The sequence below is a fragment of the Ceratotherium simum genome, chromosome 24 (assembly GCF_057802395.1).
Source record: "Ceratotherium simum simum isolate JZ-2026a chromosome 24, ASM5780239v1, whole genome shotgun sequence".
In the NCBI taxonomy this organism is placed as follows: Eukaryota; Metazoa; Chordata; class Mammalia; order Perissodactyla; family Rhinocerotidae; genus Ceratotherium; species Ceratotherium simum.
Window position 1 is genome coordinate 41,036,004 of NC_141923.1, and position 576,716 is coordinate 41,612,719.

A 576,716-nucleotide genomic window follows, 5' to 3' on the forward strand; every position below is an offset into this window, starting at 1 on the left:
ACAACTATCTACTGGGGCTTTGGGGAGAAAAAAGGAAAAAAAAAGGAAGAGGATTGGCAATAGATGTTAGCTCAGGGCTAGTCTTCCTCAGCAAAAAGAGGAGGATTGGCATGGATGTTAGCTCAGGGCTGATCTTCCTCACAAAAAAAAAAAAAAGATATAGTGGATCTCTCCCCACTTTTTATATTCTACAAGGAGTGGGCATTGTCCTTGGGCTCTGGAAACCTCTGTGAATTTGGCCTAGTCTTGCCAGCACGCAAATGGAAATGCCTAGATGGAACCGAGGCCGAAGGAAGGGGTTTGGCCAAGCCCCAAAGAAAATAAAACGATTCCACCCCAAGGAGGCAGACAGTCCTGATTCCGGGCACACGAGGTAAATGCCGAATGGAAATCCAACTGTTGCAGAGAGTGATCGCTCAGATGGAGCAAATGTGCTGTGAAATCAGCCCCTGGAAAATCATCTGGAGTTCATCTTAGTGAAATCCAAAAACAATAACTGACTCCCAGCCGCTCCAGAGGGCGCCTCGGGAGCTCTTCTTGTCAGAAGCCCGGAAAGCACAGCAGGAGTCAGGCCCCAGGTCTCTGACTCTGCCCTTGTTTATTTACAAACCTGCTTTTCTTTCCCACCTCAGTTCATCCCTCAGTTTTGACCCCCGGGGAGCCCAGGGCATCCATCATGCCTCTCCCAGGACAGACGCAGAGACAAATAAAAAAGAGAGACAGTTAACTCCACAGCTGCCTGACGAGCCCAGAGCCCGGACAAAGAGATGCTGGCGCATGCCCCCAGAGTCCCCGCTCATGACGGGAGGCTGGCAGGCCTAAGACTCTCCTCTGGGCCACAGCAACACAAGTCAGAGCAGAGGAGAATCACAAGGGAGTTGCCGAGATTTTCTAGAAAAGAGAATGACCCTTTGGGTCAGGCTGTGCCTGTCACAGTGTACACTCTAAGTTGTCAGAGAAGCGGCTCTGGTCCCTGGTCCCTATTTCATTCTTGCAAAGTGGCCTGAGCTCATCTACATTCCCAGAGGCAGCAGGAGTCAGCCCAGGAAAGTCTGCACCCTCACCAGCCAGGATGGCCAGGAGGTCTCTCAATCTTGCTGCAGCGCAATGACTGTGATGCTCCTACAGATGAGGTCCGAGCTCGGAGGAATTCAGGGATTAGTTGCCTTGCGATGGGAAGCTTTTTGATATTACAAAAAAAAAGAATGAAATGGGGAACTTTCCCAAGGACTGATGGCTCCTGTCCCCAAACCTCACATCTGCCCCTGATACCCCCCTAGAGCCTGGAGCCAGCCCATTCTGGGTCTGTGATCTCGCTTGGAAAATTCAGATGGTTGGGTTGAAGCAAAGAAGCTGGAGGGAGTCATGGGAAGGAACGGGAGAATGTTTGTAAGCTGCTTAGCAGATGAAAGTGACAACGTGTCAAATTTTCCAAGCTGGTTTCCAAAGCATTCTGTTAATGGGTCTTCCAGAAGCCCATCTCTTAACAACCTGAAAGAGGTTTGGTTCCCAACTTTTTCTGCCACAACACACTAGATGATGACATTCATATGGGCAACATACTCACATGGACCAGCCCACGCTTGTGCCCAATTCCCAGGGTACTGGCTGTCCTCCACCCCTCCTCTCCCACCCACAAAAGCAAATCAGGATAAAAGTGAACGTGAAGGGCATTATTATGGGGTAATCTAGAAGCCACTCTAGTTAAAAAAAAAATTAGTGAACAAATCATTTACACACTTTGATACTTTACTAAAAGGGACAGATGGCTCTTGTCCACATGCGGTCTTGTTGGGACCATGACTGAGAAGGAGAGCTGGAGGCAGCATCAAGCTTCCTGAGGTTTGTGTTTGACCCCTGGGCAGCAGGCCTGGCTGCCCTAATTTCAGAGTCTGGTGCCGGGGGTAGCCATCATTCCAGATCAGCATCTCCAGCCTTTCAGAAGTGGTGGCTGGGGACTTGTGCTGCCCGCTGTGTGAGCATTTTTGCTTTCTGCACCCCATTGTTGTGGACTGAGAATTTCCATGTCTGGCAGGGGGTGGGGTAACTAAAGTATAATTACTTTGTCAAGATGATCATGCTTGTGATCTTGTGGCCCAAAAGAAGTCATGAGACCTGGCTCCCGGGCCACTGAAGAGAATAGATGAGGCTGAGGAAGGTGGGCTGGCAATGAGGGCTTTAGGACTTTGAGGGGAACACAGAGGAAAACATGGGGAATTAATGAATGACAAGAATTCCCAGGAAATAGGATAGAAGGATTCTCTCAATATCTAGAATCTGCTTTCTTTGTTTCACATCTTGGGCCTCCAGCAAGCTGGTAACTTCTTTCCCTTTCCTTCTTGCCTCCAACAGGGAACACAGCAAAAGTATGTATTTCGGGGCTGTAAATTGAACCAGCAGTTTGTCACACCACACCACACACCACCTGCCTTCACCACCGTACACCACTGGGCCCTGTTCCTCACACAATGGCCAGAGGTCCTTGGACAAACCATCACCTGGGAGGCCGCTGTTGGCCTACAGGCAGGCCCAGAGTTCTTTCGAGCTAATTGAATATGTAGATGTGACTGAAACCAAAATGGGCATTCCACAGAAAATCTAAATATTTGTCCCTCTCTTTTAGACATTGCTCAAGTCCTCTGAGCAGAAGTCATGGCCTCTGTACACCATAAAAAACTGGGAGTTAGGGGCATCAGTAAGGACTTGTAAAGTGGCCTGCTCCTCTTCATGGTGTAAGTCCCCTGTACCTTCGGTTTGAGAGAAAATATTGAGTTGACAATAGTCATCCCAAGACTTAGCTTATCTAATTTGCAGCATCTGGGTCCTGGCCCTCTCCCTTAATGACCTTGACCAAGGGACATCAACAGTTTAATCCTAGTTTTGTTCTCATTCATGCCACAGACTTCAGGTGAACACAACAGACAGCCCGGCTCTCATGGAGCTGCTCCTCTTCTGGTGGAGACAGACAGGAAACACACAGAAACGTCCAATGTCAGCTCCAGGACGGTGAGGAATTTAGTCTATTTTGTCTCCCCAAACCCTAGAAGAGCGCTTGGCACATGATAGGTGCTCAGTAAATGGACATGTTAATAGCCATGGAAAGTGTCAGAGCACTAAGTGTGACGGCCAGAGGTCAAGCGTGCTGGGATCAGAGGCACCCAGGAATCACTGCTCCCGTGGAGCTGCTGCAAGAACGGATCTGGTACTCCCTGTTCACGCACACATGACCCATGCGTGGTGCATGTATTAGTTTGCAAGAGCTGCTGAAGCAAAGTACTACAGACCGGGCGGCTTAAACAGCAGAAATGTACTATTTCACAGTTCAGGAGGCTGGAAGTCCAAGATCAAGCTGTTGGCAGGGTTAGTTTCTTCTGAGGGCTGTGAGGGACGATCTGTTCCAGGCCTCGCTCCTTGGCTTGGAGATGGCCTGTGTCTCTTCACATCATCTTCCCTCTACACATTCTTTGTGTCCAAATTTCTCCTTCTTATAAGGACACTAGTCATATAGGACTAGGGCCCACCCAAAAGACTTCATTTTAACTTGATTACCTTTGTAAAGATCCTCTTTCCAAATAAGATCACACTCTGAGGTACTGGGGGTTACAACTTCAACATATGAATTTTGGGGTGGACACGATTCTACCCATAACTAAGTGTTTAATAAATATTAGCTGTTATTATTGATGACAGTAAAATCAATAACTAGCAAAAAGTAGAAACAAAACCATTAATAATAAAGTCAAAACTTTTGCCTCACTAGCTCAAAACCTTCCAGTAGGTCCAAGCAGCCCAAGAGATGCAGGCCAAGTCCCTTGGCCTGGCAGTCAAGGACTTTCCAGGACAAGCGTTCGTCTTGTCTTCCCCCTCGGTGCCCTGTCTAGCCAACGCCTCCCAACCTTCACTCAGTCTCTCCCTGGCACCTCTGCTTGGGCACCTCTGCTACCCCTGAAAGCCCTTTTTCCTCTTCTCTGCTTACCCAACTTCAATTCATCCTCAGAAACCCAGCTCCCGGCTCTGCTCCTTCAGGGGGTATTTCCTAAGATGGTTTACCAGGTAGCGTCCCAGCATGCTCAAGGGAGCTCTGAAGAATAAAGGGACTATTTTCAGAGGAGTGGAGAGGCTAACGGAAACCAATAAGGGACCCGGGGACCAGGACAGCAGGAAGCCACACCATCCTGCATCCTACAAGAGCTGCGGCTTTAGAGGATCCAGCAAAACCAGAATCGCACAAGACAGGAAGGAAGCAGGGGGAATAAATCCCAGGCCTCATTTTCCTTCTGCCATCCCTTCTCCCGCCCGTGGCTCCACTGGCAAGCACAACCGGAAGCTGGGGGCAGGGGGCCAGTCGATGCATCCACAGCGGTCAGTCTCAGGGCGCCCAGCAGGGAAGCGAGTAGGGGCAGACAGAATAATCAGCACACACGCTGCCCCTATCTATCTTGTCCTCCTCTGAGCCCACACGGCGTTTTTTTTCTGGACCACTTATGTACCTGTAGCCAAACAGAGCTGCCCCAGCTGGTGACCTCACTTTCCAAGTGAGTGGCTGTCGCTATGTCTAGAGTATTAGCCCAAAGGAGACAGCGTGTCAGATGCTTCCTCTGTTCCCTCCCTGCTCCCGCCATTCCTCACCCAACCCCCCCATAGTACTGAGTACAGAGCTGGGCCTGTAGTACATGCTTAGTAAATCAGAGCTGAACACAAGCTGGGGTTTTGGAGATGAAGCGTGGGTGGGATCTGTACAAATACATATTGAAAAATCACCGGCTCTGGAGGAACAATCGTCAGGCCCATTTCCTGCTGCAAATGGAGCCAGGAGACGCTAGGGGCTTGGCAACCTGACAGCTGAGGAGCAGCCAGGGAATTTAGCAGGAGACAGAGAAAATGAGCCCTGCGGGTCTGGCCCAGCCCCATCAAAAGCAGACTCAGGGCAGAGTCTCTCTTCCCAGATTCAAGGGCCAAGGAGGGGTGGGGGCTGGCTCTGTTTGCTCAAGTCTGCTATGAGCCAGAGCGTGGGGGAGTCAGGGAGGAAGCTGCATGTTCCAGAAGTTTAGAAGTTGATGGCTCAGCCTGAGGCCAGGCAGAGCTTGAGGACACAGGAATTGTCACCTGCAGGGAGAGCACAGATGTGTCATTTATGGCACTGCCACACCTCAGCCCTCCTCTGATGGAAACTGTCTGCCCCTGACCTAGGTTAGTTTGGGGCCGGGGTAGCGACTGGATGGGCCAGCAGTGGGTACCTGCCTCAGTGACAACCTGTCCGTGGGCTAGTCATTGACGTGTGTGAGGGACATTGTGGTTGTCACCCAATATCCTGTCTCCCCCAGAGGGCTGTCCTGATCATTCCATTCCCTTTCCATGGACTGAGTCAGGAATGAGCACGTGACTCAATTCTAGCCAATGACATGTATAGAGATGTCCCCAGGGCCTTCTAGGAAAAGAGAAAATGACGAAGACGATCTTCCTTCTTCCTCTGAAGGTTGTGTCTCAATGTGGTGCTATGACTGCTGCTGCGATCTTGCTACCACACGAGATAAAACCAGCACTGAGGCTACCTGAGGGACCATCACTGAGGGACAGAGATGTGGGAAGAACTTCAGCCTTTGATGAGATAACTGAGTCCCTAAAACAACCAGTCTTCAAACCACACTATTCCAATATTCCAGCTGTGTCCTTCTTATTTAGTCAGCTCCAGTGGGGCAGCCAAGAGCACCCTACTTGATAGAACCTGAGAGACAATCAGCCAAGCCGGGGAGACTCTCTCCCCCGGATCTGAGCAGGACAGCTGGCCCACCAGTAGTTCAGGAGATGACTTTAACTGTTACACCAACATTTATTTTAATAGTTATGTGTTTGTTTTAACATCTATTAATTTAAACATATAAGTAGAATATCAAACCCATGACACAATGTTTCCTTTTAAAATAAATTTGTTCATGTAAAAATGTGAATTATTTTAAGGGAGAACATTGGGGGAATAATAATACAAGTGGCACAAAGTAGACTATGATATATGAATGTGACTCTCTGAAATGTGGGCAAATTGGATCAGAGGTGACTGAGGGATTTGGCCAGTAAGGAGTAAGAGGAGAAGGGAGCAGAAACACCAAGCACGAGAGACCATCAATTCAACAACGATGAGTAAGTACCTTTATGTGCCAAGCCCAGGCCATGTACTAGGGACGCAGCAAAGACAAGAAGCATTCACCCTGATGTCCTGGTGCTTCGCATCTCACATGGAGATGGACATTCACCACATCACTTTACAACGCAATATGTAATTACAGTGGTGGTAAATTCTACACGAGAGACAAAGGAGTGTTGGGAGTTTGTACTTCATCTGGAGGGAATGAAAAGGCCATGGAGAGAGAGACAGAAAGGAAAATCTCTCTGGAGCTGCCACTCACATTAGCCCAAGTCAGCTTTGGGCCATGAGTATTCTTAAAATAAACTTTTGCTCTAGGAGGCTATGATCGGCTGAGCTGTGTCCCCTCAAAAATTCATATACTGAAGTATTAAGTACTTCATAATGCAATTGTATTTGTAGATAAGGTCTTTAAAAGATAATTAAATTAAAACGGGGTCATTAGGGTGGACCCTAATCCAATAGGACTGGTGTCCTTATAAGAAGGAGAAATTTGGGCACAGAGACATGCATAGAGGGAAGATGATGTGATGACACAGGGGGAAGATGACCATCTGCAAGCCAAGGAGAGAGGCCTGGAACAGCTCCTTCCCTCATGGGCCTTAGAGGGAAGCCACCCTGCCGACACCTTGATTTTTGACTTCTAGCCTCCAGAACTGTGAGACAAGCAATTTCTGCTGTTTAAGCTGCCCAGTCTGTGGTACTTTGTTACAGCAGCCCTAGCAAATTAATACAGAGGCCTAAGTGAGCTTTTGTCCTTTACAGTCAAAAGCACCCAAGTGACCCTGGAAGCAAAGAGGCTTGAGTTTGGGAAGGAAGATCCTGGGGACCTCACAGGGCAGCCTCCTTTGTGCCTGGTTGGCCTTGTGGTCCGCCCCCATCCCTGTTCCCACTGGGAAATCTGCAGTAGAGACCCACCTGTCTTCCCTCCTGGGTGGGGAGTGAGCTGGTAAGGAGGACCCACCCCCCGCCACGTTATGGGCTCCCTGATGTTCTAACCTTGGATCAGTTATAACAGCCCTGCAGGGATGGCGGGGTTTACTGCCAGGAAGAAGAACCCCAGGAAGCTAGCTTTTCTGCTTCTGGGGACAGTGGGAGCAGTGGAGTAGGGTGAGATTCTTCAGCCATGACTCATGCAAGGTTTCACGGGGAAGGGAAGTTAAGAGAGTCATAATGACCATACGGAAAAACAGTTAAGCCCATTTTCACAGCAGCACTACACGGAATTAAAAACTGCACCATTTGATCCTATTTGCGACCACAGCTGCCATGAACTAACACACAAGCAAACCAGGCAGAGTGAGCTCAGTGCCCAGACTCAGGCTGGGCACACGTGAGCACGTGGGCCTGTATCCAGGGCAGAAGCCTTTGAGCTACAGCAGAAGAGGCCATTCCCTTCCCTTCCTATTCCTTGGACTCCTTAAAATCATGTGGGTGTCTGCCTCTTGGGCAGGGACACTGTCAGAGCTGGCCCATGCCAGTGGGAGAAGAGCAGGGGCCTCAGCTGGCCAGACTTCAGAGATTCCAAGAAAGACTCACTGTTGTCCTGGTAGGAAGAAACCACCAGGCTGTTGGGAAGGTGAAGAATTTGTAGCCATGCCTAGAGCTGACTAGTTTTCCATTCCCAGTGTTTCTGGGCCTGAGCAACACCTCCAGCAGCAGGACAGACAGTGTTGAGGAAATCCTGGAGAAGTGGGGGGCCCAGCAGGGAGAAAACCAGGCTCTTTCACGGAGGACAGGAGATTGACAGGTTCCAAGTGGGGGGGCGTGAGGCTTAGCCAGGGCTGTGCCACACACCAAGAGTCAGAAGCTGGGAGCACCTCTCCTTACCAGCAGCAGGGCTCTGGGGGCTGGGCACTCAGTACTTTCAGGCCAGCTGGTTGGTATCAGTGCTTCTGTCTGTCTGCTGGCATTTATTGAGTGCTGAGTGTTCACTAAGTGCAATACTAACAGCAGAGAAGAACTCAAAAAACAGGAGTAGATTATTCTTTGGTATCCCTGTCTTTGAACTTGATCTGGATGAGCAGAGGCATCTTACACCATCCTATCCCTTCTTTCAATGGAGTAAGCAAGAGGCAAGAATGATCACAAAAAAGGGAGTTATTTGTCTAGCCTCTCCAGCTGTCCCTGAGCTCATCCAAGTCCTATTTGCCTTGTGCTAATCCATCTTCCAAAGTCAACCAACCAGCACTTGCTGTGTGATCTGCTGGGGCCATAGAGCAGCCCAGGTTGGAGTACAAGGATTTTTTCAACCTAACTGAAAGAGACATGTGCACGGGAACCATCACTAATAGCAGAGGCACTGTGGGTGAGGGCCAAGTGAGGGCCCTGGACTTTTGAGAGCAAGGAGAAGCCATTCGCTTGCCCACTTCCTCAAGCCACCCTCAAATAACACTTGTCCTTGCCCCTCCGTGATGCCAGAAGGAGAAAACATTTTTAGAGGCAGGCACAATGAAAGGGACCACATTCTCCCAGCATCCTCCACCCCCCACCCCCACCCCGTCCCAGAGCAGGGAAGAAATGCCAAAAGGGCTTTCTTTCCCACGCTAGAAAATTCTTGATAATAATTACCAGAACTATTTACTGAGGGCCTGCTATGTGTCAGGCACTGTACAATCATTCTTTCCAATCTTCACAATAATTCTGCAATGCAAGTGGTGTCTCCCCATTTTAAAGATGTGAAAATACAGACAATGAAAAGATTAAGTCACCGCCAAAGGCCCACAGCTGGAGGCAGGATTTAATGCAGGAGGGTCTGACGACAAAGGTTTCCTCCCAGCCTGCCTTGAAACTACTCAGTGTTTCCATAATAAGCGATTACAACTAATTCGATTTCAAGAATAATAAATTTGGAATGTGTCTGAAAGGCAGTTGGGCAGCTATAAATAAATATTCATGTATATTTCTCTTGAGCAAGATCCAGCAAATTGTAAGAAGCCACAGTTCTACCTAGAGTCCGTTTTCCATTCAGAACGCAAGTCAGCAGTGGGCTGATCTTTCTCTGGGCATCACAAGGCAAGAAGAGTGAGGCCATCAGCACTGTTTCCTTGAATCCTGCTGTGCAGTGACAATTTATTCTAGGAACCACGCTGCAGAGCATGACCAAAAATAGAAATGTAGCTTTTGCATATTTCATTCCCTATTGCTAGCACTGTGACCCTGTCCATAGTGGGCTGGGATGGCTGCTGTGATTAATCAAACTTTATTGACACTTGATGTGTCCCAAGTTGGCTTGAAATGTCAGGTGCCTCAAAGGTGACAGTTACCTTCAGAAAAGCACTTATATGAAAGTCTAATATTTTAAGTACATTAACCTCAGTTGATACACTCAAAATTTCTAAACCTCAATAGGTGTTTAGGACTAATGTATTCTTCAAGGCTTGGGCCATGGTCAAGCACGGGTTTTGACCTAATGTTTTGAAACAGTGAGGATGACTAACTAAGGAGATCTGATACGGCCTTAACTAACAACAGGTCCATTAAGGTCAACTCCTAACCCTGATGGTCTGGACAGTTGATCCTAGAGACCAAGGCTCAGTTCCCCTAACAGTCACGTGCTGGAGGCTGATAAAGCTGAGCTACCAAGGCACGTAGAGATCCAACGGCGGAAATGAAAGGCAGAAGCAACAAAGAAAGCTGAGACTTGCTCTGTCTGTTCCCACTTGGCCCCTGCTGGTGTCCGACTTCCTACCATTAAGTATTCATCCCTTCAAATTAACATGATTTTCCTCAAATGACCATCACAGGCCAGCAGAAAAATAAAGGTAGTGGGTTTCTCATAAACCAGTTATATTCCATGTAAAGGACTAGCACTTATTCTGAAATTTGACCCTTTTCACTATTTGTTGTTGTTAAAATATGCTTTCTTTTAGGAAGTATTGGTGATATTAGGCAGGAATTTGTTTTCTTTTTAATGTTCTCACTTAGCAAAATGAAACGTTAGCACTTTGTCAGGGGTTGCCAAAATTTAGGCAAATTTGGCAGACTGGTCTAGGAACCTCTGCACTAAAACATTATTCTCAGAAAGCTTGCCTTTAGGATGCAGACAGTGCATAGTAAGTCCAGTACAGTCCCACGAGAATGAGTTGCTGGTTCCTTTTTCTCTGAAAGGTGGGAGCCAAGTTCAGCAAGCACAGGGAGAGCTGACCAGGGAAAGACTTCAGACCAGGAGATGAGTCAGGCAAAGGCACATTGTGTCTACTTCATAATTCTGCCGAGGCTCTTCCTAGCTGTCTCTCCACCAAACAAAGAGGAAAAAAAGATGGAAATAAATCCCCCGAGGAAAGAGAAAGGGACTTGGGCAGATTATGGTCAGGAAGGGAAATTTTATTATGGATGATTTACCATCCTTCAAAAAAGATGGGTTATATCAGGGCATCTCCTATCGGTGTTCTCTCTCTCTCCAAAGCCCTAAACAAGAGGAAATTGCCTCCAAGTGAAGCAAGAACAGGTCCAGTTAGTACTTGCTGTTCCCCCAGCCTGGAAAGCTCTTCCCCCACCTTCTCTATCTTTTGAAGCCCGAATTAAACTTCTTCCTGATACACGTCCCAGCTGCCCCAAGCAGACCCAATCCCTCTGTATTCTGGGCTCCCACAGCACTTTATGCACACTTCTCGTACAGCTCTTCTCATTAGGGATTTTTAAATAGGCCATTTCCTTCTGATCATCAGAATGTAAAAGTTAAAATGTTGAAACTTTGAAGTAATAAGAATAACAACAAACTTATGCAAAGCTCACTATGTGCCCGGCCCTCTTCTAAGCAGTGTACAGATATCAACCCCGTTAATCCTCTCAATCCAATGGCTCAGCAACCCAAGGTCACCTTGCTTTCAGAGCCAGAACCTGGTCCATTGATCCTTCTGCCTCTGGTGCCTGACACAGTGCTGGCCAGTCAATACCTAACAAATGAACTTGGAGTTTACAAGAAAGACAAATTTGCCAAATTTAAAAATATGAGGCTGGTCTAGATGATGTTTGGGAGCTTTCTCCAGCTGTTTGATTGTGGGAACCTATAATCAACTTGCACACTCTACAGTCATATTGAGTATTTGCATAAATGAACCAATACACTCATAATTTACTAATTTATTGATCACTGACTGGCAGCTATGAGTAGGTGCTTAATTCTGTCACCGTCTTGGGCATTCTGAAGTTCTGTGGGTGTGTACAAAATTAGTTATATATGTGTGTGTCCCAAAAGGATTAGCAAATTAGTACATTATGCCTGTGTCAACACTTCTATTTTTAAACTAAACTATTTACTTACTTAACTAACTTTTGGCTTTGCTAATGGCTGTTGGTACAGCAAACTAGTATTTAATGAAGCGAGAAAAATAACAAACCATGTTGATGTTATTCTCCAAATGACTGCTTTTTAAAAACATGTCTTTGCTGGGAAGGCAAAATGGAGCTGGAGAAGGTCCAGAGAAATGCAATAATATGGTCAAGAAATGGAATGGTTCCTATACAGCCAAAAAATAATAACAAATAAATCTCTTTTTCTTGGAAAGATGAAGGATGAAAGAAAATGTGATAAAAAGCTATAAATTGTGAAAGGTACAAAGAAGAAAAACATGGAGAGTTGGTTCCAAATTCCAAAATAACAGAATTACTTTTCCTTTCTACCTTGGAGATCATGGCAAATTTAGGAAGACAAGGTAAGGTAAAAGGAAATATGACTGTTTATACATTAGGTAGGAGGATAAAAAGAAGTACTGCTTTTTACACAGTGACAACTGGGAGCTAATAATTGGTTTAGAGGTGGATGGATTAAGGAATCATAGTAAGTTATGAAGAGAAAATAGGATACGGGAGGAAGGAGGTATCTCCTAAGCTGATGAAGCTAACATTGCACCCGATAACTATGCCATCTACCAGTCATGCCTCAAACCAAATATTATGCTGAATGGACCATGAATCAATGCATAAATATTTGTTTGAACTTACATTGCTATAGTTCTTATTGTGTTTGTGTATCAGTTAGATGGTGAATTTGATTTTCACTAGCATATATAACTTATCCCCCTGTGACCAGTTTCATAGCATCACTATTATATGAAAACAATTATCTTCTAATAAAAGGTCTTATTTTAGTGACGAATGATAGTCCTTCCTAACAGAACTACCAGCAGACACTAAGTAACGCAGAGGCTGTTTGGCTGGTCTCTTGAACACCAGCCCAAGTTCTGCCTTCAGCCATAACACATCTCGATCCCTCTTTCTAGTGATTCCAAATCACTTAATTGCCATGCGTTCCAGATTCAACAGCCACATAAATGATCCCTCTACTCATAAACTCTCCTTGGCCTTGGGCTGGGGACACTGAGTCCTGACACCCATGCCATGGAAGTGCCTAAGGGACATGTTCTAACACATGAAAGGGGATGATGAGAAAGGGTTGGGACCTCTTCATGGGTTTTGGGTTGCCATGCTGTTGCCATTCCTCTGGCTTCTCCTGACAGAGCCTTCACTTAGCAGATAATCACAGTTCACCCTCTAGAACATATGATTTATATTAATGGTGCAGCGTTGCCTAGCAGGGCGGCCAGCTTTCCCATGGCTGCTAGATGAGTGTGGTGTATATCCAGAGAGCAGGGTCAGCGCCAGCATCTTCAGCTCCAAGTAAAATCTTGGAAATCTTTGCCTTAAATGGTACTTATTCTGGCAAAGGTCCTTTATACCTTGCTCTAAATGTTATCCCTCCAAAAGCAGAAAATGATTTTGTGGAAAATCTTTCTTGTTTTAAAAAAATAGTTTAGTAAAGGGCATAGCTTCAGAAATGGAATACGTATATTTTTATAGGCCATTATGAAATGAACTTGCAGTAACTAATAATTATTTCACACACTCATTCTCCTTCCGAGACCTTCCAGGTTTCAAGATCCCAAACCAAATACAGTCATATGTGTTCCCAAACTATTTTTTTCTCAGGGCTAAAGAGAAATTCCCATGAAACCCCATTCTTCCAAGATGTTGCACCCTGTCCATGCCAAAGAAAAACCATTTTAAAAATTGTGTTTCTCAACATTAGGGTACATTACAGATATGAAATCTTAGTCCAAATCCCCTTAGTCATATAAAACATGTCACATAAGTGTATTTTTGGTCAGGGAGGAGTGTTACAAAATAAATATTTCCCCACTAGAGCACACTGGGAAACGTTTGCTGACACCTACACTCAAACCCAGCAGGTTCCCGTGGAAGAGTTTGGCAAAGAACAGGCCCCTCCTTAATGAGGTGCTGGAGTGGGTTGAAAATTAAATATTAATTTACAAGAAATTGTTGCATCTTAAAAATCAAAACTGAGGCCTGCCTGTGGCATCTGCCCCTTCTGCATTCCTCTGGCTTTTGGTCTGTGAAATGTCCTGGGTCAACCAAGGATCGTCATCTTTTATTGAATTGTATCACTCTTTCTCTTTCTAAAGCAGTCTGTGGAAAACATCAAGAAGTTTCTTTTCTTTCTCAGATTTTTTTTCTTTCTCTATTTCCCCTACTGGAAAATTCTTTCTGACACTATTGATGGTTTGTTTCATTTGATTCCAAGAGATTCATATTTGTGAGGGCCATGGGAGTACAAATCAATAGGTGTGATAATTACTGGTTCCTCTTGGGGAACTTTTTCCTCCACCACACACTCTAGTCTTGCTGCCTAGTCATGCCCAACTGCTCGGAGGAGTCTTGTCTGCCCCGGCTCTGGCTTTCCTCTGGCAGCCAGATTGAAGGGTAATGACCACAGAGGTGGCCGTGGGGCTTTTGCTCCCACCGCCCCTCTCCACAGGAGGTTTAGTATCCTCATTTTCGACCACTCAGGTGCTCCCAGTTCCAGACCCAGTAATTTCCCCTCCAGCTCCCATGTTCTTAATAGAATCCCTCTCCCCTCTTTACACACACATTCACTCACTCACTCAATTCAAACAAAACTTTGTCTAGTTCTGTGGCCTTAATTTGTAAGTGGAGTGATGGTTGCAAATTGGTTATTATACTGGTCCTTTCTAGGCAAACTGCATACATTTGAATTCTCTAAGATTATAGAAGTATTTCTCTTACGTCTAACGCAGGAATTTCAAGGCACCAGGGCAAATGGATAGGATTGAGAGGCAGGCTGGCCTTTGAGGATTCTTCCAATCACAACACCTGCTCTGGCTGCTATGTTCAGATCTTGGGGATGGGAGTTTCAACATTATCTGGGACCCAAATTAGTCTACATATTTTAACACCATTTCAATCCCCAAAGAATTTTTTTTGGAGAGGTTGTGAGATGAGGAGATTGACAAAATGATTCTAAAGTATTTAAAAGAATAAAAAAATGAGAATAGCCAAGAAAAAGTTTGAAAAGAAGAATAGGGAGGGTTACATGTTTGATTAGATATGAAAACGTACAAGTTCCACTCCTGCCTAGTATGTAGAAAGCTGAAAATAGTGCCTCTCCCTTCCTAACAACAACAAAAGAAAAGTCAGATAAACCACAAAACTATAAATTTTCTTGAATCCATCAGAAAGCTAAGGTCATATGGAATCAAAAAGCCTGAAGTCTAAGGAAAGACAGTGCCTCCAAGAAGAGATGGGACATAAACAAGGGCTTCTTTGTGGTTGAGTATAGGAATAACAGACACTGGGTACCATGCAAAGAAATCATAAAAAGAATTCAGATACAAATTGTAACAAATTTCTCAAGGCCAAAAGTGGACTAGCATGAGAGTATAGCACCTCTGGGAGCTGCAAATACAGGAGGAATTCACCTCCACTTGCAGGCTCTTCTCCATAGGCCTCCATCCATTTCTTGAGAAAGGATTGAAAGCAGGGCAGGAGACCAAAGAAGCCTCCCTCCATGGTGCAGGGCTGGGGAAGAGGGCAACACTACTGAGGGAAAAGCACAAAGTTACACCTAGACCCTTCTCCTTTTCAGCCACTGGGGGAGGGGAGAAAACTCAGCTGTTCTCGGGGCACAGGGGAAGACCCATTGCAGCTGGGGAAAGGTAGGAGACAAAAAGCCCTCTATTCCTGGGGAAGGAGCAGGAAACAGCCCTCGGCCCAGGATCCTATAAGAGGTCTATCAGTGGGAGAGGGGAAAGATGGTCTCTCTTGCACAAAACATAAGGTAGAATTCAACTCTTACTGGGAGGAGGGGCAGGATTTCTGAGAAAGCCCCACTCCTAAGACTCAGACACACAGGGCCTGCCTAAGCCTGAGACAGTACTAGGACCAAACATACCCCACACTCCCCAGGACCAAGTAGCAAGCAATTGCATTCCAACCTATGGGCTGGAGGCAAGAACATGGAGAAAGAACCTTTCCGAGGCATAGATAGAAAGTGAAGGCTGAAATACACAGGTGAAGAAAGAACATTGAGAAAAACCCTCTGACATCCCAATCATGACCATAAGGTAATGCTAAAGGAATTTGAATCTGGTAATGCACTGAATATAACCAGAGCAACAACAAACCCAAACCCAGCTCAAATCCTGCTATATTCACTCAGTCTAGCAGAAGATGCATGCCCATTTCCAGGCACAAATACTATTTAACTTAGTCTTCTCTATGCTACACACAACGTCTGGCATTCAACCAAAAATTAGGAGAAACACAAAAAAGTAATCCACTGTCAAGAGACAAAGCAATCAACAGAACCAGACTGAGAGATGACCCAGATGGTAGAACTATCAAATAGGGAATTTAAAATAACTATGGTTGGTGTATTCGAGGTCAAGTGAAAAAATGGATAATATGTATGAACAGATGAAGAATTTTATCAGTGAGATGAAAACCATATGAAAGAATCAAGTGGAAATGTTAGAAATAAAAAAACATAGTAACAAAGATGAAGAATGCCTTTGATGGGCTCATCAGTAGATTTGACACAGCTGAGGAAAGAATCAGTAAACTTGAAGATAGGTCAATAGAAATAACCAAACTAAACAAAATAACCAAAACAAACACAAAGAGAAAAAAAAATAACAGAGAATCCAAGAGCTGTAGGATAGTATCAAATACTCTAGTTGGAATTCTAGAAGGAGAAAAGAGAGAAAATGAGGCGGAAGGAATATTTGAAGAGATAGTGGTCAAAATTTTCCAAAAATAATGAAAGACATTATGCCACAGATCCAAGAATTTCAGAGACCCATAGGCAGGATAAATACAAAATAAATGAATCAAAAAGCAAGCACATCAAGATACATCATATTCAAACTGATGAAACTGAATTATACTTGCAAACATCTGAAAAATTCAACAATAAAGAAAAAACCTAAAAAAAGACCCAGATGATTCCAGTGGAAAATTCTATCAAACATTTAAAATAGAAATTATACACAATATATTCTAGAAAATAGAAGAGAGAGTAACACATCTCAACTCATTTTATGAGGCCAGCATTAAACTGATATCAAAATCAAACATAGTTTAAAAAACTATAGGTTAATATCCCACATGAACATTGATGCAGAAATTCTTAAAATAATATTATAAATATATGAAAAGAATAGTACAAGGAATATATACCAAGTAAGTGATAAGTGGATAATTAAAATTGCTTATGTCAATATTAAAAAAGAAAGAATAATACATTACAAATAAATGGAAATTATCCTGGGGAAGTAAGGCTGGTTCCATTTTTTAAAAAAAAAATCAATCAATAACTTCCATCATATTAACAGCCAGAAGAAAAACCATATGATCATATCAATTGATGCAGAAGAAGCATTTGTCAAATGTCAACTCCATTCATGATAAAAACTCTTAGCAAGATAGGAGAAGGGAATTTCCTCAAATTGGTAAAGGACATCTACAAAAACCTATAGCTAATGTCATATCTAATGGTAAAAGACCAAATGCTTTCTCCTAATACTGGGAACAAGACAAGGATATCCTCTCTCACCACTCATATTCAACATCTTATCAGAAGACATAGCTACCGCAATAAGGTAATAAAAAGAAATAAAGAGCATATAGATTGGAAATGAAGAAATGAAGCCAAAGCTGCAAAATTGATGGGCATGGGTAAAGTAGTTAAAAGCTGTTAGAGCACTCACCACCTAACTCTAAGACTCCTCTGCTAGGATAAGTTGGTCACAGGTTAGACCCACACTAGGTCACCCATCAACCTCAAGAAAATTTCCGTGCAACTACGTACACTGTAAAACACCACAAAATCTCTGACCCAGCAGCACATCTCTCTTAGTTATTCATTTGGCTGCAAAAGACCCAAGGCCTAGCTCAAGAAACAGGATCTTCAAGTTTCAAAGAATTAAGCACACCACCTTTTGGCACACCTGCTTATTTTATGTCTAAGAACTGTGGTCCTGGAAGCTATAGATCTCCACAAAATTGGCAAAAGCTTACTAACACAACCTAGAATTACAATGGCTCTTTTGGGGAACATTCCAATTAGACAAGATCGTTCATTTAAGAAGTGCTCTTGAAAGCAAACACTCTTAAATCAAACAAACAGAATGGGATACTTATTTTAATTGGCATGCAGAAGCTTCCAAAAGTCTTCAAAATTCAAAAATAGCTTCACTGAAAGATTCATTGCAAAACGTTAATGAAAAATTAAGACACAAGAGGTACCTAAAACAAAAGACTATAAGATTGATGTGACTCCTACTACTCCCCTCTATCCTCCTTCACCTGAGTGCTCAGTCTACTAATCCTCTATCTGAATTGCCTTTTGGCTCTGAAGAAACTACAAGACCATAAACAAAAGTCCACCAAGTTAGTGACCTTGCAGCTGCAACGGCTCCAAGGCGAAAAACCTAAAACAACACCTGGGCCTTCCCCACTGTACCGTCCTAGGGGTCCCTCATCAAAACACTGGCCCAGAAATTGATGTCTCATTCGCAAGCAACCAGGACACCAGAAAAAGATTATCCTCAACAATTTTGTCAAATCCTTCCACATTAATTGAACACCCCCCATCTACCCTCAAAGGAAGGCCCCCATATGGGCCCTTCCCCGGACAGACAGGACTGAGGAATTCTCCAGTAAGTTGCTACCAATTATTCCCTTAAACAGCCAAGGGAAAACTAAAATTAAAATTAGTGGAAAACCTTGCCAAATTCTGGAAGATACCAGGGCTACACTCTCTACTTTAAACCTCACTCATTCCAGAGCCTGCAAATGGGATCCTGGGAAAACTGGCAGAAGCTGGTGAAGGGCAAGAATTCTTACCAAAGTCAGCTCTCCCAGATCTCTGTAGTGCTGAGTGAAGAGAGGAAGGTAAAATTTCATGTTGTCCTTCCTTTCCAAATTCAGGCTATTGTGAATTAGTTTGGGGGCTATCCATTGATTATTGATCCTTTCTCTCCCAGGGACAGCTATTGCCTCTTGATTGTCTTGTTTTGTGTCCTGAGAACTTGACTTGGACTTCTGCCTGCTTGGGGCAAGTAGGTTGTCAGTTCTTGTGTTTGCAGGCAGTTCAACCATCAGAAATATGTGTTGCTCTCCATTTGTGGCTAGGATCCTACGGACTGCTGCCAGTTCTCAGGGGAATTGTTTAAGTCATTTTTTCCTTGGGCGTGGCTCTAGATCTTGGAAGGGTAGTATCTTTGCATGCTTTTTGCATTCAAGGTGTTGTTCAGTACTGTCAGGAATATTTACTATTTGTCTCAGCTGAAACTTGACAAGATATTTGAAAGGACTTGATTGTATGTAGCTCTATGGTCAGAAGTTGGCCAAATTAGAAGCTGATATTCAGAGGCTTATAGGAACTTTTCTTTTAGGCCTTCTCCCCTAAACTAAATGAAACTATATACACAGAGGGAAAGAAAAACTTTCCAAAGACAAACAGCTCTAAATCTAGAAAATACGAATCTTTTAATTTCCATCTTGGTTGAGGATCTTCCTAATAGAAAGACGCAAATTGAAGATAATGTAGTCGGATGGGTGGGTCAACCTCTTGATGTCATTCAGTTTGCAACCCAATTCTTTGAGGAATTAAAAACTGTCCGTTTATGAATTGAGTCTTTACAAGAACAGAAATGCACCTCTAGAAGCAATTCAAAGCCCTTTCCCCTTTTATCCTTTTTACCAACCCCCAAACCTCCCCTACTCATCTCAAAAGGCTTGTAAATTATAAAAGATCTGGACTTAGGGAACAAAAGTCCTTCTTGGTGGCACTTTCTTTCTCTGTGCCTTTTGAGATGTAAATGTTCTGCCTGGTCTTCTCTAGGAACTGAGATAATTCTTATCAGAAGGAAAAAAAAAAGGCTATTTGAAAACTAGGCTTATGAAAAATCTTCACCACAAATATTAGTGACCAGCTTCAGCCATCTGAGCAGGTAACCTTAACTTATCCCATCTGCCTAAAACATGTTGTAGATCCAACTGTTCTTTTATAAACAAGTGAGTTTTGCATTATTGTATCTGTCTCATGACTAAAATTTTAAAATGAAAGCTATAAGATCTCTGTTTCCATCTGTCTGTATGTTTTTTTTTGTGAGGAAGATTAGCCCTGAGCTAACATCCGTTGCCAATCCTCCTTTTTGCTGAGGAAGATTTGCCCTGGGCTAACATCCATCCCCAACTTCCTCTACTTTATATGGGATGCCACCACAGCATGGCTTCACAAGTGGTGTGTCAGTCCGCACCTGGGATCCGAACCTGTGAACCCTGGGCCACCAAAGCAGAGTGCACGAACTTAATCGCTACACCACTGGGCCGGCCACCCCAAAGTTGTTCTTGATAATAGGATAGCCCTTGATAATAGGATAGCCCTTGATTATCTTTTAGATGAACAGGGAGGTGTCTGTGCTATGGCCAGTACCACTTGCTGCACTTGGACTGAAACTTCTGGGGAAGTTGAGACTCAGCTACATAAGATCACTGAACAAGCCAGTTGGCTTAAGAAAATGACTCCTTCAACAGAGTCTGTTTTTGACTTATTTGATTCTAATAGGTTTGGATTTTGGGGATCATGGCTCCAAAGTGCATTCTAGACGTTGGAAATTATCCTGCTTATAATAATCACAGTAGTCTCTTTGGTACACTGTATTCTCTCCAAAGCTTCAAATGCGTGTTTGCAGCCACTAACCACCAAGAAAATGATCTCCCTAAGAATAGAACATAAGAAAAGGAACAAAGAGAATGACTAATTGAAGAACGTGAACCCAACATCATGACCTGTGAATACCACAGAAAGGCTCATCAAAAACTACGAGAACTCTACAACAGTAGTTAGGAGTAGTACTTATGTCTTAAATTTTTTATTACATCTCTCAGTAAGGCTGAGAGTCTGATCAAAAGGGAGGAATTGTTAAAAACAAAACAGTCCCAAAATGGAGTTGCTTATGCTAAGCCCCACATCACCAAATGGAGACTTAATCACAGTTGGGCTCTTACAAAAATGGAATCTTAAACCAGTCAATCAGGAATCGTCTGATCAGCACTAGTGAGGTCATCTGCCTGACAGACCCCTGCCGTCCCCTAAAAGAAAGCGACCTTGTGGGTTAATCTCCAAAATATATAAAGAACTCATACATCTCAACAAAAAAACTAACAACCCAATTAAAAAACGGGCAAAAGACCTGAACAGACATTTCTCCAAAGAAGATATACTGATGGCCAACAGGCACACGAAAAGATGTTCAACATCATTAACTACCAGGGAAATGCAAACCAAAACTACAATGAGATATCACCTCACGCCCGTCAGAATGGCTATAATTAACAAGACAGGAAACAACAAGTGTCGGAGAGGATGTGGAGAGAGGCGAACTCTCATACACCGCTGGTGGGAGTGCAAACTGGTACAGTCACTATGGAAAACAGTATGGAGATTCTTCAAAAAATTAAGGATAGAACTACCATACGATCCAGCTATTCCACTGCTGGGTATTTATCCAAAGAACATGAAAACACCAGTGCCTAAAGATACATGCACCCCTGTGTTTGTTGCAGCGTTATTCACAATAGCCAAGACTTGGAAGCAACCTAAGCGCTCATCAAGGGATGAATGGATAAAGAAGATGTGGTATACAATGGAGTACTACTCAGCCATAAGAAACAATGAAATCCAGCCATTTGTGACAACAAGGATGGACATCAAGGGTATTATGCTAAGTGAAATAAGTCAGAGGGAGAAGGTCAAATACCATATGATCTCCCTCATAAGTAGAAGATAAAAACAACAACAAACAAACACATAGAGACAGACACTGGATTGGTGGTTACCAGAGGGGAACGGGGGAGGGAGGAGGGCGAAAGGGACAATTAGGTACATGTGTGTGGTGATGGATTGTAATTAGTATTTGGGTGGTGAACATGATGTAATCTATGTAGAAATAGAAGTATAATGATGTACACCTGAAATTTATACAATGTTATAAACCAATATTACGGCAATAAAAAAAAAAAAAAAGAAAGTGACCTTGCAATAACCAATCTACTTGATTGCCTAGTCTAACTTCCTTGTTCCTGCTCCCTCCTGCCTAAAAAGTCTCTCATTTTGTACAGCTCCTCAGAGCTCCTTCCTATCTGCTAGACTGGATGCTGCCCAACTCATGAATCATTGAATAAAGCCAATAAGATCTCTAAAATTTGCTCAGTTGAATTTTGTTTGTTCACATGTGCAATGTAAGGACCTTACAATAGTATACTACGAATTCCTCCTTCCCAACATTTGTACTAATACTATACACTTTACCTTTACATATCCTAAACACTCATAATACATTGCTACTATTTTTACTCTTGACAGTCATTTATCTTTTAGAACAATTTAAGATTTTAAATGAATTTTACCTTCATTTATTCAATTTCCAGTCCTCTTCGAATCCTTGTTTAGATATATGTTTCTATCTTGCATCACATTCCCCCCACCTGAAGAACTTCTTGAACATTTCTTGTAGAGTACATCTGCTGGCAACATAGTCGTAGCTTTCATTTTCTGAATTCTTGCCCCTTCGTCAGGGTGAAGGGTTTTGGTCTTGCTTTTCTGTTTTCTTCCCTCAGTTTTGCCAGTGCTCCAAGGGAAATTGTTTTGCCCTTTCTCCTGCAGCTTAAGGCTTTTGGTCCAGAAGGGAGATGGGGGACGGGTCCAGGTGGGGTTTCAGGCCCCTCTGCAGTGGCTATTTTTTCCCTCCTCCAACCCCCAACCTGCACTGCAGAGGGATTCTTTCTCAAGACTGGCCAGTCTTTTCTGTGGAGTCTGATGGGCCTTATGGAGAAAAGCCTGCAAGCAGATGCAAACTCCCTCCACACATGTAGTCCCCAGGGGCTCCACACTCCCTCACAGCCACATTCATTCTCTAAGTCTCCACCTACTCCAGGTGAATTCTTCTATTGGCTGCATCTGCACTCAGGTAAGCAAGGGCTCATGTCCTGTGCTTTTCCACAGGCTCCCACTGATCCTTAGATTTCAGGCTAATTGACTGCCCTATGACAGCTTTCTGATGGGTCCAAAAAAAGTAGTAAACTCGCAGTTTGTATGGAGTTTTTTTTATACGAGTGGAGGTAACACTCCTAGATCTCTACATCTTGAGCTTTTTATTCTCTTTTCACCTGGCTAACCCACAAGGTCATTTCATTCCTCAATATGCTTTTCATACCTGCAGGAATGCCTTAGTGACAGCGACAGCCACAATTCTCCAATGAGAATTGGATTGAGATCATAATGTTACCGAACCAAAAGTGAGTTCGCCTACTGGCAGTTAAAATCAGACTCTCGACCAGAAGTAGTTGTCACACAAAGTAGAACTTATTTGCAGCAAATAGGAGGCCATGTGGAATCATTTCCAAAGTCATGGCGTCGCGGAACAAAGGGAAGCAGGGGCCTTTTATTTCGGATGGGGAATGAATATTCAAAAGGGAGAGGTGGGCATTCGCTTGTGCAGGCTCAGTTGGAAAACATGCTTCCACATACGCTGCGGGTTATGGTCATAAGGCCTAAGCTCCTCTCAGAGGAGATCTTAGCACTGAAAATGAGGCAAAGGTCATAGGCGTTGCTCTTGTGTGGGGCTTGGTCTGGTTCAGGGCTGTTGGTGATTGCATCTCTTAAACAGTTAAACGCTTCCGAAACCTCCCTTGAGCTCCTCGGGGCAATTAGTGGGTGACAATACACTAACAGGAAGGTGCTCCTGTCACCCTGGAGGTGCCGTCCTTCCAGGAACCAGCTCTACTTTGTGGACAGCCAGAGTCCAACTGAGGAGGAAGCTGGGTCTCCTGCCCCTGCTGGGAAGGGCCAGGAGAGAGCCCGGCTTACAGAGAGGGCAACAAGGATACAAAAAGCCACCTGGGCCCCTTCACTTTCCAGGCTCTGTTCCAGTCTCCAGCGCCTATCCGTCCTCTCACAGTTGCCATCTCGGATGGTGGGACCTGCCCCTGTTCTAGTAGCATCCCTGTGTGTAAAGTCAGGATCCCCCTACTTGTAGCTGTGGCGGGCAGTGAAGATTGTGTCTCAGCTTTTGCAGGTGAAGATAACAGTTGAGAAGCCTCATTTATGCGAAATAAAAAATAGGATCCAGACAACACCATCTGTTCCTACTCCACACCGTGTACCTTCTTAGGTGTCAGCTGCTCTGGCCTCCACTGGTTCATTTGCCTTCACTCTCAAACACAAGGAAGGACAAGGCAAAGAGAAGCTCACGTTCACCCTTTGGATGTATGGAGCCCGTATCTGTGTGAAATAAGAGTTGACTTCTTTTTTTCTCTTTAATGAAGAGCTAACAGGGAGCTGCTGAGTCAACAGCAAGCGCAGCCTCCCCCATGCTACTCTCAGGGCAGCCAGCCTTTCCTTCTCTAGCCCTCAAAGATTTCAATGCTTTGTGCATATTTATCAATGAAGTTGCTTACGGATATGCTACAGAAGGACACTTGGTTTCTTTGCAGGGTTTGCTCAGTTAATTCATATTTGCATCCAACGTCTACCTCAAAATACCCCCAAAGAGGTAGCTTTTTTGTTATCTATGCTTTACATCTAGGAAAATTGAAGCTCCTAGAGTATGACTAACTCAAAGGCACTCAGCACCTAAGGAGGGGAAATACCTCGCAACAACACCGGAGTACCCAGGTGGGCTCACATGATGGGGGAGGGGGCACCTTTACATGGGAGCTGCTTTCAGCGATGTACTTTCTTGCCTTTGTCACTAAGCCCTCTTGTTGGAGTCTAAGTCTGTATGTCAGTTAGTGTCCCAGCAAGAAACAGGTGACATGCCCAAAAGGAAAGTCTAATAAAGGGCTTTATACAGTGTAACTTCCTCAGACAGGTTTTAGGAAATCACCAAGGGGTAGTGAAGTGCCCTCAGGCCTAGTGTATTCATTTGCTAGGGATGCATAAGCAAACACCACAGACTGGGTGGCTTAAGCAACAAAAATTTATTTGCTCACAGTTCTGGAGGGTGAAAGAAGGCTATCCAAAGATCTCAATATTTTAATGTTTTAGGTAGGAAAATAGCATAGGTGATGGTGGAAGGGGGCTGGTATCCATTCATCATCTGAGCATCCCTGGGAGGAAAATAGCATAGGTGATGGTGGAAGGGGGCTGGTATCCATTCATCATCTGAGCATCCCTGGGGGGCACTGTGCTAGGAAGTCAGGGGGTACAGAAAAGCAGAAGTGATGGTCCCTGCCCTGCAGTTACTTACAGGCAGGCAGTAGAGACAGTGCGTATACACGTGATGCATTAGACAGCACTACCACATACTCCTCTGCGGCATTCCCTGGGGCGTGGACTTCTCTCCCCTGTGACTGTACTAAGTACTATAGGCAATGTAGCACTACTGCGCAGAATGTAGCCTACTCCAACAGTCCAGAACCCAGGCTTTGAAATCAGTCTTCCATGCTGACTCCGACCAGCTCTGACAGGGGACGCATTGTTTAATCTCTCTGAAGCTTTCATCCTCTGTACAAGGGAAACAATAGTGCCTTCCTCATAGGATTGTCATGAGGGCAAAATGAGCTAGCAGCACAGATTAAGTACTCACTAATTGTAGTTGTCTTATTTCATTGACAAAGGTACTCAGAGATTCAGGAGAGGAATCATCATGGGCTGGGTGGTCAGGAAAGGCTTCATGAACCTAAGAGACTTGAACTGGGCCTGGGAAGACGGTTTGGAATTTCTACGGATGGTAAGCAAAATGATGGGTCAAGTAATGACCGAAAACACTGGCCAAAGTACAATAATTTCCATGGCTTCTGTGTTTAGACTCTTGTCCAACTTACTTTGGTTTCTGTTCCTCGTTCAAGCCTCCTGCCTCAGACGACAACCCCTCCATGGCCCCTGCTTCCAGGTCTGGCTAATTCCCCTCCTGCTCAAAACCTCAGTGATTTGCTACATGCATGTGGCCCTCTAATTCCATCCCCAGGCTCCAGAGGTGCAGATCTGCAAACCAGCATGATTAGCCACCACTGCCGGCTTCCCATTCAGCATATAAATCTAGTGCCTGGGATTACCTCATGCCAGAAAATCGAAATCCAAGTCAGATGGTTAAGGCATTAATAGCAGTGAGTGTTGTAAAGACTCAACAATGCGAACCTTCCCAAAATGAACCATCCTGACCTCCCTTGCGCTGACAATGCGTGTGTGACATCATGTGTAAATGAGCCTTAAATTTGAACCAGGTGCCGAGAGCTGTCTGGCGTCTCTTGGCTGCTGTATTAACCACTAACATGCACAGGGGGATTCTAAGGCAGTAAAATGGAGCAAACCGATGGCAGGGACCAGTGCCGGGCGCAGCAGCTGTGGCAGTGAACATTCAAATCACGCCCACCCTGTTGGGCCCAGGCCCCCAAGCTCTGAGGCTTATTTCCGGAGGGCTGCGGAGCCCAGGAAATTTGGCTGGCTTCACTGGCGGCAACTAAAGCTCCTACATGCAAATCAAACCACTCCAACTTACTTTCCAGACTCGATTCTGAGCTCTGTTTTGATTTGCATCCATGAGGTGAGACTCAGCCTGAAGCAGCAGTTGGTGACAGTCAAAGCCGATGCATGCAGGAACAGGCAGCCTAAGATATATTTTTGGAGGCCACAATTTCCAAGGAAGAAAGCCAGCTCTAAAACCTCAGGTGCTATGATTTTCTCCAGGCTGGGACCTGGAGATAAAATATGCCTTGTCCATTTGGCATTGCAAACTCTCAGCTGGGCCTCTCCACACAGCAGGTCACATGACAAACAGGCCCCGGAGAACACTAAGTTTGGAGGGATGGGATTAGGTGTGTGTGAGGGTGGAGTGTTCCTACCATTGTTAGTCACAGGCATGAGAGAGTAGATGAAGAAGGGTAGAAGTGAGTTAGGGAGAAACGGTTCTTAAAAATTAAGCCTGGATAAAATTAAGAGGGTTGCTTTTCGTTTTGTTTTGTTTGAATGCTTACTGTTCATGGTGCCCAATCTCAGGTTACCAACTGCATGACCATGTTAATCGCCTATATTCCGATCGTCACTAGCAGACCCACAGAAACGAGACGCTGAGGATAGGGAGCAGGCATACTTGGTGGGGACTGTTCTAGAAGCTCTACACATGCTGCTGAAAATAAGCTGGAGCCAAAGAGAGGTGAAAACCCACACTCCACGAATCCCATAGGACTTCAGCTCCAAAGAAATCCTTTGTTGTTCAGGGCAAGCTGTGAAACCACCAACACTCACCAAGCGTACTGCACTGTACTGGGAAGTTGGGTAGGGCAGATGGGGATGGAAGGCAGGTCCTGGACGGAGGATATAAAGGGGCTGGTACACGTAGTATCTTTCCTAAAGGCTATTACAGCATGGTTAGACATGTAACTATACAAGAATTTGCATATTTTGTTATTTAAAGAAATTAAATGTAGCATCAAGATGTTGGGGGTGGGATTCCTGAATAATGGAGCAAACAGTGTTACACAAAGTCACAGTCTTAGATGTCTTTCCAGAGGAGATGAGTGTTGAGTCAGGTTTTGAGGGGGAGCCTTGGAGGGAAAAGAACACAGCATGAATGGCATGTGCACAAGTATGGAGGCAGGAACTCATGGGAATCCCTTAAAATACCAGAGATCTTAATAGGATCTAAGGGCATGAGGGATTTCCCAAAACTCCAGAAAAAGTTCCTCATGCCCCCTGGAGCTGTGACTTTGGAACAAATTAAGTATGGTTTTTTGAGATGACCAGCCCTTGAAGGCTGAAACTGCTTTTTGTCACACAGCTTTTGGAAGATGATGGTGAGAGTCAAACGCAGAGGCAATTAATGTTTCTTTGCCACCATTTTTGATCATGCCTTGCTCAAAGGCTTTCAGCCAAGACCCTACCTTTAGTTTGATGTAAAGTCCAAACTCGGCCTGGCATCCAGCATTCTCTACAACCAGGATCCTACCTGTTAGCTTTATTTCTCAAATAGTCATTACATGTTCTCTCCTGGCAAAATTTTTACTTGTCATTTCCAAAATATACCTTTCATTTTCTTTTATGTTTGTTAGTATTTTCTTTCTAAGCAGCAATGCCTTCCTCCCATTCTCATTTCTACTTTGGTTATCCTTCGATTTTACTTCAGCTGTTACTTCCTCCACAAAAACTTCCCCACTCACCCAGGAGGCAGCGAGCCCCCACCCTCGTGAACTTGTCCCGCAGAGCTTTCAATGTTCATATTACCGCACTATGTCATTCTTTCAACAAGCAGCCACTGAGGGTCTAGTGTGCACGTGGCATGCTCTGTGGCGAAACCCTGAGCTTCCGGATATTACAATATTAGTTATTGTGTACAGGTTGCCACTATAGGATTGTAAGCTCCAGGAATGGTTTATCAACTAAAGAACAAATACTATATATACTGAACAATGGTATACACTTACGTGACAGGCAGTCATCCATTCACAAGTGAGTTTGGAAATGGAGTTCAAGAATTTTCTCTCACCAAAATAAAGTTGTAAGTTGCTAGAGTGTGGCTCTCTGATTTACTGAAAGCAGGTTTCTTTTTGTTTTACTATAGAAGTGACAATATTGTGAAATGTTTAAGTAACTAAGTCTGGGAGTGATTAGACATATTTTGGGGGATTTGATTGAAAAGGAAAAAATCTGGGAAAACCATTTTTACATTGACATTAAAATGCATGAATGCAACTCTATATTTATTTAGTCTGGGTAGCTAACAAGTTGATAACTATTCTGGATGAGTGAAAGCAAAGAATTTATTTGAATGTGAATGAATGACAAATCTTTAGAAAGAGACATGGGGAGACTCCAAGTATCTTGCTTCCCTGTGAAATATAAATATTATCCTGGGATAATCACTACTGATTGAGTTTAGATATAACATATAAACCTATGAAGTTTTATAGTAGAAACGCTCTGCTTTTTTCTAAATCCTGAAATGTTGGCAAAATTTTGTACACCAGGAATCGATTATTTAGATGTTTTTCCCCTCCAAACTTTAGGATCAGCAATTATTGGGGAGAAAGCTAAGTCATTACTCTATTTTTTATAACCAAGATCTTTTTTTTATATATACTTGCTTCCAAACATAAGACAATTGAAGTCAATGAGCATTAGAGATACAGAAAACTTCACTGAATTTTTGAATGTAGACTCTGATAGTTCACACATGCTGGTCCATAAGAAAGTTTTCATTGGTCCTTGATGAGAAAAATAAGGATGATATAGCAAGTTTTTAACAGATCTTGACCTGGATTTAAAGGATTGTATATTATTATATTATGACCTTCCTTACTTTTTTATATTAAAGGATGGTGATGATGGGTGGCAAGTTTTTTTTTAATGTCCTCAATTTGCAAAATAAAAAGTTGGCAGTCTTATGAATATCCCCAACATTTATTTATTTTCTTTGCTGAGGAAGATTAGCCCTGAGCTAACATCTGTGCCAACTTTCCTCTACTTTATATGTAGGTTGCCGCCACAGTGTGGCTGACAAGTGGTGTAGGTCCATGCCTGGGATCTGAACCTGGGCTGCTGAAGTGGAACGTGCTGAACTTAACCACTGTGCCATGGGGCTGGTCCCCCCAACAAAATTTATTTTGAAGTTCTAAAAGATCCAAAAGAAATCCAAAGTCTGGGAAACACTGAGTTAGATTATTGATGGTCTGAGCTATATTTGGGTTTTTAAATTGTATTTGTGGAGACTCATAGAACACAGAAATGGATTTGTGACACTGTTTTTCAAGGGATCCAAGTTTTCTCCAAGTCTGATGGACAAATACTGGAACACATTCCTGCTCTACTTAACAGCCCATATACCTTTCCTTTGCCCAGAATTTCCTCTGAAATACTTACCAAAGGAGAAACAATAATGCTGTGGCAATAGACCATGACTCAGAGGACACAAAGCGTGCCCAAATGCTATTTGGCTGGTGTGACAGAACAGACTTAGACTTAGGTGCAACATTATAAATGAATAAAGTAGGCTTCGACACAGTCAGTATTGACTATGTATCAATACGAGCAGAACCTTTTGGTGGGAAAAACTCTAACAGTTGGATATACCTAACTATTAGCATGATAGTAAAGCACACAGCCTTTATAGTCAAACTCAAGTTTACATTCTGGAAGTGTGACTTTGGACAAGTCACTTAACTCTGTACCCTCTCTAAACTTCAATTTCTAACCTATTAAATGGAATATAACTCTACCTACCTCACATGAGATAATGTGGTTGGCACGGTGCCTGGTCCATACATACAAGGGCTTGCTCATCATTGTCATATTACTTTATGATATTGATGGCCTTCCATTCATTTAAAGTATCAAACTCTCTGGGGCCGGCCCGGTGGCGCAAGCGGTTAAGTGCACGCGCTCCGCTGCGGCGGCCTGGGGTTCGCTGGTTCGGATCCCGGGCGCGCACCGACGCACTACTTGGCAAGCCATGCTGTGGCGGCGTCCCATATAAAGTGGAGGAAGATGGGCACAGATGTTAGCCCAGGGCCGTCTTCCTCAGCAAAAAAAGAGGAGGATTGGCGGATGTTAGCACAGGGCTGATCTCCTCACAAAAAAAAAAAAAAAAAAAAAAGTATCAAACTCTCTCAGATTTGAACAGAGAACTGAGTAAGAGAACCAGGGAACTGCAGAAGTGGTCTTCACTCTTTCCCCACGGGAGTCCCCCTCCCTAGGGGCCCCAATCCCTTTGAATTCTTCTGTTACCATCCAACTAGAAGTGGGGTCAAGGAGTTCTGATCCCAAACTCAAAACACCTCAGGATGATATACGGCAAGTTCTAGGAGCCCAGTGTCTGAACTACCATGCTTGTTTCTAGAGAACCTCGGAAGATGACTCTAAGGGGAAGGGTTAGGAAGTGTAGAGCTGTCCCTAATCCCCAGGTCCACTTCTTTGAAAGTTTGGTCTTTTGTCTTTAAAAGAGAGGCATTTTCCTCCAAGCACAGTTGATGACTAATCAAGAAGGAACCCTTAGGCCAATGAAACGACAGTATGTTGGCCCTGAGATGTCACCTAAAGCTGCCTGCACTTGGAGAGTCAGGCTAACTTGGTCCAATCACATCCTCATACGAGGACAGTCTCACAACCCTTCTGATGTCCCCAAGGACTCTGGCAGGAAGCAGTGGCTTACTTTTTTTCTGGTCATCTCTGGCTTGGAAGTCCCCTTTTTCCGAGGTTTCTGGATCACCTGGCCAGCACACGGTCAACTCTGGTTCTGCCCCGGGTGGCTTCAGAGAAGGGTTTACACACACACGATCCTGCTCACACAAGGCACTTTTGTGTATAGCTGACTTTTATTGGTTTCAGGAGATGAAGGCAGGCAAATTAAAACTGAATATTAGACGTTTCTGTTCTTAAAATGCCCTTCAGCCACTTCACCTCACAGGCTCCAGACTCCCACCCCTAATTCAGCACACACCGCCCTTTCCCTCTGCTTCTCCTCAACTCCTAACTCCACATTCTTCTTTACGAAGAGCGCTTCAGCTATCTTTTCCACTTCCTCTTCTCCTGCCACCCATTCTCATGGGGTCTCACTTTTTTTTAATTGAGGTGAAATTCACATAACATAAAATTAGCCACTTTAAAATATACAATTCACAGGCATTTAATATATGCACATTGTTGTGAAACCGTATAGGCTCTCACCTTTCATCCCCAAATGATGTATCAAGATATTTTTCTAAACAGAGACATTAAAGATATTTCCCTTACTAAGAAATTCTGGTGGCAGCTGCTTTCCCCCCTTTAACTCTATTCTTCTATGGATACAGTCTTTTGGCATTTTAGGCAAAGATGCCATCAAACAGCTTCTTATCCTTTTGGAGAATGGATACAATTTGTAAAAAAAAGTTGTGAAACATTTAAAACAGATTTCCTCACAGAGGTGATACATACAAAACTAATTTTCAGCTTTATTTATTACTCAATGGAATATCAGCAACTTACTTGGCAAAGATTCAGCAAATACATATATATTTATATTATTTATTTATGTATATATAATTTATATGTGGGTGGCAAAACAAATATGAACAAATGTTAAATTTGAGTCATGAGTATATGGACATATTATTCCAACTTATATGTATGTTTGAAATTTTTCATAACAACAAATTGGGAAAAACTCATGGAGGAGAGCTTTTTTGTTGGGGTAATTTATAGTAAATGGTATAAAAATGTGTTATCCACTAAGTTTTAGGATATAAAGGGTACTGAGAACATGTTTGGTATAAGCTGCAGTCCTTATACTGAATTATCCAAACTAACCAAACCTGTTAGTAGACCTAAGGACTAGCTGACCTTTCTGAGACGACGACGATACAGAATCCTGCAAGAGCAATAGCAACGGGCAGCCTCTCTCCTAAGAGTATCACACACCGGTCAGCACCTCTCCTGTGAACTGCACACCTGTGAAGGAGAGAACTCTCACACGGCATTTATCAGAGCCATAAGAAAACTCCCCAAATACACAGTGAAGTAAGATTTAATCAATATTTACTGAGCACCAATTAAGTGAACCTATGGTGTTAGGTGTTGTGTACATGTTAAAATGTACAGGACATGGTTCTTGTCTTTGGGTTAATTACAACTGAATCAGGGAGAGAAGGTGTTTAAATGTAAAAAGCTAAATAACACCACAAAATTTAAAGAGCAATTACTACAATGCTGGTGGGAATGTAAGTTAGTAAAACCTTTAATGGAGGGCAATTTAGTAATGTCTATCAAAATTAGAAATGCATATACTGTTTGACTCAAATGGTTATTCAGGTTAAATGGGTAGGAATTTATCCTACAGATATATTCATATACATGCTAAATGATGTAAGTATAAAGATAATACCTGAAGCATTACATAAAACAAAATTTTTTTTTATTGATGTTTTAATGGTTTCTAACATTGTGAAATTTTGGGTTGTACATTTTTGTTTGTCCATCACCATATATATGACTCCCTTCACCCCTTGTGCCCCCCCCACCCCCAACCCCCACTGCCCCTGGTAACCACAGTCCAGTTTTCTCTGTCCATGTGTTGGTTTATATTCCACATATGAGTGAGATCATACAGTGTTTGTCTTTCTCTTTCTGGCTTATTTCACTTAACATAATATGCTCCAGGCCCATCCATGTTGTTGCAAATGGGACGATTTAAAACAAAATTTTTAAAAAGTAAAAAACCCTAAACATGCATTGATAGGAAACTGGTTAAATAAATTATGGTACATGTATTAATGGAATACTATGCAGTCATTAAATAGTTAGGCAGCTTTATATGTATTGACACAGAATATTCTCCAAAACATAATGTTAAAGCAAAAATAGACAAGTGAGACTACATCAAACTTAAAAGTTTCTGAACAGCAAAGGAAACGATCAAGAGAGTAAAAAGGCAACCTACAGAATGGAAGAAAAGATTTGCAAATCACATATCTGGTAAGGGGTAAATATCTAAAATATATAAGAACTCCTACAACTTAAAAAAACAAATAATCCTATTTAAAAATGGGCAAAGGACTTGAATATACATTTCTCCAGAGAAGACATACAAACGGCCAATGGGTATATAAAAAGATGCTCAACATCACTAATTATCAGGGAAATGCAAACCAAAACCCTGATGAGATATCACCTCAAAGCTATTATGACGATCATTAGCAAAAAACCAGAAAACAACAAATGCTGATGAGGATGTGGAGAAATTGGAACCCTCGTGCACTGTTGGTGGGAAGGTAAAATGGTGCAGCCCTTATGCAAAACAGTATGGAGGTTCCTCAAAATATTAAAAATAGAACTACCATATGATCCAGCAATCCCATTTCTGGGTATTTATCCAAAAGAACTGAAAGAGATATTTGTACTCCCATGTTCACTGCAGCATTTTCCACAATAGCCAAGAGGTGGAAACAATTTAAATGTCCATTGACAGATGAATGGATAAAGAAATTGTGGTACATACATACAATGGAGTATTATTCAGCCCTAAAAAAGAAGGAAATCCTGTCATATGCTACAACATAGAGAAAACTTGAAGACATCATGCTAAGTGAAACAAGCCAGTCACAAAAGGAAAAATACTGTAGAATTCCACTGTACGAGGCAGCTAAAGTAGTGAAACTTATGGAAGCAAAAAGTAAAATGGTGGTTGCCAGGGCTGGGAGGAGGGGAAAATGGGGAGTTTCTGTTCAATGGGCATAGAGTTTTAGTTTTAGCAAGATGAAAAAGTTCTAGAGATCTGCTATACAACAATGTACCTATATATTAACAATGGTAAATGGTATTGTACACTTAAAAGTTTGTTAAGAGGGCAGATTTCCTGTCAGATGTTTTTTTACCACAATTTAAATGTATATACATACAAATATGTATTATTTAATATATATTTATATATCTCTTTAAAAATATATATAAATTTATATATCTCTATTTCTCAGTGAAAATCTCTAAGGTGCAGAGGACTGCATGTTGTATGCCAACATTTGTGTGTGTGTGTATTCTATATGAATATGTGATTAACTAGGCTTGGAACATATTTGCAAGAATAGAGAAAGTTGTAAGAGTGGTTGCTTCCAAGGAGAAAAACTTCTGCTTTGGGCAGAAGTGGTAGGGAGGCAATTTTGTAAATTTTGAATATGTACCACATGCATATTACCTATTAAAAAATGAAACAGAGAAGCAATACATGAAAAAAATAGAAAATATATACTATTGATATACTAATATATATCAAAAGAATCATATAGATAATAGGAGTAGGTTGGAGAATAAAATATTTATAAGGTGGGGTTTGAGCTGGGTCTTGAAGAATGGGAAGTATGTGGATCCGTAGAGGAGAGCAATAAGGACATTCTGGGTGTGAACATGGAAGTCAGAGTGGGTGGAGAAGGACAGTGGAAGTAAAAATGCAGAAGCAGGGTAATGAAAGGCAAATCAAGTGCCAGACAGTGAAACAGTTTCAATAGATTGCAGAACGTAGGTAAGAAAAGGATGAAATACAGTTTAGTAGGTGAGGCACAGGAATGTGAAATTACTGTAGTGGGCAGTAGGGAGCCACTGAAGGTTCTTGAGCAGGGAAGTCATGTTATGAAAGCAAGATTCCAAGGAGATCAGTGGACAGCAACAGACAAAATGGATTGGAAGACAGACATCTATTAGAAGGCTGATGCAGCAATCCAGTGGCTGCCCATTACAATCATCTGGGAAACTTAAAAAATATATATCAATGCCTGGGTCCCACCCCCTAGATGTTCTGATTTAATTGGTTTGGGGTGCAGCCTGGACACTGTCATTTTTGAAAAGTGTGAAAGGCCCCCAGTGATCCTAAAGAGGGGCCTAAGTTGAGAATCACTGCAATAATCCAGGGACAAAGAGAGGAGGGCTAAGATTCACGTGGTGGCAGGAGGTTGGGGACGGGACAAAAGCAAATCTAGGAGACATTTCAAAGGAAGAACAGATAGGGTACCAGACTGGAGGTGGAGTGAAAAAACAGTCTGTTAGATTCCTTTATGCATTCATTCAACAAATATTTATTAAGCCACTCTCAAGTACCAGGTACCGTTCCAGGCTCTAAGGATTTGGTGATGAACAAGACAGACAAGTCCCAGTTCTTATGAAACTTGCAGTCTAGTGGACACAGACAACAAACAAACAAACAAGAGTTCCAGTAGCGACCTGTGTAACAGGGTCAAGTTATAAAGCATGACTGCATGTGGGGGTTGCCTGTCTACGTAAGAGGGTCAGGGGAGACCTCTCTGAGCAGCTGATGTTTGAGCTGAGGCTTGAATGAGGAGGAGCCAGGCTTGCAAGGGTCTTTGAAGAGAATGTTCTAACAAGGGAAAACAGTAAGCACAGGGGAACAAGCTTGGTGTGTTCAGGGGACGGAAAGGCCTGTGTGGCTGGAGAAGAGAGAAAGACAGATATGAGATGAGGTCAGAGAAATAAGTGGGTACAAAGTATAGTCTTGTAGGCCATGGCACAGACTTCATTCTAAGTGAGTTAGGAAGCCTTTGGAGGAAATTAAGCAGGGTAGTGACATGAACTGATTTACATTTTTAAACAACTACTTTGGCTGCAGTGTGAAAATGGATTGCAAGTGGCAGGAACAGAAGCAAGAATACCAGTTGGGAGGTTAGATTAAAACAGTGGGGCCATTGACAGACATGGGAAAACTGTGGGAAGGGAACAGATTTTAACGTGTTGAGTGAGGTAACAGTATGGTATCCACACAGAGATGTCCCAGAGCAACCTGAAATATGGAAAACAGGTGAGAATTGAGGCCATACCTACTGACTTGGGAGACACTTGCAGGGGGGCTGAGGAAATGCAGGTTAGATGACACCACAGGAACATGAACAACTTCACCCAAAGAGATGAATGACAGCTTGGAAGGACTGTTCCTGGTGGTGGGCTGCAGGGCTCTGGAGTTAGTCTCGTCTCATTTAGCATCTTATTGTGAGTGGGATGAAGAAATGGCAGGAGAATGAAGGATGTCAAAAAGCAGGGAACAATGACTGATGCACTAGAATCAAGAAATCAAAAAAGATCTCACCTGCTGGAAGGATGAGCTGAAGCTAAAAAGATGAAATTTAACAGATATATAGAAAGATAATATATATATATTTCTTCATACATAAAAAAATTAAAATCAATAGCACAAATCCTAGAAATCTGACAGTTCACTTGAAAAAGACCTGGAGCTTTTACTGAACACAACCTTTAGGAGCCTAAAGTGTAACATTATCGTGAAAAGCTGATGTCAAATCAGAGGATTTGATAACATTATAAAACTACAAAAATTATTTTTTTGAGGAAGAATACACCAGTGGTGAAAATAAACTGCACTGATCAGGATATTTCTAGAATACTGTTTTCTGATCAGGATGCTGAGTAGGTGGCTGAAACAGAGAAGGGAAAAGAGATACATGGTTTGGAAACTGTGATTTGAGGAACAGCCAAGTAATAAAATTGTACATATATGCAATTCAGTGCTTAACAGCTTACTCAAGCTTTTCCCAAATATCATGTAATCCATCTTGTAGAAACAAGGTGTATTTCCCCTGGTTGAGAGAAAACACAGTCTTCCAATATTGAAGATCATCAGAGAATTCAGAAAATTAAAGTAACTTGTCCAAAATTAGACAGGAAGAGGTAGAGCTGGGATTTGAACACAGGTAACTTGACTCCAAAAATCTTAAAATATACAATATATATGTGTATATATAATTTTAAATATATATTTTAAAATCTTAATGTATATAAAATTTTATATAAACTGTTAAGCAGTTTAACTTACCAAGTCTATCCGAAAAGGTTCAATCTGAAAAATCAAAGTTGTATCTGAACTCTTTTCAGGCAAACAATGCGCCTTATTTAACTTAACAACTCGAGGACTAGCAGGACTCCTAGTATAGAAGATGTGCTCAGTCAATATTTGCTCAGTGAATCAGCCAGCCCTTTGCTTGTGTTGTGCATCAGTCCACTGATCAACATAAGATAACACACACATACATTCAAACAAGTGAGAAACATTTCTCAGCAAGTCTTTTTCTCTTTACAGCATTGTGTATTACAAAGCCTTTTAATCCATGTCTTTTTTCTTTTTCCCAGCAACTCAATTTCCCTCTCCACCCATTTACTTTGTCCCATAGGTGAATAAACCTCTCATTCCCACCTGCCCACTTGGCCATCAGTCAAAACGAATCTTCCTGCTCCTCATAATTGCTCACCTTGATTGACAGCCTGACAAACTAGGACAGTAGATCATGATAGTAAAAACATACATCAGATTGTTTAGGAAGGGTGAGAAACAGAAAGAATTTTGATTGCAAAGAGGAAACCACATCCATGATATCTTTACTCATCCTTCACCAAAATTTTGTTTCCCTATCTTTCCTACTTCATTATGGAAAGACTATAGTAGTAGCATGGTAGGACAACGAATAAATTGTGTGTTTAAATTAGAAAAACAAATTTCTCAGTACTATAGAAGGTTCTGAGAAGTTCTAAGGCCTAAAACTAGGACAACTAAAATCTAGGCAGAGAAATTTGCAGGAAACAAAGTATGTTTCCAATAGGGGTAATTCTAACACAGCCACAAAGTACTATCAACACACCAAGAAGAAAAACAGGTTAAAACGAATTGTTAAGTCTCTGTCTCTAGCATCGATTTTCTATGTCTATATACTATAGTGGCAATGTCAGCCCTAGGGACAGCCCAAACGGAAACACTCTCCACACCCAGCTACCCACAAATTATCTAGTAACCTGATCCTGCAAATACACAGATCAGAGAACGGAGAAGAGAAAAATCTGTTTACCTTAAAGAGAGATCTTCCGAATTCATTAATATCTCATACAATGCTCACCATTTCATCTATGCTCACAAAACCTTATTCCTAGGCTCTAAAATGAATCCCTTCAGAGTCAAATGGCTGTAACACTTCTGTCAATGGTGGAATACACATTTCAAATATAAAAGACTACTGTGTAAAGGACACATTGAGACAGAAGCGAATCTTTCCCAGCTGATCTTTGCTCACTTCTCCACCCCAACCCCCAAAATATGGGGAAGAAGAAAAAAGTTCTTAAAGGTAGATGCTTTATATGTAGGCAAATAGAGAACACGAGATTTTGCAAAGATGAAAATGTTTTTGGGAGCACGTGAAGGCCAATGATTAGCTCATAACCCATTTAAAGGCATGTGTAAAGTTTACTTGAAAATGGATGATTTGTTTCTGCTTTTCCATTGGTGAATTCACCACGGTACTAAACTCAAATTTAAAAGGTGCCACAGTAGGAGGAAAGACTACAGTACAAGAGCAAACAAAGCCAGAGAGTTGGGCTGATCTAGCAACTTGCTACCCATAATGTCATTCAGGAATTACCAGATAGTAGAGAATCTATGGTACTTTCAAGACTTCAATTCCACACCTAGATTGTGCTGCAATTCAGATTGTACTTGTAGATGGAAAAGGAAAAAAAAAAAACAAAGATTTCCAGACCTTGGGTGTTTAAAGAGCCTTCACACAGTAAATCAACCTACTGCTGTCTTGTTTTCTCCGCAGCCAGACTGAAATAATACAGCACCAGCAGAGGTGTGAATTACCCCCATTCATCTTAATGGAGTGTTAACTTCAAAGGCTTGTTTTAACCATTTAAATGCTAAGCTCATGAGTAAACATTCTGTTAAAAAAAAGTACAATTTAAACATTCACCCTCCACATATGAAAGTAATTTATATTCTCAGCACTTCGTCTTTTAATTTAGCAAACAAGTCTCCAAGTGTTACAAAAGTATATATTTTGTGCTTTACTTAGTTTTATTTTAAATAGTTATTACCTAATAAATTATGAACATTAAGCCCATAATGAGTAGGTCTATATTTCCCATGGAAATGCTGAGGAGCACTTGAACAAGGTTTTCTGGTAATCCTGGTGAAGGGGGCACTGCTCTTACCAGCCATCTTACTAGCTTCCTCCAGACTCATACGGGAAGCTGTGACTCCAAACAGGCAACTGGATAAGGCAGAATATTAAAGTAAAATAAAAATGAACACCTCCACAAATGATTCCTCTTGATAATAACTAAGTTCTGCGCAGAGTGTTCAATAGGTTACTTGTCCCTTTGCCAAACCTCCCAGGATACTAACCCATGAGCAGGTGACGAATGGATTAATTGATGCCCAGCTGTCATCACACTTAACATTTGCCCCAGGGGGCATCCTTGCATCTGCTGCAGATTTAGGGTTATTTTGGTATTACGGGAGTTAGATTTATTTAAGCAGCTGAACACCTATTTGTATTTGGATCTGTAATTTCATAAATAGAAAAAGAGGGCACAAGAATTAGCTCATCAGATTGATGGGCTCTGGCTGGCCTGAAGCCACATGGGAGGCCATGCCTGGCTGTGCCCCTGGACCATGCTAAGTGCCCAGTTTCAGGAAGGCATTAGTAGGAGAGTACAGCTCGGGTAAAACTGTGGGAAAGCACTAAAAAGAGTGCGCATGGGGCCAGCTCCCCTGTGAGCGAAGGCTAGAGAGATTCTAAAGATATTACTTGTGCAAGATGGAAGATGAAAAAATTCCATGTCCCTGAGTGAAAGCAAATTCAAGTTACTGGTCTAGATGAAGAGATGGGAGAAAGGGGATAAATATTTAGTCTATTAAGAGAGCCTGTTTTGGTCTGCACCTAATTTATATAAGGTCATTTAATCCTCTCAACACAACCCTCTATAATTGGTATTAACTCCATTTAATACCTGTGTGAAAGTGGGGGCTTAGAGAGGTTAAGTAGTTTGCCTAAACTCACTGAGATTTGAATCTAAGTCTCTCTAACCCAAAACTTTGGACTTTTTCCATAAAACTGTGCTGATCTCAAGTTGCCAAAGAAGCATCTTAACTCAAAAGAGAAGCTGAGTTATCAATTTTTCAGCCCATTTGCTAAATGGGAAGCAAAGGGACACCTGCAAAAGTGTGTATTTCCGTACATGCAAATTGGCACTTTGCATGCAATTCCCTACTTTACATGTGCACAGGGGTAGGATTACGTTTTTACTGCTACACCCTGGCTTTGGTAGGCTGCTCACAAGGTGCCCTTTACATAGAACACTCATGGGGAGGAGAGATCTAGCTTCTGGTTTCCAACCAGCAATAAGCCACATCAATGGGAAGACTGGAATGATTTACAACCTCCAAACAAAATATGATATAAATCATCAATATCTGTCTCTGTTTGCCAAGTAGAAAGTCACATATTTTAGTGACAAACTAAGAAAGCTCAGAGAACTTTCAAATCCACAGCCAACCATCACAGCTCTATCTCATAATGAACAACAGAGGAAAATCACAAAACTTTCTTAGGATTTGGAGGCAGGGCAAAATACCAAGTGGAATAATTCCACAATTTTGTTATTAGTGATTGATGTTGACAACATTAACCCACAAGCTAAGATTTGATTTTGTATATAAACTTCATACACTGATTTCTTAAAAAACAAATGAACAAACAAAAGATTGACTCAATATATTTAATAACATTAAAAACTTGTGCTCTGTGAAAGGCACTGTTAAGAGAATGAAAATGCAAGCCACAGACTGGGAGAAAATCTTTGCAAAACACACATTTGATAAAGGACTGATATTTAAAATATACAAAGAATGCTTAAAATTCAACAATGAGATAACAACTCAATTAAAAAAATGGGCAAAAGATCTGAACCTTGCCAAAGAAAATATACAGATGGCAAATGAGCATATGAAGTGATGCTCAACATCATATGTCATTAGGGAAATGCAAGTTAAAACAAGATACAACTACATACCCATTAGAATGGCAAAAATCAAAAATACTGACAACACCAAATGCTGGCAAGGATGAGGAACAGGAACTCATTTGTTGCTGGTGGAAATGCAAAATGTAATAGCCACTTTGGAAGGCAGTCCAGCAGTTTCTTACAAGACTAAATGTATTCTTACTATACAATGCAGTAATTGTGCTCTTTGGTATTAACCCAAATAAGCTGAAAACTTATGTCCACACAAAAACTTGCACACAAATATTTATAGCAGCTTTATTCATAACTGCCAAAATCTGGAATCAACCAAGATGTCCTTCAACAGGTGAATGGAAAAACAAACTGTGGTACATCCATACAATGGAATATTATTCAGTGATAAAAAGAAATGAGCTAAAAAGCCATGAAAAGACATGAAAGAAACTTAATTGCACATTGCTAAGCAAAAGAAGCCAGTCTGAAAGGTCAGATACTGTATGATTCCAATGATATGACATTCTGGAAAAGGTTCCTAGGGAAAGGCTCATCATTTTTATGGAGACAGTAAAAAGATCAGTGGTTGCCAATGCCTGCATCAAGAGTAAACCCTAATATAAACTGTGGACTTAAGTTAATAATAATGTATCAACACTGGCTCATCAAGTATAACAAATGTACCACACCAATGAAAGATGTTAATAATATGGGAAACTCTAGGTGTGCTGGGGTGAGAGGATGTATGGGAACTTTCTGCTCAATATTTCTGTAAACATTAAAACTAGCCTAAAAAATAGTCTATTAATTTTTTAAAAAACAATAAACCCACAAACAAAAGACTGACCTAATATATTTAAGAGCATTTTGAGTTTTTTTCTCATTTTGATTAGAATTGCTAATAAGCCCACTTTCCTCTACTCACTCCTGATTTGTTCTATTTTTCTATTAACAATGTTTAAAAAATGTTAACCCATATAAAGAGAATTCATCCAAGGTACCTTCCAGAATTATTCCTTTTTGCATATGGAGGTAAATTTTCTTCAGAAGAAGTGGGAAAATATTTCTTTCATTTATTAATCCAATTAAAAATGATGAGTGCTAAACTAAAATTCCCCACCAAAATTCCAAAGATGAGCAAAAGAAAAGCCTGTGGAGATAAGGAAAAAGGTAAAGAACAATTAGAGTACTTTTTTAAACCTCCACTCTCCCCAATAATGTATGTTAATATAGTTCAAAATACATTAACTTTCTTGATGTAGATGAAATACTTAATTATAAAATGACAAATTATTTCTTAAAACAGGATTCTTAAAAGGAACAAACAAAAACCAACCTACCCCTAGCTTCTTCCCTGAGAGAAAGTCCTCTCTGCTAAGTTTAAGATAAAACAGTCCTGGGAATACAAAAATCAAACACGTCGATGTACTGGCACCTTTAAGAAAAAGAGGACACGCCAGAATCAGAAGGGAGGCTGGATGACAATTTTATCCACTTGATGATGTGGACTTTTTGAAACAGAAAACTTACCAACCACACCAAACACATTCCTAATGTCAGGAACATATATCGCAAGTAAAACAATGATAATATTGAGTGCTAGAGTGATCAAAGAATGGTGAATCCACGAGAATGGAAAATTGGAGAAAAACATCATCATTAAAGCTTTCCTTGCCTGTATAACAGAAAAAGAGACAGATTTAAGCAAAGACAAAGTGTCCAAGTCAAAATACTCGCTTAGGAAAACAAGATGTACAGTACAGCAACCATGGTGTTCTTGTCCCCTAAACAATTTAGATTCCAAAAATGTAGCATAAACTATTATCATAAAGTGCTCATTACATACAAAGAAATATAACTTTCTCTGTGAGCTTCATAAAAATTATTTTGCTTTAATTCTTTTTTTTTTTTTTTTTTAAAGATTTTATTTATTTATTTTTTTCCCCCTAAAGCCCCAGTAGATAGTTGTGTGTCATAGCTGCACATCCTTCTAGTTGCTGTGTGTGGGACGTGGCCTCAGCATGGCCGGAGAAGCAGCGCGTCGGTGCGCGCCCGGGATCCGAACCCGGGTCGCCAGCCGTGGAGCGCGCTCACTTAACCACCAAGCCACGGGGCCGGCCCTGCTTTAATTCTTGAAAAAATTTTCAGATGCAATTTCTTTAGGTTGCATAATTTTCAAAATTACCCATAATCACATTGTGTGATGAAACCTCAGAGAATCATTTTCATTAAATTCAGCAGATAGAAGAACAAAAGGTTTAAAACAGAAAAAGAAATCATGCCATAGGAACATCATCTATGATTTTATTTTATATTATCTATTTCACAGCACGTAAATACGAAAACTAGTTCATGACACTTCCCACTGCTAAGGCAGGCAGCAGGTGGTCACGTTCCACGAATGTTTATTCCCCTGCTGCACTCCTGGCACTGCAGGCACTCAGGGAGGAAGCAAAAAGTCTTGAAGACCTAGTTCTTAAGGAACTCACTGTTTAGGGATTCAAAAATCCATGCAGAAGCATTTATACCCAAAGCCTTTGTTTCCATTTTCTCAGAAATTCTTACGATTCTTACGTATGCCAGTTAAATGCAGAATGAAGATCTGTTCTGCCCCTTAAGTTATAATTCTAGAGCAAATAAAATATTTTGACTAAAATTAAACTAGAATGTCTATGTGAAAATAAATTTACAATAAACGAGAAAGAGCTTATTTTTGCTGACTTGACTTTTTCCTCTTCATGCACATTCTTTTGCAAACAGAATACAGAATTAAAGGGGGGGGAAAAAAAAACCCAAGACTTTAGAACTATAGTCTCTAAATTGGAAACAACGCTGTGGGAGAGCATAAATCTAAACTAAATCTCAAAAAACACAAATTAGCTTAGTGGTTCACTGTTATTTTCGTGCTTTCATGGGGCCAATATGTACGTATGAGGTCTTTGATCAATTACTTGACAAATGTATAAGATACCCAAGACTAGATGTGATTCAAACATTCTAGACGGCAAAGAATTAGTGTGGCCATATTAGGAAGCCACTACACTAAGCAACAAAACCTTTAAGAGTACTTACAGGGAAGTGGATTAGAGGGACTGTCAAAAGCACAGCAAATAGTATGCACAACTTCACAGTCGTAACAACAACATCATGCGGCAAGTATTTACTATAGCCTTGTAGTAACTCTGACGTCACTTTGTCTGTAAATAAAATAACAGTAATAAAGATCACATTATAAACTACTAAGATGTCAGTAACAGCAAAATTATTTTCCTTTGCACAAATGAATCTTAACGGATTTTAGCACCCAAGCACCAGATCTATCTCTGGCCTTTTTCCTATCTTATGAAACACAGAGACATTTCAGTATCTTCTTGAAACCTACCATCTCTTCTTTTAACAAAACTAGAAACCAGCACAGGCAACACTTTTAAAATTATGACAATGAATATATATAAAAACACCTCTTCTATAATCTGAAGGTTTAGAGCAACATTTATGTTGCTTGTTTTGCAAAGCGCTTTCACATGTACTACTGAATTTGGTCCTCGTGCAAACAATATAAGATGTATAGCTGGGCAAAAAATATTAAAAGACTTGCCTGAGATCACACAACACAAAGGGGCAGAGCTGGCAGAGTGTCACTCAAATTTTTTCAGTGCCAAAGCTGATAGCTTTTCTTCAATACTACAATGTTTTCTAGAATCTCATAGAGTTTTGTGCATGTTACCTGCTTCATCAACATTTCATCTGTAGATTCATCTTTCATAAAGGAAATGGCTTACTTAGCAAGCCAATGTAGTAGTCAGTGACAGAATTTGTACATGGTGACCATGCTTTGCTCCATGGTGTTCTTCCATTCTCACAATGTCTTCCCCACCCCAAGACAGACGACGGTATGAAGACTGAGGGTTCTCAAGAACACTCCATGTCACCGCCTTGTAAGGAAAGGTCAGTTTGTACTTAAAATAGAACGGTGCTTTTTTATTTGAGAGTGTATGTTTTGAAAAAGATGCTTTGGAGGAAATAAAAAACAAATCAAACACGCCTCTGTTTTCAAGGAACTCAAAATTTTAAGGGGACACAGGATGAATACACACACATATAATAGAAAGTGTATACACACAGATACACACAGCGGCAGAAGGTCCAAACGAAGAGCTACAGCGATTCTGAACAGGGAAACGTTAACTGTGGCTTTGGGATGAGCAAGGAGGAAATCCAGAGAGGCTCCACGATATAGTGAGCAGCAGGATGGTAGACGGGCTTGAATTCTGGGACCACACAGACTAATGTTCAAATCCTACTACTTATCAGCAACTTAACTTCTCTGAATCTCTCAGTTGTTACATCCATAAAATGAGGACAATAATATATTGACCTATAGTTACTGGGAGCATTAAATGAGTTAATGGATATATGCTGACATTCAAAGATGTGGGGGAAGAGATTCTCTCTAGGAGCAAGCACCACACAAGCAAAAGCCCTTAGGTAGCAAAGGGAATGTGCATCTGAGAAAAGGAGCAGTCAGTGGTACCACAGTGCTGAGATATGTGGGCCACAGAGCAGAGAGGAGTGGCTGATAAGGCTGGCAATGCATTTAAGAGCTAGTAACAGAGCTCTTCATAGGGTCTGGACTCCATCTGGTAGGCCATGGAGATGCAATGACTTATGAAGAATAGTGTATTATGATCTGAACTGAGCAGGAGGACAGATTGGAAGAAAAAGAGACCCAAAACAGGGATAATAGTTAGAAGGCTACTATCATAATCACTGAAATAGAACGAGAATCTGAACTAGACTAGTGATAATGGAAATGGGAGAGAAACTGTCTAAAGTATCAAAGACATACTTTATACAACGTGAGACTAATGGACTAAGCAGGAGATCCAGACGAGTCAGGAAAGCTGGATTCTATTTCCAAATCTGTGAGATACTTGTGAGTCTTTGGAGAAATATGGCAAACTATTTTATTTCTACTTTCTGAATCATAAAAATGAGCTATTAACACCACTTATTGCTTAACAACCTTGTGGACTTTTTAAATGGTCTGGTTATTATGCAACATTTGGGCATTGGCCTGGCTCACCAGAAGAACACTTTTTCTTCCTCACCTTATAATGCTTTAACATCTGTAATCGGAGACAATATTATTAATCTATGTATCCATACTTATAGGTCCCTTTAATCTGACAAAATTTATATTATTAACTAAGCCTCGGGAGCACTGGATAAAAGGATTCCAAGCAGCTCCAGAAGCCAGAAGAACTAGATTTATTACGAATTCAGAATACCTGTTACATGTCCACTTCCTACTTTCCCAGGATGAAAATTGAGCCAGTCAATTCTGTGTTCTTAGCTGAGCCTTAACATATGTAAGGGATAGAGCACAACACACTTCTCCAGGTTCAGACAAATCTCTACAAATCTCAGGAAGGACCTGATGGTGATCTCTGCAAGTTGTACATGCTATTGAAATCAGAAGACTGTCCTATTTAATACACACTGTCAAACAGGTTAGGAAGTTTATAAAGGTTACCACGGAGTAGCAGAAAGATCACTGGATTTGTATTCAGGAGACCTGCCACTAATTGTGTGACAGGCCACTTCACCTCTCTGGGCTTCAGTTACTCATCTACAAAATGAGTTGAAGGCCTTATTAACTCCTGACTAGCCCTTTTGATAAAGTGTCAGACTCAATTAGCAATTTCTTTCCATAAGACTGAGAGTTTCTGTTGTCCTGATAGAAATATACCATAAAAAATGTTCCTCTGGGGGCTAACCCGGTGGCATCGTGGTTAAGTTCGAGCACTCTGCTTCTGTGGCCTGGGGTTTGCAGGTTTGGATCCCAGGTGCAGACCTACGCACCACTCCTTAAGCCATGCTGTGGTGGCATCCCACATACAAAATAGAGGAGGATTGGCATAGATGTGAGCTCAGGGCCAATCTTCCTCAAGCAAAAAGAGGAAGATTGGTAACAAATGCTAGCTCAGGGCCACTATTCCTCACACACACACATATGTTCCTCTGTTGTGATTAACAACCCAAAAAAGAACCACTGTGAACAGTAAATCAATAGCTGAATCTTCTTCTGTCTTTGGAGAAGGAGTTACTTTTACATCGTTCTTTCTATCTATTTATCTGTCACCTACCTACCATGTGATTTTTCTTAGATGTGTATTTCTCCATTCTATAAAATGTAGATATTCTAAAGAATTCGCATTGATGGAGAAGGATTAAGACAGAGTCAAACTTTTTCTCAATGTTGAAGATTGAAAATATAATAGTATTTGTGCCAGCTTTACCTGATAACCAGGAAAATCTCTGTGTAGGAAACATTTCATTTACATAATGAAAATGTTTAGCTTCCGTGTTCAAACAATGATGATAGACTGATAGATAGATAGATAGATAGAGATATACAGATATGCCTGGAGCTTAAGTGAGCTTAAGTTTTTCAAAAGTTAACTTGGACAAAAACTTGGAATGGAGGAAATCTGGGTTCTATAGCATAATTCCTGAGGGGACAGCACAGTAATAAAGGCACTAACTTTGAAGAAAGTCAGAATTCGATTCAAGTCTCAATTCATTACTCATTAGCTGCAGGTATCTGGCCAAATTACTCAACCTATATGAACCTATACCTTGCAGAGTCCTCGTAAGGACTAAGTTAGGCAATGTATGTAAAATACCTGATACTTACATAACAAATGTTAGCTCAATAAATGTATTAGCATCCATCCTTCCTCCACTTCCCTTTCAATCTAAGCTTTCTTACAATTTAATACAGCTCTTACGCATATCTCATGGTAATTCATGTAACTATTTCTCAGTTATCCTGGAGATTGGTAGGCCATTTGGTTTCTTCCAGATAGCTCTATTTACCCATTAGGAGGAGAAGGAGGTCCATTTTCTGGACTCTTTCTCAATGTTGAAGATTCCTAAATATAAAAGTATTTGTGCCAGATGACAATTTTAATTTAGAAAAATATACAGCTATTCTGCTATACTAAGTTTTTGCTGAATCCCAACAGAGACCCTGCTATAATGTCTTATTAATATAGAAAAGGCTTATTGAGCTCAAGTCTGTACAAAAACTAACAAACCCAACAACCAAAAGTAGAGCTTATGTATTTGAAGAATTCTGTTTCATTAGCAATGATCAAAAAAGTTTAACAACCTGTTTTAACTTTCTTTGTAGTGCATCCAGCAGGGCACCACATGTTGGAAATGATGCTTTTCCTGATGGTGCACACAGGGCTGTACCACTTATCCTACGTCAGTATAAAAACGCAAGAGCAGGTTTAGATTAATGAATGGCCTTTATTACTGCTGAAATAAAAACACAGAGACAGCAAGAAAAGGACAATTATAGTTTTCTCACACACTGAAAACTCCAAGATAATTCTTACAGCGTATACTGAAAAGTAACCACATTTGAATTAAATTTCATTAAAGATAGTAAGGAAAGAAGTACAGTGCTGAAAAATAGAGCATCTGAAATTATGAAATAATTACAATAATAATAATAGTGACATTCCACCAGCAGCTCTCATTTGTGAAGACTGCTATGTGCCAGATACTATAATGGGCATTCGACATATAACTCATTTCCTCCTCAGTACAACTCTATGCAATTATCTCCATTTTACAGATTAGGAGAGGAAGATACTGCAAGGTGACGTATCCTTTTCAAGGTCACATAGCTAGAGTAGAGTAGTAATCTGAACCACATTTGCTGGATTTCAAAACCCACACTCTTCCCACCAGGCCTAGGAAAGGTAGCTGTGCAAGAAAAGGTTGTCTAAAACCTTGTTGGACTTGGAAAAACTGTGGGAGACAAGCAACGCGCCACTACAAGTCATCCTGGATGTCTAAAACCTGAAGCGCGCACAAGGCTGTCAACCATGAAATCAGAGTCATAACAGCTAAACATCACCAAAGTAACAACAGCCATGTACTTGCAAGTTGTTATAAAAGCATTCATAAATTGAAAAGTGTATTCAAGAATTTGACAAATTGAGTGTAATTTGTTATAATGTGTTTGTTTGCAAATTAAACAAGTATGTTTGCAAATTATAAGAGAGCTTACAATTTTTTTTTTCTTGTTTTAGACTTTAAGTTTCACATTTTCTTGAGTACTTATTAGAAGAGAAAAAAACACGTACCAAGCAGGCAATTTTTCAAAAGTAAATAAAATAAAATTTTACTCTTATTTTATGATAGAAGAATCCTCTAAAAAATTAAGGAGAAAGGTCCTGGTGCATCAGAGAATGCACATCTGCTGAGTCGTGTGAATTAAGTCTGAAGGCAGAAATTTCTGACATCTAAGTGTACAACTACAGGCCAGTGTAACCGAACTGCTGAACTAGAGTCTAATATACCAAATTCTCAATTAAAAAAATTAAAATCATTATTGCACATTTTTTCTTGTAGAAAGCCATCAATGTTCCTAAGCCTGAGGTTTTACTTAGGCAAGTGTTTAAGAAAATTTTCATATGAATTTCATCCACCTTTATAAGAGAAAGAAAATCAATTCTTTAAGGTCCATAGAGCCACCACAGTACGTACTGCATTGAATTCTGGCAGCCTGAACAAATTAACTTACTAACGCAAGGCAGAAACAAAGTCCATACTCAGGTGTGAGATCAACTATAGAACAATTTATTTTGTCATCTACAATTAAATAATATACTTACCATAAAAAGTAAGGTATCCAAAGAGTGCAGATATAAAATAAATGAGAAAACTTAAAGCAATCGCTGTATTGGTTACATTCTGCATTCTTTTCTTTGAAGGGCTAAAAGACACAAATGGCAAAAATAGAATCGGTGATCTGAATTATATCTAAAGAAAAAAATATCTTCCAAGCTAGTCAAGAGGATCCCTCAACCAATCAAGACCTAGTTCATTAACAACTATATCCTAGAATACCTTATGTGAAATTACTGTACAAAGGTTACACTTCCAGGAAATATTCTCAACTTGGACAGAACTAACTCTTGGTTGTTTTATTTCGTTTTAGACTAACACTTAGAATTCAGTGATAGGAGGAAAGAATTCATAAAGGAGAACGTCATTCAATCTGAAAGCCCTAGAAGTAAAAAAACATACTTAATACATTTAAAATATTCCAGAATTCTATAGTACCTTTGAAGTTCACAGTATATGGGCAATACTGAGGTATGGCAGAGAAATGAAAAAGCCATGGTTGGTATGGCATAAGCACTCTGAAAAAAATTTAAAAAGATGAAATTATTAAATGCTACTCTGTTGAAACCACTACTTCAAATGACAATAAACTCAGTTCTTCAACAATCAATTGGTTAATTTAGGGGCCGGCCCCATGGCGTAGCGGTTAAGTGCTCGTGCTCAGCTGCTGGCGGCCTGGGTTCGGATCCCGGGGGCACACCAATGCATGCACTGCTTGTCAAGCCATGCTGCGGTGGCGTCCCATATAAAGTGGAGGAAGATGGGCACAGATGTTAGCCCAGGGCCAGTCTTCCTCAGCAAAAAGAGGAGGATTGGCATGGATGTTAGCTCAGGGCTGATCTTCCTTACACACACACACACACACACACACACACACAAAAATTGGTTAATTTATTTCATCTTTCATGAATTATCTCTTTATAAAATGTGTTTGTTTTTTTCTTTAAAGAGAGACATAATTATGGTCACCAGCAAATGTTTTACTTGATAGTTTGATTGCTTGTACTAGCCAGGATATTTCTTGGCTGGTTTCCATACCATGTTGCTTTTACTACAATCAATGATTCGTCTATATTATTTGGGTAAGATAAAAATAATTTAAGATAAATAATATTTAGGTAAGATTAAAAATAATAACACTTTAGAAATGATCTTATTGTAATTCTCAGTCTTTCCTAATGTACGCAATAGGAAAATTAAATACATCATATTACCTTAAGCAGTAAGAATAGTTAATGCTTTTGAATCTGCTTTCACCAACTCATTCCAAGAGAATACTGAAAGTATTAATCTCATCTTAGTAGTGCCAGCGTCTTTGACTAGGATCTCTTTCAGTGGGAATGAACATGATTTATTCCAGACTGACAAATTCTTAGAGATCCATTGGAATACATAAGTGTTTTTTTTTTTTTTAATCTTATTATGATACTTAAGAGCCAAAGGAAATTACAAAGCAAACAAAAGTTACCATCTAAATGAAAATACTATCTTTACAAAATGGATGGTTATGATTTACTTTCTCTTTTCTACTCTAAAAAAAATTCCCCCTAACTAATTTTAGGCTCTTCAGCAAAAGAAGTTCCAGATGACTGAAGACCTATCTTGGGACATAATGCCTCCTAAAATATCTGAGGGGAGCAGGGAGGAAGGAAAGCTGTAGTGTTTCCTGAGACTGGATTAGGGGAATGAGAGTTTAATTCACAAACTCTCTTTCATATATTGCTCAATTTCCTGGCTTGTCAATTACCCTACCTAGATCTTTACAGCACATGGAGGCCTTTACCATGTCAAAGATGTGGTAACCTCCCTTGTGGGGCCAGAGAGACATTTCTCATTTAAAAACTGGGGATAAAAAGGAAAATTCTGCATGGAGGACTTACCACACTAACATGCTACACTAACAGAGCTGGACATGAGTGGAGGGGATTCTAGTATCTGGCACCTGCATTTCAGCAGAATCAAGTGTAGACCAAGAAACTCTCGCAGCAACAAGGAAGACTTTGAGCTCTTCTAGAACAGTAAAGGAGAGATCATCCAGATCAAGTTCCTGCTTCCTCCGCTGATGCCCAGGGGCTCTTGCAGGCACTTCCAGTATCACAGGGCTCTTAGAGAAGGCAAGGGGACTTGGTCTTCTAGTCCCCACTCCAGGCATCATAAATTTCAACTTCAGAATGTCGGCCAGAAGACATATTGGCAGTGCTCAATCGCTGGTCCAATGATGAAGCTGTTTAGCTACACACCAAGGTTCTACTCACAGGGGAGGAGTTTTTGATATAATTGGCTATTTAGCTTTACAAGTCCAGAGGGCAACAGGAAGTCTGTATCCACAGAGGACCTTATTGGCCAGACCAGACATTCAGTAAATCTGTTCTTTTAGGCTGTGGCCCACTTAAAACAGGCTCTATTTAAAGGCATGCCAAAAGAAAAAAAAAAAAGGTGGCTGTTTCATAATGGGCCACCCTGTGTTAAATAATATTATTCTTCTGGTAGGCAACCTTATACTTAGCACTTTCACAAAAATTAATTAGTTACAGGTACAAAGACCTAAGAGACCCTGTTACACAAATCTCTTAAAACTTGAAATGTGAAAAATCAACCAAAAGTATCTGTTAATAACTTACACACCTCTTTGGAGAAATGAAAGAGCTTTGGTTTACAATCATCTGTAGCATTTGAAACCTGTTTAAGAGGATTGAGGGGAAAAAGAGAAACCAAGAGCCATTAAAAGTCAGAATACACGAACAAAAATGATGAATTTATTATTACTAGGCTTTCAAATCAAAATATTTGAAAACAGAGTTCCAAAATGTAATATAGCCATTACTTTTTTATTAATTAGGAAAAAAAATCATTATTAGTCTGATTTTTTTTTCTTTTTAGCTTAAAATAAAAAGGAAGAAAATATAAACCATTACCTGGAAGTATTGCTCTACATAATTTAATGTCAGAGGACAAGGGATGGACCATTTTTTAATTATAATCTGTAAGAATAAGTAGAAACAGCACTCAGATTATTTCTTATACAATTCATGACAAGAAATTGATTTCAAATAGGTCAGCATTATTTCAATTAATCTAACCCCATACCAAAAAATATGCTAGCTAAAGGAAGATTCTTTGCTCATGTGATTTTCCCCAGTTAGAATGGGGTCATCATTTAATATGGTCACCTATGGCCAGGGGGGCAGGATGGGGGTGGGGAGAGTTGCTGCATATCTGTTTAGTGGGGATCTTCCCCATTAAACTCTGAGAGTATTCTCACGTCAACTTTCAAAACTCCAATAGCATCAAGGCCTTTACCAAAAAAAGGGCAACCTAAAATGGGAACACGATGTTTTTAGCGACAATAGTACAGAGTATGGTTATTTGTGGACCTGGCATCAGTAGCAGACAGAGAAACATTAATAGCAGTTTTGGAAATGGCCACAGGCAGAAATAGGTAGAGACCCTATGCAAAGGGGAAGCTCAGGGATTTCTGAAGTATAAGTACTGGCCCTCCTTGCTTTTCTCAGATGTATATTACTTTTGGTGAATATGGATAAAGCTGGCTAAGAATAAGAGCACACAGCTAGAGAACTCCAGTTGGCGAAACTAAATTTTAAAAAAATTAAAAGAAATCAAGAGGGATACTATTTCCCAGAAATAATCAATGAAAATGTTTCAGGGTTTTACCTTAACTGCACTCATCCTGTTCCTAGACCTACTGTTGTGGTTGTATCCACACTGCCATCTTTGCCATTGTTTCAGGGGACGTAATTACCCTGTAAACATGTGCTCCAAGCTAAAACCCAACACACAAAAGGGCAAGAAGAATAAAGAAAAGTAGTTGTCCTTTGCAGGAAACCCATAAGTAAATACTATTCCTATTCCTATTTGGTATTTATCTAGTTTTGGATTTTAACCAAGTCAATCAAAATTTTATATAGTGATAAAACAAATCTAAAGAAAACAGACTTTAGGATTAATTTAGCTAGCGAACTAAAGAACTACTCTTAATTAAAACCCTTATCAAGAAAAAAGAATTATAAGGATAAATGGGCAAGTTGCTTTGTCATTTCTAGATAAGTTTTCAATATGGAATAAAACTGAGTGGTCAACTTACCAAGAGGAAACAAAAAAATCAAAAGCAATAATCTCATCACCTTTTTTCTGATATGTTTTTAAAAAAGGATGAAGATGGGGGTAGAAGCTAGAGAAGTAAGGTTGTTACTGGTCTCTCTCTTCAGCCCTGCTCCAAATTCAGTGTCTCACGTTTCCCCTTAATAACAGTGGTGGTGGTGGCAGCGACAACCATTTACTGAGCACTTGTGTACCAGGTACTTCGAGAAGTTCTGTATGTGAGCTACCTCATTTGTTTTATCAGCTGTTATTACTACTACTACTACTACTACTTACAAACCAAAATATGTCAAAACAATGCTCCAAAATGCAATATAATCATTACTTTTTCACTAATTAGGAAATATTATTAACAACTTGATTTTATATTAATATAAAATTCAGTTACTACTGCTAATTTCTCTGCAGAGATCCATCCCAACCCCAAGCCTGCCTGGTGGAATGGGGTGGATAGAGATGATGTCCTATAAAGCGGAAGTACAGACCAGGAATGGAAAGATCCTCAACAACAGAGAGGAACAGGAGTCTTTGTTCACGCTGAAGACAGAACATGATAAGAAGGTAACTCCAGGGGTTAGAAAGACAAAGGGAAAAAGAAGATTAAATATTAAAATACGTGTTCACTTGCACAAAAGGCCCTTCCTTCTTCACTGCTCTAAGTCCTTCCCATCTTTCAAGGATCAGCTCGAGTTTTATTTCCTTCCACATCCTTCTCTACTTTAGCTCTCAGTGATCCTTCTCTCCTCTCAACTCTTGCTATTCTTAGTCTGAAGCAAATAAATCAACACTTAATTATGTACTGCCTATATCGTTCTCTATTTTTTCCTAATACATTTATCTTATCTCCTCTCTAAGACTGACAGATCCTAAAGAGCAGTGTCCAGGTTAAACTCCCACCACCGTACAATGCCTAACATAGTGCTCAGTAGAAGGAAAGCTCTGACCAATATCCATTCAAATAATTCTCTATTTGATTCCTGACTTATTAAAATCCTACTCAGAATACTAATCTGTACTCAAGACAGAACTTTTGGAAAGAATGGCAATATATCTGTGTTCTAAAATGGGCCAAAAAACATAAATCCATCTGGTTACTGTCATTCTGAGCCCCTGCTAAAACAAAATTTATTTTTAAAATTTTAGATATTTCAGATAGGACAAAAATTTATGTTAAAATTTTTTATGCAGAGTAAGGATCTGAGACAGATAAAAGTACAGGTTTTGATTTGCATTATTTGAAAAGTGTAATTTAAGAAAATAATAGTTTTCTGGACTTTTAAAAAATGTAATATAACTGTTATACAAATTTACAAAAACATATTGACAAAAATAATCAATGAAAAAATTGACATCCTTCAAAAAATCTGGGTTAATACATACATGTTTCCTTTCCCTAACCGCTATGCATTTCAAAACCTAATACTCAGAGAGTCTAAAATAAATATGCCAAGTAAAAACAGCATTAAAGAGAAAGTATACAGAGTGTTCTTCATTGTCCCATTGTAGACTGATTTTAATTTGTGCTCATGGGTAAAAATTTGAGCAGATAGTTTGTAAAGCATTACAATAAATGCAGAATAAGGGTATTATTTCCATATGACTGCTACAGTAGAAATCTGTATCAAATTAAAGAGTATCTGCCATGACAGAAATGAATACGGTGAAAACTACAATAGACATATCATATCAGTATATTTCACCTGCTTCAAATTATTGGCTATAAAACCAAATTGCTCCTACCTATGCAATGTGTGGATTGCCAATTGTCTGTGAGGAAAAAATTCAATGTTATCAATACTGATTCTCTTTAATATCCATTTGTTTATTTGCATAGGTGGGCCACTCCTACCCATGTAGATGCTTCTCGACAATCAGATTATAAAGAAAATATTTCTTGTTTCCCTCCTCTCTGTAGAGCCTAAAAAGTATATGTTCCTGGATATTAACTAAACTTATTGTGGTAATCATTTCGCAACATATGTAAGTCAAGCCATTATGCTGTACACCTTAAACTTATACAGTGCTGTATGCCAATTCTATCTCAAAAAAATTAGAAGAAAAAATCTAGAAAAAAAAGTGTATACTCAATTCACTTACTTGTAAAATACATGTCAGACAATTTGAGGAGGGGGAGGGCAATGATTTTAATTTTGATAAATTCAACAAATGACTAAATGTAAGCACTGTTAAGTATTTTTAGTTTTAAGAGCATTCATTAAAGTATAAATATTTCTGTACACTGAAACCAGAGTCACTTCCACTCCATTTACATAATCTAAACTTGTTTTACCCTTGTAGCCCAGAAGATAGTCTAGCCTAAGTTAAATGCATCCTCGATTGTTTAGACAGCTCAGACAGCTGGCCCGTTAATATGGTTAAATACTGATATGTTGTCTCACTCTTCTGGATGGCATTTTCCTTTCATTTATTTTTCATTAATAAGGAAGAATTTAATCAAGTTTATAATTTTAAGAGTTTAATCAAGCCATTAAAATATGTATCTTCTTGGCAAGTTTAAAATTTTTAATCCTATTTAAGGTTTGATATTTAGATACTGACTGTGGAATAAACTGCTATGCAAAGAGCAAAAGGATTTTTTTCAAAATTTCACACAAAGATACTATCTTTGGGATGTTAAAATCTGTTTTAGAAGAATTAAAAGAAACAAATTCAAATTCTCTTTTACCTTTATATTAAAATATTTTACCAATATGAGAATAAATGAAGTTTACCATCTGATAGATATTTTTCCTGTTATAATAAAAATGAGCTAATTTGAAAAAATAAGAAAAAACATATTCCACATGTGAAGAAAAATATTTCTTTGCAGTAGTCTTTTTATCAGAACTTATCTAGGCTGAATAAACGGGACCAGATAAGAATTCATGCACCCCAGTTCTTACTAGATGTCCCAGAAGCTCTGGTTTTATTAATGGAACAAAGATTCAAAGTTAAGATGAATAGTATCGAATTGATTTTACAGACTAAAACCAGCCTGATTCTCATGCTTGAATACCCCCCCCCCACAAAACATTGTACAGAAATAAACTGATACACACACCTACACAAAGAAGTATATTTCATTTAAGGTTTTAACAGAATTGGTGTGCTCTCCTCTCTAGCTAACCACAAGAGATACTGAATTTGAAATACTGCTCCAGCTAAGCCTCTTCAAAATACATACAATGAAGGAAATGATTTTGTGGAACAAAAGTGCTTTTAATCACACACTGAAATAAAATGGGATACCTTCCCAACACAAAACAGAGTTGAAAAAAGACATTAACACAATGAGTTCAATTTTTGTGAGGAGATAAGCAAAACACTATATTTTAAACTTACCACAAGAGCAAAGAACACCATAAAGAAAAATGATAAACTACTTGTGTAGCCAAGAAAGCCTGTAAAATAACAGTAAAATAAAAAGCAATTTATAAGGTAAGTGATCCTAACATACAGCTAAAGCTATACATCTTGGGCATGTTTTCTATTACGGTGCTTGGTATCTGGGGCTTAGGGCTGAGAATAACAACATTCCAACTATCTGTCACAGATCATTTATGTAGCTCTGTACAGCAGAATTGGAACTGGCTGACCACTAATGGTACACTGTAAGGAAAGGCTGCTCTTTAATGTTCCGCTGTAAAGATTTTATTTTAGTGGGGCAGACAAAATACTAGAGCAAACCAAGTAATAGGTTAACTAGGGAGGGCTGAAGGCTAAACAACCTAAAATAAGTCCAAGTTCAAAATTATTCACAACCACCACCCTTCTGCTAAAAATGCGGCACTGTGAAGTTTAAAAGCCCCTTAACATTATTTTCTTTCTTTCTTTCTTCTAAACAAATAATGTTCTCTTCTATAAAGACTTACCTATTTTAGGAAGAAGTGCAAGAGGGAACACAACGCCAACACAAATGATTATTAGTAGTGTTTGTCCATCAAGATACCAAGACCTATTAGGAAAAAAACAGTTCTATTTTAGGCATAGGACTGCAGTATTTGTGCTAAAACACACATGTGCACACACACACTGCTATAACCGTTACAACCACCCATTAGGAAAAGCCTACTTCCTTTTGTTCAAACATGTTCTTCTGGGATCCCATTATTCTTATTAGTTAATTTACATTTAAGGAATGTATCAAAACAATGAGATGCCACTTTTCAACTACCACCTTAGCAAATATTTAAAAACAAGACAATAGTCAATGTTGGTGAGGAGTGATGAGCTATGCACAAAACTGATGAAAGTGTAAACTGTGTATATTACCTTTTTGGAAAGCAATTTGGCAATAGATATTGAGAGCCTTCAAATATTTAACATTTACAAAAGACTATTAAAAATAAAGAAACAATCAGCAATAAGAATAAAAATTTTTGTAAAAAGGTATTTATTGAAAACATTTAAAATAAGGAACATTAGAAATAAACATCTAAGACCATGACATTTTAAAATAAATTATGGGACTATGGGACAATCATAAAAAAGAACATTTTACAGGATAATAATATATTATCCTGAATATTCAGTAAACATCATAAATATATATAGCATGATAGCAATGATAACAATTTTGAGGAAAAATATAGATTCATTAAAAATAGAAAGGAACTGCAATATATTAACAACCATTATCTCTGGGTGGTAGAATGATGGGTAATTTTTCTTCTTTATAGTTTTCTATATTTTTCAAATTTTCAGGAAAGGGCATGAATTACCAGGAAAAAAAGTATTAAATTTTTCATATAAAGGCATTAGACTATTGAATGAAAAAAGGTAGGTTAAAGTGTGATGGTGTATTTGATTACTGAAAAAAAAAACTGGATGTATATAGAAAAATGTCAGAAGAATATACTTAAAATACCAAAGTGGATATTTCTATGTAGTAGCAATATGACCAATTTTTATTTTCTCCTTGTTTGTGTATATATGGTTTCGATTTTTTAATGTAAACTACATGTGTAGAAGTTTTAAAAAGTTAGAGTTAATTTTCCAAGACTTTAATAGTAAAGACTTGACTTTAGTATGTAAAAGACAAACAATCTATGAAAGAAGTACAACTAGTAAATATACATGAAAAATCCAATCACCGGTGCTGATTAAAAAATAAATAGTGAGGCTGTTGAAACTAAACTAGTAAAATTATTTAGAAAATAATATTCAAAGATGTGGCATAACTAATCCTTGACATATTGCTAGTGATCTTGTCAATTAGTGCTATCTTCTTGAAAAACATTGATAATAGGTAACAAGAGCAATAAAAATGAGGTAATCTACTCTAAGAAAATAATTTAAAACATAAGGAGTTCTATGTGCATGAAGCTGTGAATACAACATTATTATAATATTAAGAAGCTGAGGAGAAATCCTACATATCCAACAACAGAAAATATTTAGGACAATTACAGTATACTCAATGGAATGTTATGCAGTTTTTTATAGAAGACAATTTAGTAAAATGGAAAATGCTAACGATAGAAATATAAAATATATGGTTATTAACTATGTTTTTAAAAGATTTTGGGGAAAAGTTCAAAGGAAATAAAATGATAGTGATTAGGTAAGAGATAGTATTATGTATAATTTTTGTTTGCTTTTTTTTTTCTAAATTTTCTGTAATGTGGCTGTCATATTTTTACAATGAAACATATACATATATATACATGCACAACAGTAACAACGTAAAATTCATGCTAATATGTAAGCCGGGAGCATCAAAGACAATAGGGATTACTTTTTCAAATCATTTGGTAGATGCCCTCAGAATTCCCAGTTTGCAATAATGCATCCTCTTTCTCTACCAGGTAGCCAAAGTCTCCCACTGTTATGTTAAATTAAGAAAATGGATAAATTCCTAGAAGCATGCAACATACCAAGACTGAATCATGAAGAAATGGAAAATATGAACAGACCAATAACAAGTAAGGAGATTGAATCAGTAATCAAAAACCTCCCAAAAAAGAAAAGGCCAGGACCAGACAGTTTTACTGGAGAATACTACCAAACATTTACAGAAGAATTAACACCAATCCTTCTCAAACTCTTCCATAAAACTGAAGAGAGAACACTCCCAAATTCATTTTATGAGGCCAGCATTACCCTAATACCAAAGCCATATAAGTCACTACAAAAAAAGAAAACTACAGACCAACATCCCTGATGAATATAGATGCAAAAATTCTCAACAAAATATTAGCAAACTGAATTCAACAGCACATTAAAAACATCATACACCATGATCAAGTGGAATTTATCCCTGGGATACAAGGATGGTTAAACATATGCAAATCAATAAATGTGATATAGCACATTAATAGAATGAAAGACAAAAATCATATGATCATCTCAATAGATGCCGAAAAAGCATTTGACAAAATTCAATATCCTTTCATGATAAAAACCTCTCAACAAATTGAGTATAGAAGGAACATACCTCAACATAATAAAGGCCATATACAACAAACCCACAGCTAACATCATACTCAACAGTGAAAGGTCAGAAGCTTTTTCTCTAAGATCAGGAACAAGACAACGGTGCCCACTCTTACCACTCTTATTCAACATAGTAGCAGAAGTCCTAGCTAGAACAATCAGGAAAGATAAAGAACTAAAAGGCATCCAAATTGGAAAGAAAAAAGTAAATCTGTCTTTATTTGCAGATCATATGATCTTACATATAGAAAATCCTAAAGACTCAACCAAGAAACTGTTGGAACTAATCAACAAATTCAGTCAAGTTGCAGGCTACAAAATCAACATACAGAAATCAGTTCTGTTTCTATACACTAACAACAAAATATCTGAAAAAGAAATAGCAACAAAAACAATAAAATACTTAGGAATAAATTTAACCAAGAAAGTGAAAGATCTGTACACTGAAAACTATAAGACTTTGATGAAAGAAACTGAAGAAGACACAAACAATGGAAAGATATCCCATCCGTGTTCATGGATCAGAAGAATTAATATTGTTAAAATGTCCATACTACCTAAAGCCATCTATAGATTCAATGCAATCCCTATCAAGACTCCAATATTTTTTAAAGAAATAGAACCAACAATCCTAAAATTTGTATGGAACCACAAAAGACCCTGAATAGCCAAAGTAATCCTGAGAAAGAAAACAAAGCTGGAGGTTATCACACTTCCTGATTTCAAACTATTCTACAAAGCTATGGTAATCAAAACAGTATAGTAATGGTATAAAAATAGACCAATGGAACAGAACAGAACAGAGAGCCCAGAAACAACCTCCCTCCAACCCCCCATATACAGTCAACTAATATTTGACAAAGGAGCCAAGAATACTCAATGGCAAAAGAAGACTCCTCAATAAATGGTGCTGGGAAAATTGGATAACCACATGCATAAAAATGAAATTGGGCCTCTATTTTACATTACTCACAAAAACTAACTTGAAATAGATGAAAGACTTAAATGTAAGACCTGAAACCATAAAACTCCTAAAAAGAAAACATAGGGAAAAATATCCTTGACATTGGTCTTGGCAACAATTTTTTAGATATGACACCAAAAACACAAGCAAAAAAAGCAAAAATAAGTGGGACTACATCACACTAAAAAGCTTCTGAGCAGCAAAAGAAACAACAAAATGAAAGGGCAATCTACAGAATGGGAGAAAATATTTGCAAACTATATATCTGATAAGGGGTTAATACCCAAAATATATAAAGAACTCATACAACTCAATAACAAAAAATCAAACAATCCAATTTAAAAATGGGCAGAGGAAATGAACAGACATTTTTCCAAAGATGACATATGAATGGACAACAGATACATGAAAAGATGCTCAATGATCAGGGAAACACAAGTCAAAACCACAATGAGATATCACCTCACACATGTTAGTATGGCTATTATCAAAAAGACAAGAGATAAGCATTGGCAAGGATGTGGAGAAAAGGGAACCCTTGCGCACTGCTGGTTGGAATGTGAATTGGTTCAGTCACTATGGAAAACAATATGGAGGTTCCCCAAAAAATTAAAAATAGAACTACCATATGATCCAGCAATCCCACTCTAGGCATATATCCTAAGGAAATGAAAATGAAGGTATCGAAAAGATATCTGCACTCCATGTTTTTTGCAGCATTATTCACAATAGCCAAGATATGAAAACAACGTGTCTGTCAATGGATGAATGGATAAAGAAGAGGCGGGGAATATTATGCAGCCATGAGAAAAAAGGAAATCCTGCCATTTGTGACAACATGTATGGACCTTGAGAGCATGACGCTAAGTGAGATAAGTCAGACAGAGAAAGACAAATACTGTATATCACTCATATGTGGAATCTAAAAAAGCTAAACTCGTAGAATTTAGTAGAATGGTGGTTACCAGGGGCTGGGGGTAGGGGAACTGAGGAGATGTTGGTCAAATAGTACAAACTTGTAGATAGAGGATGAATAAGTTCTGAGGATCTAATGCACAGCATTGTGATTATAGTTAACAATACTGTATTATATATTTGAAAGTTGCTAAGAGACTAGATCTTAAATGTTCTCAAGACAAAAAAGAAATGATGATTATGTGACATGATGGAAGTGTTAGCTAACACTATAGTAGTAATCCTATTGCAATATATGTGTATCAAATCAACACATTATACACCTTAAACTTACACAATGTTACGTCAATTATATCTCAATTAAAAACAAAAAACAAAAGACAAGGTTTTCCTCTACATGGGTTTCAACTCCTGGCTTCTAACATGGACTTCGTGATTCACTGTGTCTCTTTTACACCTGGTTTATGAGGAAGTCCTTTCTAATGTATCTTTAATGGGTACTATTGGGTGCGACAACTGACAACTTCCTCTTTAACAGAACAAGGGAAGGAGCAGCAGCAGAAATAGGACTATGATCACACCTTTCCCTTCTCCACCCTAATTCATGTCTTTAGGAAATGCATGTGCCAGAAACTAAAACCTATGCACAAGTATTTCTAGCTCTACTGGACCTGAAGCTGTACTCTCTGCATTTGCATATGCCCCTCAATTCCCAGTATGCAAGAGGTCCCAAGAGAGTACACATATTCAAAACACAAAATGATACATGGCATGTTCACCTTCTAGTCATTCTTGAATAAGTATCAAAATAGGAACTTCAAAATACTTCTCATTGAGGAACACCTGGCAACTGAATTTCTGAAGCTGGCAAAAAGCCCAGGGCTCTATGCCTGAAATCTCCTTCCTTCTGGGACGCAATAGCAGACCCAGACGGTTGCAGCGCTGGGAGGAAAAAGACCCAAAGGAGCACCAAAGCAGATTCCATCTGTTAGTTCTGCTGTCCCTGCTGTCATGAAGGTAGACATGTGCAAAGGGAGCACGTCAATCCTGAGGACCAGAGACTCTTTTCTCTTGCATAAGAACAAAGGAACACTTTGAAATCCTTAACTTAATAACTTAGACTATTATACTTTATAACTTGATACTATTTCAGGTCATAATTCATTCATGTCCAAAGAAGCCACTTGACTGCCCAAAGCACTGAACTGTAGGACTGAAGATAACTCCACCTCCTCCCAGCAGTAACTCCGAATCAGGTATGGAGCGTTAGAGCTAGAAGGGACCTCAGAGACCATCTGGTTCAACAACTTCATTTTATATGTCTGGAAAATCAGCAAAAGGATAATGATGATCTTAGTGATAGAAGCAATGGAAATTCTCTCTACTCTTGAATAGTAACTGTGAGTTTATGGTATTTTTCAGATACCACCTCATTTATTTCAAGATTGTGCTTTCTTTACACTTTCCTCTTCATAGGATTGAAATCTAAATTCCTAATATAAAAAGAACATTATTGCAAAATATAATTTCTCTATCCCTGGCTTGGCTGCTGGTTATTATTAATAATTTCCTATCCTTATTTAGTTATGTTAACAAAGCTGACTGTAAATATGATTCTTTTCTTTACCATTCATCAACAATAAAGACAATACAGTAACGCACAGTAAAGTTAGTTTAGATTTAGGTGCACGTCACAGTCAACTGAACTGTTTGGTAATGGATATTTTCCAAAGAACAGAAATGATTAAATTCACAAAATAAAACCTCAGCCTGAGAAATACAAACCAGTAAAAATAAATTTCAAAAAGCACATACTAAATAAATATATTTTATAAATCAAGATTTTATAAGAATGTACTAACCTTAAATTTTTTCCCAAGGTGGGGGGGGGGGACAATTACCTAACAGAACCCCTGTTTTCCTACTGTGATCTAAATATACATTCTCTTTAAGCCAAAAGAATTAGAGTAAAAAGTTTTATATTTCCTAGAAAACTTGTTTGATCTGTGGATTTAATCCTATATGATAAAAATGTTCCAAGTATGAAATATAGAGTATAAATCCTTAGCTGTATTGTAAATGCTTTGGCATGCAGATGTTTTTTTCCATATTTTAATGAAAACCAGATTTATTTATAAGTTGGCTTAATTTCATTCTCGAATGGACTAGAACAAGAGTATCATATGTTCTGAATTAGGATCTCACTCACATCCCATATCAATTATGTAACTCAAATGCAAGACAACTTAATTGTGTCAATCATATTCCCCTGACAAGATCATTAAATGTTAACAGAGAGCTTCCAACTTTTAACAGCCATAGATTTTTAAAATATAAGTTATTCTATGAAAAATATAGATGCCTCATAAAAGTTTGGTATAAGTATTAGAGCTTCTGACTTCTAATAGTAATTTTTTAAATTAGAATATTATGAATGTAAAGTTTCTTTTTGGTATCACTTTAATAAAGGTTTATATTTCACAAAGGTGCATAAAATCTCACAGATAACCCAGAAAATAAGCACACCTGAAAGATCTTAACTGCAAGTCACTGTAAATCAAATCCTAAAATAAAAGCATATCAATACCATATTGATCTCACAGAAGAAATACTGCTGTGTAACTCTGTCTAGAAATAAACTGCCCTAGATAGTTAAGTCACTCACCATAATATTTGTTTCTTAATTATTTTACAGCCTTAAGCTTTAAAGATTAATGATTTATCTGCATTCTAACCAATTAATATAATTAGTTACTTATTAATGTTTTTGAAAACTTCAAAATTCAAAATAAGAGAATATATATTATATTTAAAACAAGATAAGGCTATTAAAAAGATGTGCAATTTTAAAACATCATAGAAGAGATGATACAAACCGGCTACAGTATTTTGAAGTATACAGTTTTAAAAATCCATTTCTGACATGTAAAAATAACATTTTTATCAATTTTTTACTAATACAAGTAAGATGGGAGTTAATTTTTATTTTCTTTTAAAGAAACCAGGAAAAAAACCCCAACAAAGGAAACGACAATTGATTTAAAATGAAGCTATGATAAAAGTACCCCTTTTAGAGAAAGAAGACCTAAGTTTTAATAGCAGTTCTGTCACATACTACCTTAATTATTTCTAAAATTTTATACGTATATGTAACCCTCTTCTTTCCATAAAGACATATGACAATAAAAAGACTATAAATAGAAGTCACCAAATTCAGGACCAAGAAAAAGGAAAACATAAATGACAACTATTAGTATTAACACAGTTTATGCAATACATTCAAATTTGACTCCGAACTTCCTGGCAAAGCAAATAGGGAAAACCCACCTTTAATATAGTTATTATTATTGGAATTTCTTAATTCTCCATATTTACACTATGCTATCCACTTACAAAAGCATGTGTATGTATAATATCTTATTTGATCATCCCAACAACTTTGTTAAGAAGGCAATACTGGTACCCCCACTAGGCCAAGTGAAGAAACCCAAGGCTCAGAATTAAGTTATATGGCCAAAAGAAGTTCATTTCCCGAAGTTAGTGAATATGAAATGGATAGAAAACACATCTCCTTACTCTTAGTCTAACATTCTTTATTCTACCTCATATTGCCTTGACTTCTTAGCCTTAAATTATAAAAGAAATTTATCACATAGAATTTTTTGAGTAATGAAGTTGTCCTCAATATTTTTACAACAAATGCAAAAGTGAATTTCATATAACTATTTCTTATAGCAACTGTTTATCAAACTAACAGCACAAAACTTAAAACTAGATAAAGTTATAGATAAAACAAGGTAGTTGTGAGCATCAAATGTGATCATGAATGCAGAAACCTTATAAACTGTAAATTGTTATACAAAGGCACAATATCTTCTGATGATGAAAAATCATTAAGGACTTCTACCTAACTTTTTCAATAACATTTTCTTGATGGTTCCTATTCAGATCTCAAGTATATCATACTTTCCTTACAAATATGTATTTGTAGTTGTGTAAGTAGAATTCTTTCAAGGAAGTCAAGTTGTAAAAGCTAAAAACTAAATTTTGAAAACTTGCCCTGCAATCCAGAACAAGTTCAAATATTGCAGCAAAACAACCAAATATTTAAATCTAAAAGTCTGACAGGTTTTTGTGTTGTGGTTTAGAAATTATTGTGAAATAACTTGAAGACAATTAAAAGAATTTATTATGTCTTTTCAAGTTTATTCTTCTTAAAATTTCTTGTTCTATGTAACGAAAGGAAAAGTATAATTAATTTTGTTTTTTTCCCATAAAGAGTCAATAGTCTTTAGAACCTAGTATTATTTATTTATTTTTTTGGTGAGGAAGATTGGCCCTGAGCTAACATCTGTTGCCAATCCTGCTCTTTTTGCTTGAGGAAGATTGGCCCTGAGGTAACATCTGTGCCCATCTTCCTCTATTTTGTACGTGGGACGCTGCCACAGCACGGCTTGATGAGCAGTGTGTAGGTCCACGCCTGGGTTCCAAACCCGTGAACCCTGGCCCGCCAAAGCCAAGCAAGCAAACTTAACCACTACGCCACCGGGCCGGTCCCAGAACCTAGTATTTTTAAAATAAGAAAGGAGAAAGGAGGTATAATGTGGTTTAATATTATTTACAATTTTGTTAAGAAACAGGAAATGAAACAATTAAGTCCCTGCAAATAATTTATTTTTTTAAATCATGCTTCCTAACAGGAATCGCACACGAGTATGGTTCTAACTTTATCACTATGATTTATCTTTATCACTATGGTTTGCTGAGAAGTGACAGCAGTATTATCCACTCCCCTCCGTAGTTAAGACTGTCACTGTCAGTACTCTCAGCCTCCCCCCATTCCCCACACCAATCCTTCGTTTCCCCAGAAATTTCTCCTTTACTCTCCTCCAAGAGCTAGCTCATACCTGTCCTGCCCTATCACAGCACCATGGAACACAAAGGTTACACTTGGCACTTCAGAGGCGTCACAGCACAGTACTGTGTACATGATGGATCATCAACAAACGGCTGCTGAGTGTTGCCTTCTCTATTACTACTCGGTCCTGCCTAATTTGTAAGTCTCTTGAAGGCAAGGACTACGTTTGTTTTACTTCTCATGAGAGTTTAATAAGTATTCACTGAATTAATAAATGAACAGATACAATGTGAAATATTTTTTCTTACCCACTATAGTCTCCAGACAAAAATTCTGAAATAGCAGCAGGAAGCTCTGTTTTAATAATTAAAAGATAAGATGACATAGCTGCAAAAAGAATAAAAGGAGTTCCTGTTAGAATCCTATAATTTTTATCCATTTAAAGAATAATCTATCCAAAAACACAGATGTCTGTTAGGGATATGACAACACGTGGAGGATTAATTCTTACTGCACCATCCTCAAAGATATACATACACCAGAAATGGAGATAAGTAACTTTGCAGAGAAGAATTATTGGTAAGTTCATTACCCTTTGTTTACATTTCAAATCCAAGGCAAACTATTTAAGTAAGAGAAAGGGGTTTGATTATGGGCCATTTACAAATGAAATCTTGCAAAAACTCTTATATGTTATCACCGTTGTCCAAGGTATTAGAGTTCAGTTTATCAACAACTGATATAGAAATAGAAGGTTAATAAGTATAGCTAATAATTTTGATTACTTTTTCTTTCTTACTAGAGAGAGACCTCACCCTAGAAGTCTCACTGCCTGTCTCTGCCAGCCCCCCATCTCCGCCTAACACACACACATTATGGACACATATTAGTACAAAACAAAAAAAACGAAATGCATAATGAGTTATATTTTAAATTGTCCTCTAAAACAGGTTAGAAAAGAGTCAATGGAAACCATTAAGCATATTAAAGGGATAAAAATTACAACTTTTATTCCATTTTATTAACAAGGCTCATCTGTATTATGCAATCAAAATCTGAAGCTAGCATTATTTCTCACATTTTACCTGACAGGATCCAAGAAATAACTAGCTTTTATAGCATTTTAATATAATGATCCTATTTCTGATGTAGCTATAAAAAAAAAACAAATTCTATAAACTTTTTATCACATACTAAGAAATGTTTTAATATGATTACAGAATACACAATTCATTTATATGTAAATACTTGAGTTTAAGCTTAAATGCTTAAGTACATAGAAACCCAGATGATTTAGAGTCAGAACTTCAGTTTAACAGAGTAATAATCTTCTTTTCCCCCAGAGATTAAGTATATATTTAAAAAGAGCCAACAAGAATATGCCCATGAAGAGTGTAGTCTGTATGCACGTTAATTTTTATTACTTATTTATATTTCAAGAAACATTTCACTTTCTCCTTGGACCTACAAAAACTAAGAACATAAATGAATGCCAACCCTGAATGGCAAAAATCTGGGGAAAAACTGATTAAAAGGCTCAAATAGTTTAAGAAGAATATGTATTTCTCAATCAATATATTTAAAAGTAGCTGAGGGCTGGCCCCGTGGCTTAGCGGTTAAGTGCACGCGCTCCGCTGCTGGCGGCCCAGGTTCGGATCCCGGGCGCGCACCAACGCACCGCTTGTCCGGCCATGCTGAGGCCGTGTCCCACATACAGCAACTAGAAGGATGTGCAGCTATGACATACAACTATCTACTGGGGCTTTGGGGGAAAAAAAAAAGAAAATAATAAAAAAAAAATGAAGAGAAGGAAGGTCAGCTTTAAAAAAAAAAAAAGTAGCTGAACTTCTCCACAATTAGTACAGTGCTATGTGACCACGTAACCCTGGAGAAAAAAAAGGGTATATACTAATTTGTGTATAAATTTATATGAAGACAGACACTACTTATACACACAAACATATACTCTCAATTTTTTAGTAAAATAACATGTACCTATGGCAAAGTAAAATTTAGAACAGTTAAGTAAACAACCAATTCTCTGTAATGAAAATATACATATACACACTTTCCAGTTTATGACTACTTCTTTTTCCTCAGCAGAAGTACAGTACATTTCTTCAAACTCTCTTTTAGTTATGGGGCATTACAACTGATTGTATGGGAAAAGGTGTACTGTTCATACTCTCATAAGGAAAAATGCTATCAATTTGGCACAGAACAGAAGGAAGGTTTAGATTAACCTCCTCCACTCAAGGATTTGGGGTCTTTGTTTATAATACTTTATCTATTCCAAAGAATCATACACATACAGTGTGATGATGAAAATCATGAACTGAATTTTCTAAGACTGGCCTAGAGCTACTTAAATATATCTTGCAAGGAAAAAAAAAGACAAAATACCTTGAAAACAAGGAATGCAGACTTCCTATACAATGTTATCTGCTCAATCAGTCTTTCTTGCTTGGATTAATCCAACACCACATGCATTTCTAAAGTTTCAGATATTCATCTCTTTCAGTAATTTTCTATTATTTCTTTTAGATCTTTAGTTGTAAAAAGCTTCAATGAATATGAGATCATATTTCTTTCTAATATACAATCTGTCATTCTTCTCAGAATTTCTATTAGCCTCTGGCTAATCATCTGACCACTTTTCTCCTCTATTATAGCCTTAATTCTTTGGTTTTCATATGGGAGTCCTATTTCATTAGATTCCAGTCAGAAGAATCATGTATATTTCAAGAAATACGAACTCACTAAACATATGTGTCTCTCCTAAAAAAAGATCTCAGCATACAAGATATAAATATAATAAAACATGCAAAATACTGCTTCTTAGAGAATGCTGGTGTTTGTTTTAAGAGCTACAAAACCACAGAGCTCATGATGGGGAAAACCCCCACTGATTAAGCAAGTAAAACAAAGGAAGACACTGTCCTTTTCATTGTCTAAATTATTTTTCCTTAACCACAAGTAAACTTGCATGCAAGGACTAGTACTTTAACCTATTATGTATAACACAGAGAGGAAACAAAAACGATTAACAAATAGATACTAAGTTAGGAAATACATCTTAATTAGAGTCACATAAAAAGAACAATCAGCTCAATAAAATAAGCTAGAAAAGTTTTAAAGATATAATATCAATAGGAGAGCACATATATCCACTGTTTTTAACCAAAAGGTTCACTAGATCAAATAGCTGCCTGTCACACCTTTTGTCTCATGTCTTCTATTAATGGCATAAGGAAGTAGTTAAAGACTTATCTTAGAGACAGGTCATAAGCAAGAATTTGTAAATGATTTTTGCTGACATCAAAACATAGCATAGACTCCTAATACAAGACACACCACGTTGTACTCTAAATTAATAGCTGTAACAGGGTCATCCATACGAGCCATGGTTGTAGTTAAGTGGTTCTGGCCTCCACACCACCAAAGCCAGAATGAGTACTAGAAGACATACCTTGATGACAGGTATTCAGCCATTACAAATCATTTAGTTTCACCACATTAACTAAATAGGTATTCTTTTCTCCTTCATTTTAAACATAACTAATAGAACTCATTTAATAGAAACTGCCCTGGGAAGGAAATAAAAAAATCTGTCAACCTAATCAAAACACAGAAGTTGAAAGTATTCTTTAAAAACCATGTGGATAAGCAACTGTTTTATTAAGAAATGACTAAAATAGGGTAAAATTTGATTAGGTAGTAGCAAGTAGTAAGGGATCAATATTGGTTGATCTAATCGTAAAGAGAAACACATGAGGTGGGAGCATGGCGGTTGAGGGGAGAAATGTCAGCAACAGAAAAGAAGAAAGGGCTCTGAGGGAGAAGAACTACGAAGACAGCGAACATTTGGGGGTTTTGGATGCCTGTTATATGTGAACAGTATTCTAAGTGTTTTGCAAGTTATTTCCTCATTTAACCTTCACCACAAGCCTGTGAGGTAGATATTATTTAGTTCACAGATGAAGAAACGGAGGCATAAACTAGTAACTTGCCCGAGTGACGGTGAAAACAGCCAGTCAGGCTCGAGAAACGTGCACTAGTGACTACTATGCTATGGGAAAGTGCAAGAGCACAGTGAAAAAGAAATCCACCACAGCAAAGGAAAATAAGGAAAGTCTATCAAAAGGACCACTCTCCAGAATTACTCCTTTTTCCTCAGCATTTAAACAACAAATTGCTTCTGAATGCTGAGTTTAACAGTTGGGTTCAAAGTAAATAATTTCTACAACACAGAACATTAGTTAGAAGCTTTGAAAACACTTATAATGTTCATTTCACTTTGAGTTGTACTTTCAATGTAATTCATTTCAGGTTTGTAGCTGGTTTGGCGAAGTGATCCGTCCAAGATTCCTCAGACAAGCTGAGGAGTTTCATGAAAGGACTCTACTGCATCTACAGCTATGACTGTAGTTCAGAAGAGAAAGTTTTCTATTCTCACATATTTCAGATATTAACACTACACTGAAACTAAAAAAACTAAAACAAAAACCAATCCGTCTTCCCACAAAACTCTGTACTCTTATGGACTATTTTTCTCAGAACTCCTTAAAAAAACAAAAAAAGACAAAGCCTCAATTGGAGTCTGGGCCTAAGAAATCATCAGTTTACAAAAATAATTATCCTTTTTGTTAAACACTTAAAATACACATATGAAGATAAGATTACATACAGCTATTTTAAAAATAGAATTAGGTTTTCAGCACTTGGAGGAAGTTCAGCAACTTCTTAAAAGATTAGTCAGCCAGTCCTAAACAGATGTACTATGGTAGGAAATAGTAAGTTGGCACTTCTGTCTAAGAGAGACTCAATTTTACTTCAAATATGTTTTTAGTCACAGATAGCAACTGGTTTATTCTGTTCAATGCGCCTTACTAACCTGGTGTTCCTACTAACTGTCCAAATACCACTGAAAGTCTATTCCAACTCAAAACAGTACACAGCACAATCTCTCTCTTTTTAAAAAAGGATTTTTTTTTTTAAAACTCTGAAAACAATGTCATTTCCCTAATTTGTGCACAAATGGAAATTAAAATATATGGAGAAACTTCCCCCTGATAACCCTCATAAAATATATATCTTTGTTTTATCATTTATCAAGATGTTAAATTTGAATAAAAAGTGACCAGAATATTTACTATTCTAAAAATTCTATAATTAAACTTTAATAAAAATTATTACTAAGAAATACATTATATTCAAAATCTTTAAGTGACATTTTGCCAGTAAATTTTGTCAAAGGAAGTACTTGTGAAAAAAACTCTCCCTCCAAATTTCCTATTATCTCTCCTCCTCTAAGGCAGTGCTTTCTAGAATTTCTGGACAGTATCGTTCAGGCTCAAAAAAATTGCAGTATAACTACAGAGAAGCTGACCAGCAGATGGCGCTGTAACAGCACGCCCAATCCGTTTCTCAGGAGACAATATAAACTAGAATGCACATCTAAAAGACTTCACTACCCCATAAAAAAAGGAAGAATTAAACCAAATAGTTTCTTTTTTTTTTTTTTTTTAAAGATTTTATTTATTTATTTTTCCCCCCAAAGCCCCAGTAGATAGTTGTGTGTCATAGCTGCACATCCTTCTAGTTGCTGTGTGTGGGACGCGGCCTCAGCATGGCCGGAGGAGCAGCGCGTCGGTGCGCGCCCGGGATCCGAACCCGGGTCGCCAGCAGTGGAGCGCGCGCACCCAACCACCAAGCCACGGGGCCGGCCCTAAACCAAATAGTTTCTAACTTATCTAAAATTAAATTGTGAATTTGAAAAACACTGAGAATTTGAAATTTCTATAGTTCTCAATTGAAAATGATCTTATTTATACCTTTGTGTTTACGGATTTAGAAACTGTGTTGCTTGAGTACCTAAGATGGCTACTGAGTTGCACTTAAAACTTAGATTCCCAAACTGAGGTGTGGATCAGGGCGGATAGAGCAAACTTTGTGGGCTCTGTGTCAGACTAGAAAATCTGGGTCATTCTAGCAATTGCAGGAGGTTTCAGTAAGACTACTACTTACAATTCTCCTGTAACAATATGTAGCAGCGATTCAATCGTCAATCTCCTTTTAAAGGAGCTTTAATTGGAGCTTTAAAGAACTAAGGAAAGAATATGCTATCCATAGTGGCCCTTCATATTTTATAAGAGCAAAATAAGAAGCTAACATACTCCTAGGAGCCACTCACCTTTCCACATTTTGAGTTGGGCAAGATATGAAACCAGAAATGTCAATGAACTTAACTTTTATCATGTACTTCTAAGAGTTAATAGGACTTTCTCTAGCTTGACTAAAGATGTGGGGTTTACTGCTTGATTTCTAGGGATATTTTAGCCTACTGAGTGGTCAATCTCAGGAGTTCAAATGAATGTGAAACTAACTACTTACCTTAGTTTTTAGGAAAAAAATCTCGTAATGCAACACAGTTAGAGGAACTGTGTAGAAACTATCTATACTTATTTGCTATTACAGTTCTTAATCCTTTTACTAGTAGTCCACTAAATTCAAACTCTCTAAATCAGAGGTCTCTTGCCTATAACTGCATTAAATATTACAACTTCCAGATACCTCTTTTCTCACTTTGTGTCCCAGCAACAATGACTTGCAGCAAATGAGAAAATGGGGAAATGGGCATCTCTGCTCCTGAGGAAATGGGCAGCTGGGGTCTCTTTCTGGCTCTGGCCTGTTTCAGGCCCCTAAATCGTTGGTGCTGGGAGGAGATCTGGAATTGCTTTTATTATTATTATTATTATTATTATTTATTTATTTTTGGCAAGAAAGATTGGCCATGAGCTAACCTCTGTGCCAATCTTCCTCTATTTTGTATGTGGATCACTGCCACAGCATGGCTTGATGAGTGCTGGAGGTCTGTGCCCGGAATCCGAACCTGTGAACCCTGGGCCGCCAAAGCAGAGCATCCCGAACTTAACCACTGCGCCACCAGGCCGGCCCAGGAATTGCTTTTAAGTAGTATTTTACTATATGGCTCTCCATTTTCCAAAGACAAAGGTTTCTATAACCTTACAATAAGAGCACTGAATTTAGTGAGTCATATTTTTTTCTATTATAAAGTTTAGAGATTATTCAAAAACAGTAAATTTTTCCAATCAATTTGTTAGATTACATTAGTGCCTTGTGACTAATACTTGGTACCCGATTTTGGGAAAAAAACATTTTCTGTGAAGTTCTAATAGTAGATTCTTTCCTAAATAAACTATATGCTCACATATATTCTGTGGTCTTCTCTTCCCAGTTGATCAACTCTTTTTCCTCCTAAGCGAGCACTAAGCCAGGTCACTGGCTTTTCCTTCTTTCCCTCCTTCTCTTATTCCTTCCTTTCTTCCTATAATAAATACTACTCACTAAATGCCTACTATGTCCTGGTACTAAGGACATAAATGAATGAGCACATTAGATTTATGGAATATGGAGATGTAGAGGATAAACTAGATCTTCACTGAAAGATCCATGTAACAAATTTTGATCAAGAGCAACTCATGGGGGCCGGCCTGGTGGCATAGCAGGTAAGTGCGCGCGCTCCGCTTTGGCAGCCCAGGGTTTGCAGGTTCAGATCCTGGGTGCGCACTGATGCACCGCTTGTCAAGCCATGCTGTGGCGGCGTCCCATATAAAGTAGAGGAAGATGGGCATGGATGTTAGCCCAGGGCCAATCTTCCTCAGCAAAAAAAGAGGAAGATTGACATCGGATGTTAGCTCAGAGCTGATCTTCCTCACACACCCAAAAAAGCAAAAAACAAAACCAAAAAAAAAAAAAAGAAAAAGAGCAACTCATGATCATTTTGCTTTTAAAGGTTTTTCTTCCATTTTTCTCATAGATTCATCAGGGGCATAGAATCCCAAGAAAATTGAGAAATGTTTAAATGTTACAAGGAATAAAAGAGTTAGGAAGCATTAATCTAAAACCTAACTACCTAACTGAAAACAGTAGATTTCAAAATATTTTATTATCTATTTTACATAAATAAGATCTAACTCTCTCCAATACTTTCAACCTTTTAATTTTTATATCATTCTAAATTATAAATCATCCTATGGGCTTTCAAGTTTCTTTCTATCATTTACATGGTATATAAAATTGTCTCTTTGAGGCAAAATCTTAGGCTTTAAGTAGAACTTTTTAAATTATCTCGTTAATTCAACAAGTATTATTTATTGAGTTCCTCCACCAGAAACTAGATCAAGTTATGAAAACACATAGTTCTTGTCCCCAAGGAGTTTTAAAAATCCTCAACATTTGGGGCTGGCCCGGTGGCGGAGTAAGTTCGAGTGCCCCGCTTCAGCAGCTCAGGGTTCACAGGTTCGGATCCTCGGCGTGGACCTACACACTGCTTATCAAGCCATGCTGTGGCGGTGTCCCACATATATAGTAGAGGAAGATAGGCACAGATGTTAGCCCAGGGCCAATCTTCTTCAGCAAAAAGAGGAGGATTGGCAACAGACGTTAGCTCAGGGCTAATCTTCCTCACCAAAAAAAAAAAAAAAAAAACCTCGACATTTAATCTTTTCACAGCTTTTCAAACATTTACTATATCATAGCAAAAAGAATAAAGGCTTCAGAAGCAGAGAGGCAGAGCGAGATTTGAGTCCCGGCTTTATTGAGGGGTAAAGGTAAGTAAGTTACTTATCCTTTCTGAGCACTGATCTATTCCTCTGTAAAATGAGGATAATATCTACCTTGAAGAGTTGTTGTAAGTATAATTAAAGTGTCTCGTAGAACACGTGACCTAAATAGACTCTATTATACTATTTTTCAGTTCTAAACCATTACTGCAAAAACGCAGACCATTTACAATAATAATGAATATCCTATCTTTCAAAAAATACTATCTGATAGACAGATAGGCAGGTAAAAAGTGAGGAAATTTAATCAGATGCTATATACTTTATATCATATAAATATCTAATATATTTCCAATTAATAAAGAAAAAAGTCAAAATCCATTTTGCAGAAGTAACACTAAGTCAGTCATATGCACAACATATTAAAGATCCTCCAAAATAAGTGTGCTGTTTCTTCTCAAGCATACACGGTCTAGTAACTGTTTAGGACTTCCACAAACCCAATTTCTATCCATCAAGAAACTACCTCTTCAGGCTGGAGTTCCTAGACTTTAACCTCAGAGGCTCAGCAGTTGCCCTAAAGGGTAGTTCCAAGAACTGAGATTCCCCTTTTCTGACAGAGAACTGCATCTATGAAAGCTTTCAGAGCAATAGTTGTTGACTTGTTAAAAAGACACCTAAGAAAAGATGAAATCGTCTTTTGAAACAAGCATAATTCTCCCACTGAACCTTCCTGTAATAAAATATTTTAATGCTCTGAAAAAATTAACATGCCTTCGAAAGTGCTAAAATAGAATTCAAATTTTTGGATAGGAAGGGACCTTAAGTTCCCTCCTTCTCATCCTACCCCCAGTAATTTAACAAAGAGGAAACTGAAGCCAAGAGAGTGAGAGAGGGAATTCCCCTAAGACATGGCTGCCCAGCGACAGAGACTGGAGTGGACAGGATTCAAGGTACCTGACTTCCAACCCAGTGCTCTGCTCACAAGAGCAAGCTTCTCATTCTATTATAATCAAGGAATGATTTACGCACATATAGCTAGGACAAAAGAAAAAAACCTCTTAAAATATGTTTCAGCGATTGGGCTCTCAATAAATAAAGTTTTAACCAATGTGAAGAAGGTCACATTATTCTAAAAACTAAATAAGCATTACCAGCTTTTCTGAATTTCAGGGACATTAAAAATTGCTGTGACTGCTTCTAAGTCACTTTTTTAAAAAAAAAGCTTCTAAAAGAAAGCAAGTAGGCAAATCAACAAACTTTTAGAGTTGGGAGAACTGATGATTTATCCACCACCAGATGCAGGAATCCTTTCTAGAACATGCTGACAACTGATTAACCAACTCTGAATGCTTTTCAGGGATAAGGAACATTTTCAAAGGAGTGTAGGCCCTCTTCATTATCACACAGCTTAGTTACCAAGGTAGTCCAAATGAACTCAAACCAGCTTCACTGCAGACTTCTACTCTACATTAGAACCAGTTCTGCCCTCTGTAACAATACTGAATTAATCTAATATCTTTTTTTATATTTCATGTCCAGCTTTTCAAATATTTAAAGCTAATGATCAGCCTAGCAGTCCCCTTTTCTCTTCTTCTTGATAAATATATCTAGTATATTTAAAAGTACTTAGAAATAGCTCATACAAATCACATTCAGCTCCATTCGGTTCAACAAAGGTTTATCAAGTCCCAGGTACTGTGCTAGGTTCTAGGAGTACAAAGAGAAATGAGACACAATCCTTGCCTTGGAGGAGCTTACAATATAGTGGGGGAAAAAAGCATATACAGAGATAACTTCAATCTACTAAAAGCCAAGTGCTAAAATAGAGTCATGTACAATAATAGTTACATACAAGATTCGAGAACAAGAAAGGGATCCAGGGGGAGGATATACAAAATACAATAGGGGGCATTTTGCCAGTGTCACAAATTTGAATCAAAATTCCTGGACTGAAAATTCTACATAAAACACTAAACAATAGTTCAACCTAATCTAAACAAAATGTGATGGTTCTTAGTAATCGTATAGAGAGGATAATCAGAGATTGAAAATATCAAAATATACACTCATATGAGACATTACGAGTGCACATTTAAGCAATATATATTTGCTAAAATAAAATAAATGATTCTAAAGCAGATCTTAAAATCAATGGCATTACATAGCTTCATAAAGGAACAGACTGGTTACTGACTTCTAGAGTGCAGAGTGAAGCAGCGCATGTTAGAAGGAAATTATTTGGTGTGGCATCCAAGAAAGCATTCTTCTCATTCAATAACATTTTTTTTCCCATGAAAATTCAAGGAATTAAAACATGAATGTTCGGGATTTCCAAAACAATAGCAAGTACAATTTACAGTTGGAATGTTAATTTTTTCCTTGACCAAGAAACCCTTTAAAGATGGAATTTGGTTGAACAAGACTTAAAGTGAAATAGCTCAGATCTCTTGAGAATCAGAGTTGAACTTTATTAAAGCTGTCATCTTTAAATCATTTTGAACTGTTACATGTAAGAAATAAGATTAAAATTTCCCCTGACCATACAATCCTGTGTAAGATCCAAAGTGCATGTCAACCTTCTCTGTGAATTTTCCTTCAGATTAATAGCATTTATTTAGCACTCCAGTCAATGGTAAAAGAAAATTAGACATTGTTCAGCATTATGTAACTTCTTTACAACACATACAAACATGATTCCCATATTTTGGATTTAAATGTTTATTACATTCAGTCAATAACTGTCTATAATTAACAGTGATTTGTGTTTTTACATGGTTCTCGATATTGGAACCACTTTTTAATGGGAACAAGATAAAAGATAAATGTGAGAATATTTCTTATTTGTCTCAGGTTTGTTTATTTTTTAAACCACTTGGTCAATTTTAATTTTTTGGTTACAAGAGGACATTGCTTGTCCACAGCTGACTGTTCACAGACCATGGGGTGTGAACAATCCCTCTAAAGCAGTATCCGCCAATGGGGATGATTAGGACAAAAGTAGAGAGGAAATATTTTAGAATCACCTGGAGAGTTTTTCCAAACTGTACCTCACCACTATCACAAGCACAGAAAGCCAATGCTTTAGAAGTGTGTTGCAGACCTAATAACAAGATTGAAATCACGGGCTTAGCTGGAACAGAATTTACAAGCTATTGTCCTACAAAGGCTGCTAAAAAGGATCTGAAAAAAAAAAGAGTAATGAGGACAACACACAGGGTTTCTGAAGATACCTATGTATACAGAGGTTCAGGTTCCCAGCTAGACTCGTAGTGGGGCAAGAAGCCAAAGGAGGAGGTCATTTCCCCATCACATCTACGTGTAAGCAGCACACTTTCAATGCTTACCTCCAATATTCTGAATTATTACAGTGCCTGCCACCACCACCTATAAAAGAACAAATGTATTCAGAAGATGAAAGGGGAAATAATATAAAAGGATAAGTATTTTGTTAAAATCCAATAACTATTACTAACAAACAGATGCAGAAGTTGAGTGAAGAGAAAGTGGAAAGAAAAAATTTTGCCAGCCATTTGTAACACATAAAACTAATAATCATCACATAAAAAGCCTTTCTTTAATAGTTCCATGGTTACTATAAAGAATACTTCTGAAAGTTTTCTTGGCAGTCTTTTTTAGACAGTTAAAAGTGTTAAAAAGCTGGTAATTGGTGATTATCAAAGTATCAAAAAATTGAAATTGAATCTATCTGGTTTCATTCTCCTTTTTTTACTGGTTTTACCACATTGCTTTAGTAGGTAGACTGAGGCAGCTTGAGGTGGGCTGTCCCAATGCTGTATTACATAAAAAGAAATGATAGAGTCTTCTGAGTTTATCAGCTTGGCTTACACCAAGCCTTTGAAGAAGGTAGTGAAGACTCTAGTATACTGGAGAACTCTTCCCCTTTCAAAATGGGGCAGCTGCTACTCAGTTCTGGCCAGTTACCGGCATGTGAGACTGTGGATCCAATATAGCTAGATCTTCTGATTTTTGAAGGAAAGTCAGAAATTGAATTCTTTCAAAATTTCATGACTCTTAGTTGGCAATCAGTTAAAAATAAAAAAGATTTGAGCCAAACAAAATATTCCTGAGGACTAAGTTCAGCCTGCAAGCTTACTAGCTTGTAATCTTTGATGAGAGTCCGGGGAAACTCAAGACAGCACTTTATCCATTCTTGGTAATCAGATGTACTCAGAGGAAATGAATAAACATTCTGCTTCTTCTTGGGCCTTTAGATCACTCAAATCCTGGTGGATCTGCACCACCAATGTATGTCTGGAGCTGACGAGCTATCTAGGATCATTCAATCCTACAGAGATTGGGAAGAGAGCTCCCTTCAGGCCCACCTCTACCAGGAACAAAAACCACAAACAACAGACTCACAAATGCAAAGAAAAAGTCCTGTTTGGAACCAACATGAAAATGGGTTTTAGAGGTATGATAGGTCTTCAGAAATAAAAAAGTACCACAGCACACTAACAATAACATAAACTCCTGATTATCTGTGGAAGAAGACAGTGTTTCCCCTACCTCTTAAATTAGTTTAGTATGCCTATCACAAATGAATGCTCAATAAATACTGTTGTTATTTCTCTTATTCTGAGGAGGAAAAAGCAGTAGATTTAGAGTCTGGAGTCCTACAATATAATACTGGCGATATGTAACCATGGTCAAATAGGCCCCTTCATTTCTCCAGGCCTTAATTTCCTCACCTAGAAATGAGAGGATAGCTAGATAATCTTTCAGCACTGTTCAGTTCTTAAATGATATGATCCTCTAATTATCAGTTTTGTAAACAGTCATGCTATAATTTTAATTCTATGCTGCTTTCTTCTCATGTCTTTAAGAGGATTTACTCAGAATATAATTAAAATTAAGAAGGAAAACTTAAAACAGGCCATTGTTACTGTTTTAAAATTAGTCAAGTCATTGCTCTCCTTCATTAGGGTGAAAAATATCAAAAGATTTAAGTGGTGAATTAAATTTATTGATGCAATTTTAGGAAGGTTGTTTAGAGAGATTTCTTCTCTTTCTCTTCCTGTTCCCATCAGTCTGTCTTTCTTCACTTTGGTTTCCTTTTATTCCCCCTAATTTTTTTCTCTTATATGTTTGTCTCTTTTAACTGGACACAGAAGGAAAAAATGCTCCTCTGGATTTTGGGCACAGTGAGGAGAAAAAAAAAAAAAAAATTACCTTTCCAGGTAATCCAAATGCAAAAAGTCCAAGATCTTCATAAGATGTCACAGCTGTTAAGAGAAATTATAATTTTCACTTTTACACAAAACTATTTGTGTGTCAAGTCTTAAAAGAAAGAAAGCAATTCCATTACCACCTCACAGCTACTGGATGATCACACTAAATTCAAAGCAGAAGTAACCACTTTGGGGGGAAACTTGTGAAGACTTTGGTCTGTAAGGATAGAATAAGTAGAACAGAGAGCTTAGAATAAGCAGTGCTTAGCAAATCCCAAGGCTGTCTAACAACCACCCAAGCTGCATTAATTCAAATGGAATAATTACTCAAGAACAACCCCACTTCTCACTAAACAGTACTTGCATACTACACTGTACAAATATAAGTTTTCATTGGCAATAGCTTCTGAAAACTGTACAAAGTTAGATAAAGTATGCAAGTTGGATCATCCTTTCAGAGACATTTACTTTTCTAGGCTACCTAGGATGATGATAACGTGTTCACGATAGAAACAATACCCTTATCCTCCAATTAGCAGGGCATACACTTTCTTTTTTCATCATAAAAGAGTATAAAATTACATTTTCATTCTACATGTTTAAGAAACGTGGTCACAGAAAAGATGAAAATTAAACGGCTCATAAAAGAACCAAATTTGTCCTCAACCCATATAGCTTCATGTTCTAACTAGTGATGCCACTGGTAAAATAAGAGAAGTAAAAACATTCATATAATCCTGTAGTTTGAAAGTGCTTAACCTTATAGTGCTTACACTAAGAAGCCAACTAGCAGATACTAAGGCTTGCTATAGCAACACACACCTCCTATTGAGTCAAAACTCATCATTTCTTAAACCAAGTTTAATATATCCTCAAGATATACATGGGTTTTCTTTAAACTGCCACTAAATTAACAAAAAATTCCAAATTTTTAAAACTATATATTATCTTTACATGTTATAACTACAAAGTCAGAAAGAAAACAGTGAAATGCTGAAAAAATGTTTTACTAATTAAGAACAAAAAATTTAACTTTTTTTTTGCCAAGTATACATTTAAAATTTTAACTCTAATCTATTAATAGAGTTGATCAAAGAATTTAGAAACTTTTTGGATGCTACAGCTACCTTTTAAAATGTATTTACATACTGCTAAACACAGTGGACAAGGAAAATTCAGTTTTTTGAATTTGGGATATATGATTATAAGTAGGAACATTTATGCTTTAACAATGAAAGACGTCAATAATAATCTTACAGGGATAGATTTTGGATATATTTTAGAACATAAAATTAAAAAGCAGAGTTACAGGGGCCAGCCCGGTGGCGTAGCGGTTAAGTTCGTGCACTCTGCTTTGGCAGCCCGGGGTTTGCAGGTTTAGATCCTGGGCACGGACCTATGCACGGCTTATCAAGCCACGCTGTGGCAGTGTCCCATATAAAGTGGAGGAAGATGGGCCCAGATGTTAGCCCAGGGCCGGCCTTCCTCAGCAAAAAGAGGAGGATTGGCAGCAGATGTTAGCTCAGGGCTAATCTTCAAAAAAAAAAAGCAGAGTTACAAAACTAAGAACTGGAATTTTTTCCTCCTATGTGAAATGCTGAAATTTTTTTTTTCATATACACATATTCTAAAGTGAATGCCATCACAAAAATTAATAATTATTTTAATCAGTAAATCTTTACTAGTGTGTTTTAATATTCCTAAACATAATTAAGTGATAATGTTATAGAGGGGCACAATTCTTTATATTTAGCATTCCAAAGCTTTGGTATATATATTAAACCAGAAAATTCTCCAAATGTTAGCTTCTATCTAATTTGACATTGAGAAGGTAATTTTGTTATATACTATGTGTATATGAACCAAGTCTCCAGAAAGTCTCTGTCACTATGAGGCATGAGATTAAAGGAACATCAGTGTTCATTTTTAGCATCCTTCTTTTATATTATAGTTAAATGTGTCTGTTTTTTCTTAAGAAAAACTTCCCTCCCAAGGATTTAAAGCAAGGAGGCTTTTCAGTGTTACATATGGGAACATATCAAATAACTTGCCTTTAAAATGACCTATTTTGCATCAGTTTTGCAGTCAGTGAGCAAGTTATCAAGATAATACTTGTCAAAAAGTTTAACTGGGGCCGGCCTCATGGCCAAGTGGTTCAAGTTCCACGTGCTCCGCTTCCACGGCCCGGGTTCGCACGTTCGGATCCCACATGTGGACCTACTCCACTCATCAGCCGTGCTGTGGCGGCATCCCACATACAGAGTGGAGGAAGACTGGCACAAATCTTAGCTCAGGGCTAATTTTCCTCAGCAGGAAAAAAAAAGTTTAACAATTTTTAAACAGCAGAAAACAAGTATAGATTGTATATTTAGTAAACATTTGCTTTTCATGTTTGCCCATAAGCAAAAGTCATAATATTGAAAGATTCCAAAAAGAGTTGATATTTCAAGTATCTAAATTTAAATAAGTTAAACATTTAGTCTTAATTTTTTAATTAGAACACAACTTTTATTATTACAGAAAGTATAATCAAATAGCTTAATGAAGATAGTTGTAATTGCAACTTCTGAAAATAGTGGCATACATTTTAGCAATCTCAAACTTGTTCTCCATTATTTTTTAGTTTTATAAAAATACCTTTAAATACAGCAAACTCCCAAATTCAGAGTGAAAAAGGTTTAGACTTTTAAGTGGAGACTGAGTACAATGTTCAAACGCTGACTCTATCTTTCAAGTCAGCATGTCTGGCTGGTCATTCAGTTCTGTCACTGTCATCACACTTCTTTTATGTTGCAAAAATTAGAAGCACTTTTCCATGTCTGAGACCATCAAGAATATGAATAAGGGCATCCGGCTTAACATGGAGGCTTTACTAAAATATGTACACAGTCAGCCAAATGCTTTATCTTCACATGTTCACTTTTTAATGGTTTTCTGCATCGTCTCAACATACAAACCAAAAACAACACTAGGGAAATACTTTTAAAGTTCTATTCTGTCATTTGGGCAATTAAGATGCTGGTAACAGTACAAATTGGTACTGACTTTTGGAATGCAATTTGAACAATGAAACTTTAAAATATTTATAACATTTGACCCCTAGGAGCTTGCATCTTAGGAAATAAAACTAAATCAGAGAAATTATTATATGCAAAGATACTCGCCATGCATTATTTACATTGGAAAAAAACCTACCTAAATGTTCAACAATGGTTGAGGAAAGTAAAGCAAAATTATGGTAGGTATACCTGATAGAATAATATGTAGCAATTAAAAACTATGTTTATAATCACATAAAAAATGTCAATATTAAATGAAAAAAATAGGATTCAAATATAATCTATAAAGCAGAACACATAAAAAGAATGGAATGAATTAAAAACCACTAGTAACAATGATTGTGTAGCCTTCTCTCTTTTTCTTTCTTTTTTTGGGAAGGAGGGGTTCAAACATTCTATAATGACTATAATGGGGTAATGGAACTTTACTTTTAAAAACCTTATCACTTGAGGGGTCAGCCTGGTGGCGTAGCAGTTAAGTTCGTGCGCTCAGCTTCGGCGGCCTGGGGTTTGCAGGCCTGGATCCTGGGGCATGGACCTACGCATCGCTCCTTAAGCCATGCTGTGGCGGTGTCCCATACAAAGTGGAGGAAGGTGGGCATGGATGTTAGCCCAAGGCCAACCTTCCCCAGCAAAAAGAGGAGGATTGGCGACAGATGTTAGCCCAGGGCCAATCTTCCTCTCACACACGCACAGAAAAAACCTTTATCACTTGAATAGTTCTGTTTCCTCCACCAAATATCTGATAGGATTTATTTAAGCTACAATTTTTATTTTTCTAGTGTTTAGTAATTTAAGTATCACTTGGTCTACTAATAAAGGATATTTTTTCTATTTTTTCATATGATCAACGTTTTAATATCTTATTTATAAAGTGAAAGATGTTCTGAGAGATATCAAAATAAGATGTGGTGATGACCAGTCACGTTAATAGCATATTCCTACAGACCAGGAAAAACATTAATTATGAAATTAATTCAGCCTTTTACAGGAATTCATACAAGCAGTACTCAGCACAATCCTCCTTAAATAAATAACTGAAAGCAGTCATTAGCAATCTATTTTAGGAAATTATTTTTTGATATTAAATCAATCCTCTGTTTTTGAGGGAGCAAAAAACCTGTAAATCTTAATCAAGTAAACTGGGGAAAATTTCTCCTTTAATGTACCATCAAGGCACAGTTTAATGCTATTTTGGCTAGACTAGGAGTTTGGCCTCCACAGGAATCGTTTGGCAAGCTGCTTCCCATGAAGAGGTGGAATATTTTCAGCTAGTTACTCCAGTGTTCTGTCTGCTTCGCATTTTTCCCTCAATGAAATAGGACAATTAATGAACTCTGGTTATAGTACAAAGCCCAAGTTCCACCAGCAGCAATATTATCTTTGGATCTGAATTGAAGGACATGAGTTATTCAAATACAGTTCAACTCTCAGAAAGTTGGCCATTTGGAATGCACCCTTATTATTGTGAAATTCTTTTCTTTCTTGTGTTTTCCATCATCTTCCTCTCACCTTTTTTCTCCCTAATAGTGCCATGCAGGTCATTTATTTATTGAATGTCTACTATGCAATTGTATTGCCACTTATGATCTTTCTTAACATGTATTTAAATGTCAGTTTACCAACTAAATCTGGCATGATTTTAGAGCACTCAATGCAGTAAAAGAAAATAGAATGCTAGAATACTAGGAACATCCTCCATTCAAATGACACAGAGGCTGTGATATTACATGCATAGAGAAGGTTCTAGGACTCCAATATACTGCTTGGCTCTGCAGTGAACAATATTTACATAGTCATATCCTATAAATGTTACTCATTAGTTTTCAACTTTTAGACTCAATTTATAGATAAAACATGAACGACTTACACATGATTACAAAACAGAAAGTAAATATTGTCAACCTTGACAACCTTAGGGTACAGCAGAAACACTATGGCAAACAGGAAGAGGACAGGGGAAAGAAAGGATAGGAGCACCAATATTATATAACGTAGCAGAGAGTCAAGAGACACTGTCTAAAGTCCATGGAACAAAAATAAAGGTTTACATGTACTATTTAGCGTTCCAAAATAATCAATGAAAGAACTATTGAATACAAACTTATGAAAATTAGAAGGCAGAAGGGAGGATCAGTGTACTTGAGCTAAATCCTCACCCCTCATAATGAAGTGTCAACAGATAATCTCTTAAATCAATAAATAACACGAAGAATATTATTTAGATTTAGGAAGATAACTACCAAAAGAATTAAAAACAAAAACTCTAAATGTTGCTAACTCTGGGAAATGAAACTAGAAGTGGAGAGCAATGGGCGGGGAACTGCTCCAAGTCCTCTTGCATAAGTCACACACACACGCGCATGTGTGTGACCATATATTACTTTTGATAAAAACAAAAGAGTAGATTAATTTAAAGATATGTTTAACCCTGCAGAGACTCACACCCATCCAACCCTGTAGCCCGATAGCCAACAGTTCAGCTTCTGCTACAGGAAGCACTTACTCTAACGCCAAGGCAAACAACAGGAAGGAATCACTACAAGAATGGAGCACACACATTCTAGCCCAAGGCTTCTCAGCCTTGCCACCTCTGACATTTTTGGTCTGGATAATTCTTTGCAGTGGGAGGCTGTCCTGTGCACTGGAGGAGGTTTAGCAGCATCCCTGGCCTTTACCCACTAGATGCCGGTACTACCTCACACCCCCACATTCTCAGCTGCGAAAACCAGAAATGTCTCTAGACATTGCCAAATGCCCCTGGGGGAGAAAAAGCAAGCCCAGTTGAGAGCTACTCATTAGCATAAAGGATGAGACAAGAACACCAATCCCCTGAGAATGAAGTCACATAATCATCCCACTTAATTAACAGTGGGTCTATTGAACTATGCTCACTAATCAAAAGAAGAAAAAGAGATGAAAATATAAATAGTTTAGACAGCTATCACTCCGAACAATAAGCAAACGCTCATAGTGAGTACTGAGATGGGAAACAGGAATCTGCTGTCTGTCAGTCAGCTTCAGTTCTTGTGTGCTCTCACAGTGAGAACATCTCACAGTGCTGAATGGGATTCACCACGACCCTGAAGCAAACCCTACCCTTCATATGGTGCTCACACCAGTGCTGGGCAAAAAAAAAAATAAGCCTCTCAGCTTTATTAAGAAATGAAATGTTAGTGTCCAACATGTCACGTAAATGTTGAACACTCTATTTTATAAACTATATAAGAAGTTTTCAAAGGTAATTTTGACTACATGTAACTTTCTTGTTGGTGAGGAAGACTGGCCCTGAGCTAACATCTGTGCCAATCTTCCTCTATTTTGTATATGGGAGGCCACCACAGCATGGCTTGATGAGCAGTGTGTAGGTCTGCACCCGGGGTTCCAAACCCGAGTCCTGGGCCGGCGAAGCAGAGGGCATGAACTTAGCCACTATGCCACCAAGCCGGCCCCTGACTATATGTAGTTTTTGCTTGCATGCTGACTTTAGAACTTTTAAAATAGAATCCCTCTGCAGTTCTAATGCATACATCCATTCATCACCCATGTATCCAGCTTTTATTAAATACCCTCTGTGTGTCAAGCACAGTTTGGTAGATACTGAGAAAACAACAGTTAATGGTTTGAATATACACTAAATTTTCCAGGAATACAATTTTCCAGGAATACAATTACCACGTAAAAGCATGTTTTGTTTTGTTTGGAACTTTGCCAAAAGTTGTCTGCCATTTAGGAAAATCATATCACTAACAGCATTTGTCTTTGTTTCTCTTTCTTTTACTGTATGACATTATATTTTGTATAAGTACAGTCATGTGTCACTTAACGACAGGGATACATTCTGAGAAATGCATTGTCAGGCGATTTTGCCATTGTGTGAACATCATAAATTGTACTTAACACAAACCTAAATGGCATAGCCTACTACACACTTAGGCTAGATGGTATAGCCTATTGCTCCTAGGCTATAAACATGAACAGCATGTTATTGTACTATATACTGTAGGCAACTGTAGTATTTGTGTATCTAAACATATCCAAACATAGAAAAGATACAGTAAAAATATGGTATAAAAGATAAAAATGGTACCTCTGTATAAGGCACATATCATGAATGGAGCTTGAAGGACTGGAAGTTGCTCTGGGTGATTCAGTGAGTGAGTGGTGAGTGAATGTGAAGGCCTAGGACATTACTGTACACTACTGAAGACTTCTAAACTCTGTACACTTAGGCTACACTGAATTTATAAAAAAAATATTTTATTTCCTGAATAATAAATTAACCTTAGCTTACTGTAACTTTTTTACTTTATAAACTTTTTAATTTTTTTAACTTGCTGACTCTTGTAATAACAGCCTAAAACACAAACATATGCTGTACAAAAACATTTTCTTTCTTTATATCCTTATTCTATAAGCTTTTTCTATTTTTGAAATTTTTTATTTTCTTTTCTTTTACTTTTGAAACTTTTTGTTAAACACTAAGACACAAACACACACATTAGCCTAGGTCTACACAGGGTCAGGACCATCAATATCACTGTCTTGTACCTCTATATCTTGTCCCACTGGAGGGTCTTCAGGGGCAATGACACGCATGGAGCTGTCATTTCCTGTGAAAACAACGCCTTCTGGAATACCTCCTGAATGAGCCTGAAGGTTTATTTGCGCCAGCATCACCACGAACACGTGAGTAATGCATTGCGCTACAACGTTACAACATCACTAGGTGATAGGAATTTTTCAGCTCCATTATAATCTTATGCGACCACTGCTGTATATGCGGCCTGTTGTTGACCAAAATGTCATTATGTGGCGCATGACTGTAGTATATTAGCTTCATATGGCTGCTATAACAAATTATCACAAACTTGGTACCTTAAAACAACAGAGATTTATCCTCTAACAGTTCTGGAGGCTGGAAATCCAAAATCAGTTTAAGTGGGTCAAAATCAAGGTGTTAGCAGGGCCATACTCCCTCCAGAGGCTCTCGAGATAATCTGTTCCTTGACGCCTCCGGCTTCTGGTGACTGCTGGTATACCTCGATTTGTGGCCAGGTCCCTCCTCTCTCTGCCTCTGGAGTCACACTGCCTTCTCCTCTTCTGTCTGTGATCTCCCTCAGTGATACATGTGACTGCATTTAGAGTCCACCAGAACAATCTCCCCATCTCAACATCCTTAACTTAATCACACCTGCAAAGTCCTTTTTTGCCATAATAAGGTAACATTCACAGGTTACAGGGATTAGGATACGGATATGTTTTGGGTGGCCATTATTCAGTCCACTATAGGTAGGTTATAATACTTACAGGAATTTCATTTCAGATAGGAAAGGGAACATTTAAAAAATTTTTCTTTGTATAGAAGTAAGGTGTTGCGATAGTGCTGAGAATCACTGCTCTAGAGGGTTTAAGTAAAAAGCAAAATGGGGAGTACAAGGGGGCCATTTTACTCTTTATTTCTTCATCATTGCTAAAAATTAAAAACCTCATAAAACGATTATAATCCTGCTTTACGAAGAAAAAGAAAAGGGACTATGTTCGCTTTCTCAGTGGGCTCTAGTAAGGACCAAAATTCTCTTTGGAAGTAACAAGTGGTGAATCCCAGTATCTACCTTGACTCTTTTCAACCACCTCAGTGGCTTCTCACTGCCTCAGTAAAAAACTCCAAATTGCTTAGGATCTGACACTTCAGTCTATCTCTTCAGTTTCATTTTTTCCTTTGTACCTTATGCACTAATAATGGTAAACTATTTTTGGTACCTTGAATAAAATACGCAGTATATGCCTTTGTATCTTTGTATATGCTGGAATATTCTCTCTTGCTTTCTCTGCTAGTTAGATTGCTTCTCAGCTCAGTCCTCCAGGAATATTTCTGACTCTCACTCCCTACCCCAGACAAGGCAAATCACTCCCACCTCTGAGCTATCACTGTACCTGACACATATTTAAACCGTCACACTATCACACTACATTATAAATCATTTGCTTACATATTTGTCTCCCCTATTAGACTATAAGCTTTTTCAGGGAAGAAAGTGAGTCATATTTATCTCTGTATTCTTAAGAGATAAAAGAGTACTGAATGAATGAATGAACCTCTAACCTGGGCTTCAGTTCTAGGACCTGTCCATCTTGAAATTTTACACTTTCAAGTCCACATATCCAAAACTGAACTATTTTATTTTGAACCAAGACCTCCTGCTGTGTTCTTATCTCCACTAATGACACTATCATTAACCCAGTGGCCCATGCCAGAAATCTGGGAGATATCCTTAGATATCCCTTACTCTCCACATTCAGTCAGACATCAGCCCCCCTCAATTCTAACTCCCCCACATTACTTAACCTGTTTCTTTCTTTTATTCCACTTGTTAATACCTTGTTTCAGTTTCCCACTGTTTGATTCTTAGACTTCTGTAATAGCCAGAAGAAAAAGAAAAGGGTTTCCATTCTGAACATAATCCTGAGGGCAAGCATGGCCTGGAGAGCCGACTATGCCTTTGTAAAAAGAACTACCGCAATCTGGAGGTGGCTCTTAGATCTGCTACTCAGTTGCTGTCCTGGGAATTCCCTTTATTTCTCTCCCATACTAAATTCCCTGTTTCTTTGTTCATCCCTATCTTTGGTAAATGGCATCCTCCATTGCTCACTAAGTAAGGATGCATGCGACATAATTTTTTTGAGTCCTTGCATGTATGAAAATGTCATTATTCTATCTTTAAATTTAAATGACAGTTGGGCTGGGTAAAGAATTATATATTGAAATCATTTTCCCCAAGAATTTTGAAGGTATTGTTTTATAGCCTTCTAATTTATAGTATTGCTCCTGGCAAGTCTTTTGCCATTATAGTTCTTTATTCTTTGTATGATAATTTTTTGTATGTTTGTTTCTCCTCTCTGAAAGTTTTTAGGATAGTCTCTTTATAACTGGGTTTCTGATTTTTCACAATGAGCTGTCTTGGTATGAATTCTTTTACAATTATTATATTGGATACTAAGAAGAATGTTTTCAATCTGGAAACTAATTTCCTCCAGTTACATAAACTTTTCTTGTATTAGTCTGTTGATAATCTTCTACCATCTCATTTTTTCTCTTCTCTCTTTGTGGAATTCCTATTATTTGCACATTGAACCCCCTGGACTGCTCCTCTAATTTTCTTATCTTTTCTCTCCCATTTTCAAGCTCCTTGTCTTGTTTTTCCCCTAGGAAATGCCCTTAACTCTTTGAACCCAACTACTAAATTAATTTAAAATTTTATTTTTAGCTTCTAGGACTCTTTCGTTCTCTGAATATACCCTTTTAATAATTTCTTATTCTTGTTTCAAGAATGCAATATCTTCATTTAGTTCTCTGAAGCTATTAAATATAGTATTTTTTTTAAGTTTTCATCTGGCTTCTGCATTATCTGTTTCCTCTAAGTTTGTTTATTTCTTTTTTTAATAGATTATTTTTAGAGCATTTTTAGGTTCACAGCAAAATTGAGCAGAAAGTATGGAGAGTTCCCATATCCCCCCTTACCCAACACATGCACAGCCTCCCCCACCAGCAATATCTCATACCAGAGTAGTACATTTGTTACAATCAATAAACCTGCACTGACACATCATTATCACCCACAGTCCACAGTTTACATTAGAGTTCACTCTTGATACTGTACATTCTATAGATTTTGACAAACGAATAATGACGTGTCCACCAATACAGTATTACGCAGAATAGTTTCACTGCCCTAAACATCCTCTGTGCTCTGCCTATTCCTTCCTTCTTCCCCTCTAACTGTGGCAACTACTGATCTTTTTACTGTCTCCATACTTTTGTCTTTTCCAGAAAGTCACATTGTTGGAATCATACAGGATGTAGCCTTTTCAGATTGGCTTCTTTCACTTCATAATATGCATTTGTAAGGTTCCTCCATGTCTTTTCATGGCTTGATAGCTCATTTCTTTGTAGTGTTGAATAATATTCCATTGTCTGGATAGACCAGTTTATCCATCACCTACTGCAGGACATCTTGGTTGCTTCTAAGTTCTGGCAATTTTGGATAAACCTGCTATAAACATCCATGTGCAGGTTTTTGTGTCAAAATAAACTTTCAGTTCATTGAGGTAAATATCAAGTAGCACAACTGCTGAATCAAATGGGTAGCCTCTGTTACTTTTCATCACAGTCTTCACAATTGTTGTATCAACATTTTACCTTACAAATTACAGAACAGATACTTTCTCACATTTGGAACTTGCATTTGGAGTATGAGAAAAAAGAAAAGAGTCCGGAATAACTCCAAAACTTTTGACCTCAGCAACTAGAAGGAAGATATTACCATATACTTACATGAGTAAAGAGTGGAAGCTATAGATTGGCAATGCAAAGATGGAGAGCTTGGTAAATTTGAGATATATATTAGATATCCAAGTGGAGATGTCATGGAAGTAGTTGGATATGAGACTGAAATTCAGAGGAGAGTTACAGGCTGAGGTATAAATTTTATGATCATCATGAGCCCAAAAGTGAGTGTAAAAGAAAAGAGATCAGAGGAATATTCCCAAGGGTACTCCACTGTTGAGAGGATGGGGAGATAAAGAGGATTCAGCAAAAGAAAAGAGGAGGAGTATTCAGTGAGACAGGAAGAAAAGCAGGAGAGTGTGAATAAAGTGCTTCACAGAGGAAGGAGTGATCCAATGCGTCAAATGCTGCTGACTAGTCAACTAAGATGAAGACTGAGAACTGACCACTGGATTTATCAATGTGGAAGTCAGTGGTACAATAATTTTAGTGGAATGATGGGAAAAGCCTAACTGGGGTGGGTTCAAGAGAGAATAGGAGGAAGGAGAAATATCTCGTATAGACAACTCTTTTGAGGAGTTCTGCTATGAAGGTCTGGAGCACATTGAAGGAATGTGGAGTAATTTTTTTTTTAACTAATTAATTAATTTTTCCCCCAAAGCCCCAGTAGATAGTTATATGTCATAGCTGCACATCCTTCTAGCTGCTGTATGTGGGACGCAGCCTCAGCATGGCGAGAGAAGCAGTGTGTCGGTGCGCGCCCGGGACCCAAACCGGGGGCCACCAGCAGCGGAGCGCACGCACTTAACCGCTAAGCCACGAGGCCGGCCCTGGAGTCATTTTTAAAATGAAAGAAATTATAGACTATTTGTAAACTGATAAGAAGAAAACAGTAGAGATGAAAAAGAAGAGAGAAGGGAAAGAGTGGCTGGAGTGATGTAGGTGAGAGCAGATGGATCAGTGGAGGGGAGGGGCTTAGACAGGAACACAAAGAGTTCACCCAAAGTAACAGAGCATATGGCACAGATGAAGATGGGTAGGTAGAAGTGGTGGCAAGAGCTTATAAAGTTCTTTTATCATTGTTTCTATTTTCTCAGTGAAATAGAAAGTGAGGATATCAGCTAAGAATGAAATCAAGGAGAATGTGTTGAAGGTTTGAGAGAAAGAAGAAGATATGAAAAAGTCATCTCCTAGACAGCAGAGTAAACAAGTGAATGAAATAAAGAAGTTAATAAGGATTGTGTGATAGGATCATAGATCTACTAGGCATTGAATTATAGTGATATCAATCTGCATAGTTGTGTGTTTTTCTTTGGGAACATTCAACTGCAGACGTGCATGTGGGAAGTAGGCAGAGTTATATTTAACCAAGGTCAGAGTTTTGCCAGAGGAGTACAATGATGAAAGAGAGGGGCAAGGGAGTGATTGTAATAACATACTATGAAACTTCAACTGGATAAAGAGGGGAAATAGGAACAAGAGAGTGAGGGATGGTGCAAAGGAGGTAGGATCAATGAACTGAAGTCCTGGTGAGGATGAAGAGTTGTCAGAGTGGGAGTACTTGAGAGAATGAATTAGGAAGATAAGAGATGGGTGGTGGTGGTTGGAGGGCAGGACTCCTGCAAATGAGATTCTGGAGGGGGTGCAATTTTGGTAATGGCAAGATTAATGGTATGACCAAGGAAGAAAGTAGCCAAGGTAGGTAGGCAATATGATCATTAGAAGACAAGAGGTTAAGGAAATGAAAGGATTAGAAGGATTATCTACATGAATATTGAAATATCCAGAATTATAACAGGGGTAATACTGAAGAAACTGAAAGTATCGTAGGAGCTAAAATTTTCACAAAATGACAGAAAGTGGCTGAAGAGTCTACAGATGATAATAGTAAGGAGAGGAGTAGGGGATATGCAGTTATGAGATTCAAAGCTGGGGCTGAGGGAGAGGGAGAGGGATGAGAAGTGGAAATGAGGTGTGAATAGAACATCTATCCCATCTTCAGATTAGTAAGAGGGACGTGGAAGAGAAGACCACAGGGAAAGCAACGTCCTCAGAGAAGACTTCGGTTCTCTTAGAGCAAGAAAGTGAAGGAAATATTCAGAAAAGAGTTGAGGACACATGGTTTTGCTGATGATTGACCATGAGTTCCAGAAAGCACAGTGCAAGGGTTTCAGGAGGTGGAAAGGAGTGGGAGATGAGGTCAGAAAATGGATGACAGAGCCACATGAGATAAGCCTGGGAAATGAAGGATAACCTAGGATTCTTGAAGTAACTGACATAAATTAAGATAAACAGTATAATGTCATTAATCCAAATACTCTCAAGGCAAATAATGGTGACAATGCAGTGAGTAGTAGGAATCAAGGACTAGGGAGTAGGGACTTGACCAGAAGCATGCTGAGTTCTAGAACTCTCATTCCCTGCTACTGATAGTGATGTGGAGGCCAGAGGAAGAGGGCTATGGGTTTATTTTTTTTCCCCAAAGAACTGCAATGAGCCAACTGTTTCTGAGACAGCAGTGTATGTACCACCTTGCAACCCTTAATGGTTTTGCCCCAGTGAAAACTCATAATAATAAAAGCTAGCACTTACCAAGGCCCTGCCACTTTAATAAAGTAAATACATTACTTTATTTCATTCTCACAATAATCCCAAGAGGAAAGTCTTATCATTGCCATTTTATAGATGACAAAGTAAGGCTAGAGAGATTAAGGTACCTTATACGTCACCTCAGCTCCCAAGAAAAGTCCTGATAGACCCTAAACCCTATATAAAATCTAAAATACCAGAACTTCATGTAAAGAAATCTTTACTTTTATAAAGACAAAAATTTCTCTTCATCTTTTACCTCCAGGCAAATCAATGAAGTATTTTGTAAAGACTTAGCCCTTTCTCTGACCAATGAATCTGATCTCAGTATGACACTCCTTTATGACAGTCCAATAAACTGAAGAGAAAACTTATTTACATGCTATTCTTTAGTTTTTATATATATATGCATATATGTATTTAAAAAAAAAGGCCTACCTCCACAGAGAATTTTACACTGACAAGGAATTCAGTCAACAGAAGACAGGTGCATCACTGCATATGAAGAACCATGAAGAAGTTAGTTCATGGACCAAGTAAGCTATAAAAATCAAAGAAAAAGAAAAAAGAAAGAAATACAGAGGTTTTCACTTTACATGCCCCAAAGCTACAGAAAAGAACAACAGACAGTGTCAGAATTTTAAAGTTAAATATAGAAGACCTGAGAGAGAGCAAAAAAATTAGCATTATTTGGAAAGCTTCATAAACTGAATATTACTTCCAAATAATTGAAATAAAGCAAAACATTTTAGTCAATGAAGACATAATTGCCACATAGTTGAATAAAGTATTAACCTTTTAGTAGAATCTATAATAAAACAACCCATTCATATGTTAAACTATCACAAGTAAAAATAATTTTTTCACACAAAGCAGCAAAATTTCAAAACATGTCATTAAAATTCCAGTCAAGTTTCAGCAGGATTTAGATATACTTATTTAATACTATTATTCCTGAATTTGGGATGCTGTTATGAACAACTTGTTACTTTGAGATTAATATCACTGCATCATTTCTTAGTATTTCTATCTGTCTGCACTTTCACCCAAGCCCCTGGAAAGCAGAGGCATACATTGGTAGGCTGAATGGCCAAAGGTGTTGGTGCAAGTTACAGCTATGAACTATGGATCCTAAACTGGCTCTGCATAAGAATAACCTAGAGGACTTGTTAAAAACATATTCCTAAATCCTACCCCAGATTCTTGGAATTAGAATCCTTGAGGCTCAGAAATCTCTGTTTATAAAAAGATCTGCAGGTGTGTTTGATGCACAGGCAGATTAAACAGACTAGAGCTGTGGATCTAGAACTATGTTCTGAGAAGACTTAAAAGTCTCAAGTGGGGCCGGCCTGGTGGCACAGTGGTTAAGTTCATGCACTCTGCTTCAGCGGCCTGGGGTTCGCAGGTTCAGATCCTGGGTGTGGACATACACACCGCTCGTCAAGCCATTTTTTTGTATGTGGTGCCACATACAAAAAAATAGAGGAAGATTGGCACAGATGTTAGCTCAGGGATAGTCTTCCTCAAGCAAAAAGAGGAAGACTGGCAACAGATGTTAGCTTAGGGCTAATCCTCCGCATCAAAAAAAAAAAAAAAAAAAACTCAAGAAATACCTTTGGGCTTCTCTCACCTGTTTCAGCCAGAATAATCCTGTTTTTATCTATTTTATGCATCTATTCTGTTTCTTAAAGTCTGAAAACTTCACATTCACAAGACTATATAGATAGAGCAAAGTGAACTCACCCACACAGGAATTAAACTCACGGTTCTGGCATCATAACTGACCTAATCCAAAGACAGAAGAGGCTAGACAGATAAAAAGACCAGGACTGATGGACATGGAATATTTGTTAACACCAAAAGGAAAACCTTATAAAAGCAGTTCTGTAATTCATATACTTTCATTTAATACAACTTAAAAGAATTTATTCAATACATGACTGAATTGCATAATAAAGTTCCAAAGGGAAAAAAACGTGTAAACATATATATTGTAGTAACTGCATATACTTCTGTCACTTACAAAAAACTACCTTATTCTTGACTTGCATGTAAAAATACAAAACTATCTAAATAAATCCAAAGCTTAGTGATCTTGCCTTCTACAATCCTAATTATGCCACCCCTACTTCTGTCTGGCAGACAGGGGACAGGGAAGGCAGTAGTAGATCTGGGACTGTGTTCTCCTTGAAGAAGTGATCACCCTAGGAGAAATATGACCAGAATGAACACCTGTCTACTGCTTCCCCACAACATAAGGTTTGGATGCTTTGAACACCTTTCAGGTGCTTCACCTAATCAACTCTAACCAGAAAACTATGTTGTGTGTTGAGAAGAAAGGCAGGTAAGAATGCTAGTTTCCCCCTCCCATCCTGTCCTTGGATATTCCCCAATAGGACTGGATCTATATATCCTGGCCTTTTGAAATTATCCATTTCAACCACCATACTTAATAATAATGTGTCCCCACTGGAAAAGAGATTTAAGATATCTAATTCTGTATATGCATATAACCTCAAGGAGCTGCTTCATCAAATGAATCAGCATAATATTTTTACTCACCTGTCTGAATACACATACTAAGCAGGAGATGAACTGAGTAAGAAGCCAGGAGAGCAACTATCAGCAGCAGGAAACTAAAATATAAGAGTACACGGTCAAAACTCCCCCAAAAGATTCTTTTTTATGGTATCTCATTACAAAACAAAATTTTTTCACATTCAAATGTTCACAGGGGCTGTCGTTAAGTAGTTGGATTATGGTCAGTAAAGAAAGTAAGAAGACACTTTTCTGTATTTACCAAATTTTATTTAAATGAAATATACTGCTTTTAAAATCAAAAAAAGAAGTCAGAAAGAAACAAACTTTATTTAAAACAAAAACAGTTTTCCCCTTTAGCAGTCTTGTCTGCTGACGGCTGGTTCAGCCATTCAATGATCTTGCAATGTTTCCCTCTTATGACTCTTTTTTTCCTATTCTTAGTGTAAACAGAAGTTTTAGGTGTGAAATCTCCTTGTCTTCTCCTTTTTCCTTCGCTCTATCCCTCCTCTTCCAATGATGTGCACTTCCCTAAAATACCTTCATCCATAGTACTAAAGTAAGACTGCATTTCCTAGCATCTATTAAACACACATGCTCACCAAACCAAACCGAAAAAATGCAGTTAACACACTTCTTATGACACAATTTGAAAAATGTGAAAACAATGTAATAATTGGGGTCCTCTCACCAACAGTGTGAAAAGAAACAACATGCATAACCCTCTACCTATTTTCAGGAAAATATTGGCGGGACAAGCTTTGAGAGACCCGGCCCCTGCAGAGTGCCCCAATAGTTGATGAAATTCTATCTTTGTGGTTCACTTAATACTTGTTAATACGTAGCAAAACTGAAAGGGAAAGGCCTGCCCCGTGGCTTAGCAGTTAAGCGCGCGCGCTCCGCTACTGGCGGCCCAAGTTCGGATCCCGGGCGTGCACCGGCGCACCGCTTCTCCGGCCATGCTGAGGCTGCGTCCCACACACAGCAACTAGAAGGATGTGCAGCTATGACATACAACTATCTACTGGGGCTTTGGGGGTGGGGGGAAGCTGAAAGGGAAAGTAGACTTGTCAGGAAACTGACATCAGAGACCTCACAAAATAACAGTTTAGTATCTCAAAATGGGAAGAGTGATATGATTCAGTGAGCACACATTCAGTGGTATGTGTCTGCACATAAGACCCTCAAGTATAAAACATGATTTTTCAAAGGGAACCAAAAAATAAGTCCTATGATTATGTCTTGCCTAAGGTGTCACATATAGTTTTGAAGTTTTTAAAATCATGAAAGTTTGTGAACACCTCTCATAATAAAAGCAATTTGGGTTACTTAAAAGTTGGTTTACTTATCAAGAAGTTCAAAATAAAGGCCAAACAACCCACAAATGAGACTTTCTATATATTTTATTTTATTTTTTTGTGAGGGAGGTCAGACCTGAGCTAACATCCGTGCTAATCCTCCTCTTTTTGCTGAGAAAGACTGGCTCTGAGCTGACATCTATTGCCAATCCTCCTTTTTTTCTTCCCCAAAGTCCCAGTAGATGGTTGTATGTCATAGTTGCACATCCTTCTAGTTGCTGTATGTGGGACGCAGCCTCAGCACGGCCAGAGAAGCAGTGTGTCGGTGCGCACCCGGGATCCGAACCCGGGTCGCCAGCAGCGGAGCGCGTGCACTTAACCGCTAAGCCACCAGGCGGGCCCTCTATATATTTTAAATTTCCTAGTAAAACAGGCCTGCTTCTACCGACAAAATAAACTTGTCTACTCATTCTATTAACCATAGTGCTAGATGCTAAGGACAAGGTCCAGTTCTAAAGGATTTCAGTTTAGTGGGGGAACTAGCTTGCACACAATCATTATAACACATTGTAATAACAACATGAATATACAAAGTACTATGGGAATACAGAAAAGCCAGGAACATCTATTTTGGGCAAACTGGCATCTGAGGCACGTCTTGAAAGATGAAAAGGAATAGGCACAGAACACATGTCTAGCCTCAGAAAGGGAACCAAGACTACTTAACAATAAGAGGAGTGGAGGAGATGAAGATGAATGAAAAGATTATGTGCTTTATTTACATCCACGAAATTGCTATTTATAAGTAATCTTCATGACTGATAAACTTTGATTCACTTTGGCCAACCTGACACAACAAATAAGTCACTTCTTTAGGTTATAAACAAATGTGGATCAAGTTTCCATTTTTTAATATTAGCCACACTTTTGGATAAAAAAGACAAACTATATAATATCCCTCCAAGCTGCAGACTAGAAACAATATAAGAGTAGCAGGAAAATGTTAAAACCCCATAAATAATTTAAATAGAAATTGTATAACACCAGCTTCTGCAGCCTATCTCTTTGTTTCTCAGTTTCGTTTTTCAAAACGAAAAAAAAAAAAAGTAATGGTAGGACAAGAAAAAAACTCACCTAAATCCAAGGATACCAGTATGAGCCATAACATAAGCTAAGCCAAGGATGCCACTTCCCATGATGGCATTCATCAGATTAAATACTGAGAGGCCAAATGAAACACCCCGGGAGCTCTGCCTGTGAAGTTCCTGTAAGCACACAAATTTAATAGCGTCAAATGTTTGGATGGTGAAGTTCAAACTTCATCAGGAAATGAGTGACAGGTTATGGAGAAAGTCTCCTGCAAAGCAACAGGCATTGTGTGACACACTAGCTGCTCAACCAGCACTGGTTTCCTCTCTTCCCTTTCCACCTCCCACTAGTGCAGCTCCAGGAATCTAGTTTCCTAGGAAAATCATCTCCACCAGTACAGAGGCCAGGTCGGCTTCAGGAACAGCCATGACTAACCTTGTGATCGCAAACGATGAAGACAGGAAAGGGATGGGGTGGTGACAGAGAGGAGGGAGATGGCCTCAGCTCACGTGATTACTGAAGAATTCCTGAGTCAGCTTGGGGCTGCTGGAGACAAGAGTTGCTCCCCAACTACTAGGACCGTAAAACTAATCTCTACTTATTTAATGAATTAAGTCCGCCCAACTGGAAGGATGGTCAGGAATACCTTGCAATGACATATAACAAATAGAAGCAATTCACTTTGCTCTGGCGAGGATACCCCTGATAACACCCCACCCCCACCCCAAAATAGTATTTGGGAGTAAAATCCTAAAAACTGTTACAGTCCAGTGACTTGGGTTAAAAAGCCGAGTGCCCAACGAATTGGCTTTAGGGTCAGGGAAGTGCTACGAATTTGTCACCCGGCCACCTCCACTCCTTCACCGCTAAGGATCTCTGTATTGTTTATAGGCCCCAAGGACTAAGTCGACAAAAGAAAAAAATCTCGTGACTCTTGGAAAAACCGCACAAGACTGGTGGAGGAAACAGGAAGCTGACAAAGATACTAACAAACAGCAGAGAGTGACATGACCCTAGGGCTGCTCATCCAGTCGGGTCCCCAGCCTCCACTCGGAGTTGCCTCTCTACTACCTGCGCCTGAACCTTTAATTCAGCTTTTCTTTCTAGGACACGTTAGGCAGCTATCACATTCAAGCACTCCGCCAGATCTCATCTGAATCTCAGCTGCTGCCCCATCCCCCAAGAGTCAGGCTCAGCTGCTCCCCTCTCCCGGTGCCGTCGCCCTTCCTTTCCCGGTCTTATTTGGCGGGCACTTCAGGGCAGCCCAGCGGCCGTCGGCGCCGGGAAGCGCTGAGCCCACTTACGTTGCTTAGCAACGGGCACAACTCTTCCGCCTCTGCCTCCGCCTCCGCCTCTTCGGGCTGCTGGGCAGACACGTAACAGCCCCGCTCGGCACTGAGGGTCCCCCAGGGCGCCTGCATGCTGCTCGCTGGCCGACTACCAGCTCCATCTGCGAGCTATCCCAGCCCTCCCGTCGTGAGTCGCGCCAGAGGCGGAGCTGTAGGCGCCGCCCTTCCCAGGTCCCGTACCACGCCGGGGCGGGGAAGGACGGAGGGGATCGACGCGATTTGATAACGCTCGCCGCTCGGCGGCGAACAGTGATGATGTCATTGAGGGCCCGCCTCTCTACCAGCGACCCATTTCCGAGCTGCGCCGGAGCATGAGGTGAGCGGTCTGGGCTTGGAGCCCGCTTCGGGCCGGCACCGGGAATTGAGATGGTGACCTTGGTGAGGTGGCGGCCGCGGTGCCCTTGATAGCTCGAAGGGGCAGAGAGTCGGTGGCGGTATCCGCCCCCCGGGCTGCTCTCCGCCTCGCCCTGCCTGGGCGCGGAACCGTCGCGAGGTCACCCCCGCGCCGGGCTGCTGAGCCTCGGTCCCAGCACTGGGTGGTGAGGAGTCTGCTTAGTCTGTCCAAAAGCTTTCTGATAGAGCTGTTAGCCGCATTTTACACGTGGGAAACCGAGACTCAGATTACGTAGTCTACCCGAGATCACGTAGCTGGTTAACTGCTAGACCCATTTTGAACCCTAACTGTGAAGTTTGATAGTTGCTTTTCAGGCTTCCGGGGCGGGGCCGTTTCCTCTCACATTACTTCTTTGCTATTCTAGAAGGCAAACAATGACTGCTACTATTAATGGGAAGCGCAAATAACACTCAGCAAAGTCCTCGTCCTCAAAATACTGAGACCTCTAGTTAGAAGCAGGACTTGTGGCAGTCAAGACAAACAACGTAGCAATATATTAAGAACCCAAGCACCGAAGACAGACCTGGGTTTTAATCCTTGCTTAGCCACTTACTAGCAACGAGACGTTGGGTGAATTAACTTATTTCTGTGCTTTAGTTTGCTCATTTACAAAATGAGGATGCGATATCGTACATTCCCCAAGATTGATAGTCCGTGAAAAGCATTTAGCACAGCATCTGACACCATAAGCACCCATAAGAATATACTAGTAAATACTGCTATTGGTAATAAAGTCATAAATATAGTGACCATTTCACTTAGAGATGATGCTTTAACTCAAGTCTCAGCCTTCCAATCCCAAATGATTCGCTAGAAAATTGTGGGTGGAGAAGTTCATTGAGTATAGGAAGGCTGATGGATCACTAAGCCTTTGGCCTGGCAGCAGGTGGGTTGAAGGTGCAAATTTATTATTTACCACTAATAAAAGTCATCCTATCCTGGAAAAGATAGTATACTTCACACACTCTACTAAAAGTTTTAATTATCAGCATTTAGCAGGTTATTTAAAACAGTAGAATTTAGATTTTTATTCTCAAAACCTATTGTGAACATGTAAGTTGGTTTGTAGCTTTATGGTACTTTTTTAAATGAATACTTTTTTTAGGATCTTATGGAGGCCATTTGGATTCTCAAGAAGACTTCTCAAAGTGGAAAACTGTAGAATAACTGAATCAGAATCGTTGATTCCACTAACTTGGACATCACTGATACAAAGGCTTAGCAGAGCACCTCGTATTTTCTTGTTGGGTCAAAGAAAAAGATTCTCAACCATGCCTGAAACAGAAACAAATCAGAGAGACTCTGAATTGTTTTCACCACCCTCTGATGTTAGAGGAATGACAAAACTTGATAGAACAGCTTTTAAAAAGACAGTCACCATCCCGGTGCTTAAAGCGAGGAAAGAAATTGTCAGTAAATTGATGCGATCCCTTAAAAGGGCAGCACTGCAGCGCCCAGGAATAAAACGTGTGATTGAAGATCCAGAAGATGAAGAAAGTAGACTAATTATGTTGGATCCCTATAAAATGTTTACTGATGATTCCTTTGAGAAAGCAGAACTCAGTATTTTAAGGCAGCTTAATGTCAACCCACAGATATCTAACTATAATTTGGAACTAACTTATGAAAACTTTAAGTCAGAAGAAATCTTGAGAGCTGTGCTTCCTGAAGGTCAAGATGTGACTTCAGGGTTTAGCAGAGTTGGACATATTGCTCACCTGAACCTTCGAGATCATCAACTACCTTTCAAGCATTTAATTGGTAGGTGTGTTGTAGTCATGTTTGCATGCTAGAAAGCAATTAGGAAGTTCTAATTTTAGTTGTTAAAATTATTTTTTAAAATGCTAAATTACAGAAGCAGGACATTGTATCATTTTAATTTTAAGCTGGATCTTGAGCTACATACCCTCTCTTTTGAGGGTCATTTTGGAACACCCTTTCCAGAGTCAGTACGCTCCAAACATCAGGAAAGCTTTTGTGTACACAATACATAAGCATAGATTAGACTTGAATCAGTTGCTTTGGCAGCTCGTCGTTTTGGTACACAGGACTTATTAGGCCTTCAGGACTGTGTTGAATGCTAGGTTTCATACATTCGAGTGTTTTATAGTCAGAAGTGCAGGATAATGTTTACTCATGCTTTCATCGATTCAGCTAATTGAGCTTTTTCTATATGCCAGGCACCGTGCTTTGTTTTTTAGTGTGCCTAGCCTTTTAGAAATGATGCTTGTGTATGTCATACTTCTGTAGCCCTAAATTTGAGCCTGGGTCCTTTATTTGGGATAAGAAAAAAGTAGGAGACTAATCAGAATTGCTCCTGTCTTTATATAAATATTTGATGGCCATGCATTCTCTAGATTAATTTTTTTTAATGTAGAGTAATTGTCAGAACTTCTGGGAATGATTTTCAACTTTAAAATGTAGTGCTCAATATTTTCCATGGGTAGGATTTCAGAAATATGCTATTATGCATTTCCTTTGTTTTTATTGATGAAAGGGGCTGATAATGCATACTGATAACATAATAAATACTTAAGCAGATCCTTATAATTATGACTGGGTGCAAATATCAGCTCTAGGCTTTCCCTTGAGCCATTGCCTATCCTAACTCAGACATTCCTTTTGCATTCCTATTTTATAACATCTCTTTCATAAAGGGGCACTCATAGATTAAAAGTAAAATATTTTCATACAATGGTAATTTTAAAGCTTTTACTATAGACCTTCAGAATAGGTTTCTATTTTTTATTTCATTTCTCATTTCAAACTAACTTTTGTACCTTAAAAATTGAGTTCTGATACCTGAAGCAGAACAGGATAAGAGCAATGATTAGCTAGAGTTTACTGATATTATCCTATTTAAAATCAGGTATCTAATTATCAGAGAGAAATTGGACAAATTCTGGTTGTATTTCAGCATATTTGTATTATTGAGTACTTTTTACTAACTTAAATTATCTTTCTTATGCAATGAGATAGCATATAGATTCTTATAAATTTTTAAGTGCTGACAAAAAAAGTAGACTTTGATTAAAGGGTGTCAATATATCATTTTTGGCATATTTTATTATCTTTGTAGCTTTTTCTGCTCTGGCAAATATTTGACAAAAAGAACAACTTAAGTAAATGAACATTTTAAATAAGATTCTAAAGAATCTATATTGCTTTTATTTGAAAACATTACTTTGCTGGTATATATTTCCAAAGTGGGGGCATCTGTTTCAAGTACACAGTAAAGCAGACATTTGGTTTGAGGCCAATGGGGACAGGCTGGTGTTTTCTAAGACCATTTGTTGCCACAGTTCTTACATCTCTTCTTTTCATTCTTTACCAATTCCCTGTGGTCTCCCTTTTTGCTTATTGTTGTATTGGTACATTGAGAAGATATAGTAGAAAACATGGAAAAATATTAGGTAGACCCAAACTCAAAATTTTTTCTTTAAAAATGTGCCCATACATTTTTTTGTATTGTATTGGAGGCCGTCAGACATTAACTTTAGTAATCTGTTGAATTTTTAGAATTGTATGCTACTTTATACACGCTAGATGCAGTTTTTGTCCATAAACCAAGAGAAAATACAGTTCATTTCCATTTCATATTTGCAGTTTTAGCTTTTATTTTACAACCAATAAGCAATATTTATTATGAATTCTCATCTTTTGTTTTAGGCCAAGTTATGATTGACAAAAATCCAGGAATCACTTCAGCAGTAAATAAAATCAATATTATTGATAATACATACCGAAATTTCCAAATGGAAGTGCTATCTGGAGAGGAGAACATGACGACAAAGGTATAGAGTATTTTATTGTGTCCTAGTGTAGTGTTTATCAAGATTAATATTTAGCATCAGAATAGATGACAAAGATTAAATATATTTATAATATCCAGTATTGATGAGTATGTGAGAATGGGAGCATTTGTATCTTCTACTGATGGGACTAGAAATAAACATTGAAGAAAAGTGTACGGTAATATATTGCAATTTTGAACAGGTATATCCTTTGACCTAACATTCCATTTATAAGAAATTATCCCAAGGATATAACTGGACAAAATTTGTAGTGATGTATGTACTAGGTTCTTCATCATCATTTTTATAATAACAAAATAAATAAACAAACAAATAGAGGAATGGAAACAACCTAAATGTTCATCAGTAGAGAACTGATTAAATTCTGATATGACAATACAGTGGAATACTCCATCATTAAAGATTTTAGTTTCATACTTATTAAATTGCCCATTGACAGGTTAAGTGACAGAAAAGCAAGTTGTAGAACAGTATATATAACACAGTTCCATTTTAACTTATCTGTGTAAATAGGCACATACATCAAATGTTAACAATAGGTATATTTTTATTTGGTGTAGTTACTGGTGACCTTTGTTATCATCTTTATACTTTTCTACTGAGCACATATTTCTTTTATAAGAAAAACAAATCTATTTAAAAGAAAAAATAATTTAAAATATGTAGGAACAGATTCCTGGTGTAAACCACTTTCTCCTCCACCCCCACAGTCCTCTGGAGTACTGAATATAATAAACTTTTTTTAAGCCAAAAATCTTAGATAATTATATGTTAACATTATGTGAAATTTTGTACCCAGGCTAGGAAAGAGGTTAAACACTCTGCATAACTTGACAAAAATTTTAATAACAGAGGCCAGTCTTAAAATTCTAGACATACCTTTTAAACAAGACTTTATAAAACTCAGAAGAGAGCTTATGCAAAATAATTATTTTTTAAGATTCTGGGCCACATAGACTTAGGTGAATATTTTTAGTACAATATTATTTCTCCATAATTTAATAGTAGCAGAATATTAAAATACCCTTTACTACACACTTACTGTTAGGCCCTGAGCTATATGCTTCAAATATAACAAATCCTTAAGAAACCCACAAGATAATGGTTGTAGATGAAGTAACAAAGAATAACTGAGCAGGGTGTTTGGAGCCAGGCTTCTCACTCTAGAGCCCACGCATGGTCTTTCCCTGTATACCAAACCCCCACTGCCTGCTGCTTCTGTGTAATGTATGAGGTCTGTTATGGCAAGTAAGATCTGAATGTGAATCCTTTGGTAGTAAGTGCTTATCTCAGCTAACAGTAAGGCATATCCTTTAGGTATACCCTGATTGTCCATTGTGCATGTTCTTCACTTGGTACTGACCCTTAGAGTAACAGGTAGTATCCTTCTTCTCAGAGAGAGGATCTAAAAGTTCTGAGAAACTTCTGTAGTTTTATAAATGCCTTGTGATTGATTTCCTGTCAACTAACGTTTCTTCTTAGGACATATTTTAGACCTAATATTTATACCATAAAATCAATGTAAAAACTCACTCAGTATAATTTCTTTGCTCCAGAGTCACATTTAAGTTTGGGAGCTCATGCAACATTTAAGTTCTATGTGTGTATATTGTAAGTAAAAAGATTCCTGACAGTGAATCTGGCTGAAAGGAATGCTAACTAAGGGAGTGAAATGTCAAAGACAGTGTGAGTAAAACCAGAAGGATTCTTAAGATCTATAATTTTTTTTTAACCAGAACTGTGCTTCAAATTAAGAAGCTTAAAAAGGGGAGTAGAAAGGAGATTTCAGGAAAAGCATCCCAAGACATATTTAAACCTTCCAGGTTATGTACCTAGAAAGACTTTTAGTTGGCAGAATCCTGAAGAAACATTTCCAACTCTGGGACCTTAATAATATGGCCAGAGCATCTGATGTAGTTGGGAGGAAAAAAATATGTACAAATTTGGAATTAAGGTCTATGAAGGCAGAATATAGAGGATCTATGTCTATCAGATTTATAAAATTTAGGAACCTTCTGGCCTTTGATTCCTCATTCGTTAAAATAAGGGTCTCAAGATGATGGCTGAGGTCACATTCCATGACTGTAATTTTAGTTTGGTTTCTATTTTCCATCATGTTTATGATAGTTCCAAAAGAAGTGGTACAAAGTTGTAATTTTATTCCAGACTTAGCTTCTTTTATCCATGAAAACTCAAATTTGGGAAAGGAGAAAAGGGGGGAATGATTTGTTCTATACACTGGCTCTAATTGATAGACATGAAACTTGCAAAGTCCAAGTAACTGTCTAAAAACATAGCAAAATACCTCAGAATTCAATGACACATCTATCATGCCTCCCTCTTACAAACTGAAAACTAAATAAGGAGAGAAGCTTGTTTGCTGTGTGGAAGTGCTGTCTACAATTTAGCTACCCATCATGAAGATACTTGTAGTGTGTTGTTTCAAATTATAGGTTTTTTTCTCTCCACGTGACATAAGAGTATAACTAAGCCAGTCAATTGGCCTATCTGAAAAATTCCTCATGTGATTTGGGAACCACTTCGTAGCCCTTTATGATGAGGTTGAGCCATTTGGCTTTGAAGAGATGACTTTTCTCATGAAAAAGTCTAATGCAAAATAAAAGAAAAAAAAAGTCTAATGCACGATATTAACTGGCCTCAAATAGAGCATAAACACCAGAATTCTAGTTAAAATGTCTTTAAATGCACTGTTATTTGCTGTTAATAGTCATAAATTTAAATGTGTGAATGTGCATGGGTGCACCCATCCAATACCAGTGGCTGGAATTTTAAGACTAAGCAGATTAACCAAAAGCATAATACCTTTTTCAGGTTCGAGAAAACAACTACACCTATGAATTTGATTTTTCAAAAGTCTATTGGAATCCTCGTCTCTCTACAGAACACAGCCGTATCACCGAACTTCTCAAACCTGGGGATGTCCTATTTGATGTTTTTGCCGGGGTTGGGCCCTTTGCCATTCCAGTAGCAAAGAAAAACTGCACTGTATTTGCCAATGATCTCAATCCTGAATCCCATAAGTGGCTATTGCACAATTGTAAATTAAATAAAGTGGACCAAAAGGTGAAAGTCTTTAACCTGGATGGGAAAGACTTCCTCCAAGGACCAGTCAGAGAAGAGTTAATGCAGCAGCTGGGACCACTGTCAAAAGAAAGAAAACACTCTGTGCACATTGTCATGAACTTGCCAGCAAAGGCTATCGAGTTTCTCAGTGCTTTCAAATCGCTTTTAGATGGGCAGCCATGCAGCCATGAACTCCTTCCCACAGTGCACTGTTACAGCTTTTCCAAAGATGCTAACCCTGCTAAGGATGTTCAGCGACGAGCTGGAGCTGTGTTAGGCATTTCCTTGGAGGCATGCAGTTCAGTTCACCTAGTGAGAAATGTGGCCCCGAACAAGGAAATGTTATGCATCACCTTTCAGATTCCTGCTGCTATACTATACAAGAACCAGACCCTAAATCTAGGTGAGAAATTTCTGGGAAATTAAATGTAAACTATAATACCTTTCATGTACCTTTCTTGGGCTACATATGTATTTTATATTATTTATTAGATTTGGAAATAGGTTGAACTAATTCTAGTTAGATATTTCAGTTCAAGACCCCCTGCCATTCGGTTGACTAGTTTGTACCAGTTTTACAGATTTTAGTGTGACACACTGTTCAGTCTTAGTAGAAGGCTATTTCATTAAAATAATATATCCACAGGAATGTTACTATTTTATGTATAAATTGAGTAGATTAAAAATCTTTAAAATACCTATATTATGTGCTTTTTAAAAGCATTTTCAAATGTTAAATATCTAATACAGGTTTTCTGGATTTGTTACAGAGAATTATGAAGAACCACCTCTTAAACGCCAGAGGACAGATGAATCCCTTTCAGAAGAAAAAACACAAATTGCTTCAATCACTTAATTGAAAATGTTTTCTCCAAAAGAACAAAACTTTTATGTATTGAAATATAATTTGTATGATTTCAGCATTCAGTTACTTTAGTATTGAACTCATATTTTGCCCTTGCTGTCTTATAAATTGAGGATTATCAAAATTTAAATGAAATAAGTCTACTAAATATATTTTTATTATGTAAGTTATATAATTATGATTTTATAATATAAATTGTATCTAATTTTTATTAGATAAATATATTTAAATATTGTCGATCTATCTTTTGGGAAAATAGTTTTTGAAGGTATGATAATTTTGTGCTAACTAGGAAGGCACAAATATCACTTTGCAGTTATCCTTAGTTGAAGAGTGTAGTTAAGTTTTATATAAGTACCCCTACACTATCACAGTAAAGTAACAAAAAATGAGATTATTTAGATCAAGGATAGGCAAACTCTGGCAGGCCAAATCTGGTCTACCACCTGTTTTGTATGGTAAGTGACCTAAGAATGGTTCTTACATTTTTAAATGGTTGAAAAAGAATCAAAAGAATAACATTTTGTGACATGAAAATTATATGAAATTTGAATTTCCATGTCCATAAATAAAGTTTTACTGGAATACACCACATTCATTTGTTTACATATTGTCTATGGCTGCTTTCTTGGTATAATGGCAGAATTGAGTAGTTGCAACACAAACTGGGTGTGATTCTCATTACTTCATACTGCTGCTCAGCACACTACAAATCACAGTGACATGGTTATAACTCAACAGCATTTTGAGTTCCATGTGTATCACCAAGCTGTAACAACATTTTATTATTCCCAGTGTATAGCCATCATTTCAAAACAAGAAAAGTGGACTTCTAAAGTTGTGCTTTTAAGGCACAGTAGAATGTGAATTATTTTGATATTGAATTAGATGACAAAGTGTCTATACCTGAGCTAAAATACAATATATGTTGACATTACCAAAAGAAACATTCATCCCAGTACTTCCAACTCACAAGCAACTGTCAGAAAAATTAGAAAATTTAAACTGGAAATATCTCAGCAGAATTTCTTCACAAAATAAAAAATAAATGAAAATGAGGCTGCAACCAAAGTAAGTCTCTGATGAAAGTCAGTCTTTTGTAAGCCAAGCACGGAAAGCCATTTACTGACAGTGAGGTGTGTTTGAATGCAGCAGCTGAAGAAATATGTCCAGAGAAAGTAAACTTGCTTAAGACTCTGGCATTTTGGCAAGAACAGTTAGTTGCTCAAAGAGCTGAGGACACTGGGAGCAACATCAGTAATCAATTAAAAAGGTAAATGAGTCCAAGTGGTTCTTTGACTCCTGATGAGTTGACAGATGTTATGAAAACTGCTCAGTTCTTGTTTATTTAAGCATCAGTGCTGGGTTTGAAGTTACTGAAGAATTAGCCTCTGAATTCTCTGCATGGAACAACTATAGGTGAATATTTTCAAAGAAGTTGAGAAAACACTAATTCTATACAACCTGAAGTGGAATCTGCTAAGATGTGTTATAAATGATGGTGGCAAAAAAACGTGTGAGGTAGAAAAAGATCTAGTTAGACAAATTTACAAAGCTTGTGAAAAATGTAAGGTGTTTAACACCTATGGTTATTCACTGTATTATTCACTAGCAAGTACCTCGCAGAAAATATTTGACTATCATGTTACTGAACCAGTAGTGTCAATGGTAAACAAACTTCATTTGCTTTCATGAACTTGAACCATTTTCAATTTCTTGAATTTTGTTAGAAATTGAAGCTGAATTTCCTGACTTGCTTGATCTAAGTTTCATTTGCTTAACAATTGTAAAGTTTGATTGCAATTTTTTGAGTTCAGGGTCAAGACTGAAATTTTTCTTAAGAAGAACCACCCTTGGGCCGGCCCGGTAGCACAGTGGTTAAGTGCGAGCGCTCCGCTGCTGGTGGCCCGCAGTTTGGATCCCAGGCGTGCACCGACGCACCGCTTCTCCGGCCATGCTGAGGCCGCGTCCCACATACAGCAACTAGAAGGATGTGCAGCTATGACATACAACTATCTACTGGGGCTTTGGGGGGAAAATAAATAAATAAATAAAATCTTTTTAAAAAAAAAAAAACCCACCCTTAAATACTATTCTAGAACTCTGAATGGCTTTGGAAATTAGCTTTTGCTAAAGACTTGATAATATTTCTTACAGATTTCAACCTACCATTACAAGGCAAACATAACTTTAATGGGAAACATACTACAGTAAAGTCATTTCAACAACTGATGTTTGAATCACAATATCCTGTGTTAGACATTTCTCATGCTATCAAAAATCAAAATGAGACGATTTCCATTCTCACATAAATTAGCAGGGGATATATTTTCTGAGTTCAGCATTTTTGGGACTTTTGTGCAAATGCAAAGGAAATTTTCATATTTCAAAATCCATTTCACTACAATAGAGCTTCCACCTAACCTTTAACTGGAAGTGATTAATGTGCTATGTAATAATATGCTATAAGGCAAATATCAAGAGAAGAATCTAATAGAGTTCTACAAATGCCTTCCAAATGATGAATATGCTCAGTTAAAACCATATGCTCCTGGACTGATAGCAGTATTTGGCAATATCCATCTGTTGAAAAGACATTTTTAAAGATATGTGTAAAATTTCATTGCAGATACTCATTAACAAGTTACCATTTGCAATTGATTTTGATGCTAGGAAACACTTAGAATCCCAATTAAAGGAAATGTTATTTCCCAAAAAAAGGCATTACAAAAGATATACTCAATTATATTTTGAATTTTAATTATAAAAGTTGTTGCCAATTTATCTCATTACATAAGTACTACATAATATCCTCAATTTCGCCTCTTAGCCCACAAAGTCTAAAATATTTATTGTCTGGCCCTATGTAAAAAGTTTGAGGACCCCTGATCTAAATCATTTATTACAAATTCAAATGACTTCAGAAGCCAGGGAGGTAACATAAGTAGATGAAGGCAATAAATGGTAAGAACTGTAGGGAAGTAATGAACTGAAGCCCTCATTCCTTTTTTAAAGGCACTTAAAATTGTTTTGAAACTCAACCCAACCTATGTTCTGGAAGGCCTTGGGTCTAATTTGGCCAGGGATTGCTAGTTTAAGACTTCAACTTTTCTTCCTCTCCCTCCCCTCCAAGTGAGGAGTAGATAGCTCAGGGGTCAGCAAACTCTCTCTAAAGGGCCAGAGAGTATTTTATGCTTTGTGAGCCAGAAGGTCTCTGTTGCTTCTCAACTCAGCTGTAGTAGCCCCAAAGCAGCCATAGACAATACATAAACACTGTGTTCCAAAAAAACTTTATTTATGGACACTGAAATTTGAATTTCATATGTTTTCATGTGTTAAAAAGTGTATTCTTTTGGCTTTTTTCAACCTTAAAAAAATGTATACACCAATCAGCTCATGGAGCACTAAGAAACAGGCAACAGCTGGGTTTGGCCAGGGGTCCATAGTTTGCCTTCGCCTGATCTAGGTAAACAGAATTAATTTGCAAGTACGAATAAGAATTTTTTCCTCGTACTGTACACTGATGTGCTAGGTTATGAATATTAAGTGGGGTACAAATGATGTTCTTATTCATACAAAGTGGTAAGAGTCTTGCCTCCATTTAGTCACCCCTTAATTAGACAAAATATGTAGTATATAAATGTAAAGAAAACAGAATCCTTAAATGCTTCTATTAACATTTTAACCCCTCTCCCCTTTCCCCTCAGAGTAGTTAAGTGAACATGTGATTATTTCAGTACAGATGGTCCCAGACTTACAATGGTTCCACTTATGATTTTTCGACTTGATGATGGTGCGAAAGTGATACACATTCAGTAGAAACCATACTTGGAATTTGAATTGTGCTCTTTTCCAGGGCTAGCAATATGTGGTCCCATCCTCTCTCGTGATGCTAGGCAGCGGCAGCGAGCGCAGCTCCCAGTCAGCCACGCGGACCCGAGGGTGAACAACCGATACATGAACAACCATCCGTACCCAGACAACCATTCTGTTTCTCACTTTCAGTACAGTATTCAATAAATTACATGAGATATTCCATAATTTATTATAAAATAGTGTTAGATGATTTTGCCCAACTGTAAGCTAATGTAAGTGTCCTGAGCACATTTACGGTTGGCGACGCTAAGCCATGACGTTCTGTCCGTTAGGTGTATTAAATGCATTTCGCACTTATGATATTTTCAATTTACGATGGGTTTATTGGGATGTAACCCATTGTAAGTCGAGGAAGATATGTATTTAAATCTAGGCCCACTCTAAACTTTTTGATGTGATACCTGGTAATTGAATTCTTGATGAATCTACTAGAAAAAAACAGCTAGAAAGATCATCAGATACAATTTTTTAGTTTTAACTTTTTGTCAAGTTTTCTGCCACCTTAATTGGATTTTGAAATGATAATCTGACCACCTGTTGACAGTCTAAAGGTAACTTAGATCAAATATTTATTGAATGAAATTAAAGACTAATAACATATCCTAATTATGATGTAAATGGATTCAATACCATTAATATCTGCTTAAAAGGGAGTGTAGTTAATAGTCAAATCATGTTCTACATGATGAATTTCTCAGAACTTCTCTCAAGGATATCAACAAGGTTATTTAGTTGATGTCATTTATATCCCTAAAAGAACTAGATACTTGATCTGTAAAATTTCCTGGAAATCTTAAGAAGTTTGACTACTCAGAGTTGGTTTCCACAGCGGTTGCGTCTGTGTGTGACAGTTTGACAGTCATTTCTAGAGCATGGACTCTGGAGTCTGAACACTTGGGTTCAAATCTCAACTGCTATTTTTAAGTTGTATTGACCTTTGCCAAGTTACTTACCTCTTTCTGCCTCAGCTTCTCCATCTGTTACAGTGGGGAAAATAATACGAGCACTGGTGTAGGGATTAGATAATACACAAAGCAGGAAGCACAGTGCCTGGCACATAGGTAATGCTCAGGAGTTGTCAGCTATTATTTCTGTGCTAGTGTAAACTGTTAAAACAATTCATGTGATGAAGGACTTGTACAGCCTTTTGTCTCTGAGAGAAGAAATCACTTGGGTAGACAGGGGATAACCTCATCAATTAACAATATTTCTGTTATTAGTGAATTGCTGTCATTAGGTTATCTTGCACCATTCCCTGTGATCTAATAGGGTCAGTTAACGTCTAAATTCAGCCTATTGAACAAAGTATGGCAATAGTAAGGGCAAAATATTTCCAAATGTATAAAGGTTTTGGAATTTGTTTGCCAAATCAGGTGTGGGCAATTTCCACAATAATTAGGTAGGCTCAAACAAGTTTTGAAAGCCTTTGAAATGTTCTATTAATTAGTTCATTCCATTTAAATACATTATATAAGGTACTGAGAACAAGTAATAGTGTTTCTTTTTTAAAGACTAAATACCTTACTTTGGCAGTTGAGTACAGCAAAGCCTTAACCATAAATTCAATGTTCTCACTATTCTTTGAACAGGTTTATAGTGTACTTAAAATGCTAAACCTCAACTGGGAAATACTAATAGACAGGAGAAATAGGATGCAGCCTGGTACAGATAGAACTAGACTTAGATAAAAAACCTGTGTTCTAATTCTGGCTTTTTACTAACTTGGTATATGATCTTGGCCTACTCAATTATTTGATGCCTTGGTTTTCTCAGTTATTAAATATGGTTAGAAGTATTGTAAAGATGAAGATGTACTCCTGAAATTAATACCTCCTTAGGCAAATAAGATGGAGTTGTTACATATGAATATTCCACCCTAATGTAACCACAAATCTTGTTTCACATAACTTTCCACCCATAAAACTAACATCTGTTATAACAGGGATAGGAAATCCCTCAATTTCCTTGAGAAACTGTGTCCCATATCCAGTGGTCTTTAACAGACTCATACAAGGTTGAGATGGTACAAATATCCAGCCTATCCGCATCCAAACTCTTTAAGCAAAATCCTGGATATACTAAAAGCCTTTGAAGTTTCAACAGAAACTACATCTTAGTCTGCAATTTACTCATAGGGAAATTTCATTTAAAATGTATCCATTCCAGTCTCCAAGGTTTCATCATAAAATGAGCTCATATTTGAGGTGAAAGGTGCCATTTAAGTATTAAATTTTATTAACTTACTTCTTTGAATTTGTCATTAAAGCAAGTTAATACTCAGCTGCGGTTTATCCTGAGTGTGGCTCACAGCTGGAACTATAACACCTTGATCAAGGTTTGTCTCACTTTCCACTGCTCAAAATAGGCAGTGAGTCCTTAATATTGAGAGAGTGACATTATCACAGGTCAGGTTTTACTTGCCACAACCTGCTGGTTTAAGGAAATATATCCACTTGTCCAGACTAGTATTAAGAAGACCCTGGGAAAAAAAGGAACATTTTATGAGAAGAAAGAATAGACTTGGATATTAATACTAAATGTCGTATTCAAAATGGCATTTTAAAATGTGTTCAAGTAAAACGCTGTAATAAAAGAAAAACCACAAAACTTAATATAAAGTCTAGCTTTATTTTTAAAAAGATTTTACAAGTCTTTCAACCTCATACATAGGTGAATTACTCATATCTTCCATCAGATGAGGCTTACAGCTTCAATCCCTCTCAGAAAAATATAAGTAAAAAATAAATCTTTTTCACAAATATTTATCCACTATATTACTCAGCTTAGTTCTGAAATCTTCTCTTTATAAATACTTTAACACAGCTGCTAGTGGTAGTACTGTTGTTGTGCAGCTGCATATGGCTATAATTTTACAAGTCTGCTTTACTTTTGCTAGCTCCCTGGTTCAGCTCCAAGGTCCAAATCTTATAAAGGAGAAATAAAGGTTAACTGGGCTGCCAGAAAAGCCCACTGAATGCATCCTGTAGTGCTCGGTGACAAGCAAGAGAAGAAGTATAGCCTCCAGCAAGGTCCTGTGGAGAGGCAGCTCTGACATGGTTTAAATACCTAAAACAAAACAAAAGCGCAGCATTGATATAGAAAGCACAAATTGGTAACATTTTAAAAAGCAATAGTAAAACTGATTCAAATTTTAAAGAGGAATTCTGAGACTGAAATGTTCAGACTTTATAAATGGATTATTACCTTTTAGAAGAAAACATACCAACTGTACACAGAGTGCCTAAACTAGTATTAAATTATAAAGCAAATGACATTAAGATCTACAAACAGCTCTGAAGGAGGTTTCAAAATAATACTTGCTATTAAAATGTTCACTGTTCCCAATTTTCAGAACTAATTTGTTTTGTTGGCTGTTGTCTAGGTACCTAACAGCCGCTCTCCTTCCTGGCATACTCTTAATAAATAAATACACGATATCATAAGACTATTGTATTACTAATATTTTACATCAATACTGAATATTTTACATAAATATGTTTTGAAACAAATACCTAAACAAATGGAGGAGGGGAGAGAACATACTAGTTACTTCACAATTACTTCGATATTACAAAAATGTATTGTCTCCTTCCTTATAGGAAAGGAAACCTTAGAAAATTACATGTCCAAAAAATCTGAGACTGGGCCTGAGTTCAAAGAATGTCCCAATTAGTAAATACAGAAGAGTCTTTTGAATTGATCTCAAAAGACAGCATAACAGACACTATTTTTCTTCAATCACACACATATTATTTAGCAATTAAAACTTTCTACCTTGACAAGGGTAGACAAACAGGCCTAAAAAGTGGAACAATTCTAGCCAAAGAGGAGCAACTTGTTAGCATGACTGCCAGCACTGCTGGAAAACAAATAACCAGCTTTGCTTTAATGCCTACTTTAAGAAACCACATTGTTTCTTCAGGCCTCAGGAAGTAAAGGAGCTTCACCTGCCTTAGAATTACGGGTATGGCAAATGAATAAATCAGGTACCAGAACATTTTAATAACTTGGAAACTTTTCTACTCATTCATTCAAACTTCCTGTGTGTCAAAGTCTTGATGCATGAGCAACTTATTATTTCTAACATAATAACAAGTCTGTTTTTCATTTGTATCCATGTTTAATAAGCTTGTGTGATTAAAAAATATATGGCAATATAAGAGGCCAAATAGAAAAAATGGTCAGAGTAAGACACAGCATAAGCTCCTGGAATTGGCTATAATTTATTCACATTGCCACAAATCAAGGTGTTAACTCAATTCTTTGCTTCTCTGCCAAAGGTGAAAGGGGAAAGTGGAAGGAGAAAGGAAATTAATATTTATTGAGCAACGATCTCCAAACTTTTTTGATAGTATATTTATAGCAGTAAAAAATATTTGAGCATGCATCTCCAAAATTTGTATACTTATTTGTAAGTTCTATACATATAGTATTACTATATTATATACTACTGTATAATATATAATTATATGTAATATAATAATATAGTAAGAATATTATAAAATATATATAAATAGTAATATTTAAAGGATGAGATAAAAATATTTAAATAAAAGTTCTAATATTTTCTCCCTACATCCCCTCTTACATACTTTGGTGGGCTGCATCTGACTTTGGAGACTACTGTTATTCAACGGTCACTGTCAAACTCTTGATAGAACCGTAGGTCCCATAGGATTTAAATAGGGATTCACCCAACCTACCGCATGACCATAAAGGTATCAGCTTATTACCTCCCAGGACACAATAAAATGTCCACTGTTAGGACTGTGATGCTTGATAAATGAGTTAAATGTTAAATCACCTCAGAAAGTCTAAAAATCAACCTGGAACAGCATAAAACCAATTTCTTTTCACTGGGAACTCAATAACTATCACACAAATAATAAGTGAATAATATTTTTACCAGATATCTTGGAAATTAAATGTTCCATTCCTGATACAAGTTTCTAGCTGATTTTTATCTATACACCAGATAATATTCTATCACCCTTTTTCCTTTTCTCAGACCCTCAAAAGAAAAGCATATTATTCTTAGCTCCAATGGCTGTTCACTCACGGCAAAATTCAAGTACCGCAGGAGAATGTCTGTCAACTTTAAGCAGCCAACTATCATAAATGAGAATTGGCTTTCATAGCTGTAATACAAACCACTGTGCAACTAGCTGTTTTGATTCATCACATTTCAGTACAACTTGCTTCTGGGAAAGTTGAGTCATACCATCTCTGGTTTGGCATTCAAGCATAAACTTGCAATGTACATACAGCTTTTTTTATATGTTATCCTGAGAAACCTGAAACAGCTGCACTGCTGGCAGGAAAACACAGGACCACCAGTAAAATATCCAAAACAGTTGCATCTTTTAATTTATGACTTTGCACTATTTCCATAAAGAGTATATAAAACAGTTCAACTTTTTATAGGCAAAATGTAATAAACAGTCATACTCGTTGAATGCCATAAATGTGTAAAAAAAAGTTTACTGAAAATGATTAATTAGTGTTTGAAAATAGTATTTCTTGAACACAGTCATAATCCAGAGCAACGAGCAAATATTTTAAAATTTGAGTTATTAATGTTAAGTTGTAGATTCTCACTGCCAAAATCAAGTCAATTAAAATTTCTTTGCATAGCATTGAAGAAAATGCATTTCCCTTCTAGCAATTATTTACATCCAACATGTCTGTGAGTATGATTCTTTAAAGAGTCCTGCTTATTTACGTTGCTGTTTTTGATCTCTAGGGCTGTACAAAAAACATTTACTGTTAAATATTTCAACCTATTTTCACCATGGCAACCCACATTAATTCCAATTTTAAAAAATAAAACATAGTTCATTCTTGTTATTTAACTGTGGGCTTTTATTTTCTAGGTATCTTAACTTAATGTTCTTAAACCCTTTAATTATTGTGGTACACCAAAGTATTTTAAAGGATCTGCGACACTGAAACCACACAATGAGAATTTAGTGTTTTGCCTACTTTTTCACATTAATCCACATCTGTGTTGTTTTAATTCTTTCATGACCGTTACAAGTACATTACTGAATAGGATTCCTGGGGTTTCTGGCAGAGGTCAGTATCATTTCATGTACACCTTTATACAACAGAATGAGGAAGAAGTCTTAGCCAAATTTATTTCCAAAAGTCAAGCTCTGTTGGATTTTGGAGCCCCAAGGTAATTGCTCTATTTAGCCAATCCCAAGACAGTATTTCTGTTTTTCATGGGTTTATTTTAAATACCTGTAAATCTTATAAGCAGAAACCAGGAAAGAAAAAAAGAGGTTTGCTTATTTTGGTAACTATACCTTATTTTTACTAAAAGCAGACTAAACTCAAAGATTTAAAAATCATACCTTTGATTTTTAAAAAATCATACTTTTAAAAACATACTTTTAAAAAAAAGTATGTTTTCAAAAGCGTGTCTAAGATAATTCCTGTACAAAGGGCATCTTATGCCCTAATTTAAACTCTGTCTAAAGTTGCCTTCCTTTGTCATTACCCATCAAAATCTCTTTCAAATAGACTTTGGAGAAGGGGGAGGGAAAGGAGGCAACAGATCCTGAGAGGGGAATAAGAGACGGTTAAGCATTAGAAAACCACACTTGAAAGTTTGTTCCTGAACTTTGATTTCCTACACTGTCATTTTCTTCTGTTACATTTAGCAGCTTTTGCTCCCAAAGAAGGTGGTATAATTTACACTTAGCTTCAGAAAGACTTCATTTTCTCAGTTCTTTAACATAAGAGAGTTCCTCTGAGATTACTCTTTTACTATTTCCCTTCCTTTAAAAGCCCTATATTGACCATCTGGCTGAAGTCTTGGACTCAGCTCTCTTTAGTGCTATTCAACAATGCTTTGAGTTCTCAGCTAGGGGCAGAGGGCAGGGGTTGTCACTCAAGACCAAGGGGCAGCAGCACTCTTCCCCTCCAGTCATAACCTCCTCATGATAACCCTGGAAACATTTTTGGTTCCAGAAAATCAAAGAATCTTGGAATGTAAGTTGAAATGAAAATGTGAAGTTCATATTGGTTTCCTCTACCTCAAATTACCAGGCCCTATGGAGAGCTAAAAAAAAAAAAAAAAAAAAATCAGTCCAGGTTCATAACTCCAGTTTTAAACCAAGACTGATTCAAACTAAGAAAGGGAATGAACTCTAGAGACTAAGCCTTTCTTTTTACAAGGTGGCCCATTTTTTAAAGTCTGCATTTAAAGCCATCATGCATTAAACAGACCAGTTGCACGTAGTTCTGCCTCCTAGCCTACAAAATTCAAATCTAAGTGCCATTAAAGAGAGATCAGCCAGCTGATCTCAGCTCTCAAGACCAAAAGCTCTTGTAAGCAATTCAGCCAAAGCTATAAAAGATTTACATTAACAACCTGAAGTCTATCTCAATGAGATTTAAAAACAATCAGAGCAATAGTGTGCTCAGACAATTATCACTAAAAAGCAGAAACATTCTGAAAACTGAGGTTAGTGCTCAGGTAGGTGTCCTAATCTAATCATGATGTCAGACTAACAAACAAATTGTCTACAGAAGGGAACTGATGATCAAATATTCTAAGATAAATGGGGAAAGCACTGCAATTCAGAACTACTGTCCATAATTTGGAGGGCAGTTTGGTTATAAAAATACATGGCTTCATGAACTCCACACAAAAATAGAACAAACTCCCACACATAGTCATGATGTTACTCTTCATTTTATTATCTCGCCAGCAAGTGAGAACACAACTTGAATAAACTAATTACTAAAGCTGATTTCAGATTTATACTAACACACTTGGGAATCAAGTGAGCAATTATTCCAGACATTTAGACCATTCGAACACCAAAGCTCAGATTTGGAAATTAAAAGCCACATGATGCCCAAGTGTACAGCTGAATCAAGACTGTTCAGATAAGCCTTTCTGAATTATAACTGAAGTAAACTATGCAATTTATTGCTATCAAAGAACACTAAGGCATTTTAGGACAGGGTAGCTATTACTGAAAGTTAATGTAACTACATAGTGGAAAGAATACTTCCTTGATTTGAGTATGAACTATTGAACACAGAAGATATAGCTACTTGAGTGTAACATATCAATTATTGGTATTCTGTATATCTCAACTGATAGACCTCTAAGGATAGATTTCACCTATATAATACAGACAAATAAGGAATATCTCAGGAATCAGGTGCTATGAGATAAACTTGAATAGAGCCATGAAAACAGATAATAAACAGTTGCCAGTAGATCAGATGAGTTTTTATAAAGCTTAAATACACTTCTCAAAATTAGACAATGTTTATATTAGTAACAATTATTATAATATGTTTGGCTAATTTCAGTATTGTTCTTATATGCTTAAATGAGATTAAGCAGGAAAATGGAATAAATAATGTTTTTACTTATCAAGTCTTAAAACATTATGATAATCATTCCTATGAATGTATTCAAGATAATAACCGGCAAAAGAGAAGACAAAGCTTCATGAAAAATCAATAACAAATCATATCAGAGTCATATAAAAATAAATCACATATAGATTTTGTATATCCCAGTGAGGGACAAGTGTCACTTCTGTGGTGAAAATACAATAGATGTTATAAAAATAAATATCCTAGTTTCTGAATTTCTTAAAGTTCCTAAAAAGTCTACAACTTGATTCTGGTTTGTCTAATATAATTTTTTACTATGAATTCCATGCTAGTAACAGATGTGTGCCAGAAGTGTCATCACATCTTTATAAAGGCAGGATGAGTAATGACAGGCAAAATGCAGAAGTTCATATGTATGCAGCTCATTCACTTCTCAAAAAATAAAATAAAATTACTGAGTGCCTACTACGTGCCAGGTATTGAAGCATGAATAAAACAGAAAACAAAGACTCCATGTTCTCATGGACCTTATAATTCAGCAGAGAAGAAAGATGTTAAATAATGAATGTTAGGAATGAGAAAGTCAGTGCTCTATGGGTGTGGATGAAAAAGGAAGCCAACACAAACAAGTTCAGAAAAGGTCTCCCTACGGAAATGACAGTTAAGCTTAGACCCAAAGGATGAGGAAGAGTTAGCTATTAGCAAGGCAAGGGAAGCAGAACAGCGAGCCAGCAGAGGGAACAGCATATGTGAAACAGCAAGGAGTCACAGCACATAATGAGAATATAAGGAAAGGGTGGCTCTAGCTCAGAATGAGGCTAGAGATGTAGGCAGAAAGTATCCAAAAGATACTTATATCTTATAAGGCAATGTTAAGAACTGTGAATTTTATTCAAAGGGCAATGAGAAGCCACTGAAAAGTTATTGTTAGGAATCTGATAATTTAAATAGGACACTTTGGCTTCACAATGGATTGGAGAAAAGCAGGAATTGATTATAGAGAGACTCCTTATGAGAATGTTCTCTATTCCAGGCTTGAGACAATGGTACCTTGATTACGGTGGTGGCAATGGAAAAAAAGAAAAGTACTGGTTGTAGAGATATTTAAGGACCAACTGAGTGGATATGGGGACAAGGGAAGGGAAGAAGAAAGTAGTGTCAAGGTCAACTTCTGGCTATCTAGTCATGTGGAACAGGGAAAATGCCCTCACAGAGATAATGGAAAACTGGAGGAGGAGCAGATTGGGGTGGGACAGAAGAGAAGGGAAAGATCATGAGTTTAATTTTGGCCTTGAGTCTGAAGTGATTATAAAAGAGACACAAGAGTGGAGATGCAGAGTGGCAGCTGGATATATGGTGTTTCTGGAAGAGATTATTAGCATTTGAAATGGTGAACTGAGTAAAATAGGTGGCCCTCCCCAATGTGGGTGGGTATTATCCAATCTGTTGAGGGCCTGAGAATAACAGAAAGGTGGAGGAAGGTTGAATTCACTCTGCCTGACTGAGCTGGAACATTAATCTCCTTCTGTTCCTGGTGCTCCAGACTGGCAGCTAGACTTGGACTGGCATCTACAGCACTGGTTCTCTCTTAGGCCTTCGAACTATACCACTGGCTTTCCTGGGTTTCCAGCTTGCAGACAGCAGATCATGGGAATTCTCAGCCTCCATAAGTGCATGAACCAATACCTTATAATAAATCTCTATCTATCTATCTATCTATCTATCTATCTATCTATCTATCTATCCATCCTTCTATTGGTTCTGTTTCTCTGGACAACCCAGACTAATATAGAAGCTAAGATATTTTGAAGTGAAGGGTGTGTTCAGGTGTGGTAAATGCTGCCATCCCCTGCCGATACCTCATATACTCTCTTCCCCTAGACTTGCAAGGGAGGTATAAGCCACTTGGAAAGGAGTTAGAACCTGCTACTTGTGCCTGACTCCTTTTTGTAATTTTACGGAGACAGTAATAGCAGAGTCAGGGACAGGAAACCTATTAGATTTCTCCATCTAAGGGCTCCAAGGGGCCTACTTATGGTATTTATAGCAGTAGTGTTTCTTACAGCAAAAGAGCAAGAGAAACAACCGAAATGTCCATTGACAGGATAATGGACAAATAAACTGTTATCACTGATATAGTAGAATACCATACAGTGGGGAAAACAAAGGAAACTAAAGCTACAGCTACATGCATCAATACTGCTAAATCTGACCAACAGTGCTGAGTAAAAAACAACAAAAAAACAAGTTAGAGAAAATATGTAGAGCACAGTCCATTTATATATAAAAGTTCTAAACATGCAAAACTAAACATGGAATGTATAGATATGACCAAACAGTAAAGAAAAGCAAGGGAATGATAATCACCATATTCAGGGTGAGTGAATCTCTGATGTGAGGTGGGATCACAGTAGGGGGAAGAGGAATGCACACAAAGGGCTTCAACAGCATTGGTTATGCTCCGTTCTCCTAAGTTAATGAGTAGAATTCAAAATACAAGACTTGAAGGAGTAGAGGAGGGAGAAGCAATGAGAATGGAAACAATTCACTAATTGTTTTATTATCCTTTGTAAAATATATATTCTATATATATTTTCTATGTAGAAAATACTTCATAAAAAAAAAAAAATTAGTGCATAGCCACAGCTAAAGCTGCCATTATCCAGTCAACAATCTGCATGGAAACACTGTTTGAACCATTCTTAGTTGGCTTTGGTTTCACCAAATATTACGACTTACAGCTACTTTGATTCCATTTGCAATATTCATTAATTATAATAATTCATCTTATATATTTAATACTAAAATACGAATCATTCATACTGTTCTTTCTACTGTTTTAGTGGGCTCCCTGGTTTCCATGTAGGGTCAACACAGTAATTTAAGATGGGAAAAGTTAGTAAAATCAGATTTATTTGCAAAGAACCCTTTGAAGATTACACTATTAAATAGCAAGACTAAGTACTGATTGGTGGCTGAAAAGCTGATCTACCAAAGTAGCAAAACAAAGTGGCAGATGCAATCAGTGAAACGGTCAATGAGACCTCAGCCAAAGCCCTGATAATGTGGAATTTTTTCCCCATGATAATGCCGCAAATTTCTATTTATTTACCAAAATGAAACATATTGAGCTCTCTGTGGCTAATATTAAGGTAACAGCCTAGATAGAGAAACCAAATCAATTCCTCTCTCCATCCAAGGGCAGTTAGTTAAGCACCATCCTAAGTTTGCAGCAGGAAAACTCAATCCATTGGTGTGATTTTCCGCTGTCTGCAGACTCTCTAAATTAAATATAAACAACCTCAGTTTTCTCCTCTGTACCATTTCCCTTTTGTTCCCTGTACCACATAAATACACAAAGACATCATGATTTAACAGAAAGGACAAAGAATTTGAAAACATACATTTGGGTTTGAATCCCTCCTTAGACAATTACTAACATTACGATTTGGAAAGTGCTTTTATTTTTCAAGCATCAGTTTTTTTTCACTTGTAAAAGGGAGACAGTAATACCGCATAGCATTTTTTTAGATTAAATGAGAAAATGTATGTAAAGTATCTGGCACAGAACAGACATTTGATGAAGTGTAGTGTCCCTGTCCACCCTATACATTCTCTTTGATACTATTAACACAAAGTCTGCTTTCACAAGGGCTAGGCCTTTCATAGCCCAAACTTCCAAAGTGCTTTATCTTCTGCTAATTACTATGTACCTCTCCTTTCCCAACTCTGTGACCTTCCTGTCTATTCCCACATTTATCCCAACAATAAGAATGTTGCCCTCTCTCTTCCCCCTTTCACTATATCCCAATTATGAAGATCCAAGTGAAGGTTTTGTTTTGTTTTTTTAAATCAGGTAAAAGATAAGGAGTAGTCCTGCTTGTTAATCTTTTATCACAAGGTAATAGAGTAAACCAAGGGTGCCAATACCTACACATATTAAAAACAAACGGGAAAAATTTACATACATACATAGATATATATAATACATTTACACATACACAAACACATATATATAGATCTGTACTGCACAAAAACTATGCACACCCTAGTAAGTTTTATTTCAAAAGTTGAACTGCTACATTTTTCCACTCTGTTCTTCCTTCCTCTCATTCCTCATATGCTGTATTTTGACTACTATCACCATTAAATGGCCATTTCTCTGTCCTTGTCCTCCTCAACGTCACCCCCACACCTCTCTAAATCTGGAGACAGCCTCTGGCTTCCATAACAATGCCTATAATTTGGGCCACACTCCTACTGCTTTGACACATCATTCCCCAAATTTCTCTTTTTCCACCTGTTTCCTAATTACTACTGGTTTTTTTCATGGCTTAGCTCCTCTCCTCTTCTTGACTCGATCTCTGCAATGTATGGCTTTATTTATCACCTCTGTTCTACTAAATCCTATAGTTCTATCTTTTGCCCTTCTTTATTAGTTATAGCCCAGCATTTGTATCTGCTTGTGTGGCCCTTTGCACTTGGGTGTCCCACTGGCACTACAAATTGGTATTTTCATAACTGAATTCATCTTCCTTTACAAACCTACCCCTTTGTCTATGTCTCCTAATTTCTCTTATTAGTTTCAACGTCATCTTGGAATCCTCTTTCTCCTGCATACCAATGAGAAATCTACATCATACTATCTCTCTACAAACATCTGTTTACCTCTCACATAATCTTCATTGCCACCGCTGTTACCTAATTTCAGCTCTTTATTACCTCATTCATGGACTACTGTTAATAGTCTTAACTGGTTTCCCTACTTACAGTATATTCTTTCCATTCCAACCTGTTCATGGTTACCAAATTAATCTTCCTAGGGCAAAGCTTTGCATCACTCTTATACATACATATTCATTGGCTCCATGCTGTATGTAGAATAAAGTCCAAATTCCTTAGGCTACCATTCAAGTACCTACTGTACTAGCTTCTAACCCACCTTTCCAAACATACTTCCCATTAATCATCTCCATGTACCCTGAACTTAAGCCAAGTCAACCATGAGGTTTTCAGTTATTCCCTACGAAAGCCTCATAACTACTCACTCCATACCTTTGCTCATGCTGTTTCATTATCTTGGAATGTCCTCACCATTGCCTGCCTTCCAAAACCACGGTTCAAATGTCAACCCTTCAATTCTAAACAGAGATATGAGAAGCTTCCCTATGCAACACAGAAATATTATATACACTCTAACACACAAAACTAATAAAATAAACAACTAAGCTTAAAAGCAAGAAAAGAAAACTCTCGGGTGCCAGAAATTATACAGGAACTCAAAATCAGAGGATGAGCACAGGCTGAAATTCAGGAAGGTGTTGGGTACCTCTGATTCAAAACCCATATAGGGACAGGAGACAGGCCTCAGGCCTATCTGAGGTAGGAAGCTGGAACTGGGCTTGTATATCTGCATGTGACCTGGATCTACAAAATGCTGCCCCATCTGTAAAACAACTTATAGGAAAATTCTGCTCACCTTCCTGGGGACCGTCATAAGAAAGTCACAAGAAAATCTAGGGACATGGGTAGAAAAGGAATCATACATAAGAAATCACAATACCCAAGCCTGTTCTACCCTAAGAAATTAAGAATAACAATTGGTTCAGATTCAGTAAAGCCAACAGGAGTTTGGCAGAAGCATACCTGAATGTCTGTATTAGTATGCCTTCATAATCCAAGGCTCATGGGAAAACAACTCCCACTAAAAAGGGGTTCATAGCTAAGAAAAAAAAAAAGAAATGAGCCTCACTTATAAAATTTATGAGTCAGAAGACACAACCAATGGTAGGCCTAACACACTCAAACCTAAGAGAATCTGAAAGATACATTAAAAGAATTATTTTTCATGTTAAAAGAGATGAAGAAAGAAATAGATGCCATAAAGCAAGAAAAACACAATATGAAAAAAAAAAAAACAGGCATTTTCTTAAAAAAAAATCAAACAGCAATTCTTGCAACAAAAATCTCAATGGACAGAGTAAGCAGTTGATTATCCACAGATGGAGAGAAAATTAGTGAATTGGAAGATACATGTGAGGAAAATGCAAAGAATTTAGCAGAGCTAAAGAGACAAAAAATGTGAAAGAATCACTAAAGGAGATAATACAGTAACAAGGAAATTAAACCCCAATGGGAAGAACAGGATACAAGGAGCAAAGACGAACCAAAAACATCACCACCAGCACTACCACAAACTATTCTGGTAACAAAAATAGCAAGGAAAATAAAAGCAGAAGTCTAAGATTAAGCATTCTAAGGCTTTTGATTTGCTCAGAAAGGGGAGAGATATTACCTTTAGACTTCCGAAAATAACACTTGTTAATTCTGGGTGGCAGAATTATAATATTTCTTTAGTATTTTACTCTCTGTACTTCTCTATGTTTGAAATACTTAACAAATTTTTTCTTCTTCTTTTTTTTTTTGTGAAGAAGATCAGCCCTGAGCTAACATCTATTGCCAATCCTCCTCCTTTTTTTTTTTTCCTTTTTCTCCCCAAAGCCCCAGTAGATATTTGTATGTCATAGTTGCACATCCTTCTAGTTGCTGTATGTGGGACATGGCCTCAGCATGGCCGGACAAGCGGTGCATCAGTGAGCGCCCGGGATCCGAACCCGGGCCACCAGTAGTGGAGCGCGTGCACTTAACCGGTAAGCCATGGGGCCAGCCAATGAAATATTTAACAAATTTTTTAGATGCCACCTCCTCTGGATTGCCCAGGTAAAATTACTTCTTTCCTCCTTTGAAATTGCACAGCACTTTATCTTTCTCTCTCTCAAGTACCATGGCTATTTATAAATGTTATACATTCCCTGTTATATAACTTTCTTGATAGCAAGATAAATATCTACTCACTAAACAGTTTAGCCATCACTTTAAAATAAAAATCATCCTAACTTGTTAGCACAGAGTATAAAATTTTTTAAATTAAATCAAGATTCTGGCTAGTTAAGATAGAGATCTAAAGAATGGCCATAATAATAGATGGCAAATAAAAATACAGAGGATATGAAAAGAGTTATCACTACAAATTTCGAAGCTGTGGAGGAAGATGGCAGAGGACTGAACGAAAGACAGGCTGTACATCAGTCATTGAGGAGGTCGAGAAGGTTTCCTGAAAATTAGAAGATGCCTATAATAATGACAGAGAGATGGGGTATACTGTATGGTGTAAAGTGACTTTATTTAAAATATAAATATTTATTTTTTCTTAAATAGGTATATTTAAAAATTGCTTTAAGATTTTATCATCCTCTGTCTCATAAATAAACTCTCAGTGTGTTAACCAATTTTATACTCAAAGATACATACTATAATGGAATATAGCTATGAATGCAAAGAAAAACAAAAAAATTCAAACAGAACTGGACACACCCAAAGCTAGGTATTTATTTTTCTATTCAAAGTTCCTTCTCAAAAGCTCTATTTTATACAATGGAATCTGAATCATGTCAATAACTTAGATAAATCTCTAAAGCAAACAATAACAAGCAAAGACAAAGTGAAGTGGATAAAATAACTGATGTTTTTCTCTTAATTATGGAAAATTCTGTTTTCCAGCAAGTAAAAACAGGTTCATAAAATATCTACTCAAGGGACTAGTGACTATAAGCAGTAAAATCTGAAAAAGCTCTAAGAGTTCTGGTTTAATGTATAACAATTTCAAGTTTTCAAGAAGCATTTTTAATACTTAAGCTCACAGAAAACTTGCACTCTCTTCCAAAAGCCACCACAGCATCACTTTGGGAAAAAAATAATCTATGCCCATTATCATAAGTAATGTGCTAATGAAATCAATTTTACCCAAAATGAAGCTTTTCTGGAATTGAATGCTTTAATAGACTAGTCCGTTAGTTGGTTACATACCATTTGCACCAAAAACTTCATGTGTAAAGAAAATATTTTCCTCTTATTTAAAAAATTATATTATATTCAGTATTATATATTATTTTCAGTATTCTGTTTTGCTTCCAGACTACATTTTTTGGCAATGCGTTATGACTCTGCACATGCTGGTATAATATTTTAAATAAAAACACATTCTAATCAGTTACATATGACTTGTGAAAATCATAAGTTTTAAAAGTTTAATTTTACAGAAACTGCTTCAATACATTATAAAAATTCTTTATAGTTAAACACCTAGATTTCTTATTTCATTACTTTAAAAGGTTAAAAAAAAGAAAAAAGCCCCACTGTTTTCTTGAATTCTACCTTTTGGGAAAAAATTATTTCCACCTGTCATTCCAAAGTTCATAAAATAAGCCACACAGTTTTCTTATCTCTAGAACATGCTTTGGGGTGGACCTGCCACAATGAGTCAATAGAAAATAAAAAAGAAGCAAAATCCAACCTAAGATTTTGTTCCTAATTGGCCTCCATTTGTAAAAGCTAATGTTTTACGGAACTAAAAATAGAATAATTTTATTTGAAAAGATATAAAATAAATACCAAGGTAAAATCCCATTTAAAGATACATTTAAGATTAATCCTACATGTGGTTACTGAAAATAAATTTTAAATGTTTTATAAAATAAATGAGAAGAATAGTAACTATAGATAGTACAGTAAGGGAAGTAACACAGAATCCTAAAAGTGGAAGGGAACATTAGAAATCATCTTATCCCACTGCCTCATTAACGGAGAAAGCAGCTGACACCTAGATAGATTAAAAATCTTTATCTTCTTGGGGCCGGCCCAGTGGCATAGTGGTTAAGTTCGTGCACTCCGCTTTGCTGGCCCAGGGTTTGCAGGTTTGGATCCCGGGCGCGGACCTACACACCACTTATCAAGCCATGCTGTGGCAGGCATCCCATATATAAAGTAGAGGAAGAGGGGGTACAGATGTTAGCCCACGGCCACTCTTCCTCAGCAAAAAGAGGAGGATTGGCAACAGATTTTAGCTCAGGGCTAATCTTCCTTAACAAAAAAAATCTTTTTCTTCTTGGAAATAATCCATTTATTCAATGAACATATCTTGAACGTTTACTATGGACCAGTACTGTGCTAGGTGCTAGATGAGAAGACAGTCCCTGTTCACAAGGATCTTAAAGTCTAGTGTGAAGAAAAACATGAAAATAAACAATTTTAAAATATAACAGAACTGGAAGCCTGGAGAAGTCAGAAGAATGTTTGCAGAAGACATGATGCATAAATTAATACATGAAGGGAGAATGATAATTTGCCAGGTGGATAAAGAGGCAAGGGAGGGTATTCTAGAAAGAAGAGTATACAATGGCTGGAGGCCTGAGAGAACACAGTGTATTCTGAGTGTCAAATTTGAAGGGCCTGGTATGCCTTGAATAGTTTTTAAAATAGATAATAGGGACCTATGAAAAATGTTAGTGAGTAAGTAATGTAATCTGACCTGAATTTTAGAAATCTTCATATGAAAGACAGATTGGGAAAAGAGGGTGAAAAAGGAGGCAAAGTAAATGATTAGGAGCGCCTCAAGAGGCTATGACCCCAAGGACCTTAGTTGTCTGATTATATGTAAGACAGAAGCAAGAAATCTTTAATAACTCACAAGTCTTAGGCTTAGAAGATTGGCTGGGCTAGAAAGTTTCCCCATAACAAGATGTACAATAGTTAGAATAGGCTTCACAAAGAAGATTAAGTTCCATTTGGGACATAAGGAACTGAGGTAGCTGTCAGACATACAGGTAGAAAGATAGAAATGTCCAGGATTCAGTTGGAAATCTGAGTTTAAAACAAAGAAAATAAATACAGGCTTGTGATTTAATATAAATCACTGTACCTTTTTAACTGACTTTCCCAGAGATTTTGGGTTCTGAGGAAGTGCCTTTAGGACATCATGAGGTCAGAATGGGAAGGAAGGCCAAGCTAGACCTGTCACCCTCACTGTAATGGAGCAGTTCTGCTATCATCTGTTTTATATGTTGGGGTCCTAGTAAGATTTTTTTTAAAAACTATTCGGTTTCTTTAAAAATTTTGAAAACTATAGCTTTAGAATCAAACAGATTTGGTATTAAATCCTGACTACCTCCTTAGTACTGAATTCATGAAGTTACCTGGCTGTCCAGAGTTGGAACAATGTACAAGAAGTGCCTAGGACAGAGCCTAGCATGTAGTAGGTACTCAATAGTAAATTAGACCAAAAGATCAAGGAAGGGCCTTGCACAAAAACAACTTTAGCAGAGGAAGAAGAGTTGGCCAAAAAAGATTTAGAAGGGAAATCAGAGAGAATGAGAGAAAACTAAAAGGAAGTAGTGTCGCAAAGGAAATACACAGTTTGAGAAATAAGACAGTGATTTAGCAGAGAAGTAAAATAAGATAAGGACTACAAAATAACCCACCAAATTTTGTAACTGGGAAGTCAATGGTGAATTAGCAAAATTAGATTCTAAGTAAAAGCCAAATTGCACTAGGTTTGGGGAATGAATCAGAAATAAGCAAGGAGAGATAGTAACCATAAAACTTCTTTCAATAGTTTGTTGTTGAATATGGGAGCGGGCAGTAGTGAGACAAAGATTCAGGATTGATGAAGTGAGAATGTTGTTTCAAGATGGAAATTTGAATACATATGTTCATGTGGTAAATTAAAGTTCCAACGGAGAAGAGAAGATCTGAAAGAGGGGTGGAAACCACCTTGATGGTGTGATATCCCTGAGCTGAAGGACAAAGTAGGCCACAGAACACAAGTGGCAGGATTCGCCTCAGATGCAGGCTAGGCTCCTCTGCCTCTAAGGATGGAAAGGAGTTAACAATGGGTGCAAACACAGACAAGCTTATAGTTAGGGTGTGGCTTCTGAGGAAATAACTTCAGACCCATATTTTCTCTGTGTAGTGAGTTGAAAGGTTAGCTGCTGAGTGTGAAAGAGGGAAGGTCAGAGTGAGAGACTGGGAAGAGTGGCAATCTGGGAAAGCCATTGTGGGAAAAGAGGGAAGCCAACGATGGGTATGTGGAAAATGATTGCTGAATGGCACCAATCTGCTCAGTTGTATGATTTTTCTCCAGCTATACTCAGCAGAACTAATTTAACAATAATTCAGGGCCGGCTCCGTGGCTTAGCGGTTAAGTGCGCGCGCTCTGATGCTGGCGGCCCGGGTTCGGATCCCGGGCAAGCCCCAAGGCGCCGCTTCTCCGTCCAACGCGAGGCCGAGTCCCACGTGCAGCAACTAGAAGGATGTGAACCTATGGCATACAACTATCTACTGGGGCTTTGGGGGGAAAAAATGAATAAATAAAATCTTTAAAAAAAAACAATAATTCATATATTTAAAAAAATACTTCCAATTACTCATTGTATATAAATGTCATATACTGTCACAACATAATTAAAACACTAAAAATACTCATGTAATCTTGATTCATAAAGAATAAAATATGTGCTCATAAAGGACTTTTAGAAAGTACCCCCAATGGCCTAGGCTCTTCTTGTAAATGTTTCTTATAAGAAATCCATTTTGTATTCAGATTTATTCCAAATAAAAACAAGGAATGTACATATTGTTAGAATCCCTTTGGGGCCAGCCCAGTGGCGCAAGCAGTTAAGTGAGTGCGCTCCGCTGCGGTGGCCCGGGGTTCCCCGGTTCGGATCCTGGGCGCACACCGACGCAACACTTGGCAAGCCATGCCCTGGCGGCATCCCATATAAAGTGGAGGAAGATGGGCATGGATGTTAGCCCACGGCCAGTCTTCCTCAGCAAAAAGAGGAGGATTCGCAGATGTTAGCTCAGGGCCGATCATCCTCACGGAAAAAAAAAAAAAAAGAATTCCTTCATATAAAGATCCTCTGTCTTCTTCCTGGCAAAGAGCTCTAGACAGAGGTCAAATTACCTGACTCCTCTCTTACATAATAGGTTTCTCATGACACATTATAGCCTCAGAAGATGGATTTAAAAAAAATGAAAATACTACCTGTGTCTCAAGAAAACATTTCTGAGCATAGTAGGAGGCTACAGTTTTAGAAATATCCTTACTCCTAAAGAAGTTTACCCTGAACAAGAGAGTACACTGCTGAGACCTGATGAGTGAAAAGCACTTGAGCCTACATGATGATAGTAAGTGGTACTTAGTAGCTTTGAAACTCTGATTCATGTCTTCATATTAGCTGCTTAATTGCACTAACTGAATTTTTCATTAGCTGACCAAATACTTATTTTATTGGCTTTGGGAAAGTGTTATAATCATATTTACAGTAAGAATTTTCTAAACACTTATTTCCTCACAGTGAACAAAGACTTAACACTCCTTAATAGCTGTTTGCATGGAAACTCCTTGAGCCCTCCTTATTTATTTTTTCTATGAATAGTTAAGCCAATAAAATGGTCCTCAGTACTAGCCAGAAAACCAGAAATAATTTCTCATAGAAAACTATTAGTTCTAGAAACTAAAATTGAAGTGCCTGGCTTACGAGAACTTGAACAATTTGTAGTTTTGTAATTCTCATCGAAGTTTTTAATTCTTAAGGAATCAAGAGAAAATCTGCTCTTATGCTAGCATAAACCAATATATCCTGCAAACTTAAAAAATGGTCACATGTTGGCTAATTTAGGCAAACATTTTAGATACTACCTAAATATGAAACTAAAGTTCTCACATTTAATGTTTTAAAAATAGCATAGCATGATCAAATCAACATTTCCCATATAATGAAGTATACTGAAATGTGTTAATGTGTTATAAGTAAATACATATGAAACTCAAATATTTAATTAGCTATAATACATTAATGCATGGGTGAGGGGAATCCTGCAAGAGGATGGCAAATCACTTAACATACATTAGAAATATTCAGAGACTGAATATGGTAAAGTATGTCTATGAAACAATTCTGTATTTCTACAGAAAATAACATTATATAAAACAATCAAGACCATAAAGTATTAAATATTAAAGTACTGCAATATTTATGTAACAGGGATGTTTTAACATTGCCGAATAGTAACAGATAGTACATTAAGTAGAACTTACAAGGAATGAGGGTATATATTTTTTTCCATAAAGTACATCATACCTTTAATTTGCATATAAGAAATCTTTTAAATAACAAAAAGCAATAATATACTATAATAGACAGCAAAGTTGATTTTATACAAATATGACTACAGCCTATCTCCTCATTCCTATTGTGTGTTTTTCTCTACGAGGATAATACTTGCAAATGGTTGACAGAGTATCTTTGGGTGTTGGGTCAAGAAAATGGAAATTTATACAAGTATAAAGAAAACAGAAGATTAAGAATGATCTCTAAGATGCAGAAAACTGAATACAGCTTGTTAATCAATTTATGCTTTAATACTCCAGGTGATTGGCAATGTCTAAAACTCGAATTTGATTACAAAAGACTGAAAGAAGTTTGATGATGTGAGTTTTCCCCTAGTTTGCTTCCTTTTCTTTCTTTGCTCAATGGCAAGCATTTTAGTCTGTGGTGATCCAAAAAATATGCATGTTCTGCTGTAACCATGATTTGCTGACAAAATATGTGGAACAGAGAACAGATTCACAGAGTTCCCAGTTTAACTCATTTCTTCTTAATGGTCCTTGATGACTCATATTTCAATGACAAAAGAAAATAAGCTATTGATAAGGTTCTATATCAACAGATTATATAATTAGATTAACTTTATACAAAAATATTTTCATATTCATTTTCTTCTTTGGTCTTCATAAGAACCCAGTGAGGGAGGAAAGAGAGGAGGAAAGAAAAGTATCCTCAATTTATAAAGAGCAATTCAAGGCTCAGAGAAGTTCAATTTGCCCAAGGTAACAGATACTGTCACCTCTGTCTACCAGGAGAGAGTAATAGAAACATGAATAAGACTATCCAGAAAGTGATTACATAACGGTGGTCAAGAAGACATAAATGAATTATAAAAGTGAATGAGGAGCCAGGACATTAGGAAAATGGCGTAAAAGGCAGCTCTGAGCCCCCATCTCTCCACAGAGACACTGAAAACAAGCAAAAACTATCAGAAACAACTTTGTCAGAACTTTGGAAAAAAGCTAAAGGTTTGCAGCAACTACAGGAATACTTAATAAGAAAAAGGCAACGGACCTAGCAGGAAAGATCTCACTAAACTGGCTTGGGTTTTGGATCATGTAACAGTTAGGATTCCAACTAAAACAGATGGCGCAGTCTACTCAGAATAACCTGAGGAAGGTTGATTTACAAAAGGACTATTTACAGAAGCGAAGATGTAGAGAAATACAAGGGATAGATAGTTCAGTAATCCAGGGAAGCAGCAGAGACACTGCCACTCTAGGCAAGAGAAACAAGTGTAGTTCTACGAACCCAAAAAAGAGAGAATGGTTTAGAAAGGATTGTCTTGAAAAGACTGGTGACTTTTTGTTGAAGGACACAGCCAGCATATGACAACCTGGTAAGGAATAAGCATCTCTGTCTCACTCTCCTCCCTCTGATTTCCTGCTGAGGCTGCCCATTGCCCCCATTCCCCTCCAACCCCCGCTCCAACCTGGAAACCAAAAGGCACAGGAGCCACTGATATAGTCCATACAAGTCAGTATCCCGGGGTATAGAGCAGGGTAGAGACGGGAGAAGAGTGGATCTAAAGGCGCTAACAATCCATCATGAAAAGTATTTCCAAGTCCTATGTCCCATTCCCAGATCTCCAATCAAGAATCCCAAGCTATTAACCCAGTTTCAGAAGGACTAAGATAGTAATTCTGTATACTTTGGGTAGCGAGTGAATATTAATCTTAGGAGAAGAAGTAAATTGAAACTACAGTAGGGATGCTTCTGTGTAAACTGTGATTACATGGATACATACAGAGGTTCTGTATTTAATAAGCTGCATTGTATATGCTGATTTTCTTTTTAAAATGTTTGAATCACTTAAGATAATTTGATTTACTTAAGTCAGATTTATTCCATATACAGGAGTTGTTTGACTTCTTGGAAGATTTTGTTAGATTTGGAAATCAGCTTCATTAGGAGTTTGATGTGCTTTAAAGAATCAGACTTTTAAAATTTGTAATTAGAGTTTGAATTAAACTTCAGTTAATTGAACATTTAAACAAATGATTTTTTTATATAAAAGTCACTTGATTCAGAAGTAAAATCTGTAAGTTAAGATTAAAAGCTTAAGAACAGTTAGAATATTTATCATTTTAATAAACTGTATACTAATTTACACATAAGTAATTGTGTAAAATCCTTCTAATGCACAACAAAGGCAATGCATATTGTATTTATAAGTGACATAAAATAAAACCACACAGAAAAGATGAAAATAAAAAGATTTTTTAAATCTCACATACATGGAAATACTAACAAGAAAGCAAGCTAGTTTAATATATTGCTAATAGTCTGTTTATAAATTTAAAACACAAGCCATTATTAATAGGAATAGAGAGGGAACCTGCACAGTAATAAAAGGAGCAATCCTCTAAGAAGATTTAATAAATTTGTATGCACCTAAAAGTAGTCCCAAAGTATATAAAGAAAAATACCTGTAATATCTCTATATGTATATTAGTTCTTTTACAGTAAGTCAGACAACTTGTTTTGGATAACCAGTCACTTATAAAATGTGACTTTTTATGAAAACTATAAAATACTGAGGTTATAAATTTTTTAATTTACTTTTAAAGTAGAAAAAAAGATAGACAATCTCTTTTTCTTATACCTCACGATATTACCTCCTAAACATATTTGAAGATAAACTTTCCATAAATGTTCATGATCAGTAAACTAGTCTCCCTTGCCTTCAGTTTTGCCACTCCAGGCAAGAGAAACAAATGTAGTTCTACGAACCCAAAAAAGAGAGAATGGTTTAGAAAGCGTTGGCTTGAAAAGACTGGTGACTTTTTGTTGAAGGACACAGCTAGTATATGACAACCTACACCACCCTGGTCCCTGACATCGACACAGTGCTGTACTCTTTATCTTTCTACAAGAGTATTTCATCGTGTCACTTCTCTGCTTACCACCTTTTAATTAGTTTCCCATCACCTATATAATAAAATCCTAACTCTTCAGCAGGACACAGATCTGGCTGGATCTTCATCTGGCTTGTCTATTTCTTCAATCTCATCTCCCAACGTCTCTCCTCCCTGCCACCCTCTCTCCCAATATTTTCTATTATAGCAATAAGAAAGAACTTGTAATTCCTGAAACACAATCTTGTGGGTCAGGCTTCTGAGCCTTCACATATGCTTTTCTTTCTACTACAACAGCTTTCTCCTTGTAACAGTCTGGCAGATATCTAGTCATATTTTACACCCTACTTAAGCATCACTTCTTGCAAAAGTTTTCCCAGCTCTGATTTCTACTCTTTCTCCAAAACAAACATTAACAATTGCCTCTTATATGCTGTTTGTGAATTTTATCCCACTTTTAACATAAATCTATCTCTGCATCTGTCATTTTTTAAAGGGTTTGTAAAATAAGCTTTTGATTTGAAAACCCTTATGTCAGCTTATATTTTCTATTTCAATTCCAATATAAAACGCTTAAGACTTGCTTTAGCTATGAAACAAATGAACAAAAAAAAGGAAAAGAAATAAAGGGGTCACAAAAACAAATAGTTTTAAGACTGGATATGATGAAAACAATCCCAGTGTGGCATACTTATTAAATAATGACAAAACATATTTTGATAGAAATGAGAAATAGAAAGGAGGGCTTTATTTACTGAGTGACCAAAAAAGTAAAGCTGAATACTTCTTACATAAATGACTTATGACACTTTTTTTAATGACTAAACATGTTTTCTAATATATTCTACTTTTTACGTCTATCCATTTTAGAAAAGAACATTTAAAACATACTCTTTCTGATAAACAGAAACCCCCTTACTAATCAATTTCAAGTGAAGTCAAGCATAATTAGAAGATAACATGGATACTTTATTAAATTTATTATCTTTTTCTAAGCAACTTATTTTTAAAGTATGTTAAAGTTGAAATATAAAAATATAATCTTCCTGTAATATGGAATAAGAAAATAGCCTTCAATGTTTTTTTAAATATCAGAAGCAGAAGGTGCTTTTCATAATCTATATGGCAACAGATTTCTCATACAACATAATTAGTAATGTAAAATTAATCCTTAAAATTTCTAAAATTCTAATTTCTAAGAAATCTAGGGCCGGCCCCGTGGCTTAGCGGTTAAGTGCACGCACTCCGATGCTGGCAGCCTGGGTTCGGATCCCAGGCGCACACCGACGCGCCGCTTCTCCAGCCATGCTGAGGCCACGTCCCACATACAGCAACTAGAAGGATGTGCAACTATGACATACAACTATCTACTGGGGCTTTGGGGAGAAAATAAATAAATAAATAAAATTACTAAAAAAAAAAAAAAAAGAAAAGAAATCTATGTCACAGTAAATCCTTTTTTTACCTACAAATCACTTCCATACTACAGGACTGTATAAATGGAAAGTCTTTGATGAGCAAGGGCACCTGGCTGACCACTTGTCATTTTCTTTAGGATAAGAGCCAGTTAACTGTCTACTTTCTCAACACTACAATACAGAAAACATTCTGCCTCCTTCAGTAGTTAATACATTCTGCTTCACTCAAATTTCTAGGACCAAATTGCCAGATGTACTAAATCATGAGCTAATCATAGAAATGCCAGGAACAACTGTAAGAAAGCATTTTAACACCCTTGCATAGCTTCACGAAGAGCAAGGACACTGCAGTCCTAGCTGGAGATCAGTAAGAGCTCGTTCTATGTGCACAGCCTGTATGGATAACATTTAGAATTCGATGATACTGCAGCTACATTTAGTCCATGACTAAGTCATGCTTAGTTTATAATTAACCCTGGAAAATTCACTGTTTGAAAAGCTTCACATAAATTTAACCTTGTTTTAAAACATATAACAGTCTTCCTTCCCCTCCCCACCCAGCATAAATTTAGAAATTTAGGAAGCTACTAAATTAGGTGTAGGTACCCCAGCAACCAGCAACATGTAGGGTAGAATGTAATGCATTTATCTGCTTTGGATAATTTTATATCTCTGGTAGAAATGTTTAGGAATAAAAGGATAAAGTAAACCAAAAACAATTCTTTCCTCCTCTCCCCATCCCTCACCACCCAATGGTTGGACCTATAATTGATCCTAATGAGAAGATAGGAAAAACAAAAACAAACAGTTGAATGATCAGCCCAAAGGTGACATCCTAATTCTGCTGCCCATAAGCCATATGGCCTTAAGCAAATGACTTTGCTGCAGTTTCTCCACCTGTAAAATGGATGTGATAATAACTAAACTTGCCCTGCTTATCTCCCAGGATTGTAGTTAAGAATCAAATGAGATGATGTGCTTTGAATTGTGAAGTGCTCTGAAATTATATAACAGTGTTAGTGAAGGCACATTTACTCAGATAATTTACAATTATTATTTCCCGTAGCAATTGATAAAGTGGCTCACAGATCTACAGGAGTTAAACTTGAAAGGTGAATAATATATTCAACATGCATCAGGAGAATCACGTTTTAAAAACACACATGATTCTAATTCAATTAATACAAATTTATGGAAAGTCAAATGACAAAATAACTAAGAGATTACCGGCAGATTAAAAATACATCTGTAAATAAAGTGAGTCATGACTTAATTCTACTGAAAAAAACACCGTGTCAATCAAGATAGGCTCAGTTTTGCAGTAGTCATGAATAATCCCAAAATTTGAATGGCTTAATCTAACAGAGGTTTATTTCTTGCTCACGTGTCTGTCTAATGTAGGTCAGGAAGGGAACTACCATTCATCGTAATCCTTCAGGGACCCAGGCTGATGGAGACTCCACCTCAACAGCTTCCATGATCACTGAGCCAGGAGGAAGAGAATGTAGAGTATCTTACACAGCCATGAAAGCTTTTGCTCTGAAAAGCTCATATTTCATTGCCTAAAGCAAGTCATGTGGCTAACTTCAAAGTGGACAAGGAAAAGAAATTCTATATGTGTCCAAACAGGATATTATACGTTGCCCTATGGATACCACAGATATCAAATAATAATTCATTAAAAAAAAACCACATAGTTTTGATATATTTTCTTTTCTCCTTTTGGTCCGTATAGTAAGATTATAATAAGAATAATATGCCCTTCTGAATTATAATTTCAATTTAAAACATAAGCTACTTACTTGCCATTTAGTATTTCTATTGCCATTTTTATTTTTCCAGGAAATGAATTTTTACTACCACCTACATTAAAGGCTTAAAACATATTAATAACACAAAATCACCTTTGACTTCTTTGCAGATAGTACTTGAAGAGTACATCTGGAGAAAGCATTTCCCAATCTCATCAAATTTTATTATTTTGAACTTTTATAATATTCAAGATAGGGTAGAGAGAAAGTATATTTAAATGGAGTTCACTGTCCTTATAAAAGTGTCAGATTTGTCATTTGGAACAGTAGGAACCAAAAGAGTCAACAAGCACAATTCTTGGAATTAATTTTTCTTTGAAATCAGAGGCTTCTCATCTAGCGCACCCTGGGATAATCAGGCTATTAAATTTCTGGTTAAAAATCACTAACAAAAACCTACTCCTAGCATCTCATTTATAACCACAATATATGTCTGGTATTAAGATCCTGAAAACTTAACTATCTTTAATGTAAATAATTTAAAGTAGAAAGATAAATGTTGAATACTGATAATGAGGATTATAAATTTCAGGAACAAGTGAAAATTGGAATATTTGGGATTATGAAAAACTAATGAATATTCAGACCTCTAAAACAGCAATGACAGAATTTCAGTTGGGATTATTTTGTGAGGAAAAACACCAATATTTACCCCTGTCCCTGACTCCTATACATATGGAAGATGTGCTGATAAAGAAGGTGGAGAAAGATGCCTTGCTGCTGCTGTGGTCCCTGCTGAGACCCTCCTCCCCTGACCCTATAGGCTTAGTCACTGGCTCTATAAAAAGAACAGAGGTTTGGGGCCGGCTCCGTGGCTTGGCAGTTAAGTGCGCGCGCTCCGCTACTGGCGGCCCGGGTTCGGATCCCGGGCACGCACCGACGCACCGATTGTCCGGCCATGCTGAGGCCGCGTCCCACATACAGCAACTAGCAGGATGTGCAACTATGACATACAGCTATCTACTGGGGCTGTGGGGAAAAACAGGAGGAGGATTGGCAATAGATGTTAGCTCAGGGCCGGCCTTCCTCAGCAAAAAGAGGAGGATTGGCATGGATGTTAGCTCAGGGCTGATCTTCCTCACCAAAAAAAAAAAAGAACCGAGGTTTTCTTCTCTCTGTTCCTGTAATGATTTGACAAAAACCTTCCAATATTAACATTAGGAGAATAAACAGATCATAATTATTTGGCTTATTGTTTTTCTCTATATTTAAGGAGACTGAAAGATAGCAAGTGCTTATTTATGTTTTATGATGCTGTGGACAGTGAAATTTTATCTGCTTCAAAAAGCTCATTTCAATTATGACTTTGATATATTTTTCCCCTTGATATAACATATGTTTTTAAAAGCACGTTTTTAATTTAACTGATTTTTTAAAATTCCATTTAATATAAACATCACTACAACAAAATAGCCCCAGATCAGAGACTTTTAAGCATCCAAAGTCAAGCAAAGAAAACCTTATTATTTTGATAGTTGTCACGACTGTCTTAGGCAGTACTGGTGGAAAAACAAACGTCAGTACTGCAGGACTACTATTTGAACATCACTTATTTTAAATAAGACTAAAACAGTCCAAGTTAAAAAAAAAAAAAAAAAAGAGGGGTGAGGAATAACATCAGGACCCTGTTTCCTAAGACTGTGCAACTGAAAAGGTCAACATCTGATTTCGGCACTGAAGATAAAGCTTACAGATCTTCAGCAAGTTAGCATTTTGCTTCCAGGCACTGCTTGAGAACAAGATAGAAAAAGTCCAGAAAAACAAGTTTTTGTATACTATGACTAATGGAGTAAGAATAAGAAACAACTGTTGAATGAATACAGATGTACCGATTTGGTTGAACTCTTTAAGAAAGACAACTTAATGATAATCATTTCAATCACAGAAACCACTCCATTTATGAGTCTGTTCCTCTAAAAGTGCTTTCATCAGCTTAAAAACTTTTTAGTAGCATGTAGAAAGACAATTTGAACTAATCACGCCCTACCTTTGAATGTAGGAGCAGTTTTCATTTATTGACTTTTAACAACATTATGCCTGTTCTTCAAACTCAACTAAGTGAGCAATTAAATAATAAGCATAATGTGTTTATACCTTATCAGAATCTATTTTTTAACAATGGAAATCTTTAAGGGGAACAAAGTTTTGTTTCCTCATTAGCTACCAAATTGTAACCTTACATTTTATTTTATTTATTTTTTGAGGAAGATTGGCCCTTAGCTAACATCTGTTGCCAATCTTCCTCCTTTTTTCCTTTTTTTTCCCCTCCCCAATGCCCCAGTAGATGGTTGTATGTCATAGTGGTACATCCTTCTAGTTGTTCTATGTGGGACGCCGTCTCAGCATGGCTTGATGAGCAGTGCGTAGGTCCACACCCAGGATCCAAACCAGCGAACCCTGGGCTGCCCAAGCAGAGCCCACGAACTTAACTGCTATGCTACCAGGCTGGCCCCTAACCTTACATTTTCAACTGTTTTACTGAGACCATCCTAGTCAGTTGTATTGCCCATTCATTAACCCAATTTCCTACATCACAGGGACTAAAAGATCAAGGTAAAAATGGCCTAGACGGAGAAATGTTCTCAGCTGAGATGTAAAGCAGTTAGACAACTGAGCAAATTTTTGATTTGTTAAATTCATCATTGTTTATTAAACATCACATAAAATAATCACACTCAGAACTACATTCACACTAAGAACTACATCTATAAAAATGAGAAATAAAACAAAGCTTCTATATACTATAAAACTAACTGGAATACTGTAAAATTACCAGTACTTAACAAAGGCATTTCCTGGAAACTTTTAAATAAATAATTCAAATATTAACACTAGGTGGCAGAAGGTTATGTTATGTTCTTAACAACACATAATTTAAATTTTTCCATAAATTACAAGTCCAAAACTCACATTAAAAATGTTTTGAAAAATTGAGCTTCTCAGACCATCTGTTCTAATTTTAACTCTTTTTAAGTTTTTGTAATGTTAAAGAGACTTATGAGAAAAAATAAGGAAGAACTGAATTTAAAGGGCATTCTTTTAGAGATCTCATCATAAGTCTATCTAGTCACTGAATTCAGATAACTAAGAAAGCTGATGGTAAACTTACTCCTTTACAGTGACTTTCAAATACAATACTGCATCCTATATAGTTTGAACAGAGCAGCATCTGTGAGGGCGAAAAATCCATGTATATAGAATATATTGCTTTATCACATCTCCTCCTACCCTGCTTTTGTACTCTTATTCCTGGCATTTTTTCATCATATGTCATTTTCTCTTTTCATCCTATTCTATTTTGATATCTATTTTTGACCACCTAATACATCTGTTGGGTTAAAAAAAGAAAATAAATAAAAAAGTAATCCAAATGGACAGAGTTGTAACATAAAAAATAGCATTCAGTTTTTTGTGTGTTTGCTTTGTTTTGTTTTTGCTTTGCTTCTCCTCCTCCATGCTATAACATATGTTCAGAGAGGGAAGTTGTGAATTATCAAAGGGGTGGTGTTAATACAAAATTGAATTAAACAAATTTACGTCTTCTTCCTAGATTCCTTTCTGAGAAAAATCAGTGAATGAAACCTCCTATCAAACTATTCATATATTAACTTTTCAGTTTAGCAAGTCAAGCAGATTATAGCATGCCTACTTTAATCTGATTTACCTTTTTCTTGAAATACCATTTTCTTAACCTTTCTCACTTGTTTTTAAAATTCTTTTTTTATCCTAATCAAAGAATTTTAAATTATTCTTCATATTTTTGTTCTTACCTTTGAACACAACTCTAATTCATTACACTATATGACTTCAACAAATCATAATCCTTTGAGACTTCGATTTCTTCATCTCTAAAATAAGGATGATTGATGATGATGTCTAAAGGACAAGGCAGATGATGTCTAAAGTCCCTTTTTTCTTTAAAATTCTATGATTCATTCCTTGTCTCACTGTACTCTCTAAATCTTCCCCTAAGCAGTATGACATAAATAAGGATGTCTTACCTCCAAATTATAAAAGAGTGCTAGTCAAAAATGAAAGGACTTCACAAGATTGTGAGTACTCCAATGACGACTGAAGAAAGTTCAAATTCCTCAACTTGATACAATCTAATTCCAACCTTTTTCTACCTTATCTTCCACTATTCCCCTTTCTGCAACCAATTCTGCACCCAAGCTTCAACACTCATTATTTGCCATATATGTTCTATTGCTTTCTCCTAAATCTTTGCCTGCTCATGTTCTGTAACAGGAAGGTCGTTCTTCATTTTTGCATGCCAAAATCCTACCTATCCCCAGCTGAAATTCCTGACAAACTTCTAAGCTCACCTGGATCTCTTCCAACAAGTAGAAAGAATATACACTTTGGAGTCAGACAGTTCTAGGTTTAAATCTTATTTCCAAAGCTCCATGACTTTGAAAAGTTAGTTAGCCTCTTTAAGCTCAGTCTCCTTATCCATAAAATGGTGATAATTTAGCTACACATCATAGGGTTGCTGTGAAATGAATTACTGTAATATAAGTGCTTAATACACTGTCTCGCAAAGAGTGGCGTGTTCAGTACCCAAGTCAGGAACAAGGACTGTATTTGCTCAAAATTAATTCCCCTTCTTTATTCTCTCCTCTGAACCCCAACAGTAGTCTATATCTTTCTTACGCTTCTCCTCACTTTCTACTCTGTCTTGTAGTTACTTATTTATATGACTAGTCTGTAAGCTCTGAGAGCAGAAGCCATGTCTAATACATCTTTGAATTTTTCAGTGTCAAATACATCATGTACATAATGCACTCACAGTATTTGTTAAATGAATTAAAAATACTGGAAAATAAGAGAAGATACTACTTCATGATTAAAGGGAATAACAGCAACACATCTGGAAGTTAATACAAAATAGTTCCCATTTCCTTAAACTAATGGAAAATGAGTATCAGTAAGAATCAGAATGCCAATTTTTCATCAATGCCACATCTAAGGACATTCCTGTATTTTAATAAAGTAATTCACTATCAATTATGTTTAAAAAAAGGCAATTGCCTGTTAAGTAGCCACTATCTACGTAGCATAACACAAATGATCCTTCCTCTTCAGAATACTTTTTACTAGATACAGTGGCTCTAATTGACAAAAAAAAAATAAAGAAGAAAAAAAGGAAAACAACATTTACCTAGATGATTTCTGAGGTTCATTTAAAACTCAATTAAATTTTCTGCAATACACATGACAAACTATAAGACTATAATAAACATCCAAGTGACAAACCAGAAAAACATTATACAATTTGGTTTTTCCAGATCAATACTATCCATTCTCATTATATCATAATCTAAGATTATTTGGCACATATATATTTTGTTGGTATCAATGATTAGATTGTTAAAGCATTTACCAGACATGTCTCCTTTTAAATAAGATGACTAATTGCAGGAGGTGTAGCAGTAGTACTCTGTGGTGGTGGTGGTGATAACAGCAAGAGAAGCTACCATTTATTAAGGGCTTACTATATGCCCAGTATTGTGCTAAGCCCCTTTACACTTTATCTCATTTGTTCCACACAACAGCCCGACAAAGTAGGTATTACATTTCTCATTTTAGATGTGAGGAAACTAAGGCCTAGAGAGGTTAAGCCACTTGTGAAATGTTATACAACTAATAGGTGATGGAATGAGGTTTAGAACCTACTAAGCATGTCAACTCCACTGCCTCCCTCAAATTTATGCCTTAATTTTCTTACCATCTAAAATACAAAAAAGAAGAAATAACTAATAAACATAAATACAAAAGTACTAAGATAACAGAAAATTTTACTTTACCAAAATTCCTTTCAGGAACTCTTTATTTGTTTCGAAGAAAACCCTTAACAAACTGGGGAAGAAGGTGAAACACTCTGACCCTCCCAAGAGCTCTTACATGGGGGAGAAACTACCCTCCATGAGGTAAGGGAAGGAATTTCTTTATGTTAAAGAGAGGAAAGAAAAAGGGAGAGAGAAGAGGTGAACCCAACAAAGTGACCCAAGATTATAGTTGCAGGTAGGTAACATGATCCCTCCTTCAGTAACCCTTAAATCTTCAGGAAAATGTGAGTAGATGTTTGGGGACATTCACAAAAGTGACAAAGTTCTGTGTCCAAGGTACCATGGGGTGGGACAGTGCCTCTTAAAGGAATACCACAGCCCAGAACTAGAGCAGGGAGGTAAACAAGGGACAGCAACACAATTACAGTTCTGAGGAGGGTTCAGACTGTCAATAGCTATGGAAGTGTTGAGATCCACGTTTTACATGTGATTATGTTTTTTATTTAAATAACAAACGGGGGGGGCTGGCCTGGTGGCATAGCAGTTAAGTTCGCTCACTCCACTTTGGTGGCCCTGGGGCCTGGGGTTCGCAGGTTCGGATCACAGGCATAGAAACAAACGGGGGCTGGCCTGGTAGCATAGCAGTTAAGTTCGCTCACTCCACTTTGGTGGCCCCAGGGCCTGGGGTTCGCAGGTTCGGATCACAGGCATAGACCAACACACTGCTTGTTAAACCATGCTGTGGTGGCGTCCCATATAAAGTAGAGGAAGATGGGCACAGATGTTAGCCCAGGGCCAATATTCCTCACCAAAAAGAGGAGGATTGGCAACGGATGTTAGCTCAGGGCTAATCTTCCTCAATCAATCAATCAATGAATAAATAAATAAATAACAAAGATAGGCATATCATTTCCTCCCTTGACAACTAGAACTGTCTTTAAGTCAATAAGTAGGGAATTAGTCAATCAGGCCCCTCCCCCTTTTTTCTTCACATTGTTCCTTAAATTCTTACCTGTGATTTTCCCAAGGTTTTGTTAAGAGCACAAATGAAATCACTGGGACAAAACTTCTTACCTGTTACTTTGTCTATTTCAAAACATAGAAAACCATTACAGTTTTCCTCAAAGATAAACTAAATTTTTATTTCAATAATTAGAAAACAAACGCTCATACTTAACTAAATGCCACAACTATAAGGAAGAATGGCAATACAACCATTTATCATTGAGTTGATACTCGGATCAAATTGGGGGGGGGGGGAAGGACAGAAAGGTAAGAAAACTCAATAGATCTAAAAACAGTATAATACAAATAGATTCTAAGAAACTAGACTTTCCATATTGTACCAGTCAGTATTCTAAGGCCTTACTGATATTATCTCATTTAGTACTCAAACAACCCTATAAGATAGGTGTTATCATTAACTCTATTTTATAAAGGAGGAAACAAAGACACAGAATGATTAAGTAATTTGCTCAGGGTTACAAACCAAGTAAGGACACAGTCAGGATTTAAACCCAAGCAATGTAACCCCAAAAATCCTTCACACAACTTCTGTACTGTACTGCATCTTATTATTTACAAAGTGATTTATATGTCTTCAAACATTTGTTTTTAAGATTACTATTATATTTAACAAATCAAATTTTCTGAAAATAGATTATAACAGTGCATGAAATTATGGTGCAAAATCACTAATATGCAGCTATTCAGAAATGAGCATGACGTCTGACACATGGCTTTAAAAATGATAAATGCTAGAGCACAGGATAAGAAACAGTTAAACAACAACTGTATGGTTTGCTTAACTGTCTTGGGAATTAATGTCAATAGTGCAGACTAAGATTCTTATGTAAATGACATTCAATACAGGTATGATATATACATATAATAGATAACTCCTTAAAAGTAAGGTTCTAAAGGGGTAAACTAAAACGTATTTAACGTTTAAAGAAGAATAAAAACTAAAAAACAAATAACTGAAATACCTGCACACTCTACCTGTGGTATTTCCTTGAACCATATTAACCATTATTCAACCATATCTCTAAGTGAGGGGGAAAAAACTCCAAATTATCCAAAAATGGTAACCTCTTCTTAAAAATGAAATGAGGGCCGGCCCCGTGGCTTAGCAGTTGGGTGCGCGCGCTCCGCTACTGGCGGCCCGGGTTCGGATCCCGGGCGCGCACCAACGCACCGCTTCTCCAGCCATGCTGAGGCCGCGTCCCCCATGCAGCAACTAGAAGGATGTGCAACTATGACATGCAACTATCTACTGGGGCTTTGGGGGAAAAAATAAATAAATAAATAAAAATTAAAAAAAAAAATGAAATGAAACACTATACTAAGTGGAATTACAGTTCTGGGATGCAAGTCAATTTATAATGAACCAGCATTGAACACCTATAGCATAATTTAAGACTGCTGTAGTTCTGTAAGGAAAAAGAAAAACTAAATGATATTTTCTTAAAAAGTGCTGTTTTACAAAAAATGAAACACACTTTAAGAAATATGAATAAGAAACTAATTTGTCAGTCTAATTTCAGATTGCACTTAAGAAAAAAGGTAACAGGACTTTAATAAAACTTGCTTAAGAGAAATCATTTCCCAAAAGTTAAGTACATAATAATAAATTCCTGATGTCGTTGGGTGTCAAAGTATTAGTACTAAAAGAAAGTGCCTGCATGCTTTTGGTAAGAAAACCTCATTTTTCCCATCTGCAGCTAGAACCAATGTTATGCCAATTTGAAAGTATCTGTCTTTTATAACACTACAAAGCAGGAAGCAGAAATGAAAAATGCAGTTGAGTCCATAAAATGAAAAAGATTCTCTATCATTTTCTTCTATTTCATATTTTCTATCAAATCAGTTATGGAAAATAAAACAGTAAAATAAAAAGCAAATGGCAATTAATCAATCTACTGATCATCAGAAAAGTAACGTTGACATAATGGTAACTAATACCGAGAGGTTCAACTTGTTTTTAAAAAGCAAAGCTGTGGGGCCAGCTCAATGGTGTAGTGGTAAGTTCACGCGCTCCACTTCGGTGGCCCGGGGTTCGGGGTTTCAGGTCCCGGCGCAGAGCTACTCACTGCTCATCAAGCCATGCTGCGGTGTCCCCATATATAAAGTAGAGGAAGAGTGGCAGAGACGTAAGTTCAGTGACAATCTTCCTCAAGCAAAAAGAGGAGGATTGGCAACAGATGTTAGCTCAGGGCCAATTTTCCTCACAAAAACAAACAAATACAAAAAAAATGAAGCTGTGATTTTTAAACACTAAAGCTAGCTTACAGAGGTAGAAATATGTCATATGATTGAAAGAGCATATATAAGCATGATGGGGACTGGCTCTAGTCACCCAATAAGGATGGTACTGTTCTCCACAAATTAAGAAAGCAGCAGAAGGGTACAGGGCAGGTGTAGAATGTCAACCTGATAACAATAAGATATTTTGCGCCACTGACTGTATATTTTACAAAAATGACACTTTTGTGTTTTAGATCACCAACAAGCATAACCAAATAGAATGATAAACTCAAAGACAGTCTTTGAAAAAGCTTTTGCTCTCCTCAGACAGATCACCAGCTGAAGAATAAAGAACAAAATAAAGAGAAAAAACAAAAATTAGAATTAAAAAAAAAAGACTACCTTTCTAGACCAGAAAGCCCAACGGGCTTGTACAAAGCAAAAATAAAGACATATACTACAAGGGGAAAAAAATGATAATTAAATACAAAATGGATGAAAACTAATATCCTTACAATATAAAGTTTAGACTAGAGAAAAATTAGTGAAAAAAAAGAAGTTTGAACATTCTAGAAATGGCAAATATTTAAGTATAAACCATCATATGGACAAACAGCATGTTCAATTCCCAAAATCACTGAATAAAAAATTTAAATAGCTGTGTATCTGAAGGGAGTACATTATTAATTCACTACTATTTTAAAAAACTTACTTTGGGAGTGTTTAAAAATCTTTTACCCTGACAAATAAGCAATTCTTCTCAAACTCCAACAGTCACTCCACAGCTATAATATATATATATTTTTTAATTATATTTTTTATATAAAAATATATTTATATATATATGTATGTTTGGACTTTAAAGGAGATAGTACTATTTACTCACACTGACTAAATCATGAATATTAAGGGTTACAGCATATTTAGTAAACAATTCAGGTCAAAGATACATATCTACAGAAAGATTTTTTTAAATAAAAGACATTAAGAAAAAGTTGAAGAAAATATCATGAATACAAAATTTTAAGTTACACCCAATGCTGCAATGGGCTTTGTTAGGACAGAAGTTTTTACAGTCTACCCACTTTGGTCCAGCCCAGCAGCTGTGGCAAGTGGTGGTAGTGAATCAGAAGGAAGTGGCAGCTGTATATACTCTCTGGCAGCAGAATAAATGCAGTCCTTGTCCCCCACGGACTACTCTCCCTGGGCCTCTCTTGACACAGTAGGCAATAAGAGTGAGCAGTGAGAAAGAAAGCCTGGAGCAGCTGCCTTAATCATTCAGATGCTTGTAGCTCTCACACACCAAGACTTGTGTCCAAGTGTTATATTCTGTAAGCCATGCAAAACTCTGAAGGAGGCCTTCTCTCCACGAAAGTCATCACAGAGCCATCCAGACACTCAAGCCAAAAACTGTGGCACTTTCCTAGACTATTCCTTACTCTCCACATGAAGTCAGTTGCCAAATCCTACTAATTCTATCTCTTAAATCTCTCTTGAATTCATTCTTTTAACTCCATCCTCACTTTTTAGACCTCTCCATTTTTGGCTATGTTTTAATTTCAGCCTACTCAAATACATCCTCCACACTGCTGCCTTCAGAAGTATTTTTCTAAAGTATAAATCTAAATATGTCACCTATTACAAGTTCTTCAACAGCTCCCTATTACTAAAAGTGTATGGTCCAGAGCCTGGCTATGGAGATAACAGCAGTTTTTCAACCTTGATTTAAGATACACAGAAATGTAAAGGAGAAAACATATCATCCAAAATACTTAATATGGCAAATAAGACTCTTAATGATCTGGATCCCAGCTAGTTTCTTGTCACTCTCTGTTACAAAACTGGTGCTCTAGTCAGACTGAACTACTTATATTTCTATCAGAGGCACCATGCTCTTTCAAATCTCTCTCCTTCTCCTCTAACAGAATGGTCTATGCATGCTACTAGCGGACTCAAATTTATCCTTTAAAATGGAGCTGAAATTTCACCATCTCTCTGAAGGCTTCCTTGACCCTCTCCCATATAATGGTATGCTTGTTTACATGACAGTCTCTATCTTCAGATGGCAGCTCTTGAGGGAGGAACCACGGATGAGTGGTGTTCATAATTACAGCACCCCGCATGATTACACTTAATATATTTCAGAAGGAAGAAGAATTTTGGCACTATCATATCTTTCTCTTCCATACCTTTTAAATTCTCTTCAGTTTAAAAACTCATTTCAGAAACATCTGTGCCTTCAAGGCACCATGGGAGGAGATGGGGTGGGGTGCAGTGAGGTGCAGAAACAAAAATGAGTAAGAGATGTTCCCAGATTTGGAAGAATTTACAATCTAGAGAGGAAAGCAGACTCAAAAAGATAATGAAGGAAGATGAATCTTCAGTAATAAGGATTTTGAAGGAGGATGTCTTCTCAAGCAAATACTCTAGAATTAACTGATGATAGTGTTTGTAACAGTCAAAACTAAGCACTGCCTCAATGACCTCTAATTTTTTGACCTGGGAAAGTAATTAAGGAAGTCAGTTTTGCTTTCCCAAGGTATGTTATATTTTTCTGACTTCCGAATGCAAATATTTTGAATTTGAAGACTGAAACAAAATTTAGACCTTTTGGCATTAGAAGGTTAGGTGTTTGTTTGAGGTTGAAAGAGGATGGTTCCTGTCAAAATGTTTCCTGGCTTAGCAATCAGAGACCCTCTTGGATCTAAAAGAGTAATAATATTTATTTCAAGATTTAATTATAAATTGACAGGCAAGATGTGAAATGTTTCCTTAGAGTTCACATTTAAAATAAAACATTCCTCAAACTTAATACACACCTCTGTCTAACACTACTACTACTCCAGATATTCTCAAAGCTAAAACTGTAATTCAGAAAAAGAAAAGACAATATTCCTCAAGCCAAGAAAAAGTTCAGAACTCAATCATCACATAGCTTTGCTTATAGTAAGAATTATTGAGGATGATATGCAAAACACATGGCTTTAAAGCAAATTCAACAAGGAAAAAATATTCTTAACAAATGGTATTGGGACACGTGGCTATCTATGTACAAAAAGATGAACTTGCACCTGTATCTCACACTCATACACAACAATTAACTTGACATAGATCAGAGATCTAAATATAAGAGCTAAAACTATAAAACTTTTAGAGGAAAACAGGAGGAAATCTTCATGGCCTCTGGTTAGGCAAAGGTGTCTTAGATACGACACCAAAAGCACTAGCCGTGGAAAAAATTGGTAAGCTCTAACTCATCAAAATTCAATATTTATGCTTCAAAAGACACCATTAAAAAGTGAAAAGAGGGGCCGGCCCTGTGGCACAGTGGTTAAGTGCGCACGCTCTGCTGCTGGTGGCCCGGGTTCGGATCCCGGGCTCACACTGAGACACCACTTGTCAGGCCATGCTATGGCGGCGTCCCATATCAAGTAGAGAAAGATGGGCACAGATGTTAGCCTAGGGCCAGTCTTCCTCAGCAAAAAAAAAAAAAAAAAAAAAAAACCAGGAGGATTGGCATGGATGTTAGCTCAGAGCTGATCTTCCTCACAAAAAAAAAAAAAAAAGAAAAAAAGTGAAAAGATAAACCACAGTGTGGGAGAAAAAACTGACAAGTTATATACCGAATAAAGAATTGGTATCCAAAATATATGAACAACTCTTATAACTTAGACAAATGACCAAATTTCAAAATAGGCAAAAGATATGAATAGACATTTCAACAAAGAAGCTATCTGAATGGTTAATAAGAATACAAGAAGATGCTCAACATCATTAGTCATTAGGGAAATGCAAATTAAATCCACAATGAAATACCACTTTTCACCCACCATTACAATCAAAATGATAGGGACCACACACATACCTAGACAAAAGGGCAACAGTTTCTCAGAAATTTATTCTATTTTGGGGATTGGAAAAGTTTTGCATCTTTTCAAAAGCTAAACAGAAGCTCACACACCTTTTCCTGACTCCTACCCCTACCCTCTACACACATTAAAAAAAAAAATGACAAGTAATAAATATTGCCAAGGATGTGAAAAAACGGGAACCTTCATGCTGGTGGTGAGTATGTTAAATGGTATACCCACTTTGGAAAAAGAGTTCCCACACCTATTCCCAGGTACGCACCCAAAAGAAATGAAAACATATGTCCTCACAAGGACTTACATGTGAATGTTCATAGCGGCATTATTCATAATGCCCAAAATGTGGAAATAATCCAAAAGTCCATCAACTGATGAATAAGTTATATAATAGATAAAATGTAGTATATCCTTACAATGGAATGTTATTCAGCAACAAAAAGAAATGAAATACTGATATATGCTACAATATGAACCTCAAAAACATGAAAGAAGCCAGACACAAAAGACCACATATTATATGATTACATTTATTTGAAAGGTATAAATTTCAAATAAATTACATTTATTTGAAAGGAGATAAAAACGGCTGCCCAGGTCTAGAGATGAGAAATGGGAATTAATTGTAAATTGGCACGATGGATCTTTTGGGGGTGATGGGAAGGTTCCAAAAACTGGATTATAGTCAGGCTCAGTACAAAATAAAAATGTCCAAAAAGCAGGAATTTTTTTTCCTTTCTTCTGTGATTTCTCTAGACCTGTCAGAGTACTTTTTATTTGCTATTTAATGCTGTACTTCTTCAGGCATGAGAATACTCACTCGGTAAGTGCAGACTCTCACAGGCACGCAGGCACATACATCTGGTCCTGACCTCCCCTGTGTCCACAGCCCTGCTGGAGGTGACAGCAGCAGCAATGACTGAGCAGAGACAGAGAGTTGACGGCCAAGAACTTGTCGTAGATACACAGGTTCATATGGCCCCAAGCCCCTAAAATATGCTCCACTGTCCCATCAGACTTTACTTACAAAACACGAATTCAAAGATAAAATTATTAAGAATCTCAAGATGATGACCACAGAGCATTCAACTCCAAGCAGAGAGCCCTCTTCTGAGCATGGAGCCCTGTGAGACTGCACTGGTCATACACACATGAAACAGGACTTAATTGTGGTGACGGCCACACAACTTCGTAAACTGACCAAATTCACTGAATCCTACACTTAAAATGGATGAACTCTATGATATGTAAATTCTACCTCAATAAAGTGTTGTGGGTTTTTTTAATGGCTTTGAATCTTTGGTGGCAGCATACTAAAATTTACCAAATGAGTAAAGCATCACAGAGAGTGCATGTGTCTGTACTTTATGTCTAGGCCTGAGTATCCCAGCCTGAGGGCCTTTTCCAGAGCCAAATAAGCAAAGCTCCCCTCTGATAAAGGAATTCTATCTCAGAAGGCCCCACAACAGGTCAGAAGACATAGTTCTCCTTTTGAATGTGTAAATCGACAACTCTGTAGATGGAATAAGGGTGATTCCTGAGGTAATGAGTTCATCGCATAACTGGAGATCTTTTAAATGCTAGAGGTTTGTAACCAGAGAGTAGGGCCAAATGAAGAGCATTATGGTTAAAGTCCACAATAAAGACTTAATCTGGGCCTGCCCCGTGGCTTGGTGGTTGAGTGCGCGCGCTCCGATGCTGGCGGCCCGGGTTCGGATCCCGGGCGCGCAGCGAGGCACCACTTCTCCGTCCATCCTGAGGCTGAGTCCCACATACAGCAACTAGAAGGATGTGCAGCTATGACATACGACTATCTACTGGGGCTTTGGGGGAAAAAAATAAATAAATAAAATCTTTAAAAAAAAAAAAAAAGACTTAATCTCCATCAAAAGATCTCCTGTTACACATCTCCTCTGACCCCTCTGTGAATAATTCCAAGTGCTGAATTGTTTCTGACTGAGCCTACTCTGACTCAATGAACCAGAGGCCTATACGTCTATACTGGCATTTCTGTGATAACATGATATAAGTGTTCTTGAAAAACCTCACATTCTGCCAAAAAGAATACTTAAAAATTATAGGTAAAATAGGATTGAGGCAGCCCACACAAAACTTATGTAAACGTCATAATCAGAGCACTAACAAAAACATTAACAATCCTCCCAAAAGTACTAGCACAGTTTACTTTAAAAGGTTGGTTAAATTCCAAATAAATAGATAATACAGTAAACATAAGTTTTATGATAAAGGAAGAAAAAAACGTACGTAATTTGATGAGAAGGAGTTGTAAGGAAGAGGTAAGGTTGCCAAGTTATGAAAACAAGGGCAAAATGCACAAAAATTGAGGACAACTCCAAAAGGAGCATTTCCAAGAGATAGTGCATGGCAAAACTAAGCCAAAAGGAAGAACATGGTGAGAATGGACATTCTGTAAGGACTCGATTCATTCTTCTGCAGCTTGCTGCCTTCAGCTGTGTTAACGTATCTGTATATCTGAGTTCAGCTGCTATTACTCAGTAATGCAACACATTTACCTACTGGGGAAAATCATATGCGAACCAAAATGGCTTTCACATAATATAGATATCATTCCCCTATTTACAATTCACATGTGAGCTAATTCGGGTTACAAATATGTGCTCTAGAAACAGGCAATGTAACAGGTCAGACTATATTTGACCTACTGCCTGCTTCAATGTGTGTCCCAGTTGTCAATTCTTTCCCTCACCCATTCCCAGGCTTGCTGCACCCAAGATCCCCAACGCTGGACACCTTTCAATGACCACATTTGCAGAACTCTCTTTCAGATTATTTTTCTCTGTATGGGTTTAGTATTTTATTTTGAGTCAGGGAGGGAAAGATGGTGTTTGTCAGGATGGTTTTATATTACAGCAGAAAGATTTAATATATATTCCCTATTTCTTAATTCTCAAAGTAAATGAATACATATTTCATTTTTTTCTCAAATTCAAAAACAATGTCTCAATTTAATTTTTCTTACTATAGCCCTAGATAGATAAAAATATTTCCCCACATTAATCTATACCATAGTTTTGCCATTTTCAAGGCATAGAGTACAATTTTTTAAAAAAACAGTCACTGAATTTGAATAGCTCTTTAATGCTGGCATAAATTTACTAATATAAATTTTTCTCCAAGTTGTAAACTCTATGTGTATGTGACATACCAATAGTGGAACATGGCAAATATCTCTGAAAATTAAAAAAAAAAAAAAAGCTATTACTCCCCTGAAATTTCATTGTGGTCACAAAGATTGAAATAAATGTTTTTAATTTAGAAAAATCTACTGGTCAAATTTTCATCATTAAAAAGAAGCAAACTATTGAACCAATGAGAGGTGAAACACATGTTTCCTGAAACAAGTTTTTTTGTTTTACTTTTAAAACTTCTTCTGTGTCTTTTAAAGTGGTAGTCATTATATTTATTAGTGTTCAAGTGCCAGATGTTAAAAGTCATTTAGCCTCAAATGGGCCTTGGAAACATGTCTATCCTTCAATCCAGGGATTTTGCTAAAGAAATAATGGAAAGATTGTGCAAAAATTTAGCAACAATCAATTTATAAAAACAACACATGTAAAACAACCTAAATGTCTAATAGAGAACTGGTTAAATAAATTATAATATGGAATACTTTAAATGATGCTATAGATAAATATGGAAAGACAGTCAAAATATAGTAAGTTAAAAGAGGTAACAAAATAATATAGCATGAACGTTTTTGTAAAAAATACATTATACGTGAAAATAGGAAAAGGTCTAGGAGGCTACTTACCAAAGCTAAACCAGTGGTTCTGAGTATAGCCCTCAATCAACAGCATCAGCATCACTTGGGAACTTGTTAAAAATGAACATTCTGGGGCCCCACTCCAGTCCTACTGAACCAGAAACCCTGGAGGCAGGACCCAGCAATCTGTGTTTTAGTAAACCCTCCAAGTGATTCTGACGTATACCAAAGTTTGAGAACTACTACTCCAGATCCTTTACTGGGATCAAGATGCCTTTGAGACTGATGAAAATTATGAACTTTCTCCCAGAAAAATGCACATTTGGACAAATGCTCAATTTTGCATATATTTCAAAAACAAATATAAGGCAGAGGGTATCTGCAGTAGTACAATACTATTCCCAAATGAAATACATCTACTGAGACAGAGGACTCTTTACCTACAACAAATAACGCATACTTATTGCATATAAGTTGCCAAAATTAAATTGAGAAAAATGAAAAAACCAGAAAACTGTAAACCAACCCCGTAAGTCTAGCATATCAGTATTTCTTCTGGTTTGTCTTCACTTACTCAGATTCCAAAGCTGACACAAAATCTCTCGGGTTTAACTTTCCAAACTTCTGAACTTTATTGAGTTTATAGGTTGAACTTGTAGCCTTTGCAATGGAGAATTCTCACATGATCACTATTCCATTTGACTATCAATCTGCACTTCTTGGCCTTAAGAGAAAAACCTTCTAGAGAAGTTTAAAAAATTTTTTTTTTAATTTTTGAACAATGTGAATGTTTTAGAAACAATGGGGCATAGAACTCACATGTCCTATGATTTAAGCAGATCCCTGATTTCCTTTTATCTTATAGTAAGAACTAAGATCAAACTACACAGACTTCAAGTTACAGCTTCATAGGAAAACAAAAGCTAAAAATTAAAAGATTTAATTAGGCAATCGGTAATCATCTCCTAATTTTATTTTTCCAAATCAGTTGCAGGTTTCTGTGGTAACATATGCATCTCCTCTGATAATGAATTTTAACCATATAAAAACATTAATGCTATTTTAAGAAAAATATTCCAACTCTTTTTTAAAAACACTATATGCACACCTGCTATTCTCCTATCAATTCAAGCAGGAAACCATTTCTCCTCTACATCATGAGCAATAGAAAAGTACTTATTAAAACATTAATCACAGTCCATTATATTCTGACTCACTGCCAAAAGTTCCCATTACATCACTGAAAATATCTATTAACCAAAACCTGCTTCTGACAAGTTACAGGAGTGTAGTGTTTAGAATTTAGTAATGTAAAAGTCAGTTTAAAAAGAACAGTTACACAATTGATTTTGCAGTGGCAGCAAAAATAATTAATTTTTTTCCAACATTTATTACCAGAAGGTTGATTTAACTGGTGTTTCTACTGTAAAATTATTTTAAAATTACTTCAAATTTCACCTAGCATTATTAAACACATTTACTATGAAAGTATTAAATATAGACGACTGTTAAAGAATTTCAAAATGTGCTGAATACATACACCACTGTATGTAAAACTATATTGTCTTGTGTAAATATGGGCCTTGTTTAGAGTCATGTCTCACAGGAAATTGTAGCAAATGAAAACCATCCCCGTTTTTTCACTCCCACTCTTTAAGATTTATGTTTTTACATTTAAAACCAGTCATAGAGAGAAACAAAAAAACACGGCAACGTTACCTTCGAATCAGAATAATGACTACTTTGGGCATTCTTATCATATTAAAAGAATTGAATATTACCAGAAGCAAAGCTTAAGTATATTTTGATTTTGTACCAGCAGAACCAACTATCTAGTTTTCACTTATTGGATGTTTGTTTGAGGAGTGGTGACGGCTGGCTTCTTCCAATCCAGGAGGAAGGACCTTGACATTTAGGTGATAAAGTGCTAAGAAAAAAGCATAGGGGATATGGGAGAATAGAGACCACGTACGGCTTATTATGATTTTGCATATTGAAAAAAACAATAACTCAATAGTAGAAATGTAGATAATTTTTCTTCTGTTTACTTATATTTTCAAAGTTTTTCTATAATAAACATATATTACCTTTATAATGGGGAAAACTCAATGAACTTATTTAAGAGAAGATCTTAACAAAGCTACACATGACTCCAAGATGATTGGGGGAGACGTAGAGAAGAAAAAGCTACCTGTCTTAATGCATTATATTTTATGTATTTTCTTTCAAATTTAAATTTTCATAATCTCCATTCTTTCTGAAAATAGGAGTGAATGACAATTTCTAATAACTTGTATAAAATCTAATGTTTCTTACACTTGATGATTTATTTGGAAAAATTCATGGTAGAAGGATTTAGAGAAATAAAAAGTATGAATTACATCTTAGTTAATAAGAAGATAGAAAAAGAAAACAAACCTAGGTTACAATCACAGAACATGATAACTATAAATCAGCAGGGTTCTTTAACCTGAGACAACATGTTTTACATGTGAAAGGTTAAAAGAGTCACCAAGCTACACATGTCTAAAAATTTCCTAACAACTCAATCTCCAGATTATTTTTCCTTTTTTTAAACTTTAGTCTCTTTAAATGGAAATATAATTTACACATACCTAAAGAAAATATAGGTATCTTTACTTAAAAGTGGTTTTTAAGAGAATATGAATCTTTCAGGGCACATCTCAAAATAGTGACCTGAACCCTAGTTCTCACCAAGGAAATGAAGAATTAATAAGTGATTGTATACTTTACAGTACCTTCAATTAACAGGTTAACCAACAATTAAAAGAGAGACTCTTTTTTTGCTGATGCTTTTAAAGACTCTCACTTCATACAAGCACAGACATATTATCCCCAATGTGAATATAAATCTTTAAGTGATTAATTTTTGTTCTACATTTTATTACTAAAATCATTATTTACAAAACTCAAAACTGCCTCTAAAAACACTTAACGTTTTCCATTAAGTCTTCTTTAGAACAACTACAAGAAAAAGACAAATGACAAAGACCTACTAGCATACTCATTTCACTTACTTCTTCCTCATCTGTTTAAGCTTTAACAAGCATTCCTTGATTATTACTTCTGTTATACAACACTGACTAGGAAATAATTCTTCCTAGTATGATATGTGTAAATTATATATTTTGATATTTGTCTATACATCTGGATAGAAAACAAACTATATGGTACAGTTATTCTTAATAGGTCTTTAAAAATCATAACATTTAATAAAAAGTAGAAATTATAGAAGTAGAAACAGTACTTAGATTAAAAATAAAACAATTCTGAAAAAGAATCAAATTCATATAAATCATGCAGGACAATTAAATGACCCAGGCTACATAATTTGATGTTGTTTTTATATTAAAGTAACTTTGGCCCGAAAATGCAATTTGATAATCATAATGAGAAAACAAATAAAATAAATCAACAAAGTTAAGCTGAACTTAAACTTTAAAAATGAGTTTAAGTTCAATATTTATAGAGCTCACTACGTATTAGCAATATTCCCTGTAATGAATGTTAACTCCAATGGTAGCCTTTGTCACTCAAATAGCTAATGTTTATATAGCACTCACTATGAGTCAGATATTATTCTAAGGGGTTATATCATTTATTAACTCATTTAATCCTTACAACTCTATGAGATGGGATAGCACTAATATTATCCACAGTTTGAAAATAGGGAAACTGAGACACAGAGAAATTAGTAAAGTACCCAGGGTGTTAAAACTAGGTAATGAAAAACTCATATTCAAACCTAAGCAGTCTAGCTCCAGAGTATGTTCTCTTAATCCCTACACTAAAAGGTTAATGTGATAATAAACCTTAAATAGTTTGGTATTGTTACCATCTTATATTTGCTAAACTGACAGAGGAATAGATGACATTAATCCTACAGGTAATTTATCATCCTGGTGATATTCATTAATCACACTGATTTTTCATCAGATGGAGGCAGTATGTAATCTCAACTATTACAGGGCATTCCTTTTGTCTAGGTTAACTAGTCCCCAGTCTTGGCCAATCAAAATTAGACTGATTCAACAAGTGTCAGCAAGTGTTAGCAATTCTCAAGTTTTTTGGCCTTGGGACCTTTTTACACTCTTAAAAATTACTGAGGACTTCCAAAGAGCTTTTGTTTAGGTGGGTTATATCTACCAATATTTTCCATATTAAAAATTAAAACTAGGGGCCGGCCCCATGGCATAGCAGTTAAAGTGCGCACTCTGCTGCTGGCAGCCCGGGTTCAGATCCTGGGCGCGCACCAACACACCTCTTGTCAGGCCATGCTGTGGCAGCGTCCCATATAAAGTGAAGGAAGATGGGCACAGATGTTAGCCCAGGTCCAGTCTTCATCAGCAAAAAAAAGAGGAGGATTGGCATGGATGTTAGCTCAGGGCTGATCTTCCTCACCAAAAAAAAATATATATATATTAAAACTAAAAAGTTGGAAAATATTTATTAATTCATTTAAAAATAACAATTAAAGCCCATTACATGTTAACATAAATAACATACCATGTTAACACTAGTCAAAAGGACACTGGAGTGGCTATTTTAATATCAAACTAATTAGATTTCATAGCAAAGAATATTACCAGAAATAAAGAGGATCATTTCATAATGATAAAGAGGTCAATAAATGAAAAGGCTACAACAATCCTAAATGTTTATGTTCCTAATAAAAGAGCATTTGCAGGCGAAACGATTATTTACACAAAAAATCCAAGGGACTCTACAAAAAACTACCAGAACTAATAAATGAGTTTTTCAAGGTTGCAGGCTATAAGATCAATATACAAAATTTTATAACTACATCTCATCATTCCAGCAATAAGCAATCATCAGTTGAAAATTTTTTTAAATTCCATTTATAATAAGATTAAAATGTGAAATACTTAGGGATAAATCTGACAAAATATATGCAAGACCTATACACTAAAACCGTACATTACTGAGAGAAATTCAAGAAGACCTTAAGTAAATGGAAAAATATACCTTGTTCATGAATCAGAAAACTCTATACTTTTAAGACAGAGCCAATTCACTCCAAATTCATCTACTGATTAAATATAATCCCAACAAAAATTTTGGCACATCTTAGGAGCAATAATACCCCTAGCAACAAGCATATCTACAGTACAGAAATTGGTTTCTAATACTATTCTCCAATAAAAGAAACCAGGGCTTCTTAAGAGAAATGGCCAATTCTAGAATTGGGTCAGGAAATATTATGATGAACTTGGAGCATCTTGTTGTGCCAAAAAGTAAAGAAGCACTTAAAAAAAAAAAAAGCACAACAATGGGGAATGGCAAACGGGCACTGGAGCCAACTAAAACACCTCAAACGGCCGAAACTGGATTATAACCCAGTGTAAAATAAACATTCATGATGAGTCTTTAGTGACAGAAAAAAAAATGATTGAATAAATAAATAGACGAGGTAGAAGAGACAAATCTCCCATGAAGAAGAATTCCAAATAATTTATGTAAATACCACACCCTCAAGAAAGTTGAGCATAACTCTCCACTCCTTAAGTGTGGTCTGTGCATAGTGACTTTCTTCCAAAGAGTACAACAAAGAAAGGGAGGATAAGAGCAACTTTACAGTGGAGAAACCTGACAAACACTACCTCAAGCCAGGTGATCAAGGTTAACATCAACAGTGATAAGACATGTTGATAGTATGTACCTTTGATATGAAGTGAAAAAATGGCACTTTATGTCCGTGGTCTTCCTCAAAAGAAGATACAATCCCCGTCTAATCATGAGAAAAACATGAGACAAATTATAATAGAATGACATTCTACAAAATATCTGACCACTACTCAAAACTGTCAAGGTCATCAAAAACAAGGAACGTCTGAGAAACTGCCACAGCCAAGAGGAACCTAAGGAGACGCAACTGCTAAATGTAATGTGGTATCCTGGATGGGATCCTGGAACATAGAAAGGACATTAGGTAAAAACTAAGGAAACCAGAATGAAGTATGGACTTTAGTTAATAAAAATATATCAATATCAGGTCATAATTATAACAAATATATCATATTAATGTCAGGTGTTAATAATAGGAGAAATCATGTGGTGTATATATAAACTCTCTATACCATCTTTGCAATTTTTCTGTAAATCCAAAGCTATTCTAAAATAATTTATTTAAAAAAAAATCTCAGCAAGCTTTTTTGTAGAAATGGACAAACTGACCCTAAAATTTACATGGAAATGCGAAGAACCTAGAACAGGCAAAACTTCGTAAAAAAAAGAATAAATTGGAGGGCTGATGTTCAGACTTATTATACAGCTGAAGTAATCAAGACGATATAGTTTTGGTGATTTGACTGATGATACCAAGTATTGGCCAGGATGTGAAGCAACCTGAACCTTCATACACTGCTGGTGTGGCACATCCTCTTTGAAAAACATTTTTGTCAGTTTCTTAAAAACTTAAACATACATCTACATCTGATACAGCCATTCCACTCTTAGGTATGTACCCAAGAATAAAAGAAAGTATATGCCCATACGAAGACCTGTACATGAATTCATATCAGCTTTATTTTAATAGCTCAAAACTAGAAAAAACTGGAAACAAACCAAATATCCAACAACAGAAAAATGGATAGGAAATTGTGGTATATACATACAATGGAACACTACTCAGTAATAAAAAGGAACGAACCATCCAATGAACATGGATGAATCTCAAAATAATTACTGTGAGTGAAAGACGCCAGACAAAAAAGAATACATCTCATTTGATTCCATTTTTGAACTCTGGAAAATGCAAGCTAATCTATAGTTACAGAAAGCATATAAGCAGTTTCTTGGTCGGGGGCTGAGATATGTAAGGGAGAAATTACAAAGTGACACCAGCAAACTTTTGGGGATGATGGCTATGTTCATTATCTTGATTGTGGAGATGACTTCATGACTGTATACATATATCAAAGTTTGTCAAACCGTGCATTTTAATTAAGTGCTGTTTATTGTATGTCAATTATAGCTCAGTAAAGCTGTTTAAAAATAGAATAAAATTAATTCTAAATTGCCATAATTAAATTACCATATAGGTCCAGTGGACCCTTTCATTAATGTAAGGTATATTATGGGAGCTTAGTGACCTTATTTTTAGTATAGCTTGAAACATGTTATTGTTTTATTTTTTATTTATTTTTTAATTTTTATTTATTTATTTTTTTCCCCCAAAGTCCCAGTAGATAGTTGTATGTCATAGCTGCACTTCCTTCTAGTTGCTGTTTGTGGGACGCAGCCTCAGCATGGCTGGAGAAGCAGTGTGTCGGTGCGCGCCCGGAATCCGAACCCGGTCCGCCAGCAGCGGAGCGCACGCACTTAACCGCTAAGCCACCGGGCAGGCCCAAAACATGTTATTGTTTTATCATCCTAGGAATTATTTCAATTATTCCCTACAATGCTAAGAAAAAAAACTAAAATCATAAGCAAAAGAATGATGGAATCACCTGAAGAATGATGCAATAGTTAAATAAATCACAACTATTATACCAACCCTCAGTTTTCTTACTGCATTGCCCAAATTATTGCATCTTTTTTTAACATCATCTCTTAAGAAAACATGACAATATCTTAGATGACTTTTCTCAAATTCAAAAATCACTGAGCTACCAATGTATTCTTAAGTGTACAATTCAATGATATTTAGTAAATTTACAGAGTTGTGCAACCATCAACACAATCCAGTATTAGAACATTTTCATCACCCCAAAACAGATCTGTGATGCTCATTTGCAATCACTCAATCGTATATTTTTAAGGACAAAAAGGAAATATATTCTCATCCAGTCAGTCATTAAACAGGATGGACTTCATTCCACAATAATATAGGACTTTGACCATCCATTTTGCTAAAAGAATGTGTCAAAATTTTTTTATTTTTTTATGATGTTTGTGTATCATAATTTACCTGCTACAGTTTTTAAGTGTATAAATGCTATAGGCAGGTGCATATACAAAGGTATTTGGAAGGAAGGAGAGGATGTAGAAATGAATAATTAATTGGATTGGTCATTCTAACTGGTGTTTATAAATCTAAAAATAAGAACTTTTGTAATTATATAGCAAAAGAGATGGTGGTCCTCTCTTCAACCAAATTACAAGGCATCGAAGTTTTCACAAATATTTAATTTTAACGATGCAAATGCAAAAAAAAATAAGAGATAATAATAAGCTTATTATTGGTGTATTTGCATTTTGATGATACAAATCTAAGTGGAACCAGAAGTAGTGATAAGCTAGAATCTATTAGAGATGTATTTGAAATCTGGGCTTAATATTTACAAGATGGATATGTTCCATGTTCATGCATGACCACTGATTAGTGGTTAGCTGCACTCAAACGATGTTGTCAATTTGGGGTATATATACTGCCTAAGCCAAGAACGTATGGAATAAAAAATTGATTGTGCTATGTTTAAATCTCTACTAAATTTTCCAATAACGTTGTGTTCCACTATTCGTTTATTCTTACATCTGCAAATTATTCATAAAATAACTTAAAATTATAAAAAAATAGAGTCCATTAGACCTAGATGATAAATGGGGATGACTATTTTCTCTGATAAAAAGAGGGTTAGAAACATGAAATTCCATAAAGCATTACAATAAAAGAAAATCAGAGGCTATGCCCACCTATGCCCACATACAATTTCCCCTAGACCTCAAAAGTATGTTTCCTAGACTTCAGAAACAATTTGAGTCGTGACTTTAACTACTGTGTGCTCTGTGTTTAAAGCAGCATTTCTCAAACTTTTCTTACCATAATTAGTGAATATACTTTATGTGAAAACCCACTACAAACATGTAAACACACGCACATATAACTGAAATGGGAGTTGCACAAAACAACACTTACGTTTACCAAGTATCATGCCCTTGGCTAGTTTTCTATTTTATTCCATTTTTTTTAAATACTGGACGTAATCTGCAATCTGAAAACACTAATGGTATACTCCTTCAATATCATTTTTAAATTTTAAGGATTTTGAGAGTTAAGATAGTACTGAATAAATTATCTGTAATAAATAAATAAAAAACACCTAGACCAGTAGGCAAGGTCAAGAAACAGATGGAAGTGGTAGAACCCCTATCAGGTTACACACGTTAACTTCAACCAAATGACAGGATAAAGCTAACACCAAAGCTTTCCCAAGAAAGAATGGCAGCTTCATGGAAAAGTTACCAGAGTTCCAGGAAATACCCTCCTGCTGCTGACACTGGGAGTCAGAGCTGTCCAAACATGTCTTACAACTGGGAAGACTCCTGTCTCTCACTAGCAAGTCCAACCCATTGAATCTTTCTTCCTTTTCTTCTCTAGGATGGAGGGAGGGAATGGGAAAACAAAGTAAATATTACTGCTTCTGCCTCTCTAACTTTCAACTCTTTCTAAATTAAGTTTGAGGTACAACTCAAGACAAGAGACCTAAAGGTTGAAGAAATTTTCTCTAAATCTAAAGACAGCTAATCACTCCTTAGCAGAATATTTTTAAAAGACTTAGAAAGTAGCAATCTCACAATCCCTGATATTATCCATCACAAATTAGCAGAGCAGATAAACTGCATACCCATAACACAAGGCAAACACAAAGACAGGAGAGACTAAGCTATTAACAAAAACAGCACTAAGTGCCATCTACACTGGATAAGGAGGTTAAAAGAAAGCAAAAGGTGACAAATGGTAAGATCCTATTTTGTTTTCATATCCATCAGCCCCAGAAAGGGTAACATGATTTTAGGGCTTGATGAGGTAGGCAAGATGCTGACAGATGGTGAGATTCTATTTTGTTTTCATATCCATTAGCCCCAGAAAGGGTAAGATGATTTTAGGATTTGATGAGGTAAGCAAGACGCTGATTAAATCTAAAGGAAAAATTTGAAGACAAAAAAAAGCAAGGCAATCATTATGAAAAATCTAAAGAAATGTAATCACTGTACAACATGACTCAGCTGAAAATAATATTTACATAGTCACCATGGAAATAGTGAATATTGATTCAATTTAAAAAGTGTCATACAACAGTTTTGGGAGATAATAGGGGAAGGAACATAAAGATAGGGAAGGAATTTCAGAGGGCTAAATCCTGATCTCTCACATTAAGATGTCAATAGACACGTCTAAAATTGGAAATCAAGAAACTGCAGTATAATTGTGTTATTTAGAAATATACAGATAAAGAGTACAACAAAAAGCTGAGATTTAGAAGCTGAGCCAAGTCAAAAAAGTTATGTTGAGGCATGCAGAATGCAAGAATGGCAATAGGCTTTGAAAAATTACCTGAAATAGCATCTTGCTCTCAAATAAATATAAAAACTACATAGAACCAATCAGCCAGCATCTTCTTCCACACTGAAATTTCAGCATGAAGAGCCAATCCTAAATAGGATAAGTCATCTTACCTACCTTTTACTATCTTATTGGCAATTTTCCTATCAAAAACAGTATTCCCTTCAAAAATCTTTCATAAACTAAAAAATGATTAACCATGTTAATTCTGCTTTCCCAAAGCATAGTCACTTGTTTTCCAGATTCGACAATCACAATTCTTTTAACCGAAGTAAGATCTAATTCCTGACCATTACTTATTTTTATTGCTCTTTTTTTCTTCAAATCTAAGTCTCCACATTCTTCTGAAAGCAATATGACCAAATATGGTGGAGAATTTACTTTTATGATTAAATTGACAAAACGTTTTGGTGTTATAGAAACCTATGACACAGGATCCCATACTTAGGGCCAACTCTTATCCAGCAGTTGCACACGTAGCTTATCGGACAGCCAAAGCAGATTATTTTTTACCACACCTGCTCCTCTACACAACAAAATTATTTTCTATAATAATCATGAAATGAAAAACAATAACAATGCAGAAAAGACACACAGATAGTAAGATTTTTCTTTTATTGGACTTTGTACACATAATTATGCCAGCAAAAAATTTTTAATTTAGGAGCTGGTCCAGTGGCATAGCAGTTAAGTTCGTGTGTTCTGCTTTGGCGGCCCGGGCTTCACCAGTTCAGATCCTGGGTGTGGACCTACACACTGCCATCAAGCCATGCTGAGGTGGCATCACACATAGAAGAGCTACAACTCTACAACTATGCTACACAACTATGTACTGGGGCTTTGGGGAGAAAAAAACAGAAAGAGGAACATTGGCAACAGATGTTAGCGCAGGGCCAATCTTCCTCAAAGAAAAATTTTTTAATTTAAAATTTAAAATAAAATTTACATCACAAAAGAAGGAAAAAGTAACAGATTAAAATATCCATTAACTATATTAAGTTTTGAAAACAGGAAAATATAAGTACATAAGAGACAGCTACATTATAATTTCTGTTTTGAGCTTTGACTTCTGCAACTTTGTCAATGAATTCATTAAAACTGATCTTCTTTGTATATTCATGTTCCATAGGTAATAAATCTAAATTTGTCGATTTATCTTTGCTCATAATCAACTGAAGTATATTTTTTGTTAATTTTAATTTCAAGTTTCTCTCCTGAAGCAACAGATACCCAAATAGCTAGGCAATAACTTAATGATAAGGATGAGTTTGACAGTTACATAAAATACCTATTTCACAATAAATTTTAGAAATTGCAATACTCTTCAAGTCTTTGTTTCTTTAGGATTAATTCCAGCAACTTTCACATGTTCCCCAGTTGAAAAGCTTTAAACACAAGTAAATGCTCCAAGAACTTAAGTTCTGTTCTTTATCTTTACAATCACTGGGCTATCACTGTTTACTTCAAATCTACTACTTACACTCAGGAATATACAGTACCACAGGAGAGATGGAAATAGAAATTTGCCAGAAAGGAGAGAGAAGGATTCCAAAAACTTACACACTTACTCTTGAGTGAGGCTAAATGTAGCTGATGTCATAGGTGTGGGGGGGGGGGATAGGCGGAGCTTGCGGCTGACTATAAAACTGGCAGTTCTCTGAATTAACTTCTATATACAATATAGTGTTATGAAAGAACAGAAAATAAAGATGTGCTAATTGGAAACTTACATATATACTATTAAATTCAAAAGTAACAACAGCAATTGTTTAGAACTTGGACCAACAAAAGATTTTTTCAGGAAGGAGTATCTGAAAACCAACATTGTTTAGAACTGCTAGTACATGGTGATAAAAAACAGACTGACTTCTAATTGGTTTTATTATTTTTTCTAATTCTCTACAGACAGTGCAACCCCTTATGGCCTGCATCTGGGATTAACCATTCCTACAAGCCCGCCCTTGCAACACTTCTGCTTTCAGGTCACCTTTATTTATGCTCCAACCCAAAAGCTTGTGAGTCATTGTGCCCAACTCAGTCCTGTTTTCCTCACCAAAAACACACAGAACGGAGACTGAGAACTCGGCTCATGCTAAGAGTAGAATAATTTTATTTACATTTTTTTGAGAATATAAAGAAGGAAAGTTGCTACATAATTTGAATTCACTGCCCTTAAATATACTATCTGAAACTATAATAATCTAAAAACATAATAAAAATAAAGCTCATTCAGATTTTGAAAGCCCTATATATGGCAAGACCATATGGTACAGCAAAGAAAAATTATCCTGAGAGACTAAGAATCCAGTCCTGGCTTTGCAATAACTAGCGTGACTATGGACAAAAGAGTTTTCCTCTCTGGCCTCTCGTATAGGGAACTCACGACAGTTCACTCTCCTATAAAAGAGGAGAGTTGCATGGAGTATCTCTAAGGTTTTTTCCCAGCTCTTGCAGTCTCTTTAGAAATATATTTTTTAACAATAATGCTTGATAAATAACATAACTTAAAGCAACTGGCACAACAATGCTGCCTCAAAGAACCCCTCCCCCTAGTCTCCCTTATCACAGTGAACAGCAGCTTTGTTGCTCAGATATAACCCTGGGAGCAACTTTTTCATACACCCCCCATCTAATCCATCAAAAATTCTCTACTCTCTGCTATCAAAATGAAATCCCTAATCTGACGAGTTTCTCAGCAACTACACTGCTACCATCTTAGTATAAGCCACCAGCAGCTTAACCAGGACTGCAGCAAGTTTTCTTTTTTCACCCCACCATAGATTCTCCTATAACAGACCTTTCTAAATACAAGTCATATGACCCACCTCTGTTCAAAATTATCCTAAGACGTCCACTCTTCTTCAAAGTAAAAGCCCAAGTCTTGACCATCATCTAAAAAAACCCCACCTGATCTAAGTGGGCCCAGCCTGCCTCCTTACCTACAAACCTGCTACCACTCTGACCTCATCTTCTACCATTCCCCAGTGCACTCTGCTCCAGACACTGATTTCTTTTCTCTTCCTCATTCATACTCCCACCTCAGGGCCTCTACACTTACAGTTCCTTCTGACTCTCCCCGTTATATCATATAATTAGCTTCTTTGCTTAATTCATGTCTGTTCAAATATCATCCTACAAAAGATTCCATCACTACCTATGTAAAAATAGCACTTTACATCAATCACTATATATCCCTTTATCCTGCTGTATTTGTCTTCAAAGTACTAATTATCATCCAACAGATTCATTAGTGTATTTTTATTGTTGGTTTCACCCAGTAGAACGCAAGCTTCATGACAGCAGGTGTTTTCTCTGTTTTGCTCACTGCTGTTTTCTCAGCACCTAGAAGAGTAACTGGCACACAGGAGGTGCTTCATAATGGAATGAATAACAAAAGTAAAGGAACTGCTAAACAATCAATTGCTTTCGTTCTCAATTAACATGAGCTAATTACTATGAGGTTTTATTTCCCAATGGAGACAATTATATATAGATATACAGGGTCTATTAAGTTTTATAGTGATTTGGGAAGAATTGACCAAATTCCAATAATAAATTAAACTTGCTTTTTTAGGGTCCTGTATAAATGTGAATTAAAACTATATTTCATTGTAACAATTTATAATTATAATTTTATTATTAAACTAAATAATTCAGTTTATTTAGGGCTGTTTTTCTTTTGGAGATTAATTTTGGAATATATATATATTTTTTAAATTAATATTATGATTTAAGACTCTTAAAGTCCTTACTACAAAAGACTATTCTGGAATCAACTGCATAATTACATTTCCTCAGTGACCTTGTAATCTCATGAGCATTTTCTCTAGACTAAACAGCCTCATTCAGCTGCCTTGTGTCTGACTGTCGATGAAAGAAGCTTGTTTGACAACTGCTTCAAGCAGAAACATATTTTTTTCCATGATTGCATAAAAAAGATTTAAAACTTACCAGACTAGAGCCAGACTAGAACTTTAAGCACAAAGGTTCATGTTAGATGTGTGAGCTGATTTCTAATTCAAATGCCAACAAAAACAGATACTAAAGACATTTTGCCATCAAGGCCAACAAAAAAAGTTAATTTAGTAATACTTTCATAACTACAACAAAGTATAACATACATTATATACACACACATACTGTAATCTTTTTTGTGACTTTTGTATTTTTCCATATTCTTTGATTTTCTGGTGCCCCTGAGGCTCTTTCTGAAACTAACATATAAACTTGAGCAGACAGTATCAAAAACAAAACAAACACCTTTTCTCCATTCTTAGGCAATCCATGTATAATAAGTTAATAGGTAAAGACCTTGACCAAAAAACAGAAATTTTTTCAAGGTGATTTAAAAAAATACTTAATTCAACATGTTAAGAAAAATCACTAAACAGCAAACATGATAATGATGAAAGACTGGAAGCATTCACAAACAAAATCAGCAACAAGAAACTGCAGTTATCAGAATTGTTTAACACCAGATCAAGAAGTTCTAGCCAAATGCAATACAATATAAAACTAAAGTCAGAGATCAACCATTTAAAAGAAAAAATTCATTTTTTCAGATGACTGACTTCCAAATAAAACCCCAGATAGTCACCTAATAGAATAATGAAAATTATTAGAGTTCAATAAAGCAGCTGGATACAAACTAAAAATACATTTAAGCAAAAACCAGTTAGAAAACATAATGAAAACAATTTTATAACAGTATCACAAGTATGATACAACAAAAATTAATTTCCAAGGAATGTGTGAGATATTTGAAAACTCAATAAATTTTAAATGCACATTCTTTTCTAATCAGTTTATAGTTTAAAGCAATTCCAAATAAAATCCCAAAGGGAGTGGTGCTCGGTTGTTATCTGGCGGGGACAGGGATAGCTCTCTCTTAGTTAAGTTGTCGGCGGGTTTTGGTTTGTTTTGTTTGATTACTTGTTTTACAATATTTTATTATGAAAATTTTCAAATGTACAGAAAACTTGAAAGAATTACAGAGTGCTTAGTTGTTCTTTGGCCAAGAAAGTTTAGTTGGAAGAATAAATGTATAAAAATGCTAAGAATACTCTGAAAAAGATAAATAGCAAAGGAAGACCTGTCCCACCTGTGGTACGTAGAATTCTGATGGCCCCCAAGATTCCAACCCCCTTGTGTGCATTCTTGCATAGTTCCTTCCTTGTGGATATGATGGATTTCACTCCTGAAATTATATTACATGGCAAAAGGAATTTTCCAGATGTAATTAAGATCTCAAATTAGTTGATTGTGAGTAAATAAAAAGGGCGAGGCTTAATCAGGTAGGAGATCTTAAAAAGGAAGAGATTCAAAGAGATTTTCTCCTGTTAGCATTGAAGAAGATGGAAGCCACTGTGAGTTCTACATCTGCAAGGAAACCAATTGTGCCAATAATATGAATGAGCTTGGATGAGGACCCCCAAACCTCGCCTACATGGAACCACAGCACGTGCTGACACTTTAAGTGCAGCCATGTGCAACCTGAGTAGAGGATCCAAGAAACCCACGCCCAGACTGCTGATTCACAGATACTGATAATAAATGAGATACAAATGGATGTTGTTGTAAGCTGCTTAAATTTGTGGTAATTTTATACACAGCAACAGAAAATAAATACACGATATTATCAAAACACATCATGAATTTAAATTAACAATAATGTGATACTGTGAAAAAAACTGAAACAGATTAATGGAAAAGAAAGGACAGCGGAGAAAAAGTCTTAGTATATCACATATCAATGGAGAAAAGGATTATTGAATAAATTATTCTAGGCCAATTGATTTACTATGTTGAAAAAATCGAGTAAAGATTTTTTTATAGCTCCTTACAACAAAATAAATTCCAGATGCATTAAGTAATTAAATGTAAAAATTGAAGCTACATAAAAATTAGAATATAAATAAATACAAAGTTTTGTGTTAGTTTAGGACTTCCTAAGCAGAAGAACAACGGAAATTAACAGTACGTCATCAATATATCTTACCGCTCAGAGGTTAAAACTACTTCACATCATAAACAATAGAAGAATAAAAAAATAAAATTTATTAATTTCAAGAGTTAATAATCTTACTATACGGCTGACTCATATAAATAAATAAGGAAAACAATACTACCCCAATAGCAAAGAGGACAAGGAGAATAAACAGATAATTCATGTATAGAGAGGAAGAAAGGGAAAGAAATTACTGGGAGGACTGTGCCACAAATATAAAGGCAAAGAGCCTCTAAGGAAATGAAACAGCACATGCAAGGGACAAAACGTGTGACACCATGAGGTTCTTAAGAAACACAAAGTATGAGAAGGACAGGATATATGCCTATGAAGGTAGACAGGGGTCAGATTATGTAGCTGATGATGAGCCATCAAAGGATATTCATAGAGAGACATGACCATATTGAGAAATTAGAAAGTATTCTATGGCAACAGTGAGGAAGAGCTTAAGAAGGGAGACAGAGTGTTATAACAAAAAATTTGTTAGAGTATGTTCAACATCTCCTCTCAAATTCTTGACATATAAAGTTCCAATTTATCAATTTTTTAAGAACAAAAAAAAAGGGTCATGAAAAGTATCTCCAAGGTTACTGTGAAGGTGGATCTTCTATTTTGGGGGGACTATACTCTACCCTATTCCCTCAAGAATGAACACGTTTAATTGCTTTGTCACAGGTCAGTTACTTTTGCTGTAACTAGTCAGTTACTTCTGCTCAGCAGGTTGGTTTTTATCAACGTAGTCTGTGGCCACACAAGAAAACAAAACTGATAGGTGCTGATGGAGATCAAACAAGAAACTTGCATCTAATTATCATCAGGTTCTAGTTAACTCAGTTAATTCAATACTATCATTACTACCACAATTTTTTTCACTACTGACTGTAAAAATAGCTAAATAATCTTATTACCTGGTTAGGAAGGACTCAAGATATTAAACCATCATAGTTTAAATCTATTTTTTAAAGCTATTATAATTAATAGCACAAAACTTATATCAGTTACGTTAACAGAAGAGACAGAAATGAAGTGTCAATTTGGATATAACACTCTACCACAAACAAACATACAGAAATGTTCTACAGGAAATGAAGATTAAAATTTTATTCTACAGAATTTTCGTAGCAAATGGCTTGGTTTAAATTCATAAATAAGGATAACTGAAAAATATACATCTTACTTAAAGATCGTATTTTATCTTACAAAACAACAGTCTTTCCTTATTTCTATAATAGGCTCATGAATGAACAGCTCATATAAATAAATCACTCATATCTATTTAAAACAGTAGTAATATCTAATTAAATAATTTGAGATTGATGAATAAAATTGATAAATGCTTATAATTTATATCAGTTAAAGGAATAACTCTCCTTTAGGTGGAAGGTAGTAAAATATTAACTAGAAAGTCAGTTTATTAAGAAGACAGTGTCACAGTGCCAATCAATGAGACTTTACTACATTAACCACTAAAGCCATAGTCTGGGGAATTTCAATTAGCAGTTAAGTTTTCCCAATGCTTGCTCCTCCACTGGCACAGAATTAATAAAACATGTTTACATATTGCCTTGAGCAAGCCAGGGAGGAGTACTGCCAGTGCCATTTGAACTAAAATAATATATTCATAATTACCCTCCTGAATGAGAAATTCTCATTTATTCTTCATCTACTTCTCAACTTTAACTAACTTTAGAAAAGATTTTTAGTAAAAACCACCTAAAATCTCATGGCAATGTACTTTTGATTTCATCCTTTATCAAAACACATAAGGACAGAATGTAGTTCTCTGGAGACACGATGCCTCCAAAACCTTATGTCACCCACTCCCAAAAATATCTAATTAAAATTATTTTGAAAGTGCCTGCATCCACAGTTTTACACCAACTAACGTGAAGCTAAAAAGTGTACTGTTCTTAACCTCATCATATACAGACTTCAAAGCATAAACAAGAAAATGGAAATAAGGTAGTTGATTTAGTCTCTATTTGACTCTAGAGAAACTGAACTTGTTTCTCTGTAGGATAACATAACATAAGATGGAACTTTTATTGTAATGGAAAAAGAAAACAGAGACGACTAGAAGCTAGAGGATTGGGAGATGGGGGATAGCCCATTGTAAAGGGATAACTGGGGCTTATTAGATGCAATCTTCTAGACAGATGTGGAGAACTCTTAGGACAGATGTGTAAATCTATAACTTCAGTCAACTGAAGTTTATATTCCTTGTACTTCAAGAACAGCACCCTTGAGAATATCAAATCATTCTCTGAAAAGTCACTTCACAGAGCAACTTCTTCAGTTCATCTCTAAACATTTCTGAGAATTAGATTAGGTAAAAATATATTCTTAGATCTAGAGTAACAAGAAAAAAAATAGGAAAGCATATAGCTTCAAATAATAATTCTAGAAAAGAAAATGAACTAGTAGCATAAGAAATCAATTTAGGATTTATTTTGGTAAATGTTTACATATGAGGTCATAACATATCACCAAAGAGACCACTTGGAGCTAAACCCAGCTCCAAAAACAAAAACTGTATAGAATTCAATCCCTTCCTCAAGGTAGAGGCTGAAGAGAAGGAAAGTGTGAGGTGCATTCTATTTCGGTAGATATATAGTTCTACATCAAGAAAAAGTTGATGTTTCTTTAGCAATTCTGATATCACCATTGATGATGCAGAAATTCCTCCATTACTTAGCCACAGATGGCTAAAAGAAACTGCTACAGTCAAGGTCTATTGCTTGAAATACATATATGTTTATTTGTAATCAGAACAACTTGCCTTCTTAACTGCTGTGGATATAGAATATATGTACAATCTTTGCTGAGAGAGACAAAAGTCTACTTCTAGAATTCTGGAACTAACTGTATTCTAAATAGTCAAGGATTAATGAAAGCCCTCCAACCACTGCCCACCTGCACCCTAATGTAGGAGACAGAAGGTGTCTGCCTCTGGGAAAGACAGGTACACTGAGAAAGCGTCACCCTGAGGCTCCAGCACACAGGACCTCCTAAGACTAAAGCGGGAACAGGAGAACTAAGACGCCCCTTGCTGCCACCACAAGACTGAGTCCAAATAAAAAGCAAGAGCAGTCTATTGCTGGCAAGGCACGCTGCAAGAGAACTCCTCTGTGCAACCTCCTTGCGGAGCCTGCTGAAACCTGAGGGTAGAGCAAGAAGACTAAGAAAATCCCTCTAGCACTTCAGGCCTCATACTAGGCACAAGTTGCAATAGACTATGACTGGAAGAATTTGAAGCCTGTGATACACTGATGGTAACTAGAGCAACCACAAAAACCAAACCGAGATCAAACCACATGCTTAATACTAAACACCCTACACTAATGGCCTGCCAGAAAAGGGACATAAATTTTTCTGCACATAAATATTATTTATCTCAGTATCTAATGTTCTATTACACAGAATGTCCAATATTCAAACAATAATTACAATCAACACAAGAAAGCAAAAAAACCAAAAAACAAATTTATCATGAAGATATAAAATAGTCAACAAAACCAGACCCAGAGATGTTGGAACTATCAAAGAGGCACTTTAAAAGAACATGATTAATAAGTTAAAGGATCTAGTGGAAAAGGTGGATAACATGTATAAACAGGGAATTTCAGCAGAGATGAAAATTACAAAAAGGAGCAAAATGGAAATGCTAGATATGAAGATTGCAATATGTGAAAGAATTCCTTTGATGGGCGTAGCAGCAGAAGGGACACAGAAGAAGAATAAGTGAACTTGACGACAGAACAAGAGGAATTATCCAAACTTTTGAAACACAAATTTAAGAAAAGATTCAAAAACACAAAACAGAGCATTGAAGAACTGTAAAACAATATCAAAAGGTCTAACATGTGAAATCAGTCTCAGAATGAAAAGAGAGAGAAAAAGGGCCCGAATAAATCTGTGAAGAGATAATGGTTTAAATATTTACAGAATAAAAGCAACAAATTATAGATCTAAGAAGTTCAGAGAAACTTTTAAAGCTCAGAGAAATTCTATCTTGATATATAATGCCAAATCCTTGTAGAAAACATAGTATAAATCTTGCTTTTTAAATCCAATCTGGCAATCTCTGCCTATTATCTAGAGTATTGAGAGCTGTGCTATCCAATATGGTAGCTACTAGCCATATGTGGTTATTTAAACTGAATAAAATTTAAATTTAAATTCTTCAATTGCACGAGGCACATTTAAGTGCTCAGTAGAAACATGTAACTGGTAGCTACTATATTGGACAGCACAGACATAGACTATTTCCATCATTTCAGAAAGTTGCATTGGATAATGCTGGTTTAGAACATTTACATGTAGTGTAATTACCGATATAGTTAAGATTAAACCTACCATCACGCTATTTGTTTCCTAATTGTCCCATTTCTTTATTTTTTTATTTTATTTTTTTTGTGTGAGGAGATCAGCCCTGTGCTAACATCTGCCAATCCTCCTCTTTTTTTGCTGAGGAAGACTGGCCCTGGGCTAACATCCATGCCCATCTTCCTCCACTTTATATGGGATGCCACCACAGCATGGCTTGACAAGCAGCATGTCGGTGCACGCCCGGGATCCAAACCGGCGAACCCTGGGCCGCCACAGCAGAGCATGCGCACTTAACCACTTGCACCAGTGGGCCGGCCCCTCATTTCTTTACTTTTTGCCATCCACTTTACCTGTCCTCCTTTTTGCTAATGGATTATTTTCTATATCTCGTTATTTTCTCTGCTATTGACTTCTTGACTATCTCTCTGTCTTACGGTTTTAGTACTTGCTCTAAGGTTTATACTAAACATCTTTAACTTATCACAGTCTATCTCCAGATACTATTATACCACTTCATGTATAGCGTAAGAACATTATAACAGCACAGTGTTTTCCCTCTCCCTATCCTTTGCACTAATTGTTGTCTTACATTTCACTTGTGTATTGTTATTCTGCATGGCCATTTCCATGATCTTTCAAATGACGACAAAATTATTGGGAAATGCAAAACTTTGTAACAGAGGAGTACTATTTTAAATACTTTGCCTTCACTGACATTATAAGTAAAGATTTTAAGAAAATGTATTTTTGAGATACAGAATTCTGGCTCTTGCCACCCAGTAAGTGAGGATAAATCAATGTCTATATCATTCATAACTTATTATGTCATAAAGCCTAATATTATCTTTCTTCTCAAGCTTTAATTTTAGCATTTAGGCCAATTATTTGATAAATTGGTCTCTCAAACTCAAAAGGGGTTTTAGGTTTTGTTTCACATCCCCTCAGCTTCATGCTTGGAGGTCAGAGGACTTGAAGAGAATACAGAACTAAAGAAAATCTGAAGATCCACCAAATAGCAGACAAGTAAAGTATTTATCATTTTAACAGCAATTTGACTTTAGAGCCTTCATGTTCATATGTAAAGTACTATGCAACATGTTCAAGATTTTGGTTTTGAAGATGCATGTAAGTTTTATTATCTGTTTTATCTATCTTATTTTTGCTGTTGCGGTCTTTTTTTAAATTACTTTTTAATTACTCGGTCTCACTGTACCCATTATTTCCTTTTCACGTTACATTCTTCACACTATCTTATTGTGTTAAGAAACAATGGTTTCTGAATCATCTTCTCATTCAATAGTTTAGATTAAGACACCAGACCAAGCTATGATTTGCTCCATTCAACAAAGTCGTTGCCCATACTTTTCAAGTATACAAATACTCACTTGTGCCCCTGAGACAGTGATCATCTCCATCACTCACAAAAGCCACGATGCCTGATTCATTTCCAAAATGGATGCATATAACATGGCTTTTGAGCCACTGGGCTAGCCCTACATTATACCTTTGGACAAAACATATTTCATGGCTCATTTCTCATATATAGTTTCACTGTAGACAGCAGACAGTGATTAAATCTACTCTTTTCACAGCAAAGAGCTCAACTCTCATATCTTTTATTGGCTTGCTACTGACTAAATTAAGTCCCTATTTCTAAAAATATACACAGAGAACTGAAAATGAACAGCTACTTCAGTATAGCTGCCACAGACAGCCTTAGAAGGGAACTAATACAATCTAATCTCAGTCTCAAAAGACCTAACCAAGACCATAGAAAAATAATGTATTAACTTAGTATTTAACACCATTCTTTTTTTTTTTTTTTTTTGCTGAGGAAGATTTTCCCTGAGCTAACATCTGTTGCCAATCTTCCTTTTTTTTTCTTTGACGTGAAGAAGATTAGCCCTGAGCTAACAACTGTGCCAATCTTCCTCTATCTTGTACGTGGGTCGCCGACACAGCATGGCTGATGAGTGGTGTAGTCTGTGGCTGGAAACCAAACCTGGGCTGCCGAAGCAGAGCGTGCCAAACTTTACCACTACGCCACCACGCCGGCCACAAACACCATTCATTTGTTACAAAAGAAGAAAGTTCTCTAAACTCAAAATCGAAGAATGTTAAAGTGTCACCTAAAAACAGTACCAACAAAGCCCTAAACATCAGGTCCTCAATGAGAAGTTCTTTTGGGCACTTACCCAAGTCTTCCTAGCATCTCAAGCTCAGGAACTTGTGGTCCACATGTCTCTATTTGGAGTGGTTGGTATTCATACAGAGCTTCTTCAAGCTTTTGAATAGGTGCTAATGAAATATGTTGACCCTGTTAGAAAAATGAAGGAAAGCAATAATGTTTAATATTACTTTCATATTACTACTTATCTGTAGTCATTTTAAAGACAAACTAAATTCCTCACATTAAAAATATTATCCAAATCCCTGACTTCAAAATATACTACCAACCTATAATAATCAAAACAGCATGGTACTAGTACAAAAATAGACACACAGATCAATGGAACAGAATTGAAAGCCCAGAAAAAAACCCACACATATACAGACAGTTAATCTTCAACAAAGGAGCTAAGAACATACAATGGAGAAAGGAAAGTCTCTTCAATAAATGGTGCTGGGAAAACTGGACAGCCACACGCAAAAGAATGAAAGTAGACCATCTTCTTTCACCACACACAAAAATTAACACAAAATGGATGAAAGACTTAAAAGTAAGACCTGAAACCATAAAACTCCTTGAAGGAAATACAGGCAGTACACTCTCTGACATCAGTCTTAGAGGCACCTTTTCAAATTTCATGTCTACTCAGACAAGGGAAGCAAAAGAAAAAAATAAACAAGTGGGACTTCATCAGACTAAAGAGCTTCTAGGCATCAGACTAAAGGCAAAGGAAACCAGGATAAAAATGAAAAGACAACCCACCAGCTGGGAGAAAATATTTGCAAATCATATATCCGACAAGGGGTTAATCTCCATAATATATAAAGAACTCACACAACTGAACAACAAAAAAACAAACAAACTGATCAAAAAATGGGTAGAGGATATGAACAGACATTTTTCCAAAGAAAATATACAGATGGCCAATAGGCACATGAAAAGATGCTCAACATCACTAATCATCAGGGAAACGCAAATCAAAACTACACTAAGATATCACCTTACACCCGTTAGAATGGCTATAATCACCAAGACAAAAAATAACAAATGTTGGAGAGGATGTGGAGAAAAGGGAACCCTCATACACTGCTGGTGGGAATGCAAACAGGTGCAGCCACTATGGAAAACAGTATGGAGACTTCTCAAAAAATTAAAAATAGAAATACCACATGGGGGCCGGCCCGCTGGCATAGTGGTTAATTTCGCACACTCCACTTCAGCCACCCAGGGTTCGCAGGTTCAGATCCCCAGCGTGGACCTACAAACCATTTATCAAGCCATGCTGTGGCAGGAGTCCCACATATAAAAAGTAGGAGAAGATGGGCACAGATGTTAGTCCAGGGCTAATCTTCCTCAGAAAAAAGAGGAAGAATGGCAACAGATGTTAGTTCAGGGCTAATCTTCCTCACCAGAAGAAAAAAAAAAACATAGCACCCAGCTATGCCACTACTGGGTATTTATCCAAAGAACTTGAAATCAACAATCTGAAGAGACTTATGCACCCCTATGTTCATTGTAGCATTATTCACTATAGCCAAGACGTGGAAGCAACCCAAGTATCCACTGACTGATGACTGGATAAAGAAGATGTGGTATATACAACGGAACACTACTCAGCCATAAAAAAAAAAGACAAAATCGTCCCATTCGCAACAACATGGATGGACCTTGAGGGTATTATGTTAAGCAAAATAAGCCAGACAGAGAAAGACAAACACCGTATGATTTCACTCATATGTGGAAGATAAACTAACACACGGACAGAGAGAACAGTTTGGTGGTTACCAGGGGGAAGGTGGTGGGGGTTGGGCACAAGGCGTGAAGGGGTGCATTTATATGGTGACTAACAAATAATAATGTACAACCGAAATTTCACAATGTTATAAACTATTATGACTGCAATAAAAAATATATGTATATTATCCATTATGTCTGCTATTCCCTGAGCACAATTCATTTTATCACTGAAACTCACATTATATAATCAACATATAGTCAGTGACACATTCAAATCAAAAGGAGGAAAACCAAATCGATCATTAAATTCAAATTTAGCCTTAAGAAGTATAGCTGTTCAATGTCAACGGGAGAATTCAGAAAATACATAAGCACAGTCCATCCTCACATTTTCCTATTTATTTTTTGTGAGGAAGATTAGCCCTGAACTAACATCTGACACCAATCCCCCTCTCTTTGCTGAGGAAGATTGGCCCTGGGCTAACATCTGTGCCCATCTCCTACTTTATATGGGATGCCGCCACAGCATGGCTTGACGAGTGGTGCATTGGTGTGCGCCCAGGATCCGAACCTGCAAACCCTGAGCCAGGGAAGCAGAGCGCGTGCACCTAACCGCTACGCCACCAGGCCGGCCCCACATTTTCCTATTTTTATTATACAGCTTTGACACTTTTGATATTCAGTGTTCTGTTGAAAGCCTAATTAGGGAAGAACGCTAATGAAATTATTCTCTGCGAAGTTTTGCCACATAAATGTCTTCTCAGTTTTGCCACATAAATGTCTTCTCTTAAGTCTTTACAATTGAATCAAACTTACCAAAAGTATGTATATGATGTCTATTTACACACACAGACAAAATGAGAAAATTTTATGCTAGAAACTAAGTTGAATGAAATATCTAGGTATTTTTCTGAAAAGAAAGAACTACTGGATAACTAAATAATAGAACCATATTTGATCACCAGTATACCAAATAAAATGCCACTCAGCCATATAGCATTGTTACATTGAGATTTACATATTTATCACACATCTGAGCACAGACTTCTCATTTTAAAAATCCCTAGTTTTTACATAGTCCATGTTTTCTGATGCTAACTCTAGTTCTGTTTTTTTTTTTTTTTTTTGGTATAGTTCTCATCAATTTCTCTATTTCCTAACTTTTAGTAAAAACTAGTTCTTGCAATTATTATTTCCACTATTTTCTAGTTTATAAATTATTTCTGTTGTTACCTCCCTTAGTTTCCTTTACTTTTTCCCCTAACTCACTAAGCTAGATACATAGTACATTTGTTATCTCATTTATTTAAAATAAAAAAAAACAAGGGGGCTGGCTCCGAGGCTTAGCGGTTAAGTGCGCATGCTCTGCTACTGGTGGCCCAGGTTCGGATCCTGGGTGCGCACCGATGCACCACTTCTCTGGCCATGCTGAGGCTGTGTCCCACATACAGCAACTAGAAGGATGTGCAACTATGACTTACAACTATCTGCTGGAGCTTTGGGGGAAAGAAAAAAAAAAAGGAGGAGGATTGGCAATAGATGTTAGCTCAGAGCTGGTCTTTCTCAGCAAAAAGAGGAGGATTAGCAGGGATGTTAGCTCAGGGCTGATGTTCCTCACAAAAAAAAAAGAAAGAAAGAAATACTTGGGGGGGGGGAGTAAGAACCCCGACTTAGAAGTGACAAAGTGCAATTGAGGCAGTGAGGGACAACCATTGAAGATGTTTGCATCCAACTTGTGGTTTTTCTCTTCAACAAGTTTAATCCCATGTAGCATCATCCTAGCTAGTTTGCCATCACATTAACAGCTTATCTGACACCGTGAACTCAAAAGTTCTTCACCAAGCAGGGGCAAAGGACTTGAACAGATATTTCTCCAAAGATATACAAATGGCCAATAAGCACATGAAAAGATGCTTAACATCGCTAGTCATTAGGGAAATGCAAGTCAAAACCACAAGGTACCACTTAACACTTGTGGCTATGTAGGATGGCTATTATCCAAATTAAAAAAAAAAAACACAGAAAATAGCAAGTGTTGGCAAGGATGTGGAGAAATTAAAACTCTTGTGCATTGTTGGTGGGAATGTAAAACAGCACAGCCACTATGAAAAATAGGATGGCAATTCTTCAAAAAATTAAACATAGAATTACCATATGAGCCAATAATTCCACTTCTGGGTACATACCCAAAAGCAGTGAAAGCAGGAACTCGAACAGATATTTGTATAACCATGTTCATAGCGGCATTATCCACAATAGTTAAAAGGCAGAAGCGACCCATGTGTTCAGCAATGGATGAATGAATAAAACAAAATATGGTACACAAACAGAATGAAATATTATTTAGCCTTAAAAAAGAAGGAAATTCTGACATACGCCAAAATACAGATGAACCTTGAAAACATGATGCTAAGTGAAATAAGCCAGTCACGAAAGGATGAATATTGTATCACTCCAATTACACGAAGTTCCTAGTGTGAAAAAAGAAAAAACAGGCCCAAAATGGAGTCACTTGTGCTAAGCCCCACATCAGCAAACCAAGACTTAATACCTAACCTAACTGCAGTTTTAGCCTCTCCCAGGAACATGACCTTTAACCAGTCAATCTGGAATTACCTGGTCAGCACTAGTGAGGTAATCTGCCTGATAGACCCCAGGCTTCCCCTAAAGGAAGGTGACCTTGCCTCAAACAATCCACTCTGAACTTCCTTGCCCCACCTGCCTCTGCCTATAAAAGTCTTCCATTTTGTACAGCTCCTTGGAGCTCTTTTCTATTTGCTAGAAGGGGTGCTGCTCGATTCATGAATCATTGAATAAAGCCAATTTTATCTTCAAATTTACTCAGCTGAATTTTGTTTTTCAAAAGATCTGGTGGCAGCAGCAGAACCGAAAAAGACTTCTGACAGCTTTGGGGACAACAAGAAACAGAGGCATGGTACCCATGAGCCCTTTGAGTTCTCTGTCTTTCTCGCCGTTTCCAAAGGCTGTAGGTAAGTTCCTCTCAGTTCCAAGCACCGCTCTCTTTGTGTCAAGCTCCTGATCTAACTGGCTTTCCAGTAAATTCCATGTTGGGAACTCCTGGTAGTTCAGACTCCAACTCCCCCATTTAAGTGGAAAACCCCAACTCTTGGTTCTGTCCCCAGATTCCACATTGGGAACTGCTGGTGTTTCACTCCGCGGTTCCTCACTGTGGGGAACCCTAGTCCGCAGTCCCCATTTGTTGACATCTGCTGGTTCAATCCTTTACCCGGTCCCAGGTTCCATGTTGGGAATTGTCGGTGATACACACAGGGCCTTCTCTTAGCCAGGCCACAGTAACATCTCTTAGTTACTACTGGTGTGTTAAGGTGCACATGTTTGTTTGCCTTGTTTTGCGTAGATAAAGGCTATTGCTAATGGGAATCTCAGAAGCCAAAAAGCCATAAAAAATTGGTGGGCACAAATCGACCATTTTAAAAGCTGTTCAAGCACTCACCACCTAACCCAAAGACTCCTGTGTCGTGGAATGACACAGGAATAAGTTGGTCATGGAATGAGTTAGACTGACACTAGGTCACCTACCAACCTCAAGAAAATTTCCATACAATGAGGTAAACCGGAAAACATTACACAATTCCCAAACCAGTGGTACATCCCTTTTAGATATTAGTTTGGCTCTGAGAGACCAAAAGGTTTAGCTAAAAGATAAATAAATAAAACTTTAAAAAATTATAAATAAATCCTTAAATTCCAAAGAGTTGAGCACACTACCTTCCGGCACACTTGCTTATTTTATGTCTAAGAACTGCGGTCCCAGAAGCTATACAGATCTACAAAAATGGCAAGATCTTACTAAAAACAACCCAGAATTACAATGGCTATTATAGGGAATGGTCCAATTAGACAAGATCATTTATTTAAGAAGTGTACTTAAAAGCAAGAGTTCCCAAATCAAACAAACAGAATGGGATACCTATTTTAATTGGTATGTAGAAGCTTCTAAAAGGCTTCAAGATTCCATAATAACTTCATCAAAAGTTCTGTTACAAAAGGCTGATGGAAAATTAAAGACACAAAAGGTATTGAGAAGAACACCTACGCCTCCCCTATTACACCCTAGTGCTAGGGATCCATCTTCAAAACGCTGGCCCATGGATCAATGTCTCCATTGTAATCAACCGGGACACTGGAAAACAGATTATCCTCAAAGGCCTTATGTAAATTCTTCAACATCAGCTCGAATGCCCTCATTTGTACCCTGGAAGGAGGGCTCCCATATGGGCCCCTCCCAGAGTTGACAAGATTCTGAAGGATTTTCTCATAAACCACTACATTATTCCTTTCAACAGCCAAGGGAACTAAAGTTAAAATTAATGAAAAACCTTGCCAAATTCTGGCAGACACCAGAGCCTACAGAGGGGATACTGGGAAGACTGGCAAAGGCTACTGAAGGATGAGAATTCTTACCACAGTCAGCTCTCCAGAATTTCTGTCTGTAGTGCCCAGTCGAGAGAGGAAAACAAAATTTCACATTGTCCTTTCCTTTCCAAATCCAGACCCATTAGTTATGGCTCCACTCTCTCTCAGGGATAGCTATTGCCTTCTTGATTATCTTTTTTGTGTTCTATGAACTTGGCTTGGTTCTCTGCCTCCCTGGGACATGCAGGTTGTCGGTTCTTTCTTTTGGCTATCTTTGGGAGTGACGCTGGATCTTGGGAAGGTAGTATCCTTTGTACACTCTTTGGAGACCTCTCTTACATCCAATGGGCGTTGTTCAATACTGCCAGAAATACTTGCTGTTTGTCCCAGCTGAAAACTGCACAGCCTGATAGGAATTTTTTAAGGCCTTCTCCCCCAAGGTAAAATAAAACTATGTACCCAGAAGGGAAGAAATACCTTCTAAAATCTTTGTGGAAGGATGTACTAAAACATTCCAAAGACAAACAGCTCTAAATTCGGAACATAAAAATCTTTTGATTTGCAACTTAGGTGGAAATCTTCTCCCTGATACAAAAAAGCAAACTGAGGATAATGTGGTTTGATGGGTGGATCACCCTATGATGTCATTTAGTTTACAATCCAATTCTTTGAGGAATTAAAAGCAACTGTCCTTATCTTACAAATCTTTGCAAAACCAGAAATGCAGCTCTAGAAACAACTCAATCCTTTTCACCAATCCCAAAACCTCCCCTATTAATCTCAGAAGGCTTGTGTAGGTATTGTAAAAATTCTGGCCTTAGGAAACAATTCAAAGTCTTTCTTGGAGGAACTTGCATTCTTTCCCTGTAAATGTTCTACTTGGTCTTCTCCAGAAACTCTTATCTAGGCCATCTCTTTGAAATGCAAACTTCAGGGAGGTAATGCTTGCCAGAAGGAAAACAAAAGGGGAAAGGTTATTTGAAACTTAGGCAAATGACAAAAACATCAATAGACTTCTCCACAAATTTTAGTAAAAAGCTTTAGCAATCTGAGCTGGTTACCTTATTTCATCTGCCAGAAACACAATTTAGACCTAACTTCTTTTATAACTAGTGAGTTTTGTATTGCTGTACCTGATTCATGGCTAAAATTTTAGAACAGAAGCTACAAGGTCTCGGGCCAGTCCCATGGCTTAGCGGTTAAGTGCGCACGCTCTGCTGCTGGTGGCCCGGGTTCGGATCCCCGCGCCCCGACGCACCACTTCTCCAGCCATGCTGAGGCCAGGTCCCACATACAGCAACTAGAAGGATGTGCAACTATGACATACAACTATCTACTGGGGCTTTGGGGGAAAAAATAAACAAATAAAAAAAAAAACTTTAAAAAAAAAAAAAAAGAAGCTACAAGGTCTCTGTTTGCATCTGTCTGTGTGTTTATGTGTGTGTATACGTGTGTGTGTGTGTGTGTGTGTGTGTGTGTACTGTAGGTGTGGTATTTTTCTACCTCTGGATGGTACTGCCAAAATTAATTTGTAAAGAGCTCTATTTAATTGGCTTAAAGAAAATTAAGTACTTATATGAATTAAGGATTCCTAAAATTCTTAGAAATTTAAAAATTTAAATTTAAATGTTTTTCAAGTTCACATGCTCTAAGATTAATCTTCAGTTAATAAAAGCTAGTGTAAAGTAGCAGGTTTAATTAAAACAGGCATGTCTTTAAAGTAATCAGCATTAAATATAATACTTTTATTCTACCTGAGTTCACTAATCAAGTAAGTTCATATTATTTCTGTTACAAAATTTGTCAGCCAGAAAAATAACTTAGGATGATGACTGACTTTGTTTAATGTCTAATGAGGTTTTTGTAGGTAATCTAAACATAATTGTTAAGAACAAATGATTTAAATAGATGTAAATAGGAGAGTTTTCAGGTGAACTTTCTAGCAAATAATTTCCAAAATCTTTTGGTTACTTGAAGCCTTAAAGTTTTACTAAGTTAAATAATGAGTTAAGTCAAATTCATTGACTATATAGATCATCTCCAAATAAAATAAAATATTGAAACATTACTAAAAATAGGTTTATCCACTTTTGGCTTCCTTTACAGAGGAACTAAAGATATTTGGGTCTATTGGTAAACGTGTTTTGTGCCACACTGGAAATTTTACTATGATGAAAATATACTTTTAGGAATTATGAAATGTATTCATAAATTTGCCAGTAACAGACCATTCACAATTGTTTAAAGCTACTAGAAATAATAAGGGAAACATCTCTGTATGCAAGGAAAGTAGGATGTGTGTTTTTGGTAAGAAAAAGTATGAGGAATAGAGATGTATTTAGTTGAGGGAAAAGAAAGTAATTTTGTCCTAAAGTGAGGCTGGTTATTTCAGAATGGGAAACATGAAAAACATAGGACAAAATCGGAAAGAAAAAAGAGAATTGTAGAAGGTTTGTGAAAAAGGAATCTTGGGGAAGGAATTTTAGGTGTGATCAAGCTGGCTAAGATTAAAATAAATTTATATGAGTAAAAAAATGAGCTTTAATATCAAAAGTAAGCTGGTGCAAAACTAGAATTTGAGTTTTCTCTCTGTAAAAAGCACAAAGTTTTCTTGGACCATTGGTCTGCTCTTGAAAAGATATTGTGAAAAGTTTTCTTTACCTTTTAAGTAATCCACCTGGATAGCAAAGATCTTGTGTCTTACCAAAATGATTTGTTGTGTTTCATGTTATCTTTATCAACAGTGTTTGTTCACTTAAGAAAACTTAGTCTTCTCTATTAAAAAAGCTAAGGTTTCTTTCTTTTTTCGTTACAACTACTTAACTTTCATTTCCCTGCAAAGTCTCTAACTGTCACCACGGTTAAATAGATAAATAAGTTTTGTTTCACAGTGACCTATGATCCTATTTGACTAAATGTTTTTAAAACCTTTTGATATCTTTGACAAACTTCCCTCTCTTCTCCCCAAAAAATCAAATTCTAAATGAAGTCTTTTTGACCTGGAAGTAACTGTGGGATTTTCCAGAGAGCTCCTGGAAAATCGCAAAAGAATTATTCTCTCTCCTTATAAAAAGAGAGATGTTAAACTCATTAAGTTTATTCGGTATGTTAAATTACATGGGAAGCATTGTCAAATAAGAAATAATACTAAGCCTTCTGTATGTTGTATTTGTATAGATGTACGTTTTAAGTGTTCCAGAAATTGTGTGAAATTCCTGGAAATCTCATATCCCCTGGTATAATGTTATCAGTCATAATTCCAGTTATCTTTAAATGTTCTGTCACAGAAATAACCAAATTTGCTTGTCAATTCCACTATAATGAACTCTCACCAGACACTTAACCATGGCCATTTTTAAGTCTTTGTCATTCACAGAGAGTTATTGTTTTACTCTGATGCTTTTCCAAAAGTGTTCCTGCAAAAATGCTTCATCTTCAAAGGAAATTCATGGAAAGGACTTTGACAAGTACAGGTTTCTGATAACTGTAAGATCATAAAACTGAACTGGGTAAGAACTTCCAGAACTAATGGAAAAATTGGATTCAAGCAGAACAAGTATTAACTACACAGGACGAAATGAACTGAAGGGGATCATTATAATTTGCATAACTTTTTGTCTGAAACATTGCTGGTTCCTTAACATTTTGTTTAAGAAAACCTTTTCTCTTAAGCTATCCATAACTTACAACAATTTGGTAAAGTATACCTTTGTAAACAAAGATGAAACATTTACTTTCTCTCCCTACTCGATCTTCTAGAATTCGGAAATGCTTTAAGTATTCTTTTCATGACAGTTATTTGCATAAGTTCAATGGGAATCTGTTCTCGTAATAGGACAAAATTGGAAACACTGGTTATATTACCAAGGCTTTGGCTGATAGGAATTCACCTAAACTATGGGTATCGCAGGCAAAATCTGATGGCGAGTTCTTGGCTTGGTTTCCTGGCCTCGAGAAGCTTTTAAAAGTTCAATCTGAGATTCCTTATGAAAAGTTGCAACAAAGCAGTCTTAAAAAGAGCTTATATGGTCAATCACTATTCTTATTGAACTTAGGTAATTAATCAGGCCAAGTTTAATGCAAACAAAATAGTTTTACTGTGATTATCTTTGGTAAAAAATGGGGGTAATTGTAGAGAGAAAAATTATGTTTGTACCTTTGTAGATATTAAATGTGACTTGAACCTTGGGTACACATCTACAGCTAAAGAAGGATCCACCTGACATTGGGTCCTGTGCAGACACTGGAGACCTCCGAATCAAACTGTCAAGGAACAGAAGTAACTGACATCAATGTAGACTGCTTCCACCCAAGATGCTGGATCAAGACTTCCTACTTTAACTAAACGTGAAAGCTTTTCTTCTTTTCTTTCTTTCCTTTAGTCTGGCATTGGCCTGGAAAGATAATGCCATCATCTGTAACTCCCAGGCTATTACTGAGGGGGGTAACTTTGCAAACTGCTGGATTTGTCATCAAAAACTCTGATCTGGGGGCCAGCCCGGTGGCGCAAGCGGTTAAGTGCGCGCGCTCCGCTGCGGCGGCCTGGGGTTCGCCGGTTCGGATCCTGGCGTGCACCGACTCACTGCTTGGCAAGCCATGCTGTGGCGGTGTCCCATATAAAGTGGAGGAAGATGGGCATAGATATTCGCGCAGGGCCAGTCTTCCTCAGCCAAAAGAGGAGGATTGGCAGATGTTAGCTCAGGGCCGATCTTCCTCACAAAAAAAAAAAAGAAAACAAAACAACTCTGATCTGTCAATCAACAGTGCCACCTTAGCAGGAGTGGTTTGTGCCTCAACAGGATTTATCTTTGTCTGTGGTGGTATCATTCTCCTTGGGCCTATGAATGCCTAGATGGCTGGCACATAACCAGGCAATGCCTCTTAGGTTATATAACTGTGCCCCTAACTATTCACAAATGAACTGAGACACCTCATTGGTCAGCTCCCCTGAATTTACATCATCAGGTTAGAAAGGACCTACTAGGAGGCATTCATGATTCAGGATTCGCTTCCTTTGGCTGGGTCCTACTTCCCTGGTTAGGAGGAAATGTAAATGAGGCTATGATCAGGAATCTCTCGTTAACTCTTGAAAGTACTGCTAAAACAATAGCAGCCTTAAAAAATCCTTAGACTCTCTGACCAACTTGTTCTTGATAATAGGATAACCCTTGATTATCTTTTAGCTGAACAAGAAAGAAAGAAAAGAAAAACTGTAAGAATTACAGAAGGACACCTATTATAGCCCCACTAACACAGCAATGGAGATTACTTTGTTCGATTACTCCATTTTCATTTTACAAATTAGAGAGCAAGGCCCAGGAAAGATGATACAGAATGGGTATTTTCAAGAGCTGGAACAGTTTCCAGGGAAGATAATATTCAAAAAAGACAGGCTCTCTTAAGTCATTACAGTGGGAAACAACATACTAAAAGTAATCACTCCCTAAATATCAGCAACGACACTTCAGTTACTGAAGTTATGATGTCATATAATCCAGTCTTCTCTGCAAGTCTGTGGGTACATAAAAGATCATCCAATAATAATAAGTTAACATTATTTACTCAGTGCCAGGCACTCGTGTAAGGGCTTTTTATGCCCTTATATTATGCCTTTATTTCATTAGTATTCACAATAGTTTTATGAGAATAAATACTACTTTATGGATGAGAAACAAGGGCTTAGATATGCAACTTAGCAAGGTCAGACTGTAACTAAAGGCAAGCTGAGGATTAGAAGCCAAGTCTGTCAGATGCTAAAGCCTGTCTTCTCTTCCCCTAACTTCCTTATTTTATGGATAAAGAAACAAAGACCCCCAAAATGTAAATTTTCCTAAGGTCACATAGTTAGAGTTAAATCTCCTAAGTTCTGCTCAGTGTGGGTTCTACCATACCACACTGCCTTTTAATGTCCTATTTTTAGACAATATAATCATGGTTCCCCAATTTAAAAGTCTGATGTTAATAAGTAAATTCTAGATGGTTTAAAATGAATTTTTATACAAATTCTAGTAACTTAGATATGATCAAAATACCATAGGCTCAAAAAGGAATACATTTTTTTAAATTATGGCTTTTAGAGCAAAATAAATATTACTCAGTGGTAATTCTGTTCACCATGATAATAATAAAACAAAGCTCATAAATGATGCATAACCTGGACTTGTAATGTTCAATCAATCTTTCTCAAAAAAACTGGTGTGAGATAGATGCCAAATTTCTCAAATCAAAAGCTAGGGAAGAACTCACAAGACAAATCACTGACATGATTAAGATTAAAAAAAAAAACCAGAAGACCAGATGTCTTAACAAGTCCTATGAGGAAAGCGTTGGGAGTTTTAAGCGACTGGAGGCAAAAGGGTGTTTAAAAGTTTCTGGATGCAAAATGGTAATTAAATGTGATATTTCCACCAAAACAGTAAGTATGATTTTATTCTAAATTATCAGAAAAATGAGGATTCAGTTTAAGGAAGTCAAACCGTATGACACACTAGTGATATACCACATCTGAATTAGATTGGACTTGGTGCCAAATAATACGGTATAGACTGAACGGCTATAGGAAATCAAAAGAGAGGAAGAATAATACAAGGTGGAAGAATGAAACAGTACAATTTGTGCTAGACCTCAGAGGGTAGACAAAGTCTATGAAAGCAAGGCAATGAAGAGGACAGCAATATCACCAGAGCAGTATGTTGTGTATTGAGACAACAGGAAATAAACATGAGCAGTGAATGGGTATATGGGGTGGTGGGTGTGGGCAGAGACTGAATCAGTATAGTATAGCTTAAATTACAGCCAGAAAACACTTCAAGATTAATTTGAACTAATATGGTAAAAAATCAGACCCTTCAAAACAATGTTGAAATATCTTATCTCCATCAAATTACCAAATGAATGATAAAACAAATGAATAATGTACAATATGACAAGAGAGTGTAGAGAAAGATGTTCTCATACACTGCTGATGGGAGAACAAATTATGGAATTGCTTTCTTTATGAAAAGCAATTTAGTAAACCTTTAAAATATTCATATATCTTGACCTAGTAATTCCACTTGTAACAATTTATAAGAAAAAAATCAGAAATATAATCAAAGCTTTATTCAAAAGACTGCTCATCACAGTTTAATTTATAATTGAGAAAGACCAATAGAAACATAAATGTTCAGCAATATTGGGAAATTTAAGTAAACATGAGTTCAACTGCAACAGTATGTATGCCATTTAAAATTATGTTCAAAGAACAGACAACCCTCCGGCTGGGAGAAAATATTTGCAAAACATATACCTGACAAGGGGTTAATCTCCATAATATATAAAGAACTCACACAACTGAACAACAAAAAAACAAACAACCCGATCAAAAAATGGGCAGAAGAAATGAACAGACACTTCTCCAAAGAAGATATCCAGATGGCCAAGAGGCACATGAAAAGATGTTCAACATCACTAATCATCAGGGAAATGCAAATCAAAACAACACTAAGATACCACCTCACGCCTGTTAGAATGGCTATAATCACCAAGACAAAAAACAACAAATGTTGGAGAGGATGTGGAGAAACAGGAACCCTCATACACAGCTGGTGGGAATGCAAACTGGTGCAGCCTCTATGGAAAACGGTATGGAGATTCCTCAAAGAATTAAAAATAGAAATACCCTATGATCCAGCTATCCCATTACTGGAAATCTATCTAACGAACCTGAAATCAACAATCCAAAGAGGCTTATGCACCCCTATGTTCACTGCAGCATTATTCACTATAGCCAAGAAGCGGAAGCAACCTAAATGTTCCTCGACTAATGATTGGACCAAGAAGATGTGGTGTATATATATATACAATGGAATACTACTCAGCCATAAAAAAGACAAAATTGTCCCATTTGCAACAACATGGATGGGCCTGGAGGGTATTATGTTAAGTGAAATAAGCCAGAAAGAGAAAGACAAACACTGTATGATCTCACTCATATGTGGAATATAAACCAAAACATGGACAGAGAAAACTGTATTGTGGTTACCAGGGACAATGGGGGTAGGGGGTGGGCACAAGGGGTGAAGGGAGACATATATATGGTGATGGACAAACAAAAATGTACAGCCCAAAATTTCACAATGTTATAAACTATTAAAACATCAATTAAAAAATTATGTTCAAAGAGAAATTAATAAAACACTAAGTCCATAATTAGGATAATCTAAACTATTTTTTAAATCTTTATAAGAAAAAAACTATAATGAAAAACACTAAAATGTTAACTGTAGTTATCTCTAGGTGATGAGATTATGAACGATTTATATTTTTATCTTTATGCAGTATTTTCTAAATTGGCCAAAATGGATATATTTTACATTTAAAATCATGAAAAAGGTAATACAAATATATTAGGGACCATACTGAACAACACCATAGGGGAAAAATCAGAAAAATCATATTACAAAACAATTGACCTGGTCTGAAACAACAACAAAAAGTGTAGGGTGCGATGGAAACTGTTCTAGATCAAAAGAGAATTAAGAGGTTTAATAAATAGAACAAGATTCATTAGCTCGGTACTGATTTGAGAAGGAAAAAAATAGTCATAAGACATTTTGGGGACAATGGAGAAAACGAACATGAACTGGATATCAGGTTACCTTAGAAAATTTTTATTAATTTTATTAGGTGTGATTATGGCATTATGGTTACGTATAAGAATGTCCTATGCCAGGGCAGGGCAGAGGGAGATGCAGGCTGAAGGATTTAAAGGTAAAATTTCACGACAACTGCAATTTACTTTAGAATGATTCAGAAAAAAATACATATATATGAAGCAAATTAAAGATTACTGAATCTAGGTATTAAGCATTTGAGTATTCATTGTATTATTTTTCCACTTTGCTATTTTTGAAATTTTTCATTATAAAAAGTTTAAAAATATGTCATGGAATCTTAGTTTCAAAAGAAAAACAGCTACGCATTTATAGCAAAGAAAAATATAATAGTGCCAAAGAAAAAAAAGCCTACAATTGAGTAGGTCAAGTTTGTAGCTATTTTAGTAATTAGAGTTGAAGTAACATGGTCTAGATTTGAGTGGTAACTGAGAGGAAGAGAAAAAAAAGAATAATTATAATTAAAATTGCAAGACTTGGTAGCAATCTGGTATAACTGAGTTGAATACCAAAATGTGAAAACCAGAGAGAGCTGAAGACTAACAGAAACAGAAAAATTGGGAAAGGAAAGGACTGAGAAAGAAAATTTAAAAAGATAAAACACACAGACTGGGAGAAAATATTTGCAAATCACATGCCTTAGAAAGAATTTGTATCCAGAATATATACAAAGACTACCCTACCCAAGTACACAAACACTTATACAAGATTGTTGTTCATAGCAGCGATATTCACAGCAGTCAATAGTGGAAACAATCTAAATGTCCATCAGTTGGTGAATGGATAAACAAAATGAGGTATGCTCGTACAATAAGAATATGAATTCACTTATTTAATATTCATAAAATATGCTGAATACCATTCATCAACAAAAAGGAAATACTGATACTTGCTGCAACATAGATGAACTTCAAAAACATTATGCTAAGTAAAAGAAGTCAGGCAAAGGACTACATATTGTATGATTCCATTTATACAAATGTCCAGAAAAGGTAAAACTACAGAGACAGAAAGTAGATGGATTGCTAGGGGCTAGGAGTGTGAATGGGGAGTGACCGAAAATGAGTACAAAAATCAATGAATTGTCCATTTAAAATGAGCAATTTTTTATAGTAAGTAAATTATACCTCAATAAAGCTGTTTACAAAATAAAAAGAGTTTAAGATAGTGGTTCAAATGAATTCAACATTGCTGACTATGAAATATCCAAGTAAAAATTTTCAATAAAGGCAGCTAAAAATATAAAATAAACCCAAGAGAAATTTTGCTATCATTACCATCAAAATGATGGGCAAAGTCATGAGAATAAATAAGATTTTGGGTAGGCAAATTTATAAAGAATGATATCCTAGCCATGAGTCTTAAAAAACACCCACATTGGGGCCAGCCCAGTGGCGCAAGCAGTTAAGTGTGCGCTCTCCACTGTGGCAGCCCGGGGTTTGCCGGTTCGGATCCCGGGCGTGCACCGATGCACTGCTTGGCAAGCCATGCTGTGGCAGCGTCCCATATAAAGTGGAGGAAGATGGGCACGGATGTTAGCCCAGGGCCAGTCTTCCTCAGCAAAAAAAAGAGGCGGATTGGCAGATGTTAGCAGAGGGCTGATCTCCTCACAAAAAAAAAATATATATATATATATAGAAATGATTTTGGGGGCTGGCCCCATGGTGTAGTGGTTAAGTGCGCGCAGTCTGCTGCTGGAGGCCCGGGTTCGGATCTCGGGCGCACACCGAGGCACAGCTTGTCAGGTCATGCTGTGGCGGCATCCCATATAAAGTGGAGGAAGATGGGCACAGATGCTAGCCCAGGGCCAGTCTTCCTCAGCAAAAAGAGGAGGAGTGGCATGGATGTTAGCTCAGGGCTGATCTTCCTCACAAAAAAAACCCACCCACATTGAGTAATTCAAGTACATGTTGCTGACTTTCAAATGTATAACACAAAACTGAGGCCCTTTCAATTTTTGTCGTTGTTGCCATATAAATATATAAATATTTATATTAATGAGGCTTTGAGGGTAAAAACGTAGCAAGAAGAGCCACAGCAAATCATGCAACCTTAAGTAATATCCACACCCCAGGGGGTAAAAAAATGCATGCAAACTCTACATTCAATAGTATAATTAATGTTATTACTCTCCTAGAATACAACAAAATGGAGCCCCTGCTTTCTCTTCTAAGAACACCTTACAGCCCTAGATTATATTTCAATCATTTGCCAGTCAAAAATATAAGCATTGTGGAAAGATTTTCTAAAATTCAGCTCATTTCCATATAGAAAAACATGTAAACATCTGAAAAACAACGCATACGCTGACAGAGGTAGTTATAAATGGCTGTAATTTTAAGTAATAATCTGAAATGTACTCTTTAACTTTTCTTACTCAGCAACTTTCAAGTCCACTATATAAAATAGTTTACAATTTACTGAGACTTAGCTGTTAGATAATCTATATATACAAATATTATCACTATTCTTTCTCTTCAAATAAAGGAAAAGCATAGACTAACCTTAAAACGCAGGATTTAATTCCAAATGAAAAATTATATGATTTAGATTTCTCGAAGCCATTCAATAAGAGATAAAATTAACTCTGAAAACAATTTTTACTTTACAAAACTTCTGGTCACTACGTTAAAACACACACACGCATACACATTAAGAACGCAGGAAACCATTTAGAATAACATTACTAAAGAAAATATACTTTTTGTAATAAAAATAACAGCAACAGAAATAGTCAATTAGTAATTAATAGTATATAGGTTGGTGAAATAAGCAATAAAAACACTAAAAAAAAAAAACACTCTTCCATATCTATTAGTATATGATTTTCTGTTAAGTACCATAGAAGAGATGATAATTCATAAAGTATTAGCAATTTAGGGTGACAAGTTAAATGATTCTTTAACATAATTTTAAGATTCAGAACTCAATTTTTCTGTCTTGCTTAAATGACTTACTTGCCAGACTAGTCTCATCTTCAACATAATTGCTAATAAGCCTTATAAGCTTGTTAAACTTTCTGTGTATAATTATCTGTTTAACATCTGTCTCCCCCATTAGACGGTAAGGCTCTGTGCTCACTGCCATGCCTTACAGCACAGTGCCTGGCACAAAAGAGTTGCTCAGTATTTTGTTGAATGAATAAACAATACAAAAGGGCATGTGAACAGTCATCTGGTATAGTAGTATGAACACCAGGAAAACCGTAAGATGGAGAGTCAGGTTTCTAAATTCTATAAATTTAAGAACGCTCTTACAAAGCATAAACAATTGGAATTTTGTTCATCACACGTACGGTGAGAGCACATAAGGAATACATCTCCACCTTCTCCACTCTTGAATACTATTGTCTTTCACTTGCTTGTTACACTAAGTGGATGGTTTTTAGCCCTAGGCTGGAAATGTGCTCTCCAGCCACTTAAAAACATTTTAACAAAATTTCAGATAACAAAGTATTGTGGTTATCCCATTGCAATCATTACTCATTCACACAACAAATATTAAACACTGACTATATACCAAGAACTAAAAAAGTACAGCAGTGAACAAAACTAATACAAGCCTCTGCCCCGAGGGAGGTTATCTTCTAAAAGAAATCACTTTTCAATGAGATTGTGCCTTCTACCTTTACTTCTTAGAATCATCTAAATGCAAAACAAACAAACAAAAAAGAAAACAAGGATGGTGGCTGTTTTCATAAATTGGATCCTCTTACATGTTAAAACTTTCAAATTCTATAGAATGTGTCACAATACTAAAGGGAACTGGAAACCAGACTATTTCACAGTTCTCAGAGCATTAAACCACAATTCTAGTGACTACTTCCAGAGAAAACCTCTACAGGAGACTTTTTAGAAAATCAATTAAATTATTCTGAAATACTGTTTCTATGTTAATAAATGTCCTTATTATTTAAATGTGTGTGCACATATGTACATGTGTTTTCTATCTGTGCATATGTATGCATCTGTATGTGTGTGTACTCACACAATTTTTTAATGGGACAGAGAACATCTGAATATATCTGGCACTGCCTTCAAGCTGCTCATTCTAAGTAACATATTTTTTTTGTAATTTAATTGTTTTCAATTTATTTTAGGAGCAAGCAGAGCAATTTTTATACTATGCTGTTCTGGTCACTCTAGGGTGATATCAGCCTGTCATCACTGCAACAGCTGCACAGTAACAACTTCCTGGCAGCACATAATTTCATGGTTAGTACAATTCATTTTCCCCCATAGAAATGGCTTTCTCTAATTTCTTTCAAAATTTATAGTAAACAGCATAAGACAAATGAGGGACAAGACCCTGTAGGGTAACAGGTAACTATACACTTGCACTGGCACTGCCTCTAAAGTAAAACGAACAGAGGTGATACAATTTCTCTAAGCTTCATTTTCATCATTTACAATGGGGGAGTGGGGGCGAAATGGGAGACTGACTAAATGTTCTTTCAGGTCTAACCTACTATGATTTCAGGACCACTAAGTGGAAACAAGCCACTACCTCATAATGTATCATAAAAATGAAAAGAATTTTCCCCAAATTTAATGTAAAATAATTTGATTCTATATATACTAGAGAAACAGCCAGTGGAAAAAACAAGCACTAATCCCCAGATTCCCAGCTCTCTATCAGAATCATCAGACTACATTCCCTTTCTGAATGCTTGTTTTATTTTTTGTGTGTGTGAGGAAGATCAGCCCTGAGCTAACATCCATGCCAATCCTCCTTTTTGCTGAGGAAGACTGGCCCTGAACTAACATCCGTGCCAATCTTCCTAAGCTTTATATGGGACGCCACCACAGCATGGCCTGAAAAGCAGTGCATCAGTGCGCGCCCGGGATCCGAACCCGGGCCGCAAGCAGCGGAGCGCGTGCACTTAACCGCTACGCCAAGGGGGCCAGCCCCCGCTGAGTGCTTGTTTTAGAATGAGGAGACTATAATTGTTTTTAAAAGTTATTATGGTTGGCTCTTTTAAGCATTCTAATTGACTTATTCCCACAAATTAGCTTTTATGAACATTCTTTGTCCTTTAAAATATGGCACCTAATAGTTAGATTACCAATATTTCCCCAAATTTTTTCTTCTCGAAAAAAAAAAAAAAGCAGGTTTTTCCAGAATATGAAAAGGGTTTCATCCTGAATACACTAGGAATAGCACCATATTTTTCTAGCTCTTTAGTGATGATCAGTTCCATTCAAATATGTAAGATATGCTTTAAAACATCAAAGAAGATTTTCTGTAACTATCTAGCTGGGCTTAAGTTTCTTGTTTATTAGAAATCAAACCATCCTCATTTGGCCAAGCCAAGTCTCCAAAACCATTTCCATCAAATTGTCCCTGAAAACTTCATCTAAATCTGTTCACAATGGGCTTACTTTAAGGCTTTGTTAACTAAATTCATTTGTGATCCCCTCCCGGCAACACACACCATTTAGTGTTCAAATTACCACACAGAAAAACATTCTTTAATAAAATATCGACTCTATTTTAGAACTCTTATTGTTACACCAATATAAACTATTCCTTGAGAAAGAACTTCAAAAACAAAATATAACATATTTAGAAATTTAAAATGTTGGGAAAAATTAGGAAATAATATCTATAAAAAAAGATTAATATCATTAAAGCATCTCAAATATAATTACAATCAAATCCTGTATATTTAAAAAAGGCATTTCTATAAATTCCTTTGTGTTGGTGTAGAACTACTATGGCTCATATAAAAACTAAATTCAACAATATATTTGTGGACACATGCAATTAGTTTTCAGAAAGCCAAGGATCTCAAACTATAGGTAAACATGAAATATAAAAGGAAATAGTATTTTCTCCCTCTGCTTTAACCTGTTTTGACTAAAACTGCATTCATACAAACTTATCTCCCACAAAACGCAAAAATAAAGACAGGAAAGGAACTCAGCTACTCATCTCTGCCTCAGACAGTTCTATACCTAAAACATCCAAGAGAGATCCAAATGTTATCTAGTGATGTGACTAACGTAAGTTCATCATAGCTATAGCAGTGATGTTACACCTTGCACAGGAGTTAGGTTCTAAAGTCAGAGGAAGGCAAACACTGGTCAAAATAACCCCTCAAAAATCCCTTAAATAGCCCTTAAAGTATACTATACATTGTTCTGTGCATATTGTAATCTCTTTACTTAAATCCAACTCTTCTAGTTTTTCTTCCAGCACTGGAATAGATTACTGTTTGTTCTATGGAAAACCAGGTAGTTGGCTTGCTTTTGTCAACCACATTGTTTCAAAGACATTTTTTACTGGGCGAAGAGAGGAATTCTTTGCTATTTTTCTCTCTAGTTTGGTGTTGTTTTCAACTTTAGTTGAACTTAAATAAGTTAAATATACATATGATATGACTCTGCTGAACATGACAGGTATCTGAATGTTCATTCAATTGAATTCATGGGAAAAATGACAAGTGAGATGGGCTACAACAACTGAATGGGGTTGAAACGGAGGGGAAGAAAGAGCATTTCTAATGAAGGGAATTTCAATACCAAGAGTAACTTCAGTATAGTAGTGAAAATAGGAGCCAGAATATAAACGAGAGAAGAAAGAATGGGAGTTGAGGAAGTAGAAACACTGAGCAAACTTGATTATTATCTTCATCAAATTATAAGATAAAAACGAAAACAGGGAGATACGGCAGTAGCTTAAAGAAAAAGTAGAATCCAACGAAGAGATTGTGTTTGTTTTGTTTCTGTTGTTCTAGGTTTTACTTTTCCTTGAGCAGTGATAAATGAAGCAGTGTTGAAAAGTATTATTTTTACATTCTTTCTCTGATGCTTGTCTTGCTACTGAACTACCACTTGTTGCCAACAGGACAGAGCGTCCAGCAAATCATATCTGTTTCTATAAAAAGATCAGAAAAGAAAAACATCAAGGAGACTATTTAGTGAGACAAAATCGGTCTCCTTAAAAGAGTCTGCGTTAATTTTAAGAAAACCAGTATTTGCCAGAAATTTTAAAAACAAACTTTTCAGGCATATAGCATTTTATTTAACTTACTTTCAGTAATTACAAAAATAGTTTCCAAGCAAGAACTATCTTGGCACTTTAAGTGAAACTTTAGTAAACCAACAATAATGACAACTTAGACGTAAGTCTAAATTTCTGAATGTGATAAAATATGAAAATTGCTTTATATAAAGTTCTCTCTATATATTACTATTATTATATAAGCAAAACAAAAAATATCACATAAGATTAGTAGTCTTTTGAAGCAGAAATATTTTTCAGTGAAAAAGTAGCGGAAAGTTTCTCTACACCATAATAGAGACTGAATAATTCGAGAGATCATATTTTATTTAGATCTAAATCCTCTGTGCCTAGTATACAGTGCTTGGTACATATTAGGAATGTTTGCTTCATGAATGAACAAGTATTTTGTAATGATCCACAGTGTTCCATTCTCTTCAATCCTCTACTCCAAGCTATCCCCTCCCAAAACTACATGACAAATCTTTTGGTCCTATTTGAGGTCATATAACGACAGAATGAACACTTATTGTGCCATTCCCATTGTAGAAAATAAGTAAACAGCTAAGCCAAGCTGTAAATGACTTTATTCTCTGTCCTAAAAGGAAACAACAAATACTATTAATACCCTAACTATCCCAATCTGCCCTCCAAACACACATCATCACCACCACCACAACTACCTTCACAAAAACCACCATGCAATTAGACCTAGATTTTAAATGCAGAATTAAAGAGAATATTTAGGATTCTCTGATTTCCTTTTCACTTGCAATTTCAAATAAACTGTCTTTTACTAAAGTCATGCAGATATGGAATGTGATTACTAACAACGGGGTTCCACATAAAGGACACAGAACTATTTACTGAACATCTACTATATGACATGTACTGTGCTAGGCACTGTATGTACATTTGAGGTAAGTATTATTTTGGCTACTTTACGGGAAAAGAAACTAAAGTTCTCCAAGGCCAAATAACCTACCTATGCTTAAACTTCATACTGCCAAAATTCACCAAGCACTCTTCTTTTTTTTTTTTTAAGGAAGATCAGCCCTGAGCTAACATCCATGCTAATCCTCCTCTTTTTGCTGAGGAAGACCGGCTCTGAGCTAACATCTATTGCCAATCCTCCTCCTTCTTTTTTTTCCCCCAAAGCCCCAGTAGATAGCTGTATGTCATAGTTGCACATCCTTCTAGTTGCTGTATATGGGACGTGGCCTCAGCATGGCCGGAGAAGCCGTGCGTCAGTGCACGCCCAGGATCCGAACCCGGGCCGCCAGCAGCAGAGCGTGCCCACTTAACTGCTAAGCCACAGGGCCAGCCCCACCAAGCACTTTTCTATCATAGCACTACATATGAAAATTCATTTGTCTAAACATTTAGCGGATGTTAGGCACTGTGAAGGTATGATAGAAAGGATATACCACCAGAACTGATTCTATTTTCAAGCACTTAAAATAATATATATGTATATTTATTAAACATAAATTAGAAAGTACTCATTTGTTTTAAAAATATTAGTACGTGCTTTTTAAACGAAAGTTACCCTCGTTCATTTAAACATATAACTCAATTTATTTTTTGAAAATTCACATTCAACTTTTCCATAGTATATTATGATTTATGTAAATTTCACCTGTACCAAGATATGTGCTTCATCCTTTTTAGACACTCTCTTAGAAGTTCAGTCTTCTTTTCATAAGAAGAAAAAATATTATCCTCCCTCAAACAATATACAAATTGATAGCTTGTCTATGAATCCATGTAAATTGAATATATTTTGAAATGAAAGACCAATATATTTTGAAATGAAAGAACCAGAAAGACGATTTCAACTAGAAAGAATAACTTCTAGAAATGCAGAAGTAAATTCCCTTCCTAGAAAGTTAACTATAATAACAAATCCTTTAAATCACGTTTTACTATACTCTTAACAAATCATTTGTCATAAGTGACAAATATGTTTTATGTTTATAATATGAATTACAAAAGCAATGGAGAGAAGTCACAACATTGGTATATTTTTCATCTGGGAACACTACGTGTTCACTGAGCATAAATGGTGGTTCCACAAATACAGGAGTACACGCACTATCACATAATTCATTTTAGTTTTTTTAAATTAAAAAAACTAACTTTATTTTCTAACCTTCACAAATAAATACATACATAAATAACTAAAAACAGAGAGGTACATTTAGTAAAACAGTGCCCAGGAGAACAAAGAAAGTAATTAGTATGGGAGACTTTAATGAACACAGCTTTGAAGCCCTTCTGGAAATTATAGGCTTGATGGAAGCACTAGCATTCTTCCAGTTGCTAAAACAGGTGCTACTGCCAATCAGCCGCATTTGCTGAAGCATATACTAAAGATTACTAATTAATCTCTATATTGAAATGAATGGCTGCCTGCCATTTGGATCACCACATTAAAGAAAAAGAAAAAGAAACAGTCACTCTATGACCAAATACAATTCTAGGTAAAACACAACTCTTGGTAAGCTCTGCATCCACTTAATTACTTAGTTATATCATTTTCTGGTGTTCTTTATACTAACCACAAAGCTTCTACTGGCTGGAGTCATGGGTCTTAGAGTCTCTACACCTGCTATTTCTGAGTTATTTCTATTTACCACAAATATATGAAAGTATTTGTGAGATACTTGGGGGAAGAGAGTCATATTACATAAATAAAAGAGCATTTTCTTTGTTGTTAATTTTGAACCTTGGACCATAAGCTCAGGAGAAACAGGACTCTTGCAGGCATTCTCCTTTAGATCACATCTGCCTTTTCGGTAGAACTTACCCACACTCCCGTCTCCCCACCGCTACAGACACCATACCCCTCTATACTTTGTTCGACCACCCTCATATCCTACCTTTATTATACGAACTTTACTCAGAGCACTGCTCAGATTTTAACAAACCTTAAAACAGTCAATGTTTCCAAGTCTGGGAAATTATAATAAAAGTGATTCTGAAGTTCTTTTAAAATATGCTGGCCAAAGAAATCATTTTAAATCCACTTGAAAACACATATACACAGTTAAAGTGAAAAATGTATGAGAATTCTTTTTATGGTTTTCAACCCCTTTAATGTTTTAAGCTAACAATCTTAAGTAACACTATCTGTTCTACTATGTTTTTAAAGTTGCTTTCATTCCGCTGTACATGCCTGTGACCTCCACAATGACCTCTACAAAAACAGTTGTGCACTTTACTGTGGTGCAAATCCTCACAGACAAGTTGAACCTGTTCTTTTTGGCACTGAGCCCTTGTGCTGAACACACAGCTGAGATTTATTATAAAAGGGGCACTATGGGACATTATTGCACAACATTTATCCTTCACATATAGCCAAGTATAATCTTTTACAACTTTTGAGAGCTCTTAAATAAACAAATCTTCTCTTAATTGTACAAAGAGTTTCTTATTTGTCACCAATCATATGGCATAGAGATTCATTTTACATTAGGAAAAAGCTAGCAGACAAAGCATATGTACTAAGAATTGTTAAAATCAGTCTCTTAATATTTATTCCAAAATAATAATACTTTTAATACTCAAACCTAAGAATAATCACCTGCCTTGCTGTCTAGCAAGGTCAATGCAATGAAGTAATTAATAAACACCTGTCTTCAAGGATCTATATTTTAATAGGTTTAAAAAATCTTCCTACAGCACTCTTTTAGGTCTTTTAAAAACATTCCAGAGAAAACATTAACCTTTATTTTTATACTATTTTGTGTTTTCTTTTTAATTTCAAAGTTCAATTTTAATTAGTTTTCCCATAACGTTTTAAAAACACTTTCCATTCTAAACAATTTTGAACTGGGCTCTGATACCCAAGACTGCTGCCAGGCTACTTCCTCAATTCAACAGCAGATCTGATACCCTGGGGAAAGGAGGAATTTCATAAGTTCTAAGAAGTATCTCTTATAACAGGAATTACCACACAATTTACATTAATTCTTCAGGATTTGCTAATTGATCTGTCATCAAGACTTGCCTTGTCGAAAACAAAGAAACTAATATAACCTCAAAAGTATTCTATCCTGAAAGTCAGGTCCAAACTAGCTTATGAGCTAATTGCTCAACATAAAGGAAACTAAAATATGTTGATTCAGGTGAATATTTCCTTCCTCTAAATTCTTCTAAATTTTTTTCATTACTATTAAGTGTACAAACAACTGAAAAAAATGCCTGTAGATCTATGGGGAGTTTTGTTTAATGGGTATAGAGTTTCAGTTTTACAAGATGAAAAGAGTTATAGAGATTGATGGGGTAATGGTTATACAACAATATGAATGTATTTAATACTATTGAACAGTACACTTAAAAATGGTTAAGATGGTAAATTTTATGTGTATTTTGCCAGAATAAAAAAATTTTTAATTTAAAAAAATTTTTAAAGATTGACTATTGAACTGATTTTTTTAATGGTGAAAAAAATCTAATGATACATTTTTAGGAATTAGGGCTTCAAGAATAAGCAAAACTGACACGTTCACACACAGCACCAAACATATTTTGTGAAGATAAAATAACTATAGAGTTAAATAAGAAATTTCTTTCATTAAAGTTTATCATTTTAAGCCACATATTCATACTGTTCCAGTTCTAAGAAAAGATGTTTTAAACAATTTATATCCCTAATACTTTCTCCCTTTGCCTAGGGAATACAAGTAGAAGTTTATGAGTTTGGATTTTTTTTATTCATCACTAAAACAGAAAACATTTTTTCTTGAAAGAAATATATAGTATTTTAGAAAAAACTAATCATTAAAGTGTTTTTTCAGACATTACATGTTTAACTAGATATAACTAACATCTAAGAAAATTACTAACCAGTTTTATTCACAATTAATATTCACAAAATTAATTCACATAAGGCAACATAAAAACTGATGAAAATAACTATAAAACACGGATCGAATATGTAAAAAGATGCCTCAAAACCTGATCTTACACTATATTCTAACACTATGTCAACATTGGTGGTATTTTTTAAATGCCTAAGCCCTCTAACTCATTTTGAAATGCATGTGCTTCAAGATGGCCATAATATGCAAAACTTGATGACTCTTGATGAAGTCATAACCATAATTTAAAATAACATCCAAAGAACCCATAGCTGCAATGTCAAGCAGGTTAACCTCCAAATAACTTAAAGCAGCTGTAAGAACAACCCCAGTCTCCATTTATTTTGGTTCTTCACACCGCAACAGCTTTCCATCTATATCTCTTCTTTCCAGCAAGAATGCAAACATATGCTCTATCTGCCTATAACTCCCTCTTCTTTTAAATTCTCCATATTATATGTCTCCTTAGAATAATACAATGTTAAAAACACAAGCTTTGGAGTCCAAAGAGTCAAATCCCAGTTCTACCTTGAGCAACTTTTAACAAGCCTCAGTTTCACCTGTAAAATTATTTTAAAGGATCAAATAAAATAAAATATATTTAAAGGACATAGCAGAGTCGAGTGCCTACAAAATGCTACCAATAATTATTATTACTGTATCATCATCTTCATCAGGAGGAAGGAGGAATATTTTGCACCATCTCCACAGACCTCTCTTAGTCACTACCAGATAAAATCACCACAGGCAATCATCAACATATGAATGATAACCTTTAAAAGTTTGCTTGTAAGTAAGTTAGAACTCAAAACATCTTCCAGCAGAAACAAAGTTTTCAATGATGGTACATTCCTGGTCTAACAATATATAAAACACATTAATTATCTTAAATTTAGTCTAGAGCCTCGGGAACAATACAAGAGAGAAAACAAAGAAAAGTTTACTTTCTCTTTCCTGGGTACAACCCTGGCCTTAGATGAAAATTTTAAGTAACTGAAATTTTAGGTTTCTCTCATTTTGCCTTTTGCATCCCTATCCAGCACCTAATGCCTTTCCCAGGCATTATATGTCCCCACAACACTATAATACTATGCTTCTAATTGGCAACACTCCATTCAAACCTACCAACCAACACTCTGCTCCCTGAGTCACCAACCTGCATCTCACCACAATCAAAACTTCCTGATATCACTAAGGTGTCAGGAGGAAAGAAACTGCATTGCATGATTTTACTTAGTGGACCTCTAGTTATTATTAGATTATTATTGCTTTTAAAAAGAAGACTTGTAAAACATTTTTTCTGGAACAAAATACAACGCAGTAGTTGCCTTTTAAAGACAAGGGCTAAGATATATTCACTGATCATTTTATATCTTGCTTAATGTTTTTGTATTTTTAATAAGTATCAACAAATTATCTGAGCCAAATTTTTTCATTTCACATTATTCTCCAAAAGTATTAACATTTTTCACAATGACTCAGAGTAACATCAGGAATTTCATGATGAGGACTAGGGAGGGTACAGAAGCCCTGGGTAAAATTTGAGTATCTATAAGAAATGAAATTCAGAGAATCTCAGAAGTAGACAGGATATTAAAGATCATCTCCAGTCTCATTGGCCAATGGATTTTTTTTTTTTGGGTGAGGAAGATCAGCCCTGAGCTAACATCCATGCTAATCCTCCTCTTTTTGCTGAGGAAGACCGGCTCTGAGCTAACATCCATCGCCAATCCTCCTCCTTTTTTTTTTCCCCCCAAAGCCTCAGTAGATAGTTGTATGTCATAGTTGCACATCCTTCTAGTTGCTGTATGTGGGACGCTGCCTCAGCGTGGCCGGAGAAGCGGTGCGTCGGTGCACGCCCGGGATCCGAACCCGGGCCGCCAATAGCAGAGCGCGTGCACTTAACCGCTAAGCCACGGGGCCGGCCCCGGCCAATGGATTTTTGAATCCCTTCTTCAATATCCCTGTCTATGGCTAAATGCCTCACAACTCACCAAGATAGGCCAAAGCACCAAAATAGTTTGTAGAGATATGCCTCAGTATACAAATACCTGCATAAAAGTACACACCTAACTGAACAAAGGAGAAATGAAATCTATATGACACAGACAGAATTCTACATATCTATTAATGTACACAAACCACAATATTTATCTTACAAAAGTTGAACTAGAACTTTTCTTCTTTTCAGTTTGTCTCATAAGCTTTCTAGGATACGTAATTCTTACTAAAGAGAGATGCGTTCTTTTTTTTTTTTTTTTAATTTTTTTTCCCCCCCCAAAGCCCCAGTAGATAGTTGTATGTCATAGTTGCACAGCCTTCTAGTTGCTGTATGTGGGACGCGGCCTCAGCATGGCCGGAGAAGTGGTGCGTCAGTGTGCGCCCGGGATCCGAACCCAGGCCGCCAGCAGCGGAGCGTGCGCACTTAACCGCTAAGCCATGGGGCCAGCCCGAGAGATGCGTTCTTGCTGAGAAAAATACAATGACGTCAATCACCCTTGTAATACAAAACACCAATTCATAAATACTTAGGAAGCTCCTTTAACTACAGTATTTTAACCAAGAAAGCACCAGATTGTTTCTTAACTAAGTTCATCCAAGGCTTTGATTTACTTTGCATTCTTGGTTTCTGCTTCCAATAATTGAATTGATGGCCCAACCAATGCTTGTTTTTTTGCATATTCACCAGACAATAGCTGCTCAATAGAAATTCCCAAAAAATGTGAACCCAATAAAGAATGGAGTTACTTTTAGGGTTCCTATTGTCTGCAAAATGGAATTACCCTTTAAGTCATCCTTTAATGACTTAAAAAGTCAGTAACACTTTTTAATGAACTATATCATTATGTCCTATTATTTCCTATAAGCCTATTTATAATATAACTTAAAACATCAGTTCTCCCTTTGTCTTTAGATCACTTAAGATTTTGGGAAATTCTACATCCAGTTCTAAAATTTATCTTATGTCTGGAATTAGTCACTTAGTTACTCTCTTCTTTTTACTTTACTTTCTTTACTTTTTAAAAAATGTATCTACTGTGTTATTTATGGAGAAATTAATGTTAAATCTGGAAAACAGTTTATCTTTGTAATTACATTATCTAAGAAAAACCATTCAGAGAATCTTCTCTGAGCTTATTTTCACTTCATTTCATTTCATTTTATTCTCAAAAATACCACATTGCAAGATATATTCCAATGAATAAGGTTTATATTATTCCAAATGAATAAGGTTATTTGCCCAAGTCCCGTAAGTATTAACTCAAAGAGCCAGAATTTGAACCCACTCAGTCTGATATTAAAGCCCTTATCTACCCCTAATCACACTGCTATGTTATCTTCTGTAAAAAGGCAAGAAAAACTGTCTCTTGGTTGTGCCATTAAACAGAATGACAGAAGGCTACAACTACCCCCCATTACTTCTCATTCTCAACTCAAATGCTCCCCTTGGAAAAATGCAAGTTGCTACTATATAGAACACAGGGAGAATAGCTTGATAACCTTTGATAAAACATAGCAGAACTTTGCTAGAACTAGTGACAGCAACGAAAAAGTATGCAACATTATTTATCATTTCAAAGATAAGAGGCCTTGCACCAGATATAGGTAACTACATTTATGGATCTAATTTCTGAAACTAAAATCAATAATACAGAAATAAAAAGACTATTTTACAGAGCTATATCATTATCAATAATCTTCATTGAAGAAACTAAGTATACACAAGGGCAATGTAGGAGCTCCTACCATTGATAATATGGTTGGTTCAAGGTCTAACATTACTTCCTATATCTGATTCTTTTTCCTCCTTTCATTTCTGTCTTTACCCATCTCTCTCTTACTTTGCATGTTTAACTCAAGAGACGCTCTGGTATAATGGAAAAAGAACTGAACTAAGAATCTGAAGACTTATACTCTCACTCTGACTTCCATTTTCCTGCTGCACTTAAAGAACATATCACTAAAAAAAAGGGGGGGGAGCTAGGATTAATAATATCCACTCCGCATATTTACATGCAAGTGCGTCCAATAGTATAAAAATACTCTTCAATCACAAGCTCGTATTAATATGATTACAGACACAGAAATCTAGCACCACAGGCATTTCAAAACAACTCACTAGAATGACTTTATGTATATCCTGAAAAGTCCATTCCCATTAATAACATTCATTTTCAGAGCAGAATATAACTTAACAAGACTATAAATATTCAGGAAGTTTTGAATGAATGTTTGTCATTTATTTGCATTAGCACCATTCAATTTAAATTTACGTTTACGATCCTCCAAATATATTGTCAAAATAAGATTTGAGAGAAGGCACTGTTATTTATCTTATGAAAAAGTAAGCCCCAGAAATCACAAGTTTCAGCAAAATGATCTATAATTGTGTTCATATTACATGAATGATTTGCTATTTCTCAAAAATAGCATGTAGGAAGTCAGTAATTCTCAAACGTGCAAAGTATTTCCATGTGCTTCACAAGAAAACTAACCAAAACAAACAATGCTTAAAAAAATGTTTTATTATTTTTATTTTCCTGCCATCTGTTTTAGTCTTTTTTTTGCTTAGTCTCACTCACCTTCTTTCTTTCTGTTCCCTGCCTATTGCTCATAGTAACACTTCTAAAAGAATAAGGCAGCAAAATCAGATACCCAGTTGGGAACTCTAGTGCCAGGTGTTACTTGATGCTCACACAGTCCAGAGCTAAATATTTATGGACATAAACTCCTAAAGAGACTAATACATGCCTCAATGCAAATACTAAATACACTATGGTATCTTTTACCTACTCTTAAAGATTATCACTCAATATTCAACAAAAGGAAAATATATTAAACTAAGATCATATATTCCTTAAGAAAACTCAGTACCCTTGATTACTATAAGGCTTATTTTTATACATGTGTTTTTATCTGACAAATACATAGAAAATACGTATATACAAGGGTTTGTGTATAAAATCTCACAAGGCAGGAGAAAAATCTAAAAGCAACAGTACATAATGCCACAACATGAAATAAAACTAAAATACTATTACCATTCCTCACTAGCAAAGACACTCAAGTAGCCCTTCCTCAAACAGGTATTATTGAATTGCAGGGCTATGAAAACTTGAGGAAAAAAAAGCAAACATATAAAAAATAAGTTTAGGCTATAAGTATTTTCAATGAAAATCTATGGAATTTTCCTGTATTTTTTTTCTTTTTTGTTTGTTTTTTTTGTGAGGAAGATCAGCCCTGAACTAACATCGATGCCAATCCTCCTCTTTTTGCTGAGGAAGACTGGCCCTGGGCTAACATCTGTGCCCATCTTCCTCCACTTTATATGGGACGCCGCCACAGCATGGCTTGTCAAGCGGTGCCTCCGCGCACGCCCAGGATCCAAACCCAGGCTGCCAGTAGTGGAGCGCACGCACTTAACCGCTATGCCATGGGGCCAGCCACCTGGAATTTTCCTTTAAAACTTACCTCTTTGTACCAACCCCCAAAAAAGTTACCAAAATTAGGGAAGTTGAAGCCCTAATCAGTCCTAAAAAGGCAGAAAGACAAAGACAGAGAGAGAATCTTCAAAGTAGCAAAAGAAAAATGGCTCCTCACACACAAGGGAAACTCAATAAGATTAACAACTGACTTCTCATCAAAAACTACGGAAGTCAGAATGTAGTGAGATGGTCTATTCAAAGTGGTCAAAGAAAAACACTGTCAACCAAGAATTCTTTACCCAACTAAACTATCCAGCAAAAGAGAGGCAAAATAAAGATATTCTCAGATAAACAAAGACTGAGTAATCTCTTGCTAGCAGACATGCATTACAAAAATAAAAAAACTAAAGAAGTCCTTCAGGTTAAAAAGAAATGACAGCAGGCAGTAACTCAATTCTCACAAAGAAATAAAGAACACTAAAACAGTAATTACACAGGTAAATATAAAAGTCTCAACGAAAACATTTCTTCCTCTTTTCCTCTCAACTGATTTTTAAAATAACTGCAAAAAAATAGTAAAACTGTTTGGTTGGGCTTATAATATAATACAATATATATAATAATAATAGCATGCAAGAGGAAAAGGAAATGGAGCTAATCTGGATCAAAAATTCTATATTACTGGTATTAAATTAGTATTAATATTAAGTAGTTTATAATAAATTAAGATATTGTAACCACTAAAAAAAAAAAAAACCTCAAAAAATATACATAAAGAAAAAAGCAATTAAAATGTGCACCAGAAAAATGTCTATTCAACACAAGGAAGGCAATAAACAAGGAAGAGAGGAACAAAAAGGACCACGAGACATACAGAAAACAAATATCAAAATGGCTGATATAAATCAAACCATATCAAATAATTACATTAAGTGTAAATGGGTTAAACGTACCAATCAAAAGGCAAAGACTGTCAGACTGGAAAAACAAGATCCAACTATATGCTGTCTACAAAAGACACACACTAGAATCAAAGACATAAAATAGATTGAAAGCAAAAGTGCAAAATAAGATAAACTATGCAAACAATAACTATGAGAGAGCTAGAGTAGCTATACTAAAGACAAAATAGAGACAAAAACTGTTACAAGAGCCAAAGAAAAACATTTCATAATGATAAAAAGGGTCAATTCATCAGGAAGCTATAACAATTATAAACATATACACACCTAACAAAAGAGCCCCAAAGTACATGAAGCAAAAATGGATGTAACTGAAAAGGGAAATAGACAATTTGACAATAACAGAGATTTCAATACTCCATTCTCAATAACTGATAGACAAACTAGACAGAAAGTCAGTAAGGATAGAAAAGATTTAAACAACACTATCAACCAATCAACATGATGTAACTAACATCTAACATTCTACCCAACAACAGCAGAATACATATTAGTTTCAAGTGCACATGGAACATTCTCCACAATAGAGAATATATTGGGCCATAAAATAAGTATCATTAAATTTAAAAGGATTGGACTCATACAATGCATGTTCTCTAACCACAAAAGACTTAAATTAGAAATCAACAACAGAAAAAAAATTTGGAAAAATCCACAAATATCTGGAAATTAAACAGTAAACTTCTAAATAACCCAAGGTCAAAGAAAAAAATCACAAGGAAAATTAGAAAATACTTTCATATGTAAAAAATGAAAATACAACATATTAGTGCAACTAAAGCAGTACAAAGAGAGATTTACAGCTTTCAACGCCCACAGTATGAACAGACATTTTTCCAAAGAAGATATACAGATGGCCAATAGGCATATGAAAAGATGTTCAATATTACTAATCATTAGGGAAATGCAAATCAAAACTACAATGAGATATCACCTTACACTCATCAGAATGGCTCTAATTACCAAGACAAAAAGTAACAAATGTTGGAGAGGTTGTGGATAAAAGGGAACCCTCATACACTGCTGGTGGGAATACAAACTGGTGCAGCCGCTATGGAAAACAGTATGGAGATTTCTCAAAAAATTAAAAATAGAAATACCACACGATCCAGCTATCCCACCACTGGGTATTTACACAAAGAACCTGAAATCAAAAATTCAAAGAGACTTATGCACCCCTATGTTCCCTGCTGCATTATTCACAATAGCCAAGAAGTGGAAGCAACCCAAGTGCCCATCAACTGATGAATGGATAAAGAAGATGTGGTATATATATACAATGGAATACTACTCAGCCATAAAAAAGACAAAATTGTCCCATGTGCAACAACATAGATGGACCTTGAGGGTCTTATGTTAAGCAAAATAAGCCAGACAGAGAAAGACAAACACCACACGATTTCACTCACGTGGAAGATAAACAAACAAATGGACAAAGAGAACAGATTAGTGGTTACCAGAGGGGAAGGGGGTTGGGGGTTGTGTGAAAGGGGTAAAGGGGCACATATATATATGGTGACGGATAAAAATTAGAGTGTTGGTGGTGAGCAAGATGCAGTCTATATAGAAACAAATAAATAATAATGTACACCTGAAATTACAGTTATAAACCATTATGACCTCAACAAAATAATTAAAAAAAAAAAATACATAAATAAATAAATGCCCATATTAGAAAAGAAGATCTCAAATAAATAATCCACGTTTTCACCCTAAGAAACTACAGAAAAAGACCAAAGTAAACCCAAAGTACACAGAACGAAGGATATGATAAATATTAGAACAGAAATCTATAAAATAGAAATTAGAAAAACAATGAAAAAAATATACAATAAAACCAAGGTTGGTTCTTTGAAAAGATCAACAAAATTGCCACACCATTAGCTTGAATGATCACAGGAAATAGAAAGAAGACACAAATTATCAAAATAAGAAATGAAAGAGGAGACATCCTTCCTGACCCTATAGAAATTCAACTTAGATGAAACTGACCAGTTCCTAGGAAGGCTCAAATTAATGTAGAGAGGGAGGGAGGGAGGCAGAGAGAGACAGACAGGAAAAAGAAAAGACAAGGTCTGAATAGACCTATACCAAATAAAGAAATTGAAACAGTATTTGGAAATCCTCCCATTGAGAAAAGCCGAAGTCAAGGGCCGGCCTTGTGGCTTAGCGGTTAAGTGCGCGCGCTCCACTGCTGGCGGCCCAGAGTTCGGATCCCAGGCGCGCACCGAGGAACCGCTTCTCTGGCCGTGCTGAGGCCGTGTCCCACATACAGCAACTAGAAGGATGTGCAACCATGTCATACAACTATCTACTGGGGCTTTGGGGTAAAAATAAATAATTTTTTTCAAAAATTAAAAAAAAAAAAAAAAAGAAAAGCCGAAGTCAGATGGCTTCATTGGTGAAATCTACCAAACATTTAATAAAGAAATAATACCAATACTTTACAAACTCTTCCAGAAAACAGAGAAGAAGGGAATATTTTCCAACTCATTCTGTGAGGTCAATATAACCCTGCTACTAAAGCTAGACGAAACCATGCTATAACACTGATGAAGCATAAAAACATTATTCTAAGTTAAGGAAGCTACACTCAAAAGATTACATATTGTATAATTCCATTTACAGAAAATGTGCAACAAAGGCAAATTTATAGAGACAGAAAGTAGATGAGGGTTGCCTGGAGCTGGGAGAGGGAGCAGGAATTAACCGCAAACTGTCACAGGAATACTTTTCAGGGTGATGAAATATTCTAAAATTAGACTATAGTTGCATATCTCTTTAATATTACTAAAAATCATTAAATTGCATACTTAATATAGGTGAATTTTATTGTATGTAAATTATACTTCAATAATCCTGTTTACAAAAAATTGGCTCATTGACTAAATCAACAACCTTTAGCAAACTGATCAAAATAAAATACTGGAACTTGAAAAGGATTATCACTATAACTCTTACAGGCACTAAAAGAATTTTTAGGGAATATTATAAACAACTTTACATCAAAAAATATGATAACTTAGATGAAATGTTCAAATTCCTTGAAAAATATAATCTGCAAGAAAAATATAGAGAGAAAATCTAAATAGCTTCTATCTATTTTAAAAATTGATTTACCAAAAACCTACATATGAATGAAACTAGAGTCCCAGATGGTTTCACCAGTGAATTCTATAAACATTTCAGGAAGAAATAACAACATTTTCATACAAGCTCTTTCAAAAAATAGGGTAAGAGACCCCACTTCCAAATGAGGCCAAATACCCTGACAAAACCATGTGGACATTACTGGTAAAAACATTACGAGTATTACCCTGATACTCCAAATAAAGACATCTAAAGGCAAAGAAAACTGTAGACCAATATCCCTCATGAATAGAGACACAAAACTTCTTAATAAAAATATTAGCAAATTGAGCAACATGGATGGACCTGGAAGGTATTATGTTAAACAAAATAAGCCAGAGAGAGAAAGACAAACACCGCATGATTTCATTCATAAGTGGAAGATAAACTAACACACGGACAGAGAGAACTATTTGATGGTTACCAGGGACAGAGGAGTTGGGAGGTAAGCACAAGGGGGGGAAGGGATGCATTTATATGGTGACTGACAAACAATAATGTACAACTAAAATTTCACAATGTTATAAACTATTATGACATCAAAATAAAAAAAAGATTCAACCAAAAAAAAAATTAGCAAATTGAATACATACATATCATGACCATGTAGGATTTTTCACAGGAGTGCAAAGTTAATTTAACATTTGAAAATGAATCAGTTTAATTCACCACATTAGCAATGTAAAAAAGAAAAATCATATTGAAGAGATGCAGTAAAAGGCACTCAACAAAATTCAATATTTTTAAAATTTCAGTACACTAAAAATAGGACTGCCTAAGTCTAATTGAAGGCATCCATGAAAATTCTACAGCTAATATGATATATAGTGTTGAAAGACTAAATAATTTCCCCCTTAGATGGAAACAAGGCATTGCAATATGGCAAGAAAAAAAAATAAAAGGCAGAAAGGAAGAAGTAAAACTGTTTCTAAATGCAGATGATATAATTGCCAAAAAAAAAAATAAAATCTGAAAGCAACTACAAAAAATAATAAGTAAGCGAGTGCACAAGATATAAGGCCAATAAAAAAAAGATATACCAGAAGTAAATAATGGGAAAATGAAATTTGAAATAACTATTTCCTTAAAAAGCCAAAAACATCAAATGCTCAGAGGCAAATTTGACAATAAGTGCAAGATCAAACACTAAAAACTACAAAACACTGCTGGGATAAATTAAAGAGGCCCTAAATAAATGAAGAGGTATACCATGTTCATGGATTGGAAGACTCAATATTGTTAAGATCTCCATTCTCCCCAAATTGATCTACAGATCCAACAGAATCTCAATCATAATCTCATCAAGCCTTTATTAAAAATTAACAAATCAATTCTAAAGTTTTGAAGAATCTGCAGAAAAAAATCTTGAAAAAAACACAACTAGAAGATTTACACTACCTGACTTCAAGAACTGCTATTAAGCTACAGTAATCAAGACAGTGAGTTACTGGAATTGAGTAGAGAGAACAGAAATAGATCTACACTTATATACAGTCAATTAATTTTAAACAAAGGCACTAAATGTGTGCAGGCAAAGTAATGGAGAAAAGAAAGTCTTTTCAACAAATAGTGTTGGAACAATTGGATGTCCATATGCAAGAAATGAACCCCCACAGGTACTTCACACCATACACAAAAATTAATCCAAGATGGATCAGGGACCTCTCTGTAAAAGCAAAACCTATAAAGCTTCTAAACAGGAGAATATCATTGTGACTTTCGGGAAGTAAAAGGTTCCTTATAGAGGACACAAAAAGAAATAACCTTAAAAGAAAAGAAAATTCATAAATTAGACTTCATCAAAATCAAAAACTTCAGTTCATCAAAAGATACCACCAAGAAAATGAAAAAGTGAGCTATAGACTAGGAGAAATTATTCATAAAACAGATATCACAAAGGACATGTATGCAATATATTTTAAAATCTTTTACAAATCACTAATAAAAGGACAAACACCCCCATGTTTTAAATGGACAAAAGATTTGAAGAGACATCACAAAGAAAGAGATAAAAAAGGCAAATGAACAAACGGAAAAATGTTCAAAATCATTAGTTCTCAAGGAAATACAAATTAAAATTACAATGAAATACCACTAATAACCCACCAAAATAGCTAAAATTAAAAATTTTGACAGCACTAAAAGATGACAAAAAGTGAAGCTATCAAAACTCCCATATTATCAGTGGGAGTATAAAACTATGCAACCACTATGTGAAAAAGGATTGACATTTTCTTCTAAAATTAAACAAATAACTACCCTATAAACAAGCAATTCCACTCATATATTTACCTAAGAGAATTTAAAAATTAAAACATGGGTTCACAAAATAACTTACAGAAGAAAGCTCATAGCAGCTTTATATAGCAGTCCAAAACTAGAAACAGCTCAGGTGTTCGTCAACAAGAGAATCGCTAAACAAACTGATATACTCAAACAAATACAATACTACATAGCAATAAAATATAACTAATTCCTGATACACAAAGCAACAAAAATTAATCTCAAAATATTATGCTGCTTCTCATGCATATGACCACTAACAAGGTTTGGATAGACCATTCCCCACCTGAAGCAACTGTTCCAGAAAACTGAAAAAAAATATAAGAACTAATGGTCTTCAGAAATTTCGTATCAGCCAATACAGGACTGTGATCCCCAAAGGAAGGGAAACAAATGAGGTAAGCCCTACATTGCCCCAGCTTACAGCACAGAGGCCATTTCCAGGCCATGCTATGTGGAAGGGGAATCCAAACAAAGCCTGGGAGTCAAGGAGACTGAGATCAGACTTCAGGGCTGTCAGGATGGCTATAATTTGTAGGGCAGATTATCAGAGAGGAAAATGCTGCACAGACAGAAAACTCTAAAGCAGGAGTCAGCAAACGTTTTCTGCAAAGCGCAGATAAACATTTTAGGCTTTGCAGGCCATATGATCCCTGTCATAACTACTCAACCTTGCCACTAAAACAGGAAAGCAGAGAAAGACAATAGGTAAATGAACAAGCATGGCTTTGTTTCAATAAAACTTTAGTTACAATAACAGGTGGTAGGTGGGACTTGGCCTGCAAGCTGTAATTTGCTCACCTCTGCTCTAGAGATCTGCAGAGTGATGTCCTTAACTTTTGCCTGGGTACCGATCTGCACATGAGAGAGTGTTAACTACTCAAAGCCAAGAAAATAACTCAGAGAGCAATAGGTCAAACAATTCCCAAAGCTCACACAGGACTAGAACAGTTCGTATTCTCAATAAACAAGGTAAAAAGGCCTCTCAATACGTGGGGCATCAGGTAGAGTCCTCAAAATGGTATCACCTTGAAAGTGGAGCTAAATGAGCCTAACATTAAAGTCTGCTCTTATATGCCCTAACAATGCTTAAAGGCGATCCTTGCAAGGATCTAACAGATTACAGGTAACTGTACCCCAAACAAAGTATGAAAACATTTAATGGAATACCATAAATTCCCAGGTGTTCAAAAACAAAGCAGAAATATATGACCCACATCAGGAGAAAAAAAAAACCAGTCAATAGAAGCAGACACAGAAATGAACAGAGGTGATAAAATTAGCAGACGAGGATGTTAACAAACTACGCTATTATAAATATGCTCCACATGTTCAAGGTAGAGAAAAAAATATAAACACGATGAGAAGAGAAAAGGAAGATGTGAAAAAGACCCAAATATGTAGAAATTTAAAACTCATACTACCTGTAATGAAAAATATAACAAGTGGGATAAACAGCAGATTAAACACTAGCAAAGTGAAGATCAGTGAACCTGAAGGCATAGCAATAGTAGCTACACAAACCACAAAGAAAATAAGACTAGAAAAATAATAAAGCATTGATGAACTGTGTAACAATATCAAAGAGTAACACCTATATGTTTCAGTTACAATTGGAAGCACTCACTCATTTTATTTCTTATTTTTAGTAGTTGCTTTCAGATTTTTTTGGGCAATCATATCATCTGCATGTAGAGAGAGTTTTATTTCTTCCTTCTTTACTTCTTTTCCTAGTTTTTACTTATATCTATACCCATTTATACTCAGAATAATCTTTATGCTAGGCCATTAATTAAATAATGAGGTATAACAGAAAGAGAATGAATTTCAGTGTCATCTTTTGTATTTGATCTAACCCTCTGAGACTCAGTTTTCACATCTGCAAAACAGGAATACCATCTATTTCATGGAAATATAAAAACAAAAAAGAGAGCTTTTATTAAAAACAACTATCACAGGTCACAAAGTCTTCAGTAATGTTGGCATCCTAACCAACATCTGTTCAATGAAATCAACCCCTGAGATAAATAGGTGCTCCATAAATGTTACTCTTCATCCTGCATTTTAGGATTGATTTTTCCAGAGTATAAAGACACTTAACTTTATAAACATTTAGATTTTCATCTATATTATTTATCAGTCTCCACATTCAGTAATATTAATAAATCACATAAAAAACTGTGTCATTTTATGTATACACACAATTGTATGAAAATATTTACAGTAGCTTTACTCATAACCATAAAAAAAAAAGGGGAAACAACCCAAACGTCCTCCAACTGATGAATGGATAAAGAAACTGGGATATCCATACAATGGTATATTACTCAACAAAAAGGAACAACTATTGATACATGCAATAACACAGATGATCTCAAGCTCGTGTTGCTAAGTTAAAGCTAGACCTAAAAGACTACACACTGTATGATTCCACTTACATGACATTCTGGAAAAGCCAAAACAACAGGAACAAAGAAGAGATAGATCACTAGCTGCCAGGGGGGTTTCAGGTGCAGAGCTGACTATAACAGGGTAGCACAAGGGAATTTTGAGGCATGACAGAACTGCTCTATGATTGTGGTAGTAGACATGCCACTCTGCATTTGTCAAGACCCTGTACATTACAAAGAATGACCTTTACTATATGTGAATTAAAAAATAAAATTGAAAAAACTTTAAAATAAAGCACTATGGTCACAGCATACCACAGATTTACAGAAGTATCAAAACGACAAATTTTTCATGAAATTTCCGCAAATTCAAGAATCCTAAAAATATGTATTCCTAATTACACCATGTAAAGAAATCATAATGTAATTCATTTATTTAACTATAATAATAACAATAAACATTACTGGTAACATACAGTCGCACTTTGTTTAGCATTTTTATATACAATTTAATCCTCCAAACAACCATATAAAGCTAAAATTATTATCTCAAATTTCCTCAACTCTCCAATGAGAAAACAAACTCAGAAAGAGCAAAGTCATATCTTACCCGTGGATACACATCTACTAAATGGTGAAGTTAGGGTTTAATCCCATTGTATCTGAGTCTTTCCATGACCATTTTCTTTCCTCTATACTATCTTAAATAGTATAGCCTCTTAATTCAAAAGCTTTGGTAATTCCTTAATGAGTAGTGTTTTTCTTTACATTATTTGAAATGGTAATACTTCCTACATTTGCAAGTTTAAAACTGATCATCAATATTTTATATTATTCAGATATCCACATACCCATAATCATACAAAATGAAGTTAAAATATGCAGCCTCTGCCCTCAAGATGTTTATAATCTAGTAGCCAGCACACATATGACAAACAAGGTAGGCAATCTTAAAACTCAAAAAAAGATAGCAGAATGGGCAGTTGGGGAGAGAAACATGGGTAGCGTGAGTATCTTATAATAACAAAATAATTCTAATTTCTTCCTCCCGTCCCTTGTATTATCATTGTCATTCTTTTCATTTATATATAAACATACACGTGTGTGTGTGTATACACACACACAAAGTCGAATACAGTGTTGCTATTATTCTAAACAAACTGTTATCTGTTAGATCAATTGAGAACTTCTTCAAAAAGAAAAATAAAAGTTTTTATTTTATCTTTACTTATTTCTTCTCTGATGCTCTTCCTTTACGTAGATCTGAGTTTCTGAACTATATCATTTTCCTTGTCTCTAGAGAACTTCTTTTAACAATTCTTACAGGGAAGATCTACTGCAAAAAATTCCCTCAATTTTTGTGTGTCTGATAATTTTTATTTCTCCACTTTTAAAGGATAATTTTGCAGGGTACATTATTCTAGGCTGGTGGCTTTTTTCTCTCAACACCTTAAATATTTCATCCACTCTCTTCTTGCTTGCCTGATTTCTGAGAAGAAGCCAGATATAATTCTTATCTTTGCTCCTCTATAGGTATGGTGTTTTCTTCCCTCTGGCTTCTTTAGGATTTTTTCTTTATCTTCAATTTTCTGTAATTTGAAAATGAGATGCCCAGGTGTAGTCTTTTTTGGCATTTATCCTACTTGGTGTTCTCTGAGCTTCCTGGATCTTTGGTTTGGTGTCTGATGTTAATTTGGGGAAAATTCTCTGTTGTTATTGTTTCAAATATTTCTTCTGTTCCTTTCTCTCTTTCTTTTCCTTCTGGTATTCCCATTGCACACATATTACACCTTTTGTAGTTGTCCCATAGTCCTTGGATATTCTGTTCTGTTTCTTTTTACCCCTAGTTTCTCTTTGGTTTTCAGCTTTCAAGAATTCTGTTGATATATCCTCTTGCTCAAAGATTCTTTTCTCAGCCATGTCCAGTCTACTTATGAGCCCATCAAAGGCATTCTTCATTTCTGTTACAGTGGGTTTTTTCTCTAGTATTTCTTTTTGGTTCTTTCTTAGAATTTCCATCTCTCTGCTTACATTGCCCATCTGTTCTTGCATGTTGTCTACTGTATCCATTTGCACCCTTCGCATATTAATCATAGTTGTCTTAAATCCCCAGTTTGATAATTCTAACAACCCTGCCACATCTGAGCCTGGCTCTGATGCTTGCTCTGTCTCTTCCAACTGTGTTTTATGTCTTTTAGTAATTCTTGTAATTTTTTCTTGGTAGCCAGGCGTGATGCACTGGATAAATGAACTGCTATAAATAGGTCTTGAGTAATGTGGTGGCAAGGTGTGGGGGGCAAGGGAGTGGAGCATTTTACAGTCTTATGATTAGGTCTCAGTCTTTTAGAGAGCCTGTGCTTCTAGACTGTGAACTTCACACATGCTTCTCAGTCCATCTCCCTCCCCTTAAGTGGGGCAGGATGGCTAGAGTGGGCCGAAGTTGTCTATTTCCCTTTTCCCACATGGAAGGCTTGAGTGGCTGGAGTTGGGTATTTCCCTTCCCTCACCTCAGTTAGGCTCTGATAAAACTCCAGCAAGTTAGGGTCTGGTAAAACAGTTTCTCCTGAGGGCAGGCCTTGTTAAGAAGAACAGAATGCTATGGCATATTTCAAAATGGTTCCTTTTCCCCTGCCGCTGTCAGAAGCACAAGGAGATTTTTCTCTGATATTCACTGAGAGAACCCGGTAGAGATGCAAAAGGTAAAACTCACAAAAATGTGGGGGCCCTCCAATGACTGGTTCCCTCTGGAGATTTTAATTCTCAGAGTTGTCCACACTGAGCCTCCAGCAATCTGTCAATTACAATTCAGGCTTCCCTACACTGGTTCCTGGCAAGGTTGCTGCTCTGGTAAGTTGTGATTCTCCATATTCTCTGTCAGTCTCTCCACCTTCAAGGGCAGTGGTTTGCCTTGTGACCTCGCTTCACTTATGGATCTAAGAAAAGTTGTTGATTTTTCAGTGTGTTCAGCTTTTTACTTGTTGTTAGGATGGAGTAGCAAATTCCAACCTTCTTACATGCCATACCAGAAACTGGAGGTCTGCATTTTCTTTTAAGCAACATTTTTTTCCTATACTACAAGCTTAAAAATTTATGTAGAATAAGAAAACACATACCAACTCAATATCATATACAACAAAATTGTGTTGTGTATTTTGGAAATTATTTATTACTCTTCACTTTCCTCTTACCGTATGCAAAGTCATATTTCTAGACATCTAGCCTAGATCAGACACTGTTCTTAAACATCCAAACCTTTCAGTTCCTCTCTAGAAATCAATATAAAAATAAGAAACATAATCCTTGAAATATATCTTTCAAACAAGTAATTAAAATACAGCTTACCATTTTGATACCTGTGGAAAACGTCACTGGTTTTACAGGTTTAGTTTTCTCAAGTGGCATTTCCAATTGGGTAGATCTGTCTTTATGCTGGGCCAAAAGGAGAGCAACAGGGAGATCAGAACTCTCCTATAAGAAAAGTTAAAGTGCAAAATGAAAGTTAAAAAGGAAAAATTAAAGAGCAACAAGGCTTTTATTTTAAATTATGCATTTCCATAGGCATTTGATGTCAACTTAAATATTCACTTTATGGAGAACACGTTACAAAAAATTTTAACATTCCATAATAAGAAAAGGCTGTTTTTGACTCATAAATCAAAATAACTTGCAAAAAAGTATTTTTATAAAATCCACAATAAAGACAATATAATAAGGTCTTATTTCATCTAGTAAAGCCAACCACATTTATTAAAATAAAAAAATAAGAAGCTAATCACAAAAAGAGTAGTACAAAGTACTATAACTTAGATCAGATGTTTATCTAAGACACATTCTTTTTACCAGTTTCAGAACAGTTTGAAATTGTTTCCCATTAGATTTCACCTGAGGCCGTTTGGAAATGATTCTTGTTCTGTTTTGCACAATGGAATGATTGTTAAGTACAACTAAAAGTATATTTATTTTCTCCTTTACTTATCTTTAGAAATTAAGTCTAAATTTTTTTAATTAACAAAATGATAGTAAACATTTTTAATGTCTTATACTAATACTAAATCAGGGCCACTATTTACCCAAATCTGCACACACACATATTAATAACACAAACAAATTACTAGTTCTTATATGTAGACAATTGTTATTTAATCCTATTTAATATGAAGTCTTCTTACATGTTTCAAGTGCAGTGAAGCTAAGGTCTAAACTAAATGATAACCAGACTTCTTCCTTTCTGAGTTGTCAGTTAAATAAGAACATAGAAACATATGCAGAGGGAGGCCAGGAGAGAAGGAGTTCATACACACATACACACACACACACACAAACACACACACACACACACAGTACTTTCTATATCTAGAAACAAATACTAAGGTACACATTTCTATCTCCTATACCAAGGTTATCTATGAAAACAAACATATTCTTCAAATGGCCTACTGATTTTTAAAATAGTAACTACCCAGAATTTAATCCTGAAAAGACTATATTAACATTTCTTTTTTTTTTTTGGTGAGGAAGACCAGCCCTGAGCTAACATCCAATGCCAATCCCCCTCTTTTTGCTGAGGAAGATTGGCCCTGGGCTAACATCTATGCCCATGTTCCTCTACTTTATGTGGGACGCCGCCACAGCATGGCTTGACAAGCAGCGCGTCAGTGTGCGCCCTGGATCTGAACTTTCAAACCCTGGGCTGCCGAAGCAGAGTGCACGCACTTAACCACTGCACCACCAGGCCGGCCCCTATATTAACATTTCACAATATGAAAGTAAACATATAGCAGAATCTAATTTTCTTTCCAAATCTAATAACTTATTAATATTTTTTAGGCACAAAAGTGGCTAATTAATATATTTAAAGGAATTGTTTTAAGGTTATAGTATAGAAGTCATTCAAATAACAAGCAATTTATTTCAACAGAACTGTCCTAGAACAAATCTGTACTTCAAAACTTTGTAATAGAAGTGCATTGCAAGAGCAATGTTAGAAAGATTAAAACTTTTAAGAGTAAATGGAAGAACACAAACTTTATTTAAAAAAATACAACCTTATTAAGGAGCAAAATTCTTGTGACTTGGCTTTAGCAATAATGAAGGAGAATGAACAAAATATACTATAAGAATATACTTGAATACCTTTCATATTCTACACAAAGCTTTACTAATGCATTAGCAACAGAATTTCTGTGAATTCCTGCAGCTATTCTAGATTGCCATTAAGAATTTTATAATAAAATATAAAATTAAAGGATATTTTAAATGGGCTATGGCCCAAAATATCTTTTAAAAGCTATTACTATCTTTGCATATGTAAAGACTAACAGAAAAATAAATTTCCTTGGCTAAAAAGTTAAAGCATTGCTTCCCAATTTATACTCTAAGTGAATTCACACGCTCTTCCATACCTCGTATTTATTCTAAAAAGTAAAAGGTCTTATATAAAAGCGAGACAATGTGTTCACTTCAAAAAAGGTTGCTAATCAATACTTTGGGTTGTTTTAATCCTGGTTTCACTTTCACATAAAAGGACCTGAATATTAAAATGTCTTGGTAAAACAGCTGAAATTTAATAAAAACAAACATTGTAGGAATCTAAAACTAATTGTGATACTAAATCATACAATTTATTTCAAATCTGCGTTATTCCACTTTAGCACTCAAAACTTTGGAGCCTGAAAATCTTTGTAAATGTTAAACTAGAACTAAGCAGGAGCTCTAACAACAATAAAAAATCTAGAGAGTAAAATAAACCATGGGAAACATACATGCTCTCGGGAATACATAAAATGCAGATTCAGCCTTTCAAGTTATTTCAGTCTTCTTAGCTTTCCATTTAACCTTGAAAGGCTAACTAACCTACATTAATTGCCTGAAGGTACACTGTTTAATATTTAAAGAAATTTTAATAAGAGTGCCTGTAATACTCATTAAAATCTTTATAATGACCATTTTTAAAAGATTATTTTAAGTGATTTTAAGCAAGCCATCTGGCAAACAATATTTCTAATAAAAATCAGCTACTGCGTTTGACAACAATATTAGCCCATACAAAATTTAAGACATAAGCTGAAGAGAATTTTCAAACGGGAATATAAAAAGATTTAATAAGTCAAGACCTGTTTAAAAATCTTTTTCCAAACTTCTAAAAAATTAATTTACAGTTAGGATTAAATAAATAGACGTTTTAGGCAACATTAGGGTAAATTCTAAGTCATAAACATTAAGACCATAACATTAAAATCCTGTCTCATACAGTATAATGTAATGCCAATACTTTTTAAAAGGTTAAAAAGTGACTTTTAGCACAAGGACCAAACCCAAAAACAGGAGAAAAAAATTCTAATAAGAAGTACTTGTTGCCTAAATTAGATCCAGAAAATAATTCTAAGATTTAAGCTTCTAAACATATTTACAAATGCCAATGCTATCTTTTTTATAAAATCAAACACATGAACATACATAGAAAAAGAAATACAATGTATTCTTTTACCTACTTAATAAGTATTCTAGAGAATAAAAGGAAATTTACGAATTTTTTCAATTAGTCAAGAAGGACTAAATGTTTATGTTAACATTTTAACAAAAAAAATTTTTAACAAATATTCAAAAACTAAAGCAACAAAGAATTTTTAAAAATAAATTTTAAAATGGAGACCATAAATTGAAACTGCATTGGTATTCTAAACCAATCTGCTATAATTAATTGTTCTAATGAATACAGTAAATTGCTAAGGATTATTTAACCACCATGTTACGATCTAAACAGTGACCAAAGTATGTGCAGTAATGACTTGCAGGTGAAGAAAACAGGAAGGGGGGGCAGTCTCACAAAAACCAATACTAACTCCAGGTTATACACGATGTACAACACTGGCAGTTTCACATCTTACTTCATGCCCCACTGAATTAAAGGGGAGCTTCATGCCAAGAGCAGCTCAATGAGGCAGCAAAACTTAGTATTTTGAGGACTAAAAGAATATGCAAGAATAATTACTATGCAAAGCTAGCTAACCGCAAAATAAAATCTAAAAATTCTTTGTATTATATGGAACATTTTTAAAATGTTTTCATCTTAAGTTAAAAAGTTTCATCATAAATGTTTCATTTTATATCTAAGTTCTATATTTGGAATTAATTAATTGTATGGAGGAGAAGCATTACTAAAGAAAAATGTGTTCCTCTTTGTATAAAATGATAAGAAAAAGAACATTTAATAAAATAATTATAACATCAATATTTACTAATTCATCCTTTAAGGTTTTTAATTTCTCACAAAATATATGCCTACAAAAAATATAAAACACAACACGTGTCATTTCAACTGTTAAAGTCATAACTGCCACTGAACAGTTTCAAGAAAAATTAATGGAAGTTGCTAAGGAAAACACGATGTTCTATTTTATATGCCGCTGTCCTCATTTTTAGAACCAAATTTACTTTTCACTCATACAAAGCAGACAGGGTGTATGATAAGCATTTTCTATCTAAACCTCATTAATGCCCTTACCCTTACTTTTCCTTTACTTTGTCACCTACTTCTTTTTCACCTACTTCTAATTTAAGTAATCTTGCTTTCTCTTTTTCTTCCTGGTTAGCTGGCTTTTGGGCAAAAGCACAGTAGAAAAATAGAGACATATTTACCTGATCATAGAATAATATATTACAGCATACCAACTAGATCAAGAAGTAGTGTGTTAACACCACATGGAAATCAGTTATGTGATCAGGAAGGGAAAGGGAAGAATGCAAAAAGACTTTCCTGAAGAGGACAATTTTCTAGTTGTGAGTTCATCAATATCACACCGGGTTATGAGCATCAAATAATATACTGTCAAATCTATGAAACATTTCATAAACCTTAGTTATTATTACTGCTGTTTTCTAACAGTGTTGACTGCTTGGGGAGCTAATTGCTGGAAAACACCAATAACTTGCAAAACACTGCCATTTCTTTCAGATATATTCTTTTTCATGCAAAAATATGGAACACAGTTCTCACAGAGTAACCAGAGTCACTATAAACTTCAGCATGGAGCTGAAACACTTGAAAATGAGCTAGTTATTAGAAAATCAGTATTAATCAGGAGAAAAATGCTTTGAAAACAATGTGTTTTCAATAAGCCTAGAAACATATAAACAATCTATTAATAGTACACTGGCTTATGTCAGTTATAATATTACTCTCTCGTCTGAAAAGAAAATGTATATTGACATGAGTTCTTTAAAAAATAAAGGAATAGAAGTTGAATACACCAGCACAAACTATAGAAATGCCATTTAAATGTTACTATCCAGCATAATAAATAGGAAAGGTAAACCCTGAAAACTAACGATTTTTTAATCACAATTAGCATTAATACGTACCAGTTCATCTAAAAAAGCCTGCTTATTCTTCCTTTTCAGAATCTGCTGCAGTTGTTCTTCTTTTTGTATAAATAGTCTTCTTTGTTCACTTTCCTGTCTTTCTATCTCCAAAGCTTCTTCCAATTCCTCCTGTTCCCGAGTCTAAAATGGAAACATTTATATATGGCATGGAATAAACTTAGTAAACAAAATCAACCCTATCTCACATTCCGATACTTTCTTTTTGGAAGCATAAAACACACTAGTCACTTACTGTTTAATAGTGCAGCAATTCCACTTTGAAGGAACTAGAATCCATATTATACCATGTGGACATGCTACTATTGAAGAGAAAGACATCTAGCACTAAATAGCTAAAGAAAGTACACTGAGCCCAGCTGTAGAGCTGTAGAAACTGTGCTCAATAATGGGTTTATTTATTTATAATTACTACAGAAAGTTTCTAGTCATTCCTTTTAGGCGGTTTAATAAGGAAAACAGAATTAAAAACCCAACAATAACAACAAACAGACAATCTCTACACAGAACTATTGATTGAAATACTCCATTTAAAAGACTGCCTTATTTAACAGAAACAATTTCCAGAACATATAAGATGATGAGAAGTTATCACAGTACTTAGCTTCTTTTTCCCAAGCTAAAATAAGTTTGATGACGTTAGAGTTCCAAATAGCATTTATTTAAGGTAAGTTTTGAAAAACTGAAGTTATTTTCTAACACAAGCATTTAAATTTCAAGAGTCCTCTTTGTGGACTGAAAAATTTAAAATTCAAAGCTAATAACAGATACAATGAACTACAGGTCTACTCATTCCCCTTTTATGAAGTTCCTCAGAAATATTAAATGCTTTCAGGCTCTGAAATTTATTCCAACTCTAACTCATACGTAAAAGCAATATTATATCTAATCTTTGCTCTTTAAGTCTTACGAATGAGTAATAGAGTAAAACCTGAATGGCTTTATTTTAAAATCTTGACTCTTGCCCTTGAAAATGTTGTAGTACTTTTTTTTTTTAATTCAACAGAACATTGAGAATTTATGGCACTTCAAGGTGAATACAGAATGGGGGAGAGAGTATAATAGGTTTGAGGATCACTAGCATAATGTATGAATGAACAGATACCTCAGAGAAAAGTATATTTTTTCCATAAAATAATATTTAAAACCCTCTGTTAGATTTTTTTCAACTCACACATTAGATAAACCCCCCAAAAACCCAAGTTCTCATACAAAAATGTTTCACTTACAATTCAAACTCAGTATATCCAAATTAAGTTTAGCATCTCGTCTCCCAAAGCTGATCATCCTTTTATATTCCTTATTTCTGCTAACCTATACCTACATCTCAATTAACTCAAGCTGAAACCTCAAAGTCATCCTTGTTTACTCCCTCTCCCCTCCTCATTCCCCTTAAATTAAATTAGTTGCTAAGTCCTATTAGCATCTCTACCTATAAGTTTACAAACTTTTCCTCTTCTATTACTGAGGTTGATACTCCGACTCAGGCCCCCAGTGGAGAAGAGAATTCAAACTTGATCCAAAATGATTAGTAAGAATAAATGTCAAAACTTATGGGCTGAGATATGAGGGTGGAAAAGTGAACTACTTGATTGGAGGCCCATAAGCAGAAAAGGATGAGCCTAAAACAGTGACATATAAGCAATTAAGTATGACAAGTGTGAGAGAGGTATACAGAGAGTACAGCGGAGACAGAACTGATAGAGTGGTAAATTCTCCTTGCAATGATGGAGGGCAGGTAGAGTCAGAAAAGACTTCATACAGAGTGTTGCAGGGTTGAATGTATACCCCAAAAATATACGTTGAAGTCTTAATCCCTGGTACGTGTAAATGTGACCTTATCTGGAAATAGGGTCTTTGCAGATGTAATCAAGTTAAGATGAGGTCATACTGGAAATTTAGACACAGACACACAGGGGAGAAGGCCATGTGAAGACAGAGGCAGAAATCGGAGTGGTGCCAAAGGTTGCCGGCAACCATCAGAAAACAGAAAAAGCAAGGAAAGATTCTTCCCTAGAGCTTTCACAGACAGCATGGCCCTGAGGACACCTTGATTTCAGATTTCCGACTTCTAGCCTCCAGAACTGTAAGAGAATAAATTTCTGTTGTTATAAGCCAGCCCTAGGAAACTACAAGATGGAGTTGAGCTAAGACTTCAAACAGTAGGTATTTATCCCCTTTGGAGAGTGTAACAGCCATTTAAGCAGAGAAAACAAAGGTACAAAGACATGAATCAAGCTGGAATGCTTGGTATGACCAAGTCATGATGTATTGGGGGGGGAGCTCTAGATAAAACTGAACAGGCAAGCAGAGGGCAGATCATGGAGGGTCTATCATAACATACTAAGGGAATCTGTGCCACACTAAGGCAACTGGGAAGACATTAAGAAAATTTGAGGGATGAGTTTAGAAAGATGACTAGACGCAGTGAAGTATACAGATCATGTGGTTTAAGACTGAAAACAAGACGACTAGTTAGAAGAATATTTCAACAACCCAGATAAGAAATGATGAGAGCCCTAAATAAGGTAATAATAGAATTAGAGGAGGAACCAAGTTTGAAAAATGATAAGGAGAGGCTATCAACAGTACATCAAGACTGTCCAGATAAGGCTTGAACACTTAGAGAAAGAACATAGGAGAAACAGGTGTGACAGTGAAGATTTAAAAGTTAGTCCTGGAATGCTGAATTACAAGTGCCTATAATACATCCAGAAAAAATGTATTAATAGATATATAATATATCTACCTTATAGATATATGGATATATTGTATAATATAATTCTAGGAGCTCAGGAGAAAAACAATGGGCTGTAGAAATATTTGAAAGTAATCAGCGTAAAGAGGTAAGTCATAAAGAGAAGCACTGAGAGGAACCTGTACTTAAAAGACAGGAAAGAAAGATATACCTCTTAAGAGGATGAAAGAGGAAGGAGAGAGCAGCAGGATGAGGAGGAGAATGGAGTGGCCCCACAAAAGTTAAGGAAGTTTCAACATCAAGAGAGAAACCTGCACTAAACACTCCTACAAGCCAAATGAGATTCAGACAATAAAGAGTCTATTGGCTTTGGCAGTGAGGAACTGGTAGCCTCAACGTTCTCAATGAAATAGAATATAGGAGTATTTTGTACACAGCAGGCCTCAGTAAATATTGATTGGCTAGCTAGCTGACTGAATAACTGGGAAAATAACCATCATTAAAAATCAAACATTGAGGGAACAATGAAGAAGGTACTGGACTGAGAGAAGAGAAGCTGGTTAAAAGACTAAATGTCTCTGTGTTCTTCCTAACAGCATTACCTGACCCAATCAACTTCCCTTGCCTTCGAATCCCATTTCTTTTTCGTGTGTGTGTGAGGAAGACCAGCCCTGAGCTAACATTCAACGCCAATCCTCCTCTTCTTGCCGAGGAAGTTTGGCCCTGGGCTAACATCCATGCCCATTTTCCTCCACTTTATATGGGATGCTGCCAGCATGGCTTGACAAGTGGTGCATCTGTGCGCGCCCAGGATCCGAACCTAAGAACCGGGGGCCACCACAGCGGAGTGCGCGCACTTAACCGCTGCGCCACCAGGCCGGCCCTATCAATTCCCATTTCTAATCCATCAGCAGGACTTGCTATTTTAAACTCAAAATATTTCCCTAATTCATCCCTACAGCTCCATTCCTTGTTTAAGTCACCTCTGAACTCACCTACATGACTGCAATAACCTCCCATTAGTCTAATAAGCATAATACCTTATTATCACCTTGCTTAAAACCCTTCAATGACAATCATCAACAGCCAGGTTTTTATAACATTATTCTAAGGAATCCTGAGAATTCCTAATAAGATGCCTTAAGGTACACTACAGAAGAGACTGATCAGGTGAGAATCCAGCCTATCTCTCCTCCCATTATCACTTCAACCAAAGTATTATGAGCAAGCTTTCACTTGAAGGTAGAATTTACCTGCTAAAACATAAAAACAGCTGGTCTAAAATACCATATGATTTCACTCATACGTGGAAGATAAACAAACACATACATACAGAGAACAGATTGGTGGTTGCCAGAGGGGAAGGAGGGTGGGGTGAGGACAAAAGTGGTAAAGGGGCACATGTGTATGGTGATGGATGGCAACTAGACTTTTGAAGGTGAACACAGTGTAGTCCACACCGAAGTAAAAATATAATGATATACACCTGAAATTTACATAATGTTTTAAACCAATGTTACCTCAATTGAAAAGAAAAAAAAAACTGGTCTATATAAGCCCAAACTACTTTTCACAATACATAAGGTCACCCTAGGCCTTTTCTACTTCTCCAATTTTTCAACTCTCTCTATTGAACTTTGGCAATATAGAACTACTTACAACTCTCACAACCTTCCATGACTATCCATGCCTTCTTGTCTTTGCTCATGATTTTCTTCTGCCTAGAATGTTCGTGTGCAGCCTCCCAACCCCCATCTCTGTCCAGTCTTCACCTTGGTAACTTCTACTTGTCCTTCAAGGCTCCATTTAGGCATTATCTTGCCTAAAATGCCTTTCCCAATCTTCCTAGGATGGATTAGGTATCTCTCCTCTGTACTCCCATAGTAATAAGCACATAGTACTTTCCATGTGTTTATGACATTGTACTGAAATTATCTGGTCCCTAGAGAAACAGGGTTCTTATTCATCTTTGTATATCATATGCTTATGTAGCAGATGTTCAACCAATGTTTATTGGACTGAATTTTTTTTTCTAAATTGAGAGACATTCTACACAGCAATCTGCTGCTCATGAGAATCCAGAAAACTGAAAACAAAAATTAAGCTAATCTTCACTGAGACTCTTTTTCAAGATTAGATCACCTTTATTCAGTTTCTCCATGACTTACTGATAGATGTTAGGTGCCAACTCCATGAAACAAATAAGATCTCCTCAGTAGACACCTCAGTAACAGTTTCTCTATGTCAGAAATGGGTCATTTGATGTGTGATAATCATCTAAAAGATTGCTTTTCTCTTTTTTTCTTTGATACAATTCTGATGTTTTTTGGAACAGTGAGACTTCAACATTCACAGAGACATTAAAGGCAAGTTGCTAACTCAGGTTAGTAAAAAGACATCAGCCATGTAAGTTAATCCATTCTCCATGGACCATTTGAGGGCTGTACCCAATACCACAGTTACTGATATATGTTAACTAGCACCATCTTAAAAATGTGTCCTATGTCTGTATGTTTATGCCAACACCAAATATGCAGGTAAGTATCACCAACAGGTATAATGCTCTGCACAGAATGATCAATTAATAAATGATAATGAATTAGTGACCAAAATACTTAGTTATAACATATCCAGGTGTTCAACATTAATATAAAGAATAAAAGCAGTCCAAATCATCTCATTGTAACAGGAATGAAATAAAGTATTTGTTTTATTCAGTAATCTATCATTATAAAGTTTTCAGATAATCAGAAATTCCTACTTTAAAATAATATAACCAGCCTAAAATTAGATTATTCTTTCATTGCAGCTCAGTATTATTTCCTAGCTTAAAACTATGAATGAAAAACGCACTCACTTGAAAGGAACAACCTTCCCTTATTGAGTTTAATAGGGCTAATGCAACAAGTTACCTAGGCATACCTATTTTGCATGTATTTTCTGATGTACTCAGGGAAGGCTACTGGGCAAAGAGAGTAATTTATGGCACACTGATGCTCTCAGAAATGAGACACTTTTCTAAGGAAGCCAGGCGGGGTATGAATAGAATGAGAATGTAGTGTCAATTCCTTGACAGCTTTATGGCAGGAAAGAAGTGCCTAAATGAAACACTCTAAGACTATAAGGAGGAAGTCCTTCTAAACACAAGATGAAAATACAAGCTATGTGATCCAAATATACTTGTATGATTTTTACCAATGATTACAAATTCCTGGTAAAGTACCTCAAAAATGGTTACGTCTGCTTTCCCCCAAAACTAGAAAGCCATGTTGTACTAAAGAAATGATAGCTGGGGGCCAGCCCCGTGGCATAGTGGTTAAGTGCGTGCACCCCGTTGCTGGCGGCCCTGGTTCAGATCCCGGGCGCGGACCAATGCACCGCTTGTCAGGCCATGCTGTGGCAGTGTCCCATATAAAGTAGAGGAAGATGGGCACAGATGTTAGCCCAGGGCCAGTCTTCCTCAGCAAAAAGAGGAGGATTAGCATGGATGTCAGCTCAGTGCTGATCTTCCTCACAAAACAAAAAAGAAATTAAAAAAAAAAAGAAATGATAGCTAAATTGTGTAAGTTAGACAATTAAATCTCTGCATGCATACAATTCTTTTTCCTCTATAGAGCACATTTTAATAATGCCAACAAAGTTGATTTTGCTACAGTAACATGTGCCTCCTACCTATATGCCTATATACATATATTAGTATTTCTGGCCTAAATTTCAGCAAAATTCTTTGCAAATATTACCAGTTTTAGAAGACAGCTTTTTAAAAGATCATGTGGAAGCATTTGTTTCTAATACAAAAGAAGAAAATACTTAGCAACCAACCAGCTTTAACTTATTTTTCTGAATGACATCTTTGTTTTCCTTTTGGTATATCTCCATCTTCTTTTTGGTGTTGTCCAAATCCACATTGTTGGTCAAGTTGAAAACTGCATCAGAAAGGAAACAATGACATGAAATACAGTTTTAACATAAATCTTGCATAAATAATAAAAACCAAATATTCATCACAGTGACTTCTTAATTCATCAGGTTGTCATTCCTTACAGCTCTATTTGTGTCCTTTTACCTACTACCTATTTAGAGACTAACTCTAGTTCAGCAGCTGTTTTCTGAGACAAATATAAGGAAAGACTATCAGACCATCACACCGAATATCTATATCTGAATCACCCCAGAAAACCTAAGAAACGTGCTTGCCATAATCACGTTCGATTTTATATTTACAGCCCTCACTCTAACTTTAAAAGCATATAAAATATTGCTTAAATTTTTTAAAGAAAAAGAGTAAGTCTGGGATCTACTAAACTGGTCAGAATCAATACTGAAAAGAATCTGTGCTCCAGAAACATTAAAATTATCCAAAAGAATAAAAAATATCATATACTTGTATAATTTATATCAAACAAAAACAGGTTTTATTCACATTCCAATGGTCTCCATCATGGCTAGATATAAGCTTGAATTATTTCCCACATAGTCTACATTTGGAAAAGTATGAAACAGATAAGAGTTGAAACTTAACACAGAAGATAAAGGATAAACCGGCACCTAAACTTAGGACTGAAATAATTTCATAAGAGAAGCCACTGAGACATGTTCAGATAGGTGATAAATTTTCAGTGAGTCAGCACTGTCTTTTTATAATTCCAACTCAAAATAATTTGAATTATAAATGCCTTACTCCCTTCTAAGTTTACATTTACAAATCAAAAGGTTGGTATAATACTCCAGGAAAAAAAAAAAAACTTTTGGTATATATAAATTCTTATTATAAAGTACCGCCCCTCTACCCCACCCCTTACAGTGTTTGCATCAGCCTGTCTAAAGAAGGATCCATATCATTAAGACTCTCCTGTTGCCTATCAATTCAGATGTCCCTTGGTTTCCCATGTAATCTTTCTCCATCCATTATGAGCCCTTCCACCCCTTCTCCGATTATTTATCACTGCTTCCTGCTGCTTGTCCTATAAACAAGTTTGATCCACCCTAAATAACCTGGCTCTACTCCATGTTTCTACAGATTGCTTCCCCATCTCACTCCTTCCTTTAACTAACAACCCTCTCAAATAGTTCCTAGACTTTCAGATAATAGAGGCCTATAGAGTTGAAAAGTAATATTGGAGGCCCAACATACGGTTACCTGTTTTGTTAAGTAAGGCCTTCAAACATACTCAAAAGACCAATCTGATCCATAATTTCATTTTTATCTCCTCAAAAGGCCAAGTTACTTCAGAACATCAATTTACCATAATCATTGTTAAAAATCCAGGCTCATAAAGATATTTAGAAAAAATGGAAGTAATCCTCAATTCTATTACATGCAATTTTAAAACTCTGGGAGAAATGAGAGAAAATGAGAAACAATAGCCCTCTAGCTACTTCTCCAGATTTTTTACCACAAAGTAGAAAAGAAAATAGTAGTGATCATAAATCAGGGAATCTGGCTAGGATGCAACACAGGGCATTCTCCATAAATCAAACTCTGGCCCCGACACAAAACAGTCAGAGAAGGAGGCGCCAAACTAGCAATGGCCCTCAGAAAGGCAAACTGTGATCCACTAGTTAATATGGTCTGATTCCACTATCTTTGCCAATCATTCACAGCTTACTCCTTATACTTAACAGGCCATCGGCTGAGCCACCAAATCCAATAATCTTTCACAACCTCCACCATCCTCAACATCTATGCCCACTTAACAATGCTGATCACTTTTTCTTCCTCAAATACTTCCTTCTCTTGACCAATTTATTAATATATTCTCCTGATCTTTCTCCTACTACTTCAACTACTCATTCTTGTTTCCATCTCGGACTCTTCTTGGTCTCTAAGTAATCTGTATGATTCTGGCTTTTGCCCTTTTTTCTCCCCCTGTGTTCCTTGATCAATCTCATCACTTCCCATACTTTCAACCAAATAAATGCCAGGAAAAGCTGATACTATCTCAAAGCGCATTTTAGAAATTATCTCCATATTTGGTACATATGAATATCTACCACATAATCATCTCCTAATTTGCTCCTTCTTGTAAATTCTTTATCTGTTAATGATATGACTATCATGCTAAGACACCAAGATTTAACACCTCATTTCATCTGGCCCACTCTCCTTTGCATTCCTACTCTACTACCAAAATCTCTTTAAAACTGCCCTTATTCTCAATGTACCCTGCCAACACGCCAAGCTGGGATTTTATTTCTCCCTGGATAATTTATAATAATCTCTGACTAAACTTCCTATCTCCAGAATTTCTGCATCTTACCCTACACCCTAACCCCATCCATAATATACAATGCTGCCAGACTAATATTTCTGAAGCATACCTCAAATCACCTTCCACCTTCACCATCCTATAGTCCTCTCTCAGCCCCTCTGGCTTCTTCCCTTTTACTAGAAAAAAATCAAACACTTGTAGAATTTAGAACCCTACACAATCTGGCTATAACTACTTTTATCTCCCCTGAATATAGACATCTCCTGAAACTAGACAGCTCTGCATTTTCTAAATGTCCCCCAAACTTCCTGCTCCAGTTCCTTTGATCATACCATTCTGTCAAGAAGCAAGAGAAAGAGATTGAGCAATTCCAACCAGAGTGGATTTCCCTCATTTGTTTCCTTGAAGTGATCTTCTCAAAATTTTGATTGAAGAATACACTCCACAGAGAGAGCGAGCGAGAGTGCGTGTGCGTGTGCGCGTGTGTGTGTGTGTATGTAATATACATATACATCAAACATCTATGAAATACAAATGATGGGCACTATGTCCAGCATTTGACCTAATTACATCACTTAATCCTCCTAATAACCTTATGAGCTAGGTACTACTATTATTCACACTGTACAGATAAGGTTTAAAGATATTACATAACTATGTCCAAGGCATACAGCTAGTAAATTATAACTAGGATTTTAACCTAAGCTATCTGATTGCAAAGCCTGAACTTTCAACTACAATGCTAGTTGTATTGCTTCTCTCAATGCCTAAAAACCACTGCTAGCCCAGACTGGCTATTCCTCTGCATCTGTACAGGCCCCACACTTTCCTATCTCCATACCTGTGATCAAAGTACTCCCAGGGGGCCCATCCTAGTACCAACTTCAACCCAGAACACTGTGGCTATCCATACATGGCCCACCTTTCTATACCCAGCTTAATTACCAGCTCTTCCTTATAACTCACTTTGCAAGTACAATCTCTCCATCCCTGAATGCCCACAATACATTACCTAATATGATTCTGGTGGCACTTATCTACTTTCTACCCTGTATAATTATTTTCAATGTACATATCTATTTGACCTAATAGAGTGTTCCCTGAGGGCAGATTCTAGGTCTGATTCATCTTTATAACTCCCAGCACTTAAACAAAAAATTGCCACTATACACCCATTAGAACAGCCAAAATCCAATACACTGACAACACCAAATGCTGACAAGGATGTAGAACAACAGGAACTCTCATTCAGTTTGAGTTTCTTACAAAACTAAACTTACCAGACAATCCAGCAACTGCACTCCTTGGTATTTATCCAAAGGAGTTGAAAACTATGTCCACACAAAAACCTGCATACAGAGGTTTATAGCAGCTTTATTCATAATTGCCAAAACACGGAAGCAACCAAGATGTCCTTCTGTAGGTGAATGGATAAACAAACTGTGGTACATCCAGACAACAGAATATTATTCAGCACTAAAAGAAATGAGCTATCAAACCATGAAAAGATATGGAGGAACCTTAAATGCATTTACAAAGTGAAAGAAACCAATCTGAGAAGGTTACATGCTGTATGATTCCAACTATATGACACTCTGGAAAAGGCAAAACTATGGAGACAGTAAAAAGATCAGTGGTTGCCAGGGGTTAGGAGAGAAGGAGGGACAAACAGGCAGAATACAAAGGATTTTTAGGGCGGTGAAACTATTCTGTATGATACTATAATGGTGGATACATGCCATTATACATTTGTCCAAACCTATAGAACATAAAACACCGAAAGTAGACCCTAATGCAAGCTATGAAATTTGGGCAATAATGACAATGTAGATTCATCAATTACAACAAATTTACCACTCTGGCGGGGTATGTTGATAGTGGGGGAGTCTGTGCACGTGTGGTGCAAGGGGTATATGGAAACTCTCTGTACTTACCACTTAATTTTGCTGTGAATCTAAAACTGCCTTAAAAAATAAAGTCTATTAAAAAAAAAAAAAGGAACTTCTCATCTGGTAAGAGCTCAAGAAATACTTGTTGAATTTTTGGGAGAGAAAAATAAATAAACAAACGCTAACATTCATAATTATCTTTATAATTATAGATTAATTAAAATGACCTTTATAATTACAGAATTGAATTATACAGAATGGCAAAGTAAGCAGACACAAAACTACAGGAAAAATTAATCTTTGTTTCTTATGGTACAAATCTACTGAGAAGAAAAGGTAATCAAATTGATATCCTATGGTGCACTCTACTAGAATGTTTAGAGCAGTTTAAGGAAAAAAATCACAGTTTATCAGCAAGCTAGACAATGCACTACTGATTTAAACTTTCCATTAAATAGAACTCAGAAATAGGTAAAGTTAAGTTCTAAGTGAAATTTATTGGTTTATATACAATTTCTTTCTTTTAAGCTTGCTAAAAACTTTATGATAAATTCCAATGAAACTAAAATAACCAACTTTTATTTCATTTTTTAATTTAGAAAGCAAAGGTAATAGTAATATAATAGATACAAATCTTAATACAAATCTCTTCCTTTTTTTTTTAAATTACTATTTTAAAAACTTTTTAGATAAAGTAAATCTCATTCATGCCACAATGAATCAGGTTGGTATAATAGCCTTGGAGAAAAAGGAATAGAAGATAATTTTCTATAACAATCATTTGGCCCTTTATCCAGTTACTGGTTTAGCTCTGATGTTGACCTGCCTTTAGTCAAGTATTAAAAGTCAACAAAAAACCAATTGTATTTTCTGAAAGATTTAATGTTATTTAATGTACAATTTTGAAGTCTTTTAGACATCCAGAATTTATAATTAAAGCCCTTAGGACTTTCTCACCCTTTTAAAATAAGCACACCCTGAACCAAAAGAATAATCTGTTTATTATGAAACTAAGAACAAACCTTTGAGATAATCCCTGGGGCCAAAAGGAACAAGAATTTTTATGTTTAGATTATTATAACCACAGAAAAGAGCCTATTGTTAATGCTATAAGAAAGTCCATCTTCATGTGTGCCCCTCCTAGTGTAATTTTTTATGCCCATTATTCAAAATTCTAATATTTTTAAATTTTTATATTTGTCATGTTCAAAGGATTCATAATGAAATCTATATAACAAAATGACCAATCCTCAATTTATAAATCCTCAAACACTGACTCCTTAGCACCCTACCAACTCTATTCCTCTCACTCTAGGCCGAAGCATCTCTAAAATATAAGATTGAGTTCAAACTTCTTTAAAATCCTTCAAAATATGGCCCCAGCCTACTTTTTTTCTCTCATCTCCCACTGTTTCTCCAATCAGCACCCCATGACTAGACTCACACTACTAACTAGTCTTTGAGACTATAGAGCACTTTCATGGGCTCTGAAAGTCAGAAAAACTTATATTCAAAATCTGACTCCATTATTTACTAGCAAAGTTACCTTGAGGACAATATTTAAGCTCTCTGTGCCTCTTCTCCATATGGAAAATAGGGATAAAAATGCCTCTCTCTAAGAGAGTTGTGAAAAGTATATGAGATAATGTGAGTACAGCTCAGTCTGGCACTTAGCGGGTACCCACTAAATTAACATTTTATACTTTTGATTAACAATTGGCAGAGATAGCCAATATAGATATCACAAATATCTAACTAATCATCTTTAAAAGCATAAATAAAACACAAAGTAAATAGCTACTGAAACAAGATTTTAAAAAGAAGTTTTATTTATACCATAATAATCAGAACGACACACAACTGAGTGGAGGAGCCACACCCTAACAAAACTTAAAAGGGCTAAAAAGTGTCTTGCCCTCATTTTTACACTCTCTACCCCAAAAAATGAAACAACAAAAAATACTGCCTGTTCTCCAACTTTTATTTTCTTGATTAACACCACATAACTGCTCAAGGTCAGAATATTTTAATTCATCCTTGCCTGCTCTTTCTACCTCACTTCCTACATCAAATTACTCACTTGAATATTCTATCTCTAAAATATCCCCTTTACCTATGCCCCTACCCGTACCCTCCCCCACCCCGCCAACTATCTACTCCAAACCCTTGTTATTTCTCATCCAAATTGCTGTAACGGCCCCTTAAAATGGTTTTCCAGCCTCAATTATCTCCTGTCAATATTCCACATTGCTACCACAGTTTCCCGTTGCCTCACTATTGGCCATAGAATAAAATCTTATCTCTTGACAGCCTAGCTTACAAAGCCCTCATTAACTCAGGTCCCGTCTGTTTTTCAAGCCTCATTTCTAGTCACTCCCCATGTTCCATCTACCTCTAACAGATTACTTGCTAATTCTCCAACATGTTCAACACGCTTGTATCTCTGTGACTTCGTCTTTTGCTACCAATGTTCTTCCATTCTCTTTCTACCTGGTAAACTCCTATCCACCTGTTAAGATCAACGTGATCTCTTCTCTGAACTTCAGCAAACTATACCTCTATTTTCTAATGCTGAATTAATTGTTTTGTTATATCTGTATTCTCATAACACTTTATAAATAAATGCCTATACTACTCTCACATTATACTTATTAGTTTACATAAATATCTCCCCCTTTAGAGTCTGAACTGATTGAAGGCAAAGATCATATATCACCAGCAAGTAAAGCAGTTCACTTAGAACAATTAATATTTGCTGAATTGAGCTGAAGTTTAGAAAATAAACTCTAAGTCTGTGAGGCTAGGTCCCAAACTTCATCAATATTTTCAAATAGCATAGAACTGCTCTTTATCCAACATGATCAGGATTAGTGGCTGATTACTCAGAAGAGTCTGTTAAAGAAGGAAAACACACATACACACTCCTTAAACACTTTATTTTAACTTAAAACATATACAGTAAATGTACAGTCATTCTCTAATGTAATGACCTACAGCCAAGGTCTAATCTTTAATTGGAGTTCTGCTTCTTTCTTGTATAAACCATACCTGCCATCTATGTTTTTAGTTTCTGCTCTTTTAAAGTAGACCAAGAACTTGAGAAGCAGAATACTTCTAGAGTTTTGCAATTTTTTCCCAACCTTATAGACTACTTCAATTACATGATAACAATAACAAGCACAACTGACATAAGAAGGTTGGTTACCAATGCAACCAAGTCTTGGTATATAACTGAACTAAGAAGTACAGTGGTGTACTTGAGGACATCTAACTGACAGGATTCATCACGCATTCATTATGCTTTAGGCATCAGTTAGTACATTTTACGGAAGGACTGGGAAATGTCAGTTACTCCAATGAGTCAATTAAGTGGAGGCTGATTAAGAGGGTATCAACATACTACAACTTAAGATAGTCCTTCATGAATATACATAACAGCAGAATCACTTTCAAATTAAATGCTCTGAGCCACAGTTTCCTTACCTGGTAAAGAAAGGATTATATATTGTATAGACCTAATATCCAGACCTGCTCTTACCTGTCAATCCCAGCTCTCAATTCGGGACATGAACTTGGTCTTACCTACGGGTCCCCAGTTGTTCATATCTTCAAATTAATTCATCTCATAGCAAAAAATATATATTTTTAAAAATCATGGCTCAACCAGAACTTTGTTCCAGAATCAACAACCCCACTTCCCCACCTTCTTTGTCCATCAGTTTCTTTTAATTATCCTGCCTGCCTGCTTGGACTTGTGACCATGTATTCAACTTGCTCTGTTGATATCACTGATCTCCTTTCCTTTTATTGCCTAAAGAGATTTTTGACTAATCATATTGCCTTTAGAATAAATGTAAGCTGGGTTTCCTCCTGCTTGCTATCCAACTGCTTGTCCTATACTTAATACCTATGTATAACCAGATTTCTACATACTTCATACCCGCCCAGTTCTTATAGATTTCTTTTTGGCTTACCTTCTCAGTCTATATTCCTAACATTTCTACTTTGCCTTGGCATTTCCAATTCTACCATCTTTTCAGCTAAAGTTCACAGCCATTTGTGGTTGCTAAGATTATATACAAAATGCAATGAACACAATTAGAATGTAAAAGCAATGGCTCCAAGGCACTAAAAGACCCCAGAAAAAGCCTAAATTACATTCTGTATGTGCTATTTGCTATGACAGAGAGGGAGTAGAAGAAATGAACTTAGGTATTTCAGAAGAGTTTCAATAAGAGTTGAAATAAAAAGACTTTCTGGATTTTTCTCAGCTAAGAAAGAAATTAAAGGAATCAGAATACTCCATTCCTCAGGAATTCGAATTTTCTAAAAGTTTACCATATATAAACCTTCTAAAAAATGATCAATTTTATTATAATCATACTTTAAATAAGAAATAATGTGAGTATAGCTTGGCTATCAGGTTTGAGAGAAGAATAAAAAGATGATTGTTTAATTCCCTTAGTCTCATTCTAATTTTCACAGTCTAATTTTTGTATCATTTCCAAACCCGTATTGAGTAAGAATAATTACGGCAACTCCGAAAAACAACAATTTTTTAATTGATGTATAACAACTTCTAGACTTTAAAATCTTATTTAAGAAAACAGAAACTAATACTTTCTTTTGATGACAGCATCCTTTTTGACTAATCACAATAGAAAGAAAAAGCACTAAGATTATTCTAACCTCTGAGGCTACAACAACACTGAGTAATAGAATGCCACTTCAATGGTCAACTGCTTCAAAGTGTTTTCAAACTACTGTATGCACAGAAGCATAAATGATGATAAATGACATATGGTTTTAGTCATCATGGAAATTTTCCAGTTAATGGAAATCCTATATTTAAAAAATCTGGATATTCTTTCCTTTTTTTTACTCAAATACATTATCAACATACAGATGATATATACAGGTACCGCTTTCCTTCCCAGCTATAAAGTGGTAGTACCTCTATTCATCATATTTTTCCTAAAACAATATGTTTATTATTTAAGTATGTCCTTTACTTAAGTATGCCTTTCATTTAACAAACATGATTCAAGTGCAACAGAAAGTAATGAGGTAAACATCAGCCATCACAATAAAACTTGCTAGAGATTTTTATGTGAGATGCTCTTCTAGGCATCTAAAAGATAAAAGCACACAAGCTAGCACACCAAAAGTACAAGTAGTAAAAACATACCAATTTCTTCCACTTCTTCCAGGAAATCATTATATTCTCTTAGACTAGGAAAGTCTTCTTCTCTTTTATTGTATCTTCAAGAGAAGAAAAAAGTCAACATATTATGTATCACTTGCTTTCAATATTATCTAACTGGTTTGTTTGTTCTTACCTAATTCATTACATGATACATAGAAACGGACTGCTTACTGCTTAAAACACTGTTTTCTTGACACCAGGTTTGTACTAGACCGAGAATGTTGTTCTTAAATTCTTATGACTACAGAGAAGAAGTAGAATCAGGAGAAAATGGTACAATATGTAAAATCCTTCTAAGACTTAAGGAAAAGAAAAAGAAATTAGGACCCTGAAGGAACGGGAAATGAGCTAAATAAGGTCTATCTGACATTGTTTAATTCTTATAAATACATTCACTAATTTCCAGAAAGCTAAAAATTAATTCAAAAGAGATTTTCTTATTTTTCATGACAGTTATAGTCTAAAGAAAGCTAGATTAGGAAAATCTGTAAATATTGTAATGTACCTGTGAAGAATTAGAAAACCAGAGAGGTTAATAATAAAAGAGAAAAATCTAAGAAAGACTATCTCCCAGAAGTAATCCAAATAATAAAAAAGCAGCTTGGGACATTGACAAAGTAACACCGGTTAAGTACCTAGAAAGATGCTGCTAACAGCAAAGTTGCAATGACCAAGGTTGAAATTTATACTACCAAATAATAATAACAAATAAAACATATATATTAATTCTTTAAACTTCAAAAACAATAAAGTGGCTTATAACAAAAGGACAGATAAAATGAAACCCAAAACTATTAATAAAGAGTAAAAACTAAATTATAAATGAAAAAGATAGAATATTAACAATAAATATACATGTACACACACACATAGAGATAATTATCAAAATAAATTATAGCTAACACATGATTTTCTCTAATAGCCTTCAAATCTCAACCTAAATGTTACCTCCTCAGGCCTGACCTGACTGACATCATTGATGCACACCAACACTCAGTCACTAGCTTCATAGCATTTTTCTCAATTTATAATCACATATTTACCTTATTTGCCTGTTTCATTGTCTATCTCTATGCTATTCTACTGTGAGCCTTATGAGGGCAAGTTCATGGCTGTTTCACTCATTTCATATCTAGTACCTAATATGGATAACAGTGTTTGTACATAGAAGGTACTCAATATACATTTGTTAATTAAACAATAAATAGCAAACAGTTGTGAAGCCATCAATCAAGAAGTTCTACTCTCCTCTAACAAATGTTAGATAACTAATATTACTGAGTTCTCTAAGAAATTGATAAATTTTTGTTGAACAAATACATAGATGAATTTATACTTATACACTTGCCAAACTGTCCACATTTCTATCAGCAAATAATGATACCAATCATTAAAATAACTGTCAAAGTCCTCTTTGTGGACTGAATCATTCAAGCAATGATACTTACATCTTGAGCACTTTTTTCCGAATCTCAACCTCCTTGTCAACAGTAGGATCTTCAAAGAGTTGTACCCTGAAGTTGCTCTTTCTAAGTGGAGTGGCACACTCAGGACAGTTTCCAGCTCCCCTCACAAACAGTAAATCCACACAACTTTCACACCTGTAAGGAGAAAAATACAACATAACTTTTAGCTAGTCTTCAAATCTGAAACAAGTCTTGTACAGTTTGCCATTTTTTTGTTTTCGGTGGTTTTTTGTTTGGGTGGGGTTTTTTTTGTGGGGGCAGGAAAATTAGTCACTCTTACTTAAAATCTTACAAAAAACCTTTTGGAAAAAAATGTTCATTTTCATTTGGAGCTTACTTTTCAAACATAGGTATCCCAAGGGATACCAGTTTAGTTTTACAAATTAAACAAATTTACAAATTAAAACAAATTGAGTTGGGGACTAAGAGGACTCAGAGGTAGGGAGAAGTCAAAGAACCATTTTAAAGAGTGGTCTACGGTCACCTCCATTCTCAGTCCAGTATCACCCGTAGACCTGGACAAGAAAAGCCTCTGCCAGGGGCCGAGGCTTTAGAGAGCCCTGCATAACACAATCACTAAAACAAAGACTTTTTTTTCCCTTTCAGCCTTGTAAGGAAGTTTTTTGAAAGTTCAGTAATCGAGCAAATGGGAATTACAAGGGAAAAGTGCTAGCTGAAGGAGGCCCCCCAGGCCAGAGGATAAACAACTGAGAGTGTCCCAGAATGTGTGGAGAAACAAGAAAATTACACAGCTTTTGCCTTGAGAAATCCTAGGAGTAGCTACCTATAAAATCTTTATCAGTTAAAGTTGGCTACCCTCAAATCCACCAAAGTGACTGCCTAGGCAAGCCAGGTTTCCCAGATATCTGTATTCCCTCTTTTTTCTCTTCTTGGGTAGTATGATTTGGGAAAGAGCTTAGAACTTCCTGGAAGTCTTGAGTTGGAAAAGCAAGGAGCTGGAGAGGTTAACCTCTCTGTACTAGATTCCTGGGGACTTGACAGGATCAGTTCGTATATTGTTTTAGATGGGTTCAGGCATCACCCAATCATCCCTGCTCTGCCCCAAAAGATCCACGCTACTAATCAGACAAGCAACTGAAAAGGTCAGCCAGGAGAAGAGAGCAGCTCCTTTTAGTCTCTGGGTCTTGAGGATGCAGGCTGCTGGGAACTCAGGACGCAGAGTGGGAACTAAGGCTGAGCCAAAGATGTAGCCTGATTCCTAACTTTTAAATATTTAAACATTTTGGTCGATAGTCCTCCAGTTGTAATCTGACCCAACTCCACATATGTGAGGGCCACACCACCCTTAATCACCCCTTTCTTAGCATTATCTGAAATTATTTATTGCTTTATGTGTTTATGTCCTGTAACCTCCACTAGGATGTATAAACTTCATGAGGGCAGAAATTTGGCCTATCTTCTTCTCTCTTCCCAGTGCCTGACAGTTAATAAGTACTCAATAAACCATACATAACAAAAAAATGAATATAAGACAGCAGGGGGAAAAAGAGAAATTCTAACGAATAAAGGAAAAGTTGATTTATTCTAAGTGTGTAATTGACTTTCATAAGTGTGTAACTGACTTATGAAATAAGCTAAATGAGAATGATAGAGGGAAATAAGAATTTTTACGGTTGGTTATTAGTAAAATACTAACATTGACCTTTACATATTCCTATCTTACTAGTGCCATCAAAAAATCAAGGAGGGGCCAGCCCGGTGGCGCAGCAGTTAAGTGCACGCACTTGCCTTCGGTGGCCCGGGGGTTCGCAGGTTTGGATCCCAGGCGTGCACCGATGTACTGCCTGTCAAGTCATGCTGTGGCGGCATCCCATATCAAGTAGAGGAAGATGGGCATGTATGTTAGCCCAGGGCCAATCTTCCTCAGCAAAAGAAGAGGAAGATTGGCATCGGATGTTAGCTCAGGGCTGATCTTCCTCAAAAAAAAAAAAAAAAATCAAGGAAAAAAATTCCTAAGAGGGAGAACAGAGATCATAGTTCTCATTATCAAGATCAACAAAACCCCAGAAAATTCACTTTAGGATTGAGAAGACTGGGAGTGGTACCTTTCCCCTAATCCTTGTGGTTAGAGGAAATTAAATCCAACTACAGAAGTTGAAAATTAGCATGCTTTATAACTACACTAACTAAAGATATTTATAGGCAAGGAGCCATCTGAAATACTCGAAAGTATCAAGCCATAAATAATACTCTATATTTCAAGGTCTTGGAGTCTACTTGGACAGTAGACTCAGTCAATAATTCAGTTAAGGTAATACAGAACCTTTTAATATTTCTAAAAGTCATATTGTATATATATTAGACATAATATTTGTTTCCACAATCAGTTCTGCATCTCCACTTTTTAAAAATCTGCCTTAAATCATAAGGATTTCAACAACATTAAAGAATTTTTTAAATAATTTATTTTCCTAAAGCTTCTTCCCTCTCTGATTTTAACTGCTAAAAGAACAACTCCTTTTTTAAAGCTCAAATATAGACGCACATAGAGAAAAAACTGAAGGTTCTACTTCATTCTGTTCTATATCTCACTTTCCACATGTAACATACTCTTGTTTAGTTTATGTGGCCAGATATTTTTCTATATATTTACAAAATATATATTTACAAATTATATACATGAAAACTAGTCATATAAAAAGAACAGAAGAAAAAGTTGATAATTGCTAGTTCACTTCGTCTGGCAACAGAGCAAACAAAACAGCAGCATGTGGGCAATCTTTTGCCTCCAAGAGTGCTAGGAATTTTTTCAAACAAAATCTTATATTCTGCAGAAAATACGAAAATTTGCTAAAAAAGCCCAAATTCTCAGTCATTACCCATTCCCAAAGATATTTTTATGGTTTTCTTGTGTTTATGGTTTTGTTTTGTTTCTTTTCTCTCTGAACAACTTGTTTTTAGCTTTTATTTTCTTCAATCAAAAATATTTAACTGCTTATGTTCCTTTGTCAAGATTTTTCATCGACTTATTTGCTTTACTTTTCCAAGAGCAAACAAGGTGATGAAAAATCTTGACAAAGACTAGATACAAAAAACCGACAGCTAACACATACTTAATGGTGAGAATCTAGAAGTTTTCCCACTAAAATCAGGTATGAAGCAAGAATGCCCGCTCTCACTACTCTTTTTCAACATGATACTGGAAGTTTATGCCAATGCAGTAAGGCCAAATCAGGAAATAAAAGATATGCAGATTGGGAAGGAAGACAGAGAACTGTCTTTGTTCGCAGAAGACAGGATCATCTATGCAGAAAATCTGAAAGAATCAACCAAAAAACTCCTAGAAGTAATAAATGATTATAGCAACGATTATTGCAGGATACAAGGTAATACAGAAAAGTCTACTGCTTTCTTATATACCAGCAATGGACAAGTGCAATTTGAAATCAAAAACACAATACCATTTATGTTAGTACCAAAAAAATGAATGCTTAGTTATAAATCTAACAAAATACATACAAAATCTATATGAGGAAAACTACAAAACTCCTATGAACAAAATTTTTAAAAAACTAAATAAATGGAGAGATATTCCACGTTCAAGGATAGAAAGAGTTCAAGGATAGGAAGACTCAATATTTTGAGTTGTCAGTTTTTTCCATCTTTATCTGTAGATTCAACGTAATCCCAACCAAATTCCCAGCAAGTTATTGTATGATTATCAACAAACTGATTCTAAAATTTATATGGAGAGGCAAAAGGCCCAGCATAGCCACCATAATATTGAAGAAGAACAAAGGTGGAGGACTGATGCTACCTGACTTTAAGATTTACTATAAAGCTACAAGTAATCAAGACAGTTGCGGTACTGGTAAAAGAAAAGACAAATAGATTAATGGGACAGAATAGAGAGCCCAGAAATAGATCCACATAAATATAGTCAAGTGATCTGTGACAAAAGAGCAAAGGCAACACAATGGAGCAGAGACAGTCTCCTCAACAAACAACTGGACATCCACGTGGGAAAAAATGAATCCACACATGGACCTTACACTTTCAAAAAAATTAACTAAAAATGGATCATAGATCTAAATGTAAAATACAAAACTATAAAACTCCTAGAGTATACCATGGGAGCAAACCTATATGATCTGGGGTATGGCAATGACTTTTTCGATACAACACCAAAGGCACGATCCATGAAAGAAATAACTGATGAGCTAGACTTCTTTAAAATTAAAAATTTCTGCTCTGCTAAAGACAATGTCAAGAGAATGAGAAGACAAGCCACAGAAAGGGAGAAAATATTTGCAAAAGACACGTCTTATAAAAGACTGTTATCTAAAATATACAAAAAAACTTAAAACTCAACAGTAAGAAAACAAACATTCCGGGGCCAGCCCCGTGGCGTAGCGGTTAAGTGCTCTCGCTTCGCTGCTGGCGACCCAGCTTCGCATCCCAGGCGCGCACCGACGCACCGCTTCTCAGGTCATGCTCAAGTGAAGGAAGATGGGCACGGATGTTAGCTCAGGGCCAGTCTTCCTCAGCAAAAAGAGGAGGATTGGCATGGATGTTGGCTGAGGGCTGATCTTCCTCACAAAAAAAAAAAAAGACGAAGAAAAAGAAAACAAACTTTCCGATTAAAAAATGGGCCAAAGACCTTAACAGACACCTTATCAAATAAGATACAGATCTTCCTCGACTTACAACTGGGTTACATCCCAATAAACATATAGTCCCAATAAACATATAGTAAGTTGAAAATATCGTCAGTCAAAAATGCATTTAATACACCTAACCTACTGAACATCATAGTTTAGCCCAGCCTACCTTAAATGTGCTCAGGACACTTACATTAGCCTATAGATAGGCAAAACCATCTATCACAAAGCCTATTTAAAAGTGTTGAATATCTCATGTAATTAATTGAAATACTATACTGAAAGTGAAAAACAGAATGGTTCTATGGGTAGAGAACGGTTGTACCTGTATCGGTTGTTCACCCTCATGATGGCATGGCTGACTGGGAGCTGTGGCTTACTGCTGCTGCCCAGCATCAGGAGAGAGTATTGTACGGAATATCGCTAGCCCAGGAAAAGATCAAAAGTCAAAATCTGAAGTACGGTTTCTACTGGATGCATATCACTTTCACACCATCGTAAGTCAGGACAGTCTGCATGCAGATTGCAAATAAGCATATGAAAGATGCTCCATATCACAGGTCATCAGGGAAATGAAAATTAAAATAACGAGATACATTATACACCTTTTAGAATGGCCAAAATCCAATACACTGACAACACCAAATGCTGACAAAGATGTGGAGCAACAGGAACTCTCATACATTGCTGGTGGGAATGCAAAATGGTACAGCCACTTTGGAAGACAGTTTGGTGGTTATTTATGAAATAAAGCATACTCCTACCATATGACCCAGCAATTACACTCCTTGTTATTTACCCAAAGGAGGTAAAAACTTATGTCCACACAAAAACCTGCACATGGATATTTATAGCAGCCTTATTCATAATTGCCAAAACTTGGAAGCAACAAAATGTCCTTCAGTAGGTGAATGGATACACAAAACTGTGTTATATCCAGACCATGGAATATCATTCAGTGCTAAAAAGAAATGAGCTATCAAGCCATAAAAAGATATGGAGGAAACTTAAATGCATAATACTAAATGAAAGAAACCAATCTGAAAAGCCTACATAGTATAAGATTCCAACTATATGGCATTTTGGAAAAGGCAAAACTATGGAGACAATAAAAAGATCATGGGCTGCGGTGGGTAGAGGGAGGTACAGGCTGAGCGCAGAGGATTTTTAGAGCAGTGAAAATACTCTATATGATATTATAATGATGGATATATATCATTATACTTTTGTCAAACCCAAAGAATGTACAAAATCAACAGTGAACCCTAAGGCAAACTACTGACTTTGGGTGATGATGATGTGTCAATGTAGGTTCACCCTTGGTAAAAAATGTACCATTCTGGTGGTGATAATGGGTATACGAGAAATCTCTGTACCGCCCTCTGAATTTTGTTGTAAATCTAAAACCGCTCTCAAAAAATAAAATCATAAAAAAATAATAATGTTCTCATTTTTGTTTCTTGAAAACAAAGTATATCAATGTTTGCTCAATATTTATTAACATTTTCAGCTAATCATTTTAAATATCCCATAAACACTAGGGAAAATCAATTACTAAAATAATAGACAAGCTTGAAACCTGTTCCCCCAGACTGTTTTAAAACCTAAGTTATATTTTAAATTTTTTTAATTTTTTGAATGGTAGGGACAATTATTTTTGAATTTCACTAATAAAGACAGAAAACTCCAACCTTTCAACAAATTAAATGGCCAACCAATAATCAATCAAATGAGCTATTACATATGAAAGAAATTAAACCAGTCTGGCACATAGTAAGTGTTCAATAACTGTTAGCTGGATCTCTACAATTATCAAGTCCTTTCCACCTGACCAAGTAATTCTTAAATTGTCTGGAGACTATAAGAAAGAATATTTTCCACTTATCATTTAAATATTCAGCAACCTCTAACATCCTGAATTCTGGTATTTTTACAGAATTAATGCATATTTTTTCCATTTTTATTAACACCAATGGCATATTCTAAGAAAAGTATTTATTCTCAAAAACCATTAAAAGTAAAGTTAAAAACAATTATCTCTAGAAAAAAAATTTTAAATCTTAAATGCTAATAAACATTACTTGTGATAAAGAGTTCTTGACTTGTTAGAATATGAGAAGGTAAGTTTACTAACTCCATTAATAATAAGCCAGCTTAGTGATTTGGTTAATTATTCAAACATACATAGAGAACAGAATTTTAGGAAAAAAAATTTTTTAAGGCCTAGACTAAGGATGGAAATATCTAAGTAGTTAGAACGCAGCATGAAGAAGAAAATCTCAGTAAGGTTATAGCTGATACCTGGTTTATATTATCAAAATTTTGAAGAAAGATTTGTTTCTTTCAAAAGGACATCATAGTTAAGCAAAACTATTGTTTATCTTCAAGAATGTAAGATAAAATGAACAATTTCTTGAGACTCACTCATTGCTGTTTTGAAATTAATTCCAAAGATAATCTGTATATTTACGACAGTTATCTTCAAATATCAAGCATTATTTTTACAACAAAGCACAAAATAGCTTTGTGAAAGATGTTCTATATACTTTCTTAAGCTGAAGCAAAACTTACTACTTGTTCTACATAAAATACCAGTTAATAACATGCTATCATATGCAATGTTCTTATCATTGAATCCTCCACTAATAATCTATTACATCTAATTTTACAGACAAAAAAATTATAGTGGCGAACATGATGCAGTCTATACAGAAACTGAAATATAATAATGTACCTCTGAAATTTACACAATGTTATAAGCCAATATGACCTCCGTAAAATTAAAAAATTATAAATTTTATAAATTGTAATTGTACATTTATAAAAAGTATATAGCAGACATGTTTGTAGAAAATTTACAACCATAAAAATATTATTAACTCATTATTTTAAAAATCAAAGTTATATCCACATGCAAAAGAATGAAGCTGGACCCCTACCTCGCACCATATACAAAAATTAACTCAAAAATGGATCAATGACCTAACGTAAGAGCTAAACCCATAAAACTCTTAGAAGAAAACTTAGGGGTAAATCTTCATAACTTCGGATTTGGCAATGGTTTCTTAGATATAACACGAAAAGCACAAGCAACAAAAGAAAAAATAGATATATTGGACTTCATTAAAATTAAAAAATTTAGGGCCAGCCCTGCTGGCCTAGTGGTTAAGTTTGGCACACTCTGCTTCAGAGGCCCAAGTTCAGTTCCCAGGCACAGACCTACACCACTCATCAGCAGCCTTGCTGTGACAGCAGCTCATATATAAAATAGAGGAAGACTGGCAACAGATGTTAGTCAGGGTGAATCTTCCTCAGCAAAAAAAAAAAAAAAAAAAAATTAGCACATCAAACACATTATCAAAAAAGTAAACAGACAATATACAAAATGAGAAAAATATTTATAAATCATATATCTGATAAGTGTCTACTATCCAGAATATGTAGAGAACTCTTACAACTCAACAACAAAAAAAACCCCAAAAAAACCAATTAAAAAACAAGCAAAAGACATGAATAGAAATTTCTCCAGCAAAGATATACAAACAGCCAACAAATACATGAAAAGATGCTCAGTGTCATCAGTCATTAGGGAATGCAGATTAAACTACATTGCAACATCACACCACACCCACTAGAATGGCTATAATAAAAAAATGAACAATAACAAGTGTTGATGAAGATGTGAAGAAATTGCAAGCCTCGTACATTGCTGGTAGGAATGAAAAATGTTCAGCTGCTATGGAAAACATTTTGATGGTTCCCCAAAAAGTTAAACATATAATTGCCATATGACCCAGCAATTCCACTCCTAGTTATATACTAAAAAGATCTGAAAACAGGTACTCAAACAAATATACGTACAAGTATGTTTAAAGCAGCACTATTTACAATAAACAACAGGAGGAAAGAATTCAGATGTCCACCAACATATGAATGGAAGAACAAGTTGTGGTATATACATATAATGGAATTATTCACCCATAAAAAGAAATGAAGTATTGATACATGCTATAACATGGATGAATCTTGAAAACATTATGCTAAGTGAAAGGAGCCAGACACCAAAGGTCACATATTGTATGATTCCATTTATATGAAATATTCAGAATAGGTAAATCCATAAAGTAGATTGGCAGTTGCCAGGGGTGCTGGCGGGAGGGGAAAATGGGGAGTAACTGCTTAATGGGTATAGGATTTCCTTTTGTGGTGATGAAAATGTTTTGAAACTAGACAGAGGCGGTGGTTGTGCAACACTGTAAATGTACAAAATGCCCCTGAATTGTTCACTTTAAAATGGTTAATTTTATGTAATATGAATTTCACATCAACAAAACATTTTAAAAAGCAAAGTTATGTGATACACCACATCAACAAAACAAAGAATAAAAACCACATGGTCATCTCAATAGATGCAGAGAAGGCATTTGACAAGATACAACATCCATTTATGATAAAAACTCTCACCAAATGGAAGAGAAGGAAAGTATCTCAACATAATAAAGGCTATTTATGACAAACCCACAGCCAATATCATACTCAACAGGGAAAGACTGAAAGCCATTCCTCTAAGAACAGGAACGAGGCAGGGCTGCCCACTCTCACCACTCCTATTCAACATAGTACTGGAAGTTTTGGCCAGAGCAATTAGGCAAGAAAAAGGAATAAAAGGAATCCAAATAGGTAACGAAGAAGTGAAACTCGCACTGTTTGCAGATGACATGATTTTATATATAGAAAACCCTAAAGAATCCGTTGGAAAACTATTAGAAATAATCAACAACTACAGCAAAGTTGCAGGGTACAAAATCAATCCACAAAAATCAGCTGCATTTCTGTATGCTAATAACGAACTAACAGAAAGAGAGCTCAAAAAGATAACACCACTTACAATTGCATCAAAAAGAATAAAATATCTAGGAATAAATCTTACCAAGGAGGTGAAGGACCTATACAATGAAAACTACAAGACATTATTGAAAGAAATCCACGATGACATAAAGAAATGGAAAGATATCCCATGCACATGGATTGGAAGAATAAACATAGTTAAAATGTCTATATTACCTAAAGCAATCTACAGATTCAATGCAATCCCAATCAGAATCCCAATGACATTCTTCACGGAAATAGAAAAAAGCATACTAAAATTCATATGGGGCAACAAAAGACCCCGAATAGCTAAAGCAATCCTAAGAAAAAAGAACAAAGCAGGAGGTATCACAATCCCTGACTTCAAAACATACTATGAAGCAATAGTAATCAAAACAGCATGGTACTAGTACAAAAACAGACACACAGATCAATGGAACAGAATTGAAAGCCCAGAGATAAAACCACACATATACGGACAGCTAATTTTCGACAAAGGAGCTAAGAACATACAATGGAGAAAGGAAAGTCTCTTTAATAAATGGTGCTGGGAAAACTGGACAGCCACATGCAAAAGAATGAAAGTGGATCATCTGCTATCGCCATTCACAAAAATTAACTCAAAATGGATCAAAGACCTGAAGGGGAGACCTGAAACTATAAAACTCATAGAAGAAAATATAGGCAACACACTATTTGACATTGCTCATAAAGGAATCTTTTCGGATGACATGCCTACCCAGACTAGGGAAACTAAAGAAAAAATAAACAAGTGGGACTTTATCAGATTAAAGAGCTTCTACAAGACAAACGAAACCAGAATCAAGATGAACAGACAACCCACCAGCTGGGAGAGAATATCTGCAAAACATATATCTGACAAGGGGTTGATCTCCATAATATATAAAGAACTCACACAACTGAACAACAAAAAAACAAACAACCCGATCAAAAAGTGGGCAGAGGAAATGAACAGACACTTCTCCGAAGAAGATATACAGATGGTCAATAGGCACATGAAAAGATGCTCAACATCACGAATCATCAGGGAAATGCAAATCAAAACAACACTAAGATACCCCCTCACGCCTGTTAGAATGGCTATAATCACCAAGACAAAAAACAACAAATGTTGGAGAGGATGTGGAGAAACAGGAACCCTCATACACAGCTGGTGGGAATGCAAACTGGTGCAGCCTCTATGGAAAACGGTATGGAGATTCCTCAAAAAATTAAAAATAGAGATGCCCTATGATCCAGCTATCCCACTACTAGGAATCTATCCAATGAACCTGAAATCAACAATCCAAAGAGGCTTATGCACCCCTATGTTCATTGCAGCATTATTCACTATAGCCAAGAAGTGAAAGCAACCTAAGTGTCCCTCGACTGACGATTAGATCAAGAAAATGTGGTGTATATATATACAATGGAATACTACTCAGCCATAAAAAAGACAAAATCGTCCCATTTGCAACAACATGGATGGACCTGGAGGGTATTATGTTAAGTGAAGTAAGCCAGAAAGAGAAAGACAAACACTATATGATCTCACTCATATATGGAATATAAACCAACACATGGACAGAGAAAACTGTATTGTGGTTACCAGGGGTAATGGGGGTGGGGAGAGGGCACAAGGGCTGAAGGGAGACATATATATGGTGATGGACAAACAAAAATGTACAACCCAAAATTTCACAATGTTAAAAACTATTAAAACCTCAATAAAAAATAAATAAATAAATAAAAAGCAAAGTTATATATTCTTAGTATAAGTTCAAGTTTTATGTATTCATTTATGATTTCAACAAAGAATGAAAAACCTGGATTCTTACTCTAATGTTAGCTTGCTGCAGGGGATATCTTTTGTTTGCCTCTTCAGTTATCCAGGCAACCCTTCTCCTATTATAAACTAAAAGGACTGTGTGAATTTACCAGTCATACAAGTTGGGTGAGTTTGATCCCACTTCCAAATTAAGAGGTGGTGACTGATCGGCTTAAAGCAATCAGTGAATGCCATCCTCCTTAACACCATGGTTGGTTCAAAGATAAGCAAGCAACCCAATATGCCCAATGAGATACGAGGAGGTATTTGCTGGGAAAAAAGCTTCCTGTCATTCGCTTTATGCCTGTAAGAGAAAGCAGCCATTTTGTTTATCTAGAAGCACCTCTAGCACCTCAAATTTAGAAAGAAGACAGCACTATGAGAAGAAAACAGAAGCCAAAAAATAGAAAACCAAACAATGGTAATATTATTGAGCTACTGGATTAAGCCTCACCTAAAGATCACCCTATCTATGGCTGTACTTTTCAGTAATGGGTCAATAAATTCTTTAAGATAGTTTGAGTTGAGTTTCCTATTATTTACAAACAAAAGCATCCAAAATTATACGCTACCCTAAATGACCTTTAGAAAACAACAAACTCTCTGTCTTCAATTGCCTGACCCATAAAAACAATAATAATCTCTAAACTGTCTTCTGGGAATTTTATTCAAACGAGAGGAAAAATGTGAAAAACTACCTACATGTCCTAAGATCATGCCATGCAAGTTTTTTATTCTAGAATGCACTTCCTTAAATGATAACTCCAGCATTTACCATGTAAAAGTTAGTTTTCTTACCAAAGACAACTCTTTTACTCTAGAATACATTTGTTTAAAAAGATAAAGCTATCGGGCTGGCCCCGTGGCTTAGCGGTTAAGCGCTCGCGCTCCGCTGCTGGCGGCCCGGGTTCGGATCCCGGGCACGCCCCGACGCACCGTTTCTCCGGCCATGCTGAGGCCACGTCCCACATACAGCAACTAGAAGGATGTGCAGCTATGACATACAACTATCTACTGGGGCTTTGGAGGGAAAAATAAATAAATAAATAAAATTATAAAAAATAATAATAATAAAAAATAAAAAAAATAAAAAGATAAAGCTATCACTGACCACATAGAAGTTACTTACTAAAGTCACTTACTAAAGACATGATGATATAATTAGACTCTACACTGGAAATCAGAAGACCTAGGTTGCCACTCCAGCTGTCTCTAGCCATATGGGGCACTTGGAGGAAGTCAAATTCTCATTTATAAAATATCTAAGGTTTCTTCCAAGTTTGACAATTCTAGATACCTTGAGTTGTTACACAAGTTGTTAGTTTTTCTTTTTCCAATTAGGAATAAATAAACATATTTTCTTTCAATATAATTGATGTTTATCAGTTTACCTTTTCCATATTGCCTATAATTACAAACTTCACATATGGTGCAGACTTTTCCTTAACACTTTAATTCCATCACGAGTATTATAAAATATGATATTATATTATAGGGATATGACATAGAAGGCTCTGTGACAGATGGAGTTAGTATACAAAGAGTAACAAGACATGGTCTGCCAGGATCTCCTCAAAAGTTTATATAATACAGTAATTTTTCCCAGTGAAAACATATTATTTTCAGCATTTTAAAAAATTGGTACAATGCTTTTAAAACCATATATTTAAAAATATATATATTTAAACATATACACATACAAACACATATATGTATGCACACAGGTACACAGTTATACAGGAGAGGTTCCTTTAGAAGAAAAAATATATTTTGCTAAGAACTTTGTTTCTTAATCTTAAATTTCTCATACTAAAAATCACAAAGAGCATAGCTATGCCGATGATAATACACTCATCTGAATTTGTACCAACATAATGGCATGCAAGTTATTATAACAAAGTATGAGAATATGATACTACTTGGAAGGCATACAACTTTTCTTCTAAAAAGCTTAAAAGTCTACACAAAGACCATGATTAAAAAATAAAGTCTGAGTTCTATGGAAAACAGTATGGAAATACCTCAAAAAATTAAAAATAGAAATACCTTATGATCCAGCTATCCCACTGTTGGGTATTTATCCAAAGAACTTGAAACCAACAATCCAAAGAGGCTTACGCACCCCTATGTTCACTGCAGCATTATTCAGTATAGCCAAAAGCAACCCAAGTTTCCATCAACAGATGATCGGATAAAAAAGATATGGTATATATATATATATACAATGGAATACTACTGAGCCATAAAAAAGACAAAATCGTCCCATTTGCAACAACATGGAAAGACCTGGAGGTTATTATGCTAAGTGAAATAAGCCACACAGAGAAAGACAAACACTGTATGACCTCTCTCATACGTGGAATATAAACTAACACACTAACAGTTTGGTGGTTACCAGGGGAAGGGAGTTGGGGGGTGGGCACAAGGGGTGAAGGGGCGCATTTATATGGTGACTGACAAATAATAATGTACAACTGGAATCTCACAATGTTATAAACTATTATGACATCAATAAAAAAAAAAAGGAACAAAGCACCTCGAATATCAATACCAGAAATAACCAGTGTTACTGAGTGAACATCACATTGATAGGAGAAATCATAGAAGTTATTTAGAAAGAGAGAGACGGAAAGAAATAGGTTGATAAAATGGGATAAGCTATGCATGGTGTTTCACAAATGAGAAGTGACTAATTTTCCTTGATTTAACAGAATAAAAAGAAAATAAAGTGAAAAAAAAATAAAGGCTGAGTTATATATTGTTTCCCCCTTTCTACAAGTACTAAAACAAAATGACCTGTCAAAGGTCATAGTTTAAGTTCAGGCCAGAAATCTATCTCACCTAATTTCTAGGCATCTTTCTATCAACTGAATGCTCCAGATCTAGCCAAACCCCATAGCTTCAGAACCAGAGAATCTCACAGCGTTATCAGTGGTGCTGGAGTACCCAAACCATCAGACAAGTACTTAGTATGAGAAGGCTTACATCCATTTGACAATGAATTATAAAGTTTAAGTTACTCTATCGCAAGTCTAAGGGTAAAACTGAATTCACTATATTTATCTACAAAAATCTATTGGGCACTTACTATGTGCAGCGGATCTACCTAAAGAAGTACAAAATATAAAGCCACACTATAAAGAAGTATAAGATTTTTTCCCTATCTTCAGGGATGTACTATGTAGTCAGGCAAGAGGACACACTCATAAAACAAGAAGACAAGGCTGTGTCTGCTAAGTATCAAAATAGTAGCAGATTCATTCCTTGAGCAATTATTTATTGAGCAATTGAGAGGGAGGAGAACATGGTGGTTAAGGGCACAGATTCTGGAGCCATTTTGCCTCCTTTTCATTAGTTATTTGCTAGGCCTACAACCCTAGACAAATTATTAACCCTCACTGTGCCTCAATTTCCTTATGAAAAAGAAAAATAATACCTTCCAGAGGTTGGGGGCAGGGTGGGGCGTGGCGATCTGCCTGACAGAGTTTATGAGATTTATATCAGTTAATACAGGTACAGGTTTACAAATATACCAGGCACACAGTATACTCTCAATAAATAGTACTTAATGCAAGTAATAACCAATAAGAACCAGAGTTCAAAGGAGCCAGTATCAAGGATTACTCTTGGGGAAGGACTCAGGAAATAGGCTGAATAGATTTGGGCCTTGAAGAATTTGATGGCTTTGAAGTACAAAAGAAGGATGACATTCCAGTCAGAAACCACAGCAAGAACAAAGGTATCAATATTCACAATTTATACGTGGAACAGTAAACAAAACACTCTGGCAAAAAAGAAAAGTTCATTTAAGGATGTAAAGTAGTCCTCACCTTTTCCCACCAAAGTACTCTTAAATGGAGAGAAAAATGTACCTCCTGGAAGATTCGGGACATAGTTTCAAACCGTCTTCCATAAAGTCAACATTTCTTCGAATTATCATGTTTTATCTTAAAAATTCATGAAAGTTCAATCTGACTCCAAAATACAATCCTATTTATTTTCACTGAAAAACGTTTTCAAATAATTACTAGTTATTCAATTACTCAAATTTTTTTTTCATATTCTTTAGGTAAAATTGAGATTCCAGAAAGATGTCTATGGATTCTTGTACCACCAACATATCAGCACACTTCAAGGACCAAATACACTTCAGTTAAAGAAGCATACAGGATACCAAAAAAAAAAAATCCATACCTACATGGGAATCCAGCATAGGAAAGAAGTTTAATTACAAATCAATGTGGAAAGGAATGACTACCCAATAATTGGTTGGGACACAACTGGCTTTTTAGATGAGGGGGAAAAAAACTAGATCCCTATTTCTCACACTACACACAAAAAGAAATTCTATATGAATAAATGATCTAAACATAAAAGAGAATACTTTAAACTTAAGAAATTATATAAGAATATAATTATGACATCAGGACAAGGATTTCCTAAAGGTGATTAAAATACTTTAAATCATGTAAAGGAGACTGATAAACTTCATTTTATCAAAATTAAAAACTTCTGGGGCCGATCCCGTGGCATAGCAGTTAACTGTGGCACTCCACTGCTGGCAGCCCGGGTTCAGATCCCGGGCGTGCACCGACCCACCGCTTGTCAGGCCATGCTGTGGCGGCGTCCCATATAAAGTGGAGAAAGATGGGCACAGATGTTAGCCCAGGGCCAGTCTTCCTCAGCAAAATGAGGAGGACTGGCATGGATATTAGCTCAGGGCTGATCTTCTTCACACACACACAAAAAAAAATTAAAAACTTCTACACATGGAGGAGACACACAATACTACTAACAAGCTCACCACAGACTAGAAAATTACTTTTTCATCATACATAAAAGATAATATCTGGGACTGGCCCCGTGGCTTAGTGGTTAAGTACGCGCACTCCACTGCTGACGACCCAGGTTCGGATCCTGGGCACGCACAGACACACCGCTTCTCCGGCCAATGCTGAGGTGGCGTCCCACATACAGCAATTAGAAGGATGTGCAACTATGACATACAACTATCTGCTGGGGCTTGGGGAAAAAAAAGAGCAGGATTGGCAATAGATGTTAGCTCAGAGCCCGTCTTCCTCAGCAAAAAGAGGAGGATTGGCATGGATGTTAGCTCAGGGCTGATCCTCTTCACAAAAAACAAATAAATAAAGATAATATCTAGACTATATAAAGAAGTTCTACAAATCAATAAAACAAACAATGCTACAGAAAAATTGGTGGATGACATGAACAGGCAAATTACACCACGCAAATCCACTTGCTTCTTAAAAGTAAGTTCACTCTAGCTGGGAATAGCTTCTTAAGGATTCTACTTATCTTCTTTCCATGGGAAACCTTCAAGAAAAGGGAACAAACTACAGCCCCAATGCTGCCATTGATTTCCTGGCCATAACTGATCCTCATCATCGCACTCTACTTTCCCCTCACCCTCCACTAGCACCTCTGCTAGGTCTAGGCAGCTTGCTAGTAGAGTGACCCAGACCCTTATCTCTAAGAGGTCTGAACCCCTGGTTACCATTCTCTTTTTTAGGTTGCAACTGCTGTACTTATACATTTACTGTAATAATGAGCTTGGGAGCTCCAAGAGATGTCCTAGTGGATCCCTTGAATGCCAGATATATTCTTCCCTGCCTCCACTGTGATGATGATCAGAGTCAATTACTCTTGCCAGTATGGTGACTCCTTTTCTTCTCTGGTGACCTTTTGGCACAAGGAACCCAAAGTGACCAGGCAGCAGGCATGATTTAAAGTTTAATGGAGCTCTCACTGTGTCCCCTAGGGGGACATTTTCATCTCTGGAAACAAGGACCTCTAAGCCCTCGGAACCTAAAGTTACATGGATGGAAAGTACAAATTCCCCAGGTAATGACTGGGTGTAACAGTAACTAAAGCCACTCCTACTTCCATCCCTTGGCTCTAGGACCCATATATTTTACTTATTGGGGATAACCAATATAATGGTCATATCCATATAACGGCTGAATATTTAGGGTACAGAAAGCATCCTGGGGGATAGTGTCCATTATTGTAGAGTTTCACCTCCAATCTGGCACCTCAACTGCATCTTTATGAGCCCGCTACTACTGCTCTATCAACCCAGAGGAGTATAGGTGGAGCACTATGAGCTAGGACCAATAGATTCATGAACTTGGGCTCACTGTCACATATCCTTTCCTGTAAAGTGGGACTCTTGGTAAGAGATGATGCTACTCAAGATACCATATTGGTACATTAAACACGGTGTTAAGTCCTCAGATAGTGGTGCTTGATGCAGCCATATGAGCAGGAAAAGCAAACTTGTATTCAGAATATGTGTTAATTCCAGACTAGATGAATTGCTGTCCCTTCCAGGATGGGGAAAGGTACAGTTTTAGAAGCATCCATTTAACCTTCCCCACTACAACAGCTCTTACCCCACTGGTCAAGGAACCAGTCTGCGAGTTCTGCCAAATACTATTTATGTCCATTACAATTACACATCTGGGAGCCAAGAAAATGACTACTAGGTGAGAATGCAGACCCACTGTGAGCTAGGTCTGGGCCAAGACTCTATTTATTAATCCCTGACTCTCATACACCCCCATTCTAAGAAGGGGGAGGCAGGAGCACTTTGGATCCCTAGGTTTCAATGTCAATTCACACTCTATGGCCAATAATTCTTCACACGTTTGCAGGCAAAACTCAATCACAACTCAAGTTGTCTAGGCAGAACAAGCATGAAGTAATAACTAGGATGAATAGTGACTCAGGATCTTACAAAGAATCAAAACAAACCCAGTATCACCAGATTAGCCCCAGCAAAGACCTCGAGGCCTATATGGCAATCCTCGGGCTGCTGCCAATAGAATGAATTCTCCGACTTCTCTGCTCTGGTCCTGAACTCAGCCCATTAAGTTCAGCAGACTAAGCACAACCATCTAACCATCTGTATGGATGCTACACTTATAAGTTTCTCATCCTAATCTTCCCTTTAGAATACACTTCTATAGATAACATGCATTCTTTTTTTTTTGTTTTGGTGAGGAAGATTGGCCCTGAGCTAACATCTGTTGCCAATCTTCCTCTTTTTGCTTGAAGAAGATTGTCCCTGAGCTAACATCTGTGCCAATCTTCCTCTATTTTGTATGTGGGACACCGCCACAGCATGGCTTGACAAGCGGTGTGCAGGTCCACGCCTAGGATCTGAACCCGCAAACCTCGGGCCACCGAAGTGGAGCGTGTGAACGTTAACCACTACACCACCAAGCCAGCCCCGATAACATGCATTCTTAATGCAATGTTTTATCTTCAGATGGGCACTGTGATGGCACAAGAACAGACTGTACAGTCAACCACATGTAAACATAAAAGCTGTTGGTATAGAGGTAACCATAATCTTTTCCCAATATTTATTATGGAAATGGGAATGGGGTAAAAAACAAAAAGAGGACCTCATCAGGTGAACCATACAAGCAATAAAAAATTCCTTCATAAAAGGTAAAGAATAACAGTCATAAATAAGTTTTTAAAGTATGCAGAAAATACATGACATTAAATCAAATACCTTTATTTGGATCACTTGGACTCCATCAAAATATAAAATATCTCCAAGCAACTGGCATATCTACCCCTAAAAATATAATCTTCTATGTAATTGAGTGTCAAAAATGGGATTATACAGAGAAAGAACACATACCTTACCTAGAGAGCTAATTTCCTAAAGCTATATAAGCACATTCCCATTTCCTCAACTTCCCAAATTAATTTCTTGAAAACACTATACAACTCCTAAATTGTCTCAAATGTAGTACACCTTTTTTTTTCCCCATCACTATCACACACACTCTGTTCTCATGCCCTCCACATCACCCTCTGTACCTACTTATGGTGAATATGATCTGCAGTATTTCCAATATGTATTCATATTGTCCAGACATTTCAACTAATGCCATACTAGTTGTGAACCCCGCCATCTTTACCCTCAGTTATGGACTCCCCTAGCAGTATCCATCCACTTCTCTCTCCCTAATACAGTTTTCCGTACATGGCTTACGGTCTTCCTTTTCATCACTATTCCTATCATCATTTTTAGCAACTTGAACATCCTCATAAATGAGCCAGGCATTATCCTAGGCACTTAATTCCTTGACTTTCTTAACCCCAATGATCTCTCGCCCCATCCCACCATACCTTCAACCCTCAACCTGGTCATTATCAGTCGATACATCTCCTCTGGATTCTCTATTTCTAGCATCCCACTCTTTGAACCCCTCTTCCTCTCCTTTCAGATGACTTGCACTAAGTACCATTACTCTATCCTTTGACTCCACAGGGACTTCCCATCCACTGACTCCACTACTCTTCCCCATTCATCACTCACCTCAAGGTCCTAACTTATACAAGCTTAGATTTCAGCATTTAGTATTCTAACCAATCCTTTGCAAATACATAACTCACTTGCCCCTCTCTCCACTATTACACCCCCTGATCCATCTGTGATCGAACTCATCTATCCACCAGTCCATGCCTGTATCTGAGCTGCTGAATACTGCTGGAGAAAGCATCTCATAACCTTACAGACTGAATTCACTTTAAAATTATCACCACAGATCTCAGATAGCACTCAACACAGCCAGACATTCCTTCTACACTTTCTAAGTAAATTCATTTTCCCAGTCTCTGAGAGAACAATTTCATATTTGCTCCTCTCTAATGAGACTTCCAACAATTCCTGTTCTCACCTCAATCATAGCTGGTGACCTAGCCTCATACTATATTAATATGGGATGTGGTCAGACAAAAATCATCTCATTTCTGAACACCAATTCCATCAACCTATCTGCTTCTATAACCATATTAACTGCATAGCTTTATGTTAAAATGAAAAAAGTCTCCCTGCTCTTATCCAGGAATTCAGTCTTACAAAAAGAAGGAAATCCTGCCATATACAACAAAATAGGTGAATCTTGAGGCCATCATGCTAAGTGAAATAAGTCAGTCATGAAAGGACAAATACTGTATGATTCCACTTAATGAAGTACCTGAAGCAGTCAAAATCAGAGAAACAGAAAATAGAAAAGTGGTTGCCAAGGACTGGGGAGTAGGGGTAGGGTGAGTCAGTGTTATGGGTATAGAGTTTCAGTTTTGCAAGCTGAAAAAGTTCTAGAGATCTCTTGCACAACAATGTGAATATACTCAACACTATTGAATTGGACACTTAAAAATTAATGGTTAAGACAGTAAATTTAATGTTTTTTTTTTTAACACAATAAAAAAAATCTTTAAAAAAAAGAACACATGGGGCTGGCCTGGTGGTGTAGTGGTTAAGTTCCTGTGCCCCACTTTGGTGGCCCAGGGTTCGCAGGTTCAGATCCTGGGTGCGGACCTACACACCACTTATCAAGCCATGCTGTGGCAGGTGTCCCACATATAAAGTAAAGGAAGATAGGCACAGATGTTAGCCCAGGGCCAAACTTCCTCAGCAAAAAGAGGAGGGTTGGCAGCAGATGTTAGCTCATGCCTAATTTTCCTCACACACACACAAAAAAAATATATATAAGACATATACATACATAAAATTCAAAACTAAACAATATACTGCTTAGAGATCCATCAATGTGACAAATCTATAAAGAAAAAAATGATTAACACAAAGTTCAGGGTAGTCATGTCTATGGGAAAAGAAGGAAGTATGACAGAGAAAGGATAGAGGCTTCAAAGTTACTGATAATATCCTATTTCTTAATCTAGGTGGTAAGTACACAGGTGTTTGATTTACTATTATTATTTATTAAGCAAAACATACTTTTTGTACGCAAAAAAAGAATTTAAAAATGTAAACTCAACATTATAACCTTGGGGACTAGGGTAACTTTTTGAAAATGCACATGGCCTTGCCATCACTCCCATTCTGATATAGAGGAGCAAGACAAAAAGGGTGGGAAGTGAATTATAGCACACTGATTTAGAAGCAGAAGTTTGTCATCAATTAGACCTAGCTGAATCCAGGCTGGGCCATTTACTACTTTTGTTACCTTAGGCAAGTTACTTAAAGTCTCTAAGCCTCAATTCCCACATCCATAAAAAGAGGATATTAACAATACCTACCAATTAGAGTTATTATAAAGATTAAATAAAATAATGAATAAAGAGCATTCAGTATTACGCCTAGGACACATTCAGCATTTCTGTAGGAGTAGCAGTACTTTTTAAAGCCTTCCTAGGTTATTCGAATCCTCCTGTTGCCCTACCTCCATTTGAAAGATTTTGCTGTTATACCGAAAGAAAGGTTAGAAAAATCCTGTACAGACATATAACTCTAAAACCCATTAGAATTTTTCCTTGTGTTTCTGTGGGCCATACCATTTACAAAGACCAAAAAAAATTTTTTAAGGTCAACCAAGACTTTTTTTTAAAAGTCAACCAAGAACAAAGTTATTAAACATGCAACTCTTCAAAATTACAAGTACCATTAAGGACAACCATCCTATTTTTAGACGGATATATTCTGGAGCTCTTATTAAATGAGTAATATAATAATACTATATACTGAACCTCAAGCAGGAATAAAGTTAGCCATAATTCAAAACTGAATTGTTCTTGTCTCCCAGGTTATTAGAAAACCCAGAAGGGTCTGATAGATATAATTACGACTTGATTTTTTTTTTTGCTTCCTCCAATCATCCTCTTTGTCTTACGTATCTTAAGTCCCTTAGAATAAGGCCCCCAAACTGGCCTCAATTCTCCCAAAAGTAAGGGTATCCAAGAAAGATCCCAGAGGGATGAACTGTAGTAAAAAGGGCCAGACTAAGCTGTAAGCTGGCCAGACAGAGCAAGGTGTGTTAGACTCCAGGTTTGTGGGGGAGTAATTTGCATGTACCAGAAACTCACAAAACCATAAGTCACAAATCCACAAAGCACAACAGTTTCTTGTACATATTACCGCTGACATGCTCCTCCATTCACCTTCCAGAATGTAGTTTAAATTTATATTGCATTCCCAATCCAAAAGTGCATTGTTAACACCTCAAGAAGCATATGGAAACCATTTCCCTGATCTGTTCCTATATTAAAAATGTTTACTATAAGAGAAACAGATCTCTGAACCCAAACCTTAACAACTTACTAAAACAGAAACTCTCAAACTTGATTTACCTACAAACATTAGTTTTTATTATTGAACTGTATTTCCCCACACTTTCCCCTTATTATCTGAAAACATTCCCTATTTCTTAAAGAACATTATTCTCTCGTTTTTTATTGTTTCAAATTTTAACTGTAATATATTTCAAGTTCTAACAAGTATCTACCCATTACATTTTTGTGTGTGTGTGTGTGAGGAGATCAGCCCTGTGCTAACATCTGCCAATCCTCCTCTTTTTGCTGAGGAAGACTGGCCCTGGGCTAACATCCGTGCCCATCTTCCTCCACTTTATATGGGACACTGCCACAGCACAGCTTGCCAAGTGGTGTGTCGGCGCGTGCCCGGGATCTGAACTGGCGAACCCCGGGCCGCTGCAGCGGAGCGGCGCACTTAACCGCTTGCGCCACGGGGACGGCCCCTACGTTTTGTTTTTAATAATTAAATTATTAAACTATATTAATAAGCCTCCCCAAAATGAGATCTAAGTAGTCATATAACAAATGATATTAACTATTCAGCAACTTCTTGTTTGTCCTATATCTGAAAGTTTCTTAAAAAGAACTGAAAACAAGATGAGTAACCAAAAAGGGAGGGAGGGATTAGTCTGTATTAATTTAACAGATGCATTAATTTAACAGATGCAATCCTTTTACATTATCTGAATCACCATCTTAGGACATCGCCAAAAACAAATACTGGAAAGTTAAGAGAGTCATTAAAAAAAAAAGAGTCATTTTCAAGTTATATTTCTACTTTTGTATGTGAAGATTTAAAATATATATTTCTAGGGCTGGCCCGGTGGCGCACGCGGTTAAGTGCGCGTGCTCCGCTGCAGCTGCCCAGGGTTCGCAGGTTCGGATCCCAGGCGCTCACCGACACACTGCTTGTCAGGCCATGCTGTGGCGGCGTCCCATATAAAGTGGAGGAAGATGGGCATGGATGTTAGCCCAGGGCCAGTCTTCCTCAGCAAAAAGAGGAGGATTGGCAGATGTTAGCTCAGGGCCAATCTTCCTCACAAAACAAAAATAAAAGACAAAATAAATAAAGTTGAATGTTTAAAAAAAAGATATATATATATATATATATTTCTAAGATTACCAGTTTTAAATTGTATAGAAGCAGAAAAGGTTTTTACATTTAAGAGAAAGTTACGTCGAACTTGTGCTAAAATCACATATTAATCACACAATTAATAATAATTAATTAATAAAATCACATATTACAAATAAAGTTCAAAATTTAACACAACACAGTATGTTTTAGGTTAGCTAGAGAATAAGATTTTTATATTCAGTTTAACTGTAAATAGAAGCCATCAGCAATAAACTACTCTGGTTATGCCTCTGTTTTCCAATGAACATCTTAATTTTAAGAATGTTCTATTTTTTCAATCATTTTTTTTTAATTATTATATATTTTTGCGTGTGTTTGAGGAAGATTAGCCCTGAGTTAACATCTGTTGCCAATCCTCCTCTTTTTGCTGAGGAAGATTGGCCCTGGGCTAACACCCGTACCCATCTTCCTCTACTTTATATGGGACACTGCCACAGCATGGCTTGACAAGCGGTATGTCGGTCCAAACCCGAGATCCAAACCTGCGAACCCCAGGCCGCCGAAGCAGAGCGAGCAAACTTAACTGCTAGACCACCGGGCCTGCCCCCATATATTTTTAATCTTTTAAACATTTTTTGTCTGCTGTTTAGCTTTCTTGCCACTAGCTTCTCCAGCACTGGACACAGTATCAGCCTGTTTAGTTATATTCCAAACTCTGGCCACAAGCTTATGAATTACCAGCTCTCAACCCCTCATTATTCACACTGCCCGCCTTGATCTCATCCAGACTTCCAATCCTTTGATACTTTCTTTTTCTCCTAATTACAGCTTACTCCTAGTTACACTATCTTTCATAATCAATAAATGGTGGCTCTGAGACCCACCATTTCAGCTATTACAATTTGCTAATTTATTCACCTGTTTATTTACTGATACATTCCCTGCCTTCTTCCAGAAATAATTTCACTGAATCTTCAAAATTCCATTCTTCACCTAATCATCAAAATTCCAGATGTGAGAATTATCTCAGACTATTCCTTCTTAGCCTCATAGCCAAGAGAATCACCAAATCCTTTCAATTTACCTCCTAAATCTATCTCAAATCTTGCCTACTTGCTTCAATTCAACTCTAATGCCTCAGTTAATGCCTCTTCACACTCCTTAATTCAACAGAAAACAAGAGGCTAAAAGTATGGGTTCTAAAACCAAATAGCCCATTAAGTTGTAAGCATCTGTGATAAGCTTTATCTATTTATTAGACTATTTAACAGCTAGTAAGCAGTACAAAGTCAAAAGACAATTAGCTTCATTATCTGATAAATAGAAAAGAGAGGCTTCCTTAGCAATCAGTCACTGTTATTGCAGACATAAATACAGTCATAAACAAAGAAAAAGTAAGAATGTACTAAACACAAACAGATCCTCCAGAAAAAGAGGGCTAGAACAGTACTGTAAAATTTAAGTGTATAAATGCATAATGTTGTATGTCTATTTTCTATTTTTGAACTTTACTGCAGTAAGTAGCATATCCACATAAACTTTCATCTTACATATATACAGTAGTTTACATATATACAGTAGTTTAACAGATATATCATACCACTAACAACTCTTTCATACACTATAAAGACAGAATAATTAAGTCAGGTTTAACTGCATTAAAAAGTGAACATTAAAAGACAGTACTGTGTACAGCTAGCAAAACCAAGCATTTTACATGCTGGGCAATGAGTCAAGAATGTCAAACTGTCACCAGCACCTGCACTAAACGTAAACCCAGACAATAAACAATTGTCATTGAAAGATAAATCCATGTGACTATATCTCTGGAGCTTAAGCAAAACTAGTTTACATGAAGCAAAACAGCTTTATTAAATGACCATGTCTAAAGCAGTTCTTTGTTTTGACAATAAGCAATTTAATCATTTTTTCCATCACTAGGGATCTAAAAGCTATGTTAAAATGTTATATTCTGCCAGGTAGATTACTATGGATGTATTAAACTATGCTTTTACTAACACTGCTTCCTGGTCATTACAATCCTAAATTATGGATAATGACAGGTTCAGAGAAATTATTCTGCTCACTTACTACTCACCATAAATTCTGAGTTCTCACCACTTGATAACTTACACTAAGGCGGAAAGCAGATGATACAACACATTCGTAAATTGGAATTTAACCAAGTGAAAGTTGAAGTCAGATAGCATTAAAGTCTCTAACCTTACTAACAGTGGAGGCAAGCATACAAAACACTTTACAGTCATGGAAGATTAGACAAATCATTCAACAAATTTTACCCTAGTTTATTCATCTATAAAATAACATCATGGACTAAATGCTCTCTGAGATCTCTTCCAACATAGTCTATGATTCTAATAAATTAATATATATGTACATGCTGGAAAATAAGAAACCATTCCTCTTCAATTATTCATTTAAAATGATACAGGTTGCTTAAATTGGAGCTGATCCCCTAGTGTCCAGGTCTTGCCTTTAACCCTGAAGAAAAGCACTAGGTTTGCTATTCAACCCCAGCTTGTTGTGACCTGATGCAAACCTGATATGTCAAACGTCAGGGCACTGTTCTATGTCATAAAATAAAAGAGTATTTTTTGTGGGTAAAAAAAAAAGAGGGAGAGAGATAGAAAGAATGGTACAGGCTATAGCTGTTGCAGTCCCCAAAAAGTAAAGTTCTAACCAGCAATGCAGCAATGGCCATTTCACCCAGAAATTAAAAATTAAAGATGAGTGACACACAAAGGTTAAGTGTGCCCATTTGAACCTCAGTAAGAAATTTTCATTAGCACCAATAAGAATTGTATTAATTAACTCTTTAGATATTATTTTTTTTAACTTCGCTAATTTAGTTTAACTGAGGAAAAGGCCAATCTGAATTGCAAAGTTTCAATGCTGGAACAGCTTTAAAAGAAATATCTATATCTATTCTCCCGTCCATTTAAATCAAGAAATTGTACTAGATGATTTATAAGGTTCTCTTTGGCTTTAAAAAGTCTATACATATCAACAACAACACAATAATAGTAGGGGACCTTAACACCCCACTTACATCAATGGATAGATCATCCAGACAAAGTCAATAAGGAAATAATGGACTTAAACGAAAAACTAAAAAGTCTATACATGAAAATAAGCTATCTCTACACAGCAATTGATAAACTGAACTGCAAACTGGGCTAGAAGAAACATGTTTTCTTTTTTTATTTTGCTTATATACAACACCACGGCTCAGTGAAAATTTCTAACCAAGTGGCAGTCATAATTTTTTTTTGGTGAAGCATACATAAAACTCAGAAAAACCACTTAAAGAATACCATTATCTAGAACTATTTTACCATAGAATGTCTTAAAATACTTTCCAACATGCACTCTCTCTATAATCTATTTGAAACCAACTACAATCCATTGTAAAGTACTGGAGTAAAGAACTAAAAATTTTCAGGGCTGGCCCCGTGGCGTAGAGGTTAAGTTCGCATGCTCTGCTTCGGCAGCCCACTTTCGCAAGTTCGAATCCCGGGCACAGACCTACATTACTCGTCAGCCACGCTGTGGCAGCATCCCACACACAAAATAGAAGAAGACTGGTGCAGATGTCAGCTCAGGGCTCATCCTCCTCAAGCAAAAAAAGAGGAAACTTGGCAACAGATGTTCGCTCAGGGCGAATCTTCCTCAGCAAAAAAAGAAAAAGAAACAACTTGCAAACCTGAAAAAAAGGTAATTGTAAACTTTAAAGTAGCAGGTACTTGCTTTCCCTCAATTATTAAGGGCTCTTGGGTGGATTTTAGTTTTTACTCAGAAATCTGTTCAAAGAGTTCTTACACTAACATTACTCTGAAATGTTTGCCTTAGTTAAAACTCAAAATGTATTTTAGTATTGTGACTTAAAGGCCAAGTGAATATCAAATAATTGTTAACCCCAGATGACTATCTGAACTTGACCCTTCCTAGAATCTTTGACATGGATAACCTTCTGTAACAGGGAATCCCTCTCACCCTAAACTAACCCAGTTTATGGGCCGGAAAAAGAACTGTAAGTCAATATACTTTGCTTCATGTTCTAAATTAAATAAATAGAGCATGACACACAATCCACTCTAGGAAAAAAAAAAAGTTATCTACATTACATACATTTTTCAAAGGAGTCAGAGCTCACAAGCATCTAGCAAGAAGAAGTACAAAGGCCAAAAGAGTTGAGGAAATTCATTTTCTTGCACTCAAAACGCAAAAATTTCTGGTTATTTTCCTTGTGCTCTTTTGGAGAATTTGTTAAAGCTGCTGTTGAATGAGAGCACCTAGACTGCCATCATGAAAATCAATAATGCACCTGGTAAGAACACAAAAGACTGACTCACCTGTGTGGAATCCATTATCGTTTGAAAAAAGCCCAAGTCTGGTACTAGAGGGCACAATGTACTTTCTACCAGACAAGAGGAGAATGATTTCTCCTTCTCCTGCTTTCCAGCTGCCCAAAGAATAGATCTCATACTAATTGTAATATGACTCTTTTACAGAAATATGAGGTAATGTGCTTACTAACAAGAGCTATTTCATCAATTGTATTTCTAAATGTTCTTTCAGACTTTATTACTCAGAAAGTTAAATGATTTTAAACTAAAACTTCAACCTAAGTATTTGCTTAAAGCACAAACATCAAGGAAAAAAATGCCTCAGGTCGGTATTCTTACAACCATGACTTGATGCTAAATACAAACATGGAACGCAATAGTACTGCCTGAAAGAGGGAAAAAAAATCTAAAACCCAGGGAATGTATCAACAGCTTGTCCTATTTCATATTCTCTGTTCCTAACTTTTTTCTCTATATATTCTGGGGGTGAGGATAGAAAGAGAACCTCTGAGACTCATTACCAAAATTTCTAAGACAGATAACAAGGGTGTAAAAGTTTGGAAAATATTAAATAAAACCAAACTGCAGTTTGTCTCCTATATTCTGAAGTGACAAACCATCACTTCTGCTGTATTCTATTGGTCACACAAGCAACTCTGATGGAATTTGGGAAGAAATTACACAAGGGCGTGAATACCAGGAGCCAAGGATCATTGGGAGCCCTCTTGGATTTGGGCTGTAACAGTGATGGTCATACAGATATACAGTTGATGTGGTCTTAAATATGCCCACGAATTCTTTGATACCTCTCCCATCAACAGGTGAAACCTAATTCCCCTCCACCCTGAATGTGGGCTGTACTCAGGACTCTAACAAATACGATGTGGCAGACATGACAGTGTTGGACTTCCAAAGCTAGTTCATAAGACACTGTGGCTTCTGCCTCTCTCTCTTGAATCTTTCACTCTAGGGAAAGAAAGCTACCATGTTGTGACGATACTGAAGAAACCCTTAGGAGAGGCTCACGTAGCAAAGGACTGAGGCGTCTAGCCAAAAAACAGTAAGAAATTGAGGACTCCTCACAAAAGCCACATGAGCAAGCTTGGAAGTGTGTATCCTCCAGCCCGACTCGAGCCTTCAGATGACTCCAGCTCATGCAAGTAAGTCTGGAAGCTTATCCATCCCCAGTAGACTCTAAAGATGACTGCAGCACCAGCCCATACCTTGATTGCAGCCTTGTGAGAGACCTTGAGCCAGAACCCCCCAGCTAAGCCACTACCGAATTCCTGACTCACAGAAACCATGAGATAATGTTTGTGCTTTCATTACTAAATTTTGAAATAATTTGTTACAAAGAAATAGGTAGCTAATACACAGTACAACTGATTTTATGAGGCCAGAGTAATTCTAATACTAAAACCTAACAGTCATTTAAAAAAAAAAATTACAGGATATCCAAGCAAAGATCCTTAACATAATATTAGCAAACCAAATCTAATAGCATATAAAAATAATAATACATCATGACATGTTAGGGTTAAGGCCAGAAACCCAGTACTGATTTAACATTCAAAGATCAATCGATGTAATTCATCATATTATCAGAATAAAGAAGAAAAACCATATGGTCATTTCAACAGATTCAGAAAGGGCGTTGAGAGAATTAAAAACCAATTTGTGACTTAAAAAGAAAAAAGGAAACTCTCAGAAAACTAGGAATAGTTAAGGAACTTCCTCAAACTGATAAAGGGCATCTTTGAAAAACCTACAACTAATATCATATTTAATGGAGAAAAGACTGAATTTCATCCTTCCAAGACCAAGAACTAGGCAAGAATGCCCATTTTCACCACTTCTGTTCAGCATTACTACAGAGGCTCCAGCATTGCATTAAGCTAAATAAATGAATAAATAAATAAAGATTGGAATAAAGAAGTAAAACGGCCCTATTTACAGATGATATGATTGCTTACATAGAAAATCCCAAAGAATCTACAAACAAACTACTAGAATAAATGAATTTAGCAAAATTGCGGGATATAAAGTTAATATGTAAAATCAATTGTATTTTTACATACTAGTAGCAAATGACTGGAAAGTGAAATTATTTTAAAAACACTATATATAGTAGAACCAAAAAATTCGCATTACTAAGAATAAACATAATTAACATTGTCCGAGACCTCTACAGTGAAAACTACAAAAACACTACTGAGTGAAATTCAGACTTAAATAAATGAAAAGATATATCATGTTCATTGACTGGAATACTCAATATCGTCAAGATGGCAATTCTCCCCAAATTTAAAGCAATCCCAATCAGTATTCCAGCAGGCATTTTTACAGAAGTTGACAAACTTCTAAAATTTAAACAGAAATGCAAAAGACCTAGAATAACCAAAGCAATTTTTAAAATAAAAAACAAAGTTGGAGGACTTAACACTACCTGATTTTAAGACTTACTATAGAGGCCGGCCCCATGGCTTAGCGGTTAAGTGCGTGCGATCCACTGCTGGCGGCCCAGGTTCGGATCCCGGGTGCGCACCGACGCACCGCTTCTCTGGCCATGCTGAGGCTGCGTCCCACATACAGCAACTAGGAGGATGTGCAGCTATGACATACAACTATCTACTGGGGCTTTGGGGGAAAAAATAAATAAAATAAAATTATAAAAAAAAAAAAAAGACTTACTATAAAGAGGCAGTAATTGAAACAGTTTGGTTGCACTGGCAAAGATATGTAAAAATCAATGAAACAGCAGGTTCACAAACAGATCCACACTCGTTTAGTCAACTGATTTTTGACAAAAATGCTAAGGTAGAAAAAACGAAAGGCATTTCAACAAATGGGGCTAGATTAACTAGATATCCTTGTAGGGGGAAAAAATAAACCTCTTACCTCACACCATACACAAAAATTAACTCAAAATGTTAAGTTAAACATACATCTATCATATAACTCAGCCATGCCACTCCCAGGTATTTATCCAAGAGAAACAAAAACATATGTTTACACAAAGACTTACATTAAAGTTCACAGCAGCTCTTTTGTAATACTGACGACCAGGAAACAAGCCAATAGTCCATTAACTAGTTAATGGATAAACAAATTACCATATCTATACAACAAAACAGTACTCAATAATAAAGAGGAATGAACCACTGATACACACAAAACAACATGGATGAATCTCAAAATAATTAAGTTGAGTGAAAGAAGCCAGGCAAAAAAAGAATACAGACTATATGATTCTATGCAAAATTATGGCAAAAGCAAACTACTCTACAATAAGAAAAAGCACATCAGTTGTTGCCTGGGGATGGGGGTAGAGGGAAGAATGGATTACAAAAGGCATAAGGAAATTTTGGGGGTGATAGAAATATCTGTTATCTTAATTGTGGTGATGGTTTCATGGGTGTATAAATATGTTATACATATTTATATACATACAATTATAAAACTGATTAAATTATACACTTCAAATATGTGCAGTTTGGTGAACGTCAATTCTACCCCAATAAAGTTGAAAAAAGCAAAACAAATAAAAAGGAAAAAAAACTGATAATATCTACCAAAATTATAAATGCAACACTCTGCTGTTAGAAATTTATCCTACAAATATACTCGCATATACACAAAGATAAGAATGTGCACTGAAAAATTATAATATTAAACATCTGGAAACAACCAAAACTTCCATTAATATATGACACGCTAAACAAATTAATGCATTTTCAAAAGATGGAATACTCTGCAACCATTAAAAGAAACTACATACATCTATATACTCAAACATGGTACATTGTCCAAGATATAATGATAAATGAATGAACTAAGTTGCAGAGAAATTCATATAGCACAATCCCATTTGTGTTTAATTTTTTAAAAAAGAAATGCACATGCATGGAAATTGCTAGCTGTGATTACATCTGGTTAACCAGTACCCTTAGTGCACTTAAAATTCTCTATTATTGCAAATACTTTATAATTTTTCACAAAAAAATACTACATAACAGTTAAGACTGACACTAACACTTTTGGTAACAATAATAGTAAGTGCCCAACAAATATTAGCTGCAATGTGCCAAGCACTTCGTACAAACTGCCATTTATTTAATCTTCACAACAAACCTGTAAACTAGGTAGTATTATTTGTATCACCATTTTAGAGATTTAGGAATCTAGGGGTCAAAAAAGCCTTTGCTGAAGGTCACACAACTAGTAGTGGTAGCACAAGGATTTAACTCAAGTTTCTTTGATTCCAAAGTTGATGCTTTTAACCACTGCACCAAAATGTCTCTTTGTAAACACACCTAGAAACCAAAAACCATAAATGAATATAGCAACTGGGAACACAGTGTTAGTAAAGAAAATATAATCAAAAAGCACAGGTTTAATTTATGGTTCTACCTTTTGATAGGAAAAAAAAACTTGGTATTTACATATGTATGTAATTGCCTCTGTGAAGCATTTTATTAGTCAATTCACTTTGGCCACATTTTCAATAATTTCTAGTTTGTTACAGTCTAACTTCTACATATAATATATAAATGTTAGTTTCTACGCTAATTCCAAATAATATAAACCCAAAACACATAAAGCAAACAGGAGACACAAATAATGTATTTCCCAAGGGGGAATTACAAGCACTAAACTTACACTATTTCAGTGTATGTTTTATTATTATTGACACCATTCCTACAATAAATTGTATGTTTTTGCATTTAGTTGCAGCACATTACATAGACTGCATTTTGCAACTACCTTCCAAAAGGAATTAAACATTAATGAACGTGCCAGATACGATTATGAGAAATAAGACATTCATAATCTGAATAATGCAGAAAAAAACATCTATTGCAACATATTACATTTTAGATCTCAGAAAGAATGTTTTATCTTTAAATTTTGCTGATTAACCTCAACTTTCTACAGAAACTCACTCCCTCTACTATCAACTGATTGGGCATATAGCAAATATGGATAAAAAATTTTAATTTGCTAACACTTTATTAAATTTTAAGATATCAATTACATATTCATTTGACTGGCAATATTAGCATTTTTAGAAAATAAAGTAATATGTAGCTCAGCAAATTCCTGTTCCATAAAAATCACACATAATACAAAACTGATTTCTATCTAATTCTTCATTTGTGTGTGTGCACACAATAATCAGAAGGTAAAAATTAAAATAAATGCTCTGTAAAAGTACTATGTCCAATTTTTTCTGTTGCCAAAAGTTTTTTAATATTATCTTTTCAATAAAACTAACAAAATAGACATCTTAAAATAAAGGTATTTTAAAATAAAACTAAACGTAAATATTAAAAATTATATTCCTAATGCCAAAGAATATAGAAATATACTCTTAAATGGTCCTCACATATGTTCTAATAGATCTCAAAAATAAATATTTGCCATGTCACACTACACAATTCTATTACTTTCTAAAGTTTTTTTCCCCTCATATTTTCTACTCTGACTCCACAGAGCAGTAGCAAGAAATAAGATCAAATAAAATATGTTTTGGTGACATTATCTGAAAAAGTACTAAAAACTGTTGCCCTGTTTAGAGACAAGTTAGTTATAGCCAGAAAGTAAACACTGTGGAATTATTTATGAAGAAATTATATTTAACATTGGTAAATTTCAAGACATTCCCACTTTAATGGAATGAATTCTTTGTAACTAAATCAGAGTTAGTGCTAGATGCAGCTTGCTTCAGTTACCAAAAATCAGAATAGCAGGCTCATTAAATATATATAAATCAGTGATGCAGAGGCACTGCACCATATTGATGGAGCCCTCATTAATTTTCAATGATATAGCCACTATCACATTTGTGTTCTAAAAAAAATTAAGTGACAACCATTTCTCTTCATCTCAAAATTGTTTTTTACATATTCTAACTTAGTAAATGAAAGGAAACCTAATACTCCAAAACATTTGAAATAAGTCCATTAAATTTTACATTTTCTTGTTTTTTTGGTAGGGAATACAGATATTTGTTTATACATGTATATAATAAAATATTTTTGATACTGATATACAATATCAAAAAATGAAATATGCAAAATAAAAATACTATAAACTAAGTTATCCTTACGAGGTCGAGGTGGTTGGTATAATCTTTCTAGAATATAACAAAATAAAGTCTAAATTATGGATTTTTCAGAGATATTGTGAAATCTTTTGCTCTCCAAAGAAACTAAATAATAACAGAAAAAAAGGAAATAAAATCTGCTTCTGATAAAAAAAAAGCTATCCTCCAAATCATTTCATCACATAAACAATACCAGACATTCACGCTTCCTAATTTGCATATGACTATACCTCAAAAAATAAATACTATGACATTGTTTATATACTATCAACCAAAGAAAAAGATACAGCAAAATACAGGATTGGTGGAAAAATCATTATTGGATGTTTAAAGTATTTTTTTTTAATTTTAAGCTAGCATCATAGAAACTAAAATATAAAGAGAAAATTGTTCTGAGCATATCAAATTGATTTTGATAATATTGCAGTATTTTCATTTTTTACATAAAATGGGTTTGACTTGCAATCTGCCTGCATTACATTAATAAAAATTTTATTTAGCAAATGTGATCAAAATTTAATTGAATAATTCTTAATTGGGATTTTCACAGAAATAAATAAATGAAGTTGGCCTGGCCAGGTGGGCAATACAACCATACAACCCTTCTTAGGCTTCAGGTTCCCCATCTGCTAAAAAAAGGGGGACAGGTGTAGAATAGCATCTAAAAAGATGATTGCTAAGCTCCTTCCAATTTTAAATTAACTGAGTCTGCCAACTTCCTATCAAGACTTTTAACAAAACAAATAGCACTTTGTAGCATGTACTTCTGCACAGGCTTCCATCCTCTGCCTGACAGCCAACTCAGACATCACATTCCACTTTCCTAAAAGGACTAATCTTTAAATCTCTCCTTTTCGGTGGCTGCTCGACAAAAATATTTATGCCTTTGGAAGCACCTAAACGTTTTTGTTTTCTTGATGTTAATCTTGCAAAAATTCATAAGTTTAGGATATACCCACCAAAATTATTTGCTTCCCCAAAGGCCCTTTTCCTATATCAGCAGGTTTAGATTTCAGGATTTCAGATTTCTGTTTAACAGTACTTTTTTAACAAATAGTTTGGTCAACAAATAGCATAAAGCCCACTTTCACACCTTAATTACAAAGAATATTTTTATAACTTTAAACTTTCCTTTTCTTCCTTGTAATTTCCTTTTAATGACTCAAAAGAAGAGCTGAAACACTCTAAAACTAATAGAGGCAGTAACCACGTCTGCCACATTCACTGCTGTATACCCATCACAGTGTTCTCCAACTGCTTGAACACAACTCTCCAAATAGCTAGTATAAAATACAAGGTCCCTCCCTCCCAAGATCTATGGAAGGGCCCAGAAATGTGTATTTTAAATAAGCACCCAAGATTCTTAGGATGAGGCAAGTTTGGGAATCAGTGGCCTGGAGAATTCATTGAGTTTAAGAAAACGACTGCAAATTTGTTTTTATTAGTAAACACCAACAACTAATAAATTACTGTTGAATCTTGTTTTCTTTGAAAATAGGCTTAACGCATTTGAAACTTGAAGAAAATCATTAAAATCTCTAGGTTAAATTTTCATTCATTTATTCTCATTCTATTTACTGTCTCAGGGACTAGATGCTAAGTAAACAGAAAGTAAATTGCCAAAAAGATTCCTGAAACTTAACCTAAAAACTGTTATGTTTTTGCACGTAGAATACTGAAAATAACTCTTTATAGTTAACTACAGAGTAAGTTTACTCTTAAATTTACTTGAATTCTTAAACTTACTTGAACTGTGACTCATCTAATTCTCACAGTAACCCTGTGAGGTATATGCTACTGGTAAACCTACTGTACAGATGAGAAAATAAAGGCTTAAAGAAAATGACTAATTTTCCCTTAACAGCTAACAATAAGCAGCAAACCTAGGATTCAAACTCAGACAGACTATCGATATCTAACATATTTGTTAGATATCACATTTTATGCCCAGAGGAGAAAAACAGCAATGAGAAAACAAATTAATTCTGTCTTTGTTTATACTTATATCCCTAAATTTAGGAAACTAATGTGCTACTGTTTCAGGTTCTTGCAGAATAAAACAAATTGCATTTTAACAAATAAGTTTGAACATCTAATAGATAGCTTCATATTATCTGTTTGAATCTCAGAACACAAATTTGATAATATAACTTCCAGGGAAAGAGATCCTAAAGGATGAAGCCAAAGTTCCTATGAAACTTTCTGATACTTGCAGGCAAAACCTCACAAAAGGTTTCCTCCAAGACAGAAAAAAAAAATATATATATATATATAAATAAAATAAACTAGTCAGCAGATAAAAAGAATCTTAAAAAAGGACTCCCAGTATAGAAGAAAAGAATTAGAGAAGAGCTGTATGGGGACAGGGCCATGTATACACATACAAAGAGAAACATTACAAATAACGTAATTACTAAATACTTAGTAACCATTGTTTTAAAGAACTATAACATTAACTTACACTCGATAAGAAAAGAAACTGAAATGAGTATATTAGCACACATTGCATCTTAAAGACTAAAGGGTACTAATAATACTTATTTTTGGTGAAACCGAAAAATATATATTATAGCCATAAAATAACCAATTCACAGTGAAGTATTCACATTCTGTAAATAGAGTAATCAGCACTCTCCTCATATTGGAAAAGAATAATTACAGCTAACAGAAATAACCAAAATTTTAATATCTTATGAAAAAGTTTTGTTAATGGTATAGGTCAAAGAAAGACTAAAGCTACTGACTACAAAGATTTTCTAATTAACCATTAACTAAATCACCAAATTTTAAGAGATTGAAGGGGGCTAAAAATTATCTATTCTAAGCAAATGAACAAATCAAAGTCAAATGGCTGGTCTAAAACTGGCCAGTCTATGACAAAACTAGAACCCAGATTTTCTAACTTGTGATTCTGTGTTCTTTCTACTTCTCAGTGGATTTGGATTATTAAAATACATGAGATACCAACTCTTATAAATGTAGGGAAAGCAAAAACCACCCCTTTCAGGAGAATGATCTTGAAATCTTCATTGCAATTCCCATTCAGAAGATATGAGATGTTAATTCTCTAGAGCTATTTTGCAGCATTGTATGCTAATCAACTTCAGAATACTCACTCCACTAAAAAAAAAAAAAAAGAATGCTAGAAAAGTATTAGGGAAGAAGTTGAAGTGGTAAAAAAAATAATCAGAAACTACAAAAGAAATGTTAAAGGGGCACAAGCAATTGCCAATTTTGAGGTAAAGAAAATACACATGCACACACAGAACTGAGACTACAGGAAGTAAATGCCTCAATAATAATAAGGTCAGCTTTTCCTAACAAACATGATGGACCTACTGATGCCAGACTAGCATTCCCACCAAGAGCAACCAAAACACAAACAAAATATATGAGACAATTGTTTACAGGCATTAGACAACAGGCAGCAAAAAGACTTTAATTCCACAGAGAAGGGAAACTCACAAGGTGAGCCCTACAATCACCTCAGCTTTCTATCTGGGGACAATTTCCATGACCATGGCCCAGCAAGCAACAGTTTAAGAATGGCACAGTGGCTGTGCTATGCTGAACAGGTAGAGATCAGAGTTCAGTGCAATTGATATGGTTGAAATTTGCAAGTCAGAGGGTCCAGAAGTCTCTGTGTGGAACCCCATAAGTCCTTGGCCAAGGAACAGCCTGCACATGTGCAGGGCAAAACCAATCAAGACTTAAAAGTGAGCGGCTGAGAGAGGAATAGAGGGAAGTTAAGGAGTGCTGGGTATACTTTGGAGTTCCCTCCTGCCAGAGTAGAGAAACAACATTAACACCTTATTAACACCTCAGACATCCAGCTGAGATACCAAAAAGGTCTCAATTAAGAGTAAGGGCCAGGGGCCGGGCCAGGGGCCAGCCCCGTGTAGTAGCAGTTAAGTGTGCACGCTCCGCTGCTGGTGGCCTGGGTTCGGATCCCGGGCACGAACCGACCCACCACTTGTCAGGCCATGCTGTGGCTGCGTCCCGCATCAAGTGGAGGAAGATAGGCACAGATGTTAGCCCAGGGCCAGTCTTCCTCAGCAAAAAGAGGAGGATTGGCATGGACGTTAGCTCAGGGCTGATCTTCCTCACAAAAAAAAAAAAAAAAGAGTAAGGGCCAAATCCTAGAATTAGACTTATTTTAGACTCACCCTAACAAAGCCTAAAATCAAGCCCCAACAAGTTTTGCACCAGATTAAAAGTTTGGAGGTTGAGTTGTACTAAAGTAAGGAAACACATCAGACTCTCCACAGATCCATCCTAGCAAAGGTTAAAATCAAGCCTACAAAGTTCAAGGTGATCGGCCGGTAACTGAATTACCTACAAGAATAAAAATTAAAAAAACAAAAATAAACCATTCTTCACAGAAAGATAACAAAATCGAAACTCTCTAAAATGTACCATCTACATTACCCAGTATACAACTGAAAAAAGTACTAAACACGGAAGAAAAAAAGAAAGAAAAATGTGACCTATAGTCAGAAAAAGGGCAGTCAATAGAAACCAACCCTGAAACAGTCAAGATCTTGGATCCAACAGACAGAAACTTTAAGATCAGCTATTATAGTCATGTGCAACATAACGATGTTTTGGTCAACGACTGACTGCATATATGACAGTGATCCCATAAGATTAGTACCATGTAGCTTAAGTGTGTAGAAGGCTACATACACACTTTTGTATAAGTACACTCTATGATGTTCGCACAAGGACAAAATTGCCTAATGACGCATTTCTCAGAACAAATCCCATAGTTAAGCAACACATGACTGTATAAATATTTTTAAAGAATTAACACAAAATATGTTCAAAGAATTAAAGGAAAATACACTCAAAGAACTAAAGGAAAATACAGTCTTAATGAGTAAACAGACAGGAAATCTAATCAGAGAAATGAAAACTAAAAAAAGAACAAGATGGGGTCAGCCCCCGTGGCCTAGTGGTTAAGTTCAGTGCACTCCGCTTTGGCGGTCCAGGTTTGGTTCCCAGGTGCAGACCTACACCACTCGTCTGCCAGTGGCCATGCTGTGGCAGTGGCTCACATACAAAAAGAGGAAGATTGGCAACAGATGTTAGCTCAGGGCGAATCTTCCTCAGCAAAAAACAAACAAAAAAAAGAACAAAACGAAAACTCTAGAACAAAAAGTACAATAACATGAAAAATCTACTGAATGGGCTTAATAAAAGATTGGAAATGGAAGATGGCGAGTCAGTGAACTTGAAGATAGATCAATAGAAAGTATCTAATCTGAAGAACACAGAAAAAAAAGACTGAAGAAAAATGAATAGTACTTCAGGGACTTATAGAACAATATCCAAGAGTCTAATATACATATAACTGGAGTTCCAAAATGAGAAGAGTAAAACTAGTGCAGAAAGAATCACTGAAACTTTCCAAATATGGTGAAAAACATTGATCCAAGCTCATTACAGATCCAAGCTCAGCAAACCTCAACTAGGATGAATATACAAAGAAAACCAGACCTGGATGTATCATACTCAAACTGTTAAACCAAAGACGAAGAGAAAATCTTGAAAGCAGCCCCAAAAGATTTTTATATAAAGGGGACCAAAGATATAAGTAACAATTAACTTCTCACCAAAAACAATGGAGATCAGAAAACAATGAAATGATATCTTTCAAGTGGTGAAACGCCAACCCATAATTTCATATTCAGCAAAAATATCCTTCAAACAGTGAGGTGAAATAAAAACACTTTCACATAAACAAAATCCGGGAGAATTCTTCACCAGCAGACATGCACTACAAGAAATGCTAAAGAGTGTTCTTCAGGCAGAAGAAAATCAACACAATTGTAAAATCAGATAGAAAGGAAGGAAGAAGGACACCAAAGATGGTAAATAAGTAAGTGAATAGAAAAGACTGCATTTCACCACTTTACACCCAATAGGATGCCTATAATCAAAAAGACAGATAATAACAAGTGTTAGCAAAAGATATCGAGAAACTGGAACCTTCATGCATTGCTGATGGGAATGTAAAATGGTGCAGCCACTTTGGAAAACAGTCTTACGGTTCCTCAAATGGTTCCCCAAACGGTTAAACATAGAGTTATCATATGATCCAACAATTATACTCCCAAGCACATATCCAAAAGAAACAAAATTATTTGTCCAGGGGGCTGGCCCCACAGCTTGGCAGTTAAGTGTGAGAGCTCCACTACTGGCGGCCTGGGGTTTGGATCCCGGGCATGCACCGACACACCAATTGTCCAGCAATGCTGAGGTGGCGTCCCACATACAGCAGCAACTAGAAGGATGTGCAACTATGACATACAACTATCTACTGGGGCCTTGGGGAGAAAAAGGGGAAAAAAAAAAGGAGGAGGAGTGGCAATAGATGTTAGCTTAGGGCTGGTCTTCCCCAGCAAAAAGAGGAGGATTGGCATGGATTAACGTTAGCTCAGGGCTGATCTTCCTCACTAAAAAAAAAAAAAAATCATTTGTCCATACAAAAACTTGTACATGAATGTTCATAGCAGCATTATTCATAATAGCCAAAAAGTGGAAACCACCTAAATGTCCATCAAGTAATGAATGGATAAATAAAATGTGGTATATCCATACAACGGAATAATATTCAGTAAGAAAAAGAAATGAAGTCCTGATACATGCTACAACATGGATAATACTTGAAAACATTATGCTAAGTAAAAGGCAATCACAGAGGATCATATATTATATGATTCCATTTATATGAAATGTCCAGAATAGGCAATCTAGAGAGACAGAAAGTAGATTACTGGTTGCCTAAGGCAATGAGGGGTAGGGGGGAGGGTGATGGCTAAGTGGTGAGCGGTTTCTTTGTGGAGTAACAAAAATGTTCTAAAATTGATTGTGGTGATGGACGCATATTTCTGAGAATATACTGAAAGCCACTAAACTCTACACTTTAAACTTTATTTATTTTTCCCCCCAAAGCCCCAGTAGGTAGTTGTATGTCATAGCTGCACATCCTTCTAGTTGCTGTATGTGGGACTCGGCCTCAGCACGGCTGGAGAAGCGGTGCGTCGGTGCGCGCCCAGGATCCAAACCCGGGCCGCCAGCAGCGGAGCGCGCGCACTTAACCGCTAAGCCACAGGGCCGGCCCTCTACACTTTAAATGAGTGAATTTTATGGTACGTGAATTATATCTCAATAAAGGTATTTTCAAAAAAGACTATTTTCTACATTTCCTTAAAGACAACTGACTGTTTAAGGCAAAAATAAAAATATTGAATCATATATAGAAATAAAAGACATCATTAGCATAAAGGATGAGAGGAGTGAGTAAATGGAATTATATTGTTTACATTTGTGAGGTATTGAAATGGGAAGCGAAAAATGGAGAGTGTGATAATGTTGACTCTAAATAGACTTTGATAAAGATGCACCTTGTTATACCTAGAGAAACCACTAAAAAAATAATATAATAACAATAAAGAGCTGATGCTAACAAGCCAATACTTTAAAATATCCAATTAGTCCAAAATAAGGCAGGAAAGGAAGAACAAATAACAAAAGGGACAAATGGAAAACAAAGAGACTTAAGCACAATGATATTAATAACTACATTTAAAATACAAAGGGGGCCGGCCCCATGGCTTAGCAGTTAAGTGCAAGCACTCCCACTACTGGCGGCCCAAGTTCGGATCACGGGTGCGCACCAACGCACCGCTTCTCCGGCCATGCTGAGGCCAGGGCCCACATACAGCAACTGGAAGGATGTGCAGCTATGACATACAGCTATCCACTGGGGCTTTGGGGCAAAAAAAAAAGGAGGAGGATTGGCAATAGATGTCAGCTCAGAGCCGGTCTTCCTCAGCAAAAAGAGGAAGATTAGCACGGATGTTAGCTCAGGGCTGATCTTCCTCACAAAAAATAAAATAAAATAAAATACAAAGGGACTAACACACCAATTAAAAAACAGATTGTTGGACCAGAAAAAAAAGCAAGACCCAACTATTTACCGTCTGCAAGCTATAAGACACACACCAGCTGCAAGCAAAAGGATGGAAAAAGATATACCATCAAACAGCAAGCATAAGAAAGCTGACATAACTATATTAATGTCAGACAAAAACTTCAGGACAAAAAGTATTACAAGAGACAAAAAGGAACATTTCATAATGGCGAAAGAAGAAATTCATCAGGAAGGCAGAGCAATTCCAAATATCTATGTACCTAATAAGAGAGCTTCAAAATACATGAAGCATGACAGAACCAAAAGGAGAAACTGACAAATCCACAATCTAGTTGGAGCAACTGATAAATCAGTAAGGATATAGATCTGAGTAACACTGTCAATCAAGTTGACTACTTGTCATTTGTAGTACACTACACCCAAAAGCCACAGAATAACATTCTTTTTTTTTTAACTTTATTTATTTATTTTTTCCCCCAACTATCTTTTGCACAGTAGATAGTTGTATGTCATAGGTGCACATCCTTCTAGTTGCTGTATGTGGGACGCGGCCTCGCTGCGGTGCGTCAGTGCGCGCCCGGGATCCGAACCCGGGCCGCAAGCAGCAAAGCGCGCGCACTTAACCACTAAGCCACGGGCCGGCCCTACACAGTCTTTTCAAAGGTACACTGATTGCTCACCAAGATACACCATATGCTGGACCATAAATAAGTTTTCAGAAAATTTCAAGATTGAAATTTAACAGAATATGTTCTCTTGCCATAGACAATAAAATTAGAAATTAACAGTATATCTAGGGGCCGGCCCCGTGGCTTAGCGGTTAAGCTCGTGTGCTCCGCTACTGGCAGGCCGAGTTCGGATCCCGGGCGCACACTGACGCACCGCTTCTCCGGCCATGCTGAGGCCACGTCCCACACACAGCAACTAGAAGGATGTGCAGCTATGACATACAACTATCTACTGGGGCTTTGGGGGGAAAAAAATAAATAAATAAAATCTTAAAAAAAAAAAAAACCAGTATATCTAGAAAGTTCCTTTTTTCTAATTCTTCTACCCAAAAAGAGTGCCTTTTCCTAATTTTTCTGCCCAGAGGAAGTGTTGTTTCCTAATTTGCACAAAAGTACTGTACAAGCCCAGCATATTAGTTAAAACATTATTAATACCACTTATGAATTATTCTTTCCAACAATAAACTGAACCTTAATCTGATAAAGCTTCTACATATAACTAATAATTTAGAGAGAAAACAGAAGAACATTTTTAACAATACCACAGAGATACAATCAGCAAAATTCAGACTGGTAACTCTTCAGGATAAACTACCCAGTAATATCAGTAAATAAGAGAGACAGAGAATGAGGGATAGAGAAAAAAGGAAAAAAGAGTTAGAGAGAGAAAAATCTTAAGTAAATATGGCAAAATATTGACTTTTATATATCAGGACATGTTTTTGCTTATTCTACTACTTTGTGTCTTATGTATGTTTACAATGAAAAAAGTAGATTTAGTAAAATCAAATACACATAAAGTTTCCAGAGACAAGTTTCGCCAAGAATGGATGGGACAGAAAGTAAATTATTAAAGATTGTAGTAAAATGATAATTAGATAGGGGCCAGCCTGGTGGCGCAGCAGTTAAGTGCGAGCGCTCCACTTCTGCGGCCTGGGGTTCTCAGGTTCGGATCCTGGGTGTGCACCAACACAGTGCTTGTCAAGCCATGCTGTGGCGGCATCCCATATAAAGTAGAGGAAGATGGGCACGGATGTTAGCCCAGGGCCAGTCTTCCTCAGCAAAAAGAGGAGGATTGGCATGGGATGTTAGCTCAGGGCTGATCTTCCTCACACACACAAAAAAGAACTAGATATAACTGACGCTATCTAATTCAATATGCCTTCAGAATTCTATGAAAGGCACATTTCTTAAAATAGGTGGCCTTGATAAACACAGAAAAAAATTATCCTTTTCTGTAATGAAGACAAAGTTCATATCTGAATTGAAAAAAAATGGAATCCAATCTTCTTTGATGTGTATGCAATGAATTCATTTAGGTGTCTGCTGAACTGAACTGATACATAAGGGAATATGCTTCTTCAAATTCCAGCAGTTAAGAGAAAAAAGTACTTTCATAATGTTTCACCTCTTTTCTCCTTTCTGCTCCTGTATTTTCTCCCATAAACAGTACTTCTAATTAATTTTTCCCTAATCCTATACTTCCTATCTTTTGTGAAGCACTACTCCTACTCACTCTAGGCAAAAAAGGCATTTCTTGCTTTTGCTACTTGAGGACATCAGCAAAAAATAAAGTAAGTAAAATTGTGGGTAGCCAGCATCAAGATGGCCCAGTGACCTCTGCCTCATGGTAGTCACACTCGTGTGTGTAAATACCCTCCCAGGGTGTAACAGAGTTGTTCAAGGTTAACAAATAAAATATAGCAGAAGTGACAGTAATGTCACTTTCATGGTCACATTATTATTAAAGGCTCTTTGGCTTCTGTTCTCTCTCTCATCACTAACTCTGGGAAAAGTCATGTCATCAGTAGTCCTATGGAGGATCCACTGGGAGGAACTGATGCCTCTTGCCAAGAGCCACACAAATGACCTTGGAAACAGATATTCCAATTCCAGACAATGGCTCCAGCAAACCTCCTGAGAGACCCTGAGCCAGAATCACTCAGCTAAGCCACTCTCAGATTCCTGTCCCTCAGAAACTGTGTAAGATGTTTGCTGTTTTAAGCTGTGAAGTTTTGCGATAATTCATTACACAGCAACAGATAACTAGTACAAACAGTAATGCTAAATAATATCTGCTCCTCTTAGACTAACAAGTATATTATAAAAATGCCCAAGTTCAATCCCATGAAATGCATGCTGTACAAACTCAACACACTATCAAATCAGAAGTATTTCATACCAAAATCCATATTTTATTACCTATTAGATAGCAATATTAAAAAAGTAATAATGTCCAATATCAGCAAAGATGTGTGGCAATAAGAATTCCCATACATAATTGTTGGAGGCATAATCAATATAATCTTTATTGAGAACAATTGGGCAATATCTATCAAAATTTAAAAGTCACATACAATTCCACTCCTAGGCATTTACCCTGTGGTTTGCCTGTTATATCTTATGATATACCTGCATAAGTGCTGAGAGAGCGAGCGAGAGAGAGAGAAAGGGAGAGAGGTAGGGAGAGAGACAGGTAGACAGATGTTTAGTGAAAAACTGGAAGTCTAAATATTCATCAAAAAAATTTTGGTTAAACCAATTATAGTATAATTGAATAGTGGATTACCCTCCAACTGTTAAAAATAAAGAGGAAGAGGGGCTGGCCTGGTGGCATAGCGGTTAAGTTCGCACATTCCACTTCGGTGCCCATGGGTTCACGGGTTCAGATCCCGGGCTCGGACCTATCCACCACTTATCAAGCCATGCTGTGACAGGCGTCCCACATGTAGAGAGGAGGGGGATGGGTACAGATGTTAGCCTAGGGCTGATCTTCCTCAGCAAAAAGAGGAGGATGGGGGGCAACAGATGTTAGCTCGGGGCTAATCGTCTTCACAAAAAAATAAATAAATAAAAATAAAGAGGAAGACATAGGGGCCAGCCCCGTGGCGGAGCAATTAAGCGCACGCACTCCACTGCTGGCGGCCCGGGGTTCAGATCCTGGGCACGCACTGATGCACCACTTCTCAGGCCATGCTGTGGCGAAGTCCCACATAAAGTGGATGAAGATCAGCACGGATGTTAGCTCAGGGCCAGTCTTCCTCAGCAAAAAGAGGAGGACTGGCATGGATGTTAGCTCATGGCTGATCTTCCTCACACACACACACACACACACACACACACACACACACACACACAAAAGAGAAAGACATATACACAGTGATTTAGAAAAGATATCCAAGATACACATAATGAAAGAAGGATATATATATATATAATCCCATTTCCATGACAGAACATGATAACAAGTTCATATCAAGAAAATTACCATACGGTCATTATAATTAAAGCTATATTTTCACATTTTATAGTCTCCTGAATTCACTTAAAGACAACCATTATTGTGCAAGTCTGTCATAGTAGGCCAAATAAATCCTGTCTTAATTTCACTTTTGCTTAGCACCCATACCGTCCACAAATAATAATATGATAGCCAATATACCTTGAACAAATACTATGTGACAGAAACTCTACTAAACAGCTCCAAATATTTTACAATTATTTAATCCTCAAACACTGTAATATACGTAGCACTAGTATCTCTATTGTACAGATAAGAAAAACGAGGCACAAGGAGTTAGTAATTTGCCCAAAACCACAGAGCCTAAAAGTGTAAAGAATTCAAAATCAGAAATTTGTTCTCTCAGCCAATACCCTATAGTCCTTTATCCATTTTCTTCATATTTCAAGCCAAAAAGGGACTATAAAACATCTATATCTGACAGGTGGGCAAATAAACCAAAATAAATGCAACACCAGAATGATTTAAACAATTCTTAACTCTTATGAGAAAACAAAAAGGACTGAGGACACAACAAAAGCAATTTCTTTCTTTCTTTCTTTTTTTTTGGTGAGGAAGATCAGCCTTGACCTAACATCCGTGCTAATCCTCCTCTTTTTGCTGAGGAAGACCTGCCCTGAGCTAACATCTATTGCCAATGCTCCTCCTTTTTTCTTTTTCCCCTTTTTCTCTCCAAAGCCCCAGTAGATAGCTGTATGTCATAGTTGCACATCCTTCTAGTTGCTGTATGTGGGACCTGGCCTCAGCATGGCCGACAAGTGGTGCGTCTGTGGACGCCCGGGGTTCCGAACCCGGGCCGCCAGAACCCGGGCCGCCAGTAGCGGAGCGCGAGCACTTAACCGCTAAGCCACCGGGCCGGCCTCGGCAATTTCTATTTAAAAATAAATATTTTATAATTGTCTAATAAAAATGTCATTTATTCCACTGAAATCACATAATCTTCCCTTACTGGCTAATTTCTACTAGGCAGGAATTTCTTCCAGTAAATTACATTTAGTATTCTTCCAAAAAAGCAAATTTCCTTTCCTTGAGCACCAACTGTAACAAACCTGATACAGGAAACTGAAAAGAAACTGTACAAAATATCTGTAAAAACCTAACAGTCTACATACAATGTTTGCCTCACTTCCCTTTTCCATGCATTCTCCTTGATTACTTTTACCTTATTTCTAATCTTAAACCATTCAATCACAGCTCTACTGTATGTCCTTTACTGGGTAAAGCAAAGAAAAATAAAGACTAATATGAAAAAGGGACCAATTAAGTTAATAAATCCCATTACAATCATTGTAACTACAACTAATACGATTTATGCTTACCCAAAGACCTTGTCTACCACACTGTAGACCATCAAACATTTTTTATCTATCAGAAATCCCAGAGAAACTACAGGAATATAATATATGCTCACCATAATATAGCACCTTACATCCCAAAGTGCTTTATACAACCACCCTCACTGAACCACATCTGACCATAAAAATGTGGTAAGGAAAACTGACCAATTCCTGCACTTATTCTTAAAAATACACAAACTCAACCGCCCTCCTTCCCCCTCTCCCCCCGCCCCCCAAAAAATGGGCGTTCTACAGTCAGAAATCCTGTGTTCCAATTCTAGCAAGGCCCACTTGATAAGGGACCTTGAGCAGTCTCGGTTTCCTTCCCCGTGAAATAGGAATGATACTAGGACCTACTTCCTGGCCCTGTTGTGGGAATGAAGTGACATAATTCACGATAAAGCGCTTAGAACAGTGCCTGGCACATAATGTGCACTCAATAAATGCCAGTCGTTATTACATCTCCAAAATTAACTGCCTCGAGTCTGGATTTTCTCCCTTTTAGGGATGAGAATCTAACCAAACTCCATCAGGACAAACTGGCAAATGGATGGGGTTTTCAAATTAACTCATCCAATAAACAGCAGCAGTATATACTCAACAGTAATTTGTTTTCAGAGCACTTTCATTCTTTTCAATAAAAACATTTCGCGTGAAATTAAACACTCCGACGCCCCACGCTTTTAACCGGCGATACGTCTGGACCCAGCTGACCAGGCAGCATGGAAACACAGCCGAGGTTTTCACGGGCTACGCGGGGGAGCCTGACAAACTGCTGGGGACCGCAGTCCCAAGCAGGCCGGAGCGGCTCAGGGCCAGGGGCCACCGCGCGTCCACAGAAACAGCGTTGCCTTGTCCCCTTTTTCTCCCCGGCGTCGAGACTAACGACGCCCTTTCCCCCGAGCCGAGGCCCAGCGTCTGCCGGCTCTCTCCGCCCACCCTGCGGGTCTCCCCCAGGGAACCCACTGTCCCCCGACTCACAGAGTGTGTCCGCACACGTTCACCATCAGCTTCAAGGAGGGGTTCCGGTACTTGGTGGTCTTACAGCGGGGGCAGCCCTGGTCGTCCATGGCGCCTTTTCTCCTCGGGACTCTCTGACGCCTGCTGCAGCCGCAGCCGCAGCCTCCTCCAAACCCCCTCAGACCCGACGCCAAGCAAGTTCCTACCAACAGGCTTTCGGCTGGGACGGTCCCTTTGCAAATGAGCACCGGCCGGGGGAGAGGCGCCGCAGCACAAACGTTCCGGCAGCCAGTTTTCCGGTCCGGCCGGTCTTAGCTTCTGTATGCCAGCACAATAACTTGGATTTCGGCGGAGGGATTTTAAAAAGGCAAACTGTACACAAAGCCTCAACTCTATGCTCCTAGCTGTATTTTTCAAGGAACTGTGTCACAATTAGGAACACAGTAGATTCCATCTTGTTCTGTCTGGAAACATTCCCATGATTTCAAAGATTTATGCCCCGGGTACATACTCGATAATTCAGACTAGTATTTTATTTTGAACAATTTGATAGCCTGTGCTTTATACTTCTCCTTTATACTTGCACAGTCATGCAAGCACAGAAAATACTAGGCATTCGCAGATATAAAGTTTGGAATAGTTATCTAGAACGAGAGTCTCTGCAACCAACCTTAAATATTACAGATTCTCACTAAATGTCAGGATATTTCTATAAATAATATCTGGCATCTGCTCTGCAGAGAGCTGCTTTCTTCAAGACTGTCAAGCGTGCTTCATAGTGTCACCTGGCCCTAATACCTCTTACCACCTCCCGTCAAAGGAGTATTTATTTCCCCAAATACTGGGGGCGGGGGGGGGGCGGCAGATCACACAAGAATATACACTTTATTTCAGCAATTCTAAGATCTGAGAGCCTGAATCTCTTTGGAAGTTGTAAGCCACGTTCCCTGCATTTATCAAGGCTGCAAAGTGAAGTCTGTAAACAGCTGTATTAGATAATAAACCCCTCCCACTGTGAGGGAAACGTCTTATTCATCTCCATAAACAGAATTTGTTGATACTTATTGAATAAGTAAATGAAGAATGAATGAATGACCATAGTGGTGTAACGTGAACATTTTTTATGGCAAGTATTATCTTGTAATCTAACCTAAACTCCATCAGGAGAAGTGGGCATGCAGACAAAGTTTTTCTAATCAACCCATCCAATGAATACCAGCTATATACACTCATAGTAATTTTAACTTTTCGTAGCACTTTTGTTCTTTTCAATAAAAACATAGAAAAGAACATTCCAGCTCCTGACTTTCTTAAACAGTGAACCCAGCAGTTAACCCACAGTATGGAAATACAGTTGGGATTTCCATGGGTTTCACAGGGGAAGCCTGACAAACACCTGGATACCACATCTGGGAACCAGCAGACCAAAGCAGGCCAGAGCAGTGCAGGACCTTATATTAGTATGTAGACATCTGGGAGTCACCTAATAAATAATTCATGTCATCTGCTTGATCATATTATTGTTCATTAGAGGAGCTAACCAAATGTAAATTTACTAAAATAGGCAACACCAAATGCTGTGCTGACCTGGAGGCTTACGATGCTGCTGTTGTCTTATTGAAAGAGACCACATCCAAAGCAGTTACATGACTCAGAGGGAAGCTCGCTAAGAATAAAGGCAACTTTTAGCATCTTTATATTTTAACAGAACAAGAAACTTCTGGCGAAAGAGTAAATATGGTCAGTGAGCAAATAAAATTTTTAGCCAATACTACATTTAGAAGTCATCCATTAAATTGGCATTATTGTTTATTACCACCAGGACTCTTTTAATCAGGTCTTTGAACAGGAGACCCCAAGCACTTTGTGAAGTGAATTGCTTTTCCTTTTTCCCAAACCTTGAGATCAAGGCAAAGAAAGCACTGAAGATTGTGGAAGGAAACATTGCTACCAGCTTTATCCTTTTCTCAGGTTGGAAACTACTCTCAGAGAAGCATGATAGCAACAGCTGACTTGGAACTCTATCAGATAAGCATTGATAGAGCTAGAGGCAGCAGAAAGTAGTGCTTATACATTTGGCCCCTGGCACCAAGAGAGCTGGTTTCAAGTGCTGGCTTCATCATTTACTAGCTACATGACCTCCGGCCTCAGTTTTCCCCACTACCCATTGAGGATAATACTTGTAAAGATTAAATGAGATACTTCATTTAAAGTGCTTAACACAGTACCCAGCACAGAGTAAAAGCCCAACAACTTTTAGCCTTTATTAATAGCAGTATGAGTAGTATTAGCAGTAGTAGTGTCTAAGAGGCAGTGTGATGTAATGGGAAGAACCTGGCCTTCTTTTAAATCAGACAGACCTGTTTTGGGGCCAAATGTCTTACCCTCCCTTACCTCAGTTTCCTTCCTCCATATCATACACTTCACAGGGTTGTTGTAATGATTAAATTACCTAACATGTACAGAAATAAAGGCCCTACTACAATGCCTCATACATAATAGGAACTCTGAAAGGTACACCATTATTACTGGGGTTCACTAACAGAGAATGGTCGGAGAGCTCTGAGGAGCAAAGCACTGACAGCACCAGACTTCCGATTCAAACAGAACCTCAGCCTTTGTAAAAACTACCAGACTATCAAGTTTCCTACATTTCTGAAGACAGCTGCATCCCAACAGTGGACCAATTGAGCCCATTATTTCTCTTCCCAAATCTGCTCATCCTCTAGCATTCCCATCTCAGTTAAGAGTAGAGTCTACCTCCCCAGGCCAGTGTTTCTCAAATGCAGACCCTCCTTTCCAGCCCCAACGCTATGGACCCAGGTTGGGCTCTCCACATCTGTAGGGGAGATTTATTGTTCTGTCCCCTGAGGAGGGACAGCGTCCCTCCCCCTTCTTAGGGAAAACAGCTCCTCCCCCACAGGCCTCTGTGGTTCTAATGGGCCTGCCAATTGCAATGCTGGCCCTCTGGCTTAGGGGTTGACATCCAACCCTTACCGGACCAATCAGAGATCTTCCTTAGAATTTTTCAAATCGGCAGTAAGGGAAAAGCAGCGGAGCCTCTTGAATGAAACTAGAAAATGTAAGCTGGGAACTACTGGGGGCTATGGTTCCAACCTCCTGGGGAAAGCCCCTTTGAAAGACTAACTGGATGAGAGAGGCAGAGGCAAGCGAAACAGGACAATAGGTCTTCAAGTCCAACCAGCCGCATTCCTGCTCTTCACGTTGCTTGGTGTCATGATCCAATAAATTCATCTTTATGCGTAGGCCAGCTCACAGGGGGTTTCTGCCTCCTGGGGAAATTCATATCACTATAAAAAGGCGAGAATGCTGCTACAGCTGGGAGACGCCTAGAACCTGGCACGCACTCAGTCTCTGCCAGGATCTTTTGCCTCCACTATCACCCGTGAGACTCACTCACTAGGTCACCTTCCCTCTCACCGACTGCTCATCAGCGTCCTCCACAGGCAGATGGCTTGGTCACTGAGAACTCCCAAGCATTACATCTAAGGTTTCTTCCACCAGTCTTACCTCTTTTCTTCATGCAAGTTTGAAAAACCCTAGAAAAGAATTCTGATTGTTTTGGTTTGGGGTACGTGCCCATTCCTGGACCAACTAACTGTGGCCATGATTATTACACACAGACAAAGCCACTGTACAGGGACCACTGTGTCCACCACACCACAGTAAACTGAGCATTTCATTCAAAGCCCTTCACAATTTGTTCCCAACATGACTTTTAAGTTAATCTCCCACCACATACCTACATAAAACCCACACTCCAGACACACTGAATTACTCAATATATTCAGAAATATACCACACACCTTCATGACTCCATGCTTCACTCATTTTGTTCCCTCTGCCTCTAGTGAACTCTATCCTTGTCCTCTCAAAATTCTTGTCCTTAAAGGCCCAGCTAAAAATCCACTCTCCATTGCCTTCCTCCTCTCAAAAGTAGTCTCTTTATCCTCACTACTCCCATACACTGTATTGTATTTACTTACCAATAGGTCTTATCTCCCCCACCAGATTTTAAGCTCCTCAGGGTCAGAGACTACAATATATTCATCTTGCTACCCTTCCGTACCTAATGCAATACCTTGTACTTAATCAGGACTCAATAAATGTTTGGAAATGAATGATCCTTCAGAAATGTTGACTACATATCATCAACCATTGGGCACTAAATAACAATGGAACACCTCCTCTACCTGGGAGATTACTTTAGAACCCAACTTCCTGAATAGTACCAGTACATAAGCTTTCTGAAATAGAAAGAACTCACCAAGATACAGTTATATGGCCTTCCCTCTATCTTCCAGAGAGCCAAGTCAGCCTTGAAAAAGGAAATCTCCATTCTTGGTGGCAACACCATTAAATACATTCAAGCAAAGTGTAACATTTTGTGCTGATCCAGATTTTCTTCAACACACTAAAATGGCAAAAGATTTCCATATACTCCCATCACTATCTTCAGGTAGGAAGGAAAAGATACAGAAACAAGCCGCTTGGTTTTCACTCTCACACAGCCCCAGCCTCAACTCTGTTTTCCCAAATCACAATACAGCTTTAGACTGCATGTCAGCACCGCAGACTCAGTGTTCACAGCGTGCCAGACATAGGAAGTAGAAGCAAGTATTCATCAATTTTACAAATCATTTGGCAAAACTAGTGCTCTGAGATTAACTCCACACACCCTCAAGTCTGGTGTTCCATTCCAGTGTAGCTGACCATGTTTGAGAGTAGGACTTCCAGTCCACTTTGAATTGCTGCCAGAATGAGCGAAGTTCAGCCTGCTACAGAAATCGGGAGTCTGGTGTTAGACTTCACTTCTGGTCCTACGGGAATCTCCCGGAGCTACAGAGTACCAATGTAGCTCCAGGCTACAGATATCGTAAAAGGCCACTGCTGCTTCTACATAATCTGTTGAACTTGGTGCTCTACAGGCAAATATACAGAAGACATGCAGAAACCCAACACATGGTTTTCCAAGTCAATGCACTAAATCTGGTTGATAGCCTGAAGACGACTCCTATGGCCTGAACTTGGATAGCCCTATAATATGCCAAACGAATTTTCATTAGGTATCTACGACTGAAAAGTTTCCTACTTTGCACTACCAGGAGGAAGATAATAAACATTTACAAAGATTAATTACGTGCCAGGTGCTTTTTGGCACGTCTTAGCTCATTCAGTCCTCACAACAATCCTGTCCACTTTTTATAGTCAAGTAGATAATACATGGCAGAGCTAGGATTAAACTTGTGTCTAGCTAGCTGATCCACAAATCCTCATCCTTTCTACTAAACCCCACTACTTCCTGTCTACTTTGCTCTGATAAAAAGCTTTAAAAATTCAAGGCACTAAATGCAATGTGGTATCCTGGACTGGATCATGTAAGAAAAGATAGACATTAGGGGAAAAACTAGTGAATCCAAATAAAGTCTAGACTTTAGTTAATAATATTGCACCAATGTTAATTTGTTTGGTCAAATGTATTATTATAATGTAAGATGTTAACATTAGGTGAAACTAGGTAAAGAGTAGGTGGGAACTCTCTGTACTCTTTCTGTGACTTTCCTGTAAGTCAACATTATTCTAAAATAAGAAGTATGTTTTTAAAAATTCAAGGAAGTTATGAATCTCACATATTGTCCTGAAGCTTGATACCTAACTGGATATTTCCAATGAGGTGGAAACACATGGTCTTTTCTAAGATTATGAATTGTAAATCTACCAGAGATGTCAGTGCTGGCTTCAACAGGGTAGTACACAAGCAAGTTAAGTCCAAAATCAAATAACATCTTGGTTGACCAGCAATAAATGCAGCCTGTCCACAAAAAAGAAAACCTCACCAAGCTGATCATGACGGCAGGTGACCTAACCAGCTGCTTCATCACATGCTGAAGTAGGCAGTTGCGGGTAATTGGGGAGCAGAAACAATACAAGGCCACCCTGAAGTAAAGGTTAGGATGATGTCATTAAAATGCTGGATTTTGAGAAAGAGCACCAGCAGGCGGACCCAAATGACCCACAGTAATCAGAAAAGCACAGGGTGCCGGCCCGGACCCGGTGGCACAAGCGGTTAAGATCGCGTGCTCCGCTGTGGCGGCCCCAGGTTCGCTGGTTCGGATCCCAGGCGCACACCGAGGCACTGCTTGTTTAAGCCATGCTGTGGTGGTGTCCCATATAAAGTGGAAGAAGATGGGCACGGATGTTAGCCCAGGGCCAGTCTTCCTCAGCAAAAAAAGAGGAGGATTGGCAGATGTTAGCATAGGGCTGATCTCCTCACCAAAAAAAAAAAAAAAAAAGTTTTGGGCCAGCCCCGTGGCTTAGCAGCTAAGCGCGGGCGCACCGCTACTGGCGGCCCGGGTTCGGATCCCGGGTGCACACGGAGGCACCGCTTCTCCGGCCATGCTGTGGCCGCGTCCCACATACAGCAACTAGAAGGATGTGCAACTATGACATACAACTATCTACTGGGGCTTTGGGGAAAAAAAAGGAGAAGGATTGGCAATAGATGTTAGCTCAGAGCTGGTCTTCCTCAGCAAAAAGAGGAGGATTAGCACGGATGTTAGTTCAGGGCTGATCTTCCTCACAAAAAAAAAGAAATTAAAAAAAAAAAGAAAAGCACAGATGGGTTCATTCTTTTTCGAGTTAAGACCTCATGCAAACCATGAAGGAAAGACAAAACTGCAAACAGCAGCAGACTCCACCCCCAGGCACTTCTTAAACCAAAGGGCAGTCTTCCCTCCGTCTATGCTGTGGAAAGGGCTGCTGATCCCGCATTGAACTCCTCCAAGACACTTGCACATGGAGATGGTGTTTCTACCAGGAACATCATCTCAAAAGAACTATTCATATACTTACATAAAAAATGTCCAGAAAGACTTAAATTTCCATACTGTTATTATAATCTAAAGCTTAGATCTATTCCACTCTACTCATCCAGGATAAACATGGTTAAATATTTTGTATGCTTAGTCGCATTATGTTCAACTTAGGCTGCCAGCCCTCCTGGTGACTTCAGGTTAAGCATATTTTTTGAAGGCTTCTTGTGTTTGTCTTCTCAGTGAGCTATTTATACCGCTCATTTTAAGGTTTTCAAGCATTTTTCTCCCTTTGGAATTTTAATTTACTGTAAATGCTTCCCCCTTAGAACATTCCCTAGTGCCATTCAACTCTTGACTCTTTTGAATACAAAATCCTTGATAAAGACATGAGAAAGAGGGGTAAAGGGAAGTAGGGAGATACTAGAGAACCTTCTGAATTGTCCTCTTTGAAATTTTGTCATCTGGACGCTGAGGGTGGATTCTTTGTTAAAAGTTTAGCATCCAGATCTTAAGGCCACACAATTAATATTCCCTCTGGAATGTACGGACTCTCTTTGAAAGAGTCTGTTGTCCAGCTTTCAGGCCACATTAGGTAATTTCCCGCCCAGGAGCAAGGCCTGAAAAGAATGTCGGTGTTTTCCTTCAGGTATAGGTGCCTGGGGGTCAGGGGGAGAGAGAAAGGCAAAGGGTGGAGTGAGAGGCGGGTGATCGACAGGGAAAGAAACGGTGTCTCCTCCTCCCTCTGAATGCGAAATAGCCAATGAGGTGGCGCGGCCGGGCCGGCCGGGCCGCCAGTGCCATATAGTATGCAGCAACCCGAGGAGTCACGTTGGGGGAACGGCAGAAAGCAGCTATCCTTTTACACTACTTTGCTCTAGCAGCTATCTTAATGGTGACTGCGTGGCCGGGGGGAAACCTGATCGGCCAGATCCAGCCGAAACCGGGAGGGAGGGAGTGGGCTTTCCGGAGGGAGGGAGGGGGAGGGAGACGAAGAAGGAGGAGTAACAGAGGGGGAAAGAAAGAGGAAAAGTGCGAGGGAGTGAGGGAGGGAGGAAAATAAACAACAAAAAATGTCCTCTTCCTCCCCCACCGGGCAGATTGCAAGTACGGCGGACATCAAGCAGGAGAATGGGATGGAAAGCGCCTCGGAAGGGCAGGAGGCGCCCCGAGAAGTGGCCGGGGGCGCGGCGGCGGGGCTGAGCCCCCCGGCTCCAGCCCCTTTCCCCCTGGAGCCGGGGGACGCCGCGGCCGCCGCCGCCAGGTTGAGCGGAGAGGAAGGGGTGGCGGCGGCGGCCGGAGCGACGGCGGATCAGGTACAACTCCACTCGGAACTTCTGGGCAGGCACCACCACGCCGCGGCCGCCGCCGCCGCGCAGACCCCACTGGCCTTCTCGCCCGACCATGTCGCCTGCGTGTGCGAGGCGCTGCAGCAGGGGGGCAACCTGGACCGCCTGGCCCGGTTCCTGTGGTCCCTGCCCCAGAGCGACCTGCTACGTGGCAACGAGAGCCTGCTGAAGGCGCGGGCGCTGGTGGCCTTCCACCAGGGCATCTACCCCGAGCTCTACAGCATCCTCGAGAGCCACAGCTTCGAGTCGGCCAACCACCCGCTGCTGCAGCAGCTCTGGTACAAGGCGCGCTACACCGAGGCCGAGCGAGCCCGCGGCCGGCCGCTGGGCGCCGTGGACAAGTACCGGCTGCGCAGGAAATTCCCCCTGCCCCGCACCATCTGGGACGGCGAGGAGACGGTGTATTGTTTCAAGGAGAAGTCGCGCAACGCGCTCAAGGAGCTCTACAAGCAGAATCGCTACCCTTCGCCCGCCGAGAAGCGGCACCTGGCCAAGATCACCGGCCTCTCCCTCACCCAGGTCAGCAACTGGTTCAAGAACCGCCGGCAGCGCGATCGGAACCCCTCGGAGACCCAGTCCAAAAGGTGAGCGCCAACTTTCCTCCTCCTCCCCCTTCCTCTCCCCACCCCCTTCCCCGCTTTCTTTTCCTCCAAGTGCTCGCAAACATGGCGCTTACCTTCCCCACCAGCCTGGTCCGGCTGCCCACCTCTCCCCGCCCCCCACCTCTCTCCCCGACCGGGGGAGGGGGGGGGCAGCAGTGGCGAGGGGCGGGGGAGCCTCCCTCCTTACCCTCCCCCTCTCCCCCCCAGAAGTTTCTGGTCGCCCGCCCAGGTCTCAGTCCCCGCCTCCACCTCGGCTGGTCACTGCTGCCCGGTTTCCCACCCCCATCCCGCTGGCTTTGAAGTTGCCACTCTCTCCTGGGTTCTGGCGGGGCGAAGGAGCGAGTGTAGGCTCCGGAAAAGCCGCTCTTGCTGCTGCCCGAGGCCCGCGGAGGTTGGCAGCGCCGGCCGGGGTCTGCACCTCCGCGCGCTCTGCACCTCCGCGGGGTCCCACCGGCCCGGCGCGCACGCGCTCCCCGACCCCAGGGTTCGGCTGCCCCCCGGGCCCGCGCTCCAGGTCGCCGTGGCCTCTGGAGGGAGGAGAGTGTTGGTGGGGGCGGGCAGCGCAGAAGGGGGTCTGCGGACGTCGAGGTTTTATATGACAGAGTTAATCATTCACCCTGCCCTCTGTGCTTCCCTGCGCGGCCGCGGCAACGTGGGCTGTTGGTGCGGCTCGGCTCTGCCGTGTTTTGAAACCTGATTCTGAACTCCTTCGGATCAGATTTCAGAGCGGCCAGGGTAGCGGGGCTGGAGGGCTGCTTCCTCGGCCCCGGACACTGCGTGGCTTCCTCCTGGTGGTGGTGGGGGGGGGGCAGACTGGCAGAAGGCGCACAGCGGGAAAGGAGTGGTGGCGCTATCAACTCCGCACCTCCTGGAGCGCCCACCCTGGCGGGTTTGAACTTTTTGACTGGCAGGTTTATTTCCCCAATTGGTAGAAAATATCGGGTTTTTCTGCCTCTCTTGTGCGTCCTCCCGAGTCAGACACCTGGGGCGTGTGTGTCTGTGTATTGTTAGGCGAAGTAAAGTAAGGATAAGGTCGCCTAAAGAGATGGTGTCTCCGGCCCCGCGGGGATAGGAGAGAAAGAATCCAAAAGCAGCTCGAAGGTTCTACTCGGGGAAGGAATCTGGGAGCCGGGGAGCCCGCCCGGGCCGGTGAAGGTGATCGCCGGGCGCACTCCAGAGCCCGCCGTGGCCCGCTCCTGCCGCTCCTGCCCCTGCGCTCCTGCCGGGGCCCGACGGCTGCGGCCCTCCTCGCCCAGGGCAGGGAGGGAAGCGCTGTGCCGGAGCCGGGCCGCACGGTAACCAAAACAGAACGCGCGCCGCGACCTTCCTGCACCCTCCCGCAGACTTGCGGGAAGACCCAGAGGGGGCGCATTGGTAACGCCACGCCACCTGCCCCGGCGCCCGCTTGTGGCCACTGATCCCGTCAGCTCGGAGCCGCGACGGAATCCGCGGGGCCGGGGGCAGAGGGTGGGGAGCGGTCGCAGCGCACAGGCCAACTGCCCTGCAGCCTCCGCTCCCCAGCCGGGCGCGTGCCCCGGGTCTCCCTCGCCACACTCTGCTTGCTTCTCCCCCCTCAACTCCACACCCCCGCCCCCAGCCCAGTTGTCTGGTTTAGGCCCCTCTCCGGATCTACCTCCCACCCGCACCCCCGGTGAGTCACCCTCGCAGACGGCGACGGCGGCTCAGCCTCAGCTCGTAAATCAAAGTGCTTTCTGCGCTCCTGGCCCTGCAGCCCAAAGCCCGGGTAATCCCCTCCCCTCGGCATGAAAGCAGACCGACCGCCGGGCACTGCAGGGATGTCGGGTCCTCTGCTGGGCCAAGTCCCGCCGCACTTCCAAACTGCCTCTGTCCTACTCCCCCTCTCTCCCCCGCCCAGCCGCAGACCAAATGGGAAACCCCCAGCACACTCCTCCCGGGATGTGGTATTTCCCCCTAAGTCCGGGAGCTGAGGAACACAGTCCAACAGAAGGACTGAGGGTGCTGGGGAAGGGGTCTGATAGTTACAAGACCGCTGTGACCCACACCCTTTTCCTCCCACCTCACCAGGGCACTGGATGATGTATGTTAAATAGGCCCCTATGGCTTCCTTTGGATTCAAAGGCGACTGCTCATAACGGTTCTTGGGTTGAAAGTGCCTTTCCTACAACAAGGACAGCCACTTTGTCGAATGAGAGAGTTGTCAGGCTGGTGGAGTAGAAGGTTGGGAGCAGGTGAGAAAATGGTCTCTTAACTAACTGGCAAACAAAACTGAACACGTCCCACGTCCTGCTCTATGGCAGTTTCGTTTACCTCCAAAATCACACTAATCTGAATTGGTTTGAGGGGAGGAGACGGAGTTCCCCAACAGGAAAGACCGACCACCTCAGTTAATGAGTTTTTTCTATGGTATAGGTAGCAGCATATTTAACAGTAAGGAAATAACTTCAAAGTTGTAAAGCGTATATACAATTCTCCTGTGAATCGTATTAGCTGAATTTACATCTTCCAGATCTCTGGACTTGCCCTGAGTTTATTAGTAGTAAAAATGGTTGGGGTATGAGAGTTCATCTTCCCAGATTCTCTGGTCAGAATCTGCGGAAGGGCCTCATAGCTTAAATAGGACTAAAAGACTTCCTAGGGTGCTTTCCTTAGATACTGCCTTTAATGGGGTTAGAGGCTGGTTTTCCAAACAAATGGCAATATGTAGAATGTCATCCCCCTGACCTCCTGTCTTGATTTCCCCTCTGTACAGTGAGTCAGATGGCAATCCTAGCACTGAAGATGAATCCAGCAAGGGCCATGAGGATTTGTCTCCTCATCCACTCTCCAGTTCTTCCGATGGTGTCACCAGCCTCAGCCTTTCCAGTCACATGGAGCCAGTATATATGCAACAAATTGGAAATACTAAGATATCATTAAGCTCTTCTGGAGTTTTGTTGAATGGAAGCTTGGTACCTGCAAGTACTTCGCCTGTCTTCCTTAATGGTAATTCTTTCATTCAGGGACCCAATGGAGTTATCCTTAATGGATTAAATGTGGGAAATACACAGACAGTGTCATTGAACCCACCAAAAATGGCATCAAACATAGTGAGCAATGGTATATCCATGACTGACATACTGGGGTCTACCTCCCAGGATGTGAAGGAGTTCAAAGTCCTCCAGAGTTCTTCAGCTAACTCAGCAGCCACCACCTCCTACAGCCCCAGTGTCCCTGTGTCCTTCCCGGGGCTGATACCCAGCACTGAGGTGAAAAGAGAAGGCATTCAAACAGTGGCTTCCCAGGACGGAGGCTCTGTAGTGACTTTTACTACACCAGTGCAAATTAACCAGTATGGCATTGTCCAGATCCCCAATTCCGGAGCAAACAGCCAGTTCCTTAATGGGGGCATTGGATTCTCTCCACTGCAGCTGCCTCCTGTTTCAGTGGCAGCTTCACAAGGTAAAGTCTCATTTAGTACCATAATGCACCAGTGAATGTTTCAACCAGCTGCTGTAAATGACGCATTTGGTGAACACTATAGATAGAAGTTACTGTTCAGGGACCTTATTGGCTGCCACAGCTGCAGAATAGCCTTGATTTGTTTCTCCTTCTTCACAACACCCATGTCATATCCACCTTGCTTGGTTCCCTGGCATCATAGGGATGGGCTTTCATTTTCCTAACAACTGAATGGAAAAATACAGTTCATAGCAAGTCTTGCCAGTTCTACAATTACAGAAATATGATGTCAATTGGTGCTTACAAAGTAACCCATTGCTTGACATTTTAAGATTAAAAATTAATAATATTGCTAAGAACACAAAATTAGTCGAGCAGTGTGTACAAAATGTGTACACTTTACCTAAGCATTATTTATTTGACCAAAAAGTGTTTTAGAAGAGCAGGCTACATGGATGTTAGCTCAGGGCTGATCTTCCTCACAAAAAAAAAAAGAAGAAGAAGAAGAGCAGGCTAAAAAGCTGGATCATTGTGTTTGATTCATGTTCCTTCTATAATTAAGACCTGAAGGAAAACCAGAGGAATATGTGATTAGGTGTCTATTGCTCTGCGTGTATGCTGGTCCCCATATGGGTGGGTTTATTTATAAAGGCAACTGTAAGCTTTATTTTTGTGGCTTTACTAAAGGCAGTCTACTCAAGAAAGCACTAATCTGAAATTCGGGAAACCTGACCCTGATAATGCCAGTTCTTCACTGACTCGAAGCAAGTCTGGATGGCTCTCTGTCATTTTCTCCATATAGAAACAGGAATGGGTAGAATGGCAGTGGAGGTCGCATAGCCCCCTGAATTCAGGAGTGGGAGATGTTAATGCATGTTTGCCTTCCTCTAAGCAAATCTGAGTCTTAGATTTTTACCAAAACAAAATAAGTAATTGTTTGCCTTAAAGATCAGCTTCCTGTAAAATGGTTTTATCAAAAGAAAAAAAAATCAGTTTATGCACAGCTCTTTTGTGTTCATGACTATGGTTGGCTTCAGCTTATTTGAGGCATTGATGGAAAAATTGTTGTGGAGTAAATTTCATTCTGTACATTTGTTTCTCTTTAGGTAAAATGGTAGTAAAGCACAAATAGTCCTGCAGCATACTATTTATTTCTTCCTTGTTTCAGGCTATGGAAAAGATTAAGCTAAGTCACTATCCAACATAGGTCAAAAATATGAAAACCACAGGGAAAGCCAAAGTACTTAGTTTTATAATAATTTAATGTGGATCTAACCCCTTTTCTCTCTTTAGGAAATTTCCAAACATTTTCCAAATATTTTAAAGACAACACATTTGAATAAAAAGCCTGATACGTACATTGGGGGAGGAGAAAAGCAGAAATATTTTTCTCACATGTAAACTAGAAAAGTTCCACCATAGAAAATTATTACAAACTAATAGCTAATTATAAAAACGAGACATTTAATATAAATAAGACTAGCATTTTTAGTTAAAATAGCTAAGATCAAATGACAGAGCTGTCAATCCTTAGACTGTCTGGGTGAGTTGAAGGCATAAGTTTAACCAGATGGGTCCAGGAAGCAACATTCCTTTATAGTAATTGTATGTTGCAGTTCTCAATAAAGCATTTGGGGATTCAGCCTTTCTCAAAAACAGATACCCAGCCTTTTTAAAAAATGTCTAGACAAAGTAGATTATCTTTCTATAGTTGGGATTTACATGGAAAAGCAGAATCTCTACATCTTTTACTCACTTTACAATCTGAGAAAATAAGGGTTTTTTTTCTTACCATTATTACAAAGTTATACGTTGCACCTATATCATTTTTCAATTGGATTTTTTTTAACTGATTTTGAAATTGGATTTTTTAACTCAATTTATAATTCAATTGCAGTTATACTTAAATATCATAGTTTTAGATCACATCTGCTTTTCCCTCTTCATGTATATATGTTATAATTTCTATACATTCAGAAATATTTTATTTATATTTAATAGCAATTGGGGAAAATATCACATCTATTGTGTTATTTATGGCTCTATCAAAAAATAGCCAATCATTTTGTTCACATATACTTTGGCAAACAGTTTCACAAACACATATACACAACAAAATAAACATCTATTTCAAATGTTTTTTGCTACAGTTTAGCAGCCAGCAGGAATTTTAAAGCATACCTAAGTTGAAGTCACACATTTTCAAATAAAAGCCTTTTTCTTGTATTTGACCTGGAACAAACATTTATGTTAGAGGAGGGTCCAAACATACATAGAAATGTTTTTCTTAACACCAGGAGTTCCATGATGAGTACTTTCTAGTGAGTAAATTTTTTTATAGGTCAAATATAGTGTTTTCATTTTCTTTTTTTTTTTTTTTCCATTTAAAGACATTCCTGTGCATTTATGGTGCTTCAAAATGTTTGGAAGACATATAAACAGCACTGTGACATTTATTTATCAATATAGGTAGTAATATAATATAATATATATAATATATATATAATATAATAATTATTCTAATAATTCAAGAACGGAAATGTTTTAGGTGAATTACCTTTAACCTTGGGCTGTTTTCTCAAAATAATAAAGAGTTTACTGGACAGCTAATTCAAGATCAGGGAATTATTCTGTCACAAAACTCCCCCGAGTCCATCTTTCCTTTAATGGCAAGATAATTGCCATCATTTCACTGTGCCTGTGTAAAGACTCAGAAAGAAAAGGGTTTTATTTAATGGTGGGAGTGGGGGGAGGGTCTAGTTTGTCTACATTGTCTGAGTTAACGTGATTTGAATATCTCAGCTTCCTACTTATGTTTCTTTTTCTACTTCTGGTCTCTACAGACCATTATAATGAGAGCCTCAAAAGATACAGACCTTTTAGAGAAGCATTAGCTCTGGTTCTTTGTGTTAATCTCTATTTTAAAAAGCACATTTCGTTATTATTAATTCTTCCTATCACTACACTGAAAATTCAGAACTGGCACAACAAAAGAAAAAAAAACATCCTGAATGTTTTGTTGACTTGACATTACTTTGTGGTTAGTTTGGTGAAAGTTTACAACTTGTCTGTACAGGTTTACATGGTTAAGTTTAAGCCCCAGGGTAACTCATTTTATGTGGTATTTTCTACATTTCCATTTATATTTTATGTCAGTTACTGAGCTTGCCCTGAACAAAGGCATTCTGTGTTGCATTTGGGTATTCTAGTTCTAACTGGCAGAGCTAGCAGTAACTATCAACTAATTGAGAGATATCAAGTCAGTAATAATAAACTAGAAACGACTGAAATTAGAACTTGGAAAAGATTTTTTTTTCGCACTTGGTTTCTAAATCAGTAGTTCTAACTCCTCCTTGGTCATCAGAATTACTCGAGGAGTTAAAAATACACCTGTTCTAGGACTTACGAGTCAGGTTCTCAGGAGTGGAGCCTGGGAATCTGTAGTTTTAAGTGCTCAAGGTTAAGATTCTGCTGAACCTGAGAAAAATCATGTGTGAAAAAAGTTGCTTTTTTCCTTTCCTTATCAATTCTATCAATGATAATCTGTACTTTATTTTTTGTAGGTAATATTTCAGTAAGTTCAAGCACTTCAGATGGGAGCACATTTACAAGTGAGTCCACCACAGTCCAGCAAGGAAAGGTTTTCTTGAGCTCTCTTGCTCCCAGTGCGGTGGTATACACTGTTCCTAATTCAGGCCAGACTATAGGATCTGTTAAACAAGAGGGCTTGGAGAGGAGCCTCATATTTTCTCAGTTGATGCCTGTCAATCAGAACACACAAGTAAGTGCAAACCTGTCTCCTGAAAATATCTCGGGGAGTGGCCTCCATCCGCTGGCCTCCTCGTTAGTTAATGTATCCCCGTCTCACAATTTTTCCCTGACTCCCCCTACCCTACTGAATCCCACCGAGCTAAACCCTGACATTGCTGATAGCCAGCCAATGTCTGCACCTGTGGCAAGCAAATCTACTGTGACATCTGTCAGCAACGCTAACTATACAACTCTTCAGAACTGTCCCCTTATTACCGGTCAAGAGCTATTGTCAGTCCCCATGGCCCAGGCTGCCCTTGGGGAAATCGTTCCTACAGCTGAAGACCAGGTGGGTCACCCCTCCCCAGCAGTACACCAGGATTTTGTCAGAGAACATCGTTTGGTTCTGCAATCAGTAGCTAACATAAAAGAGAATTTCTTAACAAATTCTGACAGCAAAGCAGCGAGCAATTTAATGATGCTGGACTCCAAATCCAAGTATGTCCTAGAGGGCGTGGTCGAGACTGCCTGTGAAGACCTGGAAACAGACAAAAAAGAGCTTGCCAAGCTCCAAACTGTCCAACTGGATGAAGATATGCAAGACTTATAAACTTTATTTCCCTTTTTTTTTTTTCTGGCATCAACGGGCAAATCTTTTTATGAAGCCCTGAGGACATAGAGCATTTTCCCATTTAAAGGGAAACACTAGTTTTGCAAGTAAATGCATCAAGAGACTTCGGATTGATCTGCATGAAGATCACAGTTAAATATACAGGGGTAGAACTGCATTACTGCAGCCTTTTTGTTCACGTATGTTCTCTTTTAAATAGATGGAGACAAAGGAACAAGATGAAATATATCAAGTCAAAGTGTATCGTTTGGTTCACTTACTATGATTCTAAGGTCAAATGGAACTTGCTAAATAGTTTTTTAAGTTAAAAATGTATACACCTAACAAAATTAAAAATCGCTACAGAGCATTAGAAACAATACAATTCTTTTTGTTTACTTTTACTCCGTGGGCATTGATAAGGTTAAGAAGCATAAATGGTACTCCACACTATTCTAAGGGTATATTTTTTTGAATATATGCATTTCTGTTTTTAAGCATTTTTGTGAAAGTCTTAGTTAGTCTCTACACATTTCCAAATGTGATTGCTTCTAGTTCAGTGTGGCTGAGAAAGTTTGCAACTCCACTAAAAACTCTGAAACAAACTTCAGTATGAGTGTAAATACATTAGTTCTATAACCAAGGATTTGAGTAATTACAGTGAATTTTATTTATGCTATATATGTTTCTCATACTTCAGACACTATGAACTGAAAAGAAAAATGTCTTCTTACTGTTTAATTTATTTTTATTGTTTGAACAAACAGGAAGTGAACATAGTTATTTCCAACAAAGCGTTACTTTTTGTAGCATTTTAAAAGTGATGATTTTTATCAGGAGTCTATTAAGGTCAATATTAATAACACTGAAACAGGAAATCTAACTCCCAATATTGGAATTTCGGTACTTTTTTTTCACATCTTTGCTCTTTATTTGGCAACTCTCTGATTCATTTAAATGTGTTTTCTATAGAATTCTATGTGCCTTTTTACCTTGTGGCCTTTTTATTATTCTTACTAAGGTACAGAAGTGTCAACAGAAGCACTGATGGCTCTTTTTCACTATCTAACAGGGTTAATTTCACCACAGAATTGCTTTAAATCCAAAGAACTTAAGTTTCACTTATATTATTATGTATAATGTTTATGATGCAAATGGATGAACAACTAATTATTGTTGATGCTTTTCATTACAATGAAAATAACAATTATAGACTACCATGTAAAATCAATTCTGTAAGCTGTGAAAACAACCATTTTAAAGTAAGGACAGCATATGTAAATTCTGTTGAGCAGAATTCTGTCCTGTTGAAACTTAGTTCTAAATGTTTTGAATCAGTTGTTACATTATGACATATGACTGTTTGCACTATATTATCATGTCTTCTTTAAAAGTAAATTTTTGGGTTTCTGTAAGAAGCTTGTTTGATAATGTTGTGAGCTGTGGTTATAGTTTTTATCAGGACTTTGAACACAAGATGTAATAATGCAAATACACTTACATAGTGAGTAAACTCTCTGGTATCTGAAAAGAAGAAAAGTGAGAGAATGATCTCTTCAGAGATGACTTAAAGTTGTTGAACATAAAGATGTTACCACATCTTGCTTTCTTTAAGATCAGAACAAAGGGTCCACCCCAGATCGCTGCATGCCCGTCGCTGAGCATGTTGAATAAGGGCCATAGAGGATTTAACTTTTGTTGTTATTACAGATGGAACTTGCAGGCATAGATGAAGAGCCCTGTGAAGAATTCCTCTCCCATCATTTTGATAAAGAACTTAGATGCCATTTTCCATGGAATTAGTGAATGTTCCTAAACTGCTGAAACTACATGTTTTTTGTTCTGTTTTTTACAAAATCAGGTGTTTTATTAGAGTTCTCTTTCACTCCAACACTACTTATACAGCTTGTTTTTTTCTTTGGGTGTATGCTGATCATGTTACTGAGATTAATTACATGGTTCTATAGGGTAGCTTACATGAAAATGATGTTTTCCACTTGATTGCTACAAATATCAATCGTTTGTTAATTATTTAAAAATACCCATCCAATAAGTGAGATGGGACGGTTTATAAAGTTTATATATAACTGGAGAAGTTTTATATGTCTTCCAAAAACGTAAGCCTCTCTTTTATTCACAGTTCTTCCTCTTTTCTCCCTTAAGAAAAAGAAAAGATAGCACAAAACTTAAGACTTACCTAGGAAATCCATTCGTAGTCCCAACATGATGTAATTATACCCCTGCAATTACTCCAGGTAGCTATATAATATACCAGGTAAGAATCAATGCACATTATACAGAACTTATTGTTCTTTTCTATTCTTTCAGTAAAATAGGGCCAGTTGGTATGTAGTCCATATATATGTGAATGAAATAAGATAAACCCCATGATCTCCTTGCACAGAATTGCAAATATGTTTTGCAATACCAAGGGCCAGACTCAGAACCCTTGGAGTTCATGTGGCAGAATTTCTCTCTTACATAAACCAATGCTTGAAGATGCTGCATATGACCCTCTAATGATCCCCAAAGAGGAATGAGAATAGGGGTAAATAACTCCCTGCGAACCCCAACCCCTGCTGCTGGCTGTGGGATTTTTGGTGTAAGCCTATCTATGCACTCTGTCAGCCAGAATTTGGCATTTAGCTCTTGGTGACAGCTAGTAAAAGACAGTCTCGTTTAAAGAGAAGGTGCATTTGTTCCTCAGTCAAGCAAGAGCACCTGTGTTGTACTGCTTTATAGCTCATGTATATTTATAGTAATGAAAAGACTGACTTGTACACACATTTCAGTGCCTTTCCTGTGTTATGAAAGGCAGGTAGACGTTATAGTCATAGATGAAAACCCATAGTTAAATTGCACACTGACCTTAAAACTCTCTGTATATGCCCTTGCATCTTGCATGTTAAAAGTTGGATTATTGGGTGTGTGTTGCAGCCTGTCCTGCTACATGTTAGACAAGTGTGCATTAGTACATAGCCAGAAGTTCTTCATTCTTTAAAATGTTTTTGACAGATCATCTCATCATAAATAATTCAGGAAAACTGGGGGGAAAAGAAATACATTTTACAAAAGATGTTTCAAAGTCTTCCTAGAACTTAGATGATAGAGCCTAACAGTTATTTTGTATCTAATCGATACATTTCATGTTAATTTAATATTACCACCATACATTTTATTAATCAAAATTGTATAGCATATGACTCGTTTGGCTTTCAGGGTTCTCAAAAAAATTTTATTCTTTTGTTGCATGTACTGTATGTTTAGAGGCAACCAGTTATACACTCGATATGGTTTTACTGTGCCTTACACAAAGAGAAAATAGACAGAATGTATATCACGGGGTGGGGTAACAGAGTCTTTACTGCACTGTTAGGTGATGGCACACAGAGCATGTCCCAGAACATTTCTGTGCTGAATTACCCAACCAAAGAGATCTCAAGTATGTATGTTGTACTGTAATAGGGGTTTATGCCTGGACAATTAAGTGTTTTATTTGTTTTCTGAAATGATGTGAACTTATTTTTCTAAACACTATGCTAAATAAACTTTATATTTATACATAACTTGTATTAAAAACATTATTTATCCCTGGAAAAGCGGAGAAGAGTAGGGAAAATGAAAAACAAAAACCCACGCGAACATTTCCTAGGCTGGCAAATATAAGGACAATAGGAGTTGTTTTGGAAAAATAATTTCTGTTGGTCTTTGTACAAAATTATGCAAGTTTGTACTGCAAAGTTATGTGTAAAGCATACTCAGAGCTAAGTGATTAGATTTCATCCTTAAAGGAAAGAAATGTGTCTTATTCATTTAGGTGTCCCAAAATCTGAATCTAGTACTGCATAAGGTTTAATAGAATTAAAGTGAAATATCCAAAGACCCTTCCATTCCCAACTTTATGGAAAGAGCTCAGTATACCCCATCTTTAAAGCACTCCCATTAGCCAAAGTCTCGTTACACCACACTTGGGTCCGCCAGTGGTTTGACTTAGAGTTATGGACGGAGCTGCATTGCTGAGTGTAGAAGACCTGGCCTTGGGACAGTTTGGTCCTAACTTTAAAATTACATGACATCTGAATTTGTGCACCTCCCACGCAAAATGAAAAGGAGATTAGATAAAGTAGATCAGGATCAACTGTATAATTCTATTACAAAACAAGTTAAAGCCATCAAATTAATTTCAGATATGATGTCTAGACTTTTTATATTCTTGTCATTCATTTCATTTATTTAGCAATTTTCTGTGTAGTTAAACCAGTGAAAGTGAACAGTGTCTCAGTAAGTGAGTATAGGGTCAGAGTATCATGGAGTGATTACATTTTATAACATCTTAGCCAAACAAATATTTTAAAACATTTGACAAGGTCACTGACAGACTTCAAACATTTTTGTGGCTCCTCGGAAACGCAAATTAAATAAAACCCCTCAATGGGAATGCAAGACCTTCAGCTATATGATTCCCTCCCACTTTTCCAGTTTCTCTGAAGAAATAATAAATGTGGAAATTTGTCTTTGCACATCACATTTCCGATACAATAGATAGTAAATAAATAAACGATAGATTCAGATAATGGTCAGTGCTATAAAGTCAATAACAGGATAATGGGATTGAGAATGGGGAGTGCTAGAGGTGGGGACATACATTAGACTGGTCAAAGAAGGTCTCTGAGGAAGTAACATTTCAGCAGAGGGGCTTGAATGACGAGAGGGAGCCAGCCAAGGAGACCTAGAAAAGAGCATTCTAGACAGGGAACAGCAGGTTCCCGAGGGAGGAGCAGAGTGGCTGGATCCGGGGGTCATGTGATAGGAGATCCTGTCAGAGAGAGGCAGGGACCAGAGCACAGGTAAAGCTTTGTTGGCCTCTGCCAAAGAGTTTGGATTTGAATCGGAGAAACAAAGAAGGATATAACATTATTTACAGTTTAAAATATCACCGTGCCTATTCTTTGGAGAATGGTGTTGTAGGAGGCAAGAGTGAGGGCAGGAATTAGGAAACTACATCATGTTGTCCTAAGCTGTTGGGCAGGAAATACTTCAGGAGCTCTTGAAGCATGCATGGCAGTTTGTCCCCAGATGTCTCCAAAATTTCGAGCTCTCCAAGCCTTCTGTCTGCTCTGCCTCCTGCTGTTAGTCAAAGCTGCCAGCTTCCTGCTGTGATTGTCCCAGCCTGAACCTGTGCCCTGAACTCCAGGCTGGTAGATCCAGTTCCCTAATGGATATTTTCAGAATGTCCCAGTCACCTATGACTCTGTATATGAAAATTTAAACTATTGGCTTCGCCCTAAGCCTATTCCCCAATCTGTGTTCCTCATTTTAGTAGCATCCATTTACCCATTGGCAAAATAAAAAATCTGGGCTTCCCTCTGGAGTCGTCTCTCTCTTTCTTTCCACCTCCTCCACCGGATCACTATGTCTATCCATGTCTGCTCTTTTACTGTCTCTTGAATCAGTTCCTTCCCCTCCATTTTTAGGGTTACTGCTATAGTTGAGGCAGTTATCATTTCTCGACTGAATTATTGCAACCGTCTCCTACCTGCTCTCCCAGTGTCTGGTCCTTATTACAACTATATTCAGATGGAACTTTCAGAATTCAAGACTTATCCCAGCCTTGCTTTCCATTTTAGAATCTACAGTGGCTCTCCATTGCCTATGAAATACCATTTAAACTCCTTAACATACAAAGCCCCCAAGACCCAGGCCCTACCTCTCCGTCTAGTCACGTCCCTAGCCACATGAAACTGTTCTCAAAAGGGGCTAGGTTCCTTCTTACCTACCCAGTCTCCACAACTCACTAGATGTCACATGCTCCAGGAAGCTCTCTCACCCTCATCATTAATCACTGTAATTATGTTTCTGCCTCCCTAACATCCCTTTCATCTTTGTTTCTCCGGCGTTTAGTATGCTAGAGCATAGTAAGCACTTAAAAATTACTTGTTGAGTGAATAGTGACTCTACCAGTCATCCATCCCTTTAAGTCATTTCACTTGCTATGAATTAGGGAACTTCACAGCTAAACTGGTTAAAGTTATTATCCCTATTTAGAGCACAAAAATAAACCAATACATTTGTGGTAGGGTCTGAGTGGTTTTTTGAATCTTCTAGCGTTAGTGGATGGTCTTTATGGTAATTATTTTCCTTACTGCTTGAAGGTTTCTTCCACTTACCTCCAAATAGAGTCTGGGTTCCACATGATAGAGGTTGGCTAAAGTTTGACAGACAAATGGAGCATTAGCAAAAATGTACTCACTAAGCCTTTTTAGATCAATGTTTCAAAATAGTGGTGATGTATAGGAAAGCTATTTCTGCTTATGTATAGACATGCTTTCTAAAAATATTCTCTCTGTTGATACATTACTTGTATTTGAACTGAGCAGATGTCTAAAGAGTCTATGAGGAATAGTAAATGGAACGTAGAGATTAGGCATCAGGAGATCTGGATTCTAATTAGCCTTTAGATTTGGGAAATTTCATTTCACTCTCTGGGATGTATTTTTTTTCCATTGAAATGGGTATGTTGGATATCATTATATTTGAGATCCCTGTAGTTATAAAAAAAGAAAAAAGGTTAATAAAATGTACTCCCTCCCTCCCCTCCCCAGGTTAAAAAGATCAAATCAAAAAGTACACTGTGACCTGACAAGGGCTAGAAATATAAGATAAAGTCATTGATATTGAGTCAACAACCTGTGACCCCCAAGGATGATTTAGAGGTGTAGAGCTGGGTGACCCACGTCTGGTTTTGCACCCTTCCACCTCCTTCATCCGATCTACTTCGCTGCCTAACAGGTCTGCCCTCCCCTCAGGCATTGCCCTATCTCCCAAGTGCCTTAAGTGATAATCCTGGTGAGGATGGTCACCAGTTCAGTTATGATGATCCTATAATGATCCCATGATGATCCCAATACCCCTGGGGAATTTGCACTTTAAGGAAGGCTTTTAAAGACGCAAAAGAAACAACCTGTAATCACAGATGATAAGACTGAGCAAGGTGTTCCCCATTTCTAAGTGCAACAGGCGTGAGTGTGTGTGTATTGAGGGGACAGGGAGAGAAGGATGGATGAGCGGAGGAAAAGAGAGAATGTCACCATTTCCCTTCTCTGTGTGCTCCACTTCCCTCCTGGGTATCAAGGACCAGACAGTGGAATCAGAGCTGTTGGATCCTCTGAAAACAATGAACAGCGTCATTTTCCCCACAGGCATCTTATCCAGAGCCTGGGAAATTTCCTCCAAGAGGATTCCTGTGTTGAAAAGTCATTAGCTGCAGCCTTATTCACAATAGCCAAGACTTGGAAGCAACCTAAGTGCCCATCAAGGGACGAATGGATAAAGAAGCTGTGGTATATATACACAATGGAATACTACTCAGCCATAAGAAACGACGAAATCCAGCCATTTGTGACAACATGGATGGACATTGAGGGTATAATGCAAAGTGAAATAAGTCAGAGGGAGAAGGTCAAATACCGTATGATTTCCTTCATTAAGTAGTAGATAATAACAACAATAAACAAACACATAGAGACAGAGATTGGATTGGTGGTTACCAGAGGGGAAGGGGGGAGGGTGGAGGGTGAAAGGGATAATTCGGTACATGTGTGTGGTGATGGGTTGTAATTAGTATTTTGGTGGTGAACATGATGTAGTCCATGCAGAAATAGAAGTACAATGATGTACACCTGAAATTTTTGCAATGTTATAAACCAATGTTACTGCAATAAAAAAAAAAAAAAAAAAGCAATAATTCCTTAATATCATAAAATGTCTCGTTAGTGAACAAATTTCTCTTTATCTCATACCTTTCAGAATAAGGTCTATATATTAAAATTGATTCATGTGTCTCTTAAAAAAAAAAAAAAAAAAAAAAAGAAAAGTCATTAGCTATAATGAAACCATAAAAATTAGCCATAGAAAAACAAGAGTTGTTCTTGGTTTGCTTGTTTTGTTTTGCTTTTTATATGTGAGCTACATAGGAGATATGCCAAAAAGAAACTCAAAATATTCATTTGGTTGAAAATTAGGAAATATAACACAAGTTTGTATTCATTTTTATTTATTTAATAAGTACATTCTTATTGTGTTCTTTTAACAGATGGATGGCCTTGGATATCTTAGTATAAATGTATTACTTATACCTTGGCAGATTTATTTTATTAGCACTTAATGGGAATGAAGATGGATTAAATTCTGCCCCTACATGAATAGTCATCAGGGGTCTTAATCCTAAAGTGATCAGATATCCTATCCCAATCATCTGAGGTAGATTTTCCAAAATCTCTCCAATGAACACATACTAGTTCTAGTTCTAAGAATACATACAATCTCACCTAATACGAGTTTCCTTCCTTCTAGTTTCATTATATAGTCATACTCTGATATCTTAACAAACACATATCTGTCTTTCCAAGAATGGGCACAGATTTTCTTATCAGGTAGCAAACTAATAGTGTTGTAGTACTGAGCTCCCAGTATAAGTGAAGCTGTATTAACACAGAATTTGTGTTTTTTCAAAGAGGGATAAATTAGGCTAAAATTTGCCTTTAGTTATTTTATTTCAAATGGCGCATATTAACAATGTAAATTAAGTGTATGGACAAGATTGGGTCCCAAGTAAAGTATCTAAGGTGGAAAACTATTTCTCAAACACTTTAAAGCCCTTAGAAGTACTCTCAAATATAGGAGCCACTGAAATGTCAACTACAAAGTATTTCTCTCTGTTTGTCACAGCAGATCTCCATATGGAGCCCACAAGAATATTCTTTCTAAGTTATTATGTGGCCTATAAAAACAACTGCCATTTAATTTTTTTCTATAATCCAAAATTTTTCATTAATTCATAAGACTGACCTTTTTTCAGTCTTTCTTAGGTTTCTCCACGAAAACTGCTCAATGTGTCTGTAAACCAAGGTAATTTTTATAAGGAAAAGGAAACGGTTAAGTGCAACCTTTGATATAACGTCCTAAATCTGCTCATACTACTTTATATGCCTGATGATCCTATTACCTGACATGCAGACTCCCCAGAGGTCTGGGTGAACACAAGTCATGGACATTCCCCGTGCATTTTCACTGGTGTAAAGAACATGGCAGCGTTCAGTGGAGGTTGGAGCTTCCCAGTGCCAATTTGATGAAGCCCCAATCTTGGCAATGCCAAAGCATTTGTACATAAACATGAAACCAGGCCTGTGATTCGGGCCGAAGCTCCTGTGCCAGAGGCGCAGAGTCGTGCTCAAGGACAACTGGCAGCCTCTGGAAAGTTGGCATTTCTCTGATGATTAGTGATGATAAGCATCTTTTCATTAGCTTATTGCCCATTTTTATATCATCTTTGGAGAAATGTCTACTCACATCCTTTGCCCCCTTTTTAATCTGGTTATTTGCTTTTTGTTGTTGAGTTGTAGGAATTCTTTATATATTCTGGATATTAATCTCTTTTCAGATATATGATTTACAAATATTTTCTCCCATTCCACAGGTTGCCTTTTCATTCTGTTGATTATATCCTTTGATGAACAACAAAGTTTTTAAGTTTGATGTGGTCCCATTTGTCTATTTTTGCTTTTGTGGCCTGTGCTTTTAGCGTCATATCTAAGAAATCATTGCCACATCCAAAGTCATGAAGCTTTTCTCCTATGTTTTTGTCTAGGAGTTTTATAGTTTGGGGTCTTACATTTAGGTCTTTAATCCATTGAATTAATTTTTGTATATGGTGTAAGATAAGGGTCCAAATTCTCTCTTTTTTTTTTTTTTTGCATGTGGATATCTAGTTTTCCCAGCACCGTTTGTTGAGGAGCCTGTCCTTTCCCCATTGAGCAATGCTTGCCCTTTAACCACTATATATATAAAGAGATTTATTATAAGAGATTGGCTCACTTGATTACGGAGGCTGGCAATTCCCAACATCAGCAGGGTGACTCGGAAAGCTGGAGAGTCAGGCAAGCCAATGGTTTAGTTCCAGTTCAAGTCCAGAGGCCTGAGAACCAGAAGAGTTGGTGATGTAGTTTCAGTCTGAAGGCAAGCAGATTTGGGACCCAGGAAGAGCCAATGTTTTAGTTTGAGTCCAGAAGCAAGAAGAAAGCTAATGTTCCAGTTCAAAGACCATCGAGCAAGAAGAATTCTCTCTTACTCAGGGGAAGATCAGCCTTTTTGTTATTTTCAGGCCTTCAACCGATTGGATGAGGCCCACCCACGTTATGAGGGCAATCTGCTTTACTCAGTCTACTGATCTAAATGTTAATCTCATCCAAAAATGCCCTCATAGAAACACTCAGAATAATTTTGAACCAAATATCTGCACAACCCATCGTCCAGTCAAGTTGACATCTAAAATTAACCACTATACACTGCCACTTACTAGTTGAGTGACCCTCAGCAGGTTACTTCATCTCCCTGTGCATCTGTTTACTCATCTGTAAACTAACAACAATTATAGCACCTCCCTCATAGACTTTTGGTGAGGATTATATAAAATCACGCATGTAAAGCACATAATAATTGTTACTTATTTCTATTAACCTTTTAACTCACTGCATAGGATTCCATTGTTTGGATAGATTACGATTTTTCAACTGATTCTTTACTATTAAATTTCAATTGTTTCTAGTTTTTTAATAAAAATATGAGAAATGCTTTCAAGAATATATTTGTAGGTCTTTCTTTGGGCATATCCTTAATTATTTCATTAAGATTAATCCTTATAAGTGAAGCCACTTGGTTAAGCAGATAACCAAAGTTTTTGATATGTATATACCCACACCCTTTGCTGTCTGACTTTGTAGCACTTTGTCCTTGAGGTAATTATACCTCTCTGATTCCCTGTTATTGGTGTTGGCTGTGTGACTTGCTTTGGCCAATAGAATGTGAGCAGATATAACATCCAACCAAAGGCTTTACATGTGTGGTTTGAGTGGCTGCCTTGGGATTCCTCCCTCTTATACTTTTGCCATGAGAATAACATACCCTGTGTACCTGTTGGTTGCAGAATGAAGGACGTGTGGACCAGAACTGAACCCAACTCACAGCCCAAAGCAGAGTCATCCTAGCTGATCTTCAGATCTATGAGTGAGAAGAAAATATTTGTTATATAAGTCACTAAGACATTATAGTTATTTGTTATAGGGCATTATTACTAGTAATAAGTGACTAATTATACAAGGGGATGAGATAACCAGATTTAGTGGGCATACTCCAGTGACCTAATCTGTCTAGAGTAATTCCAGAGTACCAAGCATGTTATTATCCTTTGTCCAGATCCCCCTCCCAACAAGCTCATTTCACTTTTAGGGTTACTGCCAAAATCAAAAACTTCCAAATCTATTGGAAAAGATGTTCATCACCAGGAACTACATTAATTTCTAGCCCCACCTCAAGAACCCTTAAAAAGGTTTCTTGAAGTCTAAAGTCTTAATTAGCTTTGCCCAAGATGTGTTCCAAAGAACATTAGTCCTTTAAAATGCTCACAAAATCCACAAAAATGGATTAAATTTTGGCCACTTAAGTGATCACTTAAGTTTTGGAAATGTATTTTTTTGAAGATGTATTTTATGCCACTCTTGAATGCCATAATGTACACAAGCATGTGAAATTCTTTGAGAAATCTTGCAGTAAAGAAATGTGATATGACTCTGCATGTCCCAATCATCTTGACACTATCCCTTGTATTCTAGCAATATCTCAGTATCTCTTATTATCTGAGAAGCTAGTATTCTATGGAATTTATTTTGTGAAATCTTAACTCAGAAGGCGGACTCTCTAGCGAGGAGATTTCTGGCATTATACAAGCCAACTAGAACAGATGTGTTAGGTTTCTGTAGCACCTATCACACCATATCACCTTATGTAAGCATATCAACTAGTATACAGGCAAATCTGTTGTTCCAGAGGCCCCACATTACAGAGACTTCAGTAAGATAGGAATTTATTTCTCTAACGTTAACAGTCCAGAGGCGAGTAGTCTAGGTTGACAAGGCTTGTCATCCTCGTTCCACCTCATCATCCAGGATCCCAGGCTGGCAGTTGGTCTCTGTGACCTCAACACTGATTTCCAATCCCTGTCATTTCCCAGCCTGCAGGAAGATAGAAGTCTAGAGCAGGAGATTCCTCTTTAAAAAACGATAGAGATATTGCTTATATCACTTCTTACATATCATTGGCCCAACCTAGTCACATGTCCAATACCTAGATCCAAAGGAAACATAGTCACTAGCTGAGTGGCCATATGCCCCACTAAAAGGTGAGATAATTCTATTCCTAAAAGGAAGAAGGGGACAATAGACACTGGGGGTCAATGAATGATCTGCCACTGTATTTAGCCTAACTTCTTTTTTTTTTTTTTTTTTTTAAAGATTTTATTTATTCAGTTTTTTCCCCCCAAAGCCCCAGTAGATAGTTGTATGTCATAGGTTCACATCCTTGTAGTTGCTGTACGTGGGACTCGGCCTCACGTTGGACGGAGAAGTGGTGCCTCTGGGCGCTCCCGGGATCCGAACCCGGGCCGCCGGCATCAGAGCGCACGCACTTAACCGCTAAGCCACGGAGCCGGCCCTAGCCTAACTTCTTGAAGTTTATGGACTCTCCCTTCTAGAAAACAGAACGGAAGTAATCATATAAATGAGTCAGGAAATGCCACTTTTCCACTACGGATCTATATATCTTGCTTCCAATCAGAATGATAAACATCATCTTTAAATTATCATCATCTGTTATCTCCTTAAAAAGTTTGAGGCAATGCACAACTCCTAGTTTGAAATACAACTTGAAACTTCTCGTTTTTTAATGTTCGGACTCATTAGTAGTCAAAGAAATATAAGCTCCTTGAGGACAAGGAGAGTGCCTTTTATACTGCTGTCAGAACAATGTTCCACAGTACAGGTGCTTGGAAAATAAATATTGCATGAATGAATAAGATGTAAGCTTTAAAAATGAGATACTATTATCTCCTGTTAAATTAGGAAAGATTTAAAATAATGATGATGCTTAATGCTGATGAAAATGCAATAAGGCAGACAGTTTCACATATTACAGATGGAAGTATAAACTAGTACAACCTTCCCAGAGGGCAACTGGTCAAATTACAGCTACAAAAAGAAACAAATTTTTTTGTTGATCACATAGGCAAAGCTATGAAAATTTGTTAATACATGATCTTGGTGAGGGTATCAGGAAGCAGGCTCTTTCCTGCATTACTGGTGGGAGTCTATTTGGAATAACCATAGTGGAGACATTTTCGGTATGCCTAGCACAACAAAAATGCATGCACTCTGACTCAGCACTTTCTCCTCTAGAGATCTGTCTTGCAGGTATATTGGCACATTTGTGATACTCCTTTATTTATAAATGTACTCAATTCAGGCTTGTTTGTAGTGGCAAAAGACTGGAAAAAGCCTAGATGTCCATCATTGGATAGGGGCAATTAAATACCATGCAGCTTTTAAAAAATACATTGTTTAAATTGTGAAAATCAAAGCACACAAGATTATTTCTACAATTCCATAATTTGATAGGTTTCTTTAATAGTGGCAGAGGAAGACACACACACACACACATAAATGCATATATATAGAGAGAGAATCTGGGGAAGAAGAAACGTGATTGAAGGTCAGAGATGGAAGGATAATTTGTTCACTTTTATATCCTTTTAAATTGTTGAATTTTTTTTTATCGTATATCAATTTTTCAACAAAATTAAAAAACTTTAAAAGTCACTATTCATACTCTGTGACTCTGTAATTCTCTTTCTAGTAATATACTCCAAAGAAATAATTTGCAATACAAACAAAAATTTTTGCCCATGATGCTTCAAAAACTTGGAAATAACCTAAATATTCAATAATATGGGAACAGTTGTGAAAACTATAATTATTTATTAACATTTTCAATGATACTGGAAAATGATATAATGAAAAACCAAAAAAGAGCTTAGTAAAAAGACCACAAGTACATATGATAGAACGTTATCAGTTGTTGCCACTGGGGAGTAGCACTACGGATGCCTGTTATTCTGTTTCTTTATACTTTTTTGTTTGATACCAGTCAGGGCTCTTCTGATTCTAAGTGACAGAAACCCAAATCAAACTAGCTTAATTAAAAGGACATTTATTGGTTCCCTGAGCCAGTTACCAGGACTCTTTCCAACTCTCCTTTCTGCTTCTCTCTGCACACTGGGGTCAATGTCCCCTGTGGTAGATCTATCTTCTCCAGAAGGCTTATAAGTCTGTTGCCAGCAACTCCTGAATTCACATTTTCTAGTTTTGCCACTAGAGGAGTAAAGAATGTTCCCCCATTCTTTGGGGGTGGGGGCAAATGCAGCTAAAATAATCCCAGTGAAAAATTCTCATTGGGCCGGCCCGTGGCTTAGCGGTTAAGTGCGCGCGCTCTGCTGCTGGCGGCCGGGTTGGATCCCGGGCGCGCACTGACGCACCGCTTCTCCGGCCATGCTGAGGCCGCATCCCACATACAGCAACTAGAAGGATGTGCAGCTATGACATACAACTATCTACTGAGGCTTTGGGGGAAAAAATAAATAAATAAAATTATTAAAAAAAAATTCTCATTGGCCCATTTTTAGATCACGTGTCCAACCATTCCCCAATCACAGTGACCAGGGTGGTGGTAGTAAGAGACTGTGATTGGCCAACTTGGGTCAGTTATCTACTCTTAGACCAGTCACTGTGGACAGGAAGGCAGGCTTATTAAAGAAGATAGCACCAAGAGGAGGTAACAGGATCTGTTCTGCTTGATTTTAGGGCAAGTCAGTGCAGCCCACATTCCCCATGCTGTAGCAGAAGTGGAAAAAAAAAAAAAAAAGACCTTCTCCAGCCAGAGGGTTAGTGTGATGAGGAATGTGATGTACCTAGAAAAGAAGAGAGCCATTGGCCCATCAGAATAACAACTGTCTGTTGCACTGTATTTTCAATGAGTGTGTTTTACTGGGATAACCAAGAAAAAGGTTTTTTTTTTATTGATGTCATAATAGTTTATAACATTGTGAGATTCCAGTTGTGCATTATTATTTGTCAGTCACCATATAAACACACCCCTTCACCCCTTGTGCCCACCCGCCAACTCACTTCCCACTGGTGACTACCAAACTGTTCTCTCTGTCTGTGTATTAGTTTATATTCCACATAAGAGAGAGGTCATACAGTATTTGTCTTTCTCTGTCTGGCTTATTTCATTTCACATAATACCCTCCAGGTCCATCCATGTTGTTGCAAATGGGACGATTTTGTCTTTTTTTACGGCTGAGTAGTATTCCATTGTATATATATACCACATCTTCTTTACGCAATCATCTGTTGATGGACACTTGGGTTGCTTCCAGCTCTTGGCTATAGTGAATAATACTGCAATGAACATAGTGCATAAGCCTCTTTGGATTGTTGATTTCAAGTTCTTTGGATAAATACCCAGAAGTGGGATAGCTGGATCATAAGGTATTTCTATTTTTAATTTTTTGAGGTATCTCCATACTGTTTTCCATAGAGGCTGCACCAGTTTGCATTCCTACCAGCAGTAAATGAGGTTTCCCTTGTCTCCATATCCTTTCCAACATTTGTTGTTTTTTGTCTTGGTGATTATAGCCATTCTAATGGGTGTAAGGTGATATCTTAGTGTAGTTTTGGTTTCCATTTCCCTGATAATTAGTGATGTTGAACACCTTTTCATATTCCTATTGGCCATCTGTATATCTTCCTTGGAAAAATGTCTGTTCATATCCTCTGCCCATTTTTTGATTGGGTTATTTGTTTTTTTGTTGTTCAGATGTGTGAGTTCTTTATATATTATGGAGATTAACCCCTTGTCGGATATACGGTTTGCAAATATTTTCTCCCAGCTGGTGTGTTGTCTTTTCATTTTGATCCTGGTTTCCTTTGCCTTGCAGAAGCTCTTTAGTCTGATGAAGTCCCACTTGTTTATTTTTTCTTTTGTTTCCCTTGTCCGAGTAGACATGGAATTCAAGAAGATCCCTTTATGACCAATGACGAATAGTGTACTGCCTATATTTTCTTCCAGGAGTTTTATAGTTTCAGGTCTCACCTTCAGGTCTTTGATCCATTTTGAGTTAATTTTTGTGTATGGTGAAAGCAGATGGTCTACTTTCATTCTTTTGCAAGTGGCTGTCCAGTTTTCCAGCACCATTTATTGAAGAGACATTCCTTTATCCATTGTATGGTCCTTGCTCTTTTGTCGAAGATTAGCTGCCCGTAGATGTGAAGTTTTATTTCCGGGGTTTCATTTATGTTCCGTTGATCTGTGTGTCTGTTTTTGTACCGGTACCATGCTGTTTTGATTACTATTACTTTGTATTACATTTTGAAGTCAGGGATTGTGGTGCCTCCAGCTTTGTTCTTTTTTCTCAGGATTGCTTTATCTAGTCGGGGTCTTTTGTTGCCCCATATGAATTTTAGGATTCTTTGTTCTATTTCTGTGAAGAATGTCATGGGGATTCTGATTGGGTTTGCATTGAATCTGTAGATTGCTTTAGGTAGTATGGACATTTTAACTATGTTTGTTCTTCCAATCCATGTTCATGGGATATCTTTCCATTTCTTTATGTCATCATTGATTTCTTTCAACAATGTCTTATAGTTTTCATTGTGTAGGTATTTCACCTCCTTGGTTAAATTTATTCCTAGATATTTTGCTCTTTTTGTTGTGATTGTAAATGGGATTGTATTCTTGAGTTCTCTTTCTGTTAGTTCGTTGTTAGAGTATAGAAATGCAACTGATTTTTGTAAGTTGATTTTGTACCCTGCAACTTTGCTGTAGTTGTTGATTATTTCTAATAGTTTTCTGATGGATTCTTTAGGGTTTTCTCTTTTGTTTTTTGTGAGGAAGATCAGCCCTGAGCTAACATTCATGGCAATCCTCCTCTTTTTGCTGAGAAAGACTGGCCCTGAGCTAACATCTATTGCCAATCCTCCTCCTTTTTTTCCCTTTTTCTCCCCAAAGCTCCAGTAGATAGTTGCATGTCGTAGTTGCACATCCTGCTAGTTGCTGTATGTGGGACGCCACCTCAGCATGGCCGGACAAGCGGTGCCTCGGTGCGCGCCCGGGATCCGACCCGGGCCGCCATTAGTGGAGTGCGCGCACTTAACCGCTAAGCCACGGGGCCAGCCCAGGGTTTTCTATATATAAAATCATGTCGTCTGCAAACAGCAAGAGTTTCACTTCTTCATTGCCTATTTGGATTCCTTTTGTTCCTTTTCCTTGCCTAATTGCTCTGGCCAGAACTTCCAACACTATGTTGAATAACAGTGGCGAGAGTGGGCACCCTTGTCTTGTTCCTGTTCTCAGAGGGATGGCTTTCAGGTTTTCCCCGTTGAGTATGATGTTGGCTGTGGGTTTGTCATATATGGCTTTTATCATGTTGAGGTACTTTCCTTCTATACCCATTTTGTCGAGAGTTTTTATCATAAATGGATGTTGGATCTTGTCAAATGCTTTCTCTGCATCTATTGAGATGTTCATGTGGTTTTTTTCGTCATTTTGTTAATGTGGTGTATCACATTGATTGATTTGAGGATGTTGAAGTATCCTTGTGTCCCTGGTATAAATCCCATTTGATTGTGGTGTATGATCTTTCCAATGTATTGCTGTATTGAGTTTGCCAATATTTTGTTGAGGATTTTTGCATCTATGTTCATCAGTGATATTGGCCTGTAACTTTCCTTCTTTGTCTTGTCCTTGTCTGGCTTTGGAATCAGGGTGATGTTGGCCTCATAGAATGTGTTAAGAAGTGTTCCTCTACTTTTTGGAATAGTTTGAGAAGGATAGGTATTAAATCTTCTTTGAATGTTTGGTAAAAGTCTCTAGAGATGATATCTGGTCCTGGACTTTTATTTTTTGGGAGGTTTTTGATTACTGTTTCAATCTCTTTACTTGTGATTGGTCTATTCATGTTCTCTATTTCTTCTTGATTCAGTTTTGGGAGGTTGTATGAGTCTAAGAATTTATCCATTTCTTCTAGATTGTCCAATTTGTTGGCATATAGTTTTTCACAGTATTCTCTTATAATCTTTTGTGTTTCTGTGATACCCATTGTAATTTCTCCTTTTTCATTTTTAATTTTATTTCTTTGAGCCTTCTCTCTTTTTTTCTTGTTGAGTCTGGCTAAGGGTTTGTCAACTTTGTTTATCTTCTCAAAGAACCAGCTTTTTGTTTCATTGATCCTTTCTACTGTTTTTTTGGTTTCAATTTCATTTATTTCTGCTCTAATTTTTATTATTTCCCTCCCTCTGCTGACTTCGGGCTTTGTTTATTCTTCTTTTTCTAACTCTGTTAGGTGTAGTTTAAGATTGCTTATTGGGTATTTTTCTTGTTTGTTAAGGTGGGCTTGTATTGCTATGAATTTCCCTCTCAGGACTGTTTTTGCTGCATCCCATGTGAGCTGGTATGGTGTATTTTCATTTTCATTTGTTGCCAGATATTCTTTGATTTCTCCTTTAATTTCTTCAATGGTCCATTGGTTGTTCAGTAGCATGTTCTTTAGTCTCCACATCTTTGTCACTTTCCCAGCTTTATTCTCGTAGTCGATTTCTAGTTTCATAGCATTATGGTCAGAAAAGATGCGTGTTATGATTTCAATCTTCTTAAATTTATAGAGGTTTGCCTTGTTTCCAACATATCATCTATCTTTGAGAATGTTCCATGCGCCCTCGAGAAGAATGTGTAATCTGTTCTTTTTGGATGGAGTGCTCTATATGTATCTATTAAGTCCATCTGGTCTAGTTTTTCATTTAAGTCCACTATTTCCTTATTGAATTTCTGTCTGGATGATCTATCCATTGATGTAAGTGGGGTGTTAAGATCCCCTACTATTATTGTGGTGTTGTTGATATCTCCTTTTAAGTTTGTTAATAGTTGATTTATGTACTTTGGTGCTCCTGTGTTGGGTGCATATATATTTATAATTGATATGTTTTCTTGGTGGATTGTCCCTTTTATCATTGTATATGGCCCCTCTTTGTCTCTCATTACATTTTTTTTTTTTTTGTGAGGAAGATCAGCCCTGAGCTAACATCCACGCCATTCCTCCTCTTTTTGCTGAGGGAGACTGGCCCTGGGCTAACATCTGTGCCCATCTTCCTCCACTTTATATGGGACGCCACCACAGCATGGCCTGATAAGCGGTGCGTTGGTGTGCGCTTGGGATCCGAACCCAGGCCACCAGCAGTGGAGTATGCACGCTTAACTGCTATGCCACAGGGCTGGCCCCTCTCATTACCTTTTTTATCTTGAAGTCTACTTTGTCTCATATAAGTATGGCAACATCTGCTTTCTTTTGTTTGCCATTAGCTTGGAGTATTGTCTTCCATCCCTTCACTCTGAGCTTGTGCTTGTCTTTAGAGCTGAGATGTGTTTCCTAGAGGCAGCAAATTGTTGGGTCTTGTTTTTTAATCCATCCAGCCACTCTGTGTCTTTTGATTGGGGAATTCAATCCATTTACATTTAGAGTAATTATTGATATATGAGGGCTTAATGCTGCCATTTTATCTCTTGTTTTTCAGTTGTTATGTATTTCCCTTGTTTCTCATCCCATGTATTTTGGACTGCTAATTCAGTTTGGTGGCTCTCAATGATGGTTTTCTCATTATCATTTGTGTCTTTATTCTGATTTTTTATTTAGTGGTTACTGTGCAGTTTGTATAAAAGATCTTGTAGATGAGATAGTCCATTCCCTGACAGCCTCTTGTTTCCTTAGTCTAAGCAGGTTTCATCCCTTTCCTCTTCCCCTTCTAAGTTGCTGTTGTCACAATTTATTCAGTTATGTGTTGTGAATTTGTGGTTAAAATGAAGTGATAATATTTATTTTTTATGTTTTCTTTTCCTTTGTCTTTAGAGTTATAATTGTTTGCTAATCTGTTCTGATAGAGAGTTGCAATTTCTGATTTTGTCTGCCTATTTATCTGCTTGCTCAAGGCTTTGTAAACCCTTTCTTTTTTTTTTCAGGTATGAGGGCTTTCTTGATCAAATCTTGTAGGGCGGTATCTTGTGGCAATGAACTCCCTCAGCTTTTGTTTATCTGGGAAAGTTTTTATTTCTCCATCATATCTGAAGGATATTTTCGCTGGATATAGTATTGTTGGCTGAAAGTTTTTGTCTTTCAAAATTTTGAATATATCATTCCACTCTCTCCTAGCCTTACAGGCTAGGAGAGATTTTTCTGCTGAAAAATCTGCTGAAAGCCTGATAGGGCTTCCTTTATAGGTTATTCTCTTCTGCCTTGCTGCCCTTAATATTTTCTCTTTATCGTTGACTTTTGCCAGCTTTACTAATATATGCCTTAGAGAAGGTCTTTTTACATTGATGTAATTAGGAGTCCTGTTGGCTTCTTTTACATGTAATTCCAGCTCTGTGTCCAGGTTTGGGAAGTTCTCAGTTATTATTTCTTTGAACAAGCTCTCTCCTCCTTTTTCCCTCTCTTCTCCCTCTGGAGTACCTATAATCCTTATGTTGCGTTTCCTAATTGAGTCAGATATTTCTCGGAGAATTTCTTCATTTCTTTTTAGTCTAAGTTCTCTCTCCTCCTCCATCTGAAGCATTTCTGTGTTCCTATCCTCCAGATTGCTAATTCTACCCTCCATATTATCAACCCTGTTGTTTAAGGACTCCAGATTTTTCTTTATCTCATCCACTGTGTTTTTCATCTCTAATAATTCTGTTTGGTTTTTCGTTATAGTTTCGATCTCTTTTGTGAAGAATTCCCTCTGTTCAGTAATTTGGTTCCAGATTTCATTGAACTGTCTTTCAGAATTCTCTTGTAGCTCATTGAGTTTTCTTATGATGGCTGTCTTGAATTCTTTGTCATTTAGATTGTAGATTTCCATGCCTTCAGGACTGGTTTCTGGGTGTTTGTCTTTTTCCTTCTGGTCTGGAGTATTAAATAATATCTTTATACCATTTGATGGAGTGGATTTGTGCCGGCGCATAGTGATAGTTTCTGGTTGCAGGTTCCACCACTTTGGGGGTGGGGCAGGAGCTGTGTAATCTGAGCCCACTGCCGCGATCCCTGTCAGCTGTGCCTGCCCAAGCCTGGGTCACTCCTTGGGATCACAGTGGCTCTGTGGGGTCTCCCACCAAATGGGAAAGTAGTCACGTGGGGGGTTCAGGGCCACTGCCACCTGCTCCCACAGACCCCTGCTTCTGGGCCACAGCGGTACTATGGGTGTTCACGGCAGCTGGGAGCTTGTTCGCCCAGACTGGGATCTCAGCCGCCCTCTGCTTCTAGATTGCACCAGCTGTTGTGCTTGGTGGGCGGGACCTCCCCTCTGGGACCCAGCCAAAGCCACTCCCTGGGACCACAGTGGGATTGTGATTTCTCCCACTAGATGAAAGAGTGATCACATGGGGGCTCAGGGCCACTGCCGCCCACTCTCACCGTCCCTCTGAGAAATGCTTCCCCTTTGGAGCTGCAGCAGTACTATGGGTGTTCACAGCAGCTGGGAGCTTGTTCGCCTGAGTGGCAGCTCAGCTGCCCTCTGCTCCTAGGTAACACTGGCCTTTGTGCTTGGCAAGCAGGGCTTCCCCACTGGGACCAAGCCTGTGCTGCTCTCTGTGGGCTTCGTGGCCCTGAGGTCTCCCCTACTAGACAGGGAAGTGATCACACAGGGGGCTCAGGGCTACTGTCACCTGTTTCCACAGTCGCACTGAGATACACTCCCACCCTCGGGGCCAGAGCGGTGCTATGATCTCTCCAGTTGGGAAAGTAGTCACGCATGTGCGCTTGCCTGCCTGGGGTCCAGAGGGTGCTCACCTATCTCCACCACCTCCTTGGAGGGGGCGTAGTTCATCTACCTGCAGATATACAGGTGCTCTGGTCTCTCAGGTGTCCTGGTGTGCTGTGCAGGTATCCTCCGCTGACCAGTGAATGTCCTTTTAGTTGTAGCTCGAAGGTGGCGAGACACAGGGAACATCTCACTCCACCATGTTGCTGACGTCACTCTCCAAGAAAAAAGTTTTGAAGTGAAAAAAGAACATCATTTCCTTCTTTCTCCCTCCTGCCCTGGGATTTAGTGGTGCCTCTGGAGGACTTCCTTACAGGCCTTCTGGTCACTTGAAAAAACAACTACATTCACCTTCCAATTAGAACTGGAAATCAAACTTGCTCTCCCTTAAATGGCCTGGTAAAATAGTTTTCTGAAACCCAGAACCTGGTTGGTTATTTTTTTCCCAAGTTACCTTCCAGGCAACAGAAACACAACTTACATCTGAGTCCTATCCTATGGTTTGAATTTTGGCATGAGGCTTGATTCCAAAGGCCTGGTTTCTGCATCTTTCTGCCTCTCCTAAACTGGCCAAGCCTGAGTTTATTGACCTTCACAGCACAATACAAAATACCCTTGTTTGCTTTGGCTGGTCCTGATGGGCAAGGAGTCCTGTCTGAGTTTGCATTCCACTGTTCGATTTGCTAATTCTATTGTGTATTTTAGTCACTTTCTGTACACATCACTAGACACCTGTCTTAATGACTCATTATTTCAATGTTTTGGGAAACAAAAAGATTGTATAACATGCTCTACTTTCTTATGACTTAATTCACTTCTTTCTGTAAAATTACAAGAGTAGGCACCAAGCCATAATTGGAATATACTTGTTACAAATTTATTTCCAAGTCCAGCAGAAGCAACTACTAGTATACTAGATATAGGATAAAAATTACGTAGAATTATAAAAAGTTGAAGATGAAACTCATCCATTCTTTTTTATTTTTAATTGTGGTAAAATGCACATAACATAAAATTTACTGTTGTAACCATTTTTCAGTGTACAGTCCAGTAGTCTTAAGTACATTCACAATGTTGTGTAATCAATCTCCAGAATTTTTTGCATTTGCAAAACTGAAACTCTATATCCATTAAACAACAACTTCCCATTCCTCCCTCCCCTTAGTTCCTGGCAACCATCCTTTTATTTTCTGATTCTATGAATTTGGCTACTCTAGGCACTTCATATAAGTGGAATCATACACTATTTGTCCTTTTGTGACTGGCTTATTTCACTTAACATAATGTCCTCAAGTTTCATCCATGTTGTAGCATGTGTCAGAATTTCATTCCTTTTTGAGGCTGAATAATAGTCCATTATATGCATAGTCACGTGTCACTTAACGACAGGGATACATTTTGAGAAATGCATCATTAGGCAATTTCATCATTGTGCAAACATTATAGAGTGTAGTTACACAAACCTAAATGATATAGCCTCTACACACCTACGCTATATGGTACTAATCTTATGGGACCACCGTTATGTAAGTGGTTTGTCGTTGACCAAAACGTCATTACACAATGCATGACTGTATATACCACATTTTGTTTATCTGTTCATACATCAATGAACACTTTGGTTGCTTCTATCTTTTGTCTATTTTAAATAATGCTGCTATGAAAATGGGTGTACAAATATCTCTTCGAGATTCTGCTTTTCATTCTTTTGGGTATACACCCAGAAGTGGAATGCTGGTCATATGGAAAGTCTATTTTTGAGTTTTTGAGGAAGTGCAATACTGTGTTCCGTAGAGCTGAACCATTTTACATTCCTACCAACAATGCACGCTTTCTCCACGTCCTCACCAATACTTGTTATTTTTTGTTTTTTGGTAGTGGCCATCCTAATGGGTGTGAGACAGAAAACTCGCCTATTCTTAGCCTCTTATTTTGTGCAGGAGACACTGAGACCCAGCCACTTTTAATACATTGTCCAAAGTAATGCAAATCATTTGAGGGAGTAAAGTGTAGTGGTTAAAATATTGGACTCTTGGGCTAGATTCCTGGTTTTTAATCCTGGTTCTGCCACTGATTGGCTTCGTAACCTTGGGCGAGTTACTTAACTTCTCTGTGGGAGAGATGGGATCTAATTCCCTTCCCCTTGCATCCTCACTGGCCATAGGCACTCACTTGTCACTAATAAAATGCAGGTGAAGTGACACTGCTTGGCCTCCAAGTCTGGGTCAGAAGAAGCCTTTCAGCTCTGCCTTGGTCTCCAGAAACAGTCTCTGCAGGAGGCCAGCTGCCAAGTAAGAAGTGTGGCTATCCTGCTGGAAAGATCACATGGAGAGACCCTGAAATTACTCAGAGAGGGAGAGGAGTTCCGTTGAGCTCAGCTTTCCTGCCATCCTGACCAGGTACCAGGCATCTGAGTGAGCCTGTTTGGACCCTCCAGACCAGACCTGTTGTCAGCTGAATAGGAACGAGTGACCCTAGTCAATACCGCACGAATGAAAAGAATTGCCAGCCGAGTTTTGTCCAAATATTATTTTTACATAATTAATTTTGTTATTAAATTACACAGCAATTGAACACAGGAACAAATGCCTGGTATATAATAAACGCAACTAGAACGTAAGGTAAGGGCAGGGATTTCTGCCTTTTTTCTTCATTGCTGTTTCCCCAGGGCTTAGAGCAATGCCTGGCATATAGTAGATGTCCAATAAATATTTGTTCAACGAATGAATAAAAGTTAAACTCTTGTTTTTCTCAGTGGTAGATGGTCATCAGAACCAGTCTGATGATTAGAGCTCTTTGTATCACTCCATGTGGACCTACAAGCTGTAGACCATTTTATTTATTTCTCCTGAGATTCTTAGGTCCTTAAGATAAACTCTCGATGTATTCTCAAAAAGTTAGTGGTCAAGTATATTCTAACTTGCGAAGGATGGGGACCATCAAGAGAGACTGCATGGTGTTTGTTATACTAATACTACAGTACCAAGCACTTAAAACTTGTAGCTCATTAAATCCTGACAGCCCTGTAAAGTTTCTATCATTTTCTCCCATTCTACACATGAGGACACCAGGGATCAAAGAGTTTAGGTAACTTGCCCAAACAAAGATGAGAAGTGGAAGCTTTAGGATTTGAACCCAGGTCTGCCTCCTCCTTGAAGAGCACTTTTCAGTCTAGAAAACTATTTATAAGGATCATCAGCACATAACAGTGGGTGGGGAGCGCCTGTTGCTTCAACAATCAATAGCCCCTTCAAGTTCCAGCACTGCTGCTGGCCAGCTGTGAGCCCTTCCTCAGCTTACATCACCCATCTCACTTTGCTCAGCCAGAAATAGGAAGAGCGGTCCTGGTTCTGCCTGCCTCACAGTGTGATTCGGGCGATTCTTACAAACCAAACACTTCTGCAAACATGCTTCTGGGGAAAGACCTTCCCATGGCAGCAAAGGTAGAAGAAGATGGGCAGAGCTTTTTGAGGTCCTGAATAGATGCAATACAAACATTTTTGATAAAATGGTGGGAATTAGTTACTCCAGAGTTGAAATAATCTCTGGCAAAGCAAATTGAGTTCAAAGGAAATAGATGTTAAGACTATTAAGATATTCCCAAATAAAGCATATATTCATCTAAAGTGAAAATCTTACTCAAATATATTTGTCAATGTAGTCAAAATCTGAATATCTGAAGTTGAATATCTGACTTGGGAAAGTTGGAGTGTATATTAAAATATTGGTGCTATTTATACTCCAATAGCCTGGGGTACAAATTTAACTTATCTAGTTTTAAAATCCTTGAACCAAGAAAGGATGAACCACTCCTTCCAATGCTGTATTCAGCCTAGAACATTGCAGGCTTGGGGTACCAATTGTGTTGCTTGATCCTAACGTGCTCAACCGTTTGCTTCTAAAGCACATCCTCTGTGTCAAGGTGACAAGGTCAAGAGGGACATCCAAACTCACCAACACACTGTACCAAGACCACCCAGACCCTCTGAGTGTGGTTGCTGAACCAGGCCACCAGGTCAGACCTTCTTTGCCTTGGGGTAACTTCCATTTGGGACCTATTGGTGTCCTCTCCTATTGATTGACCTTGGTCAAGATTATCTCAGTCCATCAGAGATGTTCTAATAATGTGGAACCACAGAAGAGAAAATGTTGGTTCTCAGGAATTTCTGCAAATTTACTCATTTCACCCCCCACCTCCCCTCTCCAGGGTCCAACTCTGCAAACCAAGGGCTCCTTGGTTTGAGTAGTCTTTGTCAAGCCACAAAAGATGTTATACACTTTCCCTAGGGCAGAGGGGCCTATTTGACACACATTTGCATAACTATGTTCAGATTCTCAAGTGATACTTGAGAATAAAAAAGAACAAGGAGAATCTGCACCAAGGGGTCGGGCTGTTTTGAAACAGGGACAATGTTTAAATGCAATTTATTTGGCTGAATTTCCATCTAACCAGGCAACCTCACCACCGACACACAGTCAGGGACACACGTGGATGTTCACAGACACACACACACACACACACACACACTGAGCTAGGTTTAGTACCCCCAACTCAGATCCATAAATGTATCTATGGTCTATGATTGTATACACTCTAAAGGTTCTCAATTAGAGAACTTTAGAGAGTCTGAAGAAGATTTGAACATGTTAAAATTTTTTGTGAATTTCACTATTACAATTGTAGAATCCAGTTCAATAAACCAAATTTAAGGTTATGGAGGTATCAAATTTAACAAGAGAGTTTTGACACTTAAATTAGTGAAATATAAGAGCAAGTAATCGGTAATACCAATATCTTTCTGCATATATCAGTTTTTTGGACTTTCCACACTTTAAAGCTCCATCAAGACTCGGTTCATTTAGAATATATCTAGAATCGCAATTGCTAAAACAAAGCATGCAGGTTAAGTGTTCTGGATCTGCAGTCAGCAGACCTGGGCTTCAACCTGTTGAAATACATTTCCAGGCCCAAGATGGAGTCGCTCCTTCCCAAGATGCCACGTCAGCAAATAGAAACTGAGATAACTTTCGTGTCCCTGTAAATGCTCCACTTGATCAGAAACGCACTATCTCCAGTCAGCCAATCCCCAAACGCCAGGCCAACTCTGGGCTCTATACTTATTTCCTTGTTCCTTATTCATTTTCCTTTTTTCCCTTTCTTGTTCCTTATTCTTTACCCTATAAAATCTTCCTGCCTTCTGTCCCATTTTGTAGTTCTCTGGACCCTTGGGAACAGAGACTGCCACTTCATGAAAGTGTTAATAAAGTTTGTATCACCTAAATTGTCTTCTTTGATCATTTTTAACAAAATAGACCTGTGACTTGGTGGAGGCAGATTCTCCTTGACTCGTTTGGTACCTGCTTCGTAAGGTTGTCGCTAAGATTAAATGAGAAAAAATAAAATAACAACGTCAAGCATCCAGTAAATTCTTAAACACAAAAGCCATTGTAATTACTATAATCTTTTGTCAAATTCAAGGCTAAGATATTTTAGTTTCACAAACTACACTTACTCCTTACTCCTCACACCTATGCTGCTATCTTCATTTTTATGACCATAGCAAGTTATTTACATTGTCCTTTACAACGGTAGGTATTTTTCATCTCTCTTAGATATGCTCAATATTCTAAAATGCAGGAAGCAAATAATAATTCAATTGGGAAGACTCAGTCTCTTGTTAGTATCGTGATAATTAAACATTCAGCTCAGGTATTGATTCCTTTTGCTTTAAATCAATTTTAGATGTTAACAATAGCTAATCTAATTGCTAGTGACCCTACAATTAACACAAGAACACAAATCATGGACATCAAGTACATATTAAAGTCAAATAACAGGTAATTTTTTCTTTTAGTTCTTTGAGGTTATTGATTAAGCCCAATGTAATTTCTCTTTCCAAATGGAATTCCGGCTCTTATGTGAGAATGAGGAATTAACAGCATCCCCTGGAAGGGGCTATCAGACCTCCCTGATGGAGTTAGGATGTCAATGGAAAGGAGGAAATGAAAATTAAACATCATAGCTGAAGCACAGATGGGAAACTGGATAAGCTGATCACCCTCTATTTTGACTACTACGTTTGTTAGGACTCAGTACCTGATCTGTGTTTGGGAATGACAGTTACTCTGCAAAAAAGAGAGGAAATGAACGGGGATCATCCCATCAATGTTGATGATGTGGTTGAGATTTGTCTGCATCAGATCTGATCCTGTTTGGGATATGTTGAAAATGTTGATCTCTTTAAAAAGTTCCAATTTGGCAGATCTTTCCTCCCTGTAAACACTCGGAAAAGCCTTTGAAATGGGTAAGTACTCTACAAATGAAGGGGGAAATACAAATGGAGTGAATAAGGCCCCGAACATTTTCTAAGATTCTAAATGTCTTCCACAGCCATATTCTCCTCCCATGATTACTCTATGTTCATTTTAAGGGAAAGATATTCAGTGAATCAGAAACTGGAAGTTGGTCCTGGTGGAGCCTACAGCATCTTTGCTATGATGTTAGTGATTTGCAGAGCCTCTCCCTCCTCAGCTCCTCTTCCTCTCCACCCCCAACTGGTGTGAACTGGGCCAAGGTTAAGCTGAAGGAAATACTTGACCATTCCCTCTAGCCTTTCCGACAATGATCAGCGCAATGATCACAACAGTGTTGTTTATATTAGGTTGATTTACTATATTATGCTGCTCCTCATTCCTAACCTCCATGATTCATTCACAATATTTCACCAAATGCACTCATAAAATGGGGTTAATCACTCTTGTCTGTTAGAGTGGACAGTTATTGCTTTTGTCTTAATCTTCAGATAAAAGCATTTGAATCTCCTCTGAGGAACACAACTTCCCTACTCAATCCATGGTGTTATGAGTGCTGATGCCCTCACCCCCAGTGTACCAGGACTGATGGAGCCAGAGCATGGAGTCCTGCTGCCCTTGGTCTTTGGTCTCCTACTCCTATCCTTCTACACAGCATTGGCTTTTGATCCCAGCTTAAGTTGAAAACATCATCTTTGAAGAAATTTAAGTAGTGTATGTAGTGCATTCATGCAATGGCAACTCAGAATAGAGAATGTAGATGTTCAAAGACTCAGAACACTAACTCCTTATGCATCTTTTCTGAAAAAAGTTGAAAGGTATCAAAACATACTTCAGCAACACCAAAGAGGAATCTCACGACAAAGGAAGACATGCCATCTAAGAAATAGCAGAATTCACCCAGAGAGGCCATAAAAAGAAATATTGGGAATAGATTTTTGCAATGTGATTATAAAATAATCTTTTTAAAAGTAACCATTCCAAAAATAGTATGAATAACAGCCAGGATGATTGTGAAATATATTTCTTCTTTCAACAAGAAAAAAGGAGGGACAACTACACACTCAGCAAAAATCATGGTCCAAAGATGAAATAAGCTAAAAGAAGGCATTCATTTGAGACATGGATAAACTGTAAGAAAATAATATCCATTTCACCTTGTCATAGGAACATTCTCCTTAGAGCAGCACAGGTTTAGGGACATAAAATTACAAATCCTCCTCTATGGATTCAATCATACTACCTAGATCTGTAACAAATACTAGGTACATAATCATAATACTATAAATGCTATTATTTGGACTTTAATTTCATAATGAACTTAGAGATGAAGCATGGGAAATTTAATTACAGTTACAAATGTAAATATTATTAAAAACTAACTATGCAAAAAGAATTACAAAGTTGAAGGGACTTCCAGTTTCTGGTCAGGAATGTAAGGAGCTTGGAAATCATCACTCCATCCTGACAACAAATAAAAAGCTGAACAAACTGAAAATCAACAACTCTTCTTGGATCTGTCAGAGAATTGAGGTCACAGGGCAAACTGCCCTCAAAATTGAAGAGACAGACATACAGATATAGAGAATCACAACTTACTGGAGCAGAAACCTACATGGAAACCAGTACCAGTTTCCTTTACCCAGTACATCATGATCAGCTTTCAACAAAAAGTTGCAAGGCAAACAACACAGTTTGAAGAGACAGAGCAAGCATCAGAATCAAACTCAGATGTAGCACGGATGTTGGAATCATCAAACTGAGTATTTAAAATGGCTATGAGTAACGTGCTAAGGGCTCTAATGGGTAAAGTAGACAACATGCAAGAACAGGTGGGTAAGAAGAGAGAGAGAAATTCTAAAAGAGAATCAAAAAGAAAGCTAGAGGGCCGGCTCCGTGGCTTAGCGGTTAAGTGTGTGCGCTCTGATGCTGGCGGCTCGGGTTCGGATCCCGGGCGCGCCCCGAGGCACCACTTCTCCGTCCAACGTGAGGCCGAGTCCCACGTACAGCAACTGGAGGGATGTGAACCTATGACATACAACTATCTGCTGGGGCTTTGGGGGGAAAAACTGAATAAATAAAATCTTTAAAAAAAAAAAAAAAAAAAAGAAAGCTAGACATCAAAGACACTGTAACAGAAATGAAGAATTTGATGGCTTCTGATGGGCTTTGATGGGCTCATTAGTAGACTGGATATGGCTGAAGAAACAAGCTTGATGATATGTTGATAAAAATGCCCAAAACTGAAAAGCAAAGCAAAAAAAAAAAAAAAAAAAAAAAGACAAAAAAATGGAATGGTATATCCAAGATCCCTGGGACAACTACAAAAGGTATTGCAGGCATAACAGAAATACCAGAAGAAGAATTTCCCCAAATTCATGTCAGACACCAAATTACAGATCCAGGAAGCTCAAAGAAAAATAACCAGGATAAACACCCACAACTGCAGAAAATCAAAGACAAAGAAAAAAATCTTGAAAGATGCCAGTGGGGAAAAAAACACCTGACCTATAGAAGAACAAAGACAAGAACTACAACTGACTTAGCCTCGGAAACCACGCAAGCAAGAAGAGAGCGGACTGAAATATCTAAAGTGTTCAGAGAAAAAACCACTAACCTAGAATTCTGTACCTTGAGGAATTATCCTTCAAAAGTGAAAGAGGAACAAAGAGTTTCTCACACAAAAATTGAGAGAATTTGTTGCCAGCAGACCTGCCTTGTAAGAAATGTTTAAAAAAATTCTTCAGTGAGAATGAAAATGATAAGAGATCAGAAACTCAGATCTACATAAAGAAAAGAAGGGCATTAGAGAAGGAATAAGTGAAGGTAAAATAAAAACTTTTTTTTCTTAATCTTAGTTGATCTAACAGATAACAGTTTGTTTAAGATAATAAAAGCAACAATGTATTCTATGATTACAGCCAAATGGAAAGAAACTGGGAGGTAGAGACAAAATGAAATAAATTTTTACAAGTTTTACTAAATAGTCAATGGATCAGGAAAAAGAAGGTTTAAGTATATTTTTGTAAGCTATATAGTAACTTACAAAATAATGGAAACTGCTTAGGGAAATGAGAAGTATTAAATGGGCTAAACTCCATAGCTTTCTTTGAATGGAGTACTCCTGACAGTTCATAAACCAAATAATAGAGACATAGCATATTATTGAGAGTTCTAGATATATCCGTAAGAAGGACCAAACCCAGAAATGGTCGAAGTGGCTAATCCAAGGCATGGGACTAACGGTTGTGGGGTAGAGGGAAGAGAACAGAGACTTATACTTGTTAATTTATACACTTCTAAATTGGAGGTTGAATTTTTATTTCCGTGACCATGTTTTTTATTTATATATTAACAAAAAGTAGGAAAATCTATAGGATAAAATTTCAGAGGAAAATCCATGGCAATAATTATATTATTATTACACAAGAAAGACCGAACATAGATGGCGAAGATTTCAACTCAAGAAACCCAACAAAAGAACAATAAAATAAGCCCAAAGAAAGTAGACAGAATTAATAAAGATGAAAACAAAAACTGAAAAGGGAGAAAAAACATAATAATGACAGAAATGATATATAAAAGCAATAGCTGGTTTTTCAAGATATTAGCAATATCAGGAGAGATATTTGTAACTTGGAACAAAGACGAATTTTCTAGTTTCAACAGTGAAAGAAAAGTACTGCAATTTTTTTCTTCTGAATGTGTGAGCCTTTACACACACTTAAGTGTGGGAGTAAAGCAAAAGCAAGCTTTAATGCTGCCTCCCAGTCTCCTCAGCTCTGTTGGAAAACAAAGAGGAGGATCCTCAGACAGAGGGCAGTTAGAAGTCTCAGTTTCCCCCCATTTCATCCACGATTTGGAGCCCATCGAGAGAAAGAGGTTGGGCACTATTCGAGCAGAAAATCCTGAGGAAAATTAGTCTCTCCTCACTTAGTCAAGGGAGGAATAGTTGTCCTTTCACCAGTTGAGCTTCACCAGCAACTCTGGGTCCTACTGCCTCAGACCCCCGGGGATAGACAGTCATCAAACCCTCTCTATGGGTCATCCAGGCATTCAGGGCCAGGCTACCCAGGACTAAGAGACCACAACATAGGTAGGTAGGTAGGTAGGTAGGTAGATAGATAGATAGACAGACAGACAGACAGACAGATAGATAGATAGATAGATAAAAGTCAACAACACTGCTTTATTTCAGCATAAGTTTTGACCTAAATTAAAACTGCTGCATTATAATCAAGTTTACTTAGTCAACTGTTTTTTTTCCTTTTTTTGTGGGTTTTTTTTGTGAGGAAGATCTGCCCTGAGCTAACATCTGCCAATCCTCCTCTTTTTGCTGAGGAAGACTAGCCCTGGGCTAACATCCATGCTCATCTTCCTCCAATTTACATGGGACGCCGCCACAGCATGGTTTGCCAAGCGGTGCATTGGTGCGCGCCCGGGATCCGAACTGGCAAAACCCCTGGCCGCTGCAGCGGAGCGCGCGCACTTAACCACTTGCGCCACTGGGCCGGCCCCCCAGTCAACTGTTTTTTAAGGTCTACAGGCTTCAACTAATTTAGGAAACAGTGAGATTACTTAATAAATAAATAAATTTTAAAAAAATCTCACTATAAAGAGCGTAGTTTAAAAACCCAGATTCCAAAAGGAAATTGTCCTCAATATAGATTTAATAACTCAGGGAGTATAAATAAAAATTAATATTCTAGGTAAAATAGACAGTTTCTAAGAAAACATAAATTACTAAAATTGATTTAAAAAGAAATAGCCTGAATAGAGTAAAACAATTTAAAAAATAAACGATTGTCAAAGGCCCAGAGGACATTAGACACAAATTCTCTCAAATCTGCAAGGAAAGGCAGGAGCTTCCAATTCAGATACCAGAACCTAGCCAGGGAGACACTGAAAAAAGAAAATCAAACTATAGCTCTTAACCTGGAATCTCTAGACACTGGGATACTCATGATGGAACTTCAAGAGGGCCCACAAGTCCTTGAAATTGTATAGATAATTGGGTGTATATGTGAGATATACAAATATGTATATATATATTACCCTGAAGAGAGAGTACAAGGTTCTCATCAGATTTTCAAACATGTCTATGTCCTACAAAAAGAATCAGGACAATAGAGCAATTTCACCAACGAGAATAAATACATTGTAAATAAAATATTAATGAAATGAATCCAGCAATGTACTAAAAACCATTATATCATGACCTAGGAAGTTTTACACAGGAATTTGAGATAGTCAACACAAAGAAATCTACTTATGTTAACAGTGGTAATCTCTGGGTAGTGGAAATACAAAATTTTATTTTGTTACTTGTGCATTTCTATATTTTCTGATTTTATTACAATGAATATGCACTGCTCCTATAATAATAAAAGGTTGTAAAATAAATCTGGTAGCACTTTTTAAAAACTGCTACAGACAAAGTTTTAAAAAAGCAACCTAGGGCCAGCCCGGTGGCGCAAGCGGTTAAGTGCGTGCACTCCACTGCGGCGGCCTGGGGTTCGCTGGTTCAGATCCCGGGCGCCCACTGACGCACCACTTGGCAAGCCATGCTGTGGCGGCGTCCCATATAAAGTGGAGGAAGATGGGCACGGATGTTAGCCCAGGGCCAGTCTTCCTCAGCAAAAAGAGGAGGATTGGCAGATGTTAGCTCAGGGCTGATCTTCCTCACCAAAAAAAAAAAAAAAAAAAGCAATCTAAATATATAATATTCTCTGTTAATAAAGGAGAAAATCCGTAAGTACATGTTTATGCAAAATAAAAAGGTACTTAATGAATTTTAACAGATATTCCTAAAAATTATAGAAACCAGAAATAGAAGAACACTTTCTTAATGTAATAAAACACAGCACTAAACATCATACTTTTCTTAAAAATCAAGTATTAAAGGCACTCTCATTAATATTAGGAAGAAGACAAGGATGCCTCTATTGCTGATTTTATCCAACATTATTATGGAACTTCAAGCTAAGCTAATAAATACAGGACAAAAGAGATATAGTAGGTTGAACCATATGAAACTATCATTTTTCTAGGACAAAATGATCAAAAATCAGCAATTTCATATGGTTCAACATAAGATATATTTGAAAGGAAGAGACATTTATCATTATTTGCAGATGATTTGAGGTCAACCTAGAAAATCCATGTTGGAATAATAAAAAATAGTTACAACAAATAGGAGAGTTCAATAAAGAGGCCAGATAAAAGGTAACAGATTTCCTAGATTCCCAGGAGTAATCAGATAGAAGTTTTAAAAAATTTTAATATAAAACATATATAAATATTTTAAAATATAAAATTTTAGAAATGTTAATATAAAATATGTGTATAATCCAATAGTCTAGAAATACATTTAAGAAGAATTTTGAAAGATTTATGTTAGTAAACTCTAAAACTTTCCTAAAGTTGTATTAGTTTCCAGGGGCTGCTGTAATAAATCACCATAAACTGGATGGCTTAAAACAACAAAAATATCTTCTCTCACAGTTCAGAAGGCTAGAATTTCCAAGTGATGGTGTCAGCAGGGTTGGTTTCTTTATGAAGTCTCTGAGGGAGATAATTTCCCATCTCTCCCTCCCAGCCTCTGGTGGTTGCTAGGCAATTCTTCTCATCCCTTGGCTTGAAGATGCATCTTTCCAACCTCTACCTCTGTAATCACATAGTCTTCTTCTCTGTATCTGTGTTCTTTTCTTTTTTTTTTTTTTTTCTTTTTTGGTTAGTTATTTTTAATTTTATGCCTGATTTTCTTTTTTTATTTCAATTTTTTTTGAAGTATAGTTGACATCTGTGTGTCTCTTTCTGTCTCTCTCTTTCTCTCTCTCTCTTTTTTTTGCTGAGGAAGATTAGCTCTGAGCTAACATCTGTTGCCAATCTCCCTTTTTTTTTTTTTTGCTTGAGGAAGATTGGCCTTGAGCTAACATTTCTGCCAGTCTTCCTCTATTTTGTATGTGGGTCACTGCCACAGCATGGCTGATGAGTGGTGTAGGTCTACACCTGGGCTCTGAACCCATGCCACTGAAGCAGAGTGCACCAAACTTAACCACTACACTGTGGGGCTGGCCCCCTTTTCTGTCTCTTATGAGGGCTCTCATTGGATTTAGGGACCACTCTAATCCAATATGATCTCATCTCAATCTTTACCCTAATTACATCTGCAAATACCCTATTTCCAAATGAGGTTACATTTTGGGGTTCTGAATAGACATGAATTTGGAGGGGACATTATTCAACCCACTACAGGCTTAACATAACCTGAATAAATAAATATGCTATGTTCCTGAAAAGGAGGACTTAATATTTTATTTTATTTTATTTTTTATTTTTTATTTTTTTAAAGATTTTATTTATTTTATTTTTCCCCCCAAAGCCCCAGTGGATAGTTGTGTGTCGTAGCTGCACATCCTTCTAGTTGCTGTATGTGGGACTCGGCCTCAGGATGAACGGAGAAGTGGTGCCTCGATGCGCACCCGGGATTCGAACCCGGGCCACCAGCATCGCAGCGCGCGCACTTAACCACCAAGCCACAGGGCCGGCCCAGGAGGACTTAATATTTTAAATATATCACTTTGTAATTACTAAAAAAATGGTACTAAATAACAAAAATTAAATGAAGGAGATAAAAAACTAAAAACTTAATTACTACAAAAGAAGACAGGAAGGAAGAATAAAGATGATGAAACCAATAGAAAACAAATACAAGATAGTAGATTTAAATACAATGATAACTATAAACTCATTAAAAGTAAGTGGATGTCAGAGAGTTTTTTAGAAAAGACTAAATTATGTGCTGTTCATTAGAAAACACATTTAAACATAAAGACACAGATAACTTGAGAGTATAAGGATGGAAAAAAGACATAGCACAAAAGCACTAATCAAAATAAAGCTGGTGTGACTATATTTATGGAAAAAAAAATGTACTTTAAAGCAAGAATTGTTACTAGAGATGAGAAAGAACATTTCATAATAATAAAAGGGTTGGTTCAGTAGGAACACCCAACAATCCTAAATTTGTGTAGACATAACAGCATACCTTTAATGTATACAAAGCAAAAACTAAGTGAACTAAAAGGAGAAATAGACAAAGGCACAGTCATAATTGGAGGTTTTAACACACATCTCCTAGTCACTAAAAACAAGAAGACCAATTAGTCAATAAGGATATATTTAAACAACACTATTAAGCAACTTGGCCTAGTTGATATTTATAGAACACTATACATAACAACTGCAGAATACACATTCTTTTCAAATGCTCACCAAAGATAGACCTTATGCTGGGTCTTAAAACAAGACTCAACAAATTTCAAAGGACTGAAGCCATACAGAGTATATTCTCTGACCACAAGAAATCAACAAAGAAATATAAGGAAAAAATCCCAAAATATATTAAACTTAAGGAACATACTTCTAAATGACCCGAGTCAAAGAGGCAATCACAAAGGAAATTGGAAAATATTTATAACTGAATAATAATAATAATAAAAATAATACATATCAAAATTTGTGGGATGCAGCTAAAGCAGTGTTTAGAAGCAAATTTATGGCTTCTAATGAGTACATTAGAAAAGAGGAATGGTTGAAAATCAACACTCTAAGATTTAATTTTATGAAACTAGAAAAAGAAGAGCAAATTAAACTCAAATAAAGTAGAAGGAATGAAATAATAAAGTACAGTAATCAATGAAATAGAAAGTATATACACAATAGAGAAATCATTACAGCCAAAAATTTGTTCTTTAAATAGAATAATAAAATCTATAATCTCCTAGCAAGAATAATCAATAAAAGAGAGAGAAAACACAAATGGTCAATATCAGGAGTTTCAAAATGTGATGTCACTACACATTCTACAGATACCAAGAGAATACAATGAGCAAGTTTTGTCAATATATTTGACAATGTAGACAAATTCTTTGAAAAATATAATTTATCAAAACTGATACGAAAATAAGTAAAAATACTAATACTCTGATATGTGTTAAAGAAATGGAATATACAGTTAAAAATCCAATAAATATAATCCAGGTCCAGGTGCCTGTCAAGGTAAATTCTGCCAAATATTTAAGGAGAAATAATGATAATCTCTCTCAAACTCTTTCAGAGATTAGAGAAAAAGGGAACGCTTACCTACATGTTTTATGAGGCTAACATAAATCTGATGCCAAAACTAAAACCCCTTCTGTATATGGATGCAAATATTCTAATAAAACATTAGCAAATTGAATACAGAAATTAAAAAAAAAAGATAATACATAATAACCAAGTATGGTTAATCCCAGGAATGCAAGGTTGGTTTAACATTCTAAAATAATCAATGTAATTTACCACATAAACAGGAAAAAGGAGAAAAACCATATAATTATCTCATTTGATACACAAATGCATTTGATAAAATATAACACACACTCAGGAAAAAAATTCCCAGCAAATTAAGAATAGAAGGGAACTTTATTAATCTGACAAAAGCTATCTACAAAAAACCCTAAAAAACTACAGCTGACATATTTTGGCAGGATTTTGAATACTTTCCCTCTGAGGTGCCAACGCAATTCTGTGGAAGAAAGTATGTTTTTTTCAACATATGAGGCTAGAACTTGTTTATATCTCTATGGAGGAAAAACCTCACAAGCTTAACTCCTTCCTTTCACCATATACAAAAATTCGTTAAAGATAGGCAAAGATTGCTTAAATAGAATACAAAAGACAATAACCATAAAAGAATAAAAACATAATTGGACTTAATTGATATTAAGAACTTTTGTTTATTAAAAATATCAGTATGAGAATAAAGAGGCAAGTCACAGACTAGGATAATATTTTATCTATCTATCTATCTATCTATCTATCTATCTATCTATCTATCTATCTATCCATCTTTCTATCTATCATCCATCTATCCATCTGACAAAGGGGTTATATCCAGAATGTATAAAGAACTCATACAAATCAAATAAGACAAAAAAACACAAACAAAAAATTTAAAGAACAGGCAAAAGGCTTGAACAAGTAACACACAAAAGAGAATATCCAAATAGCCAATAAGCATATGAAAAGATAGTCAACATCATTATTTATCAGGGGAATGCAAATTAAAACCACAGTATACTATTATACATCCACTAGAAACTCTAAAAGTTAAAAGACTACAAACACCAAGTATTGGGAAGGATGTGGAGCAGGTGGAACTCTCACACAATTGCTAGTGGGAGTGTAACTTTAGAAAACTGTTAAGTGGTGTCTATTAAAGCTAAACATACACCTATCTATGACTCAGCAATTCTACTTTAAGTCTATGACCAAGAGAAATGAGTTTATATGCCCAATGAAGAACATGCTCAAGAACGTTCATAGCAGCTTTATTCATTATGGTAAAAAACTAGAAGCAACTCAAATGTCCATCAGCAGGAGAAAGAATTACTAATCTATTGTTTATTCATATAATGGAATACAAAACAGTAATAAAAATGAATGAACTACTAATACACACAACTACATAGATGAATCCCACAGACATTATGTTGAGCAAAGGAAGACATCATAAAACTGTTTGATTTCATTTATACTAAATTCAAGAACAGGCAAAATGAATTGATGTTGATAGAAGTCAGAAGAGTGATTACCCCTGGGGTGGCTGGATGAAGTGGCAAGAGAATTTTCTGAGGTGATGGAAATATTTTATATCTTGATCTGGATGGTGGTTACTCAGATGTATACGTACATAAAAATTCATAGAGCTGTACTCTTCAGATTTGTACACTTTCCTATCTCCTTATATCTATTTCAGACATAATTTAAAAGATGCTAAACTTTAATAATAATAAAATGAAAAATTTTAAATTAGTCACATTTTCCAATCAGATTGGCAATGATTAAACAGTATAGATAGGCATTTGGGGAAAGAAAGTCTATTGTATACTGTCAAGGGGAGAGCAAAATGGTACAAATTTTTGAAGTGCAATCTAGCAAAATACATCAAAATTTTAATATACATACCCTTCAACTCAGCAATTTCACTTTTAGCAATTTACTCTAATGAAATATTCACACAGGTACTCAATGATATATGTGTAAAGATAGTCACAGAATCATTATTTAGAAAAGAAAAGTTTGGGAAAAAAAGACATGTCTTTTAATAAAAGAATAGTTAGATAAATTTTTTAAATCCATGAAATATCTCATAGCCATTAAAAAGCTTGAGGTAGGGGCCAGCCCGGTGGCACAGTGGTTAAGTTTGGCACGTTCTGCTTCGGCAGCCTGAGTTCGAAGGTTCGGATCCCGGGTGCGGACTTATACTGCTCATCAGCCACGCTGTGGCGGCGACCCACATATAAAGTAGGGGAACACTGGCACAGATGTTAACACAGGGCTAATCTTCCTCAGCAAAACAAACAAACAAAAAAGCTTGAGGTACATCTATATGTTTTGACCTATCAGAAATGAGGCTGCAAACCGGGTAAACAAAGAAGGGACAGCTCAGGCTTCTAGCCTCCGTTCTACCACATATCCAGTCACTTATACGCTCTTTACCTCAGCTTCTTTATTTGTAAAATGGAGTTAATGATATTGTTCCTCCTCATCCATCTCACAAGTAAGGATCAAATGTAAGAGGCCCTTTGAAAAATAGAAAGTATTATAGAAGTGCAAAATATTATTCTTGAAAAACTTTTTTTTATTAACAAAAACTTTGTGTTTATCTAAAATCACCACTCAGTCCAGATTTCTTTTCCCTACTATGTATTTAAACCAGGGTTTCTCAAAATGTGGGCTGCAGGTAACTTGCCATCAAAATGGATGTGGCGAAGTTATTAAAAATACTGAGCCCAGTCCCAAACCTACCAAAAATTTGGAACCTCTGATTTAGATGGAAATAGGCCTTAAGTCAACCTTTCTCCTTTCATTGAGAAGAGTCTGGGCTGAATCCCATTAATGGTAGCAGGCCATCAGGCTTGGCTTTTATCTGTCTTGGCTTATGGTTTGCCCTCACTGCAAGAGTCAAACGGGCTGGTAAAGCAGTACAAATGGTGCCCCCATCTACTCAACCTCAATAGGAGTCAAAGAACATTCAATGAAAAGAACAATGTGATTGCCATTTTGTAGACAAACATGGACCCAGTTTAGCTTAAGGACTGTAGCTGTTGGAAAACACCATCTCCTGGGCAGCTGCTTTGGCTACTGTCCCCAATTAACTTAGCAGAGCCTCAAAAATAGACGGCAGCCTCTGTTCTGTTATATAATAAACAGTTCTTTATTTGAAATGACAATATTTACTTTTCCTATACTGAACTCCAGCAGCCTACTAGGCAGTGGGCAAACAGTAGAAATGCCTAAAATGGAAACTGGAGAAAGCAGTTTAGCTAGTATAGTTTACTCTAACTTTCCACTTGACCAACAAGTAATTAGAAGATCCCCTCCATGTTTCCCTCATATTTTATCTAGTTTGTACAAGATCTTGGATTCCACACGACTTTTTTTCCACCTTGTATAGCTTTCTTGTTTTGGTGAGTCTTGAAACGTGCAAAACAGATGTGAGGTAGTGAGTACTCCTATACTCAAGTGTTTAAGCAGAGCTGGGGCTGTCCCATCAACAACGTTTTCTGAGAGATTCTACTTAGAGTGGCAGGTTCAACTAATGACCTCTTGGCTTCTTCCAATAGCAAAGAGTCTGGTGTCTATATTTCCATGATCTCGTTTTCAAATGATCTTTAAGAGAGAAAAATAATAAATTATAATTGTTAACCTTTTCCGGCATTTAATCTCCCTCTTATAAGCAAGAAGCTATATTTTATGTGGTTGTGCTCTTTATTGTAAGAACACTTTCTATACCTTTATAAGCAACAAATGACCCCAATTTGCAGTATAGACAACCACTTTTTAACTTCCTCTTAGATTTTATTTTCCATTCATTTTTTAATTTTTTTGTGAGGAATATCAGCCCTGAGCTAACATCCATGCCAATCCTCCTCTTTTTGCTGAGGAAGACTGGCTCTGGGCTAACATCTGTGCCCATCTTCCTCCACTTTATATGGGACGCCACCACAGCATGGCCTGATAAGCGGTGCGTCGGTGCGCGCCTGGGATCCAAACCCGGGCCACCAGCAGCAGAGCACACGCGCTTAAGCACTACGCCATGGGGCCGGCCCCCCATTCCTTTTATCATATTGTGGCAGCTCTACAGAGCATCTCCATTTCTTGCAAATCTTGGGGAAGGAGGGCCCAATTGGGCTACACTATTATAAAGGAGTCACACATATTGAGAGATGTTTAATAAACCTTTTGGTTTTTAAGGTGGCATTCAGGAGGCAACACTGGCTCCTTGTTTTCCATCATGCTCCTATACACTGTTCTTTGCCCAATGAGATTTGCTTAATTTTTGTGACTGATGCTTGGTGCTCAGCAGGAGCAATCATTTAAAGAGGACAAATACTTTCCTATCTGATTACTAGCTAGAAACATTTTAATTCCTACAAAATTCTTCAGAAACCCAAAGATCCTCCCCACTAGCAAAAACCTAATCTAAAAGTCCTCTTTCAAAATCATACAGAGAAAAATAAATTCTGGTTAGGTCAAACTTTGGAGTTTAAACTTTATTCCTGCTGATCAAACTTTCCTTTTTTAATGCTCCTATCTCAGGCAGAGTGAATGTTTCTTCTCAAAGAATAGCCCACTGACCAGTGCATTGAAATTACTTGGGGTGCTTGTTAAATCGCAGACTCCAGGGTACCACTCTAAAACCAGGAAATCAAAAACTCTAGGGGTAGGACCCAGTAAGCTACATTTTTACAAGTGCCTCAGGTCATTTGCATGCCCATTGCAGTTTGTGAAGCACGGCCCTCAAAATCAACCAAATCCTTAATTTTCTAGAATTTCTAGTACTTCTTCTCCTAAATAAGGCAAAGAAAGAATTGAAAGCCTGGAAAATACAGGCCAAATCTTGTCACAGAATATGTATTCTATTGTAACCCTGTTTATGAACACTTAATAGCTTCTGTGTGGGACAGTTAAGCTGTAGTAATTACCTCATGGTTCTGTAATCTGTATGTCTCCTCTCACATGACATTTGTACCACCTACAACTACAGCTTATTTCCAGACAGGAGAAAAGAACTATCAGACATATGTGGACTATGCCATTTCATATTACATTTTCTTTTTCTTGGTAATTTAAAGACATTTATGGAATTTCTTACAAATCTTGAACCTGAATTATAGAGTCTAACCTAACGAGAATAACATTTTACAAGGACTCACTAAATCTAAATCACTTTAATCACTGATCTCTTTACAGAAATTTGCTGTTTAGATAAATTGGGAAGGATCTCGGATTCACTGCCTCTGAATTGTAAGTCCATGGGCAAATTATACAACCTCTCTGCTATATTTTTGTAATAGGCATAATCACTCTTTGTAATAAAGATAATACCTCCCAAAGTTCTGAGAAGATGAATGAGATCAGGCTTGTAAAATGTTAAAGGTTCGTAAGTGAGGGATCCTATAAAAAGCGTAAATTATTAGTATTCCTTTTATAGGCCTTTAATGAGTTATCGACCTGTCAGTGGTGATCCTGCATCTTGAAATATTTCACGTCTTGTTTTTCAGGCTTACTGGAGTGACCCATCTGCTCTTAAATTTTCCCGGAGTATTTCTGGGAGCTTTAAAATTTAGTCAAAAACAAAAAAAACAACATTACCTCCCTCCCAAACACACACGCACTCCCTAAGACTACAGTGTTTGCATCTTTATCGACTAAATTGATTGAACTTACAACCATTTGGGACATCAAAGCCTCAAGTGCTTTGGGTTAGCTCAAGTATCACAAAGTCCACTAGCTTCTTAGCAGCAAACCCTAGTGTAGGAAAGAGATTAGAAATAAATTATTTACTTGATGTCATTCTTGGTTGTGAAATCGTTCTACCCATCTATAGTTTCAGTTGCTATTATGTGGATGGTTTTTTAAAATTTTTTGCTCAACCAAAATGAGGGATTTTTAAAAATCTACCTAGAAACAAAGTAAAACCAACACTTATCTGCATATCACAAACATGAAATTCATTGGTAATGAGAAACCCCTAGTTGGCTCAAGGGGATGTCTGAAGATTGTTCCAACACCATTGAGAATATAATTTGAACCTCCCTGATTATCTATCATACCTAGTTATCTTATTTTTAAAGTTTATTTTATAAGAACAAAATATGTAACTTTTATGTAAAAGAAGAAGAAAACTGAAAAAACAGCCAAAATCTGGGATATATGATAAACATATAAAATGGGTTGACAGATATAAAGAAAAGTGAGGAACGCATGTAATGGTGTGGTGAGACTGTTCCTCTTGGAGAGTAGGTGTAAATGGAAAAAAGTTTCTGGAACTGAGTAAATGATAAATCACTATTGAGAAGTTCTTTGCAGAGTTACATGAAAGAAAAATATTTCTATCCTTCATGACAGTGGCTACAAAGAGATCCATCTAGTTCAGTGGCTTAGGTTTGGTTGACTTCACTTCTTGAACAAATTTGAGGATTAAACATTCACAAATGTTCCTAATATTTTCTGAACAAGGAAGTCAGATATTAGCACTTTTTTTTTCAGTGCTCTGTCTACCATATAGCATCCATCAGTTAGCGTTAACTTTAAGCCTTATAGAAGAATCAATATATTCTGATTTGCAAGTTTCCTCCACATGGTAAAAATAAAATGTGAAATTTCAGTAACCGGCATGAAAAATTTTAGTAGTATCCAGGAAGTTTTCAGAAACTAGAGCTTTTACATAACATGGAAGTTTTAATGTTTTGAAGGTTCAGTAAATTATGTAGTGTACAAGAGTGAAGTCTAAATTACCCACTCAGAAGGGTAACCCTATAGCCAGCATGTCTGGATCCATGTATGCAGATGGACAGATACACTTCATTTCTCCTGGGAAGCTAAGTTCTAAAAAGCTATCACTCAGAACAGATGGTTTTATGGTTGCATGAAAAGAAAAGGAAAGATGACAGAGTTGCTATAAAAATGAAAGGCCTGTTGGAGTATTAACAGCTGAAAACATTACAGCTTAAATGAAGATGTGAAACAAAAATCAGCTTAAAACTGCAAATTAAAAAGAAAAAAAGTGCATAAGGTTTGAAGCATATGGACACCCACCCAGTTTGCAATGAGGGCAATGGGAGCCCCAGACTTTAGCTTATTAAAGATGACCTTTCCCCTCTCTAAAATTTCAAAGCTGACGTTTCAAGTGCTGAGCAGACTGTGTGCCATATGTAACATGACCTCAGCTCCACTCTGCCCGAGCACTGATGGCATCACTAATGAGAGGTGAAAGGTCCTTTTCTTGCAGCTTTTTCAGAAACCCACCAACTCTTGCCTGTGAAGTAAGGCTCCTCCCCCTACCCCCACCCTCCTCGATTTCAAGAGAACTGCGTTTAATACACAGCCTCAAAACACTTTTATTACCCGTCGATTTGCTTATAGCCACAGCCAAATGGCAGGATGTACAATCTCATGCAGAAGAAAATATTTATTTTGACTCAGAAGGCAAAGGGATTAAGAGAACATTGTATTAACCTTGCCTTTCATCTATGTTTTAAAGGGAAAGTCTCCAGAGGCGTCCATTGAAGTTCTATTTTTTTATAAAGAGTATCAAAGACTTTTAGGAGACCAGGTGTGTGTTTATCTGAGGGGAGGAGAGAAAGGGAAGAAACTATATTAGACGGGGAAAGGCAGCTTTCACAAAGCTGCTTCAGAGACTGCAAAAAGATGTATGTGCAGGAATCTGTTGCAGGCATTCCTACCAGCCAGCTCCCTCCACCCCCCCCCCCCGCCCATCTTTTTTTCTGCTGCTTGGAAACAAAATAGCTTTTTTCCAAGCAGGTTGTTATCATATTCATGGCATGGTCAATTTCCGTTTGCCAAGAAAATATTTAGGCTGATCAAAGAAATTAGAAAATCGGATGAATAGAAACAGACGTTCCCACAAGAGAAGCGTTTCTCAACGTGAAGAGGCAGGCGGATTGCAGGCCACCCAGTTACTCCTAGGAAACCGCTCTCTTGCCGAAGCCGGAACTACAGGGCCACCTGGATTCTGCTGGAAGGGCTGTGAAAGAGTCACGACTCCCCAGGAAATTCACATGGAGACTGGAGCTTGAGACTCTCTGGTGGCGGACATGTAAGGAGAAGATCGGTTCTAGTATCTATGTACAAACCAGGAGGGCCTATTAACTATGGCCATTAATACAGAGGGACCTTTCAGACAGATGAGTGAATTCGGGATTCTTTTGTTTTGCTTTGCCTCGTTTATTATGAGCATGGAAAGATAAGAACATATTATCCTTTGTGGATGACGGAGGAAAAGTATGTACTTTTGGAATGGAGGAATAGCAGTTTCTCCCAAATTAATATAAATTCAGTTTTCAGATTTGTGGGTTTGGGTGGGAAATGGTTGACAGCGGCTGTCTTCTGAACCCTCTGGTCTCCGAGTGTGCGCCCAGCCAATTGGTGACAGTAAATTAGAGGGTCTTCTCTCTCTTCTTGTTCCTGGGCGAGGCGCGGCCAAACCAGGTGAGGCCACTGGCTGCACACCTTCGACGTGAAGGACTGGTTGGCGTCGCGGTTTTACTTCCGCAGGACTCACGAAACCGAAAAGCTGGCTCGGCTCCGGGAAAGGGGGTCCGGATCCCCCCGCCCCCGCTCGCCTTGGGCAAATTGGGGCGCCTCACTCGCCAGTGAAGCGTCGCCGATCTTACCCCGACGCCTCCAGTTTTCGGAGGGAGAAAGCGAGGGAGGGATGATCCTAAAGAAGGGCAACTGTGGGGAGAGCTAAAGGGGCCAAAGAAGGCTCCCTTCCCGCGAGTCCCACTCAGGGCTACGCGGCGCTGGCAAGGCCGCGGCAGGCCGAGCGGTTCCCGCGGTGGGCTGAGAATCGCTTTGTCACCGCAGCCCCTCCCCGCCGCGCCCCTCACCCCTGGGGCTCAGCTGAGCAGATTTTCTTTTTTTTTTGTTTCGGTTCCTGCCGGCCAGGCCAGGGATCCTTTGCCAGGAAGACAGCGCCCTCTCTCTCCTCCGGCCGCGCCCGCCGCCGGCCTGCGCCCCTCCCTGCTCCGCTGACCTCCCCGCGCCTCCTTCTCGCCCCTGTCCTCCCCGGCCCCGGCCCCGCCTTCCTCACGCCCCGACGCCTCTCGGCCCCAATAACCGCCCTGGGGAACAACCCGAGAGAGCGGGGAGGTCCGAAGCCCGCACACCTCCGAGCCCCTGGGCCGGCCCGGCCGGAACGCCCTGCCTCCATCTGCACTACTGGGCGGAGCCGTCCCTGGCGCAGACGCGGCCCCGGGAGGGGTTCGTGGCGCAGGCGGCGGGACAGGGTGAGGCCGGGCTGCCCCGGGCTGGGCACAGCCGGCCCGCAGGCGGGGCCGCGAGCAGGCGGCGCGGCGAGTTGGCTGCGCGCGCGCACCTGGCAGAGCGGCTTATCCGGGACCCCAAGATGGGCCCGCGAAACGTGGACCTGGGCCTGCCTGCCGGGTGGTGGGTGGGGGTGGCGCGCGAACTCGAGTAGAGGCAGGAAAAGCTCTTACGGCCTCGTTCCAACCCCTAAAAGCACCCCTCGCGGTCCGCCGGCTGCCTGGAAGACTCAGCCTGCCGGCTTCCAGGAGGACTGCGCCAAGTACAGCAGCGCTGTTGGAAACGTTGTTGCAAAATCCAAGCCCAGGCGGGTGGGCGAGTGGGCACCTTCCCAGCACCCTCCACCCAGTATTTCTTTCCCCACAGCTCAGAGGACAGTGCTTCAGACAAATGCTGCGCGGCTCATTCCGGAGCAGAGGCAGGCAAGCTTCTGTCTGCGAAACTCTGGATCCTTTAGAACCCAAGCAATGTACTCATGTGGGAATACAAAAACATTTCCCGTGGCGTGGCTTTGCACCGGCATAGGTACGGGCCTGAAGTGCTCCTCCCACCCCCGAACCCCTCCCGGCGCCCAGGAGCCACAGGGGCTGTTCGCCGCGAGCTGACCCGGCTGCAGAGTGCGGGCGGCTCCCAGATAGGCACTAATTGAGTCACAAACCACCGGCCGCCCCTAACAAAGCGATCCATCTCGGCCGCTCAGCGCCCAATTTGTCCGCAGCACTTTCTTCCGCAATTCAGAAGCATTATCTTGTTTTTAAAAGTATCGCGGCAGAAACGTGGCAATTATCCTGGGCTCGGGTTACGCTAAATGGCTTTAGGCTGAGAAATGGAAGAATACAAACGCCGCGAACGTGCTGATCGCCTCGCTGCTGGGCCTGGACCTGGGGTAGGGGAAGCGAGCCAGAAGATTTCTGCCGGGGAGAGGGAGGTCCGGCGCAAGTTCCCACTCTTGGCCCTCTCGCATTGGCACCAGCCAGAAAGAAGTGTTGGGCCTTTGTCCCTGGAGGTTAAGGATTCTGAGCGATGAACCCTCAGGTCGGGAGAGAAGGGGTCATATTCTAACGTGACCGGGCTAAGCTTGTGGCCTCGGCTTTGGGTCAGGAACAGGTTGGGAGCTTCAGGCACTGATGAGGTAAGCAGGGGAAGAGAGGTCAAGGGTCAGTGCGGGAGTTGGGGAGGAACCCAGTTCCTCTTCGGGACAACTACACTAAAACTGGGGAGAGGGGATGGCACTGGGAGAAAATAACCAGGAGGAAAGTGGAGCCGGCTCTGAGGAATGCGGAGAGCCGTTCATTCCTGAGCGAGGCTCAGGCCTGGCCCGGGAGTCCGGGCGGACGCTGCAGGGTGGGAACCTGCGAGCACTGGAGAGGCCCAGGGACCACCGCGCGTCTCTGCACCACGAGAAAGAAAATACTCTTAGAATCTTCATCTCGGTCTGCCAGGGTGAGTTTGGGCCTGGAAAATGGAGAGAAAAGAAGAGAGAGTAGCGAAAGGAGTTCGGGTGCCGGCCGTACAGATGCCCTGCTCGCCCAGGCCGTCCAGCCCGCAGTGGTAGCCACGCTGTGCGCGTGTCTCTTTCTCCTTCTGCTCAAACCAGCCCCCACATCTTGAAGTAATCAGCAGCCGAGAAGGGACTCGTCCCCCTGGCATCTCAGGTTAAAGAAGGAGGTCCAGGAAAATGTGGTAGAGCCATTACAAGAAACCCGAGCCGCAGTCATCAGGGACTCCAATTGCCATCGCATTAGGATTGATTAGAGACCAGCAGTACCGTAATGACCCGGAAAGAGGGGCAGCCGGGGATTATTAATATCAGAATGTGGCGGGGAGGGAGACGGAGTGGAGGGAGGGAAGAGCAAAGTGGGGAGGGAGAAGTTTTAAGTTACTAGGATTTATATATAAGTGCAGGCTTACCTGAGGAAACCGGATAGTCAAATCACGCAAACAGTAAATCTAATTGCATCTAAAATTTCAGGAAGCCTGATTTTTTTTGGAGGAGTGGAGTAAAACCATCGTGAAAACTAGGCCAACATCTTAGTTTTTATAAACACGTAGTTACATAACTTTATTGTAAGAATCCAAGTGAAGAGATGAGGATAGGTGCTGGATGTCCACTTTCCTCACCAATAGGCCTCTAAAAAAAGATTTGGGGAGGGCATTTTTGGGTGACTTTGGCTCTTCAGGGCTGTGGGGCTATGGAGTGGACATTTTTGCAGAGTCTTCAGAGGAGTAATAAACAAATTTTAATTGAAACAGTGATATCTGGGTAGTGGCTTTTGTTTTTTGTTTTGTTTGAGAGACCAATGATCAGGATCCCTAAGAGGTGCAGAGAAGAGAGTGGTTTGTCTCCTTCCTAGGACTATGAGCCAAAACAAATCAGCCCCTGATGGTCTGGGCTGAAACGCAGCTCACTGGATAATTAACTCCATCTTTCCAGTCCACCCTAACTGTTTATTTAGTGTCACCCTGCATTACCGTCACTAGCACTTTCCTCTGAACAGGAGGAGCTGCAGGCTTTCACCTCCCCAAAGGAAATTCTTCTTAGCTTAGACAGATGTGGTATTCAGGATATACATTAGTTGAGAAAAAAGTTGATTGGAAATTCAATGGAAAATAAGGACTCTTGGAGAGTATCTTTTTGTAAACTTGCCCTAAAGCAATATTAATAAAGAGAAGGGAGCAAGAGTGTCTTAAATTCTTAAGAACAGATTCTTATAACACTCTGCTTCACTTTCCAGAAAGGTGCTTGGCATCTATGTTGAGTGGCATCTTCTGCCTCAAATCTGAAGTCCGCCCTTTTCCCCCAGGTGGCCAACCCACCGTCTTTTGCCTCCCTGTGGACACCCCCACTTTTGACGACGCCTCCACTTGGCATGGCAGTTTTCCCCTGACCGAGCCGACGCCCCTGCCGGGACTTCGGAGTCTACTCGCCCCGCGCTGCCTGGGTGCGCGACGTCGGCACGCTCTGTCCGTGAAATCTCAGAGCGCCTGGTCCCGGGCAGAAAGAAACAGGCGCAGGCGCCCAGAGCCGTGCGGGAGGAAGGGGAACCGGAGAGAGAGAAATAAAGAGATCGCGAGACAGACAGAGACAGGGAGAGAGAGAGAAGAGACAGAGAGAGAGAAACGAGAAACAATGAGAAGAATGAGACAGTGAGAGGGAGAGGGAGGGTGAGAGAGAGAAGGGAGAACGAAAGAACAAGAACCAGAGGTTCACACAGAATGAACGAGTTTCCTTTTTCAGATTGAAAAGAGAGAATGAGATAGAAAGACACACACAGAGAGAGACACACACTCAGAAAGAGACGCCCATTCAGAGAGAGACCAGACGTGGGGGACACACGCAGAGGGAGAGGGTCACCCCTCGAAACACACACACCCCAGTTCTGTCCCTCTCCAATCTGAGTTTCCTGGCAGCGGCGTGCCTCAGTCAGTCTTGCTCTCTCTCTCCCTTCCCCGCCCCCGGGACAATGTGGAGACTGTGTTTTCAGGAGCCGCGCGGGGCGGCGGGCTTTTCAGCAGCAAGCCGGGCGCGCAGCCCGCTCTGTTTGTCCAGGTGTGGGCGGGGGGCGGCTGTCCCCGGCGTCTAGGGCTGGCGCTGGCTTTTCGCACCAAGGAAGCGGGAGGTTCTGCTCTTGCGCTTCCCGCTTCCAGGAGAAAACTCCCTCCCTCCCTCCATACATAAATATGTTAGAGGAACAGACAAATCTTCATTGTTCAGAAATAAGCCGAGGAAGCCGGCCGGCTCCCCTCGGCCCGGCCGAGCGAGGCTGGAAGAGAGGGAGGGAGAGAGGCGGGGGCCGCGCGGATCCGGTGTCACGTTGCAGATTCCCACTAAAGATAACGAAACGTGATCTATTTTTCAGAACAGCAAGTGGATGGGAAAGAACCTTGACAACACAAAACTCATTTACTAATGGACTGGTTTTGGGTTTCTCTTCTCCGGGTCCGCAGATCGCCCTGCCTGAGCCCTCGGCCTATTCAGACCTCGAGGGGAGCGGCGGCCCCCGGGAGGCAGGTGGGCGGCTGCTCCCGCGCGGCGCCGGCCGTCGGAGCCCGGTATCCCAAGGGTCGAGGGCACCCGAAGTCCAGCAGAGGAAAAAGATGAATGTTGTCACTTCAGCCAGGATTTGCGGAGTCTGCACTGCCCCAGAGCGACGACGCTAATTTATTGAAGAAACACCTCCCGTTGCCTTTCCCTTCCAAATATCTGTAGATAGAGCAGGATCCCCGCTGTCGTTCTTGATGGCGAAGGAATTCCAAGCAAGCCGGCCGGGAGCCCCAAAGCATCTCGCTCCAAGCCAGGAAGGAAACAAGTGGGTCCCAGTCGGAGGTTTTGGAACCAAGGCCTTATGTCAACCCAGCTGAGAAACTCCAGCAGCAACTAGTGCCTCCGCATTGGTCTTTCCGTAGACTGCTTGTGCGCGCCCGGCTGTTACCTGCACAGGGGAGGCAGAGAGGAGCCGAAACCTGGCCTCGGACGGCCCTCGCCAGCCGCGTTACCCTCGGGAGCAGCGAGACGGCCAGGGCAGCAGCTAGAGTTGCTCGTTCCCTTTAAATCTCCGACGCATCTCTGTTTTTCGTGTGATTTGCATTGACAGCAAAGGTTTTAAGTTACTAGAACAACTCAGACCTTTCTGTGTGCGATTTAAAATGGATCATTTGGTTTATGTGGTTTGTAAATTCATGTCATTTTACCTCTTTTAGTGGTTTTCAGTGAAAGGTTCCATTTTGGGAAACTTTATATATCCGAGCCAATAATTAACATTTATAACATTTGGTTACCCTAACTGAGGGATCGAAATAGCAGGTAGACTCGTTGGTACAAGCGAATAGCACTTTTCCTTTCTAGTTACGCGATCTATTGGGTTAAACGCAAGGAGAAAGGCTGGCGGCCCGCGCACGGCCTCCGAGGACGGAGGACCATTTCTCATCAACCCCAGTGCCCACAATCACGGTACCCACACGGTTGTCTTCCCGGTTGTCGCCAGCGTCTTGTACGTCCTAGTTCCTTTTGAAGACAGATGAAAAGAAGGGGGTTGGGAGTTCTGGGGGAAGCCGGAAAAAAGGTGGTCATATTGGTGTCTAATTGCCATCTCTCTGCTCCGGGTCATCCCATGTAAATTTATACCTGCCCTTATTTGTCCAAGCTACGCCTCATTTCCTTATACAAAATTGTTAGTTATAAAGTACACCCCATGCTCAACTCACCGTTTGTCTTTTAAGAGACGTGGCTGTACTTACAGACACCTCCCTCCGCACATTGTAATTCTGCACACTTGCTCCAGACTTTAGCGTATTAACTGATTTTTAGAGCCGAGTTTAAGCCTCCGTTCTAGTTCTCACACAGCTGCCATGTCAATAAGGATTGTTCCAAGCAGAGACATTCCTTCTGGCAGGACACTGCAGCTCCTTAAGACTTCATCTGAAACATCCTGAGCACTAAAATAAGACTGTGAGGGAAAATTACCAGACACATGGGCTTGGGCTCAGCTGTGCCAGCTTCTAGTTAAGAAAGTAAGTCACTGGGCACACCATGTAGCAGGGGCTCTTTGAAATAATATGCACCCATTAAATGCATTAAAAAAAATAATCCTAAACGGAATGAAATACCAGCATCTGTTTCCAAGGTCTAATTGCATGGGATACTGCAGAGTTTCAAGGATGCAAAAAGCATTGTGTGGGAGTTCAGCAGAGAAGCAGCTTCCCTCTACTTGGAATCTCCTGAGAGGCAGCCAGGAGGTGGAAACCCTTCATGAGTTTAAAATGTCCGTTGCAGGGTGCACTGGTGCATTATTTTAAAACCATATAAATAATACAAGGGGAAACCCACACAGGGCTGCTTCTCTCACTTATGTCTCAATATGAAAATGGTTCTGTGGGGCTGGGCTCTGGCTGATGGACTCAAAACATATTTAAAGAAGACAAGCAAGTTTAAAGAGCCTGGAGTTTGTTCTTCGCATTCGCTAAGAGGGTGCATTTAAATCAAAAGCATTTTTGAAGTGTACTTAAAATTCTGTTTTGAACTTATCTAATCAGAGATAAGTATAGTCATAAAGTCACTCTCCTTCCACCATTCAGCTCCCCTTATCTCCACACATTGTTCTTATCTCCTGCCAGTCTCAGCTACTGACAATAGATTATCTTTGTTTAGAGACCCTAATTGTTTTCAAAATCTTTTTAATAATTGCTTTGGAACAAGGTGTGCAAATGAGGCTTAAGATAATTACAGCTTCATTTGTTTGTGCAGTTTTACTAAACATTCTCCACACATACACAAAATAACAGATGATGGGACTGAAATTGCAGGACATCTCTCACTCTCTGGCAGTAAAATAGGCCAGCATTGCAATCTACACACACACACTCTCTCTATTTAATCTTCTTGGAGCCCGCTATCGTCCTCACTTTGAGGGCAGTGTCCCTCTTAGAGCTGGGTAAAGATTATGTTACAACCTGATGGCTATTGGAGCCGGACACAGTTTTATTTAATTTACACCCCATCCAGCGCCTTTCGTACGAGGTTCTCAAAGCATTTTTGCTAATAGCAAGTGAAGCTTCTCCGCGTTCCTCAGTAGTCTCTGCAAACGCAACCGCGCAGATGGGGAAACTGAGTCCAGAAGCCTGCCGGCTTAAGCTATCTTATTTGATAAGATACCAAATCACAAATCAACCCTCGAAATCTTTATTTGCTCAGCAACTGTGCTCTAAACAGCTCTTCACGTGGTCCCAAATAGTCGCGGCCTTTTGAGAATGAGGGGCGCGCTATCCGGCTGGGAGTACTTGTGCCCTTTGGGGGGCAGTGGGGGCGGGGGAAGAAGGAAGAGGAAATTAGGTTTGGCTCCTGCAGCTGAAGTACGCCCGGAGAGAAGCCACTCTTCCAGCGGCTGCAGCCCGGAGCCCTGGTCTGCTCTTGTATTATTTATCCCGTTCCGTAAGCTATTCATCAATCCATTATTTATTCATTCCAACATTAAGGTAATTAAATATGAGCTCACCGGGAAAGGGCAAGTCTGCAAGGGACAGGGACAAGAGTACGGAGGGCGAGGAGGGGGAATTAGAAGGTCTGGAGTCATTGATTTGTGCAGAGATGTGCGCGGCTGCCCTTAGGTGACATTGGAAAGGGGGCTCACGTTGCAGGGTCCTGACGCGCTCACCCACTCCCATCCCCCAACCCCTGGCAGCGCGGCTGTCCCCCTCCCCCCAACCCCACCCCCCCGCTTCCCACCTCTCCGGGTCCTTCTCCTCCCATCACTCCCTATCCCCGGCTCCACAGTCTGGCCCTCCCCGCGCTGGGCGGCGCGGCCTCGCTGCCCTGCCCGGCGGCGCGCGGGCTGGCCAGCCCCGGATAGGCGCCGCCCGCAGCCAATCAGCGCGCCGGGGACACTGCGCGCTTTAAGGCCGCTGCGGGGAGAACAGAAACCAAGTTCCCCGGCAACGAGCAGCATCCACCCGGCGGGAGGCCGGAGCCAGCGAGGCCCGAAAGGCTGCGGAGTAAGCCCGCCGCTCCAGCGCGCCCCACGCCTCCTCCTCCTCTTCCTTGGCTGCCCATCCTCAAATCTCGACTCGCTTTTTCGCCTACGGAAAGCCTAGGGAGGGGGTTAGGAGCAGCCGCGCCCCCCTCCCTGCGGCTGCCGCCCCCTACTTTTTCGGCTCTGTTCCCTGCCGCGTGCGCCCGAGCAGGGCGCCCCGGCAGGCCCCAGCCATGTCGATGTTGCCGTCGTTCGGCTTTACGCAGGAGCAAGTGGCGTGCGTGTGTGAGGTTCTGCAGCAAGGCGGGAACCTGGAGCGCCTGGGCAGGTTCCTGTGGTCACTGCCCGCCTGCGACCACCTGCACAAGAACGAAAGCGTGCTCAAGGCCAAGGCCGTGGTCGCCTTCCACCGCGGCAACTTCCGCGAACTCTACAAGATCCTGGAGAGCCACCAGTTCTCGCCTCACAACCACCCCAAGCTGCAGCAACTGTGGCTGAAGGCACACTACGTGGAGGCCGAGAAGCTGCGCGGCCGGCCCCTGGGCGCCGTGGGCAAATATCGGGTGCGCCGAAAATTCCCGCTGCCGCGCACCATCTGGGACGGCGAGGAGACCAGCTACTGCTTCAAGGAGAAGTCGCGGGGCGTGCTGCGGGAGTGGTACGCGCATAACCCCTACCCCTCGCCGCGTGAGAAGCGGGAGTTGGCCGAGGCCACTGGCCTCACCACCACCCAGGTCAGCAACTGGTTTAAGAACCGGAGGCAAAGAGACCGGGCCGCCGAGGCCAAGGAAAGGTACGCGGCGTGCTTCCAGCTGCTCGGGCGACCCCGGGAAGCCTTCCTTTTCCCTCCGCCTCTTCCCGCCCCCTCAGGCACCCGTCACCGTGTCCCCCCCGGCGGCGAGAGCCGGTCCGCGGGGCGGCGCCCAGGCCTCCGCGGCTCTGCAGCGAAAGTTCATGAACTCTGAGATCGTTCGCTAGGGATGGGGACTCACTTGATTCGAGCGCCCGCGCGTGGGTTTCTTGGGGTGTGAGTGTGGGGAAATACTGGCGCTCGGTTTGTTTTTCATGTCTTGGCTGGCTGGGGCGAGGAGTGGGGAGTGGAGAATGAGTGGAGCGTCCCTTCTAGAAGGGACATGGTGATTGGTATCGCCAGGAAAGGGGTTCGGCGGGGGCTGAGGGTCGCGACCTTCTCTCCTCCTGCTCCTGGGCGGGTGGAGCTGGCCCGAGACGTCTGCGCTGCCCCCTCTCCTGGCCTGTTCCTTACTAGCTCTCTCCTGCTAGTCTTTGGGGCGAGAGGTCGCCGCTCCATCCCGCACTAGCTGTACAAAGGAAGGAGTCTTTCAAAAGAAATCCACAGAAAAGAAAGCTTTGGGAGAGCTGGCGCTGCATTGCTCCCTGGCGCCCCAAGCCGGGAAAGGATCGCTCCTAGCCGGGCTCCCTCGCGCGTGGCGGGCGCCGCGGCCCTGGCGTCTGGCTGTCCGCGCCGCCGCCCGGACGAGGAAGGGGTCTCGAGGCGCAGACTTCTCTCTGGAGCTCAGAAGGCAATATTTTTTTAACCTGTCTCTGCCTCCGCCCTCCTCGCGCCAACACCCTCGGCCCCCTGGCCCGGCTCCTTCCGTTGGCTGTAGAGTTTCCGACTGAGTTCGGAAGAGCTGGGGGAGGCGGCGGGGAGAGCGCGCCGGGAAGCCGAGGAGTTTGGGGAAACCTGAGCGCCCGGCCGCCTGGGTTTCCTTTGTTCGCTTCTGAGCCTGGGGGCCGAAGATGTCGCCTCCGAGTTCCCCTCTGGATGGGAAAGCACAGAGCCTGGACCACTTCAGCTGAAATGGGCTCTCTGGGAGAAAGGACTGCGAGGGAAGGGGAGAGCGAGGGGGAGACAGGCAGACGCTAGGGCCGAGCAGGATGGGCGAGCGCTCGGAAAGCGGAAGCGGCGAGGGCTTAGAAAGCCTGCCGTTTACAGCACCCAGTGCCCCTGGCGCCCTGGCACCCCGAGCTGCTTGCAGGCTGTGCGTGGTCGCGAAGTTTCCCCAGCCCGGAAAGGGCGCGCTGTTGTGGATGTCCGAGGGGAGTCTGAGGGGGACCCTGAGGAACTAAGGATTGAGCGAGTAACACGGGAACAGGGACAGTATGGTTCCAGTTAGACTTTAGTTATAAACCGGCCGTCCTATAAGCCAGGCCTCAGGGCCCACTCCCTCATGAAATCGGAGAGACTGGCTCCGCTCCCTGTGTTTACTCAGGTCACTGGGCCGCTCTGGACACCACTTCCCATGACCTGTCCTGCGTCTTTGAAACCACAACCTCCAGGCAGGGGCAGGGAAACTCGACGTTTAATTGTTTCCTCAGATGGGAACAGGACAATTGACTTGGTTCACTCCAAACATCTGTGCATTGGGCGCTGTTTGTCCCGATCATCTTCATCGCCAACAACTATTTGTTGGAAGATTTTCAAACTTAGTTACTTCTAAATGTGGTGCTAGTTGACAGGTATTTAAAGATAACTGTTTGAACAAAATTTTAAAAATAATTTTTGTGTTTCAAATAAACCCTGCCGATCTGGTTTTCTAAAATCTGGAAGAGGAAAGGAACTGGCTCTCCACAACTCTGTCGTAGCTCCCCATTTCTCCAGTCTCCTCTGCCTCCTCACTTCCCCCAGGACCCTTGGGGATGGGCGGGAGGGCAGAGCTCCTCCATTTGGGCCTATGACTGATTGCACAATGACCCTTTCCTCCTTTCAGCTCCCCTCTCTCCATCTCACACTTTTTTTTTTAACCTACATTTTTTTTTTTTTAACCATATGGTGTTGTCCTCTATTTCTTAGGGAGAACACCGAAAACAATAACTCCTCCTCCAACAAGCAGAATCAACTTTCTCCTCTGGAAGGGGGCAAGCCGCTCATGTCCAGCTCAGAAGAAGAATTCTCACCTCCCCAAAGTCCAGACCAGAACTCCGTCCTTCTGCTGCAGGGCAATATGGGCCACGCCAGGAGCTCAAACTATTCTCTCCCGGGCCTAACAGCCTCGCAGCCCGGCCACGGCTTGCAAGCCCACCAGCATCAGCTCCAGGACTCCCTGCTGGGCCCCCTCACCTCCAGTTTGGTGGACTTGGGGTCCTAAGTGGGGAGGGACTGAGGCCTTGAAGGAGCGACTAGGGACACTTGTAAATAGAAATCAGGAACATTTTTGCAGCTTGTTTCTGGGGTTCTTTGGGCATAAAGGAATGGTGGACTTTCACAAATATCTTTTTAAAACTCAAAACCAACAGCGATCTCAAGCTTAGTCACCGCCTTCTCTCAGACTCTTTCTACTTTTGCATTTCCCCTGCCAGTGCAGAGATCAGGTAAAAAAACAAAACAAAACAAAAAAACCCAAACAAACAAAAGCACCCTGTACCCAGTCTGGTTCCGGGCAACCATGTGCCTGCTTCAGAAGCCTTTCTTTTTTTCAGTGGATGGGAATTACAAATCAACTGGATTTTAATTATTTCCTTTTAATTTATTTATGGAAAAATCTTTTGGGAAGAGGAAAAGGAAATGAAAGAGAGAGAGAGAGAGAGAGAGAAGTCAAAATAGAATAAGAGCCTCCAGCCTGGGAGGACTGGTTGCATTCTTAAGGTGAATAGGAAAAATACGACCTTATAACTTTTTTTGATGGGGAAAAATTAAGTTTACATTTTTCACATTTAGTGTTAAACAATTTTATGTAGATTGAAATGCAAGAACAGTATTAGGGGAAAAAAACAAGTGCCTACATGTCTTAATGCTCTCTATGTGAGGCGGTTAGAAATAGACGTGACCATTAGTAATACAACTATTTTTGTCAAATTTGGTGGTGTTTTTTGGTTGTTGTTTGTTTTCTTGGGGTTTTTTTTATGGCAAATTTTAAAAATGTACCAATGTGAAAAAACACTTTCCTGAATGCCGTTACTTCCCATGCCCTCGAAGCTGTCATCTGTAGCCTCCTTTCAGGGTTTCTCCTGTTCCTAGTTTCTAGCTTGCAAAAATATTCGACAAATCTGGCAACCTGGTCTTTGTTACTAAAACAGCATGTGTTTTCAGGTTTCTTTTCTATTGTACCTAAACCAGTCTAAATTAAAACTTAGTAGAACACCAGGAGTATGATTCTGTTTCTGAAAGGTGAGTTGTGTGTTGCTGTCGTTGGGCCCTATATATGTGTATGTATATATATATTTTTTACAAATAGTTTTCTTGCTCTCTTCCTTAATGGTGATTATGAATTGCAGGGTACTTTGAAGGCCATCACCTGAACCAAGAGTGGTGATTGAATTAATTATATGACAGAAAAAGAGTGAATTTAGCTTTGGGGTATTTATTTATTTTTTTTATTATTTAGATATGCAGTTTTGTTTACCACTAGCTCTTCTCCACAGGCTTCCTATGTTAACTCAGCTTTTTTGTATTAACAAGTTTATGACAAGACTGTGAAAGTAAAATAATTCATCTGCTTGGGAAAGAAAAAAAGGGAACTCAAATAAGGATAGCAACATTGTGAATTAATCTGTATAAATAGATAGCAGACCAGCAGGACGGGAGCTCTTTGCAGCGCTGCCGGAGAGTGTCCAGAAAAATCCCAGTAACCATGTAGGCTCCATATTATTTTTGCCTGGGGCAAAAATGATGTATCTTTGTATTTAGCTTTTAAAATTAGTGAAACAAATGGCATTATTTATTAAAATTCTACTCAGGATAACAGGATTGGCTTGCTTGTGCTTTGTAAAATATTGTTCCCCAGAGAGAGTCTATTTATTTTCTGACATGACAGTTTCATAATTTTGATTTTTACCTATCTGTAAGTGTCACCATTAATATGTTCATTTCTTTGTTGCTCTTTCCTATCTTTCTTGTCCTGATCTAGGAGACTGGGGTAGGGGGGAGTGGGGATTAAGGCCTTCTTATTAGGAGTTTGTTTTTTTTTTTCTTTTTTTAATGTCAGATGGCTTTGACTGAGTTCAAAGGAGACAGAGTCACTGTACTTAACTGTAGTCACTTTTACTTATAAAGTCATTTTCCCCCTCTGTGATGGACAGATGTGCACACAGCCGCTCACAGACCATCATTTGGATTGGGAGCTCAGGGTCCCAATCTCCCTTGTTAGTGTTTTGGATCATTAAGTTGGTGTTTATTTAAGTCACTAGGGTGTTTATTCTCCACGTCTTGGGCCACGGAGAAATGCCACCCTCTGCAGGAGGGGCTCTCACAGGGGATCTGCACACATTCTTCACATTCACTCCCCAAAACAAACACCCTGCACAAAGATAGCTTTCAATGACCCTGACAGGCTTCAAAGGACACCGAGGAAATCTCCCTGGAAAATAAGGAAGGGCCAATTACTTTAATTTCTTACATGCCCTCTCTTCCTACTCCGATGACTACCCCCCCCCCCCCCCCCCCCCGCGCTCTTCCAGCTCTGCTTAGTATAATTTTAGACTTGTGGAAGTTCTGTCTGCCTGGGTGCGCGGGCCTACTTCCTGCTGCCTCGGTTGGTGAATCTTGGAAAGGTCTGCAGATCTGGGGAGGAGCAGAGCGGGCCGGTCCCGTAAAAGCCCCTGTGATTACTGCTTGTAAACTCGTTAAAAGGACAATTTTCTGTCACAGTCGTAAACTCTTTGTAAAATCCCTGGCACTCGATCCAGAGCGCGCATATTCCAGATGTGTTTAATAAGAAATTGCACAATATGCCTCCTCTCCGCCATCCTCGGCGCAGTCTGGCTAAACCAGGGAGAAGCAGGAGGAGGCGAGAAAGCTGGATATGGCTTAGAGTTTTCTTGGCAATCATTTTAGAGCGATCATTAGGGGGAACTAACCATATTTTTTTTTCCTCGAGGAAACCTTCGAGGACCAGCTGTGAAGGGACCTCCAATTTACCTTCTTGGCGTCGCAGTTTAACTGAATCAAAAGCCACTTTTCGTTTCTCCTCTACAGATTTCATAACGATAGCCAAAAGTAATGAACAATGGATTATAAATAAGTGTTTTTAGGACGAAACCTTACAGCATTTTGCCAAGTAAAATGAAAAAACAAATAGTAGAGCGATTTTTTTTTTTGACGTTTTATATCTGAACACACGATCGTGAGGTCCCGGCTGCCTGCTCGCCTTGACATCTTGGCTGAGAACGAAGTCTCCTAAATACTCGGAGGCCAAGAGGCTTGGCTGGCGGTGTCCGAGTTTTTGGCTTAGCAGGTAGGGAGCCAGGACCCCCCAAAGCCCCGCGAGCTGCGGGCGGGGAGGAAGGCGGCGCTGGGGCCAGGCACTGCCGGTCTTGAACCTATTCTCCAGGCAAGGACAGCTTGGTCGTGACCCCGAGCTGAAGTAGAAGCTTCCAGGAAGAGGCAGTGGCAGTGGCGCTAATGGGCGAACTCCGGGTTTGCTGAGAAGTGACCCTTGTTCCGCCGCTCTGTCCCCCACCCCGAGGGCGTCGGGCACCCGGCACTGAATCCGCGCGGTGCGGCCCACCCTGTGCCCCGCCGCCCGCCTGCTGCAGCGGCGGCTGCGCCGGAAGGGGGCTTCACCCGTGCCGTCCCCCACGCCTGGAGGGAGTTGGTAAAGGCTGCAGGCAGAACACCAGGTTGGGGATCCAGAGGCTTCCATTCCTCGCGTTTCCGGCTGCAGAAAGCGGGGGAGCTTCTGCTGCCCCCCGCAGACCCCGGAGGCAGTTCTCTCTGTCCTTCCGAGGCGCAGGGGCCGGGGCGTCGCTGCCCTCCGCTCCTCACCGCTTCACAGAGAGGCGCGCGCGTCCCGGGACCCGCATCCCTGGCGGCGCGGCCCGCGGAGCCCTGAGAGCGGAGGCTGCGAGGCCGGCCTCGAAGGGCCATACCGTGGAGGAGGCCTCGGCAGGACCTTCGCGGGCCCGCGCAGCCGCCGTCGTCTTGGGCACCCCGGGGCCCCCTCCCGCGTCAAGGCCGGGCTCCCTCTCTGAGTCCTGGAGCTAAGCTCGGAGCGAGGCGCGTGAGCGGCGCGGGACGCCCGACTGCGGGGGGACCGGGCGTGTCGCCGCGGGCTGGAGCCGTCCTGACCCCCGCCGCTCCGGGCTGCGCCGCGGCTGTGAGCGCGCCTGGTTCTTACACCCGCGCTTGGGGCCTGGGCAGCCGGCTCAGGCCTCGGAGCCCGGTCCAGAGGCGGCCCGGGCCCCCCCGCCCACTCCCCACTGCCCTTGCTGCGTCAGCTATGGCCCGTCTCCTGCGGCCTCGGCTTTCCGACCTGGCCCTCCACCCGCGCCCGGCGGAGGGGTGCCCGCCACCGAGCGCGCCACTCCCGGGCTTGTCACTAGAGCTTCAACGGCCGAGGAGAGCCGCCCTGGTTTCTGGAGGTTCGGCGGGGCCTGGTCGGCGTTCCCCCTGGCCCGTGGCCCCGGGGGGAGCATCGGCCTCTTCCCCGCACGGCCCGGGGCCCAGCAGGAAGGCACCGGTGACGCCCGCAGCGCGCTTCGGGCCAGGCTGTCGTGGCGCACCTTCTGCCCTTTGGTGGGGTAGGTGGCGTTGACAGGGACAGGTGGGTCAGGGATAAGGTGAGGACGAGTCGCTGGTGGCCCACGTGCTCTCTCTGCGCCATTTCTCCTTTTTTCTGAGCTTTTCTCAGGAGGAGACGACTAAAAACTCTCCCAGACTACCTCCTGCAGCCGCCCGAAGCCCGCAGAACCAGTGTCTGTGCCCACATCGCTCCCGGGGGGCAATTTGCACCAAGGGTCCCGAGGGCTCAGTCTCTTATCCGGCGCGTATGCTCTGCGACCTTAGGTGGGGACTTCTGAGCCCCCTCAAGGTCATAGTGACCCCTCTCCTTGATCTGACTGAATCCGATATCTTCACCTGGAAGATTCTCTTAAGAGATGGATGAGCCAGCAAGGACGAAGAGTCAAAATCGTGGACGAATTGTTGGCTTATCTTCTACCTAGAAAAATCGCTGCACTGGACAGGCATTTTTTCTAGTGTTTTAAACAGAGTGTACACACACAACTCGATTCCAGCTGATGAAATTGGAAACCTTTTCTCCCACTGAGGATGACAATCAGTGTTTGAGACGCTGTGGTCCTTTCGGACAGCGAGGAACAACACTGCAGTAGCATTTAAAAACAAAGAGAAAGAGACGGCTGGAGGCGTGTGGACACCCGTCTCTTCCCCAATCTGAGTTCCAGCTTCCCTCCTTGTAACTTGTTATTGGACAGCTAAGATTCCAGTTCTCAGCAGGTGGAGCACAACAGGTTGTGCTCCCCTCTGTTGCTTCTCTATCTGGGAGGCTTTTCCCCCACTCTCCTTTTGGGAGGCACTCACTAATTGTTTTCCTTTGCTATAATGTTAAAACATTCCTAAAATCACATTTTTCCCCCTGTGATCAAACAGGAAAATGCAGAAAGAAAAACAAACAAAATCAAAAAAACTAAAAACCAAAACCCAAACAATCTTAGCTTTGAAAGAGAAAAAGGTTAACTTCAGACTTAACATACACTTAAGTGTACCTGAAGTGGCTACCCAATTGTAATTAAAATACTATTAGGTGATATTGGCTGCTCTCCTTCTTCCCTGCCATTAGTGGTTGTCATTAAAAAGACAGATAAGTAGAAAGATTCTGGCCCTTTACTTACTATAATAAGAAGGCATGGAAATGTATGCCAGCTCCCTCCATCTGGTCCCCTGTCCTTCCCACCCTCCCTAGCTTAGAAGATGAATCTTTTATGGGACTGACATAGGCAGATCCAAATAGAAGCACTCATGGATTAACACAAGTCAAATTTATTTTAATTTGCTATATAATTTACTTTAATTTAGGATTTAAAATTGATCATGGCTTTTAAAATGCCATGGCTTATTTATAATAGATACATGGTTGTTTTGGGGGGTGGTGGTTCAGGACCTGAGCTGATATGTATGTGGGATCTTAAAGGAAAAAACAGTCCTAAACTACATATTTTTACTGACATTGGCCATTAAATTGCCTTAAGATTCTTAAGGAATATTGAAACATTCTTTAACACTTCATAGAGCTGGTCAGTCAGCATCCTTGATACAAAATTTGCAGGTTCCAATCAGCAAGCCTGTAAAACCGACTCTCTAGGTGTTCTTTACTTTATATTAAGTACTTTTACAAACTCAACTACTCTCGTTTTTTCCCCCTTAAGGCATGGCTTTAGCTGCTTTGCAACACTTCAGTTCTAATTTGAGTTGCCCGTTATCCAAATGATCTAAATACCAGCAAAAGGCAATGGGACTGTGAAAAGAAATAACAAACCAAACCCACGTAGCTGTGACATCTTTAGTTGGCCCTCACATAGATATTGTATTTAAACTGTAAGCATCAGTATGCAGCAATGTTCCCCTTAACGTTTGCAGCTTTTTTGTGTGTGTGGTAGTGGTGGGGACTGGTCTGGTTGGTGGAGGGGAGCAGACTTAGAGTGCTTGTACAGAACATGCACATTTTGAGGGTGAGGTGGCATAGTCTGCAATACCTTGCAAAAGGAAATTTTACCTCTAAGTCAAGGAGGAAGTTACAAGGAAGAAGCATTAGCTCTGTATTTATTTAGAATGCTGTATGAAAGTGGGCAACAAGATTAAAAAAAAATTAAGCTAGATAGATCAATGTGCCTTAGTATCTATGAAGTGAAAAGGACATTTAAACAATTGAAGCCTTGTCTGTCTTCAGATATGTGTGGTGAATATTTTCTATGCATTGCTGATGCTATATCAACATAACATACTTCCTCCTAAAGTAAAGTTCTTGATTTTAATTGAAGAATAATATTGCTCAGGGCTCTACCTCTGAGTACAAATAGCTAATCTAAGAAAATCAGTTCTGGGAATCTGGAACCAATGGCTGTTTTCAAAATAAACAGACAAAATCTTCATAAATAAGGCAAGGAGGATTATTTTTACATACAGTATACCTCTTGATTTGTCACACACAAAAAAATCTTTTATGGAAAAACCAAAAGGCAGGATGACAGTGCAGGCCCCTTACCATATTTCTGTTTTAAAAAATCAGTCTGATTTAAGGCTCCCAAACTGTCCTGGTTAACTTTTCCAACATTAATATATCTTAAAAGTAAATCTGTGTGCATTTCCTCTTTCCCTCTAATTTTTTTTTAATTTCTAGAGAGGGAAAGAGATATAGGAAAAGGAAAAGTAGAATAAAATAGAAAATAAAGGTATAATTTAAAATTTGTATTATAATAGTAATAAGTAGCAGTTAAACAGTATCCACATAACAAAGAACACCAGCATGCTAACCTTTCTGCTTTTGCAACTAAGGCAAGAAGTAATTTTTTAAAATTAAAATTGTTAGGAATGAAATGAACAAGGGAAATTTTGAAATCATTTGGATTTTCTAATACAGAGCCCAACATGGGTGCTCAAGGTTGATCTAGGGAAGAGTCTGGGGGAGGAGAAACAGCCATTTACAGAAATTTCTTAGAAACTCCCGTTAGGGTAGAGATTTTCCTTCTATTAGGATCAAGCCCAGCTGCATTGACACCCAGGCAGGAAGGAGACCACACCTGGGGCTCCTTTCAGTAGGTAGAACCTCCTGACCCGAAGATGCCCCATTCTCTCCTGGTTCTCCCATCATGCAAGTCCCACTACAATGGGAACCCCACAAACTAAGAAATTGCAAAGTGGAGTGGGATGTAAAGATATTCCTTCCAACTTTAATTCGGGTCATTTGGTGTGACTGTGTGCTGGGTTTTCTGAAAATGTATTTGTAGTTCCCCTGGAGGACAAGAAAGAGTTAATTTGTTTTCTGACAGGTTTCACACTGTGGGCAGGTCCACCAAAATGGAGAGGAAACAGAGAGCAGCCCTATGATTAATTCTACCTGTTTTTCCCATGAGCGATCACCTGCTCCAGGGGTCATGAATAGCAGGTAGCTCTCCCTCTCCAGGGCTCTGAGAGCTTCGTTTGTTTGGTGACAGCTGAGTGACAAGGCCTGAAACCGGAGCCCATCGCCCGGCCTGATGGGGGGATAAAAACCCTGGATGTTCCCTCAAACATTTCAGGAAATGAAAGTTGTAACGCGATCCCTCCTGCGCCCACATCTCCCCCAGCAAACACAAAGGCTCAAAGGAGCCTTCTCGGATTGAGTTCGGCCTGGAGTTGATGGAGGGAAAGCGGAGCCCAGCGCGGGGTTGGGGGAGGAGAAGGGCGAGGGTTGGGGCTGCGGCTGGCAGGCTTGCTGAGCCCGGGCAGGAGGAGAGGAGAGCGCGGAGAGAGATGGGCGCGAGAGGCCCGGGCGCCCCTCGGGGCCGGCTTCCCCGCTGCGTCCCAAGCGCCTCCAGACAGCGTGGGCCGCCGCCGCCGCCACCGTTACGTCTGTCCTTACGGTCAACGGGGAGCAGGAAGGGAAACCCGGGGCCTCAGGCCCTGAGCAGACCCCTGCCGGGCAGTGCGGCCTCTGCACAAGGGCCTGCAGCCCCCCGCAGGCCCGGCCCAACCGTGGCGCCCAGGCTTGCCTGTGTGGAGGCCCTGGGACCCCGCGCCAGCCCTTCGGCGGAGATGTCCCTTCGTGCCCGGCCCCAGGCCCGCGCAGGGGGAGCCGCCGGGATCTCCAGGCCGAGCGGGCGACGACGCGCAGGCCTCACTCAGCGCCCTCGCGCTCGCCCGCCCCCATCAGTCAGCAGCATCCATCTGCCTCCGGGCCTCGTCCGCACGGGCAGTGGAAGCCTCCCGCCGGCGGCTGGGACATGGCGTGGGGGTGGGGGTGATGGAGACAGAGGAGCCGAGAAGTTGACGGTCCTACCCCCGCGCGGCCAACCATCCTTGGGTCGTCCTCACCTGTCAATCACCGCGCCCTGTGCCCGCGCAACCTCGGGGTCGGTAGGAGGAAGTAAACCCCAGGCCCCTCCAGGCGAGTTTTTCTCCTTAACTCAGCTGCAACTGAGCTCTTGCAGAATTTTCTTTTTTCTTTCTCCATGAATTCAGAAAACTTTCCCAAATAGCATTATCAGTCCCCATCTCTCTCTCCAACGTTCATGGGGACTAGGGAGGTGATTTCTTTCTTTCTTTTTTTTTTTTTTAACGTAGAAACATTACAGAGAGAACTGACGAGGGAAGTAGAATAATGCATTGTCACAGATCCATCACTTGCACACACTTGCAAATTGTGTGACTTTGGGCGAGTTACCTAACTTCTCTGAGCCTCATCAGAAAAAATAGAACTATGATACACTGTAGGGGGACTGTGAAGCTCAGATGAGCTGAAGTATTAAATGTAAAGTGCTGGCACAAAAGACGTTTAATGAATAGTAGCTATAATTATAACATGCTTGAAGCCTCCTTAGACTTTCACGAAGCCGCCTGGGAAAATTCCCATGATGCTAGAGTTTCCAGCGAGGGCAGATTATGCCGCTTCCTCCTTTTGTCTGAAACTCTGAAAGAAGCCCAAGTCATTCTAATAGGGACCTAAGGTCTCATTGGCCTTTGGGGGTAGCCAAAGCTGCAACTTATTTCTTGAAGTTTAATTCCACAATTAATTCTGGAATACTATTTAAATTTACAATGCTTGGATTTTGTCATCTTTCTTGTTCTTCATGATTTGAACACTATGTAGATGCCATCATATATGGTAGAATTCCATTAATGAAAAATAAAACCCACTTAAATGTGCCTGAAAATGACAAATTACTTAGAAGGGAACTAACGCATTCAGCTGAGTAGAGAATTTAAGGCCCCACCTAAATGTGTCAACATAAGTGTAGAATAAGAAACTACTGTGAAGATTTAATGCCTTGCTGATGTTAATACAGTGCTGGATGTAATAGCACCTGATAAATATTTTTTTGAGAAAATGAATGGGCTGCTGAAATGACGGAGAGTCTTTAGATAGAACACAATTCCCAGAGTTGGAATTTTACGGGACCCTCTTGGGTACATTTCTTCTCTTGTGACACACTAATGATCACCAGGGATGAATAGCTCATTTTGACATATCGCACATCCTTCTCTGATTTCAGGGATTTTCTCATTCAGGTATTATTGAAAGAAAAATTTGTAGCTGAGATTTGCTTGGGTGAATGAGAGACAGAAAGAGAGAGAACTTCTGGGATTGCGTTGAGACTTTTTCCCTCTAGACCGACTCAGTGGAAAAACTAGAGAACTACTGATAGGAGGAACAACCCCAGCAAAGGTAAATAGGAAACCTAAAGAGTAGGTGGAATGTACGTGGTAGGTGTCTAAGGATGGATCTTCACACACTGCAGTCCCTTCACGATGATTTCATTGTCATTACTGGAAGAAGCATTTTGTATTCAGTTCCTTAACACTACATCTTCCTCCACCATCTTCCCTTTCTTCCAAAGTATCTTAGCCAACTAAAAACTATACATACTTAAGTTTTTAGTTTAGGGAAGTGGATCAATTTGTAGTCAATCACCACACGTACTCAGGAAGAGTTCAACAATTTCTTTATTAAAAAAATTCTATATTATGCTTACAAATTCCTTGAGATAGAGGTAGAAGGTAGAGGGAGCACATGCACGCTTAGAAATTTACCAAAAAGGTCTGTTTATAGATATCCTCTGCCTTATGCCTGCAGAATTGCACTTGTCCACACAAATGCTTATTTTTAGCAAACACATGTTCTAATATTAATTTATTTGCAAAGTAAAGGTTTGAATGTAAGCAGCACAGAGACAGAAATGGATAGAAAAAGGGAGAGTTGAGGCCCATCACTTTTAAGAATGTGCCCTATAACCAGAGAAACATTTGGTAGGGAGGAACTAAGACTATATTGCTGCTAAATTATTTGCATATTGTGAAATGATTTGCATAGTGCCAAGGCCAGGAGTTCTCAGAATTATGCTTTCTGCCACTGCTTTTAACATGACTGAAATAAAGAAATATGAAGTGTTTTTTCTTTCTAAATTGTTCCAGCATCCACATGTTTAGAAACACAAAAATACGTCCATGTGCTCACTCAAAAAATAAAGAGAAATAAGAAAGAGCATTTTATGCTGAGGAATAAATTAATTTAAATTAGATTAAACTTTGCAGAGGGTGCTTCAAGGAGGTTTGGGCAGATTCCAAGCTTTAACATATCATTCAAGAAATGAAAGGCCTCAGGGCATTCCAAAAGGCATGTCCTCTCTAAATCAGCTTTAGTTCATTTCAAATAAAAAAATATATGACTGAACTTGAAGGCTGGATAAAGAGGGGAGTCTTATTTCTACTCTCCAGATGTATCATAGTGAAATAAAATAAGTGTGGAAATTCAGGCCCCTCAATTTTAGAATTTCTCTAAAGGATTTATGTATAAGTGCTGAACCAGTAGTTCCTGTTCAATCACTTAACCTCTACAAAACCGAAAGACTTATTTGTCAATATGCTCAGAAGTATAGTAACTTGCTTTCCACTGGAAGTTAGTTATAGCTGTGATGAATTAGCCCTCATGGAGTGCTTAGAAGATACGGTACTAGATGTTTTCAGTATATTTCATGACACAAGACATTTTATGATTTTAATCATACGTCAATCTCAGATCACTGACTGGTCCTTCAACTGTTGAAAGCATTTTTTTTCCCTTTTAAGGCCAAAAAACAATGGAAAAATAAGTCAATTTCTTATAAAATTTAAAGATTTCAACATTAGTTAGCTGAGCTAAACAGGGAATGAAATAAATATAAGCTTTATTTTTCAAAGTTCAAGTTTTTAGCATTATATGATGGAAAATTTACTGTAAAAACATGCACACAATAAATGTTATAATTTGATACCCCTCTCCTTTTAAAACTACCTCATGCATGACTTTGGGATAATGAAGACTTGAATTTGAATAATTACCTAAAATAGATGAAAATATAGTAAAACAAAAGCACCAAATTTTTGTGAAGATATGAACAAAACTCACAAACAAGACCCAAGATTGATTCTAATCTTCCATTACACTTCTTATGAACAACACAAATGATTAAGAAAGATCTATTTTCTTTGCTTGTGCTCTCAGCCATACTTCCCTTGAGAAGTGTACCAAAGGAAGTATGGTAATGAGGATTAGGAGAGTCAAATACTGCTAGCCAGTGGTGTACTGTGGATTGTATTACCTGCAGGCGCGGAGGCAAAATACCCATAAAATAGCCTTTCAGATTCAGTTTGTCTCAAGTTACGTTGTGCAATTCAGTGGTTTGGTACTGTTGTATACCCACTGGCTCTCAAGAATTAAACGGAGTTGGGGTGGGCCAACCTTGTGCAGAAGGGCATGCAGGTGGTACCAGAGGTATTGGGTTTTGTGGTTTCCTATGGGAAATTCTTCTGGTGATTGCATCCCCTCCTGGGTAGAGTGGGTAAGAGGCAGAAGGTCCAGAGTCTGATCTATAGCTCCTTCTTGGTTCACGGGCCAGTCTCTGTCGTGAAGACTCATTTGATGCAGACCATTATTTGTAATTCCAGCATTGGCCCTCTTTGACGGAGCACACCAACTATTTATTTATTTTTTTTTTAATTTTTTGTTTATTGCGGTAACGTTGGTTTATAACATTGTAAAAATTTCAGGTGTACATCATTGTACTTCTATTTCTGCATGGACTACATCATGTTCACCACCAAAATACTAATTACAACCCATCACCACACACATGTACCGAGTTATCCCTTTCACCCTCCTCCCTCCCCCTTTCCCCTCTGGTAACCACCAATCCAATCTCTGTCCCTGTGTGTTTGTTTATTGTTGTTATTATCTACTACTTAATGAAGGAAATCATACAGTATTTGACCTTCTCCCTCTGACTTATTTCACTTTGCATTATACCCTCAATGTCCATCCATGTTGTCACAAATGGCTGGATTTCGTCGTTTCTTATGGCTGAGTAGTATTCCATTGTGTATATATACCACAGCTTCTTTATCCATTTGTCCCTTGATGGGCACTTAGGTTGCTTCCAAGTCTTGGCTATCATGAATAAGGCTGCAATGAACACAGGGGTGCATGTACCTTTGCAAATTGGTGTTTTCAAGTTCTTTGGATAAATACCCAACAGTGGAATAGCTGGATCATATGGTAGTTCTATCCTTGATTTTTTGAGGAATCTCCATACTGTTTTCCATAGTGGCTGCACCAGTTTGCACTCCCACCAGCAGTGTATGAGAGTTCCCTTCTCTCCACATCCTCTCCAACACATGTTGTTTCCTGTCTTGTTAATTATAGCCATTCTGACGGGCGTGAGGTGATATCTCATTGTAGTTTTGATTTGCATTTCCCTGATAGTTAGTGATTTTGAACATCTTTTCATGTGTCTATTGGCCATCTGTATATCTTCTTTGGAGAAATGTCTGTTCAGGTCTTTTGCCCATTTTTAATTGGGTTGGTAGTTTTTTTGTTGTTGAGATGCATCAGTTCTTTATATATTTTGGAGATTAAGCCCTTATCAGATGTATGGTTTGCAAATATCTTCTCCCAATTGTTAGGTTGTCTTTTCGTTTTGTTGATGGTTTCCTTTGCTGTGCAGAAGCTTTTTAGTTTGATGTAGTCCCATTTGTTTATTTTTCTATTGTTTCTCTTGCCCGGTCAGACGTGGTGTTTGAAAAGATGTTGCTAAGACCGATGTCGAAGAGCGTACTGCCTATGTTTTCTTCTAGAAGTTTCACAGTTTCAGGTCTTACATTCAAGTCTTTAATCCATTTGGAGTTAATTTTTGTGTATGGTGTAAGGTAAGGGTCTACTTTCATTTTTTTGCATATGGCTATCCAGTTTTCCCAACACCATTTGTTGAAGAGACTTTCTTTTCCCCAATCTATGTTCTTGGCTCCTTTGTCAAAGATTAGCTGTCCATAGATGTGTGGGTTTATTTCTGGGCTTTCGATTCTATTCCATTGATCTGTGTGTCTGTTTTTGTGCCAGTACCATGCTGTTTTGGTTACTATAGCTTTGTAGTATATTTTGAAATCAGGGAGTGTGATACCTCCAGCTTTGTTCTTTTTTCTCAGGATTCCTTTAGCTATTCGGGTGCTTCTGTTGTTCCATATAAATTTTAGGATTCTTTGTTCTATTTCTGTGAAAAATGTTGTTGGAACTTTGATAGGGATTGCATTGAATCTATAGATGGCTTTAGGAAGTATGGACATCTTAACTATGTTAATTCTTCCAATCCAAGAGCACGGAATATCTTTCCATTTCTTTGTGTCTTCTTCAATTTCTTTCAGCAATGTTTTATAGTTTTCGTTGTACAGATCTTTCACCTCTTTGGTTAAGTTTATTCCTAGGTATTTTATTCTTTTTGTTGCAATTGTAAATGGGATGGTATTCTTAATTTCTCTTTCTGCTACTTCGTTGTTAGTGTACAGAAATGCAACTGATTTTTGTATGTTGATTTTGTATCCTGCAACTTTACCATATTCGTTTATTACTTCTAAAAGTTTTCTGGTGGATTCTTTAGGGTTTTCTATATATAAAATCATGTCATCTGCAAATAGTGACAGTTTCACTTCTTCCTTTCCAATTTGGATCCCTTTTATTTCTTTCTCTTGCCTGATTGCTCTGGCTAGGACTTCCAATACTATGTTAAATAGGAGTGGTGACAGTGGGCATCCTTGTCTGGTTCCTGTTCTTAGAGGAATAGCTTTCAGTTTTTCACCATTGAAGATGATATTAGCTGTGGGTTTCTCATATATGGTCTTTATTATGTTGAGGTACTTTCCTTCTATCCCCATTTTATTCAGAGTTTTTATCATAAATGGATGCTGTATCTTGTCAAATGCTTTCTCTGCGTCTATTGAGATGATCATGTGATTTTTGTTCTTCATTTTATTAATGTGGTGTATTACGTTGATTGATTTGCGAATGTTAAACCATCCCTGCATACCTGGAATAAATCCCACTTGATCACGGTGTATAATCTTTTTAACGTATTGTTGTATGCGATTTGCTAGTATTTTGCTGAGGATTTTCGCATCGATGTTCATCAGTGATATTGGCCTGTAATTTTCTTTTTTTGTGTTGTCCTTGTCTGGTTTTGGTATCAGGGTAATGTCAGCTTCGTAGAATGAGTTAGGGAGCTTCCCCCCCTCCTCAATTTTTGGAAGAGTTTGAGAAGGATAGGTATTAAGTCTTCTTTGAATGTTTGGTAGAATTCACCAGGGAAGCCGTCTGGTCCTGGACTTTTATTTTTGGGGAGGTTTTTGATTACTGTTTCGATCTCCTTACTGGTGATTGGTCTATTCAAATTCTCTACTTCTTCTTGATCCAGTTTTGGAAGGTTGTATGATTCTAAGAATTTATCCATTTCTTCCAGATTGTCGAATTGGTTGGCATATAGCTTTTCATAGTATTCTCTTATAATCTTTTGTATTTCTGAGGTGTCTGTTGTAACCTCTCCTCTTTCATTTCTGATTTTACTTATTTGTGCCTTCTCTCTTTTTTTCTTGGTGAGTCTAGCTAAAGGTTTGTCAATTTTGTTGATCTTTTCAAAGAACCAGCTCTTGGTTTTATTAATTTTTTCTATTGTTTTTTTGGTCTCTATTTCATTTATTTCTGCTCTGATTTTTATTATTTCCCTTCTACTGATTTTGGGCTTTGTTTGTTCTTTTTCCAGTTCCTTTAGGTGCATTGTTAGATTGTTTATTTGAGATTTTTCTTGTTTGTTGAGATAGGCCTGTATCACTATAAACTTCCCTCTTAGAACCGCTTTTGCTGTATCCCATAAATTCTGGCATGTCGTATTTTCATTTTCATTTGTCTCCAGGTATTTTGTGAATTCTTCTTTGATTTCTTCGTTAACCCAGTCGTTGTTCAGTAGCATTTTGTTTAATCTCCATGTATTTGTGGCTTTTCTGATTTTCTTCCTATAGTTGATTTCTAGTTTCATACCGTTGTGGTCAGAAAAGATGCTTGGTATTATTTCAATCTTCTTAAATTTATGGAGACTTGTTTTGTGGCCTAATATGTGATCAATCCTGGAGAATGTTCCATGTGCATTTGAAAAGAACGTGTATTCTTCGGTTTTTGGATGGAATGCTCTGTATATATCTACTAGGTCCATCTGTTCTAGTGTGTCGTTTAAGGCCAATGTTTCCTTATTGATCTTCTGTTTGGATGATCTATCCATTGGTGTAAGTGGAGTGTTAAAGTCCCCTACTATTATTGTGTTACTGTCTATTTCTGTTTTTATGTCTGTTAATAATTGCTTTATATATTTAGGTGCACCTACATTGGGTGTGTAGATATTTACAAGTGTTATATCCTCTTGTTGGATTGTTCCCTTGATCATTATGTAATGCCCTTCTTTGTCTCTTTTTACAGTTTTTGTTTTAAAGTCTATTTTGTCTGATATGAGTACTGCTACCCCAGCTTTCTTTTCATTGCCATTTGCGTACACCAACTATTTAAAAGCTGAAATTATGTCTTTCATCCATTAAGAGAAGAGAGTTCTAACATGCCTTATTTCTTAGCTGAGAAATAAAACCTAAAGACCTGAGCAGTAATTCACCTTAATATTCTTTAGTTCTTTTGGAAATGGTATCAACAGTCCTGGCATCCTGGCTGAAATTCAGGTTTAAGGCCGCCCCCATGCTCCTTTATGTTCCAGCCAAACCTGGAAGTGGTATTTATTCTTCACTTCTTGTTCTAGACATTAGGATAGTATTTTTTGTGAATGGCTGTTAAGCTGATGGCTGAGGAAGCTTTGAAGACTTTCTGTTTGGACATATTTTAACTGATTTAACCTCTTAAGACTGAACAAAAAATGTAATATCTACAAATACTTTTTATGAGAGAAAAATACAAAAATTTCTAAATTTTTGGTAAGTTATTGAGACTATGGTACTCAGGGCTATATATGTATTGTATCTGTTTGGATTACCAGATTGGCAAATTTTTTTAGTAAGAAAAAAATCAATTATTGTGTTTTATAGAAAGCAATGGATTATTAGGATGAATGAAGTACCATCCCAGACAAAGTACACTGTGACTCAGCTCAGTGTCAAAAAAGGTCTTATGTTGGATCAACTATGAGACAATAAACAAGACCAGCAGTGAATTTCTAAGGTCCATAGTTTTTGGTAATGTACGGAAAGTGAGAGATCACTGTAACAATTATTTTCTCAGCAATTTGGCTTATCTAGTCATCTCTCAAAACCTGTATCCTTCTTTTCCTTATGTCTTCCTCTTTCACACATTCTCATAACCATTCCAGGTAGATTTCATGCAATTACCTTTAGAAATGGAAATACATACCATCTTTATTGAATGATTGATTCATTCATCAACAGTGGGTAATTAATTAAGGCTAGTGGGAGGAGACAGCAGAGTTGGTAATTAAGGTGGATTAAAAGGGATAAGAGAAAATATTTTCTCTTTTTTCTTGATAAGGCTGTGCTTTTAATGAGCCAAGATTTGAAAAAGGAAAAATGTAATGCTGGAAGGGATTAGATGAGTGAATGAACTTTCCTGTGCTTGCACTGCCTGGCTGAGCTGATGCTTTGCACAGAGGAAGCAGACATGTCAGCAAAGCGATCTCTGCTAAACTTCTGGCCTCTTTGCTTTCACCAGAGATGAATCCAAATATTTAGATATGCTCTCAGTGTTGTAATTAAATTAGAAATTTTGCCTAGAATGAAATCTCAGAAAAAGTGAAATTCGTGGCCATGTATGTACAAGCAGTGATAATAAAAGTAAGCTTTAAAACAATAAACATCTCTTGAGATTTCAGACTCAGTACTGTCTTTGTTTATGATGGATGCAAGGGAAGGGGGCAGTGGAATGTACCTTTAGCTCTTATAGGAACATTTTTTCACCTTGAGAATTTGGCAATAGTTAGAAAACCACCATCAAGAAGGTTCTCTCTCCTCCTGGTAGTATAATTTAAAGTGGCTGTCTCAGAAAGAATCTGCCCACGGCCACTAGCTAATTCATAGAATTGAGGTCATATTTATTTTAAAGAGTTGAGCAGTTAAATATAAAGAAAGCTCTCCTTTCTAACAATGAACAGAGAATTATGGTTAAAAATGTTATTCATGAGCAACCTGCAAAATGGTTCTTGGATCAAATGTAGCATTACAGTGGGGATTTGGCCATGGACTCTAGATGCAATCATATACGAGCTAGCCTTATCTTCCTGCCCAATCTTTCCTGATAAGATTGTGCTGGTGAACTGAACACTGTTCAGGTAGCTGAATGATTGCCCTGAGACAGACTGTCCCTGAGACGTGGGAAGCATAGTCACATGGAAAAGCATCATGGTAACATCACATATTTTGTAGCAAATGTACAGACTGGTTTCATTGAATTGCATATAATATATATTATCACTCATGTCTGGGGGATAAATATTTTTATTATAAAAATCTAAAAAAGAGGATCTTTGTCTTTAGAATGTCACTCCAGACCTTTGCTAGGCATGGTTTTCATTAAAAAACCCAAAACAAAAGTGTTGCTAGAGCACCCCAGGAAAGTGTTAACCATAGTAAATATTCATAAGGTAATGAAAGAAAGATTTTTATCTAACTAGATTTAGTGAATTTATTGGTGTTTAACTGTGTATTAAACCAGGAAGAACAAATCTAATATAAACAGCACTATCTTTTGGGAACAACTGTAGTTGTATTGGTTAACAAGTAAAAGCATGTGTATAAGCTATGGTTACATTTTTTAAACCAGATTCTTTTAAGTGCCTAAGGTTGTGCCTACATAAAACCAGCATCAAAATCCCATAAAAACAACTACCCCAAACCCAGTGAAACTGGCCATTTGCAAGCACGGAAAGCAAAATACGTATTGGACTGTATGCTCCAATTTTGTAAATAGTTTGTAAATGTAAATGAAGCAGGCAGTTTTATCACTCTCTTCCCCCACCCCTTAGGAAACTATAGGTCTGTTAAGATATAATATGACCTTTAAGGTTGCCAGGGTTCCATTTCTATATTTTTAAATTTCTTTCTATATTTTAAATCGGAACCACATTTTCAACAGAGATCTGCCAAGGAGTATTCCAGCAGTCTGAAAGCCTTACTGTGCCCAACATGTTGGCAAAGTCAATTTATTGAGAGTGTAACTTGTACATAATAAATAATTTCCTTTATTGCAATTCTCTAACCTATTGTTTGTCATCTTGTTGTTGAGAGTTTAGAGTGGCTAGAAAAAAAAATTGAGGTTCTAGATAACTCATGAGAACAGGCTGTTATTTACTGAATGACTTGTTTTTAAGGCTCTTGGCAGAAGTGTTTAAAGCTTTGTTGTCTCCTTTGATGTCCACTCAAAACACCTCAATCTTTATCCTTTAACAAAGAATTTCTGGTATTATTTCCAGAAACAGTAATTACGCTCTTAATAAACCCCCTCAAGTCTTGTTCAGGAGGGGGTTAGAGAGGTGAGTATAAGTTTGGGTTCAGTACGTTAATCAAACATCAAAGGGTCTAGGACGGGGGCTAAAATCCCAGTAATAGCTCATGGATTCTCAAATTGTCCCCGCTTCAGATGGGATCAGCACACAGTGATTTGGGGACTTTGTCTTGGTCAATTTCAGAAGCTATAGTATAGTTCCTCTTTGTTTCTTCCTCTCATCAATGAGAAAACCTTGACCTCAGTGGTTTATAAACATCTAGATACATAGTTTTCTGAGTGTTCGATAGGTGTGTCTGGAGTGCTCTCAGGTTGTCAGATGTTGTCCTGATATTAAAGGCTCCTCTTTTTTGTTTAAGGTTCAGGTAAGAGATTCATAATAAGACCTGATCCACATGCAGGATCCGAGGAGAGTCTCCTCAGTCTGTGTTTTTCCAAAGTCTTGTTTTCGAACGTTCCCCTGCTTCTGTTTCCTGCTGAATCTAATTTCGTTTTTTTCTCCTTCATAATGCTGTCCAAATTTTATAGCATAGACGGCATCTGAGGGAAGATGATAGAGGAAGAAGATGGACATCTGTCATATGAGATGGTGCGTTTTATTTGTCTTGGTATGACCAGTGCCCAGCTCAGGGCCAAGCACCTGGATGGTGCGTAATAGGTGCTTTTTGAATGGACGAAAGAATGACGTTCAGGAACATAAGGGACAGTGAGTGATAGGAACATTTCTTCTTTTATTGAGTACAGCACAACAGTGGACACAGAAGCTATGCTGGGCGAGATTGAGGTGAGACTGTGGGAAAAACCATGTGACTCTAAGGAGTTTGGGTCTTTAGGATGTTTACCTGGGAAAGCTGGAAGCCCCTACATTGGGAGAATGTAAAGAATGGGAGGTGGTTATTTTTGGAAAGTGATCTTAACCAGAGAGTCAAAGATCTTAAACAATGTTTCTATATTGGTGTTTCACAGGGGTGGCCCACAGACCACCTGTGTCAAAATCCACTGGTGTGTTTACTAGGATTTTAAACAAATACCACAAGCAGTTCTTCGGCAAACTAAAATTTGAGAGTAACTGTGCCAATGAATATTCCCACATATAGCCCAGGCCATCATCAGCTCTTACTGGATTCCTGCAATAGCCCCACATCGTCTCCCCACTGCCACACTCCCTCCTCCAGTATATTCTCCAAACAGCAGCAGCCGGAATGAGCTTTGGATCATGTCATGTCTCTGCTTTTAGTCCTTCAACGACTCCCCATTACACTTAGAATTAGTCGAAACTTCTTACTGTGGCCAAGAAGGCCTTGCCTGATCTTTCCTGCTAATCTTATCTCATTTCACGCTCCCCTTCAGTTCCATACTTCAGTCCTATGAGCTTTTAGTGTCTCAAACAAGCCAAAGTCATTCACTCTTTACTTTACAGATACTGTGTTCTCTGACTCTCAAGATCTCTCCTCTTCCACCTAATCCTTCCTGCCTCAACTTGAGTGCTACCTTCTCAGAGGCCTTTTCTCTAAGGCCTAAGTATGGCAGCACAGAGTTAAGGGGTGTTTGGCTGCAAATAGCAGGAAACCACAACCCAAACTGGCTCAACAGTAGGGCAGGCTCCAGGCATGGTCTCCAGGAGCCTGCTCACAGCCATCCTCCTGGCCAGACCATCCTCCGCAATTTGATGTCATCCCTGGATTGGTTGCAGGAGGGTTGCAGCAGTTCCGGGCATCTCATCCAGTCACAGCTGCATTTAAAGAGACAAGAAGAACTTTCTCTTCCCAAGCTCTCAGGAGGTAGGAAACCTTCTTTAGAAGCCTCTTCCCCCAGCAGACTTTTCTTTGTCTCATTGGCCAGAATTGGGTCATATGCTAATTTATAAACCAATCACTGGTAGGGGGCCTGGGGTTATTGTGATCAGTGCACCAGAGAGTCTTATCCTATTTTGTACCAAGTACACCTCGGGCAATTTTGTGAAATCTACAGACCCTTTCTCAGAATAATGTTTTTAAATGCATACCATTGAAATCAACTGCGAAGAACTATACTTATCAAAATTACTAAATTTGTGATCTAGTAATATATATCTTTTATTAATTAGTTTTATTTTATTACTTATTAATTATTGATATTAGACCCTAATAGCAATGAATAATAATTAGTGTATTTTTTAAGTAGTGACTAGTATAAATGATATTTTGAGCTATCTGCAACAACTACCATGTGACTTGAACTTATCTGTGATTTCTATTGGTGATAAAGTCACAGTACTGAATGTTACCTGGTTTGCTGCCTACAGTGATAATCGAAGGAAATGCTAGATTTCATTTAGAAGTTCATTAATATATGGATGTGATATTTTTCCCCACCTAATACATGGACACCCTGAACTTAATTCTAGGTTAGGAACTCCTGGCCTAGACTAATCATTTGAAGATTAAATGATATAATAATGTATTTAAAGTGCTAAGCATAGTGTCTAGTGCATGGTAGATGTTCAAGAAATGATAGCTTAAAATGTAGACATACACAGTAGTCTTGGGAATCCAAAACCCCAAACAATATAATTTAAATCAATTCACTTTATCCTGATAAACTAGAAATGGGATTTCAGTGCAATTTATTAATATACTGCTCCAAAACAATTTCACATATGAATTCCAAGGCAGTTAGAAGAATGGCAAATGAGTGAAACTAACTTGGTGGATAGAGTAGAGTTATATCAAGAAGTATTCAAAATCACACCAAGCGTAGCAAGGTTACTGGTCAGAGAACTTGTCCCTTAATGCCATGGCTCGGCACCACCATTCACTGTGATTGACATGACTGGACTACAGCTCTCTCTAAGTCATGTTGCTGGTACTGGATACGCCAGGATCAAGACTGGCTCTGCATTTTATGGTGTGGTCGCCTTGGCTCAGTGCTGGGTGGTTCTGGCTTGCACCCGTCATGATTCTTCATTAAATTCTGGTTCCTTACCCTCCTCCCTTGAGAAGGATGTAATTTTACGACCATTAAGATATCATATTTTGGTCAGAAAGATAAAAGGTCATCTTGACCCACAGATGAGCCGGGAGAGGCAAGGCATTTGCTTTGTCCATGTGTGTGTCTGGGTCTGGAAGGAGAAATTTAAAGAGATGGCTGTTTTTTGATGACCATTCTTGTATACTCTCTCTTTGAAAGGCAGTAACTTCCATATTTCCAGAAGTGTTATTTTATTCTCACAATTACCCTAGTTTAGTTGTTTGGAGGCATCATCTCCTCCAGGCTAAGACAGACTTGTTGCAGTCAGGCAGACCTGAGTTCAAACTCTGACTCTGCCATATGCTGTCTGTGTGGCCCTGAGCAAATAACCTCTAATAATAATAATAATAAAATGAAATAATAAAAATTAAAAATAGTAGTAGTAGTAGTCATAGCAGCAGTAGTAGAGTAGCAATAGTCATAGTGGTAGTTGTAGTGGTAATAATAATAGTAGTAGTAACACATATTTAGGACTTACTCTTACCATGTTAAATTCTTTGTATGGACTCTTTTACTTAATTCTCACAATCCTAAGAAGTAGTTTATACTTTTATTCTCACTTTACGGATGAGGAGATGAGGCTAAATAGGTTATGTGACTTGCTTCTAAACTTCATTTTCCTCTCCTATAAAATGGAGATAATTGTGCTGCTTGCCCCACAGAGTTGCTGGAGATGAATTGCTGTAGATTGCAGGTTTTCAGTGTATTATAGATAACAGGTGCTCTGGAAGTGGCAGTGTTGGCTAGTATCAGTAAACCTGTCTTACACAGCCAAGAAGACCTTACTGTATTGCTATTTACTTTACTAAAATAATAGAGTGATTGATTTTGCTAGTTCAGGAAGAGGTGATATGGACTAATAATAATAATTAGTACGTGTGACTCAAGGGTAAATAAATTCTAAGCATAGTCTATGATCATGAGGATTCCATCCTTTTTGCAAAACAACTCCCGGGCCTTCATGAATGTGATTTGGCAACTATAGCCTCTCATATTAAGAGAACCTTTAGCAAGGAATGTCTTTTTGTCTTTTATTTTTCTCTGCTCAGTTCATTCTTATTCAAAATGGTTTTGGCTTGCTTTTTTAATATTCAAAGTGATATGTGGTTCCTTAATCCTAATATTGCCAAATTAGGAAAGGGACAACAGAAAAATCTTAGGCCAAATTACCATAGACTGGGAAGCTTCAACAACAAGCACCTATTTCTCACAGTTCTGGAGGATGGAAGTCTGAGATCAGAGTGCCAACGTGGTCAGATTCTTGGTGAGGCTCTCATCCTGGTTTGCAGAAGACTGTCTTTTTGCTGTGTCCACAACATGGCAGAAAGAGCAGAGGGTTGGTTCCCTGGCCTCTTCTTATAAGGGCACTAATCCCATTCATGAGAGTGCTACCCTCATGCCCTAATTACTTCCCAAAGGCCGCACCACCAAATACCATCATATTGGGTATTAGATTTCAACATATGAATTTTTGAGGGGACAGACACATTCAGTCCATAATATCCACAAAGCTATATACTTTCAGTATGAAATTTCTCCATTTTTGGATTACTTTATACCAAAAAAAACGACATAAAGTGACTGGCTGTTTATATTCAATGTCAAAACTTCATTTAAGAAGACACTAGGAATGAAATTTACGATCTTTTACTAAGAAGACATCTCTCTACTCTTTACTGAGCTGTAATGAACCAATTTTTTGTGAACAAAGATTTCCCTGGCCAGCAGGAAAGCTCCCCATAGCCTTGGATGTGAGTGCCACCTGCTGGATGCTGTACACAAAAATGTTCTATACCTCAGCCCAAGAATGGTGAATCATTTGCAGTTCCTAACGGGAAAGTGCCCAAGTAACACTCCTTTGATTTTAGGTTACAAGGACAGCTGTAATGCCTATGAGTAATGTGATCTTTGGATAAGCGTGCATATTTATAAGAAAAACATACTCAGGAAACAAACTCAATGCAAAAATATTCCACTGAGCGATTGTTTATAAGCTTGCCAGTGCCAAGAATACAGTAAACAGTCCTCTGTTTATATTATGAGCTCACTGAGTTTTATACATTGGTGATGTAGGCAGTTGGTGGGTGGCTTTTTACCTTAGGGAGCCTGTACCTATATGTTGTAGAAGGGTAGGAAATTAGCGATCCCTTGGCTGTGACCATGTGTTGACTTCAAAGCCAAATATGTAATCTCATCCTAGAATTTCTGTTTTGGCACCGTCATGCCTGTTTGAGGTTTAGGGGAGATGTGTCACTTTGTATCACTTTACTCTAATGGGCTCTGAAGATAACTTCACCTATGACTTATGGGGTAATTCAGTAGAACGGGACTCATAGGAGCATTGGGAGAACTTGTAATTTCCACTGAGGGCAAGAAGGCAGAAATAGCTCTTTAGGAGAAATAAAAACATGTCCTGGTCTATTAAGAGCTTCAGGAAGTTTCTGCCAGATTGGTCCTTGGGAAGGACATGAAAATTTCATAGTATTGTTTGTGTGCTATCTACCTGGGAGAGGTGGAGGGAAAGGGGCCCTGGAAAGTGACAGTCATTTAGCCCTCTCCTCCTTGGGTCATTCTTGATCACTTTTGCAGAAATTTTAAAGTTCCAGGAGTTGGTCCCTAGGTTATCACTGACCCAAGGATTGTCTTTAGTATATTACTGACATGATGAGACCGGTTTTCTGCTCTCAGGATTTTACAGAAGCAGGTGGCCTGTGTTTCTCCTGCCCTGACTCCCTTTTCCTATCACTGAAAAACATCATGCATAATTCACAAAAGAAGTCTGCTGGGCTAAAGCAGAAATTCTCATTCTTTGTTCCAAAGTTGGTTAATGGATTTTTGTGGCTAAATTTCTAAACCTACAGAATAGGATTTAGATTTGGAAGAGGCTCAAGGCAGAGGGAGCTTTATGTTTCTATCTCTGGTTATGTTCAGCTCAGGACCCTGATAACACAAGGGTGTTGGAATTCAGTATTTATGGGAAATGAGAGGTGTTTGGTGAGGTTTTCCTGAAGATTTCTAGTTGACAAGAGTCTATGTTGTACGAGATCACATGACATTGGCCTCTTGTCTATACCTACATCAATGCCACGCTAGAATACAGAATGGAGATGTTCCTTCTTACACTTCCAATGACAAAACCAGCTCATGAGATTGAGGTACTCTGTCCTTGCTGATGACTGCACATTCAGATTCTTGGCTTCTCTCTACATGTGTTTCCTGATTTAATCCAGGTTTGTGGGCTGGAAAACATGGAGCTACTTTTCACTGGGAGAAAATCCCCACTAATAGTTTGTGCCTTGGGTCTCTCAGGATGCTATGCTGGTTCTATGCTTCCTGCACTTCTAGTCTGGGGCAACATTTGTCTCTCTTTCTTTTTTTTTTTTTTTTCATGTGAGGAAGATTAGCCCTGAGCTAACGTATGATGCCTATCCCCCTCTTTTTGCTGAGGAAGACTGGCCCTGGGCTAACATCTGTGCCCATCTTCCTCTACTTTATATGGGACGCCGCCACAGCATGGCTTGACAAGCGATGAGTCAGTCTGCGCCTGGGATCTGAACCCTGGGCCGCTGCTGCAGAGCGTGCGAACCTAACCACTACGCCACTGGACCAGCCCCTGGGGCAACATTTGTCAATTCTTGGGTTTCTTTCCTCCAGTTCCTCTACCCCATGATAACCAACCTCCAGCAAAATTTTCTTTTTTACTGTGACTTTCAAATTATTTGAGTTGTTGTTATAGATGGTCTAATAGTGGTATCATGTAGATTTGTATCATATCTGTAGAATATTCTTGATTTTACACTGGGTAGATTTTAGTGATACTCTCTGCTTTTTCACTGGGTTCTCAAAAAATGTTTCTGGGCAGAAATTTGGTTCTGAGTCCACGTGGAACAGAAGAGAAATCGCAGAGTTACATAGTCATATACTATAGAAGTCATCAGGTTTTGCAAAAAGAGTTTGAAACAAGACAGGAATGGAAGTGCAAATCTCAGTGGGTTCTTAGTGTTTCATCACCAAGTTTTGTGGTAAAACCAAGATGAAACCACAGGCTTCACTGTTGGCCAGACCAGTGCTCGAAGAGTGATTGATCTCAAGGTTAGCCAAGGTCAGGCGGAAACTTGGCTTGTTTTATTCATATGTTCAACTCCAGACCTACTGAGTTTTGCATGGTTTGGGGTTTCCAAAACAGAAAGCATTTTGGGGCCCAGTCCAAAGCTGAGACCCGGGGACTAAGGGTAAGAGAAAGTCGTTCTGTCTTGGTTTGCACTTCAGCAATGCCAAGGTGAGGGATTTTATCTCCAGTTACTAGCTAAACCTTATTTATTTAAACTGTTCTTTGGAAGCTTATAAAACCAAAGCGTGTCTTTTCTCCCTGTTTCTTTATCTAATAGGAAGACCAGGATTCTCCCAGAGTCTTTAGATATTTCTACAGGCCGCAGGAAGTTTATTTCTTGAAAAATTTCATGGCTGTGCTTACCAGCACTCATAGACTATATTCAATTTCTTTGGCTCAGTATTCGGGTAATTCTCTAGCGGTAAAGGTAGAGAGGTTGCCTCGTCTGAAAGAATTGGACCTAGCCCAACAGACTGAAAAAATCATGTTGCTCTTCCAGAATAAGAATTTGAAGAAAACAAAAGAAACAGTCAAGCTCAGAACCCAAGACCTGTCCCTCAGTGGAGAGTGGGAAATGTGACACATGAAAAACTCACTCTCTTGGCAACTTGTGGGCAGACCAAGTTCTGATTAGGGCATCACCAGTGGATGGTATGAGGCTGGGACTGACTCTAGTTATACGGGGACCAAGTCTTCTAGGAGGTCGCATAATCTATCAAGTCAGATATACTTTCAGCTACAAATTATATAAAACCCTTTTATAAGAGTTCAATCTTATGGGATGTTGTTTATTATTTTCAACAGTAATTCCAACACTGGCAAGGTGGCTCACCGAAGCTATCAGGAACGTGAACTTTTTTTTTCTGTCCATTTCACTGTCATCTTTATTCTGGTCACCTTAGGATCTCAAAATCTGCTGTGCTTCCAGACCTTATGTCTGCGTTCCAGACAGGAAGAAGGAAAAAAAAGAACAAAGGTCAGAGGGCAAAGGCTTAAGGGCAAAGTGGTGAAAATGCCCATTTTATGAGGAAAACAAGAGCTTATCCAGAAGACTCACCCAGCAGATTTTCCCATATGTTATAATGGCTAGAACTGTGACACGTGCCATCTTAGGTAGACGGTGACTTGAGCTAGGTGGCTAGGTTGCAGATACTGGTTGGGTCATCCAGTCAGCAATACCTTCCTCCACTAGCTCAAGACAAGTGGTCAACAATAAGAGGATACCCTGTAACCACACAAAAGAGCAGGTGTAGAGTACTCTCGCTAAGGCAGGTCTCACTCACAAATCAGACCCGTGGAATAGTGGCCAGTAGAAACAATTACAGCTACCCTCTAGAGGGCTCTCAAAGAGAAAGTTCTCTTGGAAAATTCACGAGAAGTCCAGGGGAGCTGGTATCAGATGATCACAAAGTGACTGTGCAAATTGCAATAATTGGGCATGAGGTGATTAAAATATTATGTTATGAGCTATTGTTGACCATTAGAGTTCTCAGAATGAACAAACCAGCTAAATCCCACAACTTTCAGTGTCTGTCTGAAGGAAGCATTTCTTCCTTTCTTTTCTTTTCTCTCTCTCTTTCTTTCCTTCCATTAATCCTTTTAAGTTTTTAATCAGGAAAAATTTCAGCATACAAAAAAAAGAAAGAATAACTAATACCCACATACCTTCCATTAAGTTTCAATAAATTATTTACCTATTTTATCTTATCTTTCTTTCATATACACAAAATCATATAAACACAGTTATATGAATATATATATGCATATGTATATGTGTATACACGTATATACATACATCTGTCTGTCTAGCTAGCTAGCTGTATCTGAGCTATTTAAGTAGGCTGCTGACTCTTCACCCCTAAATACTTGAGCATACATCTCTTAATGAGACGTTTCTGTCCGGATGTGTAACTGTAGCACAGATCTGTGGTAAAAAGACTGAAAAAAAGAAATATAATTTATAAGGAAAGTGAGACAAGAGGAATCCATGAAGCAAGTATGCACAGAACAGGGAGTGTCTGCACAGCTTCATCCTTAAAGATGATGCTACCCCGGTAATCATGAGAACAATGCGTCAAAACTCACCTCAGAGAAAGACATGGCTCAGAAAACATAAATTTAATTTTCTAAAAAGTAGTTTTACTAACTGTATCCTAACTTTAAAGAAGAGAAAAAAGTCAGAATATGAAACATTTTCAAGTTCTTCTACTATTCTCTTTGCTTTTTAAGTTACAAAAATTTTGTTAGAGAAAAGTTATTAAAATAAATATCCATGTATGTGCTGCCTAGAATTAAAAATGAAAATTTAGGAGTAACTTTGCATTTTCAAAAGAGAACAACAAATCTTAATCTTCGAGTGCAAATGTATTGGAGGGAAAGAAAAGTGTAAGTAAATGTTCCAGAGAAGGGTTATTTTGGGAATTAAAACAATGTAGAACAATTGGAGAAAGAGGAGGGTTAGTTTGATTTGTGGAGACTAAAATCCTCAGGATGAAATTACATGAAAAGGGTAAAACAAAGCAGGATAAATGGTCCCAGGCTCTCTTTCATGCATATCTCTTGGAGAGAGCCACCATCTTTTCTGCTGTTGGTGTCCACGTTCCCGAGGTATTGTAGAGCAAAGAAGCCTAATCCTCACTGCCGGCCGGTGCTGATGGCCAGTCCCAGACAGCCCCGGGAGACAGTGGATGCGCTGTGCCCCGTCACCCCTTCCAGGGACAGAGCTGGGTCTTGCTCCTCCACAAGAAGCATCGTGAGCACATCAGCAGCTGTGAGGGAGCCAACCTGCGGCCGGTGGAGCCCAGGCAGGTCAGACTCCAGCCAAAGCAAGCTTCTTCCAAGTGATTGGTGGTGGAAAAATAAAACAACCCAAAAAACCCCGTGAGGTTGATTGAGAATCAAGGGTGAAAAGAGAAATTAGTGGCTTAGGCTCAGACAACCTGGGGCAGGAGTGGATTACAGCATCAGCACCCAGGATGCACACGGCTTTGTCTATCTCTCTTCAAGTTGCTGGATGACTTGATCCCGGAAGTTATTCACCACCTTGATAACCAAGGCAGAGAGACCGAGCACTGAATTTGGACGTACATCCCTTTCTAAACCACCTCGTTTGCAACATTACGTTTTTAGGCTGTTTAAAGGACAAGCAGAATTGTCCTGTTTTCTTCCTTCTTGATTTTCCTTTGCCACACTCTTATTTTTCCCTGGTTACCCTGCTGTGTCTGCTTTTGCTAGTTTCCCTCATCAAACCTCCTCTCTCACAGGCAGCATGTTTACAGGCTGCTGGGCTAAAGGGGTGAAAAAGGTTTCCTCATTGGCACTGACTCTCTCTGGTATCTCTTTGGGGTCAGTATACTCTTTTTTTATTATGGTATTTCTCCTGACTCTCAAAGTCTTCTTTCCTTTTAATTAGGTAAGTCTAACCTCAGGCCTCTTTTGATGGGAGAGAGCTTTCAAAAGCGATATTCAGAGAGTTTTCTTGCCAGAAGGGTTAGCCAGCAAGCACCCAGCCCTTGTACAAGGCCATATGTTCTCTAAGGAATAGGCCTCCATTAACAGACTTTGTTGCCTGAGGGTTTTTTATTCTTTCCTCTTTCAGACTTAGAAGGATGTGTAAAGTGTTTGTTATTAGCCTAAATGGAGAGCAAGTGAGTGTTCTTATCATTCAAAAACAAATACACCTGTCTGGCAGCAGGAACTCTGCCTGGCTTTATGAACCAGGAAAATCAACACTGTGCTCAGAGCCCAGCCAGTAAATCTGAGGGGCCTGTAGAGTCATGTTGGAGAAGGGTTCTTTGTGGAAGGACCCAAACTTTCACAGGCTCGAGAATTCCCGCCGGAAGACCAGACTTGGTAGTCTCTTGTCTGCACAGACTCTGTATCCTGTTTATGTGCTCTATTCTACTAAATGTGGGATACGAGGACTCCAACGGGTGGGGACACTGAAAAATTAGTAGGGAAGAAACCTAAGGGATACAAGAAAACCAGCATCCTGTGAGTGCTGTCAGGTTAGCCCTTCTTTCTGATATCTCTTGAGTGCCCCAGACCTTGACTATTTTCCTTTTTGCTGATAAAGGAGCTGGTTTAGTTCCAAAACTTAGTCATGCCATTGTCCTGATTTCCTTTCTTCTAGAATTAAGAATAAAATTTAAGAGTAACTTTACTTTTCACAAGGAAAGGGGCATCGTTACTGCCCAAATTCACAAGGCTATAACACCCAGTATTCATTTAGTTATTTACTAATCTGTGAGTGCCTGTGAATTTTAAGGCACTGTGCTCTCATGCACAAAATAAAGGTGCAGTGTGGGGTTCCTGCCCTCTGGAAGCTTATGATCTAATGGGGACATAAGATACGTACCATTCAGGCCCCCAACACACACACCGGCTCCACACACCCGTTGCTCCTGCTCCTTCATCAGCTTCAAGGACGTGTTCATACTGGAGGCAGTCTCAGTCACCTGCTGCCCCTGACTCTTTCCCACTGTAATTTTGGGGCTTTCAGATTGGTCCTAGGGAAATATGTTTTTTTGTCAGCTTTAGAGTCACCTGAACAGGTCGGGTATGGTTGTCTCCTTTTACCCTGGACACTTGGTTGTAGTTAGATGGTTTATCCATGTGGGAGAGAGTGCTAGGTCTGTAAGTGGGAGTCTGGGTGCAGTGAGAAGCATAATGCTTTTGAAGGAATAAAAGCATTCAGGATCCGTTTCAAGAAATTATCCCAAATTGAGCAATAATTGGATATATGGTTACTAGTATTAATGAATGCAATCAACCGACTTTCGAATTGATGTTCATCATATTTTCAAACCGAGGCTAGCCTGCAAGGGAGTGTAAGTTTTGAAATTAGCAGAACTGTGTTCGAACTCTGCACCACCATTTTCTGTCTGTATAGGCTTAGACAAATAACTTGTTAAGCTTCTAATCTTCTATTTTCACCTCTGCAAAATGGAGATAAGCAATATTCGCTTTTTCAGAGTTGGTGTGAAGGTTAAGTGAGACAATGTAAAAGGTTTTAGTTCCATGCCCCAAATACTAATTCTGTTCCTGTCTTTTCCTCCACTTTTCTTTGGAGGATTATGAGTGTATTTTATTTTAGTCCATCCTTTTTTTTTTTTTCCCCCTGTTCTTGGCTTTTCTCATTGTTTTTGTTCTTATTTTTTCTGGCTGATCTTGTCTCTTTGGTTTCCCTTTCTCTCCTCTCTGTGGATGTTTGTTTTGCCTGTGTTTATTTTTCCATCGTGAACTTTCCTTGAGTTCCTTTCTCATTTGCCTTTTTGCAGACGTCTTTTGTTTTACCTGGGGCTCTCGCCCTCTGCACGTTGATGTCAACGCTGACTGCTGATTTTGGACTTTGCTGGGGAAAGGAGGGTGGAAGATGCGGGAAGACAGCTCTTAAGGGGCCTAGAGAAAGGATTTTGGGAGGTTGAAGTGGTTAGTTGCTTGGCTATACATGTTTTGCAGACACACATTTCGGTTCCTGGCCAGAAGTCGGACACTTTTTCCTACAGGTCCTCAGGGCTTTGGCGTCTGCCCTGCTTTCTCTCTTGCCCTTCCCTCCCTGTTTCTCTGCCGGGCTGCAGTGGAGCTCAGCTTCCCCTCCCCAGCTTCCTGCTGTCTTCCTTTCTCTGAAACATGTTTTACCTCTTACTGCTCTTCTCCAACATTGCACTTATGTGGAGCACCCACTTGGAAGGAGAGTTATTTTTGAAGAGCGAAAGGTCATTATTGATAATAGAAATATGACTAATACTTGCATATGAAGTGCCAATGCTCACACAAGGCCAAAAACAAGACAGTGGGAACTCATGACCTTGTTCATTGGCCACAGATTCCAAAAAGAATCCAGAGAGTCCAAAAGATAGAAACAAACTAAGGGAGTGGTGGCTAGTGACAGGAAGGAGAATCCAGAGAGTATTTCTTGCATTTCAGTTTTCACAAAAATTTATTCATCCCTTACCCTGGGCCAAGCAGTGTGCTAGGCTCTGGGTATAATTTAATGAACAATATACAGAAAAGTATTATATTTAGTAGCCTTTGATAGTTCCAGTTGTGTTCTAAAGAGTTAGAGTCTCCCTGCAACTCATATCAAGTATTTTAAATTTGGGCCTAGTTTTTGATCTTGGGAGACACTGTGGAAGGTAAATTGGCACTCGAGGGGCAACAACAGATCTTGTGGTGCTTTCGGGCAATGGTTGGTGGCACACCACAATACCCATTACATGTCCTTAAATGTTTTCATTGTGGAAATTTTAAGCAAATGTAGAGAGAATAGCAGAATGAATGTTTATCACCCATTACTCAGCTTCAACAGTTACATAAACATTTTATCAATCTTGTTACATCTCCCCCTCTTCCACTATGTTCCTGAAATATTTTCATGCAAATTCCAGACATCTTGTCATTTTACCTTTATTTCAGTCTGCATCTCAAGCAGATGCTCTTTTTTTTGCATAACCACCATACCATTCTCACATGTAACAAAATCAATAAGAGTTATGTAATTTCATCTAATACTCATCCCACAAGCAGATTTCCCCAATTATCTCAAAGATGCCTTTTTACAGTTGGTTTGTGTGGATGGAGATCAAAGCAAAGCCCACATATTACTTTTGGTGCTTCTGCCTTTTAAGTCTCTTATTCTATAATAATAGTTCTCCCTCCATTTTCCCCTATACCATTGATTTTTGTAGAAATTTGGTGTAGTGGATGCTGTGGTGCACTGTCCAGATCCCTTCTTCATGACCACAGCACTCATTCCTGTAGCTGCCAGGAGTGTGGGCTTGCTGATAGTCCACAGTATGTATCTAATGACTGGTTGTTTAGAGGGTCAAAAGGCCTGGCCTTCTTTCTTCAATTTGTGACAACTCTGAAGGACCATCTCAACTCCAGAACTCCCTGAGGGACTGGCTGAGACCTCAGTTGTGACTACATCACAGATCAATTTCTTCCTCTGCCCAATATTGTTTCCCTCACTCCCTTTCTGATATGTTCCCGAAGCTACTTCCTAGTAAAACTCCTGAACACAAATCTCGATGTTAGAGTCTATTTCCTAGAAAACCTAGACAGTTGGTTTTCTGTCTGACCTAGACAGTTGATACCAGTTCTCCTGGCAAGCAGAATCAAAAATGAGATTTTGGAGCCAAATCATCTGACTACCAGCTGGCCATACAAACACCATCACTTGTGGTAGGTGGAATACTGATAGCCCTGGTGTGGTGTCGAGGCGCAATTTTTAAAACTTTCCCTGGTGGTGAGCTGGGATGGGATGCCATGGAAGGGAAAACACTGGTGAAGACAGTATGACAGGCATTTGGTAGGTTTGGGAGAAGTAGATAGCATGAAGATTATGGATGCTTGGATGGCTGTTGCTGGGGACTATTGATGTTTTGGAAAAAGACATTGAAAGTCAGAGGGCTTCCTTGGCAGCATATAAAGAGATTCTTATGTCCTTCAGCTAGAGGGTAGAGAAAGCTGATGTTCAGGTTCCGGACTTAATTTTACAGTAACATAGCTCTAGAGAAGATTGAATTTTTAATCCCAGCAAGTGTGTTACCCCAAGGTCAGGCCCTGATTGGGAAGAAATGGGGCCCTGAGACTAGGGCTGGGGACATCTGGATGAATTCACTTGGGAATGTTGAATCATCAGATTCTCCTGAACCCTTTGGGCCTGAAGAAATGGTCAACTTCTTTTTGTTAAAAGCTGACACCCTCCCCTTGCTTGAAGAAGATGCAGAGGCCTCTGCCTTACAGCACAACATTTAGTATAGTCTGAAGGGATCTTGACCAACTGGGCCTTCTTCAAAACGTCACACTGGCATACTATATCAATGACATGTTGATTGGCCTGAATGAACAATAAATGACAAGTCCTGAGAGACCTATGCTCCAGAAGGTTGGAGATAACCCATGCAAATATTCAGAGTTTACCACATCAGTGAAATTTTAAGGATGTCTGGGGCGTGCCAGGACATTCCCTCCAAAGTAAAGAACGAATTATAGTATCTCCCACCTCCCACCACAAAGAAGGAAGCAAAATACTTGGTATGTCCCTTTAGGTTCTTGGGGGCAGTATGCTCTACACTTAGGAATCCTGCTTTGACCTGTTTGCTGAATGACATTGAAGGTTCCCGACTTGATTGGGACCCAGAGAAGGAAAGGGATCTGTAGCAGGTCCAGGCCATGGTAAAAGCTGCCCTGTTGCTTGGGCCATATGACCTGAAGACTGTGACACTAGAGATATCTATAGTGGGAAAAGATGTCATGAGGAATGTATGGCAAGCTCCAATAGAAAACTTACAACATGGGTCCCCAGGATTCTGGCTCCAGGCCATGTCATTTGCAGCAGAGAACTAAACACCATTCACAAAACGGCTCCTCTTAAGCTACTGCACCCTGATAGTCCTGGAGCATCTAATGACCTTGTGGCCAGAGCTGGATTTTGTCAGAACCACCAAGTCATAAGGCCAGGTGGGCCCAGCAGCAAACCGTTGTAACTTGGAAGTAGTGCATCTGGGATTGCGCACAAATGGATGGAGCGGCACAAGTAGGCTGCATAGGCAGGTAGCCAGACTTCCGTTCCCTACTGTACTGGGTGCTGGCCCCTCTTGCTCACAAGCAAGTATGAACGAAGTCATTGTGAGGGTACAAAGTCATGGCCTCTGCCTCTACGCAGAATATCTCTGAAGGGCTGGAGCTCCTGGAGGGGTTGGCCAAGTTCTGCACTGCGACCGTGTTGCAGTTTAACTTCTCCCTTTGCCCAGTCCTGTCGGCCTCACGCCCTTAGAGGTGTTTTCCCTGACATCACTCTTTAATAAATCTCTTGCACGTGATTCTCTGTGCCAGAGTCTGTTTCCCAGAGAACCTACCTCAGACACTATGTCACTCGTCCCGTAGATTCCGTATTTGGCTGATAGTTTCCCTGTAGTGTGGTTCTACAGTTACCTGTTTTCTATCTCTTGTGTTTCCTGTCAAGTGGGATTAGGGCCAGAGACTTTATTAGATTCAGTTGGCACCATGTGCTTCCTAATTGCTTTGCATTCCAGGGCACGCAATGTCTGGGTGTCTCGCATTTAGTGATGCTAAGATTGATTGGTTGGTTCAGGTATCATTAGCTCAATTCCTTCAATATAAATGTCTTCTACAAAGCCCTGCTTTTTCCTTTTTCTCCTTTCCCTCTTCCCTTACTCCTTTCATCTTTCCTTTGGTTTTCTTCCTCTCCTCTTTTCACCTTCTCTCCCATATATATCTCGAATCTCCCAGTGGCACCCGTGGATGTTGGTGTGGGAGAACTTAGGGCTCCAGTGATTGCTGACAACTAACTTGACCTCTTGAGAAAGAGGAAGAGTAACTGACCAGAGAGAAGGAAAATGGACAGTTTTCCTGTTCAAGTCCTTGAACACTCTTGCTTCAACCCTGTGAACATGAGTTATTGTTTGGCCTGACAGTGAAGTAGAAGGCTGAGTTGGTACTGGAGTTGGAAAGCCATTTCATACTCGACTCTTTCATTACAAAACACTCCTTCCCCGTTCTGCCCTCTAACTTCTCAGGGAATAATTATTGGCATGGGCTCATAAGAAAATTTTTTTCTTTTAGTAAACTTTTTATTTTGAGATAATTATAGATTTACATAAAATTATAAGAAATAATACTGAGAGATCCCATATACCGCTTATCCAGTTTCCTTCAATGGTAGTATCTTGCAAAACTATAGTACCAGGATATCGACAATGATGCAATCGAAGTACAGAATATTTCCATCTCCAAAAGGATTTATCATGTTGCCCGCTTATAACCATGTCCCCTTCCCTTCTGCGCTCCCCTCCTTGGCAACTCCTGGCAACCACTAATCTGTTCTCCATTTCTATAATTTTTTCATTTCAAGAATATTATATAAATGGAACCATACAATATGTAAACCTTTTGGGATTACTTTTTTTTTCACTCAGCATAATTCTCTGGAGAGTCATCCGGGTTGTTGTGTGTATCAGTAGTTTGTTCTTTTTAAAATTGATGAATAGTATTCCATGCTATGGATATACAACAGTTTGTTTAACCATTCACTGGTGGAAGGACTTCCACGTTGTTTCTGGTTTTGGCTAAAGCCAAATTTTTGAATAAAGCTGCTATAAATTTTTGTATAGGTTTTTGTGTGAGCATAAATTTTTATTTCTCTGTGATAAATGCCCAGGAGAGCAATTGCTGGGTCAGATGGTCGTTGTATGTTTAGTTTTTAAAGTAAACTGCCAAACTGTTTTCTAGAGTGGCTGTACCATTTCACATTCCCACCAGCAATGTATAAATGATCCAGTTTCTCCACATTCTTGCCAGTACTTGAGATTCTCACTCTTTCTTTCTTTTATTTTTTACAGCTTTATGGATGTATGATTAACAAGTAAAAATTGTATATATTTAAGATGTGCAAGATGATGATTTAAAATATGTATACATTTTGAAATGATTACCCAATCAAATTAATTAACACATCCATCACTTCCCATAGTTACCATTTTTTTGTGTGTGGTGGGAACACTTAAGATCTACTCTCCTAGCAAAGCTCAAATATTATAAACTACAGTCACCACACTGTACATTAGATCCACAGAACTTCTTCATCTTACAACTGAAAGTTTGTACCCATTGACCAACATCTCCCCGTTTCCCCCACTCCTCAGCCCCTGGCAACCACCTTTCTACCCTCTTGTTCTATGAGGTCAAGTTTTTTAGCTTCCATGTGTAAATATTTGCCTTTCTGTGTTTGGCTTATTTTACTTAGCATAATGTCCTCCAGGTTCATCCACGTTGACACAAATGGCAGGATTTCCTTCTTTTTTATGGCTGAATACTATTCAATTGTCCATGTATACCACATCTTCTTTATCCATTCATCTACCAATGGACACTTAGATTACTTCCATGTCTTAGCTATTGTAAATAATACTGCAATGAACACAGGGGTGCACATATCTTTTCAAATTAGTGTTTTCATTTTCTTTGGATAAGTACCCAGAAGTGGTATTGCTGGATTGTGTGGTAGCACTATTTTTATTTTTTTGAGGAACCTCCATACTGTTTTCCATAGTGGTTGCACTAATTTACATTCCCACCAAAAGTGCACCAGGGTTCCCTTTTCTCCACTTCCTTGCCAACCCTTGTTATTTGTTGTCTTTTTGATAATAACCATTCTAACAGGTGTGAGGTGATATCTCACTGTGGTTTTGATTTGCATTTTCCTGATGATTAGTGATGTTGAGCACCTTTTCATGTACCTGTTGGCCATCTGTATGTCCTCTTTGGAAAAATGTCTATTCAGGTCCTCTGCCTATTTTTAATTAGATTATTTGTTTCTTTGATATTGCGTTGTATGAGTTCTTTATAGTTTGAATATTAACCCCTTATTGGATATATCATTTGCAAATATATTCTCCCATTCAATAGAGTGACTTTTTGTTTTGTTGATGGTTTCCTTCACTGTGCAAGAGCTTTTTAGTTTGATGTAGTCCCACTGGTTTGTTTTTGCTTTTGTTGCCCTTGCCTGAGGAGACAGATCAAAAAAATATTGCTAAGATTGATGTTAGAGTGTACTTCCTATGTTTTCTTCTAGCAGTTTTATGGTTTCAGGTCTTACATTTAAGTTTTTAATCCATTTTGAGTTTATTTTTGTATATGGTATAAGATAGCGGTCCAGTTTCATTCTTTCGCACGTGGCTGTCCAGTTTTCCCAACACCATTTATTGAAGAGACTGTCTTTTCCCCATTGTATATTCTTCTCTCCTTTGTCGTAAATCAATTGACCATATAGGTGTGGGTTTATAGTCCATGTCTTAAAGTTCTTTTGATTGCTGGTAACAGAAAATACCAGGAATAACTTAGCTGAAAAGAAAAAGATAAAAACAGGGATAGATGATGAAATCCAAGAAGAAGTTGATTGTTAAATAAGGTTTCAGGAAAGGAAATTACCGGATGTTAGAAAGCTGTTGGAACCTAGGCTGTTATTCCTACTTGCCGTGTCCCTCTGTTTACATTCTTAGGAGAGAGATCACTGGCTATCTCAGGTCAAGTGTCCATTCCCCATTCAGTCAGCTGTGGTCAAGGGGACAAGGGCATTTACTACAAATGTGAGTAGTTCACACTGAAGGGATTTGGGTTGTGGCCTGGGCAGGTACCCCAGAAGTCAGTCAACATCTAACGAGTATGAGGAACGGATGAAGGATGTGTGCCTGTGTGTGTTTGCCTACGTACATGCAAATATGCAAATGCATATATCTGTATGTATATATATTAAATATAAATTTCATATTAAACAGTGAACACTAACATTAAAGAGTCTCTAGATCAATCATTCAAGTGATCATGTGTGAAAGCTTCATGAAGGCAGAGACCTTGCTGTCAATGTTTACTTCCTTTTTTTTTTTTGTGAGGAAGATCAGCTCTGAGCTAACATCCATGCTAATCCTCCTCTGTTTGCTGAGGAAGATCGGCTCTGAGCCAACATCTATTGCCAATCCTCCTCCTTTTTTTTTCCCCCCAAAGCCCCAGTAGATAGTTGTATGTCATAACTGCACATCCTTCTAGTTGCTGTATGTGAGACGTGGCCTCAGCATGGCTGGAGACGCAGTGCATCAGTGTGCGCCCGGGATCCGAACCCGGGCCGCCAGTAGCAGAGCACGCGCACTTAACCGCTAAGCCATGGGGCCGGACCTATGTTTACTTCTTTATGCCCAGAACCTGGACGTGTACCCAGCTCATAGTAGGTATTTGTTTGTTGAATTTATGAATTTTCATAAATAATTATAAAAATAAAATGATACTAAGTATCATTAAAAGTGGGACAGTGAGCCCTGTGTGCTTCCTGATAAGATGCAATTTGAAGTACACAGCACTACCTATAAAATATTCTTGCCAAAAAGTTGAACCTGAGTCTAATCAAGGTTTTAGAATTAACTTCCAGTTTAGAAATAGAGGGAGAGAGGGACAAGTTAAATGATACCTCGAGGAATCAAATAGATAAATCCAGAATGTAGAACATTCTATAGGACAATTGACTTGGTTTCTGCAACAAGTCAATGGCATGGGGGTAAAAAAAGAGAGAGTTTTAAGAGACATATCAACTAGGGGCTGGCCTGGTGGTGTAGTGGTTGAGTTCCCGCACTCCACTTCAGCGGCCCATGGTTCGTGAGTTGGGATCCCGGGTGTGGACTTACGCAAGGCTAATCAAGCCATACGGACGCAGGTGTTTCACATATAAAGTAGAGGAGGATGGGCACAGATGTTAGCTCAGGGCCAATCTTCCTCAGCAAAAAGAAGAAGATTGGCAACAGATGTTAGCTCAGGGCTAATCTTCCTCATTGAAAAAAAAAGAGACATATCAACTAAATGTATTGTGTGGACCTTGTTTGGATCATGATTCAAACACAGCAAGTATAAAAACAGGCTTTTGAAACAATCACGGAACCTTGACCACAGACCTGATATTAGATGATACCAAAGAATTATTGTGAATGTTAGATGGGATAATGACCTTGTGATTACATAAAAAAGTGCCTATACTTTTTAGGGATGCATACTGAGGCATGTAGGGGCAAAATGATATGTTGTCTTAGATTTTATTTAAAATGCTTCAGCAAAGAAAAACAGGAATAGATAATATAATGGCAAAATGTTGGTAATTCTTGAGTGTGAGTGATGCGTGTATGGGGGTTCATTGTCTGTTCTCTCTGTTTTTGTGTGAGTTTGAAATTTTTCATTAGAGAATAGAGCATATTTTCAGCTTTTTCTCAAAATACTGAGACTTAGGTGTGTTTAAGATTTATCATTATAATGTCCAAATTTACATGGAGAAACACTTCTTATGAAACAAGATGAAACGGTGGAAAGTGCACTGCCTTAAAAGTCAGACGAATGTGGTTTGAGTCCTACCTGCACCCCAAGGTCCTGGGAGGGAGGGAACGTGGCTGGAGCAGGGACAGCAAGAGCAGAAGTGTGGCTGTGTGTGTGGGAGGGAGGGGGGCTGTACTGGAGGCAGGCTGTGTCAAGTTCAGAGCAAGCATATACTTTCTCTGTTTGTCTTTTGGTCTTTTTTCTCCAACATGATTTCATCAGTCATAATGACTGTCTTATCAACAAATTACCTAAAAGAAAATTGTTGAGAAATTGTCACTTTTGGAGATTATGCCCTGGAGACATATCTACTATTTATCCTCTATCCTAGAGAGGGGAGTATGTTGTCAGTTGAGGCTGGGGAGTGGGTAGGGGTCAGATCATGCAGGGCATTGTAGACTATCCTACGGAGTTTTGTCCTGATCCCAAGAGCAGAGGGGAATCATCTAAGGATTTTAAGCAGGATATGCATGTGACATGATTGGTTTTGTGTTCTGAAACGATGACTCTGGCTACAGTGTGGAGAACAGATTGGAAGGGGCCGGAGTGGATATACTTAGCTCTGTTTGGAGGCCAGTGCTGTGGTCCATGTGAGAGACAGTGCTTAGGGTGGTAGTGGTGGTGGATGTGGAGGGGAGTAGATGATCTGAGAGATACTGAAGAGGTAAAAAGGACAGAACATGGTGATATGTTGAATATGGTAGAGTGAGATGGAGATGTCAAACACGGTAGGCTTCTGAGTGGTAGAGCTGGATGGATGGTGGGCTAGTTCGCTCAGGGATGCCTGGAAGAGGACCAAGTTTTAGGAGTGAAAGAAATAATGATTTTGGTTTGGGACATGTTGAGTTTGAGTTTAAGGTGCCTTTGAGACATATAAGAAATAATGTCAAGAATGCAGTTCAATATTAAAGTCTGGAGCCCAGGTGAGAGAACAGTGTAAGTAAGTCTATTAGTTTGACGGAAAAGGTAGTTCACCTTTGGACTTTTTGATATAATTGTGTTACTGCTACAGCATATGCTAACATTTCACAGCTATATCCATCGAAACACTTCACAGCTATATTCCTGTGAGAAGAAAGGACTCATATAAACGAAAATAAAGTTTTGTTTTATTTGTTTCACAAATGAGCAGGTTCATTTTTACAGGAAAGCAGCTACCTTTCCTCTGCTTTTAATTTTTTATTGCAAATGTGGAGGAATTCTGGCAGTAGCTAAGACATTTTTGAGCCATGTATGCCTTCGTTTTCTCCTGTTATTACAGTTTCTCTTTTTCATGATGTGTATTTGCTAGTTGTGAGTTAGATCAACTTTCCATTGAAGGAGATTGCTCTGGAATTGCAATCTAGCAATTTCTAAGCAGGAATGCCCGTCTCCACCCCATTAGAGAAAGCCACTAGAGAACCGTTAATTACAATTATCTGAAGAGTTAGATCCCAAGTATATTTTAGATGTGGAACAGAATGAGGTGAGCTGGTGGGGAGGGAGTGGTGGTGTGGGAGGTGATGCTATCTCTAATTCTAGTCCTCAGAAAGTCTGTAAAATGTTGCTTCTGTAAATAATTTTGTTTTTTAAAGGGCTATAACTCTTTCAGAGCTTTTGGGAAACTTAGACATATCCTGTGGTCAGTTGTCTGATTTGGGACTAGTTTTACTTAATCTCCCAGAGAACCCTTTGAGCAATGCTATATTTTTAACTGGGAAAGGAAGACCAGTTGATGGTGCACTAAGTGGTCCTTTGATAATATTTGAGAGTTCATCACTCTTCCCTTGCAGCATCTATTTATTCATTTCTAGGTTTTTAAAAAATTGTTTCTGTTTTGCAGACAAGTCAATGGTTCACTTAGTAAATAAAAATGATCAAAACAATATTTTTGATTTGTCTAATTCCTTTCTCTTGATTGATTTCCCAAGTATGATTTCACTAGAATTTACATGATATTTCTGTCTGTGAGTTAGAGAAGGGCAGGGGCTACTATTCCTAATTTTTCATAGGGTAAACAGTGACCCACAGAGTTAGTGAACAGCAGAACCAGGGCTGGGACACAGGTGTTTTGATTTCTATCCTGACAAGAGAAAAAGAAAATAAAGGAAGGAAGATAAAGGAGGAGGTGGGAGAAAGAGCAGGAAATAAAAAGGAAAATGAGTTTGTTTATTTATTCCTTCAAGAAAACTTTTTTGCCAACATCTTCAATGTACCCATTCCTGAGAACACAACAATGTATGATGTACAGTTACATGCCGGGAGCTAAAACTCCAGTGGGAGAGATAAACCCATAAATATTACAGGACATGGAAGAAATATTGCATAAAATAAATTATAACACATAGTAATTTTTTGATGGTCTCAGTTTCTCAATCCCAAATATCTAATACCTTCTCATTTGTTTGTCTTGAAGTGGATACCGTGTATTATCTGATGTTATTATTTTTCATCAGGCACTTTTGTGTCTTCATACTATTTTGCCCACATTTTGGCATAAGATTTCCTGATTTTCTCAAATATGTATCCTTTCCTAGTCATATTTTGCCCACTGATTGTTTTAAACTCTTGTTTTCAATTTTATGCTCCCTGAATTACGGGTTTGGAGCAGGGTAGGACTGCAGGAGATCCTCTGACCCTGGCTCCTGGGCTCTCCTTGTCTCACTACGGCAAACCTTGACAGAGCACCATGTCATACTGCTGGACTTCCAAACACTGTCCGTTCCCTCCGTTACAACCTCACCAATCCAGGGATGAGTAATGGGTTAGATACTATACCCTACGCTTACCTGGTTTTTAAAAATATTTCCGGGCCAGTCTGGTGGCGTAGTGGTTAATTTTGGTGCACTCTGCTTTGGTGGCCCAGATTCACGGGTTTGGATCCCAGGTGGGGACCTATACCATGTATCATCCACGCTGTGGCGGCAACCCACATACAAACTAGATGAAGACTGGCAACAGATGTTAGCTCAGAATGAATCTTCCTCAAGAAAAAAAAATTTTTTCAGAAGATCTCATTATATTGTTAAAAAGTAGTATTGGTTGAGTTTGAGTGCAGAAAAGATACGGTAACTGATGTGACTCATTTAATAAAATATAATTAACCCCTTTCACCTAATGCATCATGCTACTTTGTGTGTGTGAATCATCAAGAAAGAAACTGCTGCTACTTTACATTTGGGATGCGATGGCTGACCAATTCTTGTGGTCAGTTTTGAAGAGGGAAGTTTGCCTACACATGCATTTATTCAAAAAGCATTTGTTGAGTATCTACTATACTCAAGGCACCTTTAGATACATGGGAGATGCAGGGGCGCCCAGCTCCCAGGGTAGTGGCAGGGTTCAAGTGAGTTAGTAAGATAATGTGTTTATGGGAACACTGCTTTATAAACCATGAAGTAAAAGCAAATATTTTAGTGTTGTTACAAAAAAACAAAATCAATTCATTGAATCTCTTTCTATTGCTTGTTCAGCACAGAGGTGAAATCTGTTCAATTCTGCACCTTTATAAACCCTGGGCATGTGGAGCCACAATGAATCCGGCTAGGACTCGGTTCATACTCTTACATCTCGGTTGGGACGGTACATGCGTCTGTAAACCCACGGAGTTATAATCTTCACTCCAATTTGGGGAGAAGAGGAAGCCGAGACTAGTTTTGCCTTTTGAGTCACACAGACATTGAGTGACTTGGATTTTTATCCTCACTGATTTCTTTTGCAAAATGACCTTGCATGTCAGGTGTGGGCAGAGAACCATGGTAGGACTCCCTCCTCTGGCAAAGCAAAGTGGAGTGTTACTGTCACAACAAATGCACCTTTTCTTTTCCTCTAGTTTCCATAAATGCCCAGGTGCATAAACAAATGTCCTAGGACTGTCTGTGGCTTGCTCAATGTTGTAATCATTTCTATATTTTCTGTGTTGGAGGTCTTCTTTTGTCTCCTTCCTAAATTTTTTTATCTGGCCTACCAAGAAAAGATGCTTATTCTCAAAATATAGATAAAGAAAAATAAGGCTCCATATAGGGAAATCAATGTCAACTCCACCTGTCTGGCCTTTGTTCACAACATAAGAGTTGTATATCTTGGTTATGGTCTGTTAGTTGCTCTGAAGTCTTTGGTACGAATTAGTCATGACCTCTGTTGTATTTGGCATTGAAAACAGCAGAGAGCAACTCACATTTTTATTCTACCAAGCAGTTCCAGCTGGTGCTGCCTGGAGCCACCTGACTTTTAAACAGTGTTTATTGCAAAGGTCATCTTACATCATTGCTCTTTTGTCCAAGGTTAACTGCCAATTTGCTTTTAAATGTTATGCAAAAGAATTGGCTTAGTTGTAGAAAACAGTCTTGGAGAATTTGACTCTCTTAGGGATGAATAATTAATGTCTTGTGAAGTCACACCCCTGAAAGAGAATTCTGAAGTTCATCATGACTGTTCTTCTTCCTTCTCCTAAGTGTATCCTATTTTTAAAAATTCCTGGAAACCACTCTACGTTAAAAAAGAAACCAAAATTTAAAAGTAAACTTGCTGAGAAAGTATTTACAGAAAATATGTTAGGCCAAAGATCGCTAATTTTGTTATATAAAGAGCTTTATATAAATTTGTAAGAAAATCATTAAGAATACATTGGGTAAATGGAGAAAGGATATGAACACACATTCCACAAAAGAGAGAGTTCAATTAATAAACATGGAAAATTGGTCAGTCTCACAAGTGTCATTAGTATATGACAATAGATGCTTTTTTTTTTTTTTTCCTGATCATATTAGCACACACTTGGAGAGAGTATGGTGCAATAGATATTTTCTTACATAATTTTTGGGTGTGTAAGTTGATAAGATTCTTTTGCAAAGTAAGTTAGAAAACTGTATGAAGATTCTTAAAAATACTCATATCCTTTATGTTCAGTAATTCCACTTCTAGGAATCTATTCTAAGGGCATAATGTTATACAAAATATATAATGCATAAATATACTAATCTAAAGCAAAAAAGTAGAACCACAATTAACATTTTTGACATTAGGAAATGAGTCAGTAAACTAGGTATATTTAATATTATGTCATCATTGACACAGGGAGTTATTGTTTAATAGGTGCAGAGTTTCAGTTTGGGAAGATGAAAAAGTTCCAGAGACAGATAGTGATTATAATTGCACAGCAATGTAAATGTGCTTAATATCACTGAACTGTACACCTAAAAATAGCTAAAATGGTAAATTTTATGTATGTATATTTTACCACAATAAAAAAATTGTAAGGTCTTTATAATAGTATGAAGAATGCTTGTTGTATTATTTTAGTTTAAAAAAGCAGCATACACACTCTGCAAAAGACACTGTCAAGAGAATAAGAATACAAGCCACAGACTGGGAGAAGATATTTGCAAAAGACATATCTGATAAAGGACTGTTATCCAAAATATATAAAGAGCTCTTAAAACTCACCAATAAGAAAACAAACCACTTGATTAAAAAGTGGGCCAAAGATCTGAACAGACACCTCACCAAAGAAGAGAGATACAGATGGCAAATAAGCATATGAAAAAAATACTCAACATCATATGTCATTAGGGAATTGTAAATTACAACAGCAGTGAGATACAACTACGCATCTATTAGCATGGCCAAAATCCAAAACAATGACAACACCAAATGCTAATGAGGATGTGGAGCAACAGGAACTCTCATTCTTTGCTGGTGGGAATGCAAAATGGTACAGCCACTTTGGAAGACAGTTGGCAGTTTCTTACAAAACTAAATATACTCTTACCATATGATCCAGCAATTGCACTTGGTATTTTCCCAAAGGAAGTGAAAACTTAAGTCCACACAACAACCTGCACACAGATGTTTATAGTAGCTTTATTCATGATTGCTCAAACTTGGAAGCAACTAAGATGTCCTTCAGTAGGTGAGTAGATAAATAAACTGTGGTCTATCCAGACAATGGAATATTATTCAGTGCTAAAAAGAAATGAGCTATCAAGCCATGAAAAGACATGGAGGGAACTTAAATGCATATTACTAAGGGAAAGAAGCCAATTTGAGAAGGCTACCTACTATGTGATTCTAACTATATGACATTCTGGGAAAGGCAAAACTATGGAGACAGTAAAATGATCTGTGGTTGCCAGGAGTTAGGGGGAAGGAGGGATAAAAAGGTGGGGCACAGAGGATTTTTAGGCCAGCGGAACTATTCTGTATGATGCTATAGTGATGGATACATGGCATCATATACTCGTCAAAATTCATAGAATGTACAGTACCAAGAGTGAGCCTTAAGATGAACTATGGACTTTGGGTGATAACGCTGTTAATGTAGGTTCATCGATTGTGACAAATGTACTTTATTTTTTTAGAATAGTCTTAGGTTCACGATAAAATTGAGCAGAAGGTACAGAAAGTTCCCATATCCCCTCCCTCACTGCACACACAGGCTCTCTCACTATCAACATCCCCCACCTGAGTGGTACATTTGTTTTTCATAGTCAGAGATACAATGTTTACAGGATTTTAAGAAACTAAAACATTCTTAAAATGGAGACTATAAATCAATAAATGTAGGCAGAACTCATTTTTAGCACTAGGTTTGAAAGAAGCCTGAAATTATATATATGAATAAAAATGCATAATTGGAAGTCTATCTGAAAATACTTACAAAATGCTTAGGAGGAAAGTGGGAAAAAAAGACTGCATAAATATTTATATGGATTATTTATGATTATGATTATGATTGCTTTAAAATATGGATTGGCCATAACCTAAAATTTAAAATTTCTAATCTAAGACATTTGCTGAACTGAAAATCAGATGACACCAGGCGTGGACAGGACTGAACCACCCTAGAGGGCACAGACAGAGCCCTGGGAGACTGAGGGGCGAGGCAGGTGTTTTATGCAACATCAGCCTTGGTTTGCTGTGGCCATCTGACTCTGGGTTTAGTACAATAGAAACAAAATGGTGTATATTAGCATTTCCTTTTGAGTTGGGAAACCAAACCAAAAACCAGTTGATCCTCCCAGGTGCTATTTATCCCAGGACACTGTGATCCTGAGCCTGTATCTCCATGGCTTGGAGATCTCTCCACAACTTTGATCACATTTATTTTCTTGATATTTCAGAGCAAGTAAAAAAAAAAAAAAAAGGAAAGTGACAAGAGGAGTTTGACAATAAAAAGCATCAGCAGGGGAAGAATTGCGAGGATGGATCCTGGAGGAAAAGGCCTTATTACACATCAGAAAAAGCACACCAAAGACAAAAAGTGCTCCCACGGGGCCTGTGAGAAAACCTCCAGCTGTGATTTGGATTTTTACTCATGTGGGAGATGCCCTAGGAATATGGAGAAAGTGGGAATGGTTTTAGTAACACTTGCCTCTTTGTTTTTAAAAATTTTTTATTTTTATTGAGATATAATTGACATATAACACTGTGTAAGTTTAAGGTGTACAATGTGTTGATTTGACACATTTATATATTGCAATATGATTACCACCATAGTGTTAGCTAACACCTCTATCACATCACATAATTATAATTTCATTTTTGTGGTGGGAACAATTAAGATCTAGTCCCTTAGCAACTTTGAATTTTATAATACAGTATTATTGGCTATAATCACCATGCTGTACATTGGATCTCTAGGACTTATTCACCTTCTAGTTGCAAGTTGGTACTCTTGTTTTTTTTTTTTTGGTGAGAAAGATTGGCCCTGAGCTAACATCTGTTGCCAATCTTTCTCTTTTTGCTTGAGGAAGATTAGCCCTGAGCTAACATCCATGCCAATCTTCCCCTATTTTGTATATGGGATACCGCCACAGCATGGTTTGGCGAGCGGTGCATAGGTCTGTGCCCGGGATCCGGGCCCGCCAACCCCGGGCTGCTGAAGTGGAGAGTGCGAACTTAAACACTGTGCCACTGGGCCGGCCCCTGCAAGTTTGTACTCTTAAATCACATCTCCCCATTTCCCCCACCCCCCAAACCCTATTAGTTATCCCCAGGTAACTATTAGTCTAGTCTCTGTTTCTATGAGATTTGCATTTTTAGATTCCACATGTAAGTGATATTATTCAGTATTTGTCTTTCTCTCTCCGATTTATCTCACTTAGCATAATGCCTTCAAGGTCTATCCATGTTCTTGTAAATGGTGGAATTTCCTTCTTTCTCATGGTTGAATAATATTCTACTGTATGTATATACCACATCTTCTTTATCCATTCATCCATGGACAGACACTTATGTTGTTTCCATATCTTGGCTATAGCGAATAACACTGCAGTAAACATGGGAGTGAATATCTCTCTTCAATATCATGTTTCACTTCCTTTGGATTTATATCCAGAAGTGGAACTGCTGGATCATATGGTAGTTCTGTTTTTAATTTTTGAGGAAACTTCATACTGTTTACTATAGTGGCTGAACAAATTTGCATTCCCACCAATAGTGCACAAGACTTCCCTTTTCTCAACATCCTCACCAAGCTTGTTATCTCTTGTCTTCTTGATGATAGCCCTTCTAACAGGTGAGAAGTGATATCATTGTGGTTTTGACTTGTATTTCCCTGATACTTAGTGATGGTGAGCATCTTTCCATGTTCCTATTAGCCATTTAGATATCTTCTTTGGAAAAATGTGTATTTAGTTCCTCTGTCCATTTTTTAATCAGACTATTTGTTTTTTTGTTATTGAATTTATGAGTTCTTTATATGTTTTGGATATTAAGCCCTTATCCAGTATATGGTTTGCAAGTATTTTCTCTCACTCTGCAGGTTGCCTTTTCATTTTTTTTATTGTTTCTTTTGCTGTGCAGAAGATTTTTAGTTTGATGCAGCCTTAGATATCCGCAGTACTTTTGTGAGTTTTTACCTCCAGGAATTCTACCAGATTCTTAGAGTGAAGAGCCAAGAAAAACCTTCAGGTTTCTGCCAGGAGGAGAGAAAAGCAACCATTTTGAAACACATCTAGCGCATTCTCCTTAACAAAGGCCTACTCAGCAACAGAAAAGATTACCAGAGACTTATCTGAAGCGGGGGAAGGAAAATTACTCAACTCCAGTCTCCTCCAGCCTTTCTGTCTTACCTAAAGGGGAAAAACAAGATCATAGCCCAGGAACACAAGCGCACTAAAAGACTGAGACTTAATCATAGGATTATAGAATTCTCCCCCTCCATTATTATAGTTGGAGACTTCAACACCCTTCTTTAGTAACTGATAGATCAAGCAGGCAGAAAATCGTTAAGGACATAGTTGAACTGAACAGCCCCACCAATCAACTTGGTCTAATATTGACATTTATAGAGTACTTCATCCAACAACAGCAGAATACACATTCTTCTCAAGTTTACACTGAACATTCATCAAAATAGACCACATTCTAGACCAGAAAACACACCTGAACAAACTTAAAAGAATCGAAATCATACAAAGTATGTTAGTTTGTTCCTCAGGCCACAATGGAATTAAGCTGGAAATAAAAAACAGAAAGATAGCTGGAAAATTCCAAAATATTTGGAGGTTAAACAGCACACTACTAAATAACACACGGGTCAAAGAAGAAGTTGTCAGAAATTAGAAGATCTATTGTTTTATCTTTCACATTTAGGTTTACAATCCTTCTCAAACTGTCTTTCTATGTGGTGTGAGGCAGGGATCAAGTTTTGCTTTTTCCATGTGGATATCTGTCAAGCACACACAAGACAAGGTAAGGCCAAGGCCTGACTAGTTTAGTCATAAAGATACAATGAACCACTTCTAATTCAGATAGTTTATTACTATGTAGATAGTGAAAGGATGGAAGATCCCATGGTCCTTGTCCCACACCCCAAAAAGGAGAATATCAAAACAAAAGGAGCCAGATGACTGCAATGAGATTCTTGGGATACCTCATTATGAAGGAGCCAAAGAGCATGATCTTTAGAATCACTCAGATCTGGATTTGAAGGCAGGTTTGATTATTGACTAATCATGTGATAATCAGTGAGATCTCAGAACTTCGTTTTCTCATCTATAAAATGAAAATAATATCTATCTCTCACTATTGTTAAATGAGATAATGCCTGTGAGTGGTATCTAGCAAAACACATTTTATAGACTATATACTCATAAAATGTGCAAAGGTGATAGTTGGGATGCAGTTTATCCAGGACTGATAACTCATTAGGGTTCTCAGTTTTCTTAAGCACGTGAATAGGCCTTTTATATGCAAAAGAGAACTTCAAGTACTTGTCAAGGAATATAACCTGAAACTCTCTGCTGCCAAACTTATCAAATATCTGTTGGATAAAATAATATTTATGGGGTACTGCCTGGAGAGTATGCCAACCATCTATTCCTCTATGTCTTAGGTTATGTTGCTCGGGAAACAGACGCTGAGGTGGAAATTTGTGTGCAGAAAGTTTATTGAGGAATATCCCCGGGATCAACATGGTAGGGGAGTGAGGAAACAGGAATAAGCAGAGAAGCTTAATTGTGAGTAAATATTTTTCCCTTGGAGTAATGAGATTACCAGAGAGTTGCAAAACAGGAGATGGTGATTTTGGTCTCATTCATTCAACAAATATTTATTGAGTACTTACTATGCACTTAATGTTAGATTCTGACAATAGTGAACAAGATACACTCAGTCCATGACATGATGAAGTTCATAATCCCATAATGGGAGAAAGATATTTAAACAATTAATTGTAATACAGTGTTTAATAGGAATGACTTTTTTTTAAAACTAGCTAGGCTGATTCTAAAGTTACTAGTAAAAATATATTATGTTAGTCTAGTTAAATTATGAAAAAAACAAGAGTAATAGGTGATAGTAGGGGGAAACTATCCCTGGTAGATATTTAAGTAGATATTTAAAACATATTCTAAAACTATGATAATTAATACCATTGGTACTAATGAAGGAATTGATCAATGGAGCAAAACCAAGTACCCAGAAATCAATCCAAACACATAGGTAATATATGAGAAAGGGTGCTTTAAAACAAGTAGGATGAAAGATGGTTTATTTGATGAATGAATAGATGAATGGCTTTAAGGCAATTGGTTGGTTATTTGGAAAAAAATAAACCTGGATATGAATTTCATTCTTTATACCAAAATAAATTCTAAGTGAATCTATTATTTAAAAATACAAATTAAATCATAAAAGTATGAGACAAAAGCATGCAAGAACTTTTTTTTTGAGTTGAAATGGAGAAGGTCTTTCAAAGCAAGATCCCAAATCAAAAACCCACAATGTATAAAATTGTTAGATCTGAATACATATTAGTTAAAAATAGCTGTGCTGTAAAAGATACCATAAACAAAGTCAAAAGAAAAATCAATCAACTGAGGAAAACAGATTTTCAAAAGACTAACCAAGCTAGTTTTCTTCGTATATAAAAAGTCCTTAAAGATTAACAGAGAAAATATCAACAAATCAATACGCCATGTTCATACACATGTAGATTAGAGGAAAAGAAATGCAAATGAGTTTTAAAGATATGAAGAAATGAATGAAATATTGTTTCATTGAAACAATAAAACAAACATTGACTAAATAAATCAATAATAATATCTAATTTTTGGGTAAAAATATCAATTAGTAAGGCTAGGATAAGAAGGTCTAACATCTATCCAATTAGAGTTCCAGAAGAGAAGAATAGAGAGAATGGGAAGCATATTGTTCAAAGAGATTCTGTCTAACGATTTTCCAGAATTGGTGAAGACATAAATTTTCAGATTCAGGAGACATAATGAATCTCAAATAGAATTTTCAAGAAGTAATTCACAATTGAATATGTTTTGGTGCAACTGTAGAACACTAAAGACAAACAGCAATTTACAATGGCAAGCAGAGAGAAAAGATAATTTACTTACAAAGGGTATAACAATTACACTTAGAGCAGACTTCTCATCAGTGACATAGAAACCAGAAGACAATGGAATGACATATTCAGAGTGCTGAGAGAAAACAGCTGTCAACCTCAGCCAAGCTATCATTAAATAAATACACTTTCTGATAAAAAAATAAACTGAGAATTTTTACCTTCAATAGATACTAAAGGAAATTCTAAAAGGATATACTTCAGGAACAAGGAAAATGTTCTCCAAGGAAGGTATGGGATACAACAAGAAATTGTGAGCAAAAAAAATAAATTGAATAAAAATGTTATATAGGAATATGACATAAGAGGGGAGGAGCGTGATCCTAATTCAAGAGTTCCAGGTTAAATAAAGCATAGTGTTCAAGGGCATAGGATATGGAACCAGACTGTCTGGATTTGAATCCCAGTCTCATGATTTATAATCTGTGTAAACTTGGGCAAATTACTTAACCTCTTAGGCCTTAGATGACTCGTTATAAGTAAAGTGTTTAGAACAGTGCCTAACAAATAGCAGGTACCCAATAAACATTAATTTTTATGATTATAAAGGCCCTGAGATTGTTTAGAGAAAAGTTGACATACTGATTATCTTTAGACATTAACAAAGTATGTGAGTTAAAATTTTAAGGGTAACTTCTAAAAGTAGAGTTATAGAGGTTATACTTTTCTCCTCACAGTGAGAGGGGAAAGAAACCTTAGTTAATCCAAAATGAGACAGTGAAAGCAATGAAAAAATAAGCTTATAAAAATAGAACACCTAGAAACTACAAAATAAAGTAGTAGACATTTATGTAAGAAAAAAGATATATAAGAAAATATATGTGAATATGCTAATTTTTGCAAAGGAAATACAGGAAGGATAAACCAGAAATTAAAGAGATTGCTGAGAGAGGGATGCAAAAAGGTTTGTGTGTGGGGGGGTGAGAACAGAGTAGAAGGCATGTGGAGGGAGTGATACTTTTCTGAGTATACCTTTTTTATAGCTCTGACTATTAGCACCATAGTAATGTTTCACATACTCTCAAAAATAAACAATTAAAACCAATCAGGATGGAGAGGGAACCCAAAATGGAATATGAACAATTACAGATAAATCTTTTTTACAAATGAATATTACTACATCGAAAGGGATGGGAAGAAAAGAGCTAATGTAAGTGACTTTGGAATACAATATTTTGACTGGATACTATAAAAAACTGTATACAATACTGTAATTTAGTTAGTAAATGTCTTTTCACAGGGGTATGGGTGAGCAATTCTGAAACTACATTATGTGTTGTGTATAATAGGACAGAACAAATAAAATGTAGAGTAGAAAATGAGAGAAGGTTTTTCACTGTCAGAGAAAGAAGGTATAAATAAGGAAAGAGGGAAGGCAAAAATGAACCCTGTGGTGTTGGATTGGAATCAGAGGTAATAGTATGAACTCATAGATACAGCGGTTAGTATACATACATAGTGTGATAATTTAACACATCTATTTGAGTAATTGATAGATAAAGCAGAGAAAAATAATTAAGTGCATAAGCACTTTTAACAATTGATAAAATTAAGTCTAATAATATTAGAATATATAATATCCTAATAATATTGAATATGTAATATTCAATGATTACAGAATGTACATTTTTCTCAAGCACATGTAGAAGATTTGGAAAATTGAACATCAAGCAAGTCTCAGCAAATTTCAAAGAATTGGTAATATACCAATCATGTTCTCTGACCATAATGCACTTAAGTTAGAAGTCAACTACAAAAAATAATCAACCCTGTTGGTGGATGTATAAAGTGGTCCAACCACTTTGGAAAACTGTTTGGCCATATCAATTAAAGCAGAATATACACATAAGATATGACCCAGAAATTCCATTCCTCTAACAGAAATGAATACATATGTGCAACAAAAAATATGTACTAGAATGTTCACAGCAGCACTATTCATAATAGCCCTAAACTGAAAACTACCCAAATGTCCATCAACAGTAGAACAGATAAAGAAATTGACATACATTCATACAATGAAGTACTCTATAGTAAGGACAATTAACAAACTGCAGTTACATGCAACAATATGGATGAATCTTACAAATATAAGGCTGAATGAAAGAAGACAGATAAAACAATTTGTATATTGTATGATTTCATTTATGTTAAATAAAAAAGCAGGCAAATCTATGCTGTTAGAAGTCAGGATAGTATTTACTCTTAGGGAGGGGTAGTGACGGGAAGGGAACATAAAAGTGCCTTCTGGTGTACTGGCAAAATTCTTTTTCTTGATTTTGGTGTTGGTGACATGGCTGTATTTAGTTTGTAAAAATTCACTGAGCTGTGCATTTATAATATGTCCTTTGTGTATGCATATTATTCTTCAATAAAATTTTAAATTAAGCCCATATGACTCTCATATAGTTGCAAATTTAAAAGCATTTACTAGGTAACTCATGAATAAGAGTATAGTCAAAATGGAAATTTGTAAATGCCTAGAACTGCCAGAAAGAAAATACTAAATCAAAATTCATGAAATAGAGCAAAAGCAGAGGGAAATGTCTAGTTTTTGAAAGCTTACATTGTAAAGAAGGGAAGGCTGAAAATTAATGAGCTAAGCATCCAAGTTGAGATAGCAAAAGATCAGTAGAATAAACTCAAAGAAAACTCAAAGAAATAGAAGAGAAATAGAGATAAGAGCAGATATTCATAGAATAGAAAAAATAAAGATAAAATAGAGAAGATCAACAAAGCTAGAAGTTGGTTCTTTGGAAAAACTAACAAAATAGACAAAACTTTTGCAAGACTGATGATGAGGAAAAAGAGAAAATGAATGAATAAACAATATTATAATGAAAAAGATGTATAGTGCATATTTAGCAGAAATTAAAAAGATGATAAGAGGAAGCTATGAATGACTTTATGCTAATAAATTTGCAAGTGTAGTTAAAATAAATAATTTCCTAGAAACATATAACTTGCCAATACTGATTTAAGAAGCAATAGAAAGCCCAAAGAATACTTAAGAAATAGTATAACACCCCCATCCTCAGCCACATGCAGAGTGTGGTCCCTGCAGGCTCCCACTGTGGGCATGCATGTGGTGTGTAGCCCTGAGGTCTGGCTGGACACCAATCCAGTATCTGTAAAACCCAGAGTTGATATAAACTGTGATGCTGAGGTCCAGATAGGTGAAAGATCGGACTCTGGACTATTATGGTGACATAGGAAGCTCCTGAATTCCCCTCCTCCCGCTGATGCACTGAATATACAGATGCACATGGGGCGACTCTCTGAGAGAAATCCAGAAACTAGGTGAATGTCTCCTACACAAGGCAACTGAGAAAATAGCCACATTGAGATGAGTAGGACAGGCTGAGAAATACTCTTGCCATACACCCCACCCCCAGCATAGCACCATACAACGGGGAGGGAACCCCCAACTCCAAGCTTCTCTCTGAGGAGCAAATGGTTTGGCCCACACATCTAGTGCCCCAACTTTTACGGCTGCCACCTGAGGGATGGGCCCCCAAATCACCTAGCTCTGATAGGCAACAAGGCTTGCATTCACAAGTCCCACAGTACCATAGCAAACAAAGAAGCAGTTTTGCAATGGGCACATGAGCAAACCCCCTGTAGCTATACAACCAGCCTCAGTGCAGGGGGAGATGGTAAAAACACCCATCTCCCAGTTTCTCCCTGGAAGGGATTTGACTATATACTTTACCATCTCCTGCCTGAGGGTCAAGCTTCTAATCAGCCTGCATCTAGATCCCGACTGTGATCCTCCCCTTTGGGACACTGATGGCTCTCGGCATACCTTCCACTCCTGGAAGCCACTAAGAACAAAGACAGCCGACTAAACAATCACAAAAGTTTGAGAGGCAGCAAGGAGCTTGGGCTCCCTGTTGATGAGGTTCATCTCCTACATAGATACCAGTCTATCAAGACTAGAGGAGCTGGCTGGTTTATCTCATGTGCAGAAACCAAACCAACACAGAGAGTCAAGGAAAATAAGGAATACGTTCTAAACAAAAGAAGAAGATAAGTCTCCACAAACCAATCTTAATGAAACAGAGATAAGTGATTTAGCTGATAGAGAGTTAAAAATAATGAAAATAAAGATGCTCATTGAGGTCAGGAGAGCAATGCATGAATAAAGTGATAGAAAATTTAAAAGAGTACCAAACAGAAATCATAGAGCTGAAGAATACAACAGCTAAACTGAAAAATTCAATAGAAGGATTTGATAACAGGTTAGATCAAGCAGAAAAAAGGATCAGGAAACTCAAAGACAAGGCAGTGGAATTCATTCAATCAGAGAAGTAAAGAGAAAAAAGAAAGAAAAAGAATGAAGATAGCTTAAGAGACTTATGGAACACCAACGAGTGGATCAATATATGTATTATAGAGATCTCACAAGGAGAAGAGAGAAAGGGGCAGAAAACTTATTTAAAGAAATAATGACTGAAAACTTCCCTAACTTGGGGGAAAGAAACAGATATCCAGATTCAAGAATCTTAAAAGGCACTAAATAAGAGACCCACACTGACAGACACTATAATTAAATTATCGAAAGTTAAAGACAGAGAGAATCTTAAAAGCAGCAAGAGAAAAGCAACTTGTTACATACAGAGAAACCCTCATAAGACTATCAGTGGATTTTTCAGCAGAAATCTTGCAGGCTAGAAGAGAGTGGGATGATATATTCAAAAATATATCCCACTGAGAGAAAAAACTGCTAAGAATACTCTGTCTCGCAAAGATGTCCTTCAGAATTGAAAAAGAGATAGAGTTTCCCAGACAAACAAAGGGTGAAGGAGTTCATCACCACTAGTCCAGCCTTACAAGAAGTATTAAAAGGAATTCTTTCAGCTAAAATGAAAGGATGCAAAGTAGTAACAGGAAAACCTATGAAAGTATAGATCTCACTGGAAAAGGTAAATATGTAGTTAAATTCAGAAAACTCTAACATTGTAATGGTGGTGGGTAAATCACTTACAACTCTAGTATAAAGGTTAAAAGACAGAAGTATTAACTATAACTACCATAATTTATCAATGGACATACAATATAAAAAGATGTAAATTTTGACATCAAAAACATAAAGCATGGGAAGGGGGAGAGTAAAAATGTAGACCTTTTGTATATATTCAACATTAAGTTGTTATCAGCTTAAAATAGATTGTTGTAACTATAAGATATTTTATGTAAGCTTCATTGTAACCACAAAGCAGAAACCTACACAAAAAATAAAGAGAAAATGGCTTGCCTGGTGGCGTAGCAGTTAAGTGCACGCACTCTGCTTCGGCGACCTGGGGTTTGTGGGTTTGGATCCCAGGCGTGTACCGATGCACTGCTTGTCAAGCCATGCTGTGGCGGTGTCCCATATAAAGTGGAGGAACATGGGCACAGATGTTAGCCCACGGCCAATCTTCAAAAAAAAAAAAAAAAGAGGAGGATCAGCATCAGATGTTAGCTCAGGGCTAATCTTCCTCAAAAAACTAAATAAATAAAGAGAAAAGAATATAAGCAGACCACTACAGAAAATCATCAAATCACAAAGAAAGCAAGAGAGGAAGAAAAGAACAACAGCCAGGAAACAAATAACAAAAACGGCAATAGTAAGTCCATACCTATCAATCGCAACTTTAAATGTAAATAGACTAAATTCTCCAATCAAAAGGCATAGAATGGCTGAATGGTTAAAAAAACAAAACCTAACTATATGCTGCCTATAAGAGACTCATTTCAGCTTTTTTTTTTTTTGATGAGGAAGATTGGCCCTAAGCTAACATCTGTGCCAATCTTCCTCCATTTTGCACATGGGACACCGCTACAGCATGGCCCAATGAGCAGCAGGTAGGTCCACACCTGGGCTCCAAATCTGTGAACCCTAGGCCGTTGAAGCAGAGTGTGTGAACCCAACCACTGTGCCACCGGGCCGGCCCCCTCGCTTCAGCTTTAAGAACACACATAGACTGAAAGTGAAGAGATGGAAAAAGATATCCCATGCAAATGGAAACCAAAAGAAAGCAGGAGTAGCTATACTTATATCAGACAAAGTAGACTTTAAGCCAAAAACTGTAACAAGAAAGAAAGAAGGTCATTATATAACGATAAAGGGGTCAATTCATCAAGAGGATGTAACAATAGTAAATATTTATGCACTCAACATTGGAGCACCTAAATGTATAAAGCAAATATTAACAGATCTGAAGGGAGAAATAGGCAACAATACAATAATAGTGGAGCACTTCAACATGCCATTTTCAACATTGGATAGATCATCCAGAGAGAAAATCAATAAAGAAACATTGGACTTAAACTATTAAGTTTAGACCAGAGGGACCTAGCAGACCTATACAAAATAATCTATCCAACGGCAGCAGATACACATTCTTCTTAAGTGCACATGGAATATTCTCCAGGATAGATCACGTTAGGCCACAAAACATGTCTTAATAAATTTAAGAAGACTGAAATGATATTAAGCGTCTTTTCCAACCACAATGGTATGAAACTAGAAATCAATTACAAGAAGAAAACCGGAAAATTCACAAATATGTGGAGATTAAACAACATACTCCCGAACAACTCAAGAGTCAAATAAGAAACCAAAAAGGAAACAAAAAAATATCTTGAGACAAATGAAAATGCAAATACACATACTAAAATTTATGGGATGTAGCAAAAGCTGTTCTAAAAGGGAAGTTTATGGTGATAATGCCTACATTAAGAAAAAAGAAAGATCTCAAATAAACAATCTAACTTTATGCTTCAAGGAACTTACAAACTATGCCCAAAGTTAGTAGAAGGAAGGAAACATCAAAGATTAGAGTGGAAATAAATGAAATAGAGAAATATACAGAGATATAAATGAAATAGAAATATTGGAAATAATAGAAATAGAAATAAATAGAGAAATAAATGAAATAGAAATGGTCTCTGTTTGCAAATGGCATAATCTTATGTATAGAAAACCCTAAAGACTCCACCAAAATACTATTAGAACTAATAAACTAATTCAGTAAATTTGCAGGATACAAAATCAATACACAAAAATAATTTGTGTTTCTATATACTAAGAGCAAACTATCTGAAAAAGAAATAAAGAAAACAATTCCTCTTACAATAGCATCAAAAACACTAGAAAAACTTAGGAATAAATTTAACCAAGGAGGTGAAAGATCTGTGTACTGAAAACTGTAAGACATTGCTGAAAGAAATTGAAGAAGACACAAACAAATGGAAGGATAACCTGTGTTCATGGTTGGAAAAATTAATGTTGTTAAAATGTCCATACCACACTAAGCAATCTACAGATTCAATGCAATCCTTATCAAAATTCCAATGACATTTTTCACAGAAATAGAAAAAACAATCCTAAAATTTGTGTGGAACCACAAAAGACCCTGAATAGCCAAAGCAATCTTGAGAAAGAACAAAGCTGGAGACATCACACTTCCTAATTTCAAACTATATTACGAAGCTATAGTAATTAAAACAGTATGGTACTGGCATAAAAACAGACACATAGATCAATGGAACACATTCGAGATCCCAGAAATAAACCCATGCATATATGGTCAATTAATTTATGACAGAGCAGTTAAGAATATACAACGGGGGAAGGATAGTCTCTTCAATAATGATGTTCAGAAAACCGGGCAGCCACATACAGAAGAATAAAACTGGACCCCTATCTTACAGCACTCACAAAAATCAACTCAAAATGAATTAAAGATGTAAATGTAAGACCTGAAACCATAAAACTCCTAGAAGAAAACATATGCAGTAAGCTCCTTGACATCTTGGCAATAACTTTTGGATGTGACACCAAAAGCAAAGGCAACAAAAGCAAAAATAAACCAATGAGACCACATCAAACTAAAAAGCTTCTGCAAAGCAAAGGAAACCATCAATGAAATGAAAAGGCAATCTACAAAACGAGAGAAAATATTTGCAAATAGTGTATCTGTCAAGGGATTAATATCCAAAATATATAAAGAACTCATACAACTCAATAGCAAAAAAGCAAACAATCTGATTTTTAAAACGGGCAGAGCAACTAAATATACATTTTCCCAAAGGAGACACACAAATGGCCAACAGGAACGTGAAAAGGTGCTCAGTATCACCAATCATCAGGGAAATGCAAATCAAAACCACAGTGAGCGATTCCCTTACACCTGGTAGGATGTCTGTCATCAAACAGACAAGAGGTAACAAATGCTGGTAAGAATGCGGGGAAATGGGAACCCTGGTCATGTTGGTGAGAATGTAAACTGGTATAGCCACTATGGAAAACAGGATAGAGGTTCCTCAAGAAATTTATAAAAGTGGAGTTACCCTATGATCCAGCAATCCCACTTCTGGGTATATATCCAAAGGAAATGAAATCACTATCTTGAAAGGATGTATACACTCCCATGTTCACTGCAGTATTATTCACAATAGCCAAGGTATGGAAGCAACCTAAGCATCTATCGAAGGATGAATGGATAAAGAAAAGGTGATTTATATATATATGAATAATGGAAATATATATATAATGGAAAATTATTCAGCCTTAAAAAAGAAGTGAATCCTGCCATTTGCAGCAACGTCGATGGACCTGGAGGGTATTGTGCTAAGTGAAATAAGCCAGACAGAGAAAGACAAATACTGTGTGGTATCACTTACATGTGGAATCTAAAAAAAAAAAAAAGAAGGAAAGTTGAACTCGTAGAAACAGACAAAATGGTGGTTGGTGGTTGCCAGGGGCTGGGGCTGGGGAAAATAGGGCACAAACTTTCAGTTATAAGATGAATAAGGTCTGAGGCTCTAATGTATAACATGATGACTATAGCTGATAACTCTATTGTATAATTGAAATTTGCTGAGAGTAGAACTTAATTGTTCTTACCAAAAAAAAAGAAAAGGTTGGGCCGGCCCTGTGGCTTGGTGGTTAAGTGCGTGCGCTGCGATGCTGGTGGCCCGGGTTCGGATCCCGGGTGCGCATCGAGGCACCACTTCTCCGTTCATCCTGAGGCCGAATCCCACATACAGCAACTAGAAGGATGTGCAGCTATGACACACAACTATCCACTGGGGCTTTGGGGGGAAAAATAAAATAAATAAAATCTTTAAAAAAAAAAAAAAAAAAAAAGAAAAGGTAAATATGTGAGGTGATGGATATGTTAATTAACTTGATGGTGAGAATCCTTTCACAATATATACATACGTCAAATCATCATGTTGTGTGCTTTAAATATATTACAATTCTCTTTGTCAATTATACCTCAACAAAGCTTGAAAAAAGGGAAGAAATAGAATAGAATACTGTCATTTGAACCACTTGCTGTGTTAAAAAAAAATCCAGATACACTGTTTATAAGAGACACATCTAAAACATAACGACACACAAAACAAAAGGATGGAAAAAGACGCGTTGGACAAAAGCCACATGAAGAGTAGTGTGGCTATGTTACTATCAGATAAAATGGACTTGAAGACAAAAAGTACTTTTAGGGATGGAGGTGTGATGGTATAATGAACATAGAATGATTTATACATGTAGATACTGAATAAAATAGCCTCCAAATATATGAAGCAAGTCTACAGAAAAAAATGGATACAGAAATCCATCATTATGTGGGAGATTTCAAGCAATTGCTCTTAATTTTTGTTAGACCAAGCAGACGAAAGCAGCAAGATACAGATCAACTAGACGGTACAATTGATTCACTTAATCTAATGCACAAATACAGAGTTCTGTGTCCAACAACTAGAGAATACATATTTTTATCAAGCACTTTTGTAGCATTTTCAAAATTATTCATGCACTAGGCCATTAAGAAAGCCTCAATAGGGCTGGCCCCAGGGGCCTAGTGGTTAAGTTTGGTGTGCTCCGCTTTGGTGGCCTGGGTTCAGTTCCTGGGTGCAGTCCTACACCATTCGTCAGTGGCCATGCTGTAGCAGTGGTTCACATACAAAATGAGGAAGATTGGCAACAGATGTTAGCTCAGGGCGAATCTTCTTCAGCAAAAAAAAAAAAAAAAAAGCCTCAATAAATTTCAAAGCCTAATTATCATATACACCATAATCTCTCAACACAATGCAGTTAAGTTAGAAGTTAATTACAAAAACGTGAAAAATTTTGTCCTTGCATATTTCAAAATCTATAAGACTCTTTGCTAAATAACTTAGTTTTTTTTAAAGTGAAAATTTGAAAAATACCCAGAAGTGAATAATAATTAGAAATCTGTGGGATACAAGAAAAATTGTGCTTCTAGAAAATTTATCAAAGCCTGAAAATTAATGAGATAAATGTCTATTTTAAAATATTGCTAAAAGAATAACAGACTACATCCAAAGAAAACAGAAGGAAGATAAAAATGAAATAGAAAACAAAGATTCAATATAGACCAACAAAACCAAAGTTGGTTTTTCAAAACAACCAGCAATATAAACAAACCACTGACAAGATTTTTTAAGAGAAGAAAGAAGACACAATTTTACGAATGAAAAGGGGAACATAACTATAATAAAGTAGAGAATAAAAAATGAAAGAACACTAGCAACCACTCTATGCCAACAATTTTGTAAATTTAGATGACAAGGACAAAACCCTGGGGGAAAACATTTACTAGAAGAAATAAAAGGCTTGAATAGTCTTATATTATTACAGTAATTGAAGTAATTGAAACAATAGTTAAAATCTTCCCACAGAGGAAACATTGATAGTTTTATAGGAAATTTCTATGAAATTTTTAAAGAACAGGTAACATATGCAAATTATTTAGGACAATAGAAAAGGAGAGAGTACTACCCAATTTGTTCTACAAGGCCAGTATAACTTGCAAAATAAAACCAGGAACACTTTATGAGAAAGAAAAATTATAGGCCCATTTCACTAATGAATGTAAACACAATAATCCTAAACAAAACATTAACAAATTGAAAAAACTATAGAAAGGATAATACACTACAATCAAGTTGGATTTATCCCAGATATGCAAGAATGGTTTAACAAATGTGGGAAAACTCACCACATTTATACGTTAAAAGAGAAAAATCCACATGATCATTTCAAAAGTTTCAGAAAAAGCATTCATCATTAAAAATAAACACTTAGTAAATAGAAATGGAAAGGAGACGCTTTATCCTGATAAAAATATTTATCAAATACCCAGCACAAACATCATCCTAAATTGGGAAACATTAGAAGTAGTTCCTTTAAACTCAGAAATGAGAGAAGTATGCACATCATCACAATGTTGTAATCAACATTGCATTGGGGGTCCAACCCAGTGTAATAAGACAAGGAAGAGACCAGGGAGGAATAAAGACTGGTTTCAATTAGTAGAATATGGCAAAAATGACTTTCTGGAACTTCTAAGCCCAGGTCTTAAGAAAACTACCTACTTCCATGGCATGTCTCTAGGAGTCCAGCCCCCACATAAGATGTCCAGCTCCCCTGCTAGAGAGACTCCATGGAGAGAAAATGTGGAGAGGCAGCATGGAGAGACAGAGGCCCTGAAAATGAAGGAATTGAGAAATCCAGCCAACAAGGCCCCACAAATATGACTCCAGTTGGCCATTCCAGCCAGCCTCCAGCCATGAGCCATCCCAGCTGAGGCTCCAGTAAACGTGAGTAAAGATGCCACCTTGCATATTCCAGCCCCAGCAGACATCAAGCAGGGAAGAGATAAGCTGTTTCTGCTGTGCCCTGTCCAAATACTGACCCACAGTCTCATAAGCAAGATAAAATGGTTATTGTTTTAAGCCACTAAGTTTTGAGGTAGTTATATAGTGGTAGATATTTGAGACACCAGGGGTCGAACTGCATGTTAGCAGACTGGGGCTAGACATCCTCCTTACTGGATGAATAAACAGCCATATGGAGAAAGCCCACATGTCAAAGAACTATGGGTAGGCTCTAGGACCTGAAGGAGGCCTCCAGTCAACTGCAACAAAAATCCAGGGCCCTTAGTAATATAGTTACAAGGAAATGAAGTCTGCCAGCAATCTGAAGAGCTTGAAAGGATTCTTGCCCAATCGAGCCTCCAAATGACAATGCAGTCTTGTGAGACTCTGAGCAGAGGATCTAGTCAAGCTGTGCCTGGACTCCTGATCCATGGAAACTGCAAGATAATAAATAGGTGGTGTTTTAAGGCACTAAGTTTGTGGTAATTTGTCACATAGTGGTAGAACACAAATAGAGGAATGTTTGTGTTGGGTTGAGTATTGATGGAGCATCACTTACGTGTCCAGCAAAGTAGAGCACTGCTAGGCAAATAAAAGAGGTTGAACCAAATTCTATACATTACTTCATTCACAGGATATAGCTGGTGATCATCAATATGCCTCCTGATTTTGATTTGGAATTGAAGAAAATAGTGAAAATAAATGATTCATTGCAGTATGCTGAAACTTTGCAATTGAATTGTGGTGAGAGTTGGTATAATGATAAAGCGTTTTTTATTTGTTTGTTTATTTGGTGCTTGGTGTGTACATGTTTGAGTAAGGCACTTTCATGGACCCTTCCTAGGTTTTATGGTGGCTTACCTCTTTCTGATTTTTCCTGTCTCCATGTTCCCAAAACCAAGAAGGATTTTTATAGTCCAGCCCGTGACATATTGGATGCAGAAATCCATACCTTTCTGGTTTCCATCAGAAAGCTACTAACATCAAGTGTTCCATGACTTTTTGGAGGAACGAGAGGGGTAAGTACCCTTTTACTGAGGGTTTGGAGAGAATTGAAGTGGAGAGTCATGATGTACGATGCTGTGTCTAACATCATCTTGCTGGCTCGTCCCCTCTCTTCCTCTCAGTCTCTCCCTGTCTGCTTTAGAAGCAATTAAGTACCTCCTCTCCTCCTCTCATGCAGAGCAGTTCTGCCCTCCTTCAGGTCCACTCAAGGTCTTAGCTTCTAAGTGAACCGCCTAATCAAGAGATTTCTTCCAAACAAATGTTTTGTATGTGGCAGACTCTGTCACTTGCCTACCCAATATCTAGTCATTCCTTTTCCATACTAACAGAACCCAGAAAAAGTATTAATTTTCCTAGAGCCACTAAGATGTATGTAGGCTGTACAGGGCTCTGGGGGAAACTATCATTTCCTGAAATAAAGGGACAGACTCAGCTGGCAGTACCCTTTGGCCCTTTCCCCTTCTTCCTGCCTGGACAGACACAGTGATTCACAGGGTAGCAGCCATCTTGTAACCTTTGAGGTGAATGGCAGAGAAGGAAAATAGCAGGCCTACCTTGAGACTTTGTTGAGCTGCTTCGCTTGCCCTGGTTATCAGCCTCTGGACCTAATGTCATGGGAGAGAACAAAACCTCATATTTAGTTAAGCCATTGTTTATTGGGTTTCTGTTATGTCATCCTGGCTAGTATAGTGCTCTTCCTGAAAGCGGTTCTGGTGAGCAGTTTATTTTCCTTTCTACTTGTATTTTTATCTTTTCGGAAGGGCTTATTTTGAACAACTCAAATAAAGCTGAGCCTTTTTGCTCCCTCCTTAAGGCCTCCCTCAGCATGATGATTTATCTCAAAGAAGCATGAATCTGACTTCAAAAAGCAGTGATGGTGTTTACTGCAGCCTCTTGAGCACGGGGAGAATTGCCACATACAGCTTACAGCAAAACTGCCCCCAAATCCTTTTTACAAGCTTACTCTCTAAAGTCACACGATAACCTACATTTCTCCCCATCTTTTTGCTAACTCCTCCTCAAAACTCTGTCCACCTCTTTTTCATCCTCTTCCTTCTGCCTTTGAGTTGAATCTTTTCTTCAAAAGCTACTTCATGCCACTGCTTTAGTAAATCAATCTGTCCCCTTCTGTCTTCCTTAATTTTGCAACTTTACCTGTTAGCCCTGGCAATGCAGCAAAGAATCCATGTGCAGTCACAGACTTGTCCTCAGAAGGCAACTGAGGGAGACAGCTGTGAATAGGGACACTTGAATATTTTTCCCCATATATGAGTTAGGGTTCTCCAGAGAAATGGAACCAATAGGATTGCTTGATTGGTTGATTGATTGGTTGATTATAAGGAATTGGCTCATGCAATTACGGAGGCTGAGAAGTCCCAAGATCTGCAGTTGGCAAGCTGGAGTCCCAGGAGAGCAGACCATGTAGTTCTACTCTGAAAGCTGGTGGCTCAAGACCAGAGAAAAGCCAATATTTCAGTCTGGGTTCAAAGGTGGAAAAAACCTGACACCCCAGCTCTCAGGCAGTCAGGCAGGAGGAGTTTCTCTTTATTCAAGGGAGGGTCAGCGTTTTTGTTCTATTCAGGCCTTCAACTGATTGGGTGAAGCCCACTGACATTAGGGAGGGCAATCTGCTTTACTCAGCCTACTGATTCAAATGTTAATCTTATCCAGAAGCACCCTCACAGACGTACCCAGAATAATGTTTGACCAAATGTCTGGCCACTCCATGGCCCAGTCAAGATGACACATAAAATTAACCATCACACCCCATCACACTTGTATCTCTCACCCAGCTCTCCACAATGTGGGCCAACTGTCTATGCTTATTTCTTCTCACTTCCCTCCCTCCTTCCTGCTCCTTTCACACCAGGCCGTTGGTTCCACGTCCTGGAGTAGACTCTTTCCTCCCCACTTTTCTCCCCTTCAAACTTCTGTTCATCCTTTAAGACTTAGTTCACATGTCACTTCCTCTGTAAAGTGTTCCTTGATTCCCCTGATCAGCCAATTGCTCCCTCTTGGCTGCATGCCCAGCCCTTGCGTGACTCTCAGCCATGTACTCACCACAGATGACTTGTGTTCCATTCATGTCTGTGTCTGACATGTCTCACCATGTAAGTGCTCCCCAAACTGTTGAGGGTGTGGGTGAAGTGGTGGGAAAGGATCAGTGATGTCATATTTGCATAGAAATGATAGCAATAATTATAATTTGGCATGTGAGCAACTATTTTCACTCTATTAAGAAAGACACCTTAGTTGGAAGTAAGTTTTAAAATAGAAATGTTGGTGACAAGAATACAAATAGCTAATCGTAAAAGCCCTAATCGCGTCCTGGGCAGTACTCTAAATGCTTTGCATCTGTCACCTTATTTAATCATCACATCAACACTATGAGGTAAGTCCTAATAACCGTATTTTACAAATGAGGAAACTGAGGCAGAGAGGCGAAAAGTAACTTAGCAAGGTCACAAAGCTAGTTGGTTTGGAGCTGGAGTTTGAACCCAGGCATAAATACGTAATACCCACATACTCACTGTGGGGAGGCAGAAGTGCGTGAAGCTCCAGGAGGAAAGTTGCCCACCTGTGTAATCTATTATACACGTTCCCTCCACCCCGCCCCACCCCGATAGCATTCCTTGTGTTCTTGCCCAACAACAAAGGTGTTTTTTTGCTCCTTTTCTCCGGTTTTCTCTTTAACAAACACTATTAATTAGTATAACAAAAACTTTTCTGGAAAAGCAACACCAGCACCACATGCATTCCAAGCCTGGTTTTTGTTACCGGGTTTGCTTTCCACATGTGATTCTCACCAGGAGCTTGAAGCTATGATGCCCTTCTTGTGACACAATGCAGTTGGCTCTGTTTTGTGGCTGGTGCTGCCAACCTCTGGATTAAATAATAAAGAACCAATTGTATATTTCAGGGCTATTATACCATTTAATCAGGATTGGTAAAAAATTGTATAGAGTAATGGAATCTGCAAATGCATTTATAATTAATGCTATTTTCATTTCACTGAAGAAAAAACACGTTATGTGGATTATCAAGAGAAGACTAACCTAATTTTTCTTCTCTAGAAATAAGCAGTTTTCCATCTAGAGTCCCTCTCCTCAATACTAAAAAATATATTATTATAATTTCCTATTGGAAAAAATGGGATTGGTTAATTCCAATATATTTTTACACTAAAAACTAAATAAATAATAGGATGTTGCCCACATTACCATATATAAATAAACTTCAAGTTTCATACATTGCAATATAAGGAAAAGGTACTGAAATTAGGTAAATATTCTTATAATTTAATTCCCTCCTCAGGAATTTTCTTGCAGGAATCTTGTAAAATGTGCTATTGTAGGGACAGACATTTACCTTGGAGGAAAATAAATTGTTGGCATCTAAGTAGCCACTCTTTATAAATCATAGTGTTTTCAGAGCATAATCACAGTTCTTTCACAATTTTTTGGACAAGCAAATGAAATTAAAGAAAATAACCATTTCTCACAAAGCACTTTTTGATGGAAGAACACATAAATGAGGTATTTAAATGTAAGAATGTGGAAGTTTTCACGATGATTCCTCGGTACCAGACCTGTCCATATGCTGCCGTCTTTGTGGCCAAGAAGCGGAACTTGTGAGACTTTTGCTTTGAGGGAACAGAATGAGCTTTAGTAGCAAGCCACCCATTATGAAACAGCTTGGGGAAGGCTTCCAGAGAAAATATGAGAAATCTGCTATGTATTTAGAAATGCTCTTTCCCAGATATGGAAGGGACATTACTTGCAAACCTAAAATATTTTGGAAGAGAAGTCATTGGCTCATATCCACTTAATTAGGACATTTCAGGAGAACTTACCCTGATTGGCACAGAAAATAACTTCTATTTCAGAAAAGTCTGATGTTCCAGCCAGAAGAAAAGATACCCCTCTGCCTTTTAAATTCTTTTTGGTAACTTGATTCATTAATTCAGACTATTTTGAGGGAGAAGGATGAGAGCTATAGAATTGGAATAAAAGTTTCTGGGGCCAAATTGAGATTGACCTTGGGCAAGTCATTTACCATTTTGGGTCTGGGTTTTTTCCCACTGCTGCATTTAAGTAAGCTGGGTCGCAGATTTGCTGGTCTGGTAGAAGAGGAAAATGTGTCCTCGGCTGGAGAAGTAGAAGGTGATGTGGTAATTTTATGTGTTTTATTTTTAGCTATTAAAGACTTGCTTTCTTAATCAGAAAGTTAGGATGTGATATGTATTTGTCAAGAATTTGATCAATGAATGAGAAACAATGATAGACATGCAAATTATTCTTCTATGTGGTTTTCTTCTCTCAAGGATCATAAGGACAAACCTGCCTCTGATAATATGTTGCTTAGATATGGCACTTTTCATTAGAGAATGTCAAAGTGTTTTGCAAACATTCATTAAGACTTGCAGCTTCCCTGTGAAGTGAATATGATTGTTTTCCTGGTACGTAGAGCGGTACACTGAGACAGAGAACCCTTTAGAAGCGACCCAAGATTACCCTGCTGAACAGTGCTGTGAAGAACTGGAGGGACTGTTTATAAGTTGCTTGCTCTAATCTGCAACACAGTAACAATATGGCTACTTGGTGGAGGTCAAGAGATTAAGAAACTTTTGAAAGAAGGCCAGTCAGCCTTAGTGCCACTGGCTAAAGGTCTCAGACACATGGGAACGCTTGTCTTCTATGTAGAAATGAAGGCAACCCCATCTAAGTGAGGGAGGGAAAGTTACCATGAGACTGACTGTCTCCATCTTCTATTCTGGAGTTGCAGGCTTCGTTCCCACCTGCTATGTTGGGTAGATTCTACGGTGTTAGGTGGAGTTTGTAACAGCAGGGTTTCTGAGGAATGGGGATACTCCCCAAGGTATTACTGTGGGTTCCACTGGGGGTTTCAGAATCTAAGCGGAGCAGGCTATGGGTTAGATAAATGGTCCCTCTGCGTCCTAATTTCACCTTTCACAACAGCACAAAAAATCTGAATCACCCCAGAGACTGCTGGAGTAATCTCTGAATGCCTTAATAGGATTATTAAACCCTATTTTTATAGGTTCTTAACATGGGAAGATTTTTCTCTCATGAGTGTTCACTTGGTGGCCATGTGGAGAAGTGTCTGACAGACAAAAAAAGAGTAGTTATGGTGGATTTTACTTTTTCCTTCCTCTTCTCTCATTACCTCACTCCTGGACTGATGAGTTCTGTCATGTTTACTTGTCCCTTCTGCAGTCTCACCTGTGCCCCACTGCTAGATGAGTTTAAAGCACTGCTTTCATGGTACATCTCTTCTTAGAAATCTCCCATGGCTCTTCATTGCGCAACATCAACAATAATAGCAACAAATATAAGCCAAGTCATTAATTATGAGTAAACATTGTGCTAAGGGCTTTACATTCTTTATTTTTATTTAATTCCAAGTATTTCTGTATAATTTTGAAGACTCCTCCAAAACTGAATCCTACCCTCCTTTTCCAATTGTATTTTCTCCTATTTTAACATGAACTCTCTGCCCTGGTGAGACCGTGTCTCCTTTCTGTCCCCACCCTACTGCTGCCTGGAATGCCATTCTCATCACCCTTGGCTCCTTCTGTTTCCCACTCACTGAATGGGCCCACTTTCCTCTGCCCATTCAACTCATCTTTCAAGGAGCAGCTTGAGTCTCACTTCAGGGCTTCTATCAACAGTTCTATTTTCCTTCTATATACTGTCCACTGTTGTTGCATTATATAATTATCATTCAATTACTGGCCAATCTATTTTCTTTTTTTTTTAATTGATGTCATGATAGTTTATAACATTGTGAAATTTTAGTTGTACATTATTGTTTGTCAATCACCATATGAATGTGTCCCTTCACCCCTTGTGCCCACCTTCCAACCCTCTTGCCCCTGGTAACCACCGGACAGTTCTATCTGTCTGTGGGTTAGTTTGTCTTCCACTTATGAGTGAAATCATGCGGTGTTTGTCCTTCTCTCTCTGGCTTGTTTCGCTTAACATAATACACTCCAGGTCCATCCGTGTTACTGAAAATGGGACGATTCTGTCTTTTTTTAATGGCTGAGTATTATTCCATTGTACATATATGTGTACCACATCTTCTTTATCCAATTGTCAGTCAAGGGACACGGGGGTTTTTTCTGCTTCTTGGCTATAGTGAATAATGCTGCAATGAACATAGGGGTGCATAAGCCTCTTTGGATTGTTGATTTCAGGTTCATTGGATAGGTACCCAGTAGTGGGATAGCTGGATCATAAGTTATTTCTTTTTTTTTTTTTTTAAAGATTTTATTTATTTATTTTTCCCCCCAAAGCCCCAGCAGATAGTTGTATGTCATAGCTGCACAACCTTCTAGTTGCTGTATGTGGGACACGGCCTCAGCATGGCCGGAGAAGTGGTGCGTCGATGCGCGCCCGGGATCCGAACCCGGGCCGCCAGCAGCGGAGCGCGCGCACTCAACCACTAAGCCACAGGGCCGGCCCATAAGTTATTTCTATTTTTAATTTTTTGAAGATTCTCCATACTGTTTTCCACAGAGGCTGTACCAGTTTGTGTTCCCACCAGTGGCGAATTAGGGTTCCGTTTTCTCCACAACCTCTCCAACATTTGTTGTTTTTTGTCTTGGTGATTATAGCCATTCTAATGGGCGTAAGGTGATATTTTAGTATAGTTTTGATTTGCATTCCCTGATGATTAGTGATGTTGAGCATCTTTTCATGTGTCTATTGGCCATCTGTATATCTTCCTCGGAAAAATGTCTGTTCATATCATCTGCCCATTTTTTGATTGGGTTGTTTGTTTTTTTGTTGTTCAGTTGTGTGAGTTCTATATATACTATGGAGATTAACCCCTTGTAGGATATATGCTTTGCAAATACATTCTCCCAGCTGGTGGATTGTCTTTTCATTTTGATCCTGGTTTCAATTGCCTTGTAGAAGCTCTTTAGTCGGATGAAGTCCCACTTGTTTATTTTTGTTTGTTTGTTTCCCTTGTCCGAGTAGACATGGAATTCGAAAAGATCCCTTTATGACTGATGTCAAATAGGGTACTGCCTATATTTTCTTCCAGGAGTTTTATAGTTTCAGGTCTCACCTTCAGTTCTTTGATCCATTTTGAGTTAACTTTTGTGTACGGCGAAAGAAACTGGTCTACTTTCAGTCTTTGCATGTGGCTGTCCAGTTTTCCCAGCACCATTTATTGAAGGGACTTTCCTTTCTCCATTGTATGTTCTTAGCTCCTTTGATGAAGATTAGCTGTCCGTAGATGTGTGGTTTTATTTATGCACTTTCAATTCTGTTCCATTTATCTGTGTCTGTTTTTGTCCCAGTACCATGCTATTTTGATTACTATAGCTTTGTAGTATACTTTGAAGTCAGGGATTGTGATGCCTCCAGCTTTGTTCTTTTTCCTCAGGATTGCTTTAGCTATTCGGGGTCTTTTTTTGCCCCATATGAATCTTAGGATTCTTTGTTCTATTTCCGTGAAGAACGTCATTGGGATTCCAATTGGGATTGCATTGAATCTGTAGATTGCTTTAGGTAGTATGAACATTTTAAATATGTTTATCCTTCCAATCCATGTGCATGGGATATTTTTCCATTTCTTTATGTCATCATCAATTTCTTTCAATAATATCTTATTATTGTATGATCTTATTATTGTATATCTTATTCATTGTATAGGTCTTTCACCCCCTTAGTTAAATTTATTCCTAGATATTTTATTCTTTTTGTTGTGATTGTAAATGGGATTGTCTTTTTGAGTTCTCTTTCTGTTAGTTCATTATTAGCATAAAGAAATGCAACTGATTTTTGTAAGTTGATTTTGTACCCTGCAACTTTGCTGTAGTTGTTGATTATTTGTAATAGTTTTCCAATGGATTCTATAGGGTTTCCTGTATATAAAGTCATGTCATCTGTGGCGCCAGCCTGGTGGCATAGTGGTTAAGTTCACGCGCTCCGCTTCGGCAGCCCGGGGTTCGAGGGTTCAGATCCCATGCGTGGACCTACACATCGCTCATCATGCCATGCTGTGATGGCATCCCATATACAAAATAGAGGATGATTGGCACGGATGTTAGCTCAGGGCCAATCTTCCTCACCAAAAACAAAACAAAACAAAACAAAACAAAACATGTCGTCTGCAAACAGTGAGAATTTCACTTCTTTGTTGCCTATTTGGATTCTTTTTATTCCATTTTCTTGCCTAATTGCTCTGGCCAAAACCTCCAGTACCATGTTTAACAAGAGCAGTGAGAATGGGAACCCTTGTCTTATTCCTGTTCTCAGAGGAATGGCTTGCAGTTTTTCCCCTTTGAGTATGATGTTGGCTGTGGGTTTGTCATATATGGTCTTTATTATATTGAAGTACTTTCATTCCATACTCATTTTGTTGAGAGTTTTTAGCATAAATGGATGTTGCATCTTGTCAAATGCCTTCTCTGCATCTAATGAGATGATCATGTGGTTTTTATTCTTCGTTTTGTTAATGTGCTATATCACATTGATTCATTTGTGGATGTTGAACCATCCCTGTGTCCCTAGTATAAATCTCACTTGAGCATGGTGTATGATCTTTTTAATGTATTGCTGTATTTGGTTTGCCAGTATTTTGTTGAGGATTTTTGCATCTATGTTCATCAGCAGTATTGGCCTGTAGTTTTCCTTCTTTGTATTGTCCTTGTCTGGCTTTGGTATCAGAGTGATGTTGGCCTCGTAGAATGTGTTAGGAAGTGTTCCATCTTCCTCTATTTTTTGGAATAGTTTGAGAAGGATAGGTATTAAATCTTCTTTGAATGTTTGGCAAATTCTCCAGAGAAGCCATCTGGTTCTGGACTTTAATTTTTTGGGGACGTTTTTGATTACTGTTTCTATCTCTTTACTTGTGATTGGTCTGTTCAGATTCTCTATTTCTTCTTGGTTCAGTTTTGGGAGGTTGTATGGGTCTAAGAATTTATCCATTTCTTCTAGATTGTCCAATTTGTTGGCATATAGTTTTTCACAGTATTCTCTTATAATCCTTTGTATTTCTGTGATATCCATTGTAATTTCTCTTCTTTCATTTCTAATTTTATTGATTTGAGCCTTCTCTCTTTTTTTCTCAGTGAGTCTGGCTAAGGGTTTTTCAATTTTGTTTATCTTCTCAAAGAACCAGCTCTTTGTTTCATTGATCCTTTCTACTGTTTTTTTGGTTTCAACTTCATTTATTTCTGCTCTAATTTTTATTATTTCCCTCCTTCTGCTGACTTTGGGCTTTGTTTGTTCTTTTTCTAATTCTGTTAGGTGTATTTTAAGGTTGCTTATTTGGGATTTTTCATGTTTGTTAAGGTGGGCTTGTATTGTTATGAGTTTCCCTCTCAGGACAGCTTTTGGTGCATCCCATATGAGTTGGCATGGTGTATTTTCATTTTCATTTGTCTCCAGATATTTTTTGATTTCTCCTTTAATTTCATCAATGATCAATTGGTTGTTCACTATCATGTTGTTTAGTCTCCACATCTTTGTCACTTTCCCAGGTTTTTTCATGTAGTTGTTTCTAGTTTCATAGCATTATGGTCAGAAAAGATGCATGTTATGATTTCAATCTTCTTAAATTTATGGAAGCTTGCCTTGTTTCCAACATATTATCTATCCTTGAGAATGTTCCATGCATGCTTGAGAAGAATGTGTAATCTGCTGTGTTTGGGTGGAGTGCTCTATATATATCTATTAAGTTCATCTTGTCTGGTTTTTTGTTTACGTCCACTATTTCCTTATTGACTTTCTGTCTGGATGATCTATCTGGTGGCGTAAGTGGGGTGTTAAGATCCCCTACTATTATTTTGTTGTTGTTAATATCTCCTTTTAGGTTTGTTAATAGTTGCTTTATATACTTTGGTGCTCCTGTGTTGGGTGCATATATATTTATAAGTGATATGTCTTCTTGGTGGAGTGTCCCTTTTATCATTACATATTGCCCTTCTTTGTCTCTCATTACCTGTTTTATCTTGAAATCTACTTTGTCTGATATAAGTATGGCAGCACCTGCTTTCTTTTGTTTGCCATTAGCTTGGAGTATTGTCTTCCATCCTTTCACTCTGAGCCTGTGTTTGTCTTTAGAGCTGAGATGTGTTTACTGGAGGCAGCATATTGTGGGGTCTTGTTTTTTAATCCATCCTGCCACTCTGTATCTTTTGGTTGGAGAAATCAGTCAATTTACATTTAGGGTGATTATTGATATATAAGGGCTTAATGTTGCTATTTTATCACTCCGGTTTTTTTGCATTTCCTTTGCTTCTTGTCCCGTGTGTTTTGGACTACCAATTCAGTTTGGTAGTTCTATATGGTGATTCTCTTAGTTTTCTCTTCATTTATTGTGTGTGACTCTGTTCTGATTATTTTTTTAGTGGTTACTGTGAGGTTCGTATAAAAAAATCTCATGCATGAGATAGTCCATTTTCTGATGGCCTCATATTTCCTTAGACTAAGTCAATTCGATCCCTTTCCTCTTCTCCTTCTAAGTTATTATTGTCACAACTTATCCCGTCTTGTGTTGTGAGTTTGCATTTAAAGTGATGAGGTTATATTTATTTTTTATGTTTTCCTACCCTTAATGTTTGATTTTATAACTAAGTGTTTGCTAACCCAGTCTGATAGAGAGCTGCAAGTTTTCTGGTTTTGTCTACATATTTTTCTCCTTGCTCAAAGCTTTGTATCCCCTTTCTCTTTTTTTTTTTTTTTCGGGCATGAGGGCCTTCTTGAGCATTTCTTGTAGTGGAGGTCTTGTGGCAATGAACTCCCTTGCTTTTGTTTATTTGGGAAAGTTATTATTTCTCCATCATATCTGAAGGATATTTTTGCTGGATAGAATATTCTTGGCTGAAAGCTTTTGTCTTTCAGAATTTTGAATATATCATTCCACTCTCTCCTAGCCTGTAAAGTTCTCTGTTGAGAAATCAGCTGAGAACTTGATAGGAATTCCCTTGTACATTATTTTTTTTTTGTCTAGCTGCCCTTAATATTTTTTCTTTGTCATTGACTTTTGCCAGCTTTACTACTATATGCCTTGGAGAGGGTCTTTTCATGTTGACATATTTAGGAGATCTATTGATTTCATTCACTGGTATTTCTAGCTCCTTCCCCAAGTTTGGGAATTTCTTAGCTATTATTTCTTTGAACAAGCTCTCTGCTCCTTTTTCCCTCTCTTCCCCCTTTGGGATACCTATAATCCTTATGTTGCATTTCCTAATTGAGTTGGATATTTCTTGGAAAATTTCTTCATTTCTTTTTAGTCTTAGTTCTCTTTCCTCCTCCATCTGGAGCATTTCTGCATTCCTATCCTCAATATTGCTAATTCTTTCCTCCATATGGTCAACTCTGTTCTTTAAGGATTCCAGATTTTTCTTTATCTCCTCCATTGTGTTTTTCGTCTCCAACATTTCTGATTGGTTTTTCTTTATAGTTTCAATCTCTTTTGTGAAGAAATTCCTGATTTCATTGAATTTTCTATCTGTATTTTCTTGTAATTTGTTGAGCTTTTTTATGGTAGCTATTTTTTTTTTATTTTTTATTTTCTTTTGTGAGGAAGATCATCCCTGAGCTAACATCTGTCACCAATCTTTCTCTTCTTGCTGAGGAAGACTGGCCCTGGGCTAACATCCATGCCCATCTTCCCCCACTTTATATGGGACACTGCCACGGCATGGCTTGATAAGCGGTGCATTGGTGCATGCCTGGTTTGCAAACCCCAGGCCACCACAGCAGAGCGTGTGCACTTAACCACTACACCACTGGGCTGGCCCCTATGATAGCTATTTTGAATTCTCTGTCATTTAGGTTACAGATTTCTGTGCCTTCATGATTGATTTCTGAGTGCTTGTCATTTTCCTTCTGGTCTGGAAATTTAATAAATTTTTGCATAATGCCTGACAGCATTGGCTTATTTTTCCTCATACTGAAAATATCTGGTCACAGTTTCCACCTGCCACCACTGGGTAGGGGTCAAGAGCTATGTATTCCGAGCCTGCTGCAATCCGTGTGTGTTCTGGCTGACCGGCTGAGCTGAAGTGCGGCTGAGCTGAAGTGTGGCTGGGCTGAAGCACAGGAAAATGGATTTTTGGCCCAGCAACTAGCCCCTCCTGAGGCACTTGGAGGAGGCCCTCTGCTCTCTGCCTTACTAGCTTGAAGGTCAGGGAAGGTTAACCTTACTGTTGGCTCTCTCCTGGCTTTGGAGGTCAAGAAGACCAGCATACTCACATATAGGGTCAAGGTTGGCTATCTCCAGGAGCCACAATTTACTGAATGCCAATCTCTTCCCAGTATCCACTGCCTCTGGTCCTCACCCTTGAGTCTGTTTCACAGGGAAGGAAGCCCCATACTCCACTGGAAGCCTGCATGGTTATGACCTCATCTATACCCAGCTGCCTGAAGGTCCCATCAGCCCTATGACTCAGGAAAGGCAGAGAACTTGTGGGAATGAACAGGAAGGAGCTGCCTTTAGGAGGTCCTCTTCTGGGATCCAGATAGCGAATTGTCTCCCTAATTACCTCCTTATTGATCTCTTTCATTTAGCCAATCTTCTCAAAAAATAAACTATACTTGTTTTCTCCCTTTCCTATCTCACACTTGCTTTCAAATCCACTGTAATGAAACATTAGTCCCACCACTTCCCTGAAACTGCTCTGGCAAAGACAACCATTGACCCCCTAATTGCCACATCCATTGGAATCTTCATGCTTCTCAGGTCTTTCCTGGCCTCTCAGCTGCATTTACTCTTGATGACCACTCCCACTAACCTTTTGACTCTTTCTTTGGCTTCCATGACTCTCTTATAGTTCTTCCCTTATTTCTCTGGTTCTTAGTCTCCTCTTCTAGCTTTTCCATCTCCCCTATGCTCTTACTTTGGTATCGCCATAGTTCTGTTCTCTTCTTTTCTCACTCTACTTGCTGTCCCCTGGATAATCTCATCTAAGCTTTTAACTTCTATATTTAGCCACCTGTATGTGAATGATTCCCAAATTCAGGTCTCTAGCCCAGATCTCTCTTCCAAACTCCAGACCCACTTATGCAACTGCCAATAGGACATTTCCGCTTGGACATTCCGTTGGCATTCCGAACACAGCATTCCCCAACAGAAAGCCATCTTCCTCAGAAGTAGTACTATAGAGCTCAGGGGTTGGCACACTAAGGACCATGGGCCAAATCTGGGCTGCTGCCTGTTTTGTGCATGGCCTGAGAACTAAGAATGGTTATTACTTTTTTAAATGTTGGAAAAAATCAGAAAAATATTTCATAACACATGAATATTATATGAAATTCAAATTTCAGTGTTTATAAGGAAAGTTTTATTGTAACAAAGTCCCACCCATTTGTTTACATTATTGTTATGTTTATAGCTTTCCACCACAATGGCAGAGATGAGTAGTCACAACAGAGATCATATAGTCCACAAGGCCTAAAATATTTACTACCTGGCCCTTTACAAAGACCTTTGCTGACCCCTGGTGTAGCTAAGTGGACCTGGCTTTGAATCCCAGCTTTACCACTTATTCTCCATGTAACCTGGGCAAATTACTTTACTTCTCTCAGTCTTAGTTTCCTCATCTGAAAATGAAAATAATCATACTACTGCTCAAGGTCTTTTGTAGATTAAATGAGATAAAGCATGTAAGACACTTGGCACAGTGCTTGACATATATTACCCTGTAAATGTTAACTATTGTTATTTCTTCCCAAACTCACTCTTCCTCTTGTTTTTTCTATCTTTGTGACAGCTGCATGGTCTACCAGTCACCCAGGCCCGAAACTTGGGAGTCATTCTAGGCCTTACCTCTTGTTTGTTGATTTTACATCCACAAAATCTAAGATGTCCACCCTTTTTACTTCACATTCACTGCTACTGCCTTAGTTCACACTCTTATCTTCTCTTGCCTGGACTGTGTCTTAACTTGTCTCCCTGAGTCAGATCTTGTCCCCATTTCTCTGTTTTCTATACTACAACTTGAGCGAGTATTTTAAAATAAAAATCTTATGTTACTCTCCATCTTAAAACCACGCAAGGACTCTCCATTGACTGCACAATAAAGGCAAAGATCCTTTCACCATCCTCTGTGAACAGTTCTCCACTCAGACTTAATTCTCACCGTGCCTACCTTGGACACCATGCACCAGCCTTTTTATGGCTTGAAATTTCCAAGGGAGTCTGTAATGTCCTTCCCCACTCTGTCTGTCAATGCAGATAGCTTCTACTTCATTTGCAACATTCCACACAAGCACCACTGCCACTATGAAGTAAATCTTTTCATTACTTCTAACCTCTCCCTATTCTCCTGCAGAGCTGAGCACTTCCGTCTTTGGGTTCTCGTGGACTCTTCTGTTCTTTAGGCACAGCATGTAATTTTGATTCTAGGTTATAAGCTCCTTGAGAGCAGGATACATATTCAAATCCCAGAGTCTGCTACAGCGTTTGACACATTGTGGAACCTTATGAATGTTTACCAAAAGAAAGAATGAACAAATTCCTACAAATATATAATATAGACACATACGTAGATACTCAAACGACCAATTATCTACCTGTCTTTTCCCTCTGTGGTTTTTCAAAAAAAATTCTCAAAGTTTTGATTCTCAAAATGTGGTCTCTGTGGACCAGCATCACCTGGGAATTTGCTGGAAATGCAGATTCTTAGGCCCCAGCCCATGCTTCCTGAATCAGAAACCCTGGAGGTGGTGCCTAGCAAACTGTTTCAATAAGCCCTTCAGGTAATTTTGATGTGTGCTAAAGTTTGAGAATCACTGCTCCAAACTAGTTTTTCTCAAATTGTGACTGTGGACCACCTGTATGAGAATCACCTAGGTGGATTGTTGAAGCTAAAGATGCCAGGCCCCAGGCCAGAGTCTCCAGGTGCATGAAATTGCTGTGGTTTCAACCCTGACTGCACATTAGAAGTACCTGGGCAAGACTGAAAAAACTAACCAGTGCTCTGACTCTATTCCCAGAAACTCTGATTCTGTGGGACCCAGTACAGGTTTTTTTTAAAGCTCCCCAGTTGATACAAGTGCACAGCCAGGGTAGGGAACACTGCCCTATGCTCCATAAGCAGAGGCTCTGGGCCAGATGACTCACCTTCTAGTCCTAGCAGTGTGACTTTGGGCAAGTTAATTCTGTTTTGGTTTCTTGTCTGTCATGAGGATTAAGTGAGGTAATACGTATACAGTGCTTAACACAGGGTCTAGCCTACAGCAAGCTCTTAATAGATGTTAATTATATTTTCATTAATGAATATAAGCCCCTATGGGTCTTTCTGCACACTAACACTTAGGAACCATGGAGCTAGAGAATATCCTAATTCCCTGAAACCATTGAGTGCTGGTGGAATTACTTCGCTCTTCAAATGGTTTGATCAGGAACCATGTAAATCCGTCAACTTTCAGGTGTGCTGTTTCATCCAGACAATCAGTCCTGTCTAATCCTGATGGTGGCGACAAAGTGCAGGCGTCCCTGCAGACACACACAATGAAGTACTTAAAAAATGTCTATAGCATGACCTCTTGTTCACAAATGTTTCACTGCGTATCTTTCTTTCCCAATTAGGTTCCGATTCTTGTGGGCAGGGGTTGAATCTTATATTTTATCTTCATATCACAGTGCCTAGCAGAGTGCTAGATATACAAGAGACCCTAAAGTTAACTAAAATGCAAGCTCCACACATGCCAATCTCAGTCCCGCCTAGTGTGATCCTGATTAAGTTTTCTGAATTTCTTGCATCTTGATTTCCTTATCTGGGAAAGGGAGGGAGTTATTTCAATTTACTTCCCTGGGCTGCTATGAAAAAAAAAAATGTCCACATAGCACCTCAGTATTTCTAGCATGCCTTTAATTTGCAAAAATGCAAAGAAAACAGACACACAGTTTCCCCACAGCTGGTGTTGGAGCTCTGGGTATTTACTTTAGGTTGACATTGCTGGTCTCACCAAGTATCTTGGTGCAGTCTTCCTTCACTGTGGTATCTCATTGTGAATGGTCATTTTAATATGAATTGTAGAAATACCCAATTACAAAAAGAATTACATTTTCAGAGACAGCTGCTTTTTTTTTTTTTTTTTTTTGGTGAGGAAGATCAGCCCTGAGCTAACATCCATGCCAACTCTCCTCTTTTTGCTGAGGAAGACTGGCCCTGGGCTAACATCTGTGCCCATCTTCCTCCACTTTATATGGGATGCCGCCACAGCGTGGCCTGTCAAGCGGTGCCCCAGTGCACGCCCGGGATCCGGGCCCGGGCCGCCAGCAGCAGAGCGTGTGCACTTACCCACTACACCATGGAGCCGGCCCCTGGAGACAGTTGCTTTTTAAGCCTCATTGCTGTCCTTTTATTTTCCTCCTCCTGAAATTCCAAAAGGCCTCTGTTCTCTAAGACATAAATCTCATATACCCTGTGGACTAAGAGTATGTTAAACAGACGAAGATTCTGATTTCCATCCATGATAACATACATAAATCTTGTTTCTAGGACATTGGTGTATTTTCAGTAATCAGGGTTTTGTAATGATGCCATCTATATGATTTTTATCATCGACTGCCATTAGGAATGATTGTCACCTTTGAAGGTTTTTGGTCAGAAATCAGAATATCAGAGAATATTCCCTTTGAACTGTTGTTAAAGCAGAACTTTGAGAGTCAGAAGCGGGCTGGAGTTATCTTCAAACTCATGTCTTCTCACTGCAATTATGTTCTGTACCTTTCTCTGTCCTTACTGAAATCACAGAGCGTTGTTCTTACATTTTTATATATAGATACTATAGTGTTTTTGGCAGCTGGTTTTTATTTTAGTTAGAATTAGTCACACTGTTCTCTGGCCTTGGAATTTGTAAGGGTTTTGGATGGGGAGACTGTTCTTGGAAGCTGAGGCCTGTGTAATTTTGTTAGTTTTTTTGGCCTCCTGAATTCACTGCTGTGGTTCTCAACAGATGAAGGGTGTGTGTGAATTGGCTGTAGTTTCTTTGTTGAGGAAGGCAACACTTTCTCCTGGGTGACTTTTAATAAATCAGTTTTATTTACTTTCTGACTGCTACAGAATTACATAGGACCCCCAGAAAGGAGGAGGGGAGTTACGAGTGCTCTTGGATTGTTTGTCATTGTAAGATACCCCAAAATACCTCTCACTGTGTGCAGATATAACATATGAGATGTAATTTAGGTTTATGAGCATTTGTAGGATGATTCTGGTATATGTGTTTGAGTGTTAAGGCTTGGATTACCTATTTAAGAAATTCTCATCTATATCATAATTTATTTTTCAGATAAATCAAGTAGGAATCGATTTTCCACCACTGAAATTTCCAGTCACGTCAATGTACCTTTGTATTTCAAAGTTGGTTTAATTTCTTATATTGGATCAAATTCTAATGGTAAGTTTTGCAATTCAACCTGTAGAGCTAATTGGCGGAAAATATTTAGTATTGATTTTATGGCTGATTTGTTTTCCCATCTAAAAATTCCAGTGAGTCTGTTCATTTGTCAGACCTTTGTTGAGTCTCTGCCACATGCCAACCCCTGTGCTAAAGGCTGGGATGCCCTGAGAATGCAGAGATGGACAACAGTCTCTTCTTTCAGGAGCTTACACGTCAGGTGAGTAAACAAATAGTCCAATTCAATGTGCTAAGAGCCATGCTGGAGACTGTGCTCACAGCAAATTCCCTGGAACGGCTGTTTCCTTCCTGCCAGAGGAAGTCAGGGGTGGTCTTTCTGGTCTTTCTCCACCTGTATCCTCTCCTGGAAACTAGTAAAGACTCCATGATCCAGAGCACATAGGGATGTAGGCTTCCAGTTGGTTCTTGAAACAAAAAGATTTTGCTCACGAGGTGGTGCTGCTGCTCTGTAGCAAGAACTGGCCATCACTCTTTGATGCTCTGGGAGTCTCCTGTCATCTTTTGGCTTGTGCTGAAAAGCTGAGTTCTTAGACTCTACCCTCTTCGGCCTTGTAGAGCTTTTAATTCCGAAGTGCATTTACTTTCTGAATGAAAAGACCTACTACATCTCTGAAGTGCTAGTCATCTCCCATCTTATGAGGGAATGCTTTCGCTTTCACTAAAAGTTATCAAGGCTTTCCTGGGAGTGTTCTTGAGAAATATGGTATTTACTACCCAAATGTGCTGGGTTTTTGTTTTGTTTTGTTTTGTGATTTTGGTTGGCCTGACAAACTTTTGGAATGGCCTTAGCTGTTGAACTTTTCTGGAAGGGTGGAATGGAGGAGGAGAGGGAGGCCCCAAAGCACTGAATTGCATTAGAGTCTTTTACAATTGCTGCAGTATTTCTGGTAAGAAAAGTTATTAGGTGTTTATGGGTGTTTCAAAAAACCAAGGGAAAAAAAGCAGATTCCATGGTAAAATACCCACTTGGGGACCCTTAACACTCAGAACAGAACCTAAGTTGGGAATGCTAAGCGGTGTGATCAGTGTAAAGCAGCAGTTGTTTCTAACATGGGGGCATTAGCTGGATGTCGTCCAAGAGAAAGGGGTTGCCAGAGCATTTCCAGGGGAGGATGGGTTGGCTTGGCCAGGTGGATCAGGAATACAGGGTTTTGTCCCACTGAGTCACACCCAACTTTTTCCCATCAGGCAAAACCCAGCTCAGTCAATGGAGGCTCTCTCCTTGTCTGCCTCCTCCAGGAAGTGTGGTGGGAAGCAGGCTTATGGGAAGAGGTGAAAAGTCAGAGTTCCACAAGGGGCACAAGGAGGATGTATTCTAGGCTAATAATTTTGGGTTGCCATTTTAGAGTAAAATGATTTTTCCCCCATTGGAGGTCTCTTTTTTTTTTTTTTTAAAGATTTTATTTATTTTATTTTTCCCCCCAAAGCCCCAGTGGATAGTTGTGTGTCGTAGCTGCACATCCTTCTAGTTGCTGTATGTGGGACTCGGCCTCAGGATGAACGGAGAAGTGGTGCCTCGATGCGCACCCGGGATCCAAACCCAGGCCACCAGCATCGCAGCGCGCGCACTTAACCACCAAGCCACAGGGCCGGCCCTGGAGGTCTCTTTGAATTGGTTTTTGCAGGGCAGGTGAGGGAGTGGCCTTAATGCCGTCTACTCTCTTATCCGATCCACTTTGGATCCACAGGCCACATTTGCTATTCAGAATCTAGCACTTGGCCATGGGGTCCTTTAGTATTCAAGTTCTGGAATATTCTGGGGGGAAATGCTATAAGATATGTTCAAAAGGTAATGAAAATTTTATCAGATATTCTTTTCAAAATATTGTTTTGAATAAGTGGTATGAACAAGGGAACCCAATGTCCATATCTTTCTAATCTCTTCAGTGGTAAAAACAGAGTGTACTGCCACATAACATCTCATGATCCTGTCTATTCCTAAATTGATATATATAATTTTAAGTATATATACATTATAGTATATAATGTACATGTAATATATACATATTATATGAGACAATTATATAATACGCTGTGCATGTGTGATGCATGCAACATTAATATAGATATATAACGCATACTTTGATTATACATTAATGTATGCAACTGCTTTTTATTGTATATTGTGGGACACAGCAGGCAATAAAAAGACTACCACTTCGTAAGACTATGGGCTATGTAAATCAGTAATTATATATTCTAAAGTTCAAATCAAATTAAATATTAATTTGGCAACTGCTCTCTGTAAAACTCTTTCCTAGTCACTATTTGAGAGACCCATAGGTTCAGGACAAAATTATGAAAAATTAAATGAATCAGCCAATACGCAACTTATGAATGGATTGTGTTCCAAAAGTTTCTTTTAAATCTTTGTTTGTAAATCAGAGCACGTTCCTATTAAAAGGATCATGTATAGTGATTAGTTTCTTTGGGTACCCAACAAAAGCTCAGTTAAACCATAATAACTTTTTATAATAATAACTCCAACCTGATTTCTGGGGCTTGGAGGGAAAGAGCCATGTGGTACAGAGATGAGAAGGAAGTAGAGTTTTTTTTGCTTTTATGAGGCAGAGCCAACCCTAGGCAAAATATTTTAAAACAAGAAAAATTTATATTCGGCCAGTGTCAACTTCCCTTTCTGCACCTTTCTCCCAAGGATCTAGGACCCCCACGCTATCCAAATGCTTCCCACCTTGTGCCTCCCCACTCAAGTCTAATACACTCCTAATATGCTCCATGTTCTAGAATTACCCACCCCACCCACTATATCTGTGATTTGGGAAATTTGGTCTTTGCGCCACCTGCATCAGAATCACCTGGGGTGCTTGTTAAAATCATTTCTGGATCCTACTCCAGACCTACTATGAATCAGAATATCCAAGGTTGGGGCCTGGAAATCTATCTGGATTTATAACAACCTCCTTAATCAGATTTAGATTGGGCACCTGTGAAATGAAATCTCTTATTTCATCACAAGAGCCAATAGTGTACAATATTATTCAGCCTTAAAAAAGAAGGAGATTCTGCCATTTGCAACAATATGGATGAATCTGGGGCAGGGAGGTGGGGGAAATGGGGGGGGGTGTTGGTCAGAGGGTACAAAGTTGCAGCTATGTCAGATGAATAAGTCTAGAGACTGAATGCACAGCATGATGACTGTAGTTAATAACACTGCATTGAAACTGGAAATTGGCTAAGACAGTAGATTTCAGGTACTCTCACCACACACACAGAAAAATGGAAACCATATGAGGAGATGAATATGTTAATTAACTTGACTGTAGTAATCATTTTACTATGTATATCAAAACATCATGTTGTACACCTTAAATATATCCAATTTTTCTTATAAATAAATAAATAAATAAATAAATAATCATGACGAAAAAAAGAGCCAATAGCGTAAAGCCGTGTTTCTGAAGCTTTGACATGCATCAGAATCCCCTGGTGGGCTCGTTAAAACACAGATCACTGGGCCCTCACCCCCAGAGTTTCGGATTCAGTAGGTCTGGGGTGGGCCCTAGAATTTTCATTTCTAGCAAGTCCCCAGGTGACCTTCATGCTGCTGGTTTGAGGATCACACTTTGAGAACCATTGACTTCTTATGTAGACTCTGTGGAATCCAGAAATATTTGCATTTTAAAAAGGGGGTGCTTACTAACCCAATGGATCTCAAGCAGTGAAGCATTGCAAAATGAAGATGGAAAGGAGTAGAGAGTTAGGACTGTCAGGTAGAGGCAGAGATGTGTGCGTGTGCACGTGCATGTGCGTGTGTGTGTGTGTGTGCGCGTGTGTTGGGGGTGAGTGGGCATCTTGAGATCTAACTAGGAATCTGGCTGGATTTTTTTCCCTAAATCAGTCCCTGTTTTTCACCGCTTCTTCTCTCTAACTTCTCTCTAATCTAATCCCAGATCTTCCCCTGGTAGTTCCAACAGCAGTGATAATAAGAGGATAAGCTGAGTTATGACAGGTAGGGCATGGAAGCTTTGCCTCTTCTAGAAATGTTCATTTCTGGGAACTTCTATTGAGCTCCATTTATTTAAATTTGCCAAATTTCCAATTTTACTTTGGCCACCAGAGGGCTCTCCTAACATTCTATAAACAGATACTCCCGCAGTGGAAGATAGAAATGGACTGAATTGTTTGACAAAATTTGCAGTTAGGGAGTTTCTATACTATTTTGATTATTGGGTTTTCCTTGAAATTATAATAATATTTAAAAATTACTAATTGGTAAACAGAAGAGAACAATAATTGATAAGAACAATAAGTAAATGGTGGCTTGGAAGTTTGAGTCTTGACTATGGATGTTGGCTAACAAAATTTGTAGTGTGGTAATTGCCAGATGTGTGAGGCAGGGCTGTGAGAATTAGTGAGTTTTTAAAAGAGACTAACTATTCCAGACTCAGGGTTGTTTTGTTTTGTTTTGCTTTCTAGACCAAGAAGCCCTTGTTCAGAATTAATATTTCATAGGTAAGATGTTTTTTCTATTGTGGATAGGGATATGAAGTGCAAGTCCCAAATGTCTCTACACTTTGATTCTGTAGTTCAGCCTTTTATTAATCTTGACAAAGTGAGGGAGCTTTCAAGGCAAATCAGGTTGTTTAGACAATAATATTGTTTGAGATTAGTTATTTGTGGGATCTTAGAGACACAATGAACACCACATTGAGAAAAGATGACATTTTCTAACTATTCCAAAGAGGCTTATTCCTAAAAAATAAAGTAAAATAGTTTGGTTTAGTAAAGGGTGGACTCAAGGCTGGTTTCATAGGTGGTGTGTGACCAGTACAGTCACACAGAGCCCTGCACTTAGAAGGACCCCACAGTTGGTTTAGTGCTCTTCTGTTGTCATCTTGAAATCTTAATAACTTTTGAACAAAGGGCCCCACATTTTCATTTTGCATTGGACCCTGAAAATTATGTAGCTGATCCTGAATGGAATAGATGATTGCCTTCCATCCTCTTGTTTGGCATTTTTTTTTTTTTTTTTTTTAGAAAGGTAGTTCTTGTCCTTGGTTGCACTTTAGAGTCCCATGGGGAGTTTTTGAAAGTCCCAGTGCCCAGGCTGTTCCCTGATGGGTTGCATCACAGTCTTCACAGGTGGGTTCCAGGCACTGGTATTTAAATAAATTCCTCAGGTGATTGCAATGTGCAGCCCAGGTTGAGAACCACTCTAAGTTTGGAGCCTAATTTCCAGAACCTTCCTTCCCTACCAATCTCCCCTTCTTGGATTGCTCTTGCATTTAATGGACTTGTAAAATTTTAGGTTCTGCACACAGGCTTTATGTGTTAGAAGAACAAAAGTGTATGAAATTTCAGTTCTTTATATGATATGTTTTATTTTTATTACTCTTACTTTAAAGATTGTGGAGTTAGAAAGAGAACTATCCTTTTAAAATATAGGTCTAATCACCCTTGTATTCCCTTTAAAGTAGCAAATTAACGTCCTCTGGAAAGAAAAACCTCAGATATTTAGTGAGATTAAAACTGAAGAGGGAAATACATAGACTTTCCTCTCCTTTGCTAAGGGCTGAATATGCCCTGAGCACCTTGCCCTGGCTGGGCCTGCATCAGGTTTCATTAGATGCCTCTTTTCTATCTGAAGGGTTTTTGGGGACACTAATTGTTTTTTCCTTATGAGTCACCTGTGGGCTTTGGCAATAATCTAGAAGCGTCTGGTCCCAATCCTTCTGGATTACAGGAATTGCAGGTCCCAATTAGAGACCTGGGGTCCTGCAAGGGCAAATCCTTTTAACCTTAATTCACTGGGGGCCTCGTCTGAACAGAGCTGTTTTGCTGCTTTCCACCTCCTTGTCCCTTACAAAACAGCACATAAGGAATTGCTTTCTCCTTAGCCTGTCTTCTTAAAGTTCTGTCTACATGCAGGTAGTTACGGATTAATTCCAACCCTAGATATTTTACTTTAATGTTCTATTAAATCTTTCCACTTGTTTAGCTTTGAATTGAGCATTGAACAGAGAAAGAGTCACTTAATGGCAAAGTAACTAAATGTTTGATGAAAATATGAGTAAGCCAAAACCCAAAGGGAGACAAGAAACAGAATAATCCTTTGACTCTCGGAGCTCAGAGATGCAGACCCACAGGGAGGCAGCGTTTTACTGCTATGGTTTACGGTCAAATTAGAAATAAGAAATGACGATGAAGCTCAAGTTTGGAGTAAAATATTTTGGTATTAAACAGTTTCTCCTTAGAAAATAGTCATTGATAAGAATAATCCAAATAATTTAAATATATAACTTCAAATTCTGAAAAGTGAATTTTTTTCTTCACATATATCATTCTCTGAATTGAAATGTGTATTTTTTTAGGTTTATAAAAATATCATTTAATGAGCACCCACTCAATATCAGATACGATGCCAGGTGCTCTACATACGATGCCAGGTGCTCTACATACATTATCTCTAAACCTCAGAACAACCATACAAGGGAGGGATTATTGTCACATTTTAGAGATGAGGAAACTGAGCCTTGGAGAGGCTAAATGACTTTCCCTAGGTCACACAGCTGTAAATGTCAGAACTAGAACCCTCAACTACCTTTTATCTCCAAACTCTGCCTCTTTCTGAGATACTACTCACTCTCTAGAAGTTGTAGATATAGATTTTTTTTTTTTTTCTGTGAGGAGATCAGCCCTGTGCTAACATCTGCCAATTCTCCTCTTTTTTTGTTGAGGAAGACTGGCCCTGGGCTAACATCCATGCCCATCTTCCTCCACTTTATATGGGACGCTACCACAGCATGGCTTGCCAAGCGGTTCGTCGGTGCGCACCCGGATCCAAACCAGTGAACCCCGGGGCGCCGCAGCAGAGTGCTGGCACTGAATCACTTGCACCACTGGGCTGGCCCCGGTATAGATTTTTTTTTTTTTAATTGCGGTAAAATATACACAACATGAAATTTACCATTTAAACCATTTTATTTTATTTATTTATTTTTTTAAACAGTTATTTTAATTTTATTTGTTTATTTTTCCCCCAAAGCCCCAGTAGATAGTTGTATGTCATAGCTGCACATCCTTCTAGTTGCTGTATGTGGGACACGGCCTCAGCATGGCCGGAGAAGTGGTGCGTCTGTGCGTGCCGGGTATCCGAACCCGGGCCACCAGCAGCGGAGTGCACGCACTTAACCGCTATGCCACGGGGTCGGCCCCCATTTAAACCATTTTAAATGGTACGATTCAGTGGCATTAAGTTCACTCACATTGTTGTGCAATCCTTGCCACTGTCCATCTCAAGAATTTTTTCTTTATCCCAGACTGAAATTCTGTACCTGTTAAACAGTAACTCTCCATTTTCCCCTCCCCTCAGCTCCTGGTCATCACTATTATACTTTCTGTCTCCATGAACTTGACTACTCTAGGTGCTTCATATAAGTAAAATCATACAACATTTATACTTTGAATCTGGCTTTTTTACTTAGCATAATGTTTTCAAGATTCATCCATGTTGTGGCATGTATCAGAATTTTATCTCTTTTTAAGGCTGAATAATATTCCATTATAAGTATATACCATATTTTATCAATTTCATTGTTTGTCTGTTCATCCATTGATGGACACTTGGATTGTTTCCACCTTTTGGCTATTGTGAATAATACTGCTTTGAACATTGATGTTCAAATATCTTTTCAAGATCCTGCTTTCAATTCTTTTGTATGTATACCTAGAAGTGGAATTTCTGGATCATGTAGTAATTCTATGCTTAATTTTTTTTTTTGAGGAACCACCATACTGTCTTGAAGGCAGAGAATTTTACATCAGGGCATTTGATTAAAAAAACAAATCCTCTATATCAAACGCTGAGGTGAAATTCAACTACTGATGGACCAACAGGACCAGGTCCTTGGTTTGTGGGCTCTGATCCAGGCATAGAGTTAAGGGAGCAAGAAAAGTTGTTGAAGGAGGATGTGATGGGAAGAGATCTTCCTCCCCTCGCTGTGGGTCCTTTACCAGCAAGTGGCCATCCACAGCTGTCTGGCTCTTGCCCTGGGTATTCCAGCAAGAAGGAAGTTCTTTTGAAAGTATGCGCTTGTAGGGTAGGGTTATCTTTCTCAATAAAACTAAACCCAAGCATCTCTTTTTCTGGACGCTGGAGGGAGCAAAGTCTAATCTCTGATCATTTTATTGTTCAAATTACGGACACACAGAACCACCTGGCGACCACAGATATTGAATAACTCCATTTATAAACCAGTTGTCATGTTTTCGTAGCATAATAATGCTAATAGATACAGCTGCTGCCAGGCTTCTTTTTCTGTGGGGCCAGGTCAAGTAAGAACCATGGAGAAAAAATGAAAAAATAAAACCCTGCATTTGGCAGGGTGGATGTTGGTCAACTAATAATGACTTATTAACAGATTTCGGCTGTGCCTCCAATGCCTTCTGCATTAATGGACATTTAATGGCATCCTATGAATTTGCCTTGGCAATAATTATTGTGTGCCCATGTTCAATTCCACAAACATTTATCACATGTCTGCTCTGTCCTAGTATTAGGCGTAGAGGAACAAAGAACTAAAGGGCACACATATGATTACCCATATACTCCATCCCAGACTTTCTTCCCCATTTATACAACTATAATGCTGGAAGAGGATCATAGAATTTATCCAGCCCACTCCCTCTCTCTCTCCCTCTCTACTCCACTTCCTCAATGTGTTATAGATGAAGAAACTGAGGCACACAAAGATGGAGTTGTTATGAACACAGTTAGACATCTGAGTTTGAACCCCTACCTATGTGTGTGTATCTTTGGGTAACTTACTTAAGCTTTCTTAATCTCAGTTTCTTCATCTGTGAAGATGAGCTTCAGACACACCCTTTGTTCTGAAATATTCTCTCCACTTGGCTTGTGTGATACCATACCTTTCAGATTTTATTTCTTTTTCTCTGGTTATTCCTTCTCTCCTTTCCTAGTCCCTCCTCCTCTACTTGTCTCTTAAATATTGGAACTCTTGGAACTCTGCCTTGGGCCCTCTTCTCTTCTTACTCTATACTCTTTCCTTGAGCAATCTCATCCATCCCCATCTATGGCTCCTGCATACAGATATTTATAGCAGCTTTATTTGTAATTACCAAAACTTGGAAGCATCCAAGATGTCTTTCAATAGGTGCAGGGATAAACAAACTATGATACATCGATACTATAGAATGTTATTCAGTGATAAAAAGAAATGAGCTATCAAACCATGAAAAGACATAGAGGAAACTTAAATACATATTACTAAGTGAAAGCCAGTCTGACTGGCTTCTGACTCCAACTATATGACATTCTGGAGAAGGTAAAACTATGGAGACACTAAAAAGGTCAGGGGTTGCCAGGAGTTTGGGGGCAAGGAGAGATGAATAGGCAGAGCACAGAGATTTTTTACGGCAGTGAAACTACTCTGAATGATATTGTAATGGCGGATATATATCATACACTTGTTAAAGCTCATAGAATATACAACACAGCCTAATGTAAACTATGGACTTCAGTTAATAATAATGTGTCAATATAGGTTCATCAGTTACAACAAATGTACCACACCAACGCAAGATGTTAACGAGAGGAAGCTGAAACTGGAAGTGGGAGTGGGGCAGAGAGAGTATGTGGGAATCCTTTGTACTTCTGTTCAACTTTTATGTTGACATAAAATGGCTCTAAGAAATAAAATCTATTAATTTTTTTACATCACTTAAAAAAAAGCACATGCAAGATCCAGCACGGGGAAATGGAAAGGCCAACATACTTGGGAGCTTTTATTTAGGGTCTTTCCACCTGGAGGTCCTGAGGTTGATCATGATGACCTGGAAGATATTAAAGAGGAAGCGGGTATCAAAGGACACCACTTGCCCACTTTGTGAACATAGATAACAATTTTGTATCCAAAATTTCTGGGAGAAGTGTTTCAAACCAAAAGCTGCCAACGTCTGGGGGATTCCTTTAGAGGGGAGGAACAGGTAGGTGTCTGAAGTCAGGTGATTGAGAATCAAATCTGTGGACCTGAGCCTGCATCCCTTGAGGTATATGAAGATATAATGATAAAGGAATGAGAAAGTCCCCAAGACTCCAACTATATCTGATAAAAAAATGATGGGCTGATAAGAGATTATCAAATCCGTGGAGGCCATTCTGCCACTTCCCAGTGACTGATATTCATTTTCAGAGCCAGAGGATTCTGCAAAGGAACAGGAGGTTTGTGGCAACTAAAATCCGCTCTTCTCCTCTTAGAATTGGTTCTCATTTCGAAATACTTTTAAAATACATGTTGATTTAATAACTGATTTTTTAAGTTTGCACATATATATTATCCTGTATGTAGCACCTAGAGAAAAATTAACTGGTTTTATGCTTTATTAATAGTAACTGATTAAATCTTCAACTCTCAATAAAACCCCACCCACCTGTGATTATAAAGATACACATCAAGCACTTTAGAATGATTACCTATTGGCAGAGAGGGGAATGAGAGTGAGGGATGGGAATAAAAGGTCTAAATAAATAAACCCAGAGATGACCTTGCACAGACCAATGATAATGGTGTGTCCTGAACAGAGGATGATTCCCTTAACCCCTTACAATGGTTTTAAAAGATTATGAGTAATTCTCCTTTGGGGTGGAGAGTGGCATATCAGAATCTCTCAGGTATGTTAGAGTGGATCAAAGGCTGAGGAAGAATGAATTAGATGGTCTTTCCAACTACAGGCTTGTTGAAAGCAGTGTGAAGTAGTGAAAAGAATGTTGGATTGAGAATCAGAAGGAGTTCTGCTTCGGCCACTGCAACAGCACAGGCAAGAGATGAAAGCCTGGAACAGGCAAGTGACAGCAGGGGTGGGTGCAAGAGAAGCTTTGGAGGTAGAATCATTAAAGTAGGAGGTATTATTGAGTGTGAGGGGTGAAGAAGAGGAAGAAATCAGGGATGACTGCATAATCTCTGTTTCGGATGAGAAGCAAAGTCGGGAAAACAGGCAGAGAGGGAGGCTTGGGAGCACGGTAAGATGAATTCAGTTTGGGTGTGTTGAGACTGATGTGTGTGGAGGTCAGGAAAATGCACCTTGCAGAAGCTGCTGACTAGGGGGAGCATGCCTGACAAGGGCTCCAGGTACCGCTACGCTCTGACATCCATTAGGTCAATCCATTACGTGAATCGGGCCCAGTTCACGCCTGGGGGGGTGGGTGGTCCTAGCCAATGACTGGGCGTGGCAGGAATACTGAACAGGCCCTCCGGTAGATTTAGAATTTTCCTCCTTTAATCAGCGACGTTGGCTTGAGGACTCTGCATGAGCCTTGCCGAAATTTCTTAAAGCTGCATAGCAGTCCAAGGCTCTTCCACTCAACCTTCCCCCCTTCCTTCTCCCCTCACAAAGGGATGGACTAGTCTGACGGCTTCCTCCCGATTTTCCCTCACCAGTATTTCCCACAGTTCATCTCTTGCACGTCTAATCCCGTTTTGGCATCTGCTTCTCAGACAACTCAAACTAACACAAGGTGTTATTGGGACATCCATTTGGAGACACCTAGCTGACAGTTACAAATATAGGTTGAGAGCTTTCTAGAGGTTATATCAATTAGAATGCAAGTAATAGAAAAACCAGCTCAAATTGGCTTAAACAATAAGAAAATTCATAATCTCACTCAACAGGGAGTCCATAGGTAGAATAGTTTCTAGGCATGGTGTGGTCAGGGCTCTGGCTCCACTTCTCTGAGACTCTTTTAATTCATCCCAACTGTGTGTGTGGACTTTATCTTCAGGCAATTCTGTCAATCAAAAGTCTGCTCTTCTTCCATCCTCAGCTCAACTGTCTCAAACTCTGTGGAGGCTTACTCAGTCAACCCAGGTAGAAGCCATTTCTCTTTCTTTCAAACTTGACTGTCTTAGTTCAGGTTTCTATTACAAAAATACTGTAGACTAGGTGGTTTCAGCAACAAACATTTATTTCTCACAGTTCTGAAGTCTGGAAAGTCCAAGATCAAGGCGCTGGAAGATCCAGCATCTGGCAAGAGCCTGCTTCCTGGCTTATAGACAGCTACTTTCTTGCTGTATCCTCACTTGGCCTAGAGAGAGATCAACTCTCTCATGTCTCTTCTTATAAGGGCACTAATCCCTTTCATGAGGGCTCCATTCTAATGACCTAATTATCTCCCAAAGGCCCCAGATACCATCACACCTCCAAATATTATCACATTGGGGATTAGAACTTCAACATATGAATTTAGGGGGACACAAATATTCAGTTCAACACTTGAATCTATTTGGTACTATTTTATTCTGCTTGTCAAGGTTAATGGCTTACATGGCTGCCTCCTCTAGATTGGAAGGGAAATTAGAGACCATATTATATTAACTTTTATCCTTATTTAATTCTTTGTATATAGTTGGCATTTTTTGTGTGTGTGTGAGAAAGATTAGCCATGACCTAACATTCACTGACAATCCTCCTCTTTTTTGCTGAGGAAGATTTGCCCTGGGCTAACATCCGTGCCCATCTTCCTCTACTTTATATGGGACACTGCCACAGCATGGCTTGACAAGTGGTGCATTGGTCTGTGCCCAGGATACGAGCCCAAGAACCCCAGGCAGCCAAAGTGGAGCATGTGAACTTAACCACTGCGCCACCAGGCTGGCCCGCATATAGTTGGCATTTAACAAGTACTTATCTAATTAAATTTACTGTCATTTCTATGGATAGAGAAATGGAAACAGAATCTGTGCTCGAATTCATTTAACATTTCAAAATAATTTAGAAAAGCAGGTACAAAGAAAAAATTTGAAGTTAATACATGGCATTTAGTGTCATTACATAATACAACACCACACTGATGTTGATAAACTGCAGGAAGATATAATGAGGATGCAGGCACATGGGTCAAGTATAAGACTTGAAATTTGGGAATGATGCACATGGCTAACGAGTTCCAAGCTATGACTTCCAACATAGGGACAGGATTTAGGAGTCCATCTGGATTATTTCCTGAAGGTTTTGACCTAATATCTTGCCTCAGCCAAGAAAAACAAACAAAAGTAAAAAGAAATAAAATCATAAATATAGAGGTGAAAAATAGTGACACATCCTCATACTCAAAATGAGAAATAAAACAGAAAACATTATCCTACCTGTGTACAAACACCTATCCATTTGAATCTCAAAAGGTGAATCTCAAATAATTACTAGAAAAGATTGTAAAGGCTGTAAGATGATTAAGAGAATAATAGAATTGCTGAGTGAAGATAGATCGACAACACAGATATTGGTCGTAGAAATACAATCTGAGAGAAAATATAATAAAAAAAGAGGCACTATATAAGATGAAAACAGAGCATTTCTATCAAATTCAAAAATTTGGGGGCACATTTCAGTATTTGACAAAGAAATTTTAAAACAAGTAAGAAGAAACAACTTTTTCCAATAGGCAGTTATTAAGCTCAGTAATCCAAGAGGTGACATGGACAAAGTGTTGTCTTCAATTCAGAGCTGTCCACTTCATGCCGAGGTATAAAACTTGGGCTGGTTTAGAAATAGACAGAAATATTCTGAGGGTGATGCCAGGGGGAACCATCATGCCCTTCTGCCAAATAACTTTTATGCCATGGATGGACCTGTTAGCCAAGATAAGTATTTTTCAGTGATCTGTAGCCACCTGCTTCTCTTGGTGAACTGTGAATGGATCCAAAATTACAAGTCCATTGGCTTTCGGTTTTATACCTGAGTAAGGGACAATTTACACATAACCCACTATTATGGACTAAATTGTGTCCCCACCCCCAAACTCGTATGTTAAAACCCTAATCCCCAATGTGACTGAATTCCAATATAGGGCCTTTACAGAGGTAATTAAGGTTAGATGAGGTTAAAGATGGGGCCCTAATCTGATAGGACTGGTGTCCTTATAAGAAAAGGAAGAGACCCCAGACTGCCATGTGACGACACATTGAAAAGGCACTGTCTGTGGGCCGGCCCCGTGGCTTAGCAGTTAAGTGCGTGCGCTCTGCTACTGGCGGCCCAGGTTCGGATCCCCAGCACGCACCGATGCACCACTTCTCTGGCCATGCTGAGGCCGGGTCCCACATATAGCTACTAGAAGGATGTGCAACTATGACATACAGCTATCTACTGGGGCTTTGGGGGAAACAAAAGGAGGAGGATTGGCAATAGATGTTAGCTCAGAGCTGGTCTTCCTCAGCAAAAAAAAGAGGAAGATTAGCACGGATGTTAGCTCAGGGCTGATCTTCCTCACAATAAAAAAAAAAAAAGGCACTGTCTGTAAGCTGAAGACAGAGACCTCACCAGAAACCAACCCTGCTGGTACCTTGATCTTGGACTTCTACCCTCCAGAACTGTGAGAAATAAATTTCTGTTGTTTAAGCCACCCAATTGTGTTATGTTGTGATGGTAGCCTGAGCTAATACACCCACAATGTGGGTCACTAAAATTAGGTGAAATAATAAAATTTGGAGTCTGTAAAAAAAAGTAGTGTATTACCAGGGAGATTTATATATATATACATACATATATTAACTCCATTTACGGATGATGAAACTGAGACCCCCCCCAAAATGAATAATTTGCCTAACATCACAGAACTGGGTTTCAAAATGACTCCAGACTGTGCTCCTAATCACTGGACATAGTATAAAACAGTGCTGTTCAATAGAAATACGATGTGAACCATGTATGTAATTTAAATTTTCCTAGGAGCCACATTTTAAAAAGTAATGAGAAACAGGTAAAATTAATTTTAGTAATATCTTTCATTTAACACAATATACCCAAAATATTATCATTTCAATGTGTATTTAATATAAACAATTACTAATGAGATATTTTAATTCTTTCTTTAGTACTGAGTCTTCAAAATGCAGTGTGTATTTTAAACTTACAGCACATCACAAGCAAATTTGTATTATATTTCCAGTGCTCAACAGCCACATGTAGCTGTGCCTACTGTACGGGACAGCACAGGTATATAAGGCGGTATAGCTTAGTGAGAAGCCCAGGCAAGCTACTGCAAAGCTCCTACTTTTTATGTGCACACGTAGTTGGAATTCTTCCAGTTTTTCAGAAGGATGTTTTACTATCACAGTACATCACTAGTGTTATCTTGAGTTGGTTGTGGTTTTAAATTGCTCCTATTGGTATATTAATGAAAATATTTATGGAATTGCTGTTATTTTTGCTTGTGAATTTATGTGTGTTTGACATTTTGTTATTATCAAGTCCTTTTTTTCCCTAGACAGTTGGAACATGTAGAGTAGGAGGACTTTCTGCTTTTTCCCCATCTAAATAGGTTATATAGTGAGAAAAAAAGGGAAAGAAAACCACTGGGGTAGATAGATCATTGGCCTGAACTAGACGAGCATTGTTTGTTGTGTTTTGTTTTGTAACGAGTAGGGTACAATTGTGAAACAAGCTAAGGGAGCTTCTGTGACCACAAAATAGAGTGATGCTAGCCAGTTTACGTAAGTCCATTATGTTGAATGCAGTGGAACTGTTGGTCCTCTCATGACCTTACTATGTTGGTTTGGTTTGGAAGTGTTTCTGAAGGGGTCTCTTCTCTAACATAAGCCTAACTCCACTGCTATAGAGAAGTGGTTATTTTAAACCAAGTCAAAAAGAACTTCATTATGTTATAATGGCTACATTCCTTCAAGATTAAAAAAAAAAAAAGATTTTAGATAATCTCCGTCTGTTTCACTATACATATATTTATTGTCTCTATTAAGTGGATAAATGGGATGGTTCACATTCGCCCTGTTACTAGTTAGAACTGGTTCTTTAAGGCAAATATTTCTACTCCTTTGCTTTAGCTTCAGCAAATGATCTGAGCTGAAGCAATCTTTTCAAATGGCTGTGATGCGCTCGGTGTTTTTGAAAGCAAAGCATCATGACCGTTTAGATCCTTCATCATTATTACAAGCATCCAGTGGCTCTTCTTGTAGAATTAATGCATGGAGCTTCCATTAAGTGTTCTCTGAATCCACTCATAAATAGGCCAATCTCTTGTCCTCTCTACTAAGTATTCATATATAAGACTTGAAAGATATTCAGAAACATCACCAATCAGGGAGGGAAAAAAACACCCACGTCAGCTTTGATAAGAAAGAGGGGCTCTCTAGAGCTTCAGAGCGGTTCCCAAGGGAGGTAGAATAAACAGACCAGCAGGAAAAACAGCTAGGAGTTTGGAGATCCGATAGTAGCCCTCCAAAATTCCCAAATGGTTGTCTGTTTAGAAAAATCTATGGGAAAAAAGATTAAGAAAAATAAGCTGACTAGACTAATGAAAAAGAAGAAGAAGAAATACCATTGCAACCTTCAAATATATGAACTGTATTAGTCAAGAAGCCTAGATGCAAGTGAAAGAAGTCTAATTCAAACTAGTTTCAGTAAAAAAGAGACTTCTATCTGTTCACTTAACTGGGAAGTCTGAGGAACACCTGACCTTGGGCATGCCTGGATCCAGGGTCTCAAACAGTGCTTTCATGATTCTCTTTCCTTATCTGTCTCTCTCTTCTGCTGAGTTTCGTTCTTTTCTGCTATACGTAGCACTTCTCCCCGTGGCAGGAATATGGCGTTTGGCAATGCAGGTGTCATCGCCCTACAGCTTCAGCTCCAAAGGAAGAGAGAAAACTCTCCCTTCACCTCCACTTTGGAAAATTTCATGACTATTGATTGCTTTGGGTTGGATTACTTGCCAAACTGGCCACTCGGACCAGTCACTGTTTCCAGGGGAATGTAGGCCTGTGTCAGCTCAGCCTGGCTCACAGGCCTGCCCCCAAGTGGTGGTGATGGGGAGGGGAGGTAGGACACTGTGATTAACAGCTCCACCAGCTCCATACAGAATGGGAGTGAGGTGGTGCCTCAAGTTGGAATGATGCAAACATGAAAATAGTTATATGTTTTCCAAAGCTATTCAAGACACAAGTAGTTAAGGATTCTAAGAGTTCTAGAAGAGTGCTTTTCAAATTTGGAGAATTTGTTAAAGCAGTTTCCAGTTCAGTAGGTTTGGGGTGGGGGCCTGAGATTCTGTATTCTAGCAAGCCTCACGGATCACCCTTGAGTAACAATATTCTACAAGACATTTGTAGATTGGGTATAGTTTTATAGTGTCTGGTCCAGCAGAAAACTGAAGAAGGTTACCTATGTGAGATTGAGTTTCAAAAGTTTTAGATTTAATTATTTGAATTATTCTTCATCTGGAGAACTCTCATACAAATTTTGATGTTGTTTTGAGTCATACTGTTTTACGATCTGTTAAGTGCTCTTGACTAGAAGGAGAGCAATGATTAGCATACTTTCCTGGAACATAGTTTTGAGAAATACTAAAGTAGGATACATCTGGAGTATGTTGTTCTTAAGACATGATATAATATGAGAAAGAAAAGTGTCTGGGACTGTGGTCTGCAGTGGGATGACACACTCAGACGGCAAGGCTGGGGCTGAAGAGGACACCTTGCTGTGGGCAGTGGGAAGAAGTTCAGGTAGGCAGAGCATGTCTTCTAGGTGCTCAGGCGGCCAGTAAGAGGGCTCCACATCGAGGATTGGGGTTTAGGGACAGTATTCACGTGACGCGGGTGGGGATGGGGGATGAGAATAGAGACTGGCATGAGCAAGGTAAAGACCAAGGTAAAGTTCAGAAACTGGGAGAGGGGAAGATTATCAAGACAAATGTTTAAGGTATTAGAACTAGGAAAAAAGCAAGGGTTTAGTTTTAGAAGCACAGTTGAACTCCAGGTACCAAATCTGAGGTCTGAGCTGGAAGACAGGCTGGTTTGATGTCCATTCCGTTAGTGCTGAACTAAAGCCCTTCACATCCCATACCAGGGGGAGCAGAAGTCTTGGAGTTTGAGAGAGTGGAAGGAGTAAGGCCACAGGTCTCGATTAAAAGGGGCCAGGTACAAAGGAGGGATGTATGGGTAGGAAATCAGGCAAGTTATTACAGTTGGAGAAAGTTCCATGGCTTTATGGGTAACTCTTTATTGCAATTTTACAATTACTAACTCTAGTCATTGTTGATTAATTCACCAGTTGAGAAAGAAATGTGGTCTCTCCTCCAGAGTGGTAGTGATAGTAAGCAGAAACAGGTTTGTAACCCAAAGTCTGTATAATTGCCCAGAGATTCTGCAAATAGGAGTCAGTCTAATCAGTCTATTGATTCTGAGATACTTACTTTAAACTATAGTATTTCCTCTTGGCCTTTGGTAGGTGCAAAGGAATCTACCTAAGACACAAATTGAAAGCCTTACTAGTTTTTACTTCTTTGGATTTATTTCTTAAAATAGGTGTGGGATCAAAAGGAGAAATCTGATTGCTTATCTACCCAGAGTGTAATACAAGTAACCAGAAATGTAATGTATTTGTCTTCAAAATTCAAGAATTTCTACACCACAAATTTACAGAGCAAGGAAATTCTTTATCAATATGTAGGAAAGCATGAGGACTTTAGACTCCAAAGGGACCCTTGTTTTCTTCTCTAATTCCACCTTCTAAATATCTGCCATTGCTTTCACTCTGCACCTGTTCACCCCTCTCTCTAGTTTGTACTGACTGTGGCAGTGAGCTCCCTTTGGAACTTGCTCTGAGATTCAGGACTTCCCTCAAATTCTGACTCTACCTAATGAGGGGAGAAAAGGATCAGGAATAGTCTTTATTGACACATCTTACTCGAGATATAAAATAGCCATGGACCTTTGATTTCCTTGGGATTACTACTAACCCCTTTTGTAGAAGGGGGAGAGCAAAAGAATCCATGCAGAAGACAATAGCAATCATTTAAGGTTAAGAAGAAATTCAGAGGCAACAACATGTGTTTTGTGGCAGTGATTCAAGAGTAAGAAACTACATTTTAAAGGATTCTAAAAAATATTGATTAGGGAATGCCACATTAACGAGTAAATACAAATTAAAGAACAATATGCCCGTGGCGATTGATGGTAACTCAGCTAAGGTAATTTGATAATCTTAACACAGAATGTTCTTTGATGTTCCCCTCAGTTTTTTTGTGTTTTTTTTTTGTTTTTGCTTTTTTTTTTTTTTTTGATGAGGGGAGGAAGAGGGAGAGAGGAAATCAATTTAATGTTTTTCATTTAGGTGAATTAAAATTATGCAAAATGACTTTCCTTGGTTTTTGCAGTTTGATTTAACAAATGAATAAGCACATGTCTATTTGACACTCCACCACTCGCACCTGGAAGCACAAACATGCGGGAGCCTTCCTATCACAAAGAATGTATTGACTCCAAAACAGGTGATGACATGTTTTTCACTTTTTATTTTGTAATAATTTTATACACAGAAAATTTGCAAAAATAGTACAAAGATTTCATATATATGCTTCACCCAGCTTCCTCTAATGTTAACTATTTACATAACCATTGTACAATGGAAAAACCAGGAAATTAACATTAGTACATTACTGTTATCTAAATTATGAATCTTGTTGAAAGTTCACTAGTTTTTCCCAATGTCTTTCTTTTCTCTTTTAGGATCCCACGTTGCATTTAGTTGTGTGTCTCTTTAGTCTCTGCCGATCTGTGACATTCTTTAGTCTTTCCTTGTCTTTCATAATCTTGACACTTGAAGAATACTAGTTAGTTTGCAGAATGTCCCTCAACTTGGGTTTGTCTGGTGTATCCCCATGAGGGGGTTATACATTTTTGGCAAGAATACCATACCAGTCATCTTGTGTCCTTCTCAGGACATCATAACAGAGCTAACTGATATTAATATGTCTTATTACTGGTGATGCTAACTTTGACCACTTGGTTAAGTTTGTCGTGTCCAGTTTCTTCACTGTAAAGTTACTATTTTCCCTTTTGTAATTGATAACTGTCTTGAGATACTTTGCGAGTAGGTTAATATCCTTTTTCTCCTCAAACTTTGCCCACTGAGTTTTGCATCCATAGGTGGATCTTGTCTGCAACAATTATTATTGCAGTATTTGCCTAATAGTGACTTTGTGTTTCTTATTCTCTCTACATTTATTTTATTTATTTATTTTTTAATTTTTTGTTTATTGCAGTAACATTGGTTTATAACATTGTTAAAAATTTCAGGTGTACATCATTGTACTTCTATTTCTGCATAGATTACATCATGTTCACCACCCAAATACTAATTACAACCCATCACCACACACATGTACCGAATTATCCCTTTCACCCACCTCCCTCCCCCATTCCCCTCTGGTAACCACCAATCCAATCTCTGTCCCTATGTGTTTGTTTATTGTTGTTATTGTCTACCACTTAATGAAGGAAATCATACGGTATTTGACCTTCTCCCTCTGACTTATTTCACTTTGCATTATACCCTCAATGTCCATCCATGTTGTCACAAATGGCTGGATTTCATCGTTTCTTATGGTTGAGTAGTATTCCATTGTGTATATATACCACAGCTTCTTTATCCATTCATCCCTTGATGGGCACTTAGGTTACTTCCAAGTCTTGGCTATTGTGAATAACGCTGCAATGAACACAGGGGTGCATGTACCTTTACAAATTGGTGTTTTCAAGTTTTTTTGACAAATACCCAACAGTGGAATAGCTGGATCATATGGTAGTTCTATCCATGATTTTTTGAGGAATCTCCATCCTGTTTTCCATAGTGGCTACACCAGTTTGCACTCCCACCAGCAGTGTATGAGAGTTCCCTTCTCTCCACATCCTCTCCAACACATGTTGTTCCCTGTCTTGTTAATTATAGCCATTCTGACGGGCGTGAGGTGATATCTCATTGTAGTTTTGATTTGCATTTCCCTGATAGTTAGTGATTTTGAACATCTTTTCATGTGTCTGTTGGCCATCTGTATATCTTCTTTGGAGAAATGTCTGTTCAGGTCTTTTGCCCATTTTTTAATTGGGTTGGTAGTTTTTTTGTTGGTGAGATGCATGAGTTCTTTATATATTTTGGAGATTAAGCCCTTATCAGAAGTATGGTTTGCAAATATCTTCTCCCAATTGTTAGGTTGTCTTTTCGTTTTGTTGATGGTTTCCTTTGCTGTGCAGAAGCGTTCTAGTTTGATGTAGTCCCATTTGTTTATTTTTTCTATTGTTTCTCTTGCCCGGTCAGACGTGGTGTTTGAAAAGATGTTGCTAAGACCGATGTCGAAGAGCGTACTGCCTATGTTTTCTTCTAGAAGTTTCACAGTTTCAGGTCTTACATTCAAGTCTTTAATCCATTTGGAGTTAATTTTTGTGTATGGTGTAAGGTAAGGGTCTACTTTCATTTTTTGCATATGGCTATCCAGTTTTCCCAACACCATTTGTTGAAGAGACTTTCTTTTCCCCATTGTATGTTCTTGGCTCCTTTGTCAAAGATTAGCTGTCCATAGATGTGTGGGTTTATTTCTGGGCTTTCGATTCTATTCCATTGATCTGTGTGTCTGTTTTTGTGCCAGTACCGTGCTGTTTTGGTTACTATAGCTTTGTAGTATATTTTGAAATCAGGGAGTGTGATACCTCCAGCTTTGTTCTTTTTTCTCAGGATTCCTTTAGCTATTCGGGGTCTTTTGTTGTTCCATATAAATTTTAGGATTCTTTGCTCTATTTCTGTGAAAAATGTAGTTGGAACTTTGATAGGGATTGCATTGAATCTATAGATGGTTTTAGGAAGTATGGACATCTTAACTATGTTAATTCTTCCAATCCAAGAGCACGGAATATCTTTCCACTTCTTTGTGTCTTCTTCAATTTCTTTCAGAAATGTTTCATAGTTTTCAGTGTACAGATCTTTCACCTCTTTGGTTAAGTTTATTCCTAGGTATTTTATTCTTTTTGTTGCAATTGTAAATGGGATGGTATTCTTAATTTCCCTTTCTGCTACTTCGTTGTTAGTGTACAGAAATGCAACTGATTTTTGTATGTTGATTTTGTATCCTGCAACTTTACCATATTCGTTTATTACTTCTAAAAGTTTTCTGGTGGACTCTTTAGGGTTTTCTATATATAAAATCATGTCATCTGCAAATAGTGACAGTTTCACTTCTTCCTTTCCAGTTTCGATCCCTTTTATTTCTTTCTCTTGCCTGATTGCTCTGGCTAGGACTTCCAGTACTATGTTAAACAGGAGTGGTGACAGTGGGCATCCTTGTCTGGTTTCTGTTCTTAGAGGGATAGCTTTCAGTTTTTCACCATTGAGGATGATATTAGCTGTGGGTTTCTCATATATGGTCTTTATTATGTTGAGGTACTTTCCTTCTATCCCCATTTTATTCAGAGTTTTTATCATAAATGGATGCTGTATCTTGTCAAATGCTTTCTCTGCATCTATTGAGATGATCATGTGATTTTTATTCTTCATTTTATTAATGTGGTGTATTACGTTGATTGATTTGCGAATGTTAAACCATCCCTGCATCCCTGGAATAAAGCCCACTTGATCATGGCGTATAATCTTTTTAACGTATTGTTGTATGTGATTTGCTAGTATTTTGTTGAGGATTTTTGCATCGATGTTCATCAGTGATATTGGCCTGTAATTTTCTTTTTTTGTGTTGTCCTTGTCTGGTTTTGGTATCAGGGTAATGTCAGCTTTGTAGAATGAGTTAGGGAGCTTCCCCCCCTCCTCAATTTTTTGGAAGAGTTTGAGAAGGATAGGTATTAAGTCTTCTTTGAATGTTTGGTAGAATTCACCAGGGAAGCCGTCTGGTCCTGGACTTTTATTTTTGGGGAGGTTTGTGATTACTGTTTCTATCTCCTTACTGGTGATTGGTCTATTCAAATTCTCTACTTCTTCTTGATCCAGTTTTGGAAGGTTGTATGATTCTAAGAATTTATCCATTTCTTCCAGATTGTCGAATTGGTTGGCATATAGCTTTTCATAGTATTCTCTTATAATCTTTTGTATTTCTGAGGTGTCTGTTGTAACCTCTCCTCTTTCATTTCTGATTTTACTTATTTGTGCCTTCTCTCTTTTTTCTTGGTGAGTCTAGCTAAAGGTTTGTCTATTTTGTTGATCTTTTCAAAGAACCAGCTCTTGGTTTTATTAATTTTTTCTATTGTTTTTTTGGTCTCTATTTCATTTATTTCTGCTCTGATTTTTATTATTTCCCTTCTTCTACTGATTTTGGGCTTGGTTTGTTCTTCTTTTTACAGTTCCTTCAGGTGCATTGTTAGATTGTTTGAGATTTTTCTCGTTTGTTGAGATAGGCCTGTATCGCTATAAACTTCCCTCTTAGAACTGCTTTTGCTGTATCCCATAAATTCTGGCATGTCGTATTTTCATTTTCATTTGTCTCCAGGTATTAGTTGATTTCTCCTTTTGGTTTCTTTGTTGACCCAATCGTTGTTCAGTAGCATTTTGTTTAATCTCTACGTATTTGTGGCTTTTCTGATTTTCTTCCTATAGTTGATTTCTAGTTTCATACCGTTGTGGTCAGAAAAGATGCCTGGTATTATTTCAATCTTCTTAAATTTATGGAGACTTGTTTTGTGGCCTAATATGTGATCAGTCCTGGAGAATGTTCCATGTGCATTTGAAAAGAACGTGTATTCTTCAGTTTTTGGATGGAATGCTCTGTATATATCTACTAGGTCCATCTGTTCTAGTGTGTCGTTTAAGGGCAATGTTTCCTTATTGATCTTCTGTTTGGATGATCTATCCGTTGGTGTAAGGGGAGTGTTCAAGTCCCCTACTATTATTGTGTTACTGTCTATTTCTGTTTTTATGTCTGTTAATAATTGCTTTATATATTTAGGTGCACCTACATTGGGTGCGTAGATATTTACAAGTGTTATATCCTCTTGCTGGATTGTTCCCTTGATCATTATGTAATGCCCTTCTTTGTCTCTTTTTACAGTTTTTGTTTTAAAGTCTATTTTGTCTGATATGAGTACTGCTACCCCAGCTTTCTTTTCATTGCCATTTGCGTGGAGTATCTTTTCCATCCCTTCACTTTCAGTTTGTGAGTGTCTTTAGGTCTGAAGTGTGTCTCTTGTATGCAGCATATATATGGGTCTTGTTTTTTCATCCAGTCAGCCACCCTATGCCTTTTAATTGGAGCATTTAGTCCATTGACGTTTAAAGTAGCTATTGATAAGTATGTACTTACTGCCGTTTTTAAACTTTTTTTTCCTCAGTGTTTTAGTAGTCCTTCTCTGTTCCTTTCTTCTTCTATACAGAATTGATGGTCACTTTAGTTTGACCTCTGTCTGAAAGCTGTACTCTTTAACTCCCCTCCTCCCTCCTTTTATGTTTTTGATATCATATCTAACCTCTTTTTTGTGCATTTGTATCCATTACGTTCTAATCATGGAAATAGATAATTTTTTCTATTTGTGGTCTTCTCTTTTCCCCTTAAATCAGTCCCTTTAACATTTCTTGTAGCACTGGTTTCTTGGTGACAAACTCCTTTAATTTTTGCTTATCTGGGAAAATTTTGATCTCTCCTTCCATTTTGAATGATAACCGTGCTGGGTAGAGTATTCTTGGCTGTAAGTTTTTTCCTTTTAGCACTTTAAATATATCGTGCCATTCTCTTCTAGCCTGTAAGGTTTCTGCTGAGAAGTCAGCTGATAGCCTTATGGGGTTTCCTTTGTATGTAACTTGACATTCTCTTGTGGCTTTTAGGATTCTCTCTTTATCTTTAATTCTGGACATTTTGATTATGATGTGTCTTGGTGTGGGCCTCTTTGGGTTTACCTTGTTTGGGGCTCTCTGTGCTTCCTGTACCTGGTTGTCTGTTTCCTTCCTTAGGTTAGGGAAGTTTTCATCTATTATTTCTTGAAATAGATTCTCTGCCCCCTTGTCTCGCTCTTCTCCTTCCGGGACACCTATAACATGGATGTTAGTGTGCTTGATGTTGTCCCAGAGGTCCCTTAGACTGTCCTCAGTCTTTTTAATTCTTTTCTCTTTTACCTGTTCACCTTGGGTAATTTCTTCTATCTTTTGTCCAGCTCACAGATCCATTCTTCTGTATCCTCTACTCTGCTTTTGAGTCCCTCTAATGAATTTTTCATTTCCAGTATTGTATTCTTCATTTCTGATTGGTTCTTTTTTATATCTTCCATTTCTTTGTTGACATTCTCACTGAGTTCATCTATTCTTCTCCCCAGATCAGTGAGCATCCTTAGCACTCTTAGTTTGAACTCTCTGTCGGGTAGGTTGCTCATTTCTGTTTCACTTAGTTCCTTTTCTGGGATTTTGTCCTGTTCCCTTACTTGGAATGTATTCTTTTGCCTCCTCATTTTGCCTCTTTCCCTGTGCTTATGTCTACGTATTAGGTAGGTCAGCTACGTCTCCTGCTCTTGGATAGGTGACCTTATGTAAGTGATGCCTTAGGAGGCTTCCAGTGTGCTTCCCTCAGTTCTCAATGTTCCAGGGTTGACCCCTATGTGGGCTACGTGTGTCCTTCTGTTGTAGCCTGTTTGCTCTCTCTGTAGGTGCCCAGGGAGGCCGAGTTATGCTCCTGGCCAGCTGTTGTAATGCTCAGCTGCTTGTAGTTATTGTGGGCCCTTCAGTCTCTTTATCAGGTGTGGGGAGCCCCAGCACAGTTGGCTGCAAGTTCTAATACCACATTTGTGTTGCAGTATTTCTTTTAAGTGAGTAGGCCCCCACTGTGGCAGGTTGTTAGGCTCAGGGCCTTACAATTGCTATAAGCCTCTAGCCTATTAGGTCTCTTGTCAGCTCTCTGAGGATTGCAGCTGGGTGGGGCTGGCCTCGGGCACAGGAGCACCCAATTGTTTCAGGCTTTGGAAGGTGGGGCAAACCCCCTATGTGGGTCTTTGAGAAGCACAAGTCTTCTGCAGCTGACAAGCCCTGCCGCCCACAGGTCCACACACACAATCAACACAGTCCTGCCCCATGTGAGTGCCCCGACCTCCCCAAGCGGACCCAGTCTCTCCACGGCGGGAGCCCCACACACTCCACCACGGCCCCACACTCTCCACCGCTCCTTGTGCACACCCTGCCCCGCTCAAGTCGGCTCAGTTGCCAGGCTGCAGAGAATCCAGTCACCAATCTATGCAGGCCCACAAGTTGCCTGAGGGCTTGTTGTTGGGTGGGGCCAGTCTCTAGGGTGGGCTGCCTGCCCTGGCTGAGCTGGATTAAATCGGTGCTCTAGCGGGTGGAGCAGACCCTGGGGTAGCAGGCCTCAGGGAGAACTCCAATGGCTTCTGTGTCAGCACGCCCACACCAGGCCACAACAATGGCCGCCGCCAATGTCCCAGTCCCTGGAGAGGTCTCACCCCTCACCGAGATGCACTCAGGGCCTATTACGTGAGTCTCTTGTCACCAAAGCACCGTGCACCTTTCTTTCTGGTGATTTTAGGATGCTTTCTGAAACGGGTGAGTTTGCGCGCGGGCCCTTTAAGAGCCAGTTTTAGTTTCTTTGTGAACCGGGTTTTCTGGGGGTGCTCCCCAGTGTTTTAGTAGCAGGCACAGTCAGATATTATGCCGCTGGTCTCGATTGTGCTGGGTCCACAAAATGCCCACAGCGGGGGCGCTCCCGGCTCAGGGGCCCGCGCCTCCAGGGAGGCTGCGAACCTATGAGCTGCTCCTGGCGGCCGTGATGCTGGCGGCTTGTGAAGGCAGCATTTTTCCTCTCCAGAAGGGAGTCTCTGCCTCTTCTGCCTCAGTTGGGATTGTCTGTTTTTGCAGGAGTTCCTTTATCCAGTTTTCAGTTCTGTCTCAGGGGTAATTTTTCCACGAGTTGTTGTAAATTGGCTGTGTCCATGGGAGGAGGTGAGTTCCGAGTCTGCTTATGCCGCCCTCTTGACTCCGCCTCCTCCTACATTTATTAATTAGAATTCTTCTGTAAGGAAAAGCTGCCCTTTCTTCCCCATTTGCTTATTTATTCATTAATTTATACCAGTATGGACTCATGGATATTTATTTCATACTATGGATTATAACCCAATACTATCATTATTTATTTAGTTGCTCAAATTGATCCAAATTTGGCCATTGCAGGGCTCCTTTGGGTTGGCCTTTATCCTTTTGACTTGCCCCATCCTTTTTTGAGAACTTCCTTGTTTTCTGGTACCACAAGATCATCCAGGCTAATTCTGCCCCAGCCCTAGAATCAACCACTTCTCTAAGGAGCCCTGATTCCTTTTATTGGCTTTTGCCCTGAGGTCCTGCACTGTTCTCTGTCCTGCTGAGCAGCATTTTGGTGTGATGTCCTCCTATATTCAGTTTTTTTCTCTGACTTTGGCCTTGGAAGATCAATCCTCAGACACAAACTGTCCTGAGAAATAGCTAATCAACTTCTCTTGGTGCTTTCATTGTGCCCCAAGTTCCTCTCTGAACTAAGGATTTTTTTTCCTTTGGCTTTTGGTGTCACCTAGGGACCTTTTGCTACTGTCTTGTCTGGCCTGGGACCCATGGGTCCCAATACTGGAGCTTACTCTTTTATTTACTGTATCGACTGACCCTGATGCCTCCGGGCTCAGTTTCTGCCCAGCCCACATCTCACTAGGTGGCATAGTTGAATGCTGTGGAGGACTAAACTTTCCAGCTACCTTTAACTGCTGATTAGACTGAAAGGTGGGGTAGGGTGAACTTGTTTCTCTCTCTGGGCTTTGGGCAGAGTGTAGCTTGAACTGGTAGGGGCAGAGATGTTAAAGCACTGTCCGTGAGTGGATGGTCCTGGGAGGTAGAGCCAGGCCAGGAGCCCTAGAAAGGACTGGGCAAGGGCTCAGTCCATGCGCTCTGACAATAGTCACTTCTACTAGTAGCAGTAGTATTTCCTGCTTTATGCTTCCTTTCTGTTATCCTCTAACACTTAAGTAAAATTTTATTCAGAACTTGTGGCTTCTTCACGTTAGCTGTACTTCTGGGATTTTAGTGGAGGGTCTGCCCATGTGGATGGAGGTGAAAAGGGGAGAACAGAATCTTCTTCCTTGAGGCCAGAGAGGAAGTTACAGTGGGGGGATCATAAGCAGAGACAGCTGTGCCCGGTGGCGTGGCAGTCTCATGCAGTAGCAGGAGTGTGGTATCATGACAAAGTGGTCATAGCAGAGCAACATAAGCACACTGTAACACAATCTGGGGAACTCTCAGGTGGTTTGCTTCAATCAAACAGGAGTGTCTATTGTAATTTTAAAATTTAGTGGAATTGTGACTTGTGACCTTATTTTGTAGTCACAGGTTTTTAAAGCCTGGAAATTTGGGCAAGACTTATTAAAGTTTATCTTGCTAGTTTTGGCCCAATATTCCAGTATAGTAAGATCATCCTGAATTTTATTTTTATCATCCATCATATTAATTATTCTTTTGGGTTATAATTCTGTTCATTTCAAAAGATGACTTTTTTTTTAACCGTCCTCCAGAATAAAAATGTTGACTTAGGATGGTGACTTGTGGCACTGCACTGTGGTCCTCACTGCAGTTATAGAACGATGGCTCATTCTATGGTTTCTAGAATCTACCCTTTTTCCTTTTTCTGAACTAAGGAGATTATCTTCCTGTTCCAAGATTCTGGCATCTCTCTTATTGTCCATTGATTAAGCTTTCTGGTAGTGACTCAGAGACTACCTCAGCAAGTTCCTTCTGGGTCTGAGAATGTAATTTAGCTGAGTTTAGAAATTTGAACTCATTTCACATGGCTAAATGCTCCTTTCTGATCTCTGCCTATTGGACAGTTGTTTACTGTTAATTACTTAAACTGTTAAAAGGCGAAGAGATTTTTAGTGTGGGTAGAAAGCTGAAAGAGCCTTGCACATATTACCTGCCCAACACATGTTGAAAGAATGAATGAATGAATGGATGATTATAGGATGATTGAATGAGTGAGTGGATTTCTGACCAGTTTGAGTATCTATAATAGTTTTAGTGATACCACTGGGTGTTGACAGTGAAAGTACTTCTTCACTAGAATTAGATTTCTGATTTATACAAGTTAAGATATTATAGGTTTATTAGTTAAGATGTTATAAATCAAACACCAAGCTGCTTCCTTTAGGTAATAGGAATGCTATTTTAGCTAATTACAAGTTAGTACCTAAGTAGATTGTGTCAAAAGACCTTTCAACTTTTAAACTACCAGAATGAAGTTAAGACTTTTTTTGGTCTGTAAACCTACTTAATTCTATTGCTTATTAGCATTATCCATCACAGTGGTTTATCTGATTTTATTTAGGTCATAAAATCTTTCAAGATATGGGAGTCCATAATTGAAAACAAAATAAAATGAGTTTTTGGATAAAAGATTGGAAATGACTAGACAAAATCTCTAAGGTCTCTTTCAATCTAACATTTTACGTTTTTAAAAGCAGACTTATTGAGATATAATTTGCATACAACAGAATTCACCCGTCTGAAAGTATAAATTTCAATAATTTCTAAGAAAATGATTTCTTTTTTTACTGGAAAGAAAAACACTAATTAGTAGATGAAGAATTCTGGGTTCTCTGTTACCCTTTTCTTAATGTATAAAACAATTTTATTTGAACACTTTGCATTTAGCTTCAACATTACTGTCCTTCTCATCACCAGGGGTGTTTGCTCCATTTATTGAGAACTCTAACAGAATTTTCCAGGGCATGTCATTTTCATTTCTAAATAAATTATTTGAGCTCTCACACTCTTAAAACCAGAGCATGGTGCTATCACTGCATGCATATTACATTAGGAAAGTAGGTTTTTCCTCTCATCTTGTAGGTAAATGATCTCTACAACAAAACCACTTTATTTAGTTATTATTTTGTTCATTTAGTTTTAATTTAACTTTTGAATAGGCAATGATTTACCTGGTTAAAAAAATTAAAATATACAAAGTATGCAGTGAAATGTCTCCCTCTCTTCTCTGTCCCCCATCTGCTCAGTTGTTTCCCCAAACTTGAAACCACTGTTTATAGTTTCCTGTATATCATTCCAGAGTTTATTTATTTAGATATGAGTAAATATAAACATGAGGTCTCATTTTCCCACTTTTTAAAAAACTCTAGAACCCTTTAACATTCACCATCTTTCCCTAGCCATCAGTGGGCCATTCCTTCTTTGTTTTTCTTTTGGAAAAAAAATACTTTTTTTTTTTTTTAGAACTTCAGATTATTCAGACTAAAATTTCCTGAAATGAAACATACAGATTCCAGATATCTTTTAGTTACGTTCGTTCATCCATTTAATTCATTCATTCAGCAAAAATGATTTTTCTACTGTGTCAAAGATCCTGCACTCAGTTCTTAGAGGATAACAAAGATTATGGATCTTACCCTTGAAGAACATATAGTACAGTAGGAAATATAAGACATGAAGCTAAATAACTATGAGAGATGTATAAAATGCCACAGCAGTTCAGAGAAGGGAGAGATCAGTTAAATCCCATGGAAGAAGGAAGTCTCTGGCAGCAATGGCCTTTGAGCTAAGCCTTGCAAGTTGGGTCTATGTACCTGTGGAGATGGGGTGAGAGAAAAGGAAGAACTTATATGTTCTATCTCAGCACTCCTGTTTGCCAGTGACAGTAATTCAAAATAGCTTAAACTGAGAAAGAAAAAGTAGGAGGGTAATATGTTAGCTCCTGTAACCAAGACCAGAAAAGACAAGGCTGGAGCTAGCTTCACTGTCAACAGCATACAAAGACTTAATCAGCTTTAGCTTTTTCTGTCTCTCCTTCCTCCATCCTGCTTCTTCTCCTCAAGGCTCCTTCTTGTAGAAGGTGATATGGCTGCCAATAACTCTGGAATCATATTCTTACTGCTCTCAATCCAAGAGTAAAGAGAGAGTTGCCCCTCTGCTTCCAATTCAGAAATTCTCGGAAAGGACTGGCTCAGCTTGGTGGTTATACTTGCTAGGAGTTGGGGGGGGAGATACTGTGTTTGGCAGCCCCACCAGAAAACACTGAATTGGGTAGGAGCAATTTCCTAAGGGTGCTGCTACCAGAAGAAGGTAGGAAAGGGTGCAGGGCAGGCACAAAGCATGGAGGTCCACTTACACCTGTAGCATGAGCAAAGGCATGAAAGCAGCAAATTGTAGGCCATGCTCTGAATGTGGTGAGAAGCTCAGTTATGTTTCAGAGGCAGGTCTGGGACTAGTGTGAGGGAAGCAAGGCATCTATGGTGCAAAATTTTAGGAGGTACTCACTCTCAGGTGCCAACCCTGAACTTGCAGGACTTTTAGAGAGAGAGTGCCTCCTTGAATTTTGTACCTTATGCACGTTGCTTGCCTCAACCTAATCCTGCCCCTGGTTAGAAGGAAGGAATGCTCAACAGTATTGAAGATCAACAGGTTGAGGAGTTTGAGGACCATGTAGGGCCTCTGAGGGAACAGTTTTGATGGAATGATGCAAGTGAAAGCCAGGCTGCAGGAGGTTAAGGAGTGAGTATATAGTGAAGAAATGGAGGCACAGAATGCAGGCTATTCTCTCACGAAGTTTGCTGGTGAAGGGAATGATAGAGAAGGAATTGCAACTTGAGGGGAAAGCTGAGGGCCCAGCAAGTTTATTTTACTTTATTTTATTTTTAATATTGGTGATATCTGACCCAAAAAGCAGTCATCTACTTCCCTAGAATGACTTGATGGATTCCTGGCTCCCTTCCAACCAAAAATAATTTACAACCAGCCTACTAGTGATGTCTGAATTGCTACCCTTAGTGGTTTGAGGTTATTAAATTAAAGGATTATCTCCTAGCTGTTAGTAAGTACCCTCCCAGGCCCCCATCTGTAGGTAATTTATTAAGCTTTTAGTAGCTATTTGTATGTTAATGTGAATTGGTTTATCTGATTTTTTGGTGACAACTGAGAATAGATTTTGATGAAGGGAGTGTGAAGTGCACTGAAGGGTTTTTGACAGTTTGGGTGGCGGCACCTGTAAGGAGGCAAGGGGAAGATCCCCCAGAAGGAAAGGTAACCAGGTTCTAAGGGGTAATCTGTCTATCTCGTAGTTCTACCCAAAGCCAACTCTCCATTTGCAATCTTAAACTCCCTCCCTCCATCAATGAACCATTTTTTAAAACAGCTTTTGAGTCGAACCTTGTCAAAACTGTCCAGGAAAATATATGATGTCCCAGATAATAGAAAAGAGTACTGGACTTGGAGTTAGAAAACCTGTTCTCATCAACAGTCACTGGGCCAGTGCAAAGGCAGAATTACCTTGAAGCAAGTGATGCTTAGGTTTCAAGATACCTCACTTGCACAGGCCCCTTCCAAGGCCCTGGGAGGGATCCTAGCAATATGTTCACATGATCATGCATTTTTGTAAAATTTCCAAAATAAGATAATTTAATTGCAATAGACCACTGTCTCTTTCCACTCCTTTTTCACTTTGTCACATTTTCCCTAGCGCTGGATGGCACTGGAGTAACCACAGTCATTTTTGTGATGCAGTAGCTCAGGGGAACTTGAGTTGGAGATACAGTTAGTTTGGGTTTAGTGGTGTATATTTTTATGGTTTGCTGTTACTTCTGTGTATTGTTAGGTTATTGCTAGCTGTTTCCATGTAGGGATGTCTTGCAGGAATATTCCTACTGCCCACTCACTGATTTATGTATCACAACATGAATGGGTAAGCTTCTTAATCACAAACTGGTTAATGAGTGTGGTCAATGCAAAGATTATTTAAGATGGATCACTGTTCAAGAAAACTTGAAACGTCCTGAAATCTTACTGCTCATATATGAAAGGAATTTCATATAGGCTTTCCCTAATTTGATACCAATCCTAAAAATTACATTACCCGTAATGAGCTATGAAACTGAAAGAAGCTTTCCTAAACTATGAATAAAAAATATTGAAATCAACCCATACTAGAGGAAAGACTGAATTATCTTTCTATTTGAGATTGTACTATAAAATTGTTGCCGTATAAAGAAGTAATCAAAGAACATACAGCAAAAAAAAAAAAAAAAAAAAAAGTAGGGAAAAATCTATTCTAGAGGTGCATTCAACAGTTAATAAAATGATTTTGTTATTGTTTGGATTTTGTGATATTTGTTGTATTTTCCAGGTTTTAAAATTTTGTAATTGTTGTGATTTATTTTCTTATACCCAATTTTGTACTTATAATTTTGTATCCTTTATCTTAAAAAGTATCCTCCCCTCCAAATTGTGTTAATTTCAAGTCCTACAAAATCTAGATTCTTCCCTGGTCCTGTGACTTTGAGCAAGTAATGTGAGCCCCCAGTTTTCTTACCTGGAAGGTGGGAATCACCATACCTGCTGACTTGCCTCACAGGGTTCTTGTGAAGAAGCCAGATGGTGCAGATGAAAGGACTTCTTAGCAGTCAAGAGCCATAGAAATGTCAGTAAAGTGGGATCACTGCTTCCTGCTCAAAGAAACAGATTGTTGGGGAAAAGAGAATTTTCCCCAAGAGGTTATGTTGTCTTTTCAGTGATCATACTTTATATTTGGGGTGATTCTGACTTGCGGGATGTGCCAGGATCTCTTTGGAGAGCTTCACATAGATGACAAGCAGCTCCAGGCAGAGTAAAAACCCGAGGAAAGAATGAGGGTGCATTAGCGCAAGCCCATCCATTACCACTGTGGGGAAACCAACACACTGGGTCTTCCCTACTGGGAGTGGTGAGCAGAGCAGCTTCTGGTACTAAGGATAGCATTTAGCATTTAAATTCAATAATATTCCAAATATGTAGATGACATCTATTAAAAACTTTTTAAAAGGGAGTTGTACAGTCTATTTGTTTGCCCTAGCATTTAACTAAGAAAAATGGGAAAACGGAAGTTTCATTCACGGAACACCTATTATATGTGAGGGTCTGTGCTAGGTGCTTTATCCCAAAGACTCACAATATCCCTGGATATTATCAATCCCACTTTGCAGAAGTAAAAACTAAGGCTCAAAGAGTTGAGTGATTTGCCCAAATTCACAGTGATTAGGTATTTTAAGTAAGGTGTGTTTGATCTCACTCTCTCAGGTACCAATCCGTTGCTACATGCTGCTTACAATAAACGTAGTTTTCCTTTTCTTATTTGCTTGTCTGTTTTAAATTGATGAATCCAGCTCATACAGTCACAATTGGCTACAAAAAAAAAAAATTTGTAGATCAGCTGTCTAGTATACATGCATAGGTCTTTAGTTGAAATGCATACTTTATCATGAATTTATGGAAAGTCAGGAGTATATCCAATGCAATAAAATATGCTTTAAATGGTGCCTAATTTAAATGGACAAATCTTTAACAGGAATTTTGAATATCTGAAAATGTTTGAAATGCAAAATAAACTAGTTTACCATCAACTAGACTGTTCATGTATCAAATTAATATGCACCACCTGAACTTAGATATGTAATTTCATGCTAGAAAATTCAAGACTAATCTCTTCAGCCAGAAAATCGAATAGTAAATCAACATTCTCAGGTTGCAGATCGACAGTGCCAGGCTAAAATGACTTTCCAAGAAGTAGCTTTATATATATTTTATGAGAATTCAAAATTACAGTTCACTTGCTTCTATTAAATTTTTAACATTGAGATAAGTTTGGTAGCCAGTAGATTTTTCACTTTTGTGACTTAAGATTTTAATGAATACTCTGTTTTTTTCCCCCTGGATTAGCCTAAGCATGGAGGTGCAATGCCAATCCACTGTCTTAAAATTGGATACCTTGTCTGAGTTTGTGATATTTTTGTGTGTTTACTTTTTAATTTGTAAGTCAAGACTAAAGTGGAGGAGGGGAGAGGAAGGGAAAGAGTATCTTGGAAGGGGAAACCACTATCATTCTATAACAGACAAAAATATTAGGAATTATATTTTATAGGGTTCAGAGACTGTAATAGCCAGAATTTTTGAAACCTAAGGGGATAACTCACCTTACTGTTTGGGAAAATGTGCGAGAAGATAATTTTCATCGTATGAACCCAAAGCCACAGGATTCTAGAAAACCATATACCTAGAGGGAGAATCATCCCAGAGAACCTGACATGTACGTGAGAGCCGGTAACCTGAGCTGGGAGGATTTTGATGAACTTTGGGTTCAGCCAATGTTAGCCATCTTTGTTGTTGAAATGAGCTCAGAGCTAGCAGCGCTCCTCCACTAATTCAGAACAGACAGGCTCCAAGGAAGATCCATTAATTCATTCAGGTTTAAAATATTTATTGAGCACCTACTACTCAGGCTAGGTGCTGGGAATATAAAGATAAGATTCAGTCCTTGCCCTTAAGGAGCTTACACTCTAGCGAGTGGAGTCAAACATATAGACAAATAACTGCACAAATGTATTACAGACTTTAAAGCAGACGTTTAGATAAGGTACGGTGGGAGCATTAAAAAGGAAGTGGACAAATCTCGGTCGGGAGCCCACTGAATCAAGGAAGATTCCTTTGAGGTGAGGTAGGCTTCATGGGTTGACGGGTTAGCAGTCGAGGCAGGGGCGGTGGCGCCGGGCCGGCGGAAACAGTGCGAGGAGAGCACGGAGGCGTGCCACCGCTGCTCGGCCCTGGGGTCGCCCTCACATCCCTTTGTCTCCAGACCAGGAGGCGAAAAGGGGAAGAAAACCAGTTCGCTCCCTCACGGTAGGGTAGGTCTAAAGATGTCTGGGCATATAAATCCTAGCAAAGAGAGCTGCAAGGCAGGATCTAGCCTGAGGAGACTTGTAAGAGCTCGACTGCGAGCGGGCAAGTGTCCGAAAGAAGAGGGCTGCGGCGGCGGCGGGGGCCTGCCACAGGGTACCGGCGGGTAGCGGACACGGCTCCCGAGGGCGCCTGCTCCCGGTCCCCGCGCCGACGGCTGACCGCGCGCAGCTGCCGGGCGCGCAAAGACTTCCCGAGCCTCAGCGCCTGCAAATCCCGCTCCCTGAGTCTGGAGCCTCCCTGCTCGAGTGACTCGCTCGGCGCCGCCGAGAGTCGGCGGTGAGACCGCGTTCTCCGTCCTGGCGCGGCCGAGCTGCTCACGGCGCCCGGCCCGGCCCGGCGCGCGCGGCCCGCCCGGCGCGGGCCCCTCACGCGCGGGCCCGACGCGCGCGGCGGCACCTCGCGCAGGCCCAGACCCGCGCCGCGCGCCGCAGCCTCCCGCTCGAGGATCCGGCAGCGCCGCGCCGTCAGGCTCGAGGGCGAGCGCGCCGTGGTGTTTGTCCCCTCGCCGTGGGTTTTCTCTAATTTCCCCCTGGTTTTGAGAGGTTGCCCTCCTCGAGCCCTTTGAGTCAGGCAGTCTAACGATAGGAGTGGCTCGAGGCCTGCACGTCTGAGAGCTCCCAGGGCGCTGGACGGAAAGGTGGGTGTGTGGAGTTGTCACCTCGCAGAGTCGCGATCCGGGCCCTGCAGAAGGCCCCACCTTCCCGGGCCCTGTGGGCACACTCTGGGCTTCTCCCGGGAACAAAGTTCGGGCCCGACCTCCTCGCAGGGCCACCTCCCCCAGGGGACCCCCGCGCCCGCCGCTCCGGCCGCCATTTCCCAGCAGGCCTCCAGGGGGCTCCCTGCGGCCTTCCTGTCGCCGCGCCGGCCCGGGGGCGGCCGCGCGGCGGAGGGACGCGCCTCGGCGCCCGGGCCGTGCGCGGACAATGACCCCTTCTCCCCTCGCCGCCGCCTCCTCCCGACACCGCCCCCCTCAGCCCACAGGCAAACCTATTAGCCTTTCAGGCCGACAAAGCCCCGCGGCCCCGCGCATTGTCCCGCCGAGCGCCGGGCCGCCGTCATTAGCCCTGATTACGCTGAGCCGCCTGACAGCCCCGCGGGCCGCCCGGCGGACCCCCCGCTCGCCGCAGCCCCCGGCCCCGCCTCACAATGGGAGCGGAAATCGTCCGCGCTCCCGCGGCCCGGCTGAATAGAGCGAAAGCTGCTTCTCTCCTCCTGCCGCCCCATTCACGTTCCCTTTGGATACAATATTTTTTTCCTTTTTGTTAAAATTAGGGAGAGAGAACGAGGTCAAGGAAGATTTTGCTTGAGCTCTTTGCCTGTCATTTGTTTAATGTAAACAAAGAGCAAGTCCTCCTCCATCCCCGGCCTCCCATCTCCTCCCTCCCAGATTTTCATAAACCGGGAAGGGAGCGGCGGCGGGGCGGGGGTGGGTCGTTCAAGTGGAGGAGAGAGAAACTGCGGCGTTTGGGCGCGGGAGCCGTCGCGCTGTGGGGGGAACTGGCGGGTGGTTGGAGTATTTCTAACCGGTGAAGGAGCCTGAGCTGGGGCTGGGGTTAAATCCTCGCATTGGTCAGTTCCGTCGAAATGTAAAAATGCAGCTTCTTTCCACTCTGCTGGAGTAACTGCTTTTTGGGAAATTGTTACAGGAAACGAATTTCAAGAAAGGAAAGGAAGGAAACCCATCATATGGAGATTTCTCCAAATTCAGAAACCTTCGGCATTGCTACTACCTGGAATAAAAATAAAATAAAATAAAACCCTTTCTAGACCGGGATAAAACTGGTACGGAAAAAAAAAATCTTAAAAAGAAAACGAAAACCTTTACAATACCTGTCCATGGGAAGATTTGGACCAATTAAAATAAAATAAATCTCTGTGTTAAGATTTGGACCAATTTCCAACATGTGATCATCAAAGAACTGAATATTCACGAATGCGCTTAGGTGCCACCTAACTGATAAACATTCAAGACATTTAAAAAAATCTTTTAAGGGGCGGGCCGGTGGTGTGGCGGTGAAGTTTGAGCGTTGGACTTCGCTGGCCCGTGGTTGGTGGTTTAGCATCCTGGGCGCGGACCTACACACCACTCATCAAGCCGAGCTGTGGCGGCGTCCCACATACAAAATAGAGGAAAGATTGCTACAGATGTTAGCTCAGGGCCAATCTTCCTCACCAAAAAAAAAAAAAATCTTTTAAATAATATGTCCGCCCTTAAGATTCTAAAGTGAAATTAGATAAATCTACAGATTGGTGAAACAGAATAGCTATTTATAATATAATCCTTCCGCAGCATGTTACTTTAAGTAAATTAGATGTACTTTAAAGGCTTTCACCAAAGTAGGAAGAAAAATCCTCCATGACTGTTTGGCCTCCTCTTTTCTGCCAAGCAATTAACCATTATTTAAAAATTATTTGTAAAAAGAAAGTTTAGTTCTTAGCAGTTACCCTTTTTCTTGAGAATGCAGAATGGACATTTCCTTCTGCCTTTAGGCATCATTTGAACTGGTGAGTGGGGTAGGATTTTTTAAATCTCAAATTCCTTTACCTCATTCCACTAATTAGTCCTTTCCCTTCCCTCTTGGACCTGGAAGCGTCAGCTTAAGAGATAAAATTTGCTAACTATCTTCTCCAAATGCTGATTCGGGAGAGCTCCATAGTTAGGATGGGGTGGAGTTGGGGGACAAGACTGGAAATCTCTTGATTTTTCATTGAAGTACAATACTCCTTGGCAGATTCAGGACCATGGTGAGGCAAGGGAGACGCCTACGGTACAAAATTTAAGGAAGCACTCACTCCCCAGATGCCTTGCACTTGCTGCACTTGCTTGACCTTGAGAGTGAATGCCTCCTTAAATTTTCTACTCTAGGTACCTCCCTTGTCTCATCCGAGTCCTGGCCCTGCTCCTTGGCATTCTAGGAACTACCAAGGGCTCTAAGAATCAAAATAGAGTCTTGAGGAAGATCCAGCATCCTAGCCTTTCAGGACCCACAGAAGGGCATTGGCTTCCTTTCTGGAAGAACACCAGCTTGATCACAACGACTTCTCCACTCCTTCCATCTAGAGCTCTTGTGCAAAAGAGTTTTGATTGTCCACAATTCTCTGGATAAGGGCTGCTGAATACAGTGACAAGCATTTATAAAGTGCAAATGAGGCCAAATCTGTTTAAGCAATTTAGAAACCAAAAATGAACCCTTAATCCTGTCCTGTGGCTTCCCCCATTTATCTTGCCATTTGACTGCTTTTTGTCTTCCATGACTTCATTTATTTTTGTTTAGTTTGTGTGTCGACACTTCTACCCAAATAAGTTAGGAGGCTTCTGAACCAAGGACCGTCTGCTAAGGACAGAGAGGCAAATTGAAAGGAGTCTGATGGGGGTGGGGAGAGCTTGAGGAGGGAAGTTCAGCTCAAGTGATTTAAAGATCAATGTCAAATTTTATAATATGCAATCCATTTCACTAGGAAAAAAGCTTGGAGACTCTGGAGAGCATTTCCTTTTTTAGTGCAAGGACAGTAGGTTTTTTTTTTTGTTTTTTGTTTTTTTTTGGTGTATGTGTGTCTGTGTGCCTGCATGCCCCTGCATACTTTGGGAGGACAAATTAAATCCTAAAAATATTTGAAATTTTTAATTGAGGCTATTACAGGACAATGAGGCTCTGAACCACTTGTTTCATGTTTAATACAGAGATCAGACTTTTTAAATGCCAGTCATTTCTCTGCAGTCTTTTTCACCTCAGTATGTGACACGATTACATCCTTTCCACCATCTCAGTATCCCTTTCATTGAAAAGCATGCGTTTGATTAAAAACTGCTTCTGCAGCTAGACTAGCAGTTGCTAGTCTAGTTATTACAACCTCTCCTGTCTTCTTTTGTCTTGTTTTAACATGAGTTCTATTCTAAATGTAGTGTATGCTCGTTTTAGCATGATCATGGGTACCTCCTGCTTTTCTATGGGAGGGGGCCTCAAAGGAGATGGAAAGCCTTTCTCATTGCAGACTCTGTGTCAGAATAGTCTTGCATTTTTGTAAAATTGAACTTGCTATTGAGTCCCAGAGTTTGGCTTCCTAAATTATTCCTTTCAGGAACAATTCCTTCATAAAAGTGAGTGTCAGGTGGACAAGCCATAGTTACCTGTGCTAGGGATGTGGGGAGTTGCCTTATAGGGGATGCTCATGTTACCAATTTCTAGGTTTAAATACAGCATACATACACATATATGTACATACATACATACACACAAAGAATGTAAGGAGGAGGTGGGTATGGACCTACTATGGGCTGTTTTAAAAATATACCAGGAGACATCAGAGAAGGCAAAAGATATAGAGAAGACTCAGTGAGACCATTTGCACAAGGGCCCCTGCCTGCCTTGGTAAGGGACGATTTTTTTTTTTTGGAATCTGAGAGCAGCTCCCTTAATTAAGAAAGGTTGCTCACCAGGTTTTTATTGTTTGGTTTCTTCACACAAAACCCATGGTCTCCACCCTGCCGCTTTAGAAACAGCAAGTTTCCAACATACAGAGAAACCTACCACGGCAGTCTCTTAAATAAGTAAATAAACAGCATATATATGCTTTTTTAAAAAAAAAAACTTTAAAGCAAAAGTTATACATATATAACAGCGTCCTTTCGACGTGAAATACCCACGGGAGATTCAGGGCAGGCGCTCAGCGTGCAGTTCGGGTTCCGGAGGTATCTTTGCAGCAAAATCCTTGGGATGAAGCAAAGCAAGGAGAACGTGGCGCTGGGTCGGGCCTCACCGTGGGCCCCTGTAGTAGCGGCCGGAGGGCGCCAGTGGAGCCGAGCCGCGGGGCGGACACCGCAACCCGAACCCCCGGGTCCCTGGCCCCGGGTCCCTGGCCACCTGGCTTCACAAGCGCTTGGTTTGCTTGGTCTCATCCTCCCTCCCTCCTTCATTTTGTCTGTCTTGTTTTTTACTCCGGATTCTGTTTCCGAGCGTGTTGGATGGGCAGCTCAGATGTCGCACTCGCTGTCGCTGGACGTGATGGAGATGGCCGAAGTGGCTGCCTTGCTGGATAGGCTGGCGGCCGGACTGGCGGCGGCGCCCAGGACCTCGGGCGTGCCCTCTTCCTCGGCCCTTAGCGCCCGCCCCGAGCCCTGCGACAGGACCTGCTGCTGGAGTCTATGGGGAAGGAAAGGGACAGAGTCACAGCGCCTGTGTACCACAGCCGCCCGTGCCCCACCCCCCGACTCCGGGTCCCTGAAGCCCGGCGGTCAGCGGCTCTCCCTCAGACTCGGGCAGTTAAAGCGGGTAAGGTGAGGCACCAGAGGCCGGGCAGGAGTCCGCGGCCGCCTCCCCGCGGAGCCTTGCAGTTGTCCCATTCTCCTTCCGAGTCCTGTCTCGGCTCCCCGTCTCCTCGGTCTTTGGGATGTTGGGCTTGCAGGGTCATTCCCGGTTGTAGGCCACCTTTGGGAGATTTACAGTACTGTCAGTATAAATGAGGTGTGGGTGACAAGTACAGATCAGGCTCCGAAACAGGGGAACTCCTTCCCAGCGTGCGTCTGCCTAGGGCGCAAGCCTGTGTCAGTGCTCCCGAGATCCAGGCGGCCCAAAGCTAAAGGCAAAAAGGGCTGCCTGAGGGTTGCATGGAGAGTTTGGGCCTGGGGGCAGAGGCTAGCTTCTTACCCAAAATGTTTGGCTAATTGAGACCCACACGCTGGAGAATGAAAAGCCTCAGCCGACTGACTAGTTTGTTGTTTGGAGACAGGACTGCCCATGCGTGGGAAGAGGAAAACTCGACTTGCCACTTCTTAGAGACAGAAGTTACTGCCCATGCGTGGGAAGAGGAAAACTCGACTTGCCACTTCTTAGAGACAGAAGTTCACCGAAAACTGTTTCCAACGCATTAGAGAAGGATGCATCTGGGATTTAAAAATGACAACACTAAACTGCCACATTACTAATAAGCCAGGCTTAATAATAGGAGCCTGGGCCCAGGCTGACAAGAACTGGCTTTGGGCCTTGGGGTCCTTGTTATTTTCGGGATTTTAATTTTTATTTCTTTCCCCCTCCCAATACAGCCTTGGTTTGGTGACTGGAACCTGCTGCTGGAGTGACCCCCAGGCGCCGAGAAAGAGAGAGGGGGTGGTGGTGGGGGACCAAGAGCCCGAAAGGAAACCCCCGCCCAGGATCCCAGAACTCAGTAGGCACATAACCGGAGACAGACCGCGCTCCCAACCCTGCGGAATCCAAGTCGCCAGGCCCTGGGTAAGAGTGCCCGCGGTGCCGTCGCCTTCCCCCTCCCCGGTGAGCGCAAGGCGCTGGAAGCCTCCAGGTACCGACCTGTTTTTGGCTGCAGCCGCCCGGTCCCTTTGTCGGCGGTTTTTGAACCAGTTGCCCACCTGCGTAGGGGTCAGTCCGGTCGCCTGGGCGAGCTCACGCTTTTTGCTGGGGTTCGGGTATGGGTCCTGCAGGTACCATTCCCGTAGCAGGTGCCGCGTGCGCTCCTTGAAGCAGTGTGTCTTCTGTTCACCGTCCCAAATGGTGCGCGGCAGCGGGAACTTCTTCCTCACGCGGTACTTGTCCACCGGCCCCAGGGGCCGTCCACGGAGCTTCTCAGCCTCCTGGTAATGCGCTTCGAGCCACAGCGCCTGCAGCTTGGCGTGCGACTCCTTGGTGAACTTGTGGTTTTCCAGGATGTGGTAGAGCTCGCGGTAGTTGCCACCGTGAAAGGCCACGATGGCTCGCGCGCGCAGCACCGATTCATTCTTGTTGAGGGCCTCGCAGGCCGCAGGGGCCACGGGCAGCGACCAGAGGAAGCGACCCAGGCGCTCCACGTCGCCGCTCTCCTCCAGAGTCTCGCATACCCCGGCCACTTGCTGGGGACTGAAATTCAAGATAGGCAGCTGGAACATCGAGGCAGCCCCGGCGGCAGCGGGGACGCTGAGCCCGGAGCGGGACACGCAGCAGACGCCCGCGGGCCCGGCCGGGTGCGCCAGGCTCTCCTCGGTGAAGCAGCTCGGGGCAGCCGGGACGTGCGGCCGGGGCGGCGGCTGCGGCGCAACGGCGGGAGTGAGCGAGCAGGAGCGATAGGAGGAGGTGCCGGCTCCGGCGCTCGGGTTCGGCTGGACTCGGTGAGGGCACGCAGGCGGGCGAGAGGGCGCCGCTACTGGGGCGGGCGGATTGGCGGCGCGGGCGCCATGGAGACCCCCTGTCAGTCACTGGCTGGCTCTGCCAATCAAGACTGCGCCCAGCTTGCCCCGGCCATTTCAGCACCTCCCCGCTCTCGACAGCGCCCGCCGTTCACCCGCGGACTTTTCCGCAGTATTTTGCAGAACCTGGAGGAGGAAAAGATGAGCGAGTGGCTGGAAGAAAAAGAAAGGCGAGAGCAGCAGCGCTTCGACACCCGCCCCCCTCCAGCCTTGTTCCTCCCTCCTCCTCCTCCGCCTTCCCCCCCCAAAAGAGGCCATGACGCTACAGGAATCCACTTTGGGGCGATGCGCTGCCTGGGTCAAGAGGTCTCCAGAGGACAAAGAGGACTGGGCCAAATCGAAATCCTCCGAGAATTCCTCAAGTTTAGTTGTAACGAAACAGAAAACCTAACGGGACAGAAAACCTTGCAGGGAGCGCACGAATGGGGCGGGAGGGAAAGTGGATCAGTTCATTTCTCCCCAGCACTCATCCCCGCATGCCCTTCCCCCTTTTCCAGCGGCCAAAGCAGCCGAAAGGGAAGTGAATCTGAAGCGGAAGAAACGGGACCGGGGCTCTGTAGAAGAGGTCAGTTTGAACTCTATCACCACCGCCTTCAAAAGCCTCCTGAAATCATTTTAAATATGAGCTAGGACACTCACACCTGGTAGCACAGGTGCTGGCCATGAAGGCAAACACTCGCAAGAAAAGGGGCATCGCACCCCCCAAAAGTTTATACTTTTCGTTTTTTCCCTCCAGTTTAACGGACTTGAACAAATGTGCGGCATAGCCACATCTAGAGTGAGAAGTCACTGGTAGGTCAGGACAGCAACTTAAAAGCTTGTTCCAAAGACCTTCTTTAACATATCGATTTTCTCTTCCTCTTGCAGCCTAATTTTGCCCGACCCTGTGTTAGAACATTTAACTCTTGAGCTGGGGATAAAAACCTCTAACCTTGGCCTTTTAGCCCAAAAGTAATTCAGTAAAAGTAAAATATAAAGGGGGGAACCACAGCAACTGGGGGGCGGGGGTTGCGGTACGGAGGGCAGAAAGCGCTTCCTAAGCCGCTGAGCACTGACGCTCCTGTAGAGAGGAAGGGCCTGCTTGGCGGCTCGCCTTGGGGCCAGCAGATTGATTGGCAACTTTTATTGATTCCCAATTGACGTCTACATCATGCCATTTTCTGAGGCTTCCGTCAAAAGAAACCAGTCTCTCCTGGGCCTTCGAGAAGAGTTTGTTTAGTTTGAAGAAAATAATTGGGAGAGGGGAGTCCAACGAAAACGCCAGGAAAACCATCTTTGGAGGTCCATCCCTAGAAAGGAATCAGAGAGGAATATTCACCGCCGAACTGGGTCGGGCCGGCGTCTTTCCTTTAGTATCAAGTACAGTCTGTATGCGGCTTGTGCAGCCCTGGTAAATCAGAAGACAGACAGCGCAGATGGTCGGAGGTGTCGGGTCAGATCACGCTACGCCTGAGTGCAGGGCAAAGCTCGTTCTGACGGAAAACCCTGATATTATTTTCACAGATCTTCACAGTTCACTCGAAAAAAACAGCAGAGGGGAAGATAAAAGCCCTGCAACCATTTACATCATTTCTGTGAGATTGCCAGCCGCCTCAACGGAGAGGCTTTCTTTTCTAAAAGCTCATTTTCTTGAAATGAGACGGGGCGGGGGCAAAATAGAGAGGGCGGTGAGGATAATATCAAAGCACAAACCTTTCCTAGCTTGGGGCGACTTGCGAATCCGCCGGAAGGGCAACTTTTAGTGAGAAACATCGAATGCAAGGGCCCAGGACACGCAGTGTAGGAAACGCGGCGGCCGTGGGGCCGGGCAGGGGTGGGCGGGACCGGGAGGGCCGCGGGGGAAGAAGGCAGTTCCTGCTCCAGTTTGCAGAGGTTTCCTAATTTTCCTTCCGGGAGGTCTCCACTGCCGGCTCTCCCTAGCAGAGTCGCTCCACGCTGGTCCTCCCGCGCAGGATCCGCGGTGGGTCGCAAGACCTCACAGCCCACGGGCTCAGCGGGCCCACCCCTGCGCCCAGCCGCCCCAGGTGAGAAGGTGCCGGTGCCCCCGGGGACCGCGCCTCCCCGCGCCCCTTTGCTGCGCAGTTTGAAAGCGGCGAATTCGGGGGAAACTGGCTTCTTACTCTTGGTCTTTGTGAACAAGTGTTAATTTTCCGAGTCTAGGTGCCCTATCCAGGAAATGGGAATATTTATCCCATTTCTTGGACAGTAGTTCTGCAAATATTACATGAGAGGGCACTTTGGCTTCTGCGTGTCTGGGGCTCTCAGGCGACTGGGACCGAAAGCCTGAGTTGGCCGCTCTGGAGCCGCGGGAACAGGGCGCTGGCTGCGGGAGGCCGAGTCCGAGCCCTGCCGGGGCGCCGGGTGGGCAGGCGGGGTCCGAGAAGTGTCCGGAGGCCGGGGTCTACTGCCAGGAGATCCTGTCTTCGCCAGCGCAGGGGACTAGGTGTAAATTTATTAACTCAAAGGAAATACATTGCCCCGGGGCACCGTGGGGTCATGTATGCGTTCATTAGCTTCACGCGGGAAGGGACAAACGGAAGAAATATGTGAACCCGTCATCCCTGGAAAGGAGAGAAGCTCCGCCGGGTTCCTTACAAATAACCCCATTGTGAGAAGGCCGTGACTCCCACTCCACCCTTAAAGCACGCTTCTCCCGGGTTTGCCAGGCAAAAACTGGACCTTCAGGTTTACTTTTCTTAAGTTTTACGGAAGGATAGATTTTCACCAATTTTGAAACTTTGCGCCAACCCTCCAGGCAACCTCCTGCTCTCTCCCTGCGACTTCATTTTTCTTTTGCGCTTGACCGGGAAACCTGGAAGGCGCCGCGCAGCCCTTGGCCCCGGGCCTATCTGGGCAGATTTGTAACTTTCTGTGGTTGGTTTGCAGGTAGTAGATTTGGGAGGCCTTGGGCAAATGCTGCATTCTCGCCGGGAATCCATAGATGTCTGTGTCTGCTTTTTGCAGACTCAAAGTTTTACTTTATAGAGAAAAAAATCTTATAGAAGACGCCCCTGGGCAGATTCTGTCTAATTGTTCAGTGCAGCGGCAGCAGGGCAAAGTGCCCCCAGCGAGTTGCCAGGTTCCTACCCGAAATCTTCAGAGTTCAGTCTGGGACTCCATATCGGTCTCCCTTTCTTTTGCCCCTTCTGATTTTCCTCTCTAGACTAGAGGGACACGTGGAGCCCTACTTACACCCTGCTGAATGATTTGCCAGTGGAGAGCAGTGCTTAGAGGTCAATACATTCTCATCTTTAGGTTCCAATCTCTTGTCTTGTCCTCTTGTCGTGTCTTATGTTTCCTTTGACTTTTCCTAAATCAAACGCCTGTACTATAAAGGATGTGTCTTTGCTTTCTTTCCTACACAATTTCACATAGTCAGGGATTTTAAGAATGTAGTAATTGAGTGCATCTGAGTTCCTTTATAAAGACATTTGTGCTGATGTGAGAGTCACAGACTGGAAGACAATGAGGTCCCAGTCTTTTGTGTATGTCCATTTTGACTTTTAGGGGAGAAATCTTAGTTTCCCTTTCCTGGGCCTCAAAGCTGTGTGTTGCTGTGCATGAGAATAACGTAAAAAAAAATCTAGAAATTTTAAAGACATTTTACTGTCTTTGAAATTAGAGTATTAAAATTTCACACTCTCAAGTATTTATTCATGAATCTAGTATTCTGATTTTCAGATGATACCATATGCATAAATATAGCTATACGTTTGCATATATATTTGGTGGTCTAGATCTTCAGATTGTGGAATTAATTCAATATCCTAGTTTTAAAGTGCTAACTATCCTAATAAGCTCCCAAGGTAGATTGTGCTATTTCATGCATTCCTCCCCTGCAAGTGTGCACCTTGTAACAAAGAACAGAGATGCCTCTTTGTTGTATCTTCTTGGGAACAAACACCATTTGAGACATGTTTTGTAGATTTCCTGGCACTGTAAAATTAACTGGCAAGAAAGTATTACAATTAAAATATTATAATTTTAAGAGATTAGGATATTTTTGTTTTTGTTTGAAAAATTATTCACTAGCTATTTTTTAAATGATGCAAAATTGCTTATGTTGTTAAGCGGAGGAAATTTTTATGAGTTTAAATGTGGGAAAATGTACCATTTGAAGGTAATGATTAATTAGCAGTAATGATTTTTAAAAATATTAGCCTGACTATGCAACTCTGTTTTGACCTCTAGTTTTTGGTTGCTCCTAGGCATTTGGATGAGAATTTGTATTTAAGCCAAAAAGTATATTACAAGTCATACTTCTTGTTTAAACTACGGTCTTAAATTCACTTTTCTCTCTCTCTTCTGCTTCTGTGGGGTAAGCCTGAATCTGCACAGGGCTAACATAGTTGCTTAGGGCTATGTATCAATGGGTTCCTGTGTGAAGGATTAATGCTTAAAAATGTAACCAGAGTGTCAATTATAAACACTTTATTGTCAGTAATGAAACATTAGTTGAATGACTGAAAGAATGATTAATTTCTAGTTCTCTACTGGAACTTTGTTTTTTTCCACCAGCAGGTTACTTTTGACCATTTTCAAATTCAAGATCAAAGTATCTTTCTAAAAAACACATAGAAACCTTAAAATTCAATGAAGTAAAAGAATGTAAATTTGTTTATGTCCTCTGGAATGAGCCAAACATTATTTACATTAAATCATATGTGTGTCATATATATGTATTAATTACATATGTTGTATGTGTAGTAAATAATAATTCCCTTCTAAATACTGTAAAATCAAATAGAGGCATTAGCCTTAAATTCTCTGAGTTGATCCAGTTGCTTAGTAGAAAATACTTTTTAAAAAATGCATTATAAAAAATACATTTACATGGCATCTTACCCTGCGAAGCAGCAAATCTCAATGGAGGGCAATTTTATTCCTCCCTTCCAGGGTACGTTTGGCAATGTCTAAAGACATTTTTGGTTGTCACAACTGGCATGTAATGGGTGGAGGCCAGAGATGCTGCTGAACAATGAATGGGACAGCCCCCTACAATAAAACGTCAATAGCACCACTGTTAAGAAACCCTGCTTCAAAGGGTCTCAAAATAATCCACAAGGCACAGACGTACAAAACCTGCTCAACTTCTGTTTATTCTGGAGGTGAAGCACTTTCAAAGGAATCAGTGCCCTTTTAATTTCATCTTAGGTCTAGACCAAACCAACAAAATCTGTTCCTAAGAACGTACTCTAATTTTGTTTCCTCTTAAAATTTACTGTAAGTGATACTTATGGTGACTGAATATTTATAAATTTAGAAATATCTCTGGGAAAAGTGGAGTTTTGTTTCTATCATATTGGAATCTATGTTCTTTGAATAATTGGTAGGACAGACAACAATGGCTGAAAGTTATTGTTTGGTCCCTCTCCATTTTACAAATGAATAAAATATGAAGACCAAAGAGGTTAAATGATTGCTCATATTACACAATTACGAGTTAGTGGTAGAGATGGGTTTAAAACACAGATTCAAACCTCTATCCATTATATACCTTGCTTTCCCTACCCAAGTAAGATGGCATAATTCCAGCTCAGTTTGAGGGCAGAGGATCTGAATCACACATGAATATGTATTGGTGGCTGCCAAGTGTAAGGTCCTATGCTGTTTCCTGTTGCTGTGACTTTTAGAGTTTGGTGCGCTCTAGTTCATGGATCTCAGAGAGATTTAAACTATTCTGGTGTACCCTTGCAAAGTCCTTGAATCTCAACTGTGGCTCTGGGACTTCGATTATCTTTTTCAGGGGGTGGGAATGTTGGAGTCTGGGTTTATTGAAGACCTTTTTCTGAGTCATCACACTGTATACTAGCAGGAAAATAGAACTGAATCCAGCCAGTTGGAGAGGAGAGGATTGGATTTGAGGTGCTGTAAGGCTTGGTTTAAGTAAAAAAAAGCCTCCGAACTCTTTTGTCGAGTCTTTCAAAAGAATAACAGTGATGCCCACTAGCATTTCTATAATTAACAAGCTGTCAACATTTCTGTTACGACCACAGAAGAAAGTCTATTACAGACCATAGAATTGTGATAAATGTTTCTTTAGGTCTGAACTGTTAGCCTTCATCTTCTTTTCAGCCTAAGGGCAATTTTTGAAACCAATTTTGTTTCAATCATTTTGGATCAGTTGTGTGGTAATTTTGGAAGTGCAGATGCTCCAGGCCCACCTATTGAAATAAAGATTTTTAAATGGAAACACAGAGAGGAGTCTGCTTAAGCCCCAGTGGGGACCAGCTGCAGAGCTCTGGCAGGGAATTATACAGGCAGACAGTGGGAGTAGATTTGGAAGAAATTAAGGGACAGAGAAATGTGTGTATGTTTCCTTTAACAGCAAATTTTTCTTTCTCAGATCCTTCAAACTATGGAATTTTAATCCTTCCTTTTTTCTGCTTTGTATTTTGTCTGTTATTACTTTCTCTATTATTCCTAGGTTTTGGTGAAATTAATGTAAGAATTTGTCATAACAACTACTAAAATTTGGAGCTGAATTTATTTTTTTGAATTTTAATTTTTATGCTTCATTAAAGGGTTAAATTTTCTTTCTACTTCTCTCATCTCTTTTCTGCTTGTCTACCTTTTTATCCTCGTCAGTCCTTTTTGTAAACTTTGAAAGTTCGTATTTCCCAATGATTGTAGTTCTCTGTATTGTAATAATTTGTATTTATTTTCTCTCTTTTCTGTTTGTTCTGACTCCATGACTCCTTCCTTCTGCTTCCCATTCTCCATTGCCAAATACCTCCTCACTAAACTAAGCCTTGTTAAAATTGTGAGGTAGACAAAGACAAACTGCTCACTCCTGAAAGTAGATGGGGATGAGAGTGGTTTTCAGAGAAGAGGGGTATGGTGTCACTATAATGATGTTTTAGAGCAATAATGCTTCTCAAACTAAACTTTATGGAAGCAGATAAAATACTAAAACAGCAAGGACTCTAGATAATTTAAGTTTAAATTACACTAACTACATGATTTTAGGCCCCAGTTTCCTTATCTGATAAATACTACTATAATACTTATCATACAGAGTAATATAGGGATTAAATGAGATTATGAATGACTATTCCTTGTATAGTGCCTGGCTCATAGTAAATTCTCAAGAAGTATTAGTTCCTCTGTTGTGGAACACCATCCACTTAATCTATTAGTTCCATGGTCTGTATTAGTGATGTCTCACTTTCCGTCTTGTCCTTGGTCTTATAATCCTTTGGTGTTCTGCTTACGTCTCTTGAAACTTTCCAAGCAATGGTTCTTTTGAAGTAGGCCTTCCTGTTCTGTGGACCACTGTTTTTGTAATAAGTTAGTCTAAAGAAGTCAATTGATAGCTTACATGAAATTCCCCAAATGGTTACTGTATTAGTTTCCTGTGGCTGCAGTAACAAATTACCACAAATTGGGTGGCTTAAAACAACAGAAATCTATTCTCTCACAGTTCTGGAGGCCACAAGTCGAATCAAGGTGCAGTGCTCCTTCCAGAGGCCCCCAAGGGGGAATCCGTTTCTTGCCTCTTTCAGCTTCTGGTGGCTGCCAGCATTTCTCAGTTTCTCAGGCCATCTCTCCCATCTCTGTCTTCTTCTTCACATCACCCTCCTTCTCTTCTCTTCTCTTCTTTTCTCTTCTTCTCTCTTGCTCTTACTCTCACTCTCTCTGTGAAAACTCCCTCTGCTTATATTTTATAAATGTGTGTGATTGCATTTAGGGCCTACCTGTATAATCCAGGATAAGATCCTCCTCTCAAGATCCTTAACTTAATCATATTTTTTGCCATATAAGGTGATAGTCACAGATTCTAGGGGTTAGGGAGTGAATATATCTTTGGGGGGGTGCTTTCGTTTCCACCATTTATATTGCAAATGTACTAGTCTCAAATGTTTCTTGGAAGTAAATTGAAAGAATGGAACATTATAAGTGGTCAGTCTACAAGTTGGAAAATAATTCTTTTGGCTTTGTTTTTATAAATTATAGACTTTTCACCTCAACATTATTTAGTGTCAAGATTGGCAAGATCTCAAACAAAGGAAAATTTTCATTAATTTCTTCATTTTCATATTCAGCTTTGCTTTTAAAGCTTCTCTTAGAATATTAACTGAAATGAACAGCTAAAATAGTAGATTTACCTCATGGGATAAGATAAAAGTGAAGATTTCATCCCTTCTGCATGTGTTTAGTATAGTGAAAACATATTATGGTATTGTATTGAAGTACAATTCACAGATAGAAGAAATTTGCAGTTTATTTGTATTTTTCTTTATTTCAATGAGTTAAAATAATAATTTGGAAGTTCTGCAGTATTTTCAGTCCATCAATGGTTATCTTTCCTTTCCCTGCTCTCTTGTTTTTTTTTTTTTTTAATAATTTTATTTATTTATTTTTTTCGCCCAAAGCCCCAGTAGATAGTTGTATGTCATAGCTGCACATCCTTCTAGTTGCTGTATGTGGGACGCAGCCTCAGCATGGCCAGAGAAGCCGTGCATCGGTGCGCGCCCGGGATCCGAACCCCAGGCTGCCAGCAGCAGAGCGCATACACTTAACCGCTAAGCCACAGGGCCGGCCCTCTCTTAATTGTTAGATATGACTCTACTATTGTTTATAACTAAGACACAATATTTCCCCCATCAAGATGAACTTTTTTTCCTACCATGACACTACTTTCCCCAACAAAATAGGACTTTTAGAGTATTTTCATTTCACCACTTTCCTTCTCCTCTGTTACCCCAATACCAAAGTTTTCTGAAATGGTGTAGTACCTAGAGTTTTTCTTGTAGTGTGTTCCTTCTATTTCAAGAATACTTGTTTAACGATATGTCACACGGTTCTAGACAGTCTGTTCTCATTACACACACACATACAGACTCTCCATTCTTCCCTCTGCTCTGGTTCATTTGTTGGTATTTAGAGTCTTTTCTCATGTATTTTCCTCATTTGTAGTGTCAGGTTTTTTTTCCTGGTGGAAATACCTTTTTTGTTTTACTCCTTATAAAAGCGATACGTGCTCATTGCAATAAATATCTATATACTAAGGTTATATGGAGTCAAAAGTGCAAGTTTTTTGTAATGCCATTGTTCCATAGATAATCACTGTTAGTGCTAGGTGCGTATCTTTATAGACCTTTTTCCCTACACACACAAATACACGTTTTTTTTCCTTGTGACAGAAATGCTGTCATATTATCCATACTATTTTATAACTTTCTTTTTTTCTTGATAACTTTGTGAACATTTTTCCTGATAATAAATATATGTTATCATTTTGAATGGCTGCATTGTATTCCATAGCATACATAACATAACTTTTTTCACCAGTCTCTATTGATGTTTGTTTAAATTGATTCCAGTTTTTCACCATTATAAACAGTGAAGCAATAAATATCTTTATGCGTTGTCCAATGTTTTCCTTCAAATTCTTGGAAGTTAAATGAATGGGTTTCAGGGTTAAAAAATCAACACATTAAAAAAATTGATACATATTTCCAAATTACTATCCAAAAGGATTTTTGCCAATTTTTGTTTCTACCCAAACTGTATAAGAATACCATTTCCCCCCACACCCTGGCCATTATTCTTCTTTTACATCTTTGCCAGCTTAGTAGGTGCAAAATGGTTTCTCATTTTTAGAAATAGGCATTTCTTTGATTATTAATGAGGTTATGCATTTTCATATCTTTATTTGTCATTGTGTTTCTTCTTGTGAGAATTTCCCAATCATAATTGGGATCTTTGTGCTTTTTATTCATTTGTAATATCTCTTCAAATATTAAGGATTCATTTGTTCCTGTCATATATTGCAAATATTTCTTCCTAGTTTTTCACTTGCCTTTTAACTTTATGGTGTCGTTTGCCCTATAGGTTTATAATTTTACATATATCTATAAAATTTCGTTCTGTCTTGGGTATCATACTTAGTACAGCCTCCTTCCAACTTATAGAAATAATCTGTATTTTCTTCTCCTATTATTGCTAGATAAAAACGTTTTAAAAACTTTTTAATCCATCTGAATTCATTTTTGGGTTTCATGTAAATTTAGAATCTAACAGGTTTTTTTCCCCTTCAAATCATTTTTTAATTCTCCTGCCATTATTCATTGATTGATACATTCTTTTCTCATGGATTTGAAATGCCAGTTTTATCACATACTAAAATTCTATATATACATAGATATTCTTCTGGACCTTCTATTGTCTTCATTGATATGTCTATTTATTCCTGTGGTTTCACTACTGTAGTTCAAATACATTTTAATATATGATAGAGCAAATTATTCTTCAGTATTTTTTAGGAAAATTCTTTGGCTGTTCTGTGAATATTTTCTTCCAAATAAACTTTAAGGTCACCTTTCTCAAGTGTCTTTTTCACCACCCCAAAGAGTCCAGTGGGAATTTTCATGGAATTGTGTTGGTTTGCAAACTAGCCCTGTACATGAGGGCAGAGAGAGACTGAAGAAAGAGGCAGACCACTCCAGATTGGTAGGTGGCAGGTGTAATAAGCAAAGGAACTTGCTTATGAGGCTTGTCTTGGGTGGCTGCAAGATGAACAGATCTCTGCACCTGCCCACCAAATCTTAAACTTTATGTAGAGGCCTTAACTAGATTCAGTCACATATTCAGTCTAGATGGGCTCAACAACACCTTAATCTTTCAAGGCTACATCCTTGAAAATGGCTCCCACTGTGAGTATGGTAGGCAGAGTGTACACTCCAAGGACAAGGGAGGGCGTGAGGAGCCTCTGATTGCCCATGTCCAGCTTGCAGGTCAACTAGTGGTCAGGTTCTCTCAATGACCTCCTTCAACATTCCGCCCCTGTGACCAGCTCATACAATCTTACACACCCCTCTCTTCTGCAGTGTGCCCTGAGTGGTCAGCAAGGGGTTTCACTAGCATGGAGGTGGCTTGTTTGGTGGCTATTTGGCTATCCCACTGGGACATCCCATTGCAAATTCCAGTAGATGATGCCTTTCCCCGGCGTGATGGGGCTTTGGTGTTCTCAGCAGCATAGCACATTGATCCATGGTGAGAGTTGGGGCAATGGCTGTTTCCTGAAACTTCCATATTTTTAGGGTATTGGATGTCTTGGTAGGGGTCTCCAGTCTGGCATATGGGGCAACAGACCCTACTGGTTGATCATTCAAATGTATTAAAGCCTGGGACAGTACCTTAGTCCACCTGACCAAAGTGGTTTTACCTGTTAGTAATTTAATCTGCTACTTTAATATTCTATTTTTCCTTTTGACCAATCCTGCTGCTTGCAGGTTATAAGGGGAGATTGAACCTCCATTCAATGTTATGTTCTTTTGCCCAGTCTTGCATATCATGACCTTTGAAATGTGACCCTCAATTACTATCTATTTGATGAGGGTATCTGTACATGGTACTTGGCTTCTCTAATCCCCTAATGGTGACAGCCTGGTTTGCACGGTGACAGGAGAAATCTTGGGTTAGGACTGATGCAGTGTCCACACAAACCAAGGCATATTTAGAATCCTCTCTTGGAGGGAGGGGGCCAATATAATCAATTTGCCAATCCTTCACCAGTTGGGAACTCCAGTGGATGGACCCATACTCCTTTGACAATTGCCTTGGGTGTTGTTTACAACACACAGGAATGCTGTTACTGCATTAACCAAGTTATTGTATTTCAAGGGCAATCCAGCATCCTTGGCAATATGCCATCCCACCTGGGTGCTACAGTAGCCGCTCTTTCTATGCACCCACTCTGCTGTAGCTGCTAAAGGGTCAGTTGCTAGGGCGTGTACCCAAGCTAGGGCATCAGCTTCCTGGTTGCCAGGGAGTGTCAGCACCTTATGAGCTGGGACTGGAAGACAGTGAGGACTACCTCAGGCTTTTGCAGGTGAACCCAAATGTCTTTCCACATATCCTGACCCCAAAAGGGCTTATTCATGACCATCCACCCCTCAGCTTCTCATTGTCCAAGCTGTAGGGTTAATCCCTTTAGAACAACACAACTGTCGGTGCAAAGGGTTAATGGCCAGGGCTCTTGAGTGATGACCAGCCAAACTGCTCTGAGTTCAGCCCACTGGTTGCTGTGGTTTGTTCCTGCTTCTAGACACCTGTAACCAGGTATCAGCAGGAGTTTCTCCCACTCCCTCTTTATGGACTGCAGAGGCCACCACAGTAATAGAGGCAGGGGTATTTGGAGGACCTACATACTCTAGAGGACTTAGTAGCACCCGCATTTCTAGAGACAGTGGGATGGCAGACAGGGTGCTCCTCTGCTGCAAATAGGCATGCCACTTAGTCAAGGTGGGAGTTTGAGCCATGGCAGAAGTGGGTCAATGGAACATATTCTTCATACAACCCTTAACAGAAAGGGAAGTTCTCACCATGATATGCTGTTCCTTCGTGAGAGGCTTTACCTGGAGGAGCACTGTGTACACTGCCAGGAGCTGTTGCTCTATGGGGGGTATATTGGGTTTCTGCCCCCTTCCACAGTGAAAGGTACTGTGGTCCCTCAGAGCTAGGACCACAATCATAGGGATACTTTCTCCTTCTGTTGTCTCTGCCACAGTGCCCCCCCTCCCTGTACCTTCTGGAGCCACACATCCATCTAACTCAAATGGTAGCCCTGCTTGGGTGATGCCCAGAGCTTTAATCTGCTTCACTAGTATTTTTGCCTTTTCAAAGTTAGCTTGTTGTTCTGACCCCCAGGCCCATCTGTGCCCTTTCTTCATCAGGTGATATAAGGGACAGAAGCACTGTGCCAGGTGGGAATAAAAGTCCTCCAGAACCCCAAAATCTCTGCAAAAGCTTGCGCCTCTTTCACATTCTTAGGTGTTGGATAGGCTTGCACCTCATCAATCACAGCTTTTGGGACAATGTGCATCTTACCTGACCAAACAACTCCCCAAAACTTTATGGCAGTGCCTGGGCCTTGAATTTTCTATGGGTTCACCACCCATCCTCTCTCTTGCAGATGTTCCAGCAAAGTCTGCAGAGTGTCCTGCAGCAGAGACAAGTCTTCACATGTTAACATATCATCAGTGTAATGGGCCCATTTACTGATGTGGGGAAGAAGAACAGGGACAGGTATCAGGCTATCATCCCATAACATATTATGGGGCTGTGCAGGTAGCCTTGGAGAAGCATTTGAAAGGTCTACTATTGGCCCTCCCACATGAAGGCAAATTGATCTTAGCTATCAGAAACCTGTACTTGTTAGAGTCTTTTCCGTGAATCTCCTTGAATATGAAGCAGTTTTGCAGGAACACTTATATTAATAAAATATATTTATACAAAATAATACAAGTAACCTAAGGAAAGTTATCTTCTCTTCTTATTTGATAATGAGTCCCATGTAATTTAACAAATCAAATAAGCCTAATTAGTTTAATATCCGTCTTTATAAGGAGAGATAACACAACTTTTGAGATATTCCAGGGGCCCTCTGGAAAATCCCCAAGTTAGTTCAAGGTCAACAAGACTTCATTTAGAATTTGATTTTTGGGAATTTTGTCAAAAATATCAAAAGGTTTAAAACACTTGATTAAATAGGATCATAGGTCACTAAGAAACAATACTTAGTTATCCAGTCAACCAAAGTGACAGTTGAAGACTTCAAAGGAAAATTCAAAATTTACATGGTTGGAAAAAAAACTTAGCTCTTTTTTTTTTTTTTTTTTGTGAGGAAGATTAGCCCTGAGCTAACATCTGTTGCCAATCCTCCTCCTTTTACTGAGGGAGATTTGCCCTGGGCTAACATCCGTGCCCATCTTCCTCCACTTTATATGTGGAACACCTGCCACAGCATGGCTTGATAAGCGGTGTGTAGGTCCACGCCTGGGATCCAAACCCATGAACCCTGGGCCACCGAAGCAGAGCGCACGAACTTAACCACTACGCCACTGGGCTGGCCCCAAAAACGTAGCTCTAAATAGAGAAGACTTAGTTTTCTTAAGTAATCAAAGACCTGATAAAGACAACATGAAGCACAGGAAATTATTTTGATATAAGATAGAATCTTTGTTTTCTAGGCAGGTTACTTAAAAGGTAAAGAAAAACCTTTCACAATCCCATCAAGAACAGACCAATAGTCCAAGAAAATTTTTTCCTTTTATGAGATGAAAGAAAATTAAGTTTCAGTTTTATGTAAGTGCACTTTTGCTAGTAAAGCTTATTTTTCTTTAAGCCAATTAAATAGAGCTCTTTTACAAATTAATTTTGCCAATACCCTCTGGAGGTAGAAAAATATCACATATACATAACATATATTTTATGGACATATAAACAGACAGACAGACACAAACATAGACCTCATAGCTTTCATTCCAAAACTTTAGCCATGAATCAGGCACAACAACATAAAACTCACTGCAGTCGTGTGCCGCGTAACGTTTCAGTCAAAGATGGATCTCATATATGACAGTGGTCCTATAACAGTACAGCTTTACCCTGGGTGGGATGAGGATGACATGGAGGAGCTCCTAGAGGTGGTTACAGAGGAACTGACTAAGAGGACTTGTTGGAACTGGAACAGGAATGCATAGCTGAAGAAGAAGAAAGAGAAAAGGAAACTGCAGGAGAAGAAAAAGAAGAACCTCCAAGAAAATTCACAGTGAAAGGTTTAGCAGAAGCTTTTGCAGACCTCAACAACCTCCTTAAAAAGTTTGGAAACATCGACCCCAGCACCAAAAGGCTTTCATTAGTAGAGAGGAATGTTCATGGTGTATCATCTGCTTTCAAGCCAATCTATGATGAAAACAAAACAAAACAAAACAAAACAAAGAAACCAAGCAAACCACCATGGACATATTTCTGGAAAGAGTGACACCTCTTTAAGAAGAGCCTTGGGTAGGTCCTTCAGGAGGTACTCCTGAATAAGGAATTGTTATCATAGGAGGTGACATCTCTGTGTGTGTCATTGCCCCTGGAGACCTTCCAGTGAGACAAGATGGAGGTAGAAGACAATGATGTTGATGATCCTGACCCTGTGTAGGCCTAGGCTAATATGTGTGTGTCTTAGTTTTTAACAAAAAGTTTCAAAAGTAAAAAAAAACAAAAATTTTAAAAATAGAAAAAAGTTTACGGAATAAGGATATAAAAGAAAGAAAATATTTTCGTACAGCTGTACAATGGGTTTGTGTTTTAAGCTGTGTTATTACAAAAGAGTCAAAAGTTAAAAAAAATTAAAGAGTTTATAAGTAAAAAAGTTACAGTAAGCTAAGGTTAATTTATTATTGAGGAAAGAAAAATATTTTTGAATAAATTTAGTGTAGCCTAAGTGCACAGTGTTTATAAAGTCTACAGTAGTGTACAGTAATGTCCTCGTCTTTCACATTCACTCAGCACTCACTCACTGACTCACCCAGAGGAACTTTCAGTCCTGCAAGCTCCATTCATGGTACACGCCCTATACAGGGGTACCATTTTCTATCTTTTATACCATATTTTTACTGTACATTTTGTATGTTTAGATATGTTTAGATAAACAAATACCACTATGTTACAATTGCCTACAGTATTCAGTACAGTAAGATGCTTTACATGTTTGTAGCCTAGGAGCAATAAGTACATTCTATGATGTTCACACAACAACAAAATCACCTAACAATGCATTTCTCAGAATGTATCGCTGTCATTAAGCGATGCAAGACTGTAGTTTATAAAACAGTTGAATCCAAATGTGTCTCTGGCAGACAGAACAGGTTAAGATTACCCATTCACATGGCTAAAGCTTTTTACTAATATTTATGGAGAAGACTTTTAAGATTTGTATTTGCCCTTTACCTGTAATCTTACGGAGGCTGTGGACTAGATTTTGGGCAAGGGAGCTTGTATAGCAGTCTGTGTTTTAAAAGTCCTCTTTTCCCTTTTTTTCCTTCAGTCTCAGGCAGTCACCAGCAGTGTTGTAGTTATCTCCTGGGGTGTTTACATTTCAGACATGATGAGAGTTACAACTTCAAGAGACAGAGAAAGAATGCAAGTTTTCTCCTAGGAATTTTGGGGTATATTTCTTTATTACCAGAAGTCTAGGGTAATTACTATTTAAAATTTTCCTTCCTATTAGGGATCAGACAGCACGGGGCATTCCGTCCATTTCATTGTCAATCACCACTACATCTCCCCTTTGCTCTCCTCACTTTTCCAGGGATTCCACCTCTTAGCATCCGAATCAGGCTTTGTCACAAGCACTCAGAATTTAATCCATGGCCACTTGTGACCTCCTAGCTTTGCAAAATGGCACACTAAGGATCCCAACTTATTATTCTGTTCTTCCACTTTGTCTGCCCAAATCTAGCAGAGTAGTGGGCAACTGCACATCCTTCTCTAACTTCAGCTCTTCTTCCAACTTTCTAACTGGAGCTTCAGCTTCTAGTTGGGCATCAGTGGCCAGCCAAACTTTTATGAGGTCCACAGTAGAGGTCAGACCACTGTGGCAGCCATTCGTTTCCCTTCTTTGCTGCAGTGCGCTGTGCAGCAATTTCTCAAACAAACTCATTAAAGCAGCCAGTGCTTTGGGGGCATCCACTTGCTCACATGGTGGTCCACAAGCATCTGATATAGAGGCCACCCCTCCCTACATAGAGGTCGATGGCCAACTCAGGACCTCCCTTGCTGATGTCTCTTTTCTAAGGCCATTTCTTTGATCTCCTGACTGGCCTGCCGATTCTTGATTTTCAAACCAGCCCCCATAGACAGAGGGCAAGGAGAGACCGGAGAAAGAGGTAGACCATTCCACATTGATAGGTGGCAGGTTTAATAAGCAAAGGAACTTACTTATGAGGCTTGTTTTGGATGGCCACAAGATGAGGAGGTCTCTGCACCCACCCACCAAATCTTAAAGATTTATATAGAGGCCTTAACTGGGTTCAGTCATGTATACAGTCCAGATGGTCTCAACAACACCTTAATCTCTCAAGGCCACATCCTTGAAAATGGCTGCCACTCTGGGAATGGTAGGCAGAGTGTACATTCTAAGGATGGGGGACGGGGGGAGGAGCCTCTGATTGCCAGGGTCCAGCTCACGGGTCAACCAGTGGTCACGTCCTCTTTATGACCTCCTTCAACAAATTGCATTACATAAATAGATTAATTTGGGATAAATTACATCTTTACAATGTTAAATATTCCTATTCAGGCACACGGAATGGCTCTTATTGATTCATATGTTCTTTTATGTCCTTCAATAAAATTTTATAGTTTCCTCATGTACGAAAAGCAGACATGAGAACTGAAAAAGCATCACGGTTTGAGGTTATTATTGTAAAGGTCTTAAGTCCTATACAACACCATAGATTTTGAAGGCATTATTGCATTACAGCATGGTACAATAATTAACATTTACTATTGTTTAAAATGAATGAGGAATTTTTTCCGTTGAGTCCCCCTGAGTTGGTAGATATAGATAATTGGAAGGGGAAGAGGAGCAGAAAATGAGGCTAGAGCTTGAAGAATTGTCTAGAGCAGGGCTATGATAATTGGCTTCTCCTATCCCCCCTACTCCTGTGAATGCACCCCAGCTGAAGCCTAAGAAATAGTCTTTAGTGAAATTGAGTGATTAGCCTGCGAAGGTATAGGTCCCTCAAAGTGGAGTGTTTGTGCTTACTCTGGGCTTAGAAATTACGCCAGTACATTCAGCAATTAGTAAGGAACCTGAGAACGTTTAATGATATGGTGAAGAAACATGTGATTCTTCTGTACATAGGGGAAAAAAAGTGCAATTAGAAACTACAGGAGAAACAAAACCTGTACGAGAAATCATGGATCAAATATGAAACAAACTAAAACATGGCATGATTATAATCAATTGATGGAGATAAACAAAGAAAATTTAATTGACTTTGATGCTTGGAAATTTGATGCAAGTAAATTTTCAAATGGCATGTATAGTGACATAAATTTTCATCATCTCTACTTTTTCTACAAAAAGGTAATCTATTGACTTACAGAACTGAAAGTCCGGGGGTAACTGATTCCTCTATATCTTGCTTCTGCTTGCATCTGTGTTACCTTCATTATAGGGCGGGTTTTTCCATAGGGTGAGAAACATAGTTATCAGCTGCTCCAGCCTTAGAAGGTTTTTGGAGTTCACTAGCTCAGAGAGACATTTTTCTTCTACCATTCTACACATATCATTTAAGAAGAAACTGGCCCCAGAGATAGAGTGGCCAGACGAATCCCGACACGGTTCATACGTCCGTCCCTGAGATCAGAGCCCTAGGAGCTAGATACGTAGTGTTATTGGTTCCTGTTAAGAAAGAAGAGTTCTCTTGTCTGAGAATGGACTCTTGGATGTCCTGAGCCTTTATTTCTCTATAACTGATCTTATCTTGCTTGTGAACTTCTACCCTGCTGGATACCAGGAACAGTGGGGTGTGTGTGGGACAACTTTAAACTTCTGAGAGATATCTTAGTTACTGCTGGTTTAAAAGCTTCTTTTAAACAACTCAGTCTTTTTCAGATAGATGCCAAGTCTTTTAGATTTCCTCTGCCTTCCTCTGCTTCTCTAAAATGGCATTTTTATATATGGGGAATGGAGCAAATGTGACTTCCTGGTGGGGTAGATAAGGCTTTGCATACATTTCGTGTTCTTTGGATCCTTTCTGGCCTCTGCTGTGGAAAGTATTGTTTTATAGTATGGATTGAACCCCATATGACCTTTTGGAGTTTTGTGCAGGCACTCATTGCTAGAATCTGGGCTTCTAGACCTTTATCTTTGGGAGTGAAATACCATATACTTTGTCCTCTGCTCATACCTCCATAAGCAGTCTCTTCACTAAAGTCTTATCATTTAAATCATCTGGGGTGATTTTGTTTCTTGTTGGGACCCTGACTGATACAGAGTTGCTGACTGACTTTGAACTAAAGGTCACTGAGGTCATTGATTTAATATCCCCAAACTATCATCCCAATCATATATGTATATCTCTATTATAGTATTCTCTATTATAGTATTCATAACCATCAATATCTGTATCCACTGTCAAATGGTGAGGTTTTTGAGAGCAAGGACTTTCTTCATCTTTATAATCCCAGTATTTATTGTACTGTATAATTAAGTACTACACACAGTGCCATAGACTTCAGAGAAAAGGGATGTTTATAATAGTCAGGCTAGGCTTTCTGGATAGATTGGAACTTAAATTCTGAAGAATGAATAGATCTTGATTGGGTCAAGAAGAAGAAATTTTCCAATTGAGAGGAACGTTGAACACAAAGCCGTGGAGGCTTAAATAAGCGTAGTATCTTCATGGATCAGTGAGGGAACTGGCCTGCTTAAAATGGAGAGATTTTGTTTGGAAATAAGGTCGAGGCCAAATTATAGAAGGTCTTAAGAGTGCAGAGGAAATCCAGTTTGAAACAGAGGAAAATATAATTATTAATTTCTTTTGAATTAGATGAGTATCATGATGAAATAGATATAAGAGAAATCAGTATTGTTATAGGATGGAATAGGAAGAATATAGGATAGATCACAGGGAAAGGGTTGTCCCCAGTATGTTACAGTAATCTGGATATGAAGTGATATAACCACTTTTTGAGCACTTCTCATTCATTCATTTATTCATTAATTAAAGTATCTGTTGAGTTTTTATCATGTGTCAGGCACTTTGTTAGTTGCTGGGGATACAGTGATGAGCAAAAAAGGAATAAAATTAAAGAACTTTATGACATAAAAGATAGAATAATAGGGAGTAAATTAAAATTTAAAATCCCACTTAATTGGATTTTAAAAGTTTGTAGACATATTTGAGGGAAAGAAGCTTGCACCAAAACCAGAATCAAAGGTACACGAACAGTAAACAGTAAAAAAATGGTGTCTACAAGAACAAAAAAGGTTGGTTTTTTTCCATTTTCCTAATATGGTTTGCACACGCACAGAAGGAAACCCACTAGCATTAGGATTATTGTTAAGACAGGATAGCAGAGTTGTCCAACAACTACCTATATTTTATCAACTTGCTAATTCAAGGAGATGATGAAGGTATAAACCTAATTTGGGCAGGAAAGTCAGCAGCACTAATCCTAACACAGGGGATCAAATGAGGAAACAAAAGAGGGGTTCTTGTTTTGATATTAAAATGTAAATTTAATTATGGATATTTGAAAATCCTGGCATACTTTAAGCCTGTTGTTTTTCCCACTGACCTGATTGCCATTCATGTAAATAAATTTGTGTTAGCAGATTCACATTGCTTCACTTCCTCTTCTATGACTGTTTTTCCTATAGGGACTGTTATTAGAATGAAATGGCAGTTATTACCTTGGAATTGCTTGTGAATTGAATTGGGAGTATAGCCGTTGTGACAAACTACTGCTGTAACCTATTCATTGTGGCTGCCAAGGTGTTTGTGTGTGTTTCGGGGAGGGGGGACAGAGGGGGTTAGGCCTGTTCTCCTGGAGCCTACAGTATAGTGGATGAGATAGATATTTATACAATAATTACACAAATAATATAGAATTATAACCTGTTAAAGGCTATAAAGGATCAGTACATGAACTTTGAGAATTTATAGTGGGCATTGCTGAGGCTGTGATACTTGAGTTGAGATTTGAAGAATGAGCAGGAGGTTATCAAATGAAGAAGGTTAAGAGCATTCCAGGCTGAGGAGCCAGCAAGTGCAATGTCCCTGTGATGGAAAGGAGCATGGTAAGAACTGAAAGAAGGTCTGTAAGGCTGGATTGCCGGGAGGATAGAGTTGGTATAATATGAAGAAGCAGAGTAAGAATTTTGTCCTTTATTCTCGGAACAACAGGAAGCCACTGAAGTGTTTTAAAGTGTGTGTGTGTGTATGTGAGAGAGAGAGAGAGAGAGAAAGAGGGAGAGGAAGAGGAAAAGGGAGAGAGAGACAGAATATTAAATTTGCGTTTAAGGGGGCCGGCCCAGTGGTGTAGTGGTTAAGTTCGCGGGATCCACTTTGGCGGCCTCAGGGTTTGTGGGTTTGAATCCCAGGTGCGGACCTACACACTGCTCATCAAGCCATGCTGTGGCGGTGTCCCACATACAAAATAGAGGAAGATTGGCACAGACGTTAGCTCAGGGCCACTCTTCCTCAAGAAAAAGAGGAAACTTAGCAACAGATGTTAGCTCAGGGCCAGTCTTCCTCACACACATACACAAAAAATTGCATTTAAGAATCATTCTGTCAAAGGATGGTTGGAGAATGGACAAGAGGGCCAGAGTAGATATGCAGCAAAACCAGTTTGGAAACTATTACAATAATTTAGGTGAGAGAATGATGGTAACTTGGACTAAGATGGTGGCAATTGAGATGGAGAGAAATAGATGGATTTGAAAGACATTTAAGAGGTAAAACTGGCAGGATTTGTGATAGATTAGATATGGGGGATGACAGGAGAGGAAGATTGTCAAGATGATGCCTGGGTTTCTGGTATGTACAAATAGATACTGGTCCCATTCATGAAAAGAGAGATAATGAAAAAGGCCTAGTGTTGGTGGGGGAAAAAACAGAAGTTGTATTTGGCTTATCATGGAGGCGATTAGATGTATGGGTCTGGAACTCAGAGGATAGGTTATCATGAAAGTCGCTATTGTTTTTGACTTTCCAGCACTTAAATCCACTTCTTATGTTTGGAGGATGTCCTGCCTTAACAGTCTGAGAGGAAGAATAGATGGAACATGTAGCCTAGGCTTCTCCAATCAGTGTGCCCACCCAAAAATTTGAATAGGGAGTAAGTGACACAAAGAATTGTCTAGAGAATCCCCTCTGGCAGTTGAAATAAGATCAAATTTGTAGAGCAGTTGTGGTCGTGGTGGTAACAGAAGCATTTTGTGCTCGTGGTGGTAGTGTGAGATGCAGCTGTTAGTGCTTGGTTGTGGTTACGGTATCTTGACCACCAGTTCTACGGTATAAGTTTGGGCATTGCTCCTTGCTCTGTTACCTCTGAGCCTGGTTCTCTAGCTATTCTGAGGATTTTGTGACATGCAGTATCCTTTTAACAAATTCTGTTTTTGCTTAAATCAGCCAGAATCAACTTCTGTTGTTTGCCACTAAGGACTTGGATTGATACTAGAGGTCTGGGCTAGAGACGTACATTTGTGAGTCATCTGTTTACAGATTGTATTGGAAGCTGTGAACAGGAATGAGATTACTTAGAGTACAGAATGAGAAAAGGGCTAGGATTGAGCCTAAGATATTTATAACATTTAATGAGTGAGTAGAAGAAGAGTCTGAAAGAGGAGATAGACAAATTATTAGAGATAGGAGAACAATCAGATAAATACTGTGTCTTAGAAGCCAAAATGTTGTTGATTTTCACTTTATATTTGAGGAAATTGAAGCTTAGGTTAGAAATTTGCTCAAAGTTTTGACTTAACAAATGACAGAACCAGAAGTTCAATCCATATCTGACTACAAAGACTGTTTATAGAGTTGATTGGATGTCTACAAGGGATATATCAAAGAAAAAATCAATAAGACTTTGTGAATAATTATTTATAAGAGATGAAGGGAGTAATGAGTCATATAAGATAGCAACTTTTCACGTATTGATTTTTGGGAGAATTACTGTGCCACTGAGACAGGTATGTTAGAGAGAGAGGAAGGGACAATTTTGGATTTGGATCAGATCGATGGAAAAGCATGTAAATATTTGGGTAACTCTCAGATAATATGATAGAACTGTAAATATGGATTTGGGAGTTTTAAGAACAGAAGTGATAACTGAAGCCATTATGGATGAAAAATCTAAAGAAAAGAGTAGAGAGAAGGGTAGAGTTGAAGAAATAGCTTTGATAAGAGTCCACAGTTGGGTAGTGATGGTGAGAGGGAAAGAAGTAGAAGCCAAAATCAGAAGGGCAGGTAGAAGAGGTGGGAGAACTAGAAGAGAATAGTGTCTTGGAAGTCAGAGTTGCAGAGAATTTTAATGGGACCAAATATAGAAGAGAGAGAAAAACAAAAAGAGCGGAGAGTAACACTGAGAAAAGACCATTAGATTTGGAGTAAAAATATTTTACTAATTACCTGAGAAAGCAGTTAAATGTGGTGGGGCTAGCGGTTGAGTTGAAAAAGTCAATGAGGAAAGGGGTGGAAAGGAATTGTGGGTGGGAGACATGCTTTATGTTGGATAAATTTAGCAGTAAAGGGAAGAAAAGGAATACAGTGCAGTTACAACAGCCAGCAGGTTTAAATAGAGTTTCTTCAGATTCTGATCTGCATGTCTGGGGCAAGAGGGGAAGGTGCTAATAATAGGTAGGGAGAGATTTATATCGGAGTACTGTCCCAGAAAATGATTTGTTAGGATAAATGTTTACCTAAGTCAACATTCTATAATTTTTCAAATGGAGCCCTATATTTCATTGGGGGGATTTAGAGGGGAGAATAAAGTTTATTATTTAAAACTCTCCAGTAGATGGAACATCTTCATCTTTATTGCTTTTCCAGAAAGGATTTTTTGGAATGGGATAGGTGGTAGTGGTGTTGGTAGAACTCACGTATATTTTTGTGAGAGTAATTAGGGTATACATAGATGTGAATTTAAATGCAAATAATTGATTTTCAGGTCTCAGTGAGATGGTGTTTCTAGGTTTCCACAAATTTTATAAGAAAATCTGTTAAGTTGAAGTGGATCAACTCTTTAGACCTATCAAATTTGCTTGACAATCATAGCAATGTAGTGCCAACAAGACAAAATTATAACTTTAGCCTTCATGTTCATTCTCTCATGCCTTCCTAAAAAGGGATAGTTAATAAATATAAACAAATATAAGAATAAAGCTACTAAGTCTCTTATGTCATCAAACCTACCTTAGCTTTGATGGCTCACTATCATTACTACTAACTACTGAGCAACCTTACATCACATTATGATAAAATTGATTATACGTATATGACCTGAAGACTTAAGCAAGAAAAACTTCAGAAAGTTTTTTTCATTTTAATAATCTGTGAAGCAACTTGGGTGGTGGTGAATTGAGGCAATTATTTAGATCATTTAGTATTAAAAATATTTTCACCAGGAATATACCAATAATTAAGGCAATTTGGGCAATTGATTTGTTTAAATTACTTTTTCTCCACTCTTTATTTCCCTTTGGATGTGTAGACACTCTAAGAGCATAAATTATCTAAAGACAGCATTTTGGACAGAAAATGTTAATGTGCATTTTATTTGAAACTAAACAAATGAGTCACTCAAAATGTTTGTTGAATGAAAATGTATTTGAATTCTTATGCTTGCATTCAAGCAAAAATGCTGAATGCAAAATTGAATTTTGATGATTGATGCGAGTGTTTTTTACTATCACGTTCAAATTAATATCAATTTTATTGCTGTTCTCCAAAATATTTTTTAAACTGTTATGTTACAAGAGGAATGAATAGTCTTAAAAAAAAAAACACGTCTTCAAGGCAACGGGAGAGTCCCTGACAGGTTCCCTACGCCTCCTTTCAGGGCTTTTCCCCGACTCCAGCACCCACTTCTGGGCTTGTGAGGTGCCGGGTGCCCGCTTCGCCGCGGGAGGACAGGGGATCGCCGCGGTGCTGGTCTCGCGGGGAGTTAGATCTCGCTCTTCCGCGCGATCTGTCGCTCCCGCCGCGGGCTTCGCAGGGCTGGGCGGGGCGGAAGAGGGGCTTCGGGCGTAAGTGTCGGGATCTGCTGTTGCGACCCCTGAGCTGGGGACCCCAAGTGGAGTCTGGGATCCGGGCAAGGAAGGGCGTGGACGTTGGAGGCCCGGAGGGGCGGCTGAGGTGGGTGGGAAAGGGAGCTGTGTGTGGCGGTTACTCCCTGGGCAGGCGGTTCTGAGGGGCGGGCAGGCCCTGTCCCTGGAGTACGACCGGAGCTCGCGTTCCGGGCGCTTCCCGGCGCGTGGCCTCGTCCTGGGCCACAGGGGCACCCGAAGCTGGGCGCCGCCGCGGGGCTGCAGTGTCGGGGGCGGGCTCGGGTGAGGGGAAGCGGTTAGCTGTGGGAGTGTTAGCCGCGAGCGAGCTTCGCGCTTCAAAAGGCGCGGGAAGAGCACCGCCTGGGCTCTGCCTGTGCGGTACCGAGTGCCAGGAGCCCCGCCTCCGGCGGATGGTGGAGTGCGGCTGGCGGTCCTGTGAACGCCTCCGCTGGTGGGATGCTTGGGGGTAAACTCGTAAGTGTAAAATTGCGCTGTACCTGTAGGATTTACTTCGCTGTTGGTGTAGGACTTTCTTTAGGAATCTTGCTAATCGAGAAAGGACGTGTTCAGAGATATTATTTATTTTAAAGGGCATATGCTTTTGAGAAATCTGGGTGTCTGTGAACTCCAGAATATGCAGTGACTTAACTGCAGTACCACGTCTCCCTGGCCACCAAGTTTCAGTCTTGCGACGACATTCAATAAGTATTTACTACGTGCCTACTAGCCAGTACTGGGCTGAAAGGGTCTCTGCCCTCCCCGGTTCTAGCTCCACCCACATTTTTCTCTCATAATGCTGCGTTAAAAAGGTTGACACTGAATATGTGCTGTTTTGCATACGACTTAGAAAACCCTGCCTTACAATTTTTTCTTTTAACGTAGTATCCAAGATGAATGACAACCTATTTGTCAGTTTGGACAGACTTTTGCTGGAATTTGGTAGGTATAAAATGAAAATAAAGTAGATAACTATTTGTATTATCACTTGACGTTTTAACAGTGAAGTCACAAAAGAATTACTTATTTTAGTTTTCCAGTATGAGCAAGATATAAGTACTAAAGAAGATATGATTCAACGAATTAATAGTAAGTAGTTTTGCATGATAAAGATATTTTAGTTTTTAAATTTTTATGACATATGAGATAATATGCACTTGACTTGTTTAGAGTAACTTATAGTTGGCCTTATAACTTTTGTGCCAGTTCTATCTAGTGACTAGTAATGAGCTATTTTCCCTAACTACAGTTTTTCAATAATAAATTTTTGTATTCGGCATTTAGTTATTTTGTGTTGAAGAATTTTGCTTTAGGCAGAAACGACCTCTTAATTAAATTGTGCAGTTGAAAATATGTTATTTTTCTCAAATCACACAGGTTATTTCAAATATTTGAGTAAAAACTTTAAATCTTTTTAGAAATCACCAAAAGTCGGGGGCCAGGATTGATGGATGCCACATTTTCAGGAATAATAATTCTGAAAAATAATATTATGAGTGAAATGGCAAAGCAAATTGCATATTACATACGTATTATGTAATTACAAATTATGATTCCTACCTTAAGAAAATAAATATTTCTTCTTTCCAGAATGTGTTGAAGATATTAAAGAAAACAAAGCAACTATTTGTGAGATACACGAAACTATAAATACAACAGATGAGGAAATTGGTCATTATTGTAAACATAGTAAGGAGATCAAAGACAACTGTAGTAAGTGAGTATTTGAAAGAAGTGAACTTTCAGTAATTCTCAGTAGATGATTTTATTCAAGGTTTCTGAGTTTATAGTTGAAGACACTGTTGTTTTAAAGTAGTATTTTATGTTAGAAAAATGATGAATCAAGTCTTAGATTGCCTGTTACATGCCACTGTGAAAAGGGCTCACAGGAAGTTTGAAAGATAGAAGTACTATAAGATCTTTCTAGTTCAGATCGAATTAGTCTAAATACAGAATTTTGAAGAATCTAGGCTCAGAATATAAAATTCCTATTAGATAAATAAATTTGAAGTAATTTCCGTCTTTGAATTGTCAAGATCTTAATTTGGTCTAAGGGAATCTAACCTAAAAATAGTAGCTTTTCAAAACAAAAGTATTCAATATGTTAAGAATTCTTTCAACATGGCTTCAGGTTCTGGATTCTAATAGTTAAATCTATTATAAGACATAAACATTTTGAAACAAAGACTTGTTAATGGAGCTTTATTGTATATTACAAATACTTACAGAAATAAAATGTGTCAGTTTTCTGTATTTAATTTTATGTGGACCATTGTCTTTGTATTTAGTACTATAATTTAGAATATTTGTTTTAAAATATTTTGTTATTAAAAATTTTAATAAGCCTTTTTGGTTTTTCCCCATTACATTTTTTATACATTTAACATTTTATAAAAGTAGCACATACCTAGTATAAAAATTAAAAAACTATACAAATGTATGGAGTGAAAAGTTTTTCCCTGACTGCAGTCCCCACGCTTACCCTATACTTATTCGTCAAATTGTTTTTTTAATTTAAGAATGTACAACGTAAATGATACTGTACATGTAATGATTATGTATAGATTTTATTCTTTTTTAACAGCTGCATAGTATTTTATAGTATTGATGATATTTAACATTTAACAATTAATAGACATTTAGGTTGTTTCCAGTTCTTCCCTGTTATAAGCAACATATACAGATAATCCTTCCACATTTATAGACCTATTGCTGTAGAATGAACTCCTAGAAGTGAAATTGCTAGATCAAAGAGTATGCACATTTAAAGATTTGATAGATAATGCCAAACTGTGCTCCAAAAGATTATACTAATTTATAGTCCCACCAATAATGTATGAGAGTTCCTATTTCCTCACACCCTTGCCAACAATGGAATTATCAATGTTTAAATTTTTTGGCAATCTGATCAACAAAAAGCTATATGTTGAACTTTTTCTATTATTTTCATTTAGATTTTGTTGTAGTAGGTTTTACCAGTGGTTTCCCTCAATTAGCTGCAATGGGTGCTGGAAAAGTACTGATAGTTTCCACTTAGAACCTGCTGTGTCCAAATGTACTGTACTTTATACAAGCTTACTCTCTGCTAGGTTCTGAGGACAGTTAGTAGGATCTGTTGATTTAATACGATGGAGATCTCTAGTTCATGATTTCAGCATGCTGGTTAAGAGATTTAAATGTGAAATATGAATTCATGAAAGTACTAGAAGAAGATATAGGTGACTATATAATCTTTAAGAGAAGAAGGACTTTCTAAGTGTGTCACCAAAGGTAGAACCACATAGGAAACAATGGATAAACATGACTATATACAAATTAAAGAGAAAAACATCCCAAAATGATATAAAAGGCAAAATGATAAGGTAGGAAAAATGTCAAGTAAGGGTTAATTTTTAAAAATATAAAGTACTTGTGGGAATTAATAAGAAAAAGCAAAAGCCCCATTAGAAAAATGAGCAAAGATGGTAAACAGGTAAATATCAAAATGAAGAAATATGTGTTGAATAAATGTGAAGAAATGTTCAGTCTTACTAATAATCAAATACATCCAAATTAAAGCAATAATAAAATGCTTTTTTTTTTTTTGCCTTTAAGTTTTGCAGAAATTTAAAGAAAGATAATACCCAGTGTTGGCTAGGGAATAATAAAATTACCTCTCTCATACACTATAGGAATATATGCTGGTATAGACCTTTTGGATGACATGTCAGTATACTTCTTAAAAAGCTTTAAAAATAAGCATGACTTTTGATTAAACGGTTCCATTTCTGAGAATTTTTCATAAGGAAATAATTAGGTATTCTCTCAAAGATGTGATGTCCGACAAGGCATTTATTTCAGCCTTTTTTCTGGCGGGAAAACATTGGAAGCATCTCTAATGTTCAACATTAGGTGATTGGTTAAATGAATTTTGATATATCAGTATGAATGAACAAGAGGCAGCCAATAAAATTATGATATGTGTATATTTATTGACGGAAAGATGTTAACAGTATATTACAAATTGAACAAAGCAATGAAACAACATTCATAGTATGAACCCAATTTAGTAATTGTATATTTATACATAATTAGAAAAAGTCTGGAAATATGTACATCAAAATGCTTACAGTGAATATCTTTTCAGTGAACATGTATTACTTATGGAATTTTTTAGTACTCAGAAAGTATGTATGTATAACCTTTGATCTTATAATTCCATTTTAGGGGGATATTTTCTAAGGAAATGATTAGAGTAGACAGATGTTTAAGGTCTGTTTACAATGGAGAAACTTAGCTTAAGCAAAAATGGGTAAGAATATGGGAATGGTTAGATAAATTATGGAATATGATGTATGTGTTAAAACCTTTACATGGGCCGGCCCTGTGGCTTGGTGGTTAAGTGTGCGCGCTGCGATGCTGGTGGCCCGGGTTCGGATCCCGGGTGCGCATCGAGGCACCACTTCTCCGTTCGTCCTGAGGCAGAGTCCCACATGCAGCAACTAGAAGGATGTGCAGCTACGACACACAACTATCCACTGGGGCTTTGGGGGGAAAAAATAAAATAAATAAAATCTTTATAAAAAAAAAAAAACAAAAAAAACCTTTACAGTGAATTCTTAGTGACAAGGAAAATGTGTATGATTTAAAAGCAAGTGTTAAATGAGGATACGTTGTTGTATGTGAATATGATCTCAAAGATGTTAAAATATATATTTATAGTAAAATCTGGAAAACAATTTATTAAAACAATAATAGTAGTTATTATTTAGTGTTAAGAATATGGACGATAGTTATTTTCTTACATATTCTTTTCTGTGCTTCCAAAGTGGGCATGTATACTTTCCGAATCTGAAAATATAAAAAAAATTAGGAAAAAAGAGCTAGAGGAAGTATTTGAACAATACTTAGAATGGAAGCTGCCATGGTGTGTGCTAACTTTAGATTTTTTACGTTGGTAACATTTTTGGAGTCATAAAACAAAAAATGTATAATATGAATATTCATTTTATTATTACTATCTGATTTTATAATTCATTTTGGCCTAGTTTCTTTCTTTCTAGCTCAGAAGGGTGTAACAACCTAACTTTCTAAGTTTTAAAGGGGAAAAAGCCTCTCTTTACCGTTATCCTAGCTTTTTGAATGCTTACTCCAAAAGAATTTCTTAGGCAAGATCTTAGAAGTAAGATGAGAAAGAAAGCCTGTTGTTGGAGTGTTGCAGAGTATATTCTAGAAATGCCACAGTCCAGCCATGTCACATTTATTCCTTTCCTGGTCATGATCCCAAAGCAGGTTTTATGTAAAAATTCATGGATATTGATGTTTGAGCATATTGTATGATTGCATGAATGGTGGTAGTGGTGGTGATGAGAGATGGGAATATTTTTCTTGATGTAAGCTTGTTTTCTCCAGGAAGAGAAAGATTCATTTATTTTTAAGTGGTTACATTCATTTTTATTATCTCTTACAATTTGTTTATCATTCTGAGATGCTAATTACAGTATTTTTTTTCCATAGCTGGAAGCCAACATGTGATGTTTTTCATAAACATGAAGACTATATGCAGGACCAATTTACTATTTATCAAGAAACTATTGAAAAAGACAAGTACAGTACATATATTAATTTAAGCTTATCAATTCTATAAGTTAGTATTAATAGGATATGCTTTATAAAAATGTTAATTGAAAATGTAGAAATTTTCTACAATGAGGGAGTGTTTTTGATTTTTAAAGTAAATCCAGTATTTTGGACTCCTTAGGTGCCATTGGAGGCCTCCTTATTTATTATAAAGCTCTGTCTAACCCTGGATATGTTTAGATATGTCCTTAGATAGAAACTATTTATTAGTAGCAATTATTATAGCAGAGTGCTTCAGTTAATAGTCTTCATGACTGAATTATTATAGGCAAACATCCAGGGGAATAGAATTAGCCATAGAATTACCTTATGAAAAATTTGGAGTATTGACTGTTGAAGGGTATTTTATATCATACTTGTGTTTTTCAGAGTGCTAATTTAGTGAGGTGTTATATTCTGATGGAGAAATACCAATATTGGGTTTATTTTATTATGTGTAAGATCACCTGGTCTTGGGGACTAATTGTAACATAATGAATAAATATATAAATTAATATAAAATAAATAAATAAATGAATGTAATGAAACAAGGTGAAGGACTTTGAACACATTATATAGCATTATAATTTAACTTAATTTAAAAAATTGAAATGTTTTTATTTTATTTTATTTTTATTTTTTTTACTACTTTTTCCCCAGCTTTATTGAGATATAACTAACAAATAACAGTGTTTAAGTTTGAGGTGTACAGCATGATGATTTGATACATGTATATATTGTGAAATGATTACCACAATAAGGGTTAGGTAACACATCTATCACATCACATAACTACTATTTTCTTTGTAGTGAGAATGTTTAAGATTTACTCTCTTAGCAACTTTCAAGTATATAATACAGTATTATGTTCACCATGCTGTATATTAGATCCCCAGAACTTATTCACCTTATAACTGGAAGTTTGTACCCTTTGACCAAGATCTCCCCATTTCCCCCAGCCCCCAGCCCCTGGCAACTACCATTCTACTCTCTGTTTCTATGAGATTGACTTTTTTAAGATTTTACATGTAAGTGAGATTATACAGTATTTATCTTTCTCTGTCTGACTTATTCACTTGGCATAATACTCTCATCCATGTTGTCACAAATGGCAGGACTTCCTTCTTTTTTATGGCTGAATAATATTCTATTATATATATATATATATATATATATATATATATATATATACACCACATTTTCTTTATCCATTCATCCGTTGATGAGCACTTAGATTATTTCCATGTCTTGGCTATTGCAAATAATGCTTCAATGAACATGGGGGTGCAAATATCACTTTGAGATAGTGATTTAATTTCCTTCAAATATATACCTAGAAGTGAGATTGCTGGATCATATGGTCATTCTATTTTTAATTTTTTGAGGTACTTGCATTCTGTTTTCCACAGTGACTGTACCAATTTACATTCCTACCACCAGTGCACAAGGGTTCTCTTTTCTCCACATCCTTGCCAACACTTATCTTTTGTCTTTTTGGTAATAGCCATTCTAACAGGTGTGAGGTGGTAGCTCATTGTGGTTTTGATTTACATTTCTCTGATGATTAGTGATGTTTTCATGTACTTTTTGACCATCTGTATGTCTTTTTTGGGAAAAGACCTATTCAGGTCCTCTGTCTATTTTAACTTGGATTATTAGTCTTTTTGCTGTTGGGTTGTATGAGTTCCTTATATATTTTGGATATTGACCGCTTATTGGATATATGGTTTGCAAATATTTTCTCCCATTCCATAGGTTGCCTCTTCATTTTGTTAATTGTTTCTTTTGCTGTGCAGAAGCTTTTCTAGTTTGTTGTAGTCCCACTTGTTTATTTTTGCTTTTGTTGCTTGGGCTTTTGGTATCACATTCAAAAAAATTGTTGCCAAGACCAACATCAAGGAGCTTCTTTTCTGTGTTTTCTTCTAGGAGTTTTATGGTTGCAGGTCTTACGTTTAAGTCTTTAATCCATTTTAGTTAATTTTTGTGAGTGGTGCAAGATAGGGGTCCAGTTTTATTCTTTTGCTTGTGGATATCCAGTTTTCACAGCACCATGTACTGAAGAGACTATCCTTTCTTCATTGAGTGTTCTTGACTCCTTTGCCAAATATTAGTTGACTGTATATGCAGGGGTTTATTTCTGGACTCTTGATTCTAATTTCATTGGTCTATGTGACTTTTTTCCAGTACCATACTGTTTTGATTACTTTATCTTTGTAGCGTAGTTTAAAATCAGAAATTGTGATGCTTCCAGCTTTATTCTTTTTTCTTGAGATTGCTTTGGCTATTTGGGGTCTTTTGTGCTTCCATACAAATTTTAGGATTGTTTTTTTCTACTTCAGTGGAAAATACCATTGGAATTTTGATAGGGATTGCATTCAGTCTATAGATGGCTTTGGGTAGTATGGACATTACAACAATATTAATTCTTCTGATCTTCTTTCCATTTGTTTGTGTCTTCTTCAATTTCTTTCATCAACGTCTTATAGTTTTCAGTGGGAAGATCTTTCAGCTCCTTGGTTAAATTCATTCCTAAATATTTTATTGTTTTTGATGCTATTGTAAATGGGATTGTTTTCTTTTGTTGTTGTTGATGTTGTTTATTGCAGTAACATTGGTTTATAACATTGTATAAATTTCAGGTGTGCATCATTATACTTCTATTTCTGCATAGATTACGTCATGTTCACCACCCAAATACTAATTACAACCCATCACCACACACATGTGCCGAGTTATCCCTTTTTCCCCTCTTCCCTCCCCCCTTCCCCTCTGGTAACCACCATTCCACTCTCTGTCTCTATGTGTTTGTCTGTTGTTGTTTTTATCTTCTACTTATGAGTGAGATCATACGGTATTTGACCTTCTCCCTCTGACTTATTTCACTTTGCATTATACCCTCAATGTCCATCCATCTTGTCACAAATGGCTGGATTTCATTGTTTCTTATGGCTGAGTAGTATTCCATGGTGTATACATACACATCTTCCTTATCCATTCCTCCCTTGATGGGCACTTAGGTTGCTTCCAAGTCTTGGCTATTGTGAATAACGCTGCAATGAACACAGGGGTGCATGTATCTTTACGCATTGGTGTTTTCAAGTTCTTTGGATAAATACCCAGCAGTGGAATAGCTGGATCATATGGTAGTTCTATCCTTAATTTTTTGAGGAATCTCCATACTGTTTTCCATAGTGGCTGCACCAGTTTGCACTCCCGCCAGCAGTGTATGAGAGTTCCCTTCTCTCCACATCCTCTCCAACACTTGTTGTTTCCTGTCTTGTTAATTATAGCCATTCTGATGGGCGTGAGGTGATATCTCATTGTAGTTTTGATTTGCATTTCCTTGATAGTTAATGATGCTGAACATCTTTTCATGTGCCTGTTGGCCATCTGTATATCTTCTTTGGAGAAATGTGTGTTCAGGTCTTTTACCCATTTTTTTAATTGGGTTGTTAGATTTTTGTTGTTGAGATGCATCAGTTCTTTATATATTTTGGAGATTAACCCCTTATCAGATGTATGGTTTGCAAATATCTTCTCCCAATTGTTAGGTTGTCTTTTTGTTTTATTGATGGTTTCCTTTGCTGTGCAGAAGCTTTTTAGTTTGATGTAGTCCCATTTGTTTATTTTTTCTACTGTTTGTCTTACCCGGTCAGACATGGTGCTTGAAAATATGTAGCCAAGACCAATGTCGAAGAGCGTACTGCCTATGTTTTCTTCTAGAAGTTTCATGGTTTCAGGTCTTATATTCAAGTCTTTAATCCATTTTGAATTCATTTTTGTGTATGGTGTAAGGTAAGGGTCTACTTCCATTTTTTTGCATGTGGCTGTCTAGTTTTCCCAACACCATTTGTTGAAGAGACTTTCTTTACTCCACTGTGTGTTCTTGGCTCCATGTCAAAGATTAGCTGTCCATAGATGTGTGGGTTTATTTCTGGGCTTTCAATTCTATTCCATTGATCTATATGTCTTTTTTTGTGCCAGTACCATGCTGTTTTGGTTACTATAGCTCTGTAGTATATTTTGAAATCAGGGAGTGTGATACCTCCGGCTTTGTTCTTTTTTCTCAGGATTGCTTTGGCTATTCGAGGTTTTTTGTTGTTCCATATAAATTTTAGGACTCTTTGTTCTATTTCTGTGAAAAATGTTGTTGGAACTTGGATAGGGATTGCATTGAATCTATAGATTGCTTTAGGAAGTATGGACATCTTAACTATGTTAATTCTTCCAATCCAAGAGCATGGAATATCTTTCCATTACTTTGTGTCTTCTTCAATTTCTTTTAGCAATGTTTTATAGTTTTTGGTGTATAGATCTTTCACCTCTTTGGTTAAGTTTATTCCTAGGTATTTTATTCTTTTTGTTGCAATTGTAAATGGGATTGTATTCTTGATTTCTGTTTCTGCTACTTTGTTGTTAGTGTATAGAAATGCAACTGATTTTTGTATGTTGATTTTGTATCCTGCAACTTTACCGTATTCATTTATTACTTCTAAAAGTGTTTTGGTGGATTCTTTAGGGTTTTCTATGTATAAAATCATGTCATCTGCAAATAGTGAGAGTTTCACTTCTTCCTTTCCAGTTTGGATCCATTTTATTTCTTTTTCTTGCCTGATTTCTCTGGCTAGGACTTCCAGTACTATGTTAAATGGGAGTGGTGAGAGTGGGCATCCTTGTCTGGTTCCTGTTCTCAGAGGGATAGCTTTCAGTTTTTCACCATTGAGGATGATATTAGCTGTGGGTTTGTCATAAATGGCCTTTATTATGTTGAGGTACTTTCCTTCTATCCCCATTTTATTCAGAGTTTTTATCATAAATGGATGCTGTATCTTGTCAAATGCTTTCTCTGCATCTATTGAGATGATCATGTGATTTTTATTCTTCATTTTATTAATGTGGTGTATTACGTTGATTGATTTGAGAATGTTGAACCATCCCTGCATACCTGGAATAAATCCCACTTGATCATGGTGTATAATCTTTTTAATGTATTGTTGTATGAGATTTGCTAGTATTTTTTTGAGGATTTTTGTATCGATGTTCATCAGTGATATTGGCCTGTAATTTTCTTTTTTAGTGTTGTCCTTTTTTGGTTTTGGTATCAGGGTAATGTCGGCTTCATAGAATGAGTTAGGGAGCTTCCGCCCCCTCCTCAATTTTTTGGAAGAGTTTGAGAAGGATAGGTATTAAGTCTTTGAATGTTTGGTAGAATTCACCAGGGAAGCTTCCGTCTGGTCCTGGACTTTTATTTTTGGGGAGGTTTTTGATTACTGTTTCAGTCTCCTTACTGGTGATTGGTTTATTCAAATTCTCTCTTTCTTCTTGGTCTAGTTTTGGAAGGTTGTATAATTCTAAGAATTTATCCATTTCTTCCAGATTGTCGAATTTGTTGGCATATAGCTTTTCATAGTATTCTCTTATAATCTTTTGTATTTCTGAGGTGTCTGTTGTAATTTCTCCTCTTTCATTTCTGATTTTACTTATTTGAGCCTTCTCTCTTTCTTTCTTGGTGAGTCTAGCTAAAGGTTTGTCAATTTTGTTGATCTTTTCAAAGAACCAGCTCTTGGTTTTATTAATTTTTTCTGTTGTTTTTTTGGTCTCTATTTCATTTATTTCTGCTCTGATTTTTATTATTTCCCTTCTTCTACTGATTTTGGGCTTTGTTCTTCGTTTTCCAGTCCCTTCAGGTGCACTGTTAGATTGTTTCTTTGAGATTTTTCTTGTTTGTTGAGATAGGCCTGTATCGCTATAAACTTCCCTCTTAGAACCGCTTTTGCTGTATCCCATAAATTCTGGCCTGTCGTATTTTCATTTTCATTTGTCTCCAGGTATTAGTTGATTTCTCCTTTTGATTTCTTTGTTGACCCAATCGTTGTTCAGTAGCATTTTGTTTAATCTCTACGTATTTGTGGCTTTTCTGATTTTCTTCCTATAGTTGATTTCTAGTTTCATACCGTTGTGGTCAGAAAAGATGCCTGATATTATTTCAATCTTCTTAAATTTATGGAGACTTGTTTTGTGGCCTAATATGTGATCAATCCTGGAGAATGTTCCATGTGCATTTGAAAAGAACGTGTATTCTTCAGTTTTTGGATGTAATGCTCTGTATATATCTACTAGGTCCATCTGTTCTAGTGTGTCGTTTAAGGCCAATGTTTCCTTATTGATCTTCTGTTTGGATGATCTATCCGTTGGTGTAAGGGGAGTGTTAAAGTCCCCTACTATTATTGTGTTACTGTCTATTTCTGTTTTTATGTCTGTTAATAATTGCTTTATATATTTAGGTGCTCCTACATTGGGTGCGTAGATATTTACAAGTGTTATATCCTCTTGTTGGATTGTTCCCTTGATCATTATGTAATGCCCTTCTTTATCTCTTTTTACAGTTTTTGTTTTAAAGTCTATTTTGTCTGATATGAGTATTGCTACCCCAGCTTTCTTTTCATTGCCATTTGCTTGGAGTATCTTTTCCATCCCTTCACTTTCAGTTTGTGAGTGTCTTTAGGTCTGAAGTGTGTCTCTTGTATGCAGCATATATATGGGTCTTGTTTTTTTATCCAATCAGCCACCCTGTGCCTTTTAATTGGAGCATTTAGTTCATTGACGTTTAAAGTAGCTATTGATAAGTATGTACTTACTGCCATTTAATAACTTTTTTTTCCTCAGTGTTTTTGTAGTCCTCTATACAGAATTGATGGTTTCTTTAGTTTGACCTCTGTCTGAAAACTCTACTCTTTAACTCCCTTCCTCCCTCATTTTATGTTTTTGATATCATATCTAACCTCTCTTTTGTGCATTTGTATCTATTACCCTCTTATCATGGAAATAGATAATTTTTCCTATTTGTGGTCTTCTCTTTTCCCCTTAAACCAGTCCTTTTAACATTTCTTGTAGCACTGGTTTCTTGGTGACAAACTCCTTTAATTTTTGCTTATCTGGGAAACTTTTTCTCTCTCCTTCCATTTTGAATGATAACTTTGCTGGGTAGAGTATTCTTGGCTGTAAGTTTTTTCCTTTTAGCACTTTAAATATATCGTGCCACTCTCTTCTAGCCTGTAAGGTTTCTGCTGAGAAGTCAGCTGATAGCCTTATGGCATTTCCTTTATATGTAACTTGTCTTTCTCTTGCGGCTTTTAGGGTTCTCTCTTTATCTCTAATTCTGGACATTTTGATTATGATGTGTCTTGGTGTGGGCCTCTTTGGGTTTATCTTGTTTGGTGCTCTCTGTGCTTCCTGTACCTGGATGTCTGTTTCCTTCCTTAGGTTAGGGAAATTTTCATCTATTATTTCATCAAATAGATTCTCTGCCCCTTTGTCTCGCTCTTCTCCTTCTCGGACACCTATAACACGGATGTTAGTGTGCTTTATGTTTTCCCAGATGTCCCTTAGACTGTCCTCACTCTTTTTAATTCTTTTTTCTTTTACCTGTTCAGCTTGGGTAATTTCTTCTATCTTTCATCCAGCTCACAGATCCTTTCTTCTGTATCCTCTACTCTGCTTTTGAGTTCCTCTAGTGAATTTTTCATTTCCAGAATTGTATTCTTCATTTCTGATTGGTTCTTTTTTATATCTTCCATTTCTTTGTTGACATTCTCACTGAGTTCATCTATTCTTCTCCCCAGATCAGTGAGCATCCTTAACACTCTTAGTTTGAACTCTCTGTCGGGTAGGTTGCTCATTTCTGTTTCACTTAGTTCCTTTTCTGGTGTTTTGTCCTGTTCCCTTACTTGGAATGTATTCCTTTGCCTTCTCATTTTGCCTCTTTCCCTTTGCTTGTGTCTGTGTATTAGGTAGGTCAGCTATGTCTCCTGTTCTTGGATAGGTGACCTTATGTAAGTGATGCCTTAGGAGGCTTCCAGTGTGCTTCCCTCAGTTCTCAATGTTCCAGGGTTGACCCCTATGTGGGCTACGTGTGTCCTTCTGTTGTGGCCTGTTTGCTCTCCCTGTAGGTGCCCAGGGAGGCTGAGTTATGCTCCTGGGCAGCTGTTGTAATGCTCAGCTGCTTGTAGTTGTTGTGGGCCCTTCAGTCTCTTTATGAGGTGTGGGGAGCCCCAGCACAGTTGGCTGCAAGTTCTAATACCACATTTGTGTTGCAGTATTTCTTTTAAGTGAGTAGGCCCCCACTGTGGCAGGTTGTTAGCCTCAGGGGCTTACAATTGCTATAAGCCTCCAGCCTTTAGGTCTTGTCAGCTCTCTGAGGTTTGCAGCTGGGTGGGGCTGGCCTCAGGCATGGGAGCACCCAATTGTTTCAGGCTTTGGAAGGTGGGGCAAACCCCCTATGTGGGTCTTTGAGAAGCACAAGTCTTCTGCAGCTGACAAGCCCCGCCGCCCACATGTCCACACACACCGTCAACACAGTCCTGCCCTGTGTGCGCGCCCCAACCTCCTGAAGTGCACCCAGTCTCTCCATGGAGGGAGCCCCACACACTCCACCACTGCCCCGCATTCCACTCGCTCCTTGTGCACGCCCTGCCCCACTGAAGTGGGCTCAATCGCCAGGCTGCAGAGAATCCAGTCACCAATCTCTGCAGGCCCACAAGTTGCCTGAGGGCTTGTTGTTGGGTGGGGCCAGTCCCTAGGGTGGGCTGCCTGCCCTGGCTGAGCTGGATTAAATTGGTGGGTGGGGGGTGGGGCAGACCCTTGGCTAGCAGGCCCCAGGGAGAACTCCAATGGTGTCTGTGTCAGCACGCCCACACCAGGCCACAACAATGGCCGCCACCTATGTCCCAGTCCCTGGAGAGGTCTCACCTCTCACTGCAGTGCACTCAGAGCCTGTGAGGTGAGTCTCTTTTCACCAAAGCGCTGTGCACCTTTCTTTCTGGTGGTTTTAGGTTGCTTTCTGAAATGAGTGAGTTTGCACATGGGCCCTTTAAGGGCCGGTTCTAATTTCTTTGTGACCCAGCTTTTCTGGTGGTACTTTCCAATGTTTTAGTAGCAGGCAAAGTCAGATATTATGCCACTCGTCTCGATTGTGCTGGGTCCACAAAGTGCCTACAGCGGTAGTGCTCCCCGGCTCAGGGCCCCACTCCTCCAGGTTGGGCTGCGTACCTGTGGTGGCTCCTGGGTGGCCGTGAAGCGCTGCAGCTTGTGAAGGCGGCCTTTTTTCTCTCCAGAAGGGAGTTTCTGCCTCTTCCACGTCAATTAGGATTGTCTTTTGTTGCAGGAGTTCCTCTTATCCAGTTTTCAGTTCTCTCTCGGGTAATTTTTCCACGAGTAGTTGTAAATTGGCTGTGTCCTATGAGGTGTGTTCAGAGTCTGCTTACACCGCCATCTTGACTTCTCTCCCTGGGATTGTTTTCTTTATTTCTTTTTCAGATAGTTCATTGTTAGTGTATAGAAATACAACTGATTTTTGGATGTTGATTTTGTATCCTGAAACTTGACTGAATTTGTTGATTAGTTCTAATAGTTTTTTGGTGAAATCTTAGAGTTTTCTATATATAAGATCATGTCGTTTGCAAACAGAGACAATTTTCCTTCTTCCTTTCCTATTTGGATGTCTTTTATTTCTTTTTATTGCCTTATTGCTCTAACTAAGATTTCCAGTACTATTGGATAGGAATGGTGAGAGTGGAACCCTTGTCTCTCTTGATTGTAGAGGAAAAGCTTTTAGCTTTTCATCACTGAGTATGATGTTAGTTATGGGCTTGTCATATATGGCCTTTATTGCGTTGAGGTATATATACCTCTTCTATACCCAATTTGTTGAGAGTTTTTATCATGAAAGTGTATCGAGTTTTGCCAAATGCTTTTTCTGCATCTATTGATAGGATCATATCATTTTTATCCTTCATTCTATTAGTGTGGTGTATCATGTTTATTGATTTGTGTATGTTGAACCATACACAAATCATCCCAAGGATAAATCTCACTTGGTTATGGTGTATGTTCCTTTTAATGTGCTGTTGAATTCAGCTTGCTAGTATTTTGTTGAGAATTTTTGCATCTATATTCATCAGGGATATTGACCTGTAGTTTTCTTTTCTTGTAGTGTCCTTATCTGGCTTTGGTATCAGGGTAATACTGGCCTCTTAAAATGAGTTGGAGAGTGTTCCGTCCTCTTCAGTTTTTTGGAAGAATTTGGGAAGGATTGGTATTAATTCTTCTTTAAATATTTAGTATAATTTGTTAGTGAAACCATCTGATCTTGGGCTTTTCTTTGTTAGGAGGGTTTTTTTTATTACTGCTTCAATCTCCTTACTAGTAATTGATCTTTTCAGATTTTCTATTTCTTCATGATTCAGCCTTGGTAGGTTGTATGTTTCTAAAAACTTATTCATTTCTTCTAGGTTATTTAATTTGTAATTGTATAATTGTTCATAGTAGCCTCTTAGGATCCTTTGTATTTCTGTGGTGTCACTTGCAATATTTCCTCTTTCATTTATAGTTTTGTTTGAGTCCTCTCTCTTTTTTATTCTTGCTTAGTTTAGCTAAAGGTTTGCAAATTTTGTTTATCTTTTCAAAAAAGCAACTCTTTATTTCATTGATTTTTTTTCTATTGTCTTTCTTGTCTCTATTTCATTTACTTCTATTGTAATCTTTGTTATTTCTTTCCTTCTGCTAACTTTTGGCTTGGATTGTGTTTTTTCTAATTCCTTGAGGTATAAAGTTAGGTTGTTTATTTGAGATCTTTTTTTCTCTTAATGTAGGCATTTATTGCTATAAATTTCCCTGTTATAACTTCTTTTGCCACATCCCATAAGTTTTGGTATATTGTGTTTTCATTTTCATTTGTCTCAAGATAGTTTTTGATTTCTCCTTTGGCACAGTGTTATTCAGGAGTTTGTTTAATTTCTATGTATTTGTGAATTTTTCCATTTTCCTCCTGCTGTTGATTTCTAGTTTTGTATCATTGTGGCCAGAAAAGATACTTGATATAATTTCAGTCTTCTTAAATTTGTCAAACCTGGGTCGTGGCCCAGTATATGATCGGTCCTAGAGAATGTTCCATGTGTACTTTAGAAGAATGTGTATGCTGGTGTTGTTTGATGGAATGTTCTATATATGTCTATTAGGTCCATTTGGTCTATAGTGTTGTTAAGGTTCATTGTTACCTTATTAATTTCTGTCTGGATGATCTTTCCCATGATGAAAGTAGGGTATTGAAGTCATCTATTTTATTGTTCTCTATTTCTCCCTCCAATTCTGTTAATATTTGCTTTAAATATTTAGACGTTCCTGTGTTCAGTGCATATATATTTGCAATTGTTATATCCTCTTGATGTATTGACCTCTTTATCATTGTACAGTGACCTTCTTTGTCTCTTGTGACTGATTTTGACTAAAAGTCTATTTTATCTGATATAAGTATAACCACGTCTGCTCTCTTTTGGTTACCATTTGCATGGAATATCTTTTTACATCCTTTCTTATTCAGCCTATGTATGTCCTTTAAGCTAAAGTGAGTTTCTGGTAAGTAGCATATTGTTGGATTTTGTTTTTTTAATTCATTCGGCCACTCTCTGGCTTTTGAATTTAGTCTATTTACATTTAAAGTAATTATTGATAGGTAAGGACTTACTATTGCCACTTTGTTAATTGTTTTCTGATTTTTCTTTTTAGTTCCTTTGTTCCTTTCTTCCTCTCTTGCTGTCTTCCTTTGTCATTTGTTTTTTGTAGTGGTAAGCTTTAATTCTTTTCTCCTTATCTTTTGTGTATCTACTATAGGGTTTTTTTTTTGTAATTACCATGAGGCTTATATATAACGTCTTATAGATATAACAGACTATTTTAAGCTGATAACAACTTACCTTCAATTGCAAAACTCTACACTTTTACTTCTCCTCCCCCCACATTTTATGCTGCTGATGTCATATTTTACATCTTTTTATATCTTGCATCCATTAAAAAATTTTTGTCACTATAGTTGTTTTTTATATTATTGTTTTTATACTAGAGATAAAAGTGATTTACACACTATCATTACAGTATTATGGTATTCTGAATTTGACTGTATATTCACCTTTGTCATTGAATTTTATATGTTTTCATGTTGTTACTTAACATTCTTTCATTTCAACTTGAAAAACTCCCTTTAATATTTCTTGTAAGGCAAGTCTACTGGTAATGAACTCCCTTAGCTTTTGTCTGGGAATGTCCTTATCTTTGAAGGACAGTTTTGCTGGGTATAGTATTCTTAGTTGGCAGTTTTTTCTTTCAGCACTTTGAATATGTGATCCCATTCTCTCCTGGCCTGCAAGGTTTCTGCAGGGAAATCTGCTGATAATGTTATGGGTGTTCCCTTGTTGTGATGAGTCATTTTTCTCTTGGTGCTTTCAAAATTCTCTTTTTGTCTTTGACTTTTAACATTTTGATTATAATGTGCCTTGGAGTAATCTTCTTTGGGTTAATCTTACTTGGAATCCTTAGAGCTTCCCAAACCTGGATGTCCATCTCTTTCCCAAGATTTGGGAAGTTTTCAGCTATTATTCTTTAAATAAGTTTTCTGCCTCTTTCTCTCACTCTTCTCCTTCTGGGACTCCCATGATGTGAATATTCATTTGCTTGGCAGTGTTCCATAATTCATGTAGGTTTTCTTGACTCTTTTTCGTTCTTTTTCTTTTTGTTCCTCTAACTGGCTAATTTCAAATAAACTGTCTTCGGGTTTGCTGAGTGTTTTTGCATGATCAAGTCTGTTGTTGATGCTCTCTATTGAATTTTTCAGTTCTATCGTTGTATTCTTCAGCTCCAGGATTTCTGTTTGGTTCTTTTTTATGGTTTCTATTTTTTTTTTTTTATTAAACTTCTCATTTTGTTCGTGCATTGTTTTCCTGGTTTTGTTTAGTTGTCTGTGTTCTCTTGCTTTTATTGAGTTTCTTTAAGATGATTATTTTGAATTCTTTGTAAGCCAAATGTAGCTCTCCGTTTCTTTGTGGTCAGTTACTGAAACTTTATTATTTTCCTTTGGAGGTGTCATGTTTGCCTGATTCATCATGATCTCTGTAGCCTTGCGTTGGTGTCTGTGCACTTGAATGAACAAACACCTCTTCCAGTCTTTACAGACTAGTTTTGTCAGGTAAAGACTTTCTGTCGGTTTCCTGGGTTTATGAGATTATCTCTAGAATTGCAGTCATGCTGGGTTGGAGCTGGTTTTAAGGCTCTTTCTGGGTCTGCAGTGGGATCCACAGTTGGTGTGCTTGTTATCAGAGGCTTAGGCAGGTATGAATCCTCTCTGGTCCCTGGGTGGATGAGACTGCCTCTAGTACCTTAGTTAGTAGGATAGCACTGGGACAAGCAGACAGGAGTCTGCTTCAGGTTCCATAGTTGGGTCCTCAGTCAGCAGGCCTCTTACCAAGTGTGTGGACAGGTGTGGCTGGAAAGTCTGTCCCTGGAAGGGCTCCTGTCTAGTTACTGGATGGGTCCATGGGTGGTCAGGACTGGCCTTGGACTGCGGCTGGGAGGGGGTGGAATTGAACCTCAGGGCTGTTTCAGGTTCCACAATAAAGATTGAGGCCTGCAGTCCTGGCTCTGGAGGCACAGATGGGAATGTCTCCCACCAGGTCCCTCAGTGGGCTGGACTGCTCCCTGATTGTGGCTGGAGGGGCTGGAGCCAAGTATAGGGCCTTTTTGAGATCTCCAGGGATGATATAGGAGTATCTCTTTCTGGGTCCCTGGGTCAGCTGATCTGTGGTCGCCTTCGGCTGTGAGGGGCCTAGAGCTAAGTATAGGGCCTTTCAGGATCTGTGGAGGTGCAGATGGGAGTGTTTCCTGCTGGGACCCTAGACCGTCAGTACTGCTGACAAACTATGACTGTTAGGGGGCTGGAACCAAGTATAGGCCCTTTCAGGATTTTCAGGGGCAGAGGCAGGAGTGTCTCCTGCTGGGTCCCTGTGCCAGCAAGACTCTTCAGTGACTGTGGCTGGGATGGGCTCCAGCCAGTTACAGGGCCATTTCAGAATCTACAGTCTGACCAAGTTTGGCAGGTTTACCTGTAGGGGCTCCCAGACAGTGGCCACAAGGGGCTGGAGCCAGTTCATGGGCCACTTCAGGGTCCACAGCCAGGACCAGGGTCTGTATGCCTCTTACCTGACACATGGGTAGGCATGACTCCTCCCAGGTCCCTTGGTCTATGGTGCTGGTGACAGACCCAAAGCGAGATGAGACTGTAGCTGAGTTCTCAAGGGTACAGAGCTGTTTCTGGGTCTGTAGCCAGGAGCACAGTCAGTGAGTTAGCCACCAGGATGTAAGCCTGCTTTCTCAAAATGGCTCTCCTTAGTCTTGGCCTGCACCAGGGTTTCACAGTCTCCCACCTGGATGCCAAAGCTCCCACAAAGGCACTTTTGTCCATGGATGGATGCCACATTATTGTTGATGGGGTGATATGCACAAGGGATGTTTTATTCTGACATCTTGCTGATGTCACTTCCATTTTTATATTTTAATTAAAAAACACACACAAAATCTAGAATGCAGTACTCTTTATATTCAAAGATGGGTCTTAAGAGAAGGTATGGAGTGAAGGTATAGATTTGGGCTTCATTGGCATTTGAAATCATAGAAATAGATGAAATTCCTAGGGAAATGTATAGAGCAAAAAGAAGAGAAAGCTAGAGTACACAATCATCCAAGGAATAGGCAGAGGGTGGAATTAGTGAAGGAAATTGTTACTTTGTCATTTATAAACCCTGCTTCAACCCAAAAAGGGTATGAGATGATTTCTGTAAATAATACCATAGTGTTAAAAGAAAATTAGATGTAAAAATCAAAGCTACAGGAAAGTAAGGATAATTTAGGAAGATGAAGCCTTTGCTTAGGATAGAAATTCATGCTGTATGGTATAGGCACAAGTTAGGTTTTGAAATTTCTAGTAGTCATCAAGGCATTGTGGAAATGTGATCAGTTTGAGATTCAGAGTATTCGTTTAAAAAACAGTTCAATTGCTTAGGCTAAGCAGAATTTTTTCCTGGTACTGAGACTTGAGAGAAATTTCTCCCCTGCGTTCTCATAAAGGGGAAATCGTACAATGTGGTAGTGAGTATCATCAGTGGCCTCCCCCAAATAAACACAATATATATTACTGCTTCTTATATCTCTCAATGTAAGCCAAGGCTATAAAATATTATTATTATTATTTTTAAGCAAGAAGAGATTTAATACAGGATATTAGGTGCTTACAAAATCATTGGAAGAGCCAGAGGAGCAGGCTCTAGACTCTCATAACACCACTGAGCTGGGCTGCCAGAATTGGTGCCATCTCTGCCACCATCAGGAAGGTAGGGAGGGAGGAGGCCACCCAGGGAGATGCTGATTTCAAGAATACACTATTGTAGCTGCCATCGGGGGTCAGGAAGCCACTGCTGCTACATCTCTCGATACCCACAAAGCCAGTAACTGATCAAACAGTAAAATATTCACACACATACACACAATGTCTCTGGCAGCAACAGCCAGAGTAGCAGGCAAGTAGTCTCTGCCTCACAGCTGGCTTCCTAACCTCACACTAAAATATTATTAAAAATAATACTATGAAGGGCTAAAGCAAACCAGTCCCAATACTACCTCTCTGATAGTGTTTTTGTGGATAACTTAGCTAGCCAGAGGTATTAAAGTGAAAACAGCTATATCTTTCTTTCTTAAACCAGCCACATAGGTTGATTGAATTGATGATCAATACCAGGCATTTATGAAAAGAAAAGAGTCCATTTGTTGCTATTATGAGTAATGAAGGAAGCAGAGGTACTAGCTACTTGTTTCTCCTAACCTTCCATTCCTGTCACAGGCATTCACAAAGACTAGTATTACTGGCAACAGATGAGATAGTAAAGGCTCTTCTTGAATCATGACTTGGCTATGCTGGACTCTGCCTAAGTTCCTGTACAGCGTATCTTAGAAGAGAGGGCATGAATATACAATATGAATAGGATAGATGTGGTATGCTAATGTCATCTGGAACTTGTGACCCAGACTTAGTTTTCTTATATTTATTTTCCTCCTCCCTGGACCGTTTCCTCAAGAAGTAGGGGCTTAATTAGCAAATATACATTTAGAGGAATAGGAGCTTGTTTTGGGCTCAACTGCTTTATCTTGCTAAAGGGAACAGAGTTTAGTAATATTAAGAAATTAAAACATTCTTAAGATTCAGACCTGCTGACCAGTACAAGGTTGTTTTTCTTACTTTTCTTCTCTCTATTCAAGCAGTTTATTAGTAATTATTCTTCTTATCTGCTAAGGTGAGATAATCATTACAGTATCTTTTAAGAAATTCCCCCATATAGTAGGGCTTGATTTAGAAAATTTATAAAATTTTGAGGAACATAAGGACTATGTATTTTTAGAAAATTTTCTGTGAATATTATTTCTTGAAACTAAGTATTTGATAAGAATTGGGTAAAAAGAGGATCCAAGAATATATTTTCTATAATGAACCTGGATTGAACATTTTCAGTGTTGTAGATCAGGATTGGCAAACTTTTTTTTTGTAAAATGTCAGATAGTAAATATTTTAGGCTCTGTGGGTTATACAGTCTCTGTTGTAACTATTCAACTCTGCTATTGTGTTGCAAGAGCAACTTTAGACAATACGTAAGTGAATGACTGTTCCAATAAAACTTCATGGACATTACAGTTTGAATTTCATATAATTTTAATGTTTCATGAAATATTATTCTTCTTTTGATTTTTTTTCAATTAATTAAAAATGTAAAAACCATTCTTAGCTCGTAGGCAGTACAAAAACAGGTGGCAGGTTAGATTTGGCCCTTAGGTCATAGTAACTGACCCCTATTGTAGATCAAGCAAAGGTCAAATGAGAAGGAAGAGTTAATATCTTTTTGCAAAAATTCACCATCCCACTCAAGACTTATGCCTAACTAGATGAGCACCCCACCTCTACCTGAGTTGGACAGGAGGAGTTCCTCCAAACAGTGCTGAGATTTTCTTTATAAAATAGTTACAGAATATACAAGAATGTTTGTGAACTCAGAGTTCTAACATATAGAACATGATTTCATGTGATAATTTTAGCTTAAAAAATTGAAGGAGATTTAAGAAGCACAGTTATAGAGGTAGCTGAACTGGGGAGAGTAGAGACTCAGAACTCAGGGAGGATAGAAATTCAAGAAGTGGTCAAAAGAACCAGGTTCTGCAGTGGTAATTAGGATGAAAACTAAAGAGATCACTGAATTGGACAAATTAGATCATAGGTGACTTTGGGAAAGATAATTTCATTAGAATGGTGGGAGCAGAAGTCAAATGAAGAGGATTAAAGAGTGAATAACTCAGGTAGTTCTTTACTACCTGAAAAGTAGAGAGTTCAAAATGTGATAAGAGTTAAGGAAAGTTTGAAGGGCATACAGTATTGAGGGAAGCAAGGATAAGTAGATATTTGACTTGTCTTTTATGCTTAATTTAGTAGACTTTAACAAGTGCTATTTAGGGGCCCGCCCCATGGCATAGCTGTTAAGTGCGCACACTCCGCTGCTGGCGGCCCAGGTTCGGATCCCGGGCGCGCACCAATGCACCACTTGTCAGGCCATGCTGTGGCGGCATCCCACATAAAGTGGAGGAAGATGGGCACGGATGTTAGCTCAGGGCCAGTCTTCCTCAGCAAAAAGAGGAGGATTGGCATGGATGTTAGCTCAGGGCTGCTCTTCCTCACAAAAAAAAAAAAAAAAAAACACAAGTGCTATTTAGGAAGTTTTTAGATATACTCTTGTTATATTTCATCATTTATTTTAATTTTAACAGAAAAATGTACCATGGTTATATATGTCAGTATAAAGATGTTTTGAAGCAATACCAACTAAAATACTCAGAAACACCCTTTTCACGTGAATATTATGAGAAGAAAAGAGAACATGAAGAAATTCAAAACAGAGTGTTGGCATGTACTGAACAACTAAAAATGAATGAAACTATTTTTATGGAATTTCTAGGTATTAATATTTTTGTTATATATTAATTATGGTATTTTTGTAATAAAAAGAATATAATAAACCAATCTAAAATATAACTTTGTTTTTCAGTTCCTGCTCCCTTTCCATCACTTACTAAATGGACATTACATATGTATCCACAATAGTATTTCTACTTAGAATTTTTATTAGATAAGTATTATTTCTGTATTTTGTTATTGTGTTTCCCTGGTGAGAATCACATGGGTTTGTTTTTTGTTTAATTCAAAACTTTTAGAGGTTACTTTAAAGTTCATCTGGAATTAGTTTTCGTATATGTGCATGTGATCAGAAACAAGCAATTTTAATGAGATAAAGTGGTATATGTATCTGGCTTTAAGTGGCATATCTTAGCAACCAAACCAATGAAAAAGTCATCTTGCTCTTACAAAAAGAAAGAGTTGCAATTAAATCAATTGATTATTACTTGTTAGGATGGAAGGTGGTAAGGAGGTGAGTCACAATTATTCATTCATCTATAGAAATTCGTTGGGTACCTACTTTGTGCCAGGCAATACTCAAGTAGATACAGAGCTTTCTTGCAAGGAGCTCACAGTTTGGTAGAGGAGACAGACATGTAAACAAATATTCTAATACAGTGGCATTGTATTAGATGCTTAAGTAATTCTTAATTGGTCTTAGTCTCATCTGTTTTTCAAGGAGATCTTCCCTCATGATGAACTTGGAACTTTAATCCTCTTCCAACCTCCGCAATCCTTCATATGCTTTCCTATTAGATTATAACTCTACTGTTTGTACTAAATCTTCTTTATCCCTGCATTCTACCTTGCTTCATTCTGCTTCATCCTAAATCATCCTTTTAGCTCCTTTGCTGCTTGCTCTCTCCATGTTTGAGTTTTAGCTTATTCTGTTCTTAGTTGTTCATTTGCTGCCCATCTATATTTTAACTTCTCAATGGGAAGGGGCAGAGGTTGGTGGATGCAGAAGGTACAGCAGGGGTTTAGCGAGTTGGGTGTAGGATGGGATGAGATGAAAGACTGTATGACAAACAAGAAGAGATGATGGAGATAGGGAGAATTGAAAATTAGAATTTAAATGTCTATGTCTAAAAAATTAAATTGATACTTTTGATAACAATGTAGCGTTCATCTGACATTTTATGTTTTCGCATATAAATCATATTGTAAAGCAGAATGGGAAAGGTCTGACAGGTTTTCTCTGGAGATCTTCCACTAGAAGATCACTACCAATATCACTAGAAATAGTTCTTTACCACTATTCTATTCATTTTTAAATTCTCCTAAATGGATTATAGAGTAACTTAGGCAATTGTAGTAGCTAATAACCGTGCAGGATATCTGTTAACAGCTGAGAAATTCTCTACTTGAAGTTGGGTATAAATCCAGTTCAAGCAGAAAGTCCAGATGGAAGATCTAGCTCTCTGCTGAGTTCTGCAGGGTGCACTGGTGAACCTTACAGAGCAAGAAAAGGGAAATTGGGTGGACTTTTAATGTTGACTTTGAAACAATAAATAATGGAAACAAAAGAAGTTAAATTTGGACCTGAATTGATTATGTATATTATTCATGCCAAATGACACAATGAACTTGGGTAAAAAGACAAGAGCAGAAACCCACCTTATGATCCCAACAAATATTTTAGATGAAATGTTATTTTTAAGCTAAATATATAACATGGATAAACAATAAATTATCTTTACCGGTTTGCCAAATGTTTATATTTAGTCTTATTTATGTTTTCAGATACCATTATTATCACTTATTGCTTATATGGAACACATATATAAATAATGTTTCATAATATTATTTCTGATATAGTATATATATTATAAATGTAAAAATTACTTGTATGACATAGTTCCTTAACATAAAAGGGTTAATTTGAGATATAAAACACAAGATATTCTTAAACATGCCAACAATTTTTCCAAAAGTTCATCTGAATTGAAGAAAGAAGTAGATGAAGTAGAAATAGAAACTAATTATTTAAACCAGGTATGTATTTTGCTACATGTTTCTAGTGTGTGTATTAATGTGTAAGTCTAATGATATGTTAGTTAACAGTCTTAGAAGAGCTATTTCTAAACAGCCTAAATATGGAGAGAAGCTTATGATAATTTATTTGCCTCAAATTACTTTTGGAGCCAAAATGTGTTTTAGGTATTGAGTATACTCAGCTCTTGAGTTTTGGAAAATAGTTTAACTTTCTTTGGGGGTCAAGGAAAGAAGATGAGGAAAGAACAAGATGTAGCTTAGTAATAGGAATTTAAAGACATTGAAAAAGCTACAACAGTATTGTCATAAAAGAGAACAAGACAGTAAATGGTTTAAAGAACTTAATCTTGAAAATTAATGAATAATCTTTATAGGGCTACGCTAGAACTAGTTTACCCTTTAAGATTGATGGTGCATGATATTTGCCTGAATACATTTTTAGTGTCCTCTATTGAAATGTGGCTTTCATTGACAGATCTGAGAACCCATCAAAATCACTTCCAAATTTTGGGGAAAAAACGTAATAGCTAATTTTCTAAATTTTTTGAAAATTGTGTTAAATATGGTATATTTATCATTCATAGATATGAGGTTCCAAATAACGGTAATATCAGTTTAGTAATGAGAAGAAAGTGGATGCCACTTCCATTAAAATATATGGTAACTGTGCCTCTATGTAGGAAATCAGTGTCTACTTTGCTTCTCTGGCTGTCATGTTTAAAAAAGAAGATGGAAGTTCATTGAAATCTAGGTTTGCTAATGGAGTTTTAAGGAAAAGTTAAAGGAGTATGATTTATTGTTAATTTTGACTCTGTTAATTGTTAATTTATTGTTAATTTTAGCAACTTGCACTAAAAGATAGCTAATACTACCAAAAATATAAATATTGTGATTATACAGAAAAAAATCATATTCATTAGTTAAGATAAAACATATGTTCCTCAATGCTTTGCAGGTAATTATTTTGCCTTGTCATTTGTCTTTTAGCAGATTGCAAGACTTTATGAAACTAAGAATCTTTCAGAAACTCTGGAAGAAAAAAATAAAAATATAGAAAAGAGAAAGGAATTGAAAGAAAGGTATAGGTAAACTTTAAAATGGGATTTTGTGTGAACAGATATTCTGCATCTGAAAATGTGATTGTACATTCTATCCCAAGCCACTAATGTTTACACAGCATCTATATACATTTTTTTTGTGCAGGCTGTTTTCTATTCATTTCTTAAGAAAGTTATTAATTTATACCTTTAAATATTATGGACTAATATTCAAATCTGCTTGTTATTTAGTAAGGCCAAGGGTAATGTATAGAGAGAAATAGGGTAGCAGCAGCACATTTGCTGTTCTGTAACCTGTCAGGTGTGCATTTCATCCAATTTTCCATGATGGGTCACCAATAGGAGGAAAATAGGAGTAAAATAGTGAGAGCAGCAATGTATTTACCTTTTTATCACCCTGTCACCAACTTGACCAGTTCTTCCTTTGCCACAAAGACTGAAGATGAGCCAAAATGCTACTGAATCTGTGGCATCATATGTTTCTTTATCTTTCATCCTAATGGTGATGAAATAGACATCAGTGGTGGAGACATTTTAAAAAAAAAAAAAAGGTTGATTTGCCTGTTGTGTGACAGAAAAATAGATGTATCACTGTTGTTGTTTCTGGTAAACTTTCTACTTTTTCCCTTTCTGCCTATACCCTTTTTCGTTCTTCTTAAGTTTCTCTCCTTAGGCTCCATTTCTTTTATCCTGATTTTTCAACACACTCCTCTCCCAAGTTAATTCCCCTGATCCCACTTCCTTGGATCTGTTATTTTCTTGATACTCCCACTTCTCATATCCATGATAAGATGCCTTTAATTTTGTAATGAAATTGATTAGAAAAATAGGTAAATGCACAGAATTTCACTTTACTGACAACTTTTAAATATTATAAAAATTCTCTATATGGAGAGGAACTTATATAACTATTTAGTCATTTTTACTTAGTGTATGTTTTGATATTATCAGCTAATATCATTATTTAAATTATTAACTATCAATAATTAAAATTATTTCTTTAATTTAGCAAGAATTCAGTGAAATTATTCTTCCAGTAAAAAACTTAAAAGACCCATTTATGATTTATATTACTTTAATGATTTCTATATTCATGCCAGTTGATTTGTTTCTGAAGAAATCTTTTAAAGTTTGAAGTACTCTGAAATCTAAAGTATGCTATTTATAGATAAAGTTTTGGTTTAAAATGTTTTTGTCGTGTTTAGAAAGTCTTTTAGGGACCAGCCCTGTGGCTTAGCGGTTAAGTGCGCTCCCTCTGCTACTGGCGGCCCGTGTTCGGATCCCGGGCGCACACTGGCGCGCCGCTTCTCCGGCCATGCTGAGGCCTCGTCCCGCATGCAGCGGCTGGAGGGATGTGCGACTGTGATATGCAACTATCTACTGGGGCTTTGGGGAGAAGGGGGAGGAGGATTGGCAGTGGATGTTGGCTCAGAGCTGGTCTTCCTCAGCAAAAAGAGGAGGATTAGCATGGATGTTAGCTCAGGGCTGATCTTCCTCACGAAAAAAAAAGAAAGTCTTTTAAAGTGATTATGTTTTAAAAATGCAAGTGTGGTATACTGAGAAGAGCAGTGAACTTAATCAGGAAAAGTGTGTTTTAGCTGTGAACCTAGTTAAGTAAGTTAATAATATTGGGCAGATCTGTTAAATTCTCTGAAACTTGGTTTCATTATCTGCAAAATGAGGAGTTTTAACTATATGTTGTCTAAATATCTCTTCTAGCTTTAAAATACGTTTTTTACTTAGCTGATATTTAATGTAATTCACTCTTCTCTTTAGAATTTTTGAAAAAGATGAACAACATGTGCATGTATTGAATAAAACCCCTCAAAACAGTCAATTATTTCTTCCATATGAATCTCAGAAATTAGTCAGACCAATAAAAATGCATTCTTCAGAACCAAAAGTTATAGGTACAGTATCTACTTATTATTCAAAAACTTGGCTTTCTCTGCAAACCTGTAGAAAAAGAAATAGAAAGAAGCAATTTTAATTATCACTTGGTGTAAGCAAGAACAAACTACACTGGAGACCTATAGACTCAGGAAAGTACTACTTTGATTCTTTCTGAGAGCAAACAAGATATGCCTTCTATATTTAAGTTCTTTCTTTTAATAGAGAAATTACATGATATTAAAAAAAGTGTTGTGATCTGGTTACACAGTTGTCAGAGAAGGATGAATAATATATTTTTCATATGAGAAGTTTTATTATCAGTATGACTAAAGTGGGTAGCAGACTTGTGTTAATGACTGTGACTTAGTCACTGAGATATCTTAATGATGTTTCATTCAATGGATCTGCAGATTAGATTAACTACATTGTATTAGAGTAACTACATTGTATTAGAGTAACTACATTGGCTGGCTTTTTCCCCCAGTCATTAATATCACCACTCTGCCTTCTTTGGTTCTCCATTATAAAGATGTGGTTTTGTCAGCTGGTTTTCATTTTACATCATAGTTATTGTAATAGCTATTACATAGTAAGGAATTAAGAGTTATGGAATAATCTCATAATTCTGTATTTTAATTTAAATTAAATATTCATGTGACTTGGTTTTTTAAATTACAAGGTTAAGTTAAATGTTGGGCATGACATTTGATTCTATCTCTGGAATTGATTTGAAGTTATATAATTTAATAACCTAGATGAAAATGAAGAAAGTTCTGTGAAGCAGTCAAAGCTTGCCAATATTGACTTCAGACAAAAAGAAAATGATACACAGGTAGGTATTTCTTTTTTAATAGTATAAATTAAATACTTGCTTTCTTTAAATGAAGAAGTGAATGTACTGCATTTAGGACATTGGTGTGTGTGTGTGTGAGAGAGAGAGAGAGAGAGAGAGAAATATATTAAATCAGCCATTAGTACAACCTCAGGATCTAAAAAACTTAAAAGTTTCAATATGGCAGCCTGAGCATATACTGCAGCTTTCTGACTCCTAAAAATAATAGAAAAGATATTTTAAAATACCAAACCCTGTACCCAGTAGACCAAAAACTGTGAGACATTCTAAAGGAGGAAAACAAGATTGGATTGAAGAGGGAAATTGTGGTCCAGGACTTGCAGAGGAGAATACTCATTGCAGGGACAATGAATAGGGTAATTGGTTGGGTTACTTCAGTGGGAGTTAGTTTGGTTAACACCTGTTCATCTCATATCTACTCTGCCTTTGGCCAGGCATCGGCAATTGGATGACTGTCTTCAGGTGGAAACAGTGAGGCTAGGAGCTTGGGTTAGAGAGAGAGATGCAACTCTGAGTGGTTCTTGATGCTCATGAAGAACAACGAGCATACCACCCAGAAAGCTAGCTTCTGGTGTGGCACATGTCTGTCTTCCCCCATTCTTCCTGAAAGTAGTCCAGAGGAAAATTCTCAATGAAAAATTTAATTGCTTTCCATTAATTCACAATTAATGCAGATATAGGGGTAGTGGAGACCAAAATAATTAATGAAACATTAATTCTAAATATGTATTAATTATCAAAATTTAAAAATCTGGTACTAAAATTCCAGGTGGTATCAATATGGGATGAAGGTGGCAAGATGAATGAAGGAAACAAAAGTTTACTCAAGTTCTTTTTTTGTTTGGGGATGGAGGTAGGGAGAAGATACGAATACTGATAAACTCTATATATTGTTGGAAAAATGTAAATTTATGCATGTATGTTAAGCAGTTAAGGGTAACCAACAGAAGAGAAATGGAATGTGTAAGTTTTAAAATGGTAGAAGAAAAAAATAAAGAAAACTTAATCAGTCCAACAAAAGGCAGGAATGGAGGGGAAATAAAACATCAAGAAAGCATTATAAATAGAAATCAAATAAGATACCAGAAATAGTTTTGAACAAATCAGTAAGCATAAAAATGTGACAGAGATGCTTCTATGGGATATATAAACGAGATATAGCCATAGACTTAGAACAGCTGAAACAACTTGACAAATGAAGGCTGAAAATAAAAGGATAGAAAATACGTAGGCAAATACAAACAAAAACAAAGTAGATATAACAATACCATATAAAATAGAGTTTAATATAAAAAACATTAATAAGGATAAATATATTTTATATTTTTCAAAAGAATAATTCACTAGGAAATTATAGGAACCACGATGCACCAAATTATACGGTTTCAAAATACATAAAAGCAAAAATTGATAGAATTCCAATGAAACAGTTGAATCCACAATTAAAACAGGATAGCTCTCTCAAAAAAAGTGCTGACCCTCACTTTAGGGGTTGAGTTTGGTTACATGTGAAACAATACAAAACCAAAACAATGAAATAATAGCATGTTAAACAAGAGAAACATTTATTTTTCTTTCACTTGCCATGAAATTCTAAAGTATGGGACTCAGATTCATTTATCAGGGCTGACAGCACCATCTCCAAAATGTTCTTCTTTCTCACATGCCGTCTATGCTTTCTTTTCTCGCTATCTTAATGCTAAGCTTTCACCTCAAGGTCACCTCATGGGAAGCTAACCATTGCAACTTTGCCATCATATCTGCCTTCCATGCAGGAAAGAAGAAAGGGAGAAAGGCTGGCTGAGTCAGCCTCATTTTTAAGGATCTTTCCTAGAAGCTCCTTAAACAATTTCTGGTAATGTTTCGTTGGCCAGAACTTAGTCACATGGCTACCTCTATCTGTGGAGAGGTTGAGAAATATAGGTGTTTTTTTTATTTTTAAAATCAGAGCACAGAGGAAAAGTAGATTTTGGATAGGATAGAAAACTGGCAGTTTCTGCCAAAGGAACAAATCAAGTAGATGAAAAATAAGTAAGGATGTAGAGAATCTGAATAACACAATTAGCAAACTTTGTGCCCAACATACACAGAATTCAGATAAATTTTTATTTTCAGTATTCCCCCAAATTTGTCATTTACTAGACTAAAAATATCTCAACCAATTCTAAAAAGTTGCTATCTTCACTTACCACAATGTAAAAAAATAGAAGTTAAACAAAAAGCCCTCTCCTCAAAAAACTATTTGGCTGAGGAAAATGAAATTCACATACTTTCAAATTACTTTTGGGTTATGGAAGAAATCAAAATATAATTTAAAAACTGTTTAAAAGAATACTATAAACCAAAACCTGTGGAATATAGCCAAATTGGCCCTCAGAAAGAAATTTATATTTGAAAACAAATATAATTTTCTAATTATATCTGTTCTCTCTATATATATTATATCTATATATCTAACTATATATTATATATTATAGATATAGATAGAATATATATCTATATATGTTCTATTAGAATATTATATATGTTCTAACAATATTTCCTAATAAGAAAGATTAAAATTAACTTTAAGTATGAAAAGTTCAACTCCAGGTATGAAAAGCTCAACTCAAAATATGAAAAGAACAAAGTAATAAGTGCAAAGAAAGGAATTAATAAAGAGAAAAGCAGAAAATAATGAAATAAAAAGTTGGGTTAATCAATATAGCCAAAAGTTAATAACTTCTAAATATCAACAAAATTTCAGCAAGTATAAAGAAAAAAGAAAAGCCTCCTCACCCCAAAAGAAAAGAATAAAAAGAGGAAAAAGTTCATAGCACTACTCATATGGAAGAAATCTTTTCAAAGTCCTAATAGAGTACTATGTAAGACTTTATACCAATACATTTGAAAAATTTAGGTGAGATGCACAGTTTTCTAGGACAATATAAGTTGCTACATAGACTGAAAAAGAAAAACACGAATAGATCAATAACCTAGAAGAAACCGAAATGTAAGCAAATGTCTATTTCCCTCTTTGCTCCCTAACTTCCCTCCTTTCTTCCTCTGCCAGACACACCCTGCAGAACATACCAGACTCGGTTTTTCAAGTGAATTCTACCAAACGTTTAAGGATTAGATCAGAATTCCTCAACCCTGACACTATTGACATTTTGGACCAGATAATTCTTTGTTGTGGGGTCATCTTGTGACCCACTAGAGGCCAATAGCACCTCACCCCCAAGTTATGACAATCAAAAATATCCCCAGACACTGTGAAATGTCCCCTAAGAGGCAAAATTGCCGCAGTTGAGAACCATTGGATTAAATAATCTTTTTATGCAAACAATTCTAGAGTATAGAAAACCAGTAGATAGCAAGGACAAGAAGAGTGAAAGAAAAGGAAAACTATATATTAGTCTCAAGAATGAGCGTAGATGTAAAAATCCTAAATAAGTTATTTGCAAACCATATTTGGCACTGTAACATTAAAAGAATAATGTATTATGACTAATCTTGGTTTTCCCAAGGAAGGCAATGATGGTTTAGTATTAGAAAAATCCATCAATATGATTCACTACATTAACAGATTGATAAGAGATTTTAAATAAATATTTAAAATAAAAGATGTTTAAAAAGAATATTAGGGAGATTCATACCATCAGATATCAAAATGTTTATTTTTTTACTTTTGTTATTGAGATATAATTCACATATCATAAAATTCACCATTTTAAAGTGTACAATTCAGTGGTTTTTAGGTAGTGTAACCATCACCACTAATTCTAGAACATTTTCATCATCCCTCAAAATTTTTAAACATTATCAAAATGCAGTAATTATAACAATGTGGTGCAAGAAAAGACAAATTGATCTATGAACTACATCAAAATAAAAAACTTCTGTATGACAAAAGACACTAACAAAGTTAAAGGACAATGACAGAATGGGCAGAGGATTGGTATCCAGAATGTATAATCTATTAAGAAATACATAATAATTCTTACATATTGGTAAAAAAAGCAATAAAAATAGGCAAAAGCTAAGGCAGTTTGCAGAAAAGGAAAGACAGAGGGTCACTAAACATAACAAGATGCCTGACCTCGGGAGTACAGGAAATGCAAATTAAACCAATGAGATACCTGGTTTCACTTATCGAATTTGTAGACATTAAAACATTTGATAATATCTAGTGAGGTCAACGATAGTGGGAGTGTTATTTGGTACAACTACTTTGGAGGACTGGTTCACAGTATTTATTAAAAATAAAATGCACATACTCAGCAATTTCACTTCTTGACATCTACTCTAAACAAATACGTGAAATACTTGTACAAATACTTGTACCAGGAGGCATATACAAACATGTATATTGTTTAAAACATATATCCAAACAGTAACAACACTTGTTCTTTAAGGGACAAGTGTTCTTTAAGGGACAAGGCCTTTTCCTTATGATCTAAAAGCACAATAAGATGACAGAATTAAGACCAATGGCTGTTATAACAAAAATAAATGGGATAAACTTTCCTATTAAAATAAAGATATTTTCATTTTGGGTCAAATAGGAAAAATCAGGAACTCTTCAAAATGAGTGACTCAGGAAGAATAAAAACTTGAAACAGACAATGCAAACATTAGTAAAGCAGTGATTTAGATATTGGATGTTTAAAAAATGTAATTAAAGTTAAAAATGAAATATTAGCTCTTTCATACATAAAAAAAGTGTCATATATAAAAAAGAAAGCTTAATCTTTTAACCTACTGTTTTGCTTTCCTATGTGCAATTTGAGAGGTTATACAGGATAGACACAGAAATCAGGTAATCAGTTGAGAAAATGGTAAGATTCATTTGATTAGTCATGAATATGGGATAAAATTTTAAAGGGTTTAACTTAAATGTAGAAGTACTACCAAGCATAGTTATTATACTTCTCAAAAAACACCAGATTGCTTGAGAGTCTTAGACCTTTTTGTTTCCCAGTATTTGACTTAATATTTCGTATGTAGTGGCTTCAGTTAATGTTTGTAGTTGTTGTTGTTGTTGTTGTTGTTTTTTGTGAGGAAGATCAGCCCTGAGCTAACATCCATGCTAATCCTCCTCTTTTTGCTGAGGAAGACCGGCCCTGAGCTAACATCTATTGCCAATCCTCCTCCTTTCCCCCGCCCCGCAAAGCCCCAGTAGATAGTTATATGTCATAGTTGCACGTCCTTCTAGTTGCTGTATGTGGGACACGGCCTCAGCATGGCTGGAGAAGCGGTGCCTCGGTGCGCGCCCAGGATCCGAACCCGGGCCGCCAGTAGTGGAGCGCGCACACTTAACCGCTAAGCCACGGGGCCGGCCCTGTAGTTTTTGTTGATATTGATAATAGTGATGATGATGATGAGAATGACAGTGCTCTTGGAGAGCCCTGAGTAGCTATGGCAAGCAAAAAATTTTTATTGTTTTGTGTAGCCAATTCTAATGCTTAATTTCTTTTGTTCAGGTATTTAATGACTCTGCTGTGAATAACCATTCAAAATGTTCACATGTTACAGCTATTAAAAGTTCACAAAATTGTATGCAGTTCAGGTAACTTAAAAATAGAAAAATGCTTTAATTTCTGAAATAATTTATTAACTCAGCAAATAATAATACAATTTTTATTTATTGTATTTTAGATTGGTAACCCCACAGAAACAATCAAATTGCAATCGGTGGTTTGAAAAAGGAGATACAGGTATTTGCTGATTATAATTTTCATAAGAAGTGAGAATAACAAATTATATCAGGTTTTTATGCTATCCAAATAAATTGTTTGGATTGTTTGCATCTCTGGTAAACTGATCATGCATGCCTGGTTTTTAAATACGTTTTTCCCTAAATATAAAACAAATACATGTCATTGTAGAAAATTTGGAAAACGGAGAAAAATATAAAAGAAACAAATACCACCACCCAGACATAATCAACATCAAACATGCTAGTGTATATTCTTGTCTTTTTTTCCATGCATAAGTATGTTTTGTTCTTTTATTTTTCCCCCCAATTTTAAGCATACTATGTGTATCATTTTGGATCCTTTTCTTCTTACTTGATACACTGTTGAGGTTATTTTTCCATGCCATTAAATAGATTATTTGTAATGACCTTATAATGTGCCATTGTATGGATTTGCTATAATTTATTTAGCCGTTCTCTCACATTGAATAGTTGTTATCTTCAGATTTTTTTGCTATTATAAATAGTGCTACTATATTCTTCTACATAATCTTTTACTATCTTGGATTATTTTTGTTGAATAAAATCATAGAAAGATCACAGGATATATATGTATGAGTTTACTGTCCTAGAATCAACTAGCTGTTGGAACTTTGACACACCCTTGAAAATACTCATTCTCTGTCTCTTTGTATATATATATGTATGTATATGTAAATATATACATGTATGTATATATAAAATATGTAATATATCATACACACATATATACATATTGTTAACCCAGTAATGAATAACAATTATTCCACTTATTAGGCTGTATAAAAGTCTTCACTTCTTCTTGTCTATAGCATGTGGATTACTGACTTTTATTTTGAAGTTCTAAAAATGTTCATTCTGGCAGTATAAAAATTCTGTAAATATATGCATATTCAGAATGGTCATATAATATACTATAAGTCTGTTTCTCCCACTCTCGGTATAGGATTTAACCAACACAATATGCTTGCTCCACGCAGATGGATTTTCTTCCTGCTTTCTTCTGGAAGAAAGAACTATACCTTATTTGCACAAGTGATCTGTTTCACCTGTTTATAGTCCTCTGTATATGCCAAGCTGACAGAGTGTTAAACAAGGGAGAAATGGCTAATTTCTAGGAACGGTACACCCCTAATACAGATATGGGGGGAAATGCATATATCTGGCATAGTCCTAGCTGCCATTGAGCATATATGGTAAAGCTTCATACCCAAGAAGGCATATAATTATCTTAGAAGAAAGAAAGACTCTTTTCAACGATCTCCAGGACTATCTTTTGAAGAAGTTAATGTGTGGTAAAAATAATAGTTGTGACTTAAATGCAAGAGTCAAAACTATAAAGCTTTCAGACGATCAAATAGAAAAACATCTGTTCAAGATAGGAAGGGATTTCTTAAATAAGAATTTAAAAACACAATCATAAAAGAAAGATTGATAAATTTGGCTAAATTAAAATTAAGAATTTCTATTCATCAAAAGACACTATTAAAAGAATGGAAGACAAGAGAGGGTATATTTTCAGTACATAAAACTGTCAAAGGACTAGTTTCCAAAAATGTATAAAGAACTTCTACAAACCAAGAAGAAAAAGAAAGACAACCCAATTAGAAATATGTGCAAAATAAATGAATAGGCACTTCAAATAGAAAAACTTTTGTAGCAGATAAACGTATGAAAAGGTGCTCAGCAAATCAGGAAAATGAAAAATAAAACCACAATGAGATATCATTACACATCCACCAGGTTAGAAAGTCGGACAATACTAACTGTTGATGAGAATGTAGGACTATAGGAACTCTCATAACTATTGGTAGGAACTGTCATTTATAAATGACTGCCTATTGAGACTATACCTAAATTATAATTGGAGCTAATAACTTTGGTGAAATTGAATGATTTCCTAGGGTAGCTCAGATTAGCTAGTTGCCACAACAAAAATTGGTAAGTAGTTTGGAAACTAAACCTTGGAAAATAGTTTAACATCTGGTAAAATGAAAGATACACATACCCTATACCTCATAATTTCACTCCTATGTATATATCTAGAGAAATACAAGTATGTATATACAAGTATATATGTAAAAAAATGTTCATAACATCATTGTTTGTAATAGCCTCAAAGCAAAAACACCCCAGATGCTCATTTGTAGTAAAATGGATAGATATGTGTTTGTGCAATGGAATACTTTACACCAGTAAGAGTAAGCAAGTTATGTCTATATGCAACAATACCGATGAATCTCACAAGCATATACTAAACAAAAAAAAGCAAGACACACTGCACATATATATTATTATTTCATCATATAACATTTTAAAACAGGAAAAATAAACTATATTGCTTAGGTGATAAAACTATATAAAGCAAATCAAGGAAATGATTATCACAGAAGTCAGGATAGTGGTTACCTTTCAGAAGGAGGATATGGGGAATATGGGGCCTATTGGAGTACTCATAATGTTCTGTTTCTTTACCTGGGTGGTGGTTACGTGGGTGTTGTCTTTACAATTTTGTTTGTTAAACTTTTCAAATAGGTTTTATTCTCTTATCTTTATGTATTGGATTGACCTATATTAAATTGCCATTCTTGTAGGTCAAAAACATTTAAGTATTGGCAATTTCATGTGGTACAGCTAATATGTTTTCTTTACAATGAAATTGCAAAAAGAAAAAAATTGTTTTCATATAACAAACAGATGCTGAGTGTGGAGATAAAGGGACAGTAAGACAATTAAGAGAATCAAAAGGTACCTCACAAGTAAGTCAAATGTTTGCTTTCTAATTTTTAAGCAAAATATTCCAATTTAAAATATTGTGTTTCCATTTTAATTTCAGATTTAGTATAATGAAGATTATTTATCTGAGGTCTAGATGTTATTAGCTTGGTAATCAGGTTGTTATGGTGTTACAGATTGTATCCCTTAGAGAAGTTTAATTTAAAAAATGAAGCCACAGGGGTCAGCCTCATGGCCAAGTAGTTGGAGTTCCGTGCACTTCTCTTCCATGGCCCAGATTCGCGGAGTTTGGATCCCGAGAGCAGACCTACTCCGCTCATCAGCCATGCTGTGGAAGCATCCCACATATGAAGTGGAGGAGGACTGGCATGGATGTTAGCTCAGGGCTAATCTTCCTCACCAAAAAAACAAAAGAAAGTTAAAAGCATTAAAAAAAAAGTGAAGCCACAGAAAGTTTACGTGAAAACATACAAAAAGAGTTGTCGTTAATAACTGACTATATATATTGACAACACAACTAAATCATGACTGAAGAAAACAATTTTGTTTGGTAAGATTAAGTGATTTGCCAAGGCAATTCAAGACCAGTATTTGCCCAAAAATATCTCTGAAATATTTTTTAATAGTGGAAAGCTTTAATGATGATAGATGTAGACAATGCCTGTTGAATTTACCATACTACTAAGGGTTAAAACAAGAGAAAAAACATAGAAGTATTCTGCTGTAAATAAATACAGGTAAAAAGCACATTTTAATTTTTTTGGTAGAGGAACCCAAATTGTTTCTGCAATGGGATTTGGTATAACAAACATATTTGAGAAATCACATTCCTAGCTTAGAAAATGATATAAAGAAAAATTAGTATTCAGTTTCTCAATCTTTGCAGAGAACATAGTATAATGAATTTGTAAGGGCAAAAAGTGCAAAGAACATAACCAATGAGAGCAAGATTGCTTAGAAATAAATTACTTTTCCCTTTCAAGAGGTATCATATACAATTCTTGACACAGAGCATGATGTGGAAATTGTAAAAGAAAAATCACTTCTAACCATTTTTCGTCAATGTGAGTGTGTTCTGGTTACCATTTACCTTTTCAGCTGTGAGTAGGAGAGGCGGATCTGGGAAGAAAAGAAAAATTAGATAATGAAAAATTAATTATTTTTCCATTTTTTTAGCAGATATATTTTGGTACCCCTTTCACCAATTATTCTTATTTTGCCTGTTTTATCTATGAAATGATAACATCTTAGATTAATACAGTGTTTTCCACCTCAAGCATTTTTACAATTGTGAGTTTATTAATGCAATAACATTCATGTTTATAGTTTTCTCTTACTTTGAATTTGCAGGTTCTATATGCAGAACATTTTGGAAAGCCAATAGAAAATAATAGTGATGCAGTAGAGGAAAAGGCTGAGAATTTTCCATTAACTCCTGAAATTCCTTCATTTTTAAGAACTCCAGAAGCTGTGAAAACACCTGAATCTTTGGAGAAGTTAGTGTTCCATAAACCCCCCTCATTTGAAATTCGGGAGTTTAATTAATAATTATAATGAAAGGGGCCAGCCAGGTGGTGTAGCAATTAAGTTCGCGCACTCCGCTTCAGCGATGGCCCAGGGTTTGCAGGTTCGGATTCTGGCCACGGACCCACACACCACTTGTCAAGCCATGCTGGAGCAGGCGTCCCACATATAAAGTAGAGGAAGATGGGCACAGATGTTAGCCCGGGGCCAATCTTCCTCAGCAAAAAGAGGAGGATTGGCAACAGATGTTAGCTCAGGGCTAATCTTCCTCACGCACACAAAATAATAATTATAATGAAAGAATCTACATACTGAGTTATATAATGTAAATAATTGATAGGAATAGTAAAATGCCTAAAACCTGTAACTTAAAAAGGTTTTTATTGTGGAAAATTTCAAATATATAAAGGAGAAAGAAACTAGTACAATGAACCTCCATGTACCTATCACCTTGTTTGAACAATTATTAACATTCTGCCAGGGCCAGCCCCAGTGGCCTTATGGTTAAGTCAGGCACACTCTGCTCCAGCAGCCTGGGTTTGGTTCCCGGGCGCAGACATACACCACTCATCTGTCAAGTGGCCATGCTGTAGTGGTAGCTCACATACAAAAAAAAAAAAAAGAGGAAGATTGGCAGTGGATGTTAACTCAGGGTGAATCTTCCTCAGCAAATAAATGAAGAAGAAGAAGAAGAAAAAAAAAATTCTGCCATTCTTGTTTCATAGACCCTCTTCCCCATTTTTCCTGCAACATTTAGCTGTAGATGGCATAGATCCTGAGTGCTTATCCAGTGTGATAGTATATAGATTTAAGATTTTCAAAAGGATTAAAAAAATATGAAAAAATTTAAAATGTCAACCTACTATCACATATGGTAGATTGTGGACATCATCAAATAATGTTTCAGCCGTCATTTTTCCTTATGTTATAGTGTCTAAAGCAAGACTTGTCATTCTGTTAAGTGACCTTGGTAGCCGTAAATATCTCTAACATGATTATTTAACTTTGGTGACCACGGATTTGTAGTTTGCAGCCAAGAAAATAGTGCTGCATTTATTTATTTATAATAAATAACCGGCAAACCCCGGGCTGCTGCAGCGGAGCGCGCGCACTTAACCGCTTGCACCACCGGGCCAGCCCCAATAGTGCTGCATTTATTTAACCTTAAGATTCCTCTAAAACATATGTCAGATTTCCTTCATCAGGGATCTCTCACCTGTCTTCTACCTCTGTATTTTAAATTGCCAGTAGGAGTTGTATATATATGAATGTCATGCTGTTGACTCAAACACAGCACATTCAAAGTGGAACTCATCATCAAATCTGAGAACTGTAAAAGGATGTGGCAATCATATGCCAAAACCTCTCTTTATGGTGAGAAAACTGATCTGTAAAGTTAAGTGACTTATTAATGGTCACGGAGGTAGTTATGGAAGTATCTTCAGACTTCTATTACATTTAACAAACACTTATATAACACTATGTCTAAGCATTTTATAAATATTACTCATTTAATATTCACCACAACTTTAGGAGATGTAAGTTACATTATTGTTCTTATTTTATAAATGAGGAAAGAGAATCACAGGTGATACAACTTGTCAGTGATAGAATTGAGATTCAAACCCAGGCAGTTCTGCCTCCAGAATCCATGCTTTTAACCACTAGGTTCTATAATGTCTTGTCTAATTACTTTTCTCAAATCATCTTATAGTAACTCCCTTTTACAACAATCTGTAATGGCTGGCTTCATATCAAGACTAAAATCTTGTGACTGGCTTTCAAGATCTTGGGAACGGTGTAGCATCAAGAATAAGAGCTTACGTTTTGAACCTGGATTGCTGCATTCAAATCCCAACTCTGGCACTTAAGTTCTTTTGAGCAAATCATTTAACCTTTCTATACTTCAAAATCCTCTTCTGTAAAATGGAGGTGATAATAATAGTACCTATTTCATAGGGTTATTATGAGGGATAAGTAAGTTAATGCCAATGGAAATACCTAGACTAGAGCCTGACAGTATATTCTCAGTAGGAATTCATTATTATTATTCCATAATTGATTGATCTACTTTACTTAACGTTATTCTCCACCCAAAACCATCTTTTTCTTCATAGGTTTGTCACTTCAATAATTACATCCCCCCATCCCTACTGTGCTAATTCTTACCTCTATGCCATTGCTTATGGTACTTACCAGTCTGCAATATTTAATAACAGATTTTTAACATTTTGATGATTTTTTATTTCTCTGTAACAGAAATAGAAATACAATACCTGAAGGTCAAACACAAAAGGAATCCCCTGGATTTTCTTTTCTTATGAGTTATACTTCTAGATCACCTGGATTGAATTTATTTGATTCTCCTATATTTGATTCAGAAATCTCATCAGATCAGGTAATATGAGAAGCTAAAGTTTTATTTCTGAAAAATTGTCTACTGGAACCTCAAGTAACTTTAATTCTTTTGTACCAAACTGTCTTGGAGGAGAGTACAAAACACAGGCAATTTTGTAAAAAATTCTGTGTATTGATAGTATAGCAAAGTTTCCCCATTATCTTTTTGTTTTCAACTTCAGGTGCCCTAAATTGACCTCTATTCATAAAAAAGAATCTCAGGATAGAAATGATTTAAATTGTAGTTAAAGGCAGTTTAAAAATTAATTTGGCTTTATAGTTCATGTGTCTAACTTCTAAACAAACTTCCACATAGTCTCAGTGTGAAAAATGTTCCAGGTTATTAGTTGGTCTTTTCATCTACATGTATGTACGTAGCAGCATTATCATTGGTTAATTTTAAAAGACCTAAATAATTTCCTTTTAATAGTGATTTCTACTGTTCAGTGATAGAAATCATGATAAAGTGTTTATTTCTGTATTTAGCAATTGAAACTGAAAATTAAAACATGCTTTATGTGATCAGTAGAGACAGCATAGTGTAGTGGTTAAGACTACGCTCTGAAACCAGGATACTTGGTATTTGGGGTATATAACTATGTTTCTTATCTGTAAAATGGAAAAATAATTTTTACCTTAGGGTTTGTGAATATTAGATGAATTTATTTACATAAAGCACTTAGAAAAGGTCTAACCACTTAATAATGCTGTAATAAGTAGAAATTATATTTGTAATATAATATTAGGTATTATATTGTTATTGCTCATTTAAATTAGTCATATTTAGCCAATTTTATATGGACCTACATCCTACATCCCCCACCTTATGTTAAATTGTTGAAATTAGAAATTTATTGATGGATGATATAGAACTATATACATTTCATAGTATTTCATGTCCTCAACTTTTGTCAATTTTTATTTAAATGCTTATTTAAAAAACAGGTAATTCTTAGAAGGTGTGTGCTTGGTGTTAAAAAATAGACTACAGTTACTTAATTCTTATTTACAATAGTAATATAAATGCAAAATACATGTATGTAACCTTAACAGGAAACATATACATTTGGATAAAGAAAACTGCAAAAATTACTAAAAAAAAATTATTGAAGAAAAAGATGTATGAAGTAACTGTATAGGAAGAAAATATTGTAAATATGTATTTCTTTCCCAAATAATTTATAAATGTAATCCAATTCGAATCTAGTTGGAATCCTGGCAGAATTATCTTTAATTTTTTGTTTTGTTTTGTTTTTGTAGTGGTGGGGTTGGGGAAGGAGACTGGCAAATAATTACTAAGTTTTCTGATCAAGAATAATCAAGAAGGGCTGGCCCCGTGGCTTAGTGGTTAAGTGCATGGCACCCGGCGGCCCGGGTTCGGATCCTGGGCGCGCATCGATGCACTGCTTCTCCAGCCAAGCTGAGGCCGGGTCCCACATACAGCAGCTAGAAGGATGTGCAGCTATGACATACTACTATCTACTGGGGCTTTGGGGGAAAAAAAATAAATAAATAAAATTATAAAAAAAAAAAAAGAATAATCAAGAAAATGTTCAAAAATAATATTGGTAATAAATTAAAATGGAATTCTAAAAAATACTTAACCCAAAATAAGGCAGAAAAGAAGGAACAGAGTAACAAAACACAAAGGAAACAAATAGTGAACTATTAGACTAAAATATGAACTTTTAACAATTACATTAACCATGAATGGGCTAAACACTCCATTAAAAGGCAGCGATTCTAAGAATGAATAAAAAGCATGACCCAACTATAAGCTATCTACAAGAGACACATTTTAAATATAAAGACAAAGACAGGTTAAAAGTAAATGGATAGAAGAAGATATATCATGAAAACTGTAAGCATAAGAAGGTCACAGTGGCTATGTTAATATCATTATAGGTAGTCTTCAAGACAAAGAATATTGCTAGAGATAAAGAGAGACATTTCATAAGGATAAAAGGTCAGTTCATAAGGAAGATTAACAATGACAAATGTGTGTGCTCCTAATAATAGCTTCAAAATACAGACACAAGAATTGATAGAATTAAAGGGAGAAATAGACAAAAGCATGAACATAATTGGAGATTTTTAACACCCCTCTCTCAGCAGTTGATGGAAGTAGACAACACAATCAATAAAGATCTTTTATAAAATCTGAACAATACCATCAACTCTTTTCACCTAATTGACATTTATAGAACACCGCATTCAGCAACTGCAACATATATACTCTTTTCAACTGTTGATGGTACATTTACCAAGAAAGACCATATTCTGGGTCATGAAAGGAGTCTTAATAAATTTAAAAGGATTGAAATAATACAGAGTATGTTCTTTGAGCACAATAGAATTAAATTAGAAATCAATAACAAGATATTAGGAAACTCCTAAATATTTACGCCATGGATCAGGAAGAAATCATGAGAGAAATTAGAAAAGATTTTGAAATTAATGATTATGAAAATTCAGCATATCAAAAATTGTGGGATGCTGCCAAAACCAGAGCAAAATGATGGCTTTAAGTAATTTAATTGATAATTTAAATAATTAAATTAATGGAAAAGGAGAAAGGTCTAAAATCAGTGACCAAAGATTCTACCTTAAAAAGCTAGAAAAAGAAGAAAGTAAACCGAAAGTAAGTAGAATGAAAAAATAAGAAAGAGAAATCAATGAAATAGAAAACAAACAATAGAGAAAATTAACAAAGCCCAAGATCATTCTCTGAAAAAAATTGACAAAATTTATAAACTCCTCACTAGACTGACAAAGAAAAAGATAAGTCAATTTACCTATATTAGGAATGAAAGATACCTATATTGGTACCACTATGGATCCTACAGACATTAATAATATGAGATTATTATGAAATAGAAACTGGTGAGGGGGAACTTCACTTTCTAATTATTGAAACATCCTGTAAATCTTGAGCAATCAAAATAGTGTGATAATGGTACAAGGATTGATAGACTGATCAGTGGTATGGGCTAGAAGGTCTTGAAACAATTCAGAATGTGATAAAGATGGGACCACAAATTAATAGGGATAAATTAGGCACTTATCTTACGCTGTACACCAGTAGATGCATTAAATTAAAAGTGTTAACCATAAAATATTTCAAAAGAAATATAGGTGAATATTTACTGGATCTTAGGAGGAGGATTCTCTGAGCATAAAAAACAGTAGAAGAGCTCAAAGGAAAAAAAAAGAGTTTGAAGTTTGGGTTTGGTTACATATGAAATTTAAACTTCTAATTTAATTTAAACTTCTAAAAAATTTTAACGGTAAAATGATAGTAATATAAAATATTTGCAATAATATGACAAAGAATTAATATCTTTAATATATAAGGAGCTTATAGGTACCAATAAGAAAAATTACTGCCTCAGTAGAGATATGAACAAAGTTCATTTGGTGAATACATAATTCACTGAAAAAGAAATTTAAGTAACTTATAAAATCTCTGGGAAAAATAGCTGTCCTTATTAATTGTCAAAGAAATGTAAATCTGAGCATAACAGTATTTTATAGTCAGGAAAACAGTACCAAGAACCTGATTTGTAAAGGGACTTCAGAATAAAGCAAAAGTTGTTAGAATTTTAGATTATATTAATATTCCAAAGTAGGAACCATCGTTAGTACAATATATATTGACTATTAATATTTTATCTATTGCCAGAATCAAGCCCTATTTTAATATAAGTAAATGATGGGTTTTGAAGATAGATCTCTTTTTAAGTACAATAGTGTGCTATGTAGATCGTTGCCATTTTGTCTACTCTAATTATGCTTATTAGAAGAATTAGAATTTAGATTCAAATATAAATATACTGTTATACTGATTTCATGAGTAATATTTAATGGAAATTATTTTTCAGTTTAATGAACGTTCTGCAGGAAATTTAAATCCTCTCTCATCACAACAAGAAATTGGTGAGTGATTTGAAGTTTCCTACATATAAAAACATGCCAACTTTACCCCTTTGTATTTAGTTTCTCTCTAATTGATTTTCTTAGGCATCCAGTTTATTCTTTAAAGATTATTGTTACTTCTGTACCACTCACTGATTATTATTTTTTTTTTTAGCAATTTAGTTTCTTCTTTCACTACTTGACTGAAACTTGCCTTTCTTTAGTATTACTAATGACTTCCAAATGATCAAATGTTATGGGTATTTTGTACTTATTATCATATTCAGCCTCTGCAACATTTGATATAGTTGACTATTCCCATCTTCTTTCTAGAGTTTTTGAATTTCCTCCTGTCTCTCTCATGCTTACTTTTTATTGGATCTTCTTTCTTCTTTTATCCATTGAAGAATTAATTTATTCAACATAAATATATATGTGGGTATAAAATATGTAGTATATTTTATATCAGTTACTGCTTTTGGCTCTGGTAATAGAATAGTGAACAAGAATATAGACAAATAAATGATTATATAATATATTAGAGCACTAAACAACAGTTGATATGGGTTTGAATTGGCAGTCAGACTCACATTTTAATCTAATATGAGGTTTACTTAGCTTTATAGGAAGATGCAGGGTAGGAGATAACAGCATGTGCAGTATCTTTATCTCATTGAGAGGCCCACCAGCTGCCCAAGTAATAAGCTTTCTTTTGCCACCTTACCCATGTGGGACATGTAAGACTGATAGGGACAAAAGGCATGATGCATGTAGGTTATCTTGACACGCAACAGCTGCAACCTCAGCTTCCCACCAGTCTTTTATACCATTCTAACCATGAGGCCCAAGGCCTGTATACTAACTCACAGCTCCTCTAATTCAGGTGCAGTCCCACACAGTAAATTAGGCAGACACAACATTCTACATTTACCTTAATTCTGTATTTTCTAAGAAAACAGTGCTGTGAGAAGTGAGACTCCAAAGTCATTGTTCCAGGTGGGCCTGGATCATCACAGGCTTGATGTTAACTCTTTACTCACTGGTGGTAAATATTATGAAGAAAAGTAAAGCAGAGTAAGGGAAATAGGGAGCACTGGGATTGGGGAGATGGTTGCTGTGTTACAAGGAAGTCAGGGAAGGCATCACTAAAAGGCAACATTTAAGCAGAGACCTGAGAAGGTGCGGGTACAAGCTACCAGGATAAGTGTTCTAGGCAGAGGGTGCAAAGGCCTTAAGGTGGGAGCATGCTCAGCATGTTCATTGAACAGTAGGTAAATTGGTATGATTGGAATCAAATAAGGAAGGAGAAACTGGTAGGAGATTAAATCAGAGAGGTTGGAGGTGGAGCAAACCATATGGAGCCCTTAGACCATTAAGGACTTTGGGCTTTTTCTGAGTGAAATCGGAACCCATTGGAGAGTTTTGAGCAAAGGACTGAAGTGATCTGACAGATTTTAAAAGAATTACTTGGCTGCTATGTGGAGAACAGACTGCGTGGAAACAAGGGTGAAATCAGGGAGATTGATTACAGGTGAGAACTTGATGACGGTGAGGATGGTGGTATTAGAAGTGGTGAGAAGAGGTCAGATTTTGATCATTAAGTTTTCTGAGGATAGAGTTGTAAGGATTCGCTTATGGACTGGATGTAAGGATTAAGAGAAAGAAACAAGGATGATGCCAAGATTTTTGACATGAATAACTGTAAGAATGGAGTTGCCATTTATTGAAATATGGAAGGCTATAGAAGTTACTTTGAGATTGACAGGAGCTGGGAGTTTAGTTTTGGAAGTGTTATCATTGAAAAGCCTATATTAGATATCTAAATAAAAGTAAGTAAGAAATTATATATATGAATCTGGAATTCAGTGGGGTAGAGACAGAGATTTTGGAATTGTCATCAATGGTATTTAATGCTATGAGATCAAAACAAATCTGTCAATTGTAGACATTCTTTAAATGTCCATCATCTAAAATGTTAAATCTATTTACATTTCTCCTTTGATGCTCTCATTCATTTGACACTCATTCACTTCAGTGCTTTCAAATATTATAGTACAGGTGATAACCAAATTCATGTCTTCCCTCCCTCACTTCTCCTAACTCTAGGACCTTATTTCTGATGGTGTAATAGATATCTAAGACATCTGTTGACATTAAAAACTCAGCGTATCTGAAATCAAACTTGTTCTCCTTCTAATGTACCTAATGGTATCTCCATTACTCTAGTTGCCAAGACTCAGAACATCGGTGATAATTATAACTTCTCTCTGTGCCTGTGACCACATTCTGCTAGTCATCAAGTCATATCAGTTCTCTCTCTGAAATATTTATTTCTTTTTCTTTTCTATTTTCATTGAAACCGTTATCTTTCAAACTCTTTTTACCTTTCACTTGGGCTATTGCAGTAACATCATAATTGGTCTTTTCATCCTTTCATCTTACCTATAGATCACAGCCCAATTAATCTTCCTTATGTAATGTTGGCCATTTCACTGCCCTAGTCAAATACCTTCAGCTCCCCATGGAGTATCAATTACGCTCCTAATTTTCTAACCTAGCTCCAATATACCTTTTAAGCCTTTTCTGTTATAAGAATAATCTATGCTTTGGCCAGACTGAAGAACTCATAGCATCCCAAATATGCCCACACTTTCTAACCTGCTTTTTTTTTTTTTTAATTTATTTTCCCCCCAAAGCCCCAGTAGATAGTTGTATATCATAGCTGTACATCCTTCTAGTTGCTGTATGTGGGACGCGGCCTCAGCATGGCCAGAGAAGCGGTGCGTCGGTGCGCACCCGGGATCCGAACCCTGGGCCGCCAGCAGCGAAGCGCGCACACTTAACCGCTAAGCCATGGGGCCGGCCCTCTAACCTGCTTTTTACTTCCTGAAATTCTCAACTTCCATCTCTTTCTAACCATCTTTTCAAGACCAAGTTCTCATCCATAAATCTTTTATTTCCCCCTTCAACCTTCCATTTTGAGATCTCGTCTTCGCTTTTGTGAATGTCTCTTTTTTTTTACATTCTACCATCTGTGGTTATTTATGAATATGTATAAAATCTCTTCTAATCACAGGTTCTTTGAGGGGAGGGACTCTGTTTTATTCACATTTGAATTCACTACAGCACCAAGACTACTGCCTTGCACAGTAATCTATTATTTTCTTTACAACAAGAATAGGAGTTTTATGGAGACTTCTTTTGAACTTATTTTCTTCTGAAATTAAAAAAACCATCAAATTCATTTATTCAAAAGGAGATTCAAGATTTTAGTTCTCTCTGGATCTAGAAGCTATGTTATAGCTATTTTCCTTTGGTTAAGTCTTATGAATGTGTACTTAAGTCAGTGGAAAAATAAAGTAAGAAAGGAAGAGAGGAAGAACTTAAGTATCTTGTAATCAATCAGTCCATCCTTCTGTCCATCCGTCCATTCATCCACCCACCCACCTACCCTACTGCTGGTTGGCTCAGCTTTATTTAGGGTGAAATAACTGAGATGTTTAAAAATATATGAAATTTCAAAATGGCGCAAAATAAATTCTTTTGCTTAATATACTACTTGAATTAGCTTTCTATGGAAAAAATATAGATGCGTTAAAAGACTTGTTTCAAGTAAGTCTTTGGATTTCTGTACATTTTAAATTGTTTAATAATAATTAAAAACTGTAATTAAAATGTTGAAAATATATTTTTATATTTAGAGTCTTAAATAATATAATGAATGAAAATTAATTTTTCTTAATGGCAATTATGAGAATCATCAACTAATTCTTTATGTAAAGTTGATTTCAAAAATTCCTTTTAAAACTATAGAACTCTTTTCACTGTTCTGTCAATTTCCTTGAACAGTGCCATGAATACTATATAGTGTAGTTAATAAATAATAGTTGAATAAGTTTAATTTATGCAATATCTCTCAGATCCAACATTTCTTTCTCCATTTTGTTTGCTGCGAATGTAGGTAAGGCCAAATTTTCATCATCTCTTTCCCGTTATCCCCACTTCTAGACACTCTCCTATCCAGCCTTCCCACACATTCTCTCCTGAATAATCCTTATAAAGCAGTTCAAATCCTGCCATATCTCTGCTTGAAAACTCTAATGGCTTCCTGTTACCTACCAAATAAGGTCCAGATTCTATAGTTGGACATTCAGCCATCTTTCCAAGCTCATCTTCATTAATTCCCTTTTAATAACTCTTTATTATTTCTCAGTACTCCTGACAATCTGAATTGATTTCTGTTACTCTTGTACTTTTATGTATGCTTATTTCTTGCCTCTGTGCTATTCTCTTCATTTGAGGTGTTTTACCCCTCTTTCTACCTTGTATACTAGTTCTTTATATACTTGAGTTTAAATTACTTGAAAGTAAGGTTTAGGTTTGAATTTTTTAACCTTCCATAGTACCAAGGACAATACTTTGCACATTAAGAGGAATACAGTTGGGCCGGCCCCGTGGCTTAGCAGTTAAGTGCGCGCGCACCGATGCACTGCTTCTCTGGCCATGCTGAGGCCGCGTCCCACATACAGCAACTAGAAGGATGTGCAGCTATGACATAGCACTATCTACTGGGGCTTTGGGGGAAAAAAATAAATAAATAAAATAAAAAAAAAAAAGAGGAATACAGTTAAATATCTGCTTAATAGATAAATAATTCAATGTTCCCCTATTTATTGTATGCAATATACTATAATTCAGTAGGTTATGCAAATTATGTAACATGAATAGCATGATATTTTAATATTTATCTTCCTCAGGAAACTTATTTGGGAAACCAGAAAGAGAAGATGCCTTTACATTTTCTTTTCCATCAGATTCTTCTACTCATACGTTTGGAGCTGGAAAAGATGATTTTAGTTTTCCGTTTTCATTTGAACAAGATCAAAATTCAACACCTTCTTCTGTAAAAGGTTTCTCATCTTCCTCACAAAATACAACCCAATTTACTTTTTTTGGAACTAATTACTAATTTCTTGAATTATTTTACTGCTCTGTCTAAATTTACATTACTTAAGATATGAAGACTACTTTCTTTTGTTGATTAAAGCAATAATGGGTTCCCATAGTTACATTATTTGATTATATTTATTTAAATATTGAAAGAAATTCGGCCGGCCCTGTGGCTTGGTGGTTAAGTGCGCGCGCTGCGATGCTGGTGGCCCGGGTTCGGATCCCGGGTGCGCATCGAGGCACCACTTCTCCGTTCATCCTGAGGCCGAGTCCCACATGCAGCAACTAGAAGGATGTGCAGCTACAACACACAACTATCCAATGGGGCTTTGGGGGGAAAAAATAAAATAAATAAAATCTTTAAAAAAAATAAATAAATAAATAAATATTGAAAGAAATTAAGTGTATGTCATGTAATTTTGTTTTTATGCATGGCATTAGCTATAATTATTAATTTGGTTTTGATTTTGCAAGCCATATCCAGTCAGAACTCTTATTAATCTTAATAGAATTTGATGCTTTTTCCATTAATCTTTAACTTAAATGTTATGCCTGCTTCTTCCCAGAACCTAAGTTTAATTGTAGTAGTAATTTAGGTGCTTTGATAAGAACAAGAACTCCTTCAGGCCCTGAGAAGACCTTTTAGCAATGCAGAATTAATTGTGCAGAATTAGTGTGTACTTTAATGAGGTGTACTTGTACTTTAGCTACTAAAAAATACTTTTAAAATTATTGTGTTTCACTTATACTTCACTGTTGCAGTATGCAGAGTGGTACTTTAATAATAATATCAAAGAATTTATGTTATTGATAGTGAATAAAATATGTTATTTTCTTCTAATACAACAAATGGTAAAATTCTAATTTTATTGGTTATTCTAATATCTTTAATAGAAGGAAATTAAATGTGAAGGGCTATAATAATTTCTGAAAGTTGATTTGTTGTATTAATGGTGATACTGTTAATATATATTTTTGCTTAAACTTTTTTGAAGAACATTTAAAATTTTGTTTCTTGTCTTCAACAAAAAATTTACGTTTCTGTTTTATCTACGGTATTTACTTGTCAATTATATATCTTAAATGAAGATATTTAAAATTCGATGAAATTATCTAAACATATTGCTCAATATCTTTGTATTTTGTGCTTTTTAAATTAGTTGTATTCAGTTATCAAGTAATAAAAAGTCTGACTCTGTATTTTGGTTTGTGATTGCTGACAGATTTTAAGCCTCACCCTGTCTTTTTCCCTTTCTGCCCCATCTGGTTAAGCTGATAAGAAAGCCCAGATGCTCCCTTCTTTGGCTCCAGTGGGAGGTTCAGACCATGTATAGGAATTCTTGCCCTGGACCCATGCCTAACCACTGTAAAAACCCAAAGCCAGTCTCCTTTCTCTGCTCTCTCAAGCCATCTTCAGACTAGCTTGGGAAACTTGTCCTTCTCTCCCCAGAAAACCTTATTATATGAGTAATAAACTTTTTTATATTCTTTTGGGGTGTGTATGGTGTCAACAGTCTCAATATCCAAAACAGATTTTGGGTGAGAGTCTTTCCTCGTCAAGGTGTCTACAACATATCACAATTGTATTCAATTAAGCCTTCCTGAAGACATTTTAGAAATCAGAAGGATGATCTAACTAATGATAGAATTTAAGAAAACTTTGGACTGCATTTAAAAAAAAAAAAGCCTTCCACAGCTAGTCAAAAGATGAAAATTTCAGATAAAAAGCTGGAGTTTTTGTTTTTATGTCAAGTATTTATTTTATTGACCATGCGATTGAATTAATTGGTAGTTTTGATATACAGTCATGTACCACATAATGTTTTGGTCACCAACGGACCTCATATATGACAGTGGTCCCATAAGATTAGTACCATATAGCCTGGGAGTATAGTAGGCTATACTATCTAGGTTTGTGTAAGTACATTCTATGATGTTCACACAATGACAAAATCACATAACACTTTTCTCAGAACGTATACCTGTTGTTAAGTGATGCATGACTATCATAAAGATGTTGACTATATATAAGAAAGGAGAAAAAAGTTGTAATTGGTTTATTTGTTATTTATTAAGAAGTTAAAAACTGGTTTTAGCCTTGAGAGTTCCAGGGATTACATGGTTTATTTTTACTTTAAATAGAGAAATGCCTAGCACACCAGTATGGTTAGATTTATCATGTATCTATAAAAGAGGTAAAATAAAGTATTTTTAAAGTATTTACAGTGTACATGGCATTTTGAGAGCATATAGAGGAGCTGAAAGACATAGTCTTATACTCAAGGAACCTATAATTTAGTTGTTAATAAATAACAAACCAATTATATTTTTTATAACTTATGAAACAACAAAAACACACTACAATAAAATAGTTTCTAATCAAATCCTATGGTTTATAACTTGATCTGTGGTAGAGAAGAGATTGAGTGCTTCAAGAATTAGAAAAAGAAAGGTCCTCATGGACTGGAAAGCCTGGGAAGGATTCGCTGAAGAGGTAGGATTTGAATTAGGACATTAAAGTTACTTAGATTGTAAAATTCTTGAGTGTAAGGTTGATGCCTTTTTTAGCTTTGCATTTTTTATTGCCTAACTCTAGTGGCTAGTGTTTAGTAGGATTTCATTAAACTCTTGTTGAATTAATTGAATTAAACTGAATTGGTAAAGGAGACAGGGAGGGCTTTCTAGTTAAGGGGAACAATATGAGCAAAAGAAAAATGCAATCATAAATTTACTGTGTGTGGAGGAAATTCAAGAATAGGCCTAACTGGAGTAGAGAGTAATAATAGTGGGAAATTGAGTTTAATAGATATGGTAGGACTGATTTATAGAGGATCTTCAAGTGTTTTGATTTAACACTTTCACACTTTAAAATTTCTGAGCCCAATAAGGAACTTAATCTTAAATGCCAGAGTTGCAAGAGAAGAGTAATGACTAAGAAAGATTAAACTGACAATACAGTCAGAGTTGGGAGAAATTAGAGTTAGATAAACCAATTAGGAGGCAATTGCATTGGTCCAGGTATGCAGTGATAAGCTCCAGGTGATAACAACTATTTGTCTTGTGGTTTGATACTGCTGACACCTAATATTGGGAAAGAATACCTTGTCTAAAAGAAATACATTTGGTTGGGGGCCGGCCCCGTGGCTTAGTGGTTAAGTGTGCACGCTCTGCTGCTGGTGGCCCAGGTTCGGATCCAGGCACACACGAACGCACCGCTTGTCCGGCCATGCTGAAGCGGTGTCCCACATACAGCAACTAGAAGGATGTGCAACTATGACATACAACTATCTACTGGGGCTTTGGGGAGAAACAGGGGAAAAAAAAATAGATTTGGTTGAATACTATCTGGGTATAAGATAAAAGGAGAAAGGAACCAGAGTTATTTGGTGGTGTTTGAATATCACAGGTCCTCCAACTAGTGGAGACATGTGCAGTGTTTCTAATACAGATTACAAAAATAACTTCGTGGGCCGGCCCAGTGGTGTAGTGATTAAGTTCGCACACTCCCCTTTGGTGGCCCTGGGTTCACAGGTTCGGATCCTGGATGCGGACCTAGGCACTGTTTATCAAGCCATGCTGTGGCACGCGTCCCACATATAAAGTAGAGGAAGATGGGCACAGATATTAGCCCAGGGCCAATTTTCCTCAGCAAAAAGAGGAGGATTGGCAACAGATGTTAGCTCAGGGCTAATCTTCCTCACCAGAAAAAAAAAAAAAAAAAAAACTTTGTATAATGAGATAGCCTTCTAAAGATAATTTTTTAAAGAGCAGTATTCCCCTAAAGATAAATCAAATCTGCTGTCATCTTCAAAACAGGAATTTGTCTCCACTTCTACTCAATTAGATTTCAGAAATGTGGGGTCCAGTCCCAAAGACCTCTGTTACATTTAGAAGAAAAATTAACACTGCATATCTAATTGTGTTTAAGAAAAAGGCTATTTTAGTATGATTAAACTAATTTTTCTCTCAATGACTAGGAGTAGTATTCCAAGAATACAAGAGGAATATTCGAAAATCAGTCAAGACTGATTTATCCTCAAAGGAGGTCTGAGCACACAATAGCTACTGGGGTATTACTGCTTCTCAGTAATTCCTTCCTTCCTCAGAGCTAGGAAATATATGTATGTATAGTAATCTATACATACAAGTGTCTATCTATCTGTCTGTCTGTCTGTCTCTATGTAAAACAAAACAAAAAATGAGCTTATACTGGTAACTTCAGCAACAAGAGGGTCATTTTAATATTCACTCCCCTTTTGCTTATTCGTAACTTCTTTCTCTGACGGTGAGAAACCTGGCTCTCATTATCTACAATTTATTTACTTTATTGTTCAACCCTAGGATACATGTAAAGTAGTTTTAGAAAGCGCAATTAGACCCTCTGAGAAACAAATTTATCTATTTGTGTATATTAGTTTCCTGTGGCTGCTGTAGCAAATTACCACAAACCTTTTGAACTGAAACAAGAATTTATTCTCTCTCAGTTCTGGACGCCAGAAGTCCAGACACCAAAATCAAGGTGTCAGCAGGACCATGCTTTCTCCTGAGGCTCTAGGGGAGAATCTGTTCGTTGCCTCTTTCAGTTTCTGGTGCCTGCTGGCATTCCTTGGCTTGTGTCCACATCACTCCAATTTTCAAGGCCATTGTATTAGGGTTCAGAGAAACAGAACCAATAGCATCCATCTCTATCTATCGATTTATTTTAAGAAATTGGATTTCATGATTTTGGAGGTTGCAAACCCAAAATCTCTAGGGCAGGCTGGAAATTCAGGTAAGAGTTGATATTGCAATCTTGAGTCTGAAATCTGCAGGCTGAAAACTCAGGCAGGGTTTCTATGTTACAGTCTTGAGGCCAAATTCCTTCTTCAGGAAACCTTGGTCTTTGCTCCTGAGGCCTTTAACTGATTGGATAAAGCCCACCAACATTATGGAGAATAATCTGCTTTACTCAAAGTCTACTGATTTAAATGTTAATTGCATTTAAAAAAATACCTTCACAGGAACATCTAGAATGGTGTTTGACCAAACAACTGGACACCATGGCCTAGCCAATTTATATTGACATATAAATTTAACCATCACAGCCAGCATCTTTAAATCTCTCTCTGCTCTACCTTCAATTGGCCTTCTCTCTGTGTGTGAAATCTCCCTCTGACTCCATTTCATAAGGACACCTGGTTGTATTTAGGGCCCACCTGGATGGATAATTCAGATAATCTCCCCATCTCAAGATCCTTAACTTAATCACATCTGCAAAGACCCTTTTCTTGCCATGTAAAGTAACATTCACAGGTTCCAAGGAGTAGGACGTGGATATCTTTTGGGGGGATCATTTTCCAGCTTATGACATAGGGTATAGTATTTGTGTACTTTCTTCTAGTCTTTGTATTAGAGTATCCAGTCGAAACACTGTTTTCCAAAGTTACTTAGGGAAGCTCCTGTCTTCCTTACCCTCTTAATTATGATTATGTCACTCATTTATAATACAATTAGATTCGTTTGTAGCGATCTACATTCCATCTTGAGTTTATCTGAATTCCTGGCTAATTTTTAAAAATTTGTGTATAGAAAAATTCCCTCTTTGTGATGTGCAGCTCTGTCAGTGTTGACAAATAAAGTCGTGTGTCCATCACCATAGTACCATACAGAACACTTCCATCACCCCCAAAATTCCTAGTGTTGACCCTTTGTCGTCAACCCCTCCCCCTACTTCCAAAGCCTGGAAACCGTAGATCTGTTTTCTGCTCCTATAGTTTTCTCTTTTCCAGAATGTCATATAAATGGAAACATACTATATGTAGCTTTTGGGGTATGACTTCTTTCACTTAGCGAAATGTATTTAAGCTTCATCCATGTTGTTGCATGAATCAATAGTTTGTTCCTTTTTATTGCTGAGTGCCCCACTGTATGGATCTAGTACAATTTGCTTATTCATTTACCTGTTGACAGGCATCTGAGTGGGTTTTGGTGATTATGAATAAAGCTGCTATAAACAATCATGTATGAGATTTATGTGAATATAAATTTTCATTTCACTTGAGTAAATACCTACAAGTAGGATTCTTGGGTTGTATAATTCGTATATGTTTAACTTTATAACAGACTGCCAAACTGTTTTCCAAAGTGACTGTACCATTTGGCATTCTCACCAGCAATGCATCAGAGTTCTAGTTGCGTCACATCCTTGTCATTCCTTATGTTCCAGTTGCTTTATATCTTTGTCAGTACATGTTATCAGTTTTTAAGATTTCATCCATTCTAATAGGTATAAAGCGGTATATCATTGTAGTTTTAATTTGTATTTCTCTAATGTCTAATGATGTTGAGCATCTTTTCATATGTTTATTTGCTATCTGAATAGCTGTGTTTAGTTCAAAAATTGGGTTGTTTGTTTTCTTATTGTTGAATTATGCAAGTTCTTTATGTATTCTGGATACAAGTCCTTTATTAGATATGTGTGATTTGCAAATATTTTCTTCTTATCTGTGGCTTATCTTTTTATTCTCTTAACAGTGTCTTTCACAGAGCAAAAGTTTTAGGTTTTTTTCCAGTTTTATTGAAAAATAATTGATATATATCACTATATAAGTTTAAGGCATACAGCGTGATGGTTTGATTTACATATATTGTGAATTGATTACCACAATAAGTTCAGCTAACATCCATCTTCTCATATAGATACAATAAAAAGAAAAGAAAAAGGGAAAAACAATTTCTCCTTGTGATGAGAACTCTTAGGATTTACTCTCTTAATAACTTTCCTATATATCTTACAGCAGTGTTAGCAATAGTCATCATGTTGTACATTACATAAGTTTTAGATTTGATAAAGTACAATCTATCATTGGATTATGCTTTTAGTGTCATATCTAAAAGCTCTTTGCCAAACCCAAGGTCATAAATTGTTCTTCTATGGTTTCTCTTAAAAGTTTTAGAGTTTTGCATTTACATTTACTTTTTATTTATTTATTTTTTTGTGAGGAAGATCAGCCCTGAGCTAACATCCATGCCAATCCTCCTCTTTTTGCTGAGGGAGGCCGGCCCTGAGCTAACATCTATTGCCAATCCTCCTTTTTTTTTTCCCCTTTTTCTCCTCAAAGCCCCAGTAGATAGTTGTATGTCATAGTTGTACATCCTGCTAGTTGCTGTATGTGGGATGCTGCCTCAGCATGGCCCGACAAGTGGTGCGGCGGTGCGTGCCCGGGATCCGAACCTGGGCCGCCAGTAGCGGAGCGCGCACTTAACCGCTAAGCCATGGGGCTGGCCCCCTGCATTTACATTTAGATCTATGATCCATTTTAAGTTAAGTTTTATATAAGGTGTGAGGCATGTATCAAGATACATTTTTTTGCACTGTTTGTTGAAAAGACTACCCTTTCTCCACTGAATTGTGTTTGCACCCTTGGCAATAATAAATTGACCATGTTTGTGTCTATTTCTGGGCTCTTTATTCTTTTCCATTGATTTATGTGTCTATCCTTTCACCAATGCTACATTGTCTTGATTACTGTAGATTTACAATGAATCTTGAAGTTGGGTGGTACAAGTCCTCCAACTTTGTTCTTTTAAAAAATTATTTTAGCTCTTCTAGTTCTTTTGCCTTTCATATATATTTTAGAATCAGCTTGTTTATATTTTTAAAAATGCCTGTGGGGTTTTAATTGGGATTGCATTAGACCTGTAGATTCAACATCTTAACAATTTTGAATCTTCCAGTCCATGAACATGGTATATCTCATTATTTACTTACATCATCTTTGATTTCTTTTATCAGTATTTTATAGCTTTCATAATGCAGATCCTGCACATATTTTGTTGGATTTACACTTATTTTTAATTTCTTCTTTTTCTGTTTTTGGTACTATTATATTGTAGTGTTGTTTTACTGTTTTTTATTTTGAATGCCAATTTTTTTTTTTTTTAAAGATTTTATTTATTCAGTTTTTTCCCCCCAGAGCCCCAGTAGACAGTTGTATGTCATAGGTTCACATCCTTCTAGTTGCTGTACGTGGGACTCGGCCTCACGTTGGACGGAGAAGCGGTGCCTCGGGGCGCCCCCGGGATCCGAACCCGGGCCGCCAGCATCAGAGCGTGCGCACCTAACCGCTAAGCCACGGAGCCGGCCCTAAATGCCAATTTTTTATTGCTAGTATACAGAAATACAGTTGGCTTCTATATATTAATCTTATATCTTGTGATAATGCTACACTCACTTAGGTTTAATAGCTTTTTTGTAGATTCCTTGGGATTTTCTATATAAGCAATCATGTTATCTGTGAATAGAGACAGTTTCATTCCTTCCTTTTCAATACATATAACTTTTATTTCTTTTTCTTACATTATTTCACTGGCTAGGGTGATCATTCCAGTAGGATGTTGAATAGGGGTGGGGAGAGAAGACATCTTCACTTTGTACCTGATTTTAGGGGGAAAGCATTCAGTCTTTCACCATTCAATATGATGTTAGCTGTGTGTTATTATACAGGTGCCTTTATCTGGTTAAGAAAGTTCCCTTCTGAGCCAATCTGGATGGCCTAGTGATTAAAGTTCGACACTCGCACCACTTCGGTGGCCTGGGTTCAGTTCCTGGAACCATACCACCCCTCTGTCAGTTGCCATGCTGTGGCGGTGGCTAACATAGAAGAACTAGAAGGACTTACAGCTAGAATATACAAGCCTCATGCACTGGGGCTTTGGGAAGGGGAAAAAAAGAGAGG

The 576,716-nt window shown here is 38.2% G+C and overlaps 7 protein-coding genes across 14 annotated transcripts; 4 read left to right on the top strand and 3 right to left on the bottom strand.

Moving 5' to 3' along the window:
* Positions 1 to 40,485: 40,485 nt before the first annotated feature.
* SLC38A6 (solute carrier family 38 member 6) lies at positions 40,486 to 100,908 on the bottom strand. 3 transcript variants are annotated; one of them, XM_004426218.3, is made up of 16 exons: positions 100,681 to 100,908; positions 99,422 to 99,552; positions 97,014 to 97,087; positions 80,518 to 80,570; positions 78,672 to 78,711; positions 67,048 to 67,126; positions 57,440 to 57,522; positions 56,910 to 56,968; positions 52,364 to 52,429; positions 52,074 to 52,127; positions 49,887 to 49,966; positions 49,436 to 49,536; positions 43,812 to 43,936; positions 42,270 to 42,414; positions 42,080 to 42,174; positions 40,486 to 41,889 (listed from the first exon to the last, which is right to left on the bottom strand). In XM_004426218.3, exons 1-16 carry the CDS (start codon positions 100,795 to 100,797, stop codon positions 41,809 to 41,811), a joined length of 1,383 nt encoding a protein of 460 aa, XP_004426275.2. In that variant the 5' UTR covers positions 100,798 to 100,908; the 3' UTR covers positions 40,486 to 41,808. The 3 variants fall into 3 exon arrangements, with proteins under 3 accessions (XP_004426275.2, XP_087304535.1, XP_087304534.1); XM_087448409.1 differs by lacking the exon at positions 100,681 to 100,908 and adding an exon at positions 99,812 to 100,033; XM_087448408.1 differs by lacking the exons at positions 78,672 to 78,711; positions 80,518 to 80,570.
* Positions 100,909 to 100,945: 37 nt separating this feature from the next.
* Positions 100,946 to 109,489, top strand: TRMT5 (tRNA methyltransferase 5). Of its 2 annotated transcripts, none has more exons than XM_004426453.3 (5): positions 100,946 to 101,041; positions 102,225 to 102,880; positions 104,789 to 104,913; positions 107,767 to 108,421; positions 108,789 to 109,489. In XM_004426453.3, exons 1-5 carry the CDS (start codon positions 101,037 to 101,039, stop codon positions 108,872 to 108,874), a joined length of 1,527 nt encoding a protein of 508 aa, XP_004426510.2. In that variant the 5' UTR covers positions 100,946 to 101,036; the 3' UTR covers positions 108,875 to 109,489. The 2 variants fall into 2 exon arrangements, with proteins under 2 accessions (XP_004426510.2, XP_087304536.1); XM_087448410.1 differs by lacking the exon at positions 100,946 to 101,041 and adding an exon at positions 101,091 to 101,264.
* Positions 109,490 to 115,367: 5,878 nt separating this feature from the next.
* Positions 115,368 to 294,824, bottom strand: MNAT1 (MNAT1 component of CDK activating kinase). 2 transcript variants are annotated; one of them, XM_087448411.1, is made up of 9 exons: positions 294,652 to 294,824; positions 246,378 to 246,530; positions 244,912 to 244,985; positions 235,445 to 235,548; positions 228,907 to 229,047; positions 223,888 to 224,013; positions 179,722 to 179,843; positions 162,565 to 162,633; positions 115,368 to 115,825 (listed from the first exon to the last, which is right to left on the bottom strand). In XM_087448411.1, exons 1-9 carry the CDS (start codon positions 294,738 to 294,740, stop codon positions 115,705 to 115,707), a joined length of 999 nt encoding a protein of 332 aa, XP_087304537.1. In that variant the 5' UTR covers positions 294,741 to 294,824; the 3' UTR covers positions 115,368 to 115,704. The 2 variants fall into 2 exon arrangements, with proteins under 2 accessions (XP_087304537.1, XP_004426273.1); XM_004426216.2 differs by lacking the exon at positions 162,565 to 162,633 and having other exon boundaries at positions 294,652 to 294,822.
* A 7,437-nt stretch (positions 294,825 to 302,261) lies between these two features.
* SIX4 (SIX homeobox 4) lies at positions 302,262 to 314,760 on the top strand. 3 transcript variants are annotated; one of them, XM_014784280.2, is made up of 4 exons: positions 302,262 to 302,358; positions 302,564 to 303,396; positions 306,146 to 306,834; positions 310,398 to 314,760. In XM_014784280.2, the coding sequence occupies exons 1-4, from the start codon at positions 302,356 to 302,358 to the stop codon at positions 311,192 to 311,194; spliced, it is 2,322 nt and encodes a 773-aa protein (XP_014639766.1). In that variant the 5' UTR covers positions 302,262 to 302,355; the 3' UTR covers positions 311,195 to 314,760. The 3 variants fall into 3 exon arrangements, with proteins under 3 accessions (XP_014639766.1, XP_004426272.1, XP_087304539.1); XM_004426215.3 differs by lacking the exon at positions 302,262 to 302,358 and having other exon boundaries at positions 302,474 to 303,396; XM_087448413.1 differs by lacking the exon at positions 302,262 to 302,358 and having other exon boundaries at positions 302,474 to 303,396; positions 306,146 to 306,378.
* A 50,317-nt stretch (positions 314,761 to 365,077) lies between these two features.
* SIX1 (SIX homeobox 1) lies at positions 365,078 to 369,800 on the top strand. The gene is made up of 2 exons (XM_004426214.3): positions 365,078 to 365,895; positions 367,918 to 369,800. Exons 1-2 carry the CDS (start codon positions 365,336 to 365,338, stop codon positions 368,210 to 368,212), a joined length of 855 nt encoding a protein of 284 aa, XP_004426271.1. The 5' UTR covers positions 365,078 to 365,335; the 3' UTR covers positions 368,213 to 369,800.
* Positions 369,801 to 490,173: 120,373 nt separating this feature from the next.
* SIX6 (SIX homeobox 6) lies at positions 490,174 to 492,784 on the bottom strand. Of its 2 annotated transcripts, none has more exons than XM_004426213.2 (2): positions 492,059 to 492,784; positions 490,174 to 490,897 (listed from the first exon to the last, which is right to left on the bottom strand). In XM_004426213.2, the coding sequence occupies exons 1-2, from the start codon at positions 492,628 to 492,630 to the stop codon at positions 490,729 to 490,731; spliced, it is 741 nt and encodes a 246-aa protein (XP_004426270.1). In that variant the 5' UTR covers positions 492,631 to 492,784; the 3' UTR covers positions 490,174 to 490,728. The 2 variants fall into 2 exon arrangements, with proteins under 2 accessions (XP_004426270.1, XP_087303892.1); XM_087447766.1 differs by having other exon boundaries at positions 490,834 to 491,182.
* A 24,719-nt stretch (positions 492,785 to 517,503) lies between these two features.
* On the top strand, positions 517,504 to 568,351 carry C24H14orf39 (chromosome 24 C14orf39 homolog). Its single transcript, XM_087447767.1, has 18 exons — positions 517,504 to 517,580; positions 518,375 to 518,431; positions 518,522 to 518,578; positions 519,080 to 519,206; positions 522,986 to 523,075; positions 540,773 to 540,960; positions 541,051 to 541,093; positions 542,834 to 542,954; positions 543,942 to 544,033; positions 545,789 to 545,922; positions 546,661 to 546,737; positions 552,224 to 552,309; positions 552,399 to 552,457; positions 555,175 to 555,236; positions 556,564 to 556,709; positions 558,997 to 559,135; positions 563,016 to 563,070; positions 567,807 to 568,351. The coding sequence occupies exons 2-18, from the start codon at positions 518,383 to 518,385 to the stop codon at positions 568,016 to 568,018; spliced, it is 1,737 nt and encodes a 578-aa protein (XP_087303893.1). The 5' UTR covers positions 517,504 to 517,580; positions 518,375 to 518,382; the 3' UTR covers positions 568,019 to 568,351.
* The last annotated feature ends 8,365 nt before the right edge of the window (positions 568,352 to 576,716 follow it).

Excerpts from the sequence above, each read along its gene's own strand:
- SLC38A6 (XM_004426218.3), bottom strand. The coding sequence starts at position 100,797 with ATGCAGGCGCCCTGGGGGACCCTCAGTGCCGAGCGGGGCTGTTACGTG. Across the intron at positions 78,712-80,517 it reads CATTTGGATTACCTGGAAAG|GTGGTGGTGGCAGGCACTGT; the intron begins GTAATTTTTTTT and ends GTTCTTTTATAG. Across the intron at positions 67,127-78,671 it reads AATAATTCAGAATATTGGAG|CTATGTCATCTTATCTTTTA; the intron begins GTAAGCATTGAA and ends TTCTTTTTGCAG.
- TRMT5 (XM_004426453.3), top strand. Across the intron at positions 102,881-104,788 it reads ACCTTTCAAGCATTTAATTG|GCCAAGTTATGATTGACAAA; the intron begins GTAGGTGTGTTG and ends CTTTTGTTTTAG. Across the intron at positions 104,914-107,766 it reads AGGAGAACATGACGACAAAG|GTTCGAGAAAACAACTACAC; the intron begins GTATAGAGTATT and ends TACCTTTTTCAG.
- MNAT1 (XM_087448411.1), bottom strand. The coding sequence starts at position 294,740 with ATGGACGACCAGGGCTGCCCCCGCTGTAAGACCACCAAGTACCGGAAC. Across the intron at positions 246,531-294,651 it reads AACGTGTGCGGACACACTCT|GTGTGAAAGTTGTGTGGATT; the intron begins GTGAGTCGGGGG and ends TTCTCCTTACAG. Across the intron at positions 244,986-246,377 it reads CGGAAAAAAGTGCTCAAGAT|ATACAATAAAAGAGAAGAAG; the intron begins GTAAGTATCATT and ends CTTCTCTTGAAG.
- SIX4 (XM_004426215.3), top strand. The coding sequence starts at position 302,537 with ATGTCCTCTTCCTCCCCCACCGGGCAGATTGCAAGTACGGCGGACATC. Across the intron at positions 303,397-306,145 it reads TCGGAGACCCAGTCCAAAAG|TGAGTCAGATGGCAATCCTA; the intron begins GTGAGCGCCAAC and ends CCCTCTGTACAG. Across the intron at positions 306,835-310,397 it reads TTCAGTGGCAGCTTCACAAG|GTAATATTTCAGTAAGTTCA; the intron begins GTAAAGTCTCAT and ends TATTTTTTGTAG.
- SIX1 (XM_004426214.3), top strand. The coding sequence starts at position 365,336 with ATGTCGATGTTGCCGTCGTTCGGCTTTACGCAGGAGCAAGTGGCGTGC. Across the intron at positions 365,896-367,917 it reads GCCGCCGAGGCCAAGGAAAG|GGAGAACACCGAAAACAATA; the intron begins GTACGCGGCGTG and ends TCTATTTCTTAG.
- SIX6 (XM_087447766.1), bottom strand. The coding sequence starts at position 492,630 with ATGTTCCAGCTGCCTATCTTGAATTTCAGTCCCCAGCAAGTGGCCGGG. Across the intron at positions 491,183-492,058 it reads GCGGCTGCAGCCAAAAACAG|GTGGCCTACAACCGGGAATG; the intron begins GTCGGTACCTGG and ends AATCTCCCAAAG.
- C24H14orf39 (XM_087447767.1), top strand. The coding sequence starts at position 518,383 with ATGAATGACAACCTATTTGTCAGTTTGGACAGACTTTTGCTGGAATTT. Across the intron at positions 540,961-541,050 it reads TATTTTTATGGAATTTCTAG|TTCCTGCTCCCTTTCCATCA; the intron begins GTATTAATATTT and ends TTTGTTTTTCAG. Across the intron at positions 541,094-542,833 it reads ACTAAATGGACATTACATAT|GGTTAATTTGAGATATAAAA; the intron begins GTATCCACAATA and ends TTAACATAAAAG.